Below are 525,951 nucleotides of genomic sequence, written 5' to 3' on the forward strand. Positions count from 1 at the left end.
ACGGATGTCAAAATAAACATTTTTAAAAACGGGATCCTTATAAATGAAAGAAAAAAACAATTAAAAAAATTAAATAAATAAATAAATAAATAATAAAATAAAAATTAAATAAATAAAGATTAAATTAAAATAAATAATATATATAAAATAATAAAATAAAATAAATAAATAAATAGCACACACACACACACACATTTAAAAAAATTAAAATTAATAATAAAAATAAAAATTAATTAAAAAACTTAATAAAAAAATGATTGAATAAATAAATAAATAAATTAGATTTTCAAGCACTTTTATTTTTTGTTCTGTATTTAGCTCAGATGTTTGATTGGTGGGTTGTGTATAAATGCTTTGTATACAGTATTTGTATTTGATTGGTGAGTTGTGTATGAATGCATTGTATTGTGAATTGCTATCCTGTACAGAAAAAAAAAGATTTATTTTGAGCTTTAATAATTGTGCTTCAGAAAATAATTATTCATTCTTCCATTTTCACAGTGCCTTATTTTGTTTGTGGAAAAATGGTTAGGTTTATAAAGCAAATCTGTTAAGTATGAATTGGATGAAATGTTATATTGAAATGAAAATCCTTGTCTCTTCCAGCATATCCCATTGAGATTAAACTGTGAGGTTCAATGATACAATAGTTGTTGAGAAGTTAATTTGTTAAACACCTACCAAACTGACCTCTGCTGCATGAGCGCTTTTGAGCAATTGTGAGCTTGGTTCATTACTGCCAGTACCTAAAACAAATACTGGATGCCTCCTTTGGTACACCCTATTATTTTCACTTTCATGCTGTGGCTCAGAAACTGACTGCAATGCTTTAGATGTAGCAATGGAAAAGAGAAAGAAATGATGATGATCTTTTTTGGCCTGTTCCAAATGGACTCTCTGACGGTGATGAAGTCAAATGGATTCCCAGTATATTGTTTCCCACGTGTGAGAGATTAATAAGAGGCATGGAAGCAGAACTGGGGGCATTAAAGAGATCTCTTCCTGTGCTTCCCCACAGCTTCCTGTCAGTTTGATCGCCTGTCTTGTTGTGCTGGAAATACTGGGCGTGTATCGCAGGCAACCCTGGGTGTGATGGGTCGGTCTAAATGACCGCTTTGGGATCAGGTGATCAGTGCACATGCTGACCTGTCAGATGTCCATTTTAAAAGTTTTCAGATTTGGCAGTTTTCAGAGAATTTCACAGGAATTTGATACTGTTTGCAGTGCTACTAAATTCAGCTCATAGAACTAAGATACACACCATAAAAATCCCACTGAAAAAATAAGTATGACTTGATAAAAAAAGGAAAAATTAGCTAAATATTATCTGACAATGTGTTAAGGAAAATTTACATGGTAAGATTTCTTACAAAAAGAAATGTAATATTAAATGTGGCAAAATAATCGTGACAGGTAAGAAAATTAATCTTAAGACAAGAAAACAATGGTTATTGTCTGAATTGTAGTTTATACTATCGAATTAAATGTTCTTTTTTGCACTATGGTCATGTCTTTGTAAACATGGTGGCAAAGTTAGTTTAAATTTTGGATACCAGTAGCTGGGATTTTAAGGATCTTAAGGACTAAAAGCCCTTAAGATTGAAAGCCCTGCAAAACAAGGTCCTGCTTGTGCTTTAAAGTATAACATAATTCTGCTTTAGTTCACTTCATGCTCTGATCATTAAATGTAAGAGCCATGTTATAGTGAACTGTGTACCCCACTTGCATCTCTGCACATATAGTCCCAAACACATGCATCCAGTTTGATAAATGTTTCAGTATTGTTTCATATCTGCCAACTTGGCATCAACATTAGCATCAACATTGACAAAAATAAACAAGATTATTTTACATTTGAAAGAAAATGCAACAAACGAAAAATATTTGCAAAACATCTTTGCCAAACATGTCATCAAATCATAAGGGAAATAGGGACACCTATTACAGAATGCAACCACAGCGTCAGTTCCACAAATAAACACAAAACAAATCTGCTAACTATGCGGCTAGCCTGAGCCACATTCTACCCTCTGTCTTAATCAGCTCTGACAACGACTACAGTTAGCACCCAATGTTTCCATTTTTGAACACAGAAATAAAAGTCACATTCAAGAACAGATTGAATGTTGTCCTGAATATACTTTTTTGAATTTAGGCTTGAATTCCTCCACCCCCAATGTGATTACTGAAGAGTCATGTGGCTCTTTGAACACCCCAACCCCTCCACTTAGCCCCAGTGATTGTTTTTAGAATTATGTGATCACACTTCAAAATCAAAGCACAAAAATAAAGGGAAACACGCTCCAAATCTAAAAATGGATGACCTTGCTTCAAAAGCGAAAGCACAAACATGCCCTCCAAATGCTCTCCAGCAAGAAGAGACCAGAGACGCAGGCTGGTAACTAACATTAGTTTTGTTTTACGCAGCTAACTGCTGTGAGGTGACACAAACTTGCTAGTTAGCTAATGTGCCCATCGCCAGCTGACAACCTGTAGTTCACAAGATCCTGTTGGTTTTCCATAATAAATTATAGAATGGGTATTTTAATTTATTCACTTTGTATTGCCCTCTTCAGACATCCATCCACATATCTGGTCAACGTGTCAGTCAAAAGCAGTCCTGATGTGTTCCCCTCTGAACAAGAATACATTCCATTGTGCGACTCCCCCCTAAGTAGCGCGGAGCACTTCCATTGTATCAACTGGTTTTGCAGCTGTTCTTCTCTTTGCATCGTTTCTTGATTTGGAGGGTGTTTTCTTTATGTTTGTGCTTTTGTTTCTGAAGCAAGGTCACAAGGGAGAGTCTGGTTTTCATCAGTATTTCATTTAGAGAAAGAGAGAATATTTTCCCCAAATTCATAAAATAAATTAAGTAAAAAGGCATCTCCTATCGCCCTCTCAGGATCCAGGTAAAAATAATTAATTAAAACAAAAAAAAAACAAAAAAAACAAACCAACATGACAGCTTTTCACCCTGGTCTTTTTCTTGATATTTTTGTCTCTCTCTCTCAGTGTGGTGTGAGTTCTCACTGTGCGCGCATTTAAGTCCTGATTAAATTTTCATGATGAAATCCAGGTGTGAGTGCCGACTTAAACAGTAGTCCACAAATTGCCCTGTTCCTTCACGCAAACTGAGCCTCCTCCAACATCAAAATACCAAGCCAAGGTGCATTCAGCTTGACTGATACCACCCCCTTCCGGGAGAGGCAATCAGCACAAGTGTTAACAGACCCTGGCCGATGGATTACCTGGAAACAAAATGGCTGGAGGGCCAGACACCACTGGATAATCCTGGAGTTGGTGTCCTTCATTCTGTGGAGGCATTGTAGGGGGGCGTAAATAAAGGTCAATGGGTTTTCCCAGGAAGTTGTACTGGAGAGTCACCACAGCCCATTTTATGGCAAGGCATTCTTTTTCAATCATACTGTACCAAATCTCCCTGGGGCTGAGCTTGCGGCTGAAGTAGAGGACCAGTCGCTCCTCCTCATCCATCTCCTGAGACTACACCACCCCCAGTCCTCTATCTGAGGCATAGGTCTGCAAAAGTAAAGGCATGGAAAAGTCTGGGCCAATCAAAAGAGGGTCGCCACACAAGCATACCTTTCATTTTCAAAAATGCTGCCTACCACTGCTCTGTGAGGTCTGTCAAGGTGCCGGTGTGACTAGCCAAGTCCAGAATAGCGATGATAGTTTGCTAACCCCAGGAACGACCTCACTTGCTTTTTAGACTTGGGTTGGGAAAAGCACTGTTTTATCCACCAAAGGACTGACTTGTCCCTCCCCCAAGAGAAACCCCAGATACAGTAGCTCCCTCCATCCAATTGCACACTTTCCTGGGTTTGAAGTGAACCCTGCCCTTTTTAAAATGAGCAAGCTGTATCACAACAAATTACCTCATAGTTCACATCCCCTAAATGTCGTGTGACCTGAAGAAGCCACTTAGCAACTAATTTGAAATGTTCACAATTGAGCTCCCCTGCTATATTGCCATATCTGACGTTCCTGGTGTAAACGCTAGTTTGAATAGACCTGACATCCAGCAATTTGTATAGTTCATCTTTACATGTAAAACCAATGGTAAGATTTGATATTTATTCCGTATTTAGTTGCAGACATTGATAATAGAATGACATGGCATGATTCCAAAAAAATTCCTCTTGTTTATTTCACTATTCGTTGAGCAGTGTTTTTCACTGCTCTATCGGCATACCTTCAGGCTATTGTTGGGTGTATCTTTTTGGTGGTGAAAGAATACTTTAATGAACATAAAAGTATTCACCAATTATCTTCACTTTTTGATATTAATAGGTATTATACAAAAATCACATTGAATTTAACTCTTTTTTTATACTTGTGCAGCCAGCAAATTCCTGCTTATCAACCGTAGATTCTCAGAGCAGCAGGTCTTTAATCTTGCTGCCGAAAGTTTAATTACACTTTGGCAGAGGTTTTGAGCCTGGGCCTCAGAAGTTGACTAATAAAAAAAACTCCATATCAAGGAAATCTTCATTTTATATTTGGAACGCCTAATAGTTCCTTTGTGTGGGAGATTTGTGTACAGGCAGTTTGTCTGGAGTCTGACTTTTATGTCATTTCTGTCATGGCAATAACAACCATCCTTATAGTGTTCCACAAACCATTAGTTGACACAATTGAATAAACTTGGGTTAGGGGCACACATGTAGAAAATTTAGTTTTTTATCTGTTATTAGGCATTACCTTCAACACATTCCCCCGTAAAACTGGAATTGTTTCTAGTTTCCATGAATATGCAGCTTCAAATATAGAGATATCAACATTTGAGAAGATGTGTGTAGTGTATAGATTTTTTTTTGGGAACAGGTGATTCTTTATACTGACTGCAGGGAATACAGAAGCTTTCTGCATTTTTATTTGGTTTTGGTTAATTTAAATGCATGCTGCACAAAGAGAGATCCAAAAATACAATGGGAAAAAAATTGGCAAGCCATCACAGCTGACTTAAAAGATCAAATGTTTCCATATCTTTTTGTTTGCCATATCTGTCTGAAACCTTTGCAATATACGTATATACACTCATATGATTCCTGTAGGACAGTGAGCATCAGGGACAATTTTCCTCTTTCTGGGTGTCGGTAGAGAGCAAATGTCTTGATGTGGAGTGAATATACAGACACACAAAGCTGTCCCATACAGTTAATCACAACAGCAACTGGAACATTGATTTAAAAAATGCAATTTTTTTAGACCTAAAACTACCCTGGTTTTTTTTTTTTTTTTTTTTTTTTTGCTGTGATTTGCATTCTTCTGCTTTATATATAGTGCCATCCAGAAATATTGGGACAGTGACACAATACAACCTATAAAATACATGATTCTTCATTAATAAACAAACATTGAGGTGTGCATCGGTTCAATGGAGTGATGGGCTTCATAGGACCAGATCAGAGCAATGGATTGGGAATATGCCTACATACTAAACTGATCATTTAAACAAATACATAAACATATAAAAATACATTTAAAAAACTTTGATCATATTTGTATAACATAAAAGTAGGTATGATGTTAACTGATGTTGATGTTAACCTGACTCTCAGGTATGGAAAACAGCATAATAATGAAGACCGCATAATAATGATAGCTTCAGGTGTGGGGGAATTTGTTTACTTTCAGCTGTCTCTGAGGTGTGCACAGTGAACAGGCATATGAAAGAGCAGCTTTTCTTTTCAACTGCCTGAGGAGAATCTAGAGACACAGCAAGGAAAAACAAATGCATTTGCAAGACAAAGACTGATGAGGTTTTTGTTGTCCTGAAGAAAACTTCCCTGCTTATATTCTGGGACGGTGCTACATATTTGTGCAATCCCTTTTATACGACTGTTTAAAAAAACAGCATCAAGGCTAAGCAATCTATCAGGAATGTGAACAATATTTTTCAGACAATTTTCTGAGATTATAATGCAGGCAGGGCGGTCTGCTCGAAATAATAGCATTTTGAAACACTGAGGATTAGAGAAAACTAGACATACAATATATTGCACATTTGAATGTATTCATGGGCAATCATGGGCTCCAGCCCTAATAAGCATGGCGGAACTTGATGTATATTGAAATGGGAGACCTCCCAGGAAAGCTGGTTTGCTGCAGAAAATTATGTTTGCTGGCAGAGGGGGTGGGGGGGTGGGGGTGTTCAGTGATGCAGTGATGTCACTGTGTCAGATCTGGTGCCACCTTCAGGTTATCTAGTTAATTAAAATAATTTTTGGGCGGTATAAGTCTCTCTACATCTCAGCTGATGTGTGGTGAGCGTTATGGTGTGGCATAGGAGAAAAGGAACAGTCACCTGAGACAAATTTGTTCATGATAAATAAATAAATAAATAAAATACAGGAAAATTTGCATTCATAATGGTGGTTCCATTCCACAACCAGAGAAACCTACTCATTTGAATGCAAAGTGATGACTTTTAAAATCTTGGCAAATTGACCAGCCCAAGAAGTCTGAATTTTGATAAGTGATTGCATCAAAGAATATGAGTAATCCATAGCAACATCAATGATTGGACATAAGGGAATCTCCTGAGGTTCAACATTGGTTCATCTAGCTATGGCAAAAGGACTTCCATTTTGTCACTCCATTGACATGTGCTGCATGTCCAACATCTGTATCACACAAGTGGATGCCATCCAATATGATATAAACGTGCTCCCTCATTAGTCACTGTAAATTGCTTTCCAGTTCCCGTATGAAATACCTACTTATATGATGCAAGCAACAGAATTCCATCTCCTACAGCCTGGTGTTGGGATTCAGCCCATTTCATCAGTCTTGGAGAGACTACGGCACTTAGTGACTGCACTGAAGGTTGGCCACTCCCCAGCTCTCGAATGCTTGCTGAACACAGTGGTCGATAAAGTGAGCCTTTTTGAACCATCAGACAGTCCAGGCATGGAAGATGAAACTGCTTTCACAAAACAAATACCACTTTAAGTATTAAAACAAACATGGTTTTGCTTAGTGCAGGGTAATTTTTAGCCAACCCAACAGTTTTCTCCCTCAGCAAAGGCTGAAAAATGAGATATGAGGACAATAAATCCACTTTCTGGAATCAGAACTGCTTCTTCTTTTTTTGAGAGGATTGGCTGGTGCAGTGCTGTCCTGAAAACTTTTTAATATCAACCTATTCACTCTTGAGCTGAAAATGTCCCAAGGTGGAATACATTGCATAAGGTACTTTTGTGTGGATTGCTGAAACTCTGGTTTTAAAAGTCTATCTTGTTCAAAGGATTTTAACCGAAAACAAACAGCTTGATCTTTTTTTGTGTGTTCCATTGTGCCCACATTCAAAGCCTTTGAAAAGTGTGGAAATTGAATTATGATGTTGCTGTGTGAATGTCTGGCCAAAGAGAGCATGTTATAGAGTGTAACTGGCATTATAAAAACAAAATTAACAATGACAGTAAAAAAGACCTGATTTTGGTCTTAAGTTAAAATGTATGTATTTATAATTTGATTTGTACTTGTTTAAAAAAAAATGTTAGAAATATTGCTTTTGCACAGTAGAGGAGGTAAAAATTCACCAGTGTTTTTATAGCTAGCGGGGCTTCCCCAAATCATAAAACAGTCGCTAAAAACAAAGCAGTATTTTCTCTGTCACAGCTGTCCTCATTTTCCCTCTCATTTAATTTCATTGCTGATACTTGGGGATTTCTTTAGTAGTGAGGCTTGTCCTCAGAGCTTCAGGCAGGCCAAGCCTGACAAATCACTCCTGACAATGTAATTTGTGTAGATTTATATCAGTAAATGGTTTCCTGTCAGAAGCATCTACTGTATGGAGATGTCCAGATTGATTCATACAAATGTGTGCTGCTAAAAGAGTCTTATTTGCAAATGTTTCATGAGAGTAGAACAAAACATCATTTGCATGTAAAAACAAATTTAGAGTCCTTTACCCAAAATTTTTTTAAAATATTGTTTGAAATACAACCGGAGCATTTGGCATTTTTTAAATGAAAATGTAGAATGAGGATATGAACACCTGTCACCATATGAGAACGAGATTATAGAGCTATTACCAAACTGTCCAGGTGGGATGCACTTTTCCATAACCCCACAGTAATCTCATACTGCAGCACACCTCACCATTAATACCAGGATCGAAACACTTGGATTCATTATGAAGTGTCACGAGAATGCAATCACCATGCTATAAGGAAAAGGTTTTAAAATCCATTTGAAAAAGGTTCTCTGGCCTTGTAGTGGCCTTGTAGACTGCCACAACACCAAAACGCAGCAAGATTAATCAGCAGCCAAGTCTCATTAAACTTTTATAAACCCAGCATTAGAAAGGACTTGGGTAATATCACTCCAGTGAAACACATCTCATTTCACCTCTCAAAATTACGTGATATTCTTTTTCTTCAAACCTAAATTTATACCACCACTCTCCCCTTAAATAAACACACTTTTATTAAAAGTAGATTTTCAAATTAATTGGTGTGTGTGTGTGTGTGTGTGTACCTGTGCCTGTGCACGTACGATTGTGTTTATGCCTCAAGCTGTGATTTTATTCACAATCTGACACATTTATTATGAGAGACTCATTTAAAAATATCAACATTTTTAACATTCCCTGAATAATCAACTATTTCTGCTAAAACACGACCTGGAGTTATTCACGTGTAGGTACTTACTGAACTTTATTTTGCAACAACGTCTCCTGGCAAAATTCTCCAAGGATTCATTTCATTCCCCTGGGATAACAGTTGCTGCGTGGCTATTTCATAACAGGCGCTAGTGAACACTGTCAGTGAGTTTTTTTTACAGGCCGTATGCCACGCATGCTGTTTTCCAAAACAATCTCCTTTGATGGCAGAGCCATCCCTGATTCAATGAGATGTAACCGAATGTATCATTGCAATGCATACAGGAGGTAAATGTGGGGTCCAAGAACACGGAGTGTGGTCTATTTCTTACAACACAATTGAGGAATGTTGCATAAACACATTATAAGTGTGTACAATCAACCTGTGGTTGTCTGCTTTAATGTACCTTGATGTATGTTCAACTTTTTAATAATTAAAAACTTAAAAAATAATTTTATCTGACACAGTATTAATGAATATTACATAACAATCATGCCAGAGCAATTCTGTGTAATAAAATCACAATTTCCAACAACTTCTGTGGTCTTGGTTATTTTGATTCTATGCTAAGAAATCTACATTGCATTCTCACTATTATTGCTCTCACCATTATAAATCTCACAATTTATGGCTAGTCCACACAATTGCTAAAATGTACTGCAGTTAAATATTAGCTTTTTTAGATTCAAACAGCATGAAGAGGTCTTAGCATCATAATCATTTTCAAGAAATTATCATTTTGTGCTTAAATTTAAAAGCGAGTCTAACATCAGTCATCTTGTCTGTTTTCTGTTATCCAATTTCTGCATCTGTTTTGGCCTCTTAAAAATGTTTAATGATATGTGATTGCCTGTTATTTTGATTACATTCTCCACAAATGAGTGCCATTATGGCATGGCTGCTAACTTTGCTGCCAACATTATTCACACCTTAATTTAACTATTAAAGGAATACATTTTTGTACTTACTGGGAAAATAAGCAAAGCAAACAAATTAATATGCACAAACATGTCAAAGCACAAACTTGTCAAAGCAACTCCACCAAACAGTGTTCATTTTATTTTATCAAACATGATGAACAAGGCAGTTTTTTGGAATGTGCACATACCAACAGAAAGAAGAGAAAAACAGCATTATGTTTGGCCATGTATACACATGCACAGCAATATCCAAATTATTAGGAGTATTCAGTTTATGTTTGCATTAAATCACTGCATACAAATGGATATGAGCAATGTGATTACTCCAATAGCTGTGATTACAGGATTCTTTCCATAATTGGTGTATGCTGAACGGAAATGGTGTATATGGTGGCCATGCTTGTTTTCATCTTCGACTTCCATCTGAGATGCACGGTTTCAAAAAGCCAAAAGAAATCAGAGTAAAATGTCTACATGCAACAATAGATCAAAAGATTGGGCAATCCAGACGTATTAATCAGGTTTTGAATACGCCAATTATGACCTTAGGCCAGTAAAGATAATCAGATAAAGGCGCTTACATGGCCATTTCAATAATCGGTATTGAAGAATATTGCCAAAATTGGGGTAAGATCTGAGTATTAGAGTGCATGTAAATGTGCCCACTGTCTTGGAAATGATCAGCCCGGTGATAGTTGTGTGCAAGCAGATCTGCTTTCATAAATCCAGATTAATGACAGTAGCCTTCTGTTTACAAAATGGTGACAGTGCTGTGGCAGCAAGATGTGAATGCTTGTGATGGTTGTAAGACAAGGGAAACAGACAGCCAAAGCCATGCGTGAAGAGGAAACGGCACCTGCTAGCAGTCAGCCACCAGGCCCCCCCCCCCATGTGCCATTTAACATAATGCAAGCACATTTTTCTTCAGAGTCGTTCTGGTTTTTTAACCCTGAGGGCATGAAAAAAGGAGTGGAAAGTAAGATTGTCTGCTGTTCAAGTAACATGCAATCTTCCTGTTAACCACAGTACCATCTCAGGGCATAATCAGTTCTCAAAAGCATGAAGCTTCCATCTCAACACTATGAAGGATCTATAGAACCTAGAGCACAAAGAAAATGAACCAAAATGACACATTCCTGATAGTCCAATGCCTGATGGAACCTTCATCCAAGGACTTGTTCGGAATATTTAACTTCATGAACATTCTTGAATGAGGCAATCCAATTAAATATTTGTTTCCCACCCATTGTGTTGCCTGCACACAAAAATGTAGTATGAATACAGATGACTTATCATTAATTCTATTTTAACAAGAGGAACTACTGGTAATGCATATTTGAAAAGCACCTGCTTTGCAGTGTTAGCATGCCTCCTGGTATTAATTGAAAATGGGTATGCATTAATGAGATACAAGTAACCACAGCAAATATTTGAGCTTGTAGTGGTCTACTACTAATGCTCAATTTCTTTAAGAAGCAGATGTGCAAAATTACTAACGGCATGACGCAGCAATTCAGATCTGATCTCAATTCAAGGTCTATTGTACCTACAGCAACTGGGGCACTCGGTTATTTTCTTTTAAATAAAACAATACACAGACTATATCACAGCTAAATGGGAAAACAAAAATAATATTCCCTTGGTACCATCAGTTCATTCACAGGGACATCTTTGCAATATAAGGAAAAATTTTTTTTTTTTTTTTTTAAACAGTTAATCTTGGTGGATTTTATTTATTGAAAGAATGAGGACAGCATCTGTGTTACGACAACAAAACTGACCCTCCAAAATAACAACAGTAGAAATAACAAGCCAAACATTTTCTAGCTTGACATTTAAAGGGCAAGGATGTTTTGGCACGCAGAGTGCAGTATATACTTTGCCCAATAACGGTGTTAACTTTGCAAATCCTCCATTCAGAAGAGGCTTTGAAATTGTGTATTTTAATGAACAATGTGTTTGCCCTCTTGTGTGAAGTCAGTAAAGCAAAATAAAATCGTGTCAAAATATTTGACAAAAATATATGGAAATTGGTAAATGCTGTGTACTGTAACAGGAAACAAAAACAAAAATAAACAAACAAAAAACTTTTTGATTCATGGTTCTGATTATAGGCCCTGTACTATAGCTTATACATTATGCATAGGTATACCTTGCATATTAGAATTATTCATTGACAATTATTTTGGGGAAGTGAGGATTACATTAAATATTTTTATTTTCTGAAATCAGCTGTTTCAACAGTCAATACCCTTGTACAGTATACATTATAATTATTATGATTTAATTTAATTTAATTTAATTTAATTTAATTTAATTTAATTTAATAAAACTCTCTCCAATGAGAGTGGTTACAAGAGGGAAGCGCCTAATTTTAAAAATTGCATTAAAGCAAACAACTTAAATTTTCTGGCAAGTTAGTGATATATATGCTGTTGTTTGATTATACTGTACCATATATGACATTGTACACAAAAAATAAACTGTCAAAATATGTTTTCTAAAAAATCGCCTAAATAGGTTTGACCTCCCTAACAAGGGTAAGATCCATAAGGCTACATGGTATCGATTGCTCATTAAAGCCAAACCAGTGATCATTCATAAATTATATTTCTTTCAACAGCATTTGTTGGATACATTAGATAGCTAGCAAGAGTTCACTAATTTGCTAACATTAACTAGTTAGCTAGGTAGTGACATTCAAGCCTTAACTTACATTATAACATGTGTGTTGGTTTCATATGATGTAGCATGGGTAATTTGCAGTATGAATCGAATAGGCTTTCTTACCTTAGACAAGCAGCTTTTTGCACAGTAAGAAGGAAAATGGAGGCTGGATTGTGAGCTGCATCCAAAAAATGCACACTTAAGCAGTAAATGCTTGTCAGTTGAAAACCCTGCTTATTTAAATTTGACTGGATTCACTCAATACTCAATTATTCAAACAGGATGCATATGTTAACAAGAATAATTAGCAGATTTTAAATGCCATGAGCACAAATAACTGCCACGAAATCACGATCACAATTCTGCTGTATATACTTTAGAAAGGACATTATTGCAAAATCTACAGGACCACAGAATCATTTTTTTTTGCAGTGCATGTCCTTTATATCCTGTAAATTGTCAAACCATATGCTGTTAACTGGTACAAAATAATTTTTGATCAAAATAGTTCCAGGGCCTACTACACCTCCCATCTTTGAACTTTGAACTACACTATTAAAGAACTGGAAAGCATGTACAAATCAGTGTATAATAACCTTGAGAGGTAGACTTCTTCTTCTTTTTATTATGTATTCATTATGCTTAAATGCAATGAAAGTGTAAAACATAAAATGGTGAATACTGAATCAGAATCAAAATATTTATTATAATTACATGAGCTAATTGGACATAAATACACATATACTCCTTGTATATTGGATAGCCATGAGCTGAGTTTCGCTAAAGTTATTTCAATATCTGTTGTACTGATTAGATGAGGCATCCAACAATTATACAGTGCTATTGTATCATGACAGTTACAGATTTTATAGGAACATAGGTACTTGCCCTCAATGCCTTGAATGCTCCAATTCAATACACTATTGGACTTCAAGATAATGCATTTGATCACTATCAGCTGCATTACTTTTTTCTGCTGAAGTCTCTTTCTTTTGGCTCGTTTAAGTTAATTAAGGCCATGAAACATCTCAGAAACCAATTACTCAGACTAAGCTCACTATAGGAGGAATTGTGTTCCTTTTATGGAAACTTGAGTAACCCATTAGGCAGTGTGAGAAATTCATGACAAAAAAATTTTTTTTGGCTTTTGTATGAGATTGCATATTTTGAAGAAATTCTGTTTCATTCTGCTCGTATTCGAACACACTGCATACCACTTTAAGTGCAATGTTCTCCTGGGGCTCTAAAATATTCATACATGGCCTGACTGTTCAGAATAGGCTTGGATAAATATATAAATAAAGATATGAGTAAATTACATAATAATAATAATAATAATAATAATAATAACCATATGTTTTTTTCTAACAGCATTTGCATAGATATAAAAATTTAGAATTGATTCTTTTTTTTAGTCACATCCCAGGGTAAATGCACCACACGGTGGTAAAGTTCTGCATTTCAGGGAGAATTGATACTGGTAAACTGATAACTGTGCTGTAGATAAGGGCTTTGTATGTGTTTAATTGCCATTACCTGATGCTTCTGTAATAATGGGTTCACACCAATATCATCTGAGCACAGAAGGGAAATAAATATTTTGCTTACTAGAAAGGTACATGGTAGAACGAAGGTCTTTGTTTGGTCTCTGTCAGGGAAAAGATACGTGGTACCAGCTGTTCTCAGAGGTGTGCAGATGGTGGCTTCTTCAAGTTCTGCTGTGAACAAGAGGTAATCACTGGCACCAGAAGTGTCACAAAAATAACACTGACTGTCTCTTTCAGCAAAAACATTGATTAAAGTAAATCTGAGCGTTCCACTGTGCAATTTTTTTGCAAACCATTTTATGATATGAAAATATGCTAAGAATATATTTCTAATTAATGAATTGGATGACTGGCATAACATGTGTTTAAATATGTAACTTCATATTTAACATTGAAAATGTCTACTGTATATATGCCTTCTGTGCATATTTCAACTATCTGGTATGTTCCTTTGTCTCAACAAAAGCTGCACTGGCTAAAACTTGCATTGAGTTGCACTGGGGCCCAATCTCATGAATCTCAATTGCTCTATAGGGGAGTGAATACTGAATACTGATGGCAAATGTGGGTCCGGCCTAGCACAGTGATCAGGTCTTTACATCACTAGTAATGGGCTCAATTTCTGGAGTCCATGTGAGATCTATGCACATTTTAAAGTTCCACAAAATTCAAACAGACCTCTCGACTCCTGAGTTCTTGTTGAGAAATATGAGTAAAGTTTATTTGAGCTCCTATCATGTATTCACAGCTAGACAGGTAATATGCAACTTACTGCTTCTTCACGTTATATGTGTGACCCTAGCCCAGGGGTCAAAGCTCTAGCTAAGCATATTACTAAGAATAAAAAAATATAGAATCAAAATTAATCATATACTTAAATGATAAAAGAAACCCACCCCCCTTTCCACCCCCCTAATTTTGCACCTCCCTGTAGTCTTACCGGAGGAGATTTGTTACTCAGAGAAAAAGTCTGGAGTTGATGAAACAAGTTTCACTCTCAAAAATCTGTGAAGGTGTGAGTTTGTTGTACTGATGTTCTGACAACGAATCCAAAAATCTCTCTCTAAAAATCTACTCCTAAGAAGTCCCTCCAATCCAATACTTACAGTCTTTTAAAGTCCTTTCTTGACCCCTCCCTCCAAGCCACACACACACGATTCCTTTATGATATCAGGATCAACTTCTGCATCTATATAGGACATCATTTTAATTTCCCTCATTTCTTTCATACACTCCCCGATTAATTTGTAACTGCTGCATTAGCTGGTATAATTTGATCTTTCTAACATTAAATCTCTATTACATGGCCTTATGTCCAACACTTGGGGCCTCACTGATTTCATTGTCTTCTTTCACTTCCCCTTTCTTCCCTTGTGGATGGCCTTTCATTGACTTTATTTATTTTTGTACAGCCACTTTGTTGTTTGTCCTTGAGTAATTTTACACTGCCACCTTGTTGTTCCTCCTTGTGATGAGCACAGCCCACCCCTTCCATGACCTCTGCCTCCGACATGGCTCCCCGCAGCGGTGGCTTTTCTTCCTCCTCCTCTGGTTCTAACCATCTTGGCAATGGATTTCTGAGTGACCCATGGTCCACTTAGACCCATAGTCGCAGTATAAGTATTTTGAAGACAAACCTTATATGGTATGAGTACCTTGTGAGGATAAACTGGTGCTCATGTACACAATGAAGACTGAAAGCCACCAAAATCACTAATATGTTGTTTTGTAACTGACCACCCTGACTATTGATTTTTTAATTTTTTTTAATTTTTAACAAAGGATTGTAAAAACCCTGCAATTGCAGGCTATTGGAGTTGTTCACCATCTATGTTATTGATAATGCATCATGGTATCATTAGTTGCTGCTTAAACACAATTTTAATATTATTATCTTTCATAACAAACACAATAATTCACTACAGATGCTTGAAATATGGGACACAGATGTATCTCCTCAAGCTAACATGTTTTTCACCATAATGCGATCATATTGGACTATCTGCCATTTGACAGACCCCCTCCTTCAACAGCAGAAACTAGACCCAGTAGATGTGAAAAACAATTCTGAACTGAAATTCCTTCTCTCTGTTCTATCAAAAACCCTTGAAACTGCAGTATTTAACCAACTCTCTCAATCACTCAGCACAACCTACTTGACCCATACCAGTCAGGCTTCAAGCTGGCCCACTCAACTGAGACAACACTCCTCGCCGTTACTGATGCCCTTCATGCTGTAAAAGCTGCCAGCCTGTAATCTGTACTCATCCTCCTAGACTTCTCCGGTGTCTTTGACATGGTCCACCACCAGCTCCCCCTCATCACCCTTGCTGAGCTTGGCATCCCTGCCTCTTTGCACTCATGGTTCCAGTCCTACCTAACAGGTCACTCCTACCAGACGCTGGAAAGAGGATCTACATCTAAACTATGCAAACTCACCATTGAGGTTCTTGAAGGCTTGGTTTTTGGTCCCCTGCTTTTCTCACTATACAACAGATTGCTCAGAGGTGGAATATTCTCATGTGGCCTCTCCTATTACTCTTATGCTGATGACATATGAGTTTTCATACCTAGTTTGTTTATAGTTTTTATTTGGAACCCTGGAGTGTTTCCTCGCATGGGCATACTGTATATGAACACAGGAATTGCATATCAAAACAACTGGACTGAGAACATCAAGATAAGGTAGTCTTAGAACACTTTCAAGCGAAACCTGGAGCAGTTCCTTTGTAGAGAATGCAATCCAACCCACTGGACCCAAATCACTGTACAGGATGGGCTTGGCACACTTTGAATTATGTACAAGGGCGGCACGATGGTGCAGTTGTGCAGTTGCCTCCCCGCAAGAACATTCCGGGTTTGAATCTAGGCCGGGGCTCTTCTGTGTGGAGTTTGCATGCTTTCCCTGCGTCTGCGTGAGTTTCCTCCGGGTACTCTGGTTTCCTCCCACAGTCCAAATACATTAAAGTTAGGCTAATAGCACACTATTGCCCACAGGTTTGAGTATGTGAGTGAATGGTGTGTGTCCTGCTATGGATTGATCACCTATCCAGCCCCCTCACGCCCCTAGCCAGGTTGGATAATGGATAGATGTATTAATGGATTAGTTACAGTATGAGCAACAAATTTGTTTGCAGAAAAAGACTTGGTAAAGTTGCTAATACAACATCAAAGTGCTGGAAAAATTTGTTATGGGTTGACTTGGAGCAAAATCAGGTAGAAGGTCTCATTGAACTTTGGGTGGATGATCACTTACGTGAACAGCTTGAGAAAAGAACAATTTGCTTGCATATTGTGTTTGTTTACAAATTGTTGTTGGCTGCTAAGAAATATTGCCATGTGCAAAGAAACCAAACCAAGGGGTAAATGTAACACTGCAACAAATTAGTCCCTGATTTGGAACAAAGCAAACAAACTACAGGTGTGAAAACACCCTCAGTTTATCTTTTCCCACTTCAGAGACACAGGTGGGCTCACGTATCCCACCATGCCTGGCAGACGTCTCATCCTAGAAGACAGCTCAGTACCTGAAGCTGAACCTCAGAAAAACAAAACTGCTGTTCCTACCTGGGGAGGTCTGTCACTCTCTTTCACCATCTGTAGCTCTCCACGTGGACTGAAAGGAGATTCAGAGCAGCCCTCAATGTCCAGCTGTTGTTCTTGACAGATGTCACAGCTGTAACACATATCTGCCGGTTCCTTCTACGCAACACCACAAGACTATGGCCATTTCTCATGATGAGCAGGGCTGTACGGAGCTCTTTAGAGGGGTGCTCAAAGTGAGAGAAGAGAACGGCAACCTTGGAAAACTATTTTAGAACACACATTTATTGTACAACACATTTTTGCTAAATAAATGAACAATAATGAAATATAATTTAATCAAATCAAAGGGGTATATTAGGCACTTTGGGCAGAAGGGGCAGATCCTCAGGCACCTGGAGTATCCAACCTAACACGTGCCTGCTCATGCAAAGATCAGTCCAAGCCATCTCATCATCTCTCAACTATTTAATTATTAGTATTATTAGTATTATTATTTATACTCAAAACTATAATAATAATAACAACTGCGGATGGGACTACTCTATCTTCTGCATGCGTTCGTAAAGACCGGAGAGAAATCCAGTCCGCACACTGACTTCTGTCCCATGAGGACTGTGGCAGTGTTTGGTGGACTATACCAATTTCAATAAATGGGGGGAGGGGGAACAAGAGGACGCGGTTACTGATAACTTCTGCACCTGGACAGCGACCTTCGTTAGGCTAACGGCGTTTTAAGGGCTGTCTCAATAGTGTGATAAACACTGTCTGTATATTAAGAGTCGGAACATATGCCTTGAAAATATTTTCTAGAACCCCGGATTGTTATTGTCGTCAAGAGCTGAGTGCTGCGGGCTAATATATGAGGAGCAGCCAAATCGAGCAGTACTGTAGAGAAACGTTTGTTAGACCGCAGAGGCAGTATCTTCCTCTTTATTTGTCGCACATAAAACCGAGCGAGTGGGAAACACTTTTACAGGGACAGACTGCGTTCAGGAAGAAACTAGGCAACATTGTTACCGGGACAGAACTTAACTATACGCATTTTCCTTTGTACATTTTGACACCGGTGTAAAAGTGAAGATGCTGCGGCTTCCTGGAGCAGGGATAACGCTATTGCTCTGGATGTTTAGCCGCATCAGCAGCTTCAATGCAGCTCTCCCAGCATCCCGTAAGTAACAGATTCTCTGTGCTCCAGCGCTAAATGGTTCTTTTCAGTGACAATGAATTCCAAGGCGTCAGTGTGTTTAAAAATGTGAACTCACGGACAGGATGCCAACCCCGAGGTTGTTATCTTGCTATTTCAGTTATTCCATTAGTTGTCGTTTCTTCAGTGGTGCTGAGCCTACTTAGGTAAAGGTAGTACCGGCAGTTACGGTGACTGTTGTTTATAAAACAAAAGGTTATGTTTTTGTCGCGGAGTAAGCGTGTGCGTTGTCAATGCGAACTGAAAGTACAATATTCTAAATGATAGACTACATATTTATTTTAAAACATTATTAGTCTTTATACATTTAAGTCTGTTACATCATCATCATTGACGGGTGTTTCGAAGATAAGAGCTTTTGAGTTTGTTTCATGCATGTTTCCGAAGTTTTGTTTTCCTGGTGGTTTTGACAAATGGTATCGGTTCTTGTTAGTTATTGGGACGCCTTCGCAGATAGCAGTGGATAGAAGTTGAAATCATTTAACTTACAGTACGCTATGTGATTTTTAGAATAGCCCATTACATGATATACACTAGTTTAAGCTATGCGCGAAGTATGTTCATAGCGTATGTACGCGTCTTTCATTTAAGTTTCATGGCAGGGATATGCATATCATAGATTGACTGTTCTGTTTCAAAGATATGCATATCGTTTAATTTAACTGTAGATTACTGCGATAGCTCATTCTAATTAAAATTTGTATATATTGTAGAAGCAATAACATATTGTATTTACTCGAACAGCTTGCTACACAATATCTGCAAACCACAACACAGCCTAAATGAAGACATGTGCTTATGATTGGAAATTCGTTTTAGTGGGAAACTAAATACAAAGCTAAACCATCTGCACTCCTGCGATTTTACTAGGGAATTGAGATTAGTGAATCACCAGGGAACAGGAATAATGATTAGTCAACAATTCAAGTGTATCATCGTCATGTCATCATCTACAGTAGATTAGAATACAGTCCGTGATGTTAAATTGCGTGCTGTTTCACATTGTCTCCTCATTTTATTTTAATCACTCAAGAATACTGATATTGTGGTTGCTCCAAAAAATAATTCTCTGGCTAATACGTGGGTACCGGTAGGTTGCCAAGTGTAGGCTATTGACGAATCGCGTTTATGCTCACAACTGTTGGGTTTTAATCGTTTTGTGTTAGCTTCCTAGTATCAACTTTCCACAGGAATTTCAGTTGGTGGTTGGAAGAGATTTTTCTACTAATGTACTAGAGACATTGCATGCATTCTCAGTCCATGAATTGAGAGGGAGAATCGGAATAGCGGTATACTATGACTTCTGACGGAATGCTATAATTTGTGGAAGAGTGGAAGAGGGGCAATAGACATTCTTCCAATACGAGCATTTATGATAACATTTGAAAAAAAAAAAAAATAAATCACAATGTATGTGATGCATACGCATACCATGGAAATGTGTTCAAGCCTTTTCTGTGTTGCTTGAAAATAAAGTGTCTCGCTTACAATATATTTTCATTTTTAATCAGTATAAGGTGAAATGCTACATTTCTGTTTTCAATTAGGAGGGAGAACTATACACCTTCGTTAATACAAACATCAGTTTCTATTCGAGATGTACGTTTTCAAAGTCATAAAACTTATCAGATACTCGTACATCTTCCCATTGTATTTATATTACAGCCGCCGTCCAAGCACACGTGTCCATTTACAACACAGGATTAATTGCTTTAGTTTAAATTGTAGTGTAATGCAAAACACCTAAGCTCATTTCCCTGTTGTAGTGTTGTGTTATTTATTTTTGAGCAAATTGAGGTTGCATGCAGTAATTAGTCTTTTCATTTGATTCTGCGCTAATATGTTTACTGTATTAATTGGCTTTTTTTTCTGGACTGCTTGAGTATAAATTAACTGGCACCCTCTAAATGGAGACCATTCATTTGTGATGTTGCATAGGTGTTTGCCTTATAACAAATTGGATGGGAAATATTAAGAATAGTAATTGGAGACTTCAGATGGTATTGTAAACAGAAGGATTGCAAGTGACTATGCTACCTAAACCAAACCTGCAACTTGGCAAAACAAAAGATTTATCTTAATTGTAGGGTTGTAAACACTAAGAGAAGTGTAAGTCAGTTTAATTGAGGGATTCAGGTAACATTATCCTTGAAGCACCTAAATTTAATGAGATTTACTGCCAAAAATAAATGCCTGGTTTTACAGACCGGAATTAGCTGGAGTGTTAGACTAATTTACATTACATGAATTAACAAGGCCACCTTCGATTCGCTTTTCTCTCTAGCTTAAAATCCACTGTGGAGCGCATTGCTGTTTACAGGCAAACATATTTGCATGTACATTTTGCTTGGAGAATATACTGTACAAGCACGTACAATCTCGGCTTTACCTAATTCTTTCTGTTAGGCATTCAGCCTGTCTCTGCTACTTTACAGGGCCTTATAGCCTCATAGCTACATGAAGAAGAACACATTTTTGGCATCAGTTTCATTGTCTGTAGTGCGGTATGTTCTTGTTGTTCTTATTATGACATTTGGGACACAATTAATTTTGTGACAAAAAATGTATTTCAAAGCAATAATGGAACCCCCCCCCCCCCTGAAAAAAGAATCATTTACTGAGTCTTGAGTTATATAAAACCCTGGTGACAAATGGAATAATTCATTTAGCAATGTCCCATTTCACAATTGCATAATCTGTCAGTTATACTCAAGCCACTATAACATCAATGAGCGAACAACAAAAGGCATACTGACAGCCCAGCCAGCTGGTAATGCACAACGTTATTTTAATGAAATGTGTCCCTATTATAAAATGCCAGTCCAAATCCCATTAGTTTCTGATTTCTGTGTTGAGCTGAGATAAGATTAACAGTTGTCATACATTAAAGTTATATCTGGATAGAAAGCCCCTAGAATCACATGTGCTAGGTCTTCTCTTTCCAGCATGCAGCCAATTTTTTGGAAGAGTTTTGATTGGTCTACTTGTGTTAATGAAGTGATGTGCATTTTTCAACTTGGAATCAATTTAGCAAGCATTGGAATTTTGCCAATATCTTTTACTGTACGCTTAAAAATAGGAATTACAGTATTTCCTCATTTGGAAATAGCTAATGAAGTCTCCTCACTCAGGATATCTTTTTGGTGTCATATTTCTGTGGAGAGACAAAGGGAATCTTAGGTCATCTAGTGCAAAAATGTTATGCTTATATCAACCTTATGCTTCTGTATTAAGACTTGTACTTGTGCCCAAATATAGTCCAAAATGAAATTCTCCCATACAAATATGACTTGTGCCCTTCTTTTGTTGCATGAGATATTAAAACAGTCATATTCAATTTAATATATATTGCTTACTGAAGGTGGTTATATTTGCATTCATATATATTCTTTTATATATTCTTTTCTTGTTTCTCCAAATCAAACACAAAGCTAAAAGGCGAAAAACGTGTTATCATTTCTCTGGTAGATTGTTAAAATGAAGTAGACAAAGGCATAGCTATAGTAATGCCTTTATGTTGCACACTGTGTCATTGGTAAATACTTACTGAAAGTACAGATACTTTGTGTATCCCTTATTATGTGGTTTTGTGCTGTATTGCTTGCACCATACTCATATCTCAGTTATGCCCTTTCGAACAACTTCCACAGCGGCTGATAGAGCCGATTTAGAGTCAAAGACTGGGAGGAGCCCAGAGAGAGATGGCTGAGGTGATGTCTGGTGGAATCACCAGGTGGAGTCAGGAGTGCAGCTCTCAGGCAAATTTAATATGAGCGCTCGAGGGGAGACAGCAACTGCACAGAATTTCAAAGCTCTGCTCAGGCGGCTAATCATCTCAAAGATGACCTAAGTTACAGGGAGTTGTTATATGAAGTATGGTATCATTGATATTTAAATTACTTTACAGTGGCTGGTTAAATGTCAGGTTACTTACCAATTATGCATAGTACTTTTCATATTTAAAACATTTGATTGGGTGGAAAAATACCGTAAATGCTTGTCTTCTTCACCGGCTGGCTGCAGTGTAATGTCATGTGCCCTTCACTTCCTGGGTCAGGGCATTAGGGAAGGTAACTCAATGCCCCCTTAATGGGCACTGGGAAAAGGATGAAGAAGGGAGAGAGATAGGAGGAAAAATTAGCTACCCTTAGTGTGTAGTGTATCAGTGAATTGAGTAATCAGTGACCAGCAAAGTGAATTTGATATCATGCATTGGCATGTGTTTGGATTTAAGATCAAGTATCTAACATTGTTTGCACTTCTCCAAATTACTTGTGTGAGCAACAGTGAGGAGTTAATGTGTGCCATTCGCATGAACGTGCAAATGAGATGGTTAATTTAAACACTTAGAAGTGGTGGATATATTTTGGAAAATGCAATGCTTAGTCACCATGTGTATGCAGGGGAAGATAGGAGTTCCATCTCAGTCATGGGAAATGTCGCATGTAATTAATTGGCCGGGGGGGAGTGGGGAGTGGAGGGTGGGGGGGTTGGTTTATCAATGCTAAGAGGCCAAACTGACCTTTGTGTACACATCTCTCATCTACCAAACTGATTTAAACTCCTCCATCGGTGCCTTGGACATTTTAACTAAAAGCAAGACCGAGGGCCAAATTAATTAAAAGTTTGACTGATGGCCCATGTACTAAGTACAAGCCCAGTGCTGATGTTCTCTCTGCGGCACTGGATCAGAGGATTTGTGTCAGTGCCAGGTGTGTGACGGGTGGAGGTTTTTATTTGGTGCAGGCTCTGGCACCGAGTTTTAAAGTGCAGTACTCATACTGAGAAATGCACTTTTAAATCTGCACGTCAGCAAATGTCTCCTTCATTGATCACCATCAGCATCTGCATGCAAAACATCTGCTGCAGTTCAGGGTCACCGACTTCCTTTTATTTTTTTATTTTTTTGCTCATGTCCCTATTTTATTTTATGTTTTTATTGATATATTTCATGCCATCTCAAAAGAAAAGTTTTGCAGTGTACATGTTTCCTCCATCTCTGCTTGACTATTTATAGTCTTCCAGGGCAGAGATTCCAGCACCATATGGATAACCCACTCATTTTCAATATGGCTCGATTTTGTGGAAATAAAATGGTTTGTTGCAGTCCCTGGTTGTGTTTTTTTGCCTTTTTTTCCAACATGTTTTTAGACTAAATCGCACACGAGTATACCTTTGCATGTCAAAAAATAACTGCGGAAGTGAGTATACACACATCTTCCATGTAGTGAAGAAGCATTGTTTGTATTGGTTAGTAAGTTTTAGGGATGTGAATCGTGCACATCGGTAACTGTTTTGCATCCGACACGTCCACATTTGTTCGCTACGAAGGACCGCAGTTTGCTGTGCGTCCATCGTCACCTGGGGGCTGTAACGCACAAAATGCTAGGCTCCAGGCCCTGTTACCACTGGCATGAGGTTTGCATGTGAAAAAACTTGGAGAAGAAGGCGGGGAAAGGGGGCGATGAGCCTGGGAAGCATATATGCATGAATGAGTGCACAGAGAGCTGCTCCGGGGACAAACTCACAGTCGATGCCACGGTCTCTGCTCCGTACCCAAGTGGCTGCACCCTCTAAAGAGAGAGCAGGGAGAAGAGTCTCCACATTAATGAAAGCAATTTAAAGGGGGGTCGAGGACAACCATTGCATGGCAGTTTGATTCATTTGCGGTTTTACGGGGTGTATGTAAATTGTGCTGATGCCTCAGAAAGGCATCCTGATATGCAAACACGAATCAAAGCCTGTGCATGCAAATGTATGACACATAAACCAGCCCTGTGAGCACCACTCAGTTCTGTGGCGCATTTGTGTAGGGAAGTCCATACATGCAAGATGGGTTTATCTTTATTGTCGCATTGATGTAGCAATATTCTTCAAAAAAAAAGATAAATGAGACCCACCTTCTTACTACTATACACATGTTGAGGGGACAGTTTATATAACCTTCTGCAAAGATGAATATGGTCATGGCCTCTATATGTGTGTGAGAGCGACAGTGTGTGAGTGTGTGTGTATGTGTGTTTGTGTGTGTGCGTGCCCGTGTGTCTGTGTGAGCATTACTTGTGTGCCGTGAATCTTACACACAGAATATAATTTAAAACATGTAATTGGAATCAATGAAACAAATATATTATGAATTAATTTTCCTCTTCCAATGTGAGAGAGCACAGAGTAGCGGCTGCTGTCGCTTGTCATGCTGAAGTTACACCAGAGGATTAAACACTCTGGAGCATTACTGACTAGAGGAGTCAGTTGCTCCGTGAGCTGTGAATGTCCTGTGACACCACAGTTATTCCAGCTGGAGTCAACATTGACACGATTAGGATTCAGACCCCTGCAACAGGACACATTACTGCCCCGTGACCTGTGGATGGATACGGTATCCAACTGTCAGCAACATATGTGCATCCTAAAGCGAAACAATAATAATCTGTTTTTATATGCCTGACTTTATTTGTGAATTTCTAAAGCATAGCAGTGAAATTAACACAAATCTGATCATAGGACTACATATTGAATAGGAAACAAACAAGTTCCTCAGAGTAATTTATTCAGCATTGAACAAATTGAGATATCAGCCTTCTATTGAGGTAATTTATTCTGTTGGGGGTGGGGGTGGGGGGTGAAAACTAAATGTGTGCCATTCAGTAAATAACCTGGAACAGTCTTGACTGTCTGCCACAGACATGCTTAAAGTGGACCTAGTCCTTTCACGAATGACCGCACAGAGCTTCAAATCCAGTGCGCTAGCTGTTCAAGTAAAACACCACCATGTGTCTTTTAAAAGCAGTCCACCTTAACCTTTGCTTTCTGTTCTGAGATGGTGAAGATCCACTGTCATTCACTGTGAATGTTGTGGTGCTGTGTTCTGTGAGGCTATGCATTATTCTTGCAAGAAAGATTTATGAATTCAGCTGACGGTATGGTAAAAATCGGGATTTAGGCCATGAAGTTGTGGTTTTAGGTTTGTACGCTCCCCATGTTCACAATTGCTTGACGTTGTTATCGCTTGTCGTAATAATGATCTGGGATTATCTGGTGGAGAATAGAGAGTGGATGGGCATATAATCTCTTGTAACAAATGGTGTGTGGGGGTGTATTCCCTGGTAAATTCCATATTGAAGCACTTGTGAGTAAACTCTGAACTGAACTGCCATTTGCAACCAAACTTATGTTGTTGGAGTAGCAATTAGAGAAATATGTGACACATTTCTCTATAATAATCTGAATAGTCAGTGAGGGATTATACACAGTATGGTCATCACTATTGTATTGCATATCGTTATGCTCTGCCAAATGTTTGCAAGATTAAGCCACATTTTTTCCACATTGTCTTTTGATTTTATTCCACTTCATAAGAGATTATTTTATACCCCTTTATGTATTTCCTACATTGTGATTGTGCTGCCATCAGTTTGTGCTACATTAAAACTGTGGTGGTCTAATATTCTATAGACTACAGCACAAATACATCCAGGACGTATATCACACTAAGTCTTATATATGAAACAACATTCACTGGATTTAAACCTGCCCCGTGTTTCAGGGAATATTAAATCAGATTTTGCAAATGCCCTCCATTTGCTAAGCCATTTTGCTCTGTAAAAAAAAAGAAATAATCCAGTAATCCTCCTGAATAATTTGTATTTAAACTATCTAAGTGAACGTCAGCGAAGTGGAATAAAGGTTGATGGTATTGTGGAACGCAGGTGATTTTCAAGGACTTCCAAATGCATTTTGGGAGGGGAGGGAGATTAAAATTGAGAGACTTTAGATTAGGATCAGTGAGACCACTGCTATAGCTGTGCAATAGGGGCAAAATGTTCTGTTTACATGTTGGATATTGTGATTGCAATACGAAACAAGATGAGAAAAAAACATTTAAGTGTATCATTTCGATGTGCTGCAAATGTAGGCCCTAAAAGTGAAAAGCCTATGTCTGCTTTGTAATAAAATCAAATTATGTTATTTTTTAAAGGATTTATTGATCTATTGAACAACTAGGTATTAGTGCAATCTTCTTTTGCTTCTTTTGGTAAACAAGAGTATCAGCAAAGTCTATTCTTAAACAAACTACTAAAAAAGGATATGTTTTAGTAGCAAACAATTCTGTTCTGATTCTACAATCTCCAACATTCATCATAGGCTACATTTTGGGGATGGCACATTGGGAGAAATGCATTCTGGAGGGGGTCTATTTTATCGTTTACCTAACTTCTTTAATGGGCTCACAAAGATTTCTTGGTCAACTGTAGAAATTGGTACCGTGGGGAGTGGTCTGTTGTCTCTATGGTAACTCCTGACCATTTGTTTACATTTGTGAAAACAATGGTGTCACCTGAATGAGATTATAGACAAGGAAGACATTTTAAATCTACTACAGTTAAAAAAAATCTTGAATGAAAGGTGGTCAAGCCCTGAATCCACTGCATATTGTTTTGTTTGATTTTTTCTCATCCTGAATTTGTCAGTTGTTGAACTAGAAACTTAAATGAATAGAATCCATCATTCTTTGAGAATAATTCAATTAATTTAACTTGCTCATCTTTCACAATGCATGTGATGTTTACATTTTCTGTCAGTGGGATTACTGGCTGAGAAAGCATAAATAGGTAATTACTTTCAAATGTAGCCTACTGCTTTTGTGATGCATGGACAACTTAAACAGTTGAATGTGGTTGTGATAGTTTGTGGATCTTTAGGGTATACCACTGGGTAACTTCAGTTCTGGTCCGACTAAACAATTTGCACATAGCACCATATTTTACCTTACCAATGTGTTCTTAAAATACCCTGATTAGGTAACAAAGCTGCATTCTAGGGATAGTATCACTGTATGAACAATTTGTGTGTAGCCAAAGGAAAGGGCTTGATTTGTAATGGTCGGAAATAAGATGCTTGTTTTAGAAAATAACAATTTTTTGATCCAGTGGCTACCCTCATACCATGATTAAAATAATTTTATGCAGTCATTTATATGTTGAAATTCCAAATCTAGCATTTGTCTTTGTGATTGTCAGGGCATGGACATAGAACTGGTATATTTGCATGGCTTATTCTCAGGGTTTATTCTCGTATTTTCATACATTGCTGTTGGTAATATCACTGATTTCTTCTTTTTTTGCAGCCAGTCTTACTGCAGGTGTTTTATATGTAGGCCTACAGTTTTATGATGGCAGTACAGAAGGGAAAGGCTTGGCATGCTTCCATGGTAGTCCTTAATTCCTAAGCAAGCCAGGAAATGTATTGCGATTTGAAATTATTTTCATATTGCCATAGATGTAAGGTGACAAACTGTAGTGAAATTCCAATTATTGAATTAAAAATAATTTAAAATGCCAAAGTAACTAGTGTATTTGGTAATATAAGTGACACATGGTAATTGAGTCAAGTTAATTACAATTTGAATGGAATTACTGCATTTTGTAATATAATAGGACCCTGTTCAAGTAGAAGGCTGCACTCAACACTTTTTTGTCTAAAGGACACTTTCACTTTCAGTTCACCTCGAGAGCAAACCACATAATGCTTTAAATATACTCTAACTGCTGGAACTGGAAGTAGAACCACTGGAATTAATTGAATTAATTGCAGAAATCAATTTAATAATAATGTCAAATATGGACAGACAAAAACATTCCCTGTGTCAAAGGACAGCAGAGGCTGCAAGTGTTAGTTTAGTTTTAGTTCAGAAATTGTAAATGGTACTTGGCACTGAAAAAACAAAAACATCTGGCATGAATTTCTTTGTATGCCAAATTTGAGGACAAATGTAGATTGATTTATATCCAGAGACACAAAGATCCTGCTCTACCCCATGACCCCCCCACACACACACACACACACACCTGTGTAATGATGACTTGCCTGCAGTGCAGTGTAGCATAAACTCTGTGTTTCCTTTAACCCAGTCGTAGTGCAGTTTTAATTTTTTGAGCACGATGGTCTGATGGTTTGTCCTTTCCTCCATTATAGAAATCACAAAACAAACTTGGTGAACTGGGTGACATGCATCTCGGGAGATTTTGTTACTCTTGGAGAGTGAACAGCGCAGCCATGGCCATTTCAACACTGAGCATCATAACAAAAGATGTTCCAGCTGACTGCTTTTGCAAATGCATCGTATGTACCTTTAACTGCACTGCCAGAGTAAACAAATGCCACAGTGGAGAGGCTTAGGCAGTGCCCTGGCTTTCCCTTGAATGCGTTTTTGAAAGCTGTTAATGCCTTCATATTGGTTACTTTTGTGATACACCAGGGAAACTGCCCATTAGCTTACAGGGTAATTTGATAAACAAACACTATTTCCTCTTTCCCTTGGGAACACACAATTAAAAAAGCGCCGCTTGACCTGTTTCTGTATCCCTGGAGTAAGCCTGGCATTTTTAAAACAATGTGAGCCAGTGCTAGCACAGGTAGGCTGTGTGACTATGAGTACATTAAGCCTAATGGAGGGTTCAGAGAATCTGAGCTGAACAAGCCCAACAAGACGTTTAGGTACTAGGAGCTATACTGATGCTGCACAGAAGGGCCTTGAGTGAGATTCAGTACGACTGGCTCAGCTGTCTTTTAGCTTGCATTAAAGATATGGAGAAATCTTTAAAGCTATGTACACTAAGCTTTAGACAGCCATTCCACAAAATGAATACCATGAACAAGAGTGCCAGGAGCCCTGCTGCAGCGGAAGGGGATATTAACTCCTAACTGCAAATTAAAGTGTCCCAAATATAATGATAAGTGATGCAATTTGCATTTCACTGTATATTTTATACTAGCCGAGATATTGTGCTTAGTGGTGCACTCCTTGGCTATTATTCGGAAAGATCCCTTTGGTTAGTTTGTTTTTCAGCTTAGTGTTTTAAAAATGTATTTTATAGGAAACTTAATGTGACTAAATAATTCCAAAGACGAATGCTGTGTTCTTCTGTATTTTTTAATTTGGAGAAGGTGACTGCATTTCAGAGGCAACGGTAAACATCCATTAGTCCAGGGTGCCTGCAAGTACCTCACAGTACCTGTTCTATTCACACAGTGTATCACAAAGATCATTTCGCTCAAATGCTGATAAGCCTTTGGCAAAGGCCCATGTATACTGCAGTATAATACAAAATCAATAGTGGTATGGTGCAGATGAATGCAGTGCCACAGAAAAGCAGTGTAAATAATGTAGAGGCCTATCCCCCTAATTGTGGTCATTTGTCTTCACATCCTTTGACAACACTAAGCCATTCTCATCTTTGTCATCCTATATCTATGGCAGATAGTGGAAAAAAAAGTAATGAAGATTTTCTTGATTATGCATGTCACCTGTGCTTAGGTTAAACTGAGCTTTAGAGATTAGCCATTTCAAAACCCTTAAATGACACTTGAGAGTTCAGGATTATGGTATCTGATGCAGGCACAGAATAATGCTGCAACACAGCAGGAACATCTTGGCAACCAAACGCCTCAGTCCACGGACGCATATATCACTAAGTCTAAGAACCCTACACAAGACACTGAACTCTATTTATTTATTTGATTAATGATATGCGAAATGTGGCTAATGTCCCTTTAACTGACAGACTGTTGAATATTGATTTGCATCAAAGTGGTAAAACCTTTTTTTAAAAATGAAAGTGGTTCCCAGTTTGGCGAGCAGTGCAGGCTCCCCTGGTGATGTGTGCACCAGGACAGCTTGGGTCCTCTTTGTGATTGTGGTCTTGCCTGCTTTCATTGCTGTGAGCATTCATGTGTGTGTGTGTCACGTTGGACTATTTGTTTGCTTGAGCCCTTATGCAGTATGAGCGAGTAGCTTTACTCCCAGCGAGTTCAGAGCCAGCCTTTCAGCTTACCTAGCTGTGTTTCCTCTTTGCCACTGACACATGGCCATCTGCCATCGTCACCTGATGGTGGACTGACCGCCCCCACTCAGGATGACTGATTCACTGGCCGTTTTCCAAAAATGTCTGAAAGCCCACCTTTTTTTTCAGACTACACCTCAATGTTCCTATTTAACGAAAACAACATTCTCTCCATTTAGCTCACAGATTTTGCGGCATGCACCTTGATGATGTCACTTTTTCATTTTATTAAACTATAATCACTAGCTCTGGTGGTGCATGCTTCCCATGTGACATGAGCTTTTATACGTCAAATTTGTTAAAAGCAAATTCCAAATGGATCACCTGTAAAACTGTAAGTTTGCTTCAGTGGTCCAGGCTCAGGGAATACTTTACTAATTCAGGTTGGAGACACTGCGATACATGTGGGCACCAGTTAAATCTCTTTTTTTTGCAGTCTAAACTGTACTGTGTACAGTACTGTAAATTGAGAATATTGTTCTAACCACAAACATTCTAATAAAATCTCTTCTTCCCAGCTAATAGCCGTATTCAACAGCAAGCTTGTCCATCCTGTTATTTTTTCTGTTCCAATGTGGATCACTTAAGTGAGGCCATACTCAGGTTGTTCCCTTCCTGTATCTCATTGCACATCCTTGCATTCATAATGAGTTTTACTTTAATCCTTTAATTTAATTAATTTTACGAATAAAACAGAAACACTCACTGTATGTTTTGTGAGCATGTGTCTGTCTCCAAAGCCCTCTTCAGGTGCCCAGTAGCTAAGTTGGGACACCAGTATGTGACTCACAGTGGAACTTTCAGAAGAGAATAAACTTTCTTGAGTGGGTAATATTTTGCCACAAGGAACATCTATTAAGGTTTCACTTCTGAGATAATGCAAATGTAACTATGAATAAAATTTCATTTAGTTTTCAAAGATAATTATTTTTTCTCATTTTATCACCATTCTCATGGTGAAACATTATGGTGATTTCCTCAGATGAGGCTTGGAGTATCCAGGCATCTGCATTTGGGTACGGAAGGTATGAATAAATGAGCTCTAAAATTGAAACCATTGGCTTAGTCACAGCATGCATACATACTGAGTGGTGTCTGGTGATGTGGAGAAGCTGAAAGTATTTTTTAAAAGACACGGGGCCAGATTTACCGAGCTTTTTGCGACTATTTTCAAATGGAGATATGACGCATTCTGTCCAAGAAACATGCTGTTTATGTATCAAAGTGGCACACGCAGCGAGAAGCGCAGTATGCGTGTGATCTACCTGAGTCATCGCAAGGTGCGCTTCTCTCCTTAATGCATATGCATTTAAGAAGAGGAATATGCAAATAACAGGCCGAGATATTATGAGTGTGGCTGAGTATGTATCGATGATTCATTGATCAAAATTGTATCTTACGGACACAATCCTGTTAGATGGTCCTTCTATGAAATGCAGAACACTGCAGTATGTATATTTATTTGTAAAGATGAAACAAAATTATCTATAAGTATCCAATTTGTAATTCCATTTCTACTGAATGTTACTTAGGATTCCAAATTTTTTCTAATGAAACTATTTATTTATTTATTTGCTTACTTTCAAGTAGTTTTTATTGAATGCAATTTCAAGTTCCTCAGATAAACAAGTCTAAATAGGTCAGATGTAAGTTTTGCAATCTTATCCTTGTTGTTAGAATAGGGATAGATAAATATTTACTGAAATTGTGGTTCTTTCAACCAATTTTTGTTGTGTCTGTGGCTAATGGCCCAGAGCTATTATGTATTTTCTGTTTTTTTATTCTTTGCTCTTATAGTGAAGTAGCCTGATAGCTTGTTAAAACAAATTGAGAGAGCAACTCCTCAATGCAGTCTGCAGTAATCAAGAACAGATCAATTTAATTTAAACAAAGCTGAACTGCTCCAGGCAAAATGTATGCCTTTAGAGTTGTATGCCACAAAACATTCAATATCATCCAGTGTACTCAGTCAAAACCATATTGCCTTGAGTGAATTTCTATTACTGACCTTGAAATACATTTTTAGATGTAGTATTTTTTAATACTATACTTGAATTTTTAAAATATATATACTTTATAATGTAGTTACCTGTATGTTATTAAAAGTACTTGTTATGTTTCTTGGCAAAGTCATGTGCAGCAATTTGAAATGCCTGCTTTGATTTTTGTTTTATATTACTTTTGTACCCAAGTGTGGCAGTTTAGATACCTTTATTATTTCTGGAGAGTAAATACGTTGTGTGGCAGTGTCTTAAAGAAGTGAAACCATCATCCCTGACAGGCGAATTGAAGTGGTCCATAATACAGTTGTGAGGAACTATGCCCCCCCAAAAAAAAGTTCCAGGAAACTGGAATCTGTTAATTCTTGTAATTTTGCCTTTTTGCACTTTCACACATGGCAGAGCATTATTTTAGAATGCTTCTTGGGGGGAAAATGTCATTATTAATATAGTATAATTATATCTAATAAAAATAATTCTGAAGTATCTTTAGCATTTGTAGCATTCTTTCAAACACCTCAATAACTAATGAAAATGTACTTTTTTTCAAGAACATTTGAGTTTACTTTGTGAGCGAGTAATAGTTTATATTTACACTTACCAGTCCATCTTAAAATTGATGGGTAGATAGATAGATAGATACATAGATAGATAGATACTTTTTATTCCGCAGTGATAAAAGATACATGTAGCCCTATATTTGCAAAGACATTAAATCAAACAAATCAAAAACATTAATGGCATCTCGTTACCATACTTTTAAACTCGAGTGACCTAATTTTTTAAATAATGAACATAGATCAAATTTGCATAAGCATTAGCCAGAATTAGGACAAGCCACCATGCACCATCCTAGTGTGAAGTAGAAACTCATAATGTTTGACCTAAAACAGCAAACGTCTTGATGTAGCATGATCCCCTTTAATGATGGGCACTTCATTTTTTATTACTAATTCAAGTACACACCCGAAAGGCTTTACTACACATTGATGTTTCACTGTCATGATTAGTTTGTACGCTGTAAAAAAAAATTGTTAATTTATCTCTAACAGCATTTATATGAGTCCAAGAGAGATCAAATATACTCTATCAGTGTCTGTATAACACTGAACATTTTACTGTGTTGTTTAATACCACATGGGCCGTTGCTTCTAATCTTAAAGATAAAGACTGCAGGTTTTTGTGTAGAATGAAGGAAATAATGCATGTACATCCAAAAGGGCCTCTGTCATTCTCTGAGGCAATGTCAGCCGCAATCCCAAAGGTCTCTTAATCACTGTACGCAAGAGCAGGTGACATATCCTCACCATTAACTATTAAACATGCAAATGTCATTCATCATAGATAGTTATCTTTAAATAATTTAACAGTGTGAAATACCAAAAGAGATGTAGCCAATTGATCCCAAGGAGTTGTTCAATGTAAAATCAAAAGCATATTCTCAGCCTTTCGATGACACAAGCACCTCTGACCTAGTGTAAAGTAGGTGAAAGTGCTTGCTATTTAAGCCAGTGTCATCATTGTTTTACCTCAAATAATGAACGGGCTTTGACTCTTCGGTTCTAAGCCACTTGACACTCTCATTTTGCATTAATTAATTCATGCGCACAACCACTGCTTTAATGTGCCCTCTGCAATGAATTCATCTACTACACCATAACAGACTGGCGGTCCGGAGGCGTTTTCTCTAATGACTCTTGCTAAAGCCACCACATTGCTGGTCAGCTGCATTCCATTTAAATCTTTTCAGTCTGCCGCTATGGTTTTGTATTTTCCATTGATGGAAAAAATGGTGCTGATTAGCTTTTTTTATTAAATTCTTGCACGTGCACAAAGAAACTTTCAGCCCCATAGATAAATACTGATTCTGTAATGTCCCTTGGAATTGCATCCTAGGGGAGCTGTTTCACTTATGAGCTTTTCATTTTTTGTTAATACATATTCATTATTGGAAATGGCTGACTGCATTATTGTTTTTCCCTGTTTATCGTGTTCATATTACTTTATGGCTTGATTCTTTGTTGCCCTATTCAGTGTTAGAAAAGCAGTTTTTGTTGGTTCAAAATCCCTGGTCATAATGGCTACCTTTATCACCCTTGGCCATTTTGTTTTTTTTCAAGGCTACATGTTGCTGATGCTGCCATTTTGATCACATTTACCATTGTGAGCATTGAACTACCACTGTATATCCAACAAGCAGGGGGCATTGAAGCATGTGGAGAGGCAGCAGCTCAAAGAGAATATGCTAAGCTTTGGCCTTATTGTCTATTGAATATTTGTTTACTGAGGGTGACAAATTGCTGCACTTGATTATATAAGCATAAAAGATTTAATTTCCAATTTGCTCACAAGCAAATGTATTTTATTGCCTAAATAGCCATTACTTATCTTGGATACTTTGCTTCTACTTAAGCAAAAATCATGCTTTTTATTTAAAATGTTCTAGTCACATTCAATTCAATAGCATATGTGTGGGGACTGCAATGGTTTGGCAGCACCTGTGTCTGGAAAAGCGACTGGTGCTTGTGGGTGCTGGAGAGAAGAGAATGTATTAACTTCCCAAAATAAAAAAATATGCTTGATATAAATATAATTTTTAATTTGCATTGTGCCTATGCCAACATCTGATACATTTCTATTATCAATGTATTGTATCAGATCTATTAATAGAGGATACGAACATGCAAAGTTGGCTTTGCAATGGCTTTGCCAAATTATTTTTTTGATAATTGCCTGTGCAATAAATTCACCTAATCTTTTGATAATTGCCTGTGCAATACATTCACCTAATAGTAAACTTTTTGTTGGGATGACTTCTTGCATTACTAAAGTGTTAATACAGTGATATACATAGTTTTTCCATTTGTAGTACCCTGGAAATTAAACTGAAAATTCAGAGTCTCTGAGAGTTTAATGAGAAATTAAGTGCTTTGTGATGATATTCACATCTGCGGAAGATAATCACATAGAGCCCAACCTCTCTGGTATTCCCCCCCATCGACAATATTGTCTGATTTGTAGTTTTATGGTTTGGAATTTTAAACCCAACCCAATGAAAAACAAAAATTCCTGGAAAAAAACTGGAAACTGGAAAAAAAAGTTCCAGCGTACCTGATTTTTTTGAAAAGCTTTGTTCTTACATGTACGGTGCAGTATTTGGTCAGTGACACAATTTCTGTTGTTTGGCTCTCCAGCACACTCAATTTGAAATGAAACAATGCATTTTAGATTAAAGTGCAAACTGTCAGCTTTAATTTGAGGGTGTTTATATCCACATCAGGTGAACTGTTTGTTGGCCAGCTGTGTGTTGTTACATCATTAGTTCATGCACAAGAAAGCTAATGAAAGCTCTGTAGTTGATTGTATGTGTGGCATCTACACACCTGTTGCTGTTGTCTCTCAACATGAGGACCAAATGCAATGCTATGCTTTTTTAGTGAGAATGCACCAGTGAGCTCTGCAATGGCAAGCAACCTGGTGGACCAGGATAGACCATTGTACTGGATGATTTTCAGGGTCCGTCTGGTGCTTTCACTGTAGCAAAAATGTTTGGAACATATTTTTATTCCCCCGTGTCTTCTGTTGTGTCAGTTCAATTTCCTGAGAACACAAGGGATATTGTGTGAAGAAATGGGGAATACACTGCAGGGTTCTATTGCCTGTATACTTGTTAGATCTAAGGACAGGAAGCATTAAGGAAGAGAGAGTGACTAACTATGGTGGCTTTTAATACAGCAAGGTATAAGATGTATTGGAAATGCATTGCAAGTGTCCGATAAACACATATTTCCTAATGGATTCCTCTTGTAAACACATTTTCATCAGTGCCCTTGCTTCTCTGTGATGCGGTCAGGTTGAGTGCATTGTATTCCAGGAGGAAATGTACTGTCATTCATTTATTATTTTATTTATCTTGTTGCTTGGCATATTGAGTGGAAATGCATCCTCTCCCATGGCATTTCCGGGGCTGTATGAAAAGGGGGATGAGTTGGAATGTGTGTCACACCCGGGCTAGGGGAGCAGAGTGCCTGTGGGGGGCACGGACAGCCCGAGAATCAATCAGCCAGCACTAATCCAGCGTTCCAGCAGCTTGTGCTCCGTAAACGCAATTCCACAGCTGGAATACAAACACTCTACTATGAAAGCTGAAAAGCCACTAATGCTATGCTGCCGTTTTACTTATAGCAGCAAACCCCCTATCCCACCCCACCCCCCTTCATACCGTCAAAGTGCTTCCGCCTTGAAGTATTTTCTAAAAAACGTCTCCCAATTCCTATTACTGACTTGTCATCTCGACACAGGCCTCCTCTCTGATATCTGACGGCAGGAAGTGACAGGAAACATGCTGGCGCATTTTGTGCCAGACTCCTTTTGGTTCAGAAAATCAGGAGTGATTTCGTGTGGCATTGTTTTCCTTAACAGAACATGTTAGCTTTTTGAAAGGAAAAAAAAAATGGATACTAGGCAACTGCCATTCTGCTCTCCAATAACACCTACACTCACATGCATCCACAAAGCCAGAGAGAAAGAAAAAATAAGACGTACAACGTTTCCTTCGTTAAGTCTCCCAGTAAAATCTGAGAAAACTGTCGTTCCGGATGCTCTCCCCCATCACATTTTAATACTGGCTCCCACCACGTTATCAAATGTCGATGACTGGTATTAAATGCTAAGTGGGTTTAAGTAATCTAGTGACACATAATCCTTCCACTGATCTGGGTCAACAGAGTTTGTAGTAGAAACACCACTTCAAAATCTCAGTAAATGGTCAGGATTTTACAATGGTTAAGCACACAGTAAAACGTTCAGTGTTAAATCAACTCTTACAGAGTACATATGGTCCCTGTTGGACTCTTGTGCTCTGTTAGAGTTGAATTAACACTGGACATTTTACTGCACAGATATCATGATCTTTCAGAAATATGACTTTATAAATCATTCCTCCCTCCAACCCTATTTGAGAAAGGAGAACATTTATAATCCCAGGGTAGGAAGGCAGTGATCCACATTACAAGCATTCACAGAGACAGTGCGTATGGATCAGTGCAGTTTCTGCGGCAAATTTGTCTCTTCCTCTGAGAATCACAGAGTGGAATTTTTATTGCCTGTACCGTAATTGCCTAAAAGCAGACAGGGTGTGAAGGCAGGCTGGGGGGCAAAGAGTGGCTCCTATGGCCTGCAGTGTGATGAGGTTATGGAGCCGTGACCCTCGAAGAGCTTCCCAGGCTCGGCAGCAGCCTTGGTAGAGAGACGTCTCTCCCTTGCCCCAGGCTCTGGCTAGCCTGGGCTGTCAAAGTTGTGGTTTCAGCCATATCCTCTCGGTCCTGGGAAGCACTGCTGTATAAATATGTTGCGCAAAATGTGTCGTGTTTAGAACAAAAACACCTTCGGTGTTTTCGGTCCCTAGGAATTTCATCACTATCTGACAAAACCTTTTTTTAAACTTTAAACACAATTTCATTACTAGTTTGTTTTGAAGGGGCTCACACAGGGAATTTTCATTCCAAAGAGGTGCAGTCTGGTGCATCGCACATTGTATGTCAATATAATGCTGAAAATAAACAGCATAAAAACAAAAATTGTAATATATGCATTAATAACAAGAATCTTAATCATTCTTACCTATGCAGTGTTATGCTTACTATATCAGTACATCTTCATGTGCAGTTACAACTGGTGAAACTAAATTTATTTGTTGACAGTGATTAGTATGACAGTCATCTCTGAGAAGGGGCAGTCGAGGACACAGGCATTACACAATCTAATACGACTTATACACTTCAACCAAAATACATTCCAAATGATTAATGTCAACTATGTGTGAATTTTGGAGGTTTAATACCAAAGTGTTTCAGTCCCCCTTCGTGCTCTTTGTGTTGGGGGGAGGGGGGGCGGTAAGTTGCCAAGGATAATGCAAGAGATTTGTAGCAACGGTACAATATAAAAGCTCTGGCCCAGGCAATTTAAGCATTATATACAAAGGAGAAACTGAGTAAACAGCACACAGACTATAGAGAATGAGATATTGAATTCAGTAGATAGAGCTTGAGAACAATGCATGCTGTTCTTCTACAAAAACACAATTAAGTGGAGGAGCAGGTGGTTTTTAGTAACAAATATTGAAGCTATCATTCGTTGTCATAAAGAGTTGTTTTTCAAATTGTGGTTGTTTAATATACTGCTAGTAATTCACCTTCTGAAACTTTATTGTATTATCATTACATTTAGGCATTTTGTTGATTCAGGCATTTGTTCTGATTAGTCTGTGTCCCTTCTGTCACCCTTTTCTGTTGTTCCTACACTCTTGAAACATGTTTGTTTTAAACATGCATATGTATACTGTACCTCATGGCGTATTCCTCTGCCCAAATATCAGTGAGGATGTTTGTCACCTCATAAGACCACTGAACTGTTGCTGTCTCTGTGGCTATAAACCAGAATTTATTTGCTCTGACCTAACCTTAAACTACTGAATTTATCACCTGATATTATTTTTGTGCGTATGTGACATCAAATCTATCATGGCTTCTCTGAGCACAGTTGGGGGGCATCCATGTTAGATTACCTGAAGGGTGGGTCAGCAGAAATCCGTTCACATCAGTTCTCAAGTTCATCAGTTTCCTCCCCCTCCTGCCCTTGCCAGCTTTTTCAGAAAATATGTACGGGGTTTAAGAGATCTGCAAGCGCTGGAGTGACATATTTCCACATGAATAATTGTGGAGAACTCTCAGAACGCATCGGAAGAAAAATGCTGCTCAAAGGCGACATTCATTTTCTATTTTATTTTTTATTTTATTAGAAAAATATAATCTAAAGGTTACAGGAGTGATAAACATGGTCAGCTTAAGGGCAAAAGTTATTTTGCTTAGTTTGCAATATTACAGTATTCAAAATAAGAGCTATATTCCCTTTACTCCCCTCCTCTTTTATCATTGGCAATAGGACATTTAGAGGGCCATTTTGGGAATTAAGTTAATACTGACTGACTGATATTACTTGGGTCTTTAAACCTCTGGCATTTTAATACCACTGAGGCAATATTTAATTATTGTTAGGAAACCTGTATGGCTTTAGGGCAGGCAGTGAATAGTGGAGGTTCCTCTTCCCACTCTGGAAGACCTTTGAATTTACTATGTAGACAAATTTTCTATAAATTGACATCTAGTCTTAAGGCTGCATTAATAACTCATGATATTTTTCACAGAAGCCATCAAAATTAACTGCAGCAGCTCTGCAGTGCTGATGTTCCTAATCTTATTTCCTAGCTTCATCAGTCACTGAGAGCTTTTCAAATTAAATTTTTCATTAAGAAGTCCTGATGACTGGAACACTAATTTGACAAGGTTGTTCTTTCGTGCTAAATTACCAATTTGCTTCTTTAGTAATTTAGTAAAAATTAGAGAAAAGTATTAGATCTTTATATTGTGCAATAAATTGCAGAACATAGATTTTCTATTGGCCTTTTTCTTGCATTGACTTGAGAAGGATTGAGCCACATTTCCTACTCTGCCATGTCAAATCATATTACATAGACAGCACTTCTCTAGGATCCATTACTCTTACGAGAAGATGGCACTCATCAGAACACATACTGTACCTCTGCCAACCCTATGCAATTCTCAAAATATGCCAGTTCCACAGGTCCGATATTCACCAAAAGTTCATTATTTCTTCCATACCCTTCATATCAAGAGAGGACACATTTTCATGACTGCATCTCAAATCGGGCATAAGATATGCCTGCTTAAATTCTAGCCACCTTTGAGCATTTTAGTCAGGCATTACAACACCACGTGGCCAATCAGCACATATTTGTTCAGTGGCCAGAAATGAGCTCTCCCCTGCTGATAGGCACACAAATTTCTGTTCAGAAGTCACATACTGTACCTTTTTTTGTGAGAAGCCATGCCCACCAACACGGCCCCTTGGGCAATTGCTGTGAAAAGTTAATCAGTTTTTCCTTGCCCTCTGATCAACCTTTCCACAATGTGTTGTGGTGTTACATGAATCCGTTTGGAAGTTATATGTCTTTTTTTTTTTTAAAGCCATGCCCTCTGCCAAGATCTCCTTCGACTAATCGGTGTGAAGAGTTAATGAGAGCTTCTTTCCCCCTTACCAAGTTTTCCAAGATTTAATGATTCATACAATTCCATCAATAACTTCTGGAGATATACTGCTAGAAGTCAGACAGACAAACGGAAAGATGGAATTTGGGTGAAAACCTAACCCCCATTAGCTCTTTTGGCAGAGGTAATAATAAATAAGTGCCTTGATTTTCTGTCTGATGATGGGATTAATTGATAATTTCCTGTAAAGCTGCAATCGAGTCATATGTGAAAAACCTTTGATATTGAAGTGTGTGCCATTTTCTCTTCATGAATTAAAATTAAAAAGAAGAGGGCTCCACAAGCCCTTCAGAAAACCCACTGGGGCACCCTTTACTCTGAACAAATGCATTGAATTTGCCTACCATGATGATGTACAGGTGCACTACATGGCCAAAAGTATGTGGCCACCTGTCATCCAACATCTCATCCAAAATGATGGCCATTAATTCGGAGTTGCTGCTGTAACAACCTTCACTTTTCTGGGAAGGCTTTATACTAGATGTTTGAGCATTGCTGCAGGGATTTGATCTCACTAGGAGCATTAGTGAGGTCAGGCACTGATTGGGCGATTAGGCCTGGCTCACAGTTAGCTTTCCAATTGATCCCAAAAGTGTTGGATGTGGTTGAGGGCAGGGCTTTGTGCAGGCCAGTCAAGTTCTTCCACACCGTTCTCGACAAAACAATTTCTTTATGGACCTCGCTGTGTGCCCGGGAGCATTGCCATGCTGAAAAAGGAAAGGGCCTTCCCCACACTGTTGGGGAAGTACAGAATTGTCTATAATGTCATTGTAAGCTGTAGCATTAAGATTTGCTGTCACTGGACCTAAGGGGCCTAGCCCAAACAATGAGAAACAACCCTAGACAAAGGGGTGTCGTGATACTTTTGGTCATACAGTGTATGTGCGGGAGACGCCGACTGTAATTGTGAGATATCCATGGCCCTGAGAGAGGGTTGTAGTGTCTTAAGTCCAAGGGGCCTGGTCTTTATTTGAGAAGTTGAAGGCAGGAAGGATCCAGAGTCCCTGCACCTGCAGACCCTGCTGTCTAAACGAGGAAGGCTGGAGGAAAGAGCTGCCAGGCACCGTGTCAGCAGTGCGGTAATATTAGACCCTGATTTGATCCAGCGAGCTGAATTAAGGACTATTGGTCAGCATTTTTGACAGGCTTTTGCGCTGTATGGATCCCTAGCGCTACGTTGTTCCTCATCCTCACGGGACCCTCCTGTCAGCCCGTGACTCCAGACTGCATACACAATGCCGGTCGATGCCATGGTGAATCGATATCATGGGATTCAGCGTGCAGGGGAAACAGCCAGCCTAAACACAGAGTAATTCATAATATTTGATTTGCTGGGTTCTAACTCACACAGATTGTCCACATGATGAATGCAGGCAGTGATTGAAGAATGCAGTAGGTTCTAAAAGGTGCATTTGTTTGAATTGTTCTTCCAACGCTATAAATTGTCTGAAGTCATCCATCCATCCTTAACAAACCCACTCTTTTGATTTTAAGGGCTCTTTCATGATCACTGTGAGCATTTCAACAGAAAGACATCTGCTTTCATCACAAAGTATCCATCACTGCTCTCGGGTATTGGATCTATTTGGTCCACAGGGCAGAGTGCCCTCTACTGGCTGTCCTGCTCTACTTCATACAACAGCTTGGATTTTCAGTCATTCTTCCAAGTTCTAACCCAAGCCAATTTACTGTCAGATTTCTGTCACAAGAAAACTACAGGATTGCGTGTCCGTGATAGTACCTAGGATCTTGGTTGTACATTAAAACGTAATTGTGTATAATATAGAATAATGCATTTTGTATGGTTGTCTATACAATTGTTGTCAATGTCAGGGAAAATGAATGCTTAGCAGATCGTAACAGTGAAGCAACCACAGCAGATCCATTTCTGAGTATGTGTAGTGTATCATTAAAGACACTTCCCCTGAAATCATGTCCGGCGCGTTGGCGGCACACGTGAGGGCTGGCCTCAAAAAAGGCTCCCATTTCCACTTCGCTCGCTTTCTAAAGACATTATACTCTGCTGGTGCTGTTCAAGTGCAGCCAAGGCATGTTCCTCAATCCTGACATTTCCCACACTGCCCTTCCCCGAGCATGCTCTAAAGCCACAGAACTCCACGGCGAGTCGCAGACAGAATGCTTAATTAACCGCGGGGGTGGAACGAGGTCACCCGTTCACCCTCGTGTAGACCTCCCTGGGATTGGTGGGTCCCAACTCTTCAGCGGTTTAACCTCGCTTGACCAACCTACCTGGCTTGTGTTTTTTGGCCGGTTGCAAGTACTGTATATAATGTGGAAATGAAATCAGCAGAAATGTGAGACTTGATCCGGGATTAGATGTTGGGGAGCGCTCTTTGCCGCAGACGGGGTTTGTCAGTCCCTGCGGTGAAAGGGTCACTCTGCGGTGTTGGCACCGTTTGTGTTTTACAAGCATCGGTGCTCTGGAGCTGTGAGAGAATATAGTAAAGGGGTAAATAGAAGCCCGTATTGCACAGACGAATGGATAAAATCACATTTTATTTAAGAGACAGGCAGCATGTGCGTGTGTACTGGATTGTACTAGCTAAGAGATTAATTGTGTGTCCCCGCAGCTATTTGATTTACATGAAAGCATGCATTTACATGATGTTTTGCATGACCTCGAATGTTACAGCTCTGATTACATTTCGGGTATCACGTTTGAGTATCTTTTACCATTGAGAATTAGATTAACATTCTGTGAGGATGGTTTGCCATGGTCATTAGATGCACATATCACTGGACCAAATGCCTTAGTTGTTCATTTAAATTACTGTTTCGCTGTAATCCTGTCATTAACAGCTCAACCTCCACCCCATCCCCCACCCCAACGACCCACTTACATAGAAATTTGTGTCACTATATTTCCCATTGAAGTTCTGATCAGAAATTTCCGACAATGTTATTGTAAAAGAACATTGCAGTGGTTTTTGTCAGGCTCCATTCAGCTCAGTGAGCAGCAGTCAGGGTAGCAACAGCCAGGCTACCTGTCACACAGTCGTTAGGCTTGTGTTTGCAGCCCACAGTAGCAATGGCCCCGGCAACTAATTCAGTCAGGTTTTTACCATCTGTTTACTCAGCACTTCCCCATTGAGGTCAATGGAGTTTGGGCCGATCAGAGCTAATCAGTCAGCAGCTGGCCGCGGTCTCCTCGCGCTGGCACGCGCCGCCGGGAGGGACGCTCTGTCGCGTCGGCGGCTAGCTTTCGCTCGCTGGCGGGAAGGGGGGGTGGGGGGGCGGGGGCGGGGTGTAAAGCGGCATCGCTGCCCGTCTGCTTGCCGGGGCGCTCCCTCGTCCAATCACCCGCCGCGGGGAGACGCGCGGATCCAGGCCTGCCTGCCGGCGGGGCAAACCACAGCGCAATTAAAAAACGGGGACGCTCTATTGCACCGCAGACGCGATAAATGGATTTTGCGGAGGAATGCTCCCGTGCTCAGATAATAGCCGCTCGAAAAGCCAGTGCAGGCTGTTGCTCGTGCTTCTTCACACGAACAGGCGGGTCATGGATACGGCACGCAGCCAGTTGTTACCCTCAGTTCCCTGCTTGTGCACCGACTCCTCATTGTTGTCAGTGCATTGTGTTAATCGCAATAAAAAAGAACAATGTGCGCTACAGCATCTCACGTGTTTCAGTGCTAATTTAACATTTTCAATATAGGAACATCCTGAATACAAACAGCTTCGCAAGTGATAAAAACTGGGAAAGAAAGTGAATACCCCAAAACATCTGAGCTGTAAATATACTGATCTTAAAATGTTAATATATTTTTTTTGCCTGTTAATAGCAGTAACATTAGCTGTACCTAAATATAATTTTATCCAAAAGAAATTTGTTTGCGGAGGATACAATTTTCATGGATGTGGTGGTCACACAATGTCACACAAAACCTTTCTCCGTACTGCATCTAATGCTCCAGGTATTAAAATTACAATTTCACCGCAGTTGACATAAAAAGGGAGATGGATACTTCAGTCATTTGCTCATTTTATTTTTTCCCAAACTGGATCTCTTATTTTTTTACTTTATGTTCTGTTTTGCACTTTGTTAAAAGAAGGTATATGCATAAAATTATGGCTTACAAAGTTTTTTCAGTTTAAACATACTTGTTTAAGCCTCCCAAAAGACTTGTTTTGCTTAAAAGAGAACCGTAAAGGTTATTACGTGTATCTGCTCTAGCAAGTTAGGAATGTCTAGTTATGATAGACATTGTGAAGGGCAGGGATAAATGATTTATGAATAAGGAAATAACCCTTCCTTGTGCTTTGTCAGTGTGGTGGTCTGTGTGATGGTGTCGCTGACCCTGACCTCCGGCTGTTATTTGCAAGTGATTCACATATTTCGAGAGGGATATCATGCGAGCTATAACTGAAATGACAATAAAGTCATTGAGCCAAAATGCCAGAGCAAAATTGCGCACCCTTAACTTTTTCCTAATAATTGCATGTCTGTTTTCATGCTATGCTCTAAGAGCAATTGTAGCACAGCATCGGATTTCATAGGCATTTCCCGGCTATCAGTCTGTGTGACACCGTGTTAGGTGCGACATGCAGTGCTGGTGCAGCCTTTTAAGAGAATTCTGCAGGCGGAGACAGCGAGCGCAGCGGTAGGTTTTCACACAACTCCGGCAGACAGCCGTGGAAGAAAAAAAAAGGAGGCAAAACATGTTCAGGGAAATGAACGAGTAACAGAAATGTCCCAAAGAACATAAAAACAAGGCAGAACACCTCTATAGCCGTGGAGGCCCAGCCGACCCGCCCGCTACTGTCACCCGAGTGAGATTTGCTTCCTGCCCGCCTGTGTTGTTGTGGATGAAGAAACCGGGCAGAACCTGACAGTGAGAAAGTGATGTTGCAAAAACCCCTGATGTCCCGTGATAACTCCCCCCTCCATGCCTTTTCTTTGTCTGTGAGCGTCTGTGCCTCCGGGTTCATTACAACATCCCAAAATGAAGGGTAGGCAGAGAACCTGGAAGGTAATATTGCTTTGCCTCTCAGTTGTGCATCCCTTGTACTGTGGAAAAAGGCCACCAATGCCTATTTATCACTAATCATTTACTTATGGCACACAGTCCTGCGAACAATACTTTTCCCATTCAGTGCAATATATTTCATTAAGTTGTCACACTCTGGAAAAAGCACTTCCAAGCTGGAGGAAGAGGTGGCCCCTTCTCTGCAATAATAAACAGCAGTAGATGGCTGGATTGTTTGCTTAGACAAACTGAACCATTTGAGTAGGAGATTGTTGGAGGCCTTAACTGCGCCTACATTTTATTATCCTGCCAAAACATTAGGTCGGTAGTGTCCTGCAAATTTATAAACGGAATATACTGTGCCTGTCTGCAAAACATTGTCACTCACTGTTAATCACTGCTGGGCTGAAAACAGCCAGTGATGCAACGCTGACTGCTTCAGGGTTATGGGAGTGCTGGGGTGATGAGAGCTGCCCGATTCCCCTTCGTGAGTGGAATCTGTGCAACAAAGCTAGCAGGGAATGAGCATTTACAGGGAGCATGGCTTTCTAGCATTGGCTCTGAAACTGTACCTCCTTCCCTGGGGGGGCGGGGGGTGTTGGAGGCGCTAAGTTGTTTGGGGGGAAGGGGGGGGAGCTGGCCATCGCTGTGAGATTCAGGAAAGACTCTTTGGGTTGCTGGCTGCTGAGTGCTTGGAAGCTATGTGGAAGCAGTGTAGCCTGGGCGTGCTCTGATTTTGGTCATGAACTGATAGCAGCCCTCCTCTGGTGCGTTCACCTTTTCTGAACCAATCTAAAAAATCTTTTAAATTTATTCTTTGTCTAAAAGTTTATTCCTGGGAGTGATTAAATACATTGTTATAAGTAGAATGTAGTATTATAATTTGCATTCTAGAACACAATTTGAAGAAATCTACACTCTATGTGAGACACATTGGGGATTAGCAGAAATTGTATTCAATAATAATTTAAATAATTATTCAGATAATCCTTGTTATTCAAACAATCTCAGGTTTTGGCTTGAAAAGAATGTAGAAAAGAAATGTGACTTTTCAGTATTGCCAGTACATATGAAAATGCACCTGCATTCACTGATGGTGTTCTCTTCCAATTAAATTTTATGTTGTACCCCAGACTTTCTCTTGGGAAGCAAACCATCATTCTTTTTGAAAGCAGCACATTTGAATGAGTAGTTTACTCAAAAAATTTACCTTAGTTTTCTCTGCACAGCCACCAACTTTAATGATTGATATTTATGGCACAGTCATTAATTCCCGCTTGTCATTTGCTGTTAGATTGTATCGTGGCCTAAAACATGATTTATTTAATAGTTTTCTCAATTCAAAATGGCAGATGCACCAAGCTCAAAGACTGATATTCTGCAATGATTTCATTGCTCATCCAGCTTCAGTTTTTTTGTATTCAATGATTGAAGGAACATCTTTGAATTAAAAATAGTTTTTATTTATTTATGTTCATGTTAAATCAAGTCTGTTTCGGTGAGACCATCTCGTCTGAACACTGTCCGAAACAATAAAAGTCACATTGGTTGAACTTACCCCCATTGTGCAGATGCCGAATCTGGTCAGTTCTCACACATTTAGCTTTTTTCACAAACATATTGGCATACCTTCAGGCTGTTGTTGGCTTTTTCTTGTTGCTATGACAGAATACAAATTTTTGGTGGTGAAAGGATATATTTATGAACTCCCAGATAGACAATGTGTCACACTAGTTGCATGAGATGAGACTCGACAGTTTTAGTTGTCATTTATCATCTACTACTAAAGCTAGAACAGAGTTTGTTGTTTCCACTCATCATTTTTTTGCAGGAGCACTGAATTTCTGAGTTGTGCAATCTCACGACTTTTGTGTCCTGCAAGGTAGGGGGGCTTGCACAAAGAGGTTAAGTGAAAAAGATACACTATCAAAAGTTATTTGATTATATTTAGACCTGCCAAAAACTTGCCTGGGATCTGCAGTTCAGATGATGAATCAGTGTAGTAAAGGCAGATACTCAATTAAGAGGTTCTTCATCTTTAATTCAGAGCCCCGCTTAGACTTAGAACAATGACTTGTATATATATACATTTGTTTTAATGTGCAAAAGGAAAGATCCATGGCCGACATCAGCTCCACTGCAGCTCTTTTCCAACTACATCTCCATACTGGAGCTCAATTGTATAATCAAAAAAAAAACAATGACAATAATAAATAAATAAAGTAAATAAAATAAATGCAATCTGCTCAGCACTGATCTCGTTCCAGGCTCAGAGTCAAAGCCCTGCCAACTCTTAAGTAGAAAATGCCTAAGCCAATTTCAGAAATGCAGTTCAATTGTGTGCAGTTGCCTTAAGAATAAATAAAGTGAAGCAAATGGGTGTGATTGGTTGGTAATGGAAGGTGATAGGGATGCTGGTTAAGACAAAGAACGCTATAATTACAAATTGATCCTAATATTAAGGTTTACTGGCCTGTTAGGTGCCATATGCAGGATCTCAATGTGATACTGATATCAGTAGGCAAACCGTGCTGTTCAGCCAAGATTACTCCTACGAATTATGGCTGACAATGTTTACTTGTTTTTTTTTCTCTTGAAGATTTCCCGGTATGATAATAAATGGAATTGTAAAAGGCTACTTTATTTACTGTAAATGTTGTGCTTACTGCAGTCATTTAAGTGAGAAATTAAACCCTCAAATCAATGACAATTATAAACACACAAAGGTCCTGGAAATGGAAACCTTTCTTATTTGAACTGTAAAGAGGCAAAATTCGCATTGGTCTGCCGCTCTCTTTGTGAAATCCCAGTCCATTCGCCCTTTTGCCAGTGTCAAATCCATATTACCGGTTGTATCTTGCCCAGCCAAACTGCTGGTAAAGCAAGATCATTTCTAATGTGTTTACCTCCATCTGTTCCCATAACAAAGCACCACGGCAGCTGCACCTGATCAGTCCGAGGCTTCTCATTCCTCTCACACCCCTGCAGAACAGCACATCTCTGCCCTCCCCGCCTTTAATACACTCTGTCTCTGCGTACCCCATTTATCATCTGTTGACAAACCAGCAGTGATGTCAGAGCGCCCACTGATCACAGCTACTTCCTCCCTGGCCTTGGTGATGTGCGCGGGGGAGGCGCTCAGGTGCGCGCCTTGCTGACTCCACAGTTTAGGCAGCGCACATGACGAAGCATTCTCAGCACCTTCGCACGATGCAAAATGGTCTCTCACATAAACACTCACTGCGATGTTAACGCATATCGTATCATTATTCTAAACAATGTACTGATTAAGAAAATGTTATAATAATAATAAAAGAAAGTTGGTGGCATCCGAACAGTGACATAAATTTTACAAGTTTGCAAAAGAAGTGAAGCACGTTTATTGTTTTACGGATTCTATTTTCACGAGGGGAATTTGGAAAATGTGGTGTCATCTGAACAGTGACAAATAAATTGCATGTTTGCAAAAGAAGTGAGATACAGTACATTTATATTTTCCTCTTTAATGTGGAATATCCAGTTGTAGCTGTTCTGTAGTTTCTTGTGTGTTGGTCATGGTCAGCTAATGACATAACCGAAGCATGACTCTTTAATGTACATACCGTAGGGCCAGACAGTACTTGCACTAAGTGCCTTTAGTGACTCAGCCGCATTGGAGCCATAAACGTTGGTTCAACAAATGCGTTTAAACCCAAGGGAGTCTTATTTGTTCTTAAATTGGTTGTTTGTTTTTCTTGGCCCAGATAAAATAGAATCAAATGCATTGAATTCTCCCTCAGAATAGACCCATTAACGTAATAGCAGATTTGAATGGTGATGGAGCTGAACTACACTTGTACGCTTCTTCCACCATTTTCGCATAACAATAAGCCATCGCTGTTGCACTGCTGGGTTCGCTTGCTGAGAGCAGTCTTCACAAGAGAACATTTACCGACTTAGCTTGCCTCTGCAAGAAACTCATTCTTTTGAATATATGTTACAGGCTAAATGTTTTTTGCTTCCTCAAGTTTTAACTTCACTTTCTTTTCAGAGTTACATCAGACATGTTGCAATGCAGACAGAGTTACATGCATGGGCTTCTTCCACAGAGATCTCTGCTAGACTTGTGTACAGCTCATCCAGGAGTTTCCCGTGCTTTTTAAATCTTATTCCGTAATTGTTGATCTGCTGCATTGTGACATGAAATATTTTACCCCTTGGCCAAACCAAAATAAGCAAATTTGAAATAAAAAATGAAGGGATATAATTGATGATAAAGGAGGAAGACCAATGTTTTCTTCTCAAAGCACGTGTGACTATTTTCCTTTTTTTTGCTTTTATTTCAGCAACATGAATCTGCTCTGAGCTGGCTCTGTGCCAGCCATACATCACTTAGAAAAAGCTAATATCTCAGAGTGATAGACTGCCGTGTGGAATGTGCCACATTTTCATGACTTTAACATTATGTTGTCAACATTAAACTGGTTGTTATATTTTTCATACACACAGCTCTCATCTGACAGGGGAGGAAAATAAAAGGTTGAATTTATGTTGCATTTTACCACATAATGCATCCCCAAAAGAAACCGTGAACTAGGTCCATCGAGTATAAGTAAGTTAGCGACACATTTTTTCTGCATGTCTGCAGGTCCTTGAATCTCTTCCTGGTAACATAACGGCCAGGTAGCCTGTTTGAGGAGGGCTGCCAACTAATTTTCATAAAGATTCCCCGGAGAAAATCTGATGAGATGTCATAAAAGCAGATGGACTGTTCTCGCATTACACTGCATTTACATTTCAGCATTTACCACACGCTTTCATCCACAGTGACTTACGCATATTACATTTTCCCTACTAATTGTCATGTAGGTTTTGTTCAGACTTTTTAATTAAAATAAATATGAAGCAAAATTTGATGATTTGGTTGGTTCGTTGTGGACTGAATATGGTTGAATTGTATGTTGATTTATTGAAATCCTGACCAGTGTGTATCTGCTCATTTAATAACAGCTTCTGATTACGACCATTTCACATTTTTGTTTCACATTGGCCTATACATATACTAGTAAATGTAGAGTAAATGTGGCAGTAATAATAATAATAATAATAATAATAATACTAATAGTATAAGGGTTGTAGTAGTATCAACAGTGTATTTCACAGTTATTAAAACAGACAGGACAATCATTTTCTAGCATAACAATGTAGTAGGTCGGGTTAGAGTAACTTGGAGACATTTTGAAGAGGTGAGTCTTCAGATGACAACAGATGGTGGGGCAAATCTCTGCTATTCAGATGGAGACGGGCAGTTCATTCTGCTGCTGAGCAGACTAGGATGAAAATGAATGGGCCTTTGGCGGGGGGTGGAGGGTGGGAGGGGTGAGGAGGCAAACAGATGGTCAGCGGTTACCGTACTGGGCGATCAGGCAGAGGTGGGGAGAGGAATGAGGATTTGGAGACATGTCGGTGCAGTGCAGTGCAAGGACCTATACCTACAGTAAATCAGGACTGAAATTTGCAGAGTACTGCAGTAGCAATTGGTAACCCGCCACAGGTAGTTCATCCCAAAGCAAACATAAACCATGATGATGCTCTTGGATAGGAGAATCATGCAATGTTCATAAAAATAATAATACAATAAACAAATGAACAATAATGTTGTTCTTTGTCATATTAGTACAATGATTGTGATAGTTTTACTCATGCAAGCTTATTCCAACTTAAATCATAGAGTATATGCTTATACAGGGGTGTAGAAGAAGAGAAACTACATTTGTTTATTTAATTTTCAAATTGAAACACCAAAATGGTGTCCTTTCTAAATACTTGAGACGGAAGGACAAATAACTTTCCTGGGTGTCCTTTTCTCATAGATCCACTCTAGGTGCCATTTAAGTGCTGCAATCTGTTTTTGAAAGAGTGGAAGAGAGGGGTCAGTGCTCCCACTGTAAGAACAGTCTATGCTTTTAAAGTTCCAATGTGTAAGGAAGGGGAAACGGGAACATAAAGGTTTCTATCATTTTTTGTTTTGGCTGGAAGTGGTTTCAACGATACGTTCCAATAAATGCAACCCGTTTTTTAAGGGTGTATCTGTGTGGACAAGCTTCTTTATGGGCAGGTAGGGTATTCAGAAAACTGACTAAGCATTTTTGGGTACACAAGGTTACAAATACAATATGTATTGTTGAAATTTCATATTTTCATATTTCATGAAAATTTGAGTACAGTCAATGTATGTAGTTTTTCATGATCTATAATGAAACACCCACTCACAGGTAATGGCAAGCAGTCCAAATCTATACTAAATCAGACAGCATGGGTTAAAAAGCCTTAAACACATTTTGTGCTGTTTTGCACCATTCCCTTCATCTTCCCCTGAGGGTGAAGTATTGGACAGCCCACATTCCCAAATGCATTTACTGCATTTGTACTGTCTCTGGTCCAGTTTAGAAGTTTTGAATTTATTAGACTCCACAATAACGATATTATGCATCTGATGGTGCAAAACATATGACCTTTCAGTGACTGGTTTCATTACTCAAATGTGCTGTAGAGCTCTTGCATTTGAACAACGTGGTCATGGCAAAACAGCGATAGAGGGCGGTGTGACCATATAACAAAAAGGAGAAAAGACTGTCTCCCCTAGATATGCTCTTGCCAAGGGTACATTTCGACACAGAGGGTTCAGGCTACGTCTGGTTGTATGAAAGCATAGACAAACTGTAGGCTGGACCTTAGGATGGTGTGTAGATAGATTGCGTTGTTGCCGTTCTCGTTGTGTTAGTGTTAATCAGTTTAACCTTCAGGGTCCAAGTTGAACTATGCGGTTGTTCCCTGCACTTGGACCGGTACTTCTCTCTAGAGGTTTCGTCATACTTGTTCCTGGTTATGGTTATACACTTTGTTGTACGTCGCTCTGGATAAGAGCGTCTGCCAAATGCCTGTAATGTAATGTAATGTAATGTAATGTGTGTAGCGAGAAACAGGTGTCTGAACCATGAAAGGAAAGCCGTGGGTCTGCACTGAGATCTGATACCCGTGTGTCCTGTTTATTGGGAGTTGCTCCATGAACACGGTTTGGGAGGCAGGTGGACGTTCCAAATTAGGGTGGGAATTGGACATTTACAGCCCTGAGTTGGGTGCCAACTTAAAAAAAAAAATAAAAAATTATAAATAAATGAAACAAAATGAAATGTCAAAGACAAGGTGGTGAGAGCAAATTGTTCCATTTATGTTTTTTCAAAGATTTTAAGTGCAGCCAACCCTGTTAAAGCATATTATTGCCAAAAGCCACAATATAGAAAATAGTTTGTTTACAACAAAATTGCCACTGGTTCCCTTAACTGATCTGATTTTGTTTATTCCAGCCAGTACGGGCCGGCTAAACAATCTTCAAAAGATAATTTAGCACAGAATATTCTAATTTGTGTGCTGTTATTGTGTGATACCACAAAAAAAAGAGTGAATTTAATTTACTCTGCACTTATGCCATAGAGTATTAACGAATGCTCTGCTAATTCAAATTTATGGTTTTCACAAGTTCATTTTACTGGAATTGAATCATGAGGATTTTTTTATTCTGTAGGGAAGCTATCTCCTGGGCAGTTCTATAGTGCTGAAGTGTTTCCTTTCCGTTGTTGGTTTCATGTTATTGAAATATAGTCACTTGCTGAAATCCTAGCCTTTCTACAGACTATCAGCATATCATCTTCACATCAAGGATCGGTAACTGTCCTCATGATTCAGCTTTCAAAGTCTTTCAGGATAAGAATTGTTTGTTGCTGAATGTTTTGTTCCACTGAACAGGCTTCAGCTGCCAAGTTTGCCAACTGTGTGAAGTCTTCTTTTTGAACTCTAAAAATATAAAGGGAATACAATGTGAAAAAAGCCTCTTCTTTCTTCTCTCACCCTTTTCTTATCTTACTTTCACCATTTCCATGTTACACTGCTGCCCTTTCCCTATCCCGCTCTTTCCACCTTTCCCTGTCCCATTCTCTCTCTCTTTCTCTACCCCACTCTCTCATTTTCACCTATCCCACTCTCTCACCCCTTCCCAATTACTCTCTCTCTGTCTTTCCTTATCTCCATCTCTCTCATTCCCTATCCCACTCTCTCCTTTTCCATATTCCACTCTCTCTCCCTTCCCTATCCCTCTCTCTCCCTTTCCCTATCTCCCTCTCTCTCATTCCCTATCCCACTCTCTCCTTTTCCATATTCCACTCTTTCTTCATTCCTTATCACACTCTCTCCCTTTCCCTATCTCCCTCTCTCTCATTCCCTATCCCACTCTTTCTCCATTCCCTATCCCACTCTCTCCCTTTCCCTATCTCCCTCTCTCCCTTACCTATACCATTTCTCATTTTCCTTAGTCCGCTCTCTCTCCCTTTCCCTATTACACTCGTTCCCTTTCTCTATCCCCTTTTCACTATTTGCTGACTCCTTTTCTCACTCAAATTTCCACAGGTCCTCCCATGTTTGACCAATTTTGCATGGGGAAGCATAACTTAAAGAACATTAAATAAATAAATAAATACATGCACATGAAATTATTACATAATTATTATATGGTGTCCAACTTTTTGAAAACAATAATGTAATTTTCTTTTTGCCAAGAATTGTACAGATTGATTTTGCACTTTTCAGATTCAGTTTTTTGTCCTCGCCATAGTTCTATAGTTTTAGTTGCTATAGGGAAGTGATTAAGATTAACTTTGCAAACGATGGTTTTTGTACACTTACTCATTCCCATAAGCCAGAGATTATGGGTTGGGGGGGGGGGGGGTGGGGGCTGGGGGCATGACCCCCCTTTCAGCTGACAGATCTCAATCACTCCCACCCTGGTTTGTGATGTCATTTCAACCCCACCACCTGCCCTCCCACCCCCTCCCTCTGTGTGTGTGTGTGTGTGTGTGATTTAATGCAAGGATATGAGGCAGACAGACAATTAATTCTACACTGGGTTGATCTCATTTTTGACGACCAAACATTTCAATTTACTGAGGATGTTGTGTGGTTATGTTCCTCAAGGAGCATTCAATCAGCATGGTTTATATTGCCTTGGTGCTAGATGTTAAAGTTTATGCAACAGCTTGCAGAATATCACTGAATAGTAGATAGACAAATAAAAGCAGAGGTATATCTTACAATATAACAAATACTGTGTAAGAAATTCTGAATGCTAATTTTGTTAATCACTTCTTAATTACATACTATTCATGCCTTATGTCCTGTTTTCTGTAGTGGCACAGATCTTTTTTTGCATGCAGTGGTAGTGCACCAAAATGGATACACGTGGGTAAATTAGGGCCAACTAATATTTACAAGGCAAAGACTACTACTAACTCTGGTTAGCTACTACTAAGTCTGATTGACTTTTGGTTTGCATTATTACTACAATGTGTTTTTGTTGCCTGTGGTGACCTCGGAAAGAGAAATATTTTACTTGTGTTACGGATGCAAAGATATTTGCAATAGCAAGTAATAGCAATCTAGCAAATGCATTGGCCACCTAGAGATAAACATCTATTTGTACTTTATAAGTGTGTGGGTTTGTGTGCATACAGTATATCCTCAGACAACTCTATACTAATTAACTCTGAAACTTTAAATTCAGTTTGCATCTGTTTGTGTGTGAGAAACGTCACTACCAGCTGTATGTTTTCAAACACAATCTTTTGCTATTAAAAAACTTTTTTTTCCTCTAAGTCAGAATTTTATTCACCCAGAGCTAGCACTTTAATGGCAATCACTTGAATATTTTGACAAGCTCTTAAACTGCTAAAGGAAGAAAAATTGAAGAAGAGCAGGGAGCATGTTGCATGTGTTGCATGTGTGGAGTTTACATGTTGTATGTGTTGCATGTGTGGAGTTAGCATGTTGTATGTGTTGCATGTGTCTGCGTGGGTTTCATTCGGGTACTACGGGTTCTTCCCACTGTCCAAAGACATGCACGTTAGGTTAATTTTACAGTCAAAATTTCCCATAGGTATGAGTGTGTGAGTGTATGGTGTGTGTACCCTGTAATGGACTGGCAAACTGTCAAGGGTATATTCCTGCCTCTCGCCAAATGCATACTGGGATAGGCTCCGGCACCTCCCACGACCCTGACCAGGAATAAACAGGTATAGATAAGGGACTGATGGATGCTATATACAGAACACTTCATATCCAATCTTTTACAAAGCAGTGATACTAGATCACATTTGTATGCAACTGAAGTCTCCTATAAATAGGTGCGAAACACGATTCATTAAAACAGCAAATTGAAATTAATAAAATACATATAACCAATTTACTTCAAGAGCTTTAAGTAGAAGCTCAGCATGTGCCTGAATGTTTTAATTACAAGTGGATTTTTTCACACTGCAATACAAGTTAAAAATCAAGAACACACGCAATCTGTTTTCCTCATTCAAGTGCTGTCTTGTTTTGAAAGTGAAGGCTACCGTGAAACCGCATGGCATTCGCAAATGCTTTCTTAGAGTGTGGAAATGATTTTTTAAAGGTCACATTTACAGTTTGTTGAAAGATCTGAATGATTTATAGTGTATTCCATTCCTGCTTCCAATTTATAATTACCCATGCCATGCAACATTATACACCTACACAATATCCACTTAAATTGGTAAGGTGCTCCTTGGATGTAGTGAGCCTGTGGTGCATTTGATTAGATTGCCGTGGCATTATTAGGAGTCTGCATAGCCATGTATGTTTAGTAATAATGTGTAGCCCTGGGCATATGTTGCATTATATGAAGGTTACTTTGTGTCACATTTTGCTGTGAATGAAAAGATCTCATCACCACTTAACAACTTTTAAGTGCTTTTAGTTTGAAGGAACACATATGACACAGTGCGAGGCAGCCAAGTGACATGGAAATGGAAAACGTGACAAATTAACAGGCTCATTTGGGATTAAATATATCTCTGCGCTTTTTGTCAAATAACTTTGTTGCCCCTGGCAATGTGCTGTGTTAATTAATTTTGCAGTATAACCTAAAATTGTCACCAGAATTCCTAAAGTTCTCACCCTTTCACTAAATGTGGAGAAACACAGCAGCCCTGCACCTGGTGATGTGCATATGACTATACTTATTTACCGTGGGTTTAGTCTAAGTGCTCTATTCAATGCGGGCACTGTTTTTGTGGCGAAGGGTGTCTGTAATATGGTAGGATTAAACTGTCAATGTTTGCTATATGAGGCTAATAAAACTGTTACCCAGCTCCTGCACTGGAGTGCTACTCCAGGCACCCAGCATGTCCTTAGCACAATTCTTTTATTCATGCGACTGTTGCTTTTTTTTGCATTTAAATCATTCATGATTCCAGAGGTTGCTCCGCGCCCGGTGCATTTTACCAGCTCTTAGATGCCTTCTTGATCAGAGGCATGCTCGGAGGCAGGGGCCCCACGGCAGCCATTTCCATTCCCTTACAACTTTGCCGTGGCTCTCTCCCGCTCTTCCGCTCATAATCCAGCGGAGATGCCGTAGGCTTGACGAGCGGCGGCCGGTTAACGCCGCTCGCCGCTTGGCTGGTTCTTACCCGTCTTACGCAGATCTTACCGAGATGTTGCATCACCTATAAGAGTCTGTGTGTTGTGGGCCCGTTTTATTCTTTCACATGTTACATAATGCACAGTGTTCATAGGATAACAGCTGCAGAAATAAATATGGGACAGATCTATTTTGACAGCCTAAGGCGGCATTGATTGTGGTAAATGTGATGCCTGTGTGTGAGTGCGTGTGTGTGGTGGAGGGGGTGGGGGGTGGGGGTGTGTCTCTATTATATAACATGTTAATATTGCCACATTATTGTCAGAAAACAATGATTGCATATTATGAAGATATGTTTTCTGACTGAGGTGGTGCTTACTCACTCACTGTGTCTGAGTCACAGAGTAAGTGATTAAAGTGCTTGTCTTGGGTCTGAAACTTTGAGGGTCGGGAGTCAAGGGCCTTTGCAGTGTGGTGGAAGAGTTTAATTTCCTGTCCCCTTGCTCACAGTCACAACAACAGTGCACTACAATCAGCATGTCAGAGATGTCAGTGATGAAATAAACAATGTCCTTAATGACAATGAGGATAAGAGCAAACAAAACATTAATTTAATGTGTGCTTTAGGGTTGCCTCTACTTTTTTAGTTTAGACTTATTTGTATTTATTTATGTTATTTTAACAAAAGCAAAGCAAAGCATTAACAGCATTAAATTAAAGTATGTCCCTGGGATAATTATTTGTTGTCTGAAACCACAATTTCTATAAATCACTTTCTAAGTTAAAACTGTTGCTTGGCAGTACACATATGAACTTCTGCCTTCTGGTTTCTCTTTTGCTGTTGTGTTTTAATAAATGCCGTTGTGTTTTCAAATTTGTTAATTTGTTTGGAGGTTTGTTTGACCATGTGCCCACTTTGCTATAGTCTCTAAGTCTGGACCATAGGAACTAAGTACTGCTTTATCAGCATCGAGTTCACATCAGGGATAGATGTGAGTTACATCTGGCAACGCACTTGTATACTTATAGTACATACTGTATTTTCCTTATACACTTAAAAAAAAAAATCATTAGGAAATCATATTGTATGAATGGACAGGTAAATAATGTTTATAATGTATCTGATATATTTTTCATTTATATATATAAATTGGGAAAATAGCTGGAACCACAGACTACAAGCATGGATGTAGTTTGTATTTTACTACCCCTCCTTCTTGTTAAATTTGTATTAATCTAAACATATATATATATTACTCTCTTAAAAATAAAAATATGTCTGACTGACCTTGTTGTTAAAAAGAGGATATTTTCAGCAGCTGTAAGGACATTACTAAAGAATATTCTGGGTGGAATACATTTGTATCTTCCTGTAAGTATTATAATGTCCTTGTTTTGTCCTTTGTCCATGAGAACAGAAATATGCTAAGAACTGAATTTCAGTGGTCCTGGGTGAACCCTGATACATTGTCAAAACTACTGTAGTCAGTTGTGAAATATACCCGTGATGAATCCGTATAGTTCAGTGCTTCTATCGCCAGGGTTGATAAGGTAGTGACTGTTTGACCCTCAGCTCTGTGAATTTATGTTTAATAGCCTGAAAGCTGTTGCACCAGAAAGTTCCCTGGCCTGCACTTTTGTGTCTCTGTGCCTTTTCTTTATTAATGACACAATAAAAGTTCAGAATGACTCTACTTTTGCAACGAGAGATGAATGTTTCATGGCCTGAATATCTTTCTCTTTGGAAATTGGCAGTTTTGCAGCATCAGGAGAGAAGGAGACTGTGTTTTTGTGCATCACAGTAAATAAATAAAATAAAACAGAAAATGACAAACTTGTTGTTCTATGTTTTATGCCACATCCATATATCTTTATCTCTGCATTACATGGTTTTTGTTTTGTTTCCATGGCAATATGAAAATTCTGCCAAATAAAGAATTATTAATATTCAAGTAAATATCTACTGTATGCCATCGCTGTTCTATTCAGTTAATTGACATGTAAATATCTAGACTTGCTGTCCAACTATAAAACCACAGATCTGAGCCACTAGGAGGTGCTGTTTTCAATTAATCATGGGAGGCTGAAAATAAATAACAGTAATATGTTAATTTTTAATTTTAGAACAGCATATTAACTGACTCTTACTGAAACCATACTAGATCCAACCCTGTCTTCTTTTAACATGCCAATTGCCTCAATGATACGCACATCCATTCAATCAATTCAAACCATTGGATGCTGGTGTCCACGGGCAGAGTTTGGAGGAGTTCAGCTAAGGTTAAATCTTGCCAATCCTCGTCCTTTGAGGCTTTTCCCATTAGCACAGCTTTTAGCTAGGAGTGTGGGGAGAAATATCCTCTGCCCGTGTGGCACATGGTTCAGATGGCACTCAGCACAGCCACTGGCCGGCAGCCTCATGCTGGCGGGTTATGGCCTGTTTGTCATTGTTTTCCGCTTGGACTGCTGAGTCCGTAAAGGGGACAGTGACAGAGTAAAGGCAGGGAGCAGATGCAGTTCAGCAGAAAGTGATTGAGGTGTCCCATCTCTCTGCCTACCTCCCTCCCTCCCCCCTCTCCCCCGCCCTCCCTTCCTCCCCCCACCTCTCTCTTTCTTTCTCTCTCATCCCAGGCATACATCGTAGGTTGCTAAGAATTTCATGAACAGCAGTGCTCCTGGGCCTCTGGTGTAGCAGAGCTGTGAGGATTGTTATCCAGCCAGGCCTTGCCTCAGGGCAAGTGGTGCTTTCAGAAGGGATGAAACCAGTGGCATTGCACAGGAAGCAGGGGGGAGTGTGCCGGGAAGCTGGTGAAGTCCAGGGCCGAGCAGCAGCCTTGTGCTAATGCTCCTCCTGTCATGTCCCCCAGTGTCAACTAGCAATTTTCTGTGGGGGGTGGAGGTGTTTGAATTTGGTGGTAGTGTAGCCGTACGTGGCAGTGTGGTAAAGCTCAGTCAGAGGTGCTTGTGTAAAAACCTGCTTAGTTAAGTGGCACCGCAACAACAGTGTTAAACTCCTTGGGTGGACACTGGTGCTGCTTCATAATTGAAGCACAATTCTTAATCATTATTGCTTCAGTAAATATTAATGTTAAAATGAGTATTTGACATGGGTTTGGGTGTCTGAAAATCAGATCAGGAGTAATGAATAGTTTTAAGATTTTATATCAGGCCAGTCCAGGCTGGTACCTATAAAGAAATACACATACTGTACAGCATGCTTTTGCCTTTGAAATGGCTGCAGACACTTACTTGATATTGTAGAGCCGCTTGGAGATAGCATTCACTTCTATATTTGCTTAATGTTTGAGGCTGTTAAAGGCATGTTTTATGCCTTTAACAAAAGCAGCAAACTGGTACCCAAAGTCATTAGAAGTGAAATTAAGCAAAGCCGGCATTGTTTTCTATCTGATCATAATTTATGTCTGTTGCTAGAGGGAAATGAGTTTAATTCCTCAGGGATAATGTGCAATAAATCAGAGGCAAAGGGCTGTCGCATTGTTATCACCAAGTAATCTTGGACCACACCTCCTGCTGATCAGTATTCTCGCTCACCTTTCCGATCACATTGTTCATTCACATCAACAGATGGTGCACATATCAGTCGTGAACATTCATTTTCTAGGGGAGGGAGAGAGAGAGTGAGAGGATGAAACAAGAGGACATTGAACATTTTTAAAAAATCATCTCCATCCCATGCGCTCTGTTAGCCCTTCCAAAAAAAAAGACCAGTCGCAGTCACAAACAGAATTAAAGTTTTGAGTAGTTGGGAGGTGGGGTGTGGGGTGACAAAGAGGTCATTACGACTGGTGTGTGTTTGTGATCTCACCATATACAGCCCAGTGCATTCTAATTGGCATGATACTTAGGTCACCTGGCTGCCCAAACTCTGCAGCTCATAGTTATTTTGCATCGTCTGTTTTCTTTTCCCAGCTCCTGTGAGTGTTAGCATTACTGCCTGCACAGAGGTCACACGAGACTGGTACTTTCTTAGCAGGGCCGGAAGAAAAAATTGATTGCATGTCCAAATTTTCTAAGCTGTAGCTTTTCATCTACCGACAGTCATGATGAGTTTTCTTACCGGAGAGGAAGTGCACGCACTGGGGTGACCGAGCAGTAGCAGGCTCCACTTCCCCCATAAATGAATTCACCCCGGTTCATTCCAGAGCTGACACAATGGACTTATCAGCAGGCTGCTTTCTTGGTTTTGCTGCTAATGGGTGAAGTCAGCATGTCATTATGTTAGATAACTTTAAGCCACACCAGCGCTAGTTGTGCCTGGACTTCATTATGAGAGTTTACAAGTCTAAAGACAAACTGCTTTACAATAAAGAGATTGACTGCCTTAATGGCTTGCATGCTGCTCTAAAAGCCTCTGATAATAACCTACATACATTAAAATGTATGAATGTATGTTTTCATGTATGCATTGTATGCATGCACATAATGAAAACAAAGCACTTTATTTGATGATTAAGGTAATGGTATCATGTCTGAGGTTTTTAAACTAGGCAGGTGGCTGGTTCCTGAAAACTTGTTTACAAATTGAACAAGTTTTATAAATCCATCTGTCTTGATAGACAGCTGGAAGTAAAAAAGGGCAGATTTAATTTGATGGTTGGATACCCTCCTTTAAGCTGATTCCTTGAGGTCTTTTCAGTTTATACCACACTTTTCAAGCAAATAAATAATGTGTGGGGAAATCAATTCAACAGGCACCGCAGCGTCTGAAGGTAATTAATTAATAACAAAAGTGCTCCAAAAAAACACTTAAATATTGAGGTGTGTGCATTGTAAATATCTGATCCGTCATGTAGTTTGCCAGGCAGTCATTTCTCGCCAATTACACTCACAAAAAATCTTAAGCACGCACACACACACACACACACACACACACACACACAACCACACACACACGCACACATCCACATGCACACACACACACACACACACACACACACACACTCACACGCGCACACGCACACACCCACACGCACACACACGCACACACAAGGGCACTCTTGCTAGATATGTTAAATGATCCATATGATGATCATTTCTGCTTTTAAGCCAGGTATATTTAATACCATTTTAACACTCGTGCTTTCTAAACCTTCAGAAAGACATTTTGCTTCAGAAGAACACAACAATTTAGCTGAGTAATTTGTTTTAACCTTTTTAAATCTCAGAATGTGTGAGAATTGGACACTTGTATTTGAATAATAGTGTTTTCCATCATTACTTTGAATTTGTTTCCATGTACGTGTGCCTCATTCAGCTGAAATGGCATTTCTATTGTTTTTTTTGTTGCTCTCTCTTTCGATATGTTAAAATTAGCTTGCTTTGTTTTTTTCAGTATTTAATTTGTGGCAGGGCCCTTTCCTCTTAAATAAAGTCAGTCATTTTGTCAATGAAGGAAAGCTAATGAGGTGTAATTGGTGAAACTTGTACGTATCTGCTGCTGCCATTGAAGCTGTGGTAGTACTGTGAAAGACACACCACTGTTAGGTTGTGTATCGTGAGTGCTAGTAGAGAACAATTTTGGCAAGATTTCTAAATCAATTTTATTTTTATATAAAAATGTTATTTTGTTATCTTAGGTTGGTATTCAGAAGCTCTTTTGTGGCTCTGAATACTGGCCCTATCGCATAATCACAAGTTCAGACATGTCGATGCTTTTCACTATTGACAGCAGCTTTTTCTCTGAGAAGCTCCTGTGAGTGGCGGTGGGGTGTGCCGTGCGGGAAAGGCCTTTGCTCCCATAGGCTGGGGGCACTTTGTCACTCTTGCTAATGCGGGGAGCGAAAGAAAGTGGGAAGTGCTGGGCATGGCTGTGTGGTGTGCATGGTTGGCTTGGGGGGCGTGGAGGGGAGAAGGGGGGGGGGGTGTCTTGGCAACACTGCAGCACTTGCTGTTCAGACAGGCTTAGCATGGCTGGCTGACAGGTCTGTGAAGCCAGGCTACCCGACAGATGCTGACTGACCCTATCTGTAAACAGCTGCTTGTTATACTGTGGCATAAAGAAGCACAGCATAGAGGAAAATGTGCACATTTTGTTTGGGAGTGTGCTATTGGAGGATCCTTTTCTAGTTTATGAATAGTTTAAAAAAAGAAAAAAATTATAAGTCAGTAAAAAAAAAGAAACGAATATGAATGGCAAAAGGTTTTATTTATATTTATGCTTTTTCACCTGCCTGAGAGTGGGAGATAAACAATGGCAAGCAAGCCAAGGCCAACAGGAGCACATAGCTAAATGCTCAGGGATACAACAGGGATCATCCACTGCTTGTACTGAAAGTCTTGTATATGGCTGTGTGATGCTGTTTGGAGATCTTTATATTTGCAGTTACCTGGTAATAAATCTTGTCAGTCGGACATATGTTTGCAGGGGATTTCATCATTTGTAATATGAATCATCTGCATTAGAGCTACCTAGAGGCCCCACTGGATGATAACGTAGGGGTTTGGATGGGTAGTGAGATGTTCCAACACATGGTCTAATTGGGATATCTGCAAAAGACATTTTTTGTTTCATGTCTTTATTGATTATGCAGTGGCATTGTATTCTGCTCATAGGTGAGTCTTTGCATCTGTTCTGCCTCTGTTCGGCATACAAAACACATTTTACCGGCAGTGCACAGAAAATTAAATGAGCAATACTTAATATTCAGCTTGATACTTCATATTTGAAGATCACTATTTTTGTCTGGGAGGCTAATGAGAGTATATGAATGAGAGTTTCAAAGAAGCTCGTTTTATGTGTCAGGGTCAATATTACTACCCTGACAAACTTCACTGAAATAAAACCTCCTAACTCTGTGGCTATGCTTTGCTAATAAACCAATGGAGCATTAATGCTTGTGACAAATCACAATCTCGTTTGGGTGGCGTTCCAGTTGGCGGTTGTGATTTAAAGCTGGAACGTGCTTCAGTGGCGCTGCCATAAATAATGTACGCACTCAAAGAAGTCCTCATTTTTTGCATGCAGTTTACAGCTACTCCCAGGTTGAAAAGTACAAAATGCCACTGAATATGACTATGAAGTCTTGTGATTCTAAAAAGTGTTGATTCATACAGTAAATGTAAATGAAAACATACCAGCTGTGGTGAAACATACCACTCATTAAAAAGCTGAAACATACCACTCATTAAAAAAAGGAGAAAAGACCACATTAAAAAAAAAAGTTTTAATGTGGAATGAGAACATTTGCCGTTTATGTTTCAACTCTATTCCTGTTAACGCAAAGGTGCTTGATTGCAGCATTTAACTGAAACTGAAACTAAAACCTAGTGATATAAAAACACTAAATAGGCATGGATCTCCAAAATGAAAATGAGCTCAGAGAACTTCCCATTAATTTGGAACTAAGCCCATGATTTATTCATATATGAACATGAATTAGTTTCACTCCGCCTCTTGGCTTATGCACAAACCTGATTTGTGTGATGCTTATGGACTGTAAATCCCTTTTATCTTCTGATCTTCTGACAGGTTCAACAAATTAATGTAAGGAATCTTCTGCTTTCAGTTGCATCGAAATTTCAGTGTAATTGTTTTTCTTCCAGCAATTTTTATGGATAGTATTAATAGTTGAAATCAAATTAAACGTTTTCACTCGCCCATAGGTGGCGCAATAGTCCAGTCAACACAATAAAATATGTCACATTTTGCATAAGACTTAAAATCAAATATAAAGTGTACTAGTGTAGCACTAGCACTTTTATGGCCACAGAAAAACTTTTCTGAAGTCTGCACATTTCATGTAGTCAGCACATTTTGTATAAAAAGTCTGACACACAGCTCTGAGTTAGGAAGGTCAATGTTATTACCATTTGCAAACGTAGACGTGTAAAAACAAAAAGAAAGAAAAAAGAAATCACCTTAGGCATGAGTTCCGTACTATTGGGTCTTAAAAATATTTTTAGACAAAGACTTGTTCAGTAATGGGTGTGGTAATTGGTACAGTAGTTCCGGCCATTGCTCTGGCCCACTTAAATGTTCAGCAGGTACAAAGAGTTCTACTTTGAAAAGTGCCTACCTTTTCAAGTCAGTCCCTTTAGTTGAGTCATTTAATTAAATGACTTCAGAAGACTTTCCAATATTATTCCATCGGCAAACAAATGACATTAAGCCCAAGCTGTGGTAACTTGCAGTGTTTGAGTTGGCAAAGCTTATGGTCCTGGCCATTAGTAAGATGATATCAATGCAACCATTTGAACTTAACAACTATGGAATTGCACTCAGAGAATGAAACAAGGCTTTACAAAATTAGTGAGTGCATTATCTTAACGGTGATGAACCTATATTAAACATTTTGTATGCAAGCCCTCTGTTCCAAGCTGAACTAAAATGCTCCCTATAATTACATATTGACTCATTATCAACAAGAATCATTTAAATCATTCAATTAATCATATTTATCTTGCTTTTAGTTAATTTATTTTGGATATGGATTTTCTGCCAAGAAAATCAATTTAAACAAATATTTATTTGAACTGAAACACATGTAAATATCCCAACACAGACTGCCTCAGAAACAGTTGGTACAATTATGTCAGTGAACGTGGGTACTTTCTTACTGCATACTGATTGAGCCAATATTGTATTTGGAATGCCTATTACTTGTTATAAATATTGGGCTGGTACTATCCCTAAAATTGTAGCCTGCCTCAGGAGACCACGAGAGCAGAGCAGTAATGTGTTTGCCTCCCAGTGTTAAATCGGTAAATATATTTACACAGTGGCCGTGCCGACACGGTTTTGTAGTCTTAAACTCTCGCGGCGCGCGGCTGCCAGACTGAGTAAATGAGTGTGAGTTTTTGGAGACCCAGCTCATAACCGGTTTAAAAAGCCAGAGCCCCGTCCCGGGGATTGGCCAGAGCAGCCGCTGTGCGGCGTCCACTCTTTCCCCTGCCCCCCCCCGTTTTCCCCGAGGTGCTCGACGCAGCGCTGCGACCCGCTGCAATCAATTGTTTCCGTGGAGCTCCTGGGCTAACAAGGCTCCGCCGCTCGCGTCTCAGCAGTGTCTGTCAGGCTAATCGCGAGCCGGGTGCCTGATATCCTACAGCCCGCTGAGGAGTTCTGTAAATGTTGGCAACTCCTGACAATTTCAAGGGTGGGTTCGGGGAGGGGAGGAGAGGGCTGAGGTGGGGAGGGTGAGACGGGGTGAGCTCAGTGAAATTGCACCAGATGTCAGCGGATTTTTTTCTTTTTTTTTTTTCTTCATGGCCTCTAATTTGAATAAGTCATGCCCCATGGAAGTTCTGACCCTGAACTCCAGACTAAGATCTGTCATCCCAATCAGGCACTTGCTACACTGATGGCATTGCTAATGTATGGGCCTGCACTCACACACACACGCACACGCACAAACACACCTCTCAGTTGCAGAGGACTTTCTGAGTGAAGCTACACTTTTTAAGGATGAACCCTGCTATATATGCCATGGGCTCTACCTTGGTAGACCTGCATATTATTATGGTGTTGACCTCTTCACCCTTGAAACTCCCAATGTGTCCCAGCCATACTACCTTGCACTGTGTTCTCTATATTAATCCTGGGGTGCCTTATACACAGATGGTATAAATGGAAAGCCATTGATGGATAGATGGTAGTTGGGGTTTTGAGTGTCTTTTCTCTGGCACTGTATTTCTGCTCAACAGAAATACTGGCTCACAGAAGCAGATTGGTGGATGAAATAAGGCAGACAGCTGCTTCTCAGTCAGCTCCCAGAAGCTGGCACAGATCACCCAAGATGGAAGATGACGCACTGATGCCACACTTCCGAATCAAATGATGATTATTGTGGAGATCGTGGAGAGCACACAGCACAGTGATAACACGTTTCTGACGGGAACAGTTGTGGCCCTTTTTTTTTCGCCGTTGGAATAGAAATCTATGCTGGCCTAGAGAAAGGTTGGGAATGTGTTGCAATGTTCCAAACTGTGCCAAGGAAAGGTTTATATCAGCATTTATTGCTGCATTTGCATGTATGTGTTCCTCCTTCCTACATAAAATGTTGAACTGCATTTCTCATTGGGGAATAATTAAAGTGTAAACAAAATGATGACATGCAATTTTTCTAGCAGAACTAGTGATTACTGTCATCTATTACTGGTTAAATGAGCTTTCAGTGAGTAGGCCATTAGACCTTCCTCTTTGAACATCAATTATTTCCTCCTCTAACACATATTTGAGAAGCTGGCTGCTGGATTGATTAAATGACTGTATGCAGCTGTTTTCCTCCATAGGCCTGCACTTGTACAGTCTTTAGCTATCACGCCCCCTTACAGCAGCTGTAGTGGACTAGTCCTTGATAAGGACAGGGCAGGTCTTACCGCCAGACAGTACAGACCGGCGGGACGAAACGCTGAAGGGGGAAACGCTCAGAGAGTGCTCATTTCTGAGCGTAGCATGTGGATGGCAGCACAGCGCTGACTCCCAGTGGGGGCAAGGGAAGGAGCTCCAGTGCTGGCCAACTAGATTAAAGAACACCAGCTGTGATCCCAAGCGGTGATGGGTCCTCTCTCCCATCTGCGCCAGCTGTGTGATCTCTGGTCTCTGCCTAATGCTGCTTTTAAGCTTTCCACAATCCTCCCTGTTTACTGGGTTGGAGCACAAGCACGGCGTCCTTGTGGGTGTTTTTTTTTTTTTTTTTTTTTTTGGGAGGGAGGGGTGGGTTAATTGATTAGTGCAGATGTGTTAAACAGGATTTGAAGATAGTCAGCAACCAAGGCATGGAATGAGAATTACTAAAACTGCTTCATGAAAGCTTATCTGAGTCCCTCCTCCATGACCTGTAAGCACTGCAGAACTGGCTACCCACATCATGGCAGAAGCAGGGATATCAAGGCAGATGTCTTATCTAATCAGCGTGATCTAACATTAAAATGGAGAACTAAAAAATTTTTTGGACGGACACATTGTTTTACATAACAGTCCTTATTCCACTCCATGTTTTGTCAGCTCATTAAAATGATATTGCAGTAATAGTTTACAGTCACTGATCAAACATTGAAATTTTCATTAAGAAACTTCACAGAATAATAATTGATATTTTAATTGTCACTTCAAAAGTGGGTAATGTTAGGAGCATTACTGTATGTATGTTGAGAGAAAATGGACAATTATTTTAACTAGCTTTAACAAAAACCTCTCATTAACATTCAAGTTTAAAAAAAATATTAATTGGTGATTGGATTGGTGGTGAAACAATTAGGCTCCTTGGGGATTCTAAAAAGGGTATTCATTATAAGGCAACTTACACAGAAAGATTTTCAAAAAGCTGAATGTTGCCAGTTTGAAAGAAAGAAAATATTATTTTGGATGCATTGGATGGTTTACAGTCATTGCTCACTAAAATGAAAAAAAAGAAAATATAAATCCTATCACAGGAACCTTTAAAATGTATCAATTGTGTTGCCATTTATGGCAGGAAGCCTCATTTTTCTCAAAGTGTATGAGACCACACCTTAAGTTATCACGATGATCTTTTAAGGTAGGTGGCTCTTGTTGAGGTAGCATACTCTGGCTGAAGCTGTGTCAAAAGCTAATGCAGCAATGTTTTGACTGTTGAGCAGGGGAGAGAGCTCTGTGAAAAAGGGGCTCTGGGCAATGGAGCTTTATGTTCTTTTGGACCGCCACCACCCTCTGTGAAATACCACAAACATTTAATGGCACTGACAGAGCCCTGCTTGCCTTAGTACTGCTCTGTGGAGCAACAGTTATTGTATAGACATTAGATGTATGTTGGGGCAAGCAAATCTGGTGTCAAATAATGTCATAGAATAGTATGGACAAACTTAAGAGTACATGGTAATTATGTAATGTTCTATGTATTATAATGTTAATATGTAGCCTAATATAGAACAATATAATTTTCTGGTTATGGATATTTGTTTGCAAATTTTCTACAAACAACAGTCGCTTACTCATATTGTGTATCTCAAAACCATGGTTAAAGATTTACTGACAGGGTTAGTCATTAATACAACTTTGGCCATAGCAGATAATAGTATTGCAGTATTACATATATTGAATATTATTTGATGGCCGTAGGTGTATTCATCTGAGCTCTATAGTATAGGGACTGTATTCCACCCAGAGCAACTTAGACAGAGAAGAAGTGATGTTCTTGTCTTGGGTCAGGTCAAAGCTGTTCACTGTACCCAGCGAAAGCTCAAGACTTCACCGATACCAGGACAATCACCTATAGTGGGTCTGCTAAGCAACCCCACACAGGCAAAAGAATGAATTCCATGAATGATACTGCAGAGGCAATGTCAAACAACCATTAGTAGTTGCATTTTGTTGGGATCAGAAAACCCAAGTGCCCTGAACGGCACAGTGCAATTCTTATCTAACACATTACTCCTGAGTGCCAGAGATCGGTCTCTCATTACTGTGCCATGGACTTTGCAATGTGATAAATGGTGTGACCTTGTCTCGCTGACCTATGCGAAGAGAGGCGAGGAAGTCAACAAATGGAGGCTGCATTATGCATGCTCTATTCATTAGCAAGGCTTTCAGCATTTATTTAGCAATTCAGTGAATACATGAATACTGAAATCTTCTGCAGAAGCATCTGACTGAACCTTTTTGAAAAAGTTAAAAAAAGCAGACCCGAACACAGTGAAGAATGACATCTTTCTGTCTTAATTTATATGTTTGGACATTGGATGCACAGCTCAGCACCAAAACTGAATATGTCTGAATTTTAACTTTGCTTCCTGGAGCACAGATGAGCTGTGTTCATTATTATTGATACCAATCAGCGGAATATGATCTTCTTCACTGTTTGTCAGGATGTGAAAGCAGGTTGCTGGTAGTGGTGGGTCATTTGTGAATGATTCATTCTTTTTGAACTAATCTTTTTGGTAAATGAAACAAACTGTCTCACATCCATGTAATGATTCATTCTTTTGGTTCAGCACTCATTAAGTTGCAAACTTGCATTTTGCTGAAGCTACAGCTACTCCTATCTAACAGTTTTCACCTGTAGTAGCCATTAGCCTACGACAGCATTGATCCGCTTGAGCAGGGCATGCTCTCAAAGCCTCTCCTGCCAATGTGAATGAAAGCAACTGTTTCTGAACTGGTAGTGAGTCCCTGCAGTTCTACTACTCTCCCTCCCCCTTTTTGTATTGCAGCAATGGAACACTTGCCTGAAAATTTAAAACAATTGGCTTAGCCCAGCTCTGATTGCATGATACAATGTAACCTAAATAAAACGTGAACAAAAAAGTATGTTTTTAGTATGTATTCCCCAATGGGGATGGCCCGGTGGTGAGAAGAAGGTCCTTGGTTGAATCCCAGCTGGAGCCTTTTTGTGTGGAGTTTGCATGTTCTCCTACAGTCCAGAGACAGGCAGTTTAGGTTAATTTGTGAATCTAAATTGCCCATAGGTATGAGTGTGCGAGTGAATGGTGTGTATGCCCCCGATGCGAACTGTCCAGGGTGTATTCCTGCCTTGCCCAATGCATGCTGGGATAGGCCTCAGAACCTCCTGCGACCATGACCAGGGTACTGATTAGAGAGCTATGTATTCCCCAATGAATTTTGTACCAATAAAGCTACACATCATTAGAAATAGTTCCACACTGCTAAATATTGTGCTGTTTTCGTAATACAGCCTATATTGTTATAATAAACACTTTGACGATTAACTTGTGCCACCTATTTTCAAACTAACAGTAAATCCTACCATCCTACATTACCAAATTGTATGAAAACATGCCCAGATATATTTTTAAATGTTGGCTGAATGCTACTGTTGGAATTCACCTACAGAGGTCTGTAGGCAACTTTTTTCTGAGCAGTTCTTTACTAAACCAGTTTCAGAATGAGCCTGCATGACTGAGTTGGGTTCTGTCTGCAGCCACCTAGAGTTTTCTGTCATTGTCCAACTCTTGTTCTCATTCACAAAGAACAAGAGTCAGTGAATGAGAACGAGAACAAGAGTCTGAACCAGTCACGACATGACTTCTCGTTTGCAAGTGTCTGAACGAGAGCAGTGAAGGAACCAGTGAACGAATCCGTAAACAAATCCTTTCGGTGAACTGAGTCAAATAATTTGAGTCCCTGAAAAGAAACGCCTACCACTAATTTTTGGGGGCAGATATCAGCGAATACGGCTTCCACAAAACAACATGGAAGCCGTAAGAGCAATGACTAGCATGACCTTTTTTCTTGTTTCTATTGCCAGGTGTGTCATATTTGCCTGGAAAGAGGTTTGATTTGAGTCAAAGCTCAGAAGGTAATAACCAAGCACTGAGATGTGGAAACAGACAGCTGCGGAAGTCAGCTTTATCACCTTTGTTAGATTACCTGCCATTCCACATGACATTTATCTTCACACTGTCGGAAGTGGCAATTATGAGAAGCCCCCACAACGGCGCTTAGTTTAATAGCCCAAGTGTCTCACTTGAAAGGGTGGGAATGTGACTTTACTGGTCAGATGTTGAAGTGGCTTGGTTTGTCAAGAGAATGCCACAAGTGAACTCTCTGAATGTCTGTGCAGTTGTGGAACCGGGGGAAGTGCTTGCATGTGAAACAGTGAATCAAGAAAATGTGTGGGCATCTTGCTCCCAAACAGCAAATCTTTGTTAGAAAATAAATTGCTAGCATTGAATTGATAATGGCTGTGCAGAATGATGATGTAATGGCTCAATGATTGATTTTGATCTTGGTTGTTTAATTATTTTCTGTTATCAACATCAGAGTGAAAATGGTGGTTTGCAGAATCATAATTTCACAATAGGACATCAGCCATTGTAACTGCTCCTTAGCTTTTACATTTATGAACCTTTGCTGTCTCTCAAATGGTACCACATAACATATCTCACAATGTTTGCACCTTGTATCTTGTGAAGTGCACTTGCATGCCAAAATGATCTACGTTTAGGGTAAATATTAAATAAATAATTATTGACTTAACCAAAGTAATTTCATTGTCATAAATGCCTGCGGAAGACGGTTTTTGTGGTACCAGTGTAGACAGGCTCTTGCAACAGCTTTACTGTTGATGCAGTGTGTTTTCAGGCAAATCCAGTTCCGGTATCTGAGCTAAAATCTGTGGGCTTGGTCAGTCTGCACACCCCTGTGTCACGTCCTGCTTCGGCATCAGATTAATCTGTTTCCAACTGGGCCTTTAATATGGAGGATATGGTGTTGGCTTGTTCATTATCCCTCTAAATCATTATCTCCGTGAATTAATTCAAACACCAGAAATGGGTCAATTCTGTGATGATGTTTTTGTTTTTCGTGATTACATTTGTTTTTTACCAGTATTTATCATAAGTATATACATAGAATGTCCTTACTTGACATTCGTGTAAACATGCCATTTTAAATGAGTGCAACAAGGGCAACTCTAGCTTGCACAAATATAATAAATGGTGCACTTTAATTATTAATCATCCTTGTTGATGTCTCTCCATATGTTGTGGTTTAGTTTCTAAACTGCAAGCGTATGCAGGAATTGTAGTGGGCAGGAAGTTCCACCTTCTTGACTTTTAAACATTTTTTTTTCTGTGAAACAATGGGATTGAGTCACTTATAAATCGTTTTAAATTCTGGCCTGTCTTTGATCAGCTATGCAGGCACGACTGAGTCATCCAGGTCCCAAAAACAGTAGTCAGGTTTTGGAAGATTCACTGATTTCAGTCATTGCTTTCTTTTGACTCTTTCTTTGATGAATCACACTGCTTTTCTGATACATTGTTTAGTGCAAGCATGAGCCAAATGTATTATGAAATATGAATTTTACTGGCAGGTTTGAATCCCCGATTTAACTTTTGACAACATATAAATGTGATATTTGCCTATATCCATGTATTTTAAAGAGGTACATAGGAATTTTTATTCTTGCACAACAAGTGGTGTAACAATGGAAAGCTTTCAAGTTTCAAAGGATTTATCAAGCTGAAATACTGAAACCTGAGGTCACTTATTTTGTGTATGTCTGAATTTGTGTTTAGTCACTCCTTTATAGTTGCAGATAGTTGAGGTTTCTAAATGAAAAAAAAAATATCTAACAGTAAATTTATTAAATAAAAAATGTAAAAAATATCTGTTTGTGAACTGGACATCTACTTCTGAGCCAAAATTAAACTGTATGAGTGTAGGTAATTTTGTTCATGTTATGTACACTTGTTGTAGCCGTGATTTATATTCCATTTGCATTGTTTTAAACAGGATAAAGATATTTTATTCTTAGAAGACATTTGGGACATTATCTATGCTCTGCTAGGGTTTCACTGAAGTTGAGGTAGTACCTGTTCTCTCTGAAAGCATTAAAATATTAGCCTTTAAGTAGTCATACATCATAAACCACTGTGGCTCTGAGGGGTGCAGAAAAAGGTATACAACCCCCAAAATCCCAATACAACCTCTATGTCCTGTTTATGTGAGCGTTTTGTGTTTGCCCAAGTGTGTGTGTAAAGGACAAATAAATGTGTTTTCAATTATAGATAGTGATGTGAATAAGTAGAGCACTAAGTACAGGTTCTTGATCACACAGTATTTGATGAATGTGGGTGACACTTTGTGTGAGCTGTCAGTTCAATAATTAGTGTATCAATAATGTGTGCCATCTTGAGTGATTGTAATATTATATTTGCCTTATTTATATAAATGTGCTGTAACGCTTGAGCAATGTTTTATATTTCCACATTATGTCATAGTAATTATAATTTCACTGAGACAGCTCCATTTTAGAGGTTTAATAAAAAAACAGGCAGAAAAAAGACTCATAGACTAGTATCTCCAAGCATGCATGATTCTTGGTATCATTCATGACATGACAAAAAAAATGACTAGCGACAAGGGAACTGGTATTGATTTTAAGAATCAGAAGATTCATGTGATCATTAAACAAGCTGATACTGTTTTAGACAGCATATTAAGTTATACTTGTGACAAATAGTTTAATCACAGATCAAAGACCTGAGCCTGAGTTGTTCATGAGGAAACACGACGTAGGCTCAAGACCTTTTCTTTTGCTGTTCTATTACAGGTCCATGAGTTTGTGCATTCGATTATAGACAACTGAAATTTCATTCAAGCTATTTAGTTATATTTTAGTTATAGTTATATATGAGGATCATCACAGATGGGATAATTCTGGTATATGTTGTAATTACATATATTTGTGAGCATAAAGCTGTTATAATTGCATTATAACTTTTCAGACTCCAAACTTGCATTACAAACCTGTATTATGTGTTAGCCCTACCAGACAAAAATGTATTTAATATACCTAGGCTTCAGCATTCTGAGACTTGAAGCTTCGTTCTGTGCACAATATACTGTATTATATAGCATCAGTCACATTAAATATGTATTGTCTTAAATAGATAAGTATTTTCAAGCTTGCCAAAATAACTATTCACAAATATCAAAGAGAACTGCTAATGAAAAAAAAACATAAGGTACTATTATACATTTTTAATTGTAGCAGCTTAATTTCCTCAAAACAAATGAAGCAGGCAATGAACTGAACTGACTCGTCAACCAGCATTTACAGTTTTTAGCACTGGTTTGCAAGGTCAATATATTCTAAGAAAAGTGTATGCAGAGTGGGTACTAGGGCAGCATCACTCTCTGCAAGTCTCTTTCTCTTGCAACTGTGCAACTGTGGCAATAATGCACCCACACATGGTTATGCTATACAATAATCAACTCCCTCCCAGGACTTATGATATGGAAGTTACCCATTTCTTCCGCTCTGTTGTTATTGCGTGGTTGAGTCTATGCAGCAAGATTGCTTCTGCTGTTTTATGTTGTTGATGACTATGGTTCCATAGCAGTATAGGGCTTTGTATTGGTGCTGTAGATTCAGTATGATTCCACCATTCTGAATGATCTGGCTCAAGGGTTTCCTCCTAGAAATTCACATTAATAATAATAATAATGAATAAAGATTTGAAGAATAAGAAGATGGAATAATTATAAGAAAATATAATAATAGACTAATTATTGGGAAGGGTCGATAATTAGAACTATATATTTTTCTTGATTTCAAATGACATAGTTTAAAAGATAATGAGCAAAAATAAAATTTTATTGCTGTAGGAAAATTTTATTGTCCATCATACATGAAGAATGCACAGATTAGCTGAATAATATTGTGAGATGCAGTATTTCAGCTGTCCCTTCACACATTTTTTACTTGCTTGAAATGCAACTACTGTCTGTGTACTCTGATGCATTTTAAAGTGCTGCCTTCACAACAGTGGAAAAAATGTACCATCAGGCTAATTAACACGGCAAAAACATTAAATGTCTAACAGTACTGGTAAATATTTATTCAACCAAGTCTCTAATGGAAGATTTGTCACACAGATGAATTTGCTTGGGAATGGCGATTGTGCTCCACAGAGACTTGGTAGTTTTAGACTCATTACTTAGTGTTCATGCCATGATTGGATAATGCTTTGCATTTATTCGAACATGAATGCTTTTGCATTTATCCGAACGCCCAGAGTAATGTGTTTCTTTCCCAAAGTGTGGCGTTGTTTCGAGAATCCTGCCTTTATTAACCACCTCTGCCATGTTACTGCCAGAAAGCGGCTTGTGAGCTGTATTTTACTGGAAGCTCCCCATAAAAAGGGGGGCCTTGCGTTGAAAAACACTGAAAAGCTAATGTATCAGGCTTTCGTTCCATTTTTTACATATGATTATGCTGTCAGCTTCCATTTTTGAAAAACCGTTTGACTGCAAGTGAGCCGGCAGCCAGGGATATTGATGCGGCCATGAGTCATGATGTATGACAGAGAGAAAAGGCTGGGAGGAATGGTGGCTGCAAAAACTGGAGTTAAAGCTCGATACTCTGGAGGATGTAGAGGAAACACACGGAAACAAGAAGCAAGGAGTGTGGTGTACAGAACCGAAGACCATTACTAGGTGTGAATAGAAGACTGTGCTATTTTGTCAAAATAAAAAATACCTGACGGGGAACGAGTAGACCTAGCACGTGCATGCGCACACACACACGAGCATGCAAGCACAAGCACGCACACACATTTTCTTTCATTTTCATCCTGCAGAGATAATTCACTTTGCTCTAAATGCAGAAAACAAATTTTGGCTGGTCCAAATGCATTGGTATTTACTTCTTTGACTTCTTTTGAGAAGGACATAACAATGCAGGATGGTTACAAAGTGGTAGCAGGATGGTTTCCTTTTGCTTGCAGTGTGGTAACCATGGGGTATTTCTGCCTTTCACTTCATTAGGGGAGCATTTTAATGTGTTATTACAGACACATACTTCATTTGAGGGACATTTATAAATGCCAAAGAATTTATTTCCAGGGAAATGGGAATACAATTCCCAACAGAGACTCTTTGAGATAATATTTGAATCCTCAGCAACAGAACTCACTGACCCACACACTGGTGAGGCTATTTAGTCTGATATGAAATTACATACAGTACAGTACTGTAGCTTTTTGAAGGATAATTTCTGTTGCAAAGCACTGCCATGGCATAGGTGAAGTTCCCATGCACCGTGCAGCAATAGAAACCACATTTTAAAAAGTTTTTTGTCTGTAATTTCCAGTGCACTTTTTATATTGTTAGTGTGAAATGCAAAATGTGACATTCTACAAAGTAAAGGGTTGCAGAGGTCTGAGTTAAGCTGTGACAGCCTATATATGGATTCTGAAACAGGTACCAATATTAGGTGTCACTTACACATTCAACTGTTTCTTTTTATATCCAGCCGTATAAATGGATACAATATAAATGCACTGTAAAAAATAGTGTAATTGTGTAATAGATGTGTAATTAGAGTGTCTTCTAAATGCCTGTAATGCAATGTAAAATTGAAAGATAAATGAAGTGTTTAACAGTTTAAAGCCAATTCAGGATTGTACATACAATGTAAGTATTGTTGGCTATGTTGGCTTAATTAATTAGTTTTTATTATTAATTTATATTGTACTGTATAATATTGACTCAAGATACTTGCTACCAAGGTTATTATAATGCAGGACAAAAGGCAGTATTGTAAAAATGGTACATTTTGCATTTCAGTTGAAAATGAAAATACAATAGTTCACAAACAGTTGACCTCCAAAATGTACTTCAAAATGTTCCATATTGTTGTATAAATAAAGTACACTAAAACGGCATGCTAGTATCCACATTATTACTGAGTTGCTGCATCTTATTGTAGTTTATCTGCCTTTTTGCTTCAAACAGCTTTGTAGTCTCAGTGCTTTTCACTGTAGTTCTGTGGCATATTGATGCAATTATGTGTCAAGCAGTTGCAATTTGATATAATGACATAATGCCATTTTTTACTTGATAAAGCAATAAAAATTGGCTCCATGATTTGAATTGGCAATAATTAATCAGGACAATTTTGGGCTGGATGCTCTGATGCTCATTGTATGGCTAATTCAGGTTTTATTATATTAGTTTTAATTCTAACCTCTCAAATCAAGTGAACCAGAGAGCTGGAAATTGACAGATATTTCAGATTTAGTTATTGCATATCTGTGCTGTGAAAATGATGATGGTAAACACTTTGAGGTACACACACACACACACACACACACACAAACACACAGATGGGTGACAAGCTACTGAACAAACCAAAACAAAATTAAGTGTCATAAGTGAGGTGTTGGGCCACCACGAGCCTCCAGAACAGCTTCAATGCACCTTAGCATAGATTCTACAAGCCTATGGAACTCACCTGGATGGATGGAACTTCCAGGGTTGATGGTGCTTGGCCAACTGGAGTCTTTTTTTCTTAACAGCACATAGCAAGGGCTTTTTTGCAGATGCACAACAACAGACAGGACAGAACCTTCCTCTGTTCTATTTATTTTTACTTCATGTTTAATATAGACTATGCTATATAGATGCAGCTGTATCATATTTTATTATGTTTCATTTGAATTGCTTTGTCTGTTGTTGGTTTCATAGATGTGTGCTCATTAATATTATTATTAGTATTAATTATTCCCTTGTGAGAGTTAGTTTTGTGCATTAGGCTATTTGTTAGCTATATCCAATGGGGAATTCTGAATTATGAATCCATTCACAAATCTAAACTAATGATGTATGTGTAGAATGCATGCACCAGCTGCCTCAATTACATTTTGAGAATAATGTTTCCTCAAATAATATGCATCTCAAATAAAAAAATTAAAAAAAAATAAAAATCTGAAATAAAAGCAGAATGATGCATGCTGTATAACTGATTTAAAAACCAAACATCAAAAGCATCTACAGTGCTGCTTCATTGCAAAAATGAATTGCTTTCTTGCTATACATGGGGCATACAATAATCTGTATTAGACATACCCCCAATTTTGTAAAACAAAAGTAAATAACCTTTAGAGGCATGTGCTAATGTATTTAATTAATTCAGTCTGCAACCATTAATCTGTTAATGCAATTAAATATGGTTTAATATCTGGCACTATGCATCTTTGAAATTCTAGTGACTCATTCCTGTCTGTTTAAATATTCAGATTTATTCTGCTGCATTTGAATGTGTCATTCCATCAGTGTTATCTCATTTTTATATCACTCATCAAGGGTTCTTAAGCGATGGGCTGCAATTCATCTTCTTCATTCCGTAAGATGGAACATCTTGTGTTTAATTCCACATTTTTTCTGTCGCTTTACATCTAACCAAATTACTGTTGTTTATGCAAATAGTAAATGTCCTCAGCAAGGTCAGTAATAATAATAATAATAATAATAATAGCACCTGGATTTACCTTTTTCTATTGAGAATGCCAGTGATTTCTGCCAGTTTTCTTTTTTACTTGAAATTCCTCCTTATCTATGTTGTCATTTTTGGTGTGTCTGTATGTTCATTTTGTTCCCTACATTTCCCATCAGTTTTGTTTGTTTTTTTGTTGGCCAAGTTCATAGCCTTATGCAGGAATGTGATGAGGCTTGGGGAAGGCCGAAGGGAGACCCTGAAAAAAGCGTGCACTTCAGGTGGCTGGTGGCGAGCTGGGAATTAATATCTTGCCGCCTTTGACTAGGGTAGGCTCATGGGGAAGGGATGGGAAAGGGCACTGGGTATTGGAACCACAACTGTATCATTATAACCTTTTCAAAATATTGTTCACAATCAAAGAGATCCCCTAGAGAGGTGCAAGTGTAAGGATTCAAAAGTTAATAAAATGTCAAGTTACAATTCAAGTGGGTTATCAGCATAGGGTCATACACACGTTATAGTATGCAGTGATGTTTCTCATTGAACAAGGATACAGAAATTTTCATGACACAACATGTAAACATGGACTTATTTATGATGGTTTTGAACCGGTTTCCATTTTCCATACTCATTTTGCTTAAGAGATTCACAGAAAGTATATGAAAATAGAAGACAGTTTGAAATAAAAAAGGCAAAAAATGGTCATTGTCACCATTATCTTATTTGGATGAAGGATAGGTCTTTTGTGTGATATATGCAATGATATGGAAGCCAGAATTTAAGCAAATGCACATGTGCTCCAAACTGTTCTATCTCTTTCTAAAATAAGTGACTAATTAAACACCTTGAAAGTGTGCTGGCATTAATACAGTATGCCTTGCACAGTGTCAAAATATTAGCATGACTGTTACTATTTTATGGGCTCTTAACAGAAGGTATTAACAGAAGGTCTAAAACGCAATGCACAAGTGCATTTAGGACATGACCACACCCAATTTTGCTGGGTTTATTTTTCTTACTTTTAGAGACTTTTAGAACCGTTTTTTTCCATTATGGAGAAACAGGTGAAATAAGTTGGGTTTTAATTGCTGAAAGTGTAGAAATCGGGTCACTGTAATTTAAAAAAAATAATTACAGAACGAAGAATAAGGTTTAAAAAAAAAGAATCATGCACAGTGAATCCCCAGGACTGTATTTGAAAAACATTGCAATGCATTAAGGTGATTAAAAATGTCCCAATAAATTCATTGTTTTAGACTTCATTCAAGCAAATAAACCATTCTGTCTGCTTACCCAGGCTATAGATTAAACAGCTCTTCTGCCGGCTGATTTCTCCTGGGATGGGTTGCTGGTGTATTTCGGTTCATTAATTGAACATGCAGTTCACCGCCATGCTATAACCCTCTTCTCCATTGTGCGAAATATTTCAGGATCTGGGACCTTGATAGTTCCCGGAATGGGTGACAAGTAACAAACAAAAAAGAAAATACTTGTTGTACATAGTCTAGACTTCCCTTGATAAATGGTATTCTGAGAAAATCTCTCTCGACTGTGAATCACTTTGTAAAGTACGCTACGGTGCTATTTCTGAATATGAGGGTGAAATAGAGGGCGTTATGAGCACAGGCAGGTTTGTAATGTTCTGTACACAGAGCAGGGAGGAAGCATAAAATCCGGCTTTGATAACCAGCTAAGCAGGGTTATTAGAATAATTACGCAGTAACATTGATTCACAAAGACAAATATCACAGATTTTACAGAAATTTTAGTTACAGATTTTAATTTTATTTCCTGCAGTTCTACAGCAGTGCTGATTACTGGCATATCTAATGCTCCACTTAAATATATGTTAACTACGTTAATGTTAGATAGCTGCAAATAAATCTCTGTACACTGTTTTCATTCTTGTACTAGCCTGCCTGCCAAAACAGCATCTAACTGACAATGACTGCAAATAGTACTTAAGTTTTCTTCTCGCCTCTATTGTTTCCGATTGCGATTTAGTAGGTATTGGTAACAAAATGTTACAAAAATATAACACATGTCCACGCTATACAAACATGTTTTAACTTCAATTAAATATTTTAACTAGCCACGGCATAATGTCTGAATAAAATATTTATTTGTATTCTGGACACATAGCACCTTGCTTATTATAAGCAAAATGTACCAGAGAGCTATACTCTGGGTAATTGTAAAATTTGTATTGTAATGTACCACCTGATTTATGCAAACTGAAGTGCATTTTCAGTACTCCAAACTCCTCCCTATTAGGCTACAGTATGTGTATTCTTGAGTTTTTCATTGAATGACAATTCATGCACTATATATTGTACGTCATCTGGCACATCTTTAACTGATAGCCATTCGTCAATACTGTGTTTGTCTAATTTGGGTCATTATTATAACCATTCATTATGACATATTATAATAATAATCTTTCACATTGTAGACTTGCTATGCTTATTTCTGCATGCCCCTGCATGCAACAGACAGGAGTGTGTATGCACATTGCGCACCCACCTATGTACTGTTGGCACATTACTATCTTAATATTGAGCCCTTAAAATAGCAATGCAACTGTGACCTGACTTAAGACCAGGTTTTGTTTGGTCATAATGCAAATGCTTTCGGCTGCATCAAAATAACAATACGCTGACAGTTACCATGACCACACCTCATTTTAATACCCCGCCCACATGGGTGCAAGGTCATTTACAGCTGTGTTTTAATAGCGTATGAAAGTTACGACTGTGTCTGTCTGAAACTAGCAAGACATTTGCAAGTCCAAGATAGAGCACTATATCAGAAAAAACAGTTATGCCACATTTTTGTTCCATATTTAAATGGAAACAGTACTGTACATTTGGCGAAAAGTAGCATGTTGATGCTTATGGGGAGAAAAACTGTGTAAGGCACACATTTATCAGGCTCATGACGAAATCAAAGACTCTGTCAGATCTGATTTCTCGCACAGTATCTACTGTATTAAATGTCCTTCACTGAGGTAATGTCAACCTGGACCAGATTTACCGTAGCACAATGTAAATCACATCACACTGAGCTATGAAGCCGTGGAAGGATTTTTTACCCATATGTATAGTGTGATCAATCGGATTGCTTTAATGGAAATCTGCAGCAGAGAAACTTATTGCAAACCTGTTACAATGCCCTTTTATTTCATATTACCTGCAGTAGTTTCTCTGTTCTCGTAATGATACTGAAATGATATGAAATTTGTGAGGCATACATTCAGGGTGCTTTTTATGTTACTATGGAAAGAAAGCTTGATAAGCAATTGAATGTGGATATTTTTATACACTGCTTTCACGCATACACATGCAACAACAGGTATCTTTTTCTTTTGTGTGTTCATCAGAAATACAAATTGGTATATCAATTACTGGCATTTGTACTGAAAGCCAAGGAGATAATGAATGTCAGTCATGTTGCAATAGTTACAGGTAAACACACAAAACTGTAAAATAATTCTACACTTAACCCTCCTGTTCTGTCATTTTAGGACAGCAAAATGTCCGGTGATATAACATACAGGGTTGCAAATACATGAAATGAACCATTCATTAGAAGTTATTACACAATAAGGCATAGAAGAGTTTAACTGAAATATTTTAAGTATTTTCAGATTCAACTTAAAAGGTCATTGACCAACACAAGTTAAAATAATTTCTTAAACACGTACAAAACTGGCAAGAGCAATGCTTAAGTAAAAGTACAGTGAAGTACTGTCGATATTTATTTTTTGGGAGCCGCTTCATATATTCCCACTTATGGTGATGTGTCCGTAATTCCATATAGATTTTTCCATTTCTGAAATGGCCTGTGAAAAGTCTGGATTTACGTAGCTCAATGTTTTTATAGTTTTAGGACTTTCTGTATATATTGTACAGCAAATGCTTCATATTATTATATTTTAAATGAACAATAGGCCTAATTTCACAAAGCCTTTTTTAAATAATTCATAGATTTGTTATTATTCAGCAAAGCATAGCCTAGTCTACTATTTACTGTTTTGTTGTCTACAGTGAGCAGTCTACATCTTTTCATGTGATGAAACGAGCTTCACTTTCTATTCATCATTTGTTTACAGCTAGATTTGACAGTACATATTTTGAAATGAGCCTTTGATAGGTCTGTAATTAGAGGGATTACATATGAGATGTATACATTATCATGATGTTTTTGTCACAACAGTTGCGTTACACCATCTAACTAACTAGCTAACTCATACAATAAGAGTGAATGCCAGACCAACATGATGAAATGTGAAGCCAATTAAAGTAAAATATTACAGATTGTCCAAAAGAAACAAATCCCAAACTTTATAGAGCTCACTTTAGTAACTTATTGGGACGTTTTAAAGAAGATGTGACAATTAAACAGAATCCTGAGTATGATTATATGACTATGCAGATTTAGACGCTAAAATATGGTGTTATTTGACATCAAAGTCAATGGGTGGAGTGGCATGTCACACAATCACAATCTTTTAAAGGGATGGAAGGATAAGGATGGGAATATATGTGTCTTTGAACATGTCTTGCACACAATAACAGTAGGCCTCTTGCATTTGGCAGTTCAGCAAGAAACGCAGGTGCATCACTAGCCACACATGCAGGTTTCAACAATGAGGAGTAAGCGAGGCAGTCGCTTACTCTCTCAGTTGCAGGCAATGATTGTTCTAGGCCAGCCTCAAGGGTCTGACAAAAAGAATTAAAAATAAATGAAGTATAGTCCAGTTTTTTCTCTTTTTTCCACAAGTAAAGCCTGTTTCAGTGATCTATAGTAAATCGCTCATGAATTCACCCAAGCAGTGTAACATTTTGATCAACTATGGACAGCTAGGACATATTAGTGACAGCTAGGTTTTTATGTGAGGCTTCTATTAGTGCAGATGAACTTTTCTTGTGGTGCTGTAACTTTGATCCACAGTCCCTGTGCTACCCACAGGATTTTTCCTGTGAAGCTGAAGTTCCACTTCAGCATTTAGCAGAATTTGAAAATACCCTTATGCAATATTACATACAGAGGAATTCTACAGCCCCGGTTTCCAGTACTCTTAATCATGCACTTCCATAAACCTCTCTAACTTAATTTAAAGGAACTGGCTGAATTTGCACTGTAATTAATTTGTCCTCATGGATTACTATAAGGTTATTTTATTTTATTTATTTTTTATTCTGTTGATAAGTAGTATCGTTGCTAGATGTACCCAACTGTGCAACATTAGGTGATTGTAAAATTATTAATTTATTCATTCATTCATCTATTTGTTCATTTATTTATTCATCTTATAAGTGATGCATTTATCAGGAAACAAAGGCTCAATTTTGCATTCTGGTATGGTAGTAAGTTTGGCTAATGCACATAGAAGACTGGCTTTGATCACATTGTCTACTGCAGGCTTGTATAGGGATGTACTGAAGACCTATTCATGAGGGAATATTTGCTTTTCTCTGTAAATTTTATACTAATTTTGGTCCCATTACTTTGTCTAGGATGAGGTAGCTAATATACATAACTGCTGTCCTTGCTTTGTTTCTCTCCCTATCTGTCCTCATTGATTTAAAAAAAGGTGTTTTAATGTAATTGGCAAAAGCAGTTGTTTTGCGAACAAGCTTGTGAAGGCAACTGGACATTATAAAATATCACTTCTAGTGTCCCGTTGTTTCATTGTTATCTTGTTCTCAATTCATCCAAATATATTGATTTACAGAGGATCTACTTCGTGAATGTTTGATACATTGATCAACATATTTCAACTATTTTATCCAATGTAAAATATCTGTATAATTTTAAAAACATAACTTGCTTGAACATTTTAGACATGAATCTGATAAATGTCTATTCAACTATATGATAGTAAAGACATTACACTGATGTTGAATAGCACAGGAGTAGATGTACACAGGTGTGACTGGTCTACTCTATAGCATTGCATATGGCCAAGATAATGACCATCTTACCTCTCTCTCTCTCTCTCTCTCTCTCTCTCTCTCTCTATCTCTCTATCCCTCCCCATTTCACTTAATGTTACTGGCCGCAGTGACAGAGGTGGAAGTGAGCGTATTTAAAATGTCAATGGCAGAATGACAAAGGTCATATGGAAAGTAAGTAACTCTTTCCACTGCACCCTCAGACTACTAAACAGAAGTTTCTCTTTGCATAGAGCCCCATCAACAGGGACCACACGTGCAACATTTCCCTGGATGGTGCTGGCCCATCTGGGCCTTGCTCATTCCCCTCAACCTTCTGGTACATCAGACAGCTTTCCCAGGTTACTGAGAGCCCTTTGTGTCTCTCTCCTCACATTAATTAAAGGGAAGAATGGATGTCTGAGCTTCACTGTTCCCAGCACAGTCCCATTCGGTGGTGAATGTCCTGTGGACGACCTTACGTTCATCATCATCCAGACTGCTGTGAGTTGTTCTCGGCGGTCCCTTATGCTCTGACAAATCAATCTATCTGGCAGTCTCTGTGGGGCGGCACGATTAGCCTGGAAATCAGACGAGGATAACGCTAACGTGTCTGGATACGAAAGCTTTGTCAGTTCAAAAGATCTCTTTCAGGTAAAGATACCCTGTGGCATTCCCTGCGATTGAGATTTGCTAGAATTATTGTGGGCAAGTGCAGATTTCCCTATTGACTCAGAAGTGCTGAAGCAGTGTAGTAATAACTAAAATGCAAGGAGAGACACCCTGTGCAAGTAACACAATCAAAATACAGTCCAGATACTGATTTTGGTTAATTGTTTTGACTTATTTGAAGCAATTCATACCTTGAAATTATATCTTATTTCTAAGTAGTTTTATTTTATAATATTTTAATTAAATTTATGTATAATTTAAGGGCCTGTACATCATGTGACTTTAGACGCTGGTGTTGTTACTTCAGTTACGTAAGGTAGCAAGCATTGTTAATTTTCAGATTTTCTGGGGTTTCATGCATTTTATCCTGCCAAAACCAACTCCATATTTATGAGTATTATATAGCACATCACGGCGACAGTATTTTAATATTTGATATTGAATTTTTGGAGACTGTTTGCCAAGATGCAGACATCTGTGGTGTGCAGCCAAGTGGCCAAAGAAATGAGAACATATTCAAATGAACTTTGAAATAAAGCTCCAATGATATGACGCATAAGCAGGAGGATATTGTAAGTCAACATCAATATTTTAAGAGCAAATCTTTGCAGACCAGGAAAGCTGTGAATTGAATCTAAAGCCCAGTTGAGTTTGAAGTCCTTTCAACCAAGTTTGCTCAAGATAATTTCAGATTTAATGAGGTCAGAAATAATGTGTTTGGATTGTGGTAACTAGGTTCAAATTTGTACAGATATGGTCATAGAACAATTTCCGTATTCCATAGAACTACCTTTCAAAAGGCAAAATACGGTGTTCCTGAGCATAGATTCCAGTGCATAAGTGTTTGCCAAATATAGCATCCAAATATTCCTTAAAAACTTATAAGTTTGAATATATTTAAATATATTTTACAATGTTGAATGTTGTAATACAACCAATACAAGAAGAGACATAACTACCGAAGGTACTGATGGTGCCGCTCAGACGTCAGTACCAAGTTTGTTAATTAGACACACACACAGCTGCAGAGAGACAGCAAGTGAGAGTTCCTCTTAACAGTAGATAGGCCAGAGCAACACCATCGGGCTTTGGAGACTTTAAAATTAAAATTACGGCGTACTTAATTTACGACGTAAATGTTATATCATCATATATCGTGAGTCATAGCTAAGGAGAGACATTGATTAAATCAAGGCCTAAATGGTATGATGAAAGGACTCTGCACATGGGGATGTTATCCTCCGTAAATAGATGACCACTCCTACCAACTTGGACAGGGCTACTTAGAAATCGTTACTGACAATCTAAGCTTTCAGACTGCATTCTAGTGCAGTGTGCTTTTGAGAGAGCAGAAAGGTGACCTGTTCACACTTTGTTTTAATTCAGCAATTTAATAGGACATCTGTTACGAGCTGGCATTTGGGAGCATGCAGGTTGTGTGGAAAACTGCTGGCACAATGTAACATTCATCTGACAAGGGAAAATCAGATTTGTCTGTTTGTTTACACACAAGATATTTATAAACAAGTAAACAAGTATCTAAAAATAATCAATAAAGATTACTAAAAAACTGTTCAGGTACAGTAGATTAAGTGCTGTTTAGGCACGTTTTTGCACTGTCCTTCCATTTACAGGACTCAGGAACTTTCTTTGAGCATTTGCAGTATCTGAATCATATGTTTGTGTATGTGTGTATTTTAAATGACTGAAGGGTGCACCTTGGTGACTCATTCAGTTAAGGCACCATGCTGTGGTGCATGGGTGAACCCCGTGGTCTTGAATCGATTCCGGACCTTGCTAGGGCTGACTTTGACCTGTAGCTCTATTGGACAAAGTGCAATTTGCTTGGTTAGGGGTGTGCATATCATTGCTCTCTAGTGACCCCTGCTGGTCAATCAGGCAGCTGTGGACTTCATGTCAAAGCTACATACGAAAGGACTTCCTCCATCTTTGTTCTGTGTAACTGAAGCAGCTGGTGACACCATGTGTTTTGGAGGAGAACCCTAGACATCTAGGCTCTCCTGAATCGGCAGTTGCAGATAGATAGCTGGACATTCCAAATCAGGGTAGGAACTGGACATGTCCAGCACCACATTGGGCCCCAAATTTATAAAATAATTTAATAAAAAAGAAATTTACTCAAGAGTAATTCATGCACAATGTATGCCAGTGTGTATGAGTGTTATGCTTTGCACTTCTGTGGATCCATATCCAAAATCCTGCAAAGAATCCTTACATTTAAGAGCTATCTTACATTTACAGTGTTCATTTTTTCCCACTTTGCAGGCTTGGTCAGTCTTTAGCTTGTTGCTTGTGCAGGAATTGTTCCCATTCATGTTGCTAATTTGACTGATAATGTTGATTTTCAAACTAAAAAGACTTTTGATTTAGGAATGGTCTAAAAGATTACAGAAAGGCCAGTCAATAGACTATCATCAATGAATGTATAGAAAAAACTTGTTTAATAACAAGTGACTTACTTTAGAGTTGCTCAGTAAAAACCAAGCATTAAAAACCTTATTTTATTCTCAAATATATTTGTTTCCTGTGAGTTTGAAGGGCTACCTATCGATAAAAGAATCTTATTAAATATTGAACTAGTGTGAATTGAAATGCAATGATGTATGAAACGTTTTTTTGATGTGAAAAATATCTTCCTTGGGTTTTGTGTGCCATTGGAGTTTCTCCCAAATGCATTGCTTGTGTCAAAACATTCTATTTTTTCCCAGGGTGCCTCTCTCTTCCTTTCCTCAATAAGTGCATTCTGTGGTGCTGGCTGTGCCTGCCATCAAAATTCCAGTTGTGTAAATGTCAAGCAGAATGTGAGAGTGAGGTTGGTAATGTAATCCATCTCAGGAGGAAGCACACAATCCATATTAAAGATTTGATAAGATAAAGAGGGGAGATGTGTCTCTGCATGAAAGGAGCTGGTCCTCGGGTCTCTGTCAATGAGAGGGTAGGGATCGCGAGGTTTGAGAGAGTCAGTGGGAAAGTGTCCGCTTGATAAGATAACTTGCCTCAGAGAAGGCCTTATCTGTCAACCCGCTGGGCCATGGAATCGCTTGCTTTTCGCCTTCTTGTTTGGATCAGTGTGGACTGTGTCCTTTTTTTTACCCGACATTTTCTTTTTCATAGACTGCTCTGTAAATATCAATGTAAGGTCATTTTGACCACCGTGGTTTTCCTGCTCTCCTGATAACCCAGTAGAATGGATTGATGCAGGACACCTCTACGCTTAAAAGCTTTAAAAATGGCCTGTATTGCTGCTTTAATCCAAAATGATGTCACTTGACACTCTGCTGTTCTAGAATAAAATAAATAAATAAATAAAAATATAATGGGAAATTGCTTGTATGTCAGAATATATCTTTGTGAACCATGTCAACCAACACCACAATCAAGTAAAAGTAGAAAATCAGTTTCATACTTTGAGGACATAAGAACATACTTTTTATAGGATACGTATAAAAAATGTATGAATGATTCATTAAAACTCAGTCAGCCCCAAATTGATCAAAGAAGGACAGTCTACAGAGGCCAAAGCAATGATAAAAAATGCAGGATCTTTGAGCCTAAGGGATTATTGTTTGAGACCTGTAAATCATTGCTTGGTCATCTGTAAACTGTAATTTGATTTTTTTTTTTTTTTAATGCATGCTGTCAAATTCCAGGCTTCTGAGTCAACAATGAAAATTGTCAAACAATAACTGAAATATATGTATCAATTGGTTTCTGCCTCTGCACATTTTCTTGTTTTTACTTTGGAGTTACATTAAGATAACCTCAGTAGTACCAATAATAATAATAATAATAATAATAATAATAATAATAATAATGCAGTATTTTTGTTATAATATCGTTTTTAAAAAATACTCCAGGACGGGAGTTACGCAAATGTCACCATGGAATGTCCATCAAATTAGCCAAGAAAAAAATACTTTGACACATCTGTTCATAACACACCTGCATGTGGATTTTATTTAAAGTTTAAAAGTGACAGCTGGTGTCATAAATCGGAATTAGTCATTACTTGAGTTAAAGGCACCAGAGAATATAAGAAATTATATCCTTGATGACAACTCTGTGCATCTGACTCACTGAGTCACATGCATTTGCAGCATATAGTATTGTATTAAAAATAGAATTTAAAAAGCTGTATAGGCATAAATTGGAGAAAATGTGTCACTTCTCAGGCTGATACGCAGAAATGTGATTCCATCACTTTTGAAATAAGTGGCATCACACCACATAAACTATAAAAGCAACATTGAGCAACAAGCAAGCTGTTCTTTTAAATTAAATTTGGACTCAAGACTACTTCAGTGATTCTGCCGCAAATGAACAATAAATATTAACCTGTCACAAATATGGCATATTCTCTAAATGTTACTTAGTGTAAATGGGTCGTAATGCATTGCAAAAGGCTAAACTTAATCATTTTTCATTAACATCTGTCTTCAGGGTTGTGGTCTTCAGTGCAGCCTAAAAAAATGTCATTTAATTGGGACCAAATACCTTAATTTAATTCATTGCACAATTGGAATTTTTCTAAGTCTTCAAGAATATCTTTAGCCCATCTAGCATCTGAAGTTTAATTGTAGAAATAACCAGACATTACATACCATAACAAGGTGAAAATAGTGACTGATAGATTAAAGCATGGAAGTGCCAAGTCTGAATGCAACCTAAAGGCCATGAGTTCATGTGGAATTCCTTAGATACTGTAGCTGGCACTTCAATATATATTCTCAGTTAGTAGCATAATTGTGAGACAAAAGAAGTTTGTGGCATATTGATTTTTATGACAACCATGAGAAAGGCCTTGGTCATATGCAGTTCTCCCCATCTCAACATCAGAATCCAGGGGAATTACCATCATATATATATATATATATATATATATTCAAACAAGTTTAAACAAATACCTCCAAATGAATTGTATTGTATTCACAAAAGAAGCCTTCCTTGACTTACCAGACTCTATGATATCTGAGCTCACCAGGGATCTCTTTCTTCTTAATCATGTTTCACACATTTGGCTTTGGCTAGCCTAAGGTTTGGCCTATGCCTCTTAGTGTTTTTTTTCTTATTTCTCAGCCTCATAATGGCTCCCTTTAATTTCATTTAGCACAACTGTGGTCCTCATGTGGACAAACACCAATAACAGACTCCAAAGGCAATCAAAAGGCTAGAATCAAAACTAGATACTGAAAGCTCTCTTATACCTGCACTAAGGAAGCAATTGAACAACACATCTGACTAATCAGAAACACCTGTGAAGCCATTTGTCCCAAACATTGATGCTCTGAAATGGGGGGACTGTTTATAAAAAGTCTTGTAATTTCTACATGATGAAACCAAAATGTATATAAATACCCTTATATAGAAGTGGGAAATGTGCACTTCAATCACATGTGAATTGTTTGCTTACATATCTATAATTGTGGAGTACAGAGCCAAATCAATATAAAACTCAGTAATCTCAGAAGTATTTTACTCACACAAAGGGGATACATTTGCTTCATATGAATTTGCACTGGTAAATTAAACCTAAAAATGTGATCATTAGTGATTTATTCCTAAATTGGTGACTTAGTGATTCTCAAAAATTCAGAGTAGCACACCTCTACCTACAGTCAGAGCTCAAAGGTGTTTATTGACAGGGGGAGAATTGGAAGAGATGTGACAGCTGATCAAACTGACCTTTAGAGTTGAGAGAGCAGCCCGATCAGCCACCTCTCCTCCTCCCTCAAGATGCTGACACAGAGATAAGTGATAAGTGAGACCTGCCAGTGTCAGTCGGCTTTAACTCCAAGGGCAGAGACATTCCACATTGGGTCCTCAGCATGAATTTGGACAAGTTAATTTTTTTTTGAATGATCTCATTTGGCACCAGGATCACTCAGCCATGGAACGTTTTCATTTAATTTTGTCGTGATAATCATGATTCAATCAAATCTATCCGCTACTGTATCTTGAAATATTTTTCGTTCATGTATTTTTCCCTGTCTTGGCTTAAAAATGATCTATCTGATTGAGCAGCTTTTTGTCTGAAAATAATTAGAAGTTTACCTTTCAATGCATTTAGCATGTATATCTAATTATGTATTGAAATAATCATATTTTATAGAGAGCAAAATTGACTGAAGGGAATATGTTCTGTTGGCTTCATCAATCATGCACCAACCCTGTAAAAGCCTTCCGAGACCCGATCACATATTTGGGTTTAATTTTCACAAAGAGCCACCCCAGGTGCCTTTTTAATCAGATGGAATTATCTTCGCCTATAAATGAAGACATTTTGGACTGAGCCACGGCAATGTGTATTAAGACAGGAGGGAGGGAAATGAGAGATGACAAATGCTGAATGAACACTTTGAAAACAAAGTCCTCTTCCCGGGAGCGGGCTGAGTGTATTATCGGGGATTGCCTGCGACAGGGGGCCTCCGTCACATGGGGACATCAATCAGTCATGTCAGAGGATTGGAGAGAGCCGTTAGATCTGCCAGATGGCTCTGGGAACACGAGAGGTAATTAAGCACCGTGCCACAAAAAAAGTTCTGTAATTGATTATCTGATGGATATCTTTCAGAGCCCGCATAATATGAAAACGGATACGCGGTAAGGTTCTCAGACTGAAGTAATGTGTCCGTTGCGGGCGATGCGTGATTATCCGTATCCATCACGTTGTGTGCATTTAAAGAATGATCTCATTGGAAGGAGTGCCCGGGGACTAATGAAGCGAAATGAGAGGCATTAATGGGAGATGTTTTGTGGAGCCGTTATTTACCCAGTGGTGGTTTTGGTTAAACCATGTTCGACGCTGATTACAGTCAGATGGTGGGAATGCAATAAGGAGCCAAGGATGGTAGCGGAATGACAATAATGCATCATGTGGTTGCTTTGGACCATACAGATGGTTGTCAAGGGTAAAATAGATAATGCACTGTAAAAGCCAGTGTGTCTCTTACTGTCATAGATGTGGTCTACTATGATTAATTATTAGTTTTTTTTTTCAACCAGCTGATTAAAAAAACAATTTTCACTGCTCACTGATACATACATGTAGTGTACATAAAATGGGCAGTGATGACCTGCCACTACAATGCTCTGTACAATTTGACAATTCTTTGGTGCATCAGACCCTCTCTAGTTAAAATATGTTCACGCAGTAATATGTTGTGTTAATGAATGGAAAAGAACTGTTTCGAAGTAGACGTGAGCATGGGAAATTTCAGGACCAGATAGGACAAACATATATTTATGGGCATTTACTGTTGAAAAAAAAAAACTAATTAAAATTATAAACAGTTATTCTTTCGATTTTGACGCAGTTTATTATGTTTTAAAATTTTTAATATTGGCGCCCAACATGGGGCTGAACATGTCCAATTTACTGCCTGATTAGGAATGTCCAATTAACTATTTGCTATTTGCAGCTGCGTACATGCATGATCCCAACTGCCAATTTGGGAGAGTGTACACATCTGTCGTTCTCCTCCAAATCATGTGATGTTGCCACATATTGAATGATTTATTTATGCATGCCGATCATTTCCTGTTTGTCTCATCCGACTGCCTGGATGCACTGATCACTGAATGCATTTTAGAAATGCTGTTCTAAAATGTTGGCTTCATGTACATTTATTGCATTTATGGAATATCTGTACAAACAGTATGTGTCCATTGTGAAAAATATTAATCTGGGTAAAAATCTGTAAAATGATGCATTCTGTAAACTGCACCTTAGCTGTTATATGTATGCCCATTAATGCTGTCATTTAAAAAATTGCATACCAGAATGGTGGTATCAAACCATGAGTTTCTGTATATACAACATATAAATACATTTGCCACATGTGATATAAAAATATTTGTGTACTCTTATATTTAAATTTCCATCTGATTTATACTGTGATTGGCCTTGATTCCTCCAACATAATATAATAATTTGTCTGTGTTCTAAAAAAAAAAAAAAAACTTTTTGTTGCAAAAACTTTAATCTTGTGGTATATAGCCCAATCACATTTTGATTCAGAACCTCAAAGCCTGTCCTCTCTGCTTGGGTCTGTGTCCATACAGAACTGACTCTGAATCTAGGCCCCCACCAGACAAGAGGACTGACATAATCTGAAGGCCCAGCCTTCACTGAAATCAGTGCTTGTGTAATACAGCAAGCATATAAACTACAATTAAAACAGCAGGCTTCTTCCTTGTGATGTGGAATCCCCAATGTCTTTTAAAAGTATGTGTGAAGCATATTGAACCCGTTAACAGGGACGTAGATTTATACTGAGGACTTCTAAAACCATTTGGAGGGAGTACACATAAAACTTGCCCCGAGTTGTGATTCCTGAAGGATAAGAGTCAATTCTGATAATCCGGCTGTTTAATTAAAAGTTAATTCAGTTGTGGTAACTCTTGATGACACACATTTCAGTGCTATGCTAAATTGAATTCCTTTTGTCTCATATATTTACTTGTAATTGAAGACTGTAAGTACAGGTAGGTTTAAATATATAACTCCAAGGGTGACAAATTAAAGTAAAAACCTGAATAAATGAGTGGAGAAACATAATGAATGCAAATGCTTCAATACAGGTCTTCTGAATGATACAATTAAGCTATTAACATCCTGTCATGCTCTGTGTCTTGTATAAAATGCTGAGAAGGCCCAGTTGACCTCGATTTTGGATCGAGATGGCAAAAGATTTAATTGATTTTGAAATATGGATGACAGGAGCATCAGTCTCAAATACTGCTTGACTGGCTAGTATTTCAATAGGAACAAGGACTAAAGTGACATCTGCATTTAGATCTATGGGAAAGACATCAGTAAATAGGGTCGGAAATTGTGGTCGAAAGAACACATTCGATGACCGTGATGCTTGTGCACTAGTGTGATATATAAGTAAAAACAGAAGAGAAACTCTTCCGAGTGACGGAGAATGTCAATGCAGGACATGATCAGACTGTGTCAGAAAGAACTGTTCATCAACAACTTCATAGAGAGGGATATTATAGTAGGGTTGCTGAGCATAAACCCCTCATTACAAAGATGAATGCATGTGTGGCGTACACCAAGAGAACAGTACAGGCCTGAATGCTTAACGCCTATAGTGAGGGGGTCCGGTGACTCTGTCAGAGAAGGGTCACTGCAAATCTATACAAAGTCATTTTGAGTGATCACCTTTATCCTATCCCATTTTTACAGTTGGGTACTAACCGAAACAATTCGCCTCACATGAGTGTGAAATGTCAGTGCCTCATCTAGGACTCAAGCCAAGAAAGTCAGAGGCGCAAGTCAATTTTCCTTAAGTAATAGCAGTTTCTTAAATAAACAGCAATACCTTAAAATATTTTAGATAGTGAAGGTACTTCAGATGAGAATGAAGTGAAAAAATTATCTGCATGGGTAATGCTGCTTCCCTTTAAAAAAAGGTTTTCAAGACTTTCTTTTCAGGGATAAACAGAATAATACATGCCCCTGCATTGCATAAAGTGTACTTTGTGTTTAAAAAAAAAGTATTTATTTATTTTTTTACTTTTTGTCTTGCATTACAAAAGATTAAGGGTTAGAGTGAACAATTGAAATAGACTGCAGGGTTAACGGTGCTCAACTGTCGCTAGGCAAAACAGTTTAACAGTTTTTTTAAAGGAATAAAACTTTTTTTTAAGTACATAACATGCAATATATTGTTAACAAATCATAAAGGGATTCATATTATTTGGGGTTCGTGATATTTTTTCTTATGATGCATAAGCTCGGCTGCTGGCAAATAAGGTCTCAAAATGAGGAGGAATTATAGAGTAGCAGCAGTAATGCTGCTACAATTAATGAGAAATAGACTCATGACAAAATAGCCCCTCAAACCTCATGAAATATTACTAAATATAATTGCATAATGCCTGCTGGGACAGGACACAATTAATTAAAAAATACAATTACCGTACTGCCCTTACAAAGTTCAGTAATAAATAAACCCGGTGGCAGTGTGTGGGAATTGAATGCCCTTTTATTATTCTGCTCTTTCACTTTTCTTTTTGTACCTTGTATACCTTGCCACAAAAAAGGTCTGCCCTACACAGTATATTGGTGATTTTCCACTTCTGCTTGAAAAAAGTTTCCTGAGAACTGTCAAAGAACAAATCTAATCCATCTAATCTGCGATACAAATCTGCCAAAACACACAGACACATATGCTGCAAAACATATACTATCTATGCATTTTCATATGATAAAGGGTGATCAGATATATAAGGCTTAATGAAGCCAAATGTGGGAAGAACTACCATATTCCATGACATCAGTAACTCACTGATTTCACCAATTATTTGTGTTTAGTGCTGTTGTGTCACCAGGGGTAGAAGGAGCAGCAGAGAGGGTTCTTAAAGCCCAAACAGCCTCAAGGAATGTATACTCTGGGTGAAAGAAAAGCAGTTACTTTTCTTCCATCCCCCAAGTTTGTCATCTTTGCAGAAATGATTTAGCCGAGTGCCACTCGCCAGTGCCACAATGTGGGCATTGCTGGTTAAATGGACTGCATCTGGCATCAAGCCAGGAGTTCCTGTTACGGGATAAATCTTGAACTGTGCGGAATATATTGAATCTGTCTGTGTGCTGTGTATCAGGTTGATGCTGGTGCACTTAGTCGCTGAAAGCGTTTTTGTTCCTTTAATTCATATTACGCTCCTTCATCTGCATGTGTTAGGAAAACAAATTGTTTTTATGAAGGTTCCATTTCATCGCTTATTATACGATTAGTCTTGTGATTGTGGTAAACCAGTGCCTATGGGGACCCCATGAGGAGAATATTTATTGTTTTGGAAGTCCCAGTGGGTCATCTGCTTTAGAAAAATGGTGAACCTATTTATTACAATGCCCTTCTCAGTGAAGAGACTTCATAAATATGGTTTGATGTGATGAAAATAGACTGACAGCTCTTAAACCAGTTTTACAAAGCAATATTCGGGCAAGGAGAAATGAGTACTGAGGTGACATTTACATGTACAAATTCAATATGTTATTTAATTTGTACATGTAAATGTCTCCTTTGTGCTGTTCATAGATGACAGTGGAAAGCCAGTGAGTGCTATTTCAAAGAGAAATTCACACTTCCCACAGTGGATAGCACTGTTGCCTCACAGCAAAAAAAAATCCCGGATTCAAATCCCCGGTGTTTCCTTTCTGTGTGGAGTTTGCATGTTTTCCCCATGTCCACATGGGTTTCCTCTGGGTACTCTGGTTTGCTCCCACAGTCAAGACATACAGATTAGGCTAATTGGAAAGCCTAAATTGCCCATAGGTTTGAGTGTGTGAGTTAATGGTGTGTGTGCTCTGCGATGGATTGTCCTGTCAAAGGTATATCCCTGCCTCTTGCCTGATGCATGCTGGGATAGGCTCCAGCCCCCCACGATCCTGACCAGCAATAAACGGGTTAGATAACGGATGGATGGATTCTATTTCATTTGTAGAACGTGTACAGTAATGACAATAACTGAGCACTTATTTTATTTAAGCAGAGTTTATAAATCATGTTCACACAAAACTGAAATTTTCTTTTCTCTTTCCTCTATGTGCTGTTCATGCCTGCTGTGCGTGATTCTGACAGGTAAGTTTGGTTTTCATTTATTTTGCATTTTACAAGTGATACTGAATTTACACACCCCACCGGACAGTGGTTTTACAGGCTTAACGCCCAAGAGGGCAGTTAGGATTTAGTGATGTATAAAAAAGTCATATGGTGTGGCGTGTAAGACTAGATCTGCTTGATTTGTGTTAGTAGGTGTTACAAGCTTCAAATCTACAGGTGTCGAGTAAACCTGTCTGGCCACCTGAGCTATAACCTAAAAGCTAGTGCTACAATTAAAGCTAGACTCTATGGATTAAGATTTGTACCCTAACCTAATGTATGTTGTGTGGTGAAAAGGTGTGTGTGTATAAACCAAGCAAAAGATAACAGAAACAAAATGGGGTCCATCTACCAAGGCAGCACCACTCCCCCTCCCCCTTACTAGCTGAGAGGAAGATGACCATGTAGGGCTGTAGCAGAACTGCCTCCAGGCCTCTTGGCTGGCTCTGTTGTTTCTTGTTTCTCCTTTCATTTTAATGGTTTTGGTGGAATAAAATGCACGTGGACAACTAACAAACAAAAAATAGAAACAAATGTACGCAAGGGAGAGGCAGCACACTGAAAGAGAACAGAGTTGCCAGATGTTCCCCAAGGAGTCCTTCCAATAAACAGATGGTATCCAGAAACAGAAACATACATAACTAGTTTAACGAAATGCGCGGGGAGCTACCCCTCCAAAATTCCATCAGGTATGCAAACCCATCTGTAGGTCTCCGATTAGGTGACACTTATTTTTAAAATTGCGCAATTCAAAAACAAACACGATTGCCTCCTCATCTCCATCCGTTCCGTTCTTCAAATTTCACTGCCAACCTCTTTTGTCCCCGCCCCTTTCTGTCAGATGGAGTTTTAAACTTTCTGATGAGAGAGGGCCTGCCCTGCTGCGTGTTGTTAAGAATGCAGTACGTGCCAAATCAAAGAAATAAAATATAAACAAAATGTGTGTTTGAAGTGAGTAGGTGACCCTACCCAGACACAGGGATATGACCTTTTACTGTATATTTCAGATGAGGATCACTTGCTTCAAATTTGCTACTACAGTGGGATAATGACTTTATTATTATTATTATTATTATTATTATTATTATTATTATTATTATTATTATTACATTTATTATTGTAGTTGTGTATAACTTCACAGGGTAATTTTTGTGACTCAAGTCCTCATTCAGACATAGATCAATCTGACTCAAATGAACATAAGCCTTAAAGTCATTGCTCCATAGTTAATTCAATGCTATGTTCTTTATAAATTCTCCCAAAAAGTTAATTTCATTCACAACTGAATGCATAGTTGCAAACCATTAAACTTGCTTACATTTATACGTTGAAGTTAATGGCATCAGAGATTTTATATTGAATGTGGAGTTCAGTCTTGCATTTTGAGAGATACATTACTATTAAATCTTAATTTAATGGGATTCTGCAATAAATGTGGGTAACATCAAATAAAACCAGTTTGAGATAAATTGTAGATGAAAAGATGAATTCTATTGTTGATAAAATAATGCACTTCTGCTGGATTGGGAATAAAAAGCTGAACTGAATTCTGCTCGATTGTAGATGAAAAGATATTTTAATAATGATTCTTTTTTTGAAATGTGCTCAGTAAAAAAGATGAAAATCGCAGTACATCAGCCATGACCGAAGATATGGGATTCTTCCTTGGTCCTGTTATGGGAACTACAGCTAGGCTGAAGAGCAGTATAGTATATAGTACTGGCAAAGTACATTGTAAAGGTAAGCTGATATAAAGAGAAAATAGGATGAAATATTTGCAAGCAATTACAATAGAATCTATGGCAAAAGAAAACATCCATAGTCAAACACAAGCTTCCACAGAACAAACATTCACAGGGGTGAATGTTTGAAGCAAGAAGGCTAGTTTCCACTCACTGTATCTCTGGCTTCTAATCTGAGAGATTTATGTTGACTACTTAAGGTTCTGTTGAGAATGTGCATGTGTTTATGGGCTATCATGTGAAAAAGTTGCTTGAGCTTTGATAATATTGATTTTATGTATGATACACATAATGTTTTCTACCGCAGAGTAATTGTCTCTCTAGTGATATGTTGTATCTGTCTCTATGGTGATATATTAACTTACATGACTAATCCAACAAAAAGCTGGTTTGATAAAACAAACTACAAATATTCTAACTTAAGTTCAGGATAAAGTGTTAAGGCCAATTCATGGTTCAGACGTAGCATACACGGACCGGACTCCGCTGGAGTCCTCGCGGTCAAAATGACGAAATAGCGGACCTCAGCGTACGTCCGCCTGGGCATGTCCGCGCAAAGCTAAATTTTTGTGACCGCGCGTACCTAGCGTACGCGTACCGGTGTCATACCGGATTCATCCTAACGGGATTATAAAGATTTTCAGAAGAACAACAATTCATGGAGGGAAATAAGTACAACGCTGGGCAAGGACGAGGCCATGTTGTTTACAGTGTAACTTCCGGCAGAAAACGTCTGCACAGCGTATGCGCCCTGTACTTATAGACTATGTAAAAGCCTTTCGAAAATCCTAGATTAGGAGAGGAGTAATATGCTTCGCAGCTAGGCTTCCTAACTGCACGGCTGGCAAGCAAGAAAAACAAAAAAGTTACAGGTGCTGCCACAAAGGCAGCAGTAACTTTGAAATATATACTGAGATGGAAGTCTGAGATCATATATCAACATTATCCCAGCCCCTACATGAAGATTGCTTATATGAGTGAGTGGCAAAAAAAATCCATTACTGAAAGACTAAATATCATAAATGGGGCAACGGTGTTTCAGATATATGATGCAAGATTTTCCTCTCGCATTTAACTTTTTGATCTAAATTCAGAAGTACATAACAGAGCTGCTTTGGAAACGTTCAACAAGAAGAAAGGCAATATATTTCAGTGATTAATTCTAAGTCAGGTTTTTAATATGAGGACATTTACACGAACACATCAACATTTCCCAACATTTCTTAGCCAGAAAGACGGTGTTTATTCATACATATGTGCGAGATTGATCATTATATTTTTATTCAGAGAGAGGTACTTTTATAAATTGTGGTTTTACCATGCAGAAATTACAGCACTTTTTATATGTACAATAGTCCCCCATTTCAGGGCACCATAATGTTTGTAACATATTAATGCTATGTAAATGAAAGTAGTCATGTTTTGAACTTGGTCGCATATCCTTTGCATGTAATGACTACTTGAAGTCTGTGACCTGTAGACATCACCAGGTGCTGAGTATGTTCTCTGGTGATGCTCTGCCAGGCCTGTCTTCAGCTCCTACTTGTTTTGTGGGCTAGTTGCCTTAAATTTCCTCTTCAGCATATGAAACACATGATCAGTTGGATTCGGATCAGGTGAATGACATAGCCAAAAATATGTTTTTATCCCAAACAGTATGGAGCTCACTTTATATATATATATATATATATAATATATTGTATCTTTAAAAAATGTTCTGCAGCAATTAGCATGTGATTCCCTTGCATATGCAGATTGCATAAATTTGAGATGTTTCCCTGCTGAATGACAGTCAGAAACAATATTCTTTCCTCCCTGGAATTTGTTAAAGAACATAGCAGAACAATGGAACATATTCCTACTTGGCGTTTTCATTATTGGCTACAGTGTTTTTAATTGTGCACATAATGTATGAGATGGAAGAAAGCACAATGGAAAAAGCATCCCATTGTGGTTGTGGTATGAGGGTCTAAAATGGACTTTTTTTACATGACGCTAATTACAATAGCCACAAATGGTGGTGAACATGGGCCCTGGAGAGCCTCCACTTTAATGATACTCACTGGCTACTTTATTAAGTACACCTGCTCGTTAGCGCAAATAGCTGCTTCTCCAAACATTGAATCATTTGGCCACAACCCATCAAAAAAAGCATGCAGATGTAGTGGGGAATTTTTTTTTTTTTGTTTGACCAAATATTAGAAGTGGTTAGATGTGTGATCTAAGTGACTTTGTCAATGGTATGATTATTAGGGCCTGACAGGGTGATTTCAGCATCCCAGAAAGAACTTCCCTCCTGGGATTTTCAAACGCTGTAGTCTCTAAATTGCACATAGTGTGGTGTGATAAACAAAAAAAGTCCAGCGAGCAGGGGTTCTGTGGCTCAAAATACACTACATGGACAAAAGTATGTAGACACCTGACATCCAGCATCTCATCCAAAATTATGGGCATTAATATAGAATTTGTCCAATCTTTGCTGCTATAACAACCTCCACTCTTCTGGGAAGGCTATATATGTTAGATGTTGGAGCATTGATGCAGGGATTTGCTTCCATTCAGCCAGAAGAGCATTAGTGAGGTCGGGCACTGATTGGGCGATTAGGCCTGGCTCGCAGTTGGCTTTCCAATTGATCCCAAAGTGTTAGATGGGGTTGAGGTCAGGGCTCTGTGTGGGCCAGTCAAGTTCATCCATATCGTTCTTGACAAAACCATTTCCATATGGATCTCGCTGTGTGCCCAGGGGCATTGTCATGCTGAAACAGGAAAGGGCCATCACTAAACTGGTGGGGAAGCACATAATCATCTAGAATGTGATTCTATGCTGTAGCGTTAAGATTTGCCTTCACTGGAACTAAGGGGCCTAGCCCAAGCCATGGAAAACAGCCCTAGACCAAGGGGTGTTCAGATATAGTTGGTCATATAGAAAAGTCTAAACACAAAAAAAAAAAAAAAAACATGTTTCCTTTCTGAATAGAAGGAATTAATCATACAATGCCCAATATCTGCTTATACATTGCTCAGCACTAGCTGGTTTTGCTTTCTCTCATTCCATAGTTCATTCTTCCAAAGGAATGTATGCTCCAAGGATAATGTATTCAAAATGTATGCCAAATCTTTCATTTTGGAGTGACAGTACCATAAAGCATAAAAGAAGGCTTCAAGGCTGTTGCATGTAAGGTTTAAAATAAGTAACCTTTCAAAGCCTTTTCTCTTTGGCAATGTCATAATACATTTTTTATAAAATACCATTTTGAGAACATTCAGCATGTCATTCATACATTCTGTATGTAATTCTGTATGTTCCTAATTCAAAGGCATGAGGGGCCAGCAAGCCATTACCGTGAACAGAGGCTCGGTAATTCATAACCACAACCATGAAGGCGTGAATGCTATATTCTGACAAGCCGAGTTGAAAATGAATATTTTCATTCCATACTTGGACACATTTGTAACATTATATTGTGACTATATGCACAACGGATATGTTTTATTGTGTATAACACTGTTCCTAGTAGTTTATCCTGTTGCAGTCACATTCTTTTTCATAGGCCCAAGAAATCGACCTTTAAAGGAAATAGTTTTTTTTACGTATCTGATTTTTAATGTTTGTGTATGTATGTACACAGTCTATTAGATGTAATAATTGCTGAACTTAAATATTGTTTTCTGTTTCCTGTTACTACTCCTAATATCATTCAGCATTTATTTTTTGTGTGTCCATAACAATGCAACAAACATGAATAGCAGTCTGCGAAGAAAGCAGCAGGGAAAAGAAGGTAATTGAAACAATATTAATGCCACCAATGCAAGTTGAATGGATTAATGTGTCCAGGACAAACATATGCGCGTTCAATGAGACTCCATAAGTAGAACACCCATTCACATCCCTGTCATTTCTCATGAAGGCATGAAGGTGAGTGATGATGGATTTATTCTAAACCAGCAATTTACTGATACAGTACAGTATATAGAAAAGTTGCACTGTGTCTGGTAATTTTTATAGATGTGCGTCAGGGATTACAAACCTGAAAATAAAATTTTGCGTTAGCTCGGCCTGTCAGCAGCAAAACTGGTACACAATTTTTGCTTTAAAAATTAAATATGGAGTTTTTTTATTCAAAGGTTTTGTTATGCTGTTTGTTGTGCAGTTAGCTTTGCAAAGTATTATCTTGGAGATACTTAGCAGTTTCTTCATTGCCGTAGAATAAAATATTTAACACATTAGTGCAAGAAAATGAGAAAAAGATTGCTCAGCTCAAACAGGCAAATCAATGTCATATAATTATCCTCTGATATTTATGATGTGAAACAAGAAATTTCAACCTGTGCAGCATCAGCACAAGTAACTGCAGCATAAACACAAAACTGTTTGTTCAACCAATCCATTACACAAATGGCTTACTGGCTTGTACAGTAGCATTACCACACTGAAAACAAACATATTATTTACACTGTGAAGAAATATCAACATAAACTAAAACTTTTCATGGCATTGCTACTTCGCATAGCTCAGCATGTCTTTCGCAAACCTTACTCATCATAGGCTTTTTTAAGAGAACAGGGTCACTTTTCACTGTATCAGTTCATTTAATGGTGCAGTCTGCAAATCTAACATCTCAGATTGTGACTGACTTTTGAGATTAGAAATATAAGAAGCCAGCAATTCTGCATTTTGCCTTTGAAGAAGAAACTCATATCACAGTCAGTGGAGTCCATACACAATCTGTCAGTGGAGTCAATCAGGGAATGGTCTGAATGTATTTGATAGGCTTGCCGGAGCCAAATAACATAGCTGTGCTTTCTCTGCCCGTAATGAGATAGATTTGCAGGTGCAAATTGGAAGCCTCTTGTTCGGCCTACGTCATTTCTCCGGCAATTAGTAGTCATTAACATCTGGCATGGAAGGCTCAAGGTGGTACGTCTCTTCCCCAAACTGTCATCTGGTGGACATGTCACCTTGTCTCCGGGAGAAGGAGACAGACGGGGAAAAGCCCTGGACTATGACTTTTACTGTGAGTTTGAACAGCCAGCTCTCATCACAGCTGTGCACTCATTAGAGGTGCCATTTTGAGAACAATACAAACTGACAGCAACCTGTTATCATTAACGGTTCTGCAAATTATGTACACTGCACAAGCAGAGCAGGCGACATTATGTGAGGTGGCCCCAATGATTCTCTGTGATTCAGTTGAAGAGATGTTTGAGGCTATATGAGGTGTGGAAAATCTGACATAAAAATGTAATGTGATTCATTGTGCATTTTTCAGAACAATTGTTCTTGCTGTCAAAATAAATAAATAAAAACCACCTAAAACTTTGTATTTGTGAATCACACATTAACCTGTGGTGGTGGCTGGGCATGTAGCACAGAAGCAGCCATTGCAACCAATTCCTGGAATCGGCAGAATCTTCTTAGAATGTTGTTTGTATTACTGTGGATCATAGATATTCTCTGCTGTCTCCTCCAAGTAATGACTTGTAATGCAGTGTCATTGAGTTTTCCACGTCTGTGTATTCCTCATGATTATCTGGTATTGCTTGTCTTTTGAAATTTTTTACTTTTTTTCTTATATTTGTCTCCTGCAACTTTTCTTTTGAACACAAGTGCACATGCTCACTAACATGTTTTTCTTCAATGCTGCTAGCAAAAGATGAACTCATGTATAAAATTAGTTGCATTGCAACATTTAGCAGGCAGTCTTGCCCAGCAACGTTCACAGATTACATTCTTTGTACGATCTATTTATACAGATGGATATTTACTGAAGAAGTTCAGGTTGAAGGATTAGTTCTTAAAATAGTAGTTCAGTTTTTGTGTATGTTTTGATTGACTCAGACATTTTTTGAGTGTGATGGAGGACATTTTAGATATTTACAGAACTTTCTGACAGCCCGTCAGCTTTACAATGGCGAGTATAGAATATTTGCAGGTTTGTGGTTTAAAATAAATCACTTCAAGTAATTCCAAAGCAGCTTGTACAGCAGTGTTGTTTCCAGAGGCTGTACATATGCATATATTGTTTTATAGGGTTTATTCACTATTATAAATATGAATAACCGTTTGTATATCATGTCGTACTTCCTTGCATGCATATTCCATGTGCAATAGTTAATGGTTCCAACTGAAAATAAGATTAAATGTCATTTTATGAAAATAAGGAGGTAATATATTCATGTCCTGCCTTTGGGGTTATAACTTTATTGTACAAGGTTCTTTGCAGATACTTGAAGTGTATTGTCTTGCTTTAAACCAGGCTTACAAATCCCCATATACTGTATCAGTTGTTGTAAAGTTGAAAACAAACTTTCCACCATCTCCTTTTGAGCTGTTGCTAAAGGGTACAAGTGCAGAACCATAGCTGGGAGTCAAGCTCTCTCTATCTCTCGCTTTTCAAGTTTAGAATACTTTAGAATTCAATTATTATATAAATTGTGTTATTGTGTCCATATGCAGCATTTTCAAGGCATTAACGTACTGATATTTAATGAATTAAGTCTATTTAAATTAAGTTAAGTTGTTTCTCAGATGGGAATCAATAAGATGTCTAAAGGTGTTGCTGTGGGTTATGTTGTTCTCTAGATGAAATTAGATTGAAAGCATTATGAGCCACTTAATGTGCATTTTTTAAGTAGCCCTTAGAAATATGATTAAAAAACACATTCATGCTATAAACCTAGCTGGCAGTATAACAGTGCATTAGATCAAATTTGATTTAAACATTATTTATATATGCTACATTAGGTCGAGGAGATGAGCTGGAATCCATCTAAAACTGCCCAGAGCACTGGTAGGAAGAAAATTGTAGTTGTATGTGTGTATTACACAAAATTACACAAAATTATCTTGCTGACATATTTTACTGTATGTCATTGTGCACGTGTTCTAAGAATATGCTCACTATTTCCTTATCCAAGGCCATGTTAAATATGTATGCATATATATATATATATATGTATACAGAAATTATGTTACTTTCCACCTGTGTTCTAACATTTTATCTCATTAGAATATGGGCTCCCAAAACAAATAAACTTTTTTTTTTTTTAAAGAAAACTGACATTCACAATACACTGTACATATACAAGGCCACAGATCTTGTGTTTTGGTCCTGCTGATATTTCCAAGAACAGAGGAGAAAAGAGGGAAACAGTGCTGTCAAATCAATACAGACCCCTGGATCAGTTATGAGATGTTCCCAGAGCATAAGAGAAGTGGAAACTGTCAGCATCCCTCAAAACAATTCTGTCAGCTTTTGCAGAATGGAGGAGTCTGCCTGCTTTCTGAAGAAGAGAAATCGCAAAGCAAAACGCAACAGTACAGTTTATCACAACATAAGCAAGTGCTTTTCTGACCAAGAAAAGCACTGCTAGGAACGCCGTGCAATGTGACAACAAAGGGAACTGTTAAAGCACTACTGTTTGCAGTTCTTTAATAGATGAACAACGCAGTATGTTGAATGAATGAATGAATGGTTTCATTTATATAGCACTCTTCCAGATGCTCAGAGTGCTTTACAGTGATGAGTGGGAACTCAACTCATCAACCACCAATGTGTAGCACCCACCTGAGTAATGCATGGCAGCCATTTTGCACCAAAACGCTCATTACAGTACAGTAGCTAAGGTGGGGATGGAGAGAACATTTTTTTTTAGCCAGGGGATTAGGGAATGCTTTGGTGGCAGGTTGATTTGATTTTCCATTTGGGAATGCACATGCAAATGCAAATGAAAAAAAAAACAAACAAAAAAAAAAAACTGGGAATCAATTACTGTTTTGTTGCTTAAAATCTGAAGGCTTTGAATTCATCCAACCTGTTTTAATCTTCTCTGAAACACAATCTGCTAATCTACAAGTTTATTTAAGATTAGACATTTTTTTAAATGGAAGCATCATTAGTTTAAATAATGTCTTGCAATGATCTAAAGATACTTTAACTTTCAACTTTATATTTGGAATCATAATGGACATTGTGAATAAATACATGACCACATTATGAATGTAATTCTTACATGCACACTTAATCTGATTGGATGTTTGTATTTTTGTTTGACATACTGTTCATACTGTACATTTTCTAAAACAATCCAAGTAAACGTGGATACTGTAATTTATTGGACAGAAATGTGTGTTTTGAAGCTTATATGTAGAAAAGCCATTATCTAGGCTTATCAACACCTTAATTGTTACTGAATACTGTACAGCGGTCTTGTTCCCTTGCAGCAAGAAGCTATAGTCTTCTTGGCAAACGTATTGCTTCTATCTCCATTTTTCCAGCAAATATGCCCCTCCGTGTGTTCTCTTGTTTGTATTGGATTGACTAAATGCTGAACCTCTTTCAACACTGTTTGTATAGAAAACAACATCACAATTCTGGCCTTGATCTCTTTTCCAATGACAGCATACTTAACAATTATACATTTTTTAAATGCACATTTATGTTAGATTTCATCTTGCCAAAGGCACTCATTTCTAATATATGCTCCCTCTCAAAAAAGACATTACGGATAAGTAAGACATGTGAGAGGAAACTTAATGTTCTTTTAATGGGGTATAATTGTTGGTGCTCATTTGTTAGGCACATCAGTGCATGACATAGCATGGAGAAATCATTAACATGTCATAAAGAACTGTCTTGATGTCTTGAATCTTTGTTGGGCATCAAAGATTGATTAAAGCATGTAGCACATACATTAGTGTCGAGTGAAAATTGGAGAAACAGCACATAGGCTATGCATCTCAGAAATGGGCCATTGGCATTCTGTATCAATGAAAACAACTAGGAAGAGAGGTTATTGGGTGGTGTATTATATCTTTCCAACTGTAGACATTTTTTCCACTGCTAGGAAGGAAGTCCTGTCTCCCAAAATGACAGTGCTGTATGCCACATTGTGCTTTTTAACTTGTGGGACTATAGGGAAGATTTTCAGCGTGTTAGTGTTAGAAAACGTTTTGAATTTACCCAGAATGCCTTACTGCTTGCGGAATGGTTTAGTTTTTTGTCCCATTTTTGTCCAGTAACTGTAAAGTGTCAATCTATTGAAATCTCCACCCAGTATTGTGTATTTCCCAAATTAATCTTAAATAGGAAAGTAATATTGGCTTGACTTGATCTTTACCAGATAGCAGGTGTATATGCCTGTACATAAATGTTTGCGATATTTTATATAGTCTCAAAAATATAACTTAATACTTAATCTTGAATATACTTGGGACAAATATTCCAGAACATAAAATTTCCTATCACATCTTACAAAGATCTGATCATTAAAAAAAAAAAAAAAAAGATGTGTTATTGAGACAATGATATATGCTTAAACTTCCCTTAGTACTTTTCCAGAGTGTCCAGCATGCATTTTGCCTTGTGCTAGTAGTACAAGGTGTGATTGGATGTAAAATGAGGAACACACTGGAGAGTTGGCAAAATGGATGAAAATGCATTTCCCAGATGATATAAAGCTGGCTGGGGGGGAAAAAAAGAAGAGAAAAAAAACTCACTAATGGGAAGTCTAAAAGAAATCTCTCACAGCATTCCATCTCCATTACAATTTCAAACTCAGCTGTAAGTAATAAATCATTATCAAATTATTCCCCGACTGACATATTCATACTACAATCAGTGGGGGAATCCACGGCAACAGACAACCCCCGTGGCTACAATTAAAGAGTCTATGATATATAGCTGTGAGTTAACAAGGTAGTTTCCGACGATTAAAGATATCCCCTTTCACCTGGTATAGATAAGAATAATAAATCTGAAAAGGCAAAAAAAAAAAAAAACGAACAAAAAAAATAAGAAACATTGTAAGTGAGAGTGAGTGATGTCTTCACAGTTTAAAAATGATCTGTCTCAATGATATTTACATGTGCAACAAATGGAAATTTAACTTTGCACCAAAACTTAATTATACTGTATTACTGTTCCAGGTCACAGAGCCCTTACTACCTTCTCATAGCAGGAAATGTAAAATCAGCTAGCATCCAGCTTTTCTTTACTGCTCCCCTCTGATACATGTCTGATTATTTCATTTTAAGATGGCTTTTACAATATGCTCCTTCAATACGTTGTTGAATAAACCTCTGTGATATCATTGTTGATAGGCTAGGTAAAGACAGATCGATTAGATTCATCAGGTACTCAACTCTTGCATTTCATCCATTCTCTCAGCGTCATAACTACAGGGTGTTCCAGTATGTAATGTGACTTCAGCTAAAGTGATATATAATGAGAACCAATGGATCGGGCTACAGAACTGTCATTGTCAGTTAAAAAAAAAAATTGCAGCGTATGCTGTGCTCACTGCTAGGTTTCCATTCAAAAGACAGATGCAGAAACAGACACTTTTGTTGGCTGAACAGATGTAGAAATTACATATCCTACTGAACAGCCCACTTTGAGGACTTGGGAACATTGAACCACAGAGGCTTCATGAAATGCCATTGTTAATTACAGTTGGCTGGTTGCAATGTTTAAATATCAAGGATGTTTATGTCAGTGGAAGACTAAATGCTATTAAAATGACATATGAATGTTCTATTGTATTTAGGCATGCTTTATCATTACCGTACATGCTCTATCAGCACAGTTAGGAAGAGTAGTCTGCCAGTCTGCTGTCAGGAGCAGAACAATCAATTTTATAAGTACAGGAAGTCTATTGCAATAAGACTGTTCTTGCTTATGTCCCATTGAATTGGTTCAGCCCCACTGGTAGAGACACAATTTCCATTGATAGGGATACAGAGCTGAGTATCTGGTCGGTCTATAGAATCTGTGGTCCAATGTCATGAGAGACAATGTATGCTCTTTTTTGAAATATTAAAATGTGTGTTCATAGCAAGTATTCTATTTTCATCCTGATGAGTTTTAGTTTTGGAGTGAGACTGTGCTGCGTGACTGTCCAAATTATCTACACATCTCCCTGCGTGGCAGGGGTTCGAGTCCTGTCTGTTACTCTGTCTGTACTGTGATCCCATCACTATCTGTAACCTGCTGTGTTTCCCCGTCTGAATAAATAGGAAAAATACAAAAGGAGAGTGGACTCCCATGTTCTTTTTAAGAGAAGGGAAAAAAATATTTTATGTGGCAAAGTTAAACAGTAACCAGTAAAAAGAAAAAAGTCTTAAAGTGAACAGTTTGTTGTTCAAAGACTAAGGTTAACTTAAAATATCACAATTTAAGGTTATGCCCTTCAAATAAAAAAATAATAATAAAAAAATAATAATGGTAGTGCGTTTGGGCCAGAGGGAAAAGTGACTGCCACTCTTCTGTCAGGTAAAAATCAAAAAAGCAAGTGGAAGGCTACTGTATAGGCAGAAATGAAATGTCCTGTAAGCATTATGAATTTCACTGCTTGCTGGACCCATTGTGGTCATTGAATAAGACCGTCAGAACAGCACAGTTCTTGGCTTTTGATTATATTGGAGCTAGAGACAATCAGCTGACAGCAATGGTGCTTAACTCTAATTTGAAGCCATTGGTACCATTGAAAACACCTGAAAACCCATTTAAAATGGATGGAAAACACGGTAAATATCATGAATACTATAATTTAAATGCAAAATCATATGTATGAGGTCATTTAAAAACAAAATGTTCTCCTAAGAAAACATGCATGTATAGACGTTTTGTATGGTCATGGGTACACATGCTACTAGACATTTTTTTGCTTCATTCAAAATCAATAAAACTCATGTCCCAACCTTTCTTCAAGCTGCTGAACACAACCGTAAACTTGCCTCGACCCTCAGACTTACCGTTTTCCTAACCCTAACCCTAGCTGAACCCTAATTTGAGCCCTTAACTCTAATTTGAAGCCATTGGTACCATTGAAAACACCTGAAAACCCATTTAAAATGGATGGAAAACAAGGTAAATATCATGAATACTATAATTTAAATGCAAAATCATATGTATGAGGTCATTTAAAAAAGAATATGTTCTCCCTAAGAAAAACATGCATGTATTAGACATTTTGTATGGTCAAGGGTACACATGCTACTAGACATTTTTTTTGCTTCATTCAAAATCAATAAAACTCATGTCCCAACCTTTCTTCAAGCTGCTGAACACAACCGTAAACTTGCCTCAACCCTCAGATTTACCGTTTTCCTAACCCTAACCCTAGCTGAACCCTAATTTGAGCCCTTAACTCTAATTTGAAGCCATTGGTACCATTGAAAACACCTGAAAACCCATTTAAAATGGATGGAAAACAAGGTAAATATCATGAATACTATAATTTAAATGCAAAATCATATGTACGAGGTCATTTAAAAAAGAAAAATGTTCTCCCTAAGAAAAACATGCATGTATTAGACATTTTGTATGGTCATGGGTACAGATGCTACTAGACATTTTTTTTGCTTCATTCAAAATCAATAAAACTCATGACCCAACCTTTCTTCAAGCTGCTGAACACAACCGTAAACTTGCCTCAACCCTCAGACTTACCGTTTTCCTAACCCTAACCCTAGCTGAACCCTAATTTGAGCCCTTAAACCCATCTCAACATAATGAGATCCCTGGCATTAACTACATGCAGCTCAGCTTAGTAAATATCAAACCCATGCAGTGCACACTTGTTACATTTCTTGTTGAACTAGATTTGGTCATTTTTTTATCTCCCGTTCATATCATTTAAAGAAAAGAATTGTCTCATGATCCCATCCTTTGCCTTCAACGGATTGGGTGGGTAGTTGGTTTTATTACACTTCTGAAATGTAATGTGAAAGCTGACGAGTAGCTGTGAATATGGGATTGACTTCCTGTTCCGAGCGAGCCGATATATAAATATGACCATTCCTGAATACCAATACTGTGCACTATATACTTAACGTATGCACCGTGTACTGACAGTATATCTTTCTGTGCAATGGTTCTTATTTAGTATATGAATATGAAGTGTGCAAGAAATATGGACATAAGTTCTACTCACATATCTAGCGGAAGTAACAAATCAAGTTCCACCCCATAGGCCCAAGATTGTATTTACTTTTTTGCTGGCCCGTCTCCATTACTAGCTTTCAAACAAGCCAGCAAGTTCCATGTTATAATAATAATAATAATAATAATAATAATAATAATAATAACAACTATTATTATTAATGTTAATGTTAATGTTCTTATTCTTATTATTATTATTATTATTATTGAATTTTCACATTTCATCCTAAAATATAAGTTCCATGACATGCTGCTGTGTTATCATTAGCTGTCTGTTGAGCTACCAGCTAGTTTGCTAGATAGCTTCATGTCATTATGATATCATGGGTTAGCTAACTAGCTAGCTACCTGGATGCAGTAGATAACTACAGTAGAGCTGGTTTTAGCAAGCTGTCATTTCAATGACACAGGCAGACATTTGAAATACTTTTGTATCAATATAATATGAAAAGGCACTTCAAGAAAAATTGAAAGGGTGCCACAACAAGACAGCGAGCATTTTCATTTAATTTTCACTGATTTTATTCTGTGAATCAAATTAACTCTTATACTAAATTAAATTCTAAAATAAAATTTTGTACAGTAGCTATTATTATGTAGCATTATATTTTATTGTAATATAAAATATATTAACAATGGCGAATGATAGCAAAGGTGATGATGATGGTGAAGGAAGTAGGATTGCCTTCAGAGGGGGTAACAGGATGGCACCCATACCTAAGGTCTCCCATGAATCATTGCAGTGACAACATGTACATCTGAAACAAATGAATGAGTAACTCTCTACATCAATAATACCCTTATGAGACTGCTGTAAAACAGAGATTATTGTATTCTTTGTGGAAACCTCTTTAGGGGCTTCAAGTAAATAAAGTTTCATCTTTACTAAAAAGAAAATAAAAAAATAAAAAAAGTTTAATGCATTGAGGAGAACTGTTTGTCTTATAGCTGTTCCCCAAGGATGTGAATCCAATAGATGCTGAAGTATCCAAGATATCTTTCTAATGTACTGTATATTTGTGTCCCTAGAGACATATCCCAGATAGTTTAATCAGATATAGCAGAAGACTGTAAGTGATGAAGAGTCAGAATTAATTGTGAAACTTGACTTTATGTCATCCCAAATTATTGTAACTGATTGAGTTATTTTTCACATAATTAATCACAAATTGAGTTTGAACAAGAACCCACTGACTGACCAAGGTAATTCCATGTTACCTGAATTGAACCCACATGCAGTAGGCCTATCATGCCAGTGAATGAAGTAATGTGTTTCAGAAAGCCTCATTATAACTTCTGCCAAGTAAAGTGCTATAGTTTTCTACAGAAAGTCTTGTCTCTTTCAGCCTTGATACTCTTAAATTCTTCAAAAAAGTATTTTTAGGATTAAATGAGGCATAATGAGACACTTAAACCCCACACAGTCACTCACGTGCGCGCGCGCACACACACACACACACACACACACACGCATACTTACACACACACACACACACACACACAGTACAGGAGAATCTCATACACAATGTTCTGACCTTCAATGGTGAAATGCCTTACACAGATTGAAAATAGATTTGTATTGCTTTCGCTGACGGAAATTGCAGTATATGTCTCTCAGATTACTGCTGTGTTTTTGCACCTTTGTTGTGACAGCTCCTGAGTACATGAAAATAACCTGAAACACATACTGGATCATCCCACTGCTGCTGTAACCACTGATCTGTGGAATTACTACATAAAAACAGACCACTGATGGTTAACCTTACAAAAAGTGCTCAATGATATATGTTCACCTGCACACACAATTACCATTACGCGTGCAGAGTCTAGAAAGAAGATATTTCTGGACCTTGGAATTCATGGTGGGGGGGAGGGTGTATAAGATAGTTAATGGGAATAAGTGAGGAACAACCAAACAAGCTCAATCATCTGTTTGACAAGCACAGTTGAATGTGGGTGGAGAAAATGTTAGCTGGTAGCTGGGCAAAGACTATCCTCCTAGCCGTGGGATAATGCTAGTAATGATAGATGATGTATAGGTATAATGCTTTATTGAATATTGTATTTACTGTGGATGGAGATAAACATCACCAACTCATGAATGTAAATGATAGTGAACTACAAATGGACCCTGGACAACTGGATGCCCCTGGGTCAGAAAAGGCTGAAAGCCTTGCTCTTAGTGCTGCACGCAAGTGATGTCATTCATTTTTACTTTTGCATGACATTTATTATGGCTGTACTGGATTAACATATGAATCTGTTCAATCTGGGTTCATCTTTGTCAATCACATAACATTGCATTGGTTTCTATCTGGAAATTGAAGGATGCCAACCACTCAGAGGAAATTAAAGGTTTGCTTTTAATTTAGATGACCATTTAAAGGTTTTTCCAAGATTGTCTCCAAATTGCACATTTTTTATAATGTTTTGAACACATATGAAAATTCATTGAACCACCAGAACCTCCTTCTCACAAGTCCAGGGTTTGTTAAACTCTGAGGTGGCCAATCAGGCGAGAGCAATGAACCCACTGGAGAACCTGAGAAGGCACAGCACTGTGGACAAAGAGGTGGTTAATAGGGTCCCTCCCTGGGTTTGGGCTCTTGGCGTTGCGCATCCCTCACCAGAGTTTTGATAGCCCATGTGACCAGGGTCACAACAAAGGAACTTGGGATGTTGGGCTCATGGTGCTTCTCCACCTTGGAAGGATCAAATTATCTGAAAAGAACATCTGGCTTCTGGTTCTGGAATCTGGCCAGTAGGAAATAGTGAAACAGAAACAGTTAAAGAAGATAGCCCACCTGGTGAGAGTTGAGTCGCTTGGCATCTTGGCTGTATGGCAGGGATTTGTAGTCAGTCCAAACCACAAAGGGCATTCAGCCCTCTTCAGGACTGGAAGGGGGAGCACAGAGGTAAGAGTTGAACCATCAACAGAATCAGGAGGTGCTTTTGGTAAGCGTCATGAGGTGGTAACTTCGGGGCCAGTCTCTTACTAAAGACATAGCAAAAGTCCCAATACTCAGGCGGCCCCTGGGATAAATCAGGTTCTTCACCAATCGCAGGATCAGGCTGGAACTCAGAGACACAGGTAACTGAGAGCTGGGGAGATTGGCTGTGGAAGAGAGATAGTGAGCGGTTCAGTTGGTTCTCCACTTAACTACAGTACCTGCCGACCAGCTAATGTGGGAGTTATGCAAAGCAAGCTAGGGAGCTTGGCACTGGATAGTCTTGTGCTAGAATTTGCGGACTCTGTGTAGGAGGGGATAGGTGAGTTGCTTTACCTGGCCAGAACCTAGGGGTCTGCTATCGAAGGCAACCACAGGCAGGGGTAGAGGTTGGTTGACTTGGTTCCTTTTTCTATTTGCAGGCCAGAGAGCAAAAAAAGTTGCCTGAAGCACCAGAGTCAATGAATGCCTGCAGGTTGCACTGAGTGTAAAACCAATAGAGACTTAGGGGCAATATGGCACGTGAAACTGTGGGGTCGGGAGAGTGGAGTTGACCCGTGGTTTGAGTGAAGGCTAACTTTTCAGCAATGATTGACACTGATTAGGCTGTTTATTCCTCTTTTGTTTATTATGTATAGTGATGCATCAAGGAAATGGATTTTAAATTTATGAATTGGAATGATGATTAGGAGTAATAATTAGGAGATGTGGGTTCAAAATTCAAAACAAAGCAGAATTAATGTATAATGGCCTTGTAGTCATTCTGTGCTTTACAACAGGTTTTCTTGCAAATCAGCTCCTTTGTGAAAAATGTCATTTAACTTTAAGGAAACACTTTCCATCCAAACATTAGGGATTGAAATAAGACTGGGCTTTTTGTCTGTGAAACCCCCCTCGAGAAAGCATAGTTTTTGTTGTGATAAGACTCAAGTATTGCTTTCTTTGTCTTTGATGGCCTCAGCTGAGATAATGCTGCTTACCTGTTCTCTGTGACATGGATCAAACAGTTGGTGTTTTTATGTAAAACATTAGACAGAATGATGGCAGAAAATCCAGGGAGGACCAGAACAGCAAAAAATAAAACAATTTAAAAAATAACATAAAATAAAAAAATAACCGAGTGAGACATGCAAGCATTGAACAACCCTTTCCACATTTCATCAGGGAGAAGTGCCAGATTGTTATAGAAAATCGTTAGGTGTCAGGTACAGTGCTTTTAATCAATTTACTGCATTTGCTTTAACTCATGGATAAGAAATGAAACTGCAACAGATTACAATTACGGTTTTGGTTGCTAAGCATTTGACACAGCTGCCTGCTCCCACAATACGTGCAGTGTCTGATGCAGCTAGAGCTAACACTAGCATTGCTCATACAGAGACTATCATAAAATGTGAATTGTATATAATGGCTAATCATTTAGAATATCTAGGTGTGTTTTTTGTAAAACAGCTTTAAAAAGCTATGATCTGTAATGTTGTGTGAATAATGATACTGTATGTCAGTGTTAAATTATGATTTTGGTGCTTTGAAAGAACAAACAATTGTAATGGCATTGTAAATTAGACTATAAATCTGCCATTCTTGCTCATTCACAGAGCTCCCATGCCCTGTATCTAAGAAAAATAACTGCTGTCTTTTCTCACTTCAGTAATGTACCATGCCATTCAGCTGTGTGGGACTTTTTGGTCATCTGCTTCTCTAGCCAAATAAAAATACAGATATAGTTGTTGGTTTTATCAGATACATATAGTGTTATCTCAGCACGCCCCAAATTCAGATGCTAAAATGTCCCACACAGCTGAATGGCATGGTATATTACAATAGTGAGATTAGACAGCAGGTTTTTTTTTGCTGTTTTCATGGGCTTTCATATTTAGGTCATAAACATAATTAACTTGTTTTTGTTTTGACTTGGCGGGGTGATATTTCCAGTTTTATGAAAGGCAACAACAGTGGCTGAAACAAAGACAGGTGTCTTTGGTACACAGAATTGTGTATGTAACTCTTAATAGAATACCCTTGAAACTTATATGTGCCATAGTTCCTTTCTTGTGCAGACCAGCTCTCAATGATAAATGAAGGATGGATGTCCTTTAGCATTGGAGATGGTGGAGATTCATCTCCATTTCTGTTCAGACATACTTATTTAGAATCTCTGTGATCCAGGCCTGTGCTGCCTTTGATTAATCCATCCCTGAAATCTCAACTGGAATGTCTTCTGATTTAAATGCGAAGGACATATTCATTGGGCTAAGTGTGCACGCATGTATTCTGCTCTTTTAGGGCTTTAGTAAAAGATTTTCCCCTGAATACCTCTCTCCTCTAACTTACAAGTATGATTAACTGCCACCCTTCTCAACCAGGCCTTTTTATTTTTGATTTAAAACAGCCTTATAAAAGGCAAGCTCCCCAGCCTCACACAATAAATGAAACAAGTTTAGTAATGAAATTGGTTGAGAGTTTTCAAAGTGAATGAATAAAGGAATCGCATGCTGAATCCTTCAGGAAATGCATTACTGCCTCAGTAAACCTTTTATAAAAACCATAGCACTTTGTTCACTACTGAGCACCTAGCACTTTGTTCTCTGTTTTTGATTTCCCTTTGCTTACTCTAGATCCATCACCATTTCCCCATTAGCATCACCTAGTTTCTGTTGAATCTGACAAAAAAGAAAGTGATAAAATACAAAGAATACATAAAGTATGCTATGATCCTGTCCTCACAATTCATTTAATTTAAAGGTCAATTGAAAGTGTTGCATTATGAAAACAAAGCGTTATTTCTTTGAGTTGGTGAGGCTGTGGTTCCAAACAACATTTGTCAATCCTTGAGAAAACAGTATTATGATAAGGTAGAACATGTGTTTATTTATTGGCACAGATATGATACAAAACAAAATAGTAAGACAAAGTAAATGCTTACTTTAGAGCATGAGAGATTGTTCTGACACATCGGAATGCTGTCAGTCATTGCTACATTTTTATATGATGTAGCGGTGGTATTCATTATGTAAGTAATCACGTAGCTATCCTTTCAATTTTACAGAAGCACATCTGTGCAATGCTTGCATGTTTTTATACATACTGTACACATGCGTTATAAAATTCTGTCTGTTGTAACCCGTCTTGTTTCCTCCCTTCCTTGACTTCATTATAATTCTAGGTCCAGGTCGTTTTTCCTTTGTCCTATTTTGTCTTTCTCTATCATTTCCCCACTGGAGATATTTCCATATTGCACAGAAAGGAATTCTTCCAGCCTTATCCCAAAAGCTCTTAAAGTAATTTAACAGGCTTTCATTGATTTGCTGTCCTGTAGTTGTAGTCTTCAGCCCTTGGGTGATTCTGAGCCAGAAATTCATGAATTAATTTGATTTGCTGGAAAAGATTTATTCTGAAAAATGTTATGCTTAAGAAGCAGCTTGAAAAAACCCAAGAAACACAATTATTGTGTTTCTTGAGTAATTTTGAGGTGCTTCTTAAGCATGGCATTTTTCTAAATAAATATTTTCCACTGCTGTGAGTACTTAACAGTTGAAAATATACTCTCACTTCTCTTTACAACACTCTGCAAAAAGTTCAGAGACGGCAGAGAAGTCCCACTGGAGCACTGCTGATGACTACGCCAGTTTCTTCATTCTAGTCTGAGGATGGTTTCTTCTCAATGACACCCTGGCCTAATAAAGACAGTCCCGTTCATATGGGCAAGTCATTAAAAACGCACGGTCCTCAGGAGGAGGGGTTAGCAGACATGAATATTGTAACATACTACTAAATAATATGTTTTCACCCACAGGAAAATGTGTTCAAAACTTATGACCTTTCACATTGAATAGACTTGTTTCAAAGACCGGACATAAGAGGCTGTATCTGAACATTGTGTAACTAGTGGAGGTCTTGAATATGAAAAAATACATAATCATTTGCAATGATAAAGTAATTTGCTCTTGTGTCAGGGATTCATTGATTGTGTAGATATAATGAAAAATCTGTTGCAATATAATTTTCTGCTGTGCGGTTTTATTGAGGAGTTAATTTGAAACATATTCTGGGCAGGATTCAATCAAATGCCCTTAGGACCCTATTCACACTCAGAATTCTGGTTATCACATGCACTTTGATGGTTTTTCTACTGTAAGTTCAAGTTATACATGTGTCCTAAGCAGGTATTCAGGCTTGCCCTGCATATTTTTGCCCTGGAGAGAAATCTCCAGTTTCACTATGTGGATAAAAAACAACATGGGCCAGAAGTTACTGGTTTTTAGCCCTTTCTCAGTTGCCGTGGAGATTAGCACTTGGGGAGGTTGTTTATGGTGGGAGAGATGCCCAGATCTCACTGGAGAGCTATCGCCTAACTCAAGTTAGGCAGCTCCCAGCCAATAGGTGCTGTCCTGCCACAGCCCAAATTTTCACTGGATATTAAATACATTTAACCTGGGATGCACCCTCATATTCCACTCCATGCACATATCTAGCTCCCCATCACTTAAGTACTATTTAAGCTTCCGACTTTCACTCACCCAAATCTGAAAAGACGCCTTAGCCTCTTCAAGCACACATGCAAATCAATAAAACCAAAGCAAACCTTGCTGGATTAATCTGATGCCATATCTCAGGTCTAGAGTCTAGTCTTGTATATCAAGTATTACCTGCTTGGCTTGCCATACGGTGCTAGAAGTTAGAGTGTTTTGCCAAAGAAAATGACATTTTTTTGAGTGATTGACACTTTACTGTCTCTCATCCGTAAACAACCCGCCTTTTTCATTTTAAGTGTGTGTGTCTGGTTGAGTCACACATTTCTAACATGCTAGATCCAGAAATGTTTACACAACATTGGGACAATATCATATGATGGGAAAATTGCTGGTTGCTTCCTACCATCCTAGTGTAACAAAAATAAGCAAGTTAAGAAATATATTAAGAGATAATATATATATATGATTTAATTTTTTCTCTTTATTTTGCTGTTTTCAGGTTATTCCTGTGTAGTAATTTCATGTGACTTAAACTATTTGGCGACTGCACTAAACACTTCCTGGACAAGGGTTCCCTGATAACATTCATTACAGATACAGCCTACTGTTCAAATTTACCCCAGATTAAAGACATGAAGGCTTTAAATAATTCCACTGTTATAACTAATTTGTTGTAGTGATTTCAGTTATACCTTATACATGAGGCTAATTTGGGAAATACTTGAGAAAAAAAAACCCTTTTTGCGGTGATGTAGTGATGGTTGAATCATTCTTAAGGCAGATGGTCTACTCAAATGCATCCATATTTTGGTATTTTAAAATAATTAGCAACATTTTTCCCTAGATTGTATCACAGCATATATTTCCAGGCATCATTATTTTAATATTTAATAAACATCCCACCAACAGTAGAAATAAGGTAGAAATAAACTCACACGTATTATTTAATTATTTTTATCATCTTTTCACTGAAGAAAAAAGTAACAAAAATAATTTGCTCTCTGGATTGCATGTATGGTGTAAATAGCCTGGAGCTTGAGCATGAATTGAGAAGTCAATCAATCTTGTGTAGTTACTGAATGAATAAACATTTAAAATGGTATTTGCTTCAGGCTAAATAGACCATTAAATGCATTAAATTGCAAAACATATACTATAGATTAATAGGGTGTTTACATATGTAGAAGAAATCATACTTAAGATAAATATTTTGTCAATTTTGAAGGGTAAACATTGCTTCTTGAAAATTCTAATTCATGGCAAGATTACTATGTCTCAGATTTAATGAAAAATTGGCAATAATGAAATAGAATGCTTGTTTCAATTTTAATTATTTAGAAAATGTAAATACGGATTTTAGTGGCCTATTGGTTTAGTGGATAGTGAAATCACTGTGGACGAAGATGACTTAAGGAAATATTCAAGGTTCTACACGGGTCACGAGAGATTGTGTTGGGGAAATACCTCCACTAAGTACAGAATAGTGGGAATATATTATTAAAACATGTCAGTTTTAACAATCTCACACTTAGGCATGAAGTAATGCAGGGGATATGAATATAAATTTACATAGCCTTACAAGGGGTTGCCAACTATGCCAGGAATTTACACATATACCCCCATATGAGCACCAACTAGTATAAAGAATATACCTAATATACAAATATAAAACCTCAGAGTCATTATTAAACAGTCTCATAAAACGAATTGTCAGACCATGATCATGAATTTGAGTATTAAATATTCAAATAATAACCAATAACTTAACAACATGCATACGTTCTTGGAGGTGGAAGGCTCAAACATTTATTCAAATAATAATCTGAGGACAAGGTAGAATTTATTAAACTAACAGACACATTGAAATAAAAATCCTAAAGGAGTAAATGAGGGTGGATATGGAAAGGGGACCGGATTGTTGTGGTTGTGTGTGTGTGTGTGTGTGTGTGTGTGTTCACCAGCACACATGGTGTAGGAGAACAAAGGATACTGTGATGGAGGGAAGTATGAACAGGCTTTGGCATGTGATGCTAACGTTGCCTGAGTACCAGGGGAAATGCATGTATTAGGTGTTACTGGAGTTAGCTACATCTAGCTAATCCCAGTACACCTTGTCCTTCTAAATACACAAGGTCATATATCTAATGGGTTATATATCCATGCAGAGGAGATTGCATGCACAGATCGGTTAGTTAAAAGAAAGGTGGATTAAGATAATGTTAGTAATACAGTATATATGTGAGCTGTGCGAGGCAAGCTAGGCAGCAATATGATTGTGGAGGGGTGGTGTGGTTAGGGCGCCATCTGTGGGCGGAGAGGGAGCAGTTTGGCTGGCGTTACAACCCCAGGTGTGTGCAATTAGCAATTAATTGTCATTGCACACATCTGGGGTTGTAACGCCAGCTAAACCGCTCCCTCTCCGCCCGCAGATGCCGCCCTAACCTCACCAACCCTTCACTTGGCACAGCATTAAAGACAATCGATTGCATTCATTGAAAATAAAGAACTGGTGTTTTCCTAGGCTAGTACCTGGATGTTTGCCAGTCTTACGACTGGAGCAGAGATGAGTCATCGTGGTTGGTCATGTGACTTGTTTGTCTGAGGAAACTCTGGCTTGGGCAGTGTCCCTTGGATGGGCTGCCTATACAGGCTGGTCTCCTCTACAGACAGTGTAGTTTTCCTAGCATATGCGGCAAAAGGGTTCTCCCGTTCTTTCGGGGAGTTGTTCATGGAAGCCGTGCGGAGTCGATGTCGTTGGAAGGTACATAGGATTATTGTATCAACAGTCTTTCTGACTGTGATCATGTGAATGTGATGTTGTCTTTTCCTGTTGATCCAAAATGGATTTAAAGACCCTACACCTGTGACCATGATCATGCAACTCTACAAGAGGCGGTGCTATACAATAGCTTTGGTTCCTATTTGTACTATAGCTTAGGTTCCTATTAGAAATTCCCCAGAGAGATTGCATTTTGCTGGCTCACATGACCTTAACCCTGTTAGACCCAGTGTTTCAAAAAAATCAACATTTCATTTCAGGCACCTGAGAGACACAATAACATTTCCTACTTCCTTATGCCCTATCCTATATTTTGGAAACATGTTTGGATTGAAACATTTTCAACTGTTACACAAAGTGTGCCTAGAGTACACAAAACATAGGCTCCTCAAGCAGTTCCCCTCTCATAACCCATAACATCTGGATTTTCCACCACTTGAAGTAATGAAATTAGCTCCGTGTGGATAATCAAATAAGTACAACAAAGCAAAGTAAGACTTACTTTGAAGTCATATTAATCAACATTGGGACACAGCCATGTGTGTATTAGCAGACAATACACAAGAACTGCTTCTTTTTTGTATCACACTGAATAGGGAAACATGGAGACATTTGAAGACAAAGAATATGATTATTTGAGAATAAAATCAGAATAAAAGTTCAACGTGCGTTTGTTATGTTATCATTACAAATAAACTATAGAGTTTTAGTTTTAAAACTTGCACTGTCTTTGAGTATTCTTACTGAGAAGCACCATGACCATTACTGCTACCACTCGAGCCCAGTGTTGCATTTTTAACTTGTTCATAAATTTGCACCAAAACATAAAAATACTAATTTTTCAACATATTCTCCATCGGAGGCCTCCTACAAGGTATTAGTAAAAGAAAAAAAAAAATTGTTCAGAGAATAGTGCAGGAGTGCTTGAGTATTCTATGGGGGTCCTCAGAACTAGTGGCATTGAGATCCCTTGGGCTATCTCTCTGCCAGGGCACTTATGCCCTGTGTCAGACATTTTGTTTTTCTGCTAAACTGCTAGTTTGTGCTTGTTAGTGAGATCAGGAGGCACCAAACTTCAGATGGTCATGCGATGTTTGTTAACACTTCCTGTCAAATCAATTTCAATTTTGATGGTTATTTCTGGGTTTGGTAACCCTCCGTGAGTGCCACTGTGTGATTCAGTTTCTGAGTCTCTATGAGAAACAATCCTGCAGCCCATGGTCACCTGCCATTTTATTCTCATTTTCACCTCCCATTTATACTCATTGTTTATTCAATAAATCAATTAATTGTTTGGCTGACTGCCTACCCTTGGCATACAATGCAATGTTTAATGGACAAATTCAGTTGGCACACTACGGCACATTTCTTGTAAACAGGTCTAAGAAAATACGCCATTTTGTTCCTCATGCAACATTTTGAATATTTAGTGACCATCTTGTGTTAATGTATAATTATTTCTTGTAAATTTAGATTTGCATTTTGTTTTCCTCAGAACATTATAAGGATGGTTTGAATTTGAATCAAGATATTGCACACCACCTGTATAATTTAAAATAAAATTTAATTTGCTCGCACCGATGTAAAGACTCTGAATAGGGTATTGGGTCACCACTGTTTTTGATTAAACCAGCTGCTCGTACCCCTGGTTCAAATGAATTTAGTTAATTAATGCACCCCAGGTTGGAATTAATCAGATTACGGCACATAAATGATTATCAGCGGTATGCACTTCTGCCGACTATTGCCCTTTGCTGGTGATGTCTTTCCCTCAGAGTTCCATTCTCACGGATGTTAAAACTGCTTGTGATAAATCAATGAGCTGAGCTGCCTTGGTAACTGAGGCTCCCAGCACTCCAACAATTGCCTTTCTTTCAAACTTGTGGACTTCCCCACTTGTAGCTATGCTAGCCATAATTATTGGGTCATTTCTGTCCAGCTTGACCCTACACGTGTAGGTATGTTATTTGCTTAAGTAATGGATCGCAACTGTGTGGTGGCCTCTACTTTGTCGATATTTATCCCTCAGTATCCTCGGTTCATTTTTTTCATTTTTTTCTAATGTGCAGATTAGTTGTCAACATTGCTCACAATTTATATTGGTAGACTAGACTGTGATGCAATATTGGCATGTGATAAGTAAGATTTGAGATTTATAAGTAAGAATGACTCAATAATTTGGTTTAAGTACTGTATGCATCAGTTAGTCTGTAATGTGCCACCATGGTTGAATGAAATCACACTTATGTTGGGATGTTTAGCTATGGTGTAATGTAAAGTAGTGGAGCACATCGAGTTCATTTTGTTGTGCCTGTCTCTAAGCAATGCAAGGTAATCAGTTAGAAAATGTTTTGTGGAAAGACTAGACTATGACTATGCATTCTTTGGTATAAAGACCTAGGCTGATTTGCAACTGGTTAGCAAAAAGGTCTTCTTGCTAGCTACATTAAAAATTGTGAAAACTATACATCGGTAATCTAGCTAGTGACAGTGTTGTTTTTAATGACAAATGCACCTGGTTGTGTCACAAATGATGGGTTCAAATGTGTCAGGGGTTTAAATCACACTTAACTTGAACACAGAACAGCTAGATAATCAAAAATGTGAATGGCACTTTAATATTGCGCCTAGGTACATTTACATTTGCAAGTAGCTTGTAAATCATTTGTAATTGGGACATACTGCACAGTAAAATGTGCAGTGTGAACTCTAACAAAGTGGTGTTAACTCAACTCTAACAAGGCACATACAGTATACTGTGTGGTGTACCCTAATTATAAGGGTAGTGCAGTCTTATGGACCATCCATTTCATGCAGGCAGGTATTATAAATCGAACCAAGGTTCTCTGAGATTAAAAGGCTGCCAATTAAAGCCAGAGTAAGAGTAAGATTTATTTTTAATTGCTTTTGGCCTGGTACAAAGATGTACTATAACATGAGTCAAGTTTACTTAAAGTCAGAGGTCCCTATGCAATGTTATGGTACTGTATGTACAGTTGGGCATATTGATTAGTATATGAGCTATAAGTACAAAGGGCTCTGAATGAAATGAATGTAATAAAATTAGTGGGGGTGGGGTACTTTGGATCTTGTTAGTTCCTTTTGGCCTCCACACTTTGCTCTTGCCATCACTCTGATACAAGTGAATCTTAGTCTCATCTGTCTGCAATACCTTTTTCCAGAACTCTGCACTCTCTTTCAGGTACTTCTTAGCAAATTCTAACCTGGCCATCCTGTTTTGGCAGCTGACTAGTGGCTTGCATCTTGCAGTGTAGCCTCTGTATTTGTGTTGGTAAAGTCTTCTGTGGACAGTAGTCACTGTCACATTCATGCCTGCCTCCCGAAGAGTGTTTCGGATGGTTTAGGGTGTTTCAGGATGTTTCAGGGTTTTTCTTGATGACTAAAGAATACTCACCATAATGAACCCCAAATGCCTTTCGTTATCTTAATTTTTTAAAAGTGAGCTTTCAGAAATTCAGAGACTGCAAATAAAGGATTTTCTTAACCTGTTATTCAAAAAAGGTTGAAAATGTTTAAAGCGTCATTTGTTTCAATTAAGAATGAACAGATTCGGTCAAAACATAAAAGATGTCACAGGTTATTTACAAGGTACCTGCCGGACCATTACTATTCATTGTGATAGAAAGTTAACTGTGCAAGAGTGTAGACTGTCTTTATTGACTGAAGCTGTCTCCTTGAATGGTGTAATTGATTAAAACAGTTGGGAATGCAATAATAAGTTAACTGATACAGGCACTGGTCAGTGTATTCGCAGATTATCCAGTGTGAGCATACAGGTTGAAGTGACAGAATATGCCTTTTCATTTTTTACATTTATTTTATTTGTTTGAAGGTGTGCAGTAATTCTCCATGAACTGTTTTTTGGCAAACAGCAAATCAGATGGCGTGTAATTCAGTCAGGACCACTGTTGTCAAAGTTGGAATCTTTTTCAGCAATCCTAAAAGGCAATACAGCGGTGTTTGGTGGTATGGCTCTGCTCTGCGAGCCCTGCCCTGAAATCCACGCATGCATGCATGGATAAGGCAGGGAGGCCTGCGGCAGAACCCCCTAGAGGGGTACACACACAACAGATCCAGCTGCAACTAGGACCATTATTAACCTTCAATTATACAGGATCGGTTGGCAGCGTGTCTTTGGATGTGGGAGGAAACCCAAGCGGACATGAGGTGAACACGCAAACTGCACACAACTCAACTATAACTTTGTCATTGACTCGTGTTGAGTAAATCACTCATTGTTGTGCGGACATGACTACATCAGCAGAAAGACTTGTGATATTCGTAAAACAGTGGACATAGATAGGTTAGAAATAATGTCCCGGTACACCCGAAGCAGTTTCGTTTTCAGCCATGTAAGGTTTTTAGAAAGTCTGACATCACTATCGTTAAGCCTGGCTGAGACTTCTCCCCCAAATCAACATGCATCTAAGGCTTGGCTCAGAGCACAGAAGAATTTTAGCAAAATTGATGACATTACCCCTCTGCAGCTCGCAGTTGTACAGACACGGCAGCCAATGACGCAGAGGAGGAAGCTTCCGGGGCTTGAGTACGGTGTCATCCCCATGTGGGGGTGGCGGCTGCAGCAAGGGACACGAACGCAAGGTATAGCAGCGAAGACCTCCATTTCAGCTGCAGTCTCAATATCGGGAACACTGTCCCTTAAAACGAAAGCTTTTTGTGGCTGGCCCCTAATGGCTCGCCTGGATGCTGTGAGTAAAGAGAGCCTAGAGGTAAAAAGCAATACAAAAACAAATCGCAATACTCTCCATACTGTGTGTAGTCTATGACTATGCACTTAGTCTAGCTGTCTACAGCAAGCATGCATACAGGAGGAAGCAACCACATGAGTAGGGGAAGCCATTTAAATAGATCGCCCTGTTATGTGAATGGACTGTGATCGGTGAACATCACGAATCAGCTGAGCCATCAGCCAATTCACCCAGAGCTGGGCTTGACTTTCATGGCCTGCCTGAAGCAACACGTTGCTCGATTAGCATAGGATATATCCTCCTTCTTGTAAACTTGTCAGCATGTCATACAAGTTAATTACCTGTAACAGTGCCCCAGATGCCTTCATATGTCATGCATATTGGCATGGCAACAGACATTCTGCATTCCCCCAAGTTGTGGCAGTGTTCATGATATACCATAGACTCAACTGACACGATCATCTTACGCAATTTGATTTTCAGAACCTTTTTGAAATCATCAGTTTGAAAAAGTTTAAATATTGTTCAAGCTGTGAATATTTTTCACAGCTTGAACAATATTTAAAACCTGGTATGGAAAATGCATTTTAAATATTAAATATTAAAATCTTATCTTTGTACTTATATCAGACTTCTTCATTTGACCACGAATAATGGAATTAAAATGATTAATTACATGGATTTTCCACCGAAGAGATGACCAGATAAGGCAGGCAAGCTAATTATTATATTCTCCATTATTCCTGGTGAAAAACGGGCCTTGTGTTGTTCATAAGTGGACTTGCTTACAGTGATTATTTCTGTTATTTAGTAACATGAATAAAAATACAATTAAAAAAAGTTTTTTCCCCTAAAAATTAAATTCCAGTCAATATTGGTCTTAAATATTTTTTGTTATAGAAATTCCTATACTGACATATATGAAATTACTTTTTTATTTTTAAGTGTGTGGTTATTTAAGCAATTTTACCTTCAGTTACAAATTCTAAGTCATTCTGAATGGTCCACAGGAAACCAGGATGATTCATTGATATTGATCAAAGTTCTTAAAGGTGTATAGTGAGGAAAGCTTACAATAAGCATGTTCTTGATTCATTTTTTTGGTAAATGCCAAAACAGGGGAAACCACAGGAGCTGTAAGTTACAGCTGTAGGTGCCCATGCTCTGTGAAGCTTTTTAGACCAGGGAAAGAAATAAATGTCTGTAGAATATCTTTTTTTTTCTTGGCAAAATTCCCAATCAGTCCAGCTGCCTCTGTTGGCGGGTAGAGTCATTTGTTTTCGCCACCTGCTTTGTGGAAACCTGTTTTATCCCATTGTGCTAATAAAAGATAACCATACTCCTAGGAGCCCTGCTCACTGGGTGATTGTTACTTGTTATTTTTCTTTCTATTTTGGCTTTTACCTTTTGAACCTGAGAAAAAGATATGTCTGCCCAGGTAATACTTTATGTGTGGCTTAAGTTTTCTAATAGTGAGTAAGAGGAAAAAGCCCCCCTACAGTTTTTTCAAAAGGAAAAGAGATGGCTGCTCTCTCGATCATATTTCCTGTCAAGTGTAATATTTAATATTACACTTGACAGGTAATATTTAATATTTGTATTTATTAATTTTAATTGGGAAATCATCCTTTTATATTTTTGAGAAGCTCATTTGCCACGATACGCACCAATGTTGACCTCTCCCCTGAATATGTTAAGGAGTGCTACCTGATTTAGTTTGAAAATGAAGCATGTGTTCAGTCAAAGCCCCTGTGTCAAAAGTGACTACCTGGTCTGCAACCCCCTATCTGGCTTATTAACTGTGATCTCTGCTATGTTCCATTACATATGGCCACATCCTCAGAGATATTACTGCATCAAAGTTGTGTAAAATTGTCTGTTTTTTTCCCCAACTGTCGCTGTGTGGAGTGTGCACTATTATGGGTGGAGCTGGATAAGACAAGACAAGTAAGAAACTTTTAAGTTCTTCTTATCAGTGATAGATATCGTGCTCCACCTAACTGTCTTGCGACGCAGACAGTTCATCAGTAAAGTGCAAACAGTGAAAGGCTGTGGGTTGGCGTTATACAGTTGCTATGCAACCAGACAATTGGATGTTCCAAAATTAATCTCCATTAAGTGTCACCAGATAAACACTACAGCTTACAATGGCAGACGTTGAAACGTGTTTATTTTAAGAACGAGGTCTGATGTGTTTGCCACACTGATTTGATTCCCTGTCATTTAAGATCGAACTGCTATCGCCCTGTCACTGAAAAAACAACCCCTTCCAGTACAGTCCTCCTCCTTTTCAATCACGGGTATTTACTGAGCTTTAGACCATCAATCTGCTGGACATAGACCATGGCGGTGTGTACTTTGGGTGTACTTGTGTGCGCAAGTGTCCGTGCGTGCATATGCGCATGGTTAGCGCTTCTCGTGACGGCCTGAGAGTGACAGCAGTTATTTCCTGGTCTCCTGCCCCCCCCCCCCCCCCCCTTTCCCCGGAGGGCAGGAGATATGGCCGCCTGATCACGGAGGCCCTGCCGGCTGTCTCCTTCACTGCCACACTGCAGCTGTGGGATGATTGATGGGGTTGCAGACCCAAAATGCTGCAGCGCTTCCACCAGAGACCCGTGGAAGAGGCACTGGCCCCAAAGCATACAGTAGGGCTTGGAGGAAGGAAGCTAAAATGGCACTCGTCAGTGGGCTTTGACTAAATCAATAATGCCTGGATGTGTCGGTACACTACATACTGAACTCCGAGTGAATTATTGTGTACTTTCCCCTCATACGTCACCTGTGCCCTGATGCTGTCAATACTGTATTTCCAACATGATGTGTCATTCTGAACTTGTACTCAGGGGAGTGGAAATGATTACTGTATTGACAGACGTGAGTTATTTTGAAGACACAGAGAGACCGAGAGGGTCATTTTTATCAATGGATTTGCATTTCACTCCAACCTACCTCCTTGCTGCATATTTCAAATTCAAAACCATTTATGAAAAAGTGCAAAAAAATAAATCTTTTAGATGATCATTTACGTTTGCTTGAGAACTTGACTTAGCGCAAGGTGTTGTGAAGTAGATATCGTGAAATAGCTTAACTAGTTGGTGGTAAGTTTACAGATGAAAGTGCTTAACATTGGATTTTACGACTATGTTCACAGAATTGTGGCAACAAAAGAATGACTGGCATGCACACAGACTTTTTTTCCATAATACAACTCTTAATTATAACATCATTCGAATTGTGCTTTGCCTTTATCTTGTATGTCAAAGGAGCATCACCATCCAAAAGCTTGTCAAATTGCACGTTCTACAGTAGACTGCACACAGAGGAGTGTGTTGAACGGAGATTGGAATGGTTGACTGTAATTACTGCACAACAGACAACACAGCTCTCTTAAATTTTTCTGAAATTAAATTTGATGGAAAGGAAAATGCTGATATTTTTTATTGTATAGTTTTTCTTTATAGATTTTATAGAATTTAATTTTCATTAAGATTATTAAAAATGTATGTAATAATTCCCATTGCTTTTTAAGTAAGAAATTTAAGAAATTTTAAGAACTTAAGCTAAACCAGTTAGCTAAGTTAAAAAAAGAGTAAGACTTTCTCTTTTTTATCCAGTTCTGCTTAGATTCCATGTTCTGTTGTGAATTTAAATTCATATTTAAATAAATTTGTTATAAGTCGAAGAAAAAGAAGCATTTTTACATTAAACCTTAGCCTTGAGTGGTTAAAGGGTTCCTATGAAGCAATATTATGCCTCAAAGTTTATAGGAAAAACACCTGGCCTATTATTAAATTAATATTCCAAAGGTGCTTGTTTTCAGAATATTAACCTTGCAAGGTTCCAAGATGCAGTTTTGAGTTGAGGAATTTTTACCCATGTTTGAGAGGTCAGAGTGAGCAAATTCTAAGAGTACATCACAGAATTAAAATTCTGTATTGATCTGTTGCTTAATTGACTCAGATGACTTCATAATGAGATGCAGATTATAATGCAGAGTGTAGATCTGGATCAAAGGTTTGAGAGATATTGATTTTAATGAAGAATATCTCAGCTTGAACACAGAGGAAATTCCTGGCCCTCATTAACAGTACATACATACATATTTGGTTCAATCTTGTGTCATATTATGAGCTGACACTTTTCTTGTAAAGCTCAGATCTTTATGATACCTGGGACATTTTTTTTTTACATGAGACATTATGATTCATTTATAAATCTACTCCTTCGTGTGACTAAATAAACCATTACAATATCCGTGCATAAAAAAAAAAATTTAAAAAAACTTACTTTGCCAGGGTAATACAATTTTGTCAGGGTGATTAAATTTCCCAGTTTTAAATGTTTAAATATTCAAGCAATGCTGACATTTCTAATGAGAAATTCAAACAAATTATTGGTGCACATTACATGTAATTGTAAAAGCTAAATTAGTGCCATTATATAAGCTGTTATTTTTTTCATAAGAATTTCAAGATGTGCATAACAAATTAATCTTCTGTCTAATTAACCATGCATTGATGAGGCATGAACATTACAATAAGAATAACTAATAAAGATTACCTTTCGATAGATTCTCTTTCATATTCAGTATGGCAATATTTTGTTGATTATGTGTTATCTACAAATTTGGACAGAGGACAGAGTCTGACTATAGTTCCCTTCTGGTTTGCTGTCCAGATCCCTAAGGTTTGTCGGTGTTTTAAGAAATGCATTGTGGGTAAGAGACCTGTGACAGGCTGATGTTCTGTCTAGGTGATGCGTCTGCATGCAGAACTGCTTCACCACACGTAAACTGGTGCATGACTCAATCATAAGAATCACATGTGTGCAAGCTTTGCTATATCTCTTTGTTTCTTTCATACTGATTGATTCACTTACTGACTACTCACCGGTCACTCATTCACTCACTCGTGTACTTAAAAACTTAAAAAGTAAAGAAAGTGATGGAAAAGCAATAGCCCAATGTTTGGCTGCATGCGGTCCTAATTCCCTTCCAGCCATCCATTTTTTACAGTGAATTTACCCAACTTACACTTCCATTAACCTGTACAGGGAAAGCAGGTCTCTCATTCATCTGCACCATCGGTCAGGGAGACTAAGGACATCCGCTAATAGAGTTTTCCAGTAATTACTTTCAGCTCCAGCTCTGTGTGAGCAGATAAAAGTACACGTAAACCTGGAAAAAGAGGGACAATTTGCTGTTTTTCCCTCAACTCCACCCATATACTCTAGTGCCTTGGAAATCAATTTCTTGTGCTTTCTAACTATTATGCAGATCCAGAGTTAGATTTCCTACTGTTGAATGAATAGCTATCTGGGCTGTAAATTGAGTTTTCATGTTTTTTAAAGGGATAGTTCATTTTCTGGGTTTGTGCCTATATGTGCAGATTGAACTGAGAAATAAAATTTTGAAAAACCTTTTATGTGATTACAAGGTACAAGTAACAACTGCATTAACAGTAACACCTGCATCCATTTGTGTGGATTCATTAAGTTAAAAGGTTAATATTATAGTTTTTAGTGACAAAAATGAAATTCATTGCTTATTGCAATTCCAAATACAACTACTATTCCTATAGATTGACACATTACAATGTGTTAATATTTAAGTGCTGTAACCCCCCCCCCCCCCTTACATTCTAAAGGTAGCTAAATATTAGAGACACATTGAGTTGACAGTGGCAGTAAAGGTGGACTGACTGCAGGTATGGTCCTTTTACTTGGAATTTGCCCACATGAGAAATTAAGTCTTAACTGGTGAAGCAAATCATTGAAGTCTCATTTAACACTACAGCAGGAAGACAATTCATCAAATGTGCCTGTGATATATTAGTCGTATCAGAAGAGTCAGCCTTGTCTCTTCAGAGATTTTCTATAATTAAGTAACAAAAACATGTAATGAATTCAGAAGCTGTACAGTAACTCTACACAAACTCCCAAGTTATCTGAGTTTGATATTTATACTGAATTAAGTTGCTCTTGGTGAAATGAAATGACTTGACTGCAGGTGTCACTGAATGTAATCCTTGTCCAGCTTTTAACGGCAGAGGTATTGCAATGTGGCTGAGATGCAGACAGTTGTCTGTTTTAGACCCCATGTGCCTCTAATCAAATAGCAAACGGTGAGCTCAAAGATGTCAGCTCCCCCTGTGGAATAAAGGGAGTGGGAATCAAATAGGCAAAAGCTCAGTGCAGCTAAGTGATCAGAAGACTGAAAATGCCCTCCCTCCCACCGATCCCTGTGCCTTCATTTGTTAATTCATTTTTACTTTTTGCGCAGTAAAATGTCCGGTGTTAATTCATCTGTAATAAAGTACATGTGAGTCCAACAGTGACCATGTATACTTTGTAAGAGTTGATTTAACACTGAACATTTTTGCTGTGTAGCTACAGTAGCTATAATGCATGTTTGCACTGAATCTCATTGCAGGTTTTGTGTCACTCATGACTCAGATAATGTCAAATGTGTCATCACCCCTATTGGGGTGGAAGTGTAGACCATCACAGGAAATGGACCAGAATCCTAGATATTAGATTTTTTACAAATAAAGCACCAGTGTTCCAGTACCTTCATGCCTATAATCCTTCATAATGGAACAGAGATATCGAAAAAATGGCTTTGTATTAATATGTGTGATGATAGAACTAAGAATGTGAGACCTCATTTTGTGTGCGTTATTAAATCTCACCAATGCTGAGTGCACAGTCCCTACTGTTTGGCATATTAATTGCCTAATTGCCACAAAACATGTTTTCTTGTCCTTCAGCTGATATTTATTGGAGAATGAAACAATACAGCACAACGATAAAACATTTAATATATGTCTACAGAATTGCCCAGTGTTCAGAATGGCTCTTGCCATGAGATTACACATTTGTTTGGTGTTCAGAACTGATTGGTTTTAATCACAGATATATAGGGGAAGAGGGAGATTCAGGCATTCAGCTCCAGTTTTAAGGCTTTCCAAAAATGTAAAAAAAACTAAATGTTAGCTGGACATTTACCAAATCATCTTTGCAATGTCTCCCTGCATCACATAACTTAGCCAGAAAAAAATTAAAACAAAATAAAAACTGTAATAGAAACTCAATAGGTGTGGTGTTTTGGTAGTGCTGTAGAGTAAAATATCAAACAATGTTTTTTTTTTTCTATACTAGTAAATCTGTGATAAAAGACAGACAAATAGAACTGCTTTTTTCTTCGGATTTTTTTCTTCTGAACTGGGTTAATCAACAAATGCAACTGACCGTTTTAATCAAAAGGCAGACCAGACTTGAAATAATGTCTGCCTTTCTAGCCTTTGTATTCTAAGATTGTGTGTGTGTGTGTGTGCATGCATACGTGTGTGTGTGTGTGATTTTTATATCATTTTTTATTTTTGCGTGTTATTTGATAACATGGCACAAGGGACAGCTGAGCGCTTTCCAAAAATGAATAAAACAACAAGTGTTTTTAGAGTGTCCTGATCTGACACTTGTGCAATAGTGCTAAAAGGGGAAAATTGCAGGGGGTAGTTCAGATCAATGGGCACTTTCTCACAGGTCTTAGGGGCAGCTTCTTCATTCAGCGTAGGGTAGCAGGATGAAAGTGCTGGGATGTTTTCTCATTTCTAATGAAGACCAGAGATAGGATTAAGCTCTTGACTTCACCTCCAGAAGGAACCTAAGTCTACTAACACTGTATAGGTACCATTGTGAAATGCTCTCATTAGCTTGATGTAGTCATTAAATTATTTCCCGGTTGTGGAGAGTGACTTCAGATTAGATAGCAAAAAAATTAATAAATAAATAATTGAAACAGGAAGCCAAGAGGTTTTCCCCTCTTCCACCCTTTCCCAGCACCCACTTTACCATTTAATTTGATCTCTGTCAGCCTTGTTTAGTCATAGTGACCAAGGAACAATTTCACACATGGTATCTCCTGACACACACTACAAGAATATGGTAGTGTTGCTTCTGGGAAGAAGTATGAAAAAAAAAAAAAACTTTGCTATTCAAGGCAGGTTTAGTCCCCATAGTTAGCTGTATCAAATGCTAAGCAGTGCTGGAGATAAGTCCATTTATTTTGCACAGCTGTGTATCTGAATTAATTTTTTTCTTATAGGACCATCCATTTATAAACGTCAAACACATGTATATGGTTCATTTGCGTATTTGTTTCTCTTTTCAGTCAAGTGAAAGTAGTTTTGTTAGCACTTCTCATTCGAGCGTGGATTTAATTATTTGGGTGTTCCGTTAGTAGTATCGCTCTTTACAACTTCTTGCTGTATTTGTTTTAATTTGATGTTGTTATTGTACTGTGAACAATTTGCATAGTTAGTGGTTTTGAATGTGCCTATTGTGTCTTCTTTGTGTACTGCTTCCTTTGTATACCTGCCTACGTTTTTAATTTCCTTTCTGAGTCGCTCAGGAGAAAACTGTCAATGTGCCAACATTGTGATGTAGTATATCATTTGTTATAGTTTAACAGATGTCCTTGTCCAGGTAAACTTTAATTATTTTATTTCATTTTCTTTATCTGTGTATGTAGCTGGATATTTTCAGAAACTGTACTTTTCATGTTCAAAGGTACATCTTCAATGTTAAAACTCTGTTCTTTAGCCTGCAAGCCGAGTGGTGCTGGCTTAGATACATAAGAACAGCTAAGGACTACTCTTCTCTGCCATTTGGGGCTATTTTCCACTGCCATTAGAACAGAATGGACTGCAGCAGTTTGGAAATGAATTTTGGTTCTCTTTGTTTAGACTAATTAAGCAGAATGAACCACAGATAATTCCTTTTTTAAATCTAGATTTTCTTGCTTTATTTTTAATAAGGTGTTCCGTGACTACAGAGAATTATAAATACAGCTCCAATTTATCTCGTCCTTTAACCCTCCTGTTCTGTTCATTTTTTAGGTACAGCAAAAATGTTCCCGGGTCAATCCCCATACAGGGGGGGTTTGCAAATACATGAAATGAACCATTTTCATTTAAAAGTTGATTACACTAATTAAGGCCAGTAGAAGAAGTTTCATACTGAAAAAATAATTTTAAGTATTTTTCCTAGATTTTCAAACTTTAAAAAGGGTCAATTTGACCCGCAACATAACAGGAGGGTTAAGGTGTCCCATGAACATGTTTGTTTATTATCTACTTCTGACATGTCATGTAGCAGCCCAGGTGCTGTAGAGGAACATTGGAGTTCTCTGCTAGGGAGCAAGGAGATTAGGAAGCAATGAACAAATATTGAGATGCAGCCAAGGAATTGCACAATTACGTATATTTCTGAACTTGTAGCTTGGATTTTTGTGTTCATATCGTTCAGGGACAGGTTTGCAACCTGCATTCTTGCAAAGAAGACAGCAAACCAAGTTTACTTCCTTCAAAGTGCTTAGTAAATGTACTCTGGGTAAATTACTTTACACGTTTATGAGAAATGTCAAATATAAAGGTGATGTACTCACTGCTTTACTGACAGGACCACTAGTAATAGAGTAGTTGCCTATGTAAGATTTCAGCTGGAAAATTTGTTTTCTTATGCTGCACATGATGTAGAAAATGTAGATGTCCCCAGTACCAACAGTCATACCCATGTTAATTCATGACTTTAGCGTTGACAATTGCTGAGGCACAGACCAAGGCATTTTTCTTCTGTCCCAAAGGAAATGTGGTGTACAGTGACTTATAGCTTACATTTCATTCTGAAAGGAATTGATCTGAATGTGAGTGCAGCTTTGCAGTACCAGGTAGTATTTGTAATAAAGTCATTCATTATTGCCAACCTAAGTACTCACCTAAAACTGCGGAGCGTCTGAAATATTTGCCATAACCTTTCTATCGAATAATTACAAAAATGAAGCTTTTCTGGATCAGTGTGTCTGGTAAATGGCTGCATTTAACTGTGTACATCATGCATTCATGAACAACACTGCATACATGTGCATGTATTCACACAGACTGTCAAACAGATAACCTCCTATTATGTAGTTGTGATAGGCCATCTGGGGAAGAAAGAAAAACTATTTTATCCTTAGTGTTTTCTGACTCCCAGATGGGACAGGGGATGCAACCGGATTATTATTATTATTATTATTATTGTTATTATTATTTATTTATTTATATATTTTTTTTACAATTATTATTATTATTCTGGTTAATCGCACTAAAAAATCCATAATCTTAGAAGTTAAATAAAGACTGCGAGCCTGTTTAGAGTACATTTTGAATGCTATCATTTTACTCTGATTGACTAGGTTTCTTGAATAAAGGCTTTATGTATTGTGATGTATTTCAATGACTAAAATTATCAGTAGGTGGCTAGCCAAACTAGCCACCGAAGGGCTAATTGGGTTCTGCGCAATGTTGTTTGGATTTGCATTGTGACATCACAGTAATATTGCCCGCAAGGCAGTTTGCGTGTGTTTCTAAAGGGGTAACCTTAGGTTCTTTTTGATTAGCTGAAAGAATGCCTTTCAGGTATTTCCCACTGTTTGCTCGTTCTGGTTTGAAGACTTGCTTGACTGCTTAATGTAGATGCATCAGCGTTATCACAGATATGTCTAGTAGTCTCTCAATGGAGGCAATCACTGCACTGGTGTCAGAAGCAGGCATTTGGGTCAAACTCCGGTACAACTTAATTTCTAACATTAGAATTTGAAATTGCACTATACTAATATGAAGGCGATCTTATTTTCAGTGGGGACTCTCATGTGAAATCAACAGGTCAATATCAGTAATTGAATGGTAATTAACCTTTTGAATAACTTAGGCTATCTTATTTTAATGTTTAAACAAACTCATTTGAAGTAGACTCATATAAATATACAGGTTTGTATCAATAATTAACCTCAAGTACAGACAATTACTTTTATTTTACAGGTTAGCTGTATTTTCACATTTAAGGTATTCTAAATTCATGGAAATCTACTGGGAATTCTGCCGTGCATTTTACCATTTTTTATGCAGTTCATTTATTTTTTATTTTTTTTTTATAGTGCACTTATGTACAATTAGGTATTGTAGCAAGTCCCCTGCTGAATGAAACCCACCCTGGGCAAATTTAAAACCTTGCTAAGATTTGTGGCACTGTCCATAGGGTGGTTCAGTGACATTTCATGTGCGCGGTAAGAAATATATATACAAAAAATGTACATATTGAGCTATAATGGCTTGTCACTGTGGCAGTACCCTCAAAGGTTTGCCCATTGTACCCTTTACCCTGTTAGATTAGTATTTTATGGTACATATTTGACCCAGTGAGGGAACATTAACAGGACTTTTTCTGGCAGCATAGTCCCCCCCATGTGCACAGGAGTTTGATTCCCTGTCATGGCACCATCTGAGCCCTGATCCCGTCTCAATCTGTCACCTTTATCCCTGTCTAAATAAAGAAAGAATTGTGAAGGAGTGTGTATGGTGTAAAAAAAAAAAAACAAAAAAAAAAAACAATTATGTGTTGCCCTGCAGGGTTGTTGTTCACAGTCAGCCCTGGCAGGGTTATGATTTGACTCTGGACCATGGGGCGCATCCCTGTGCTGCTGCAAATCACCGAATCACCGTTTTTTTTTTTACCTGATTGATGCTCTCAATCACCAGGGTGTAGTGGTCAGTTTGCCCTGGCAATTGGTTCACAATGGCCAAATTCTGAGATTTAGAGCCTTCTTCCATTCCACAGTCACATCATAGTACAATTTAACTATAAATTTCACTATCCAAGGCAGTTTTTTCTTGCCTTTACACCTCTCTTCCATCCCTTACACTTGCACAATGATAATGTATCCTAAGACTTTAAGGTTTAAGGATTATTAGTCATGCAGTGAATTTTCTTATTTTTATACCCTCGTGAGCTTAGCATGGACCTAGCCAGCAGGATTCTGCTTTGCTTGTCAGGATTCAATTGCAGTGAAAGACTGTCAAAACCCCTGATAGGGTGGATACATCCAAGTCCTGCCTCTCTATGTACAGGCCAAGCAGTAGAATATGCTGGTTGTCATAAATGCACCTATTGGTCCTCATGGAAACTGCATTGCAGGTACTCCTTTTGGGATTCCTACACTTGGGGGCTTTAGTAGTTTCCCTCCTTCAGTATCCAGCCTTCAAGGAACAAGATCAGCATGATACTGACTTTATTTTAAAAAAGGTCACTGTACTCTTCTGATGAGCAGGGCTATTGGGAGTGGTCCACTAGTGTGTCTCTCTGTCATGGTCGGGTCCAGTGTATGACAGCAAGAATCAGGAACCCCTGGAAGCATCTTGTGCCAGCCTCCATCAATGGACAGGAGCTAAAGACCATTCATGCTGACTCTACCAGCAATACAATACACTGTTTTGTAAAATGAAAGCAGCAAATAATTTTCAAGCTCCAAAACAGTAAGTAGGGTGGATGAGGGTGTGTTGATATCAGCTCTAAAAACTCTATGAGTGAATTCAGCTGCAACACACCCACTGATAATTTTCATCATAATCCAGCCCATTTTCAACATGTTCCGCACACTTTCATCTGTGCATTCCTTGCCTCTAGTCACAAAAATACCAGCATTCAGTAGCCATGCCCAGTGTGCTCATTAGCCCATGTGCCCTACAACATTGATTCCAGAAAGCACAGTCCTATAGCTCTTCATTTCACTACTGTTAAAGCTAACGTTTCACTGCTAGGACATAAGGCCGTGTCCTCCATGAGGGGGAGTGAGTAACCCTTATCTCCACTAAGCAGGTTGCATTCTGTAGAGACTCTGTCAACCCACCTAACGTCACTGAGAGGCAGTCATCGGGATGGGCAGTACAAATGACAGTTGCACTTACATTAGGTTGTCAGGGCTTTTTTTGAAGGTCACGGGTCAATCTGTCTATAAAACTCTTCGCTTAGCCTACATTGTAATGCAGTGTTATTTGAAATGATAAATCACCATAAACTATCCACAGTCAGTCAAGAATGTATCATACTTAGTCTGGATGCTAAAAATAAACATTTTTTCTCACTGTGCACTGCATTTCTGCTTATTTAATAACAGATATGACAGGTGTGAATTATTTCTTTGTTTGTTTGTTTTCCCAACTTTTCACCAGGTTTTTATCCCAGTTTGCATGATTTGTTTGGATACATTCCATCATGAAATGTGAATGCAGAGAACCAGGAACTCTCCTCAGAAGTCCTTGCTGTCTATTGGTTCTTCTTTTTACTCCATAGTACCAACTGTGCTGTACTGTCATTGCATCTGAGGACTACACCTCATGCAGTGATAAGACCAGTGCCTGTGTGACCAGTTGAGGACAGTCCTGATGACAGTAACTCTCCCTCACTGCACAATACCACTGACAATCGTGCGGTCTGCCATAATTATACACAGTCGCACAGGGCCGGTAGCCAGAGTAGGTATTCATAGTCAGGTTTGAATACCAAACTGTGGAGTGTATTATATGTAAAACACTGTAACCCAGTGATTTAATGCTGTTACCTATTTTCATGAATATATTACAATCTAGTCTAGTTGTAAAAAACAAAGCAGTGTGGTTGAAAGGATATCATATTTGCATAGCATTGCCAGTGGTTCAAAAGACATTAAGGTAGTGGCCTTATTTGCTCTTAAGGGTTTAAACAGAACTCTTAATTTATTTTAGTAAATAACGAAGTTACACATGTTTAAAATGTGGAAGTTCAGGACAAATCACATTTTGCGGATTAGCGCACTTTAGAGCAATTAGAGCAGAGGCCTACCTGATATTTATTGGTTTTTAATTATCAAATTTGTTTTTTTTTAATTTCTTCTTTGTTATGGAGTATAACTTTGCTGAAATATATTTGGCATTCAGATCACCTTGAGAGCTGAATTATTTGAAAGGCTTTTGGTTTTATCCCTGTGTATCCATCATCCATGCTTGATGTACTGGTATAGCATAGGAGGATATGGTTCAGGGACATTGCAAATCTGACTTTGGCAGATGCTTACTAAATTGGACAAGCAAAAACAGACTTGACCTTGCGTACAGTGGGATCACATAAAGCAAGTAGACAGAGCAATCAGTCGAAGTTCTGAATTGATTAAAATTGCTTTGTGAGTCTTCATCCAACAAGCAGGCGAAGACAAAGAAGGACCAATAAAGTGTTTGACATCCTTGGATACATCCTCAGATTTTGTCTCTAGTAAACTAATCTCATTACCAGTGGTAACAGCAGAGCAGTCAGCTGGGCTGGGTGCTAATTCTGAATAGTACAGTCCTTAGCAGAGACAGGTCAGTTTCAGTGAATAAAAGCACTGAAGTTCATATGAAGGGTCACAAATCAACCTTAATTAGCAATCCCGTGTCACATTATTGGTATTACATTGTGAGAAGTTTTCAGAGCACCTTCACTCTTAGTCTTGAATTATTAACAATAAAGGATCTGTAGATAAATGCAGTAGGATTTATTTTGTCATGTTAATAGATTAAAGCATTACTATAAAAGGAAATTATGTTAAAATAATTTTATTCATATTAATTGAATGATATTTGGCTCAAACTCAAGTGGGTGTTGTATTTGTAACCAGAAAATATATAACATTTACTGTGCCTATGCAGAATATTTGGAAAAAGAAAAAAACAAAATATGAGAAAGTATATTTAAAAATTGCAGTGACAAACTGAACTGAACTAGTTATATTTGTATGCACACCTGGCGCAGTAACACCTTGTACAAGGAAAATAACTCATTCGTTCATCTCAGTCAGATGACTATGAGAGTTGGGCTGGTACGGTGGGCTAAAGTTGCATTAATGCAAGGTGGGCTGCTCATTTCAGTGTTAGGTAAGATGAACATATTCATAAGAGCTATCTGCGAGGCTTAGTGAAACAATTGAAAATGCCATATCTATTCCAAAACAGAGACGTTCTGAGAACAGATGTGTTGTAATGTGTGTTCCATTTTGTGCTGTGCATGTTGTTATTCAGTGAGATGCCTGTTGGCCAGGTCTCCCTTTCTGAAGAGATTATTTATGTCGCTGGGACTTTCCAGGGAAAATAAAGGTTACATAATAATAAGTAAGTGTTACTCTTGTGTTAAATGTCTAACTTGTATTGCCTAACAATAAGGCTGGTGCTGTAGGTGACCTTTAGAGAAAGGCAAATTTTTGTTCCTGAAGTTGTACAAATAGGCTAGAGTTTATCCTCAAATTAAACTGTACCTTTGTTAATTTGCCGACTAACAAACAAATCACATTCTCAAGTGTCTGCAATGGTAACACAGTCTTGCAGTCATCTACACTTTATTAATGCTCATTAATACACTTAGTGATGCAAAGACATATTTTTGTGACCAAACTGTGAACTATGGTGGTCAAATTCATGTGCAACCTTACTGTGTAATTTTGTACCAAATGTTATATCATACATAAACACAGTTTTCCTTCCAGGTCCAGTAGCATGTCATTATAACTAATAAACATACATTTAAAGTCAGTGTGCAGCATAATTAATTAAAAAGGAAATTGATATATTAGATGGATTTGGCTTAACTGCTTTGTGATGGGGCAATCAGAGAAGAATATGAATGAACAAGAAGCAGGAAATTGAGGATAATGACTAGAATGCATATGTTTCTGATGCTCAGGTCTTCCTCAGGCAAGGTGACTGAGACATTGCCTTACCATGTGTAAATTACTGAAATATACTAAGGGAGAATTATGTTTTACATTAATAGATCATTATTATTATAATTGACAGGGGATTGGCAATACACTGCTCATGAAAAAAAAAAGTCGTTATTTTCAAAATTAGATTTTAGATTGAAATGCTGCAGTAACAATTAAGTAGTGACTTTTCATTTGTACAGATACACAGCTAAAACCCGTTAGTTTCCTAGCGGCAACGGTGGGTTCTCTCCATTACACAGGGCAGGTTTCCCCGGTCACAAACTGAAAGATTGTTAGTGTTATTTTTTAGTATTTTTCCCCACCATTTTTTTTTCCAGTTTTCCCCCATGGACACTTCATGAAGGCAGTTGTAATGATGAACACCTTTGCTTTCACAATGAAACAATAAGAAGCGTTAGACTCCCAGGAATATTCAATTTGCTTAATTGGTTTTGTAACCCAGACTTATGTTGTCTAGCTCCCCTTTTCCCTCTCTAAATATGTAGAAAAAATGGACTGGAAATAATATCATTTTTAAAAATGCTATAATGCTTAGCTGATTTTACAATACATCAAGACGATGTTAAAACATAGTTCCATTTTTATTTCACCTTGACAAAGAGATGCTCTAAAGTCAGGAGGGCCATGTGAATAGTGCAGATCTTTTGAATATGCTGAATCTTCACTGTTCACAAAACACCATTTCACAGTTCTGTTACATCCCTGCATCTCCTGTGTAGATGACTATCATAATGTCAAACAGTAATGTCGGCTTTAATGTTTCTATCCCTGTTAGGACGCTCATGTACACAGTCAAAGGGAACACAAGTCATATACTGCTGTTTATAACGGATATACAATGCAGATTAAAGTCACAGGGAGACAAAGCTCAGCTGACCATTGGTATTTCTTTAATACTGCAGTAGAAATCTTTTCAATATGTATCAGTGATCTGAGCTCTTGGTGCTTGCAAGTGATGACGTGGTCTCTACTCTGGGGTGATGAGTGTTGTTACTCATGGTGGGCATAACATTGTGCAAGTCCCACATATAAAATAGTTGATCCTTGTTAGATATCAGCTTGTATTTTGTAGACTTAGCACAACATATTTGTAATGCACGCAAATCACTGGCAGCATATAAATATCCATGAAAAAGTGAATTGAATTTCAAAGCAGTTATTACACTGTTATTACAGTTGTTTGAATTTAAAATACAAATAAAATACTTTTTTTTTTTTTAAGTAATGCAAACAACAATGCAGTTTTTGTGTCTTGCCTCGGGCATTCAGGGTTGTTTTTTGTATGTCACAGAATTGCAAATAGTCATTTTTCTGTACATTAAAAATCAAAATAATGTAATGCATTCGTATAATGTGAGAGAAAGGCTGTGGCTGTAATTCAAATCTGTAAGAAGTGCACTCAGTCGTTGGGTAATTTATGTAACTGTGGGAAGCTAAACCGTGTTGAAGAATAGCCTTAAGGCAGAATAGCTAATCCTTGTGTTACACAGTGGCTGTCTCGCGGAATGAGATTCAGAGTCCACACTCCTCTGAAGCTCAGCTGGACTCTGGAGCAAGATTTCTCCTTGGGTCATTGTCAGCTCTTTCCTTTTGGCATGCATTCAAGACACATCGCTATCCGTTAGCAGAGGAATAAACGGATGAACCCGAGGCTAAAAGAAATTATCAAGAGCTCTGTGTTAAAACCTTAAACAGTATTGGTTGTGAGCATAAAGTTGTCGCTCAATTGCTGAAAGAGAGTGACTATGAGCCGGGCGATGGGGTGCCAGTCGGTATTCCATTGAAGTATCATATATAGTGTGTGTGTGTGTGTGTACTATATATATTATTTTTTGTATTTAGGCTAGTTTTGTTCTTACATAGTACTTAATGAATTACTGGACATCAGTTATCCATTAAGCATTTATCATCAGCAGCAGTTTAGAACTAGTTGACAGTGAGTGATAGAATTAATGACTAACTGCAGTTTTACTGTGGGAGTCTTAATTGTGACAATCTGCTCAATCCAGGAAGGAAACATTGCATAAATGTTCATTTAAATTTCATGACCATTTTGAGCAGGCATTCGCAGTGGCTCCTGCTATGGGTTTTTACTAATGTATTTTTATTATTAATTTTTATTTATATAGTATCTTATCCCAAAACAATACTTTGTTCTTGCATCTCTTACAATATGACCCTTGATGTGCACAGCCATGATGGCTTGTAAGTTGTTCTGGATAAGAGTACCTGCCAAATAAAATAAAACAAAACTAAGAAACAAAATTGACTTTTAGAGAAGAAGGAAAATAATTTGTCAAAAAGTCCATTTTACGATGAAACAGGGAGTGATGCTTCTCCCTTGGCATACAATTCAGTTCAATATTTCCAGTCCAAGGACTGATTTGACTGGGGAACACAGGCAGAGGAGTCTTAATCATGTTGAAACATGACAGATACCCATTACAGCTACCATCAGCTCCTCCAGCTCCAGCAGCATAGTCACTGTCTGTTTCACCCAATGATGTAAAGGCTGAACAAACTACATCTCATACATAAACCTAATCTACTGGAAGTTATGGCCCTGCTTCCTCATCTAGTGCACCAAATGTGTGCCAGCAAAGCCAAAAAAGACTGCATTCCACACATGCTATCAAGTGCCGGGTGCTCCCTTAGCACTTTACTTAGCACACCTAGCACATCACAAGTTCCTTTTTAAAAATAAAGAATTATGGCGTTGTGCGTTCACCAAGCAGACACCGACATATTGCATAGCGCATCCAGAGCACCTTGAATTTTATTTTATTTTTACCACAGCAACACTCATTATGCTCAGATGGAGCCTTAATGGGCGAACTTGTGATGAACTACCGTGCTAGCGGGGTCAAGCGTTACATTCCTCCAGGTATGAAATGGTTGATGTCCAGAGTCCAGGGCTCTTGCTGATTCTCAAGATGTGATTTGTGTCTGACGTTCAGTGGATGAAATACAGTATATGAGCATGCCCCAGTGACTTGCTGGTAACTCGGTGTGGACTGTGGTCTCAACAAAGTCATAAATTCTAATTGTATATGAATTCAAAATGAAATGTCTATGAAATGAGTTAAATGACTTTCAAAAGGCACCCTCGTAACCTACAGTACAATGGCCTTTAACAGCGAGTGTCCAGTTACTTTTAAAGTGAGGCGGCGTGGTGGTGCAGTGGGTAGCACTGTTGCCTTTCTGTGTGAGAACTGAGTTTGCATGTTCTCTGTGCATGGGTTTCCTCCGGTGTCTGGTGTTCACAATGTCACGACCAGTCCCAGAGGTCTCATAAAGGGCTTTCTGTTCCCCCTTGTATTAATGGGTTTTATCTGAGTTTAGTAAGTTAAAGATTTTATTTTATTTCGCAATTGCACTCACTGATCAGCTTTAACCTCATCAAATATGTATTTTAGACTGAAAAGGAATAATACGGCCACAAAAATGAAATTGAACTGTGATTTCAGTGAAGCAGTAATATTCAAATATATGTGTGATCCTCTTTTATGATCTTCTCTAAACAGTTACACGTGTACATTTTGCAAATGTTATTCATCCATATCATTCAGCTTGTTAGGCGTCTATGTACAGTAAGCATGTTTTTGCATTGTACTCATGCCATCTTGTCTCTGTTTCTCTTCTAGCCAAGTGTGACGAAGCCCTGGCCACACCCCTTTCCCAGAATGCCTTCACCAGCTCGTCTGTGTTCTCCAGCAGCTACGCACCGGTGTACGCCAAGCTGAACAAGAGAGGAGGTAAAAACTTCCCACCAATCCCCACCATACGTCCCCAAGGCACTGGGAAAGCAGGTCCTATTACAGGCGAACGCCACTCTGGCGCGCTTTCACGCGAGCATCCTGGTCGCGGCTCAGCGCGCCCAGAAATTCCCAGCGTTTTCCGACTCGGTGGCAGCCTGTTCCGCAATGCCATGTGACTGCCTGGAGATAAGAGAAGTCGTCACCCATCGCTGTGCCTTCGTTCTCATTACAGCACTCCAATAAACACTCTCAAGCTGCTGAGCTTTCCATGATCTTCAATTTCACAGATTCTCTGCCATAATATTGTCACCTATGACTGAGGGCAGCACACTGTCAGGTGTAATATTGCCTTATAAGGTCATAATAGTGAAATGCATTTTGGACATAATTGTCTAATGGATATATATGAAAACAGCCTTTAATTACTGGAAATTTGGTGTAAAACTCCATGTTGTTTCACTTAACTGGAGGATACCTTGATGGCAGATTTGCTCTATACTTTAATTTACTTCTTTTTTTTTTAATGAAAGATGGTGTGATTCCCTCCTTCCCATCTGTGATTTCAATTTACTAATCAGACCTCTATTTCACAAGTGTTGATTTAAGTTGCTGCTTCTAACACATTGCAGTATATCTCTTAGATTCAATCAGGATCAAAATCAGAAACCGTACTTTACTTGGGGATATTTAGTTATCCTTGCAATTCTAGCACAGCTGCATTACAAGTAGTCTCTCTGTCACTCACACACACAGGCCCACACACACCCACACACACACGCACACAAGCACGCACACACACACACATTGAGCTGCCATTACTGTCAATGTAATTTTCTCTGTGTAGTCGATAGAATTCAACACACGAGATGTTACACGGTAATTCATCCTTTTGATGCAATCATGCAGAGGTATTGGCCTTCAGATGGTGCTCTAAAGGGAGCAATGATCATTGCTCTATGTGAGAGTGGTGTCAGCTCCCTAAAATGAGGCCTTGGTACAGCATGCTGTCTCCATTCCAAATGGAAATCTTATTAATACCTCAAAGTATCTCAAGGGGAATGTGATGTCTGTAATTAATTATTATGAGTATTACTTCCAGATATTATAAAATTAATTTACATCGCTGATGGTCCTTCAACAAGATAAAAATGGTAATCAATTTTTGAAAACGCGTTAGCAGTCACCAGTGGCAATATGTGTGAAAATAACAGTAATCAATTTTAGTAAACAGGCAATAGTGGTAGCAAGTGTAAGCGTAGCATTTTATAATATTATTTGTGATTTATGTAGGAATAATTCAATGCAAAATATGTATAATGTAAGTTTAATATTTTTTAATCCTAGAAAAAACGAACAATTTGCGGCCATCAGGGCTTACGAAACAAGAATATTTTTGAGTAAAATAATGGATGAGTACTGCGCGTTCACTGTGTGTACAATTTGTCATTTAGCATACTGAGAAGTGGGAGTCATCTATTAACATGGGCCGGTAGTAAATCTAAATATAGCGGGTGTTTGCTTTCTGTGACCCATTGCCTGCTGCGGTCCACCAGATGTTGTGAAAATAAGCGGTGTGAGTTGCCCTTTGGGTCCGCCTTTATCGCAGCTCACCGCCGGCGGGGGAGTCTTTGTCAGACTCCCGCCCGCAGCGCGCCCGTGGGGCCCCGCGCGGCCGCCGCCGCTTCGGGTGTCCGGACCCGTCACCGCCAGCGGAGCGCACGTCCGCCACCGCCGACGCGGGTGCGCTCGGCGCCGCGACGCTCCACGCCGTCCCGCGTGTCAGGCGGCCGCCCCGCTGATTTCCATTCGGAATAACTCGGGGAAAAGTATAGAGGTTATCGGCACGGAGGAGATCGCACCCTCTCGCCCTTCACTTTATCAGAGTTCACTTTCTCATTATTTCAATTGTACCACAGTCGCTAAATGCATGCTAATGGCTCGGTATCTTGGGAGCACTCTGAAAAAAGTCACACTTGTCCTGTCTGTGGTTTCAGTGCTTCGCAGAAATAATTAGGCCCTCGACTTGCACCCACCTTCCAATTAATAGCAAAAGAAATAATAATAAATTGAATGTAAAGCATCGATGAAGCACAGCTAACAGATTTTATATCCAAGGAAAGTGTAAATGGGCATAATGTTAAATTAATATATAATGTAATACTATAAATGAAAATTCGGAAAAGTAATGGATTTCATCATTCACGCAATAAGAGGTTGTGTCAGAACAACATGAAACGCAAGTTGATCCATGTTTGGGGGCTATCTCTCTAGCACCATCAGCTGGTTATACGTAGCGTGTGATGAAGCCTCCAGTTTGAGGTATCACCGGAGTTTTTCTTAGTGTCTGTCATCCCACTGTCCCCTCTGGAGGTGGTTCTGCTCCCAGGCATCCGGGGGATGATGTCACTCCGACAGCCTCATTATCCACACGCGGATGGGCACTATTATGGAGGACCGCAGTGCCTAATGAGTAAACCAGGCTCTCCATATGCCAGCGTTAACATTCTCTTTGCCATTGACACATCACTTAGCTGCACACATGTCTGGTTGGAGGGGATACAAACAAGCTTTCCAGGTAAACGCACTGGCAATAATAGGAATCTTTTTTGATAAGTCAATTTACTAAGATTTTCTTCTGGGAATAGAATCAAGATGGCATAAAATCAATTACATGCAGGATTCATATCTATCTGTAGTTTGATGGGTGACAGTCTAAAATGAGAACGTATAGAAAGCTAAATGGTGTTTTATAGATTCTGTTACCATCATTGGCATCATCTTTTGTTTAGCCAGAGAATAGTGATTCAGTCCTTGAATATCATGTTCCTTTATTCCTATTATTTTTTTATTTTGCAATTGTTCTCACCAGATAGCTGGAAATCTTTTCAGTGATGACATTTTTCTATGCCTCATCAACCAATGTGCCGTTGCTCAAATAGTGATAACACTTCCAGAACATTTCAGCTTTTCCCCGTATACCTAACTTAACAACAATGCATTACACACAGAAACCCTTTGAACTGTTTACGCTGAGTCTGTTTGTTGATTTCCAGCCAGTAATTGGATTATTCCTTTCTCTGCATTGTCAGGGCCTGCTAGCCTCAAAGGACTGCCCTATTTGAATAAAAACACAACATTTCCCAGCACTCTCTCAAATGCAACCCCATTGCATTTTTTTTTTCCCGTCAGCATTAACCAGCTTGCCAATAGAAAAACTGTTCATTGTGCCATGCTTTCCATGTATAAATTGTTATCCCTAGGACAAAATCTGTCCAAATTTTGTGTCTTTAATTTGACATTCCACATCTAGTGGTCTAATTTCAAAGTGTTGTTCCCTTACTTCAGAATTGGTGCTAATTGTTCTATTAAAGAGATAGTTCTCCCAATGTTTATCAAACTTTAAAACACCTGAAAAATGATTCCTTATGTTAAAACTAGTTTACCAGTGAAGAGAGTCTGGGATCCTCAATTCATGTTTTTTTTTTTTTTTTTTTGTGGTTTAAATATCAACAACAAACAACAAAACGTTAGCCAAGCTTCTGAAGACAGATCAAAGCCCATTAACTTCAATAACACTTCATAAATTTCAAGCATGATAAAATTCTTTAACTTCAACATAGACCAACATATAATATTGTTAACACTAGGTTTCTGTTTACTTATTAACACCTGGGAAACTGTTAGCCTGACTCAAGTATATCTAGGACTGGGATTTTAAAGTAATGTGCCCTTTGCACGTGCATCTTAATTAGTACATTTTCTATGTTAATATCATATGTGAGCAGGAGCCAGAGTCAATTTACGTGGGTTCAATTTGACCCAAACCGAACACGAGGGTTAATAATTTTCCCCAGTAGCTTTTGAGAGCCAATTACAAACACTCTAGCTGTAAGAAATTGCTCAGTGACTGTCATCTCAACCTTGCAACATAACTATCATATGTGGTAGTAACACATCTAGATTGCAAAGAGCTGTTAACATATCATAATGTACAAAAGAAGCACACTATACTAGGGTAGCCTGTTTGGATTTTAAGATGAAAACAAAAACTTTATTTATATGTTTTATCTTCTACTTTATTTTATGGATGTTTTCATATTTTCTTTCAAAAAAACAAAACAAAAATGAAATGTAATGTAACTGTGAGTCTGGCATGCTAAGGGTTGGTTTGAGTTCCACCGGTCACTGCCATTGGTATTCTTCTGACTGGGTCCATGTAATGTCAAAAGCTCCTTATACAGGGAGAAGTAAGCAGACAGAATATGTCATATTGTTTTGAAAGAAATGTCCATCAAAGTCCCCACCTTCTCATCTCCTGAGAATATCAATTACAGTAGTCCAACTATTTCAGGGGGAAGAAAACTTAAACACAATACAACGTCGATGCGTGTGTTTATCTTTGGAATATACAACCTGGAATTCAGAGTTTTATGGAATATAATTATCTTGTAATTATGTGTGTGTGCGTACGTGCATGTGCGCGTGCGTGTGCATGCGTGTGTGCGTGTGTGTGTATAATGGTACTGCCAATAACAAGAAACAGTGTATTTTGGACACCGTAAGCAACAATAATACCTGATAAAATTGTCTTAGGAGATGGTACAAGTTGCTGATGGTCGCCAGCCCTATTTTTGTGCTGAACTACAGGTCATTATAAATATATTTCTCCAGGTTTGCAAATTTCCAGTTTTCCACTGAATCTGGATACAGACTGAGAAGATGATATGTTTCCCATGTAGTGCATGAGGTTACTATTGGATTTTCTGAACTTCTGAGCATACATTTGTCCATTGCCTCATTCCTTTTTGAGAAAAATGTTTTCAGATGTGTAACATTTTCTTCATTCATTTCTCCATATCTGGTCCCTACAGCATATAATCTTAATTATAATTGTGGAAAAGCTGATTAAAATAACTGAAATAATTCTTCTGTGAATGTTTCCCTTGATGTGGGGAAGTCAAAAATATTTTTATACAATTGTTGTCAAATAGTTATGAGAAATCATTTTTGATGATGGCAACGTTTGTTTTTGTGCCATGGAGTTATTAAGAACAAATTGTTGGCAAATCAAGGGAAGCAAATTTTCTAGAATCAGTTTCTATTGTGTCACCACTGTGCAGATCTTCCTCTTGTGAGAAATTGCTGTTCTAAAAGAGTATTCCTATTCCTCTATTCTTCTGTTTCTGTTCCCAGTTTGCCTTAAGGTTAACCCATGTAGATAATCGTGTTGAATTTCTCTGTAAAAACTTTTGGTAATTTCCAAAACAGGTAAAACAAGCTTAAGCCATGTGTGAGGGGTGACACAGATGTGTTACCGTGGTTCAGATGCTGGGGGAAATCAGAAGGTTTAGAGATCTTCACTATGTCTGTAATCATGAAGAGGTGTCGAGTCAACACATAGAAGATTTCCAATGCCTTTGTTCGCTTCAATGAGCATTTATAAATTGGAATTTATGAACTTTAGCATATCAAAATGCCGCAGACACACATAATTTAGCTTGCGGACTTGAAGGTTGAACGAGTGACCCCTTTCTCCTCTTTCAGCCGAGGTGTCTGTTTAGAGACAATTCATCTGTGAGATAGCAGGCAGCCCGGTGCACTCGGAGGAGGAAAAGGTCAAATCCCACTTGAGCGGAAACCTGTTTGTCCCCTGCAGCTGGGAGGGGGTGGGGGGAGGAGTGGGTGGTGATCGCGCAGTTTGCCCGAAGGGTTGCAGAGTGCGGTGGGAAGCCAGTGGGAAGCTAATGAGAGTGGGAGCCAGTCAGGTATTGAGGGGACTCAGAGCGGTGTAGGGGAAGAAACTGCGCCATGTGGAGACTGACTGCTTCATTCAGTAATCTAAAATCTGGAGAATACCAATGTGCCCAAGCATGAGATTGGGGTACTAATAAGCAGTATGCAGGCAGTGATCCCTGTAGTTCATTTTCTTTCTTTTCATCCTCTGACACTCCTTCAAGTCCACATCAATTACCCAAGGGAATCAAATTCCTTTTTTTTGTATCGGTATGAAAGGATTTTGAACATATAAATGTACAGACTCACATGCACTGTCTCATACATTTTCAGTTTCGGTGCAGCACAATATTTAATTATGCATCTAATTATGAACCTACATTTATGATCTGTTTAATGACACAAAGAGCTGTGGCAGGCTATGCAATTATTTAATAAAAAATTGATATATTTTCACATATTCACTGAAAAGACCAATAACCCATGATGTACCATGCCATTGAAACACAGGGTCTGCAGCATGATCAGTTTGTTCCTCTTTGTTTCCTCCTCATGCCACCTTTTGGCATAATGTTGTCTTTTTCTTTTCTCGTCAAGTTTTTTTCTTGCAGTAAGTGTGTTTGGTAAAGAAAACAGAATGACCAACACTGCTGGGAATGATTGAATAGTCAAAGAATCTGTCATTGTCTGATACGTGTGGAATACTCATTAGTACCTGCGTCTCATGCTTTTATCACCTTCTCTTAGCAATTTAAGGTAGCATGCTGTCCAGTCTCTTTCATGTTCTTTCTGAATTGATCAAGCTACACGCCTACACATGCTATGCACTAAAGTAATTTGCTTGTCAGACATAAGCTATGCAATGTCAGTGATTCCCTGCTGCAAAAAAAGAACAGATAATGACAGAACACTTCAGATCCTGGGGTTTAACCGTGGATGGAATATGTCAAATTATGTTCAGAAGTACAAAGAACACTGCATTTCTTTTGGAATTGGTAGGAAAATTGGGTTTGATCACCCATGTTAAAAGTAAGAAATACTTGCTTTAAAGGAAAGAATGCTTCTAAAGTCATAAGAGGGTGTTTCATTTCAGTACTTGGTCTTTTCTAAATAACTTTTTTTGTTAGGTTATGTAGGAGTGAAGGAAGAGGGCAGAGTTGAAAAGCATAGAGACTGCACAATCCAGTTTGATTGGCAGGGACTGCAACCATTTTGAAATGTCTGCCCGGAGATAAAAATCAATGCTCTGGGCACACTGACAGTTCATATCTGGCTCTCCGTGTAGTCCCTCAATGGTTCATAAAAGATAATCACAACCATTAATATCATTAATAATATAGAATATATGTCGTGGAATAGACATAGAATAGACTCAGAACAGCTCCAAAAATCTTACCAGAATAGAAGGCAGCTATCACCTCTAATTTAAAGACTGATATTTCTACTTTTCCCCTACTCTCAGGACCTATCAGCCTCATAAGATATTGTACAGTATCACAAAGTTTCCCTGGGCTGTATTTCTAATGGTGACCTGTTTTTTTCTCACCCAGCTGTCTTCTCTGTCTCCTTCCAGCGCCCTTCTCCTGTCCCCCTTATCTCTGGCAAACATCTGCCTTAATGGCAGGTTGCAGTGGAGTGGCTGTCCCCCGGCTCTCCTCTGCCCCTCTCCAAATTTAATTCGGTCCCGCTAGCTGGACGGCCCAATCTGTTGCCCTTCCTGCATCCCCACGCTGCTTCAGAGTTCCAACTGGCCTTGTGGGTTTTCTTAATGGCAGGAAAGACCTCCAGGCTGTCTTCATTTTTTTTAAATTTCCTTGAGAATTTTTCATTTAAAACACTCCAACAACGAACTTGTAATTACCACCCATTGCCCTGCCAGTTTTTTTTAGGTCTGTCGCCTTGGTTCCAAGCTTACGTTTAGAACTATTGATTTTCCAATGATATTCCATGTTTATGTGGTCAGGCTGAAGTTCCAAGTAATAATTGTGTATTATTTTGTTGTCCTTTTTCAACCAAACATCAGAAAATCTTGAGTGGCTTTTAAAAAGGTGAATTAAAAAAAATAAATAAAATAAGTTAAAAAAAAGTTAGGCTGTATTTTCCCATCTCTGTGTTATGTACAAAACAGGTAGTATGCTGGAGTACTTTAAAAGAGTTGTGGTTTTCCTGTGCCTCTTCACTTTCCCTGTATTCACTTTGCAGTATTGTAGCATACACTGTTTGTGAGCTTAATAGGAGAATTGTCCCAGGATTGGGGATGAATCGGAAATCCTTGAGAAGCTGATTGAGAACGCAGGCACTTAACAGATGACACAGGGACACACTGTCATTTGTTGGTACAATTCAGGAAGATTACAAATGCTGTCTAAAAATATTATATGCATTACCAGGGTTTGGAAATGCTAACACTGTATACTTCAACTGTATGGCAGCAAGCCCAAGCCAATCAAAATATAAGCCATTATTACTTCATCACCAGATGAGCATATTTTGTAAATTCTGAGTACAGATCAGTTCTTGTCGCACTGATGTTTGTGTGTGTGTGTGTTTGTGTGTCTGTGGGTTTGTGTGTCTGGGTGTCTGTGTGCCTGTGTGTGCTTGGATGTTTTCCAATTCTCAGGTGCTGGAGGCTGGTCCCCTCTCGACAGTGACCACTATCCATGGCTGCAGGTGGATTTAGGCAGCCGGAAGCAAATATCTTCCATAGCAACACAGGGCAGGTACAGCAGCTCTGATTGGACGACAAGATACAGGCTCCTCTACAGTGATACAGGAAGAAACTGGAAACCATACCACCAAGATGGCAACATCTGGGTAAGTCAATTGTGTTATAGAATTAACAGCATAATAACTTTTACGTTATAATAACGTATTAGGTATTAAGTCACTGGGATAATAATGTGAAGAATTTGAAATATGCTAGGCACTTCTAGACAAAATAATTGAATCACCAAACTTTTGTGTTAAAACCCAAAGCTGCACTAAATCAAATACCAGCTATTAAATAAATACAATGTAAAATAATTAAATGTAAATCATGAGAAGTCACAGTACTTTTCATGAAAATCTTTGCAGCTGCAGACATACTGTAAGGTCAAAGTAAACATGTGTAAACACCCTGTCACCAAAACTGTGTTTTATTGAGTGTGTTGACCTTTGATATGAGATGAATGTACTTAAATATTGTTTCTCTGCGGGTAAAATAGGCAAAACTGTCATTCCCACAACTGCAAGTGTTCCTGCAGCCTGGAACAACATGTGACTTTTTTGGCTTGCTTGGGAAGCTACCGTAAGGAAGGGGGAGAGAGTTAATTTACAGTATTTATTCAAGGTACTTCAAAGCAATTGTCTCAGCCCATCATTATACAGCCCACCCCTCCCCACTTCCCCCAGAATAAAAATCTATTCTGTTTTTGAACCTTCCAGTCATATATCAATAAATCAAACACCTGCATTTGAGGCACAGTCACATTGTCAGGAGATGGGAAAGCGTGGAGGATAAATTGCATGATTATGTCAGGGCTTGGGATTGTTTGCAGATCACGGTACACTGGATCAGTGGTGCATTCAGTCCTTGATGTGCTGTGTCAGTAAAAGCTGAAATTGCATGAGGTTTTATATTTTTCAATTACATTATAAGGCTCATACTCCATGCACTTTATGCCAACCACTGCATTTAAGGGGTCTTGGCCTAAAACACAAAACTGCCTTCAAGTAACTCCAAGCTAGCTTGTACAGTGGGATTATACCTCCAGAAGTTGTACATGTGTATATTACCAAATAATGCTTTTAAAAAAATAACACATTTATTCTTATTTTCTTGGTTGTAACTATATGCTACGGTGCATGCAACGTGATATAATTGTGTTCATATCTGTGAAAGAACACTAGAATCCCTGAACTGTATTTAAAATATTCAGGACAGTGTTGAAATATGCCCTTATCACTGCCATTGCAATGTTACATTGGGCAAAGTATTTAGAGCTAAGAAACCTTTGGGGGCGGGAGGGGCGGGGGCTTGGCTGGGGGGTGCATGCCACCCCCCCGCCCAACTGCTGATAGGGTGGAAATGCAACCCCCCCACCCCCCCATTTCACAATCGCAATCCCGGCATAAGTGGTTCTCTCACGTCACTGTTCTTTCAGCTGTTTCAAAAATGCTTGTCACTTGTTCAAATGTTACTTTGTATGCACAGTCTGTTTCATGATCAAATAATGTCATGTAAAATTTGCATTTTCATTGCAAATCATGTAACTGTAAAAATTATGTGTTGTTCCAAATGTATAACCAAGTTGTTGCGCTCCTACAAATGATGTTAATTCTGCAAAACTGTGCACTGGCAAAAAATGGATAAAAAGCTGACGTCTCAGCTGATCGAATTGGGCCAATGGGCTGTTTGCTACAAAGCAGAACTGACATTTCTATGCCATAGCACTCCATGTATTTTATATGAGGGAAAACATATTAAATTTATTTATTTCCTGTAGATTTACCAACAAAATTAAGCATAAATCACAATCTGCTTTTAATAACAAATGTAATGATCATACATTCGAGAGTCAAAATGCCATTGGGGAAGTTTTAATTTGCTTTCAACTTCTGATAACCCTCATTGACTTTCATGGGGAGTCACAATGTTTTGCCACACAGCACAGACACGTGCAGAGCAGGCTTACTTCCAGTGCTTCACAGCAGTCTCCTTTCTTCCCGATGCATAAGCAGTTACGCATCCTTAGGACTCCTCACAAGCAACTGATTCAATCTCCTTCTTAACTGAACCCAGGCTATGAAGTTCAAACAGACATAGCATATATTAGGGTACCTCAATGTACCCTTACAAGTTACCCTGAAGTAAGAAATCAGATAATTGGCTTTTAAGCTAAAGTGTGTTCTGAATTTCTTTAATATTATGCAAGAAGAATATAATTAAGGGTGACCCATTTCTTTTTACTTGATTGTGCCTGATGCAGTCATATAGTAACATTGTGTAGTGCACATTTAATAATTCCATTTTTAGTCACATTTTTAGAGAGACTTGGTTTTATTGATTACAGCTTATAACCAAGAGATCAGAGACATTTTGTTTTCATTGACATTTTCCCCAATTATCAACCATACTGATTTCATGTGAGGGTACAAAGATCAAGCTGCCATGCAGTCAGGAAAAGCAACTGGTGGCTAATGGGTCAGCCTCATTTAAAATTGGAGTGCTTTTCCTAATTGTTCAAAGCTATCAAAATCAGGTTCATAATAATTATGAGCTAAAGTTCTTTACCACTCCCATTAGCAGCTCACTGCCCATTGCTGTATATTAGATGTGGCTTTTTTTTGTTGCACAGACCACTCTTGTCAATAGGGCTCAATGGACTAAGCAGTGAAGTTTCAGTATTACTGCATGTTCCAAGCTAGGTTGGGTAATCATCTGTATGTTTAGATTGTGGGTGTTAGGTTACTAATGCATCTATTTATTGAACAAATCTGCCATTCTCCCTACTGCTACTGTTAGTACCCTTGCATTATAAATAGCTTCACACTTTTTTTAACCTATATTATTAAAAAATAATACATTCTTGAATAAGAAGTAGGCTTATAAACTTGATACTTGTATTAGTCCTTATGATGTAAAAATCAGTGTTGGTAGTGTGTCCTCATCCATTTGGTCCCCATGCGTTGTATGTTAGGCTGATTTTGTTTTAAACAAAAACTAATGTGACTTTTTAAAGTCCTCTGCACATTAATTCATTATGTGTAAACTTAATCATGTCTTTTATGTAGCCTAAACACACAGCCTACCACCATAAAAAAAAAAAACATTGAATTCACCCACGTTAACATAACTCAAAGCAAATGATAACTCATAAGTTGGCCAGCTAGTCTGTTTATTCATGCCAAATTTGATATGAGGCCTACTGCCATTTGTTCACAAAAGTTCACAGATAGGTGGGTACCAGCGTATGTAGACTTGTGATAGCTTTTATTTAACATTATTTCCAATAGGCTGTGTTTAGCCCAGTAGTCTAACTAGACTAGTTATTATACATAGTGTTGTCACTGTGCTGAACAGGAGCCTGTAATGGAGTGAATCTGATATACCGGGAAATATGCATTCCGGTTCAGTTGTTTCCTTCAGTCTCTAATAAAATACATACAGGGCAGCACCAGTGCTAATCACAAACTTTTTGAGTCACGGTCATAAGAATGAACTCATGGTTTTGAATACAGACAAGCCCACTCAGCCAATGAATAATCGAAGCAATGAATAGGTAACTCAAATCATTTACTGATTCAATTCTAAATCTTGCATTGTTATCTAAATTAGACGGCAGAACAAACAAGCTTTGTGCACTTTCAAAATGTAAAGAAAATAATCTTAGGCAAACATGGTGCAAGATGGTGCCATTTCATTTTGGCATGTGGTGTATTGTTAACCAAGTGTCCAGCACCAGCAGCTGCACCACAGCAGTCGCCTGCTCTACTTTAGGTGAAATCCTTGATCAGGATTGGACAAAACACATTTTCAGTCCTTACAAGAGTTGTGCTTTGACATTTTCAAAAAGTAGCCTTCAAATTCATGAACAAAATATGAAAAATAATTATACATCCACTTCAACAAATGAAGAACTGGTTGACTGGTCCTCCCCATTAATGCTACTCCATTATGGAGTTCCTTTCCCTGGTGCTTAACTGCTAGACACATTTTCATCACTATGAAATGAAGGCTAAGGATGCTATGGGCTGCAGAGTGCTGTAAAAAATAATAAAGGCTGACCTTCCATTTTGGAATTCCTTTTTCAGCAGTTTTAATTGAAACTGAGATTTATCAATGGCAGCTTTTCATGTGGCTATAGGGAATATACTTTAGAACCGACACTCACACACAAATGAGTCACTGGAATCTTAAACCATAAAACAAATCACCAGAAACAGCAAAACATAAATAAATCACCAGAGTTTTGTTAGGTTCAGTATATCCTTGCACATATTACCTAATATAGGGTAAATATTTTAGAATGTGAAGAACCATGAAATTGAAATGAGAACAGAATTGATTTTTAAAATTTTGGTGCTCTTTACATGTTTATGATTTTTACCGTTTTTAAATATTTCGATAGTTTAATTAACTGTACATTCTGCTTTATTGTGCATTAAAAGCATTGTCACATTCTGAATTAAGATAATTAATTCTGTGTTTCATAATTTTTTATTAAATATACTTCAACATGTATTAAATATACAGTAGCAATACCGTCCTGGTACTTGGTTTATATCCCAGTTTTGGAGAAGGTATTAATTTTACAATATCCAGTGCTGTTATCTTCCACTGGGCCTCAGCCAAGATTGCACAGTCAGTTCCCAACACAAGCTCTGAATCGTTTGTAAAGTTGACATTAAAGAGACTTCCTGGAATTGTTTGATGTGTGGTTTTGATGGGTTCAGGCCATTTTTGTGTACAGTGGAGGATATTTTCGATGCTTACTAGGTTTCAGATTACCTGCTGGCTTTATAATGCCTTTCACGTGTTTGGAGTTTAAAGCAAGAGATCAAACTTTAAATAATTCCTAAGCAGTTTTTACGGCAAAGTCATGTTTTCAGCATAAAGTCATATATGCTTTTTAGTGTTTATCCAAAGTGGAACACTATCCAGCATCCAGTAACGCATATCTTCGGGGAGGTATGTAGCCTACTGCACTGCTTTTGTTTTTGTTTATGTCATTGGCTGTCACCGTTGCAATAGCGGAGCACTCATTTTCAAAATTAAAATTAATCAAGAACTATTTGAGAAGCAGAATAGGGCAGGAGTGACTGGTTGGACCGGCTATACTTTCTATTGAGAGCGTTTAAGACTGGGAGCTGAATTTGAAGGAGATTGTTGACGATTTTGGTGTTACATGAAATAAATTAGGAAACATTGGGTAGCAGTATTTTGGAATAGAGCTTGTTTAATTTGTGTGAGTTAAGATAGCCATTCCTTACAAAAAAGATATGTTTTGTTTATTGCATTCCATAAGTCCAGACACATGTATTTATATTGCTACTTTGGGGAGCTGGTGGCAATACTGCACCATGATGTGATCTCATTAATTAGTTAAATATTTAGTAAATGTGCTATTGAGTAGGAGAGTAGTGTTGACAGTTGTTCTATTGCTATAGTAAAGTAACATTTTGCATATTGCTAAGGATTACAATATTCTCTGTGAATTTTTGCATCCCTAAGAATAATATCTGAGACTTCACTGGCGGGAAGAAAATAGTTGTCATTTGAATGCATGAAAATTGCAGCATGAGTTATGACTAAAATCCATTGTGCAGAGATGGAAAAAATGTCCCACTCATCAATAGTGTGACGTTCTCCTTTTCAATACCTTTCCATTTCAGAACTATGGAAAAATACATAAATAAAGAGACTTTCCCAACTGTGTTTATGCCCTGGAGATAAGTTGTTGGAAGAGAAGTAGAGAGAAACGCACTAAACATCTGGTCCATAGTTATCCACACTCCTGGGATGAGAGGTCAGAGTGAAAGATTTCTTTTGCTCATTTTTGAAAGCATAATTTTCATATAAGTGGTGTTTTCACGCATGGAAGGGGACAAGAATAATCTCAAAAAAAGGTTATGCTGCAATTCTGAATTTAAAATGGCACCCTTTGGCGAAAGGACTTATTTTTATTTTTATTTCGCTGTGGTACGAGATCGGGTTCTGACATTACTTCTGTTAACCTTTGGTGCATGCTAGCAGCTGAATTTCAGGTCAAGATGTACATCAGCTCAGCAAAGCTAAGAAATGGAGTTGCCATGGAGCTTATATAAATGCCAAAGTTTCTTTCGCTGAGACATGCAATGTAGACCGAATAATATTTCTTTCTCACAATTTCAAGATTTTGACATGGAACCAGATATTCTATCTAATAATCTTTTTAAATGTCACTTTAGTGAGCATCTGAGTGTCAATGGGGGATTTATTCCAGTGCTGTTTTCGGTGTTACAGTTAGAATGTTACAATGTTCCTGCTGAGGAAAAAAAAAAACATGCTCAGCTTGAACAGAAGTGCCTGGAATGCTCAGGCATTTCTGCACTAGCTGTGTCATGACCAGCACACCTTAATTCCAAACCTGATTGGCTATGCACCTGTGGAAAAAAAAGCCATTCAAAAGAAAGAGAAGGGTGGTCATGATTTTTTTTTTTTTTCATTAAATCTGGGACATATTATCTTGGAAATTTCAATGGTGTATGAAAAGATATAGTCATGTCTGTGTGTTTTTATTTATTACATTTTGTATTTATTTTTTTGGCAAATATACTCAAAAAAAGTTGGTGTCCAAACACAAATAGGATGCTCTAATGTGCAACGACAAGTTATCAATGACAAAAAATACAACTAGAAGAGTGCACACAGTAGAGTGCAGATCTCCGCCAGGCATGTTAGCTTTGCTGATGCAACATTAGAGGCTACACAACCAATGCAACCAGACAAATACAATATTACAAGTTTTTACCATGTGCCACTGAAAATCCCAAAAATGCCAATTCAGTGATATAACACTAAAGGTGGTGACGTTAGCTAATTTAATTCTTATCAGCCACGATGTGTTAGACAGAGCTAACGTTGACGTTATAGTCTGGCACTTTTGTTTCAAATCTGGACAGGAACAATTCCAAAAACCAGTGATGTACAATATCAATTTCAACGTGAAAATGCCAACAAAATAATTGCCACAGATTCAAACATTAACGTGCCCGATTAGTTGGCGGATTATTTTGTTGGAATTTTAATGTTGAAATTGACATTTTAATCGCTGGTCTTTCATTGCAAACGGAAGCAGTTGTTGATCACTTGCGGCCCCTACCAGCCAGTTAGGAGGAGTGAGGAGTTAGCACTCAATGCATTTCAATGGACAATGATGGACATTAATTCAAATAAAATACTTGTCGTTGACCGATTTGCAAAATATTCGAGAATTCAGGTCCTTGGGCTGCTGTCAGCATGCACAACAAGTATTAGGTTGGTCAGCCCAGTAGTACGCGAGATTAGCTGCGGACAGATACACAAACAAACACACACGCGCCCAAACGCATAATCCCCTCCAGGCTCTCGCCTGGCAGAGATAATAATGAGTGACAAAAACATAAATAACAAGAGGATATGAACAGCCCAAGCTGCGTTGGAAATACGTAGATTTTAAGGAATTAAAAAATATGAAATATTTTCTTCTATAATATATCTAATTTTTACTTTTTTACGGCAGCTGTTGTAAATGATGAATGAACCTGCTTTTATATCTGTTTGCCTATTATCAGCTCTTGGATAGCTTATCACGAATCAGCATTTAGGATTTATGAGATGTCAAATTACTGACACTGTCTCTCTTTCCCACTAATATCCCAAGATGCATCCTGCTGCTCTCTTTAATTCAATTTATTCTACCTTCATTGCACAGTGTCAATCATGCACCCACTCCTGAGGATGAGCAAAATACAACCTGGTTCATTTGCAACTCTCAGTGCTTTATTTACCTTCAATCCCCTGATGACAGCTTTTGTGTGGATGTAGGTTCTGTAGTTATTGTGGTGAATTATTCGCTTATAAATCTGCTAGAAAGCTATGAAATAGATATAAAGGCACCAAAATAAGTTGTATAATACTACATCTTATATTTATACATGTTATTCTGTGCAGTGTCAGTGTCTCTGTATAAAGCACTATACAAATACAATTTAATTTAACAGAACTAAGAACAATGTCAGGTAGAATGCTAACCCATTTACTTCACCCATAAGGCTTACAGTTCACACTGTAGCTGTACTTTGTCTGTAACTAATATTAATATTGTTTTCCATTGGATTTAATTAACATTGTACATTAACTTTGACTCAAGTTGAAGCAAGATTCCTTTTTGCAGCATATAGCTAAGTTCTAGAATCATCAAACTGATAAAAATGTTTTAATATATATAGAGAGAAAACGATATTACAGCCTCTCATTAGACTATAGGCAGTGCAGTCAGGAGTCACACCGTTTGTAGCTATTTTCACCAACTGGTTGTCTTGTCCATTGAGCAGTTTTAATTTGTTTAGCACTGAAGGACAGTTTTGCAACATTATAAATCAGGACACATCAGCAGCCCTATATCCCATGTCAAACTACTGAAGCTGACGCAGTCTTGGTCTGTAGTTGGTCTAATTAATTCATTCATATAATGCTGATGGAAGAGGGTAATTACTGTGATCTCATGTGAGAGGACTCTTCTTTTATTAGAATAAAACTCTTAAAATGATTATTTGACAATTTTGCTGAAGGGATATAATTAACTAATTAACTGGTTTGTTTACCTCAAGGCAATACATACATGCATTTGTGAAATTCCAGGAAGTATTGCATCACATTGCATGTGTATTGTATCATTTGATGTGAAATACTGTCTTTTTGAAAGGAATGCTTCAGGGTGTGGAAAAAAAAGAGTATTGAAACTGATTTATTTCTAGATTATTTTATAATCGTATAAATCTGTCTCTGTAATAGCATATCACACCCAGCCAACAACTTTTAAATAATTTATACATGCAGGTGTTGGTGAAATGGCTATTATGCAGGATTCCAATCTTATTTATGTACCTCAGAGGTAGATCTAGGTCCTCCTATTGAGATTAAGAATTTTGTGAAAACCTTTCATTTTAGTTTGTTTTAATCAGTAGAGCCCAACTTAGAATGTACAGACAATACAATTTCTAAACAAATAACACTTAACACTTAATTATTCATAACAAGACATAGTTGTATGATTTATTGGAGAGAAATTATATATTCAAATGTTTAGCTCTAAAGGGATATGTCAGTATTTGGTTTTCTTAAGGGCATAGGATGTTCTTATATGCGAAGCAGAGGAAGAATAGAGGACCAGGGAGCAGAGAGATGTCATGTGTGATGGGACACTGATCTGCTTTGCAAATGTAAAGGTTAACTTGGTTAACTTGGTTAAGCTAAAACAGGAAGCTTGCTCTGTTTTCAAAGCCATTAGCCAGTGCTGACAGCACACATTTTGAAGTGAGTCCCTCACTGGTCAGTAGTAGGGCCCAAATTACATGGTGGCCTGCCTTAATGCTCTTTTAAAAATAACTCCCTGCATGGCCATTTCTGCCTTGCCTAATAATCTATATGGCAGCGTTGCCGTCTGTAGGATAAAAAAGTTGCCCATACCCGCTTGTGGGAATTGTTCTGTAGAACAAAGTCAACATGGTACCGTTGGTATTGGTATTTGTGTTGGATGGCGACCTCATGCTCTTGGCAGGCCCCGCTTCCTCATTCTTTTGATGTTACACGTTCAAGCATTCACGTCGACTGTACAGCTATTTTGCGTAGCTACATTGACCTAACGTAGGAGTGCATCCTTGTATTAAGTCCTTGAGGTAAGCTTTCCGAATCCTGTTGTGAAATGACAGTTTTGAAAAGTCATTTCACACACACACACACACACACACACAAGGGCATAACCACACATTCTTTGGAGGTGTCGTGTCCCCCTCAATACTGAGCAAATACCTGTCTGTCCCCCCCAATATACAGTAGAAAATATGTTAAATATGTCCTCCTTTTATGAACCCTGTCAACGGATCTCTCTTGTTATTTCTCATTTATTTTCAATTTATTTCCGTTTGTTAAGGAAAACATAAATGTGTGACCCCCCCCCCCCCCCCAATTGTACACTTAGTTGCGCCCATGCACACACACACACACACACACACACAAATATAGGGTCGCAAAGGTGTAGCAGTTATCAAATGGGCATTTTCAAACACATTTTACTTATTAAGTATTCTCAAGGACAAAGAATAAAAATAATATTTTTTGCATTTTGAAAATTTCCCAGGCAGCCATATATTTTTCTTGCATTCAGAGTGATTTCATTATGTCCATTATCTCCTATTCATAGTAGTGAACATTGATTTAATCTGTCCAATTTTGAATAGCCAGTTGTGGCTCTCAAAACACCATTGTGCCACCTACATGAGGCAGTCAGTATTTTCCACACCACAGGCCTTACAGTACTGCAGGATATCAGAAGGGAGGAGTATATGTCAACTGACAGCCTGTGGGCACTTGGAGAATGTAGTTCAGCAGTAACCTGAGGACCTCTGGCCAGTTTAAATGTAATTTTATAATGTATTGTGGACTACCCAGTCATTAATAGCTGATGATTTAATCCATACTCAAGCCATTAATGTTTAAAACTATACGGCCAAGCTTGTGGGAAATGTCTTAACTGTTTGAGCCACTTGGAACTCTGGATTATTAACAATCTTAACTCTTATTACTCAATATTAACTCTTTTATTTTGTTTTTTCCAAATAAGTCTGATTGTTTTATATAATAGATATATGAGTTCTGGATTTGCAAGGGCACTAGTGATGGTGTCAGTCAGTGTATCTACATCAGCCTTGTACATTTTGACACAGGTGAAGGCTCATTCTTCACAGCACCAACCAGGTGAGCAATTGCGTGCCAAAAAGTACTGTTAAAAACTCAGTGCTGGGCTATTGGTACAATGATGATACAATTAATGTCTGTTTTTGCACATTTTCACACAAGTCGCTTGACCTGAAAATTGACTTGATTCAAAGTAAAATCCAAAGTTTCTCCCTGACAAATGACTATGTGTAAGTCAATAGGTTGAAAGCAGACAATGACACCTGAAAGTAGACAAAAAAAAAAAAAAAAGACAACTGTGTGAGTAGACAACATTACGGAGCCCCTAAAGGGACATGGGGTCCCTTTAAGGGCTCTGTATGATACAGCTTAACACTATCATTTTACAGTGATGAAGCTTTGATTTTGACCTTCTGGATAAGGGTAAATGTTATAGTAAATCCTTATCGACAACTGCTTAGATCTACCTTTGGAAAAAACTGCTGGGATTGATGTGGATTTTTTTATTTATAGCTGGGAATTAAAAAAGAGTGTATTATTCATTGCTCATTTACAGTTACACAGTTTCAGATTCACAGCAAGCAGTTGCTAGAAGTTAATTTCATTCACAATCTGATCATTCCTTCACTTTAGCACTCCCAAGTGTTATTTTTACTGTTTGCAGCTGCTATATTGTCTCAAAAAGAAATGGAATGTATTATTTTTTTGGAACCAACCATTGAAAAAATGTATTCTCATAACGCAAAATGTCTTTTTTATTTCTCAGGCTGATTTCTTTTAATCCAGTTGAACGAACAGAAAAGAATGACCAATGTATTTTACCCCTTTGTAACATTTTGCGGTTATCGATGCTTAATGAAGTATCAACAAATGCATGGTAAATCATGTAAAATAGTTTGTAAGGGCCAAACAACTACTAGAATAATGAGCATCTAATCACATAAAAGATAAGATGCACTTTTGAGAGTTTCACCTAATATTTTTTTATTAAGTAAAGCTTCTTGTGGTCCAATGTAACTAAAGCCCAGATCCTTTAATTATATGAAGATTGATTTCCACTATTAAATTTCATCATGATTAAAAAGAGTGCATTTTGCATAGCTGGCAAGCATAATCGTATTTTAGAATCGTGCTTACACAAAAAAATTGTTGCCAATATTATCCTTATTTTTAAACATTACGATTGAATTGCTATTGGTAGAAGCACATTTTTATAAAGAGCTGACAGGTTTTTGATCGTGAAGGTGAAAGTATAAAGTTGCTTTTTCAGATGTACCTTTTATCAGCCCGGTTCATAGAAGACAGCTAATTACTCCCAGCCTACAGCCTGTTTACAAGCATCCCCCTGGAGGAGCAAAGTGTGATAAAGCCTTAGAAAATGGATTGACAGCCACTCATGCCTTAACATGCACAAAGTGTGGCGGCTAAATTCCACACGCATGCCTTCTTTTTCATTAGGGAGATTGGTAACTGATTAACGATTAACTGATTATATTTAATCCCCCCCCCCCCCCCCACCCCCCACGCCCACCCCCGAGAAAACCTACCTCTAACTTTATAGTTGACGAGCTGCGAGCACCTCTCCCAGCTGATGTTTTGCTGGACGTTCCCAGACCTTCTGCTGAATATTGTACGTAGCACTTTGGTGAAGGGTCTTCAGTGATTTATGCATTTAACCAGCTATTCCATACATCCAGGCCATTCTCACAGGCCCCTGCTGAGATCTGTGAAGAGACCTGGGATGTTTACCTTAAATCCCTTCTCCTCTCTCACGCTCACACTTGCAATTAAGGTCTTCTTTTGACTTACATGCAAGGTGGATAAAACCTCTGGTTATCCCTGCCTTTATTTAAACCTTGTGTTCCAAGCTGAATGGGAATGTGTTGGGCTGGTGGAATAATTTCAAGGTTAGGATACTACTGAGATTACAGGCAATTGTGCTACGAGCATGAGCATTGGAGTCAGTCCTCATGATTGCTTGAATTAAATGTGCAGACAGCAGCCAGTGTACCTGAACAGAAACCCACAGGGGACACTGAATGCGCAGTGTACATACACGCAGAGCATGTATACCCCAGACCGTACCTAACCGCATGTCATGGTGTTAAGTTAAAGGGGATCTACAAGATATACACACATTGTGTACAGTATACCTTTAATCATCAACAAGAAGTGATCACTTTCATTAAAATTCTGAAACTAGTAATAATGCACCTGTGAGAAATATAACTCCATTGAATATTATCTTGATTAGTCAGTTTAATAAAATCAACCTTTATCCTGCACTCTAACATACTATAACTATTATACTGAAAAGCCTTTTGTCAGTGTTTTAGAAATCATTTATAAATACCCATGTTTTTAACTTTTATGTATGTATTTGTATGTACCATTTTGTCTCTAAGATGATAATGTGACCATATTGCAAACAGAAGTAGCTTGTGAATTTCATGAATTTTGTGAAAAGTTTAAATACAGTTATAGAGTACATATAAAGTAGCCTACTGTTAATTTGTCAAATAGCAGACACACAGTTACACATTACTCTTTGAATTAATTTAATTTAGTGATTTTCTCAAATTTGAAATGATGTCTCTATGAATTGGAACAAAAATGTTTGCCTGGTCTGAATTTGAAGTACCGTATACAGGATATATGTTCTCTTTCATTTCAATACATGAACATTAATTTTTTTCTAGTTCAGTTGGTTGCTTTATTCCATTATTGGAAAGGTTTTGTAACCCCCGTCTACATTTCAGATGACCAGCCATGTTTTATCAGTCAGTACATTTCAGTATTGTTTGGAAAAATTGGACAGTTTGTTCCCATATTTTTTTTTTTCATGCCATGTTTTTAAAGTGACAAAGCAAAAAATAACATTTGGTTTGTTTTGGAGTATGTATTTAACTCGCAGGGTATAATCTAGTTTAGCATCGCTGGTGTCTAAACTATGTAATTCCCTCACTATGTTCAGGGTTTGTTTTTTGTTTTTTTTTTGGACGCCCTGTGATATTGGGCTTTGTCGATTTTATTCGCTGGAGAACTACGGGGCTGTAACGTGTCACACTGCCTCAGAAACGGCAGCTCACTGCTACACAGATATGTATGAGGCTGCCATTCGCCCAGATATTGAAGGAGGTGCCCTGTGCTTAGAGAAGAGGACTGTATTCACTTCATCTGTCACAAAAAGCCCCAAGTGACTGGAAACTAGAAAAGGTGCCAAACGCTCTCTGTTGGAGGATAATGGTCTGGAAATATCTGCCTGCGTTTTGCTTTCCCTCTTTTGACCGCAAGAGGTACTGTATAACACAAACAATTGTATGATGATAAAAGCTAAACAATACAGTATCCATGTGTCGCATCATTGGCCTCCCGCCATCATACTGATGAATCCAAAGAATTCAGCCATTGGCCCTGATAAGATATATATATATATATAAGATATATATATGATATATAGATATAATATATATATATATATATATATATATAGTTTTCCTAGAGCACCAAATACTGTACTGTATATATATATATATATATATATATATATATATATATACAGTACAGTATTTGGTGCTCTAGGAAAACTGTCTATAGTAGTATTCACAAGAGATTGCCTGGGATCCCTGGGGTTTTGAGTGGCTAAATTACATTTTTGTAGCCTTGGCCTCAAGACAGGCTGTAGAAAAGGTGTACATAGAGATCTGAGAGAAATCCTCACCAGGAACAAAAAATGACTGGTATTTAACATGAATAGTTTTCTTTGGCATGTATTTCCATTTGATTACTTTGCCAGTGATTGTCATAATACCTCTATTTGCATTCCAATTACAAATAGCAATGCTCAGCAAACTGAGAGTAAATACATCTGGGAGACAGTGTTTGACAGTTTCACAATTAAGGCCAGTTTAGATTATGAGGCATTGAAATGTTTGCTTGACCATGTGTTTGCCTCGTACACATTGTTTTGATTATTTCTGGGAATACGATGAAGAACAAACCTTAATTGGCTTCCTTAGTCTGCATACGGGACATAAAAATCCAGCATTTAAATGCAGTTATGACCAAAGTCAGGTACAAATTCTGCATTGTATGCACCGGTACCTGCGTTGTACTTAGGACCTACGTATCAATAATTATTTCCTACTTAGGTCATTTAACACATACAGATCACATAAACAGTGGTTGCAAATAACTATTTACCTCATACCCAAGACTGATGTTACTTATTGATAGATCCAGGTATGCCTGAGATGGACACCCCTCCAGGTTGCATGTCAATTGTTTGGCGGCAGTATTGAACGCTTTGATTGGCAAAGGACAATCTATGGCTATTAGAAAAGAGGAGGTCTGTATAGTCTCTTGAGCCTTGTCACAAAAGCAGGCACAACCGCATTAATTCTACTACAGGAAACCAATAAATGTGTCACTTGCGATAGTTACAGCTGGCTTGATGCCTGAATCCGGGACCCACTATTAATGAAAGAAAGCTGCTATCTCCTCTTGGCCTTTGTGCCGTAAATTGTGAAGGTGCTTGATTAAACAACACACTAGACAGCTAAGCTCTCTGGGGCGGCTTCACATTTGGCCAACTAATTACACACTTGCTGACTATTTGATGTTTTGGCTGAAATAGGAATTAACTACATCCAGATTGAGTCATTCCTGATTTAATTTTTAGAACTCTGGCCAACCCAAAGTTATAAAGAAGAAAGGGAGGGATTCGAACCATAGCAGAGAACGCAAGGGCATTGATTGTGGGAAGGAGGGGACCAGATGAATGCTGGTTTCTTTTTATTTTGTGGCTGGGTGGAATGTAAGACATGGCAAAGAAAGCTTGATGCTTTTTCATGCAACGGTTTAAAGCACTGCACACAAGTCTTTAAAAAAATGACAAAAGTAGTCCTCTGAAATATTGGTTTGCATTTCATTGTGCCCAAAGGAAAAAAAAATCAATTGAACAGTCCTTCTCCCCAGCCACCTGCCACTGTAGAGTATACTGTAAGAGCACTAAGCTTAAGTGTAAATATTGAGGCTCACACAGCCATCTGTAATGGCAATTCTTCCCCTCAAGAAAGCCCGGGTTGCACAATAAAGTCCATTTTCAGGCTGCCATCTTGCTGTGGTTCCCATAATCCACATCATTTTAGCTTCACTGTGTTCCACTGCTTATCTCTAATCCCACACACTGTCTGGTCACTGATGTCCCCCCCTACTGAATGGGGAGATAGTTCAATCTCTACCTCCCTGTGACATAAGAGACTGCCAACAGCACACAGGCAAAAGGGCCACTAATCTCCCAAATTCTCCTTCTCATGTGCCCTGACCTCCATTTATTTAGGTCCTACACATGAGAGATGTCTTTCAGATCTCCTTGGTTGCATTCACTCTTCAAGTGAAGAACTGATCATGGAATCTGTCACACGTCCTAATAAAGTATTTCCAACATTTACCAACTATATTGTCTCCAGATTATTTCAAAATTAACCAGGATATTGTCATGTTGAGCTGATGTGTACAAAAAAATATATATAAAAAATGAATTGGAAAAAAGAATGTTTTAATTTAAATTGGCCATTCAGGTGAATAATTTGGAAAAATACAATTTCTCTCACTGAGCATGTGGCTAGTTTCTGACTTAATTTAAAAATATTAAGTAATAACAATGTATTTTATACACTCTTTTTTGTCAGAATTGCCTGAATGTATGTCTTTCCGGAAGACGTCATTGAAGGAAGCTCTCACAGTTTGAACTTTTCACAAGCACCAGCATAATTCCTAGAGCTATAAATATAAAATCAAGATTTAAGTGACTTATCAGACAGCATCAAACTTGAAAGCACTTCAGTCTACACGGCTGAAGTCGATAAACTGAAAGTTGTTTTTTTTTTTTTGTGCAAATAATGTGAGGAAGGTGTAATACTATTGTTTATTTTTTCTCCAGGTATTTGTTTAGAGTGAATTCTCCAGGCAGCCTTTATAATGTTGTTCTTTACAATATTATGCAGACAGTTAACATCATCATGAAAAGCCTTCAAGTCCATTAATGCCTGTCTTGTGATGCATCTGCTGTTCAATCATCATCATAAGAAGATGCTCACCTCTACTCAGTTGTAGTCATTGTGCATCATACTCACGCAGGGCACTTTTAACATGTGGTGTTAGTGACTTTGGGCCATATCTACAAAGCATGTTGCAAATTACTGAAAGGGCTGCAAAATGTGTTACCGCATGTTTTAAACTTAGCGGACTATTTACTAAGACTGATTATCTGAATGAACACTGCTTGCTGCAAGTTAATTTAAATGCACTGCCGGTATTTAAGACGCATGTTCCAGCAAGAAGAAAAATGCAACTAAAGTAAATACTGTGAGCAAAGTGAACGGATCTATGATTTACTTTAAAAATGTGGCAAGACGTCTGGCGACACACCAAAGAAAAGATGGCTTATAATAAGATGATTAATTAAAGGGATGATTCACCCAAATTTCATAATTGTGTAATAGTTGTCTATAGGTAGTAGCTTCCACAAACTAACCCTTCTGTTTTTCCTGCTATGTTGCATCCAATAGTGGAATTTTACCCTGAAATCCATTATTAGCCGCGGCGTGGAAGCAAAAGCAGATGGACTAGTTTATGGAAACTGCTACCCATAGACAATCAATATAGAATTGCGTAATTTGAGGGTACTATCCTTTTAAATTAGATTTATTTTGGCATGGGAAAAACTAAGTTGAAAAACTCAAACAATGCTCATGAGAAAAAATAGTGAATCACATCTGTGCGCTTCTGTAGGCTCTTTCTGTACCTGCACACAAGCTCATTTTCTGGTAGGGGTTTCAGCTGAACACGTGTGCTGTCAATTGCACCTAGCACGTTTGGGAAATTAGCAATGGTACAAAATTTCCATTTGATTTCTGGGAGGGCCTCTCGATTATTCGGAAATAGTGATATAACAGGACATTCGATGCAGCATGGCTTTTAGCACCAGCGACACGAAATTTGAAAATACGGCCTGCAAAATGCAAACTCATGTCATGACTGTGTGTTTGAACGACCCAGAAGCCAGGAAATGCAGCTCTGAAACTAGTTTTGTGCCTGCATAAATGGCGTGGCTTCATTTCGTAATCGGATTCTCCAAGCTCATCCAGTAACTGTAGGTTATTCTCACATTCTCCTTTGACATGGCAACACATGATACTCGATTTTAAGAAACTGTCCTTTCGCAAACGTACCAGGCTGATGATGTCTCCTCCTAAGAATGGCAACTGCCGCCATGCCGATCTTGTGTCGTAAGGAAGTTCATATCTACTTTTCCCAGATGTTACATTAAAAAACAGATGCAATTACCTTTGCTGCAATGGCCACCAGCCATTATAAATAAGTTGTAGGAGGTCATATGCAAAAATTTCCATTCTGTCCTTCCATATTATTGGGATCTACTTACTAAACTTCATATGCATTAATCCAAACACGCCAATTTTAAGGATGCTTCTCTCTTTTTACCTGCATGAACCTTTCGTGCGGCACCTTAGTAAATTTGGACGAACACTTTTTTCTCATTAGCGTTTATAAAAGCCCCACAGATCCTTAGTAAATATGGCCTTTAGCCTCTGTTCAGCTCAATTTATTTTCCTCTCCTGTTACTCCAGGAACTAGCATCTGCTCTCTCATGGTACATTCCAAACGAATCACTTGGCAAGTAGTCAAGTATATTTCCTCTGTTGGCATGTCATGTTTTGCAGTTGGGGTTTTCACGATTGCCTGAAGAGCTCTTAATTTCACAGTGTGTGCATCCTGTGGCACAGTCATAGTTTTAATCGTACAAATAAAATGACTTAGCATGCTGGGTGACTGGAGCTAAACTTAGTTCAGCTGATGTTGTATTTTTCAAGGACTGGTTTCTTCCTTTCACAGGCATTTTCAGGCAATTCCAACACAGAGAGCGTGGTCCGACATGACTTACAGCATTCCATTGTTGCCCGGTACCTGCGTATCGTTCCTCTGGACTGGAGTGGAGAAGGGCGTATTGGCCTGAGGATAGAGATCTATGGCTGTCCTTATTGTAAGTTCAAATCTACCCACAATGTCAGACATCACCTGACCAGACTGCCTTGTCATTTGCTTTCACATGACGGTTTGATGACCAGATGGTCACAGTTTCAAAATATCAGGTGCACAGATGTTTTATCAACAAGCAATATGTTATTATTGTAATGGCTTAGTAAACATTCCTAGCACGTATGTAAGCAAGAATGCAGTATTTCCTTTCACTATTGGCGGTTAATTTTTTCTCACTTATAACTCAAACATTTACCATGGAAGCTGGAAAGATACACTGATATATTAGCTGCACCACCATTTTTTTGTGATGAAATTGATGTACAACCTGTGTCTTATACACATGGGTTTTATGGTACGGGGTACGATGCACTCATTTATCGTGCAAGTTGTCCCAAATCTTTTAAAAGCCTTCCAGGGGTGTGCATTTTAAAGTCACGGAACATTATGTGTTCTAATGGATGCATATATCATCATATTATCCATCATCCATCTTTCAGTCTTAGGTTATATGGAAAATACTGAAACCTACTTGATAACTGTATGCACTGTATAATGCTAATTCTGATTTACAGTACTTATAGACACAATGTATGAAAATCCTGATACAGTTTTTTCATGTAATGAAGGAGCAATCATTTTTCATTTCAAATGTAATATAGTTATGTGTTCTCTTGATTTAATTTTGTAAAGAAGATGAATGAAGATGTTATGCATATACAAAGTGTCAACATAAGCGGTTTTACTAAGGGATTTAACCCCTGGCAATTTTATCACTTTGATTTGATTAAGGACTGCAAAACCGATCTCGATAACAAATTGCAATTACGTATAAATTAATTTAGCTTAAATTGAAATGCCTCACATTTCAGAAAAAGTGATTAGCATTTTCTATTTAATTTTGCAATCCAATATTAATAAAGGAAGAGCAGGGAAGTAAGACTGAAAATCACTGCTTTAATGTGTTGTAACATTTTGCAGTGGGACCAATTTACATAGATAGCTTCCAAGTATAAGTAAACAAAAACATTTGGTTTTGTGTATATCTATGAATTAATGATAGGGTAAATGAAAGTGAGTCTGTGCCGTTCCTTTGCTAATGTTTATATTTATGATGGATGTAAGTGCCATACGGTGGGTTCAGATATGTAACATTCTTCATATCTCTTCCTGCCTGAGTTGTTTATGTTGGTTGATTTTCCTGTCAGTGCGGATATCATCCCTATTCACTCAATACCAGTGAGCACCCTCGCATTCCCATGTGATTGAAAAACTGCTGATCATTGGCATTGATAAACAGAGACAGCTGGCTGAAAAAAACAGATAAAAAATATGCCAGAAAACTCTGGAGCCTTTTAATGCTACATATGTACACACATGTGTGTGCAGAGTGTGTGTGTGTGTGTGTGTGTGTGTGTGAGAGAGAGAGAGAGAGAGAGATATGCAGACTTTGGATGAACAAACAAACTACCCAGACAGGGACCTTAGTTTATTTTAAAAAATCGTGTCAGTACAAGAGATATAGGGGTGACATATATGAGATGTGCAGTGAACAAATAATGATAGTCTGCTTGGCTGTTGAAAGAGGTCTAATAAGCAGTGCCTGACCCTGAGATGAAGTGTGCAATGAGAATGTGTATAGTACCTTGACCTTGTTGATCTGGGAAAATGAATGAACACAGTCTTGATGGGAGAGAAGGGAACTCACCATGAAGACTGAACAGAGGAATGCCCTAACTGTCTTGACACAACATGTAGTCACACATTTCTAGGGTAATCAGTTCACAGCAGAGAGTGAGAAGGGAAATATTATTAATATTTTATTCAGTTGGATGGACACATACCCTGTCAAAGTAACAGTCATAGGCCAGACAATTCCCTCAGTGTTTTATGCTTGTTTATTAAATCATTGCTGCTTTTATTTTGTTAAGAAAATATAATTCACACATTGACACTGGTAATATAAAGCTAATTTTATGAATGACACAATCAGTCTGGTTGAAATATAGCATAGAATTACCAATTGAATATTTTACAAATATGGTGCATGCAAAACTTATATTAAATAAAATAAACAAAATGTTTCCCTGTGTAGCTATACTCCATATTTAAAACATTAGAATGTTTATAATGCATTCTGTAAACGTCATACATACTTGTTATCTTCAGACAACAAGCGATAATCAGTGATGAATACAAGAATGTTTATAACTGCAAATAATAGTAAGCCTTTGTAACTGACTTTATAAACATTAGATTGATGACCAAGAGAAGCACCAGATAAACTGTGCATAATTAACAATTGTATGTTTTTATTATTATTTATTTTGTGTATGCATTCTGTCTCAAATAGTGCTAATTTTCCAATTTTATCTCAGTGTGTCTGCTGATAGTTGTTGTTTTGAGTGAGTTATAATTTACCCCACTGAGAAATTAACATTATTATTTACATTTTAATTAAGAATAGATCAACGGAAATCAATCGCGTTTTAAGCAGAGTAAGAAAAAGCATATCACACTGGACTCCTGCTGCTTGCAATGTGTCACTGTGTAACCACTAGCAACACAACTCTGATCATTTTTAATTTTCTTTCAACACTCCTTTCTTAGATTTTGTGGAAAAATCATGTATATTTGTGTATATATTTATTTTTTACATTTGTTAATATGCCTCATAAATATTAATGCTGTTCAGAATGTGATTTTATGTTTTTACATTTGAAGCTGAAATCTGCTGAAAAGCTTTTTTTTCTCAAAATGCTTGCGCTCATTACTTAGTATACCAGCCAGGCAATATAATCACCTTTGTGCTGTAACCAAGAAGACTTTGTCAGCTGATGGGGGCACAATGTAATTTCCTCCTGCCACACGGTGGTTTATCACAAGACTCCAGGTGCAGTTTATCGGTGACCTGGTCCACGGTTAGGGAGAGGCAATCTGCTGTACAGTCATTCAAGCCATCATTTCCCTAAAATGGGCGTGACACCAGATAGGCCACGTCTCCTAATCTTCCTTCTCTTCTTCAGGGGCGGATGTGATAAACTTCGACGGCCAAGGGGTGATCTCCTACCGCTTCAAAATTAAGAAGATGAAGATTCTGAAGGACGTAATTGCCCTGAAGTTTAAAACTTCGGAGAGCGAGGGTGTCATCCTGCATGGAGAGGGACAGCAGGGAGACTATATCACCCTGGAGCTGAAGAGAGCCAAGCTGGTGCTGCAGATAAACCTGGGTAGCCTTTAAATGATTATCTCTTGTTCAGGTATCTATTGACATATCTGTCTAAGACCAGGTGAGGTGTGAAGTGCCTGCTCTGTGCTCCACTGTCGGCGAAGGGACAGCGCTGTGTGGCCTTGAGTTGCACGCAACTTCCAGCAGCGGTTAGAGAAAGCAGAGGCACTCTGTGGAAAATAGAATCCGTCACGCCACATTGACTTTGGTGTTTTGTGTTATGCTGCGTCAGACTCTCTGCTTTCCTTGTGGGAAGTATCTCACGCATTAAATAATTTTAGATCTGACCACAGTGGCACTTTGCCCTTAACGGTTATTACATTTTATATTATTTCACACTCTGTATGTAATTCTAAAGAAGAAGCTTGTATTTTCTCTTTGTTATTTTGTAGATAATATTCAACCAAATTTCGGAACTATGTGCTATGTAAGGACTGGAAAAAAGGTGTTTTTGATTAAAGCTGCGGCAGGTAACTTTTTCGACAGCTGTTGGGGAACATTCTTACATGGTAACAATCGTGGAAAGAGCGACTGTGAGAGAAATCCAGCAACCTCCACTGTGTGTGTTTCTGTCCTCAAATTCTCCCTTCTAAAACCATGGATTGGGCCTGAGTTCTTGTTCTAAAAATGATGTGGTTTACAACATGAACCAATCAAAGAGATTTGCTGGTTCATGCCATGACACAATCAGCAATGAGACTGACCTTTCACGTTCACATATTTGTAAATGTTGCTGTCAGAAAAGTCTAGATGTCTAGAAATGTAAAACCTCCAGCAAAGCACCAAATTGGGGCTAAGTGTTTCAGGTAACTGTTTGTCTGAGGTAGAGGAAAGCCTTGTTCAACAATTTAGAAGTATAAAAATATTTTGCTAACTTTAGACTCGTGCAAAACCATCACTTCATGAACTACTGAAATGGGTGACTAAATTGAATGTTTTTGTGTGTGTGTGTGTGTGTGTTTGGTAAACTACAACAGCAAAAAAGTGTTTTACCTGGTCTCTTTGATCTGACATTTTTAGTGTGACTATACCAGTCTGTAATCTTGTAATCATGCTTGCCAAGGAGGCAGGCTCAATGGGTGCTATGATCAGTTTTATTAAATAACATTGCAGCCATTGAAAAAGTTGCCTACTGCTGTTTTAAATTCATTACTCCAGCTCTTTAGTGACCCTGTCAATAAAGGCCCTTTAAGCTATGTAATTTGTAAATGATCATGAAATGCAACATCGGTGCATGACTGACTTACGGAGACTGTCCCCTTGCTGTCCAAACTGCAGGCAGTAATCAGTATGGCTCCATTCTTGGGCACACATCAGTAACAAGTGGAAGCCTATTGGACGATCATCACTGGCACTCAGTGGTCATCGAGCGCTACAGACGGAATGTCAACTTCACCCTGGACAGACACACACAGCACTTCCGCACAAATGGAGAGTTTGACCATCTCGACCTGGACTATGAGGTAAGTCTGTCATTAAAGTTAGCTATTCTCCAAATAGAGTATTAATACATAAACGACAGGGTGCATTGGACATGATTTAAACACACTATACCATTTCATTGTATTCACATTGCAAGGGTATTTTTGTCCCAGAGCTATTACCTTGGAAACAACCCAGCTTAACAGAATGTACTGCAGGAAAACATTGTGGTTTTTTTTATTGTCTGTAAAGGCATCTTCATATCTCTTGACAGATGAGACTTAAGCTGTGTTGGCTCAAAGACACTTAAAAAGGTGCAGTGGGGAGCAATTGTAGTCCACTTGTAGTTTTGGCCTCAGTCTCCTGACTCCTTCAATGGGAAGTGAATGTGGGATATACATTAACCACTTCACTCTCTCCAGACCTCTAGAGTCAATTCACAGAGTCTGTAGAACAGAAGCACATGTTTATACAATGTTTAAAAAATTATAGCCTTTTCTTCTTCATTACCTGTGTTGGAATGAGCTCTGTTTGAGTTTTGGTTGATTCCTGTTTAATTTTCAGATGTTGCTATTGCAGTAAATTACTCTCTTTTCTTACCTGAACAATTATCCATGCCAGAAATGTATTACAAGATGTAAATGTAACCAAAGATTAATGGATATCGATTATCAGCATACCTTAAATATGGAGAGTACATTAATTTGTACTGCTTTCCATCCTGTTTAGATAACTCCCTTAAAATTCTACCTTTATAAAAATATAATAGTTACATAGCTAAAGGTCTGAAGGCCTCTTGTGGACATGAATCAGTTAAATGAAATATATTACAGATCCTGAATGAACTGATGATGAGTTCCAACCTGAATTTAACATTTGCCAGCTGACTGACTTACTGAGTTAGTTGGCTTGGCATATGATGGGGCCAATTTGCTGCTGTTGGGAACTGTTTGGAACTTTTTTTCTAACTTTTTTAGTTTGCCTTTAGTAACCTAACAGTGTACCTAATGATCAGAAGAACTTAGCGAAGACATACCAAACATAGCGAGACTAGCCTGGATTATATATTAGCTAACGTCAGCCATCAAAATGATACGCTATCCAGAAATGAGTGCAGCACCAAGTAGGCCTACAAAAAGCCAGAACCTTACCACTTACCAGAGTGAGACACGTTTTTTTTTTTTTTTTTCACAATCTCACAATGTGTTTGCCTGATCTGCCAAACCAGCAGCACCAATCCAAAGAAAGGAAATATGGAAAGATATTTTCGAACACTTCACAAGAAATGCGACTGTGATTTTGCTGCCAAAAGAGAGCCTGTAAATAAAAAAGTTAAATAGCTTATATCTTAGTTAATTGCCCAGCAGTCTTTTCCCACGACTCAGCTCAAAAGCAAAGGCAACCAAAGAAGCATCCTTCCGGGTGAGTCATGTAATAGTTAAACACAATAAATACTTTCAATATGGACAAATGATAAAAGAGGCCTTCGTCGAGGCAGCAGTCTTGTTGTTTCAGGATTTAAACCTGAAATAATATCCACTAGGGATGCACCAATTGATCGGCCGTTGATTGTTATCAACCGATAATACTGCAGTCACCATCGTTTGGTTGTTTGAAAACAACCGATGGTCAGCTCCGATTATGTCCTGTCAATCAAAAAAATAATAAAAATAAATAAATAGTCTTTTGTTTATTTCTATCTCAAGAGGTGCTTTTCTGATTCACTTTGTTTGTCATATTCAGTGTTGCCCCTATAATTGTACTGACTCCATGGGCTGCCAGGCAACAAAATGTTTATTTTTTAAATGTTGGAAATAGCACCAAATATACATTCATTTGGAAAACAATAATCATATGGTGTGGGAGTCTCTGCGGGGCGCTGTGAAACTATTGCATGTCACAGCAGTGTTCTAGAAATGAACTGTATAAGAACTTGTTCATAAACAGTTCATTGTTTTCTATGCTGCTGTCAGTTCCACTGAACTGTGGTAAGTCCATTTACTTTACTTACCCCTGCTGGGCGAAGTGAAAGTAAGTTTCTGATATTTAATATTTTCTCTTGGAACCGCAGCCTCAGTGTATGTTTCTTGTTTGCACTGTCAACCTAATGTTACCACATCGTGTTGGCATGGCTGAACGTTGTTGTAAAAGTTCCTCTTACAGTGAAGAATCCCTGACTTGTTTACATTCTGGACAGATCTTCCGGCATTGCTTGTGTCAAATATGCTGCAACAGTGATAGATTCCGCTTGCATTCACCTCTGTCCAAAATGTAAACTAGTCAGGCATTCTTCACGGTAAAAATAAATTTTACGACAACGTGAGCATGGCCTAAAAGAGGAAAAAACTCCAATGCGGGGGACAGATAACCAAGGATTGAATGTATTAATATTATCTAATATATTTTTACTGAATATTCTAAAAAATATGTAACATTGTTTGTAACATTGTTAAAGATGCTCTGCATGCAGTTGCGGAGTCTTAATTATAATGGGGCAGAGGTTACACAGCTTATTTTTATTCAAGGAACGCAGTGTATTAAGTTACCCTTTGCTTGTGATCATTTTAAGTCTTGAATAAACAGAGCAAACACAAATTTGAAAGCAAATGTAAATTGTAGATTGCCTGCTGTACCATCCGACCATGTCAGTATGCCACCCTGCATGCCACATCTGTTTAGGGGTTTTTCAGCGCGTACCACCAGTCCTAAAATAAATTCTAGGGGAAACACTGATATTTCAGGAATGCATTTTCAGTTGGAAGAATGCATTTTAAATTGGATGAATGTGAAGAAATGCCATGAAAAATAAATGTTTAACTTTGTTGCACTAATTTAAAGTTGTGTAATTCAAATTGTGTTTATTAGAATGGAAAGATTTTGTTGTTCATAAAACTTATGGAAGCAGAACCACCAAGCAATTGGCATCGGTATTCGCCGATGTTTCCCCCAAATAATCAGAATTGGTATCGGTCAGAAATTTTCATATCGGTGCATCCCTAGTATCCACTGTTAAAGCCATTCAGCTGGTAAGAAATGCAGTTACATGCTGCTGTGAGGCAATGGCAGATGAGCTTTGAAAGGACATAACAGACTGCTATTCGATGAGTCAACAGACCTCAGCGATACAGCACAATTATGTCTATGCTTTTATATTAGGATGGTATTTTAAGACATGACGGTAAAAGAAGAACTGTCTACAGTGTTGCCACATTTAAGGATTTTGGACATTCAAGGATTTTGTAGACAAACAAGTCGGTGTCAATCACCACTGAAGGAGCACCTTCGATGGTGGGCCATTTCAACAGGTTGCAATGGCCCGACAAAAATGCAAGGAGGAGGACTCATTTCCTGACTTCCTTAATTATCACTGTGTGATAAACCAGCAAGCATTATGTTCGAAAATGCTAAACATGTAAATCAGGCATGGATGTGTCTTTGAAAATTGTCTGTTCATTTTGAGCAAGATCTCTTCAACGACAGCTGTTCCATACTTACCTGGAGGAAGCCTGAGCACACCAAGCTCTTGCTGTACACGGATGTGAGATGGCTAAGCACATTTTTGCTGAGATTTAGAGATAAAGGATTTTCTCCTCGTCTCAAAACATGCAGAATACAAACAGCTGGATGACAAGCAATGGCTCTTATATTTACTGTTTTTAACTTATCTGACTAACATGTTGAATGTGCTGAATTTAGAGCTACAAGGTAAAGACAAAACTGACCAACTCAGTTAATGCTTTCAAGCAAAAATTGGAATTACTGTCCTCAAAGCTGCAGCATCATGACTTGGGGAAATTCCAAATCTGAGCTGGAAAAGCAAGTGAAGGACTGCACACAACTTGATAGTGCTCGCTACATCGAGCAGATTCAAAACGTCAGGCAAACGCTTCCAAGACTTTGCATTACTTGAGCCAATTGCGAAATTCATTTGTACTTTTCAGCACTTTTTGGCTCAACTTATGTATGTGGATCAGCATTTTCCCTCATGAAGATTATTAAATCCAAATAACAGTCCTCTCTGACTGACACCCATTTGGAGGCCTGCTTGAGGCTAGCTACCTGCAGCTACTGTCCTGACTATACAAACCTGGTTGACTTCATTCAAGTCGTCAGAATGAAGCAGGGACCATATTTTTCAATAAAATACTGAAAGACTAAGTCTTTTGTGTCTATTTTAATATTGAAATTAAGAAGCTGTATATATGTTGTGGCACAGAATGGGTGATGCCACAGCCGACCAAGGAAGTTCCATCATGTCATCACCACCAAGCCGGCTGTTCTGGACCTTGGTCAGCACCATAAAAGCAAATCCCATGGGGGAGGATCACCAGAGTCTGCGTTAACCAGCATCACCTCAAAGTGATTATCCTCCCCAGCTGCCGCCCTTCAATGGCAATGAACAAGGGGCATAAAACCGACTGTGCCTGGCATTTGGGGGGACTCCAGAATCCAGACTTGTCATAAGGGGGCTGCTTTTCAGGTTCTGGCTGATGTGCTTGGAGTTCCCTGCTTGAATCAGGAAGGATTCCCCACTGCAGCTGACACTGATCCACAGAACGTTTGACGTGGTTCTTTTTGTTGAATGTTTGTTTCGTGAATGTTGTTTAATGATTTATTTCTCACATCTGGCACGGCACCATTAAAATAAACAGACCTCTCTGTCAGTATTCTGTCTGTGTTGCTTCTGTAATGTGGCTCAACAGAGCAGAAGGCATCAGTAGCATCATTTATCAAAATGAGCCAATAATCCATGAAGGATGACCAAAGGGGAAAAACAACATCAAACAACAACTCTCTGTTAGCTAAATTTATTGCAGCAGTTGGCTAAATCAAGAAGATTGACTGCTGATCATCATACTTACACAAACTTTGTAGTGACCATTGGCTGAACTCAGCACTCACTGACTATAAGAGAGAAACCCACGGACCAGCAGTCAGATTTCCCCAGGGCCCTGTGATGCTGGTATAGCATGAGAATAAATAATTCTGAACCTATGCTGGCCTTTTGTTTTACATGCTTCCTTCTGTCTTGATTACTGGATCATTTCTACTGTATTCTGTGCCACACTCTAGCCAGTACCACACTATTTAAATGTTAGAACTACCATAAAAAGCCCTTGCGGTACAAATTTTCAATGACTTTTGGCAGAAGGACCATTTTACTGGTTGGTAGATCACGTTGTGCTGGCCATTGTCAAAGTAGATCACAAGTCAAAATAGTATGGGCATCTCGACAATGCCGAAGTGTTCTTTTGTTCAGTACCACTTGAAGTTCCCTATTCTGTGCCATTCTATTGCATATAATTGTCATGTTTCAGAAATACTTTAAAATGGAGTGTGTCATGAAACTGTGATTTGTCTGTAAATTTTAAAACTAGCCTATCCAGAAGGCTTCTAACTGTGCATACTTTCTGAAAGGATTTTGGTGAAAGGCTCACAGTTAGAGCCACTTTCTATTATTCATTTTAAAACGGCAGTTGCACAACACACAAAACATTCCACACTCATCCCCCAAGCGCCTCTATTTCTTGTGTTTTCTCTCTCTCTATCACTCATACTCTCTCAAATGTAGAATGCTTAAAAAAAAAAAAAAACAGCTCCAGTTGTTCTAATGAGTCCTTTATCAGACTTTGGTCTAATATATTTTTTAATCCCTCCAGCTCAGCTTTGGTGGAATGCCATACTCAGGGAAGCCAAGCTCAGGAGGCCGAAAAAACTTCAAAGGGTGCATGGAGAGCATCAACTACAATGGTGATAACATCACTGACCTCGCCCGGAGGAAGAAACTAGACACATCAAGCTTTGTGAGTCCTTAATTAGCCATCTCTAGTGGCAAACTAATGCTGTTGAGTTTATCGAATGCCAGTTCTGAAAATAAAAAGGTATGTTTCAAAAATATGTGAGTAAAATGCAGCTCACACATTTTGAAACGTGCCTTTTTCCTTTTGGGGTTTATAACCATTTGATGTGTTTCATCATCATCTGTGGATTATGTTGCACTTGATTGGGCTGTATGTTTTGCAAACAGAAAGGTTTTTCAGTATAGTTTTTAAATTAGCTTGAGATGACCCAGAGACAACAGCTCTTTTGTTAGAAAAAATGTTTCACTGAGTACCTATCATAGAGAAAAACTGAATTCTTAACTATCAAATTAATCCTTATGCATGTCTATTGTGCCTTAGTTCTGATGTCAAGTCAGCACTGTGCGAGCCCATAATTTATGCTTTGTGACCGATATTTCTAATCATGGTTATCTACTTCTGAATAAGGACATAAAGGCTTTTGAGATGTCTGACCTTTTCAGCATGAGTAAAGCACTAACTTAACAGAATATGTTAGTGTCCCACATTGTGTGGCCCTTCTGCATTAATATTGCAATTCAATTAACCATTCTCTCTATGATGGCTCACAAAATTTCCTCAAGAATTTAGCCCTTTACTTTGATTGCCATTAACTGTGAAAAGTTGGGAAATGTAGTGTCATTCCATTCATAAATAGCTGGCTCATGCAGTAATTATGATAAATTAGAGCAATAGAGGGTAAGACATTCACTTGGCAAACAAATAATAATTTGTCAGAAGATCATACGGTGTGAAATAGACAGAAAAACACTGAGAGAAACTTTTGAAGTTATACGCTTACTAACAAATCACAACATTTTAAATGACTATAACTCATAGTGCCAAACTATTAACTCTGACATAGTAGTCGCCTATCTGCCAAGGGGAAACAAACGGAGTCCCCTCTTCTTTACAGTTTGATATGCTTGCTGGGCAGGCAAATAAGCCTTATTATTTCTGTAGGAATGGTTGTATTCAAATTCAATAAATCACATTGAAAATATGTTGGTGAGGTGTGGCTGGTAATATTTGAAGAACTGCTGAGAAAGACTAAATGCAATTTATGATATTTCCATTTCATTATGATCACATTGATTAGGTACTCTATTTTTTAAATATGTTGCAATTGGATCTATTCAGGCTTAATTTGCACTATTTTAGTGGAAAGGGGTTGGCTTGCTTCGTCATGATTCTTATGGGATGGAAGTTTTCATGTCTGTGTCAGCCTGTGAATATGAAATGGCAATGGTTCTGTCTTTGCATGGATTTCTGTTAATGTCAAGATGTCAATTCAGCATTAATAAAAGCAGCATTAATTCCCATTCATTGCACATTGTATAATGTTCATGTTCCATATTCTCTCTCAGATGTGCTCATCAGGAGTAAAGGAATCTTCTATAGCATTATCCCACAGCTCATTGGACTATAATATCCTCTCTGTTCGCTCTTTTTCAATTATTTTTTATATATCCATTGCCTTTTTTATTGTACTATCTATGTCAAAATAGTGGTAAAAAGTTGCTTAGTATTAATTAGAAATTATTTGTTGTATGTATTAGGAATGTCATATGCTTGAAAGTCATTTATTATCATGTAATCTTACTCCAGATTATTATGAAAGTAACTCACTTGTTGAAGTATACTATTAGATACCTTCACTTGATGCAGCACAGCGCTTTGAAACTCTTTTGAAATAATTAACCAACTGCAAAATATTCTGAAGTTGGCCATTGTCTAACAAAATGAAGATTCATGATAATACTCAGGAGAGTGAGAGTGAAAAGCTTTGATTAGAGTTCTAAATAAATGACTTTAAACATGTGAATAATTAGACAGAATTAGAGCTGGCACTTTAATATACTTGACTGGGGCTATTAATCTTAATAAGGATGAGCTCTTCACTCCATTTGGATCCTACAGTAAGCACTATGGTACGTTGGAAATATCTTTGTTTTGTGATGGGAAAACGGCCAATGATTAGCAAGCAAGTGATCCATAATCACAACAATTGGGACCAGTACAGTACATTTTACTGTTATGTAATGACTATCAACTGAGCTGCCATGAATTTGGGGGATTTAAAACACTGAATCAAGTGAAGCACCTTTCTCTATTGATTGAATTCTAACTGGGTTTGTAAAATGTCAATTAAATTCTGTGCTGCCATGGAGGCATATACAGAACCTGTCATTGTCATATATTCGTGAGTGGTGAAAATGGGTTCTTTTAGATGAGATTTTAAATGAGCATACTGAGGGGCTGCTTGGGTGGCTCATTCAGTTGTGGTCCACTGATGAGCACCACAGTTTCGGATTGAACCTAGACCATGCCAGTCTTGGACTGTGGCTGTTAGCTCATACAATGCGCAATTGCCGATTGTGTTGCCCAAGGTATAGGATTGTTCAGTCAGTTAGGGGGTCTGAGTTTCGTCTAACAATCCCACTGGTCGATCGGGACTTTACAGTGTTTTGTGTTTCTTTTTTTTTCTGTGGGGATGTACAGCGTAACCTGAGCTTCACCTGTGTGGAGTCCCACATGTTCCCTGTGTTCTTCAACGCCACCAGCTACCTCCAGCTACCTGGGCGGAGAAACCATGACGTAGTGTCAGTCAGTTTCCAGTTCCGCACCTGGAACGCCAACGGGCTGCTGCTCTTCAGTACACTCGCCGACGGCATGGTCGAAGTGGCACTCAACGAAGGCAAAGTGAGCGTACACATCAATGTCACACAGAAGAAGAACACGCGCATAGACATATCATCTGGTAAGGCTTGCTTTTCCTCATACTGTTTCCATGATGATTCATACCTATTATTAACCTGAAACCAGAGGAAATACATCCCAAAACTTGTTAAGTTCCCCAGTTACAAACTGAACAGTAGAAAAAGCTTAAAAATTACACTGGCAAAAGCAATGACATATTTCCATCACGGGTTTACAGTATATGATAATATTGCGAAGTGGCACTTTTGTTCTTGTTTGAAGATCACCAATGAGGCACAGGTGAACTAAGAACTCACTTGGGGTTTTCCTTGCTGATGGGAAAGTTCAGCAGAGTAAGCAGAATATTAAAGATTTGGGCCATCCATAGTGAAAGTAAATAACAGTAACCAGTTTACTGAGGATTATGTACAGCTATAAAGTAACACGCATGCTAAAATACTGTGTGGCATGTCATTTCACTATTTTGAAAGGCCTTCATTTACTTGTTCACAAAATCATTCATTATTTACAGGAAGATTTATGCTCAGGTTTTTTGGAGAAGTTTTTTTTTTTTTTTTTTACACGTTTTCTGTTTTACTGTTAAATGCATCCAAATTCACAATGAAGTCTACTGAACTCCCCAGCTGGCACATACAGTGGTATTCTTTTAACGTCACTGTGACAATGTAGCAAGATTCTTTACCAACAATGCAAAAATGTCTGAGACATATTGTAACAGCACACATCCATTGCCCAAATCAAATCTTTTTAGTATATAGAATATTAAAATGATTTATTCATCTGTTAGTACTGCAGGAGCATAGCATTAAATTGACCGAGACTGATGGAAATAGAAATTGATGTTTCTGGCCTTGCTGTTTGTCTCATAAACAGAACTCTCTTCATGCTGCCAGTGTTCTACTACTATTTCAATAATGTGTATTTAGTACATTAAATTAGTCTGCAACGGATTGCTACAGCCATTTTACTCACTGCAGCTGTTGTCTTTGCATCAAAAAGGATAGTGAAATATCTGAATGAATGAATTAACTAATGAATAAAAAAATAAGTATATAAATAAATAAATGGCACGTTTGATGTTTTAGAGATTGCCACTGGGTGTCACAGAAATGCCAATGTTCTATTGTTTTGTATTTAATGGTAACCGATCTTAAGATTAGAGTCCATAAAAGCTCCATAAAACCATGATGAAAGGAAATGTAATTGCATAAATGGAAAGGGTCATATCTGGATGTCTTCACAACTGACTGAAAGCAGCTGTAGACCTAGGAAAGGCTTTATAGTTCTTTTCCCCATCAATCTCAGTGTGAGGCAGCAGAAACCGGCAGTCTAACTCAACCCCACTTCATGGCATGGAATAGATGGGGAAAGAGTTCATGGTGGCTTTTCGAGGGCAGTTAAATTATACTGCGGTGGCCTGCGCTGTTATCCGCCTCTGTATATTCCATCATGGCCTGCCTGCCTACGAGCAGGCTCTGCTTGTCTCTTAGTACCCTGCTCCATATAAACAGATTATTTCCATTCCCATTTTCCTTAAATTAAATTTGAAGGTATGAAAAGGAGCTCGATGCTCCCTTAAATGAGCATGTATTTCTTAATGGTCTGTAGTTAAACATGATTTCCAAAGAGATTCATGGGTAATTGGCAGATTCCCTTGACTGTATTTGCTCGGTATTTTACTGATGCGCTAGTATGATCCTTTTTTTTTCTTCTAAAGAAATACTGGAACGCAGTTAAATAAAATGTTGTATAATGCAGTGCTGTTTGCACTTGCTCAGTGTGAACTCCGTGTAAAAATCACACGCAGTTGTTTGCCAGTAAATATAGGTGAGGTCTTCAGTCAAGGCCCTGACCCTGAAAAAATATCCCATAGCACTCAGCACACAATAAATGCGTTCCCCTCTGGTTTAGCCACATTCTATATCTGCCTATATACTGTAACCAATTCCTGATTTGATTGATTTAATACATCCCTGACTCTCCACCTAAGCTAATTTGTTTTGAGTCTGCTGGCATGAATGGTTGCCTGCTACCCAGTGCTACATTAGCCCTACCAGCAAATAAAATATACCCAATAAAAGGTTAGAAAAAATTGTTATAGATGTTACGTAGCTGCAATTAATGTATTTATTGTGTTCACTTTATCAAATTACATTGTAACCATGAGTTGAAACACATAGGTTTATCTTTGATTCATTAATTTATTAAACCATATATTTTAAACTCAGTCTGTAAAATTCCATTTGAATTTTGTTGAACAAATTGTGACAAAAATATTTGTCTGTTAAATTTAAACCTTCAACAGTGACTATGATGGGACAAACACATTATTTAATGCCAATAATAACTAAAGCTCTTGCAGTTTTTGATGATGACAATGGGCAGTGTTGTTACAGTGAATGGAAATAAATGAGCATTGCCTTGTTTGCTTACATTAACCAGTCACCTCATTTAAGATCAAACCTTTTGCTCAACTTCAGTTTGTTTAACAGTTCACATTCACTGGCACAGTACAAAATAGTTTGCCTGAAGTCTGGGGCTTACTTTGTCAAGGTCAAGCGTGGCACATAAAGTTGGCACTAATAAGAGGTTGCAAGCAACCGTGGTACTGTTGCATGTTCGGTTCCTAATTGGTATATTGTTCATTTTGGAACAAAAAAAAAAGAAATAATAATGTTCTAAATTACGAATGGGCTTTTAGACAGCATATTATGCTGACATAATAGGCCTACTTTATCCTATGGAAGGTGATGGCTGATGTTTTCTGATCTCACTACTGAGTACATATAATTAGGTTTCATATACCAAGGTTGTTTCCATGGTCCCTGACTGTACAATTTAAGTGTTTTCAAGAAAGCAATTAAGATTAAGATGATTTCTCTTTTGGCAGGTGTTCCAAGATGTATTATTATCTTCATTTTTTACAGAAAAGATGGTATTATGTATTTTAATACTAAACTTTAATATAACTTTTGATTCTACTTTTAACAAGCAATAATTTTACTTACAGGTGTCAAGATCACAATGTACTGAAAACATGCCTGCTTTCAGTGCATTGCGAACCCTCCCTTTGCAAGGATAAATTAAATTAAATTAAAGTAAAACATTTTTGTTTTTATTTATATGCTTATATTGTAACTGAGTTCCTTATGGATGATTTATCAAAACACTATATCGACATACAGCCTTTTTTGGGACAAATTCGGACTTGAGACACAGAGTCTGGGGTTTACTAATGAGCTTATATGTTATCATTATGGTCCTCATCTAGATCATTACTTTCCAAAATGGTGTACTGCCATGACCCACTTCAAATATTCAGGTCGTAGACTGATGACCATGATGGATTTGATGACATTTTGATAACCAATTTTAAGAATATTTTTGCCAAATACATGAAATTGTGTTTGGTTTTGGCAATGGTACTTTTTTCTCTTTACCACTAACATGCAGGACCAAGCTGGATTGAAACTGTGAAAACTGTGAAACTGTGTCAAAACTGCAAACTGCACTGAACTGCTGGTTTTGTCAACCGTTTATTACAGTTTTTATTCTTACATTACATTACATTACAGGCATTTGGCAGACGCTCTTATCCAGAGCGAACAGTGTTACTAACCAAAGTGTGATAAACCATAACCACAGGACCAAGGTAAAAAAAAATACAAGTAGTAGTTAAGACAGTTAATGCACCTAAGTCACTCGTCTTAATTATCAGTTTTGCACCCTCCTTGCCACATGATACTTTGAAACCAAAAGTGTGGGAGTAAGTAAAGCATAGGTTTTTTTTTTTTTTTTTTGGAGTTTTAAATAAATTGATATGAAGTGTTCCTCCACACATGCATACCTATTAGCAACATTTTGAGGAAACAGGCAGGTATAATTTTTTTGCTGTGTGCAATGTTAAGTTGAAAATACATTTTTAAAAAGTGAAAAGAAAAAAACTGGAAAAGCAGTGAGTTGGGCGTATGCATTTTATTTCCCTGTGAACAATCTCAGCAGACTTTAATGGTGTGACTTATCACACAGATCCCTCAGTGATTACAAATGAATAAATCGCTGTTGGGCATTTGCAAAGTGAAAATTATAAACAGGCGTTCTGCTGGAGTGAAGTGTAAGTTCAGTTCACAGGGATGCTCTCTTTCCAGTTGTCTGCATGAAACAGCAGCCAGATGTATTCCCTGCTCGAACCCGGTTGTGGCTTCACTCTCTCAGCCATTTATTCATGGATGTGCCAGGGCATTGTCTCCAGGCTTTCGACTCCACAGTCTTAAAACCTTGCCCGGGACCACAAAGCTGTTCAATTTTCATTTGATATCAAATAGCAGAATTTTCATCACAAATACAGTCAGTTCCTGGATTATTGGCATCCTTCATGAATATTAGCATAGATAATTGCATAAAACAAACAATACATGCTGTATAATGATTTGAATTTTCTGCATAAGCATCTGGGGATAGTACTTTCACTCTAATAAAAACATTCTTATAAAAAACATTGTTTTCTCAAAAGCAAAATAATTAACAGCCCTAAATAATATATCAACATTTTCTATTTCACTGGGGTATAAATATGAGCTTGCACACATGTAAAATCCCTTTGTCACCCATCACCATAGGCTAAAGAGATTTCAGCTCAGAAGAAACAGATGGTTGGTGACCTACACAGACCAGGTAACAGTTATTAAAATTAAATGAACCGTTGAAAATACCACTAAGCATACTCAATAATCAAAAGGTTTCAGAAGTCTGGAAAAGTTCTAAATTTACTAGAAAGTAGGCATGTGCATATTGCCCCCACGCACCTGATACCCACAGTAAAACATGGTGGTATTTCATTGATGCTTTGGGGCTGTTTTTCTGCTAGTGGTATAGGGGCTCTTGATAAGATTGACATAATGAATTCTACTAAATACCAGAATATTTTAGCCCAAACTCCATGCAGACATGGTTGCGTGAACACAAAATCAATGTTTTGTAATGGCGTTCTCATTGAAAGGGGCAGTCCATTGAAGAGGGCAGCACAAACCTTAAAAAATCAAAGATCTTGATTTTTTTTCATTGAGGAGTGGTCCGATTTTGCCTCATAAAAGAGATCTCCAACCTTGTCTGATATTAGAGGTGCCAATAATTTTGAGACCTGTGTTTTGCAGAAAATATTGAACTATTCAATAAAAAAATTTGTGTTTGAAAAATTATGGTAAAAATATGTTTCAGCCTGAAATGTGACTCATTGTAGGTGTTGTTCATTTTTTTTTACAGGAATCTTTTCTCATTTTATGAGGGGTGCCAATAATTCTGGAGTGGACTGTATCTATGCATTAATATTGTAAATTATAATTATATTTAAAAAAGAAAACCATGTTACTGGTCCGTATGTGTTATATGTGTTATATTAGTAACGTCCAACTGGAGTTCGGCCATTTCCATATGACAGATTGTATTCATTTAAAAAATCAAGGTTCCTTATCATATTGCAGGTCTTACTGCAGTCTCTTTGATTGGAAAGGGAATGTCATTAATCATTCCTGCAGAATGTTGAATACTTGGTGGAGGAGAACTTTTACAGGAATCCCTCTTAATGGCATAACTGTAGCAGCCATCTTGTGATGGAAATCTTGGTTTCCTCTAACTGCTCTGACTATAAGAATCAGTTTCACAGATTATATACAGTTTAAATATGTAATTTATGTATGAATGCATCTACATTTATATTAGTATTGAGGCCAGAAGGTTTCATATATGGTTAAAAATTCAGGGTGGGTCAGGACTGAAATTACAAATGACATTCAGTTTGATTTCACATAATGTCACTTTTTTTTCTATGTAACGGTATGAATGTGTATAATATTACAAGGTACTATATCGGCAGTGGAATTCAGCAATCCAATTAGAAGAAATTACAGTGAATCCAAGTAAAAATTAGGACATTCAATTTTATGTCATTTAAATATACATTATTACAAACCAATTCACTATTATGTTCAGCTCTGTAGTCTTGTGAGACAATTCTTCAGAACCACTCAAGGCTGCTACTGACTATAATGTTAACTAATGTTAAATGCATTTTTACCAGTGTAAATGCATTATTTTGGACTCTGTAAATAATTGGATGTACTCTGTCAGTCTCAGCTGTGGGTTCAATCACTTGCTGTCACCTGTGGAGATATGTGTGTCACATATACAGTACTGGGTGATGGTAGCTAACCACCTTTCAAATGATGGCAAGGATGCATTAGCACCTTCAGTGTGCAGATGTTTATTATTTACAATGCAGGGTGACAAAATGGTCAGTGCAGTGATTCCCATAACTAAGTATACAGTATGTATCTATGTACACAATGTACAAAGCTATTAAGGCTAAGCTATTAATAGCTAAGGCTATTATAATTTTGCCTTCATGTTAGCTAATCAAATCAAAGCACTGGCACTCGCACTTGCTCTCATACATTCTCCTTTGTACATGTCTCTGGCTCTATCCATACACCGGTGGAGGCCTTCGAAGTGAGGGCAGGTTTCATTGGGTCGTCCCTCCTGGTGGTGTACTGCTGGCTCGAAACCGCATGTGGTACATCTCTGGGGGAGATGTCAGGCTTCAGTTGGAAGCTGTAGCGGTTGGAAGCCAACTAATTTGTAGCGCTGCAGGCCTCCAGAGTTTTAACTGTCGATAGTGTGACAGGGTGACACTCCCACTCCATCTCTGGCCACCCTGACATCCTGGTTATCTGCTCAAAGCACAGCAGGCGGTTCTCCATGTCATCCACTGTATAGAGCACAGGTACAGTATCTTGGGGTCCCTGCAGTGGGAAATACAGACCACACTGTTTTCACTGGCGAGTTGACCCTGGGGCATAGAAACTCTTTGGTAGACCTCTTCTCGTGGTCTTGCATCTGGAGTCCACCCCTCCGGAAGTGCTGCTGCAGCTTGGGGCAGCCAAGCCACAGCTCAGTTCAGCAGCTGTCATAAACCCATTTTAAGGCTGTCACAATATCACATACACTTTTTTTTTTTTATTGTGAGACAATCAATCCCAATCCTTCACCTAAAACCACATGGCATGTTGTCCCACACAACCCAATTTTTTGTTAAATTTTTATTAAAGAGAAAAAAAAGTTAGAGAGGCATGGCACATTTTAAGTGATGTTAACTAATTAAGTAATTCATTAAAACCCTGTGAAAACCTGTCAGAATTCAGTGCAATGTTACACTAAGAAGAGTTCTTTAATTAGCTCTGTTCAGTGAATGCAAGTCCCCTCTGTGGGAGAAAGTCATGTGAAGAGAACAAGCAGTTGCCCTTTCTTATGGAGTGGCAGAAATTGCACACAATCCATACGAGGTGTTCAGTGTCAACGTGGAGGTGATGATAGCAGCAGCAACAGCAGGCCGTGGGCAGAGAAGGCAGGAACTTGAAGAAACATCAACCTTTAGGATCACCTGCATTTTATGTAATAATTACGTCTTAGAGCTAATGGTCCTCAAATGGGAAAAAAAGTATATGTATACCTTTCCTCCAGGTCTGGACTTTATTAACTGTGTATGGGAAAACTATTATTTTTTTCTATTACCTTTTGAATATAATTGGAGAAGGTCTTGAGTAATAAATTATTTTTTTTTAATTTTTTTTTATTTTATTATTCACTGCTAGCCTACTAATGCCCTACAGTGCAGGTTTATTAATTTTGTTCAGTAATTGTATTGCAGAGTTATTTAATTCCAGCTATTAAAGAGCTGGTCTGTAATTAATGCTGTTTGGACTTAAATAGAAAACATTTAAAAAGTGTTTTGCACACAATTACAATTCATTTTCTTTCCTGTCACATAATTATTTTTATATGGTCATTTCTTATATTTGTGTTGTATACAGTCACTAAAGGGCTCACAATACTGTTGCCATAAGAATTATGTATTATTAATTGGTTTGTTGGAAGGCAACACATATGATAGCATGCAACTGCAAGCTGGACCTGCACCTTACATGTTCTTACCATTTCAGTATAGGTGTTCTTACTGTAGCTGGCTCCTTCCTTCATGTTATTTTTGCTTGTTATTTCAGCAGTGAGAGCATTCAATTCTAGTTGGAGTGCTATAATATGTAAACTAAATAAACTAAGTAGGCCTAATTGTGCCAAGAAAGATGCAAATACAGCGACAGCATGTTGTGACACATCTTTAAATGGCATCTGACCACTCATTATCTCGTTTGCCATCTTTCATATTTTTGTTGAAGTTGTATGTTTGTCGGAGATCTTCTGTCTTATTAGACAGTAGTGTATTCATTTGAGCTGCGGTGATTCCTGGGCTTACATAGTGATTGGCCGTTGGTGTGGGGCTGATATTATGGCCAGTCCAAGCATTGTATTTTCTGTTATTTGTTATATTAACATGATCGTTATCAACACTGCCTCTGTCTGTATGAAGCATGCAAATGGTGAGAAAATGTCCCTTCATCATTAGTGTGGGTTATAAATGGCTTGTGACAAGATAGGTGAGCGCTCCCTCTCAGCCTTTTGCAAGAGTATTGTCCCCCACCATTTCTCAATGTTTTGAGTGGCAGAGTGACCTTGCGGAAAGTGAGAAATTGTACTCTGCTCGGTTACAGATAGTGGTTAAGTGGTCTGCTGGGACCCCAAATGAGTGACGTTCTTTCCCTATTTTATGATTTGTGGTGTAAGGGAATTTATTTATATAGCTGGTGTGCACTGTGGTTATTATGTGCTGATGGTTTTTACCCTCCTTAATGGCTGCAGAATAAATATCAAGGGTCTGTGATTTATTTATATTTGCTGTCAAATCAAAAAAGTAACAGCAAAGGTGTTAACCCTGGGCCAGAAGTTCAGAAAATGCTTGCTCATCTGATGGAAATTCCTGAAGTCATCTTTTTGAAATTGCTGTTGCAAATCTCAGCATATGGTATGGGTATTTTTAGAATAATGTGTGCATTCCAAATCCGGTTTATAGTTTAAAGTCGTTTTTGAAAAAGCTAAATAATCGTTTAAAAACATTTTTGCTGTTATGTTCATTGAAGAAACCCATGCTGTGATAATGTCTCAGTGTTTTAAGACTATTCACCATATGTTTGGAACCTGTCCATAATAAATAATATAAAGAGGTAAAATGACACTGGTGGAAATGTCCCATAATTCTAATGGAGGCTGATATCGCATCTGAGACTACTCTGAGGAACTGTTTGTATCTGATATCAAACCTGGTTAGAAAAAAATATATATATATATTTTTCAAACAATTCACAGCATTACTTGGTTTTAAAAGATGACATGTTTCCATAGCACAAATTATTATTGCTTTCATTATGAAAGAGACAAGTAAGTTTTAATTTAAATTCATCAATTCAAGAATGATTTAACGTAATTTGGTAAGATTGCTAATGATTGACTTCAGCTGTGTTTGTGGTTGCACTAAACAGAACTGGAAATAAAGAATAAACATTGGCAAACGTTCCACAGTTGATTCTAATCTAGTGCCATGGCTGGAAGCTTAACCTTCTCACAATTGCTTGCTCCTACTGCTGCCTGTGCAAACTGCTCCTGCCTTTGTTTGCTGTTTGTTCTGATAATACACATATACATGGCAGTAATCCTCTTTTAGTTCTGTGCAAGCACAAGCTGGATAGCAGGCAAACAAATTTGTGTGATTCTGTGAAGTATAATCAGAAGTAATTCAGATGTCTTCTGATAGGTGGTTCTAATCTTAAAGGTGGGCTTTTCTTTAATAATGTGCCAAGCTGAATCTTATGCCTTGCAAAAATTAAGAAGTTTAGTAATGTAAAGGTGATGATAAAAAATATAAAATTCTGGCCCAAACAGAATTTTCTTTCCCCCTCATATTCTGGTATGGAGATTTAAAAAAACACTGGGCCGCATTCACAAATCATGTGTACGATCAGATTTGATCGTTTTGATCGTTAACTGTGCTTAAGAACGTTTCCACAAACGTCATCACAGAGATACCAAAGGTTCTTCTTTCAGCCATGTTCTCTGATCATGTATACAGTTCAGTGTTCATTTAACTCTTACAATTACACATGGTCCCTATTGGACTCTTATAAACTCTGTTAAAGTTAAATTAACTGTGGACATTTTATTGTATGAAATCTGATAACCAAAACTTTAATGACTGTCTCCTGTACGTAGGTTCTGGACTGAATGATGGCCAGTGGCATGATGTGCGGTTTTTGGCCAAGGAGAATTCTGCCATGCTGACCATTGATGGAGATGATGCTTCTGCAGTAAGGACCAGTACCCCTATTCAGATTCAGACTGGAGGCGTGTACTACTTTGGAGGTAGATATTTTAATACTCATTATTCTTCTCTGAATTTGGAACGCTTGATTGAATTTGTTGACCCATCTTATTGCTGCAGCATTTTCCATAAGTTTGGGAGAGCTGAGACTAGCATGTACATCCATCCACTTAATAATGTTCAGACAGTTGCTACTATATACAACTCTGAACTCCACAGTCACTGTGGTACAGACACTGTGGCGGTTTTGCAGCTGTTGCAGGGGTGGACTGCAGCCACTGACTGGTGGAGTTGCCTTTATGTATGGAGACAGCCGTGCTGACTGAAACTCTTCCTCTATGGGCATCAATATGAGCCAGTCACATTTTAGCCTCTGGGGCTACCTGCCAGAGTCACCACTAGCACAGTCAGGATTTGATTACTGGCAGTGAAGTGCATCACTGCACTGGGAAACATGCTTTAGCTGGATGCACCCCTGATAGCTCTATTTAATACTTTTTTTTTTATCCTATCTTAATTGCAGATTGTAGTCCAGAGTGTAAATGTAGGGAGATACTCAAAGTCCAAAGGCTAGATAGTTTTATTTGCTGTTAAATTTGCTAAAACTTGAAACTGAAAAAAGCATGATTTAAATGTTTTGCCTCAACCTTTTGTCTTCCACATAGAGGTTTCTGTACAAAGAACTTCTTTGTAGTTGGAAGTGCAAAGAGTGCCAGAGTAATCTACATTACAATACCATGACTTCTCTATTATGTGCTTAAAGAAGAAACCACTGTGAATTTTAATACATTGAAAAATATGAGTGCAGTCATATTTAACTGAACTTCCATTAAAACTCAGTGACTTGAGAAATTTCCCTTAAATGAGACTCTTCAGACAGCAAATTTGAGTTCTGAGAAGCTGAGAAGTTTGTTCCCACTGCAGTTATTTTCAGGTTGTAGGTGTTATATTATATTCATGGAAAGGCACAGTTGTTCTAATGCATAATGAGTTATATTAATAAAATGGAATACTGCACTGTCTCTGTGGCTCAAGGCACGCTTCTGTCATCACATTATACGCAGTGGTTCGTCGCTGTAATGACTAACTTCGTTTTGGATGAGCAGTGCTGAAACAAACTTTGCATTTGTGCGCACCTGGAAAAAGTATGAGATGTGCTCATGCTCGTGTTTAGATCTATATGCATGCACGTTATGAATAAATTAACTGTTATTTTTCAGTTAAATTTATGAAGGGGGAATGAAGACCAGGGAAAATTTTCAATGGACGATAAGACATACTGTATTCTGTTATATTCTGCTCTATTCTATTCTCAGAACAAGAAGTGATTACTCATCCAAATCACAGGAGCAGTATTTTATGGTCAATTGGCCTTCCTTCCTTCCAGCTAACAGTCTCCTCATAGTCTGTCAGTTAAGAACAGAACAAAAACAGCCCTACCAAAAATCAATAACAACAATAATGCATACTCTCTAATGCGATGCTATCTGGCGTTTGGTGGGCTGCAGTGCATAGCACCATCAACCTGATTTTGAGTGAAAGTACAGTATTCTCTCCTTCTCACCGTAATACACTCATCGTCTGAATTACTAAAATGTGGAAGAGGAAAGGCCTGGCTTCAGACTGCTGGCCTATCTCAGCTTTGAAAAAATTTTCCCAGCAGTGGTCAGAAAATTAGATCAAAAACCCTTTCTGTTCTTATTGATCACAAACTGTTGTCCAATTTGTTTACAACTGATTTTTTCCCATTTTAAAAATAGGTGGACTTTTTTTTTTGCAAACTAGAGGGTTTTTACCCCAATATCTACTGAGAACACCTACCCCTGTTAAAATTTCCCATTCATTTCAACGAACTGATCAACTTTGCAAAAGTCACATTCAAATTTAAATAGATGAAAATAATAAAATTTGTCTTCCAGAGGAAATAATATAATGTTTCCTACTCACAGAAAATAACCTATTATAAATTGTGTCCTGGTGTTGCTTATTGTGTTAGAGCATTCCCTTAGAGCCAGTGTTATTGTGCTTGAGACTGATAAGAGATTTGATCTTACACAAGAGCTATCACAAATGAAATGTAACAGAATATAATCATCAAATATAAGCATGTACTCAGCTCCTAATAGTGAGAGTAAGGTCACAACTAATCGTCATTGGACCAGATTGTATGCTTATGGCTAATGAAAGGGGTTTCATCTCTGTTACATTACAGCTTGTGAGTAACTATTGTCCCTTATCAACCAGCCTCATTACCTCTGAGTATGAATTTCCAGCCATGTGCACACACGCACACACACACATGCGTGCGCACACACACACACTCACACAGAGACACACACACACACACACACACACACTTCAAGGCAATTTATTCTCCCATTGAACAGATTTTTTGAAAAAAAAAAAAAGACTTGATTAAGAACCTTTTTATTGCTGCAGGTAAGTGGCATGGATTTGGTTTAAAAAATCATTATAAATGACACCATTGTATAAGTTATAGATAATATACATTAAATAACGGATACAGTGAGTGGACAAGAAGAGAAATCCTACACAGAATTGTTATTATGAAAATAAATACCCAACCTATAATGTACAAGGCTTTCAGTCGATTAAATGATTAAAGATCCAAAAGTGTTGCCACAGCGATGTTATTTGCTTTATATTGCTTTATATTATAAGACTACCATTGACTAGATGTAGAGATATCAAGGTTATTACCATTCAACTGGTTTTAAATGGTTTAACTTATAATTCCAATATGTGCAAGAGAGATGTGATGTCTTTTTCCCCCGTTTCTTTTGAGGAACATTTGAATAAATAAAATAATTTTAAAATGATTAAGCGCTAAAAAATGTTGTTTTTTTAGAGGGGACCTGAACCAAACAGTTGAGACAATGGATAGCTGGTGTCAGTCGTTTCGATAGTAAGTTTTACATAAACCTTCCAAGATACTGAGGCATCAAGGAAATAGTAAATGAGGTGGTAATTATGCAAGACAGTAACACTCTGTTACTGTACGTTTGTGTTTTTATTCGCATCATTGCAAAGAGAAAAGCCTATAAGGCATGTTTGTGGAAGATAAGGTCCTGTCTGCAGCATCGATATATACCACATATATTCCAGCTCTCATTACAGGAGAAGTCACATTGAATTGGAGCAGAGCCTTTTTTTATTAATCTTGGCATTTCCTTCCAGAATTGAGGTCAGGCGTGTCATTGTGAGTGATATGTGTTTTATCGCTGTCCCCCAGTTGTGCAAGGTCAAGTATTACACTGTGAAGGATAGAAGGGTTTAGACTCTGAGTGCGTAGACATCCCTAGAATACAGAAATATCTACTCTTAAGGAAGAAATTGACCCAAAAGCTGAATGTAACCCCATGGTGGACAGAGGTGAGGTTAGCCTGTAGTGGACATCATCAAAGGAATAAATGACAATTCTGAAAGCAGGAGTTAATTTTCTGCTATGAAGTTGTTGGGTTAAAAAGTCATTCCCTGTTTCTTTATTATCAGAGATATAAATGCAAAAGATGTATGTCAGTCACTCCCAGTCATCACATGAAAAGTATATGGTGTTCAACCCATTTGTCTCTTCAAGGTGTGCATTTCCTTGACTCTCACTGTGGCTTTTAAAATAATTCCTATCTGCAACACGTTTTTGTTAGGCACAAAGCAGAGATTTATATCCGGAAGGTACATTGTAATCGAACCGGGATCAAGTCTCAAGTTGGCAGCATGGATAGGTCTCTTCTCCCTCAATGCTTTCTGTTTCAGTCCAGTGTCCCAAACCCAAAACCCATTTTACGGAGAATGGTTTTGCTGTTCTGGTGATGGGCTTTAAAAATTAGTATCGGACTGACTTAAGCCAGCTGTAGATTGAATTTCTAAATATAGAAGAGGGCTTTGCACGAAAAGAAACCCAATTCACAGAGAAACATGGCTACAGTGCCTGCACCAACTACATGTAGAAAGCAATAGCTGTGTGCCCTGACATGAATTCTGAAAAGCTGCTGGATTATACATAGCCTGATCATATGAAAAAATAACATTGATAAATACATCAAAATATATCTTTCGGTGAAATACGTTGTTGTTTCCTTTTTTGATGCACACTGTGTTAGGTTTAATAATATTTAATAATAAACTGCTGAATGGAATTATATTTATGCTACACTTTTGGAAAAAAGTTTAAACACACCCATCATGTATTGGATTATCTTTACTTGATTTCTATCTTTTATTTACCAATATGTAATGTAATTTAATGTAATCGATTATTACTTTTCATGATCAAAATGTTCATTCACGCAAATCATTACGGTTTTCCGGGACTTTCCTCTAATGCACTGATTTATTAATTACTGTAATTGAGGAATGTAAGTTCTACAGCATGTATTAACCAACATGTTCAGGACAGTCACAGTCCACATAATCATTTTGTAAAAAAAAATTCCACTTTCAGGATCAACAAAACTGCAAACATTCAAAACGCAACAAACTAAAAAAAATGTATGCACATTGGCACTCATATTGATGCTTTCCTGGCACTGTATCATTCCCAAAGGAATTTTTCAGATTTCATCAGCGTGTTATGAATTATGCATTGTGTGCGGGTATTCATTAATCTCCAAGACTTTTTTTCTAGGTGCTCGGCACAGCGGATGTTCAAGAGGGAATGGGAGCCCCCTCAGGAACATCGATAGGCTAAAAGATTTTAAACAGTAGGGGAAAAAAACTCACAGGCAAACTCACAGGCAGAAGCGCAGATTGGGGTCCTGCATCTCAGCACCACTGCGATCTGTCTATCCGTTCATTGATCACTCACAAGCCGCTGGCACTCTCCCAGGGAGTTCTGAGAGCTGGCAGCTGTGAGAGGCCCCTGAGCGGACATTTCCAGAGCGCGGCTCTGCATTCGGATCGTACGTTGTCATCCGAGGACAGGCTTCCTCGAGGGTATGCGTTAACGGCCCAGGGAGCTCGTGCGAGGGTGCTTCCTTCCCCAGCTCGAGGAGGTATCCTCGCGGACAGGTGGGCAAGGCAGACATGGCAGCTGGTCCCTGAAAAACCTGAGGAATTTTCTTCACTCTGACAGCACGGAGCTCGCAAGGAAAACATCGGGATCCTGCAAACATCTTAAACAAATGGCTTCCCTCCAGCTTTTGTAATCTGTCTGTGGAACATCAAGTGGGCTCTGTGATTTTTGAAGCTCAATGGGTACTCACAGACAAACGCGGTGATGTGGCCACCCACTCAAGCATTTTCTTTTAGTTCGGTTTGGTTTTGATTTGTTCTGTTTTAATTGCGATTCAAGCGATTCTGATCATCTGGATGGAGCAGATGAGGTTGTTCTATGCTGATCCTGTCCTCCAAATGTTGGCCATGCAGTTGCTAGCTTTCATGGTGTACACCGAGTTACATTTACATCCCCAAGAACCTCACACACTGGCACACTGTGGCTGTAATCAGCTTGATCTTTGTTGCCCATCCGGGACTGTAATCTCAGGAACTGTCTCCATGGTTTCAGGTCAGACAACAATCACTGTGCAGAAGTGGCACATGATGATGGCCAGTCATCATGAGAAGATGACAGTATACATCAATCAACAAGTTTTTTATTTTATTTTATTATTTTTTAGATGTGCATGTCAACCTGTCAAGAGATAACAGAATATACACAGGTTAATTGCTGGTCAAAGGGTGGAAAAATACCTGTACAGTGTAAAATGCCTTACTCTGAGGTTTTTGAGATGGCTTGTTTGAAAAAGAGACTGTATTCACTGTTGGATATTTAAGCATAGACTGCCAGATTTCTAATCAATTATTTAATTTATTAATTACTTTTCTTACTGCATATGAACAATGAATGAATTGTGGTCATTCTCAAATCACAGATCATTCTGAAGCAATATGGCATATAATGTCAAATCTAGCCTCAGAATTTGACCCAAGGTTTTCAGTTGTTTGCTGCAGTGGGAGAGGTGCCTGAGTCCTCTCTTGACCTCTGACCCTCACAGGTTACTTCCTGCGCTCCAGCCCGGTGCCCACGCAGCGCTCCTTTCAAGGCTGCATGCAGCTGATCCACGTGGACGGGCAGCTGGCTGACCTCCACGCCGTGGAGCAAGACAGGCTGGGCGCCTTCGAAAACATCAGCCTGGACATGTGCGCCATCATAGACAGGTAACCCGGCAACAGCGCCGCTCCGGGGTATGCGGTGCCACCTCTGTGACAGTGGGCAGTGCCGCAGTTACGCTGGGCACCGGGGTGGACCTGGGCAGGCCTGTTGTGGCTGGGGGCTCGTCTCAGCGGAGCTCAGCTTGGCTTTGCTGGAGCTCACCCCTCTCTGCTCCCTCTGTGGTTACTGCTGGGGGCAGATGTACTCCAATCCCAGTCACAGCAGGACAATGCCCACAGCTCAGCTGACATGCAGAAATAAAATGGCATATGCTCAGTCCATTGAAGAATGTAGAGCCTAAGATTCAGTGCCACCCTCCAGGGGATTAATTACCATGCATAGCATGCGCTTGTGTCATAATGTGTTTGTTATGGTTTATCAATGGCACATCAATTTACAAATGCAAATCAGTCCTGTAATCACGTCTTTGCTAATAAATGAATAAAGTCCACTTGATGAATCCATGCTTCAGCTTGTCAACACAGTTTTAATGAAGCAAATTGAAAGTGGCACAAATATTTATGGGCTTGACTATGAAAGAAAATAGTGAAAGATCAATGCTGTCGGAGTTCACAAGTACTGGTTTGTGATACAGCTTGTATGAATCATGTGTTTTCGCTTGTGAATCACAGCTGAAAATTTTCTGGTTATCTGAAATAATCAATGAAGTCCAATACCTGCCCCAGCAGATGGTGGGCTGTTTGGTTGGGTTAGTGAATTCAGCAATAATTGTATTATAACTATTCCTTCAAATGTCAACAACAATTTTATGTTGTTTTTAAATATGATTGATGACTTATACAGTAAAACTCTAACTTGAATAGAGTTGAAGAGTAAAATACTGTATACTCAATTTGAGTGGTGCTCAATGTAGTTTAAATTAAGAGTCAACAAAACAGTGCCCTGAATTCTCTCCACCAGTTCTGTACAACACCCAACTCCAATGCAATATATGCTGCTGGCTGTTAATGCCAGCTGAAAGTGTGTTCATTTTAACAGCATCACAGTTCACACTCATTTCATTCTTTTCTTATTTAAACACCAAGTGGATCCTAGTCATTTTCAGGGACTGCTCACTTCAGTCTTGTACTTGCCCAAAAAATTTGGTTTTTGGGTAGCTTAGGAAACAGACTTGTGATAAAAGTCATTAGTTAGCTATTCAAGTAAATCAAATGATTACATTTGGGCATTTGGTTTTTAAACAAGCTTTAATAAAAAATACTTTATTTGTGCATGGCATAGGGGAAGTACAGTAATAAAAGCTGCCATACCATACATAATCCATTGAGGGATGTGCTATCTGAAGACTTTGTGAGGCACTGAAGTTAATTATTATATTTTTGCCACATGTCCAATTTAATTATTCACTCTATGTTTTAAACTCCGCATAGTTGTAGTTGCCTATATTTCATCCCCAAGCTTGCATATGTACATTATAAGTTCTTCGGAAGGCTCAGAAGGCTTTCAGCCTCTATACAATGTAGCAGGACTACAAAATTAGAAACAGCAACGACCAATCCTGTCCCTGTCAACTTAGAACATGGCTGTTGAGCTTGTATTAAAACCAGGGTCATTCTTGCAGTGAGGAAATTAAATATGAATTGACCTGAAAACTGCAATAAATAATTTTATAATTTCCCCAGGAAGCAAGTAAATGTAAGATAACAGGAAGCCTTCATTAAGAAAGTAAATAAATAAAAAATCACAATGTCTTGGTAGCTTAATGTAATGCTAAGCAGAACATTTTGACCAGAAAGTGTAAATTGCTATATTTTTTTAAAATAAAATGCTACGGTTGCTGCACACCACAGTAATTGCTCTCGCCATTTGCCATAACAGTGCAATGCTGTTCACCCAAGTGTAATTGATTGTGTCAATGGTCTGGACTGCCAGATCTACAGAAATGGTATAATTATAGGGATTCTGCAGTAATAACAAAGAACCTAGTTACCATGACCTTGGTTTTATACTTTCAGTGGAACATTTGTTGAAAAAAATCACCCTTTTTATACCTAATGATGTTGAAGATATGCATCATGCTGCTTTTTATTTAAATCACATTTCTGCCATGTACCCTACTGTTAAAACCAGCTAAGGCATAATGCTTCTTTTATCCAAGGGCAGGAAGCTCTTGGTTCGCCTGGGATGTGAGATTTAATGGATTTGCATTGCCTACTCATGTAATGAGTAAAAAGTTCTCCTTGATTTGTCTCTGTACAAACTTTTGCTTCACATTTCAACTGCAAGGCGGTCAGTGGTTGCAATACCTTCGAGAAGGCATTGCAGCTAAAACGTGCAACCACGTGAAACTGCCATCAATTATAACCGATATTTTTGTTAATAGTGAAGTTGGTGACTTCTTTGGTTGTGATTCATTTGTCAGACAGTGATAGATCAAAAGAATCTTGGCTCGGGTGCCCCTGTTTTATGTGATGGTATTAATTTTATCTTTTATGTGACATTATTAATTTTCTTGGCAGTGGCTCCCATCCTCCATTGGAAACGACTCCTGCATATTCTATGGTCTGCGACGCAACCCTGGCCCCGGAGAGACCCATGGTCTGCTGCTTTTTGTCATTACTCAGCACTTAATTGACCATTTAGAACAGTTGATTACACAGCAAACTCTCCTCACGTTGCTTTTTGGGCCTGAACTGGTTGCTGACTGCAGGCTGAAAACAAAAACCCAGCAGAGCCTGTGGCACTCCAGGACCAGGGATGCACACCCTTAATCTGTAATCTACTTTTGCTGATTTTCGGGACCAAAAGCAGCAAAGCTCTAGGTTGCAAAATAAATACCCTTGCAATTATTAGAATAATTAGACCCATGAGTTTTTACTGACTTGTTTTCTAACCCATAACTCCATTCTTTAACACAAAGTGGTCGATATAGGACTCTCTAAAGCTGCTTGTTAAGCAATCAACACACTGCACTACCTTAATAATGTAAATTAATCATTCAATTACCACAGGGGTCTCTTATCTGAGAAGAGCTCGTTTGAGTTAAGCTTTTGTTCTAGCCCAGAACTACGACTCTGATTCAACTAATGAACTAATCATGGTCTTCAATCAAGACCTTGATTATGTGAATCAGGTGTTTTAATGCTTGGGTAGAACAAAAACCCACACCAACACAGCTCTTTTCAGATAAGATTGGACACCCATGGTTAAGAAACTTGCACAACCATGCCAACAAGCTCTTCAGCCTGTCCTTAATTTTATAATTGGTCATTTTCCTCTGGCTGCATACCACTGATTGCTGCAATTAGAGTCCCTACAGTGATGAAGAAAAAAACCAAATGCATTACATGGGGAGGTGGGTGGGTCGTGCTGTCTATACATTCTCACTGAACTTGTATGCAATTAGATGACAAAAGCTGAAGCCACTTGTCTCTACACTGTTTGCATCACTTTATTGTGGCCTATATTAGGTGCCTTACAAAGCTGATATGAGAATAATTTCCACTTTCTCAGTCAATACATACACATATGCATGCACACACACACATGCAGTTATATTCCAGTTAATTTGGAGTATATGGTAAATGGACTGCATTTATATAGCGCTTTTATCCAAAGCGCTTTACAATTGATGCCTCACATTCACCAGAGCAATTAGGGGGTTAGGTGTCTTGCTCAGGGACACTTCGACATGCCCAGGGCAGGGGATCGAACCGGCAACCCTCCGACTTCCAGACAACCACTCTTACCTCCTGAGCTATGTCGCCCGCTATGTTGAGTATATGTTCTCCTGCTTCCAGATAACAGAATTTGTTTGCAGATCCTGAGCTGAAACTACTGTATCTGTATCTGTGCCTCCATAAGCTTTGTGGTCATGTTTGAATCAGTGTGGTTATCCAGCACATAACCACTACAACACTACAAAGGCATCGACGAAAATCAAAGCATAATGGAGTGTCTGAATATAAAGGTTTTGTATGCGGATAAGGGGGAAGCCCAGTATTTCATATGAATCCCCAGGGGCCGTCAATATGCATTTAAGCTAAATTGCAGCATGTCAGGGGAGGGGAGTTGGTCTGACTGTGCCCACCCCCTGGCAGGATGCATGTTAGTGCATCGCCCCTGTCACCACCACATGGCTAATCTTCTGTCCGCATTTTAAGGCAACATTATTACTTTTTATTGCCCATAATAGCTGCATTATATAACTGTCACTTTCTATTCCCGCGGCTGGAATCAGAGAATAAACAGGCAGAGCAGAAAAGGCCCCATGTCTGGTCCCCTGCCTTCAATCAGACACATCCGCCTCACTCAATGTGCTGCCTGGTTCAGAATGCAGACTTCTCCCCCTCCCATGCGGACAGCCCTTTCACTCTCTCGCTGTCTTCCACTCTCCTTCTCTCTCACTCACAAACACACACACACACACACACGATATAACCATAACACCTTACAAAGCTGAACTTTCTCAAAACATTAGTATAAGGGTAAAAGCTGGTCCCTTAAGTCTGTCACTATGGTGTTGCACAGTTTTTTGTAGGCCAAAGCAAATTAGCCATTTGGCCCAGCAGGCACCACAAGGTCCAGGGTTCAGGTGAGTAGACCTGGTGAGTGTTCTTAGAGGTTTAATTAAAGGAAGGGTGGTACTAGAGCTGGGCTACAACAAACTAGTTTATTGTGGTTTTTGTGTTTGTTTGTTTTTGTGCTGGGTGTGTAGGGAGTGGACGGATGTTTCTGTTGAGTATTTTTTTATTTTTAATTAATGAATGGATGATCTGTCTTGTGATTTGATTCCGTTTTGTTTTATTTATTTTCGTATTTTATTCTCTTTTTCTCTCTCGCTCTCTCTGTGGCAGTTCAGGACTGTAGATACACTGTTGAGTCTGCATAACTATGTTGAAATCCCCAAATCTTTGAATACACATTTGAACAGTACAGTAGCTTTTTGCATTGTTCTGACTGAAAATCTCACAATGGTGATTTGCCACCATGGACTAAAATTGAACCCTGACCATAAATGTGCTAACTGGCCGGCAGCCCCTCAAGGCAGTGCATAATTGTCCATAGCATCTCCTTGGATGAGAAGATTTTAGTTGGCTGGTTTGTCCCCATCTCATGGCACAGGTCCCCTGCTTGACTGGGCACCAGCAGCCTGGCTGCCCCAGCTGCGTGTGACGTGCGTTTCTCTGCCGCAGCTGCGCAGCACAGCATAGCCGGCGGACTGCAGTTGTGAAAAAGAAGCAGCGGGGGGCAGCGAACACTTCAGAGCAGACCCATGCTTATTCCTGCCCAGAATTAATGGAGGTTATTGTAATGGTTGGATAGTCCTACAAATATGACAGGGCATCCCACATAAGAATACCACAAAAAATGCGGGATAAAAATTGGTTTAAAAATAGTCCTCACTGCCCCCTTGCCGTTGGCTATATGTAAAACGCCAACATATTCCAGCAGCCTTGGTTGAGAAAATTTTCTGTATTACCTTTCTTCCTATGCCTCAGTGGATCTGACGGAGATCGTTGAGGACATAATCCAATTAAACTGGAAAAGTCAAATTAACAGCACCATCCCTGACATCTACATCACTGAAACAAGAATGTGTAGGAAAACCCCATGGATTGGAGGGGCATTTTATATTAGCACCAGCGCTAATATCGTCCTTAGATGGTCAACTAATCAGCGCTTATGCGGACTGGGTCGCGCCGTGATTTTATTTTGTGTCACGTGCCAAGTGTGTGAATGGATTTGACATGCAATAGATGGCCCTCTTGAAGGGGGAGTTGTAGAGGCACTTTGTATTCAGCACAGATTTCTTTATAGGAACGAGCTGGAGATTATCATTTGCAGATTTGGGTTTTGATCCTTCTGCTAATTTAAAACACCTTTGAAGATGACTGTCTCCTAATTACGCCAGTGAAGAAGCTAGTGAAGCCATTAATTGTTTTAACTTTGGAGCTTTAATTAGGGCTTCGCTCAGACAGTGACAAGAAGGAAGATAAATAAAAGAACTTTGCAGCTTAATGCTAATCTTTTTGTGTACTTTTTTGCGGAACTTAACATAACATTGATTCTGACTCTGCTTTGTAGTTTCAGAACAGATATTTTAGAAGGAATGTTTCCCATATTGATCTTTTATGGTGCTTAGAATATGATATGAATCCTGATTTGTGGACCAGCTGTGCATGAATAATATTAAACCTTTGCATTTTATTTTGACACTTGTAAGTGTTTTAAGGCAACCATATCCACTTGCTATTCATTGTTCACTGAGGTTTGTTCCAACACAGATCTTAGCTATCTCATTTTAGCCATTGTTTGTAATAGAACTTGAATCTGCTCTTGTTCCAGCTCCTAAACAGCAGCAGATTGAACGTCATCTTTAAAGATTGAAGTCATACAGATTCCCTTTAGACAAGTACAGTCAGCGATCGATGAGAACTCTAAAATTTAGGATGAAATGTACACAAACACTGATTCTGACACTGGTGACTTTCTGACACATTAGGCATAATGAAACCTCATGAAGATCAGTAAAGATATAATATTACTCAAATGTATAATTGCACATATTCACATGGGATGGTGTCTTTATCATTTCCAGACGTCATCATCAATGATTTGTCCCCCATCCCCCCACCCCCCAGCGTGCTCGGTAACTGTTTTTAAAATGGGCATTTCTCTGGTGTCCTTCTAAGTGTAGGGCATTCATTTATTATTGGAGAGAGTTCAAGCATGAGTTTTAATATGAATGTGATCTGTAGACAATGATCTTTTATATAAATTAAATACAGTATTTTATAGGACTGCAGCACCTGCAAGACAAATATTTTTGATAATGGAATGAATGCAATAACTCTTTTGTTGAAAAAGCTGCTAACTTGCATTTTGTTTTTGTTAATGTGCAGTAGTCATAATTTTAACACATTTTTTCTTCCATTATTGTCTTCTATCCTACTGTCTTCTTCTATTGTCTTCTGTGGTTATTGGAAGGAATGACAGTACCTGTTTTATTACCTCATTGCAACCAGGTTTTTTTATTGCATCTTTTGTTGGGTATATTTTTTGGATGATTCTTTTTGAAATCCTGATAACTGTAATCTTCGCATACAGGCAGAGAATAGGATTTAAATGTCACCTAAAATTGTGGTTTATCGAAGACACGTCTTAAAATGTGTTTCTTAAAATGGGTTCCAATTTATGTTTTTTTGTATAAGGTGTTGGAATGTTAACTACAGGTGTAATTAACAGGGTGCATGAAGGAACTGAACAAACTGGCCTTTCAAAGCTTAGTTACATGCAAGCTTTTTAATCAAATACATTTCCTTGATTTTATTGGATTAAAGTTTCCTCTATGGTGCCTTTTGAGCAATGTGTTTTTTAGTAGGGCGCCTGCAATCTTTCAAAGTCAGTGTTTTGCTGAAATGAAAAGTGCATTTCTTTAAGAGTGTTAAAGCATAATATATCCAATCATCTGTTGCCAGAGTGGGCATGGCATCTTGTCTTTCCAGAACAATCTCAAAACATTCAGCCAGCCTGAGCCCTCAACCAGTGAAACCCCCACCCCCCCTCCCTCTTCAAATTAAACAGCACTTCTGGTTCCGATTCACAATATGCAGTCAGTTGTGCTTCAGTTCTAGCACACTGTCTTTATGTATTGCTTGGTTTAAAAAGACATGGGTTCTTTATTTTCGTGACAACATAGGCACACTCGCACCTGGGCATGGGTGTGATTGCTTGTTTCATCTCCTGCAAAGGGAAAAATTGCCGCCTGTGCCAGGTTTGGTAGTTTTGTGGTCTGCAGTAAACCTGTTTGCATCAACATGGGTTGGGCGTCACAATAGGGTGCATGTCAATAGAAACGTTTAGCGCTGTGCAGGTTTGATGGCCAGTAGTACATTTGCATTTTAAACCAACCCAGTCCAGGTTTAAATTCAAATCCTGGGTCATGGTGCTCTTTTACTGGCATAATGAATGTGTTGTCCATATGAACGATGAATACATAACACAGATGGGAGAAATATTTTGTTTGTTTCCATTTGACTGTTTAATATGCAAGCTGTGTTTAGTTATGCAGTCACAATCAATGTGAGCTATTTGAATGAGAGATACGTGGGAGACCGGCTCTACACCTGTCAAATTGTGTGTGATACTCATTTGTTAAATGCATGTAGGTGCGCTCGTTCTTGTTAGCTTTTTGCTGTCACTGCAGTCAAAAGTACACCCTCTGAGGCAGTAACTGGAAGCTTCATTTGCAGGTGGTTGTTAGGCAACAGTGGCTACTTACTCCATGCATTCAGCCCAGAACACACTGACAACTTCCTTTTATTGTGTGTTTGACAGGGCTAGGTTAATGACTGACCGAACCTTTGGAGTGTAAAAAATGCATTTCAGATGTCTATGTCATTCAGGTTGTACATGACAATACAGCCCTCATAAAGTCTGGATGATGCCTTGTCCAAGCTACTCTACCTGAATTGCTTCAGTATATATCTAGCTGTGTAAACATATGTAAAAAAATACAAAAGCTGTGTACAAATGGATGAAAACAAGAAGGAAGCTGGGACTGGTTGGCATTGAAGCTGTTTCTGTACTGCGTGTGCATTCTTATCAAGAGCATGTCTGAAATTAATTAGAAATTAATCTGGAATTAATTAGACATGTTGAAGTGGTGGGTTTGTTTTTGTTTGTTTTAAATAGTGGCATTAGACAAAAATTGACACCAAAGAAACAAGCGCTGGCATATAAATGGAAAATTATTTTTCTTTGAGGGGAGGGGGGTTGAGAATATGAAAATCGAACCTATTCAGTCTCAACTTTGTTTTGTAGAATGCTCATAATGCTTGCTCTTCAGCCATGACAAAATTATCAGTTGGTTGTGGCAATAACCACACTGTTTTTAAAGAGAAAGAAATGGGGAAATCTGATTGGCAGTTATGAAACCAAACCCCCATCCCTCCCACACTTTATTCCTGTCAAACCAGCCTCTCTTACAGCTGTGCAGTAGTTGCACTAGAGCCTGGTGTCGTGAAATTACCGAAATTGAGTTGGACACGCCCTAATCCGGCTTCCGTTCTGGCTAGCGTTTCACAATTGTGCCTTGACTGTTAAATAGGCCCCATGGTGTAAAGGTTTAATAAACGACTAAGTCCAAATTTGCATGGCTGGAAAATGAAATTACTCATTGCACTGAAATGCATTGTTTAAAAATATGTGCTTAAGAATTTATTTTTTTCCCATCAGATTTTTTATGCAAAGGCTGGCTGTATGTGGCAGGATGTGCAAATGTGGACACAAGAAGCACTATAAACCATGCAATGTGTATTGAAACACTTTCTAAAGTAGATTGTCCAATTAAATTGCATCACATGCATACACACGCACGCGCGCGGACACACACACATACACATTTAGGCTTATATTACAGAAAAGGAGGTGTCATTCAACTAGAGAAGTTAATTGATTGGCAGGGGACCAGAGGCTTTATGAGTTTACACCCATGTCACTTTAGCAAGGAGGAGGGTATGCCTGTCCCTGAGGAGTGACACATTTGAACTACAGAGCATGGGGAACTGCTGATGAGAGAGAGAGAGAGAGAGAGAGAGAGAGAGATATGCAGACTTTGGATGAACAAACAAACTACCCAGACCCCAGACAGGGACCTGAGGGCAGAATTATACACAAAAAGACAAGATATGCTCGCTTTCACTGGATCTATTTGCTTGGAGGTATCAGATTTTGAGCTCTCCCAATAGCCATTTTGAAGAGCTTGTTGACACATTCGTGCCCAAATGCAGCAATCCAGATGGTCCCCAGTGAACAAGGCTTGCTGAGTTCCAGCAGATGATGTATAAGGCAGTTTAGGTGGAGGCAGTCCAGCGAGAGGAGTGAAACAGATATATCTGGCGAAATGCCGGCAGGCAGCAAGGAAGGCGAGTTATTGTTAATTCACAGACATACGTTATACCACTGGGAGATTTTTTTATTGTGATCGCCTTCATTTCTTTTTAATCTGTAAAGAATAAAATGTCTAAAAAGAACACGGGCATATCAAGTTATAATCGTGCACTAACTCAGAGGAATCTGCTGAATGAACAGTTAATATACTTGAAATGTGATACCATAGGTGCCTGGGATTTTACATCTTTACACAGCAGTACAGTTGACAGATAAGAAAAAAAAGCAATGCAAAGCACTCTTTCATTATAACCCACACGTCAGTATGTAAGACCTATTATCGCATCGGTTGAGCGGCGGCTATGTTTTTCTCCATTGTGAGCTCCACTAAAGCGTGTGCTGTGTTTCCCTGTCTCTCCAGGTGCATGCCCAACCATTGTGAACACGGCGGCAGGTGCGCCCAGACCTGGGACAGCTTCAGCTGCGCGTGTGATGGGACGGGATACACAGGGGCCACGTGTCACACCTGTGAGCGAGGCATTCTTCTTCTTCTTCTTCTTTTTCTTCTTCTTATTATTATTATTGGACTGGATTTCTTTCCAGTGTTTCCAGTGTTGCTAAATCACCACAGGGACATTAAACCCCCATGGAAATTCACCTGTGTGTTCCTTACTGTCTTTCCATCACTTTCCTTTCACCCGCTCAGACATTCCTTTGCCTCACAGAAATCCTTGCATTATATGTTGCATGTTGGATCATTCTGTCATTCCCCGTTGTTATCTCTTCACCACAACTTGGGTAGAGCTCAGGACAAAACTGAAGGTAACGGTCATTGACTGTAACAAGCGCAACCTCCTTGGTTGTTCCATGTAACCTTGTGGCCACACTGCATATAGGGCCTTTGAGTGATGAGGCTATTAATCCTTCTTAAATCTAAGCAAATTTCTTAAAAGAGCATGGGCTTGTTTCATTCTGTTAAAGTAGCTGCCAACTTTTACATGAGCAAGTTCCTAATTTGAAAGTTTTCTTGTTGCTATTCATTAATTAGTATGGAAAATATGGAACATTTGTGCTGTCTTGGAATGTACAGGGTACCAATTTATGCTACCAGACTATCTTTAAGCATCTGCTAGCTGCCTTTTTCTGTGCAAAATAGCAGTATCCAGATCTTAACACCATCTGGGTAACTCTGTAAAGGTTAGCAAAAAAAAAGAACCCGTCAGGGATTCTAGTTTCTTCTATTTACTATTCTGCTGTCTGTGCAAGACAAGGGCCTGCTGTGGAGAGAAAAGCTCATGAAAAGCTTTTGGCCTTGTTTGAAAACATGTATTTTTCATGCATTCAATAGTTCAGTACCCTGTTGTCCTCCAGTACCACATTGCATGCAAATTGCAGTAAAGTAAGGAATTGTGTCGTACTTTTGTCCGGTCTTATACTCATAGGTGTGCCTCACAGAGTTAACTAGTCTAATGTGAAATGCATTTGATTCTTTTTCATCATCGTAGTATGTGGTCTTAAAGACAAAGGGTTTTTCATACTCTTCAAAACATTGCAATTAAATGTTAGTGAACTAAGCACAATAGAGTGCACACTAGCATGTGTCTTCACTTAATAAAGCTCAGTTTGCAACACAAGCACGTTATATATTTGTTTGATAAAATATCAGGTTTAAAAAATTATCAAAAACGTATCAGAATGATCCAAAATGATGGAACTCGGTTCCTTGCTTGTTTTTTTTAATTTAATTTAATTTTTTTGCAGCAGAGTAAGGTCACTCCATTGAAATGTGGCTCTAATTTTTGTAATTGTCATGTTTTGTTTTCTTACCTCCTCTGGTGCAGCTGTTTATGAGCAGTCCTGTGAAGCGTACAAGCACCTCGGCAAAATGTCAGACACCTACTGGATTGACCCGGATGGGAGTGGTCCTCTTGGGCCTTTCAGGGTCAACTGCAACATGACAGGTAAGGGACTGGTAATTAAGCAAATTAATGATGTGCAATATGTGTGTTTTTTCTCGATCCTGGGTTGCCACTCAATCAGAAGAGCTACAATCAGGATTAAGTTTCAGATTGTGGGGGCTATCATTACATCATGGACTAGTACTAGCCACCTGGGAGGCTTTCCAGTTTATTATCAGAAGATGCAGTTCATGTTTTTTTATTCAAGAACCAATGAATTCAAACTTTGCACTTAACAAAAGGGCCGTTTCATTTCAAAATACCTGGCTTACTTTTGAGCACATGCTCCTCTCTATTTGGAAGTGAAATCTGGATAATGGTTGGATACTGGGATTGTTACCGAATGATTGTTTAGATTTTTTTGGAATTGTGTGCATAATTATCTGGCCTTCAGTTGACATGATGGTGGGGGAAGGGATAAGAGCAATTCTGTTTCTACTTTAACTTTTATTGTTAAAGTGGGCACTTCTGTGATAAGGTAATAAATAGCAAATGGAATGTCAACTGGTTTGTATACGAATATGACAGCCATTTTTGTTACAGATGAAAATCTCATTTTTGTTCTTCATTTAAGTTAGATCTAATATAGTTGTATAATATAAAAACAAATATATATTTTTTTATTTTATCTGTCAGGAGCCCGTGATCCCTGAGCTTCCCGGGGTTGTGATTTAGTTTATGTGGGAAATAATGCAATAAAAAGAAGTCTCAAAAAGATATTTGCCTTGAGGGCTGAGGAGTCACAGCTATAGAATTTCACTAACTAGTGATACACAGACTATCAAAGCGATGCCAGCAGCACACAAATGAATCAATGCTGGATGGATTTACGGCCCTATTTTCCCAAGAAAGCTATTTCATATTTACATCAGAAAGAGCACCCTATTATCACCCAAAACTCTTAAATCTACACATTCCAGTCTTAAACACATCAATCACAGTCTGCATCATCTAAACCTCAAATTGGCTTTTTGTAAATTAGTATAAAATGCCCTATCAAATAGTTTCTAGCAGGAAAGACCATTAGAGATGGGGCCCTGCTGTGGTACTCATATTCATTCTATGGAAATGCAGTATGAGCCTGAGTACAGTCCTACTTCCTGGACTTTCATCAGCTTTTCATAGTCAATGGTGGCATCAACATTCCTGCTCATAAGGAATCCTAAGTCTACCGTAAGACTGGCAAAGCCTGTCAATTTCAAATGAGCATAGTGATTTATTGGGTGTACTGAAGCGTGTAGGGCGTTGCCTGGCAGCACAGAAGGTGAAAGTCAATTCCATACAGCTGGGTGAGACAGTATAGTGACTGATCGATAAGGAACAAGCTCGCAAACCTTGCGTCAGTGTCCACTCGGTCGTGACAGCACCACTTAAAACCCAGGTGTTTCATTTTCACACTGTACTTTTATGAAACACTCTCTTCTCTTCACTTCTCACTTTCTGCTCCCTTTATTACTGTCAGCACAGGGGGTCATGCATAGCCACGACCGTAAACAGAAGTCATCAGAAACAGTAAATGAAAATGCAAATAACAGATTAAGCTTTAACCTTGCCCAGTCATATTCACCTGGTTCACTATCTTTTTTATTGAGAAGAAAATAGCCAGCTCAAATGAAACCAGCTCAATTTAGCAGTAAAGCTGGGTCAGATCTTTTCTCAAGGTAAGTTCAGCCTCCATATTTGAATTAATTTTGTCAGAGGAGGTTAATTAAACAACATGATGACAACATGAACGCAACAAGAATTGAAATAATGCTAAAACAGTTTATTGAAAATGAATATGAATAAACAATTAATGGGAAATAATAAAATAATTATAGAAAAGGAATAAATGACACAGACCAGTAATTTGATTATTTTCGTAAGAGTAAATTATGGAAATGAATTCCATATCACGGTGAATTGTAATATGTTTATGGACTAATGTACTGTTTCGCATCATTACCATTTACGAACAAGGGTTAATTTTTTTTTTACAGGTGAGTGGTAACTAACACTGTGTTACGTGATATGTTAGTTTAGTCATTATCACTATTTGAAATAAGCACAAAGAAAAAACTGGGATTTTTTTTTCTAACCATTTAGCAATTGTGAATGTCAGTACCATTGTGTTCAGTACTCGCTGGCTCCCTTTCGAGTGTTTAAAGGGCAGTTCATCTGCTGGTCGAGTATTTAGCCTCTTTTGTCTTGGAAGACTTCGGGGCTTCAGGTCTGAAGGTATTGAAATTGCCACGGATACGTTCAGGAGTGTACGAGGCGATGCCATCAATATTTCTTCCAGGTGGAGATATCCGACGGGCGTATGCATCTGAGTTACTTATTCAAATGCACCGGCGCACCGCCGGAGACAGACCCCCTTCATATCACAGAGGCAGTCGGTATGGCAGCGGAGCCAGGACTTGGCGCCCATTAATCAAGCAGCGCCGCTGCCGCGTAGCATTGCTCTCACATCACTGAGCGTGCTCGGCTGCCTGCTCGCCACAGCCCGTCAGCTGTGGGTCTGTGCTCGGAATGGGATTTGCTGAGATCGTTCTAATACGACGTGTGTGCCTCCACAATTGCACCGTTTCATCATTCCTTTAGATTTATTTCAGTTCACTTGGAGCTGCACGCATGCGTCTCATGTTTCCGACAATTGTGATGTGTTCTAAAGGACAACTAGTTGTAATCGTAATTAAGAATTAATTAAACATGTCCACGCCGCTTCACAATGGATCATATTTCTGAAGCTCATCTCATAACCCAGAATCGCTATCTCAGTTGCATCTTTTCCAGTGTTTTAGGTTTTTTATAATGGCCATACTGTGTGTTTTAAGGTTTACAACTTTATTTTATCATTCAACGCAGCTCACCTTTCCAACATGGGTTTCATACCTCTGCGCACTTCTACCCACTGAAGACATTCATGACTGGAGGGCTTGCTACTCTTCTTTCAAAAGTACTTTATGCATTGGGCATAACAGCACAGTACAGTTGATGTTTCACTGAAGAGTGGATTGAAATAAATGAAACGCTGTACTCAATTGATGCAGTTTTGCAGGTAATGTTGCTTTCGAAGCACAGTAGCTACAACAGTACTATAAAGACAACCAAACAATTGCATGGACATGAATTAATGTAGCAGAAATGACATTAAAATGGCTGTGAGAATTTCCATGGCCTCCTTGAGACGTTACTATTTTATCATTTCCATGTGCCGTTTTGAAAGGTGAGACATCTTCATTAGCAAAGCTATAAGGATCTGAGAATTAAACATTTTACCATTTCACATCCCATTGCAGAATACCCTTTGGGTATTAATTAGCTGCATTTTTCAATTATGAGTAATATCAGTGGCTTACTCATGTTGTATACAATTTCTCCACATTTTTATCGTCTGAAATATGTATTTGCTTAAAATAACTAGCATTTCATTGGGATGATGCTTTAGCTAGTTCTAGCATATAGTTCACAGTAATTCCAATGAACAAAGCCTGTTTTAAGTGTTAAAGCGGGTGTGGTTTAGTCTTTATATCTTCATCCCTTGATTCAGTGAAGGTCCTTGTTATAGGTAAATATTTCATGAGTTTAGAAAAGCATAAACACATCCAAGAATAAATTCATGTAGGTAGCAAAATTACACGGAGCATATAATTCATAATGTAATGCAGTGCAGAGGTACATTAAACCTTGGCTCAATGGAGTGGCACACCCTATGGTCTGGTATCAAATCCTGTCTGTGCCAGTGCTGACTGAGCCACGGTTGTCCCACTCTTACTGTGCCAGAGTGGTTTCTTTGGTTCATCCGGCAACAGCACTCTGCAAATGTTTTTCTTCTGATGAAAAGACTGTGCAGCTCAACCGATGAACTGCAGAGAGAGAAAAAGCTAGCAGCTGGCAGCACATGCTTTGAAGGAGATGTGCTTGTCTGCACTCTTCAGAACTGAGGGGGATGTTGCGGTCACCGCGTCTGTACCTTGCACACGAGAAAAAAAGACTATAAATAGTTAAATAAATACTGAAATACTTTGCTTAAAAAAAGGAAGCTAAACTACAATGCTTAGCCGCTACTGCTAGCCTGGCCTTAACTAGGATCATACGTTAAATGTGACTTTTCTTGTGCCTCAGAGGACAAGGTGTGGACGACGGTGATGAACAACCTCCCTCCGCAGACCTCTGTGACTGGCTCCAGCAGGGAGAAGAGGACGGTGCTGCAGCTCAACTACAGCGCCTCCATGGAGCAGGTGTCGGCCATCACTAGCAGCGCGGAGCACTGCGAGCAGCATGTGGCCTACGCCTGCCGAATGTCCCGCCTGCTCAACACCCCCGGTAAGTGTGTCTGTGCGTACGCGCGCACGTTAGCGCAAGTCTGTGTGTTTCTGGCTGCTGTGCGTGTGTGTGTGTGTGTGTGTGTGTGTGACTAAGCTTAGGTGCATACATGCCATGATATACAGATAGATGCAGAGTTATATGTGTACTCAGAGTTTGTTAGGAATGTTCTTAGGCTAATGATGACAAGCCCATTTGCATTGCCTTCATCGGAGGCAGAAGGAGCTAGACAGACTGAAGTACATTCCCAGATTTCTGTTGATGTTGTCAAATGGTCCAGATTGTGCAGTGTGTTTCCAATGTTGACCATGTGGTGTTTCTGTTTTTGTTGGATTGTGCTATTGACTTTCATGCTTGGTGTTGTCTGATCAGGAAAGTAGGAGCACTCTGAGATAATTCTCGCCCACATCAACTGCTCCCTTTTATAAACTGAATTGGATCTGTCTCTCATTCACTTCTGCCGCATCTCCTCAGGCTGTGTGGCTTTATTCCCTTTCAGTTCTCGCCTTTACTGTTGAATTTGCTCCCAGCACTTTTCCCCTCCACAAACACAAAGTGCGCGGTACGAACTGTTGATTTTGGGATGAAATCGGTACAGCTTTTGTGATACTAACCTAACTATGAGTATTCCTCTCAGCCTCCCTCTAACCTACCTTTAATCCAAAGTCTGAGCAGCCCGTCCCTTCCCTACAGTGCCCGTTTTCATGCCGGCTTCTCGTGCTCCAGTCCCAGTCTCATCTCCATTGCGGCATCAAATGCGCCCTCTGAAACAGACCTTCACAAGAAGCCACAGCAGAAAAGTGGGCTGCCGGCTGTTCCTTTCTGCTGTGGTTCTAAACGGCTCAGTTTCAGTCCCATAATATTTTCTCTTGCTCTTTTTTGTACTGAGCAATTGTGATCGTGACATTTTTTAAATCCAATAAATCAGTACTGGGGGAAAGAATTGACCATAATGTGGATTGATGTGGGTTGTTAAATATATGTGAAGGGAAACACTGTAGTTAATAATTACACAATTCACAGCATAACCACGGGGTTGACAGGTATCAAAACAGTGCTTGCTATGGGAGACACATTGAGGAATGAATCATGAAAATACGCACATTGTAAATTAATGTGTCTGTTGCATTAAGCTTGGGATTTTATGGTCTTCTCGATCAGCTGTGTTATATTTACAGTATGGGCTGTTTAAGAAGCTAGGAGCAGTAGCGTGGTATAGTGGTTAAAGCAGCAGTACCTATTGCTTATGAGTGCAACACTGTTGTTGTGCCTTTGAGCAAGGTGCTTAACCCGAATTACTTATTAAAAAATAACACCTGCTTCATTTGCACTTTAACATAAAATGTATTCTGTGAAAGTCATCATGCACAAGGTTATCTGCCAAGTAAATAATTTGATGATTTCAATAATTTAACTTACCAGGCCTGGCTCAATCTATACTAACCTGTGGTACTTATAATGAATTAGAGAAGCAAATCCTTCTATCCAAAGTTTATTTTAAATGGAAACCCATTAAATCGTTAATTGTGAAAATGGAGAACCAATTATCAAAAATTTCATTATCTTTTGTTTCCCCGTAATGAGCAGTGGCCATGTTATTTACCTTTTCGCTCTATAGAGCATAACTTTTATAATGCACATATCCTTGGGCGGAGGACATCCATTTGTCTTTGGAATTAAGGTTTTTAATCATTTAAACTCTCCTATTGACAAAGCTGTTAGCATAGCCAGTAATAATGAGATTTATCTGCTCCGGAACGTCCAGCTAATGTCGTCTGCGTGACTTTCGTATTGACTTCCCCCATGAAGCAGAAATTATTCATAAGGCATAGAAAAGTGCGGGTGAACTTTGCTGGCTTCAGTTGGGAGCCCATTGCCATGTCTGACTGCAGTCCGCTTCCGGCCTACATAAATTTTATGAAGGACAGATTAGATAGTTAAGCTATCAGGTGTTTAGTGCACCCTCTCATTATGTCAATCATCCAGAGTGATGAAATTACAGGGATATACTGCAGCAGGACATGTAGGAATCAGATGTGTCTTTTTCATTATGGTGTCCTCTGCTGGTGTCCTTGTTCATTTAGGGTCAGTTCCTGCCTGTAAACAAGGTTAATAAACCCCAGGCATTTTGTTTTCTTTTGGATTGTTTTCTCCGCAAATGCGTGAAACTTACAAGCTCATTTTTGCCACCTGCGGTATCTGTTTATCATACCATACGTATCAATGATTACAAATGATGGGATGTAGCAGGAGGAATACTGGGAAGAAATGGAAAATTCTGCTTTGAAACCATTGATTGGTAAAGTTTGAATTCATATATGCCTGTGCGCAAGCCTGTGCATGATTGTGAGTGTATTTTAAGTAGTCAGGTATTAGACCACTAGACCAAAACCTGTCAATTAACCTTACAGGAATGCAGTGTGACAGTGCCACGCAGCCTGCAATTTCCTATTAAAAAGTTTATCCTCAATCTGATGGATGGGCTTGAGCCGAGTGGGGGTGGTGGGGTGGGGGCAGAGGAATGTCCAATTAATGTCCTGGGATGAAATGAATGAAATGGACAGGAAAGAAAGAAAGAAGAAAAAAACAAGTTCCAAAAATATGCTTTATAAATTGACTGTCAGGTTTAGCTGAATTAATACAGGGCCAGTATTCCTCTGGCAAATGAAGCATTAAATCAAAACTGCGCCCAAGGTGCATTAAGTTCAGTAATTGAGAACTGCTTCTGTAATTGTCCTAATTTCATGATCCGCACTCCCCTCTCTGGTTGAGGTGGCTCTCATCACCCCTGCCCTTCCCATTTTGGTCTAGCCCCCACCGCAGGACCCACCAATCTGCTTCTCCTTGACCCCCATTAGCCCTCGTTGAAGAACAGGAGCCGCGCGGTGTTTGGCTCAGTTCTACTCTCTTAGTCATCCCTCGTTCAGCTGGCAGCGATGGCGCTGCTCTGTTTACCGCCTCTCATAGAGGTGACGAGAGACCAATTGTTTTTTAACAGTACCCTTTAATGCTAAATTAGCTGTGTTCAACAATGATTATCCGACTGTATGTCACACGGAAAAACTGACTCAGTCTGAAGTTAATGAATCAGGACAGTCCCTTTGTGTTATGGTAAACAAAGCTGCTTTCGAAGGCAGCACAGGGGAGCCATCCCTGTACGCTCTGGACAATTGATTGCAGTTATCGTCCAGTGACATTTAATGATAGTTATTCACGGTAAGCAATTACCGCAGTTGCGGAGCATGTCAAGGTCTCCTTCAGCACCTTCAGAAAGCTGCTCGTCTCAGTGTGGCTCGAACCTGGTTTTTGGCTCCATGTCGGCGAGAGACTCAAGGAGGAGGTTTGATTTAAGGACTCCTGGGTCTGCAGTTCACTCTTTAAATTAACATCTGAGACTTTGCATAATTGACGGGGTAACAGCTGCACTCTGTCTTCTCTGCTAAAACAAATCTATTATTGATACCACATCATCTAGAATCATTTCCTGTCTGCTTAAAAGCACTGAGTTCATTGAAATGGAAAACAGGTCTATTAAGTGCAGCACGTGACTGATCAGGTGACATAAACTCTTGTTGCAATGCATATGTACTGGTCTAGCAGTACATGTTCACATGGACGCATGTGTCTGAAATGGATTCCTACTCACTAGGTTCGCACAATCTCTCTGTATTTACTGAAGGTCTGTGATATGCTCTCCTTTCTGTAAGACTCCACAGCCTAAATGAACTGTGCCATGTCACCTTGATGCTTTTATTATGATTGATCTCTAGCCTGAAGGAAAGAGTGCTCTCTAAGAAAATACATCAACACATCGTACTTAACGTGATATTGGTTGCACTAAGTTGATATTTTACATTTCTGGCAAGATCCAGCCTGTCTGATTTTATGATTTCCAGAAACTGCACTGAATGGGAATAAATGTTATTACTGCTGGAAGCAAAGGTAGCAATTTATAACATTGACACCTATTAAAAGGAAATTAATATGACTTTCCCAAAACTTTGTTAATTAAACTGTTTGAACTTTGTTAACTGAAATTAATGTACAAAATGGGTTCATTTGGTAATTTGGTTATTTTTTGTCTTGACTATGCAATGGCATAACTGTATTTTATTTTATTTTTATTGAAGTGGTTTGTGTAAGATGTCAAACATGGTTGAAATGAATATTGTAATCCCCACTACCATTCATTCTGTTTCCTGAAGTAACCTTAGAAGTAACCTTAACCATAGAAATCTAATATATGAACATATATGCTCCTGTATAAGAGAAAGTGCGTACAGGGAGCTCCATAATGTTTGGGACAAAGACATACAGTGAGCTCCATAATGTTTGGGATAAAGACATATTTTTTTTCTTGATTTGGCTCAGTACTCCACAATTCTTTTTATTTGTAATGAAACAGTTCACATGTGGTTAAAGTGATCATTCCCAGCGTTTATTAAAGGGTATTTTTATGCCATATCAAGAAATAAACATTATGGAGCTCAATGTATATATGACCATAGAAATAGTAAGATTTAACGTCAGTAATACTCTGTATCCTTGCCTGTGTTATTTCATCAGGCTCCCAAGACTTAAATTTCCCTTTACCAGGACACACCTGTATGTGACATTCCACCCATTACACATGTAAGAGACAGTCGACTAAGCTCTTTTAGATCCCGTTGAAGACAAATGCCTTCCTTTTTTTTAAGAAAGTGTGAAAATACAAGTACAAGTGTGTGGATGAAGATATCATTGCAAAAATGCAGCCAGGATTCCCAGAAAGCTGAGAAAATAATTATCCTTGATAATGAAAAGGAACACATGCCATGCAGTCTTGGACTGGACATGCACTGGTTGCCATCGTTGCATTGAGGTTTCAACTTGTCAGCTAAAACAATATTTATGTTTATTATGAAATTGAGAGGTCATGTGTTAGTCACTAATTGAATTCAAATTGTCATGAGAACAAATCACATTTCATCCAGTTTTCCTTGTTAACCTTTAATTATGCCACACTGTGTAGTAGATGACTATATATAGTATGTGCCGTTGGAAAGCATTTCATCATGAAAATGTGCAGTCATACCAATCAGGGCATGACAAAAAACTGTTAAAAAAATAAAGACAGCATCATATGGCCTATTTTCTTACGTGTGAAGGACTCATCATCCATACTTTATTTTGACCAAGTTATTCCATAAGCAAATGTGTGTTAATTCTGATGACCCATTTAAAGAGAAGGTGAAATTCAGATTATACATGAATCTACAACACTGAAGGCAAAGATATCAAGCTGTTTTGAATAGATTGTCGAATTGACTGTCCTTAATGGGACTGAGGTTGTGCTTTCAGACAGTGCCTTTATGGTAAAATCATTTAAGGCCTGGTGACCTTTTCAAACATTGACCTTTGTAGCACATTTTCTCATAGGGGGGTTCTCGTCATATCTTGCCATTACTTGCTAGATGGCCTCTGTTTGCTGCCAATGAGGATGTTCTATATTGTGATCTATTTTCTGGTGCTGCGCTCTAGATCAATTACTGAAGTGACAAACTGGTACGGTTGTGCTATCAGAGCAGAAGAAATCCAGTGATTACACTGAGATGATCTCTGTGTTTTAGTTCATATGTAAAGACTGATTACGCTTTACACATTATCAGACTTTACACTCGCTCATTTGTGCTTTCACTAGCCTGACGCCCTTGCCAGTCCTCACACACAGAACCCCTCGGTCCTTTGCACTCCCTGCTTATTACTCACAGCATCAAATTAAACACTCCGGCTTAACCTGGACTCTTAACCATGACAGCCAAGTTCTCCAGGTTAATCAATCCATTCGCATCTTCAATTAAGCAGTCGATGACTCCCCAGGGTAAGTTAAAAAGGCCTATTTGAAAGCACCTATTTGAAAGCCCCATGTATTTTTTCTAGTCATTTATATCATACATGTTTTTTATTATTATTATTAAAGAATCACATTGCTTTTTCTGTTTTATTTATTTTAGAATTTTTAAATGTATGTATGCAGGAAATGTTTATAAAAATGACACTAAACATTTCCTTCATTTGAAACATTGCCTATTTGAAGATGTGGTCTAATCAGCCATGTGCTCAGAACTTTCATAATGCTGTGGTGGTGAATTCTAGCATTCTATATTAATTAAATCTATCAAGGCTGCTTGGAAATAAGGTCAATCAATTACCATTTCAATTTTGATTCAGTTTTCTCAGAACACTAGCAGCAGTAATAATTTTGTTCCGGGTTTATTATATTTATGTATAAATCTGATTTATGTATAATGATGTTTCTTTTCATGAGTAGGTTTGTACAGTTATATAATATCTTCAATCATATCAAATTATGGTGGTATTTCAGTGGTAACCTTTAGGAAATGTTCATTTTGAAGCACTATTGTTTAACAGTTCATAAATTCTTTTTTAAAGAAATGTCAAAAATAAGTATTCAAATCCAAATGTATCCTGTTCATATTCATGTAAAACAGTGCCACAATACAGAGTTGACATGCATATTTGACTCATAGGTTGATCAATGTGGATTAATAAAACTTAGTAGAAGAAGATCATCTGGCAAAGGTCTCTGAAATTTTAAATTTGACTTTTATTTACATTTGACATTATCCCGTACTCTTTTGGAATCTTTTACTTTACTGGCCTTGATTTACTTACTGAAAACAAGTGTGTTCAGATGCAGTGCACATCAGATATATTTGTCTGTTTATTGGTTGTTGTATTTGAATTTGTACTTTATAAAATTGTACACTGTCAAATGAATGTAAGGCTTTGACAGCTGTAATTCAGTGCTGATCTGCCACGATTGTTCTTAGTTTTTCATGGAAGTGCTACAAGAGATTTGTGCTCCATTTTAGAGGTGACAATGAGACGGCGTAGCTTGTCTGAAGCTCTGAACTCTAGTCATTGAAATGCTGCAACGGGGCTTGCATATGTGAATGCATCATTACCCTCAATAATGTTGTCATACTTTTTATTGACAATGTCATGTGTCAAACCTTTCACCATACTGGGCAGTTATTGAAATGGTGGCAGGTGACACAGTCAGTTGTGTGGAATGAAATGAAAGGAAATTAGCCCAGTGAAAAAAATCCCACTTTAGAAATATTTCACCGAGTCTCAGCCTGACAAGGATACCCATACTGCTGACTGGTAATTTATAAACACACAGACTGCCCTCCAGGAAGTGAAAATAAATGACAGAACGGGAACTTCGAAAAATGGCCCCTCTCTAATCTTGTCTTCCAGCCTGAAGGCAGAAAATGAGTCACACTGTAGATTATCATTCTCTCAACTCTAGGCCCCTTTGGGTGATGCGGGTCTTCGTCTCTCAGTCTTAAGACTTACATCGAGGGGGGTTACATTTACTTTTTCAGTAGGCCATGTGGTTACTGCACGAGGCAGCTTCCACCTATCAGTTTATTCAGAGTATCTGCCTGGCCATGAAACTTCCTGTGCAGATCTTGAGTGGCATAATTTATGTCTAAGTTATTATGGCAGATTCCAAGCCAATTTTCCAAGCTAAAATTAAAGTTCATAACAATGGGGCAGACTGTAACCAAGCCTACCCTTTGTGCCGATACCATGGAAATGGGATCCAAGAGGACTCTCCAGTTAATTGGGCTGGGCTGCCAGCACTCCATGCCACCATTTGGCTTGCCTGCTCCAGATGGTTTAGGACAACACAAGCTGCTTCCCTATCACCGTGGTCACCCATGCTTATGTCTGTTGGTTCAGTGGCTTCTCTCAGTGACCATCCAGTCAATGGAGTGCACCTCCGAGAGACGAGAGCAATCTCTGCATGTCTTTTGTTCCTTTGCATGGGGTATTTATTTTTGAATTAACCTGAACAGATGCTGGCCAAATTTATTATCATATTACCATTCATTATGGTACCATTGAGCTCCGTTTAGCCTTTTAGCTCATATATACAATAACACCAGTCATAACTCAATGATTACACCTTAATAAACTGTAATGATGTTGTTATTTTTTTTCTCATAAAAACACTGTGTCAGGTCCAATGAAGATCACATGTATTAGAAGTTGGCATGACATGCCTTACTGTTGATGACCTTTCATCACAGCTACCATGTCAGCTGTGATGGAATATGAGGTGAATACAGTATGTGTAGCTTAACTGGAAGGTTTTCCTGCATCCAGCATGCATATTGATTAGGTAGAAATAATGTCTACATAAACTACATTAAACAGCACAGGAGCATGTCCTATAGTATAATATATCATCTCATAAAATACTGTACCATTGCATGAATTGTGCTAGTAGTATATGTTTCATGAAACAATATCCAATACCCAGTTTCTGTTTGGTTTTTGTGTTAAATAATGTCACTGAGGCTTAATTTGCTTTCTAGACTCCTTTATTTGGTCTTGATATTTAATTATGTTTGGAATTTGAATTTATAGCTGGGCTGCATTTGTTTTCTAAGCTTCACAGATAATTTAATTGTTATTTCATTTGCGCATTTGTGTTTTTATCCTCGCCGTATTTCTGGAATATGGCTATCGTTTGTTTCTTTGGGTAATTTATAAATGATGAGCTTGGATGTGCTGAATGGTCTGTCCTCATCTCCTCATTCTGTATTTTCTTGTGCTCTTGCCATTGCTCAAAAAGAAGCTTTCCTCTCCCTACATTTTATCTCAGCTAAAAATATCAAGCTATTCAAATAGCTTTTATTCTCCTTTTATGTAACTGATAAGAAATTCAACTTCCACACATTTAACTTGAAGCATTTCCTTTGCAGTGTGAATGATATAATTAAGCTTTTGTTTTTGAAGGGCTGCATTTTTATCATGTTTTATGGGACACTGAAACATTTTAGTGTTCTTGCCGTTGTGAAAACAAGAGAAGGAGAGATATTATAGAGTTATTTTGTGGATCGCTAAGTTAAGCTTGTGCTTCCCCCATGTCTGTGGCAGTGCCACCTTCATTCTATGCCCTTCAGTAGAATTCAGTAGTTGTTTATGATTGTTTAACATACTGTACATATTTTCACCATTTTTCAGCATTTTCTTAAACCTGTCAGTTTAAGACATACCTTATATCCCATCAGCAGCCTACCTTACAAATATGTCATGTTTTTTTATTCATTATAATTTGGAACTGTATTTTTTCTTACAAGTTGAAAATTAGCTGGTTAACCAGCTGGTGTTTATTTAGACTTGCCAAGTTAAAAAGTGAGACATCGGGCCATGCAAGTTGGATTTATTTTATGAATTTCAGTGAGCTAAACTCCTTATTATTATTTTTTTTCTCATAGAAACAATGTTCACATTGTGAGTCTGTCCAACTATAGTCCCTGGGGACCATTTACAAGCGCTGATTTATTTTAAAAACATACATATATGAAATAACAATAGTTATGTGTTATATTATCGTTCATAGTATTATATGTTGTAGTAATTAACATAGTTTTCAACATTTAGATATAAATACTCTGCATTGTTCTTTTTTAAATTACTTTTCATAGTCAGATATTCCTTTAATGTTGAATTTCTGGGGAAATGCATTATTTATAATTGTCCCAGTTGTGCCATATTCATTAAATCCTTCATAGGAAGTGGAAAAAATAAATGAGACATGCCAATTCGCAGTGCTATTCCCTATTACAATTGTACTTGTCACAATCTTAGGGAAAACTTTTTTTTAAATAGTAGACTAAATAGCTATAACATATTGAGATGATGAGGACTTGAATCATAACTACCAGGGCCAGGAGAGGTTTCTATCATGAAAGTTCTGATATTTCATTCTATTATGATGATTACACATACACAAATAATCCAGTCCCCCATTGACATTAGATTGAGGTGATGCAGGCTTAGCTGGCTGTAGTTGACCTTTTCTCCCACAGTTGCTAGCTAGCCAGCTATCATAGCTTTTGTTTGAGTCAAGCTAATAAAACAGTGGGTATTTAAAAATATACATACTCTTCTATTTTAAACACTAACAGAGTCAAATTTAGTGAGGAAAATTTTCAGTTTGAAAGAACTTGGGCTGGCACTTGAACAAGTAATGCACTGTTCATATCTGCCAGAGCTTGAATTGTGATTTGACAGCATTGCAAACAAACCAAATCCTCACTCTAAGGTGAGAATCACACTGTATTATGGGAAATCTAAAGAATAACAACTCTAATAAGAATGACAGTAATAACTGATTATCAGCAGTGTCAAGCTTTTTGTGTCTCTGGTTATTCTTGTGTGAAAAGGAGCACAATGAGGAAGAAACATGCTGTTTTTATGCAATACAATCATATGCACATAAGCCTGTTTTCTCCACTTGCTCCAAGGTATTTCTCAAGCACACAGCTCAGAGTTTAGCATCCCCCGTGCCTCACGTCTGTCCCTGAGCTCGTGGAAATGCTATTCTGAATTATAAACTGTGAATTCACAATAACGGGTGAAATAATGTGCAAATGCAGCGTGGCTTTTACACAAGGCTTTATTTTCCAGGCTTTTCATGGATGGGATTTAACTGGGGGGGGAATGGATTAGAATATCAGGCCCAGAGATTATACAAATGCTACGTAAATGAAAAAACAAAATTGTAAGGAACGGTCTTTAAACAAGTCGATTATGTTCTGCTTCCACAAACCTTCTGGGTGCAGGGGGAAAAAGACAAAAGTTGGTGGCGAAGAATAGATTGGTTTCTGGCAGAGGCCCTTCTGAGACTTCTGCAGCACAGACTTTGTCCAACATAAGCCTAAACTAATAAATGTTTTGTACCAGCTTAGTATTGTTTTGCTATTACTTGGCTACTCCTTTCAGTTCTGTTGTTTCTTCACGCTGTCCTTCATGGAGTTGCATTCAGATTTTGCTGGCTTTGTCTCTTACAGCTTCTTAAGTTCCTTTTGTGTGATGTCTAGCTGACTGCACACAACAGATCGTTTCAGAGTAGCATCAACCTAACCATGCCTAAAATTGATAAATATGAATGTTCCTTTCCTGCATATTCTTACACTGCAGCCAAAAGACAAATGCTTCTGTTTTTAATGTAAGAGCGAGCACACTCAAGGCTTTTATATTCAAGATCATTGTGCACACTTTAAATCTTTGGAAACCCATTTGGTGGAGCAATATTTCATATTAGTCAGCACTCTGCTTTCAGCTAATAAGAAAACTGTCTTTGTTTCTTTGATGGAGCTCTCTGAAAGTAATTCTGCCTGTCTTCAGAGAATAACAGTAACTGTGGAGTGTGGAAATCAGTAATGAAAGTTTATTTAAGCCTGGGTTTCCACAGACATAATAAATGAACATGTGCAGTGTCTTTAAAGATAGCAGCATTGTTACCATGGAAATGCTGTCCCCCATGTGTGAGGTATATATTCTAGAACATGGATGCAGTAAATCTGATACAGTCTCATATAGTCTGGACTGACTTAATTCCACTTTTTTCATATAACTGTAGGAATTCTCATTTTTGTAAATCCATTTGTGGCAGATATGATTCTGATCTGTGGCAGCATGTGAGCTTAAAACAGAAGACAGTGAAATATTACCTTTATGCTGATATCTGCTCTCAACCTGTTTCCATTTATTTTGCTGAACTACTAAGTGTGATAATTGTCTGAATATTCCGTAGCCATTGGCAGCTAATCCTTTTCCCCGTAAACATGTCATGGTCGCATTTTTTTTTTTTTACATTGTGTCAGAAAGTTTAATTTCATCAGTTTTCAAAACAACATTTTTTTTATAAATGGACGAATTTCATATTGATCATGTAATGCGCCAGATTTCACAGGGGAAAGATTAATGAAGGTTAGCTTGAAGGTCAAAATCAAGAGTGTATAGTCAGTGGTCACTATCTTTTTGGTGTCAACATGCCTTGATTAAATTTAACAAGGACTACTTATGTCCAATCGTTCATTTTATTTGTTAATATAGAGAAAAGACAGTTTTGTAATGTAAGGACTAATATAACCACAATCAATCTTTTTTTAACTTATTCTAGAATTTGTCCTGGGTTATTCAGCTATTTTTTAAAGCTGTCTACATTGAAACAGGTTGGGAAATATAATCAGTTTACAGGTAAAGTTAGCCTCCTCTGTTTTGAACCATAGTGGATTCTGATCACTATTTTATCATAGTATGTATTTCTATAATGTGTGGCATTCAGTTCATAAAAAAAAACCCAGAAGTCCCAAATGAGCATTTACAAACAATCAACTTCTTACCCACATATTTTAATGGTGCTATTATAAGGTTTATTGGAGTTTCAATTTTTGTTATTTGATGAAGAATACACATTTTACAACAATATTTGTGTCATGAAATGTGTTCAGTTGAGAGGTGGTTTGGTTTAAAAAAACAAAAAGAGAGCAAAAACCAAGGTGCTGCAAAGTAAAACTAATATCAAAATGTCGCTATGAGATGATAATCTGAATTAGCCTTGAGCACTTTTGTTATCAAAATTCTTCTCTAATAGCAGTAGTTGCTGTCAGAAATGGAGCACGGTGTTCTCATTACAAATACAGTTTTTTTTTTTTTTGTAATGTCTTCAGAACTTTAGAACAGCATTAGAAGATGGTTGGAGAAAGCCGAACATTGTACATTTAGAGCAGGATACATTTTCAGCATCTCTCTGATGCTAGGTGCTTGTGTTTATGAAGGCAGCTTTATATTCCTCAGCAAACACACCCACACAATTAGAATGAGAACAATTGAGTGATTGCTGGGGAGGAAAATGCCTGGAGCATGTTTGTACAGATTTTGATTTCTTATTTCAATATGTACAGTATGTATCTGCATGTGTGTTTGGTAAATGGTAAATGGACTGCATGTATAAATGGTAAGTGCATGCATTTGTGTGTCACTGTACACGTGATTGTGCAAGTGTGGGTATGAGTGTGTTTGTACTTGATTAGTACATATTATAAATTGCTTTCAGAAGCACGTTGGCCAAAAGGAAGTCAAATGCTCACAGTTGCAGTGTCTGGCGTCCGGCCCTCTCTTGTGTGAAGCCCTAATGGCCATGTGGTCTGCTCATGAAACAGCGCTCTGGCGCCGCTCTGTCCATATGTGCGGGGAGTGTCTCTAACAGGCTGAATGATTTTGGAGCTCTGGCTCATTTCGCTGCCCCACTGCTGGGGGAGTCCCTCTCCCACGAGCCATGGGAAAGCACCGAGCGCAGCTCTTTCATCTGACTCCAGCGGCCCCACTTGTCTGCCAGTGGTCACCAATTTGTCACATTCATCTGCCACCTGTTACAGAAGAGGATCTTTTTGGCATAGGTGATTATTACAGGGTAGTGGTCAGCTTGAAATCAGTATGAGAAACATGAAATCTATGAGAACAGGTTTAAAGTGAGGTGTATTTTATGATTTTTCTTCCGTTTGTCTCCAGTTTGAAATTCCCTGCCAAGCTCACGATGCGGCACTCGTCACATCCTCTGTCGTAGTTTCGGGAGAGTGCGGACAAACAGTCTTACTAAGCGTGTGATGTCACTTATGCTTCTGGTCACACCACGGTCGACAGGTCAGGCTTGTGCAGACATGAGTCCAGGGAGACGCTTCATGTGCAGCTCAAATCATGAACACACCCGATCTCCTAGCGGAGGTCAGTGGGTGTCCAATGAGACAGTTGTAGAGCCAATTATGCATTGCCATGCAGGCCTACCGGCCACAGTCTGCACTTGCACAGTCTGCATTGTATACCTGACCATGAGTAAAGTGAGCTCCTGTACTTCTGGACAGGTACAATTATGAATTACACATTCATGTTTATCATAATGTAAAAAAAACAGGGCACCACTTGGTAGAACACACAATTTACTGAACTGAAACTGGGTTCAGACTGTTGTTTAGTACAAGTAAACCAAATTGTTAGGCTCAGTATTCATTAGAGAGTGCTGCATGCAATCTAATTTTAATTGACCTTTTATAGGAGCAACTCACACCACTTGAACATTGAAGTGTCAAAACATTAATTTACCTCCACTCGTATTTCCATAAATGCAAGTCTCGGTAGTGCTGATTTGCTGTATAAGAACCTATTTTCCAGGCTGCTGGATGGCTTATTTGGTTAGGGATGGATGAGCCTTATGACCTCAGAATAAATCCGGATTGTGCCAGTGATGACTGTGGATGGTAGCTCCATAGGGCAACGTGCAATTGGCAATTGTGTCACCCAGGAAATGGGAGGGTTCAGTCAGATATGATTTTGCATGCATATTGCCCCCTGCTGGCCCATCAGGTGCCCCTAGATTGCAGAGAAAGCCACAGAAGAAAAGTCTTCCACCGACTCCACTCTATGCAAGTCTTCGGTGTGAAAAGAAGCAGCTGGTGACACCATGTGTTTCAGGGGAGAACTGTGGATGTCTGCACTCTCCCAAATCGGGTTCACACATTTAAATTATTGCAGTTGCAGATGATTGGCCATTCCAAATTTTTTGTGGGAATTGAATATGATCAGCCCTGTGTTGGGCGTCATAAAAATAACAGATTTTACCTTTGATTTTCAATAGAATTCATTCTGTTTTATGTATTTCAAGCCCCCACCCAGGCTAGTTTTATTTGTATTTTAGAAAATCAGATGCTCCATAACCTATAGCTGCTCATTAAACGTGTCCCAGAGTAAAACAGCTGGGCACATGAATACCATCTGGCAAAAATGAAAGGCTCAGAAGAGAGCCTTTTAACCTGCCCTCCCGGCGTGACACACCGCTGCTGTTGACGCCCCTCGAGGAAGCCAAGCGTGTGCTGTATCTACATTAGAAAAGACATGACTTCTGACTCCTGGAAACCGTCTTCAACAACAGTAACGGTCGGTACAATAAAAATGCGTTAAAGAAGCCAATTAAGAAGCACGAGCGAGGCTTCAGCGAACGCTGCCGGCCCTCCCCTGGCCCAGCCGCGGGCCGGTAAGTACTCTCCATTATGCACCTTTGACGGGAAGCAGCAGATCACCGGCCACGGGTCAGGCCGGGTGGAAAGGTGGAGGCAGAGACAGAGAGAGGGTGACAGGGGGATGGAAGATAGATCAGCAGCCGTGCGATGGGCCACTGAACCATGTCCTAATGCCCCGGCCGCGATGACGATGAAAGGCAGAGCCGTGCTGTTTTTCTGCAAGGCCTGTGGCTCGTGTTGGGGTTGGCGGGGTTGGCGGGGTGGTGGGGGTGAGCGTCCCGCCTGAAAAATCTGCACCGGATCCAAATCTCCTGTCTGTCTTGCTTGCCAGTGATTGAGAGGGGCTTCTGCCCAGACTAACAATAGCATTGTGCAGAAAGTTCAGTCATAGCATATTGATAAAAATCAGCTTATCGTTCAGCACAAGATGTCATTGAGAACAAGTTTATCAGTAGACTTTTGAAACAAATCAGAGCACTTAATTGCAATGGAATTCCCTTAACATTCCCCAACATGCAGTTGAATGCTTAATATGCCAGGCCTGTTGGTTTGTTACTAAGCTGTTATTTAACTCCTACAGTGTTGATTCAAGTATATGAGCTTGTTAGAGAAGGTAGGTGGCCTACCAGTGACAGAAAGGCATAGCCCCTCCTACCTGCAATCCATTAATAGACCCTAAAAATAAGCTTAAATCTGTGCTCTTAAATCTCTGGTGGATGGGCAATTTCTGGCTACCGAGTCCATAGATTCTAAATGTGTCTTATCCTCGGTGACTCGCCGGTGGTGCAATCAGCTCCATTCTGCCAATCAGAACTGTAGAACTACTCTTGATTGCTTATCCTTCACACAATAAGAATTTATAAATGGTCACATTTCAGTTTTGTTGTACGTTTCATTGTGTTAGGATCTTTTCCACAGTACGAAACTGAGTTTCAGAACTTCAGAAATGCTAACTTGTCCTTGTCAGTTAGCATTTGAATGTGTTCACTTGGATGATTGAGTGATAATTTGTAATTTTGCTAATATGTGTTGCTGTAAAAATGGAAAGATAGATGCACGTAATGTTGGTCCCTTTATTTTTGTATTTTTTTGTCCCTTCTCTCCTGCTCATACCTAACATTTTTTACATAATTTTAATCTTTTTTGGCCTTTTTCTGCAAAAAAAAGGCAACAACTAAGGGTTTCATAAGTTTAACAGAGCAAGAGCATCTCCTGTCTCTCTGTAACTTTCAGCACATGAATAACCCTTACCCTGTAATGAAATCTGATGTCATAGATTAAGCTATATTTATGCATGTTCATGAACTGTAGCTGTTATACTGTTATACTGTAGCTCCTCTTGTGTTTGTTCAACTATTGCCCATATGGTTGTTCCTAAGTACCTTCTGTTTTTTGATTTTCTTGTATTACTGTATGTATCTGATTGGTTGTATGCTTATCTTGCCTCTGGTTTTTAGCTGGATGCTTTATCACTGATTGTTACCCAATACATTTTTCTTGCAACTTTACAGTATCTTTATCTCACAATGACAGCCTTGCGGTCTAAAACACTGAGAGAGTATCCACCAAAGGATAAACAATAAGGAAGGGAATCATATTCCCATAAAGATACACATTTGTTCCCACAGATAACAGTTTTAGTCAAGTGAACATTCCCTTTCAGTTGTGACATCAAGGTTCTTTGTTCAAAGCCCCATTTGTTCATATTTCAGAGAGTGACCATGTACACCTCTAGCCAATCTTGTTTTCTTTTTCCCCAGCCTGAGGTCATTTGAACTTGGCATAAGTGGACAGCCCCTATGGAAATAGCAATAGATTTGCAAGACTCTGCCTAGCTGCACTTATTATTTTATGTTTTAAACTGACATCATTTTAAAAGCATCAGATAATAGATTTTCTGACATTCAAAGCCCCACAAGGTGAAATAAATATGTAATGTTTTTTTTTTTGTTTTTTTAAATCATCTCACACTGCTGCACTGGATGGTTTAAAGCCTATCTTTTTGGAAAAGCACTGTATAATTTCCATAAACAGCTATCTGTCTGCAGTTTCGCATAGACAGAATCAAAAAGATGAAAAGAAACATACTGTTTTTCCTGACAAAAAATGCAGCTTGTTTCTGTGTCGATACCTAACGCCCCGTTTCTCTTCATGTATAAATGGAGCGCAGACATCTTGAGCACTGTTGGGTTCCTATCTCACTGGATAAAAGAGCTGTTTAAGAGACAGGCAGAATGACAGATATTTGCAGCCTTTACTTGTACCAGGTCTATTCAGTGCTAAAAGCCCCTATTTTGCTCTCTGTATTTCAGTGCTAAAATTTTCAGCTTCAGTTATTCACCATAAATTTAACATAGTTATTACTTCAGGTAATGTTTTTAATTTAATTGTTTATACTGCATCCTCGTGCATTTAAAACAGAGAACAGCGATTACCAAAAGAAGGGATAAAATGCATTTTTTTTCACAGCGGTATAATGTTAATCATTTTGTAAAGATGTGGCTATTTTTGCCAAGAACAGTTCCATCTGAGGTTGATGTAAATGTTCTAGTAATAATCAATCCACTGCTTTTTACTGCTTTTTGTTGTTTCCCGTCTCATTTGTTGTGTCGTAGTGGGATGAAGACCCGTGTAATTTGTTCATTCGTCTATTAATATGCGGTTTGCCTGCAGTGAGTCGTTCAGTTAATCCTCCTTTTTATTCTGGCACAAAATTCAGTCTTTTGTCTCCACAGTGTCTTTTTTTGGCTCTGTAACCGGTCCATTTAAAGTGGGCGGCTGGATAGGTAATGTTCTTAGCTGTCATGCAAGGTTTTGTGTTCCTGTGTTTTATATCCATGATTGACCTGCTTCCTTTTTTACCCAAGACAGGCCTCAGTGGTTCCATTACAGCTAAAACATTGCTGGCAGGGAGATGCCTCCCCAGGTTATTCACGTGACACAACATCACATCACAACAACGTGTTTTTTATTTATGTATTTATTGGTGCATCCTTGATTACATACCTCTGGTCTCTAATTTGAACCGAGTCCTCTGATTACACGCCAACTTTGGGCTCAGTGAATGTGGATGGTGTCTGCAGCAACGTGTAGCTAAGGCATTCGATGAAGCTAAGCTTTGGATTGCACTGTAGGCTGTTTAACTGTGCTAGAAAGTGCTGTCATGATGCAAAGCTTGGCTTAATTAAGTATGGCTGCAACTTCCGCAAAGCTGCGTTATCTCCAGTTGTGCTGAGGTCATTGGTCCAGAGCGGCTCCCTGCCAACAGAGACTTGGACACTGCACCCCCCCCCCCTTCCCCCCCGCTCCCCCCAGCACGCACACAGACTGAGATATCAGGCCCTGCAGCCCAGTGCTCTCTGTTTCCTGACCCTGGAGAGTAGAGTGTGATCTCCATTACTCAGTGGGCCCCAGGCAGACCTGCTGTCTCATGCAGCTTGGTTGCTTTTCCCTCTCTCGGCACCACAGCACTGCTAACTACGCTAAGCAACCTGTTCTCATGCAGGCATTTCATAATGTTGAACAGCCATCCCTGTTCTAGAAAGACGGAACGAATGTATTGCTTTTTCCTGGCTTCTCATCAAGGTTTACGTTCACGTACAGGCATATGAGATGATGATGAAATCGGCCTCAGCTCATTAAATTCTCAATACTCTATGTGTAACACAGTAAAACAGTGTAATACAGTTTAATATTTGTTGTAAAATTTTATCAAACAAATTAATTTGTATATCTTTTATATGCTAAGTATAATAAAAAATAAAAATATAAAATATAATTTGTGTTTATTTATTACAGTCTGAGGTCATAAGGTATAGGATAAGGTGACTGAGAAAACTAACTTGAAAAACTAACATGAATGTGCTGTAGTACTGAAAATCTCAGTCACCAAACTCTGCTGTTGAAACAGTTTCCCTTCTTAAAAATGCATTAGCAGCTGTAAACTGTAATCTGGTGTATTGACTTGCAGCAATTTATGTTTGATTTAGCTGAAATGAAATATCTTCACTTACAAAGAAGTACTCCATCCATTTAACATCTCACATTTCTATCACATTCTGGCCGATGAGTTGATCTCTTACCAGCAAGGAAGTGCTTTCAAAATTAAATTACAGATAACAGCTGCGTTGAAAGACCAAACATCTCTCCATTAATGACTATTTAACCAGCCAAAAGTGCCTTATTGCTGATGTTAAGTACTGTGGCCATGAATATTTATTTATTTGCCAAATGCTGTCATCCAGAGTGGCTTATGAAGACATTATGACATGTACGTGTCATAAAAGTAACCAAACAAGTATGTGGGTACACTTCATAGGCTGCAAATTGGTTGTAATCATCCACCCATTTCCAGGCCCATAAAATGCGAAGCCACACAATACATAAACTATTTGCACAGTCAGTCAGCTTTCCATTTGCATACCGTATCCTTGGCAGTGTTATCACATTGCAACTGTATGTTGTTTTTGAAATATGGGAAGAAAAAGGTTTACACCTCCTTTTATGCTCCTTAAATCTAATTAAATCTAATTACATCAGGAAACAGAACTAACGCTGTTATCCAATAAACATGAAGTTAGTTAGTTTATAGTATAGTATTTCTGATTTGCAGAAGGTTCTTATCTTGATCAATCGAGAATTTTATCTCTGTGCTAAAGCAATCCCTTTCTTTTTGAAAGAGCTAGCCTAGCCTTATTTATGCAGTGGATCAGTGTCACACTTAAGCATGCTCTGCCCAGAAACATTGGATGGATTTGTTTAAAAATGTGCAGTTATACTTAAAAATAAATGAACGTATTGCTTCATGCGTTGACCATAATCATAATATTACACAAATCACATGCGGCACAGGTCTGAAGTCTCACAGAATACCCAAAGCTGAGGCTCCTGAGGTGAGGGCATTTCATGGGGTCTGATTGTGTAACCGTAAAAAGGCAAAAGTGTGCAGGCTGATGTGTGCGTGTCAGTTCGGTAACAGTGATGAAAGTAGTCAATTAAGATGTGCACAGTACCAGCAAGCTGCCACATACTCACATAGTGCTTATAAAACATGTACAGTATTTTTAAATCCTGGATATCAAAGGTAATGCCAAACTTTTCCAGTCCCATAGATTGCACTTGCGCTAGCTGCAGCAACTGGAAGAATCAATACACAAGTAGTTGAAATTCTATATTCAGACTCAAATATATAATTATTTCATATATATACTTATAAATAAACCAAAGTGTATACCAATCTTCAATATCACTGACCAGCCCTCTCACGAAGCAGACAGGTTCATGTGTACATACTGTACAATATCGGACAATCCCAGTTGCCTGTTGTCATAGAGGAGTTTTTGCAAGAGGTGACTTTGAAAGAGAGGTGATTGTTTTGGTGTGTTCGGTGCTAGTTTCAGTAACCCGGTGATGATTTGTTGACATTTTATGCAGCTGAGTTACAACAGAGGCTAAGAAAATAGATCCATGAAGATAGTCTATTTGTCTGTATATGATTAGAATCATTACATTGTGGGTACATCATAGAATAATATTCAAATTGCATAATGTCATTGTAGAAATGTAGCTTTGTCACCTATGACTTGTCCTGCTACTGAGTGAAGTGGTGGTTATACATTGCCAAGCTAAATCAGTGTTTACAATTTTAGCTATACAGTCCAACTAATCCATAGTATTATGGGAGTGAGACTCATTTTAAAATATATATTCTTTAATAATAAATCTCCATGAGGTCATCAGGCCTTTTTTGGGTGGGGAGTGGGAGGCAGGGGGTCATGCTTCATACACCTTTGTTCAGCCCTGATTAGTATGAACATTGTTATCATTCATGTTGTTAGGTCAGTGCTTTTACTGTAGTGGCCAATATCACCTTTTAAATCTTAAAATAACATATCTGTCTAAATGCCATGGCCTGTAAATTTGCAGAGGCATTTATTTTATCCACATTTTGCTTTTTTCCACTTTGATTCAATCTATTAAGCTAAATTTATTTCAGTAAAGAAAAATAAATGCAATATATGTCCGCTTAATAACATTTTGGATATGGGGAAACAAGTAATTTCAAGCTAAATACAAGCATGCATGCAACATGAAGATATTCTAAGATCCAAATGGAACATTTTAGTTTTTAATTGATTTTATAACACACTGTTACACAAAAACATTTGATTCCTTCACCAAATCCATCAGAGGCTATGCAGATAGAGTAGACAGTCTGATGTATGAGCTTCATAGAGAAACATCTGGCAGGTTTGTGGAAGACGGAGCACAATCCATCAATCGTTTGTCAGTGTAATGATATCACAATTTGCAAGAATATTTGGACTTTGGTTCAAAATATCTTCATCAAAAGTTTCATCTTCACATGTAACTAAACCATGTGCTTTGAAAAAGCAAGAAACTATTTGGTAGGTGAATTACAGCACTCCATTTTAAAGATATTTTGGCCTGGTGGCTAGCCAACAAGAATAAGCCATTGATAGATGATGTATGACACTCCATTTTTAAAGCTATTTTTTAAAGCTCTTTCAGCACTGTGGCCACATTACAAAAGAAAAATCCTAACAGATGAAAGAGTTACTGGACAAGCACTGAGAAGGGAGTCATTTAAGGACAAGGTAGTACTATTCACTGACTGAGAACAGAACTTACAGGATAGCTGTGATGGATATGCTGTTATCCATTATGTGGCGTGTAATGCTGAGAGTAAAAGACAGACAGCACTTACCGGCCAGCTTTTCCAAGAGTTTTGGAAAGAAAGTGAAGGTATGAAATAAATAGATAGGCTGTTTAATAAGTATTTATTTTGTTCAAAGGTACCTTCATACATCAGTGGGAAGTGTTCAACAAATGCAAGAATTTAAACAGTGAAAAACTATTCTGGGATTATTTAACTTTAACCAGCATTGCAGCACTCAGTGGAGAGGCAGGGGTGCATTAATCCTGAATGCTCTGGACATTTATTGTTATAGAAAAAAACACAGGTACAGAGGTATGTTTCAGTGTCTCCTTATGTCTTCCTCAGACTGCTCAAACGCTGCTAAAAAGGTGGATAAGTCCTGTGTGGGATGATTTTCGCCACCAAACACCTGTTTATTTATTTATTATTTTCTTTATTCATTTATACAAATGTCAGTAATATTAATTAGGAAAGCTGTAGTTCATGTTAGCTGATTAGTTTTTAACTCCCCAAAATGGAATGATGATAGAGGTCAGCAGTAAGGACAGTTTCAATCCCTCCTTTACATTTCAGCAGAACCTATAGATTTTGAGGCAGGACTAGAAGTGCAATGGCAAATGGGGTCCAGTACCGAATCAGGGATGAAATGAGAATGGGTGCATACTGCAGCAGCATAAAAAGACCTATAAGGAAAAGAGTCAATAGAGCCGAGATCTAAGAGGGAAGGAGAATCAATTGCAGGTCTGGATAGACATTTAAGGTTAAAGCAGAGAGTGACTGAGGGAGCTGGAGGGGCAGTAAGCCATAGGACTGCTGGAAAACAAGATAAGAAGTTCAGAGGGTAATCAAGGCAATGGCACAGAGGGACAGAGGGTGAGAAGTAAGATTAAAGGGAAAGAACAATACGAGGCAGAGGAATGAATGGTACCCAGTACATCAAGGAAAAGAGGAGCACCAAGTACATCCTACTGAACAGGAATAAATATGGCTGCAAGCAGTGATGATCCAGGGTTAAGCATGGCCTCCAGATTTGTTAGAATACATTCAATCGCTCAGGAAAAATCAAGGTTTGCACAAGACGGACACATTCAAATTAAGCTCCAAGGATCCCATGATCAATAAGTAACTGCAGTACACTGGATAGTCCTTGCTGTCTTATTTGTGCTGCTGATGTCTCATTCATTTCAACAGTCTGCCCATAAAACATTTCGGCTAAAACCAGTTCATCTGAATCACCCTAAAAGGAGGAGACACTGTTTGAATTACACTTAGATCTTGGAAATGCAATTAAAGCACATCTGCAACTCAGGGATCATGCATTATGAAAATTAAAATTCTAATATGGTACACAGTTGGAGTTCAGCCCTCTCCTGTTGGCTATTTACACATTTTGACCCAACAGTGAATGACACATTGGTATATCACATGCTAATTTGCTTACCGTATTGCTTGGACCAATGAACATATGTACACATTTTGTATGAATGTGATCAGTAAAATAAGCAATGGTTACAGGGTTGCTATGGCTGTAGATGTATTATCTACTGTGATCATGTTTCAGCGCTGAAATTATTCACTTGACAGGGATGAGAAAAAAAGCCTAAATTTAAACTTGCTTCAGTGGAAGTTGACTTTTTACGCCACTTATACTGCAGCAAGGTAATTAATTAGAAACTAAATATGCTTTACAGCTGTACTAGTCTAGTTGTTGGACTCCCATTCCTTGCCTTTTTCTATCATATTGACTGAGTGGCTTCCATCTTTGGTAGCTCAATTTCATTGTCATTTCATTAGGACTGTGTCTGAGTATTGTACAGTAAATTGAGGCTGGGAACGCAAATGGTATGCTCTTTATTTAAAGATCTGCTTTTACCCTGCGTTCCCCAGACAACTTGCTGAGCGTGACACAGCGTGACCTGATTAAATGAGATTTGGTTTCTTTCTGTAAATGAAATTCCCAGAATTTCCGTTCTAGTTCTGCTGCATATAACAACCAAAGTGACAGACTGATTGAAAGCAGGTTAAAGCTTTAAGGGTCCCTTTCTCTGGGATCAGACAGCTTCTCTCAGCAGTGTCTGTTCTCATAAACTGTCTGTGCCTGAAAGAAAGTACGAGAATAGAATGCGTTTATTGTTCTATGAGGTTACATGAGCTCAATTTAAGATTTCCTTTGGATTACAGAATCTTCCAATTTTGCATTCAGCCTGTTAGTCAATCAGTCATAAGCTGTGATGTAATTACTGAAATGAAAGTACCAGTACAATCGTAATATACATATGTTTAAATACATATATTTTGTGGTTACATTTTGTATTGATTTATATCCTTTCGTAAACTGTTTCATTTTTTAAAAATAGTGCATGTTGAGACTACCCTGCTGTTATATTTCTGCATTAAATATATTAGGTCCAGTAAGATCAGGAGAGTAATTTGCAAAATGTGTCACACCCTACCAGCCTGCTGAGACAAGAGTCGAGTAATTGAATATTATTTAAACAGATGGATATTCCGGTAGAGATTCATACAAGTATTGGTTGGTAATATTTTATCAGCTCATTTATAACGTTTTTTTTTAAAGTATGGCTGCCTCATTAGTCTGATAAATGGGTGTTTGTGTGACAAAAAAAATTTACTTCTCTGAAGGCTTAAGAAAACAAATTACATAATTAATAATTCCTTCCCCCCATTAGCTTTGAAACTGCCACTGTTCCACAAACACAGTTGAATCACAAACAATAGCTTATGGATAACCAGCCAGCTAACTTCCTGCCAAAGCATTCACTCCACTGCTTTAGCCCCAAGACTCCATATATCAGCAAAGTAAACTGGGTTTCTTCATTTCAGCTGGAGAAAGGTTTGGCAAAATATACAGTAGAGGAGGATGTGATGTCATTCCATGGAGATGGCTGTGTTTGGTTTTGTCAGTATGGTGCTTGGAGATTACACCTCCAGTGGTAGTTTGGGACTGTACTTCATCCTAGATGTTAGTCCCCCTGCTCACCTTGCCCTCTTGTATTAATTATTTCAGACTTGATTGGGCTTAGACTCTATGCGCCATTGCATAGCGGAGTCTTTGTATTTTGCCTACCATTGCTCATAGCTTCTGATGTTGTACAGGTGGTAGCAGTCCCCAATATGTTTCTCCCATTACATACAGAGGCGACTTTTCTATTTACAGTATTATATTTACAGTAACCAAAGGCACAAGGGTCAAGATATTCATAAGGGAGTTATTCCCACACAATAAGGGGAAATCCAATCATTTATGCAATTTTGCGCCATTACTAGGAAATATTGCTGATGTTTATTCATGACCTTGCACTCCAAAGCCCCAGCTTTCTTAAGATTGTATGAGTCCATGACATTACATTTTTTACATTACAGGCATTTGGCAGACGCTCTTATCCAGAGCGACGTACAACAAAGTGTATAACCATAACCAGGAACAAGTATGACGAAAACCCTAGAGAGAAGTACCGGTCCAAGTGCAGGGAACAACCGCATAGTTCAACTTGGACCCTGAAGGTTAAACTGATTAACACTAACACAACGAGAACGGCAACAATGCAGTCTATGGAAAAAATACAAGCAGTAGTTAAGACAGTTAATGCACCTAAGTCACCTACGAAACAGCTGCCTAGTTACAACCCTAAGCTTACAGTCATTTACAGGGAGGTAGGGAGGGATGGGGAGAGGTGCAGCCTGAAGAGGTGAGTCTTCAGTCGTCGTTTGAAATGGGTCAGTGTCTCAGCTGTTCTGACCTCCACGGGGAGGTCATTCCACCATCGTGGGGCCAGAACAGACAGGAGACGTGTTCTGGAAGTGCAGGTGCGAAGAGGGGGAGGTGCCAGGCGTCCTGAGGTAGCAGAACGGAGGGATCTGGCTGGCATGTAGGGTTTGAATATCTTGTGGAGGTATGCTGGGGCTGATCCCTTGACTGCCTGGTATGCTAGGACCAATGTTTTAAATTTTATGCGAGCTATAACAGGCAGCCAGTGGAGGGTAGTGAGCAGGGGAGTGATGTGGGAGTGTCTGGGGAGGTTGAAGACCAGACGAGCCGCAGCATTCTGAATGAGTTGCAGGGGTCTGGTGGCAGATGCCGGTAGTCCAGCCAGAAGAGAGTTGCAGTAGTCCAGGCGGGATAGAACCATTGCTTGGACCAGGAGCTGGGTTGAGTAGGTGGTGAGAAAGGGGCGGATTCTCCGGATGTTATACAGTTATACAGTTATGACAAAAGGTGTTTGAAAACATATTCAGCAGACATCACAAAGTTATCCTGGTGACAAGTCAGAGGACAGGCTTTAGATTGCATGGGAGAACATATTCAAAAATTCTTCCTTAATCTCCCGTAGGCTCCGAATATCTGTTCTCGCTAAAGGAATTGCAAAGCCTTCAACACAACACCTTGGCACCAGATGATATCCCATTTCCACAGCCATTCCCAGACATTTTACTAGCCCGTGCCCCATTACCTTTATCACAAGAGAAAGATGCCATTGTGTGCTGTAAATTTATCGCAAGTGCTTGTTAAGGTACAGATTGGATTATGCATTCACTGCGCACAATATGTAGGAAACTGTCCACCACAAAAAATGCCCAATAATGGTTTATGTTAAAGAGGAGTGCCAATAAAGAGCCCTACGGAGCAGTTAAGAGAAAATGACAAAATTAATTTGGCTTGGACCATGCAGCACAAATTTTTTTTGAAAACTGAGAAGAAATTAGGGAGTTAACTGGCAGCCTGTGTTATATTCACCAAGATCGTGATGTACGGTCTGTCTTTGCCGTATGCTGAAGCCCGCTGCGGAGCGATATTTTTTCAGCGTGACCATCGGATTACCGTTTTGATTGTCTGTAAAAATGAAGGGCATAAACAAAACCTCTGGGCTTAAACCCAGGCGGTGGCTTCGGTGCTGATATTACCGCGAGCAGGGTTTAACGGAGGCCTCTGCGAGAATGAAAACTCACCTTGCTTTCACCTCAATGAGAGCGCCTTTGTTGAATATTTATGGGTTCCTCAGGATTAAGCACAAGCATTGTCCTATGTGATTTAAAACTGTTGGAGCAACAAATCATAAATTAGATTCTTTGTACCGGGCTCCTACATATAAAGCAACTTTTAAACATTTAGAGGTTTATACTGTAGGCAGACCTACTGATTCGTGAAGGACCATTGCGGTCTCTCATTCGTCTCTAAAGAAATAAATGGTATAATCCTCTGATGGATGACAAGAATATATCAAGATGATAACTATTGCTTCAGTACCGGCTGAGTCATGTTTGTTAGCATGTCGCTGCAGCAGAAGCCAGAGGGCTTTGATGTGTAGGGCTCATGGAAGTGCTTTTTCTGCTGGTTTTTCATATTCATCACACAAACAGATATATTTCATATTCCGGAATATGTCTCCCGAATGTTTCTTTTTTGAATTTATTGGCCGTGCCTGCAGTGACTGACTTTGTCTGCTTGGCTGCTGACTCTCCCTCTCCTCCCCTAAAACACTCAGCCTCGGCTCCTAGACTGAAAGGTTGAGCGATTGACAAATGTAAACACAAAGCTCTGTGATGAATCGTTAAAGTGGGGAGGAAATGCAACTGAGCACTAAGCAGTGGAGTTTGAAACCGTAGGACTGCCAGAACTGTACGCCTAACCTTTTCAGAATGGATCTTCCACTCTGTACCCTTAACCCGCAGGGTTGTTTGTTTCTGAAATGGACATAAGGGTGCACTCTTTGTTTGTGCTGATATGAGCAGTGTTCGGAATAAAAACGTTGTTCCTTTGTTTTTTCCTTTTTCTTGGCTGTTAGAGAAATGCTGCCTTCGATAAGCGAGAGGAGGGAAGCCGTAGGGCAGCTAGCTTTCTCACGCAGCTGGTGGGATGCCCATTCATGGCAGAGCCTGGAGCATGCGGAGGGAGCAGTATTGCGCTCAGCGTGAGCAGGTGTTCCTGCGCCATGTATAAGACCTGGCCGACGCCCAGACAACCTGCACACCCAATTCACTTTGTTTGCTTTTGCTCAGATCCCCATGCCATCCCCCTAGGTCGCTACTTTATGACGGTCTTTGCCTTGTGAAATTGTTATTATTTTTTCCCCGCCTTCACCAGTACAGCTACATTGTATGACCTTTTGCAGCTGCGCTGTGGTTGACTTTTATTTGTTACCCCCCCCCCCCCCCCCCCCCAAGCAACTGGAGAGGGACAGAGTACATTTGCAATCTCAATCAACCTTCGACAGCTAATTTTTACAATTGTAATAATAGTAATAATCTACTTTTCATGATGTCTGAGAGGCATGCTACTTTTTACTTCTGTCAAGAAGCACTTATTATCTTGCAGCTTAGTAATTTGCTCTGGGTGAAAAAAAATCCTTTTCTTAAAAGCATTGGGGGCAGTCAGATTGTTCCGCAGGTATTTGATAACTATTCTCTCTAATTCTATGCTGTCAACTAGACAATATACTTCAGGTCTGTTCGGTTTGAACTTTCTTTTTTCCAGTTTTGTGTCAGAAAGAACAACTGCATGTGCTTTCTTTCCAGTTTCCCCAGTAAATATTGAAAGTGTTAAATGGTTTCACGTCGAAAAACCCAGATGACTTCCGTTTCACTATTCCCATACGATCTCTCTTTGTCTGTTTGTTTTTCCTTGTCATTATAAAACATGCAGACATGTTGCAAATTTTTTTCAATAATTCTGCTGTCTGTAGATTTGGAGGGGTTAATAGCAACTGTTATTATCAGGGGAACTGTGGAGCTGAAGAGGTCAAGCAGGTTCATGAATGTAATCCAATTAGATGTGCCTCATTTTTTCTTTACATTATGTGGTGTCAGAAATAAATATGTTCTATATCAGTCTGTATTTAGTAATTTAAGTCTTCCAGCCCACACTTCACATATATGGTATAACTGTATACTCACATGAAGTGATGAAGGTATAATTGTTTGCAATGCATCACTCCAACCCTGCAAACACCAAAGAAAGGAAAAGGACATATTTTGAATGTTAATGTTCTTCCATGCTAATTGTTAGTCATCCAGAAATTAATTATTACTCAGTTCTATATTCACTTCTGCTGTTTAACTGTACTGCCTTCATAGCAACTATGGAATTAGTTGCCAGCCAAGAGCAGTGCTCTCAGCAGAGTGAGCCTAAAGATTGCTCTCCCTAAATAATTATTCAACAAAAATGCAGGACAAGAGGCTGGAATTGTTGAGGGGGAAAAAAACAGGGCAGTACTGTTTCACACAACACAGTTAGTCATTAACGCACTGCAGGTGTGTGGGACGCATCATTATTTTCTCAAACTGCCATTTCAATTAGCCCTGCATAATGGCTGCATTAACGCGTTTTTGATCTCTTGAAGGCAATGTGTTGCATTGTGGGATAGCTCACCATCAAGTGATCAGAAATGCTCTATTTCAGTCCACCCGGACCTGCTGTGCTCAGAGTCAGAGGAGATTGATCCTCCAATGGGAGCATCGCAGCCTTTGGGCTGTCTGTTGCCTTTGTTAAGGTCTGTTGAATGGGCAGAATAACAAGCACAGGCTCTTAGGTGTGACAGCCAGAGCTGTCCTCTGGGTGCTGAGGGGGACTCTCAGGAGAGTAAAGGAGGAAGAGTGCAGTCTGATGGCTCAATGAGAGGCCCAATTCCCTTTCCTTTCAGTCTCCTTCGCCTCTCCTTCTCCTCTCCTCTTCTCTCCTCTCCTCTCCTATCGCTGCAGTCTTGACCTGGTTAGATCAACTCAGGTGGGAGATCAGCCCTTCTAGGTTTCTTTTTTTTTGTGATCAATATTTTTTTATTTATTTCACAAAAACAGCAACAAATAGCAACAATGGCAGGGGGGAAGAGGGATGGGGGGGACAGCACACAAGTCCAGCACACATTGAGATGCATGTTATATACTCTGGACATAATAACATATACAGTATATAAAAAACAATTAAAATAAGCTATTTTAAAATAAAGTATGAGATGTCAGAAGATAGCTCTATCCATGCCTGCACAGTGGAAGGTCTCGCAGCCCTTCCGGGTTTCTGAGCATCCATCCTTCTCTTTCTCTCCTCTGATGAGAAGTGACTTCTCTCTCCCTCCCCTTTCCCTCCTCCCCTGGCCCCTCTCTGGCTTGCTCCCATCGTATAAACACTCTGAATTATTAACGGCTCCAGGAGAGGCTGAGGCTTCATTCGCATGACCTGCAGCTTGCCCTTTTGTAACTCTGGGACCTCTCCGACCAAAGTTTGCCACTCCTTGACTTGGCCTTGAGGGCCTTTTTTTACCGTTGATATATGCAAGGCTGTTGCTGTAGGGGGAGTTCTTTTGGCTAGTAGAAGCTACCAAACTGACAGGACTGTTGCATGCTGCATGCAGAAAGGTAGCACAATTTGCCAATCCTTCGTTTTTCCTCTTGTTTACGTGCTATTTATGCTATTGACAGAATTTATCATGAAAGGGTGTTTGGCTTTTGGATTTCAGAGGATGAATGCATTTCCTGAAGTTCATACTTCAACATTTCAATCAAAGCTCCTAGACTGGAATGGATGAAGTATTTAATCCAAGTCCTTTACAATGGATTGGGTGCCCTTCAAAATTGTACTTCAAATACAATGCGAAATGACTAGCAATGTCTGAAGAATGCCTGTATATCTCATACCGTAACTGCTCCATGAGATCTGGTGACTGAGGGGAGTAGCCTGTCCTTTTTTGTGAAGTGCATTTAATATACATTTTTAAGGCACTGCATTTGCAATCTAGTATTATTGTCATCACTGCCATCAGGATCTTCTTTTCTGTTCATGTAATGGATGGGTTGGAACTGATTGTTTACCTCGGTTGCTCCTGATTGTCACCGTGTTTGATTGAGTAGCCTCTCTCACTCTTGGTTAAACTTTTTCCTGTCAAAAAGAATTATATGCCTGAGAAGTAATTGCTTGATTGCCGGAAAAAAATTTGATGACACCACGCATGGTCCCGAACATACAACACATCATTAGTTTAATATCGTGCATATGTCCCTTCAGATGTAGGATGTATTAGATGTAATAACAGCTTCATGTCACTTTCGCGTTGTGTTGAACAAGGTCTGGAGGCGTCTCTGTGGCAACATATCCTATATCTCATTGAATTTTTTATTCACAGCTATACAGATTTCCGGTAGGTTCCCAGGTTTCTACATTTAACTTGCTTCCTGTGTGGTCCCAAGGCTTGTAAAGCTTATGTCAGAAGATGGCCAGCTCATAAATGCAGATCCATCCTCCTGAAAGCCCGGCTTCACACTGGTGAAAAATGGCGTCCTGTGCATGCAGTGCTTTTTCAAAAGCCCACAAACCAATATTGCACCTTCAGTTAAAATGCCCTGCTCAGTGCAGGCATGCATTTCTATAGGAGTAATTCCTTTATTGATTGCTGGCGCATTGAGCTGATGATCTCATCTGCGGTATTGACCTCATCATGTCAGATATATAATTGTCTGTGCTTTGATTATGGCAGCTTTCAAATTTTCAAACCGTTTTCCTTGTTTCAACGAGGTAAATAATGAAATAATGTTCAGTCTGTAATTGGACCTCAGAATCGAAGACAACATATGCCTCAGGTCTGCAGTAATTGCTCGATATTTAAAGCAATGAAGAGTCTTCCTGACCCCCTAATGTCTCTGGCTTACCTCAGAGGGTTAACACCACCCTGGAGATTGATCATTAACTTATGAGTATGTACAAGTGAGCATTATGAGTCGAATTGCCCTCTGACAGCAGTATTGCTGCAAATAATACAAAAGCTCCTATTCAGTGATCTGTTCTGTGGGCAAACATACTTGGCTGTAGTCCCTTTCTGTCTTACCGCTCAGTCACCTTCACCCTGGAGTCACCACACCTCGTGTGTTTACCTCCATCCAAAGGCATCGCTCTCCTTAATTATCAGTGGCTGTTTTGTTCTGTTTCAATGATAGTGTTAGCAGAGGAATAGCATCAATGTCATGTTGAATAATTACACAAGCAGGCAGCCTCTGTTGCACATCTGCCCGATTGTCTGCCCGTAATTTTTAATAAAAAAAACAAAAACCTTTCTAACACACCAGATGCTAAATGCCTTGAAACAACAGACAATTTGAGGGCCTAAATAATTATCTTAATATGCACGGCTGGTCAGTTGTACGAGAAAACTTGACACTAAATTGGTGGGGCTGGAAGGTGCGGACGCAGAATCCTGATAAGGGATTATAAATTCAGCAAATCAGGTTGCAGTCGCTAGCCGGTATCAACGCTAATCACACTGCATGAGGAACTGATTCACACAAATACGGTATCATTTCTTATCAGGGAATGTGAGGGTGCTGGCTCACTTCACAAAAAGCATGAATTATAATAAGAGAGAAATCCTAAGCGAGGAGATTCTTGGTGCATTGGGCCGGGGAGGGGAAGGTGGGAGTGAGATGGAGTTTAGAAAAGAGTTTTAAAGAGCTTTTCAAGGATAGCGTGGGACACAGTGAGAGCGACGGAAGGCAATCGAGCACCTGCAGAGGGAACTTGGCGATAAACAATAAAAAGCTTCGCTGTCAACGGCGGATTGATCAATGACCTCATTTGTGTCCAAGTCCCACTTCAGAGGCAAGTATTTCCAGTTGATTCATGTTAATAATTCTTCACACTAGGTCTGTCACCCTCCAAAGCTCTCCCATTTTCAAATGGTCAGAGTACAAAATAAAAAGGTCTCTGTCTCCCCAGGCTAAAAGGGTGTGAATTGCTAATGCAATTCAGAGCATCAGTTCCCTCGAGTGAAAGTATTTACATCTGAAGCTGCAAAAAACAGAAACAGAAATCATTCATATTTTTCAAGCTTCAGACATATTTACCGTTGCTTTAACTTCAGTGTGATAAAGATGATATAAAGAGGTGAATGCCGAAGTCTTCATTTTGTTTTAGCTATTCATTTAGTAATTTTGCTTGTGATCACCTAAACTGTTGGCGTATGAACACAATCATTTCCTTTTTTGCTTCACATTTCAGGAATATGTACATAATACCTGTAACTTGGTATGCATTAAAAATTTGCTTTGGTAATGTCTCAAATATTTAAACAATGCGGCCCACAGTACAGTGACAATATGGCCCCAATTCAGCCAACCTTTGTCATCAATTTTACCTTACAAACAAATGCAGTTTTTTGTAAACCAAAAAACAAATCTACTTAAATTTATTTGGAAATCAAAAACGAGGACAGTGTCGATGGTCTCCAGGTCTGTTCTCCTTTAAAATCTACCATAACATCTCAAGTGTAACTATGTTATGCTCATTTATTCCAGTATTCCTGTAAAATGTCATAAATTTGGGCACATTTGAAGCCTAACTCTGCTCACCCTTTCTTAATGTGTGATTTAGAGACCGTTCATTTGGCTCTATTATTTCGTGCTGCCTCCCTTTATAATCATTTTATGTTAGTTTGAGGAGGTTTTAATGGGTGTTAGAAATGCAGACAACATAATGAGGTCCATTTTTCCTATTATTTTGTGCATATAGGAGGGTAATGACCCTGAATTTGCCACATTACATATCACTGAAGTTTCAATTAAGAATTCCCTAGGAAATAAAATGAACCAGCATGGTAAACTGTTAAGTGCCCAAGGATAAATCACGCTCCAATGGAAGTCAAACCTAACTGCATTAGATAAAGTCATACAGTAGATCAATACAGATCTTATTAAGGGACTTCTATCTGACAGGACTTGTTCAGACTGTCACAACTTGTGGCTGTGACAAGAAAACCCTTCGGGAGCCATTCTTGAAAAGTTTCTGAGCAGTTTTTAAGGTTGTTCATAAACACATTTGGTGTTGTTTTTTTGCCCTGGTCAAATGTATTGTGCTGAGGTCACACCGTATGTGCTGACTATCTGGTGCTTGTATCATTCACGAGAAAGAGAACACCGCAGACAAAGCCCCAGGATTATCCACTTACAGCTGTAGAATTATATTCATCTGAGAAACACAATACTCAGTGTTTGTCTGTAGTCCATAATGTGCATTGTACTGTACAGTAATAAGATTGGCTGGTTAAAAAGGAAGAGATCAATGGCGAACACTGATTCTTGAAAGGTTACTCACAAACATCTGTGATTTGCACTTTATTATGCAGGAGTAATTTGTTCAGCTAGCGAACTGAGGTGTTCACTCCGAGGAACAGCACAACAGCCATTTTGACCATTTAATGAGTTTCGATCAGCGGGGCCTTCGCGGTGGCCCGGTGGCTTCTCGTCTCTCTCTCTCTAAAGAAAGGCCTCGCTCCCCAATTTAGAAGTCCTTGATGAGCTTCTCTCCCTCACCTTCGACCCAATCCCCTGTGGAGAGCTCTCCATGAAAGGAAGGAGCAAACAAGCATACTTCTGTGAGGGCGAATTTGAACACGCGTAATGCTATAATGGTTCTCAAGGCCTGTGACTCAAGCTGAGAGACGTTCCTGTGATCTGCCTGATGGCTAAATGAAGCTGTCAGTCTGGCCAAATATAGGGAGCTAAAATCTTGTCATTTACATGGGACAGCAGGGCTCCGTCTCTCTCTCTAATTCCCTTTATCGAAGTCAAAACGCCACTCTCCATTATTTTCTTGTCTTTGGGCGGAAATCTGAAACAACTAGAGGGGTAGATAAAGATTGAAGGATCTGTCCTTTGGAGTAACACAGTGATAAAAATCTGCTAGTGAAATGGTATTACAGAGCTTCAAAGGACAAATAACTCGATATAATGGAAATGAGATTTCGGTGCTGCTGATCGATTTTTCTGGAAAGGATTGAAATTTTTGCTGCAGGATTTAGTTATGTTACCCAAGTTGTGAGTTTTAGAAGAAGAATAAAGGGAACCATCCTTGCAGTTTGGTTTTGAAGTTTATTTGTAGAACAATACACATTCCTCCCACCAGGGAACTGTGTGTAGGCAAACATATGAAAATGGTGAACAAGAGAATCACATTCAGCCTTTATCCTGAAACAGCTGTTCTCTTGCTCGCTTTCTCCCCCTCTTGTGTTTTTAGGGCATTAATATTTTTGTCATTGGAATAACTCGCCTCTGTTTCCTCTGTGCTTCAGAAATAAAAAAGAGCTTTGAAAAGGGAGCTTGTAACCCAGGACATGAAGTGTGTTTATTGCAAACTCCCCCTCTGTGAATACAAAACTGCCATTTTGTGGCATTTTGTGGGCACATCAACTGAGACTTCTGAAGAATTCCAACATTTACATTTGTCGAATTTACTTATTTAGACGCTTATACAAAGACAAACTGGAGAGAGCCTTGCCACTCTCTCCATATCAGTGAATACAATTTAATTTTAGAAGGATGAATACACGGTAATGAGCGTTTCCCATCAGAATTTGGTGCGCTGCAGTGCAGAAGAAACTTTTTTCTACCCTGTTTAACCTGAGTCTCCCGGATTAATTTGAACGGGCCAGAGTGCAGTAGTAAATGTCTGTTTGATTAGACGTGATGTGAACTGAGCTGGATTGAAAAGGTGAGCTCATTAGCATGCTAGCGTGGCAGCGCCCAGGCCTAATGACGCGTGCCTCCGCAGGGCCACGGCGGGTGGTGCCCCCTGTGCTCCTCACTTCCTGCTCGGAGGGGTGGCGGGTGACTGCTTCCTGACTGCCTGATGTCGGCTCATTACCGCGCACCTGTGTCGACCTGCCTGCCTCTCCCCCCTCCCCCCACCCCACACCCGGAGCCACCCGCCTGCCCCCAGCATTCTCTTCTGCTACAGTGTTCAGTCTGGAAACCCCTTTTTTTTCCTCAAACCTTCACCCATCCATATTGACTTCTTTCTCCCATTTAGCGGAGTTGTGCTTGAATGGGCCTGAGCCAGTGTGTGTGTGTTTGCCTGTCTGTGTGTGTGGGGGGGGGGGGCTCTGGCAGCCTGCCCATCTGCAGGCTTTGTGCGCTCCGTCCCACCAACGCCAGTGAACGTGCTCTGGAGGACAAGGATCTAAATGAGCAGGTCTTAATTTGTGTTTTGCTCCAGATCAGCAGGTGTGTGCGCTGCTAATTAACTTGCATGAAGAATGTCTCCAGGCTGAAGGGGTATCTGTCCCATCTCTTTATTTATTTCATTGATTCTTCCATTAATAAATGCTTTCCTCCTGCTGAGACAGAGTGCTTACAACAGCGGTGCCGTCCATCTGCTCGGTGTTTGGGCTGGTAAACCAAGGCCTTTTGTGCCATTTTTGCTTTGAAATTTGGTTAGCCTGAAACTGCCCTAGCAAATGGAATTCATTCAAATTGAGTTCTTGCACAGTGGTCAAACCCTGGTTGCGTGTATGTGTCTGTGTGTGCGCACGTATGGGTACCATGGGTAATGAGCAATTTTATCCATTTGCAGAGCTGCCATTTTTTCTGTGTAAATCTGGTTATATGGTAAGATCATCTATTCTAGTGGCACATAGTTAATGAATGCCTTAATAAGAGGCAGCCTTCAAATTAAGCACACCAGCCACCCCGTGATATCAAGATTTCCTGCAAGTTGAAATGCTAATGTTCTTAATAAGTAACCACTCTGTTTACCTTGAGAGTTGTAATTATACCTGTTTCTAGATTACTGTGAGCTGTGAAACAGCAGAGGTAAAACCACAAGTTACAAAAGAGCTTAACGGATTTGGAGCACCTGCAATTTATGTTGCCAGCATTTCTGTACTTGAAGAAGGCTGAATAACCTATTTTATTATAGGTTATTGTATTTTATTTTATCTGTATTTTACCAGTCATTAATGTTGTGTTCAGTTATTTCTTCACTTAGCAGAAATTAATTTTCACAGAAAGTCATAGATAGACAGACAGACAGACAGACAGACAGACAGACAGGCAGGCAGGCAGGCAGACAGACAGACAGACAGTCAGACAGGCAGACAGACAGACAGGCAGGCAGGCAGGCAGACAGACAGTCAGACAGACAGACAGAAAATACAGGCCTTGAAAATTCACTGTGGTAGTTTAAAATGCTAGGACTACATTATCAACAAAAATTATCCCAATTGGAGGGTTCTTTTCTCTGTGATTGACCTTGCCACAGATGCCTCCCCAAGCGTCAGAGCAGAAGCATACCCAGAGAAACGTGAACAACGCTTAAACTTCTTGGTAAATAAAATAGACAGTATCAAAATGCAGATCCTTCCTGCAACTTGAGACATGTCTATCTCACATGTTCAAAATACTGCATCTTTGCATAGTTTTTCAAAATTTCCTTAGGTGAAATCATAGCTAAGATGAAGCCTTGTTTGTCTGCTCTTGACACCCTTACCTGCAAATTCCTCAGAACTGTTTGATTCTTTCTTCATATATTCTTGCAATAATAATGGCACTGCACCTGCTTATATTAATGATAAGAAGGCATAATATTCACTTCCATTGTTATTCTGATGATATGTGCTATATAAAATGTTTTATTACAATTATTATTGTCGTTGTTGTTATTGTTTAAATAGTTAGGTATGAATTTAATTCTATAAATATGTCAAATATGGTATGTTGAAATATAGTTTTCACATATTAATATTTAATGTTCTAGATTTACTTTGTAATTTAAATTTGAAGTGGTTATGGAACCATACAGAGGACAGAGGTTCTGCCTTTAGGACATGTGCTGACTGTAGCACTTATTTTTATATACTTTCTTACTGTGTTTCAGATTCAGTTATCATTATATATATATATATATATATATACACACACACACAATGGTACATAAAATGGTACGTCCAATATACTCTCAGAACTGAGATATTGAGTACTGAGGATGTTTTCAGGGTTGGTTTTATAAAATTGTTAATATTGAGTTTTATTTTTCTTTTTTTTCTTTGAGGACGCTCTCTACAGTGCCACAGTTCATGAGGTTAACTGCTTGATATGCTAAATGTATGCATAGCAGTCCCCTGTTGCCCTCAAACCTTCTGTGCTGTTATCAGAGATATGCAAGACAATATTGCATGATATATTAAAAATCTGAAACCTTCACCTTGGAGTCAGCTACTCTGATGAGCAGTCAGTGGAATATTTGTTTTGGTTATATATATTTTTTTTCCTGTGGACATATCACTGTCAACACATTGTTTATCTCCAGTTCTCCGAAGATATCAGAGATGCTTTGCTGAAGATATTGCAATGGGGTTTGTCACTAGTATTGATTGGCTAGGGTATATTGGTTGTTAACAGTAGATTGATTGGTTATGGTAGATTGATTGGTAATAGTAGATGCATTGATAATGGTTGATTGATTGGTAATTGCAGATTGATTGGGCATGGTAGGTTGATTGTTAATGATAGATTGATTAGCTACTGTAGCTTGATTGGTATTAGTAGATTGATAATGGGAATCACTTAACTTATTATCACTATTAAATTTGATTTGATAACATTTGAACAGACAGTTCTGTGGAAGTGGCTAACAGTCTGTGCTGGTGTGAGATGCTGGTGTGTGTGACCTGTGCTCACGTGGTGTCGCGCTCATTGTTTTGTTCATATAGTCCTGTCTTTGCTGTTCTTTGCAGAGGGAACGCCGTACACGTGGTGGGTAGGGAAGGGCAACGAGAAGCACTTCTACTGGGGTGGCTCGGGGCCTGGGATCCAGAAGTGCGCCTGTGGCATCGATCGCAATTGCACCGACCCCAAGTATTACTGCAACTGTGATGCCGACCAGAAGCAGTGGTGAGTGTGCGCGGCACCAGAACAGAACATGCCGGTCTCACAGTGCTCCCTCTGCAGTGGCCCTGGTGTTGAGCCACAAACATGTATCTAAATAGGCTGGAGATGAGGATACGTTTCATTGCGAATCCTCGTGTCCAACCTGTTTTAGCCTACTCCTTAGGAATTTGGAGCTGTGCATGATGGGAAACTTTTTTTCTTCAAAGTAGATTTGTTCTGTACACTTGTTACATCTGACTTCTACATGCTACACTGCAGTTCCTTAAAAGCAGCTGAAGTGCCACTGTCACAGTTGACCTCAAAAAAAGTACCTGAAAAATAATGATTTTATCAAATACAGATATAACATTTTTGAGTGAAAAAAAAAAAAAACATTTCCGATGGGCGTGTTACATGGAGTGATATGTGTGGTCTCTCTTCACGGGAGCCCTTGGAGTAATTGCGGAAGAAACAGCCAAGGTCGTCTGTCAAATGTTTCCTGGGCAAATTGTCTGTGAAACCCCTCCCGCATGTTGGAATGTGACAGGTCCGTTGAGGAATTCACAAAAGCACTAGGCTGGAGGCCACACTAATAACAGCTATCCTCAGTGGAAAGAGACCGTGGCAATGTGCACCTCTCTCCTTTATCCATTACCACTGCAGTAAAGACTGCTCGCTGACAAGGGAAAGGAATCCTCATGGGAATTCTGGGCTTTGAGCTCAAAGGTCTGCAATTTAAACCAGCTGTGACAATATGAGCAAATGCCAATTAGTCTGTGAACGGCCAAGAGATGGTGCGATGGGAGGTATAAACAGCTCTCATTGTGCTGGTTCCCTTTTCCGTTCAGTCATAAATTGATTTTGGGATGTAATTTAAGGAGTTCACTACACGTAATGTGTGTTTTTATTAATAATACCATTATCTAGTGCTTCCTTTAAACCAGAGTTTCATCCAATTATGTGTGCTCAAATTAAAAATTTGTATCAGGATATGTAGTATTCATAATCACAGGTAAGCACTGGTGTGGGGCAAAAGGTGAATTAGAAAAAGGAAAAATATCCTGCGCACAGTTTAATGTTTCCAAAGTGAGTTCATGAAAGACAGCACTGCGACCTGTTAGGTGGCCTGACAAAGACCCCACATTAAATATTTACAGGTTTTTCAGTGTATTTCCAAAGTGGATTTATTCACTTCTATAATGTTTTATTTTCTTCAAGGACGTGATTCATCTCAAGCATTCTGAGGGGAACACGAGGCATTAATGCTACCTCTTTACTGGCACGCAGCACTTATAAAGATATACAATGTCTAACATTGAAATAACTTATAGAAGAAATAAAGTGTAATGTCCTGTTCAGCCTGTGCTTCCCATCCCTGTGAATGTCTGTCTCCCCGTCCACCTTCAAAAGGATTTTTCTTCTATAAAATCTGACAAATGTTCCCGTTAACATTTGCTTGCTGTTTTGCCATCTGTTTTTTTAGCACACATTATTTGTGCAAAATGCCTCGTCCATTTGAGGGAAAAAATGAAATGATTGTCTCAGTAATGTCAAGTAAAGCCATTTTATCTATCATATGAGTAACTCAAAATGCCACCAATTGTTGATTTGTCAAAAAAAAAAACATGAGAAAATAACAAATAGCAATTTCACGAAAGTGAAAATATCAAATGAGCCGAAAGCACTTGTTTATTTGGTTTGAGTAAGAATGGGTGAAGCGAATGGTTCTTTGTCTTCTGCTAACTAACTCCTATCAGATTGACACCTCTCTCTCCTAGCAGTGCTAACTGTCCTGTAGTACTCTGTGCCCTATAGAATGAAAACCAGTCACTGCCTCACGAGTGAGTATGTGCGTCAGAGGAGTGTGTTGTCGGACAACTTTGGAGCTCCTTCCTCAAGTGTGGATGGCAAAGCAGTGACTGTAAACACAGTTTATGATTCCATGTTAGGTGAAAAAAGAGGGCCGCCAATCATTATAATCTGTAGTGCTGTAGAAGCTTTTGCACTCAGCTATTACTATATGCGACTTGAAATAGCAGAGTACCTTAATTACACATCAGAGAGAGATTTCATCAGCTGTACTTGTAAAAATTCACTTGTACATTATTACCTTCAGTAGGTGACAGCTTATGGTCAACCAGCACCACAGAATCATTAACACAACTAAACCCACACTTCTGTTGAACAGTGTTTATTAGCACATTGCTTCTCCATATGTGCAACTATAGTTTATTTCTAGGGGCAGAGCTTAAAAAAATTAAAAAAACATTTTCCCATCTTTAATTTTGAATCCCTTGTCTGTTCAGAAAAGCCATCTGTGCATTTGTGTGCAGGTGCTTCTGAGATAAGAGTGGCTGTATGAAATCACAAGACTCTCAAACTCAATTTTCCATCCAGGGTAAAATATAAAATGGAAAAGGAAAATTTGTTTGGTGGTTTGAGTTTGAGTTTGTTTGGTGGTTGGAGTTTAACTTATGTTCTGTGGTGCACAATAAAATGACATGCCTAATATCCATAATAGAGGATAATATTCCATAGTCTTATCGGTCATCTTTATTTTCTCTAGGAGAGAGGATTCTGGACTGCTGCTGTATAAAGACCACTTACCTGTCAACCAGGTGGCTGTTGGAGACACAAATCGACCAGGCTCAGAGGCAAAGCTGACTGTCGGACCTTTACGCTGTCAAGGGGACAGTAAGTTCATTCGTAATATGTGTGTAGATTTCATTAGAGTTTGCTGTTAAAATGCAAAAAGCCTATGAATGCAGAAGGTGTGTGTGTGTGTGTGTGTCTACTCAAAATACATTCCTTTGCCAAATATCTTCTCATTTAATCCACGCCAACCTGTTTTTATAATCAGTGTTGCACTTGTTCTCAGCACAGTCCAAACATAACAATAACAAAAAAGAAGACACCATTTTATCCAGCTGAAATTAGGCCCTGAGTTCTATACATGATGCACTCCATACAAAGCAGTGGAAGGCTTGTGTCTCTTCAGTAAGCACTAGCTTAGAGAAAACTAAAAATCACTGCACTGAAACGCAGACGATGTGGACTATTTGCCTGCTGTCAATGCTGGATGCTGGATGAAATTGCATGCTAAGTTTGCATGCTAAATTGCATTGTGAAATTGTTGCCGCCTTGAGTTCCCTCTTGTTAGATGGGGATAATTATGCATGTGTAAGTTGGTTTATTGCCTCAACACTTTTGTTCGCTGTCTTTTCTATGTTGCACAAAAAGTCAAACTGCAGGTTTTGGCTGCTGGAATATTCATTAGTATTAGCAAGGGTTAACACATGAGTATTCATAATGCAGCTAGTGCAGTAACATTTTTTAATCTAATCATTTATTTATGAATGTATCGTGCTCAGTACACGATCCAGCACAAAAAAACGTGGTTTATGTGATAGGTGAGCCTAATGTCTGAATGAGCTTTTGGTTTCAGTTTCATGAAAAGATTATAGCCCTCTGGATAATTTATATGAATTTCCCTCAGGAAAGTCCCACTAGACCTACACCGTAGCGCTCTGAATAATTCTTGAGACTGTTGGTGTACAACCAAGAAGGGCTGTGAATACCTCTCAGCATGGTGTCTCCCGAGCGCTAAAGCCTCGTTTATTTCCCTCACATTTGTGTGGAGCCGTGCCATTAATTATTTACGCCAACAACGCAAAATTAGGGAACTAAGCACTAGAGCAAATGGTAATAAGCTTATTAAAGCCGCAATGGTAAACTTTTATTCAAAGCAAGCAAAACACAGTGGACGCGACACAAACATAGCACGGTTTTAATCGGTGTGAATGTGTGCTTCGTTGTGTGTCGTCAGATTCAGTCGTGTATTCTCCTCATTTTATGTTATTATTGTATGCGTTTTCCCAGTTTTCCTATTTTTCTGGCTGTTACACATTAATGGTCCAGACTTGTATATATTTTCCAGACTTTTATACATAAACTGCCCTGGCTGTTATGTATTAACTGCCCAGTCATTCTTTGACAAATCCTAACATGGGGTTTCATTATGTTGCACATGCATATGCTGGGTAAAATGAAAATGATTTATTTATTTTATTAAGCAAATTTAAGCTATGATTGCCAATCACTGTTTTTACTGTGGTGCATTTTAAAGTGCAATGGGAGGACTGTGTGATTTATTTATGCTTTTTATATGACTTTATAGAACATCATATTATGGACCCGAAATTGAATGGAAATGTTGTTTTAAAGGCTGTTTTAATGTCTGGTTGTGGAGATTCTAACTGTAATTCAGTATCCGTGCTTGACTAAATCAGTTTATAGTTTGCAGTTTGTATATTCAGTACATCCTGTGAACTGTAATACATTTGTAATACTCTAAGTCTTGAAAGAGTAAATTTGTGGACTTGACATATTTTTTCATGTTTGTTCGTATACTACTGTGAAGATGGCCATCATGTAAAAGCTACTGAAACTGGTTATTCTAATGCATTTGCCTGATGGCATTTGCCATTAAACAGTAGCGTGTTCATTAATAGCTTTGAGAAAAATTTTGCATAATGTGCAAGAGTCACATATTATTAACAGGAGTGGTTTTGAGAGATTCTCTCCGATTAAATGTATGCATTTGTTAGGATATTATCATCTATGGTTAATAGAGACAGATAACCCTTTAAGGGAACTTAATATCACTGCCATGGGCTATTAAGTTACCAGAAGGTAGAAATTGTAAATGAGGCAGCTGTTAGGGGTGTGGTAACCATTTTTTGATATTGAACATTCCACCAAATTACCTTGTTTTACTGCGGATAGTAATTTAATGTGCCAAATTATTTTTTCCTTAAATTTGTTTTTTGCTGGACTGCACTTGACATGTTACAAAATAATTTTTTGTTCAACGGGCAGCACACTGTTCATATCTTCCATCTTTCATTATGAAGTAAAACCAATCAGTGGAACACATTGCATATCCTACTGGCATCAAATAAATTAAAGTATTTTTTTTAATTAAAGTATAAATTACCAGTATTTATAAATAATATGTTAATGATTTAAAAGACAGTTGGTTTGAGAAGTCAAAGGCATTGGTTGGCAGAGAAGCCGCAACCCATGTGCAAATGTGCCGACGGTCTTACTTGCCAAGCTTGGTTCAGGCTTTCTATCTCTGATTACTCAGAGAACTTCTGTCATTAACAGGCTCCATCCATTATGTGTTGACTCTAACTTTGCGAATTTCTGATGGCACCTATTTCTCCACCACATTAACTATCATATAAGCAACTACCAACCCATCCGATTTGTTTTATGTTCCTCCATAGTCAATTTTTAGATGATATCAAACTCGTATTAACACATTTTTGTAAAGGTTTTCTGTCTACCTGCTTAGAATATGGCGTAGTCCAGCCTTATCACCTTAGTACCTCAGTATTACGTGCTTGTATGGAGGTAGATGTATTTGTATGCAGGCATGCACACTTGTGTTTGTTTGTTTTTGTGTGCATGTATGTGTCCATGGGTGCAGGCAGTCAGTTCTTCTTTCCCCTCCAATTTGCAAAGCTGGAAACACTGTATCTGTTTGAAGGTCTACCGTATATACAGTACAGCATTTATTGAATAACAAACCAATGCACACACATTTCTTTTTCAATTTAGATTTACAATAACACAAAAGAGGATTTTGCTTAAAAGTAATCTTAGACACGACTATATTATTTTACATCTTTCAAAATTATGCTGTAGGTGGAGACAGATGCAAAATCAGTTTTTTTTCAGACTCTAGAGTAGCATAATTGCAGTTGGTATTTTAATAATAAAGAAAAGAAGTGGGCTGTTGGTTGGTTTTCCTCAGCATAATGCTTTTATGAAACTTTTGCAGACATTAATGTTGTAAGCTTACAATGTTGTGACATTTCAACTAACAACAACTGTGGGTGGTTAATACAAATATTAAGATTGGGGTGGTTGGGGGTCCATTGAACATCTGAAGAATAGTAATACAAAAATCAAAGAATATGATAAAATTCTGTCTTGACTGAGCTTTCTTGAAATTACAAATAGAATTTTATTCCAGTCGAATTTGTTGTCAATTATGATGCCTAGATATTTGATTTTACTCTTTCAATCTCAACTTATTTAATCACTACTGGCCTAATGACCTCTGCCTTCTTGCTAAAGTCAATAAGTTAATGTTATCAACATTGTGCTCAAAATAGTTTTCAGAGCACGAAGGAGTCAATGGCACTGTTTCATTTTCTTCAGTAAACCAATTCCAAGGTTAACTCTAGTTCTTGAACGAGCCTAGCTCATTCCTTGTTGCTTCCGCTGAAACCTGATTCCAGACCACAGGTTCTGTAGCCACACCCACCCCTCCCCACACAGAAAAGAGTGTCACTCCCAGAAACATCCCAAACACATTTTCGAATTACAAATACAGGTAAAGGTTCTGAATTCGGCGAAAGTGCAGAAAGACAGGGATTGCCAGCGCGTCATGGATATGCCTTAGCATGGTTACTTTATAATATTTTCAAGGTAAAAATCCTGCATAGTATGGCTTTAACCTGAATATAAAATTTCCTTATGATAGGTCACACCATTATATCATTATAACCAATTTGCCAATAACCGATAACTGCCCATATTCAAGTTCATTGGTAAATGGCAATTGTCCAATAAACATGCACAACAGTTTTGAGTTTTTCAGATCCACAAACGCAAAAGCCTTCGTTAAAAAAAAGTTTAAAAAAAAAAAACTGTTCTCCAAAAAATTAAAAATGTCTATTCAGTCAGACTTCAGTGGTTTAACTGGCAGATTGGTAAAGCTTATTCACAAGATTATGTATACCAAACCTATTGTTTTTGCGGTATAATCCAAGAAGAGGTGTTCTACTATCATTCAATGTTCAAGCGCTTGAAGCCCTAATAATATGTGTATGCTGTAAAGGAAGTATTCTGTTGTTGTTGTTGTTGTTGTTGTTGTTGTTGTCAGTCTTCTTACTTAATTATATGTACTGTAGTTAAAGGGTTCCTGACAGAATTTTTTTAGGTAGGCAGATATTCAAGTGTACTGTGAGAAAATGGGCAGTATAATCACACACGATTGAATGCTCTTCAATCATTATTTCACAGTGATCTCTGCATCAGGTGCACTGCATCAATTTGCACTTTCCCGCACTGTTGTATGCATCCGTATCTGTTTTCCCAGTGATCTAAGTATGTCATTATGTGCCGCTCCACGTTTGATAGACAGTATGGTGAAAGACAGACTGTCGTTTTAGTCAGCTCGTTATTTTCCATGAGTGTTCTTCATCAATGAATGCAGTCTCCCTCCTCTTGAGCATGCCACCGTGTTACCTGGGGCAGTTCTCTCAAACTGATTTGGCAGCCATATGCAATGCAACCCAGATGTATTTTGAGTACACTTTTCCTTCTCATTGTAAGTGCTTTGTGCTTCCTGTCTCTCACTTTAAATGCAGTTCTCTGTTTGTCCTATTGGTTGCAAGCCTGGTTTCCTCCTGTGGTAATTTGGGGACCGCCCATCTGGCTGAAATACAGCTCAGAATATTCCCCGCTTGGGAACGCTAATAATATCTTAAACATGATCACCCGGGGTCTCTGCTCCACAACTGCACAAAAGCTCATAAAACGCGTTCTTGCATAGAATTTTAAATCGGGTTCTTCAGCAGGACCGTGCTATTAGGCATATTGAAGCAGCATCCTTTTTTTCCAAAATGCAACCATGGAGTTTCTCACATTTTGGAGAATTTAATGTACTGAGTCTTCAGAAATATGGGTGCCTCTGACGGCTTTATCAACAAGGAAGAAAAGAGAAAATTTAGGACTAAAATAACCATCCCTAATTTAATAACTTGTTTGAATTTAAAGTTAGGAGTCTTGATAATGGTTATAAATAAACTTTACTGCCTACCAGGATTCAGTTTGCAACCATTCAGTGCCGTACCAGAATGCAACATTTTTTGCACTCTCTCCAAGACAATAATCAGTAAGATTGTGAGTACCACATTCCAAACATGCCATCTAGAGTTCTGCAGCTAGCACCCCTTACATTACTACTCCTAACAATAACTGTGCTTTTAGTCATGCTGGGAGGCTTCAGTTCAATATAGAATATTCATAAGCAATATAGTCTTAAGACTAATGTGAACTCGTTTCAGCACAAAGGTTTTAGTTGAATGCCACCTTTGCCATGACAAAATATCATTTTTCTTGACACAGCAGTCCTTAGACAGTTATTATTGTGAAAATATTGCCCAAAGAGCATATACATAGCTACAAAAGCTGCATACAGTTTTTGTGTAAAGGTGGTGTCACCAACAAAAGCCTCTGACTGCCAAACCAAAGCATAATTGTTACGTGGAAAGTTGGGAGTATTTTATCCCTTTTTACCCAAGAACAAGACCTCCAGTAGGGAAGTCATTTTTTTCTGGGTTCAGACCTGTGATATGAATCCTAAAGCCATCATGCATCTCATTGTTAATGAAGCACTGGAACCATAATGACCATGTGAGTGTGATTACAAATGTTGACTGGTGATTTTGCTGAAATAACTTTAATCAAAACTAGGCCCAGAACAGAGTGGGGTGAGTATGTTCTTGAAACGATGAGTGGTTTATTTTTGCTTGTCAGGGGTCTCCCAGGTGCTATACTTGGTCTGAGTTCAGTGATGAGCCCCAAAACCGTGCTAGAGAAGAGGCAGTGGCTTTCCTTGTGCCTTGTGGACAACACACATGGTAGTGTGCATCCAACCAAAGAGCATCTTTCAGGAATAAATTGGTGTAATTCCTTTCCATTCTACCAGTTTTTACTCTCTGCAAATAGTGTAGAAGAGTAGAGTTGAACACCTATCCTTGGGAGTCTCAAGGTGTGTTTGTTTTTGTTGTTAGCACTGCACAAAAGTCAAAATAAACAAATCTTAGGTGAAGAACATATTCCATTAACCTATAGCCAGGATCTCCCTTTATTCAACAGTACTGTAGGTTTGCTCATAAATGTGAATTTTATTCTGCAATTTTTTTTTAGTTAAACCAAACACAAAAATCAATTTTGTAAAGAGGTGGCAATATGAATTATCCCATTTAATCAAACCTGACGTATACCTGTTTAGGACACTACGATGGCATGTGTTTTAAGGAGCACAGGTTTAACAGTTGTGTGTCAGAATGCCATCTGGTGAAGTTGCGACACGAAAGCCCTCTGGTGAATGATGAATGGGTCGCAGTATGGATCCAGCCTTGTAAACAGGATTATTTCAGGTTTCAACTTCCTGCATGATGGATTACTCTTATTTTATGCTATCATCTGTCATGATCACAACAAGCTTGGCTCAGTGCAGGAGAAGGGCCTTCTGTCTGGAGCTGTCTGTCTGAGCAAAGCTATTTGGTCTCTTAATGATGCTGGTGTGCTTAGTAATAATATGCATATTTTAAAAACCTGAGTTGATTTACTTATTGCTGAATTTTGAAAACATAACTGATATTTTATAACACTCAGATCTGAGGTATAATAGCCCCTAAATACTGAGAATGTTCATGTCCGAATGCTGTTGTTTTGTGCAAAAGCAGAACTCAATCATGTGTATTTTTAGAATTTTTCATAACCACGGGAATGCTAAGCACTAGCATCCATGTTTTTGAGCAACCTTTTTTGTCCCCATTGTTTTGGGGGTTTTAATGTCCAATCTCGGTTATATGCCTGTCCCATTACTGTTTGTCCTCCATAAAATTGGAGAACAACTCACTGGTAGCACAGTCGGATCATATGGTCCCCAGGAGACTAGGGCAGTTGCTCTTACAGGCTAAGGTAGACAGTATCCTGCTAATTGGATTCCTTCATCCCTGGGCAACTAAGGCAAGACTAGATCTTTTATGTGTCGTCTGCATGGCTGCTGGCCACAGTCTTCTCTCAGAAAGTATTGGTGCTACATCTGGATATGTCTCCTAGTATTTTTTATGGGATTGGCAAGACACACTTATTCTTATGCAGACCTTTAAAATTATGATACCTATACAACCCGACATCCAAGTCATGAGCTAGCTCATTCATTGTTGAACAGTTGTGACAGGTGATGTCATTGTTTATAAGCTAGATTTAAAGGAATTCTTCTTCTTCTTCTTCTTCTTCTTATTCTTATTCTTCCTCTTCATCTTCCTCCCCCTCCTCCATCTTAAAATACTTTCTTCAGTACTTATCCAGAACTATTGCTCAACTCCTTTGCAAATGGGCACATCTTTATATACACTGTGTGTGTAGTCACCTTGGTACATTATTCTGCCAGTGGGAAATATGCTGACGATAAGAAATTAATTTTTTTTTATCCATTCTAATAAAGCTGAGCCCCCATTATGATGACTTAATATTCTACTTTTTTTGTTCTCGTAGTTATTCACTCCATTTTAATCGTGGAGGCAGACATTTTTTTTTCCCAAGAATGCAAGAGTATTGTCATGTTAACAGAGGAATTTGGAATTGAATTATTACCTAATAATATGATGGGAATAGACCTTGGATATCACCTTGCTTCACTCTATTTTTCACTTGCAGCTCCCCTGAGGGAGTGAATCACAGTGGCAGGCTGATGCTTTCTCAACTTCTTGGTTTGATTACTCAGGGAGATGCTATAGCTTCTCCTTAATGAGGATTTAATGTATTTTTGGAATTGTATTAAACATTTATATGGTTAAACACAAAGGTGTTCCGTACATTTATTATATCATTATATTAGTCACCTTTGGACAGAATTCTGCCTTGATATTGATTTACTACACTGAATCTGATTGCCTTGATATACTAGGCCTATACTTTTTTTTTTTTTTCCGCAAATGCTCTGCTGTAAAAAAGAAGGAAAAAAAAGAAAGAAAAAGAAATGCAGAACTTAAAAGCCGCAGGCTTTCTGTATTTTTAACGGTGTGCAAGAATAAAAGAATATTTCAGAACCTTTGCTCTTGCATTTTCTCTGTGTGGGAGATGAAGTGATTTGAGACCACTCTCTATCTTTATTACAGATGTACAGCAGGACTGTGTCTATCGTATCACCAAGATAAACCTCTTTCATCCCCCTCTTTCATCCCCCTCAGTTACCCGCATCTGTTGGTTTATGTTTCCGATGAAAGATGATTGACAGAGGAGAGGCAGATATTTGGCCTGACAACGAATCACATCCTCTCCCTTACTGTCAGAGGTTATATAGGGTCACAAAGATAGTTCACTGTAATGCCTGCCCACTGACAGAAAAAAGAACAAATAAATCAGACTGATCCTGCAGGAAAGCAAACTATTATAACTTGCACAATACACCTTTTTGCGTTGCTATGGCTTTAAAATGGCCCTCATCCCCTCATCTTCAATTTTATTTGTAAATCAGTCCAATAGCACTGCAGGGGCTACCTCCTTCTGTTTATATGAACAACATAATTTGTTGCAAAATTATCATATGAGATTTTCCACTGTGGAATATGACACTTTCTAATGTGTCAAAGGTATGCATCACAACAGCCGTCTTTCTAGTTTTGCATGACACCATAGATGCTTCGTTAATTATCCACTTGAACATCCAGCCTTCTATGATTGGATTCCTGTATCTCACCCCCCACCAAGCTCTTATTATAATCAGTTTGGACAAGAGCTTTTTGCAAGCTTGTGTCCTACATGGTTAGAAAACTGACAGTCTTAGTGCAGCTGTGCGAAATTGTAATTTATTTCTGGTAAATTACTTTAGTCAAAAAGTACCATCAGAGTGCAGCTGAGAGCGTACCAAGCTCACGCAGCTCCACTCCTGAAACATATAACACAGATGTCTGAAATGTGCCTGTAATGTGTTATTTTATCACCACAGCGGCAAAAAATTTGTGTGGCCTTGAGTTCTAAAAAGCCTATAAAATTTCATGCACTCCCCTGAACATGAATAACAGGCTTCTTTAGTCTGCACTCAGCACAACCGCAGGACGCAAAACTGTAGCTGAGGTGTCAAAGGATGGAAAGAGCCGATATGAATCCCCCAATAATGTGCCTGAGTGTGGTGGGTGTGGCTAAGCCAGACCCAACCACAGTCAAGCATTTTCATTCCCAGAGCCAATAACATTTGTCTGTCACAGCTGGCAGAAAAGTAGATGTAGAAGTCACCTTCAGGTTCCAGAACTGCTCAAAGTGATTTAACATTTACTGTCATGGTATAGAAAGAATTATATATTCATTTTTATTATTTAGTATCAGGTTAAATAGCTTATCAGTTTGTCAGCTCAGTGTCATGTTTGAGACCTGCTTTTCTTGAAATAGCAAGCGACTCAAGGGAGTCATTTCATAACAGGGATCCCTCTCAAAATCCGCAAAATCCACTAACGGCCCATATACCAGAAATCCTCAAACTGCAAATGTGCATGTAGCGCTTCTGATGGTCATACATTTACTGTATCATAACCAGCAGCTGTGTCTGGTCTATCTGTCTCTGATCTGTGGTCTCTCTCTTTCTCTCAAGAATAAAACCAATAGCATCCATTTTTTATGCTCTGAAATGGGATTGTCTTTTTTCAGTGTCCTCTATAACTTGCACTCTTTGCACTTATGCTCATGCTTGTTGTGTAGATGGGTTTCAAGAAGTATGAAACAGTGCAGTTTAGAAGTGCATGTAGTGCATTAGCTGCCATAAATAGCAATCCATTTATTTTATTTATTTAATTTATTTTATTTTTTTAGATGCTTCTATTCACTGCACTGTCCATACAGTACAATGGAGTGATTAGACAGGCTTCTCAGCTCCAGCGGCAAGGACCAGTACAGAGAACATGTTGAATCAAAGGGTTTCCTTTAACACCATAGAGGAAGGGGGAAACTCAGTGAATGTCAGCAATAAACATCAAATGATGAAGTGTCTGCCCTTTTCGCCCGTCTCCCATGGAGCTGGGGGTATAATGGAGGCCTAAGAGCTTGCGACAATGAGTGCCCGATGGCGACCAGGAACCTTTTGAACCGTGCAAATTTAGTCCCGTGTCTTTTCTGACAACCAGACACAACAGAAGGGCCACAAAACCAACGCGAATGCTTTACAGAGGTGTGGCATTTTTCCGGCTCTGTCGTCTGGGCATGACAGAAAACCGGTCTGGAAAAAGTGAGGGAGCAAGAGCACGTTAAGAAGTTACCAGTCTGCGTCTCCAAGTGCTGCTTACACTGGCCTATGAGCCTTCATTACCCTTGTGTTAGAAATGGATTGCCTTTATACAGCAGGTTTCATGGTCTGAGAAACTCACCCCAAGCACCACCAGTCTGTGGTGTCCACCTGGGAGATGCACGGCAGACATTTTATGTCTTCTATGCTCAGCGCACGGTTAAGGTGCAGTTGGAGGGAAATTGGGGGATTATTTTGTGGTAGAAGCGATGGGTTTGGAGTTCAGCCAAGACATCCGGGAAACCCTGTATCCTTTGTGATAAATGCCATCTTTAATGACTCATCTGAATGTGTCATCTGAAAAAGCGCTTGCCGTTACCCCATTACTGCACTGCGCCATTTGAGTCATTTGATCCCGGTGGCAGACTGTCCTCCATTGGCCTAACATCGCTATGGGCAGCCTCTTAGTTTTGCCCGGAGGTTCCTTTTCAAAGTGGCAACCAAGCCCACGCCTGCTTAGCTTCAGGCATTCAGCAGCAATAGGGCACAGTCGAATGGCTGCTGGCTACAAGTGATTTGAACAGATCCTTTGAAATACTACAGGAGAGAGTGCTTGATCTTTTCAAATAAATATCTTCATTTTTGACTCAACAAATTCCTACTGTGTTTGTATAGCCACCAGAAGGTGAGAAAACAAAACAACTTTAGCATGCAAAGAATGCAAAGCAACAGAAAATTCAGCTGCGACCATTGCAGTTGAATTGTATACCAATCGTTAAACTTAGTGGAGTCCATTTCACATGTGATCAAAAGAGCATTTCTGTGCAGAATTTTATGACTATAGGTTATGGCCCTGTCAGCTACCACTGTTTGTTATTCTGAGCATATAAAACACATTGATCACTGAGAATGGAAGCTGGTTCACTGCCTGAGAGAACAGAAATATGCAATGTCTGAATGGTTATTTACTGAAGGGAATGTACATGGTCATGTTTGTTTTTTTTATATTCTCCTAAAAAAGTAAGAGCATGTATTGCCAGCGCTAATTCTTAAATTCTTAAAAATTTATTTGGAACTTTACATGAAAAGACTCTTTGTATTTTCAAATCACCAAACTGCATCTAAAGATTCAGCATTGCCTTACTGTATAGAGGAAGAGCAGGGACAGTATCTACTGTAGACTGTATGCTTGTTGAGGCAACAATAAAAGAACAGAGCATCTAAAATTGCATCTCCAAGCATTTCGGTGGAATGGCCTATCTCATTTTCAACTGGGAACCGTTAATGGAAAGCCGAGTGCTTTTCTGAGAGGGGGGTCATTTCCTTGGTGTTACTCTAGGCATGGCAAGCATATTTCTGGAATCCTCTATTCTTGTCATTTACGGTAAAAAAAAAAAAAATGCATGCGAATGCTGAAAAAAAGGCTGACTACTTTAAAAAAGAAGACCCGAATTATAGTCTGTATAGGCACTGATGTCAATAATGGCACTACATAATGAGCACTCATGGCAGGAGAGCAACATTTTGACACAGTAGGCCAAAGGGTTATTCATTAACCAGGCAATCATGGTGTGATGAGTGCTCACTTTCCAGTGTTTGCAAGGGCCCCACAGTCTGGCAGCAAAACTAGAAAAAAATCTGCAAAAGTTATTTTTACAGCTGTAGCCCCATTTTTTATCAGTCTTCCCTATTTCCTTGATCTCTAGTGAAGTCAGCAGATGGGAATACAAATGTACACTATGTTTATAAGTCAGTCTTAAAACTCAAATGTGTGGCCTTAAAGCAGTTTCAGACAGTGTTACTGGAAATGCATTTTTGGTTTTCCTCACATAATGATGAATGTTTCGTAGACAGCACTGGCTCCGATGTGAGTTAGAAGAGAATCAGCTATTGGTATCCTAAATTGAGCCGTGCTGTGTTTTGATGTATGCGTTCCTGCGAAGAAGGTTTCATTTTCCAGGTCTTATTGAACGGTGCATAACTGTGTTCAAAACAGTGCATTGTACTTGTTCGTTTACTTTTTGTAAAACAGCACCTCACCCATCCGTGTATGTGCTGCTATTCAATGTTCACTGGCACTTGGATTATCACTTGTTTTGTTGAATCGATGTGTTTTTCCAAAATGAGCATTGCCATCTGGCGATGCTTGCGCAGGCACTAGTCAAACTGTTTTATTGTGCTGCCACCCTGACCTCGATGAACATCAACTTTGTTCTGACTTTAACAAAGCTTTTCGGTTTAGACTCTCATGCCTTTTTACTTGGCACTCATTAACTTGCATCACTCATATTATAATCTTTTTTGGCCCTGGTAGGCAAACAGCATCTGTTCAATTTCTAAATTAAAAACGAGTCAAGAGCTTGGTTTTTCACCTCACTTGCAGCTAAGTTTTAATGGGGTCATTCTAAGCTATTCAAATGCGTAACTGGAGCACTAAAGGAATGGTAGAGTAATTGTTAACTTTGTCAGTTTAGAAATGCAGAGCTCTTACATCTGCATCATGTATTGTATCAGATACACAATAGATGCTGCAGTGTGAAGAAAGATGAGAGCTGAGGTCACACACTCATTAGTTTTTTTGTTGTTGTTGCTATTTTTACTGTATTATTTTATTTTATTATTTAATATCAGTGCTGCAGGGTACCAAAACATAAAATATTTTTTATTTAGTTTTCAATAAAAATCAATCTGAACTCTTTGCAAACTCAGCGTGTCCTCTGGCCCATCTGACAGTCTGATCTACAATTCATTACATCAGGGGTGTCCAGTCTTATCCCAAAAGGGTCGGTGTGCGTGCAGCTTTTGTTTTAGCCGCTAAGATACCTGCTTCTACTTATTAAGGTCGCGATTGAAGACTATGATCAGCTAAGTAGTTAAATCAGGTGTTACAGCAAAAACCTTCACCCTCACTGGCCCTTTTCAGATAAGACTGGACACCACTGCATTACATGATGCATTCCTTATTTCATTGATATCTCTCCAGTAATTAAAGTTTGAGATTTGGCAGCTTCTATTTCAAGTTGATTAGTAGTACATTGTCTGTTTTCCAAATTGAATAATATGGGGAAAGCAATAGGATTTCTGGTGTGAAAGAGAAACCACACGTGAACACCCAAAATGTGAAGAGTACATGTGAACTGTAAATATAATCCCACTTATAAGATGAGAGCGGAGTGGAAGGTAACCTGTGCTATTTCAAGGCACATGTTTTCTTTCCCACATGTGAAATTGTGATTTTTGTGCTTTTTTTCATAAGGGAAGTGATGGATGTTCCTATGCATGTTGCCGTCCCATGGCACCTGTGAAGTTAATAACATCTTCCATGTATTGGCAAACAGCCCTGAGGGGTTTCTTTACAGCAAGCTTCTACCTGTTTATATGCAAAATGATGGCCTGCAAGTCATACTTTTACCTCAATAATTACCTCTATACTTCCATTTTAACACCCCGTTCTGTCAACACTAGTTTTTTGTTCTCTGTGTTAATTACTTAATACATTTTTAAAGCAGTGGATATAACGAATACATTTAAATGTAAATTAGTTTGAAAGCACTTTTTATATGAAATCCATCAAAGTTTATTAAGAAACCACTAGACATTACACTGAAAAGTTAGAATAAGAAATAAGCCATCATAGTGTATATTCATATGCGTAAATGGCAGCACAGAGCCATCTCAATCAATACAGATACTAAAGTAACTTCATTATACTATTAATCGGGAATAGAAACTATATGTCAACTTTGTGTACAATTACAAAAATAGCAGAAGGGCGTTAGCAACAGATCCCAAATCAGCCAGCAAATTAGTGCAGTTCAGAATTGGTAAATAGGTAAGCCTTCTGCTCTCCTGTGCTATGTACTAAACTCATTCCATCACTGGTGAGCCAAAGCCGAATATAAGCAAGTCTTCTCCATGGAGAAAACTGGAAACTATCAGAGAAGGATCACAGGGCATGAACCAGCCTGCAGAGAGAAATAAGATTCTGGGAGTGGAATGAGTCCGAGCATTGCTTGCCAGTGCAGGTATTTTGAAGTCAATATGAGTGGTGTATGGCAGCCGGACCCCCGATAGATTAAGGCGGATGATTAACAAGGACGGCGAGCGCATAAGAGCCTATGTTTGCAGCACAGAACTAGTGTTAGTGTGCAGAGTTGTAAGATTGTAAGTATACTGTGAAGTGTGGTAAGAGCCTAAGTGTGCACCCGACGCTGGTGCTCCATTCCGGTAAATCAGCATTGATGCCATTAGCAGTGAAGGGGATTTCCTGCGCTTATTCAGTTATCATCTCAGTGGATATCCTGAGAAGGAGGGTTCTGACAGTGGTGAAAGCACACTTCTGTGTAAGAGCAGTTCTCCAGAGCACTTGGGACTCATTTCTACTACTCTAGATTTTACAGTGGTTTTAACATAAAATACTTTTACAAGATTTAGTTTTTATGTTTTTGTTATGTTTCTGTCAATACACCTGTGGACAATATCATAAAGAAGTTTTTTTTTGTTGTGGTCGATGTGGTTGATAACCACATATCAAGCTTGGAGCTGAAACTCTAAGACAAAAAAATACTTTTTGTCACAAAAACAAGGAAATCCATCCATTTTCTAATGGGGGGGGGGGGTGTGAGGGGCGACAATCAGTGGGAAAGAGGCAGGAATACAACCTGGACAGGTCATCAATCCATTGCAAGGCTCACACACCATTCACTCACACATTCATACCTATGGCTAGAGTCTCTATTTTACCTACTTAATGCCTTTGGACTGTGGGAGGAAACAAGAGAACCAGACGGAAACCCAAGTGGACAAGGGTGTGCGTGATTCAAGCTCTACACAAAAAGGTTCATGGTCCAGATTAAAACTCTATACAGAAAGGTCCGAATTCAAACTCTGTACCTTCTTGCTGTGAGGTGTCAGAGCTATTCACTGCACCTTCACACCGCCCATAAAGGAAATAATAATATAAATTAGTAAAAGCTGACCGAATCTCTCCATAAGATCTGGTTCACATTGGGTCAGGTCATGTGTGATCATTTCAGTCTGAAGCCAATATGATGTGTGTACTGCACCAACATTTATAGACGCTAACAGGCAAACATACAGTACATACAGAAACCTACGTGCATACACTGTGCAAGACGACGTGGGCAAGGTTTCATCTGGGTAACTGTAACCAACCAATAAGTTGGAAATGGAGACCGGTTTGGCATTCTCTTGTTTATGTGAGTCAGTTTCCCACTTTCAGAGACTGATCCCATGAGAGGCAATAACAAATGGAGCTTGCCCTTCTTTTCACATTAGTCTAAGCAGTGCAGACGGTGACAAGGAGAGGCGTTCAAAACAAATAGGAGCATGGGCGGGAAGGAAAATGTACTGATTCCATTGTAAATGTCAAGGCGTGATTTACTTATTTATTTATTTATTCATCCCCGAGAACAGTGCTTACTGTCCTCAGACAGAGAAAGTCAGGGGACGGTATTCAGGGAGAAGGATCAGCTGTAAGCTCTGACCTCCTGTGTGAAGTTGTCCAGAGAGCCCAAGTGTTTTGCAGAAAAAGATGGCAGTTGCATGAGGGAAAATTTGAAAAGAAAATAAAATGGCTGAGACCTACTATTGAGAGTTCTGCATTATGCCTTCTTATATGCATTGGTGAGTGCTGTGTTGCAATTGTTTCGTAATTGCTAAATTCATGATTTGTTTCATTTTCTCTCAAGTATTTATTGCCTTGTGACAAGTGTTATAGCATCGAATCACAATTTTTGGGCTTGTTTTGCCCCATGAATTTGGCTTGTCCTCTTTTAACCCTCTGAGATATCCTGCCTCTCTGCCAACAAAGTAAATATATGTATTTTTTAAATAAATAATCTATTTCTTCCTGTAAGAAGGAACAGAAAATCATTGGCAAACAACAGGCACACATGCAGTTTGTGAGTCAGCAGAGAAGAGTCTGCCGGCGTGTGTGGCAGACTAACTCCGAAGCTGTTTCTGGGGCTTGCTGATAAGCTGGGCCTTCCCTTGCGGGATTGTGGACCTCATCTCATCTTATCTCATCTCCGTAGCACAGAGGCGAACATTGCATTGTTCTTACACAGATGTTAGGGACAGACAACTCTCAGTTGCATGTAAACAGGCTGACTCTTCTATGCCGTGCAAAAAATGCTCTTGTGAAGTGGGTCCATCTGGGTGGTTTTGTGTACTTATCAAGGTCCACCCTGCCATGCTGAGATTTGCCTGCAAGGAAATGATCCAGCAGAGAGCAGTCCAAGTGTTCACCAACCATGAATAACACTCTCTGTCACTCGCTTCTCATTCCTCTCGGTCATGCACTCTGAGCAGTGTGCTTGTGTGTGCGTGTTCGCGTGTTTGTGTGCATGTCTGCATGTGTGCGTTTGTGTGTGTGTGTGTGTGTGTGTGTGTATGATAGAGAAGGAAAATCAGTGATGAAACTTTTCCCTCCCTTTCCAGGCAGCAGTTAGGTAATAAAATAAGTCACACCCGTTGTCCTATAAATTATTAGCGTTACCGCGGATCATTTTTCATAAGCATGTGCTTTCTCAGTGCCTGCCCTCCATCGTAGCGACACTGATCTACCATGGCAAGTTTGTTTTCTTAAAGGTGCATTGATCTATTTCAATTAAAATTTTTGTTCTCTGCCCCACGTGTGTGTGTGTGTGTGTGTGTGTGTGTGTGCATGCATCCGTGTGTACATGCACGCACGGGCTCATGCGTACGTGTGTGTAAAGGTGAGGAAAAACTCATTTATCAAGTAAAGCAAGATAGCACTGAAGTAAATGTTGTCTTTTAATTATAGGACAGGCAGGTATTGTATATTAAAACAGAATAAAAAAGTGGCAACTCTGGTACTGTTCACCCCTCGTCTGTCCCACTGTTGTTGCTCTGACAGATGATTCACCTCAGTCTTTAATTTGGTCAATTAAAAAATATATTAACATTTTTATGTAATTTTATGTTTGCTACGTAGCACAATAAGCATAATGTGGACATGGGACTTTTATTCTTTATGGCGTGCATGGCTATTTATGACATAACGTGGGTAACATAAGAGGGTAAATGAGACATGAAAAGCACCAAATGAAGAAAAATTATCAGCTTGTTAAAATTTCAGTTGTGGTTGGAATGAAAGCTAGCGCACACGCATGGGGTATTGGCCTGGAAGAACACTTCACATTATTTTCCTTTCAGTACTTTGGGGTGATTGTGATTTATTCCACAACTTCTAGTGAAAGCCAGGAATCCATGTTGACTGACTGAATGAAGAGAGAGCTTCCACCGGATTGCCTGTCAATCTGAACCCTCCTGTTTTAGGCCCCCAGAAACAGTTCCAGACCTACCTACTATACGTTTGAATTATTCAGTCCAACAGGGCTCTCACCCCAGCATGATTTTCGGAAGGAAGTTTTGGGTATTTTAAAATGCCCCCCACCCTTCCCAAACAGAAAAGGCAATGACAACTTTTACATAGTGAGTGTGAAAGCCAGAGACTTCAGTTGCTCAGCAACAAGCCTCTCATTTTGCTTAGCTTATTTGTTTTTTTAATGGTATATGGATCAGAAATCTTGAATGTCTTTCTGTGCAACTTTAGGATCCTTCTTTTGTCTGTGTCATAGTAACTACCTGTCCGAAATATAGAGCTTATACTATAACTTACTGTAACTACATTTGAAATCATTGACTGTCTGGGATGGGACTTGGCAGGATTTCATCAGTGATTGCCAGTGGTCAGAAGTCAGGCAGAGAAATGGGCAACCCTCTGATCTGCCAAGTGAAGGCTGGCGTGATTTGACAGTGAAAGGATTTTTAATCTAATTTTTTGTAAGTGTGTAGCGTCTCTTCTGGGGATTACATAATTGTATTGTGTATTCATACAAATTCATAGATCCAGGACGCAAGCTGATTTATAATTTAATTGAGCTTTGCCTGGACTATGAGGGACTACCGCTCACACAATGAGAGGACGTCCGGATGCATTGCACAGCATTAAACTTTGCTGACGGGCTTTCTCATGCTGGCTTTCTGACCACTTGCTGAAAAGAGGCTGACCTTTCCTGTCCGTTCGTCTGTCTCGCAGGTAATTACTGGAATGCGGCATCCTTCACCACGCCCTCCTCCTACCTCCACTTCTCCACCTTCCAGGGAGAGACCAGCGCCGACATCTCCTTCTACTTCAAGACCTCGGCCCCGTACGGCGTCTTCCTGGAGAACCTGGGCAACACGGACTTCATCCGCCTGGAGCTGAAATGTACGTCTCGCGTCTGTGCTCCTCAGAAGTTTAAAGCCCTGCAGTGCGGTGTGATGTTCGGCGCTGAACAGAAGTGCTGAGCGAGCGCGTTTAGCAGCGTGCGTGTGAATGCCGTGTCAGGTGCAGAACAGGCTCTTTTCCTGTAGGCCCGACTTTGTGTTGCTGTGACAGAGTGTGCATTCTCTGAGGACGATTAAAATGTCCTCGTTATGCCCTTTTGTTCAGATTTGGCAAATACTGCTCTTTATCAAACTCTGAATGCTGGGTCTACCCAAGAACAGACTCTGGTTTAAAACGGTTCCTGTAATTGCTTGCGAATGTTTATTTACCCAAATCAGCTTTTTTGGGGGGGATTAGTAAATAGGCTGTATAATTAAGTACTGAAATGCTGGATGAGTTGCCCGGAGTGTTACCATATCAGCCAAAATGAAAACAGGGAGGTAGAAGCTGGTGAAATATCTCTCTCACACAGCTCTCTTCACGCCAAGAGTCCCGGAGGCTTGCTTCCACACTACACCCAGGACAGCACAAAGGATGATTCCAAGGAAAAGCTGTACTACCTGGTTGAATTCTGCTTTGAGCATACAATTTGCTCAGTTAATTTAATAATTTCTTTAAATTGGTACACAGCCTGCCTGCACCTCACTCATCAATCTAGGACTGTATGCATGGGTTGAAAATTGTTTATTCAATAACCGAGTGAATCTTTCAAATCACTTACCAATGCTTGAGGAGTCAGTGATACAATTATGTTTCTGCCTCCAATTTTTCCATGAGAAAGCGATTTGAAGGAATGGGAACTGATTTGGAAAACTAACCAGCAGGAACGCTTGGAATAGGTCTCTTTCATTATTTTTTCAGACCGACTGTGCCCAAAAAAACTCATATGTCCTTCCGTGTCTCACTTAAACAATGTGGGCATCCAGCACATTCTCTCTGAAGAGAAGTCACACCCAGAGCTGTCCAAAATTTGAGGCGGCCACCCAGATTTTAAGCCCTGAAATTTTCGGCCCACTTTGTGAGGTCCGTCCCTGGCAGCCTTTCGCTCCTCTCCTCCTTCCTCCCCGTGCTCCCGCTCGGGGCTCCGATCGATAGGAGGCAGGGCTCCTCCAGAAGGCTGCTCCCAAGCTCCTCTCTCAGGGCAGCGACGGAGCAGGAGGAGGGAGAGGGGGTCTCAGGCTCCATCTGTCATTACGGACCCCCATGTTCCCCCCTTTGTCGCCCCTGCCGAGGTGCTTTGGCGAAGATAGTTGGTCGCTACGTTCGCCTCTTCTTTTTTTTTTTTTTTTACATGACTCAGACATGACTTCTCAAAATCTCATTATTTTTACACCCTACTGGTTAACCTGATGGCAGTAGAGGGTGTTGGGGGGGTGGGGTAGGGGGGGGGGGGGTCACAAGTTTTTGGATAAGACAGAGCAGGGAGGGCCTATTTTGTACATTTTCAGGGGGGCAGGTGACAGCATGCCATCAATCAGACCAGGCAAGCAGGCTGTCGCTGGCAAGCATTATGTGTATATTGACTGCATTGCCAGGGAGAAGTGTGCTAAGGACTGTGCATCGCTTGCCTTGGGTTGTAATTGCCTCATTGCAAATTCATATTCAATATCAGAAGAAATTGTGGTATCATTAGTATTGAGGAGACACTGGGGCGGAGGGACTTATTACTCACTGCTCTGGTGTGTCTGTGGACTTCCCAGGTTTCCTGTTTTCTGGTGACAATTACATCACCACAGTATTAGTATTTCTCAGTGACTCCTAGGTTGTCCTCATTCAGAATGGAGACCTTTGAAAATGTTTTTAATAAAACTTAAACCGTGTTCCTATCAACAGCCTCAGCTTCATTTGGATATGAAGAGCTGTGTGTCAGGTTCCTTTGTTTGTCCTTAAATACTGCGAAGAACTTAAAACTATACAGATGTAGCACCGTGTTTCCCTCGACATGGAGAAATATTGCATTTAATTAGCTTCGCCTGGCCAGTCAGGGTAGCCTGATGTGAACAGAACAGGCATGGCTGTCCTTGGCTGTATCTCTCAGGGTTACAGAGTGTGCCTCCAAAACTGGCTTAGCAGGGTGGGCCCCCGGAACATAATGATATTGCAACTCCCACAAAAAGTCAGTGTGTCAGTGTGCATAAATAGGGTCTGGGATAAAAACTAGTAAGCCTTATATTTACTTCCTGTCTAACCCCCCCCCCCAAGACAAGCAGTTCTCATTGGCCCTCAGACCTGTAGGGGATTAGTTGTGAATCCGGGGCAGCAATATGCGTGGAGCTACAAGAGGAGATTGTGAAATTGAACCTCTCCAGGTCTCTCAATGACGTCTCTCATCGATTTCTGCACCAACCCTAATCTTTTCTCCTTATTTTGGTGGCTTTTTCTTGTGCTCGTACAAGAAATTAAATCTGGTCAAATCCAGTCAGAGCATGAAATGACTCCCTTAAAAACTGCAAAAACAGGCTGGCAGTCAGTGAATGCTCACAGCTAGAGTTCACAGCATCAGACCAAAGATTCAAATTCAGGGTTCAAATTGAAATTTCCTGTTTATCAGTGGCAAATTATTCATTTAATGGGCCTCTAGTAAGGATTCTAGTATAAACATATATATAATATGCATACAGAGAGAGACAGAGAGAGAAAGAGACAGAAACAGAGAGACAGAGAGACAGAGAGAGAGACAGAGAGAGAGAGACAGAGAGATAGAGAGAGAGAAATCTATTTCAAATCTGTATTTTTGACATGGTGCAGAGAGAAAGTATCACTTTGTGGAATTGTTGCGCTCAATGCATTTTGAAAAATGATGTTCCCTGCAGTTGTGAGGCATATTCTGTGAGAGTGTGGCTGTGGCTTTACCCAGCCAACTGCTTTGTACATGCTAGCAGAAGGCTTAGTCCACTTGATGAATATGATGGTCATTATCAAAACGTTTCTTTCAAATGTATGTCACCACACCCTTTTGATTAGGGATGTTAAGGAAATGTTGGGGGTGAAATCTTATCTAAATAAGTGCATTCCTTTTCATCTTTTCCATCTTCTGCTTGTTCAAAAACATCACTGAAGCTGTGCTGGTGCCCTCTTTTGGCAGAAATGGGATATTGCAAGCCGCTGTGTTGTGACTGAATTGCTCTATGGTACGTCATCGTAATTAAGCGAGGGTGTTGGAGGTGTGTGACCCGCACAGCGTTTTGGCTTCTTCCATCTCTCCAGTACACAGTCTGGAATTTGTTTGAACAGTCTGCCGCAATATTTCGCAAGATCAACATGGTTTTGAATATTTATGCCAGATACAGAGGCATGACAGAGCTTTAATTTCCAGGGGAAAAATTATTTATTAAGCTCCATAGTCTCATGTTTTATACACTCTCCCAGTCAGCAGTGCTGGGCTCTGGAGTGCTAATTTGATTCATCGTCAAGTGTATTGCATCCCTTTTTTTCTTTCTTTTTTTCTTTTTTTTTTTAGAATTGGACACCCTCCAAATCGTGCGCCAAGCTTAATTGCTGTTGCCTCGCTCTCCTGTTTTTGCAATCAGTTTTGTTTGAATGTGTCATTTCTCTTTTTAAGGGGGCAAACTGCGATGCTGTCATCTCCAAGTGCTGACGTGAAGTCTAACGCGGTCGGCCTGTGGCTCTGCTTCAGAGCCTGGGCAGAGCCAATGAGATCTTATTTTCCTATTCTTATCACAGATCACTCCTCAGTAGATCCAGGTAATCGGTTTGTGAAATCGTTCTGATTTCTTGGCTGCTCTGGAATATGTATTTCCCTCTGACGGTCAGGGTATATTCAGAATTCGGGTTGCCTTTTTTTGCCAACAGAGATGAAGGTTCCTCCACCTTCAGCCAGCCCCTCTTTAATGCCTGAATGCATCTTTAATGAAGACATGACACAGAGATTGCAGGTTTTGCTGTAAGAACAATTATTGCCTGAGATAGTGTGCAAGCTCTCCCAGCAGCCAGCCGGGCCTCTGTCTGCGAAATAGCTTCAGCCCTCTCAAGCGTCATGAAACAAGCGCGCCGTGTTTTTGTTTCCATTTGCACATGAAACAAAACAGAGCGAGCGACACGCGTAGCCAATCCATCTTGCTTTATGATGCAGAAAAACAAATAGGCCTACCCAGTTCAATTTCCCATACCTTCGGTTTTATATATATATATATATATATATATTTTTTTTTATTTTTTTTATGAGTAACTGATGCGCAAGGTAATCGCGTTCTGATTTATGGAGGGCTATTGTTTTCACATTCAGCAGAACTGATGCTTTTCCCATCTACCGCTGCGACCGAGTGCTTACAGTAGAAGTGAGAAGTGTTTTATTTAGTAGCCTGGAAAGCATGTCGAGAGGGGCTGGTTTTATGAAAGCTTCCAGTTAACCCTGCATACCAGACCACTGATGAGTTCTAGTGTTTACCGCTAGTGCTCCTGAGTGATTGTTTGCCTGACGTGGTCTAAGCATGAATTCTCTCAAACGCTCTTTCGGATTGCTTTTGTCCTTATTTCCAAGTGAGCTCGTTCAGACGTATTTCGTCTCTCTGCTCTTGCTCGAAAATAGCAGCACTTTGTTGAACAAAGGAAGACGAACAAAGAAGCAGTTTTAATGCCTCCTTCAGAGCTCTGTGATACCCAAGGGGCCACCTGAAATCCTTCTGATTGATGGGTCATGTTGCATTACTGCTCTGATAATCTATCTCCTCATCAATTATTTAACCTACATGTTAGGACATTTTTGAGCATATTTGTTGCTGTCAGCTGGTTATTGCTACTTATGAGACAAGGAACAGTTGGTGATTGGTTAAAAACTAAAACTGAGGACTCCAATGACTCCAATGTAAAGAACAGTGTAATGGAAGAGAACCTTGTTCATGCTTGTTCATGTTTATGAAACTGATGTTAGTTGAGAGAGGTCATTTGATGGCACACTGAATCCACCTGAAAGATGGCCCTGTCATTTTTTGTTTACTTACTTTTTTTCAAACTTGATCAGAAAAATTTAGCTCCAGTCATTAAGTACAGTATGTGCAAGAAGCACAGACTTGCAAAAGATAATACTACACAGTGCCTAAACAGGTACAGTGGTGTCAACTAAAGGAAGCTGATAGTATTAATAGAGTGTAGGGTTCTTGTAGCGATTATTAAAATCAGAAATACAAAAGTTTAATGATATTGATAGACTGCATTATTTACAGGAACAAGTCCATTACTCAGTGTCAACACAGAGATGAGGATCCTATCCTTGCAGTCATTGTTCTGAAATCCATCTGTGAGGTATTGGAGGTGTAAATTCAAAATGCTAATGGAACACATTGCTCTTTTCACACAGTGGAACGTTTTTAATGATATTGATCATCCCTGAGTTTACACTAACCATGACCATGCTTGAACAAGAGAACATTGTTTCCTTATGGTTTGTTTTAAGTTATTAAAATGTTTGTTACATGCTGCAATTTAGTCAGAAGCAGCAGTAACATTATTTCAATTTCAAATATGTGATTACATTAACAGTCCTTTTTGCAGATCAGACCTTCAGTGTGTTACTGTAGCTGAGAGATATGGGCCAGTCTTCCCCCGCTGGACGTGCGGCTATTTTCAGGACAGCCTGTTCAGTTCGGCAGTCTGAATAGCTGAGGTTGGAGCAGTGCCATCAGTCCTGGGCAGAGGACCTCATGGGTGCTGTGTTCCAGCTGCTGGAGTGCTGAAGCAGGGCCAGTCCTGTTACGGGGGTCAGAAAGGTGGAACCCACAGCTCACTGTCACCCGAGCCACTGCGCATCTGTCAAAGCTGCACTCTCCAGCGCACACACACATACAAACACACTCACACACGCACACGCACAAGCACACAGGCACATGCAAATGCACACACACGCAAACACACACGCACACGCACACACACGCACACGCATGCACATACACACACACACACGCACACATACAAACACACTCACACACGCACACGCACAAGCACACAGGCACATGCACATGCAAATGCACACACACACACACACACACACACGCAAACACACACGCACACGCACATGCACACACACGCACACGCATGCACATACACACTCACACACACACGCTAGCATAGCCAAATCCACTGCCTTCACATTACGTTTATTCAGCCACAACTCTTAGCTCCTTTTAAGTGTATGTTTTTTGTACATTTTGCGCTTGAGAGGGACGGCCACAGACATGGGCAAAGAGGCGAGGCTGATGTGACGCAGAGGTGATGATGCTGATGTGATGCCCTCGGGCTGCAGCCTGGTGTGTGCTGGGTGTGGGGGGTGCTGGAGTAAGAAAGCGGAACTGCCACTCCCTTCAGCTGGAACATCTGCTCCAAGCAGGTGGCGCCATGATTGGCAGGACAGTCCTGTCCTCTCCCAGTACAGGGTGTGAGCTCGGATTTTATGAACAGGGAAATGGCACCCCCTGCTGGGCTGCAGCTACTAGCGGCACGCCTCTCCGCTCTTTAATGCTATGACATCAGCCTTAATGGACGCTAGGCTCAGGGGACGGACTGACAGAAAGCCAGCGTAAAGTGCTTTAATCACAGTGCTGAAACACCATTATACCAGCATGGACAGTGACCAGCCTAATACTGCGGGAAATTGCTGTGCATTTAGGTTCGGTATGGAAATTATGGATTTAGGCTACCATGTGGAATCCATGGATTTATGCACCGTATGGAAGCTGGGGGTCTGGGTCCCATGCTTTTGGGCTCAGAATGGAAGCCATAAGCGGGCACAGTGTGCAAGCTGTTGTTTCAGGATCTGTATGGAAGCTACGGAATTAGCCTCAGCATTAAAGCTGAGAACTTACATTTTTCCATAGGTTTCAGTTCATTGCTGAAATCTGGTACCTAGATTTAGTTCCATTTCGGTAGCTTTGAGTGTAGGTTCAGCGCGGCACGTACTGGGCTGGTCCAACGTGGCGGCTATAGATTTGGGCTCAGCAGTGCGGAAAGCCGGTTATTTGAGTGAGACTGCTGGCTTAATAAAGATGGATGGCGAGTTAATGAGGAGACGGTGGGCCTGTGCAGCTTTTGTGAGCGCATCCACACTGGTATGACAAAAGTGGCAGGCAGCCTGGGGAGCTCTGCCTACCCCTGACTCTGCTCTTCCCCTGCCCACCGTGGGTGCCTCTGTGTCTGCCATGACTTTCTGATGCAGTCCCCTGATATCTACGCCAAGTGACTCCCCTATTCAGTTTTTCCAAGCGTTAAATGAGCAGCCAATATGGAGCTCCAGCAATTTTGCAAAATGCAGCCTAAAATTACAGATTGAGAGTAATGACGCTAAAGATGTGGTTCATATGGTATATGGGCACAGTAAGGTTTTAACATTAGAATATGCTCAGTTACAGCTTACACGTAGGATTTGCATAACATGCAGTGCATTCCCCTGGTGCTAAACTAGTTCCGCATCTTCTTTCCCCAGACCAACAAAGGTACTATAAATATACCTGAAATAATGAAGGGCGTAGTAATAAATATTCATTAATTGTAAATATTCATTCATTCAAGACATCTACAGTAAGTCTGTATATTTGTTGATAAGGAAGGTCTCAAATGTTGGCATCTTAGACAGTCATACATCTGTGACCTGTTTAACTTCAGCAGAAAAAGTTATACTTAGGTTTGTGACAGAGTGACTGTGGTCCCCTGTCTAAGCTAACTGCATGTTTGAAAAAAAGGAATGTTTAAGCAGTGCCTTAAGGGAAGAGACTTTGCAATGATGAAGTGCCCTGGGGCCAAAAATGACACACCACAACAAGTATCACCTTGTGCTGTCTAATTCTCAAACAGCACTCTCCTCTCCTACCATAAATATACAGTCCTCTGGGACTTGTGTCATGCGGCTCCATAGAAGAATGTGAATATTAAAATTGCGAATCATTAGTGTGAATCCATTTGGGAGTTGCATTTGAAAACTTCTAAACTATCAAGCCTTGCTGTGTAATAGCAGAGAAATCTTTTGTCTGGGAGTGAAGAATGGATTTGAATTTTGTCGGGTGGCTATTTTTCAAATCCTATTATGAGAAGGAAATATAAAAAAAGAACAATAACCCCAAGCTGGTCAATACCTACAGCACAAATCAGTTATATATAAATATTAAAAATACTTACTTCACTAAAGTTTCACTGTGCTTTTAGCAAACAAGGCATTCAATCCAAAACTGTGTTTGAGAATATTAGTTTTTAATGCTGTGTTATCAAGTTCACAACATTGGCCCTCTGAAAATGTTTGGTGCTTGATATCATAAAATGTCTTGCCTCCAACTGTTTTTATGTATTCAACAACCTTTTTTACAGGAGCGTCACTTATGACAAATGTTCAGTTCTTCAAAATGCATCGAGTGGATTCTGTTAATAACTAAGGGCTTATTTCAGAACAAATCATTGATCTCAACTCAGATAATTTCAGTTGGTTTATGGGAATAACTACTGAACTTATTTATCACTGTTATAAATGTCAAATCTCATCTCTCAGCTAAATTTCAAGAATTTCTGTGGAAAACCAAATTAATAATAATTAATTTGTTCTTTGGGGAACATTGGTAAAAGAAAGCCATGTTTAAAAACATTTCTAGTGGCAGCTGAAATCGGAACAATTAAGATTGTAGGTTATTTGCAGGGAAAACATAATTTCAACATTTAAAAAATAATTTAAAAAAAATAAAAATTGTTCACACCCAGCTTGTGTCATACTTGCACACAACAGAGTGTGCATTATAACCAACTTGAGTATGCTGCTCCATTTTCCTTTAGCCCGAAAAATTAACTAAATTAAAATGTGTTGTTCCACATGCTCAGAAAATAAAATTTCTTCTTTTATATTGCCTTCAATTTCAAACACCGCTGGAAGGGCAAGCTCTTTCCACTCTGTACTATGGATCACAGATATAAACAAGGCCTTATTACCCACCCCCCACGCTTCTCTGTAAGACTAGACCCATTCCTAAATGAAATGTGAAATCTTGTAATCGTTTGCTGTTTCGTCAGTGCCAGTATGCCTGAGGAATGCTCAGGACACCGGCACAAACACTAACTCTCTGCTTTGATTTTCAAATTCATGTTGAGTTTGGCAGAGGACTTTTAATGAATTTCACATTCGATATATTAATTAATTAGCTCATTTCAAAGTAGAGACATAAAATTATATTAGCAAAGTAAAGTCTCAAACATTTGCCTCCAGATCTCCCTCGTGGCTCTTCCTGAATTTCGTTTTGAAAAAGCGAGTGCTGGCTCCCGTCTCTCCGCAGCGCCCACCGTAGTGTGCTTCTCCTTCGACGTGGGCAACGGGCCCGTGGAGCTCAACGTGCGGTCCCCCACGCCGCTCAGCGACGACCAGTGGCACAGGGTCAGCGCCGAGCGCAACGTGAAGGAGGCCGTGCTGCAGCTGGATCAGCAGTACAAGGAGGTGCGGCCGGCGCCCCCCCAGGGCCACACCCGCTTGGAACTCTACAGCCAGCTTTACGTGGGTAAGACCCCGCACCCCTCCCCCTCCGCAAACTAGCAGTATGTGACACAAGCACACACGTGCAGTGCATAAGAACACATACACAAACAAATACAGGCACAAACACACACACACACACACATACGCAATCACACAAGGAAATTGCACACATGCATTCATACAGATCAGGAAAACACACATACTCCCTAGGCTGCCTTACTCACAAGTGGACAAACCACAGCTTCAGGGATTCAGTTCAGAGACATCTTCCTGCTGTTTCACAATACATGCATGAAGTGTACCATGTATTAAGCATGCAAGCTCCTGCCTTTTGTTCGAAGTCGAGATCATGACATTCGGAAGGGAGGAACTGAGAGATAACGTGACAATAACACAGGTTCAGTAATGATGAAATGGAACACTCAGACTGGCAGAGATCTGTGAGGGATTATCCCAGTCGTGTTGAAATATTGAGGACTTTAGCTCAAGATTTATCTCGACAGACAGAACGGATCATAGAAAATGTCAAGCAGCTGTGTAACCTGATAAATCTAACCTCAAGATCAAGTTTTTCTGCAGAGACAGTATTTGGAGAAGCATCTCTTCTTCTTATGTTACACTGTGTTGTGTAATTGCAGGTATAGGTACTTTGTGTTGTATGTGTGGCACAAAGGAAACAATTAGTTGAAGTGTAAGGATTTAGCAGTTCTATTGTTATGAATCCATTCATGTGTGATATGCTTTTCGCAAGATTCTGAGCCTTTTCAGCTTGCTTTTGTTTGAAATGATTGCTATTTTTTTAACCATTCCACCAAGTGAACTTGAATCTGTGCTATAGATAGAGGTTAAAAGGAATAAAATTAGTTTATTCAGTGCTTTCATTCCTTTAGAGGATTGCCTTTCAAAAGTGCCAACTCTTTTTGCCAATATTTCTTTCCTAAAGCTACTTTTGTTTTTTTTCTCATTTAAGTAGGTAGTCAGTTGTAATATTCTGGCCGTGCTGATATTTGCCAACTCTCACAACTGTTTTACTGTGTAGTAGCTAAAGTCAATTTAGCAGTGTAATGGAGAAAACTATTAATTTGACATCATAAGCCCTGGCTCAAACTTGATTTAAGCTCACATTTGCACATAGACCTTCATGGATATCGAATAATGGTGGTAGATAGGGAGAGGTTAGCTTAAGTTTATTCTGCAATCAAAATGATCCAGTATAACAACCTCTTGCTGCCATTAGCTGCAAGTCTCATTAAGGCTTTGAAGGTATTAGCGATTCTTTCAGCTCAAGTGAGGAGCTTCTTAATAAAACAGCAGTTTAAAACTGTTTTAAACTTCCATTGGGCCATTAGATTTCTCAGATCGTTCTTTCACACAAATGACTTTGAATCACATTAGGTAGACCTTGCAATGCAACTCCCCTCTTATCTTGTCTGCATTTTAGCAGACTAGTTCAAATAAAGTTTTTTTTTACACTAAAATTATAGTAAAAACTGACTTGAGATATTAATAAATCTATATTATTTTTATGACATGCATAAAGTTGGCTTTCAGTGGAATAATGATTCAGAATTATATTTTAAATTGTGTTTTTCACTACAAAAATGCACCACAGACCACTACACTGCATACTAGCACAGTGAACCGCATAATAGACAATTACAGGAACCTTGGGGAAATGACATGTTTGAAAAGCTTTGCTCATTGTTTCCTAATTTCTGTATCTTTTACAAATACCTCATTTACATGAGCTATTCTGTCAACAAAGGATTTGGCCTCGGAAAGGATGAAAATTAAATTTTGTCCAAATTAATTCAAAATCATGAGCCGTGCATTCTAATGCTGACATTAAATATTTGGGCCAAGTGTAATGAAACTTGACATCAAAGACATTTGGAACCGGTCCTAATCCTTGACAACTGCTTCCCTTTAAAACTAATCTTTTGAAATGACCAAGTTACCAGCTATTTAGTATTAGTCTTTGACCCTCTGTCTTTGATTGGAGCCAGCGCAAGGGAGAACAACTGTCAGATCAGAATGACCCTTCACTTTGCTCTGCATCATCATGCTGTCTGTTTTTTACGTTTTATTGCTATGATGCATCCAGACAATGCATTCTCCATTGGCTCCATCTCAGTCCCATGACATATTATAAACGACTTTTCCTCTGCAGTTCTTAACACGCTTGCTCTTGCTCTATGTTCAGCCTCCTGAGGGTTTTTTTTAATTAATATGCATGTCCTATACAGTATGTGTATTAAATTAAAAAATTTTGAGCACTTTAAATCTGAAATATACCTTCCAATCAATGTTACCAGCGCTTTGAAATGTGCTCTTTGAACTAATCTATTTCCATACTTAATTTACTGCATTTCCTTATCCATTGACTATCATTTTTGAATTATTTATTTTTGTCTTGCATGTATTATTTTAACCTTCTGTTGTCTATGATTTTTCTCTCTCTCTCTTGTTGTCTCCCTTTGGCTTGCTTGCTCACCTTATTTTGCCTCCCATTTGGGTATCTCACCCTCATCTCTGTCCTTACGGGTGTCTGCAGGGAAGCCGGCATCCTGGACCTGTCAGGACAGTAGGTAACTTTTGTGTGTAACACGGCACTTACAGTTGATACAGGTCTGCCCGTGGCATTCAGTCAGCTTCAATAGGAGTTAGAGAGGGAACCGCTGCTGATGTTGTATCAAATTGGACGGATCTGTTTGAATGTGAACATTGGATTCCATGCACACATTCATGTTATTGTTGACGTGCAGAGAGGAAGATTCATGCAAATATGGCAATAGTCTGTATGATAAGGGCATGCATGGTAGACTAGCTCCTGAATTTGAGACCAGGATAGGGAAACATTTAGATACATGTGTGTCTTCACCTGATATACTGTTAGATATATCAAGGGAGGCTTATCCTTTATATACACACATTTGACTGAACAAAAAAGGTAGAAAAGCCAAGCCAGGGCCTGAGAGCTTTGGTACACAGTAAAATGTCCGGTGTTACCGTATGTGCTCTGTAAGAGCTGTTTTATCATTTTACTGTATAGTTGCCTGACCTGGATTGAGCAAGGGGTCAAAGTATACTATACAACTTTACAGTGATTCTTTTACTTTATTTTTACAGTGAAACTCATTTCAGGTTTACCTCAGTGGTGAGTGGCCTTTGATCATATACTGTATCTTAAAGGATTTTATATACGATTAAATATTATTATAGATTATTTTATTTTATTTATTTTTTTAAATATATTAAAAGTATAAAAGTAATTGGAAATGAGTATGTTCAAGAGATGATTTTGTTCCTGTAACTGAAAATCAGGTCTGTTTGACCCTTTTTCTTTTAATCTTATTTGGTTTTAAGTGCTGTCTCCATGCTGTTTAATATGTTGAAATGACTAAGAACTCAGACGTCGATTGACAAACTGTCGAACCTTTTGAGTGACAGTACAGCTCGCTTTTCAGCACTGATGTGGTCTTCCCATAATTCCTGCTTCGTTACTCATCTTGTGTCAGGGAGGCCTTTCTTCTCAAAATGTTTTATAAAAATTAAAGAAATGTTTGAGCTTCCTCAACCGTGCCCTTTTACACTTCAGCATTACAGAAGAAAGTCACATCACAGAGGATAATTGCAGACTATCTATGTGTTCCTGATGACATCAATTAGCCCAGGACCTGGAGTGCGTTTGTGTGCTTCTTTAAAGGGGTGCTGCTTAAATAATAGAATATTGTGGCTTTAATTGCAGACCGTTCGTATATTAATGTAGCCCTTTTCCCACTCGTGAAATGCAGTGTCATCAGCTTGCAGCTCTATTAGCTCAAGACTCTGTGGGTTTGTTTAATTCAGTTTAATAACCTCCCAGGTCACAACCAGAGAGATCGCGGCAACAGAGGAACGCATTACACAAATCAAGGAATTAAATTAAACTACAAAGTAAAATGTTAATGGAGTCCTTTAGAATGCTGACATTTAATATGTTCTCCCAGATTACTGCCCAGTTCTGCCTTTTCCTGAAGTAGCTGTTAGCCAGGCACCCTTAAGATGTTACTTTTCTAGGGTTTGTTTATTCTTTAATCCTTTAAGTGTTCTGGAGAGGGTTTTAATAATGCAGAATATCAAACCTTGGATTATCATGACTTCCTCCTTTGTGGCAGAATTAATTTTCTTCTTGTCTATATACAAATAATGTTCACAGCTGTGGTGGTCACATAATCCTCTTAATGTGTACTCATTGTCTGATCAAAATGGGTACTTTCTTCTAATTCAATTCATTCGGTGGGTACGTCATAGAGCCATGAAGGCATTTTTGCTATTGAATGAGACAAACTTTTCAAGCCTTGGCTTAGGTCTTTGCTGCATTACAATTCAACAAGGTGCAAATTCCTTTCAGTGCAGTACCTTGTTGATCTTTATCTGATGGTTTTTTTAAATGACAGAACCAGTATTTATGTCAAATTCACTTCCTTGATGACCATTTTCCATATAGCTGTATGAGAAGTTATATTAGTATATGGTTGAATATTTTATTTATTTAATATCTGAATGCATATAATCCTGTAGAAATATTGTAGCTTGTTGCTGTTTTGTGGATGTACAGCTTGTGTGTTGAGATCACATACGATAATAAGTAACCCTTTGATTATGAAATAGTGGTGTTGCATTGCTGCCATTTGCATAATGCCTATTAGGAAAAAAGCATGCATTTTGGATCAATATGTGTTGCCAGATTGATTCACATATTAAAAACTCCAAAACACCTAAACTATTTGAATTTTCTTCAGTTGCTATTAAGCTTTCAAATGTGTGCAAAGGATCAAAGAATACTTGGAATATCTTGCTTATGCAGTTTCACTTTTTTGCAAGAATCTGCACATTATGGCTGAATATGGCAGAGTGGTATTGCCCACTTGTATGCACAGACTTCCAAAAGCAGTTTTATGTGATAAAAGCTTGGATACTTCCCCACCCCTGCAGGTAGCAATGAATTTGGCGTTCTGTCAAAACACTGTGAATGTGTTCAATAAAATCTGACTTTTTCTGTGACTTGAAATGTTTTATGGTCTGTTCAACAGGCTTTCTCAAGTACCACCTAATTAGACTGTGTTCACAGTTTGTTAGCCTTAAAATGAATTCCATAGAGCTTGATTAGTAACCAAAAATATGTTAGACTTTGTTCATAAATGGTTTCTGATATTTCTGCTATTTTAAACTATTTGGAAATTTTAACTGGGCAAAGCTATAATATCACACATTGCATCTATTGGATGGTATACAGAGTTTAACAGTTTCTTTCTGTTTGTTTCTATGATTTGAGAAGTTATAAATGAAAGAACCTAAAAGGAACCTCTGCTGGAAAACTGATAACTGATAAATTAATGATCAATTTAAAATATCTCAAATTTAACTGAGCGATATACATTAATGCAAATCAAGAATGATCACAACTATGACCCTGTATACTGCAAGTCGACATCCCTTCAGAAAGTGGACTTATGAGCCAAGTATCCCAGAGTGCATTGCTTCAATGAGTTTGTAAACAAAGGCTCTGCCATCCTCTGCCTTTTAAGCTCATCTCTCTTTGCAGTGGACTTTCCCTGGAACTGATGGTGTTAATCATGTTATCGTAGTGTACATGCTGGTATTTTGCCTTTTAGCAGTATGTCAGGGTCAGTAAGGTGCAATCTCAAGGGTTTTGCTCTTTTTAAAGCTATATCTCTCTTGTCACTGAACTCGAAGGCGCAGCAGGAGGACAGAGGGGCTTTCTGGGATGCATCCGTTCCCTTAAGATGAATGGCGTGACCCTTGACCTGGAGGAGAGAGCAAAGGTCACCCCTGGGGTGAAGCCTGGTTGTTCCGGGCACTGCACCAGCTATGGGATGTACTGTCGAAATGGAGGCAAGTGCGTGGAGAAATACAACGGATACTCCTGCGACTGCACGTCCACGGCCTACGATGGAGCTTTCTGCACTAAAGGTGAGCTCTGCGGTGGTTTCAGCCAAAACGCAATTTGCATAGTTTGATCAAACTAAAACTGTTTAAAACGGTTTTGAGATTGCATCAAAGCCTGTGTGCACAGACTGTCAGCAATAAAGGCATTTCACAAAACACTGAACTACATTATTACTTATTAATTTTAATGTTGTTCTGGAAGTAAACACTGAACAGAGAGTGAATAGGCAAGTTCCTGGAGAAATTAATAATGTCACATTATGGCATTGATCCAAACAACATTTTTGCCTACAATTAAGTGTCTTTATTCACAAATGCAGTTTGGCCATCAGCAATTATCAAAGTTCTCTAAACTGCAAAAAAAGATCTATTTGTCTGATCTGTGTGACAACTGTTTACAATAATCACAGCAAAAAAATAGTTAAAGTGAACAGTTTTACTTTTTAATATCTCTTTACACAAAGTATACACCTTGAAAAGGTGTATACTTAATAGAATGCATAACTATTTAAAAGTACCTTATACATTCATTAACTATTATTAAATGACCCTTCATAACAACGTGTATAGGCACTGAAGAGTGTTTGCATTTTAAGCTTTTAAAGTCACACATTTATAAGAACTCTACATACTGAACAGGATATCTACCACAACCAATCCATTTCTAGAAGCTTCCATCTCTCTTCGTGGTGTGCAGGACAGATTGTGCAAATGAGTCAGAGAGAGATGGGTTAAGTAGCATGTGCCCTGCACATCACAAGCTCCCTGTCTCTATATTTGAATATGGAAATGTTGTTTCTGACATCAAAAGGTCTCATGGGCTGTGTCTGTGCTCTGCTGAGACCCAGATCAAGCGATGTAGGGCCTGGGGTAAAGATGGCTCTGTGTTCCTGCCCCACCACTCTCTGAAGACTTTCTCTCTTTCATTCTTCTCTTTTGGCTTGGCGCTCGCAGTTTGTGTGTGCCTGAAATATGCACACACGCACGCATAACTGCGACACGGTCGCGTACATTTGCATTTTATACATATTTACACATAGCGCACAGGGTACAGCTGTCAATAATGCATTCCTCTGTGTGGATACCTTCAGGTAAAAGCCATTCACTGACAAGCAGTTGTTGCTGGGTGATGAAATACTCTTTTTTTATGACAAGTAGGACAGAAAAGAGACTGACATGGCATACAGTGTTTGTACCTGACAGCCAGGGCTTTCCAAACACCGCAAAAAAGTCAGATTACAAAATGGTGACGATAGAGAGAAGAGAAAATCATAAAGGAATAATGGAATTTAAAAATCCATATTACGTGCCTGTGAATACCAGAAGTTGAGATAGTCGTCAGTCTGCTTGTGAAGATGTGGGAAAAGTCTTGTGGTATAAAAACAGTAACGCTAGAGTCACGTCTTACCGCCATCTCTCTCTCCAGTTCCTCTCCTCACTGTCGTCTGTGGAGAGTAGGTGTCACGGCGGTCAGGTGAGCATTAGGCCAAAGCAGCACAGCCCTGGGACCTCTGGACGGAGAGAAAGAGGCTCGGTGGTGCAGCTGAATAGAAATGAGGGTTTGAGAGCACGGCCTAGCAGACAGCCTACAGTACCTCCTGCTCCAATCCTGGAACAAGTCAGCTGCTGTCTGTTTTGATCTTATTTAATCTATTTTATCACATTCCTTTTTTCATTTGGTCTTCCACAAGCGTGATTTTCAGGGCACATTATAAATTGCTACTGCAGTCAAAAACTTTACGGCATCCTATAAACTATTTTATGTCCGTTTGTGGATGCTCCGATGTATGGCGACTCCCTTTATATCCAGCCATACATCCAGCCATTTTTTTGAGAATAGTCCTTTAAAATACTGAAGACTTCTGCACTGAAAGGAGGCCCCTAGAGAAGTGTGACTACATAAATGTGGTAAGTCATTATAGGGAATAAACCTCTTCCACTCTGTATATAGCACCCAGAGGGAATGCTCATGGTGTTAGTCACATGGTGTGATTCATCCAATCCCTACGCATGGAGGTTACTCCATTAGCCCTCCTGATTTCCCATGGTTCTGACTGTTCACTCCCCACGAAATGCGCACAGCATTGTTTTCCTTATATATGGCTTTCATAACATAGAATTTTTTTGTCCATGCCATTTTTTTTATTTACAAATGGTGCATCTGCACACATTACATTTTAGGAGCCCACAGAGACATTCTATATCCCTCTGTCACGCCAACATAGACGTAATGGTACACAGAAAGAAAGTGTCCCTTTTTTGCCTGTTTAATAGGTAAACAAGGCAGTCTCAGGCAGCACATATTATTATTATAATGGTCTCTGAGTGGAAATCAAAGCACTGATTTTGACTACTGTACTGTCGGGTGGGAATTCTGTTTGCATTTCACTCTGCTTAAACGTTTCTATTGCGGCAGTGCTTGCATTCTACAGAAAGAGCACTGAGTGGTTTTTATTTACAAAGAGGTATAAAAACATGGAGGGGATGGACATGGTGATGTAAGATTATGAGAATATGTTTTTTTATTTTTATTGTTGTATTACCTTTATAAACTCATTGATCTCATCATTGAAACTCATTGAAAAATGTAATTGATCTCATTAGCATTAAATGACTACTATATTAGACTATCTCTGGATTACAGTTCTAATTTAGGAATTTAGAAAGGTCATACAAAACACAAATTTCTGGGTGAATATATTTTTTATTATTTTTGAAGTATTTCTGAGTAAGTTCATGCTGGTGAATATTTTTCTTTGTGTGTGTGTGTGTGTGTGTGTGTGTGCATTCATGTGTGCATGTGTGTATCTTTCAGATGTTGGTGGCTTCTTTGAGATAGGGACCCTGGTCAGGTACAGCTTCATGCCTGAGGCTGCACCAGCAGCGACCAAGGAGGGCAAGGGTCTCTCCCAGAATCTGGCCTTAGAGGCCAACCTGACCCAGGAGGACCTGGCCTTTAGCTTCAGCACGTCCAACACGCCCAGCATCCTGGTCTACATCAGCTCCAAGACCCAGGACTACCTGGCAGTGGTCCTGCGTCACAATGGTAAGGTTCGCTGTGACTGACGTGGGGGGTCAGATGCGGGTTGTGGGGTCCTCAGAAGTCATTTCCTCTCCCTACAGCCATTCAGGCTGTGTGAACAAGGGCTAACATCACCCCCTGCTTGTGAAAACATGAACAACAAGATATTAGCATCTAATGGCCTTCCCCATAGAGGAACAATGAACTTTTCAATGTTCCTCTATGTTAAAGTCCAGTTAAATGCTTTGACTGTCATCGCCCCTTTTAGATTTACCACTGTTAATGTGTACCAATAGAGCCACATTATACAGAGCAGTGAAAAAGTATTTGCCGCTTCTTGGTTTCCTCTATTATTGCATATTTGTCACACTAAATGGTTTCAGATCTTAAGACAAAATGGAATATTAAACTAAATGAACCTGAGTAAACACTTTTTTATTCTTTCATTCGTTTATTGAAAAACAATATCAAACACATATCAAATGTGAAGATGAACTGTGTGATTACATATGACATCGTTATTACCAGCTCGAGAGCCATAATATCTACATTCAAATTGAAAGCATGCCCTACTTAAATTTGGTTTCTCTTATGATGTAGATAACTTCACCTAAGCACTATTCTCTCATTGGTTCTTTCTTCTCTTTATCTTTGAGCTCTTCTTTCTCATTTGTCATCATTACAAGCTCCTCCCAGCCAGGTCTTCTCACACTCCATTTCACTTCACGAGGAGTCCAACACCAGGCAGCTAATATGAGGACATAAACTGTATGACTGTGTTTGGTTTGTAGTAAAAGCGAATCAAAGGACAAACCTTGAGAACAGCCTCAAGGTTTTTGCATAAAATATGTATGGAAATGATGTTAGATGCCATGTTCCTCTGCTTTGTTCTTGTGTTTGTCCATGCTTTGTTCTTGTTTTTTTGTTGTGTGTGGGAGGCATAAGCATGACTGCGGTACTTTATTTTTCTTTTTCATCATAGCGAAGAATGTTATTCTGCTGTGAAGTGGTTATTCTGTTGTGTCCACAGGTGTATGACATTTATATTAACAATCATAAATTGTTTTATGCTGAACAAAGCTCTGTATAACATTGACATTTAGAGCCAGGCTGAGGGTTTTTTCACTTAAGGTAAAAACCAAGGAAGGCATGACCGGAGGGAGCACAGCCAATCAGTCTCACAGCTGTTCAATTTTTGGAGAATGATGAGCAGACGTTAGCAGGGCGACAGGCAAGTTACTGTTTCCCAGATGGAGCGGGTACGAGGCGTTTATTAGCCTCAGTCTCGCTAAAATATACACAGAGGAGATTGAGGCGAGGCGGGTGTCAGGTAGTCCAGTGCACAGCCTGTCTCCTGTGAGTTATGCGCAGCACCGGAAATTTCACAGTGTGCTGAATTTGAGACGGCGTTTCCAGAAGAGAGGAAGTCGGGCGCACCTGTGTGTAAGCGAGCGCTGTCGGAGGGAAAGGCGTGTGCGCTGTGGCATAGCGCACGTCCCGGCCTGGGTGCGTTCTGCTTGAGATCACATGGGCGCCGACGCCCCTGCCGAGCCCCGGTGACGGGCGTGACTGGCAGGGGCGAGGTCCAACGCCCTGTCCTTTATCCCCCCCCCCCCCACCCCCCCGACAGGAACGCTGCAGATCCGGTACGACCTGGGCGGCCTGAGGGAGCCCTTCACCATCGACGCGGACCAGCGCAACCTGGCCAACGGCCAGCCCCACAGCGTCAACATCTCCCGTGTCCAGAGAAACATCCGACTGCAGGTGGGCTGAGGCTGCTCTCTGAAGCAGAGCTACAGGGGGGTGGGGGTCTGATTTAGGGCAGAGATGCACAGGGATTGGGGAGTTGTAGGCCAGAGCTGTAGGGAATTGTGGGTCTCAGTAGAGCTGTGGGTGGCTGTGGGTCTCAGTGGTTCAGAGCTGTATGGGGTTGTGGGTCTCAGTGGCTCAGAGCTGTAGGGGGTTGTGTGTCTCAGTAGAGCTGTAGAGGGCTGTGGGTGTCAGTGGTTCAGAGCTGTAGGGGGTTGTGTGTCTCAGTAGAGCTGTAGAGGGCTGTGGGTGTCAGTGGTTCAGAGCTGTAGGGGGTTGTGGGTCTCAGAAGAGCTGTAGGGGGTTGTGGTTCTCTGTGCTACAGAAATCCATTACACTGCTGTGCAGTGCTGAGGCCAGGTCACTGAAAGGTAACATTGATCTACTGCGCAGAGATCAATATTATTGTGTGCTTAAGATTTTTATTACGCTTAAATGACCAAGATATGTTTCCACCGATGCGATCAATACTAAAGCACTTCCTCGGACGCAACATAAAAACCCTGTTGACATCACGCCCGATGCCATCGCCCATTTAACTCCCGCCCCCCCGCCATCAAACCCCCATTACTGTCACAGCCCCATTATGCGTGCCCCACTACTGCTCCTGATTGTGGAGAAGAAAGCGAACTGGCGGCAGGTTCGGCACAAGACTGAGAAGGCTATAATAAGGAGAGAGGTATTCGCGGGGTGCTTATTCCATTCTTTTAGCGCCTTCGCGGCTACACACGGCTCTATTTTGTCTTAGAAAGGCACCTTGGGTGGTCCTGCAAGTCTGTAATAAGACCGCGGGAAAGTGGTCAGTTGTGTGAAGCTGCAGTAAATCGAGGGCCACACTGAATTAGTGTGCTCGGAACGTCCAGCTACACTGTATCTGTGTTCCCGGGGGTTAATTTTTAGGTGCCTATTGACTATTTTCAGGCATGTCTGTTTCGGGATCCAATTAAGCATGCCGGGTAATGGTCCCTGTACGGTAAATTACAGATCATTTCTTTCTGAGAGCGGTCCTATATGCCCCAGACGATGGAAGAACAGCATAAAAATTGACAGCTTGACGGGTGGTTTGTCATTAAGGAAAGGGCCGCCGTGACTGTCTCCGTCTCTCCCTGCCGTCTGTCGGTCCCCTGCTTGTCTGCGACACAGTGAGCCGGCAGCACAGGGCAGTCGCCTGTGTCTTTTCCTCTCGTCACTGTGGATTTTGGACATCTGGAGCTCTGAACGGCGAGAGGGCTCACGTGTAGGCGTGCTGCTGGAGGCTTGCCTCGCATGAAATGAGCCCTCTACTCTCTCTCTCTCCATGTCTCTCTTTCTCTCTGTCTCTATCTCTCTCTCGCTATTTCTGTCTCTGTGTCTCCCTCTCTCTCTCTCTCTCTCTCTCTCACTCCCTCTCTCTCCCTCTGTTTGTGTCTTTGTCTCTCTAAAATTCAAATTCAGATGTACTTTATTTGCATGACAAGTAATTTTGTGTTGCAAAAGCAATGGGACGTACAAAATGACAATGACCCCTACAACCAGAAGAGGGGGAAAAAGGACCCCCTCATACATGTATGAAACACACACACACATACACACACGTATTCTCTCTCTCCCTCTCTGTCTCTGTCTCTCTCTCACTCTCTCTATTTCTCTCTCTCTCTCTCTCTTTGATGGCAGAGGGGTGAAATCTGCTTTGATGGTAGAGGGATGAATAGCAGGGTGAGATGGGAGCAGCGGTCAGTCTCGCCACGGGTCCAGGAGGGCCACCGACGCTGCGCGAAATTGAAACCGGGGGGGGGGGGGGGATGGGGGCGGTTCGCTTAACGGCCTTTTTGCGCAGCGGCGTGCACGCGACAGATGCTGCTTTGGGTCTTTTATGTGCGCGCGGCGCGTAGCCTGAGCTGCCCCGGCCTGCGCTCTCACAGCTGCTGTAATGGCTGACCGGACACATCACTCACACGGCCGCCGGCAGCATCGTGTCAATGAGGGCCTCGCCCACATGACCGGGGAGGACACAGAAGCCGTGAAGCGCACACCTTAATGCACATTAACTTTCCCATTTCTCATTTCACCTTAAAGGCGCCCAGGCTGCCATACGTCAGGACAAAACCAAGGCAAGTGTCTGTATATGAATCAGACCTGGGTCAAATACGTATTTGTTTTGGATTCAAATACTTTTCTACGCTTTACTGATTTGTCTGGTGTATTGGAACCAATGAAATACTCTCAAAAAGCGTAAACCCCGACTTCTGGTCAAATTGGCAGGCTCAGTTACAGCAGGCAAGATCAATAGAGCACAGAAAAGTATTTGAATCCAAAACAAATACGTATTTGACCCAGGTCTGAAATAAATGCATCATGCCTAGTAACTAGCATGTGCTCGCTACAACCACCTGAACAATTCTCCAAGAGGCCCACATTCAAATACTTTTTGGCCTCTTTTCCAGACAATCCCAAATGAATTTGTGGCTCTTAAGTTATTAATATTGTACTTTTAAAAAATGCACTTGCAAGCTAAACTATTAATCATTTTTTAGAGAGGGCACAGTCTAGAATTAGTATTCAATTTGAGAGATCAAAAACTTAATTTGGAGCCTAACAAACCTCAGGGAATAGTTTGTTCTGTTAGCATTTTGATATTTATGTTATCATCACATCCCATTTTTCTTGCTTTTTTTATCTGTTATATCTGGCGGTAATAAAATGATGAGTGAAGAGGAGTTTCCTGGAATGGAAAGCACCTGTTATACTCAATGTGTACAACAAGGCAACGGAACAGCTGACTTAACATATGGTGACTGGGTGTTGTTATGTGTTGTGAATACGGAAAATCATTTCTACCCTTTTGCAAAAACTGTGAGATGGCTGTCACGGCAATACTGAATAAATCAGTTCTGCTAGTGTACATGCAGGGCTATAGCTTTTTGTTTTGTTTGTTTATTGTAGCACAGTGAAGCACTCTCATTCGAAAATGAGGGTATCGTGATCTCGTAATTGTAAGTCAATACCTCCTAAACTTTGTTGGCCGATCTTCATATCAAAGACTTTCTGTGACTCTGACTGTGGGGTCCTTTTTTGTCTTTGAGTGCATTTGAAAGAGAAGGGTTTCCTCCAGCATAAGAAGATGACCTTCCAGAGAAAGGGGATGTCGCAGTGATTCACAGGCTCTCTGTTCTCACGAGGGCTGCCAGACGGCGTTCTTTTCTTCTGGTACATGGCTCGCGGTTTTTTTTTTTCGATTCCGGGAGGCGTGAGGCGAATGCGAGCGCGAGCGCGCTGGGAGAGCCGCCCGGAGTTGAGGAGACGTTTCCTCCTCCCCGCCTCCGAGGCGGCCGCGCGTCGCGATGCGCTCCAGAGATAGTCTTCCCAAGGTCGCGTGGCGTCGCGCAGGAGCGGGGAGCGCCGAGGCGGGAGGGCTCCTCCGGTCGGCGATTCATTTCCTCTCCGCGCAAACGGCTCAAACCCGCCGTGGGTTGAAGCGGGAGAGAGAAAGAGAGAGAGAGAGAGAGCGATGGAGAGCTGCTGTGGAGAGAGGGAGTCTCCAAGAAGCTGCGGTCTTTGAACGCAGCCAATTTGTTTTCCCAGATAAAGGTAAATAAACTGAAAGGGATTTAATTTTGTCACATTACCCCCCTTCCCTCTCTTTCCCCTCCCCCCACAACATGCTCCCAATCAACATGAGCAAACACGAGGCGATGTCCCTGTGCGATGGAGCAGTGGAACGAGATAATGTCTAGAAAGCACGGCAAAGGGGGAATTCCAGGCAAATTACCTGTGCGGACCCATCTGGGAGCCATTGAAATAAACAGGTCGCGTTTATCAATTTGACATGTCCCGCAAACAAATTACGCGCAAAATGAGAGGGAACAAAAGTCATTGTTTTCCACAGCCCCTTCAGACTATATTAGGCCATTTGTATTCAAGGAGCAAAATAGCAGAGAGAGAAGCACTTCATAACATTGATGGGGGAAATGAAGAGTCGTATCTGCCAGCACAAAAAAAAGGTCATTTTGTGGACTTGCTTCCTGTAACACCATGGGCAGGACAAGTCATGCTAATTAGATATTTGAGCAAAGCAGAAATAACAGCCTAATTAATGCAGTCAGGAAATTAGAGAGTGCTCTCATCTCTGTAACAGCATTTGTAATCAGTCACACTTCTCTGGTGTCAGGGAAAATATGTTCTCAAATCAACAGGAGTGACTCATATTAGACATTATTATAAAATTCAGGTGTTTGGAAAAATGTTTCATTACCTTAATTGGATTGTCTGAAGTGTATTGTAAACTTATCGGAAATCATGAATGTATATGTTTTTTATATAAAAACTGTGGAAAAATTGTAAATCGATAAGTAAACTTGATTTTACTCAGGGTGGCTGTACCACACAGAGTGAACCTTATAAATTACCCATATGTACAAAATGACAGATTATAATGTTATAATGTTGATGCACCTGTGATGTTCAGAGAAATAATATGACCATTAGGTGGCGCTAAATATCAGCCTGAAAGCATGTTAATGTTATGTTCCACTAGAGGGAGACATAGACCAGAGTAAACGTTTTTCTATGCTATGTGCTACAAGGTCCAGACACTTGGTAGCCACTGGGCTGATGTCGTATGAAGGTCTGAGAGCTTCTGGGATTCTAACTGTGTCACATAGTTATTAAGAAAATGCTGTGTTACATTCATTGTTCAGGGAAAGCTTGTTACTGTCTGTCCAACTGTCTGTCTATCTTTCTGTCTAGCTGGACCACTATCCTCCAGTGAGCTACTCCCTTCCAGATGCCTCCGACACCCAATTCAACCTGATCAAAACGCTTTTTCTGGGCAAAGTCTTTGGTGAGTACAAAATCGATAATGAATTTTATGTATTTTTAAATTGCACTGTTTGCTTATCAGAATCTCTTGCCAGGGGTGATATATACTGCATTTTAATTTCGTAAAACAGTTAGTAGCACATCCATGGCTGTTTCTACTGGAGGAATGATGCTAAATTCCTGCTCCGCTGTTGTGTAATGTGCCGACCTGTATAGGCACAGCGTAGTGTAGTTTCATGTTCTGTTGTGACTGATGATTTCTGAGGTGTAAAATATATCAAGTAGCTATTTCCTTTTCTTTATTGGATGTTGCAAATGTTCAAACTATTCTATTATACAGAAAAGCATATTCACTTTTTGTTAGTAGATTTAATCCAAGGAAATGTGCATGGCATAGACGTATTAACGCACATTCATGCAGCTGGATATATATTGATGCAGTTAAGTACCATTGTGGATTTGAACTTGCAGGCTTCTGGCTTGCTAATAAATGACAACATCTAACCAGTTATAACCGGGCACTGTTTCACGAAATAGGATTATTGAGTTAGCTGGATAATCATACTGAGTAAAAACCAGAATCCTCTGGATCGTGGACTGATGTAAAAAGAGCGGTTCCAGGTTTTATTCAGTGCAGTTATCCAGCTAACTGAGTAATCCGGGTTCGTGAAATACACCCCTGATGTCCAAAGGATGTTTTGTTGCTTTAAGGATGGAAAGACACGCCACGGAATTTTCATCCTCAGCTGTCTGTCGAGTGGTGTCTCGTAACACGTAGAGGCCAGACTCAGTCTGTCACTATTCCTACAGCGCGGCTATGACATAACCTTTCATATCAATCACTGTGAATCATTGTGTCTTTGTGTGGGACAGGGATTCGTACACTTTGTTACCAGAACGCATTTCTTTTTCCCGCTGTGAGATTAAAGCAAGAATTCTCATTGCACTTCCGTATGCTTAATTCACACACCTGCTCATTAGCGTTTGAGCCACTTGGGCTCGTTAAGACATTATGCTCAGATATCAGGGTGAAAGGGGTCTGTGCAGAATTAAGCTAGAAAGTCAAGGTACCAGTGAACAGTTTCAGCTCAACAGCTGCTCTGTTATTAATGTGCAGCTGTGTGTCATTGTTGCTTTTTAGCTACCATAGACGCAGAATACAGTCAGACAGCAACAGCTCCATTCACTGGCTTAGGTTTTGCCATGTGACTCAGTCACCACAGGTTCAAGTCCAGGATGTCATTTGTATGACCGGGAGTTTGCAGTAGAGTGACATAATTAGCTTTTTCAGCTTTTAGTTTAGAAGGCGTTTAACCTGCAAGGAGGCATGTTCAAGTTGGACCAGGCTTCATGGCTTGCGACTGTGTTGACCCCTATTACAATGCACCAGGCACCCACAGACTAAAAGCTATATTCCGTTATTATATATATGAAGCAGCAGACACGTCGCCAGGGAGACCAGCCTGCCTAGACGTGTGTCTGAGGCACCGGTGATTCATCTGAAATGTGGAGAGTGGGACAGTTCTACCTGTGTCTCAGCTTCTGGATGTCAGTGGAGAACAGACCTCAGGGAGTTTGATAAGTCCCTGGTGAGCTTATCTTGGCTGAGCAGATTTCAGGAAGACATTCCCTCTCTTTAGGACAGAAGATAGGAGGGTGTTCAAGTCTTATCACTTACTCCTGTGGCACCTTTGAAGATGGAACTGCTATGGAGAAAGATGATTGGTGGAATAATTTCCATGAATGTAGTATGAAAGAGAGCATCAAGAAGATTATTGTTGCGAAGGGTTTTACCTGCTGATAAAATTGCATAAAATGCATCAATTTTATGCACACATTTTGGAGGATGCGTATGCTATTGTAAGACACTGCTTTTCTGTCTTGTTATCTATAGATTGTGTTTTTACTCTCATCCAGAAACAAAATCCTCAAATAAACATTAAAATTTAAATAACACTTTAAATCAATTTACCAGTTTGATATTAATTATCATTCTTGTTTTTTTCTATTGGTCTATGGTTGTATGTTAGTTGAACCATGTGATAAATAATTTACACTAGAGGGCACCAAAGGCTCAGTGTTCTCTAGCAAAGATGAACAGAAAGGTAGAGAATTCTTTGTTTGCAGGTGGAACACACAAGGATTGCATTTTCAGAATTCTCATCATGCCTAATTTAGTTTAAAAATGCAGTTGTCCATATACTGTAATTACTGTACTGTGATTTCACTACTTGTCAGGAAAGATTTTTATTTTTTTTTTACAAATATTTCCATGGGTATAACATGTTCTGTTATAGTACATTGAACAGTGACAGTATTTTTTTTTTTTAAATATGTGTGGATTATGAGGCATATTTTCAGGTTTTAAATGTTTCAAGAAATACAAATTATCATGCTGGTAAATAAATTGTCTAGTGAAACAATTGAATGAATTTTGGAGGGTAGAGGCTCTTGATTAACGGTTTTCTGTCTTAGTGAAAGCAGGCATCATGAATAGAGCTGCTGTGGTTGCTAAATGTTTTCTGACATTGGCGCTTGTTGTCGAAAAGTCACTGCTTTGCTCTCTGTACTGAGGCTTATTACACCTGCTGTACTGCCATAATTAAACACCCTTCAAGCCCTCATTGAATAACAATGGAACAGTCCTGAACTCATTATCCCTGGTCCATCATCGATCAGTGACACAGGGGGAATGTTAATCTGGCTACCATTGCCTCTACTGACCACAGACAGCAGGTAATTATATGTGTCACATTACGGTTGACATCAACATTTCACAGGCATAGATGTTGTCACTGTGTATTTTCAGGCAAAATAGAAGGACAAGGCAGCATTGCAGTAATACAATGTATGTTAAGGGGGCAATGGTGTTGTTCAGTAAATACTAACAGTGTTTTATAAAACTACAATTCCCACAATGCATTGCAAACATTACATCCCAGTTACTGACGAATCAGAGGGATTTTTCTGTTGCTAACCCTCACTGGAAGTGTGAGGCAAAACGCAATTACCAAAGCTGTTAGCATTCACATGGCACATTGCACCTCCTATATCTGCATTCCAAATTATTATGTGTTATTTCAGAGACACACACAGTGGGTGACAGCACACTCAGAAAAAAAGTGTCACCCGCTTTTATGCAAGTGACAGCAAATTCCATGCACTGTGTGTGAGTCCGTGTTCCCAAGGCGAGGTGAGAGTCTCAGGGGTGTGGAGATTGGCTGCAGGGCAGTGCACAACCAATGAAGCGAGCAGATTAAACAGCTCTTAGCGCCTAGCTGCTAGCTATCGACCGCATTGTACTTGTTGCCTCCCTCGAGACCCATCCCCCCTACCCACCAAGGTGAAGGCACAGCCCGGCAGCAGGCAGTTTGAAGGGCACAGGATGCCGTGCGACTCCCTATGAGTGGAGACAGATGGACCCTCTCCCTCTCCCTCTGTTTTCTTGCCACGGGCACCTCCGTGCCTCTCCATATCAGGTGTATCCTTTCTGGCACCGCGCCGCCCCCTGTGTAACACACACCATTGGCAAGAGCCGCAATGGCCGTTTTTCTTATGCTGACAGCCAAGACGAATGGAAGGCGAGCGCCTCGCTGGTGCTGCTGTCTCGCCGGACTGCGGTTCATCGGAGCTCTCTCCCCAGCAGTCAGTCACCCATGCCCCAGCACTAGACTCGTTCAAATCGAAATTGGATTGGACACCTCAGTCACGGTTTTCTGTCATGTGTCACTCCGGCTCGGCTCATGATTCATAGCCGTCTGGGCCATCGCTCACCCATTTCAGGACCCACCAGCCTCCTTATTAATGATTAAAGTTAGGGAAGGCAGAACCGTGAATAAAACAGGTGCTGCCTGTGGTCCTCTATGCTCTAGAGGACATTCATAGCTGTCCTAGACAAGGTGAGGTCGTAAACTACAAACCAGAATCTCTCCCAGGTATTACCTGCCCCATTATTTACTGCTAAGGGAAAGCTGTAAATGAAATGTGGTGAAGCGCTGGATCGAAAGGTGGGGGAAAATTCCAGATTTCCTCAATTTTATCATTCTGGGACAGTATTAAAGAAAGTCTTGACATTTATATAATGTCAATTATATTCTTCCTTTATTTGTGTCCAGAAAATACAATGATTTACTATTGCTGTACATATCAGACTCGGAAATCATTTGATACACTTTGTGTCTTTGTTATAGATCCACCTCTTGGCTGAAGGCGAGTCACAGAAGTCATGATCTTTGTTGCTTCATGGACAGCTTTGCCTTTATGTTTCCAATTTAAAGCAAGTCTCTGGGTCTCAACGCAGCACACACTGAGAAGCCTGTCACTTATTTGAATCAGTGACGACAAAGTATTCAGTCCAACTTCCCTGTCACTTTCCCCTGAATCAATACATCTTCTTTTCTTGTTCCTTGTCTCCTATCCTGTTGTGTCACATAATCTGACATCATTCTGTTTCTCTCACTGCCAGTGAAACTTGTTGAGAAAGGCCACATCCCTGGTGACTGTTCTCAACAAGGTTGTTAAGTAGTTAATTCAAAAGAAGAAACATTTTCCTGGTGTTGCATTCACAAATTATAAGTGAGCAAGCAATGATTAATTTCTGTATCATCAATTATTTCATTTTCATTTCATATGTGATTTAAGCATAGTTCATAGAAAATTTGAACAACCTTTTTTACGGTTATTCACCCAATTCTGGTGTCTCACATATTCTGTAGTGTGTACATACGTAGGTGCCATTGATATTCCCTTTGAGATATTTGATTGGTCAGAATTTGACCAGGGTCCATTTGTTTTACATGGCCAGGTGAATATGTCCTGTCACTTGTGTCCTTGGAAATGTGCTGTTTGATCTCAGCCTGCAGTTGAAGCAGGGTTCATGTTGCCATGGTGAATGAGAACAATTCTACATGCCTAAGGGCTCCTCATCTCCCAATGAGCTGTAAACATTGTAGTGAGGATATAACCAGTAGGCAGGTAACCAATATTAATCCCCTAGTGGAACCAGAGCTGATTAGTTGCGCTTGTATGTGAATGTAGGATCCCAAAGAGGAATAAATGAACGTTTGAGGTATAGCTCTGTGTTGAGGATTTATTGCTTTTTAATTTATTATAATTCAGTTTTGATATGCAGTGTTTACATGCACTATTGTGAATTCCAAAACGTGACTTGGAAGCCATTCTTCCACCTGCATTCAATGACACATGCTAGCATAAAAACCATTTAAAACACCCATTCAAAAAAACTGTTTTTGTGTAAACACATCTTTGATCACGTAAAGCACAAATCATAGTGTAGCTGGTATAACTTCTGTTGACATAAAAAGCCAACAAATATGTGAAAATTACTCATGAAAGAGTTTGTAACAGAATAACATTTGAATTGATTGACGGTTTTTTTTAATGTTCTGAAATTCCTCATATGTTTTCATGACAAAATGAATGGTCAGTATCAGTGTATCTTTTGTAGACTACATAGTCAGTGATTGGTCCATGAACTTTGGCTACCACCTGCATATCTACAAGTTCAATAACATTAATAGTTATCAAAGTGCAGGAGAGCAGTGCTTTGGCACATTGACTGCAGAAGTGATCTCATTGGCCATCTGTGTCATATGGATGTTCATCCTGTACTTCATACGGAATTCCCATTTTGGAGAAGTAGCTGCTAGAGTACTATACAGACAGACATGGACATTAGTCAAGATTGTCCAAATAGACGTGCGTGTGTGTGTGTGTGTGTGTGTGCCTCAGTATACATGGGTGTATGTCTCTCAACATGTGGGTGTGCGTGTGTGTGTTATAATGGGTACCGGAAGACCGTCTTCAGTTCAGACAGAAATTACAGCCAATTAATTAATTCGTCTGTTAGCTTCATCATTTAGCCCCATGGTCACAGCAAGCCCTAGGCGCAATCATCCATGGCTGATTAAAATAATTCACTAGGCATTGTATCGCTAACTTCCATCCTGATTTTTCTACCTGCTCCTCTCAGTAATGACCCATCTGTCATTACCCCTGAGTGTCTTGAACTGTATTCGTGCTACATTTTAACATTTGCACTGTAGGCATTTGCCAGTCACTCTTCTCCAGGGAAACTTACACAGCTTACATTATTTGAGATACAATCATCTTAGACAGCTGAATATTTCCTGAAGCAATTCAGGTTAGTTGCCTAGCTCAAGTGTACAAGAGAAGTGCTGTACCTGAAAATGGAACCAAAAACCTCAAAGTCACAAGCCCAGTTTTCTAATTACTATACAACACTGACGTAACCACTATACAACTCTGCCATTGCAAATATTCTTATGGACTTACTTGTAGTTGGCTATGCTGTATCACTCTATGCATGTGGCAGACAGACATGGGGAATTTGTAAGTTAATTTAATGATGTGGAATTAGAGGATTTGGGATTGATATACAGCATACAAGTGGTGACATGATGCCAGAAGAGGATATATGTGAAAGCTGAGAAGACAGATGGCGGAGAGATTGATAATATCTGTGGCGTATGTACAGACACTGCTGTAAGTTGTGTACATAGGAGACGAGAGGCAGGCATGTTACAGTATGGGTAGTGCAGTATATCCATGAAAATGCTGATCTGGCAGCCACTTACTCACCTTGCCCAGTCTACTAATACCCCTCCCCTTAAGATGGATGGTGTGCTCCCTGGAACATGTTAAGTGTTATTACCATAAGCTTTCACATTGACTGATTTTGATATGTACTAAAGTAGCGGCTATATCCGTTAGAAATTTGTTGCAAACATTGAGTAGATATAAGGACTAACTGTAATGTTATATGTGCTGAAGCAACGTCACTATTTTTGTTATTTTGCAGAATGACTGTTTAGTTTGGTTCTTTTTTAATTTAAAGATACAGATGGGTGACAAATTAAAGTAAAAACCAACATAAAATGTCTTAGTAAGACGTTGGCCCACCGCAAGCCGCCAAAACAGCTTCAATGTGCCTTGGCATAGATTCTACAAGTCTCTGGAACTCTACACAAGGGATGCAACACCATTCTCCAAAAGATATTCCCTCATTTGGTGTTTTGATGATGGCAGTGGAAAGCGCTGTCTAACACGTCAGTCCAAAATCACCCATAGATGATCAATTGAGTTGAGATCTGGTGACAGCGAAGGCCATGGCATTTGATTCACTTCATTTTCATACTCATCAAATCATTGAGTGTCCCCTCGTGCCTTGTGGATGGGGGCACTGTCATCCTGGAAGAGACCACTCCCATCAGGATAGAAATGTTTCATCATAGAATAAAGGTGATTACTCAGAATAACTTTGTATATATTTGCAGTGACCCTTCCCTCTAAGGGGACAAGTGGACCCAAACCATGCCAGGAATATTTCCTCTTGTCATCTTGATCCAAAATTGAAGTCAACTGGGCCTGCTCAGCATTTTTATACATTCCACAGAGCATGATATGATGTTAATTGCTTAATTGTATCACGCAATACACCTGTATGGAAGCATCTGGATTTGTTATGTTTCTCCGCTCATTTATTCAGGTTTTTCCTTTAATTTGTCACTCATACATTGTACATTGTATGAGCACAGACTGGGTAACATCGAATGAATCACATCAGTACTTTTTATCCATGACTTCAGAACATAAATTGATATCTTTATCAGACAGTGTCAGAGATTGCTGTAAACTGAACCCTTGCTGAGAAAGATCCATCTGTTTTATGATTGTTGCTCTTAGCCTGGCGGATACATATTCAGTGGGTGACCTATAATGGTGAACGACTAGGAATTCAATATCTCCTCTCATCTTAAATTCATGAGAATATAGGGCAATAACATTTACAACATCATAGTGTGTTCATTGGCTTACAGTCCAGTTCATAAACAGAAAGAATATCATTCTTACAGAGTAAGGTTCCGTGTCAGGGTTTCATTTAAGGGTGTCGACAAGTCACAGTTGTGCTTCATGACCGAAAGACATGCGGGATTGATTCATCGCTGTCCTGGTGTGAGGACCTGGGCTATGTTTCCATGAAAGCAAGTGATGGGGAAGGGGAGAACTAGTCAGCCGCTTTGTATTCCACGTGCATACAGGGCTGTCTGCGCGACAGTGGAGTCAGGACCCCAGGCCACCCTGGTTCACAGCACACCAGAGCGGGTAGATTAACCGGCTCCATCAATATCATTCACCGTGGACTATTGGTTCATAGAAATCAATACCCGCAAGTCAACGCGTGATAATACACTGCTTTGTGTGGACATACAGTGAGTGGAATTTTAAATAGGAGTTGCATGGCCTTCCTGTGAATCCTGTCTGTTATAGAACTCATTTTTCAAGATCAAGATGTAGAGTTTGTAAACAGTTATGCATCTTGGTTGTGATTTCATTGGTAATTCCTGACCAGTCCTTGGTTTCCATGTAGTTTTTGGAGTCCTGTTCCATTTTTTTAAACAATCTTTTTAAAACTAGAGGGAATATTCCATCAGAAACTTGTTAATCTCTGCAAAGGCCTTGCGGTTCAACAACAGAATACAGAATTGTAAGCAATTGTTTGCGGCTAATAAGAAAATTGAATAATAATCAATACAAGCAATAGTGCCACATGGGTGCCTGCTGTTAAATTCTGTGTAAACTGTTGAAATGCGATGATTGCAGGAAACCGTGCTTGGTAATTAAATCGACCTGCAAGTTTATGTTCCCCAAGGATGACATCATACTTGCAGATTAGCGCTCAGTTTTACTGCAGTGGGCTCCATTACCAAGAGCGAGACTGAGCTGGGCACAGCTGCCTAATTCATCCCACCCACACTAGGAAAGCAGCTACTGTCTATGCTGCCATCTCACCATAGGGGAAAATTTTGAAACGAGTTCTTTGTCCTACTTCATATCTGATACAGTTAAATATTCAGGCCTGTGTGCTTGCTTCCCTCAACCACAGCAAAATGAATTGAAGTGCAACTCCTGCAATTCTTCTAATGACAAAACAGTTCCCCACAAAGCCGAGGCATGATTAACGCAAATGTTTCTGGAGAATTTGCATATAGATTATTTTCAAATAAAGTGTTTACATTTTCACATTGCCTCATGCCAACACATCGCATTTCAATTGACTTGTGATGCAGTGCCATTAAACCGCAATCAAAACGTAATTGCGTAAACATAATCAAAAGAGGCAAATCATTCTGCGCAGATGATGTCGGAAAAGGATTTAGGCCTGTCCCTCATTTCAGAACTGCTCCAAGCACATTTTGTTACCATTCGTTTTCATTTTGCTTTGCCGGCACATTCGTGCAGCCCTGAAATTGTCTTGCTTTTGCATTATAATTCTTTTCAATAAAAATCTAATGGCCTGTAGGATGACACAGAAAATGAACCTTTTGTCACGTTTAAAAAGCTCCTCGTGCTCGCGTCTAACCGGGATAAATATGCAGTTGAGGCCTAATCTCAATTTTGTCAGTTATAATAGCATAGTCGGTGGAAGCGAGCTTAATTGGTAGAGCCCTGTATGTGCCCGCCTCTCCCTGCAGAACATTACAGGTTCTCTTCCTTTAAGTAGGTCCTATAAATGAGGCCGACTACTTCCGTCTAATTTTACAGAAGAAGCCCAGGCTGTGAGCCTCCAAAAGAATTATTCCTCTGCGCACTGCTGAGGTGTCATTCGGAAAGTCTTTGTGCGAGCCCATCCAGAGAGGAGCCCTTCGGTGCAGGACTGTGTTAATAAGTCTGTATTTAAAATGAGAGCAAGGAGCCTGCAGTAATTTCAAGGAAGAGAATGTAGGGCACCTTGAAGTGAGTTCCACGTCTCCGACATCCCCATGCCCAGAAATAATGATGTAAAGAGGAGTGTCAGAGTCTACTGGGAAGCTCTATGGCTGGGGAAGATGAATTTCATTGAGCAAGTGTGTCCTTTTTTATCTGATATCTGGGTGCATTTAATCAATCTTGTGTCAGATGGTTGCAAAAAAATCTATATTCTGTCAAGTGGAAGAAATGCCTGTACTGCTGCCTGCAACATGGAAAACATTCATATGAGTTACACATTTATCTCAGTAACATAGATATTATTAAAAATGAAATGTCCTAACTGTCCCCCCCTAGGATAAATGAATAAATGAGGACAGAAATTTTTCTCAGGATGGATAGTTCTTGCTTTCTCTGTGGTCAGCGAGTGTGAGGCAATGTGTGAAAAAAGTTTTGTTGGAGGTGGCGGGGTGCAGATATCTTTGCAGATATATGTTGTTATTGTTTTTGTTCATATCTGCAAATAGTGCAAACACTTAGTGTGCTATGCCAGTCTTTTCTGAGGCTTTTTACCATTTATATTGCAGAACTATGGTCTTTTTCTACAGTATATTTTCCTGTGTGATGTTTAATTTGTTTTTTCTTGTGGGGCTGTCAGCATTTTCCACCAACCAGATGTACTTAAGTTTTATTTGCAAGCTCACCCACTAGAGAATGCTGAAACCTTTGAATTATTGCATTTATCTGCAAACTGCCAAGTTCTGAGATATCAAGCCCTGCATTCTCAAGTCTTACCGAAGCATTGTTTCCTGTTGCATCAGCATCATTTGGTCCATGGTCAATATCATCTAACATCAGATAGCTTTCATCTTTTGTATAGCAGAAAGATGCAACAAAAAACAATCCCATGTTAATATCATAAGTATTACTTATAACTTAATTCAAATCCCTTGTTTTGTAAATGGAATATATGAGTAGTTTATCAGAAAACTGGCTAGTCTTTTATCGATCGTCTTACCATTGCTTGCCAGTCAGTGTTGTCCGCATTGCATTGCGGCCTGTCAAAATGTGTCTAGTATTATGAAGGCATTCAATTTTCTGAATAGTTAATTTATTCCTAATGAACATCTGATATTGTTAGATAGTTCTGTCCACTTTACTGTGAAGGACCACACATGATTCATGCCATACTGCTAAAATCATCCATCCATCCGTCCATTATCTATACCCAGTTATCCTGGGCAGGGTCGCGGGGGGTGCTAGAGCCCATCCCAGCATGCATTGGGCAAGAGGCAGGAATACACCCTGAACATCAGACATGTTGCTTTGTAATCAATAGTTGTAATGTTATACAACTGAAGAAATCTTTTTCTAGTGTCTCTAATCTCTGTGTAATTTTGTCATTTTAAGGCTGTTGCTGTTCGCTAGGCTTGTCTCACTCTGTGTGTGTTCAGCCGCTTCGTGTGTGAGCTGTGGCCACAAGGTCAGCAGTCCATACCTTACAGCCCCGGCCATCATCAATGCAAAGCTGCTCTTAAATCAAAGCAACACTGACAGTTCATTTAACCAACACTCTCCCTCTTCTGCTTTCATTCAATTAAATTGAATCTGTGAAGTGATTGGACTTCTAATGAAAGCATATATTCAGATATTATATGTGTGTGCGTGACATGCAGGGTCTTGATCACCAGTTTAGTAATTCATAGACGGCTGATGGCTCTGTTCATTTTAGACTCACGTTTAACTTTTAAATCATTGAGGTACCTATTCTAGCCACTATATGTATGAATGCATATCTTATAGTTTGAACCACGCCATGTGTCAAAGTGTCCATTTCCCCATGATGGGTTCACATTTAGCGGTGATGAGAACGATGATTCACTTAAACCCAAGTGGACAGGTCCCGTGAGTAATTTGTACTTAGTCAGTGTGACTTAATCTGCGTCAGTGTGCCTTAATTTGCATGATCTGTCCTCCTCCATGGTGATTTTTCCTCCGCAGATGTTTTCTGATAATGGGCTATCTCCATCAAACGGTTTACTTTTGCCCCTGTAGATGAGGGCCAGCTGCATTTGTGCCCAATTTAGGTCACGGCAGGAACCCAGTGCTACTCTTTCTATGTAGCTGCGGAAGGTCACGTAGCAACATACAGGCCTGGAGCTGTATGTGTGTGTGTGCGGGCATGCATGCAAGCGTGTGTGTGTGTTCATGTGAGTGTGTATGCATACAAGTATGGGCAAGCACGTGTGCTTTGTATTACAGTGTGTCTTTCTGTATTAGCTATCTTTGTATTGCCATACATTTGAAATGTATGATATATTGAAGGATTTTTTACATTCAGTTTATTTTCTGTGCTTCTAAACATTATACCTGCTAGGCATTCTATGTTCTAAAGTTGTGTCACGCTTTGAGCCTTTCATGTTTTCCATTAGCATGGTATAGATGGATTTTAAGTAACACATGGTTTTTTTTTATGATAAATAAATTTAGCAGTATTGTTTTTTTAGGTCTTTTACAATGCGGATTATTTCCCCATTTACACCTCATTTTCATTTTCATTTGGAAAACGACAGTCATATTGTCTGTCAGGATTGTTTTGACTGTGGCATATTTTATCCGTACAACAAGGAGGAATTAATGACCCGGTTGCCACATAACCAGAGCCGAGATATCAATGTTTACAGCCCACCATTAAATGTGAATGCAGACAGTGCTCGTCAAGCGCTGGCAGTAAAACTAGGAGCCAAGCCTGATTCCTTGGACAGCACAGAAATTGTGGCTGTCAGTGCTCTTGTCGCTGTTTCCGCACACTGTGAGCCACACACATCGCACCCTCCACCCCTGCCTACCATCTTCCCCCTTAGTCACACGTCTCCAGCCGAGAAATCACCAGGCTCAGGTGCTTTTAAGGATTGTGTTGCAGTCACACCATCTCACTGTGTGCATTAGATATCATAAGCCTTGTGTATTTTATGGTGAGCAATGCCAAATCTTTCTATTGCACTCTTGATTTCCTGAGAAATCCATCTGCACACACCTTGGAACTACAAGTACAATAGCATGGGATCTGGTGTCTATTTATTTAGATTGTGTGGAAAGAGATAAAGGAACATGCTGTGCATATGGAGTGAGCATTTGACATTAGCCTCTGTCAGCATCTTCTTGTGAGCCTCCTTTTATGAGCTAGCATTTATAAAGCCGACTTATTTATTTGTGAGTGTCAGACTGGGCTGGATTTGCAATTTGTTTGAGTTCTTGAGCACTGCGTGGCCCCCTGTTCCCATAAGACTGCCCCGTGTGGGCTGCGCACCGATCCCTGACATCAGCAGCAGCGACTGCGCAGACTCCCGATCCGGACTCCGGGCTCCGGGCTTTCCCCTGGCCGCGTGCCGTATGAATGAGAGTGGGCTGAGAGCTGGGGCTGCATTCTGAGCTGGCCAGCCGAGGCTGCAGGCACACAAACGAGGGAGCGCAGAGATCCAGGAGGCTGCTGCCTGGCTTTTTCCCACACCTGGGGGGAGGCCTGAACAGCATCACCAGTGCTCAGCTGCAGTCCGGGGGGCCACACCTGGGACGTAGGGCGGTAGAGAGAGAAAGTGAGCTTCCCAGCTACACTAGCAGGTAACGCTGCCTCTGCATGCCGAGCTGAACGGGTACAGGGACACTGCGAATGGGGGGTTAGTGTATGTACATATGGGGTGGAGGGGGCAGGGGGGGTTTGTAGGTATCTCTGTGGAGTGGGGGATGTTTCTGGAACTTGGGGCTCCAATAAAACACGAGTAGAGCGCAGAGATGAGACACCTCTCTCCGCAGCGCTGTCAGTGTCGCTCGCTGGTGTCATCTCAGAACGCCAGCAGCTGTCCGAAGTGTCCGTTCCCTGCCCCTGGGGGGGGGTTCGCGGTTCCTTTTGTCGATCGGTGGCTCTAAATCACGGGCTCCCGGCCACTCTGCAGTGGCGAGCTGTGCGCGCGTGCGAATGCATGCGCCCTCTCTCCCGCTGCAGTGGGAGGGCATGGCAAGGACAGGTAAAAACCACCGGCGTTCCCAGTGAGGAGGGCTGCCTAACCGAGCTGGTGCGTGAGCTGGGTGCTGAGCATGCACAACAATTGTTTTTGGATGGGCTGTGCAGTTCTCTATTACACTTTCTCCCTTTCTCTCTCTCTCTCTCTCTCTCTCTCATTTTCTCTGTTTCCCTCTCTCACACTCTTTTGCTCCCTCTCTCTCTCTCTCTCTCTCTCTCTCTCTCTCTCTCTCTCTCTCACTCTCTTGGTATCTCTTCTCTCTCATCTTTTGCTCTCTCTATTTGTCTTTCTCCTTTCTTTTTTCTCCTATCTATATCTCTTATTCTCGGGCTGCATATTTTTAATGTTTCCATTTCAGTAGCATCGCTCAGCTGCTTCTGTTGTCACACATTGCCTGACAGCCATTATCCCATGCGGAGGTTCATTAACATTTTCTTCCATCGTGCAGCAATATGAAAAGCCCAGCCCCTCCCTCCTCCCCCTCTCCACTCTGCAAAATGAAGAAAAAAGAGGGGGAACAAGCAGCTGCCTTCTTGCCCCGGCATCAATTCAGTCTGCTGGCTGCGAATTAACTGGCTGTGCTCAGTGCACAAGGGGGGGTCGGCGTGTTGTGCCTTGCGAGTGAGAAATTATCCTTTTTAATCCTCATTATCGCTCTACCTCGGGTCCAGAGGGTCTGCCTTTTCTTTCTCCTCCCCAATAAGCTTGCGTTTGTTTCCATGGGAACACCTTTGATCTTTCCCCCCTCTCTGCCGACCCTCTGCCAGACGACCTCCCTTCCAATACGGAGTCTTTCCATGGAGCCTGTGTTTACAATAGAGCCAGTAAATTATTCATCGAGACTGATGTGGTACCTGTGGAAAACAAGCAGGGAGACAGATTGGCTCATTTGTTCTTTGTTTATTGTTTGAATGGAAAAGAAGCACCTTTCTGACCCATTGTCATTTTTGGCCCAAAGCATATATTGTCGGTTTTTGAATCTGGCGTGTAGCTCTAACGAGGGTGGGAGTCCTAACCTGCTACACGTGGAACAGTAGCAGTAAGTGCTTTTGTTTTAGCTCTCCTTCCCTCCATCTCTCCATCCCCCCCTCCCTCTTCCCCTGTGATCCCCCTTTTTCTCCTGCAGAGGACAGAAGGAAAAGGAGGTGTGCTCCCCACACAGCCAGGAGCCCCGCAGAATCCGGCCCGTGGGTCAGATCCAATCTTATCCTTTTTCCCCCGTTTACTTCCCCTCAATCGAATTACCCGCCAACCTCAATACCCTCGACCTGAAGAGAATATCCCATGCGTTCTCGTTCTGTGACAGCTGAAAGCAATTTTCTGAACTCGAATCGTGATGGCATAAGGAGCCCCCAGAGCTAGAATCAAGGTTTTCTCTTTCCCTTCAGGAAAGGATAGCAGACCATGTACTGTATATACTTTCTAAAAGATCATACTGTCAGGTTGAAGCAGAGCTGCACGGCAATCTGAATATTAAGAAAAACCATTTTCTTTCCCGTCGCTGTGACCTGGGGTGAAGTGTTCTTCGTCCCCCTCCACCCCCACCCAGACGTATCGCGCAGCTGCAGACGGCTGCAATCTTGTCTCACGGCGGTACGATTTGCGCGACAGGGGCTAGGCGCCTGTAATGAAAGTTCCGTTTGCTGAGCTCGTGCCCCTGCCTTGAATATTAAAACACTACGGGGAGAAAGGGAGAAACGTAATCGTGTATGCGAAAGTTCCTTATTGTGAGCAGCAGTGGTGTAGGTGTGCCCCAGCAGGGCTGTTTGAACAAAGCCATGGGAAATGCCCAGGTAATCAGGCTTTCACAACAGAACTGCATTCGATTAATCTCCACGGAGACATGTCCCTGGAAAAAGAAACCGTGCTTTAAATACATAAATACGGGTGTCAACCAGAGGCCCAAAGTGCCCGTACAATCAGACAAGCTTGAAGAGGTGAGCATCGTAATGGCTTGTGTTACAGATGACTAAGTGAGGTGTGGAGGGAATCTTTTCAGTGGTGATATTCAAACCCTTTGCTCTGCACCTATTGCTCTCCTAGTGAAAAGGCTGTCCATGAGGAAAGATGAATTTTAATTATTCAGACAGAGTCATTTCATAAGCTCACTGTTTTCACTGGCAATGTTGGAATAACCTACTTGGCACTTCATCATAATTCCATTAAAAACATTCATGAAAATGATATTCATCACTTAAATGCTGTGGTGCTAGTATTCCTTATATCTATTAATACTTTACATTTTCATTTTGACTTTTTGAAGTCGGTTCCCCTGGCTCTGTTTGATGATGTCTGTTGAATATGCGCATAGTAAAAAAAAGAAAAAAAGAAAGTCTACAGAAAGAATGGCTCTTGTCGGTATTAAGTTTCTGCCCTCAGACAGTGAGCAAGCATCGCATCTCACAGTCTGCTTGCGGAAACCTGAGATCACATGAAGTATTCATGAGGATGTTATCAGCACAAAGCTCTAATAGCCAATGAGTAAATCGAGGCAGAGATTTGCCAAATATCGCTCAGGAGGAGATGTAGTTTAGCCCAGAGGAAATCGTTTAGACCTTGCAAGGTCTTGTATACAAATTGGATGCTTACTGAGCTATCACCCTCAGACAAGTCACAGACCCTCTGAGCCATGGTCCACGTGGAGACACAGGCTAAATACAGAAATGAAAGAGAGCACAGCCCACCCTCATTTTTTGATTGCTAAAAAAGGTGTCATTGAGATGGGATGGCAGTGTAGAAAGTGCCATGGGCAGGGGACTCAAACCCCTTAGTGCATGGTAGATTGATATATGGCTTGAGAGTTGGCTGACTGTCAGTCTGTGCCAAAAATCTCACCCTAACTTCCCATTTTATGTCTTAGGGGGTATTTCATTCTAGTTAAAAGCTTGATACTAGCTTACACCACAGCATTCTGCTCTGGCTTACCCAGATTACATTTAATGAATCATTTTGTAAATACCTTGCTTGGCATTAGATGTAGTCTGTTGAAGATATATCACATGACACATACAAATTTACCATACTTACCATACACCCATCATTGGAGTGCTGTTCAGAAATGCAGTGTTTGAATCGCAATTGAACTCTCCTGTTAAGCTGTTGGGCAGGAGAGAGGTGGTTCTGCATAGACAGAAAACGCTGAGAGGTTTGCACTTCTGATGCATTAAATCCAGAGGGACATGCCCGAGTGAGTCAGGACCCTGCATCACCAATCAGGTGTCTCTTTCCAGCGCTTACATATATTTTGTGGTTCTTTGCCAGAATCAAGATGCCTGAGTGTATTTATAGTCGCTGAACCATCTGCTCTCGTATTTGCTCGGTCCTCTGCTCGCGGCAGCCAAATACCCCCTGATGCAACCTTGGAAAGTGTACGTTGTGTTAAGAAACGTATTCCAATGCACTGCCCAAGCATGGTGGCAATGAAATATTGCAAGGTATCTGCATAATCAGCACTGACAATCTCTTCATCAACAGGTATTATACAGTCACTTGGGTGAATTGTAGTTGCAAAAGGCAAACCCATTTCAATCTGGTTAAAAAAAAAAACGTGGATGTAGTTATGCTTCCATTTGATGTGTCCCCCTTTTAACCATCCTGATGCTGCATCATACATTATATAATTGAAACAGCCTAAGAAGGGAGCTCTAATGCAGTGTTTGAAGCTGTGCAGGGCATTTGTTTGTTTTAACGCGTGCACACATGGTGGATAAAATACCTCGCAGGGTGACCTTTCTTCATCGGATCACGTTTATTGCGGATGCTGAACAGAACCCCGGGCTGTCACCGGCCTGCGTTGCAAGCAGAGTGCACAGAATCGATGTCTGAGGAGCGAGCTCTGTCTTTGCTCAGGTCTTTGCTCAGTGTCTCTACGCAGGCCGATGCTATCTCTCCTGTCAGTTTACAGAGCCGCTATCTCCGGGGTTTGATAGCGGGTGTGCCGCTCTGGTCGCTGTTCGTTCTTTCACGCTTCGGCTCAAAGCGCTTTCCCTCTGGCGCGCTGTGAAGACCAAAGGGCATGGTCACACATGCAGCAGCTTTGAGTGTGACAGACAGGGGAAATGTGGCTTGGACGGACACGTTTCCCAGAAGAATGCCAAAAAAAGCTTTAATATCTGGTAATGCCTGATAGCTATCTTGTGCGTGTCAGACATGATTACCTCAGAAAGGCTGCAGAGCTCAGGGGTCGTGTATGGAGATAAATAAAGAACACTGAGGAAGAATTCAATTGTGTTTATCATACGATATTTTTGTCAGACAAAATGTATTGCTTTGCTGTCAAAGAGAGAGTGAAGTACGCAGATCATGGTTGTAGTAGCTATTCACATTATCAGCACACTGCCCATTTCATCATCTGAGCTTGAACAGAAATGCTTTTCAGTCCCTTGTGCTTTTCCGAGTTATATTTGTTATATTTGTTGTGTTTGTATTTGCCTGAAAAGTGACCTCAGCATATTTGATTGCTCCTGGACTCATTAGTAATCCAGAGCTGAAGCCATGGCAGCTAATTAATGGGTTTATCAGTTTGATTATTGTAATAATAATAACAATAATAATAACAATAATAATAATAATTATTATTATTATTATTATTATCATTATTATTATTTACATTAAAGTCCCTTAAATAGCGGTTATTGGTATTCAATCTTTGCAAAGCCTATGGCAGTAGCAAAAGAGCAAAATCAGACATCCTGATGAAGTTTGGAATGTTTGCATTTGGATTTAGATTTTATTTTATTTTTTAATTTGGGTATAAAACATACAGAGAACTTCCCAGAGTTTTAGTTGTCATAAAGGTGTGGTAGGTAAGATTTGATAGGCTTCTGTAAAGATTTAGAAAATGCATCTAATCCCCAACTGGGCACATAACGAATCATTGTAAAATAATAGAAACTAAGCCAGTGACTGAAGATAAAGCAGAATCTATTTTAATATTGTAAAACTGCCTCTGGAGAAAATCTCTAGCTGATGTAAATATAGTTTATAAGTGTAAGGAAATATTGTTTTCACACAGAAACACTTTTGTTTGTAGTTTGTTTTGAACCATCTCATGCACTGTTGTATATTTTGGTAGTATTTGAGCACATCTTTTGTTTTCAACGATTTTTCTTTTTTTTTTCTTTTGCATTTGGGACCTTGTTGTGTTTTGCCACAAGCTGCAAATCCAGACAGTGCAGTTTTTGCACTCTGCAAGGTGCAGAGAAATGGCTTTTTTTATACCTTAGTGTACCTGCCTGCTGCTGTTAGCATTTTACGCCTTTGTTTGCGACTCCCCCGGGGGCTGTATTTGAACCTTACCCAGACTTTGAAGCTGGCAGTGAGAGGAGAAGAGCTTGGAATTGTTCCTCGGGGAAGGCAGGGAGGGCTAGGAGTTATTAAAATGCCTGAAGATTGAATTTTATGGCTCATCTTCAGACTGTTGTTTACCACTGAATATTCATATGTGTGAAAGATGGAACAGTGCTGTATCTGTGTAGGCATTGTGATAAATAAATGTCACAAAGAAACTATGTTATGATGTCATTCACTCCAAACCATTATGAATTCCATTAGCTCCATTCATTCACTCCAATTCCAGTAGCAAACATTAACTCACCTTCTTTACTCTATTAAACACAAAGGTTGATCGTTGGATAGTAAGTTATTGTTTTAATACTTCCTCATGGAACATAATCTGTTACTGATGTTTTTCCTCTTCTTCCTCCAGTTGTTTTCCAGTAGTTTGGCTTTATGGCTTAGCGTACATGCTGAAGGGAAAGGCCACGTGAGACTTGTGTGTGGTATAAAAAGAGCGGCCAGCCGTAAATCTGTGCCTTTCCTAATCCTTGTGTTCCAGAAACGGGTCCGATCGACCCGGTCCTCATCGAGAACTACAACACGCCGGGCTTCGTGGGCTGTCTGTCGCGGGTGCAGTTCAACGGCGTCGCCCCCCTGAAGGCCGCGTTGAGGTCACGCATCGCCGCGCCCGTCGCCGTTCAAGGAAAGCTGGTGGAGTCCAACTGCGGTGCCTCCCCCCTCACCATCCCGCCAATGTCTGCCGCCACCGACCCCTGGCACCTGGACTCAGGTAGGCCGCTGCTCCCACGGAAACACCTCTCAGAAAACCCAGTGAAACAGACACAGGAACGGAACGGCTGGGTCAAACCGGTGAATTTGTCCTGGCCTTTATGGGAACCCTCACTGAACTTTGCTGTAGTCCTCGTAAATGCACATCAGCAACGACGTGATAAGTTTCGGAGGCTTTTCCATGTCTGGAGAGTCAAGACTCTCAATTGCGTAAAGGTTCCTTATAATATGAGTGTCACAGCCGCTGCCCAGTGCTCATGTCCATCTACACAGCACAAGCCAAAGCCTGATTGTTGACTGAATGTCCAGCAAAAGGAGGAATAGCTTATGTTCCTGTTTCCCTGTAGGTAATTACTAATGTCTCACCATCAGTGACTGCCGTCTGCTCATCTGAATGGGTGAAGCCAACCCATCTGCCTGTCCATTTTTTTATTTGGCCACTGTGGATGTGGATAATTGTGTAGCTAGATGTTACTCACTTTGAATCTGTTCAACTTGGTTCATTTATCCTTGACATTGTGACTTTGATTGAGGTACTTGTCAGTAACTATCAACCCAGTAGAGCTATGTTACATTCATAAAGGTCAGCCACTGTAAAAATTAAAAATTTCCTTGCTCTTAGTATGAAAATACACAGGTGCATATTGCCTTAAAGGAGCTAGATTTCAATTCTGAAACACACTCTAGTCTTTCTGATTAGATTTTTGAATGACACATCAAGCACAGTGAGATTCTACGCCGCATGTGAGACCATGAGCCAATCCTCACCGGTTCGACTTTCTCTGCCCGCGGCGACCGTGGCGATCCATCTCTCAGAGGCTGGGTCCGCGCTGAATTTCCCCCGGGGGTCATATCGCTGCCCCACCGTAGCGTTTGGAAGATCATCCTATCGATCCCACCCCTGTGTGAGATGCATGGTCAAGCAGTCACCTGAGACAGGAGATCTATACTCTCCCCTTCTCCCCACGGGTTGCACCATTGTAGCAAAACGCTCTCGCCTTTCACTTTCAAAAGTGCGTCTTGCATTGCACTCCCCTGCCACATTATTAGAGGCCATGGTTTGATGGCTAAATGCTAAGTTAGGTCCTTGGATCTTGCCCTTCCTGAAAGTACTTCAATGGTTTTCTTTCAAACCGAGGAGATTTAGTGAATACCCCCATCCTTGTTCTTCTTTTGTTGCACTTATGGCTTTAGTCAGGCACTCTCTGAGGAAATAAAACTGGAAGCACTTGAAAAGAGACTGTTTGCTTACTGCTGGAGGTGGTCCCAGTCATGCACCCTTTTTGCTCTGTCAGGCTTCCTTCAGGTGTAGTCTCTTGCCCTAGGGGCCTGATGGGAGGCAGTAGCCCTGATGCGGCAGATTCAAAGTCTGCATGGTCGTGCCAGGGGGAGTTCCTCGAGGCGGTGGTGGAACAGACACCGGTGGAAGGTGCTTCGGTATTCTCCTCCAGCAGACAGCCAAATGCCAGGCTGCGTCTCTTTTTCACACCCAGCAAGGTTTTGCTGCCTTAATGTAGCGTGAGAAATACAGCTTAAGGAGAGAGGAAAGCATGAACATCTGCTCTCTGTGCTCCTTATACAGCTGTCAATGTCACGAGTTGGCCCTCTCTGCGTGTTACACGGTCTTTAATGATAGATCAGTGGAGTCAATGGAAGCAATATTGGCAGGTACAGGAGCATGGTGTGTGTGTGTGTGTGTGTGTGTGTGTGCGAGTGTGTGTGTGTGTGTGTGTGTGTGTACACGTGCACGTGTGCATAAGGTGTGTGTGTGTGTGCATGTATGCATGTATATATGCACACGAGTGTGATGTAGTGAGTGTATGTGTGTGTGTGTGCACCTGTACATATGCACACAAGCATGGTGTAGTGACTGTATGTGTGTGTGTATGTCTGTGTGTGTGCGCGTGCATGTACATATGCACACAAGCGTGGAGTAGTGACTGTATGTGTGTATGTGTGTGTGCATGTGTAGATGGGCTGTAATCCTGGCTGCTACTCTTCTCACACATAGCCTCACAGAGCTGGCTGCAGAATCAGGAGGCTCTGTTCCCCCATCCCTCCCCTCCCCCTCCCCCTCCTGCTGACTGCAGTACCTCGGTGCTAATGAGACTGAGCCAGGTTACACTCTTTCTGTTCTCTCTTCAGCAAATTACTCTCTACTTTTTCTTTTGCTGCCTCGTTGCACAATGAACCCAGCTTCAATACAAGTCTTCAATACAAATTTTTATTTACTCGCATCATTCCATGTGATCACTTCTTTTATTCGAACCTACACCTGAGAGGGGACCTACACAGGGCATCCCAGGACATTGAGCGTGCTCTGAGGTTTTAATGTGAATAGGCTCTTTGGCATGATGGTAGTTCATTAAAAACATCAAAGACGGAGAATGATGATTACTGACAATGGCGAAGAAAGCAGTGTCATTACATTTGCATTTCCCCAAGCGACCCAGACAGCAGTCTGCTAGCATCCTGCTAGTCAGCATGTGATGGAAAGGGCAGGTGAGTGGCCAAGCCTTCCAGAGCTGAGGAGAATAATTACAATGCACCACTGCTCCCTGTCTGGGAGTGCCAGAATATTTCATCCAACATCAATGGGGCTGGCATACACACACACACACACACATGCACGCATGCACATACGCACACACACTCACACACACACACACACACACACACACGCACACACACACACACACCAGATACACATACACACACACACACACACACTCACACACACACACACACACACATACATACACACTGCACTCTCTGCAAAATCCAGCCAAATGCCTACCCATTTTGAAGGCCCCTACTTTGTGGTGGTCTGGTTGGACTTGCTGAGAATGGAAATGGGAGAGAGGATATAACCAAGAGAGGGTGTAACTCACAGGGCTGCTTGATTGCTGTTACATTCTCTTCTGAAAGAAACTGCAGGGATCTTCGCTCTTTGAAAGGGAACTGTAATTGGGTTTTGTGTTATTCTCTGGGAAATACGAAACCACCAAGATCATCTCTCTGAAACAGGGGCTTTAATTGGATTATGGCATGTCTGTGTCATGGCTCTTGGATGATTCACAGTATTCCCTCTGGTGTACTGCTGCAAACATATATAATCTCTCTTTATTTGTCTCATAATCTCTGCATGTATTTATCTTTGCTAATGGAATTCCTATGTCTTTTGCACTGATGATGAAATAATTCAGATGGATTTATTAGGGGCATTCCCACCTCAAAGTAACTTACCAAAGAGTTCTATCAGGTATGGCTCATGAGGATCTATATTAGTGCATACCAGTAGTTTTAAAAATTGTCCTTTACCCCCATTTTCTCATTCTGTGGATGGTGTTGTGACATCTTGGGAAATTTATATTAGCAAAATGTTCTAATAAGGTTAACAGTTCCAGTGGCTTTCTGCTAAATGCTTAGGTCCTTGTGTAGAGCAGAACCTAAACAATTGAAATTGAGACATCGCATAGGGTATGTAATAAAATTACCCAATCTAATGTACTCCTATGAACTGTGACTGAGATAAAATCCATATTTCACATTTTTAAATCTGACCTTTCTTTATCCATTAGATAGAGAATGGGATCAAAATGTATTTATTTATTTATTTATTTAATTTAGTAGAATCATAGGTGTAGGTCTCATTTCAACTTTATGGGAGACACACTGCTGGAGCTCTTAGTCATAATCAAACATCAAGTCTCACAAGCATAATAGCTGTTCTAGCAATTAATTCATATGAAAATATTGGGCATGACATGTGACCCTGTCTCCCCCCAAACTTACAGGTATGGGCAAAATGATCAGATGGATTCCTAGCTGACTATGTATAAAGTATCTGTGTGATTGGGAGTATGTATGAAATTGTTGTTTTCATATCTTCCAGCAGGTGCTGACTTCCCGTTCAATGAGGAGAGGGTGATACCGGATGGAGTGAACAGGAACTCTGCAATAATCGGAGGTAGGTCCCCTTACCTTGACAGCCCCTGTGGCCATGGGGTCCCCACCAGCTGGTATTTTACCTGCCTACCCAGTCATTTTTGGCATTTTTAAAGAGTCCAATAATTTCCTTGTCCACAAATATCCACATGCAACTATTACAACCATAGTCACACGAACTCCTTACTTCGGTTTGAAATAAGTGCTTGTATTTCAAAGGTGGGGCCACGATTTTCACTGAGATAAATATATTTTACTTTTCATTGAAGTAGGATTTTATAGTTAAGTTTAACAAAGAAATGGTACCACCCTAAAAACAGGTCATTCTGAATATGTGAAGGGAAACAGGTTATTTAATTGTCAAGTTTCAGATCGTGGTCATAACAGTGAGGCAGAGCGAGCACAAGGACAAAGGACCGGAAAACACAGTGAACCGTGGTTGTGTGTCAGAATCCCCCGGTCTCCTCATGGTCAGTGCGCCTGTCTGTCCTGCACAGGTGTGATCGCTGTGGTCATCTTCACCATCCTCTGCACGCTGGTGTTCCTGATTCGCTACATGTTCCGTCACAAGGGCACCTACCACACCAACGAGGCCAAGGGGACGGAGTCCGGGGACAACGCAGACGCCGCCATCATAGGCACTGACCCCAACTTCACAGAGACCATTGACGAGAGCAAGAAGGAGTGGTTCATATAATGAGACGATGTCGGGGAGGGGGGGGGGGGGGGGCGGGGGGGGCGGGTGGGGGTGTGTACAGGTCTCTGCACAGTTTGAGTCCGTTTCTGGATATCAGCACAAGCAGAAAAACTGGGAAATGGTGAGGTGTACCCGGTGATGAACTATGTATTGTGGCTGGCTTGTCTCTAACATTATATTGTGTTTGGGAGCTTGAGGACTCATTTGCATATTTAATCAGAATGAATTATGTGGAAGCACAACATTATTGTCATTACTTTCTTTCAGTTGAGGCCCAGAATTTATCCTGAATTATCTGCTCTGCAATTGCTACAATATTGTTTGTTTACATCGTAATAGACTAGGAACACTTATACACGATCCCTTAACCTTCTAAATGACCTTTCAGTATATAGAGTATTTCAGAAACATGTATGCCAAATGCCCTGTGTAAATATTTTGGATTAAATCATGATAAAAGTATAAATATAGAGTTTAACTGAGCTAATGATGACATTGGATTGTATCTACAGGGATAAGTGGGTCAACACTGAGCAAAGAATACAGCAGTGTGGTACTAAAACATGGCAAACCTGTGTTAAGTTTGTCAGCACCACAGTACAGATCTGTCTGCTGAAAAACTCCATGTTTAATGTTAACCAGTTATGTTTCTTTCAAGTTGCCAATCAGTCCATTCTTATATATATGTTTTTTTGTTCGTTTGTTTTGTCTTCAATTTGCATTTTGTGTCTTTGAGAGGCAGCTCTATTGGTGGGAATGCCTCGCTCTGAGGCTGAGTTTGCGCATTTGGATGAGGTGGTACTGTGACACGCGGAAGGCATACGCACCAGTGTGGTTGTACACTGCGTCCGTCATCAGGGGGAGGAGAGAGTGATGACAATATCCTATTACGTTAACTGGCTTGATCCAGCGTGCCTTCAGGATTCAGCCACTTAGCCTTCAGTTTATGTGATTTTACACTGTACAGATATCAGGGGGAAGGGAAGACACACAGGAGTCATCAGGGTTATGTTTTATAGTGGGGGGGTGGGGGGGGTCACATATAAGAGCTGTTTAAAAGTGCATGGCTTCGAGAATATCGAGTCGTGCTTTACCAGTGCCACCACAGTCTGTTGTGCTACTATTTGCTTGGAGCTAATGAGAGGAAGTTTTTTTTTTTCATTTTATGTATTAATTGTTCCGAATGTTATCTTTGATGGTATTGTACAGCCAAAATATGATGAAATCATACTACACCAACTATCGTGTGTTTCTGCCATTGTTTTGCTGGTGTCAGCTTTTTTGAGACATTTGTATTTTCTTTGATGGGACCCCAGATTTGCAGTCAAGAGTTTGTGGGTTCTTCTCCAGCAGTTTTTTCGTTATTGTTTGCCATCAGTGGCTGTCATTATTGGCCCTCCTCATCCAGGGTAGACAGGGGTGTAGATAAACCCCGTGCCACACTGAGGACCCTCCCCATGACATCACTGTCTCCATTACATGGACGAAAACTCACAATTTGTATCACACGGCCATGGTTGTCTGTGTCCTTTCAAATTCTAGCAAACAGCAGGTTAGCCGTCCTATAGGGAAAGTGCTGTGACTGCAAAGGCTCCCAGCAGTCTGCCCGTACTGGCAGATACTACAGCCAATGAACAGATTGGCACAGTTTGCGACATGAGCTAGTCCCCGTTATCGGTAAACAATCTTTTTGTAGCCAGGCCAAAGTCCTCTGTGGGTGCAAGGCAGCCATTACGAAGAGAAAAACATCCCCAACCAACATGAGATGTGGGGTATTCTCTGGGGCTGGCAGCACAGCACGGGTCAGAGTTGGGATGAGTGTGCCTTATGGGTACAGGGGGACTCTCCCTTATGGGTACAGGGGGACTGAGAGCAAACTCCCAGCAGTGCTGAAAGCGGCACAGTCTCCTAGACCCCCTCGGCTTGTGGGTGGCGGACAGCAATCGCTGTGCAGTAAAATCAGACCCATGCTGCCACTTGACTTCCAGCGCCTTGCGGCTAATGAGCTGGAGATGTCTCCCATCATAAGAACAGCCTGAAGCCAGGGAGAAGAGAGTCTGTGGTGGCTGCTGAAGAAGAATGTGCTATGAGGGGTAGAACGACAAGCAAACACTGAATTCTCCCTGACTTACATTACACAGTTTTACAGAATGACACTGAAGCAGGAGGCTTTTGTATTAATTGATAAAAGATAATATATTACCCTCTTTTTTTAGGCTCCTGGATACCTTAAATCAATATGACAAGAGCATGTGATGGCATTTCTACTGGGAACTGACCACAACAGGAACTGTTCTGTGCGTCTCCACTCAACACATTTTTAAACTGTTTTTTGTTTGTTCTGTAATATTTGACGTCATCTCCAAGGCCTCTGGCACAGCCAGAGAAGACACTGAGTGACTATGATAAGCAAGAACCCATGTGCCACTTCTTACCTGAATGCTGCTGGGAAAGCAAAAGCTTCCTATACCATATGACTTACTAGAAACAGCCTCTTTTCCGTCTAACAGCAAATGCAGCGAGGTATGAAATGCATTACCAATTTCAGCATTTTTCTTTAAATCTTTCCCCTTCTCACTCACGAACCTTGAGATACACTGTCCACTTCTGTTGTTTAAAAGACTCATGAATGATGAATGTGAACTCTCAGAACGGGGAGAAATTTTAACAATCAAAGCACATTGACCGTCTTTTTTTGAGGATCGTAAACATTAAACACATTATGCACTTATGCAGTTATGTTAAAAAAATGTGTCATGGAGCTGATTAATTCTTAATAGTTTGTGATACAGAACAAATTGATTAATATCCTTGGTCAACAATGGACATTTTGTATCTCTCCAGAGAACAGTAAAAATGTGTCATGGTTGTAATTAAAATGTTCCTGGCAGTAGTATGGTTTCTTTTTGTGTATGTTTTTCATAATACTGTATATGATTTGAGTTTGGTTAATTACTTGTGTTGAGCCAATACATTCAGTTAGCTATTTGTTTTTCTCTGTATCTTTTGACACTACTCATGTGAAAGGAAAACTACCAAGGGATGTAGCAATAGCAATAGTTATGTTAAACCATTTAGAAACCTATGGTTCATATACTTTCTATGTCAAAAAGTATAACCTTATACACCCAAAAAAAAATACAGCCAATGCAATGTGATTGTTTTGTACAATGGTACTTCAAGTAGATGATGCATCTTGTTTCTTGATGTAAATATATATATTTTTATGGAGATATTTTATAGACGATCATAGCCCTGTCTGTGTGTCTTCCATTTTATGAAAAGGCTTGTGTTGGAGAGTGGGAACAGCAGATGGAGGAGACAGTCTTTGCCCTGTAGAGGTAATATATGTGTACAGTTCAAGTATGTGGTGATGGATGCTGTAGTTTCCTGCCAACTGTGCTGGAACAATTTGAAGTTTTATTTGTTTTATGGTTGTAAGTGTTCAGTTTATCTGCAAAAATGCCCAACAGCGGAAGGCAACTTTTTTTTTTTTAAGTATTATTAAATTTTCAAGGCTAGAGGTGGACTTTGATGTGTGTTGCTTTCAGGTGACAAAGGCAAGAAAGGTTTGACAGAGACAGTGTTCCCTATCCATCACCACTCTTCTGCTAATGAAGAGCACAGAGCACAGCCCAGTTCCCCTGCACGTTCACATTCATCTGTACTCGTACCTCCCATAGCACCTGCTTTTCAGTCACACACATGCACACCTGGAGTGAAATGTGAATACAAATGAAAACCATGAAAAAGGGGTTATTCCCTTGGTTTTGCCCTATTAAACCCCGAAAGCCTATACTAAAAACATTGATTTTTTACAAAAAAATAACTAGGAATGGATACAAGCAATGAAATGGCTGATTTAGGCTTCACTGAATCTATGAAGTATATTATCTACATTTTGTCTGTATATTTTTATGATGGACCTTTTTATGCCTATTGCTTGTGTATTTTACTTATAGGTTCAATGGCAGCATGACCACTAAATGTGAAACTGTACATACTGTATTGTAGACAATTGTGGAGATATCATACATATATTTACTCTTGGGGAAATATTTTTTAACTTTCTTATGATACAGACAAGCCCTTGATGGGCTGGTAATTGCAGAACATGCATTTGAACATTATTTTTTATTAATTACTCTGTCACTTGAAGCCTGGTTGTGCAGAGTGAATAGCAACCAGCGAAAGTGGTGTGCCAGAGAGAGAAAGGACATTATTAATAAATAAAAAATTCAATAGTTGATTAGGGTGGAGGAAGATCAGGAAAAATGTTCTATTTACAAAGCGTCAACCATTAAAGGGGATCACTGTCTCTTTAAAAGATGATTGTATTTGTCATTTTTATTTGATTTCTTTTTTAAAGGGTCGTACATAATCTACCAGGCCTTGTTTGGAATATGTTGTGTGATTTGGAATAAAGTAACAGCATTAAATGAGCCTTGCCATGAGTTAATTGAAATACTGTGTTGTATCAGCTCAAAACACACATTCCCTCACACTCACACTTGTGCACACACAGCCACATATAAGATGTATGGGTCAGGAGCCAAAGGCAGGCCCTCTTTCTGATTCACACACTATAATATTCACCTGTAGGTTGTTATGTGGGTTTTATCTTGTCAATCACATTTTCAGAGAAGATGGTATTTTCAGCCACTGTGTTAGAACCGTCGGTTAGAACAATACAGTACAGGAAGCCACCTTGTGGCCAAAAGCTAAAATTACGTGGTAATTAATAATCAGGGAATATGTTTATGTTTAATATGTGTGTCAGCATATTCAGTAGCTGAAATACTCCAGTCCTCTTTACTACATGAATTTAAATGTGTAAGTTATATTTGTAATAAACGTATGTGCATGGATTTTTTTATTTAAAAAAAAAACAAGAGTTATGTATATGTGGTTTCCTTATTTAGAAATATATTTTTATCTCAATGCATGAGGAAACAAAATGAAAAGAAAGATATAGGATTTTTCCCATTTAACAGTTTTTGTTCTAGTTTTGAAAAATTATTCAATATTTTAAAGACATGAACATTAATTGTTATTATTCCAAAATAAATCGCAGATAATTCAAGAAATAAAATCAGATGACGGATTTCCCCTCTATGTAACAATTGCTAAATATGTCTCCTTAGCCAGTTTTTCTAAATTAAACATCCTTTGTTCTCAAATGAATAATATTGTACCTTACATTTGAACACACTGAGCCTCTAGGTGGAGACACAGTATGCAATTTTCAGTTGTGCTATGAAATGATATGCATGCTCTAAAGATATTGTTTTCTGAGCTACTTGGCATTCAGCCATTTTGCTTTCTGTTTGTCAAATTTCTGCCCTGATACAGGTACTCCAGTTAACTGTAAGTGCTGTTATTGTGAAATAGAAACTTCTGGAAGCAGCAGCTCAGTCGTGAAGTAGTAGGCCACAAATTCTCACAAAACGGGACTGCTGAGTCCTGAAGCACACAGCACTTAAAATCATCTGTCCTCGGTTGCAACACTCACCACCGAGTTCCAGACTACTTCTGGGAGCCACATCAGCACAAGACTTGTTTGTCAGAAGCTTCATGAAATGGGTTCCCCTGGCCTAGCAGCCTAAGATCACCATGCACAAAGCCAAGCGTTGGCTGGAATGGTGAAAGCACACCGCCATTGGACTCTGGAGCAATGGAAATGCTTTTTCTGCAGGGATGAATCACACTTAATTATCTGGCAGTGTGATGGACAAACCTGGGTTTGGTGAATACCAAGAGGATGCTACCTGCTCGAATGCAGAGTGCCAAGAGTAAAATTTGGTGGAGGAGAAATAATGGTGTGGGGCAGTTTTTCATGGTTTGGGCTAGGCCCCGTAGTTCCAGTGAAGATAGATTTGTGGCGAGTTTGGGGAAGGCCCTTTCCTGTTGCAGCATGACAATGTACAGCCCCTGTGCACAAACTAAGATCCATATAGAAATGGTTTGCTGAGTTTGGTGTGGAAGAACTTGACTGGCTGCACAAAGCCCTGATCTCAACCCCATAGAGCACCTTTTGGATGAATTGGAACACTAAATGGAAATGGTAATGGCTGATTATATGCGCTTATCCAAAGCGCTTTACAATTGGCCTCTCATCGCCAGGCGTTAGAGGTTAGGGTAGGGTCTGCTCAAGGACCTTCGACTCCCAGGCGGGTTTGAACTGCACCCTCGCTGCGAATGGTACTCTGCTAATGCCACGACTGCAGCCTGGCATCATAACATCAGTGATCTCACCTTGGTGAAGGCATCTTCCACAGTTCAAAATTGGTGGAAGTTTCAGAGAGTGAGGCTGTTATAAAGACAAAGGGGGGACCAACTTTGTATTAATGCCCATGGTTTTGGAATGAGATGTTCAACAAACACGTATGGGTGTCATGTTTGGGTATCTATGTAATTTTGGCCATGTAGTGCACTTTAATAACAACCATTTCATAAGTTAATGACAAATATATGCAAAATGAACGTATCTGAGATCCTCTTGAAGATGGAGTGTGTAGACTAACTGTGAGCATTGTTCTGAGAATATGAAATCAATAGAAATTAAAAGAAAATAAAAAAATAAACAAAAAAAAATTAGCATTATCACTTGGGTCAGCTGATGTTCTTTCTGTTTTCCTTTAATCCAGATCAGCCATATCTGTAATTTCTACCAGTGGCTTCTCTATCCATTCTGATGATGAGCACCTCTCCACCCCCACCTCCCAACAAGATGCTACACCTTGGTTGGGACTAATGCTAAATGTGCTGTTTTGCTGCTTGTTTTTTCTCATTGATTACTGATTGCAAGTTGCATCAAAGACTCTAGGCAATCAATTAAATACTACAGCTCCTTCTTTTTATTGTAAGACCTTACAGACCTGTATGAATTCACCATTCTGAAATATTTCCTAACCCACCTTTCCTCCCTCCCCACCAAGGCCACAGAGGAAATCTCCAAATGGTCTGCTTTCTTCATCAGCCAAAATCACAAATGATGCAAGTCTGACTTGTATTAATTTAAAACATCCACTCAACTTCATTTCATTTATACTGTGACTATTTAGGTGAGGCACTGACATATAGCTTTTCACTCTAGATGTACTGAAATCAATCTAGGTTGTTTTATGTTAAATTGCAGTGGGTAGCACTGTCACCGCACAGCAAGAAGGTCCCGGGTTCGAATCCCAGCCTGATTTCCTCCCGTGGTCCAAAGACATGCAGGTAGGTTAATTGGAGAGTCTAAATTGCCCATAGGTATGAATGTGTGAGTGAATGGGGGGTGTGCCCTGCGATAGGCGACCTGTCCAGGGTGTATTCCTGCCTCTAGCCCAATTCATGCTGGGATAGGCTCCAGCACCCCCTGTGAACCCTGACCAGGAATAAGCGGGTATAGATAATGGACGGATATATTTCATGCATTATTGCAATTGTACCTATAGGGAAATCTCTAGGCCACAATGAGCTTATGCCTATTCTCTACAAGTTTATTTATTTTAATTATTATGCAATTCAGTTCTTCTTAGTGTTCTTTTGTTATCATGCCTCCATGCTATCAATCAGCAACTAATTCAAGTAATTAATATATCCAATTCTAGCTATGTGCACTTATGCTATCCATGCTCTGGGAACATAATACAGACAGAGCCAAGAAAAAGTATTTGACCCCTACATGATTTCTTCCATTATTGCATACTTTGTCACGCTGAATAGTTTCAGGTCTTGAGACAAAATGTAATAATAGACAAAGGGAACCTGAGGAAAATAATTGATGGCAAATACTTATTCACGGCACTGTGTTTATTCTGTTCCCAGCGAACATTTGACATGTCTGTTTGAGAATTCCTTATTTTGCTATGACAACAATGCAAAATACTCAACATACTTCCGGAAGCTGCAGTCTATATTTTTATTTAAGCAAGAACATTGCAGCAAGTATATGAGTGTTGCAGTGCAGACTAGCAAAGCTCGTGGACCACACTCGTCTCTCAAATCCAGTTTCCAAACTAAAGCCTAACCCAGTTTACTGCATTTGGGACGTAGATAGTTTTGCACCCTTTGAGGATTCCGAAAACCTCGTAACGAAGTGTTCTTTTGGAAGCATTATCTTATGGGGTTGAATCTGGGAAAACAATAGGATCACAGGTTCACACACCGAGTCGTAAATCCTCTACTGTAGTTCGCAATCTGCCATGTGTTTAATTAAAGGCCGTGTAACTGGCGGAACTACTTCTCTGTGTCTTTGGTTTTGTCGGGGCACATATATATGAACACTTTCTTGCGACGTACATTATTTTTCACTTTACCGCAGCAACAACGGCGGCGGTAGAGTACACCGCGCCACTTATAGCAAGTGAGGAACAGCGATAGAGTTAAGAGTCGTGTAGGTACCGGAATCCCAATATAGCAAAGAAACAAGTGGGGAAAGTGCATACTGTACAAATTGGAACCACGTTCCATGGTTGGATTAAGGGGCAGACAGGCGGCTCAACGATGGTAAGGACATTTCATAATGGTTCGGACCAAACTAGCTATCTATACAGCGCTGGCTAACCAGCTACAGTACGGTTGGCTAGCTGGATGACTATACCCGTCGTTGCTAGCCAGTTCAATTTTAATGTCTATAAATGTTTTTTTATGTAGGGGATATTTTGTGTATATGCATGACTCATTGAGAGTAGAAGAGGCCATGTCGAGATTTATAATAGCTGGATATTTAAGGCTCATTCTTGCCTTGGACGTCACAGGCCTCCACAATACCTAGCAGCTAACTAACGTTAGCTAACCGGGTAGCTAACTGCAATATGAACAACGTCGCTAGCTGGTGTGCAGCGTCAATGACAATGCATGGATGCATTGTTGTACAAATAGGTAATAGCAAGGTTTCTATTTTTGTTCGTATCTGAATTAGTTGGCTAGCTAGCTACCTAGCTTGCTATCAATGTACTAGTTGGGTATGTGGTTATCTTTAGTTAATAATTGAAATCACAAAGGAGGGATTGTTATTAATTTTGTGCTTTCGGCAGCTATAACGTTAATTCCCTGGTTGCTACATTTGCCTATTAAGTTCACTAGCAAGACGGGTGCTTGCAGCTAGCTAGACCTAGCTAACTTAAATTCCGCCTTCTGTCGCTGACCGTAAGCTAGCTAGCATATGTAGTGCATCAAGCTATTTCGCTAACAGGCTTAACGTTAGTGTATCAGGCCGCATATAGACGTATCCGCTTAGGTAGCGTAACGTTATCCGAATTCATATTTCACAAGAAAGCTCATCTATTGCTAGCCAGATTTCACAGTAGGTGGTATTATTCTCAGATAACGTCACGAGCTGGCTACTTTATCTTTGTTGGCGTTAGTTAACGTTAGCTGTCTATCTGGTCGTCCTCGTCTCATGTTGTTTCTATCTTATTAGACTAGCTAGCTAGATTGCTGGACCACAAACGCGTTGGTCTGTTCCAGAGAAAATGTAATACTACGCCAAGACAATAACAAAACACGAATGAAGTTGCCCGTAGTTGCCCTACACATTCAATGCAAAGAAATGTTATTATGGTTAGCTGGCCGTGGTACTAGGTAGCTTAATGTTAGCCAGTGAATTGTTCTTGGAGGTCCTTGTATTCGTAGCTATGCCGGTGTTACCACCGAGGAGTTCTGTTCGTTACATTAACATCAGTAACTGTATCTGTCTAGCTTTGTAGCTAAGCTGTGTCTAATATTTCATAATCAAGCGACCTAACCTTAGATGGCTATGGGTTTATTCAACGTTAGCTATATAGCTTATGTGTTAACTGTGTCCCCAGTGAGGATGGCCTGAAAAATATAGGTTGGTTTCTACTAATTTACTGTGACGCAGGTGATAACTTACTGGATTTAAATGTACTGTACATTTGTTCGCCCTAGACTGACCACAGCAGACAAAGCTAACTGGTTGTTATGACATGTGACCATCTAAAAAATTATTTAAATGATTCACTTATGAATGTACGCTGCTCTCAGTTTTGACGACAGTTGAGGTAGCTAACCATTTCTGCAAAAAAAAAAAAGTTAGCGGACGATTTGGTAATGTTCACAGGATCAACGTTCTTCATATTTATTTAATAATTTGGCAGCAAAATAAAAAGGCTACATAGCGGTACCTTGGCGGGTACACGTAAAACAGTGGCTTTTAGCCAGCACTTTTGAATAAAGCAATGATTTCAATTAGAATCTCAGTTAAATATAATGAAATTGATTACTACTCATTTCAGTTGCGTCGTCCTCGTATCCGGTTGACGTTACTACGTTGTTACTTCATGCCAGGCGGCCCATGTGTTACTTTTGCAAGTCTCACTTTTCTTCTGGTTTTTTTTTTTTAGCGTGCAGTGATGTTGAGCTGCTCAAGGGAATGTATGAGGTCATTTCTTATGACAGACTAAATTTTAGGTTGTCTGTGCGTAATGAAGTAAAAGTGTTGAAAACGTTATTGTAAGGACAGAATCTGCGCTTCTAATGAAGTTTGGCTACTTGCATGTCCAATGACCAGAACTGGCAAGTACACATGCCTTACTGGAAAATAAATAAATAAATAAAACTGCAAATTAATTTTTGCATGACATCTGTAGGGTATTGTTTTCACACCATAAGTGACCTTGTATTCCATCAGAACATTTTAGCCGTTTAAAGTCAGCATGAGAAAGTCTTGTCCCCCTTGTTGTACAATACAAGTTTCAAAGAATGTGCACAGTTTTGGGCCTGAGCTTTATTGCCTCGGTTGTTGGTTTCATTTTAAAATAATACAATTGAGCGATTAATGTTCAGATAAGATCCCATGAAGACAGTGAATTCTATGTCTCTTTATAGCAGCATGAGGAATTATGATTACATTGTTGTTATGTGAGCTATGGTACAGCCACAGAGCATACTTTGTTTGGGCTGGGAAACAATCTCTCAGAAACAATAAGCCTGAGACAAAATATGATTTGAAAGGGTGCCTCAGAGACCTGTGATTCTTGAGTAGTATGACTTCAGCTTGCAATTGTAAGCATGTTAGTTATTATTGGGAAAAGCATAATCAAAGTAAAGAAACTAAATTAAAATGTAGTCTAAGGTGGCATTATTGTGCCATACACTGCTACATTTTTTTCAGCTTGAATTAGAACTACCGATATTTACTTATGTTAAAATATTAGAGAAATTTGCTGTAGAGGAAGATATGGCTATAGCAAAACATTCATATATTTCTGTTTCATGACTGTACAGTGGATATTGCTGAGATGTGTACATTGAGTTCTTTACCTCCGTTGACCCAGTCGCAATAGTAAACATTAAAAGAATATCTCCTCTGTGGAAGCTAAAGAAGTGAAGACAAGAGGGCAAAATTAAGGCCTGTCAAAAAGGAGGCACAACAGAACAAGCTAGAGAAATTAAACAAAGATGCAAAGGATACTATGGTGATAATTCCAGACTTGGTTTAGGCAGAGGTTTGAGGCCATGTGAAAGTAAAGAATACCAGTTTTTTGTGTTGAATAAATTAGGCAGAATTGTGAAGGAAGCTCTAGGTTTGTTTGTGAGACCTGGAGATAAAGAATTCTCATTGGACAACCCAGGCTGTGCTTTTGAAAAGTTCCTCTTTTTGTTCCTTTCCCTAAAGGAAATAGAGACGCCCGGGATTTAACTCTTCTGTCAGTGGAGTAATTTGGGCCGTCTGATTCTGCCATCAATATTTCTTCCATTTGCTGCAAATGAGCACTCTGTGCCAGACAGAAAACCAGGAAAGAATAGGCTTCATTACCTTGGGTGACCCTTGTCCTCTCACAGGCGGAAATGTTCAACATTGCACTGAAACCCTTGATTACTGAATCAAAACAAATGGCAGTTGCAAAAAATGTATGTTCAATATTCTTTGTGAAAGCTTTGAGTTGGAAATAAATTGGAAGTAAATTACTTGTAGTTAAATCTTCACTGATGGCACAGTAGTGCAGGGTGATTTTTCTACAGCCAGCTTTACAGGTCCTTGGATTAAGTTTCATTATGTTGGGCTACCAGTGTGGCTTGCATTGAGATTTCAGAATAGGACGTTTCCCCTCATTTTCCTCTTCTTCCTTAAGCATAATTTTTATAACACAAATAGGCCTGTGCTGTACTTGAAATACTTTTAAATTACCAATTTTGGCAGGGAAAAAGACTAGAGTTTTTAAAGAAGTGGAGGTGATAAGGGTCCTAAGTGCTTATTTACATGAACTTAATGTGACTGTTTCATTTTCCATTTTTCTATTTCTCCATCTGGAAATGATTATTTTGCTTGACAAGAGTAAAATAAAAGAAAGATGGCCGTCACTAAGAAACTGCTCTGGTTTTTATCAAGGAGGAAAATAATTTATCCCTATCACTAACCCAGAAGAAAGGAATATGAAGAAATGAATCTGTTGGGAGCTAAATTTGTTGTAGGCCTGTAAGTTTTATGTTTGTAGCTTTGGGGATTACTGCTAGCCAAGCTAACTTTTGAAGTAGACAGCGTTGTAAATGGTAGGCCTAAATTGAATGGTGCACACACTCGTGCCTTGTTTCCAGAGTGGAAAAGATGAAGAAGAAATATTGTTGCATTGGGTCATGTGCTACGAGGCATTTAAATGTCAGCAGTGTATGTAGAGCGTTAAAATTAATGATGACTGACTAATGTTAATTTTAATTATTTGCGGGACTGGATCGCACATCTTGCCAGTTTTTGTTTATTTGGTGTGGTGTACTTCTAAACCTCAAGGCTGTTTTGTTTATCTACAGAGGTACTATTTGTGTCTGTGATGTTGTAAGTTTGATTTGGCTCTGATTTTGAACTTTTATTAACTGTGGGTTTCCCCAAGTTTCCTGCCATGCCTGAATATTCTGTTTTAGCTCCCCCCCCCCCCTCCATGGCTGCTGTTTGAATGTACTCTCTGGTCACAGTGAGGTGGAGGTTTTGAACAGGACTTGGCGCCCAGTTTTACCTCCTGTACCAGTTACATTATGGCTTGATGTTTCCAACTCTATTGCTAAAGTGCAGTGCCATTCTCCTGGCACTATTGAAGTTATTAATATTAAGTAAACAATAGCTGGGTGATCTATGGCTTTGTGTGTCAGTTTAATAGCAGATTTTATTCAGCACACAATACAGATAATTTATATCGGTGCTTTTTATAATGTCATCTTTGATGTCTGAAATTTCCACACTTTCTCTTATGGCGCATAATCACATTTTTAACAAACATGATGCAGATTAAAAATGAATAAGCAAAGCAAAGTTGTCATCATCCTAAGGGCATATGAACATTGTGGTATGATTACACATTGCCCACCCTTAAAAATCAGCTGACCTCAGATACCTTGGTTATGCATGGTTCATTTTCAGGGTAAACAGCATTGTTTATGAGGGGTGCAGTGGCTATGGGAGCTGAAGTGATCCAGCAGGAAATGCATCCATCCATCCGCCTGACAGTGAAATGAAGTGATAGCGGGTCATGACCTCCTGGAGTGGTTTATTCTTGGACGGGTGTTTTTGTGCAAAGTCATCATGTTGCACGACAAACTGTTTTGACATGGCTGCCGTGGCGACGGGATTTTTTGTTGGCGGAACTTGTTTGTCCTCGTGACGCTGCGTACTTGTGACCGAGGAGCCGTTCCCTCGGCTTGGCACACTCCTGGTGAAAATACGACCGGCCCGCCCTCTGAGCCGCTCGTATGTAGCTTTAGCTATTTCATTTGATGGCGGTGACAAGCTGTTTTTTCGCACCCGTTTGATGGCTTGGCTTCTGTTTCAGTAACGTCAAGTCTCCTGTAATCCAGCTTCACCGCTAAACCATTTGGACTCATCAACAGAGATGTACAACGTGGAGGAGTCCGCTTCGACCACTGCTGAAAGATTTGCGCAAGATCTAAGAATATATCTATGATGCCTTTCAAATGAATCCCACTCCATCTAAAATCAGTGTTTTTAACATAACATTTCAACATGTTAAATTCCCAACTTATCCGCAAATCCTTTCTTTTGAAGAACATTATGGATAATTTGTCACTCAGTTATGCCATCAGGACAAGTCTCTGTGAACAGGCTGAAGACTGAATTAAATTTGCCCCCATTGCTTCGGTTTTATGTCACATTAAACAGTTTGTTCCATGTTTTTGAGGGCATGGATTGGGATGGCATTTAAACAGTACATCCTCTTTGCCTACTGTGGATCTGATGTGAATCAGGCCTAAGTATTGTATTAAATACAAAACAGCTTAGAAACAAGACAATTGTTCCTGTCCCACAATCTCTCTTCATTGCTTCAATTTGGTAAATCACAAATTTCATGCTTTTACTCTGTTCTTGTAATAGCCCGAAACCGTTCTCCACTTCATGTCCACAGAATGGGTTTCCAGTTGGTGCTCTGTTCCAGTAAGAAGGATAACCCATTAAAAATTCCATGCCTGGTCTCTGAGCTCTGTTGCCATGGTTACATGAAGGGTACGCCGAGATATGATAAAGGTGATGCCTGTGCAGAAGGAAATAATTACCCTGGGAATAGTTTTACAGTGTATAGTTAAGCTAAAGCTCTGTAATAAAGGCATTCAGAAGTTAGCAGTTACAAAGTGAGTTTACAGTGCTCTGTAAATGCAGAACACATGCTAAAGTAGTCAAGATGCCCCATGCAGTCCAGTGTTTAGTTTAGCGTGAGTCTTCATCTCCAGTTCTGCAGTAGCGCACACAAATGCACATCTCTAAATATTCCCCTCCTTTCAAGCCCATTGCCCAATGCTCACTGGAGGCTTAATTCACGAAAAGAGATGGAATGATGACCCAAACATCCATTGGCCCTTTTTCACGTGCTGTAAAGTGTGGCTAAGGATGTGTTTTGGTGGGTTTTTTTTTTCCTGAAAGCAAATGGAAAAAGGCTGCTTTTATGAGAAAAGTGATGCAAGGCAGATTTTTGCAGACCTTCTGGGTAGGTAGCCCAATGTAAATTCCTCCCGTTGTGCTTAGCGACAGTGTGGCAATCTGACGTCTCGTCCACCGTAGGCTGAAAAATTCAAAAAGAAGAATCGCCGCATTTGCATTGCACGCCTTTGCAATTGCACACCCTCAACAAGGTTGCAGTGACTACTCAGTGCAGGAAGGCTGCACACCAGCATGCACGGCCCACGGATCGCATGCAGACAGCCCGCTGAGCACCAGCATGCATGTACCATGTATAGCATGCAGCCAGGCCGCTGTGCACCAGCATGCATGTACCACGTATAGCATGCAGCCAGGCCGCTGTGCACCAGCATGCATGTACCACGTATAGCATGCAGCCAGCCCGCTGCTTCTTTCATTGTGCAGTATGCCTGGGGACTGTCTGTGCCTACTGACAGCTGAGAGAGGGAGAGGGGGAAAGAGGCCTCCTAGCAAAGGAAAACTTCCCTTTCTTTTTTCCAGCCACCATCAGCTCAAGGGAAGAGTCGGTCTAGCCCATAGCAGGGACTATCTCATTACTGAAACTGCTTCCGCTGGGCATGCCTTGCTTAAACACAGTACAAATGAGGAAGAGATCTTCATGATCAGTGCTAAAAAGGATCACTGCTAAATCTTCATGTTAATTAGCATTAGTATAAGAAAGTTTTGAAAGGCATTTTACCAACTGCAGTAAGTTAGAGTGCAGTTTAACATTCTGTGCATCACTGTCAGTGTAATGAGCTTTTACGAGCAAAAAGGCAAATGAATGGCTCAGCATGATGACGCTGATGTAAAAATGTAACCACTATACTTATCACCTTTTTGCAATGAAACATTACAAGGTCTGAAAATGCTGAAATTTACACTTGTGTCTGCCCATTCGCCTCTAAAACAGATGGCTACAATGATCACCTTCCACCACTGATGACCTATTTTGAATTGCTTCCTGTACAGAGTAAGCCGCACTGGCATTTATGTTTTTAAAAAGTATGAGCAGTTTCTTGCTATTTCTGATGTTGTTACGTCTGTGTTTTTAATGCTGTGATATTCAGTTTTATTAAACCTGAGACAGAGTTGGTTGTTTTAATTTCTTGGACAGGTTAAGGTATAGATCCTGTAACCAGCTCCACATAGTGAAAATTAATTGTTATGCAACCATGTGTTTTTTTCTAGACTAGAAACAATCCATGCTTTTACAGTGGGCTAGTTAATTTATCAACAGTCATAGTGTATGCCTTAGGGGGTGTTTAATAATATGACACCTTTGTAATTTACTGTAATTTAGGCTAGAGTACAACAGGACTACGTATTTTCTTTTTTGTTTTAGTTTCGCAGTATGCAAGAAATTGAAATTGAATTAAAGAAAAACTACAGCATTCGTCATTCATATTATGTTGTTAAACACATCAAATTTTATTTCAATTCTTAATATAGGATCCAGCTGGACTGTGTCTGGGGAACCATGAACAGTCCCGACCCAGCCTTTGAGCCACTATACTGCATTAATGAATTGGCAACTTTTTTTTGTTTTTGTAGTTTGTTTTTTTATTTTATTTTTGATGCCCTCCACTCATAAAAGTGCTAATTAGAGTCACTTATTACTGGTTGCAGTCTTTCAGACATGCCATTGCAAATTCATGCCTGAGAGGCGAATCGCATTTGTAAACCCTTTTTCACAGAGTGTTTCGGTTTGTGAAGTCAATGAAGCAGATTTTTCTTAATTTGAAGAATTTGCACATTCTTGGGTAAATGCCCATATCAAATAATTTTTTTGTTATTTGAGTTCTTTATCTATTTAGTTTAGTTGTTTTGGGTTATTTACTGTATAGCTTAGTTGATATAAAAAATGATGAACTACCCTATAATGTGCAAGTGCTTACATGTCACGGACAATCATGTTATTGCACATGCTCTGTAATATCCGTAGGTCTTAACACGCTGATTTATGATTTCTGTTACAAGGCAATTTAAGCAGTAAAATCCGGACTCCATAAACTAACCTACTGCACTTATAGCTTCTGAGACTGAAATGTGCAAGCTGCCATCTTACAGTGTAGCCCTGGGCAGAGGTTAACCTTTCGCCTTTTTCCATCGCTGCACACCTATGTTTTAAATATATTAAGGGAGCACGGTCACTTTGACTCCCTTACTTGTAGCTAGTTCATGTGTAGCATCAATCCTGTTCAGCTGAAATGCAGTGTGCCTGGGCAGGGTGAAGTCATGCTGTATATTTGTCAGTGAATTGGGCTGAAAAGCACTGCCGCCCACTTGTGGAATGCAGGGGCCAGCGGCGGACTTGGGATGTCTGGGCTGCGTTAGCGTCTCCGGGCGGAAGGGTTCAGTGCCAGCTCCGCTCTGCCACTCTGTTTGCCCTGGGCGGGGGCCATTTAGGATGGCATTGCTGAGCGATGCTGACACAAATGAACTCTGAACTCCATCTCTCTATCCCTCTATCTCTCTCCTCACGCATACACACTCACTCTCACACACACAAACGCACACTTTCACTCTCACTCTCTCACACACACACACTCACTTACACTCATGCACACACACACACGCACACACACTTTTCTCTCTTTCTCTCTCTCTCACACACACTTGTGCATACACACACTTTCTCTCTCTCACACACACACAGGCTCACACACACACACAGGCGCACACACACAGATTTGAAGGCTGTTTCCTGCAGGGATCACAGGAGCAGTCAGCTCTCAGACAGACAGTGAGCAGTCCCTTCTTATCTGTGTCAGTGCAAGCTGCAAACCGCGCTGCCTGGCTGACCTGCCTGGAGGGGGAAAAAAAGCCTTTCTAAAGCAGGTTTTTTGTGTTTTATTTAGGCAGGACGTCACTAAGATAAATGACGCAGAGACTGAAGGTGTGTCATGTTGCGGCAGATTGAGGAAAGGAGAGATTTCTGGCCAAGATTTCAGCCGGTATCTGCACACTAGTCAGATTAGGTAGAACATGCAGTAGAATGGTATTGGGCACCTGGGTGATTTCTTCCATCTAGATCCATTCTCCATTATCCATTCGCTGTTGGTTCTTCTACCAGCCTACGCCTTTGGAAGTGCCATATCTGAAGTGTCAACCCATAATACTACTCTTATTAAACAATTATTTTTGATTTGAAATGATTTTAAAGGGACAGTCAAGTCCAGGTTGCGGTTCACATGTTCTGTCATTGTTCAAAGTAAATAAAGTGAGTGGTCTGTACATCCAGATCCCGGCAAGAGGTGTCAGCATCGTGGCCTCCGTGGCTTTGGGTTGATGTGGTATCGTCAGAGGTTGTGGGTTTGTGGTAAAAGCGCGTGGGGGGTGGGGGAGGGGTGGGGTGGGGTCTTCTCCGGTCCGCTCGCCGGACGTCACTCCTCCAGCCTGGCGGTAAGCGCAGCACGCAGAGCCGCAGTGCGCACGGCGCTATATTTAGCCCGGGGTTAAACCCGACCCAGCTGGCCACTTGCTGATCCACGGCATGTACCCCCCCCCCCCCCCCCACCAGGCCGTCCGGGGACCTGCGTGCGCGCAGCACCACCACAACACGTAAACATCTGAGGTCACGGCTCTGTCCCGTCCGCGCGGCCCGCCGCTAAAAAAACAGAAACAGCGGCCTAAATATAAACCCCGGCCTGTCGCAATCGCCGCCCGTCGCCGCGTAGCACCCCCCCCATAGCCGCCCCCCTTATAGCCCCCCGAAGCCCCCCCCACCCCTGGCTCCTTTCCCCTCAGCGACCTGCTTTGCCTCAGAGTTCCAGGCTTACATGAGAGGCTGGCCTGTGGGATATAGAAGAGTCCCATAAAAATGGGTTGGTGTTTTTTTGCTGCCACCAGTTACCACAAATGATTAGCCGAATGCTCCCTGGATTTAACCATAGGTCAGACCACCGTACGATGTGTCTTATAGTCTTCAGCTGTTATTCACAAGCATATCAAGACATGTATCTGAGGTATCAGTAAATAAACGATTAGGCTAATTAAATAGCTGAGTAAAAGTTGGCATGAATTCCAGAAGCTGATGTGGCCCTTTGCCTAAATGCTTCCAAAGGGCATGGACACTGTGTTTCTGCTTGGCCCTTTGGTAGGTGTGCCAGGGTTCTTCAGGTCTAAAACTGGGTACATTGGCCAATTTCTGTCTGGCATCAAAGACTTTTTTGATGCCAGATGCCACATAAGTGTCTGTGGTCTCATAATTGCGTTGGCTTTTAAAGGTGCTTATCGCTGTAACTCAGTGGGACTTCAGTTATCTCACCCACGTAGCGGACTTTGGTCTGTCGTATAAGGGACCGTGCGTAAACGAAGCAGTAAACCCAGTCACGTGTGAATCGCAGCAATCTGAAGTGAGCTGCCTGGTAAAGACCTCTGGGTGTGAGTCTCTGGATTGTTGTGAGTGAAACCTGAGCTCACGTGTGAATGGTAGCACTGGTTTGGCTGTGTAAAAGCCCAGCAGCTTTGAGTTTATTTATCTGCTGGTGCACATAATGCATCCCTCACAGTGCTGTCTAGTATTTCATAGAGATGGGCTTTCCTCAGAACCACAAACTTATAACATGAAGTGTGCACGAAAAAAGATGTGCATTGCACAACTAATAAAAATTAATCTGTGTTGTTGATAAGACATTTTGTTTAATGAGCTGAAAATTGTAGTGCTAACCATAGAAATGCTGAATTAAAAAGATGGCTCGATAGATGGATAAAGTGTATTTGTAAATCTCTCCCTGTTTTGTCCTTTTTATACAAAAAAAAACATGAATGCTGTTAAGCTCAGGACTCTGTTTACATTGAGACATTGAGAGGTGGTTTTTGTCAGCAAGAGGAATGTTTTTTGATCCGAAGAATTGTCTGGTTATGCCTCTCTGTGAAGACCCAGAATATCATATCATATATCATATCATATCATATAAATTATGATATCATTCCTTCTGCCACACTCACAATGACATGCAGAGAATGGAATGAGGTTATTCCGGGTCAGGCGATGGGAATCTTAACTAATTTTTACTAACTCTGCTCTCCCCTTTTCTCTCTCTCTCTCCAGGTATGTTGGTGAGGTGGTCTCCTAGGTGCCATTTGAAGGGCTGCGTCTGAGGGCCCCCCTCCCCAGACCACATTTTACCGCCAGGACCCTGCTTTTTTTTTTTTTTTTTCCCCCTTTTTCCATTTTCTTTCGGATTGTGGTTCCTTAAGCATAGTGCCTCATGGTGGAGTAGCGAGTGACTTTCAACTTCAAAGAAAAAAAGAAAAGAAAAAAAAGAAGGAATATTTAGCAAAGAAAAGCGGGAAAGGCAGGAGAAGAGAAGATGTCGTCCAACAGGAGCCAGAACCCGCACGGCCTGAAACAGATCGGACTGGACCAGATCTGGGATGATCTCCGGGCGGGAATACAGCAGGTGTACACCAGACAGAGCATGGCCAAGTCACGATACATGGAACTCTACACGTATCCTCCCGAGCGCGGCCTGGCTCGCCTCCTCTCACCCCCGGGGGGGCTCGCGGGGGGCCCCCGCCATCGCGTACCCGAGCGCGGCTCTCTCACCCGTCCCGCTCAGCCGGGCTCCGAAACCCTTTCGTTTTTTGACCCCTGACCGCGAAAGTGAGAACGGGCTCCGTTTGACCCCTTGTGCCTACTTGGCTGACCCTTTTGCCCTCTGATGGTGAAACGTTGTAGCAGGGAGCCAGTCAGTCACTGAGGCAGGTGGCCACTCGCCGGGCTGCTTCCTCTGGTCGCAGCTATAAATAGGTCCTTAAGCACTTACTACCATAGAAATTGACCTACTGGCTAGATTAGTGGCTCAGTGCCGTCTGTGTTGCTGAGCTGGGGACAGCTGCTTCCTGGGTGACACTTGAGTATTATCCGGTTGTATACGTCTGAATTCAGTAGCCATTCTTTGAAGGCTTGTGCTGGCATGGTAGGCTGTGTGTTCTACAAGGTCCATCCATATGTACTGGAGTACTGGCAGTTGGCACTGTGAATACTGTACCATCGCAAGGCTAAGATGTTTGCTGTCCTGTTCGATTTGCTGCTGAAATGTTGACATCTTGAGACATCTTGAATTCATAAACGTTAAAACATTTTGAGCTCTCTGGCCGTCAAACTGTCATTTGCAAAATAAGAAACGGTTTATAAGTAAAATGAATAAAAAGTCTCCCCTGGAACAGCATTTTATTATGATGTGGGACACAACCGGACTGCTAAAGAAATATTAACAATGCTGCTGTCTGGCTGTAAGAACCATTCAGACACAGAAAGCAGGGCCTGTGGAAATTAATTCTCCGCATCAGCATTCAGCTCCTCGTGTCTGGAGAGCCGAATTGACTTGACAGGAGAGGTTAGCTGGCTGGGAGAGTTCGGTGGTGGGCTGACACCGGTCAGCGACAGACGCGAGCAGCGTCGGACGGCCGCTCCTCCTTCAGGTGGGGAGGGCGGAAGGTTTGCGGACGGTGCGGCGTTCCGAGCTCTGAGGTCCCCTGGTCACCTCGTGCAGACCGAAGCGTTACAGCAGTGATTCTGCAGATACGGCGTGGTCAGGTCGGACAGAGCTCTTACTGCCCGTGTTTCTCTCTGCCCTCGTGCGATAGGAGTGAATGATGGAAGCGGAGGTACGGCTTTAATTAACCTCGCTTCACCCGATCGTTCGGCGCGCTCTTCCGGTTTGCGCCGTCTTGGCTGCGTCGCGCGCCGCAGAACGACTGCAAGACTAGCACTGCTCTTCAGGTCTTTTTGGCTTTTAGATGGATGGAAATGGGCACTTTTCATTGAGGAAGCCTGCTGCAGTGTTGTTTTCTGCAGCAGATATTTCCCTCCATACTGGAAAAAAAGTGTCCCGCGGCGCTAGCATTAGCCACGAGCCCAGTGTTGTTACACACTGCTGTTTGGTGTGAACCAACCAAGGTTCTCCCCGAAGAGGTCATGTTGTACCAGTATAAGGCCATTAGCAGGGAGCATAGTGGAAACTGCTTTCTTTTCCCTCGCGAATCCACAATTTCCACCAAGGATGAGTCAGTGCGCTTGTCACAGTGTTTGTGTGTCGTGAGAGTGCAGTAGTACAGTCTAGATTGTGGCAATGGGTGTCGCTAATATTTGGATTTTAATGAGGGGTTCTGTGAATGCCAGGCAAAAGCCATTTAAAATGGCATTTAGGCTGCATGGTTGTGTCTAAGCAGACACGTGTAAAAAAATGAGTAGGATCAGATATATGCAGATTGAGCCGAGTAGGAGCAGAGATTGTTAAATGTAGTTATAGAACTCTTCTGGGATTTGCTGAAAATAACATAAATGACAGAGATTTGACACAGGAATGAAACACAAAGGTTGGAGGATTTTTGGTTTATTGTACAGAAGCATGTTTTTGAAATATTTATTAAACAATGAACACATCAAGATGTGTCTCATCCCAACTCTAAATGTTCATGAACTGATGTGATTGACTTCATCCAGCAGATTCACTCTGGAAGAACACCAATCAGGGCCTAAGCACAGTTACAGAGGATGAACAGAGCTCATGTTGTTAGAACGCTCTGTGGTTACTTACTGAGCGCAGTTGAATATTTGGGAGTATGTAGTCTGTCCATCCACCCGTCCATTATCTATACTCGCTTATTCCTGGTCACGATTGCAGAAGGTGCTGGAGTCTATCCCAGCATGCCTTGAGCAGGAGGCAGGAATACACCCTGGACGGTTTTTATGTAGTCTAATTTTACTTATTTTTGTAAAGCCAGGAAATAATTTTGGCCCAGCAACTGTTTGTGAAGCCCTGTAAAATTGTATTAGACACACTGGACATTTTTATTTCTGTGCTGGAATGGATGCAGTGAAGGTTTCTTCTCCCTTGGCATGGCCTCTTAGGGGACTCCTGTAGGAAAGGGATTCTCTTCTTTAAAACTATAAGTATGTTTTAACAGCAATGGATTGTATTGACATCCATCAAAGAATACATATCTTAAAGCGCTTCCCCTATGGACAATGGTAAATGTGCCTAACGGTGTATGTGTGACAGTGCATGTGCTTTTAAACTGAGAATATAGCTGCTGATTGGAGCGTCCAGTAGATGCACTTCGTATGTAGTGTCTTTGTGTATGAGAATTGGAAGGGCAGATGCATTCAAGGTGTAACGGAGGTGGCCATTACAGACTGAAAATATTTTTTGTCTTTCAGACACGTTTTATCTCAGATGAGTCTTGAGTTAATTCTGCTCTCACCATGAAAAGATGAAGAAGGTGTATTCCCGTGACTGAAATTCGGAAACATTCTGATCACCTGATGGATTACCTGATTCCTCAGCCTGTGGAAAAATGAGAAATGCCATCTTCAAAAACATTTAACTCATTTGTAGCATCTTTTTTCGTGTGGGTGTGTGGTGTGTGGTTATTCATGCCGTTTGTGGCACTATGATACTTGTCATATATAGCCTAACAGTGGCAGAATGACTTTGCTATCATGTTTAAGCCCGTTGACCTATCTTTACATATTGAGTTGAACTGCCACCATGTCTCTGTCTTTTTTTTTGTTGCGGTTAACCTGGTGGGATCCTTAATGTCTGTCATTTTTCTCGATGAGAGAGCGAGCCTGACCCTGTTCCTCTCATTACAGTGAGCGATCGCCTTCTCTGAGCGTTCATCAAAGCGAACGAAAAGCTCGCGGAAACTTCTGGACACCGCGGTTTGGCTTAAGTGCCCCCGCTGCGGCTCGCCGGTCCTCTCGGCGAAGGAGGTCGCGTTTCATCCCCCCCCCCCGTGTCATCCGGGGCGGGGGTGTAATTCCAGCCCTGCCCTTAATTACAAGACGGGCCGTTGCGTCGGTGGAAGCGCTGGCACGGCGGTCCTTTCCGCCGGAGGCGCGGGCGAGGACTGCCCGTCGGAGTCCCCCCCGCGGCTGCGCGGGTCCCCCCGGCCCTCGGCTATCCCTTTAACGTCTCTGCGGCTTCGCGTTCGCCGCCGCGCCAACTGCTCTCATGCTCACAGCTGTTCCCAATCAGCCCTGGGGTTCCAGGAGGTTCACAGAATGCTAGCCTCCCTCCTCGGAAGTCATTGAGTTTACAGTAGTTCCTTTTGAAGTGATCTAATATTTAGCCCAATGTGCGAATGTAATGTGATTACCGCACTGGGAGAAGAGGACAGTCGCGAGTTCAAAGTCCAGGAAGAGGTGTGATTATATGGATATGGACTGAAACAGCCTGGTTCAACCACACAGAGTTACAAAGTGGGGAAAACTACATTTTGACATGGTTTCATATGCAGTCCATGTATGTGCATTGTAGTGCTATGAAGGGAACAGCCCATTGGTTTCAGAGCCTATTTGTGCACATGTTTATTCACCTTCTGTTTAAAGTTTGTCAGATATATTGGTGAGCACAGGGGTGGTGTATGCAGCAAGAGGGGAAAAAGTTTTGCTGCCGTTTTGATTCACGTGGTCCAGTCTGTAGCTCGTATGAGGAATTTGGCGATTAGCAGCGAATGTTAGCACGAGTACCCAGCAGCCCTCTGCCCCCGAGCAGAGCAGGCAGAGGGAACCGTAGGCATCGCTTTCTGCTAACGAACGGAATCGGCTCTCTGTCTTGAACCAAACTCGGTTCGTTTGAACCGAGGGAAAGCACTTTTTTTCGCGTGGGGTTCGGATCGGGCGCTCCGCGGGGCGCTGCCGATGCGCCGGGCCTTGATCCCACGCCAGCCTGGTCCCCGGAGCGGCGGGGGCTCTTCGTTAGCCACAAGCGAGCGGGTCGTTTCAAAGCCGCGTGGGGCGAGGTTTTTAAAAAGGACCGTTCTCTGTGAAGAGGCGGGCTGAGCGCCAAGTGCCCTCTTCAGACGCCGGAGCGCCCGTCTAAAGGGCCCCGTCGAGTGTCGCCGTCGGGCGCCGCCACCGACACGGCCGGCCTTCACCCCACTCAGGTCTGCTCGCCGCCGTGTGAGGGATCACATAGTCACACGCCCATTTCAGACCCGGGAGGCTCAACTGAACTTTTTCCCCCTTTTTTTTTTTTTTTTTTTAAGGCATTGAACATTTCATGCTGGCTTGCAGTTGGTCAAGAGCTGTTTTTAATTTAATCACGATGTGTGTTGGGCCATATTTTATAGGCTTGCGTGACTGAGGACGTATCTACATCTTTCAGAAAATTTCAGGCTGCAGCATAATTCACATTCCTTCAGAGATTAGGGCTCGGCTGCTAAATTTCGCTGTTTAAAATTTGTGTAGAAGAAAAGATAGATTTTTATAATCTGTCCCAGGCTTGCTCAAATGAGCAGCGAGCTGGCTGGAGGTTATTTCCTGGCTTCTCCTGGATGTTTGCGGTTTTCGTACTGCTTTTTTTCCCAGGGTTCTCTTGGCAGAGGCGCGCGTGCTGAAACCTGACTCGTTATTGTGAGTTTGAGTGAACGCGTTTCATTTCTGCAGGGATCTGACAGCCAGAACAATGACTGGGACAGTGAGTACCTGCCCTCCTCAGCCCCCGTTAGGCACATTTTGTCACAATAAAAGTGTTTTTTTTTTCCAGGTCTGTGTGTATGTTTTAACTGTTCTGTTGTGTTATATTCATGTTTAAGGGGCTGGCTTTAGTCCATTTTCGCTGTGATTAGATTTCGGGGTGTGTGGGTAATTTCACGCGTTGGCCATTGGCTCTCTACCTGTAAAGTGGCCGTAGTGCTTCCCTAACCGGTGACGCAGACATGTTTATAACTATTGCACGAGCGTGCATCAATCCAACCAGGCCCGGGGTGCTGGGGCGCCACCCTCCAAGCCCTCCAAGAAAGCGCCCACCCCAGGCGGGGCCCAGTTTGTGGGACTGGAGCTCTACAAAAGACTGAAGGAATTTCTGAAGAACTACCTGACTAACCTCCTCAAGGTAAGGCCCTTTCTTGTTTAGTATTTCACTAGCTGTTTTTTTTTTAGACAGTAATGAGTCCATCTTGTGATGGCCCTTGTAAGCAAGGAGGATGCTGGGTGGCTGTAGAATATGTAATATGGTAAAAATGCTACACTAGAGCACAACTGTGTTTACAGTAAATTTAAGAAGGACCAATCAGAGCCATTATTCTATCTGCTTCTGTGGTATGTTTAGAAAAACAGTGGTTTCCACAGTACTTTACTTGTATAACTTTCACATGTAATGTTTGACTCTAAGCAGAAACCTTGAACACTCATTATCCATAATTTGTGACCAGATTTGACGGGGAAACAATTTTGCGTGACGCAAGAAAATTTTATGGCATACATACAATTGCAAAACAAACCAGCATGAGGTTAAAACATATCTGATTGGCTACAGGAAGTGCCCAATTATTATTTCCCCTTCACTCCTGTGGTGAGGATTGATATTGTTCACCTTTCTTTTCATATTATGTCACTTTCAAAAGGCTAGGCTTTTCTATACCTGAACTATATGCCCTCCCTATAAGTTCAAAGAGAACTAACCTATTGCCAGGTCAGTATAATTCAGTGTGTGGGTATCAAATGCTTTGGCAAATAATATTGTATGCCAGCCTGAGGGAAGGTCCTGTTCTTTTGATGAGGTTCCCCTGATTGTCCCGAGGACAAAGCACATCTTTCTTTCTGGAACCCCTGGCGAATCATCTCCTGTTCATTGTGCTGTACGATGGCCGCTCTTGTCTGTGCCCTCCTCCTGTCATGTGCTATCAAGTATCAGACTCCTCTCAGGGCACACGCAAACCTATTCTGCTCTGAGCTCGTGTTGGCCAATCAGGTTAACTGACCGCTTTTTTTTAATGCTTCCGCCATTTTACCCCGTTACTGCTGGTTTGAAGACGTGCATAGCTGAGCCCTCAGTGTCGAACTTTGAGAATCCTGTGTGGTTCTTGGTGAGGCGGTCATGAACTTGATATTCTGTGGAGGAGTGGGCAGAGTGTGTCTGGTCAATGGTGTTCATTGGCCTGACAGTCTTCCTATGGTTTTGGCCACCCTCCCATCCTGAGCCAGTTTCACTGCATTGGGGGTCCAGTCTTACCTGGGAAGGGATGATGTGGGCACAGAACTAAAACATCTGATTAAACTGAACAAGGTCTTGATTGAAGATCACGTTTGGTTGACCAGGTGAACTGGGTGTTTTGGAGCTGGGCTTGACCCAAAAGCCTGTCCAATATGACTCCTCCTGTAAGACTGGACATGACTGTACCTCAGCTGTGCTGTTTCCCTCATACAGCCCGTGAGCCGCTCTGTTGAGGCTGCACCCCTGTGACTGTTAATGTCTCCTCAGGACGGGGAGGACTTGATGGACGAGAGTGTGCTAAAGTTCTACACGCAGCAGTGGGAGGACTACAGATTCTCCAGCAAAGTGTTAAACGGTATCTGTGCCTACCTCAATCGACACTGGGTTCGGCGCGAGTGCGACGAGGGCCGGAAAGGAATCTACGAAATCTACTCGGTAAGGGCGGGAAGCTTGGACGCAGTCTGTTCAGTTCTGTAGGTCTCCCGAAAACAGAGTGAAGAATGACTTGTTTTTTTCCCTCTTCATTTTCAGCTTGCCTTGGTTACATGGAGGGAATGCTTATTTAGACCTTTGAATAAACAAGTGAGTGTCCAATCACGACTTCTGAAATTGAAACGTGACTGAATTTTTCGGAATGCTTGTATTTCTGTTGTGAAATTATCGTGTTTGGGTGTTTTTTTTGGGTGGTCAGCCAACGTGTGGGTCATAGCAGTCAATGTAATAACTTCTCTATTAACATTATTCCTGATTCCTTACATTTTTTTTACAAGACCGAGAAACTGAAGTCACCTTTTACCCCCTCTGTGCCTCAGGTGACAAATGCAGTGTTGAAGCTGATTGAAAAGGAGCGTAATGGGGAGACCATCAACACCAGGCTAATCAGCGGCGTGGTCCAGTCCTACGGTGAGCGCTGACATACCTTCCTTTCACTTGAAGCGTGGTCAACCGTCTGGTTACCAACCTGAATCTTGACGGAATTTGCTTTAAGCTCCACCTAAATCTGGGAAGTGCTAGCTCCACCTGAATCTGGTCTGAATCTTCTGCTTTTGCTGCTATGCTTCAGTGCTCGCTGTGGGGAAAAATGTTTCAGATGGAGGACACCAGATAGCTGAGTCTGCATATTTTGTTGGCATGCACTTATTTGAACCACTTGAGCCATTGGGAATGTGAGAGATATACTGCCCCAAAGCGTGACAGTGTGTTTATGTTTCTCCCTCTCACTCTCTTGCTCTCGCAGTTGAGCTGGGCCTGAATGAAGATGATGCCTTCGCTAAGGGACCCACATTATCTGTTTACAAAGAGTACTTTGAGACTCAGTTCTTGGCAGACACCGAGCGTTTCTACACGAGGGAAAGCACAGAGTTCCTGCAACAAAATCCCGTTACTGAGTACATGAAAAAGGTGGGTCATTAATAAAGTCCATTGAGCTGAATGGAGACAGGGTTGCTATGCTCAGATGGTAAACAAGAGGACAGAGCTGCAGTCATTCCTGCAGCGTAAAGGAATTATTCAGCATGTGGGGGATTAGAAATACTACTCTGATAGTGAAGACACTAGTATTTAGTACACTAATAAAGTACACTAATAATTATTAACCCACAACAGTCCTGTAATGGAAGCTTGATAGTGGGCAAACTGAGGAATGAGGAAAGCATGCTCCTGAGTGGCAGGTCACTCTTACTCATTTGTGTGTGTGTGCCTTATGTGGCATGTGTGTGTGTTGCGTGTTGTTTGTTCTTTGTCATGTATGGTGTGTGTGTGCGGTGTGTGCGTGTTTTTTTGCAGGCGGAGGCCCGGCTGCTGGAGGAGCAGCGGCGGGTGCAGGTGTACCTGCACGAGAGCACGCAGGACGAGCTGGCGCGCAAGTGCGAGCAGGTCCTCATCGAGAAGCACCTGGAGATCTTCCACACGGAGTTCCAGAACCTTCTGGACGCCGACAAGAACGAAGGTGAGAGGGGCCACACTGCGGCCCGGCCACCCGCCAATCGCAGCCTGTGACCCCTCAATGATCAACGAGCTGTTTACACGTAAAATGGCCGCCGTTTGTGGCGTCTTGCAGGAGCAGCCTGTACCCAGAACTCTTTTGTTTTGGCTTTGTTTTGAGACCGGCGGATTCGTGCGAGCGTGACTGTGTGGGGCCTGTCTCACGCCTCTCGTCTCTCTGCTCTGCAGACCTGGGCCGGATGTACAATCTGGTCTCCCGGATCACAGATGGCCTGGGAGAGCTGAAGAAGCTTCTGGAGACGCACATTCACAACCAGGGACTGGCAGCCATTGAGAAGTGTGGGGAAGCTGCTCTCAACGTAAGCACCGCGGCGAGAGTGGGCAGGAGAACACGCCTGGCCACTCCATCCACGTTTTTACCAGCTTGTTTGCTTATTTCTACCCAGTGGGATAGAAAGGGCCAGAACAAAATGGGGGGTCAGTGTGGTTCATATTAGAATTGATGAATTCTATGAAGTCTGAGTTCAAATATAAAATAAAATTAATTCAGTACCTCGCAGAGCACTTTTATTTTAATATATTTTTTATTTTTTATTTATTCATAAATTTTTTTTTTTTTTACCTCATGTTGTTTAACGATGGGAAAAAAAAAATCTGTTAATGTCCTCTCTGAATTTCCCCGCCCACACTGTAGGACTTGCTTTGTCTGTGTGTGATTGCATTCCGTGACCTTGTGTGTCTGTGTTGAGAGGAAATGGACGGTTGTGACCCATGACGTGGGAGAGCTTGGCCATTACTGCTGCGGGGCCTACCCGCTTCCCCAGGCCCACCTGGGCCCACGGCGCTGCCTCCGTCCTCCCATTGTTGCAAACGGAGACGCCATGGCTGGAATTAACTAGTGTTGCCTGGCAACAGGATTTCTTCAGGCTCCAATCTTAGTCAGGCTTGGCAGTTTTTTTGTTACGTTAACTATAAAATGTCTGGCCAAAAAACAGAATGGTTAGCTTCTCGCTTTAACTGAATGGTCTTTTTTTTTTCCTCCTCTGATGGAAATTGAATTAGCAGAAGGAATGGGAGGACACTAGAATTAATTTTGGGAAGGCAGTCCATGTCAGAGACAACTGCAGCATATTCTGCTCCTGTGGGGCTTTGTTGCCATGACTTCTTGCGTGTTACCATGGCATTTATATATTTATTTTGTTGTTCACGCAGACAAGCTGATGTATGCAATTTTGCTTGTTGGTATGCAGGTGCAGTTTTATGATTAAATTATGTCCATTTAGGGCTTTGTGCTAATATATTTTTTTTTACATGGAGCTTATGCGCTCTTAAGTTGAAATATAAGACCACGATAATAAATCCCGATTGGTAGATGAGCTACAGAATTCTTTTTCCAGTTAGTGCTCAGTAAATTTCAGGAGCCGAGTGCTCATAAAATGGGTGCAGTAGAGAGGCCTGCTGTGCTGGTTTATCATTTTGAACGGTAGTGTTTCAGATGCCATTCAAAGCAGTGTGTTTAAATGACAGTTTGTCTCCGCAGCAGATCTGTCTTCTCTCAGTACTGAAATGCAGGCCAGGAATACTTATGAGCTATTATATCCAGTCTGCTCAATGGCATAAATGCTGAACCTGTCATGAATTTTAATAGCTTAATTTGACGGTATGATGGCTTAATTCAGTAATGGATAGTTTCAAAATTAATTAAAATTAAATGTAGAGCTATGGATTTCACTTTCTGAACCATATTTTTGAGCTTTTGAACTCTTTATACGTTTTATTTTCAGTAACACCTCCATGTTGTCTGTTGAATTGTCAGTGCTGTTGAATACAATCCTGCGGTTAGGTCGATTTTACAGGAAGAGGGGAAGGAAATCTTGTTCTTTAAATGACTTAGACGGAGGCTTGGCATACAGTCACTCCCACCCGTGAATAAATAGCATGCACGTGTAGGCCTAAGCATTCATTTAGATGTCAGTTTGCATTTACACCTGGAGTTCATTAAGCTACCGCAGAGGACAGAGAACTGAGGCTAAGCCACACACAGTCTTATGGGTCGGTGTGTGGTGAGGACATTTAAGAAAGGTTTAGGGACATTTATTACCGTGTTAAGTATTGAGAGATTCAGTGTTAGTTTGTGCTCTTCCAGGTGTCCTCTCAGGGTGGTTGTAGCTGATTTAGGAATTGCCCCCGTTTTGTCCCAAACTAGAGGCAGAATTTGCAGTGGCACTTGTAGTGGTGTCCTATGGCACTAATTAGCATGTCTTCCTCCATCAAGACTATCGGAGCGGGTAAATGACCCCTCCCAAAGCTGCTCCCGCGCGGGCAGCCCTGCAATGCGCGGCCCCTGGCAGGCTCGGCTCCTGGGCCCCCGCCGCGCGCGTCCGCTAAGGCTAACGGGCCGGGCAGAAACAGCTGCGTGTCGTCAAGGGCGCCGGGCCAGAGGGGAGGGGACGAGATCGGCAGGGTCTCTCTGCCGGACCCGCGCCAGATCCAGACTGCCGTAGCGGTCTTAGCGGTATTCGAGTTCAGCTTCCCTTCTGGGGGAAACACAGGCCTCTTTAAGCAGTCTCTGGTCCAAGTAAAACTGGCATGCTCTGGAGAACCAGGGAAGTGGCCTTCACTGTGGTCATTTATAAAAGCGTAGCTTTCCTTGTAGCAGAAATGAGCATGAAGGGAGCAGTGTTCAGGACGTGTTCAGCAGAGCCCGCGGGCGGGTAAATGAGCGGGTTGTTGGTGGCGTGGAGAGTGGCTGGAGTTGGCTTTAGTGACTGTGGCAGTTTGTCTTTCTGCGTCTGAGCCCTCGACCTTTGGCCCCGATCCAGCAGATCTGCGGCCCTGGAGCTGTGAAACAGCCCAGCTGGACCCACATCCAGCCCGACCCAGAGCTCTACCCACATCCAGCCCGACCCAGAGCTTACACAAACCTTACCACTCACCACAGCCCCATCAGACCCACGCTCACCACAGCCCATCAGACCCACAGCTCTACCCACAGCCCCATCAGACCCACAGCTCCACCCACAGCCCCATCAGACCCACAGCTCCACCCACAGCCCCATCAGACCCACAGCTCCACCCACAGCCCCATCAGACCCACAGCTCTACCCACAGCCCAGCGTGCTTCTTCATCCTTTTCCTGAGTAGATGCAAGCTACATTTTACATACCGCATCTTTTCTCTGTTCCCGCAGGATCCCAAAATGTACGTTCAAACCATCCTGGACGTGCACAAGAAGTACAATGCACTAGTAATGTCGGCGTTCAACAACGACGCCGGTTTCGTGGCTGCGCTAGACAAGGTATGTTGACTAGGCTATCGGCGTTGGGGGTGGCTGCTATGTCGGGCGTTTGCAGTTTGGCACCGTGTGTGTGACATGGCCTATGCCCCCCTCCCCCCCCTTCTCCTCTGCCACCACAGGCTTGCGGCCGGTTCATCAACAACAACGCGGTGACCAAGATGGCGCAGTCTTCCAGCAAGTCGCCGGAGCTGCTGGCCAGATACTGTGACTCCCTGCTGAAGAAGAGGTGAGTCTGTTACGGAGCGGAGCAGCCCGCGGCTAGGCTAACGCCCGTGCCCCGCGGCCAGGCTTCGCTAATCACGGCGAGCGCTTTAGGGCCCGCCGCGTCACCCCGAGGGGGTGCCGTATCACGCTTACCAAAAAGGGGCCGGGGAATATTTGGGAACGTCCGCCCACCCTCCGAAATAGAACCGATGACTGGCGCATCGGAGCGTGACGTCCTGAGATATGAGTTATGGCGTGCGAGTCACTGGCCTTCGACTGAAGCAGCAGAACAAGTGCTGCGGGGGCAAGCCACTCCTGTGCCAGTAATAAAGCTCTGTCGTGTCTGCTCTTGTGGGAAAAGTGTATTTATCACATGAATGACCTTGTAATACGTGCATTTAATTAAAAAAAAAAAAAGAATAGTTCTTTTTGACAAGGCGTGTTTGGTACAGTGTGTAATGAGAGCATATTAACATCCTTTCAGCTCCAAGAACCCAGAAGAAGCTGAGCTGGAGGACACCCTCAACCAAGTGGTGAGTTTGGGTGGGAGGGCTGGCGTTGCTGCTTTAGGCGGTGTCTGTGCAGTGTGGGGGCGGGGCTTAGCGCAGTCTTTCCCAGGATGCCTGCGTTAACCAGGGTTCCCTGTTCTCCTCCATCCCCCCTTCCCCCTGTTCTCCTCCATACCCCGGCCTCCTCTCCATGCTTAGATGGTGGTCTTCAAGTACATCGAAGACAAAGACGTGTTCCAGAAGTTCTACGCCAAGATGCTGGCCAAGCGGCTGGTGCACCAGAACAGCGCCAGCGACGACGCCGAGGCCAGCATGATCTCCAAACTGAAGGTGAGGCCCCCCGGCGGAGGGTGCCGAGCAGCACGTGGGGGTTGGGGAGGGGGGCGGTCAGCGGCCCACGCCACCGCGGGTCTCCCCGTGGGGGGAACGGGAGCGGCGGCGTTCACACAGAAACGCTCTGAATGCTAGCGTTATCCTCAGAGCTGCGCGTTTAACCTCCTACGGGCCTCTCCCTACCACCGTTATGCACTCCTCGGGCTTCACGGTTCATCTCGTGTGTAATCAAGGGTTCGTCCGTCCGATCTGCGCGCGGCCGGGCTCAAAATAGCCTCGCTGACGCGGGAAAACCGGGCGTCTCGTGCGTTCTGAGCGCGCCGGCGCATCGATCGGCGGCACGGGCGTTCAGCCTGGCCTCGTCAGGAGTGCGGGTGTGAGCCGATTAGCATTCCGGCCCCCTGCTGTTCAGTCGTTTTGGGGAGCTAAAGTCATTTTACATCACCGCCTTTCAGTCACGAGTAATCGCTATGCATACATGTTTGATAACCCAAATGGGAGGCGTCAGATGGTTACCCTGCTGTTGTCCTTTGAACAGTTCTACTGTTAAGATGACCCAGCAGTTCCTAACTTCACTAGTTACCACTAATATGACCAGAAATATGACCAGAATGATTTGTCGGTGTAGTTTTCGGAATCGTTGTTTGTGTTCCCTCCCTTCTTTTAACTGGGGCAGCATACTGAAATGCACCATTGGTCAGGTAGCACCATGATTAGACTTTGACATGCTGTGGCCTCATAGCTTGTGCACCACTGAGTGAGTTCTCTCTCCCCTCTCTCTCTCCTGTCCCCCTTCAGCAAGCGTGCGGGTTCGAGTACACCTCCAAACTGCAGCGCATGTTCCAGGACATCGGCGTCAGCAAAGACTTGAACGAGCAATTCAAAAAGCACCTCTCCAACTCTGAGCCCCTGGACTGTGAGTTTGCCCGTAGGCAGCGTCCCACTTCTGTCTCAGTGGAGCATTTCCATTGGTTGCCTGACCGTTCCATCAGAAAGAAAAGGGGAGGAGTCACCGATCACCAGATGAAAGTACAGCTGAAAAGAGTAGAGCGTTGTGTTCCTGAGCTCCTGGGAAATGTCTTTTCTCCTGTGTGACATTGATATTCTGGCTGATAGCATGTATGTAATGCAATTTAACAAGCATATCTTGTACAACAGGTCTTTCTCCTTAGCAAAGTGTGCATTGAAAGGTCCAGAGTGCATAGGAACCTTACATTTGTGGCTCACAAAGAAGCAATGATGACGCATGCTATCATTATGACCACTAAAGGTACTGTAGAGAAGGCCAGTGATGTGGCTGCAGTCTGTATAACCACTAAAGGTACTGTAGAGAAGGCCAGTGATGTGGCTGCAGTCTGTATAACCACTAAAGGTACTGTAGAGAAGGCCAGAGATGTGGCTGCAGTCTGTATGACCACTAAATGTACTGTAGAGAAGGCCAGTGATGTGGCTGCAGTCTGTATGACCACTAAATGTACTGTAGAGAAGGCCAGTGATGTGGCTGCAGTCTGTATGACCACTAAATGTACTGTAGAGAAGGCCAGTGATGTGGCTGCAGTCTGTATGACCACTAAGGTACTGTAGAGAAGGCCAGTGATGTGGCTGCAGTCTGTATGAGCACTAAAGGTACTGTAGAGAAGGCCAGTGATGTGGCTGCAGTCTGTATGAGCACTAAAGGTACTGTAGAGAAGGCCAGTGATGTGGCTGCAGTCTGTATGAGCACTAAAGGTACTGTAGAGAAGGTCAGTGATGTGGCTGCAGTCTGTATGAGCACTAAAGGTACTGTAGAGAAGGCCAGTGATGTGGCTGCAGTCTGTATGAGCACTAAAGGTACTGTAGAGAAGGCCAGTGATGTGGCTGCAGTCTGTATGACCACTAAGGTACTGTAGAGAAGGCCAGTGATGTGGCTGCAGTCTGTATGAGCACTAAAGGTACTGTAGAGAAGGCCAGAGATGTGGCCAGTCGGTGTAACCTGCCCAATCAGGTGTTTATAATAGCATTCAGTATTATAATAGCATTGCTTCCCTTCTTAAAATCTCCTCAGTCCCCATAGATGACGTTAATATGCCAGAGTGAAGGAGAAAGATTTTCCTTGCGCACAGTTACTGCTGGACCCTGAACACTGAAGCTGAAATGTGTTCTGTGTTGCAGTGGACTTCAGCATCCAGGTCCTCAGTTCGGGATCTTGGCCCTTCCAGCAGTCGTGCACGTTCGCTTTACCATCCGAGGTGAGCCGCGCCCCGTCACGCAGACCCTGCGTGCTCCAGCCGTGTTTCAGGGCTTAGCCGGCGCGCCCCTTTCCCTTGTTGAGTGGGTCGAGTAACGGTCGAAACTGTGACCCGCGGTGTTCCTTTAAGCCCGTTTGCGCTCTCCCTCTCTCTCTCCCGCAGCTGGAGAGGAGTTACCAAAGATTCACGGCCTTCTACGCCAGCAGACACAGCGGCCGCAAGCTGACCTGGCTCTACCACCTGTCCAAAGGGGAGCTGGTCACCAACTGCTTTAAGAACAGATACACCCTGCAGGTGACACACGCAACCACCTCCCGCCAGGCAACACCGCGTGCATTTATATTACTGTGTGTGTGTGTGTGTGTGTGTGTGCTGTAGTGTGGTGTGTGTCGTGTGTTGTGTGTGTTATGCCTGTGTGTCTGTGCCTGTGTTGTTTGTCTGTTGTCTGTGTGTCTTGTCTGTGTTGTGGTGTGTGTGGTGTGTAGCCTTGTGCTGTCTGTGTGTATGCCTGTATGTGTATGTGTGTGTTTGTGTGTGTGTCTGTCTGTCTGTATGTGTCTCTGTCTATGTCTGTGTGTGTCTGTGTCAATGTGAGAGAGGTGCTTTAGTGTAAAACAAGGGCTTTTTATTGCTGAACTACTACTGAATGAAGGCAATGTTAAAACCTCATTTTGTTTCTTGGTACAGTCTAGTGACTTGTTGCTGGTAGCGAACGCTGCTTTCAGTGCTCTTGAATTAAAGGGGGGGGGGGGGGGTGTACGGGTGTGGGAGTTAAAGAAGACGAGTGGGGCCCTCTGTGTGGGGCCCGGGTGCCTGGGGGTCTCTGCACCCGCTTATTATGTGGGCTGAATTGCCAGTGTGTCCTGAGCTGAATAAACGCCTGACCACAGTCTCCCCTGCTCATCACCCCCCCCCCCCCAGGCTTCCACATTCCAGATGGCCATCCTCCTGCAGTACAACACAGAGGACCTCTACACCGTCCAGCAGCTGACCGACAGCACGCAGATCAAAATCGTGAGCGCCAGGGGTGCAAGGGCCCCCACTGAACCAGGGAGAGGGGGGAAGAGAGGGAGGGAGAGGGAGAGAGAGAGGAGAGGGGAGGAGGGGGTGAGAGGGAGGGAGGGAGGGAGGGAGAGGTGAGAGGGTGAGGGGGAGAGAGGGAGGGATGGAGAGTGGAAGAGAGAGAGAGGCGAAGAGAGAGGGAGAGGGAAGAGAGGAGGGAGGAGAGAGGGGAGATGGGAGAGGGGAGGGTGAGAGAGGGAGGGACTGTCCCACTCATAGACTCTGGACATCTGTTGGGAGTTTGATTTGGAGTAGAACTATTTTGAGGCAGAATTTGAATGCGGAATGTCATACAGGCGTGCTGGTGGAAGGAGAGAGAGGGGCGTGATGACAGTGTGGTGCTGATACACTGCTACAGTATGCTAATACTGCCACCAGGCCACCTGCCATTAGCACAATCTGTGCTGTTGGAAAGGGTGACTTTTCTCTTGTCTCCATGCCTACAAGCGTCTTTCACTTTATGACTTTGCTTCTCACTTTGTTTTTGTAGGACATATTGGTGCAGGTTTTGCAGATCTTGTTAAAGTCAAAATTACTGGTAAGCTCAAACACGCGTCCTGTTTTGAAATCTTGTGGGGGTGTTCTATGTGTAATTCTCAGTTTGTCCACAAGAGGCCACTTGGGTGTTAGTCTGTTTCTCTTTGTGAAAATAGGTACTGCTGGTAATGAAAAAAAAACAGAACAATGGTACATTTTTCATAGATTTCTAGAGTGCAGATTTTAAAAGCTTTATCTAGTTTGATGTACATATCATGATATATAAAGGTGCAGTAACTTCTTAACAAGGAGATTGTGATTAATATATATATATTAGATGAAGTTTACTTTGCAGAAATGGTGTGAAATTAACACCATATTAAAAATAATGGCAATAATGCAGTTGTTTAAAATCCAATTGATTGCTAGTTGTAGTTTTTAGGTTGTATTTTATCACATTAACACTGTGCTGTTGATACTCAGGTCCTGGAAGATGAAAATGCTAATGTGGATGAGGTGGAGTTCAAGCCTGACACTTTAATAAAACTTTTCCTGGGGTATAAGAAGTAAGTGGTTTCTTACTGTTGTGTACGTATGCTAGCATGCTGTAGCTTAGGCTGTAACGTAGCTTGTTAATGCTGTTTGTGTAAAATGTAAATGAATATATGCCTGCTGAGGTCTCTATGCTCTGGTAATCATGTGACGATGGGCTCTGTGGTCCTATGTGCAGTAAGAAGCTGAGAGTCAACATCAACGTGCCAATGAAGACTGAGCAGAAGCAGGAGCAGGAGACCACCCACAAGAACATAGAGGAGGACCGCAAATTACTCATCCAGGTACATGAAGGGTCCTGCTCCACACACAGACACACACAATTCCTCCACCTAACTCCCCACACACACACACACACACACACTGTACCATCACCCAACCCCCTCACACAGACACGCACTGTAACACCACCTGTATCTGTAACACCTTACAAAAATTGACTTTATCATGACACCAGTGCCAGTAGAGGCAGTTCCCTGTTGCCGTGGTGATGGTGAAGCGCTCAGTTAACCCGTGTGTGTTCCACAGGCCGCCATCGTCAGAATCATGAAGATGAGGAAAGTCCTCAAACACCAGCAGCTCCTGGCAGAGGTCCTGAACCAGCTGTCCTCTCGCTTTAAACCCAGGGTTCCTGTCATCAAAGTGAGTGTCTCTCCCTGTCCCTGAGATGGAGCAATGTGCCCGTTATGCAGACAGTACTGTTTCACCTCACTACACAGCTTTATTAGCATGGTGTAAGGCATTTCTGCAGATCAAGCACTGGACTGTAGGCTACACAAGACTTTGACATTAGCAGTATAGCGTACTGGAGAAACAGTAGTGAGAAACCGTACTTGACTAACGGCGTGTGAATATTGTATTAATTTCCAAGAACACAACATTTCTGTCACATTGTGACTGTCTGTTTTTGCCTTTTCTCCCCCCAAGAAATGCATCGACATCCTGATCGAGAAGGAGTACCTGGAGCGCGTTGACGGGGAAAAGGATACTTACAGCTACTTGGCTTAAATGTTTATTTTATTTTTCCCCCCCTCCTTTCTTTTTTTTTTTTTCTTCTGAAAAGTGTCTCTGAGTAATAAACTTGATTCCTTTTGACATTCGGCCGACGTTAGAAACGCGAGCACGGAGCGGGAAAGGACGAACTGAAGAGAAGGCGTTCGGAATCTCCCGGGCGGCTAGCGGCTAGCAGCCGCGAACTGGACCTCCCTTTAAAACTCTGAGACTGGGGAAGCTGCCAGCCAGTGTCCTAAATTCACATCCGAACTGCTCAGGATCACACAGTTTTGATATGTAAATATGGACACGAGACCTCTACCCGTACCTAGCGAAGCAAACATTACAAACCGAGTCGGAAACCGCCTCTTGTCGGGGAGGGGGAGGTGTTGCATGCTACTGCCTATCTGCATTTAAGCAAAAATAAAATAAGTTAAAATAATGAAATGGCTGTTGAGGCCACTGCAATGAGTGGCTGTTGGAATTTAAGGAAATACATTTTAAAAAAAGGAAAGAAAAAAAAACTAATTTATGAATGCAATTTTGGCAGCACTTTCAGAGAACGTACTAGTGTCGGAATGGGCCCTTAGAAACTGTGTAATCTGCATTGTTAACTGCTACGAGAAAACCATTTGTATAGTGTGGTTCATTTTTTAAATGTGTGATAAATAAAAATTAAAGGTTTCTGTAGGCCTTGTAAGAGACTGGATTCTTTCACGAGACCAGCATGATTTGAAAGCCAGCTGGGCAAAATGGCGTCCAAGCCAGACTAGATAGCAGTGGGTGGCAATGCGGGTGTCAACAGTACTAAAAACCAAAAATACATTATGACATCAGTTAAAGAAGATATGAATATAGGGTGTGAAAATTCTGTACTTTTCGCCTCTGAAATATCTTTGATCGGCCAGATTACTGAGCGCTCGTGGAGAAAGGGAATTTGTTGGTATCGATGTGACTGAAAATGAAACCACCTTGGAGATGAGAATTCCCTTTGCCACAGTAAGGGATTGAGAATAAATCAGCATGTCATTTGGAGTTTTCTTTTTTTAAACCTTGCCTGGAGTCTATTGAGCATGTTGTAGCTGTTATATATTTAAGGATGTTTATTCACAGCGAATCCATGGCAATCTTTTCACCGACTAAAGTCTAAATTCAGAATATCTTTGACTATATCGATTGCTACATGCACCTCACGGGACTTTTTACGGCATAGGAATCAGATCCAGAAATTCAACGGCTCATGGAGACAATTTCAATGTTTATTTATTTTATTCAACAGTATTTCCTGAAAACATTGAAATTCAGCACCTTATATTCGGAGGCAGCAACAGAGGTGGACTGGTCACAGAAACCCTCCAGAAAAACAGGAGGGACACAACAAGGACAAGTCAGTTTTTGATGATTCATTTAAATATAAAAGTACACATCCTGGCAAAAGTTAAATTACTCCTGTTTCAATACAAATTAAATCAGTTAACTGTTACACAAAAAAATGAAGAGAACCACAACCTTTTTTTTATTTTTTTACCTGGTATTGCCAAAGCATTTTGTATCATTCAGAGCCCAAGTTTTCAATAAATTAAAAATATGCAAAACTAGTTTACATAATCCGCAAGAAATAAATAGGGACAGTTCCAAATTTGTTCCAAGATTTAAGTTCAGGAACAAAAACTTCTGGTCAATATGATTTCTCTGGATTCAACCATTATTTTCACACAATGAAGCACTGGCCATTGTAAAACAATGATGCAATTGTGGAGAAAGGCCAGTGTAGTTTATGCTTCTCCCCCCTCCCCTCCCCTCCCCTCCCCTCCGGAGCACCAGTGTCCCTGTTAGCTATGTTAATGACCTAGACAACACTGGGACACAGAGTATATTCAAGCATGATAGCTGTCCCCCCCCCCCCCCCGTCACGTTTCCTGTCCTCACATCTACAGTTGAAGAGGACATGCTGGTACATTGGCTAATGTGATTTTTTTTTTTGATTTTTTGGAGCAAATTAACATTCAGTTAAGGCACCCCGCACAGTAGATATACTTCACATTTCAACATTTTATTACTCTTACAGCTAAACGGTGTGCGTAAGCACTAAAGGCAAATACTATTCAACTTGTGAGATGACATGCAGGCTTAACGTATGAACAATAATGACTTTGGTTTTCACATTGATACAGACCAATTTGTAAAGTGTTACAACACACACAATTTACGTATGGCAGTCTCCATGTGGTCTGTGCGCATACCACACGTTTAGTATGACCGGTTTGAATGTATGCAGTCTTCTGTAGTATAGTTGTGCAATAAATGTAATCAGAAATAAGAAAAAACTGGCAGTAGTCTCAAAGAAATACACCCCCCCCCCCATCAGCACGTTTACACCAACCTCAAAGCATGGTCCTTAAAAATAAGTCTTACCAGTTTAAAGATGGATTTATTTCAACCCTAAGTTACTGTAAACAGGAATGAATGTTCAAGTACTGAAGTCTGTTTTCAATTGTTCCATGACTGTAGTAGATTTACAAGAGATTTGACAGATTTAAAAAAAACAGGCATTTCCGTGTGAAAAAAAAAACAGGCATTTCCATGTGAAAAAAGTAAGTAAAAATTTTGATTTCTGAAATCACCGTTACAAATGACGCAGAGCAGGTAACGCTCATTACCCTACAGGCTCTGGTGCTCAAAGCTCAGACATGGTAAAAACGCGCGATTGTAAAAATTCCTGAAGAGTATAAGGCATTTTGTCGAAGAGGAGGTATATGGCTTCACGGGATCTCCATTTCTCTTTCGATGCCGACATACTTGAGGGCGTCTGCCTGGCTGTACCTGGAAAAGGAGCCGAATCGAGTGAGTCCCTTCACGGCATGTCCTAAGGAAACTTCAGTCTCTTGAGTTATAGCCATTTTTATCATCAAATAGCTTTTCTAAAAATAATAAATAAAAACCTTGATGCAAACTTGCCTTTAAGCCCACAATTTGTCTTTCGGGTTTTGATGTTGCACGGTTTAGATTTAACACATCGATGTGCTACAACAGATTTTTACTGACACATTTCACTGTAGTAAGTTACTATAATGCTAAAGCCAGATGTCATTTAGAGCACTATATCACAAATATACAGAATAGCCAATAATTAAAGGCCGGAGGGGTAAAGCACTGCTTACCTGTAATCAAAGAATAGCTCCTCACCAGTTTGTATTGCCCTCTTAGCAAAAATACCTATTCTGTGATCTCCATTCACCATCATTACTAAGAAAGGGAGAAAGAGAAGGTCATATTTAACAGACTACAGGGAAGGTAAATGGAAATCAAAAAGTAATTATAATAATCAGGTTATCCATAACCATTGGCTGGACAAAAAGTATTTAAATTGAATATAACTGTGTTCTAAAGACTTAAAACTAATATTTTCCAAACATTCCATAAATAGGAGTTGGACACAGTTGACACCGGAAACATATAGCCATTTCCCATTCAGGCAGGTCTGGTTCTAGAACAGTACTCTTACAGTGCCTCACCACTTCCTCACAGTTCTGGCAGTGTAGCATGTGCCACCTCACCTTTTGCATAGCAGTTGGGGTTCACGGAATGGTTGGCGAAGCGGATCTTGTTGCCCTTCCGCGTGGCGTCAACGACGAAGTCTGAGAAGGGAAGAGAAGCACGCCCGTCACCCCGGTGATCTGGCCCGGTCAGGGGGCGGGGCTAGCAAAGCGGACCCGGCTCTTACCGTTGTTCAAGTTGAACAGGAAGCTGCACATGTACTTGTCGTACACCTTCCCCCTGCGGTCCGCCTCGTCCTGGGAGATGATCTGCACGAAGGGGAACAGAATTATTATGAGTGTCCACCCTCAGCCCTCAGTTAACCCATTAATGCCCAGATTTTTCTAACATAAGCATCTATAGTGATCCAAAAATATTCACAGATGGAAAAAGAGTTGTAGAGACTTAGGCAACTTTAGTTTCCCGCGGGCTTCAATGGGTTAAAACATACCATCACGAAAATAACGAAACCCATGAAACCCAAGCCAGAAGGAACGGGTAGAGGAGGAGGAGAGGCGGACTCACCTCTCCGCAGTACTCGGAGATGAACTCGTTCTTCTGCACGGGCTCTTTGATGAAAATGCCCCAGCCGGCGACATCAGAGGGAGCCAGCAGTAAGTGCTGAGAGAGACATTACCCATCAAACAAGGGCCAATAAATCAACGTGAGCATCAATTACTGCCTTTACTTCAAACGGCTCCCGGAACTCATACTGCTTCTCAGTACTACACACTAAAACATAAAAGCGCAGTTTACTCAAATGGTTTGATGAAGCTGGCTGCCCTGAACCATCTGATTAGGTCAATTTAATCCGTGTTAATCCATATTCACTGCTCTTCAACTTTTAAGATAAACTCTTTTTGATTGTGTTATGACTATTTCAAGTTAAGATTTCTCAACTCACATTTACAGTCAGTAACAATTTAATTTTTTTACCCATTTGCACATGAAAACAACCTAGAATCTCTGGCAGGGGAAAAAGAGATAAGCGGACTCCAGGGTAGTGTCCACCTGGACGTACGGTGCGCACCACACTCTGGCCCCCTCCCCAGGCTGACTGAGAGGAGGGGAGCAGGCTCGGGGCGCTCACCTTCTTGGCGCCCCGCTGGATGCTGCAGTTCTTGCAGGAGACGTTCTTGCTGTCCCAGTGCTCGGCGGCGCCGCAGGTCAGGCAGAGGTCGGGGTCGCACTCGCGCACCGCCAGGTAGCACGGGCACTGCTTGGTGTTGCACTGCGCCTTGCAGCGGCAGCCGGGGAAGCGGTTCTGACCTGCGGGGAGGGCGGGGGGGGGTTACTCAGCGGGCAGCACTGCTGGGCTGGGCTTACCGCACGTCCGTATGAGAGTGCAGGAGTTACTGCCTCTGTGTGTGTGTGTGTGTGGGTGTGTGTGTGAGCATGTGTGTGTGTCGTGTGTGTGAGTGTGTGCATGCGTGTGCGAGTGTCTGTCTGCATCTCTCTCTCTCTCTCTCTCTGTGCACGTGTGTGTGTGTGTGTGTGTGTGTGTGTGCACGTGCGTGCGTGCGTGAGCAGGGATGAGAGTGTTCATCAGATACAGCTTTCTGTGTTTCAGAGCTCTACAGCACCAATTATGAGATCATCAGTGAGTGACTACACATAACAGAGCAAAAGCCTATTTGCACAACTGACATGACAAGCCAGTAAGAGTTATTTAATAACCAGTTATCAGTTAGCTAGACTTGCTGGGTGGCTGATCCTGTAATAGCACTGTTCTAGTGCCTGTGGTAAGCAGACCTGTAGGCCGATATAATTGGCCAGTGATGGGAGGGTTTCAGTCGGTCTCATTGCCAACTGGCCAATCATGTGCCTGCAAATCTGCCTGAAGTGCTGCACATTAAGCGTGTTCCTCTGTCTCACGTCTGTGCGTGCTCAACTTGTGAACTGAGAACCAGTAACAGACACTTCACATGTTTCACAGCAGCTTGTGTGTGCACAAATTGATAATGGTGCAAGAATGAGCGCTGATATATATACACATGATTTTGGATTCCAAATTAGGGATAAAATGGGGAAAGACGATAAATATATATACCAACCAGTTAGCTTTTGTGGATTGTCCAATTCTGAGCACAGAAGTCCCCTAAATCTACACAAATGACATAATTGATTCCCACAAGCTGAAATATTGAAATCAGTGGATCTGCAAAACATACCCCTCAAAATTCAGTGATCCTTTAATGGGGTTAGCTAGCAAAACAGCGTTCAAGTTTACAAGTAAATGCCTGTAGGAAGCAAACTGGGGGGAAAACACCACAAAGCTCCATTCTGTTTTGTGAGGACTGGATTTACTTTTGTCTGGCAGGGCTTGTGTTAGCAAGCCAAGGTTTTTTTCCAGAATTGGCCCAAGCCAGACTGTGCCCTTTACTTTGTCTTCAATGGATTATAGGGTATTTTTGAGATGAGAATTTAATCTTCAGAGGGAAAATTGAAAAACTGTTCAAGTGGACTGAGCAAAGGAACAGGCTAAAGGTAGAGTGGAAAATGACAGAAGATTTATTGGCTTTGCAGAGCAGGTGTGACAAAAAAAAAAACACAAGCTCTGAATAAGACGAGGCCTGCGACCACAAGACATGAGTGCCTGATATATTATCCCTTTGATGCTCTACCTCTTCACCAGAGACCCTGATATCAGGGGCACATGGGAAATGTAGTTTTTTTGGCCTCCTTGGAGCCATTTTGTATACTCACACTCAGAGCTGCACTGGCAGAACTTCTCGCAAAAGTTCTGGGCAGTGACACAAGGGCAGGAGCTGTCGCACGGCTGGCGAGGATGGTCACATGGCTGGTAGTTGTACACGTGATTGGAGGAGCCATCTAAGAACATTACATCAAGAACTACTTTAGCGGCAGCATGTTAACAGACATTTAGCATTTTAGCAGACATTTAACAAGATTACATTGACTGAATAAGTGAACACAGGCTTAATTCAACAAATGCATGTTTTCAATTTAGGTCAAATTAAAATGAACAAACCTTTCTTCAGCTGGATCTTCCTGCAATGCGTGGCCCACAACCTACAACAGTAGGAAAGAAAAGATTTCCATAATGAACGGCTTCAGTATGTCAGAGAAGGGAAAAAAACCAAGATGCACAAAAAGCGCCAACCCCAGCAGCCAACCAGCACATTTAAAGACGAGAGCGCGTCTGTTGTATGGTCCTTACCTGTGTTTCCTCTTCTTCTTTCTCGGTGGAGTGTCCACATCTTCTGCAGGAGCGCGAGCGATAATGCTGGACTCTTTTACCCGGAATTCATACACCTGGGGATGTCGGGGAGAAAGGAAACACGGTCATCAATACAGTGGGTACCAACCAATCGTTGGTAAACACGTCCGTCGGGACACAGGGGTAGAAGAACATAAACGCTACGTCATGGAACTGCACGTGGGGTAGGCAGCTATAGCTTCACTCGTGAGACTGATACAGGCTGCTATTAACAGCACGAGGTGAATAACACAAGCAGGATGCACAAGCACTGCACACAGCAAAGGGCACTTCTGTAACACATGCATTTCTGGGCCCGTTCTTATAGGCACAGTCAGATGAATATCTCTGAAGCGGCTCTGCAGTGACTGAATTACGGAAGGCGGCGTGCTCTTCTGGAGCGCAGAGCAGAGCGGAGTCAGCCGCCATCAGACCCGTTTAGCCACGGGGGGATGGGGAGGCCCGGCCCCACCTGTCTGCAGGTCTTGGTGCCGATGAGGCGGGCGATGGCGCAGAAGTTGTCGTAGTACGTCCCGATGAGCACGCGGAAGAGGGAGGCCTCGGCCCCGCTCCAGTCCACCGCCTCCGGGGGCTCCGAGCTCAGCTTCAGCTTCACCGGGGTCTGGCAGCGCGAGTTGGCCTCTGTCAGCGCGGGCGAGAGAGAGAGAGAGAGAGAGAGAGAGGTAAACACCAGGACACATTTACCCTCCCCTCAGAACATCATCATTACATTAAACCCTTAACAATGTACACATTTCATAAAGTATGAAACAATGCGTTAATAAATGAACTTATTACAAAATAAATGCATTCTTTATGTACTTATTCATACGTACAGAGTCAGACAGATTTTAGTAACTTCAGAACTGTGTGAGGTTTAATTTTCCTACGTGTGTGAATTGGTACATTTTAAAGTTCTGCCGTTGCAGGTTTGTTATGTGCACGTCCTATATGTACTGGCCAAGGGGACGGGGACAAATCCCTTCTGGGATTAACACCGACTGGGCTAAAGTGATGAAGAGGTAAAGGATGGGAGGGGGCTGGAGCCCTGCTGGAAGGCCGGGCTCACCTGAAGAGCTGGTGGTCTCGTCCTTCTTGTCATCGTCGTCCTTGTCGTTGCAGTCCCCCCCCGCGTCGCCCCCGGCCTCCCGGTCGCTGTCCGTGTCCTTGGTGTCGGCGTTGACGGTGGGGGTGCTGGGCCGGCTGCTGCTGTTGGGCAGCCTCCCCCTGCGGCGCCCCACCGTCCGCTTGGACGGGGTCTTGGCTCTCTCCGCCATCAGGCCTGCTGGGTACTCCCGCACCATGCCGTCCTGCAGCGGGAGGAGGGCGGCACAGTCAGCGCGTGTGTGTGTGTGTGTGTGTCTGTGTGTGCGTGGTCGATGGTCAAGTACAAGACATACATTTCAAGCCCACGTTGGGCCACAGTTATTTTATTAGCATCGCAAATTCAACCGCAAATAGCATGGGTTTATAGGATAATATGAAGTCTCATTTTGGTTCTGTGTGTACACGGCAATAGCGTGAGCTGCTTTATGCACTATTATCTTGCATCATGTTCTAGTCCTAACTGGATCGTCCCTATATATAATTCTAGTGGAAAAAGCACCAACTAGACTTTTCTTATGTTGTAAATATGATGTGGCTCTTTCAGTTTGCATCCAAGGTTTACTTTCTGATATTCTGAATAACAAAAAAACAGTTGACACTCACACAGACCCATACATTCGAGTAATGCACTGCATTAGTATGGTTTTTTTTTTCCCACATCTCAAAGGTTCACTGGTGTAGGAGAAATGAAAGCTTGAACAGGGGGAATATCGCACACTCCTGTTCACACGTCCCATGTGACACTTGCCTGCACCAGATACATGTAGCATTCGATGCCGCAGGGCTTGGTGTCCACCAGGTTCTCCATGTTCTTGCGCTTATACGTGTTCGGAGTCGCGTGGAAGGCTAAAGACAAGACCAAAACAATTTACAGCGTTTCACAACACGGGGTGGTGCAGATGAAGCACAGAACCAGCGTTATACTTTCACTGCACTCTGGAGACCGAGCCCGGACTACCCTGCCTAATGGGGAGAAACAGGATTGGGGGGCGGGGCACTCACGGTGCAGGAAGCAGTCGTACTTGAAGCAGCGCCGGCAGAAGAGCGTGTGGAAGGAGTGCAGGCTCTGCTCCCGCTGCACGGACTTGGCGTTGGGGCCGTCGATGTTGGGGGTGCACTCTGGGGGCAGCGCCCCGGGAAGCTGCTGCTCCGTCAGCTCTTTGTACCTGAAAGCACAGAGCCCAGCTCTCAGCTCATCTGAGCCGCCAGCGCTGCCCCTACATTACATTACATTACATTACAGGCATTTAGCAGACGCTCTTATCCAGAGCGACTTGCACGACTCACATAGCATTTACATTGCATCCATTTACACAGCTGGATGTGTACTGAAGCGATGCAGATTAGGTCGCTCCGCACTTTTTGTTCGTTAAACGGTGATGCTGTCAAAAGCGGTCCTCGCCAACGCTGAGGCAAATATCAGCACGGTGGATCAATGAACAGAGAGTACTGATTTCCGAAAAAACTACAGGAAACTCCATCAGGAGTCACTGATGATGCTACTAGCCACATCATTAATAATATAAACGTGATTTAACCTAATTACAGTTTCACCTGCGGATGATTAATCACGCCAGTACACTTAATCGATGCCAGAGACGCTATCGCTGGAGTTTACAAAGTACTATTGATCCTCTGGCACTATGGGAACCTTGAAAATGCAGGAAAATGGCAAGATGAACCATTACTTTTCTTTGAGCTCTTCTGTAGACCCTTTGTCAGGAAACATGGAAGATATGGCCTCAAATATCTTGTCCGAGGGAAACTTTTTCGAGTTTTCACTTCCTCTCCCTGTAAGAAAGAGACAGAGTTGTTTTCACAATATGAACCCAACAAATTGGCAGAACCTGAAGCAAAACAGGATGCAGATGAAGCCACAATCATTGAAGTGGCACTTCACTGTCTGCCAGCTCCCAGCAGACATCAGCCAAGCAAAACACGTGACTGAAATTTAAAACGCATCAGCCAATCAGAATTTCCAAACTTTGCCAGTGGTTCACCTTTACCGGCATTCAAGGCTGAAAGCAAAAATGTTGTTGTTGTCTGAGCATCAGCAATGATACTGAACCTACAGAGTAAAACCAAATTTGATTGCAGAAACAGAATGGCTTAATTGGTGAACAGACTTATTGTTCAGTAATAAACCTCTACATAAACTGGATAAGTAAAACTGCATTCATACAAAGCATACATTTTCTCGAGCACAACTCCAATTCCAGACTAATGCATGCAGTCATCCTGCTGTTTAACCTCAGCAGGCTGTGGGGAGCAGAGTGTGTGTGTGTGTGTGTGTGTGTGTGTGTGTGTGTGACAGCCAGAAGCCTCATACCTTCGGAGCTGAGCAGCTGGTCCTTCCTGGGGTCGTCGCTGTCGTCCTTGCCATCGCACAGGTCCATCTTCTCCAGCTTATACTCGTTCTGGTCTTCCTCTTCTTCGTCATCCTCATTGTCGCTGTACTGATTGAGTGCATTGACCAGCTCCACAAAGATCTCATCATTTATGAAGCCACATTCTACACCAGGAAACAAAGGATTCAGTAACACATATGCACCTATACATAGGGAATAATAATAAGTGTTTAACATGACAGGCCTTCCCCAAGTTATTTTCTCACAAAGCCACTTAAGGTATTCTGACAGGCCAATGACAGAAAGCAGCATGCGTTACTTTAGGAGACGCATTACAGACGCCCACCTCTGTCCCCATGGACTTTGCCATCATAGTTCTTAATGAGCTCCTCAATGAAGGTGCCATCCTGGTCCAGGATTTCATCCCCCATATAGGGGATGTTGTGCAAAACAGTCTCATCTTCCACCTACAAGAGAACAGACCACCTTAACTTGTGTAATGTCATCACATTTGAATAATTACTCATACTGGGATTAAAGCCAAGGCTACAATAGAAGCCACTTTTAATCATTAAGCATATCTTTACAAATGGGAGAGACAGACGGACAGTGACTTCCCACACAACTGTGCAAGTCGATAATTATTTAGAGCAAAGAGGGGATGATGGTGACCAGGTGTGTAGGACGTAGCAGTTGACTGGACGGGCCTATTACAACTGGCCACACCAAACTGTGCATGAAGCATGGCTAAGAAAGAGTAGAAACTGTTGAAGTTTACCATGAAGTTCTGCTGGAGGGGTGACCATGAGTACATCACGGGCACAGAGGCCACGGCGTTCAGAGTCTTCAGGGGAATCACTTGCTTGGAGAACTCCGAGAAGCCACTGTCCACAGTGCACTACAGGGAGACACAAAGGGCCAGCACGTCCATTACCACCACCACTGACACTGGGCACGTCCATTACCGCCACCACTGACACCGGGCATGTCCATTACCGCCACCACTGACGCTGGGCACGTCCATTACCGCCACCACTGACGCTGGGCACGTCCATTACCGCCACCACTGACGCTGGGCACGTCCATTACCGCCACCACTGACGCTGGGCACATCCATTACCGCCACCACTGACGCTGGGCAGGTTTATTACCGCCACCACTGACGCTGGGCACGTCCATTACCGCCACCACGGACGCTGGGCACGTCCATTACCGCCACCACTGACGCTGGGCACGTCCATTACCGCCACCACTGACGCTGGGCACGTCCATTACCGCCACCACTGACACCGGGCACGTCCATTACCGCCATCACTGACACTGGGCACGTCCATTACTCCCACCACTGACACTGGGCACGTCCATTACCGCCACCACTGACACTGGGCACGTCCATTACCCCCACCACTGACACCGGGCACGTCCATTACCGCCACCACTGACACCGGGCACGTTCATTACCGCCACCACTGACACCGGGCACGTTCATTACCGCCACCACTGACACCGGCACGTCCATTACCGCCACCGGGCACGTTCATTACCGCCACCACTGACACCGGGCACGTCCATTACCGCCACCACTGACACCGGGCACGTCCATTACCCCCACCACTGACACCGGGCACGTCCATTACCGCCACCACTGACACCGGGCACGTCCATTACCGCCACCACTGACACCGGGCACGTCCATTACCGCCGCCACTGACACCGGGCACGTTCATTACCCCCACCACTGACACCGGGCACGTCCATTACCGCCACCACTGACACCGGGCACGTCCATTACCGCCACCACTGACGCTGGGCAGGTCTATTACCGCCACCACTGACGCTGGGCACGTCCATTACCGCCACCACTGACACTGGGCACGTCCATTACCGCCACCACTGACGCTGGGCACGTCCATTACCGCCATCACTGACAAAGGGCACGTCCATTACCGCCACCACTGACACCGGGCACGTCCATTACCGCCACCACTGACACCGGGCACGTCCATTACCGCCACCACTGACACCGGGCACGTCCATTACCGCCACCACTGACACCGGGCACGTCCATTACCGCCACCACTGACACCGGGCACGTCCATTACCCCCACCACTGACACCGGGCACGTCCATTACCGCCACCACTGACACCGGGCACGTCCATTACCGCCACCACTGACACCGGGCACGTCCATTACCGCCACCACTGACACTGGGCACGTCCATTACCGCCACCACTGACACTGGGCACGTCCATTACTGCCACCACTGACACTGGGCACGTCCATTACCGCCACCACAGACACTGGGCACGTCCATTACTCCCACCACTGACACTGGGCACGTCCACATTACAGAGCGCGGGTCGCTAGCGGTGATAACAGAGATACGTAAGAGGTGAAAGCCCCAGGCGTTATTCCCACACCACTGCTGGCAGATGTCTCCTCAGTGCAGATGTCAGACGCTTAAACCTCAAACCGAACGGACCAGACTTATCAGCAGAAGAATTTTATCCGGGGGTAAACAACCAGGCGCAGGTGTTCGGTCTCCTCCAACGGTTCTCACCGCGCACAAGCGAGTGTGCGGCGGTGCTGAGTCATCAGTTACACACACACACACACACACTGGAAATGGCACTGAGACGAGAACCCTGCATGCTGTGAGGACTACTTCAGCGGGGAGCTGTGCTGTAATTTCTGTACGGCATTGTGACTCCATTTAGGATGCCCGTCTTACCAATCAACATCTCAAGTGTAAATTGTACTTTTCTCTAAGAGAATTACAAACGCTTTCCGATGTACAATTATGGCAGTCTTTCAAAATAGCTCTGTACACTAGCACCGATGGGTTCTGATACAGTCAGAAATTATGAGGACGTTAAAATACCGGGCCTTGGTGAAATTCAATTTACTGGAGAGAAACCTGATGCATTTCATTTTACCAGTCTGATTATCATAGAGGCTTGAGAATGCATAACAGCCTTTACTCATTTATGAGTGAGCCCCAAATGACAGTCATTGACAAAATAGCAATACACCATCACACAAGTAAAAACCATTAGAACCCAAAAATACATAAACACACATTCCATCCCTCACATCTTAAAAACAGAGTCCTAGTGCCGTCTCTCTTAGGGAATTACTGAAACATCACTCCCTGATGTTTGCACTTGTGATTGCATTGTAAGTTGCTCTGGATAAGAACATCTGAATGGCAGTACAGTACTTTATTTACTGGTTACTCGTTATTTAATTCACTGGAGGAAAAAAAGGGGAAACATAGCCACCTGTTTGGTCAGTTGGCTGCTGGATGTGGGGTGGGGGGGTGGGGAATCAACCCCAACCCATGCTTCAATACTGCATTATACATAAGTTTACCATTGGAAGAAGAAACTTGGTAATATCTGAAAAATGCGAACTGTCAAAAACATCCTGCTTTTTGAGTTCAAATCATTTTTGAATGCATTAAATTCCGATGCACTAGATGGCAGCTCTGATCAAAGAGGTGCGTGCGTGCTTGCGCCTGTGTGTGTCTCCATGTGCACGTACGTGTCTGCGTGTGTGTGCGAGCTGGCCCGCGGGCAGGCAGACTGGCTGTTCCACAGTGAGTTTCGGATAACCTGGAATAGAAGCTGTGAGTGCTGACCTCTCTGGTCCCACGCAAGGAGCTTACAGATGTCATGATGTGCACGGGCTGTATCCGACGCCGCTTCCACTCCTGGTTCAGAATATCCGTGCGTTCCAGAATCTTCTGCCGATTGGAGTTAAACATGCTCTGCAGCAGCAGGAACACAAGGCAGGGGGAACACTTCATTCACATACTGAACATACATTTATCAAGACATTCTGAACTGCAAGGAAGGTTATTATATTTTGATCTGTTCGATACAGTCAAAATCCAAGCTTGTTACACACAGTTTAAATCAAATGACAGAACATATCAGATGAGCCGTTTAATAATCTATTTGATATCAATTTATTTTGCATCACAAGCATCTTAAAATGAATCAACGGTCCACTATCACAATCTCTCCTCGCTGGTCCACATTCACATTCTCCTCCCCAGGTTTACATGCAAATCCCCCCTCCCAATCTCAGTCCACCCCCCACCACCCCTGGGTGGGAGTCTCTGTATCAGAAACAGTTGAAAACCCCTGATTTTAACTATTGGATATTAAACCATTTTTCAATTCAACAATACACCTTAACTTTCATGGATACTTCAGATACTGCAGTTTATTTAGATCACTGCAACAAAGTAACAATTGTTCAATGTACTTTCCACTCGAATCTTCTTCATTTACACAAGCCTTGAACAGCGGAATCAGTTTATTCTACTCCAGCGCTGACTTAGTACAAACAATAAAGCAGTGATGACACGGGAGAGTGGGCGGGCCTATGTCCCACACAGCGGTCCCATTGGACAGCCTCAATCTGGCCTGACAAATGAATTACACTGCACGCCACAGTGTGCTGATGTACAGCCTGCTGAGCGAGCAGCACGCGGCCGTATACAGAGTGTGTTGATGTCTCACTCACCGCGGGGCGGGGCGGCCCCGGTTCCTTACCTTCACCTCGTCCGCTCTCCTGAACCTCTTGAGCTGCCGGAGCCGCATGTACTCAGACTTCACCCTCCTCCTCCAGCACACCGGGCCTTTCTCCGATTTCTTCCCCGTCAAGCCCATGGTCGCCCTGCAGGGAGAGCGGCGCATCTTTCAGCGCGAGGAGGACGGAGGGAGCGGGAGCAGCGACGCAGCAGCGCTCCCAAACGGAGTCCGCGCGGAGCTCGCGGCTCAGCACTTCATTAGAGCTCGCCTGAAGGTGAAGCGCAACTCGCATCCGAGTGTAAGGAACTGACACTGCACTCAAATCAGTTCATACCAAGTAACTCTAGCTTTCTTCTTTCCGTTTCAAAATAAATACAATAAAAATGTAACACTGGGTAACAGGCAACCCTCTAAATGCCTTAAGACAAGCAGTCATTTTAAAACCAAATTTAGTGTGAAGACTGTGCCCCAAATACAACGTAGCCTATACACATTCCTGTGTGGGAAAGCTGGGCCCTGCAGTAAGTCCTGAAAAAAAATTATCAGGGTATTCTTGGAAACGTGTCTAACGTTTCATCACCTGCACATCTGAGGGCAGACTGATATTAAGTCTGTCAACAGTAACTGGGCACCAGACAGTGTAAGATTACCCAGCCATGCTAGAACTGGTTATAAGGAAAACAACCAAACACCTCTTGCACAAACATTAACTTCTGTAACCATTGACCTCTTTTACACACAAGATACAACTTAATATATCCACACAATAAAATCCCAAATGTGGTCTATTTCACATGCCTGCCTTATCTTGTCCAGAACTTTCTAGGCAATTGCATCATCACAAATACTCCAGTACCCCCACTATTACATCTCCCTCACTGTTCTTTCCTCTCTACATCACCAAATTTAATTGAATTCAAACAACAGTGCAAAGGACTGTGGGGAAGCCTGTGTTGACAGGTCATCCTGAATAGCATGGCTAGCATGGGTAATTTGGTTGTTAGCAGAACAGGCAGACTTGAAACCACCATCAGAAACAAATTCCCCATCTTAATGCATAGTGAGAATAAAACATCTAAATGACTGTCGCTTGATATGAGGGTGCTGATCAGCGATGATGCAATCGATCTAAACGGGATGATTTGGCACAAGGCGAAGGCAGTTAGACACAAAGCCAACTATAAGGGATTAAGCCATCAAATCCTCCTGGCATGAAAAGCTCACGACTGAAGAGTGGGACTGCTACACAGACCAGATAAAGACGGTGCTGCAAGTTGCGGAGAAGAAGAACACCCAGGAGGGGATCACATTCTGCTGAGGTAGTCAGATGAAAACTGAGGGCCAATTTACATTAAAAGCTGCAGGAAATATATGAGGCAATACATAGCTTTGGAATACTGGTTTAGGGTGTGCCGGGACTGTGTGTCCTTGTTGGCTTTATCCTGGCTTTGTGTGCATGTATCCCACATATGCATTACTGGGATATAGCCTACTGCAATTTTTCCACATGGAAAATATTAGGCTATACTTCATTAATGATTCAATGGAATCAACTTAAAGAACAAGTTTTTCCAAATTCAAATATAGTGAGCTCCATAATGTTTGGGACAAGGACGTTGTTTTCTTGATTTGGCTCTGTAATCTAGTTTTAGATTTGTAATCAAACAATTGTATTTTGATTTTAATTTACTATTATTTAAGACTATTTTTATATATATATATATATTTGGTTTCACCATGTAGAAATTGCAGCACTTTTTATAAATCGCCCCCCTTTTTCAGGGAACCATAATGTTTGAGAAAAATGGCATCCCAGGTGTTTCTGATTAGTCAGGTGTGTTGAATCGCTTCCTTGGTGCAGGTATAGGAGAGCTTTCAGCATCTAGTTTTCATTCTAAGCTTTTGACTTCCTCTGGAATCTGTTATTGCCATTTGCCAACATAAGGACCAGAGTTATGCCAATTAAAGTCAAGGAAGCCATTATAATGCTGAGAAATAAAAAAGTCAGACATAGGCCAAACCTTAGGCTGACTAAAACCAACTGTTCAGAACATCATTAAGAAAAAAATAGCTCCCTGGTGTGCTCAGAAATCACAAAGAGCCTGGTAAGCTAAGGAAGGCTTCTACCCTTAAATAAAAGCTGAGAATGTGCACATTAAGCACATGTGAATTGTTTGATTATATATAAAATAGTAGAGTACAGAGCCAAATCAAGAAAAAATGTCTTTGTCCCAAACATCGAGCTCAACATATAGGCTAGGTTTCACAATTTTGGTACATGTGATTAGTACATTATGCAGCCTCTCCCGGCAAGGATAACACCACAGAGCCTTACTATAATGTGTGATAAGCTTGAGAACACATCTGGAAAAATCGTGAACCACTCCTCCATGAAGAACCTTTCACGATCCTTGACATCCTCAGCTCTGAGCTTAGTCCAGTGACTAAGCTGGTTATTTTAAAACGTTAATTTTGTTTTTGTGTAGATTTTGAGGTATGTTTGGGTCATTGTCTTATCGGGAGGCCCATCTATGGCTAAGACAGCCTCCTGGCAGAGGAAAGCAGGTCTTGGCTAAAATGTCCTGGTACTTAGGGGAATTCATTATGTCACTGATAGAAACAAGAACCCTGGACCACTGACAACAAAACAGCTGCAAAGCATCAGCAATTCACCACCTTTATTTGACAGTAGGGATGAGGGTAGGATTTCTGTAACATCCTCTTATTCCAAATAACATGATGTATTTTGGCCTCATATGAGTATAGTATCTGGTTCCAGTCTTGGTTTCGATGACATCTGTAAAGTCCAGATGCCAATTTTTTGTCTGCTCTTAAGAACTTTCTTCATTCAACCCTTTTTTGTTATAGAGGCGATGTTTTATGATTGATTTTGACACTTGGTGAGCCCAAGATGCAACTTTGCAGTAATTGAGATGTGATCCTTGGATTCTTTTTTCCCTCCCTCACCATCTTCCTCGCTTTGCATGGGAACCTCTTCCCGGCAAATGTGCAACAGTTCCAGGTATTTGAAAATTTTATAATTGCCCTAACAGTCCATAAGTGGCTGTTTAATTCATGTCTTTTCTATATCAATTACCTGACTGGTGTAGGTTAACAACATTTTAATTTGACAGTCATTTGGCTTTGCACATGGTGATGAATGACAAAAGGATCCGACACACATGCTAGCTCATTTTAAACCCTAGTGAAACAGCAAGTGGTGGAAGGCCACAATACAGTTCCCTAAGACTCAAATTAAATTAAGTATAATTGCACTGCAGGTTTAACTTTGATAGAATATAAAAGCGTCTTTAGAGGTTGTTTTTGTGTTTTTGAGGAAAAAATGCCCAAAAACATTTACCCTAACAATTGACAAATTTTATTTTTCGTACAAGAACAAAATGACATTTTTCCCCAATATAGCCCATTATCTGTGTATATGAAATGCTCATTTTGTATCAAGCGTACCAAGAATTCTAGACCTTTATGTACAGACAGAAATAAAGAACACAAATTCTTTGTATATGTAATTCCTATTTATTTTTATCTAACTTTCTTGAGCTAAAAATAACTAATGCAGAAGGCTTCAATTGCAGACAAGGAATTAATCAATACACTAATGTTTAGTAAAACTTTATGGGGGGTGGGGGTGACTGCAGACCAAACTGGGCAGTTGAGTCAGAGCAGCAGCAGCAGTGTACCTGATGCCCACGCCAGCACCTCTGCATGCCCACCTTGCCCAGTGTGGGCTCACTGAATTCGCAAAAACCAGCTCATCGCTCCTCCGTTCGCTAATTACTCATGCAGGATTGGCCCGGTCCCCCGGGGAGCTGCCCACACATGCACTCCGTACTCATGGGCTGACTCAGGTTTGCTCTGCTTTTACCTTCCGGAAGTATCCAAACAGGGTCAGCCGTAGAGTGGAGCGCCACGAGCGCCACCTCACTTCTGCAGTTAACTGTTGAGCTGTCGACTCCCGCACTGTACAAACCGTTTCATGATTGCTGAAATAGCAGATGCCATGCCGAACCGTTCCAAGTAAAGGGTGATGCCGCAGCTTTGAGTCTGCCACTTATTCAGCCTTCCTCTACTGTTATTTTACATTACACGTCTGAAGGGAACAAACAACCAAAGAAAGAAACCATTGCAGCTCTTTCAAAAAAAAAATGACTGGCAGTAGAATCTACTGTCCCCAGCTTACCATTTCCCCTGAGAGGGAAAAGCAAACTCTTTCTGGCTCTGGTCTTAACCTTAAAGTAATAATTGTGTAGTGTGAAAATAGGAAGTGACATAAGCAAAAGCAATAAGACATGTACTAGAACTACATGAAATCTCTAGTAAACACAAGCGTTGAGAACGCAAACAAGATGTGCTTATCATCTGATGCAATACGGACAAAAGGTGGTAACTGTACAGACAGAACCTGTTTAACTTTGGTACAAATGAAAACCCAGCAGAAACGGTATCATTTTTAACACAGCCGGTTCATATCCTAGCTGACAACAGCTCCAGGCAGAAAACACCCACAGGAGTAACCTTTGTTAACCTTTGATCGGTGTGCAAAACAAGCAGTGGAAAACAGCGCAATTCCCACACACTGATAAAGCCCATACACCAACCAAGCACATTTTTTCAGATTAATGATTATGTAAAAGAGAATCATTTTTCGTTATAGAGAAACATTCAACACTTAGGCTACACTTACGCACTTAACCTGAGACAAAGAATGCTTTCAAAACACTTCATTTAGGTTCACAGGTCTGCCCATAATGCAATTACTGGGATCTTTCCTTTACTGTATTTTGTGGTTGTTGTTATTATTATGTCTGTGATAAATGTAGCAATGATTAGTCAGGAGACCACTGCATGATGCAACAAACAAGCGCACTTACTTAAAAATTTCCATCAGATTATATCTGTATTGCATCATTTGCAGGGAGCAGAGCAAGAACATGTTGTTAAATAGTAGCAAATCACGTATCACGGAGGAGGTGTGAAATTTGTATTACAATGTTCACAAGCCACAATATGTTCACACGATTTTAACAGCCTTTTCACCCACATAGACAACTATGGATTAATGTCTTATTTTGAATGGATAATGGCTGTAACTGAATTCCAAATCATTGCCATGTCTCATAGAGATGTAAAATCAGCACATATGAAATAGGTTTTATATTTCAGAAGTGCAGCTTTCTGTATTTAAACAAAGACATCCTAGACTAAGAAAAAAGAAAAACTTTTCATAGCTGAGCGACCACACCTGTTTATTTCCATTCAAACGGACATTCAAATTGTTTCTGGTTCACAAAGCGGAATATCTAAATATTCAAAATCACTTTCCCAAGTCTTATTGGAAACATAAATTCTTTATTAAGCCTGACTTTTAGGCAGTAAGAATGAATAATACTATGTCTGTGCAGAACTCCAAGGCCGCCCTTCAGGAATATTGGTAAGAAATAATAGAAATTTATTTTACTTCCTTTTTGGGGAGAAATCAGAAAACGAAACATCTTAAAACAAATCAAATTGAATGGGACACATCAGGGCCGGCAGCATTATGATGTACCTCTGAAATGTTGCAACACATCTAAGGAAATAAACAGGCCTGTTTTGACAGTTTCAATGGCGCGATGTTGCAGACACTGGAGCTCAAGTCAAGCCCCTTAATAGGTGTCGATCATTGTTTCTCAAACTAAGGCATCAACTGGTAAAGTACACCGTCGCAGTCTCCTGCATTGACAGCATCAGAAGAGGCCTGGCCTCCATTATATTTTCTTTTTGGTTGCCATTACCACAATGCACTGTACATGCATTGTGTGGTTTGACAATCTTCGCCAAGACTATAGCGACATATAAACTCACAGGAAGCCTGTATTTTTCTAAGCATTGTCCAATAATTAAGATAAATATCCCCCTGCTATGCTTAGAAGTAGACTACTTGGAAAACAAACAATGCTTGAACACAATTTGAGTGTATGCGTGGGTGTCAGACAAATGAAATAAATATAAGGAGACAAGCAGGTACGGTAGTTCCATTCACATTTGTGTGGTGTCTTACAGCTTGTGCACTATCACTGAAAACCAAGTGTTTCAGTACTGCTTAATTCACAATGGAACAGAAGCTGGTAGCAATTCAGAATAATCCAAATAAACAGCACACTTCCAATCTTTAAAAAAAAAACTCACACATATACATTATTATTCATAATATCAGGCAGAACATTATCAAGCCACTGTTTACACCCAACATGCTTTCCACACCAATAAGCATTTTTTTGCTGGTTAAATAAAATGGCTAATTTTAAAAAGGGAAAAGGCAGTGCTTGGTGGCATTGTCACAATACATTTATTCCCTTCTGTAGAAAGCAGTCACACAGCTTTTCCGTTTTGTAGTATAGACAGGATCATTCAGCAAGCTTGCAGGCAAACTCACAGGCACTCCTCAGAACTGGGAAAGCAGAGAGATGTTGGAAAACCAATGCAGCAACTAAATGAACCGTCATCATAACCAAATTGACACAAGCAAATTTTTCAGTTTGAGACAGCAGGTAAATGTATTAAGTATCTGCAGCGACAAATTGTACTATATATTAAGTATACACACATATGTAGTAATAATTATTGTCTTAGCTCTGTTTCCAGTAATTTCCTGTCATTTCACCAGTGCTGCAGTTCATTAGGCTACTTAGATCTAGAGCAGCTTTGAACACAAAAAAGAATAATAACCAACAGCACATTGACTCGTTTAAAAGATGTTCCAAGTATCTTTGTGACATCTGAAGGAATGTACGGTGGATGAGAATATGAATGGGAACTAATAACTACCATCTTCTTCCCAGCAAAGAGTCATCCTCAATGAACAAACTGCTTAACAGAAGCTTCACAAAGTGAAGTGAAGCTTAGCATACTGTAGCTTAGTAAACAGATCATTTACAACAATAAAAAAACAATGAAAATACACTCTAAAAACCGGTTCTTTAAAAAACATTATTTTAACTTTCCTTCAATTAAGCATTTAGGCTACTCGCTCTTAAAAACAAAAGTTCCATAAGGCCAATCAATATTGTGTGTTACTAAGAGGAAATGCTTCTGAACAGTACACATGTTTACAGGATATCTGTAGAGGGTAAGGCAGTGGGTTTGACAGCTTTGAAAGGTCATGGGCATTTAACTGCCTGAAGCATTCATTCAAAGAACTGCTTGAGCATGCCATTGCTTGCACTGTGGAAATGGTGCATCGTGTGGATATTTAAACAAAAGAGAAAAAATGGCAGTAGTGTTAAAAATAATCACCTGATCAACGCATCATCACATGCAACAGATAGCAAACATCTATCACAGCATCTGCTAGTGCAGCCACGCAGTGGTGACGCTGTTGCTTCAGAGACAGAGAGAAAAAATGAAAATAACTGAAGATGCCACCAAAATTATTGCCAACAGCCGCTATGTGTCCTTAAAGTCGAGGTATGCATTTACAAAACTCCTCACCATAGAAGAGTTTCAATAAGAACCCCCTCCCCAATGATTCCTACTTAGTTCTCCCAAAATCAAGTCAGAAAGGTGATGCCCAGTACATTACGCTGCAGAGCTTTTACATTCCACATAAAAGTCCGTCATCAGGGGACATTTCATTTCATTAGTCATTTTTGATTTCATGTCATATTCTCAATTTACACTACTAAACTTTTTTGACAGCTAACCAGTGCTTATATCCAGTTGCAATATGTTTATCTTTTAGCTTTATAATCATTGTTTCATCATTTTGCTTGGGGGGCTTGGTGAACCTCCAGGCATAATTGCTCCCAAGTTAAACAATGTTGTTTTATGTTTTGAATTAATACCTTTCATGATCATTTATGCATTTACATTTGTTCTGCTTTGAGATTTAATGATAAACTTAACTGCAGATGATTTGCAATAGGTATTATTTTTTTATGTATGGGGGATTACTTCCATTTTGATATCAATATTTATAGATAAAAAGCACTCTCTCTCCTGTTACCATTTTATAACCTTGGAACTTAGCCATTATACTAATGACTGACACAGCAAATATATCATGACACCCAAAATGCAATTAGGTTCTACAATCAGTTGGAGGTCTTTCCCTGACACCCAGTGGGGCAATAAAAAGGAACTACTTGCACAGAGTTCAAGAGTGAGCATTGCACATGAAGACGTTGTGCAATTATACATGCCAACCCCAAGACCACTCAGAAGTACCAAGAATGAATCAGTTTGTTTACACAATACACTTAAAGAGTCTTCACTGAATAAACTGGCAACATGCCAACTTGTCACCTGTTGTTGCTGAACTTTCACCATAAATCAAAATAGCAAATCTTTTTTTTTTAAGGAATGATGTTCCGTCGACATTATTTAAACCAAGTACTGTATAAAATCAGAAACATCTTGTTGAATTGCTGTTAAAATGTATGCAAAATAGTACATGTAATGTAAAATGTCTATTGTTGTACTTCACATGTAATGTAAACTGTAGACACCATAATACATCAAAAATATGGTCTAAACCCATTCAATTCCAACATTAAATTCACTGGGATCACACAAATCAGATTCCATTGTGCGCTTTGCTTATACTGGAAAGCAATAATTTAAGTGAGCAATACCAACGGAATATAATCACAATTTTCACGTTTTCTTCACTGCCGACGTTGCTATAGAAAGTTCAACAAAGCGCAGCGCTAACTGCATGGAAGAATCAACAAGCCTGTTGGCAATACGAAGGTAAGTATTTACAGTCACAAAATGTATCTTATAAAACTATAGATAGCTAATATAAACAGTTAACCATAGCCAAGTCAACTATCAATACCAAGCGAGTTCAACTGAGGGGAAACATTAAACATCTGTTTTGCTCTTTCCAAAAATCTGGCTAGCAGCCATTTTTTACGTATCCCGTGCACAAGATACATTTTCAACATTAATACTAGGTTGGAAACATACTCGCTAAGTTAGATAACCTACAGCGCCTCTTCAACCACTCAACGTTTAACTTAACTATAGTTTAACTAACCGATCATCCAAAAAGACAGTTGTCTGACGTTATCAAGCCAACTGTACCCCTTACCATTTAGTATTGACTAGCCAGTTGTTTTGTTTAACTAGCTGAAGAACGTTATCTTACCGGCAGTTGTCGAGTTTTGTCACTAGATAGCTAGTGCCACCTACCCAAGAGTTTAAAGTGAAATCTATACAGCGTAAAAATCCATTGTGGTGCAAGCTAAACACTTAACTGTGTTAAAACGGCGTGGAGGGAAGAAAATCGTCCAGAATTAGCTGGCCATTGTTTAACTTCTCCAAGCACCTTTTCCCTATTAAGATTGGTCAGTTCCAGTTTAAAAAGCTATCACTACAGAGAGTGTCACATCCCAACTATCCAGCAAGACAGAGCTTATACTTCTGGTCTCATTTCAAACCTCGTCGCGACATATTCTGTAACCAGCTAGCTAACGTTAGATCACAAATCATGCATTTTGTTGGCTAGTAAGCTTGTGTTAGCTTTGGATAGGGATGTAACGTTAGCTAGCCATTTGCCGGGTATCGGTATTTCAACTAACTGTTGACAAAAGGTAACACATGCTGTGAACGAAAGGCCAGATAAATATATTTCCCTCAGTCCTACCTGTAAGAGAGTTCTGGCCACATCCACTGGAATGAATTGGCATCAATCAGTCAGTCAACGAGCCTCCCGCAGCCCGGGATTAGTGGAGGAGGGCGGGGGGCTTTTCACCTCTCCGCGCGTCTGCAATTACAATACCGGCGAACTCAGCTCCTAGTACAAAGCCGGGCGTGAGCTACTTAACCACCCACTTGGTCTCACCTTAAACTATATATAGCTTTGAGTTCGGTAATATACGTATACTAAAAATAAATATGTATATATTTTGTTCAATCCAAAATGTATTCTCTTTCTCAATATTTCCGCTTCAGCAACTATTTTCGCTCCTTCAATCTCCCTTTACCTCACCCAATATCCGCCTCCTACTTCGGAGAGATTGCAGACCCAACGAGCGCCAAACACATAGCCCAATCACAGAGGCCCACATTCAGGCCTGTGAATGTTGACTAATTTGACAGGTTGCATTCTACCGGGGAGTCGTCCAATCAACAGCAGCTCCGCGTTGGAGGCCCAAGAGTCAGAGACATGTGGAGAAGTTCTCTTTGTTCTTGGATAGCTAGCTAGATAGCTAACAATATGTTATCTGCTGTCTTAAAAAACAGACAGTTATTTTTCGTTTGTGTTAGTTTAATAATATGTACAGTCGACAATTTTCCTCGGGTAGGACAGTCGTACAATCCCATGATATTGTTTGTTGTCGAAAATCCGTGTGAATATCTAACTTGGTAGCTAACTGGCCATATCTAGCTGGCAGCCTAATTTGTTTTATTAGTGTACGAGTTCGATGAATCCACTCGTTACTTACCAGTGGATGTTTATAATTTGTAGCTGGACTGTAAATTGAAGAGTATTTGAGTGGAAGATTGTGTTTGTTCAATTCGTTTTTACAGATTTTCATGTCTGTTTCACTTCCTGTACAGTAAGGAGGCTTGGGGGGGTTGACCGCCCAGGTCTACTAAGTTAGTTAATAATCAAAACCTGCCCATTTGAGAAAAGCATATAACTAAGCAATCTATTCTTGTATATAATTGTTGAGACAGAAAGTGCATGGTGTGCATGGCAGATGCGCATATTACCAAAAGAGAATAACGCAGTCGATTTAAGATACAACAATTGGTGAACTAGATTTGCTAGTTAAACTACTTCGCTATGTCCATTGCTCATTGGAAATCTTGACATTTGTTAAATTGTATTTCAACAACGCTGTACGCTAAACCCTGGGTTTTCAAAAGGGAGTACTTGAAGATATCGTGTGAGGTCCCTGGCCAAACTTGATATACAGTTATACATATTTGGTTTGGTGTGTGTGTATATATATACTACACTTAAACTTAAACTTGTAATGGGGTCCATGAATGCCTCAGGGCCTAGATCAGAAAAGGATGAAGAAACCTCCCCTGCGCTAAACTAGAGTGTGCGGGTGATGTTAGAAGCTCTGATGAAAAGTTGAAGGGGACGCAGTCCTGTGTGCTAAGCCACGAAGACTCCAAACGAAAAATTGTATGTCCACATTGCCAACAAAATAGATTTACTCTTGTAACCGAACTAACGACGTGTTTTGATACATGTACTCTTCACGTTTCTTATTTAACTTAATATAAATTGCATTGGTGTATATTTGCAGTTCAGCGTGAGATAGGAGTGTTTCAAATTAATTCTTTTTGTTTTGGTTACATTCACAGACCATACTGTGGTTTGTATATCTGTAAATTTATAGGCGCATCACGTTGATGAGGTATTCGCTATAATTAAAAATACAGAGATAGAATAAAGGCATTTATATGAGGCCATATTAGCTATATGAGCTTTGGTGCTTCTATGTTTAAACGAAAACAAAGTATACGATGTTTTGAGCCTACTTCCTATTTGACTTCATAAGTTTTAAATGTCAAATCTGCGGTCATGTTCCAAGAAGAATAGAACATTCAAGCAAGTGTTAATAAGGGTTGAACGAAAACATGGAACGAAACATACTTGTATTCAGGGTCATTGATTACACAAGTACAACCTTTAGAAATAACACACGTACACTGAAGGTTATTCCCAGAAAACAAAAAATAAAATGAAATAGCCCAAAGTAGAATGCTTGTAACGTATAGACCCATGTAATGCGTCTTGCGAGAACGAATGAATATCCACCGCCACCCAATGGTCAATAGTGGTGTATCTTATTTTAAAATTTAGTTATTTTTTTAACGCCAGATTAAACCGTTAAGTGTCTGAAGTAGCCTACGCTCTGTTATATTGTTGCTGGGAACATTTTAAAGATGTTGAAACGGTTTATTGGGTGTGTGGATGGTTGGTTTGTGAAACGGTTCTAATCAATTTTTAAATGAAAATGTAGGCTAATTAGTACCCCGCCATGTTAAAGAAAATTCGTTACGCAATTGTATGCAAGGCAATAGCTTGGATTTGTATAAATGTACATGTATCGCTATACTAATAACGTGGTTGCATTGTTTCAGTAGTTGCCTACGAAAGCAGCAGCAGTACCACGAACCAATCCGGTCGTTTCCCATCATGCACCTGTAATACATGTACATTAAATATATCAAAATAAACCAAAAAATGTTATAAATACAAATTAATGCACAATGATATGTAACACAACATGTTTTATTGTTTATTCTAATGTAAATGTGGAAATAACCATAACCGAGACATATGTGGGCGTGTTGTTGTTTAAATAGACTTGAGTGCCTTTGCTTTTACCGACTGGTCCGATTGTAGTGGGTTCTTGCAATTGATATTTCTCACAGTCAGTTAACTTAATTCCCTGTTTGTTTCCCCCTCCCGCTCACTACGCAATTTGACTAGTCTTTTGATAATTATGCAGAATTGGTTATACAGATTTGCGAAAGCTTCAAAGGAAATTTCCGCAATAAAGCAAGTTGTAGTTGTCTGTGATAATTACTCGTGAGATATTAATGTGCTTTTGTTTTATCGCAATTAGGCTTACATTGAAACAAAAGATGTGTGCCGCTTGAACGCTGCATATGTATATTGTTGAATCTGAAGACCCCACAGCCTGCAGAAATGAATGTATGGTAAACAATCGCATTTCCCATCATGCCTTTCGGGTCCCCGTGTTGTTAACTTAACACTCCGATAGCGCAAATACGACCTAAAATTAATACGGAATTTATTAACTTAATATAGTTCTCCTCGTAAGCGATCAACATTTTCTTCAATATAGTGATTATGTTGGTGAAAACCCACCATAGTGTGAACAGTTTGGCAACTTTCGGAGTATATATACAGCATGATTACAGAGCTCATGTGGACGGTCCGAAAGTAGTGGGTAATCACAATTGATTGCTACAGTCAGTTACAGAAATCCTTGTTTCTTCTCTCCCCTCTACCACTACTGACTTTGACCGGCCTTTTGTCGTTTTAACGACTAGGACCGTTTGTAGAACGCGATCATTTTAATAAATTACCTTTACAAAATACTTCTGACAGTTCTTTTGATTGATTGCTTTGTAACTGACGCAAAACATTCACAAATGAATATGTTAAAAATGTAATTTCCATATCTAGGCTACTGGGAAAACTATAAAGTGGAAATATATATACAAGGGTATATTTGGTTTCACAATTTAGAAATGATAGCACTTTTTATACATAGCCCAATTTCAGGGCACCCTAACATTTGGGACAAATTGGTTCACAGGTATTTCTTAATAGACAGTTGTGTTCAATTGCTTCATTTTAGTGCAAGGTGTTGGAGAACTTTCTGTATCTAGTCTTGATTCTAGGCTTTTGATTGCCTTTGGAGTCTGTTATTTCCATTTGTCAACATGAGGACTGGAGCTGTGCCAAAGAAAGTCAAAGAAGCCATTATGAGACTAACAAATAAGAAAAGAAAGAAGAAAAAAAACCAAGACAGGCCAAACCTTAGGCTTACCAAACTCAGCTGTTTGGAATATCATTAAGAAGAGAGTACTGGTGAGCTCAGTAATCGCAAATGGCTTGGTAATCCAAGGAGGACCTCTGCAGTTCTGGCCAAATAATTCACACCAGAAAAAAACCCCAAATACCTGCTTGACGGATCAGAATCACTCCTCAGGAGGCAGGTGTGGATGTGTCAGTCCCTACTGTCTGTAGATGATTTCACAAACAGAACTACAGAGGCTACACTGCAAGATACAAACCACTAGTTACGGGGGAAAAACAGGATGGCCAGGTTCTGGATTGTTGAAAAGTACCCAGAAGAGTCTGCAGAGTTCTGGGGAAAAGTTCTTGAGGACAGGTGAGATCAAGATTAACTTGTATCAATGTAATGGAAACAGCAAGGAGTGGAGGCAAAAAGGAATTGCTCAAGATCCAAAGCAACCCCCCTCATCTGTGACATGTATATGTCATGGTTGCGGGTGTGTTATGCCATGTATGGCTGCCACAGGTACTGGCTCACTTGTCTTCATTGATGATGTAGCTGCTGATAGCAGCAGCTGAATTAATTAAGAAATATACAGAAGCATCTTATTACCTCAAGTTCAAGCAAATGCTTCGAAACTCATTGGGCTGCACTTAAAAGACAATGATCCCAAACATACTGCTAAAGCAACAAAGGAGCTCTTAAAAGCCCAAAACTGGAAAATTCTTGACTGGCTAAGTCATTCACCTGTTTGGAATCCAATTGAACATGTGCTTCATATGGTGAAAAGAAAACTTTAACACAACTATCCCCTGAAACAAGCAGCAGTCTAAACAAATAGCTATTTAGGCTACTAGAGCAAACATGTTTTCATGGGAACTGTTTTTAATATACAAGATTACATTTGTCTCTATACATGAAATTATTTTAAGTTACAAAAATAGTAAATAATTTTTCCCATGCCAGAAAAAGTATAATTTTCAGCTGTGCTTGATTATTGGTCTTCAGATATGTTTCATATTTCAGTACTGTGAATTCATAGATCTGTGTAAGTGGATGGACTGAGGTACCAGGTTTATCTTGTTACCTTAGCCTTACTGATCATAACAATCCAAAAATATGCATATACTCATTTCAATTACCACCCATTTTCCAGAGAAAATAAAACAAAAGCGTTTTCAATTTTTATTTAAAAAGGTTTAAGAAAATACTTCAGAGCTGGTATACAGTGCATGCTTTGGAAAAGTGGAGTTTCTTCATTTAAAAAATACTGAGGAACAGAACCCAACAGAAATCCATCAGTAAAAATGGCACCAGCGCATAGAAGAAACTCCTTTCATACTGCACTCCCATGTTTTCCCCCCTCCACAGTTCCTAGTCATTTCCAGAGATTAAAGTTCATCCCTGTTTTGTGACGATTTTGTTGCATGTCTTTCCAAGAATGTGCTTAAGACCTCCACATTTCGTTCTCCACCTTCAAATTTGACAGGATTCTGCTTGCTGTTGCTGGGTGCAAAGTATATGGTAGGGAAACCCTCTACTTTGTAACTCTCATGAGGAATATCATTTCCAGTGGCATCCATCTTGGCAATGACAAGATTTTTTTCATGCTTGTACTTTTTAGCAAGAGCAAGATATTCAGGCTCCAACTTCTTACAATGTCCACACCATGGCGCATAGAACTCTATAAGGACATCCTTCTTAGTATCCATGACAACCTCTTCAAAGTTTTTACCAACCACCACTTTCACTGGTCCATTATTGCTTCTGGGGATGGGCTGGGATTTGATGATTGGTTTTAATTTTCCTGTAGGAAGGACAGCACACACAAGCTAAGCTATGATCAACACATAGCCCGATCTACAAATAATTAATACACCATTTAGTATGTGTACAATGTCAGCACATTATATCCTTGATGCCTTGCCTGAATTTTGCAGTTGATTATGTCTTATCTATTAAAACACAGTTGTCATCCTTTCTCTCATGATATGCATTCTGCAGCTTGCAGCAGCACAATACTTTTTTAGCATTATTCTTAAGAGAAACAATCGAGCATTATCACATTTTCTGCTGAATGGTACAAGTCTACTGCTTTACTATATCATGGAAATTTATATAAAAATTCCAGGGTACATGAATTCACAACGTGATAAGGAAGATATTAATAACTTATTTTACCAGAGTGCTTTAAGCCAATTTAAATAGGACTAACCTTTTTTGAAGGCCACAACAAACTCCCGTAGCACATCAGAGTCAAACTCCTCAGGTTCCATGGCAAACCTCTTGCCTCCTTCTCCCAGAATTCCAACATTTACCTCCTCCCCACTCTCACTCAGACCCAGGCCTTTCAGCTCATCAGCATAGTCTTCCTCATCCGCAATTGCAAAAGTGTATTCTGGGAAATCCTTGGCCACCTCCAAAACCTTGTTCCTCCAAAACTGAGTAGCTGGAATATAAATTTCATTCAATTATAGGATAGTCAGCTATCCTCAAGGCAATCTGAAAGATGTAAATATTCAGACCTCCCTCCATGGGTTCTTTAATACATTTCAGAAGTTGCATTTTTGCTGTTACAGGTGATGATATCTTCAAGACCAGCTTGCCACTTTACAGCCCTTCATTTCTAAACCCTCAGATTACTCTTTGATATCAAAAGCTAGTGCAGCAATGTTAAAAATGAACACCCACCAACTCTGTAGTCAAAGCTGAAGTCAACTCCATAATATACAACAATCAGCGGCCTCCTGGTGTAACGTTTGGCATCGTTACTCTGTTTTCTGTGTCCAACCAATGGAAGAGTGTGGCTCTTAAAAAAGTCTTTCACTTCAGATACAGTGGTGGAATCCTGCAGGAGGAAAATAATTCAGTTCTACAGATGATTCAAATGGGTAATAGAAAACAGCACTGATGAAATACATAGTTAAACAAGTCATTTTGCAGTGAAATGCTAAAATATTGTGATAGTGATGCAATTTTTGTCATTTTGGCTCTGTTCCCCAGCACATTGAAGAACAAAAAATAAATAAATATGAATTCTGAAATGTACAGAAACATTTTATGGGCTCAGATACAACCAAATGCCACACAACTCATTGGACAGCGCTGCACATTGCAGCAGAACAATGACCCAAACATACTGCTAAAGCAACCAAGGAGTTTTGCAGAGCCAAAAAGTGAAATGTTCTTGACTGGCCAGTAAGGCACCTGTCCTGAATCAAACTGAACAAGCATTTAAATTTCTGAAGACAAGACTGATGGCAAAATGCCCAAAAACAAACAAACTGACAATGGCTGCAGTACAGGCCTGGAAGAACATCACCAGGGAAGATACCCAGCATCTGGTGATGTCTATAAGTTGCAGACTTCAGGCAGTCACTGAATGCAAAGGATTTGCAACGAAGTGCAATGTTATCTGTCCGATTACTTTGGCTCCCCTAAAATTGGGGATGTATAAAAAGAGCTCCTTTATAAGGATTCCTACACGGATCACCTGACTTCGATGTACATACCCTCAAATGAAAGATGACAGTCTGAACTTAAACCTCATATATACTGTTTTATTTCAAATTGAATGTGCTAGAGCACAGAGTCAAAACAACACAAATGGTATCACTGTCCCAAAAATGTGCATTTAACTGTATGTGAAACTTACATGAATTGTTAATAAATGTGACTTTGGTTCATATTTTGACTGGAATTTCTCAGGCTGGATCATAACCACTTGGCCAGGAGAAACGTTAAGTAATTTGGAAACGGCACTGTTGAAAGTGTGGAGGAACTTGTAGTCATCTCTCAAGCTGTTACCTTAAAGCAAATCACAATAATTAGTCTTTACTTCACGCCACATAGCAATGACAGTACAAAATGAAAACCTAGATGTAAACCAGGAAACCATGGCTGGGCAGTCATATTAAAGAAATGGCCTTCATGTTCACTCAACAGTTATACTTACAAGTTTCTTGATAGATCTGAAAAGCAGTGTCTTGTTCAGAGGAGAAAACACCAACGATGACAATGTCATCTCCATCTTTTATGAATCCCTGAATTTGTTTCTGATTCTGGACATGCTTTGATGGTGGCCCTGCCTGTTCACCCATGTAATCAATGATTCCTGTACAGAGGGAAAAGGAACTTTTTGGTAAAGATTTCCAAAGAAGTTAAAATCCTACAGTGCTCTTGAGGAGTCCAACTGTGATGTGTCATGGGACATTACATCATGGTGGCTATAGAGAAATTCTCTGAGTAACTGACAATTTACATTTCAAACCATAGGAAGATGTGTTCAATGCAACATGAAATCAACAATTTAGCTCTAGAGCAGGAATTTTCTAACTTGGTACTTGGGGACACCTGTGTATGCTAGTATTTGTTCTAACCACAACTGCAACCCCTGAAATATAAAAAGCAGTTAATTGTTCTTAATTAGACACTCAACTTAGACACTCTTGAGGCATGATTTACCCTATTCAGCAATATGAGTTTATACGGCATTAAGATGCGTTTATCGAAAAACATCTGTTTTCAACACTTTAATTGATCAAGCGATTAACAAAAACCAGCATACACACAGTTTGAAACCCTGGCTGTAAAGATATAAACATTTCTAACCATGCACTGCTGTTTTGTTTAAATTTTATGGTCAGCGAATGGAATCCATTTGTTTGAGCACGTACCATCTTTCTCTCTTGGTCCATTGTATTCAAACGATTTGCCCTTCCGGAAGATTTTGAGAGTTGGGTATCCAGACACTTCAAATCTTGAAGCTATGTCATTTTCCACGGTTGCATCGACTTTTGCCAATGGAATGGGAGGACTGCGCATGCTGAGCACCTTGGCTGCCTTCTCATACTCTGGAGCAAGACGCTTGCAATGGCCACACCTACAGAGTAACAGTTTCTGTTAAAGACTTACAGTAAGCAGGTATAATAGGGTTGCTTCACAAGACCCAAACAGAAAGCATACACCAAAGAAAAAACAAATAGAATCAAACTGCATTGTGAACATACAGTTTCTGCAATAAGTAAAACGATCCTGGTGCCACTCTGCTGAGATCAAACAGTAGAATGTATTTCTGCAATTATTTGATTAGTTCCTCTGATACTATAAGCTTTAAACAATTTTTTTCCCTAGCTTTCTGTCTGTATGGGGGAGTTGACGTGTTCTATATGAATTTGATTACAAACTGGTAGAATCAGAATTTACTGCTAAAATGATTAATGATTTTTTGGGAGGACTGTTAAAGGTCTTTGTATTTCATAAACTTTACACTGTCTAAACACAACCCTAACTCCCATATTGAACATCTTTCTGCATTAAGTAGAGTGAGAAAGTGTACTAATAATATTACCGCTCCATTGCATGATAATGCACCAAAGGAGTACAAAATTATAAATTCATCACATTATTAAAAAAGTGAATCAGATTGCACTGTACATTTTGCAATTCCACACATAGGCCTATATATATATAGTCCAAGTTAAAATAATCAACAATTCCCTCAATAGCCATACCCAAATGATTTCATATTTAACTTTTTCTTATACCACAAACTCCCAGATTTAAAGATTTAACTCACACGATCCAAACAGTATGCAAATTGAAAAGGTCATCTCAGTTTTTTTTTCTTGCATGCAAATATGAATGTACTTTAAAGGACGGACCAAGGTGCATAGAACTCCACCAGTATAATTTCAGCATTATTGACCACATCGTCAAAATTATCCTTTGTCAAGACCAGGGTGGCCTCTGGTGGGGGTTTCCAGTCTGGCTGGGCCACCTCTTTCACTCTGGACACAATTGCTATGAAATAAGAGTAGAGAACAACATGAACTGTTTTACTCCAGACTTGAAAATGGCTTTTCAAAGCATGTAAATGCAATGAACTTAAAAACTATAAATCGGTACGGATTCAGTAATACAAAATGATTCTTAACCAGATCACATGTAGGTGTTTTGTTTTTTCCCTGAATTTAATGCGGAGATAAATTGTTTAAAAAAAATTTTTTTTTTAAGTCAAAACATGAGATTTTGGAAATTACTGTACCTTCCTCTGTCCGGCTACCATCATAGTCCACTGGTTCCCCCTTCTTTAAGATTTTGATGGTGGGATAGCCAGACACATCAAATCTGCTCCCAAGTTCACTCGATTTTGTGGCATCTATTTTGGCCACAGGAATCGGAGGGTCATTATCTTTAAGTGTCTGAGCAATTTTCTCGTATACAGGGGCAAACTGCTTACAGTGACCACACCTGGAAAAAAGAATGGTTTTAATATTGAGCCAGTGGGCTTAACTGGTCAGTGGTCTGGTATTAAGATAATACTGGACACCATCTTTTAAGTGGTAACTGGCAACTGCCATTCCAGAGCAGAAATGCTTACCAGGGTGCATAGAACTCGAGGAGCACAGTATCCTTATCTTCAATAAAAGTGTCAAAGTTATTATCTGTCAGTATTAACACCCCATTTTCATCTTTAACCTCAGTGTCCTCATCATCCTCTTCCTCCTCCTCCTCCTCCTCCTCTTCAGCATCATCTACCTCTTCCTCTGCTATATCTGAAAACAATGATAAACAAATCACGTTCAAATTCAAACTTTATCTTCAGCAGAAAAACTACATCAGTACTCGATCTAATCGGCCTGCCAGTACAGGTTATCCAACACACCGTGGCAGAGGGAAGAAAAAACAAAAAAAACAAAAAAAAAAAAAACATTGTGTGGCCTGTGATATATATTCGCAAAATCAAAGAGAGTTGTTTTAAAAATTAGGACTTGAAAAATTAATTTATTCGGTGGCTACACAGGAAAGGCCAGTTAAACAACTTCGAGCGCACTCAATATTTAAGATGCAATTTATGATAACTAGTTAGCTACACAATGCAAAATAACACGCTGATGACTCCTGTGTGGTGCACGTGATGTACTAGAAGTACTGGGAGATTATTACTAGTATATAGTTAACTAGTTTGCATGAAGTTATTAACCCCAATGCTTGTTCAAAAATAACGTTATGGGCATTATGTCACCAGTCACAAATCGCTGTCAGCTAGCTAACGTTAGCCAAGTAGCTACTTACCATCTTCTTCACCTCGTGTCACTGCGACGAACTGAGCTATTCCGAGCAACACAATAAATAAAATTATCTTTCTTTTCATTTTACTTGATCTCCCAGCGAGAGACTCCAAAGATTTCTATACAGCGTTGCTATAATTCCAACGACTTTTACGATCCTGTTAGTTTGAATGAAGCACAGCAGATTACCCTGTCATGCAAAACTGTGGAAAGCAGATGTTGATAAAGAAAATAGCCAAATGGTGAGAATGAGATCACCTCAAAAAGGAGACATCATACTGTAACGTTATCTACGTCAAACCAAACAAAAAAATCTGACTGCACTGCCGGACGGTTTCTTACTGAAAAGCAGGGTGTCAAACTTGAACTACACTGACTTGCCACAATCCCATTGGCTTTCAGTGGCGGTTTTGCACCAATCGTCCAATGCCACTCGATTCAGGGAATCCGGCACGTTCAAAAGCGCGATTGGTTAGTTGGACAATAATTATCTTATTGGACAATTCCACAAAAATTCCCTCACACCTAAAACCGAGAAACAGCACTGTTTAAATGCTGCGCTGGTATACTGAACCTATCGGGTCCTGCTCAAAACTGGCAGCCCCATGAAAATCGTTAGCTACTGACTGTCTGTAGTTGGAATATGCAGCACATGATGAGTCAGTGCAGCTGGAGGCTCTGAGGGGATTCTGGTGACATTCAGCAGTCAAAACTATTTATAACAATATAGTGTTACGGTGATGACGTATTTTTGTTGACCAACTCGGAAGTTTCTTCCACCATGGGTTCCCCGGCACATTTCCTATGCTTTTTTCCCCATATGTATTTAGTTTTCTGCAGAAAGGGGTGGAAAATCCTGATGTTATGATGATAAAAAATCGTGTCTCTAGGGTGCCAGAAAAGATACGTTGCATTTTTGCAACGCTGGGGATCACGGGGCTAACCACACTGCAACTGACTTCTAGTTGATGATTGTTGCTACTACCTCGGAGTTGTACTGACTTCTAGTTGATCATTGTTGCTACTGCCTCTATTGCACGGGAATTGTATAAGAGTGTATACAGAAGGTCCAATATACTAAAGTATACGAAAGTTTAATATCCTATACTTTCAATCATGCGACGCAAATACAAATAACTTACAAAAGATATGTACTATTGTATATTTTTTTATGTATTTTAGTTAAAGGTAGTCTTGATGCATGCCAGATGCCATATTTATTCATATGGTTGTCCCTTTAAATGTCTTGTAGTCCTGCCTGGCTATGTTGTTTTCAAGAATGTCACAGGACACAGCCCAAGCTGATTTTTCTTGTTTTAATATCATTAATGAGATATATTAACGTGACTACGGCATCAAGAGTTATAACATAAATTTCAAGGAAAAAGATGGTTATTTTTTAAGTGGGTGTGGTGTTCTCCTGTTGACAATTTGAAATACTGAACCAAGAAAGCTGATGGAGTGTGGTGTAAGCACTAGGTATGAAAGGGATTACTGTACAATTCTATACACATTATAATTATTACTTAGGATTATTATTAATATGTGAAAGTTACTGATAAGTGTACGTACATTAATTCTGAAAGATTACTCAGGTATATTTTGTATACAACCTTTGAAGAACATCAATTCCACACACATTTTGCTTTGATACATGCACAAATATGCATGTATTACTCAGAATAACACGTTTCCAATCACATTTTAACTTTCTATATAGCTATATACTGGTATGCATCAACAGCATTGCTAGCTTATTTACATGTAATTACAATTCATTTATATGGAAAAGTTTATTTCTGAAAATATAACATAATGACTCTTTCCCTTTAAAATGGAATGGAAAAAGGTAATTCAATATAAATGCAATGCATTTAAAGGCAACCAGAAAGGGCACTGTCATACATGTCAGCATTTATTGGAAATAAATATGGTATTCTCTAGGGAGCCTTTCCTTTTAAAGTACAATCACATCATGATACAATAAATCCGGAAACCATTTTCTATGCATACACTGACTGAAAAATTTAATATGAGATAAGTATAAGAAACCTAGGTTATCTTATACTGTAGTCAGAAAACATTCATATATCACCTACATGTGTATTATAATATTATTATAATACCTTGTTATTATTTGGCTTGCCTTACTCAACATTTTTACATATGTCAGTGATCTCCTGAATTTACCCACACATTTGCTGTCCTTTAGCCTTCAAGCCAGACAGATGGAAGCTATTCCTCATCTCTCACGCACTATGAAAGCATATACTGCTTTCATTCTGTGGGGTATATTTTCTGACAAGACATTGGCATTCTTAACCGTTGACAAACCAGAACATTGTCCAAAATGAGCGTACAGAGGTCAGGTGTATACTGAGAGTCACCCCATTTTTCCACTGGACTCTGCCACATCCAACATTTTATTTCCCTCTAACCAGTCTCAAGCAGTGGGTTCCTCTGTCCAAAAAGCAGCTTTCAGTGATGATGGTTCTGGGTCTGAACAGAGTGTGGACCCGGCCTCTAAGTTCTCCTGGCTGACCGCTCCGTCCCTGCCTCCACCCAGGGGCCGAATAACAGTGGTGTGTGATCGTCTGAGCAGCTTGCGGTTCTTGGCCATCAGGTCAGTGGTGGAGCGGCTCACCTGGCTCTCCAGAGTCCCGGAGAGGGCCGTCTGTTTCTCAGGACACCTGGCCCCACACAGGACATGAGGCAAGTCATCCCCAAGCTGCGCCAGGTTGTAGTGGTCTGAGCGGGGCGACGGGTCATTGGGGGTCTCTGGGGCCTCAATGCTGCCTGGTAGAACAGCTGCGGACTCAGGGATGGCCCATGTGGACACCCCCTCAGGGCGCTCTGTGTGAAGGGGACCGCTGGACACCACAGAACCCCCTGAGCTTGTTCGGTTACTATGCTGGCTCCGATGCAGGTGGCACAATGCTTCCAACTCAAGTTTTGTTCTGTGGCACAAAAGAAATAAAAAAATCATTTAAAGTCCTATGCCCTGGCATTCTACAGGGAAGCAGTGTAGACCACTGCTTGCACTTTAAAATGTATAGGAATGAAAAACTGATATGTAAACCGATAACAATTTAATAAAGAATATCTGTCTTTTTCTATAATACACTGAATATTAAAATGAATGAAAGCAAAAGGTTACTTCCAGGAAAAAATATCTTGCTAATCCACTGTTCCTACAACTGAGTGTTTACCTGAAATGGTTTTCATAGGATGAGTCATCCCCAGATGGCAGTAATAAACGGTAAATATCTGGATTGTTCTTTGAGATCATCTCCTCCATTTCTGATGTGCTTTTCCCCACACTTGACTGCATTCTGTCTTCTCTGGAAATTGCTCGCTATGAACAATATAGAAACAAGATTTTTATGATGGTACAATTTTTATCTCCCATGGCAATGCACACTCTCTGTTAAATGCATTTCTCAAAATCATGGTTAGTTTTTTCACAGATAATTAAGTTGCTGCTCATTTTCAGAAGATCTATACCATAACATACACATCTCATTATTTCCTTCCTATTAGTAGAAAATTATGGTGTAAATTTGTTATATCACGTTCTTTATTCACAAGTAAGACTAATAATAATAAGCAAATAATACAGGAATTTCTACTCGACAAAGGTACATGTAAATAGTACACATTACATTTTTATGGTCAACTTTAAAAAAAATAAATAAAATAAATTACTCAAAGCTCAACTTAAAATACTGCTTGTTCACAAAGCATTTCCACAAAATGGAACATAGAAAAAAGAGGTAGAAGGAAAAAGAATGCTGCCTTGGCTTTAAAAATGTTTTAAAATGGAGAGGTGCTCATTGCGAGGTGGGGTTCGTGTCCATGTAAGAAAGAGAGAAAAAATCCCAAGGCACTCAATCTCCAGATTAGTCATTTAAAAAGCCTTTATTATTTTGGGCTAACCCAATGCATATCGGCAGTAACTGCCTTCATCAGGGGATACAAAAAAAAAAGAGAAAAAAGAGGATTTGTATATTACAGTAAATTTGGGTTTAAATAATTTATTTTATATACTTTTGCATGCATTGCTATTCATTAGTGTTAGTTTGAGAAGAGGTAATATTGATGGAGCAGGTCTGGGTCCATACCTGAGAGTTCAGGCTGCAGATGTATTCAGAATGGGACATGGGGGAGCTGTACCCCTCCCTATAGCCCTGCTCTCCGCAGGGGAGGGTGTGGTGCAGGCTATTGGACAGGGCGTTGACCCGGAAGAGAAGCTCGTCCACAAGGTTCTCAAATTCATCAAAGTAGAAGTGCTACAACATTGAAATACAGCCATGTGATGCCATTTCTCACTGTCAGGGCAGCATGATGTATATTTTTGAACCATCTCAATACAGTGCACAGTATGCCTTTCTGAGCTGCTGAAGTCAAGTCAGATGGTAACAAGGGAAGTGGCACAATGCATTAGGTCTGAAGCATCAGTTAATTCTTCCATCACAATTCACTCCTTCCACCAGTAGACTCATATACATTCATGGGAAAATGTGAGTAATTATGATTCACTACTGTAGGAATAAGCAATGTCTATCTCTTAACCTCCATTGACCTTCAGTGGCATACAACACCAATAAGCACTAGAGGCAATCAAATCCATAATCGTTAATTTTCTGGTTGTCCCCCGAACACTGACAATACCCACTTTCTACAAATCTCAGTGAACATTTTCAATGGGCAAAGTTCATCAGCTAAGTAAAAGTGCAGATTATAATAATCTTATAAAACACATGAAGGGTCATCATGCAACTAAATACTTTGTTCAAAGTTTAGATATATTTAAGGTAACTGTGAACAATCTGAAGTGAATTTGATTTTGAAGTATTTCAGCACTCACACTTCTCTGGGTGTGGTTATCTCTCCAATTTTCCTTGCGCTTTCCGAGGAACACGAGAAGCCTGTCCTGAGTGTAGGCTGCCACCTCTGAGAAAGTCACGAGATATTTTCTGCTTGAAGTCTTCTTTGCAGTTTTTGCAAGGGAGGTGAGGATTCCTGTAATCTTTAAAATAAATGAAAACACATTGAAAATTTGATTCACATGAAATTACGTCCACACCAATGCATCATGGTTTTGGACCCTGAAAACCCCACTTCCTCTATCGCACATTGCTCCATCCCGCAAAGAAAACTCATCATCAAAAACATTTTCATATTTTTTAGCATTTTTCTGATTCGGTTAAAAGCATCTGGCACATAAACCTTACATCAGTGAAAAATCACAAGTAAATGAAATGTGGCATTGCTCCTTGACCATTGCTAATGTGCTGTACCAGTGCTGTCCAGACGATGGACACGCTGAAGAGGAAGGAGCCGCAGAGCAGAGTGACCGAGCCATTATTGGGCTGGCAGAGTGCGGACGGGGCCTTCAGCTGGCTGATGCCCAGGCAATGTGTGATGACAGTTTGAAAGGACCGGATCAGACCGCTGAAGTGGCAGGAGCTGGACAGGAAGAGCACATTCCCCAGGCTGGCGAAGGCAATCGCGAGGATGACACCTGCCACCTGCAACATGCCAACAATCCATTAGAAAAAAAATGTATTTATATACAGTGCAGTCTCACCACTGATATGCGAGCATATTCTGAGGTGATTTAACATAGATGAAATCAGAGAATGACATAATTGTTATTTTTCCCCTCATAATAATTCATACCACCTCTCTGAATTTTGCTAGAAATTATTGTAGTACAAATGCTGGTAAATACTGTAATCAACCAGAGAACACACTTCCACATACCATACATTTCTAAACATTATAATGGTAACTGATTCATCCAGTTTGTGCCTGTAACTGTTTTAGAGATACATGTATCAGACTCAATAAAGGGTATGTCCTTCATACCAGGGGCCACAGCAGCTTTCTGAAGGACAGCTTCAGCAGTGTCACAGAAGGAGCCATAGTTCTGTTCGTCTGAAGCAGGAAAATGCATCTCAGCAGGAGCAGGAAGAGCATCAAACCATGGAGGCAACGGGTGAGCTGGATGCACAAAAGAGCCAGGAACACCAGGAGCAAAATGACAAGTCCACTGGACCTCAACATCACAAACTTTAAAAATGACAGAAAACCTGTACTGCCAATTCCTGTATGATTCATAAAACAATCAACAGCGAACATTTTCCACTGTATTTCTATTATAAAAAACCATAGCATCCTGGTAGAACTCTGTGAAGAATTAAAAATTTAGTACTTTTTTAAATTCACAATAATGACAGCAGCTATGTAGGCAAAAGCCTTGCATCTCTAACCCATCTGACACCTCATCTAACCTGTTCCCAAGAGGAAAGGAAACCAAGATCCACAAATGACTTGAAGTTCTCTCTCTGCCAGAGGTCAATTATCTCCACAGCCAGAATGAAGTGGTTCACATAGCAGATGTAGTACAAAAGGCTAATGATGATAATGGTGACCTAGGAAAAAAGCACATTCATTGATTCAAATTAAAATAATGTACAATTTCCAAGAAATGCTCACTGGAAGGTGAATATAAGTAGAAACAGAATAAAAGCAGAAAGTATTAATTCAGTGAGGTGGTAATATTTACCTCCAGCCAGTTCCGTATGTCCCGCCAGTATGCTAACAGTCCCTTCTGGCTCATAGTAAATATTTGTAGGTAGAGATGAAGCAGTATGAGCAGCAGGAAGAGGAGCTTTGGAACAGAAACGGGAGAGAAAAGGCCCGGTGAAAAATCATCCCTGCTCACTGCCAGGATTGATAAAGCACTGAAAAGCATCCCATCACCTGTGAAGTTGCACAGCAAGTGTCTTCCTCTAGTAAGGAATGGCGGCTGACATCACATGCTTGTCTACACTCACCCAACTCAACAGCCGAGGTCACAGAAATGAGTGCTGAAAGATGATTGGGTATTCCAAATTCGGGGGGAAAAGGCATGTGCTCTCACCTCGCAAGCCATGATGGCGTAATGGAGGGGGCCGGCAGTCTGGTAGACCCTTATGGACTCAATGAAAGTAGAGGGCAGCAGGCCCCCTGCGCTGGGCTGCTCAGTCAGCAGGGAGACGCTAGTGAAGAGGCTGGTGGGGGGGTTGTAGAGGGTGAACTGGACCATCACCGCCTGGGTGTACCTGTCCAGCCAGCCTCTATCCCACAGCTCCTGGAGCCGGACTGAGGCTTCAGCCCTGATAATGCAAGTAAAAGTGTTTGGGTTTGTGTTCATGGAAAGTAAAGACGCAACATAATTTAAGGCCGATTATCTCTTTAAGCTAGCTAATTCTAAATCTGGTTCTGAAATGCTCATTTTTTGGTTTTTATGTGCACACTACAAAACAAGAGCTCATAACACATAATGTCAGACTTAATAAGGACATCTCAGACCTGGTTGGTCCTAGGCTGACCCGAGTCCCCGCCCCCTCATAACAGGCAATGTGTCCGCAGTGGCGATGGCTGCCTGAGAGGGCTGGGTCAGTCGAAGGCTCTGGCTGTTCCAAGACTCTCTCCCCTGGGCTGTGAGCAGGGAGGCATTCAGGAACCAGGCCTTTGGAGGATCTGGGAACCTTGGGACAGAGTGTCTGTTGCTTATGATTCTTAGGCCAGTCTGCAGAGGGCCTAGATGGTGTAGCCTACTGCACAAAGGCTTATGTGGTAACAGGCACCATGTTGAAGATCATTCATTAAAAAACCCAAGCACTAGACTGTAATTATCTGTCTTAATTGTCTTAATGGTTTGAGCTGGACTAGACGTGATTTTGGAGAGTGTGGCTCTGTTTAGTGTGTCTGTTTAGTGTGTAATCAGCATCCTTTCAAGCAACCTCTGGCATTGTCATGAACACTCAAATCCATTTTAACTGGCTCACTGGAGCGAAAAGATCATAATTATAATTGCAATTGTGGTGCTGTCTTGTACACTGAGACAACTGCTACTGAGAGGATGTGATACGTTTAAAAGTGCAACTAGGGTGCCATCTACTGTTCATATTTGTCTATTACAATTTTGCTTTTTAGTTTAAATTTTCCAGGAAACAAGTCAGTTTGAACAGGTACTGAGATATTTTTCCTTTACCATCTTCATTGTATCAAGAATGCTTACCTTGCAGACTATTTTCTTTTCCACCTCCATCTTTTTTAAAGTTGGTTCTCCAATCAGAATGCATGTGCCTTGGACAGCACCTGCCTGTACATGTAAATTAATCATCATGCACACCCAAACACACTTACACACAAATCCACATTGTGATGGACAATAAAACTTTGTTTTGAGAAAATTTGACAGGTATGACACAAATTCAGATTTATTAAAATAATATATATATATAAAATAACAATGAAAAAATGCAATATAACAATGAAACATGCAATAGCTTTTCAACAGACATGAAGGAACATGAACCTTGATGTGCACCTTGGTATTAGTAGAGGCCTTATTGTACCAAGTGTCCCAGTAAAGTCCCTCCAGTAGAGCAGTTAAAGACCAGTTCCACCAGTCGTTGTGGGTTTTTATGGCATGAAAGATACTGCGTGGGTTCCTGGAAACAATCCAACAGAAAACGCAATATTGTTGCTTGGGTAATCAAACATAAGCAATAGAAAATCATTTTGGTGACCTCAAGACTGCAACATTAAACTTGAAATGATGCTATTATAGATCAAACAGCGTATGAGAATCAGTGCAATTAATCTGGTCGCTTACTTGGTAAATTCAGCTCTGACAGCTTGATTCAGCTGGTACTGACTCTCCGAGGATTTTCCATAGGTGATAAACAGGAGAAGAGACAACATGAAAGTATACAATATGGCCTCCCTGTAGAAATAGAGAAGGGTTTGGTTTGAATTGGAATCTCTCGTATGTGTGGATAAATTCACTATCCTGTGAATAGAGATGCAGGAATGATTGTCACACAGGGAATCTGCACTGAACCCTGGATGGTGACCTGAGAATTTTGCGAATGAGCAGCTCCTTCTTCATCCGGTCTCGAGTGTCCTTCAGGTCTGCTGGGGTTGGTGGGCGGGTAAGGCGCAGGTGACGGGCTCTCTGACGGGCTGCTAACACCTGCCAATCAAAAATGGGGCCATCATCATGTGGATCAAGGAATCTTATTTTAAAGAATAGGCAATCAGAAATGGAATAGATAGGTATGTGCACATGAATAGAAATTCTGCCTGTGTTTCAGAAATATAACCACAGTGTGTCCATGGAAATGTGTCGTACAGCACTATTTTTTCATTTAGTTCATAGTGTTGGAGGTCCTGAGGGGACAGTTTATAGTCTTACCCTGTCAAAGTGTGTGTATTGGTTCTGAGGGTGCTGGTGGAGGCTGAGCGGGTAGATTTCTGACAGATGGCCTCCATTGTGGCTCCAGTGCTCCTGCAGTCCTCCCGCAGGTTCAGTTTCATCAGAGCAACAGAAGTCACATCGGTCTTTGTACCACAAGGATACTGCAGTCGCAATGATGAGTATCTGAGTGAAAACAATCAGACTTCAGAAATCAGTTAATAGTTTTGAAAACAACAGTTAAACAGGGATTAAAAAAAAAATATTAGAATTTTTTTTATTTTTTATATTTAACATATAACATATCATACATAAATCACAAATATTTCTTGCCTCACAAATCTACACTGGGATATTTAAAGAAATGAAGCAGGAGAAAATACCCATAAAAAATCAAGGCAGAGCATTTGCTACTACTTTTCACATCCAAAATGCAAAGATCTGACCATTTACCAGGGCTGGCTGGACGACAAAGACACAGCAGAGCATGGAGAAGAACAGAGAGTGGATCCACAGCAGACTCTTTGTGGGGCTGAATCTGCCGGACAAGACACAGCAAGATCTGATAATGCATCTACACAGTGCATCTGACAAAGAAGGTGACAGTGGCAAGGACAAACTGGCATAGTTGTAGAAGGGCATACAGGAAGAAACCTTTGGAGGAACCAGATTCCTCCGGCCAGCTCAGGGTGTGTGCTCATAGGAACAAACATGGTCAAAATTCAGACTGTCACGACTTCACGACTGGCTGCACAAGTTCCAAAAAGAGACAACAAAGACCAACAAGAAGGTAATAAATAATTTTTGACAAACATTTCAGATAGAATCCTATAAATACTTCTTTGTCATTGGCCATGAGAGGTCAATTTTCATAGATTTAATGCAGGTAATAATTTTCTACTGCCCCTTTATTATGATATTCGCAAGAGCAAAATTTACAGAGCAACTGTTACAGCATGTCCAAGTGGTGTCTCGTCTGAAACAACGGATAAGGTGAACATCTCAGACTTCCCTGCACACAGTAAGGTAAAGGTAAAGAGCTGGGGACACTACCTTAGTCCCAAGCCTCCTGTGATCACAATGCAGACGAGGGTCAGTGACGAACACAGGGCCCACGTAACATGGCGACACCAAGAGGGCAGCACAACTCTACCGCTTCTATGTTCCCTTTGGCCCAACACACAGCTGTGCTCTGGAGAAACATGGAGAGGAAAGAAGAGAAGACAGAACAGTTTTAAAAAGGTAATGGGTTTTTCAGCACCAGTTACTACTACTCAAATGCCTTCGTAGCATGTGGGCAGTTTGTTTATTTCATTTTATTGGCTTTTTATTTCCAAAGATAATGTGTTTGGCCCATCTGTTTTATCATAATGTCACTCACTTTAATGGAATTCAGTAAATGACTTTCTCAGTGATTTATTGCTACAGTTATCAGTTATGTTCTGCCAATTTAGTCAGGGAAAGGGAAGGTAATTAGCCCTTAGCCCATTACACCAAGAGCTCCTCATTGCTCTTCCCAGATTGAGGTTGCAACATGCTGGTGGAGGACCGCTCCTTGTGTATTCAGATACCTGCAGTGCAGCCGGACTGCAGGTTGTGCTGGCTCTGTTTGCAGTCCTTATCCATGGGTTTGCTGTTGCTGCTGCCATCCTCAAAGCCACCGGAGCTGTTCCATGCAGTAGCCTGGCCTTGCTTCTCCATGTGGAGCTCTCTGTAGCGCATGGATGCCTGGCTAGGGGAACGCCGTTCTGCCACTCCTCTCTGGGGGAACCCACAGTGTTTGATTTGGGACTGAACACCATCCTAACAACGGCTATGTAAATGGCCGTAAACAGCTTTCAGTTAAATAGACTCTTAAAAATTTCATTCACAAAGAAAGGAACCTTGCATTGCATTCTCCATTTCTCCTGCGTACACTCCTGAAGGCTGTGACAGGACTCCAAAATGCTGCCATCAACCAGCAGAGCATCACGATGAGCTGGGCAGAGCACAAATGAGTCACCAGATGGCCCTGAGCTGTGGAGAGCTATAATATTCACCTTTCACACAAAAATCATATCAATCACTCACCTTCCACAGAGTATATTTCAGGGATTCTAGTCTTGTACTGCTGTCTAGAACAATACTTATTGCTGGATGCCTGTAATTTGAAGGAAAAGCAAACACAAAGAAAGGACATTTTCATTTTATCTGATTTCCAATGCCAAAGTAACCATCAACTACTGCTGTGGCAAATGGAAGAAAATAAGCAGCTTTTTGCCGCTGATGTCATTCATAAGTCATGCTGGTGACAGGGCGAGAGGACGGGCGAATCGAGTGGTGTGAAAGTGCTGCGTGACACTCTGACCTTGCAGAGACGGAACAGCAGGGACACCAGACCCCCAACCGGCAGCACCGCCAGCGTGCTGAGGATCCCAGTCGCCAAGGAGACGGTGGAGACGTCAATGAGGCCCAGCTCCGCGGTGTACTGCCAACATCATGTGAGAAACGACACAGCAGACCAAGACCATTAAGAACACCACACACACACCTTTTAGTCTAGCATTCAGTAGTGCTGAAAGGTCACATGGTTACTGACCAAAGATGCTTTAAAGCAATATAGGGTACAATTTGACCTTGGTGACACACTTTTGATAAACAATATATTTTAATGGGGAAAACACTACACAATGTACATCAAGGTCAATAAGCTGACGAACCACATACATGTGAGTAGGAGTATGTGTGAAGATATTTGATCCTGTTGCTTTAAAATAACTCACTACAGATATATTAACAGTGATGACATCCTTCAAAAATACTCTATTTCCTAACGTATTATCATGACAACACAAAAGGAACCCCATTATTCAAAGGTTAATGGGATTTTTCTCATATTATGGGTGAATACTTTCACAAAATATGCTTCTGAAGTTTATGAATATATTGACTTTAGAGATGACCCCATAAAAATCAAAATGCAAATTGCTGGAGCAGGAAGTCCCAGAGAGCAAGGCCCAAGAAAGGTGAAATCAATTTGAGAGGTGGCGGCGCTCCAACTGCCTGTAGTGTAACTGGAGACGAGTCGGAACTGAGGTGTTGGTATCCGAGCTGGCGCACTCTCTCTTCCTCACTCACCTGGTCGTTCTGCAGGGAGACGAGCGCGGCGTTCGCGCACATGTACCCCTCCAGCAGCAGCAGGCACACGCTCAGGCGCTGGACGCGGGTGAACCTGCTGTGGGAGGGGCGGCTGTAGACCGACGCCCATGAGTGGAAGTCCTCCAGGTACTCAGTCAGCTTCAAGTGCAGTAACTGCTCAAAATACACACATTCAGAGAGAGAGAGAGAGAGAGAGAGAGAGGGAGGGAGAGGGAGAGGGAGAGGGAGAGAGAGATTCCATTATGAGTCCACCATGGTTAATTTTGTGCATCCAATTAAAGTAAAACTAAGTAAAACTGCATAACAGTAAAACTAGACACATTATGTGCTCACATCATATCAGAGTGGGCGGGGCTACCTTCGTGAACCCCAATCCTTGAGTTAGAGGGGTCAGCTCCCTTTCCACTCTCCCGTCACCTTCATCCACGGCCAGCCAGCACTCCCCCAGAAAGAACCAGCTGCCCCCCCTCGTCAGGTCCCTCACCACCACGTGGCTGAGGTACCAGCTGGGTGAGGGGCCGCCGTTAGTGTGCCAGAGGTGGAGCTTCCATATGGGGCCAAGATTGTCTGGGGTGCTAAGGAACACGCTGGCGTCACTTACAGTGGACACTTCAACACCACACTGCCAACTGTCACACGGTTCAACCCGATCCAAAAGGCTACAGCGAATGAGGTGCTGTTAATGCCTTCCCCGTGAATAAAAAATGTAATCAAATTCAGTTGTATATTCAGGGAGTTTTGAAGGGCTTATGGAGTTTTATATAGTTACTGCAGGACTGGACTATAGACGTGGTACCTCAGGATGAAAGTGTGCCTGGAGTTCCTCTCAAAGAGAAGCTGGTCCGAGAAGTTGAGCTCCCTTGTCTGTGAGGCTCCTCCTTCACCATGCAGGACAATGTGTACCTGTGAAGGCACACACCACAAATCACCCACCCTTTATAGGAAGCAGAGCATACTTCATTAAGGACATTTTATGAGCATGACTGAGGTCCTTAGAGAGCATCAACATGCAGGACAATTCAGTTCAATTCAATTTTATTTGCATAGAGCTTTTCACTGGCACTATTGCACAGATGCTTCACAGGAAAGGAAAAAAAGGAACATTTGGCAAAAACCAAGCCTGAAAACAAAACGTGAGGCAAAAAAAAAACTCCTCAATGGGAAGAGAAACGCTAAAATGATGGTGAGAAAAAACCTCCCAATGGGAAGATATCTTGGGAGGAGGGGGAGCACATCCTCCGCTGGCTAGCCCATAGCAGTAGTAAAGATAAAATAAAATTAATGACTTGCAATTATAGCAGTTGCTTCAAGGAGACAACATTGAGCAGTGATGTGGCCCAGTAGATACTCAAAATCACTACCCCACATGAAACCACAGCACGGTAAAGCATAGCAGTGCTGCTACAGTTCACTGTATGAGACAGCTGGTACATACACACTGGCATTCACTCAATTGGACTTTGCGTGTGTTTGACAGCGTGTGACACGGCTTGGCAGGAGCGCTGCGTGCTCTCGTACCTTGGCCGTCATGGTGGGTCTGGAGCGGAGTCCCGTATCGATGGTGACAGCGTACAGCTGCCTGTCCGATGGGCTGTTGTCCTCTAGCAGAACAGAACCCGCCATCTTGTCCCTCTGGATATCAGCCCACTTGCATGCTATCATTACGAGGAAGTAGACTGCCAGGGAAATTGCTATAACACTGCAGAGCATCGGGTTATCGAAGAAGCTGCAAGATAAGGGTATATCACATCACTGCAAGAGTCTCACATTACAACGCAGTATTGATTAAATTACAGAAAAGTAATGCTTTAGGCCTATGTGGGGAGGATATTGGATTTTTACTTACCCAGTAAACTGAGACACATCGGTAAATTCATGATGGCTTTGTATTTCCTGATAAGCCACTGTAAATGTTGCCAGATGGTTACAACTGAAAGAATAAAATACTGTATATATTTCTGAAGCAGGCAATAGTAACATGATACCATTACAGTATTTATTAATCAAATGTATAATCTACTGTCTTTAAGTGAACACCATTTGACATATGACATAAGATGGATGAACTTCATAACTGTAATAACTGACCCTCACAGGACAGAACTAAAGTTGTATTAACTTAATTTCACACAATTTGAGTGGCATTTATGGTGCAAATATCAGCTTTGTGAGGGTGACAACATTTTTAGACAGCGTGCCCCATCTATACCTGCAGTTGACTTTATCAGAGGACATCCCCTCCAGAGGGGTACATCCATCAGTTTTCCACTCCCTCCCATCCCAGGATAAACACTGTGTGGACTCAATCCTCAGGGTGTAGTTTACAGCATTAGATATATACTTATTCCAGGGACTTCTGCTGTAGTCTGCATTAAAGAGGGCCAAGTAACCAGTGCCTGCATCTGTTCAACACACAGTTAAAACAAACTGAAACAAATTGCTGCAATGTTTAGTAATACAGAATTATCACATTTAAAAAAAAGTATCACAGGACTGGGATGGGAGACAGAATTAAAGACACACCATTCAGGGAAGAGGGAGGCAGGAAGATGTGGACTGTGTTTCCTTCCCAGCCATAAACCCTCTGAGTGTTGTACAAGCTGGGGGTGGGCCTCTCAAACATTCTGTGCAAACAGCAGGAGAAATATAAGCACAAATTACACCATGACACAGCTGTTGTGTAATACCAGCGTGAGTATGCTGTGAAGAAATTAAATTACTTAATAAGAAAATTGGACAATTTGATCTGATGTTCTGTGGCAGCCACCAGGGAAGTCTTCACACACCTGAAAAGGAGCATTATGGGAAAGGTCCGCCTGGTCGGCCGGGTGAACTCTATGGTGATCTGCAGCGCCTCCCGCAGGTTCTCTGGTGTCACGTTGAACTGATGAATGTTCATGTGACTGCGCAGCAGCGAGAAGCAGTTGCTCTCCTGCGGCAGTGAGAGAAACTTCAGCATTCGTTTCCCAACTCATCATTTGCACTCAACAACAAAAAATCCTTACTGTTATTTCCCACTGGGCTCCTGATGCCAGGAGCCCTACCCAAACCGTACATTTCTGTCCCTTTTCTGGAACTCGATGTTGACGGGTGCAGAAAGAGAACGCGCTCTGATCTCTCTCCTGGTGGTGCAGTTGTACAGCTTCAGATCTGCTACGTCACCCTTAATCTGAGAAATAAAAAGAGTCATCATGCTCACCTCATAGGCCTTACGCTTGCGGAAGACTGAACTGTCACTGAGGACAGTTCTTAAAATCAGGAGTTTTTATACTCTATACCAGGAGCCACAGCTGCTAGCATTGAATTGACCAATAAAAGCAGCTGATTACACAGTTATGCCAGTTCATCTGGTTTCTTGGTTACTGATTTTCAGATGAAAATACAACCTAGCAGACCTCTAGCAGGCTCTCCAGGAGAAGTTTTGGGGACCCCATCTGCAATAGGCAGGGCTTAGTCTATTGCTCATTAGCTATGTTTTCAGGATATGGGCCACTACATTACCATGTTCTTCTCTATGCAGGACCTCACCTGAGCCGGTGCATTGCCCCGGAAGTATGGGTTCTGTTTAAAAAACATCAGCTGGCTGACAACGCAGGAGTTTCGGGGGTTGGTACTGTGGGTTGTACCACTCCACCCATTAATATGCAAACCCAACACATGAGGGAGGTAGAACGTGCAGGAGCCCATGCTGTTAGCGATGTTCTGGAAGCTGCTGTATTGGCTGGTCTTGAGCTCCATCAGGCTGGTGCTCACATTGTGCTCAGAGACCTTGTTGAAGAGCACATACTTCTACAAGCCAGAGAAAAGAACATAAAAGGGTTTTCATTAAACCAAGCACATACGATACTATATATTCAATGTAATAAAATCTCTTGCCAGTTCAGGACTCCCTTCAGTAGTTTCAATGATTAAAAAATGAGAAATGCATCAGGCAAAGTTTACGACCATCAGTATTTCATGATAAAAAAATGATAATTTTTTTTGTAAAGCTAGAAAAACATGTTTTTGTTTTTTTATTTTAATCTGAGGAGGTCTGTGAAATTGGCTGAGCTCTGGTGATGGAACAGTGTGTGCTTGTACTGCCGGCTGTGTGGGCTGCGTGTAGCGCTCACCAGCAGCAGGTGGGCAGTGGTGCGGATGCTGTCAGATATCAGCTGGACTCCCCCCGCGGGGGAGCTCAGCTGGGCCTCTAGCACATGGGACAGCAGAGACACCAGCGCATTTATCATCCGCTCATCCATGATGTAGGTGAGCGGCATGCTGGGTGCACCGAAGCGGGCTGACATATCCTGAATGCGTCGGGTCACCAGCCTGGCGCTTAGGAACGACACCTTCCATGCAGACAATACAGAAATCACATGGCCGTAATGCTGAGTGACAACCTTGATTTGGAAAAGAAACCTGCTTTCCTGTAAACATGCTAACCAAATGGATGATGTACCAATAGGGCAAAAACAGAGCTGTCCACACTCAACATGAATACAATTTTATAAACTCTTTCAGTTTGGAAGCAGATACACTTACCTGCTCAGTGACACTCATAAGCTCCTTAAGCATGTCAATATTATCAACCAGTGTTCCCTAAAAGACAATAAAGATTGTGGGGGAAAAAAATCCTGCTTAGCCAAATAAGAACAAACAATGTTTCCACTTTCAAATGATTCCATTTAAATGTTCAATATTTGTACAAAGATTTCCTAACACAATGCACAAAGAGCAGCAAGTGCTTGCTAGATCACGTAAATGAAAACTTACATCAGAGGGACTTCAAGTGGAAATAGTTTAATAGGTTTTGGATGACTGTGTTGCTGTTACCTCGTCCTTTATAGTGAGGTCACATGCTGCAGAGATGAGGGCACTCCTTGTGTCGGTCTGCAGCTCTGTGGAGGCAGTGGACTCCTGACTCAGCCGATTTAGCACGCTGGTCAGCAGGAGGATGTAGTTGCGAATCTCGACATAGCTGCCCATCTGCACGAGTTTGGTGAGGTTCCTCAAACCATGCACGTAGCTAAAAACACCAGCAGATGGAGGTTAAAAATCCCTGTTGTGCTAACAGCAAAAAGACTAGCAGTGGTGGATGTGTGGTGCCTTACAGTTCTATCTCAGCATTGTGGACAGATGGTGCGTTCCTCTGGAAAATCGGCAGCACTTTCACACTAACAGGGCATGGTTTGGTTCCACTTCCAAATCTGTTCCGTATTTCAGTGTATACTGTAACTGACATAAGTACAAGGCATGGTTATTAACTTTTAATTGGAAGTTGTAAAATCCAAATGCTACTTAATGAATTGAAACCCTTATCTCCTACAATAATTTTCCAGTTATTTACCTTTATAGTCATCATCTGGGTCTCCAGATGGAAGGTTGAAGTAGTACTGGAAATCTCGGCCTTGGTAAAGGATCTTCCTTGGGGTGTTGCCTATGCTGAAGCTGTACTCATAAAGGAGGTCCTAATGGATAGGGGATTGTGGGATTGGCAGACAGAAGGAAAAGGAGTGAAACATACTTAAGTGCCCTGTGATCTATCACAAAAGAATATGCTGTCTACATATAGCAACATGACTGAGTATTGTCAGGACATTACTTTAAGAACAAAAATATTTAACTTATGTGTCCTATCATACTCTGATACATACTGATGAAGTGTCTGTAAGAATATATTTACCTCTTTCCCAGAGGTGCAGAATATGCTGAAATCTGTGTGGATCTCATAGCCTTTACTAGGCTGTACTTGACAGATCATTCCCTGAGGAATCTCATTGGTGGAGAAGAACAGCTGGGTCTTCCCCAGGAGGGCCTGTTCTGAGTCTGCTGTCAATGATAAAAGAACACAGCAAGAGACACACATAGCACAGGTCTAAATGCCAATGCCCTTCTACGCCTTTCAGTAAAACTGCTCTAACCAGGTATAATACATGCCCCAGGTCATGCTGAAAAACGACAAGGACTTTTCTCTCATAGTTCTTCCTTTACTTGACAATAAATATGACAACTGTAAAAATGACAATCTGCTTAGAAATGACTTGAAGAATAATCTCTTTAGGCCACAACCCCTGAGTGCCCCAGAAAGTGACCCGCTGCCTGTTTTGACTTACCTGCAGACACTTCCAGCATATAAAGGCTCTTTGCCTTCAACACGAAGGGTTTAAATGTGACGGCAGGGGAGGATATGCCTGAATGGAATTGAAACAAAAGAGAATGGATACAAAACCATAACAAGAATTCATGTACTGTAAAACAACTATGGTTGTGGAAACAACTGATCACACACTGCATAGCTGCGAATGAATAACAAAAATAGCAAGCCATGCAGCATAATAATACCAGTAAATTACTTAAGCACCATTTTGTACTCATACTTTAGCTCAGGATTTCCTTATTGTTTTTATGATCAACATTTTAGCATGTTACCAGCCACCCTTCTACAACTGAATGACAAACAGTCAGTGCTTGTGGTCAGTAATACACTGTGACATGTACCTGTGAAGATGAGGGTCTGGAACACAGCAGAGTCGATAAGCTCTCTGTCCAGATCCAGCAGAGTTTTCTCAGGGCGTGTCAGTAACAGAGTACTGGGGTCCACCAGGTTGTGTCCCTCCCCACCACTGGAGCCTGTAATCACATCGCCCCCACTAGAGCTCCCTGACCCCGCTCCTATCTCACACGAATGCACACACATGCACACACACATACACAGACACACACACACACACAAAGGCATGGTTATCAGAACAGATATTCTTCTGATGTCATTTTCAATTAATTTTCATATAAAATTCTTTCAAATACATAAATCCTCTCCATAGGGGGAAATCAACGCCAAAGATGTCACATTCATATTTACAAAGGCAGTCAAGTATGCTGATTACCTGGGCGCCCAATGGGACTGCTGCTCTCAAAGATAGGGGGAAAGTCAGAGTCAATGGGAAATTCTGTGATGATGTCATCATTGGGAGACACAGTGTACTCTGAAACGTAGTACGGGGGAAGAGGGATGCTGTAGTCCCCAGGCACAGCAGGCAGAGGCCCAGAATCTGTAATTAAATAGCCAGGAAGACAATGGTCTAATGAAATAATGAAAAATTTGATATGCAGAGCCAGCTGTTATGGGAACAGCCGCTTGTACAGGCCTCTCCCTGTCTGTGTCAGTATGGGTTCAGTGTCTTAATGAGCTATCTTTCTATTTTTCAATCTTTAAATCCCAGTAATTCCCAGGAGTTACGGGTCAGGAAATAATTCTCCCAGTTTTCCCAGGATAGCTCAAATATTATTATTTCCCATCTGGAATTTTTTTCATAGTAAAGTACTGTGTAATACAAAGTTTGTAAATGCTGCCAAACAAAATATTGATTTATTGACTGGCTGACTGAATTTCTACAAGCAGTGAGTGTTTTTACTCATGTAACACAGAAACTAAAAAACTGAAAGAACAGATTTGAAGAGTTCTCTGATGACTTTTATCCCTGACCCGAAAGGCTCGTTGGTTATTATTAGAAGTGGACTGCATACTGTCCACTCATATACCTGCTGCAGATTCTGCCAGATGGACGTGGGCGGAGTCTGGTCCCTGAGGTTCGACTGACCTCCTCTGTCTGGCACGACCCCCCAAGGGCTGGTTCTCCTCAGGAAAGAACACGGGAAAGGGGGGAAACAAGGGGATAAAAGGGCGGGTGGGCAGAGCTGGAACTGTGGCTGGTTTAGGGACCATGGTGTTGCTGGTCGTGTTTGATGATGTTACAGTGCCACTGTGGTTCTGAGGTCCTGGGTGCTCTGATATCTCAGGTGTCTCAGGGAAAGCAGGGAGTGTAGAAACTCTAGGAGGGGTTTGAGGGGCAGTTAAGATGGCTGCTGATGGACGAACAGTGACAGTAGAGGAAATACCAGGGGTCTGAGAGGTTGTCTCCAGGGGTAGAGTCAGTTCTGGCAATGGAACGAAGCTAGGGCCATCAAAAATCCTGGAAGGCAGACTGAGCTCCACATTCTTACAAAAAGGAACTGAAGGAAACAGAACCACAATTAAGATATCATATAAATTCAACAAATTTACAGGTGGTGTCGCCAAGACAGGAAAAACTAGCTTCACTTACCCTCAACAATGACTTTACTTGAGGCGTTCACCAGAAAAAGTTTCCAGTTATAGAAAATATTTATTGGGGGAATGCCACAGCTTTCACAATGAGCTTCAACAGAAAACTGCTCATTCCAATTCACTGTGTTCCCCTGGCACTGGTAGCAAAAAGCCTGTACCTTCCTGAAAAGAAGACCAATTTCAGGTTAGACGCATGATTAAAGTATCAAATAATTCTATTTGCAATGCTATTTATAATACAAAAACGATTAACCAGTCAATCAGTCAGCCAACCAACCAACCAACCAACCAATTATTCAAATAATTAATCAATAAAACATACTTATTTTACTTGACACAGTACATATTGGAACTTCACCTTGCAAGATGAAAATAGGACATTTGAAAACAAAAGACAGGTGTTTTAAATACTGACATAAGCACATAAACCCAAAGATGATGAAAGGCTCTAAGATGAAAGTATTGTACAGCAGGAGTTGTGGCACCCACCTGTTCAGCTTTGGCGAGATGGTTATAAACACCTCAGATGTGGATGTTCGATCTCCGCTCTGCACGGTGAGCGTGAACTGGAACTGGTCAAACCTGGGCTTGAGAGAACTGACCGGGAACGTGATCACAGAGGAGGACGTGGGAATGTTCTCATCAAAACATGGGCTCCGAATTATACTGACTGGCTTACATTTCCATATGAAGCTGTGGAAAGAGGCCAAGGGACCATATCAGTGCATAGCTAAGGTACTAAAACTGCAGTACAGCCTAGGCCTCCTTAATTTATCATTAGGTAATTACATCAAACACATTCATCACACCAAAAGAATATAATATCCACTCATTTTAGGGGTTTGGTATCTAAAACAATGTGTATTTTACTTTGGATGTCAGCCATACCTCAGGATGCTCTGAGGGTAATCCGGGTCATATGATCTTTGTCCATTCAGTGTGAGAATGGTGCTGTTTCTGTTACTGATGAAGATATTTGTACCTCCATAGATGAGGCTAATGGGGGGGCTAGGCACCACCTCAATGCGGACTGTGTAGTTGCTGTACACAATACTACCTTGGATCTGAACCTGCAGGGCACAGAGAGAGAGAGCTCAATGCTAATGCAGTTTTGCCTTTCAAAATGGAGAGATCTACAGTACAGTCTCTAAACCTGAGGGCTATTATGTAGAACCCACAATACAAAATACTAGTTCAATCCAAAGATCTTTAGCCTTCTCTCGAGCCCCCACCAGCAAACCATGACCTCCCATTACATTGAAACAGACATAAGCATAAATTCAAAGAAATACCCCGTTTTTCTCATCTGGAGATTGTAAACGCACATACCTTAGCTATTGCCGTGTATGTGCCGTAATGCAGGAAGTTGTTTGGCAGCTCAATGTTCTGCTGGTGGGTCTCGACTGGAGTGAGCTGCACCCGTAGCCCACCAGACTCATAGAGAGCCCAGCTGTAAAGGAGGCCCTGGGAGATGTTGCACTGGACGTCTCCTTCATAGGTGACTCCAAGCCGCAGGGTCTGGTAGCGTCGTACCTGCAGAGTCATGGGGAAAGATGTGAGGCTGTAAGGAGTCATGGAATTCAGGCTGTGGTGTGGTCTCATCTGATCCCACATCCACAAGCTCCATACAGGCTTCACCAACACCTCCGCACTCCCACCCGGACCAACCTGGATATAGCGCTACCTGGCTTGCCCCGGCTTGAGGCACTTTACCTGTATTTTGAGGGGACCCATGTTTTTTATTGGAGGAGGCTGGCAGGGCTGACGAACCACAAAGACCTGCCCCATAAGGGAGGCGGAGCTAACCAGGTTCGACACGGTCACTTCCACAGTAAACTCGCCTGTTCTGAAGTCAGATCAAAAAAGGTCACATTATCTTTCCATTATACTTGCGCTACATAGAATTATTCAAAGGACCGAATGCGCTCTCTTTTAAATATAGATGGTTGGTTGAAAATGCAACCTCCACAGGAGCAACAACCTGTGGAAGACGTGTTGTTCGGTGTTCCTTCCGATTCTATTGGTGCCGTCTCCAAAGCTCCAGTGATAAGTGACATTGGTGCCACGATTGATCCTACAGTTGAAGGTCACGCTGGTGTTCAGCATCACCGAGGCATCAAATACAAGTCTGTTGGACTGGACCTCTCGCTGGATTACTATGGCATAGATGTCTGAGGTGAAGGAGCTCAGGCCATTGGAGGCATTGACGATGACATTGTAACTGAAAAATCAAAGAACATGCCATTTGTGTTCTAGATAGCACAGAACAAGAAGTAATCATGGCCTTTTGTGCTGATATTTTTCACTTTTTTCACTTGTGATATTTTTAGTTATTGGTGCAAGCAGCTTAAAAAAAAAACATAAAAATTCCATTAAAACTGAGCTTCAACAAGGGATCAAGGTGATAGCAGAAAGGTGAAACAATGCAAATGTATTCAAAGAAGCCTCCATATGGCCTTCCCCCTTCTTAGATCAAAAGTAACCCTACAGATGGGAGGTAAATACAAATTTGAAAACCTTAGAACGACTGTAAACAAGTTAAGCCTGTTAGGGAATTGACTTGTGAGATGTACAGCTTAAAAAATAACATCGCAAAGCAATACCAAACAAAAAAGCATTAGAAAATTCTTAGAAATTTTCACATGCAATCTGTAAGTCTGAATTTCAAATAACAACAGCCTTGCTTTACCAGATAACTTGTACTGTCTCAGATGAGAATAAATGAAATTATTCAAATTATGAAAGCAAGCATGAACAAATGAGCTATTTAACAAATAAATACATTATTATTATTATTATTATTATTATTATTATTATTATCATCATCATCATCATCGCCAATGAATAATAGTAATTTCTCAGCTAACAAATGAGAAGCCAACTCTAGCGTTGTTGCACCTGCCAGGGACGTAATATCTCTTAGTGATGGATTTAGAGGTTGTTCTCTGTGGTGGTTTGTCACCAAAGTACCACAGAAACTCCAATGGGCCCGGCTCCGGCGTCACGGCCAGGAAAGTGACAGCTGTATCAGTGGCATAGACCCGTTTATCTGTGTAGATCCCGACAGCTGAAACACACAAAATTAACTGCTGGGGGGAAAACAACCAACATCTGTTGAGGCAGCATCTCCATCCTGTCAATCTTAAGCAGTGTGTGTGTCAGAACAACGTGCAAGTACTCTGCACTCAAACAAAGAGACGGACAGAGCTACGTATGTACAGTGTGTTTGCACAATTAAGTGGTAAAACATGGACATGGACATGGACAGAGCTCGACTCAGTGTGGCGTGTACATACCCTGTATCCTGTAAAGCACAGAGATACTTGTGCTGGCTGTCACGCTCCCCACTCTGTTCTGGGCAGTCACTGACACGTTGTAGACCGCCGCAGCCAGAAACAAGTGAGAGACCACAGACCCTGGGGACACAAACACAAAGCTATGGCTTTGCTACCTGTTAACTTTTTCAATACTGTGATCATTGTAAACAGTTGTGGTGAACAACTCTACAGTGACTTTCCCCCAAACAATTGTAGATGGTACAGTACAGATTGATGAAAGAATATGTTTGCCGGAAAATGAGAAATAAAAACGTATTTACCTCTGTTAACATAAGTTGTCTGATCACCCATATTCCAAGTGTATGTGACATTGGTTCCTTGTACTAAGTGTGCATTAAAAAGAATGACTTCATCTTTTTGTATGAGGCTGGAGTTTGCTGTCAGGTGCAAGTTTGCTGGCATTTTCTCCACATTAAATGAGCACTGAACCTCAGTGGCATTGTAGAATTCATTATAGGCTGTGACTCTTATGATGAAGGTGCCCTCTGTAAATAAATAAAAAATGTCAAACAAGGGAGACATTTTATCTTGACTTTCAACCTGATACAGCAATTAAGAAGTACATTGCGTTTTTTAAGCCTCGTCTGACTGACATGGAATTTTACCTTGAGTGAACCGATGGTATCTAGAGAACCAGGCTCCAGGGTAGACCTGATGCTTGGCTCCTTTCCCATGCAATGCTGGTGAGCCATCTCCAAAACTGAACATGAAGGTGACATCCTTGGTAGAGGTGTAAGCACTGAACAGGAGGTCCTGGGTTGCATAGGAGCGACTGGGCTGTGGGAGGAGCACTGCGTAGTCCATGTTAGAAGGGAGCTGGACTTGAACGCTGCTGATTGGACCACACACTTTAACTGACAGATGTTTGATGAGAGGGTTGGTGTATAGGGGACTGAAGATCATCAGAGACACATTGTGGGTTCCTGGAACCACTGCTTGGTATGACAGGAAACTGGTGCTTGTGTTTCTGTGAAGAATTGAGGGGTACAGAGAGGAACAACAGTTAAATTTAAAAATTACATTGCACTAATTTAGCACACGTATCCATGGCAAAGTACATAGGTGCTTTCAATATGTTTATGAAAAGTAGTAATAAATATAGAAAAAGATATTGAGAGTCGCTTAAAGAGGACTTTCAAGAATCAGCTATACTCTTCACTTAAATGAAACCATTATGGAACTAATCATTTTTACTTAAAACTGTAAATACATACAGTCTCCCTTGATAATATATATTTTTACATTGGTTATTACTGAACATCACATTCCTCTTGAAAGCCAAAGTGAATATAATTCTCTCTTCAAAGTGAATGTTACAGTATATGGAGGGCCTTACCTGTCACTGTGGCTATGCACACTGTATTCTAAAATGGTGACATCCCATTGGAAGGTTATGTCGCTGCCTGTGCGCACTGAGGCAGTGGCATTGATGAATTCAGACTGGTGGATCGTAGTGGGCGTGGTCAGGGTCAGCAGGACACCCTCGACAGGTTCCTCTACTGCTGCCAGGGCCATTTCCGTGACAACACCAACGACGCTGGACACTGTCGCGTACAGGTGGAACTGACCGGTGCGGGCGTATGTGTGAGGGAAGGAGAAGGTGACGGAACACAGTGGGGAAAGGGAGCAGTCTGTCACGGAGGTGTGCTCCCTTGAGGAGGAGACGACTCTGTGGCCATCGCTGAAGTCAATCAGGAGGTCGTATTCCTGTGGTGGCACCACGGTCAGCATCACAAGGCTGGCCTGTCCCAGCTGTGTCGGAGCGGTCGTCAGGGACACGTTCATGATGGGATACAAGACAGAAGTGGAGAGGTTTGTCGAGAGTCGGCTGACCTCGTTCTCCACAGTCACCTCCACCTGTAGCTGGGCTGGCTCATTTACCTCCACTGTGAACTGGGACAGAGGTAGGAGGCGGTTAGACAAATTACCAGGAAACCTAACTCGAGAAATAAGGCTACAGTACATTCAATTATAATTTCATACATTCTGCAGAATGCTATATAGTAGAGATACTACAAATTAAACGTAAGTGCAAAAGACACACCTGATCAGACCCTATAAAGGAAATATTTTCCCTCCTGTTAGTGAGTTTCCACCTGTATATGAAACTGGAACCTCGAGAGATCGTAGCTTCCCAAGTCACAAGAGATGGTACAAGCTGGCTGCAATTTGAAATAAGACATAATAATGGATCTGGTTATTTCTTTGACAAAAAAAAAACAGCATACGTCTGTCTTTTATTCAGATTTTATTCCCCAAAGACCAAAGAACAAAAGTTAAATTATTCAACTGAAACCACAAATAAATAGTGATTTAGACAGTGATTAAGGTCAGGCATATAATATAATATAATATAATAGAATAGAATAGAATAGAATAGAATAGAATAGAACAGAACAACTTTATTTTTCCTGGAGGGAACTCCAGGTGAAGTAGCTAGTATCAGTCCCTGTTTGAGGATAGCTCACTCCAGTGTTTTTGGCATAAACATTATTCAACTGAAGTCTTATTAACCGTAATCATAAATACTGCACATACCTGACAGGCAGGCTAAACTGTCTAGGGCCCATGAGGTAAAGACCTTGAATTGGGTCCTGAGCATCTATAGCTGAAGACAGCATTTCTCCTCTGTCTGAGGCCACGGTGATATGGTAAAGTCCAGCCTTAGGGTAAGTATAAAAGAAGCTGTAAAACAAAAGATCACTGTATGTTAATTAAACATATGCATATGGATTCAGTGGCTGTATTATCCCTAATGAGCTCATTATTTTGAAAAGCATGGCAGTTCTCACTACTGTAAGTGACTATTTGGGAAAACTGCACTACACTCTAACTATGCATTACATTTTTTGTTTAAAAGTGTTGTGCTTTACATACACACCTGTTTTCGGCAGAAGAATATGATACCGTTGTTTTGCTTCCATCACCTACACTAACATCCACTCGACTCCCAGGGGAAAAATTCTGCAGCAGTCAGAGGATCAAGTACCATAATATGAACTCTTGTAGCATAACACAGATTCATAACAAAAAATGGAGCCCTTGGAAGACATCATACATTCATTTTATGTTTCTATTATTAAAAAAAGATTTAATGTTCAATAACATCAATATGAAAATAACTGAACCTGAAATTTCCATCAATATTTAATTATTGAAAGTAAACAAAAAATTTTATGGCTTGTGGATTTGAAATGTGATAAACAAAAAAACAAGCAACAAGATTCAGCGAAAATCAATAAATTCAAAGAAATATATATGCGGCAGCACAATTCTGGAAAGCGTACCTTGAGTGAGAACTGCACTGGACTCCCTACTGCAGTCGTAGCAGGATGTGACAGCAAGGGGGCAGAACTGAGCGCAGTTATATTCAGCAGTGCTCCAGCTGTGAGGTTTGATGCGGAGTCTGTCACTTTCACATTCACTGGGTGAGTGCCAAGCTCATCACAGCTAAGTGACACCACAGGACTGCCTGAGCAAACCGTACGGTTGTGAGGAAGGGTCCATACATACATGAGATTTATGTTTGACAGCAAATGTCCTGCAACAAAGCAAGTAATTTAGAATAAGCCTTCTTTACTGAACCAAGCTATAACCCTGAATCATATGTTCAGTTTAAATGGAACGCCATCAACGATTTTGCCGATTTAGCAGACAAAAACTGTTTAACAAAGCATTGTTTCATGAACTGACAAGGCTTTTCCAAAAGCGGTTTTAAGATGTTAGGGGATGGTGAAATTCAGCTTTTCTTGGATGGTAGTCAAGAATGTGAAATTCTTGAAAGTGACACCTCATTAATTGCATTTCTGCTGCAAGTCTACCAATGTCTTGGCAGTACACAGTCTTAAAGCTTGTACAGGGCACAAACTATTTGTTTTAGAAACATTCAAGGTCTGCTATGCTTTTCAGAACTTAAATATGTTAAAACAAAGGCTCTCTGATTTTTTGCCATATTAGCTGCAAAATGTATTTGATTATATTATCAAATAGAATGCAAGCAGGCATTCACTGCTCATAAAATATGCGGTATTCAGCTCTCAACGTTAAATATATTACAGAGCATCACTTCTGTTTTGTTTTTCAGACATTAAAGAAACTCAAAAAGAGACTCAAATTAAAGAAAGGCTTGTTATTATAATTTATTTGCTTAAATGGAAGCTTTTAATGCTGGCTATGAAAGCAAACCCAACTTAGTGTGTCCAATAATGGAAACCCATCAGATTTTAAACATCTCATGCTTATTTACACAAATATATTTTTCTAAAGTATTGTTCTTCACTGGGTCTGGATTATAGAAATTCAATAACTATAATTCTACCTCAAATTATCCCTGAAATGAATTTTCAAAGAAAATTATGACGTTTGAACAATGTGACTGCCCCACATTTCTCATTATATCTGGGCTAATGTGACATACTGCCAAAAGCACACATTATGGGTTACTTACCATTGACCTTTGCTACAAGAATGACATTTTCTCCCACAACTGATGCCTGTAGCTGTTCTATCGTGACCACATTGAGCCTTAGCACCACCAGAGAATAGGCAGTGCTGTTGATAGAGGAAATATGATTGTGGGCACTGACCAACACCCGAACTGTCCCATCCTGTTCAAAAACCAAAGCCAGCTTCACCTTCACTCCCGCCATGTAGCTGTCATTGCTATAAATGACAGACTCATTGACAAACACGCTAACGGTCAAGTTGGTTCCTGACATGACAGTGAAATACATCATGTTCTTGTTGTTCACTGCCGCTGTCCTTGGTATATGTACAGTCAAGCCACCCGCGGGGTCCTGAATGACGAATTCCACGGAATTGCTCTGAATTTGGCTCACATCATTCTTTGCCGTCATGGTAACTGAGTACATGCCAGGCTGGCTGAACACGTGGGTGGCAGTTCCTGAGGCTGTCACGAGGCTGCAGCTTGTATCAAACCCCCAGAGGTATGTCACATTGGACCCAGCAGCCACGGTGGCATGCGCGGTGACCACGGAACCAGTCTGGACATACTTTGGGCTCAGGCTAACAAGAGACAGGCCAGATATCACGTCTTGGACCAGCAGTGGGGTGTGAAATGAGGCGCTGCTGATTGGGTTGAAAGCTCTCACACTAACATTGTACTGCCCAACGTCCTTCAGGGAGAGCACGAGGAACCAGTCCTCGGTGGTCTGGTTCATAATGGTCGCATTTCCGCTGGAGATTGTCCATAGAAGCATGGAACCAGTGTGGTCCGCCTGGGTGACCACAATGAGGGTGGAATTGACCCCAGTGGGGATCGCCGTGCTCCAGGTCAGGGCTGGCCTTAGGTCAAGAATAGGCATGAATACCTGCAAGGGGTGGAGCAGCCTGGCACGTGCCATGGAAAAAGAGGAAAACACGGTAACGGAAACAGGAAATAATCCCACGCCGCTGTAGTGGTGGAAGAGGCGCACGTTGAGCAGGCAGCTCCCTGGGCCGTAAGTGTGGACCAGCCGCAGATGGCCGGGGGCCTGCAGATCGGGGGAGCTGTCAGTCAGCCGGTGAGTGTGGGCGGAGCCTGGCTCCAGGGTAATGTTGAACGAGAGGAGCTGGCGTATCGTGGTGAAGACCTTCAGCTCGAGCGAGCATTCCTGCCCCACTGCCAGCACGTACCCACTCCGGGTCTCCAGGGTCAGGTTGGACAGCACCCGCCTCACTACTGCCTGAACAGGGAGATGGCAAAATCAAAACAAGCAATGAAATGAATAAGACAGGTGAACTGACTGCCATCTCCACTGAAACTGAGTACTTACAAAGTGGACAGTTTTCTGAGTCCAACCGTAGATGTTCGAGACATTCACAGTAACTGTATGAATCCCTTCTTTTTCAAATGTATGGTTCTGAAATAAACATAAAATATTTAAATGCGAAATATTACACCAAGGCTATTGCAGCAGTGAATAAAGGTGTATCTTCTTACCACAGTGCTAGTCAAGCACTCAGGGTGAGAGAGGCAGTCGGCCTTGGAGTGGTGTGAATGCGCATCGTCAGTGAAAAGCCAGACAAAGTCCAGGCTGACTCCTATGGCCACAAAAGCTTTGAGAATGGATGTGTCCCCTAGGAAGACCTTCTGTAGGGCATCTGTGTCCTCCACTGGGAAAGGGGTGCAGGAGGGGATGTCCTGGGGTCTTTGCAACACTGTGACCTCCAGTGCTCTTGGGCTAGGCAGGAAGGCAGTCACCTCCACACCGGCAGACTGTGTGGAGATACTGTTGCTAGCGGTTACATCTATGGAACAGGAACACAGAAGAGCACATGGTTTCATTGGAAGTGTGCCACAGACACCTCTACGAAGGTGGCAGAATTTCTAATTGTATGCTTGCAACAGATGTCTGCCAATGTTTACGCCCTCTTCCTACACAACTGTATATGTTCTTGTTGCCATACCTATGTGGTAAGTTCCAGGGTTGGCCAGAATCCAGTTGGGAGAAAGAGTGAAGAAGCCATCATCTGATGCAATGGCATTGTATGTGCTCTGACCACCAGGCGTCCAGTTGAACAGAATGTCAATTAATGAAAAGTCCTCTGCACTCAACCCTTGTATTCCTGCAAGAATTCAGATGCAGTCTATTTAATAACAAAAATCTAAACTTCTAAAAGTAATACAATTGAGAAGACAACACTATAAATTCAATGTGCATTATTTGCTAACTCCCATTTGAGGAAAATGAATGCATGGAGCTTATTCCCTGCAAGGGACATAGTTCATCATTTTCATAAAACTGTACACCTTTGAGATCTGCATGTTAAATGTGCAATGACCTCACCTATGGACTGCCAATGAGGGGAAGCTAAATATCCAGAAACCTCTAGAAGAAAATATCTATCAGTCTGCACCCTCTCAGTCCTGACTGACAGGCTGACATTGTGAATATAAGGTCCCAGAGCTCTGTAGACAGCTGCTGTATCTGGGTCAACCCCATAGGGCAAGCACAGGGAACCTGAACACCTGAAACAATAGAAAAAGTCACTCAATATTGGTAAAATATCTCAGGAAATCGGTAGCAAGCAGTAATACACTGTTTCACATTCATAAGCTCAGCATTTCCAAATGTTGTTTAATGATAGCAATCCTACTTTAAAAATTGTTTAAATTTCTAATAGGGGCTGCTCATCCTGTAAATATTCTAGTGCATTGATAGGCCCCCCAATCTGTGATCAAATATATGCCATTGATAACTGTGGCTAGTACCTCTGCATAATTGCTGGTAGGATAACATCGACCAGGGTTAGGGAGGGTCATAGGTAAATTGAACTGTACACTGTATGGATATTTCCTCTTGCTTATTTTTATTACGTCATTTTCTACTATGAAAAGAAAATGGCACACCTGGTGGGACACTGAGGAGACGGTGACACATGAGAGGTGTTTCCAGGGGGATCCTCAGAGCCTGACACAGGGCCTTTATCGCACAACTCGCTGGAGTAGAGAGAATTACAGAAAGGCTCATTAAAACAGTGCTCATCACTGCAGTGTTCCTTATAGCAGCACACCTTACAGCAGTGCTTATTTCAGCCGTGCTAATCTCAGTAGTGATCATTTCAGTAGTGGCCATTTCAGCAGAACTCATTACTCACTTATGCAGTAGTCACCATAGACACTGCTGAAATGAACACTTCTAAACCATAGCAGTGTATGACACAGCACTCATTACAGCCAGTGCTCATTAAAGGAGTATTGTGGTCAGGAAAACGAAGACTTCCTGAACCAGCGAAACTCACCATCCTGTGTTGTACATCTTCCCAGTGAGACTGTCCGCACCCATGACAGTCTCAGTGCTGTTCTTGTGCCAACTTTCCAAAAACAATTCAGTTTGATCACTGCAATGGCACACGTCCCTGGACAAGGCCGCTATATCATACCTGTGGAGTGGGGGGAGCAAGCTTTCATTTATCTTACTGCCACCTGCTGCCACAACCTACCCTTAAAGGAAAATTCCAGGCTAAAACACTTTGACATTGCTATAATTTGCCTATTGGTGATGCAAAATGAATCCCAGGTCTATTTTCCAGTGTTGTGTTATATTGCACTTTTCTGCAGCTAGACTCGAGTTCTTAGATGACTTGACATCACATAGTTATATTGCCGCAGCAGGTACAGTGCAGTTTAATATGGGGAAGTCAGGGGTTTTACCTTGAATTCCCACAAATCAATTTCCTGCAATACTCCTACTGACAGAAATCAATCATTTATCAAAAGGACATTTATCAGCGTTAATAATGCAGAATGCAACAGTTTGACTTCGGAGGAGATTGGAGCCTTGTTTATTTGAGCCAGAGTACACAGAAGAGGAGATGAGAGAGCTAGACAGGCTGGGGGATAAAGGGGGGTGGTGAGAGTAGCTCCAGGTAATACAGGAGCATATCCAGAAGCCTGACAGGATAGCATGTGAAATACTGTGAAATATTGTGAATAACGATAAAGTGAATTATATTACAAATATCAGACAATAAAGCCTGGAATGAATTGTGCATCACTGCAACACGTTTACTAATGACGTAAGTGCTCAAGCTAAAAGGAAATTTTCTAGCCTGGAATTTTCCTTTAACATCACAATGCGAACATACATCAATGTAATTATGTGCCACTAATGCAATTAAACAGAATGAATTACCACTTAATAAGTTTGCTCAAAATCATTAATTCACCTCTATGTGAGGGAGCCTGGAGAAATGTAACCACACGAAAAAGGGCTACACATTGATTCAGGGTATAACATTCTGAAATGAAACTACATTTCTTTCAGTTTATTCACACTGCTGCCATTTTATTCATTCTGATGAATGAATGGATTTCTTGATTAAATAAAGATTTCCTTTATATAAATTCACAAATCTAATTCCCAGCAACAGCTAGTACTACTGTTACCTACACTGAAAGCTAAATGTCAAAGGAAACGAACCAAGAGATTAACTTCTCATATTAAAACTAGAACTATATTCACCCTTGATTTCAGTGTCCATGGGCAAGGTGAAGTGATGTTTTATTGAACAATAAATCAGCACATTCAACAGCAACAGCAGTTTTTCAGTGCTATCTTTACCTTACACCTGTAATTCTATTTCAATGCATCTTGCTCTGTTTCAAGGTTAGTAGACTGCCATCATTCTTCTGTGAGGTATATGCCTGTCCATATATCTATCTGGGCAACTGCATAATAAAAGTTGTGGAATATACTTTGGTGAACATGGTCTGGACTCCAATATTGGTCTTGGGAAATGCTCTGAGCAGTTCACTGCACTCCCCTCGAGAAGAAGCATTTCATTGTTTTGAAGTAACTGGTGTAAAATTACTCAATTTGAATTTACTGTGAAACCTCTTTGTTTCACTCTCCTTATAAGATCTCAACTTTTCTCTCTGCTTAGGGAGAACACCCCCCCCCCCCCCAGTAAAATCTGTGCCTCACATCAAAACAAACAATCATATATATCTTTTCCTCCTATATTTCTTATAAGTAATGCTATCATAGATATCAATACCACTGTGTACTGTATGCCAATCTTCACATATTAAATGTTTCTATTGCTTAAAGATATAGCCATTAGCATCATAGATATGTCATTGTGTTGGTGATCTGCTTCGTCATATTTCCTTTATCACATTGGAGTACCCACATAACTGCCTGACATGAAACGCCACACACACACACACACACACACACACACTAGCGTGTAAAGTGAGAATGGCCCTGTCTAGCCCCAATAATTCAAATGTGTTCATGTCAACACGTCGTGTCAAACACCAGATAACAAGAAAGCCACCCGTGAACATTGTGATATTGATCTGCATCAGTCTGTAATGATGCATTTTGAAAAGGACAAATGCTTAAATATTTCTCTTACCCTTCATCAAGACAATGCTTTGCGCAAAGGGCAGGATTAAGTGTTTGTCCATCGTGTGCTTGAAACGAACCATCTGAGTTCCATTCACGACAGCCCAAATACCACCTTAGCTCTGTATTAGGAGAGGACAGATGCACAGTCTGCATTACAATTCTGCAAATGCAGACGTCTACAAAAAAAATGGAATAATTCACAATCAGTGTGTAAGTGAGGCCATAGAACAGAAGTGCACTATGTGTTTTAGGAATATACACACAAAACTAATGTAGCATTTCACATACCCTTAGGTACTTTTCCTAGTCATATACTGCATTTTAAAATACATAGAAGCAAACATGAACAAGTGCATAGGGTGCATTTGTTCCTGGTTATTATAAGCACAATGTACCGGTCTATTATTTAAATGAGCCTTAAAGTGTATTTTAGAGTCATGTAGATTAGAACATAACAGAACGTCCTGACACTTTCATAAGATATGAAATCTAAATCTGAACCCAGAAAAATATCTTCTTTTCAAACCTGCAGGCTAAACCAAAAAGGCAAATGTGAGAAAATTCAGTCATGTCTTTGTCATTTTTTATTTAGAGTAGGTGTGATATTCCCTCAAATAGCAAACCACGTTTTGGAGAGAATCCATAAAAATTTAAATGAGCAATACACGAATAACTAAACATTTCATTGACCAGTTTTACCTGACCAAGGCGGAGTGAAGTCCCATGTACGCCTAGCAACGACGCCAAGAAACACCACGAAGTCAAAAAGCTCGTTCGAACAAATTAAACGTTTCATTAACATTTTTTGCACTCACCAATTCCTCTGTCGTTCACAGCAGCAACAGGAGCAAACAATATTAAGATATACAGTAGGGCCGTACTATGGGACAAACGTGCCATTTCGAAAAGGTAAAATTTTTTTATCCACGAGCTCACATCACTCCGGGACACCTGCTCCACTTCGGTCTACACGTGCGGGACGGATGCTTAGAATAGCAACTGCTTTTATTTCGAGTACTGATGAGAGTTGGGCGTGTTTTCCACTAATCCTGCTAAAAATGCAGGTGCACTGTATTCCTTTTTCCTGTCTCACGTAGACGTTAAATCCAAGAACAATACTGTTAAAAGTGACAGACCACTTCGCTGATTCAATTACAGGAACAGAAATCAGTACGAACTTTGCAGATAGGTTACGTGTAGTTGAAAATAAGTTCAATTAAAATTACACAACAGGAATGCACCATCATTTGGAATCATTTATCATCTAAAAAAATCGTAATGGTAAAACTCCATCCCAATGGTGTCCATTAGGAAGGAAAGTGAAGTACAGTATTGTGAACACATTTTGGAAGTCCTTTGGCTGCCTGAGAAAGGTTAAAGGATAACTGAACCACTCGTAACTTTGTTCAGGAAATCCATCAACTAAACTCAACTAAAATAATTTAGAAGAATATTAAGAAGCGTAATGAGTTACAAAATATAAATTTGGGAACGGTTTTGATTGATTTATCATTCCTCGCCACTTGTTAATTAAAGCTGTAGATAATTATACTTAAAGCATATCTCTCCTCACTTCTCATGTGAATAACTACAGAAAAAAAATCTTCTGCTGATTTCAAAATTAAAATTTCTATAATAACATCCATTATTTTTACTTTGGCAATGGTAGCCTACTTCTATTTTTAAATTTATTTTTCATCCCATACAGCCATTATTGAATATGGCTGGTGTGGAACCAACAGCAAAATGAAGAGAACTATTATTCTGCTGAAAGTGTGGTGGATATAATGAAGTACACTGATTCCCTGACTCTGAGAGCTAAAGTTTTGTGATATTACAACAATAATTATATTATTATATTATTATATAATTATAATGACCAGTTGACCAGTGTTTGATGTTATGCTTTTTTTAAAATTTGTGTATACCTTTGTCTGTGTCACTTGCAATGAGCATTGAGCTGAAGGAAAATTTCCATTGTATTTTATATTTAATGGACAATAAAGTTTTCTATTCTAAACGATGATTTTGCACATTGATTTTCAATAATTCATGCATTGTTTCTTGAATTTGGTGTTATATTATGGCAAATAATTACCTGTACAAAATGCAGTTGTGCAGTACAAAGAAACATTCCGGCCAGCATGCTGGTTTGCAGTTTAGATTCAAATCTTGAAGTCAGGTTAAATGCACTGCTGTAGCGTAGTGTATTTCATTTTACTTTTTTGTTCACTGCCAATGAAGGAAGGGAATCAGAGCACTCTAGACCAGGTCAGTTGTGGGTGCTGAATCTACCTATCAAGTTCTTAGCTGACCATGATTAGTTACTCTCAGCCCTATTAGGTTAAGATTGGGCACCCCCTGCTTTAGAATAATGAAAAAAATAAAAAATAATAAAAAATTGACTCAAGGACATTGTCTGTCCATTTACAGTAGCTCTAAATTATTGATACATTGAACCAGTAGCAGTGATAACCATGTATTGAGCTCAAGATGAAAATGGCATTTGGAGTTATGGAAGCCTCTATTGGCCAAATGTGTAATTGCAGGGAAGGTGCCATATTCTCCTTGTCACTTGTATCAGTATTTGATTTCCTACTGTTATGCCAGGCTAAGACTTAAAAGGCTGGAATGCAGCTTTTATTTTGCTAATCTCCTTTTCAGGCTTTAGGTAAGATTAAATACAGTTGAATTTTCTTGTCTGGCAGTGAAAGAAAATGCATTGATGATTAGAAAACTAGCTAGCACTATTGTCAGTGTTATTCTGAGCAATAAAGAGAAGTGCACATTATTGTGCAGATATAATGTTTTAGTTAGTTATCCTCCATATATTAGTCGTCCTCATATACATAATAATAGATGTGGGCTGAATTTGGAGTGACTTTGGGTGCCAAAGAGCAGTATTCAAATTTCATATTCAGAAAACGAGGAATTTTTTTGTACCAAGACGTAGGCTGTTAGCCTTGGCAAAATCAAGCCTTCAAATGCCCTGGCCTGCACCAATCATTCCAAGACGGCCAGTGATTCCACTGGCATACATGGATCACTGACCTCATCTTTCAATGAAGAGATTAAGCCATCCCATCACACTGGGCAGGATATACGGTGTATTGTGGCACCGAAAATCCAGCACATCATGCAGAAGGCTGACATATGTGAGCTGAGCAGGTTTCAGAAACTAGCTGGTGCTGATGGTCGCAATTCTTTTTTAGGTCCCACAGCTTTCAGTAGCACACAGATTGATACACAGAAACATCTGGTATTGTTTCATTGTACCAACGGTAGCCCAAGTTGCAAAGTTAGGGACTGTTTATGAATACAGGTGAGAAGTTTTATGTTAGGCAGTGTATGATGGTATGCAACATTTTTACCTAAGAAGTAACTAGTGTACTGCAACATGCTCAAGAGGTGCAAAAGTATAGCCACCCTGTATCAAATACTAGAGGGGAACTGGTAGTGTGACCCAGCTGGTGTGACTTTGCAAACAAGTACTCCAGTCCACTCATGTGGCAGAGTACAACAACTGATAATTAACACCTTTGTGGAACATTAACACTTTTCCTATCCAGGATACAAAACATGTTGGTGATTTCCCACAAGCAGTCTGCCTGGACATCTTTTAAACCAAAGATTTATGCCACTTAAAGGGTGTTGTGGTTACGTGTTGTGCGCTAGGCTGACCTACTCTCTACCCAATAATGTGTGTGTGTGTTTATGTTTCAGTGAAAAATACATTTTATTTTTCAATTCTCAAAGGATCTCTGTTGGCTGCTGCAGAAAGTTTATTACGCTAAAGTGATCCTTTTCATATAGCATTCTTCGATTTTGAACAACAGAAAGGATGGAAGAACAACACATATCTATAGGTAGATTTTTCCACAAAAAAGCACATTATTATAATTGAATAGGAGAAGGATTAGAAAAGCATACTTTGTAGTTCCAAGCAATTGTGCTACACAAGCTTTGACCAAAGTCTCAGACCAATAACAGGAACAGATGGTCCAAATGGAACAAATATCTGTCACTCCAAGCTAAGGTGAGGTGATGGGCCAGAAGTGCATACACTGTCTGGCATCACCTGCCTTAGGCTTGTAGGCTACTACTTCTAAACAAGACTACCACCACATGCAGTCTCCCACACAAGATTAATTCAGCTTGTGGTTGCTTTGGGAAGTTGAGGTCATATCAGAAAGTGAAAAGAACATGAAGTGAGGATGTTTAAATATCATCCTAACTTGCCTTTCAGCTTCAAGACTTTACTGTTTACAGCTTTACAGCTATTGATTGGATAATTTAATAAGAATAACCAGTTTAATTCATAAAGCAGGAACACAGTTCAGAGTACCAGAGAAGATACATTTAAATGAGGTAAAGTGTCAAATCAAAATTCAGTGACTTAGAAAAGTTATAATTAGTGATTTGGTTTCAACTTGCTTACAAATCATGCTTACAAAAGCCTATAGCCTATAAAGCGATTAATTTAGACACGCACATTAGGCCAATTCCTGTAAAATGCAGATACAAAACGCATCTGGCCAAAGTAGAGTTCCCCGGTTAATATCTTACGATGAACTCTCTTATGATGAGCAGAACATCCCTGGCAACAAAAGTACACAGGTTTAGGTAGGCTAATATAATCTATACTGCATTGAGCGTTCCCTCTTGGGAGCTTTCTCTCACACAACGCACACCACCCTTCCTCCCCCGTGTTCTCCTTCTTCCTCTCTCTGTGGGCAGGCGTTTCTCGTGTCGTCCTTGCGCTCGTGCACTGTGACTATTAGATGACTCGCAGCCCCTCACTTGACTGGTTCTCCGCACCAAGAAGTCCATAGTGCAGTACAGAAAATGGTTATGGTTACACCTTTCTAAATAAATCGCTTCGGATAAATTAGTTGACAAGGCTAATATCAATTGGAGTGGAAAGGGAAACAAGCAGCCTTGAAATATGTTGAAATATCTTGTCAATTAGGAAAAACATGTTTTACAACAGACATTTACAACGGAGCTAAAACCCAATTGAATGCATTCGATTTGTGTGGTGGGAACTTCATCTATATCGTAATGGATACAAATACTCTCACTGTGCTAAAACTTTTTCTTGTCGGGATCTTTGGTAAGTAGCTTACTGGGTATTTATTCCATGTTTAGTAGAATATAGGCTATATCGTAAATGCTGTTGATAGGGTTTTTTTTTTTAATGATCGGAGACACTGATGTTCTGGCATGATATAGTGTCAAAATACCCGACAGTTTCATTATTTATGCCATGCTAGTTTAGGACGTTATACATTGATCACAACAGCGGTGATAAAACATCTCTGCAATAGACTACTTGTATTTATTTACAGAAAAATGAGTGACACTGAGATTAATTCAAATTGCAGCATGAAGACGTGAGCTGTTGTTTATGGATATTGAATGGGTTATCTGTTTGCACACATCGCTTCTTGTTTAGCGCATGGTAATATAAATGCTATTGTCTAGATAGCAACACGTGTATTGACGATGTTTTAGCGTTGTGATTATAATTTTCAATAATATACACCATAAATAAGTAGCATATAAGCCGAATAATTTCATTGTTATATTCACATTTTGCCGCACTTAAGTGCATTTGTGTTCATACTCTTTTAAAATGTTCTGTAATAGTGCGCAGCTTAATACGTTTTACCTGAGGTCATCTCCATCACTGCCAGCTGTGTTAAGGTTGAGACTGAGTGAATGGAAGGTGATGTAATATTCTTTGATTCGTACATACTGTAGGCTACATAGGTGTTATAACTGAATGTTAATGATGGCACGCTTATATAACGAATATCTTTAAGGATTTTCTCTGAGTCAAATAAGCAAACCTTGAAGTGACATGAACACCATTAATAAACTCAGATATGAGCAGTTACATTGCATTTGGTTGTTCATAAGGAACCCGAATGCTTCCATTTTTTTGTTTGCACAGTAAAACTAAATTAATTTGGTAAACATATGGAGACATGTTTCTTCATATTTAATCATGTTCCTCTAGTGTGTGACTTGTTCTTGTTCTGCAGTTGATGGTTGGAGCAATTCAATGTAATGTGCTGGCTTTGGGTCAGTGATGTTGACATAATACGCTTATATTCAGTGGCTGGAAAAGACCTTTACTGGCAAGCACCTTGTGATAAAGTATGTCCTGTGGAAAATACAAAGGTTTATGGCCCCACCAGGACAGTTGACGTTTAATTGATCTAAAAAAAATAAAAATAAAATAAAAACTTATTTCATTGTACACCAGGGACGTTTTTGTGATTGTGTATACATTTCCAGAATGATTTAAATTATTTAATTTTGTGAGCCTTGTACATTACAAATATGCATTACATATTATCTGAGAATGTTATCAGATGTTTTGTGTTAAACCAACAAAACAATAAGGAATGCCCTCCTTAAATCAACATAACTGAATGATTTTCAAAACTGAAACCAAGAGCAGCCAGGAAACAGAAATCCACCTTTCAAAAAGACTAAAACATTTTTCAAGTATCTCACTACAGAGCAAACATTCATAAGAAAACACTGGATATAAACAGTTGATATAAAATTGAATGTGTTATTTGCACACACAAAAAAAACTGTCTATTCAAATCTGCATTGAATTGCTTGACATTGACTTGTGACGAGTGAATTAGGGACAATTTGATTAAAAAGACGATGGGTTTGAATAGACTTAGCCTATGTCACCACTCTTTGTGATTATCACAATATTTTTGCCCACACTGTTCTTCAGCCATGGTAGGAGCTTGTAAAAAGCCACATCAATCTTTAATTCATATCATCAGATTTCCATGACCTCTGTGACTGAAGTTCACACCTCTGAAGACAAGTAATACATTTCCTGTTGAAAGGAGTGATTGGCTCACTCTTGAGAAGGCAGTGTCATGTCATTTCGAAGGTTAAGGCTGTATTTGAATGCTGCCAGCGTTTTAACAGCTCTTCTGCATTCCCAGTTTAAATAAAACGGGTTGAGAGCCGATCTTATTTTCACATATGCCTCGCCTACGGGCTCAGAGAGAACTAAATCAGTGCTGTGGCGATGTAAAAGGATCAGCGCGTCCTATAATCTATTGTTGCTAATGAATGTAATCCTGCAGGGGAACCAAAGGCTTTGGCTTTCATTCTGTCACAGCAAGAGGGCAGAGTTGGAGAAGAAACGGTATTGAGGAGCAGTCAGACGGTTCCCTCATTGCTCTGCATAGACCTGTGGGCTTGAGCACATAGAGCCTTATTCCTTGCACAATAATGGATGTTTCAACATTGTTAACTTTCAAAAGGTTGAGGAAAATTTAAGTTAGCTAATTCAGTGTGAAGGCAGCTCTTGAGGCACACTGTCTATTCTGTTATGCAAAAGAGAGCATTTGAGGGACTGTGTAGGTCTTTAAATTGAAGCTGCATTCAACTGAAAGTGAATTTCTCCTTGTCCAAATATAGACACCGGACTAATTGTACTTTTTTAACAGTATTTTGTGCGCATTCTATCAACTATACAAAAAACTTGATTCATTATATTGATGAAAAGCCATAAAATCTATTCTTTTTAGTCTCGGTTTAAAGACTTTTCTCTCACAACCATTGAATCAAACTTGAATCTCTCCAAGGGTGAGCAGTAGCATTGTTGCCCTGCCTTTCTAATACAACAACAAAAACAATAATAATAATAATCTCTGTAGAGTCTGTAAATTTATTTGCATCTTGTAATTTTACATCTGTGGCAATGTCCAAAAGACATTATTATGCAGTTCAATTTTTTAGCTCAGGATATCTAGCAACCCTGTATGATATCAGTCTTAAACAGATGAACTGGGATCCCTGAATCTCTGGCTCCTGGTACTGATGGAGCTCTTAATGGTAATCTTCATGGCAACCAGCACTGTGCAGAGCAGAAATGTTTTAGCGCCTCATAGAACTGTCCTGTTTTTCCGCTGAAAAGACCAGACATTCCACTTTTTGTACTGAGGCTGGGCTCAATGCTTGTTCTTGCATTGTGAGAGTGAACTGTGCAAATGCTCTGTATAAGACTTGATGGTCTGCATTTGCAGATCCCTCAGCATTGGATAACCTTTCTTGAGAAATTAACTTTTCAGGAGTTTTGTCACCTACCTATTGCTATTTGTAGAGCTTGGGGGTAAGGTGGATGTTGGAAGAAACTTGTAAAAATTAAAAAGCAATAAATAAATGAGCAATTGGCATCTGTGTAAGATATATACACAATAGTCATTTTAAATGGATACACAGTAGTGCAGAATTAGAAGCACAAGCACTAAAATTTCCCTGTTTCAACCAGGTCATTAATGGACCAATTTAAAATTCCCATCTTCTTAATTGTAATGTTGGGGTCAATTGGAAGCAGTTTTAAATGATCGGGTGCCATTAAACAGAAGGTATTTATTTAAACACATGGGCTTACGGCATACCCGTCAGTGTCCACATCTCTGTAATGGAGGGCTGTGTTATGTTCTGAAGGCTTTTAAGAATGAATGAAACTGCTTGATGTTCCTCACTGCCACTTTAAATGAGGGGTATTCTAAGCTGTATGAGCCATCTCAAGCCAGATGTTTCCCAGCTCCCTGGCAGCATGGTCAAGGATAACATCCTTCAGAAAAAGAATCTCCCTCAGAGCCAGGAAGAGACAGACAAGGGGGGTGGCGACAGGCTCCAGTTAGTGAGGTTTTAATACATTGAAAGAATGATGTCACCTGGCTTCTGCCAACTCATTGCATGGGACGGGACATGTTTTGGCTTCCACACACATAAAATGTTTACAATGCATTTTCAGCATATGTACTGTACATATACAGCATATGTGGGGAAAAGGGGGTTTCTTGTCTGCAAAGATATGCATCATGTAAACTGGCAATATGGAATGAATATTGGAAGTGACTAGCATCTGGTAACCATGTATACAAAGTTAGCTGGGACCAGACTGGCTTGTTTCCTGAGACACTGACTTATACAAATGCACCCGTAATTGTTTTGGCGCCATCATTTAGGATCCAATAGGTCAGAAAGGGTTAATGCAGCTCTTCCTTCTGAAATCTGTCCTTGGGCTGGCCAGTCATTCTTTCATTCTGGTTTCTCTTTCCTCCAGCTGGTCTATTTATTTCTGTCTCCCTACATCATGGCCGTCCACCAACACTCCTTTCCTGCTTTTGTTTGCCAAGTGCAGCAAAGCTCATGCTCTCTGCAATATCCTTGTCCCTCCTCAGTGGTCTCTTGCCTTTCTTACACTTTTCCCAGCTCCAAGGTTATACAGCTTATCTAGTCTTCCACAGATGCTTTTAAGAGGACCTGTCAGCCTGGGTCCTCCCAAGTCCCTGTCTTAGCCTGTCCCTTGTGTTCAACAGACAAGTGGGAGTTCAATTTAGGATGCAGTCATTACGATATGTCTCCGTCGTTTCTCATTGGATTTGAGCAGGAAGCCACAAGGGCATTTATTTAGATTGTTCAGACATTGGCTGCAATACTATATTTGATTATATATCTACATTTGATAATACATGATGGTATGTGTGGTTGCAGGGACTGTATAAGACCATTATGCGGGGAAATACATTTGGGAATATATGGGAATAACTGGGAATATGTGCTAACCAACACATTAGCTGTGTAAAATGCAACTTTTGAAAACTGGTGATGTTACACCTTTGTCAGGGCTGTATGTGTGATTTGGTGTCCTGTTCCTGCAATTAGGCATCCTTTGTGATTTTTACTCTGCAAGAGTTATTCAGTTTCTTTGCCACCACCACTGCTGTTTATAAAAAGCTAATTCTTCTGCAACTTTGATGTGGTTTTATATGTGTAGTTTTCTCCCCCAGAAACTGGACAGGCCGCTCAGTCATTGATTTCCAGTTAGAATTTAAAGATAGGCTTAATAAACTGAGTTCATCAGACTGATTGACAGGACCTAGGTGATTTAGACTTTACAGGATTATCTCAGCAGCACCAGTGTGTCGACAGTTGCACAATAGGGGAGTGTAGGCTGTCTGGGATAATTTAAATAAGATGGGAATATTAATCAAATGCAGTGTCACAACAATGTCCTCTTGTTGTCACCGGGTAAAAAATGAGACCCTGGGTGCTTATTTGTATTCATTGTCATGAGACTGAGTTACAGTTACATGGCAGCCTACTTACCAACTAACAGTAGCGTATTGAAACAAATGCTGGAATATTTAAAACATGCTGTCATAACTGCTCTTAAAATGTCAAAAAGGCTGTTCTGCAACCATGGACAGAAATCTCTGTCTACTCTTTAGTTTTTGTATAGCAGATTACTCAGTTTTCACTTAATTCCTGCGCAGATATAAAATGTTCATACTCATGGCCAACTCTTATTTTAGAATGGTTTTGGTCTGTTGCTTCTCGGAGGGATGGCTTTCGCATACCTTGTAATCATCATCTGACTGACGCTCGGAATGTCTATGTTATACTTTCCCCTGCTGTGATACGGTTGGTCGACGCATCACCCACTGCCCTGACAGGTGTATCCTGCCGTTGCTGCTCTCTATTGATCCGCTGTCTGCAGCTTCATTTGGTTGTTTGCTTTTGTCGGCTCAATGAAGGCCAATGTAAACAACCGCACATAGCCCAGATTTCTCCACACTGTCTTCAAAGTTACAGAACAGCCAGTGGCCAAGCAATGGGTGGAAACCAAAATCTATTTCAAGGCATAGAAAATAAATCTTAGGTAATATAGCTGATAATATCGACGGCAAAGCCGCAGGCATCCAACAACTAGAGACGTGCACTCAAATTGTTGCTCTTTACAGGCCTGTTCTGCTGGGGCTGCTTGGTGCATGTGTCCAACGACACCAAGGACTGTTACAAAGAATTTAAGGTCTTGTCAAAGTGTAACAATTACATAAGGTCTTAGATGTGATTGATCTTTGGAGGTGAGTCACATTCAGAATTGAATTTGCTCCTTTCTACCACAGCCTGTTTTGTTTTACAGCACTAAGTAATCACAGCATGAAGGTAAAACAATTTCTAGTAAAAACAGCTTATTTGAAAGTGAACCCCACTTGAAAAAGTTTAATTAAGCCCACCACACATAGACCAAACAATGGCTGTAAGAACAAATAACTTTTTGGGTTTCAGTTGCTAAAACCATGTTGCCTTTTTGAAAACCCACATTGCTGAATCAATCAAAGGATGCAAGACAATCCGAGTTCCATCAGTGAAAAAGCAAATGATAAATTGAAATAGGTAGCTTATTTATACAATAATTAATGCTTTGTTTATTTGTGCTTCTGGAAAGCAAAACTAACTTGGATCTGCCATTAGGTCTAATTGCTGAAAACAGAGAGGCTGTAATTCCTGTTAAAGTAAAACACTGTGTACAGACACGGATACAATGGTTTTCAACGCACAAGTACTGGCTTCACTATAAATCAAAGCGGTAAAGCTGTGAAACACACCAATTTTTATTAATATTTAAGGCATAATGCAAGTTGAATGGCCTTCTATTTAGTAAGGAAATTATCAATAGCTACATACACATAAATGCTACTGTGCCACAAACTGTTTATACAAATTCTAAAGATCAACATTGTTGATTGACTGGGAACTATGTACGGAGACTATTCTCATAGGTGGCATGTCATTTAAACTTCCTGTTTTTCCATGTAACATGTAACAGCTCACACAAGTTCAAGAGCCATCAAGGGACAACCCCCTCCTTCCCAAAGAAAACACTTCAGCTTGATCGTATATGGACTGCAAAAATAAATCACAGGCACTCCCAAGTTTTCTCTCTTGCTCACTCTCTCATTTTTTCTCTGTCGCACTCACACGCTCACTCTAAATACACACACACACACACACATACACACACAGATGCACAAACTGCATATAATGGTTTTTCAATTATTCCAGGCTCAAAACTGAAAGTAAGAGTGACTGAGAGTAAAATCGGCAGTATACTCAAAACTATGTGAAAACTTTTTTTTAAATGAACCACTGGCAAATACGTAGTCAAACACAGTGGTCAGTATACTTAAAATAAACTTCACGTTCTTTGTTTTTTTGGTCCCACCACGCCAGTGAGGGGCGTGCAGATTTAGCACAACTGAGGATCATTGACAGCAGAGATACTTTGATGAAACAGTCTCTGTTGACACCCAAATTCAAGTAAATTTTGTGCCAGGAATGTGAACACATTTCTCTGCGTGATCGACAATATGCACGAGTTCAGCAACTCTTTGTACAAATATTCCAGACACGACTATGACACTATTTACGGTTGTGTCTAGATGGGATACATGAAATTTCAGGTACTGGTGTCCTATCCAGTAGGTTCACCGCGATAGAAGTAGATTGAGGAAATTTTGACCTCATTTGTCAAACTAAGGATAAGTAATTTGAACAGAAAGGTAGCTAAGTAAAAGACGGGGAAACTATGAATGAGGTAGCTAAATAGTTTGGACAGAAAGGTATCCAAATAAAAGATGGGGAAACTAGTAACGAGGTAGCTAGCTACTAGTTTCCCCACTACCCCATTTTGTTTTGACTATTGGCGCCTGAAGTTTTAATTGTTTGATGTCAGCTTCACTCTGAGGAAAAGTGTCACTGTGCTTATTTCTGTTAAAAGCTTCTTCAGTGCCTCCTTTTTAAAATATGATTCCAGACTATTAGGAATATTACATCGTGTTTTCTGCCCTATATCCAGAGAATGTAACCAAGGCCTCCTGACCCTCAGCAGCGTGACATTCTAGAAACATTCCAAAATCAGTTGCAGTTCTCAATAATATGTAGGCTTATATTTCACTGGGAGTACAGCTGAATGAACAGCTAGTGGACTCTTCATTTTCCACCTGGTCTTGGGTCCAGGTATTGAGTAGCACACAGACCTAAGATTAAAAGGAGAGATAACTTTCATTTTAGCACTCCTTTATGGTTGATTGCAGATAAAAAAAACTTCTGTAGCGGCATTATGTTTGCAGAGGCTGTACATTTCAACACATTCATTTTATTGCTTTAATGCACAATTATGACCAGAAGTATCCATTTTTATGTTGTGGTAGTTATTTCCATAAGTACAGCTGACTCAGGTTGCATGTGCTAAGGCAGTGGTCTCAAACTACAGTTTGGAGGGCCACCATCTCTGCTGGTTTTTGTGATTTCCTTTCAATCAGCAGCTAATTTGACTTAAATTAGGCATTTAAGTGTTGGAACACAAGAAAAACAAGCAAACACAGTGGCCCTTCAGGATTTTAGTTTGAGATCCCTGTGCTATAGGAAATGGTTTTAACATACAGTAATAGTAAGTCATTAGAAGATTGTGTAATATATGTGTGTACAAACTCTACTGGCGTAGCATCACTGCTTTGGAGTAGCTTGAAGTGTTTTTTCTTGCTTTAAAGTATGAACACGCCAATGCCCCTATACCAGCTATTGTAAAGCTGGCAGATAAATATCTTCTTTAGATACCCCAGAAAGTGGACTATCCCTTTAAGGCAGGCATAATAGCTCTAAATCAAACATTGACCAAGGCTTCTTATTTTACTGGCTGTTGAATACAGACTCACTTCATTAAGTAACAGCAACATTTATATTTACATTGCAGTTGAGTCTTTGTATGATTTAACAGAGATAAGAACCCACAGTAGCTGCTATTCCATCTTGTATTTTTTGGACAGTGAAAACAAGTGTGATGTGGGCCATACACATGCTGTGTGTTGCCATGGAAAAATGTCAGGGTCTTGGTGATTGTGTGATGTGTTTTGTGAAGTTTGTAACAGTAACACATGCCGCATGGCGATAATGCTGTAGCAATTCTTAGGGTAAAGCCACACATCCTTCAACGAGATTGCCTGGCATCGCTCTCGCCTCCCACAGTCAGTTGCTTGTGGGTGTAATAAAAGGGAGACGGATGTTGTTGTACTTAATGCTGTATGGAAATGTAGTCCGCTTACATACTATGGCCAGTAAAGACGTTTAATTTGCTAAAAATCTAACAAAAATACCAAATGACTGACATGACAAATAGAAAGTTGCTTGTTTTGCATTATGGCGGTCACATAGGAGTATTGTTGACACGTTGCTTTGTAAATGCCTATGGCAAATAATAGAGAAAATTAGTCCTCCTGACACATGCCCACTTCTGTGGTTTATGGGGGACAATTGACACATTGGATCTTTAATCTGATTGGTTATTGCGCCGTGTTCCACGTCCTTCTGGTTGCTTCACCGACTTGCCTCGTGTCACCAGCTATCCCAACATGCCTTGCAGACGTGAAGGATTGTCACTTATTGAAATGAATGGAGGCAATTACAAATTTGCTTATTGTTGGAGAATTTGTCGAATTACCTTAAAGTATTAAGGGTACAAACATAAAGGCCATCAATAATTGGCTCAGCCTCTTAGACACCATTCCCCAATGTAGTGAAACCTTTATAAAGATGAAGTTTACGTGAGCCCTGAGTGCAAAACAGGCGATGGATCCTTGTTGGAAGTGTCTCTCAAGTTGTACCACATTCCTGCCTTCTCGGTTGTGCCAAGAGCCTGCAGGCATTCTAAAATGCTCTCCTCAAGTTGGTTACGCAAGTCCAGATTAAACCTTGATTGATGATGATATTAAACAGCGCCAAGTTTCAGAAGGTGTGAGTTGTTTTCTGTCTGTGCACCTGCCACTAAATACAGTAGGAGGAAAGAATCTGTGTTACAGACCTGATCACATGCTACGGAAATTTAATTTCTGGTGAATGACAGTTTTTGTACGATATTGATATGCTTGATGTGTTTTTCCATAACAAGACTAAGAAACAGACAATGCAGAATATTCTGGAATTTGACTCTATACTTGTGTAATATACTGCATTATATTATAAATATATAGTGCTGGAAAAGCGATAAATATATATCACAGCAATATAAACAAATTGTGGCATCTCAAAGCATTAATAATCTGCATGTTTGTCCACACATTGTGGTGTGTGGGAATAATTTATTCAAATATATTGCAGTGTGATCCATTTCTATGAGGGTATAGAAGCTGTGGTACTCCAATAAATTCATGGGCAACAGTTTTCTTGCATTGTGAATTAAATTATTGGTAGAGGTGTAGGGGACTACACGCAACACACATCTGTGGTGTAGGGCTCATGTTGTCTGTTCTACGACATAATGTGGGCCCATGCTCAGGGTGACACGGGTAAAACTCATGAAACATACAAAAATGCTCTAAATACTCTTACCTTCCCCATTGAGTCAAATGAAATAGCGGTCACAGAAACTGTTTAACATCATTTATAATACTTTGTACTTCAAAACTGATTTTATATGCAAATGCCAGAGACAGTACTTTGATTCAGTTGACCCTGGATTCAACCAATGATTGTCCTAAATGCTGGCAATTACTCCGATGTAACTTCTTTCAATGCAGACAGTATTCTTTTCTTTTCAGTGATTACTCACTTTTGTATTTCTCTGAGATTCAAAATAAGGAAAAATGTTATTTGAACCCAGGCATGAGTCACCAGCCTTTTTTTAATGATGCAGAAACAGTCCTGTGAAATTGTCACTGTTTTTATCTCATAATGGTTTTTTTTATGTCAGAGAGAAGCACTTAATGCTGCGCTACTGAAAACGCATACGTATAAAGATATTCTTGGCATTACTACATTTCTATTGTTTTAGAAAAATAACTTATTGTATGAAGTAATACAGCAATTGTACAAGACACATTGACCACAGTATCAAAGTGTTTCGTTAAGCATCAGGTCTTTGTTGAAGCGTTTAGATTTCTGTCGAGCCAAATGGTTGTTTGCTTTTGTTGTGCGGAAAGGGAATGGAAACTTTTGAGAAAGAAAACCTGCAGAATGTCACAAAGTACACAAATAATGGCTAAACATCACAAACAATTTCAAATGAACACATTTTGCCCAGTAGGAGATGAAGAGTGAGAGAGAGAGAGACAGACAGAGAGAGAGATTGTGAAGTGGTTTGTTTTTCTTTATCTTTGTGTTCTTGATTTCTGTGAACTGTCTGTGACACAAACATGTTATTCTTTTGTCCCTTGTCATTATTCTTGTCTGAGTCTTATCATAATTTATCATCGGTAAATTGGTAAATGCAATTTTCTGCACACCCTACTTGCTGCTTGCCATCCTGTGTGAATACACTTTTTTCCTGTGAGAATGCTAGATCATATGTACACATTGAGTTGTGCTAAAATTGATTAGTTTGTCACATTTTGTTTTTCCCTAAATCTTAGGTTGTACAGGAACATTGGTAATACAGTATGAAATGTGAAATTTACACATGCCTCACAATCCTGATGTGTTGCAAAATATTGGCATTTTACAATTTTGTCTTTTTCTTGTATATTAAAGATATTTATTAATGCTTTTAACCTTTATTTACGAAAAGTCTCACAAAGACAGAAATCTATTTTACAATAAGTGCCATGACAAAACACACACCGCGTATAATATTAGTGTCACCATGGTGAGCATCAAAGCTTATTTCATATTTAACTGTTGTTGTTTCGCTGTGATTTCATAACTGGCGGTTGGTGGTTATTCTAAACCAAGTGTTTAACCCTATTACATAATCCTTCACCTAATAAGTGAGTCACAGAGATATCTTGCATGTGAGAAAGCACAAATGACCCTTGCTCTTTTTTGAGAACATAGTATTTTCTGCCCTCTCTCCAGGAATCCAGAGCTTCCCACGTCTCAGATTCCAAGTATAGCCCGCTGTGTTTTAGTGATTTAAGTGGGAGAGACGTTTTTCTAAAGGCGGTAAGAAAGGAGATTTCTGCAAGAAAAAAAGTTTCACAAGATGGCCCTTGTTACCTTGGTCTCCGGACTACCAGCGTTTGAACTTATCATGCTGCAGGATCACAGGCTTTTTGGCTTTGAACGGTTCTGTATCCTGATGCAGGAAATTGCTATATTTAGTGTGCCACAAAATAACAGTTGTTCCCCTGTGGGCTTGAAATGAACAACGGCCTGAACGTGTTTCAGTCCTTTGCGCCCTCTCATTCCTTCATTGACTTCAGTTCAGCTATTCCCAGTGATGAAATAGGAAGTTCTTGTAAACCACGAGCCGAAAGCAAAGCAGGCGTTTCATTGTATGAGTGCAGCGTAAGGGTAGAAGTGTGCTTACATGTTTGTCGGGGATTTCAGGTGTTGGCTCAGCTGTTTTTGGTGGCAGTGTCACACGCACACACACACCCACACACACACACACACACTCCATGTGAGGCTGATCCCAGAGCTTCATGCTGGTCCCTTTCCTTGCTGTGTGTGGGGGGTAAGCTGGATTATTGCAAAGTGAATTAAAGCTTGGGCTTCCTGGTGGGGATACAATTCAAGTGACATTAGTATTCATGGCCGCACACTACATGAAGTAACCCAAGGCAGAGGACAGTGTAAATATTCATCATTCCCTCAGAGGTGAGGTGGGGGGGGTGTGGGCTGAGAGTTTGACCGATACCCCCGTCACAAGAGAATAGTGATGTCGGGCTGCAGTGACACAGAGCCAAGCATTGCTCCCAGCATTTCATCTACTCAAATACTGTCTGCTACTTATAGAATGTGTAAGCGGTATTTATGGTGTGTGTCTGCTTCCAGTAACTGGCCATTAAGGGAGGCACTGTTTATCGTGATCGAATTTAAACCGCCTTGATTTCAAAACAGTTCATGCCTATAACAGTGTTTCTATTTACCATTGGATTTGATTTATTACAATTAATTAACATTTTTTTTTTAAATCTGGGAAAGTTCTTTTTCCTATATATGTTTGTCTGCAAATTTTTGTTGGATTGTTATTCAGTTGAATCTTTGAAAATATGATGCCAATTAATTGTCAATGTTTGTATAAAATAATTCAAAAGGTTATTTTTACTCTTGAAATATTGCATTCATTATTTTTGCTCTTCTCATGCAATGGGTTTATAATGAGACAGTTCAGGTTTCTGACACCTGATGTCAAAAAGTGCCATAGTTGTTGTCATGGTTACAGATTGACTGTGGGCTTTTGTCTTTCAGTGAACACCTTAATGACAAGTGGGCTGTCAGGTAAGAGCTATTTCTTCCTCATTATATTTCTAACATTTTCTAAGGTATATGAGAGTTAAGGGTTTCTTAAAAGGAATAGCTTTGTTGCTATTCTGGTTTTTGGATCAAAGTTGTGACATTGGCTTGACTTGATTCAATCTGTATTTGTCTCTCATTTTGACATACACATTAATGCAATTCTTTTTTTTTTTCTTCACAAAGAATTTGGCAAGTTCACATTGGCAATTGCATGCTATCTTTTTGTAGATTACAATTAACACTCTCTTTTAATCCTCAACCAAATTTTAAGACAAATGCTCATTCAACAATGGCCATTATCTAGATTAAGAAAAAATACATCTCCAAAAGCTTATATTAATCAATTTGGCTAATCTCAGAATTAATAAAATAAATGCACTTACTAGATTTGTTTTTGTACCATTGTTCAAACAAACTGCCAATCAAATCCGAAATGTGCTACAGAATTATTGCGAAACTTCAATTTAGACTTTTCAGTTTAAATTCCAATCATCATAAACATTTATTGATTTTAAGTATCCATCAGTGTGCACTTAGCATTAAAATGTATTTTTCTTCTGTATCCCAGCAACAGAGAATATAAACACCAAGGCCACAGTGAGGCCCAGGGTGAACATATGCAATGACACTGTTCTGCTGTTGGAAATGGAGAAATGTGGGGAGATTTTCAAGAGCGATATGAAGCTAGTGGACCCCCAGAACTGGTGTAATTTAACACATTTTATCAGGTAAGAACTCTCCACACTGTGTGCACATCTGATTTAAAAAAATAATATGCACTGAGATGCAAGCAAACACTATAATTAACATAATATGATAAAACACCCATGCTTTCTATGCTGTTCATAAATATCTTTATATCCTTATATGATCTTTATCATCTTTGTACAGCTTCTCTGATTGGCCTCAGAGCCAATCAGCTCCTAAAAAGTGAATAAATAATCAGCCCCTGTTCTGACTTCAAACAGCTTGATAGGAGTGAATGATAACTTCACCACTTGGCTTTTCCTTACTTACCTAGCTAATTCAGTTTCCCTTGTGCTACCACAAAGAATAGACAACATGAGTTGTCACGCCGGTTGAAACACCATCTTACAAATGTTGTTGTGGACAATTTGGACTGGGAAACAAATGGCTCTGTCCTATCCAAATTACAATTTTGCATCATTCATATTTTTAATAATATGTTTATTATTACCTAGTCATGTAGTGGTTTCATAACTTACATTTTTTTTAGTAATAAACGTATAGAAAATGAAACCTGTTCCCTGGTGAGGGAGTTTTTCACAAAAAAGCTGTTTCTTGCCCATTGAAGCATCGTCTTTAATGTGATAAAGCAGGGAATGCAGCAGGTTAAATAAAGATGAAAGGAGCTGAATAAATTAGTGAGAGGGAACAAATTACAAACAGCAATTACACATAGGCTGTGATTGTCATAGTCTCACATAGTCTGAATAAAAATGTTTTACTTGAAATTGTACTACAGTGAATCAAGAGTCTCTACCAGAGGCAATGTGGATATCACAAGATGTTTTGTTTGAGAGAGTAGGCCACTGGTGCCCAGATTCTAGTCATGCAGTTTCACGACATGGCATTGCCCACACAAGTGTTGGGTTCCAGGGGCCAGTGTGGCACCTGCGGCCAATGTTTGAGCCAGCATGGGTCTGTTGTGTCTTTCACTCCTCACCCCCCTCATGTATCTCTGGCTGTATGGGAGATTTCTTCTCTTATTGAAATGAAACTGGTTGAGACTACTGCTCTAAAAATACCTGTGCCTTGCCCTGGTCAATAATTGGACAAATAATTGCTCTTTGGTTTAAACCAGGGGTGTCAAACTCCATTTCCGGAGAGCCACAGTGCCTGCTGGTTTTCTGTGTGTTTCAGCAAAAGTGATTAATTTAAGTTTTGATTGGCTGAAGAGTTCACACTCCTTGTTTTCTAGGCTTTAATTGGCTGCTGATTGAAAGGAAACCACAAAGACACTGCGACCCTCCAGTTTGACAGGCCTGGTTTAAACCCACTGACTTTGTTGTCGTAGTCAGTTTTAGGATATCATACCTTCCGGAGTCACCTGCCAGACTCTTTTGGGTTTTTCTTTTGTGTCAAAAGCATCTGAACTTGGTGTCTGACTGAATTGCCACATGGGACTTAATGAAGACCTCTGATATGTGCACATATTTGTAAAATATACATTATATCTGTGTTTTGTACTTTTTAAATACTTTTTATATTTTTCCAAGTCTCAAATTAATGAGAATACTACTGAATAAATAAATAAAAAAGGAACCTGTACCTGAACCTGTTAGAACCAAACTTATAACATTACAACAAAGTCTGAAACACTGAATGTACATATTAGACGTTTTCCACCTCATAACATTAGTAAGAAAAATAATTGTGAGATGACTTACATTATTAAGGATAATCCTGTGGAACGCAGAAAATCCTTGGACATCACTGGATTGTGTGCATGAACTGCGTGCATCCAGTATTTGAACTGAATAAAAATTCTGTTATAGTGGGTCACACAGTACTACAGGGGAGCTATAGCTACTCACATTATAGCTACTCACACTGCACAGATAACTTACATAGCTTTAAAACTACTTCATTACATTGTTTGTTCATGATAGACTGAAAAGCAGTTTTCATACAGCTGGGCACTGTTACCTCAATAGCATGGAAAGTAAAGTGTATGTAAAGTGTCCAACTGCAGCTTGGAGAATTGAAAAGACTCAGTTTGTCTCTTTGATGAAGCAGGTGGATCACATTGAAAGCCACCATGATGGAGGTTAGTTTGAGAAGCCATCTCCATCCTCTGGCTCAAGGCACATGCAGAGAACAGCTGTGTCCTTTCTCATTAGGAGAGCCAGATGTTTACACGATGCAGACATCTGCTCTACAGGGAAATGGTCGCTGCTGCCATAGCACCTTTGGCTTTCAGGCTTTGTGGAAATGATGTCATTTTCAACCACCAGGCTGTTATCCAAATGATGATCCATTAATGTGGGATTGTTTATGAATTTGTCCCATCAATCTATAAATAAGCTTAGTATCCTTCCATGTGAATCATGCATGCATCACTGGTGTGGGCATGTTACAAGATACTTATGGGAAGACAGGATAAACTCATTCTTTATACAGAGTGGATAATCCCAAGAGAAGTCTATTTTAAAGATAAATAGTCCTTGGCTAAGATCCTTCAAATCAGATATTTTCAGCTATCACATTAAAAAGAAATATTGAAGTTTCAGGACATTCTTATAGCATAGATTTTCAGAAAGTGTGAAGTAAAATTAGTTTGGTTTCACTTGCTTTTTCTTCTTAAGTCAGATGTTTTCAAAAATGATTAAGTGGTTCTTTTCAACAATGGGCAACCGCTATGAATTTTATATCATATTTACTATTCAAATGCGAATCAAAAATACTACTTACTGAATGGCCATTTTAAGAAACACCATATTTAAAACTATTTCTCATTTTCAAAGGAAAATGTTATTACAGATGTTTGTTTGGCACTTCAGCCTTGGTTTGTCTTAGTGAAAGTATTGATATGCATGTAGTCATGGGGGGCTATTGCTTCAGAGGCTGGTGGGAGTGGGTTGTGGGTAGGTGAAGGAAAGGCTTCTTAATGAACAGTAGCATTCTAATTTAGTGGATAATGATGCACATCCTTCTGTGTCCTCTGTGACCACACCAGTTTGCAGATGATTCTAGTCTAAATAATTGTCTTGTGTACCAGCATTATTGAGTTGGTTTTACATACATTATGTGTGTGTGTGTTTGTGTTTATATAAAGTATATATAAAGAAATTCATGTTGAATACTGAAAGGATTATCCACCATAATAGGTTCAGTCAAGTTAAAAATGAATATGCTCCTGATGAGTGATCCTTATTTAAACAGGCACATCACAATAACAAAATGTTCAGGATAATTATCAATTAAATCTAGGTTCTTTCACTCCCCTGTCTGTGCCTGACCTGCTGTCACTAAATATGGAAGCACACAGAGAAATGTCTTGGACAGGGTTAAAATGTAGCACAGCATGCTTTGAATACTGCCCTCGCAGAACATGCACAGTAGGGCCACATCCTGTCGTAATGAAGACTAACTGACGCTAATAATCAGGCTAGTCGTTCTTTCTGCTAACAGATGATCCTCCAAGGTCAACTGATCGGATTTGAGTGGCCTCCAAATGACACCAGAGCAGCCATTAAAAATGCAGTTATAATAATTCACTGTGGGTCTGATTCATAAAAAATTGGCCATTACTGCACCGATTCTCAAACAGATTTGGGGGAGGGGGTGGACGGGGGCAGGACGCATTTAGTGAAACACACTGTAGAGAGAACAGTTTTCCAGACCTTGTGTTCCAGATATCCCCAGGGGTCATTTTTGACCTTAGCCCACCACGTATCAGCCATAGGCCTCAATTAGTGCTTATTTCCCGAACTTTCTCCTCTTTTAGATTGGCTGGACATTTTTAGATTTTCTAGGGTTGAATAAATAAGCTGTCCAGAATTGAGTATGATATCTCCAATCACTGCTGTCCCACATGACGGCTTTTACAGCTTTTAAAACGTACATATAACGTTAATGTAACTGAGAAGTCTTATTCTTTTGGTTCTTGTCTTTATTTAAAGCGCTTGTGTTACAAATAGTATGTAACTGGCTTCACAATTTTAAAATTGGTCCATCTTCATAACCGTATGCTCATTTTTTTAGAAGTGAATTAGAACTATAGCTATGACATCTTTTGGACATTTTGGTCTGTGAATGGGAAGCTAGGAACAAGTGTTTTCCTTACATATGACTGAATACATCACACAAACTTTAATGGTGCTGAGAATAGATTTACAAGATTGAAAGTGTCCCTCTCCTATCAGACCTCAACACAGTAAATGTGTTGAATGACTTGTTGCTTTTGTCCATCTGAGTAGTTAACTATCACTGCTGAAAATATGAAATCCTAAATTTATTCTTTTCACTCTTTTTTAACCTGCTTCTATTCATTCAAAGAGCAATTTACAACAATGTTCTTGCTGGTCATTACTTGAAAAAAATAGTGAGTAAAGCCACTTCTGCTTGAACTTCCTTAATGTACACCCTAATTAACATTTTAATGGATCTTACTATGGAGTCTTTTTTCACTGTGAAATAATATAGAGTGTAACTAGGAAAAGGGATTTTGTGGTTAGTTACACCCAATAAAGAAATACGCTTGGATAAGCATCAGTGTACTTACTATGCACGGACAGTACATAATTGTACATAATTTTCATGCATTTTAAACAGTGAAGCTGTCTCATGATGAAAATGAAAGCAGAAAAGGCTTATGAGATCAATATTATGAAACAATTATTACCAATTATGCCTTTATTGAGATTCACTGTTCTTTATCCCTTGTGGTGTAGTGTACCACATTTTTCAGCGAAACAGATGTCAGTTTTGTCTAAATTTTCCGTTCCATCTTTTCATCGTCTCAAGATTAATACCAACTTTAGGTCAAGAATATTTCTTTCAAATTTAAACTATGAAAAAAAAATGCACAGCAATAATTGACATGCTTCATATGTATGTCAAGCCCTTTGCTATTTGTCCAATATTTTTGCATGGTCCATAGACCTTGCACCCCTTTTTGCAAACCTAAATAGCAACTCACCATTGAGGTGTTCACACTATGTTTTTAAAAATTGTGCACTTTTTTCCAGAAACATCAATACAAACAAAATTTGTACTGAATCTATAAGTCTTGGCCATGCAGGTCAAAATAAAAGTGCCCTTAGATAAACTTATGTGAGTCTTACTTTGGGATTTAGAATATTGCAAAATGCACTATTTTTAAGATTAAGATACACTTTTATTGAACCCCGTGGGGTAATTTGTCCTCTGCATTTGACCCATCCTAGTTACTTAGGAGCAGTGGGCAGCCACAGTGCTGCCCCCGGGGACCAACTCCAGTTCTGAGGCCAGTGCCTTGGTCAAGGGCACCTGCAATCATACTCTATATTGTTATACCCTTGACCCTTAATATCTGTAAATATCAATCAACCTAATCTCTTGGAAAAAAGACCAAAGCAGGGTTCAGGAGCGTCACAGTATCTTCCGGTTTTTTAAATTTCCTTTCAATCAGCAGCCAATTTAGGCCTGGAAAACAAGTTGTGCAGACTCTTTAGCCAGTCAATGACTTACATTAAGCACTTAAATGCATGAGCAGATGAAAAACCGGCGCATGAATTGTTCCTCCAGGATTTGACTTTGAGATCTCTGGGCTAAAGAGACTTCTGTGCCTCATAATATGTAGCTTTCACTGGCATTATTAATCTGTTTGTAAATACAGTACAATGAGACAGCACAATGATAGCATGGGAATGGATGGATAAAATCAAGTTGTTTACTGCAAAAGATTATTGTGCCCAATACCACAGCTGGTTTATTATTTACATAAGTAATTGATAAGGAATATTATACGCAGGCTACATTGAGTGCATTTAATGCTAGATTAAATAATGCATAGCTAATTAATTGGATTCAATTAATTAATTTGATATATTTAAATCTGGAGAAACTGAGCATGATCATAAAGCATATTGATAAACAATGTTTCATTTGGAATATGTTGCTTGCTGCCACCAAATTTTCATCTCAATGAACCAACATTTTGGACATTTTTAATAAATAACTACTTTTGAATGCCCCACTGCAAGCTTGTCCCAGTGTTATACCATACTCCCGCAATTTCACAAGTTTCAGACCAGCATGTTCATTACGGAGCTCAGCACTGCTTTTTTTCACTCTACAACTGTGAAAAGAAACAGTGCTGTGCTGTGCTGTGAATCCATTTTGCCAAAAGGCTGTATGTTTTGTACGGCTGATTGAACAGAGGAGTTGCTAATGTGCAATAAGAGAGTAACCCGCAGAAGATTCTGATGATCTGCCAGCTTTAGAAGCTTTTGGTATCGGGTCAATTAAGGGTTTATGTTCTAAAGCAAAAAATATGATTCAGGTACCTCTGTGGCTACACAAATGTTTTTACCTCATGCCAGTAGTTGTCTGTCCTTTTCAAGTTGCATACACCATAGGAAACAGTTTTAACCAAAAATATGATTAAACATTATTTTTGAGGAATAATCAGTGTATGCACATACAATCTCTGAAGGCATAACGCCATTGTACAAGCTGCTTTGGATTTACTTGAAGTGCATTTTTTTGCTCCATGAATCCCCAAATTTCCCAATGCCAGCCATTGCAAAGGAGGCAGATCACCAGAAGAATATCCTTCATTACACACAGAACGGCCTGAGCCATTCAAAAACATGCATAAAACTACAATGTTATCAGAATAGCTGAGAAAGAAAACTACCACTTTAAAGAACCTGAATCTTAACATCGTCCCATACTTGTCTATAGAAGCTGCCTTGCTGTTGGACATAATTCATGTCCACTAAATTATGTATGGGTGAAACAAAATAATGTGCCTCATTTTCAACAACAGAAATGTGAATCCAGGCAACTTGTGATGCCAGCATGACTCTGCAACTATGATGAGGTTCTTAACATAAATTGTATGCTTTAGTACCTCTCGGTCCTTTGCAGAATTCAAATGTAATTCTAACCACATTAGCATTATGCAACAAACTCTAACTTTTGTGTGGCTACTCTAATTTGAGGCGCAGCAAAGTTCTCTTCCAGGAATAACTGACCTCATGTAAACCGAGAATGCATTTTACAGCTACATTAATCTATGGAATGGATGTGTTGTGCAATATAAATTATGACTGAAATGTGCAAATTTTGGCATTCATAAATGCATGTGGCAGCTGTTAGATTTTCCCTGCCGCACCAAAGCCTCAAAGCACTGTGCACTGAACTAAGAGACTTTTGCCCTCATTTATTTTTGTACATTTCATCATACTGTATACTCTGGATATCAGAAGACTCCATTCATGAAATGTCCTTCAGGTCAAGAGTCCATTATTCCCATTGGAATTGGAGTGTGCAGGTGAAGCTGTGGATATGCTGCTCAAGAACTAAATAAACTGCATTTAATGTTTAATATAATATGAATTACTGTACCTTCAACACTATTTAAGAGAGAGAATCCTGTTCTGTGTATTCATAAGCCATAGCCACGGGTGAGATTTCACTGATGCAAACCTGGGATGTAGAAATATTATGTGAACAGAGATAACACAGAAAATAATGCAACATTCTGATTCAGTGTAGGGTAGGACTAGTCTTTAAGAGATTATCTACTTGTGATGGTTGGTTATATAATAACAGAATCATGAAGTGGAAACATAATAAGCACACAGAAGTGTACTGCAGTCAAATCTATGCCATGCTGAGTTAACAAGTCTAAAAGCAGCCCAGTAGGCTGCAACCTATTCAGGCATAGCTTTGCTTTACAAGCTGTTTTTGAGTTACTTAATATGTATGTTCTTCCTTTAAACCACAGACTGGTGAGTGTCCTTATTTCAGCTATTATACAGGTTGTGAGAATCTTGTTCATGGAACATCCATCATCACACACAAAAATGGTCTGGGCCAGTTGAAAATGCACACTAAAACTGAAATATAAAATCTCCAAAAAGTAATGAATCCCATTAAGGAAGAAAGTCACTTATGCCATAAGATACTGCACTGTACCATAGAATACAAAGCATCTATTGTTTCATTGAAAACTATATGTTTTGTCTGCTTTTTCATAGGGAATACAACTTCTTCTCAACCTGCACAGAGGATAGTGCAGTCCACATAGGCTGCTACTGGCCCAACCCGCTAGTGGAAAGCTACATCATCCAAATCCACAAACACTTCTTCTCAAATTGCACCCTAGACCGAATCATCTGGGTGGACCCTCCAGACGACACTCTAACCATCCTCATCCTCGTCCCGGTCGTCCTCACCTTGGCCATGATCGCTCTGGTCGTGTGGTGCAGCAAGCGCAGTGACATCATGGCTTAGCATTGCGAACCCACTGTGTGGCCTCATATCCCTCCGCTCACCCCTCCTCCAGGAAGTGATGTCACAGCGCAGCGCAACTCATCGCTTCATCCGTTCTTGTGCATATCAACACAGGGCGGGACTAAAAGGGACCAAAAATGAAATCGCCGTCCAAAACCTTTTGAAGAAAGTCCAGGGCATTCTAATGGCCCGGTTCGAGACAAAACGAGCCTTCATGAACATGTCCTTCGATGAAACATGTAAAGCAGAGACCCATTTGCTTATGTGAACTGTGACTGGACTCTGAACTGCCAGACAAGAGCCTGTATCATTTCATTAACTATTTTTGGTTATTGAATAGACTGGATATACCCTCAGTGAGGTTATTTTGAACTGAGAACTCCGAGTGAGGGCTGTGAGCCCTGAAATGTACAGTGCCCTCTACTGTAAAGAATACCAGTTTGTTCTTCACCAGCTGGACGTTCCTTTCAGGAAAGAGAGAGCAGCTCATTCATGCGTTAAGGTCTGCAAAACTGTAGTATAGTGCAGTGTTCCCACTGTGGCCAAATGACTGCATTGTCTTTGTGTAGCTGCTTGCAACATGCATCTGTGGAAGCTATTACTTTATTGTTGTTTCGAGGCTTCGTTGAGACCCCACTATGAGTGAATATTGTCAGTGATTGCACTGTGTACATTGTGAAAATTCAACATGGTTTCTGTTGAAGCTAACTGTAATTTAATTCTGTGTGTAATAGTTCAGGTGAGACACAAGCAGTAAGGTGAGAGGACCAGTCTCTGACTTTGGACCAGTTTAGACAGAGTATTGTACCATCAAATTTTGACTCTGTAGTAATAATCATTGTCTCATGTACTGTACTGCTATTTAATGTTTTAATTAAATGAGTCTTTAGAATTAGTCACTTCATTGAATATTACGCAAAATTAGCACAAAGTTAGTTAGTCGGTGGTCTAAATCCAGGCCCTCCGCACTCTGTCTTCTCAACACACTACATTATTGTTTCTGGAAAAAAATGGTGGCAAAGGTGTGTGCAGATAATTACAGACATTCTTCTTAAAAACTGCTGTGATTGTTACTGTAATTCTGAATCTGACTTAAATTTTGAATGCATATATTGATTATTGGTGAGGTACATAAGCTAAAAAGCAAACTGAAAGCGTAATATGAAAGAGAGATTCGCCCATTACATTTATACATTTATGAAAATGATTTGATGGCCTCCAATCATACTGCTAATAAAATTGACACAACGGATGGGGGGGGGGGGGAGTGGGGGGTGATCTGGGACTGGAATGAGACAGCTTATTGAAAAATGGAGGGAGATAGAAGGAAGGAGGGGGGGAGTTCTGTTTTCCTGCTGTTCTTTGAGGCATGGGTATGTTTAAACAGATTGTGAGACAAACTTAAAAAAAAAAACTAAATTCTGTTGATTTCCACAAGGGAGACACGGATGCATTTAGACAGATGGTGACTTGTTGAAAAACAGCATTTTCTAACAAATTTTTATTTCTACAGTGAAGAAAAGCTAAACAAGGATTTCACAGTGACAAAGATTGGTTGTTGCTTCACATATGAAAGGAAGAATGTATTCACCACCTAGGTGTGATAATATGGTATGGGATGCTCTGTACTTTTTAAAGAATGCCAAAAATTGATATATAATTGAGGTAATTCTCAGCCAAGACAACAATCTCATCTCAAAAACAAATCTCTGTATCAAACAAAGAATGATATTTTTCCATTTAATTGTGAATTTGAAAAACTAAACACATTAAAGATGTCTCAAAATCACATTGAATGTCCAGAACCTGAATGCTGTACAGTGAAAAAATATTGCAATGAAATACTATGACAAAGGGGGCATTATTGATGTGAAAAGAAACAGCTCCATATTGTAAATGGGCTCAAAAAACAAACAAAAGACAATGGTACATTCTGAAGAAATGTCTTGCCGCGTGCCCTTACGAATGACTCCCCCAAGCCACCAGTGTTAAGCGCCAAACTGCAGGAAGGATATAAGCGTCTTTCCCAGAGCAGGCAAAGAATTAAAGGAAATGGGCTGGCTATGATTTTACCAAGAGAGCTACAGGAACTGTGGAGAGTGCCATACTTCCCCGCTCTGTATTGTTATGACTAAGCCACCAACGGCAATGCTGCTGCAGCTGCATTGCTTTTAGCCCTTCCCTGTCAGCCAGGCTTTGTTTTGTATATAAACCCGAATAAAAAAAGGATGTTTCTGCCTCCAGGAACATATGTGTGTGTGTGTGGTTCTGTGTGTTTGTTTAGGTACGTGCGGCGACCTGAGGAAATAGCCCTTTTCTTTCTTAAACAGACCAATATAAAGATCAGTACTCTTCCTCATGAACCTCGTAGTCTGGGAGTAGCCCTTCTCTTCAGTTTAGAGCTCTAGAATCCTTCTCTTCACTTTAGAGCTTCTCTCGGTGATCCCAGCTCTTAAACACCAAATCAGGGTCTCATTGTCCCAGCCCTGGTCTTCCCCTTTCCCACACAAACATGGTCTCGTACACATGACCCCAGCACGACCTCCCTTCCCTCCTCTCCCCCTCCAGCCATGCACAAAGGTATTATTTCATCTGGTTGGGCTCAGTGCAGCAAACAATTAACACAAGCTGCGAATATTCTGTGCAGACAAGCTGTACAGCCTGGAGGAGGTTTTCCAAAGCCTGGATCGTAATGAAATGAGTTGCATCATAACAGGGTTTTTTTTTAAATATTGAAACCATACAGCAGCCAAACTCGTTTATGTGGGTTTTATAACGAATTGCTGCAATTTCCGATGGTTAATTTTATTGAGAGAACCAGAATCAGTGCCACAATCATGCTGGAGGGATTTTGAGAGCGATTATGCTGCCTCAGCAGCATTAACACTGACTTTGCAGGAGATTCTGAATTATTAATTACTGTCCAAAAGCAACTAAATGTGTTCGCAGAAGGGAAGTGCTGTGTAACTCTTGGTAATAATTATATTTTAAATTGCAATTTGCATAGAATCCAAGCAGCAGTTTTTGAATTTTGTTTTCGATGATAAGATAGGAATGATGAGAGAACATTTTTTCGAGTTCAACATTTAATTAAGTTAATGATACCTTCCATTCTTTCAGCTCAACACTCTATACAAAGTTCAGCTTCCATCCTTTGAAACATGGTGTATTAATCTGTTTTACCCTGTTTGTGTAATCCCTTTGAGACTATTTGCTATCTTTAGTGTTGTTGAAGGACAATTCTAGCCTTTATTTTGAGGCCACATACAGCTTCTAGATTGAGGGTGGTGCATCCTGACTTGCCGGTACAAAAGGGACCGAAATCAAAGGAACTTTCTTTCATGTAGAATGCCTTTGGTGTTTTTTTCCTGTTTACGTAATGAACCCCATGCTGCTGAAGCAAGTGTGCGCACAAGTATCTGTGATAATCTTGATCATTAATCAGACCCAAACAGACCACTTGTTTAAGTGGACTGATCATCCAGTGCAATATTAAATATAAAGGAGAGAAAATCTATTTAAAATATATGCAAATATATATGCAATGCAAGTAATATGGTCACAATTAAAGAGTTAAAACACACAAAGCACATTATTATTATTATTATTATTATTATTATTATTATTATTATTATTATTAAAGTAACTTCCTGGAGCTCCCAGATACAATGGAATGTAATTTTGGATCTTCTAAGCAGAAACATTTGCTCAACTGGTTACATGGCCAATTGTAAGTTGGTTCCAATCAAGCTAGTTGCAATGAAATTAATATTGAAAAAAAGACAACATCATATGTTTAACTCTAAATGCAGACTGGTAATAATTGGACTTTGAATACCATTACCCTATGACCCTGTCTTTTCTTTCTGCACATATACCCAAATAATAATAATAAAAAAAAGATTATGGCATGTTACCAAGCAACCATAACCTTAGAAAATACTTGGTGCCTGGTTTGTCAATACTTTGTATGTCAGTACTTGCTGATGTCCACATTCCCTTATGGAAAAAATCGCATGTTCAGAAACCACGTGTCCAAGAATTGCATGTGAACACAAAAATGTATAAGATGAGAGCAGGAAAAGGTAACCTATGCTATTCTAAGTAACGTTTTGCTTTCACGTGTGAAAATTGTAATTCACATTTGAATAAGTCAGGCACATGTGGGAATTTCAGGTTATTTCATGTCACGTTTTGTTTTTGTATGTTGAAATTTTCATTCACATGTGAAAATGTCAAGTGTAACATGTGACATTTTCTTTTCGCCTGTGAATATTTCAGTTCACATATGGAAATGTTAAATTCAGTGGAAATTGATTTTCACAAGTGAGTACGGTAAATTTCAAATGATTTTTTTCGTAAGGGTTAAGTGTGTGAAAACAGTTCCCCAAGCAATGAACTCTCCTGTTTCCTGAGGAACATTACTCATAACGTCTCTCACAAAGGGCTCATATTAACCGCCCACAGTCCAATAGTATCCATTTATTTCTCTGGTTTATAATGCTTCAGATGTCTAATTGTGATGGTTAAACAATAACTGTGTAAACAGAAAAAGACCAAGGGAAACACAATATTTTTGAATATTTTTAAGACCAAACTGAATTGCTTCGAAAGAAAATCAGAACAACGGTGATACAGTCATTATTTCTCCATAGAATTCATATCACTGCTTAACATGTGCTTATTATGTCACTGAGGTCAAAACTCAAACAAAGGCTGACAATAGGAGGAAATCTGGTACAATAAAGCAATAAATTTAAAGGCACTCAAAATGACACACACGTAAGTACGTTTAACTGGCATTAGAGGCCATTTTCCCTGCTCTGCTCTTTGAGCAGCAGTACAGAATCTTTGATTTTTCCTCAGTTAAATGAATTACTGGCCACATTGTTATTTGCATTTTTCTTGTAGTTCACCCGGGGCTTTCTACAGAAAACACATGCCATTTATTCTGAGGCTGGCCTCAGTACAAACCTTGCTTCCTCTAACTGGTTTTGGTAGACCACATGTTTGAGATTGGTGGCAATATTGCTGACTGCTAAGGGCACTGGTTCCTAATTTTATATGTCTGGCACACCCTTACAGTGTGCACAAGACCCTATCATGTTTTAATATGATTTCTGTAACACTGGAAGACACAGAAGAACTGCTCTTCATTGGCTTGCCTAACACACCAAAAACCCAGCACCAGCCCCATGGAACTGGTTCTGAGAACAGGACACAGAAAGTAATGTCTTTCGTAAGAAAGGAGCGACATCAGCATTTCTATTGGCTGTCTTCTGAATTCCCTCCCTTATGCAGTTTAACATACCACAAGCCATTATGACCACAGCTGAAGCACCATTTTCTAATGCCTAATGTTAAAGGTGCTGATGTTAGCCGAAGTCAACAAATTTGACCAGGCTCTGGATGTCTCGCATTGTAATGCGCTTTGCTTGTCGACCATCACAACTATGTGTTCGTACCACTGGTCCAATGTCAAAAAAGCCATAATATATGCAGACATGTATTGCTTGTGCTATTGTATGAGCAATAAAGAGTGGTGATGGAAGAGACTTCATTGAACTGATGCTTAGCAACTTGAGACAATGCTGAGAGCTTCTGATGCCCTGCCACGCTCTGAAACATAAAACAAGACAGTGGTCTGTACTTGGAATTGTACCATAATTATGTGCTTCTCACTCCACTCCATTTTTCCATTCAACTTCTGAGAATAAATTTAAATCTCAACATCTTTCTTGAAAATAAAGCTGGAGTCAATGGCAATGTTCAACTGTAAATCCACTTTTAAACAAATTCTATCAGACAAACCCTAGAGAACAACAAAAGAGTACCACAATTTATTGTTTCATTTCAAAATGAAAATAGCGTCAACCCGAATGTAAGTACAAATCATAACTGTGTTGATGTGCAACTTTAAATTATATTACATTTGTGGCTTTTTGACCTTTTAGAAATAGATTTTGTCCTAAACACAAAATTACACAAAATGTATGAAATGTGTAATATGCAAGTTGTGACATAGATGAACTATTTCTTGGTAATCCGTGATTAATGATAAGTGCACGTTTGCTGTGATCTTGGAAGTTATGGAAACACAGATACTGCATCTGCTAAATGATAAAATATCAATTGGTATTGTGGTATTAAGCAAGTGGAGTGGGGAGTGAAGAGAATGCATCGAGCATATGTACATACAAATGAATACATGTGTATTTTATGTTATGTTAGATTTTCAAGATAGCTGATGCTAAATAAAAATAAGAAATAAACAACCCAATGATTGCATTTCTGTGCACTTGTAGCAGCTGGCATTGTCTCTGCATCTAATCATGGAATGCATTTCCTCACAAACTCTCTGCACTCCCCCGCATTGTTAGAGGGCCACCGTTGCCATTAACATCATTTACTGTTGACTGTGTCATTTAAATACACTTTTCCCTGGATTGATTGCAGGTATCAGCATATAGGTCTCATCTTATGTCTCTGGGGATTTATTTTTATTCATTGCTCTGCTCATTTGTGAAGAGATAATAATTCATGACGTTGCAGCACAATGCAATGTTAGCACCACCGTATGCAGCCCTTTTTTCATAATGTGCTATGAGGCTGGTCCTCAAGCTGTAATGGACATGTGTAGGTATATACCAAGCTTCACACTGTTTCAAGGATTTTTGAAAAATTCTCTAATTCCAGTTTAGATTTGCCATGGATTTTATCATCCTGCTACAGTGTATGTCCAGTTTTGTTTACTGTGACAAACTTCTGTTTTACGTTTCTGTTTTGTATTTCTTTCTGAGGTGTCAGAAAGCGTTGATTAAATATTGACTGAAAACACTGAGTGTCAGAAAACACTGATTCACATTGGATCTGGGCTCATCCACCCTTCTCTTGTAAGGCATAGGCCACTAGCTCTGCCCTAGTTAATGGCAGCTTGTTTGTCATTCACTATGCCCATTATCAGTTCCTGATGTTCACCTCAGAGTGCAGGGCACGTATTACTCACATCCTCATGACACATTTTCTTTCTTTTTTGTATTCATTAGTTTTTTTTATTTTTTTAAAGAGAAAATATTTTCTTTTATAAAAGTAAGACAACCCCTGGAGGAAAACAGGGCAGGGCAAAATCAATATGGTCTTAGAACAACTTATTCGTAGATCATAATCTCTAGTACTGAAAGGTTTGTTTTTTGTTTCTGACAGATAAATGGCTGGAAATTTAGTTGCTCCAAGAATCACAAAAACTGCATCTGAACTTGTGAACTTTTGTTAATGGAGGTGCTAAGAACTGGCCCTACTGCCATTTGCCAGTAATATGAAGTATGAGACGTGTTGTTTCTCGCTTGAACAGGTCAGAACAGTCTCAGATCCCCCTCATGGCTTCACGGGCTGCCCTTCCTTATGACCTCTTCTGTTTCCTGCTGTAGTCTCTCCCTGTTTCAAAGTACTGGACTGCCCGTTATATACTGAGCTGATGCACCTTGCCCTCATATTCAGATCATGGCATTTCTCATTTTCCTCCTACTTTCTGACTCTCTTGTTTTCTTAATCACCATACAAGTGAGGTTTGTCATGACACTTGAGAAGGAATTGGTACACAGGTAACTTCATGATGCTTTACTATAAACCTTTCTACCATACAAGTTATAAAGGTCTTCCTTTGCTACCGATATTGTTTTTTTTTTTTATAGTATCAAGAAAACCATTTGAAAAATAAGAAATCAAAATCATGGGATATTTATCTTGTGATATTTTTTCTTACCATAGCAAAAAAAAAAAAAAATGTTATTCAATCAAAATGCATCAAAACTGTATCCATCACCATTATCACCAAGGAAAAACACATGAGGCCTCAGACATAGTACTGGAAGTGCAATCCTGTGCAGCAAAAGCAAAGGTCAGATATGAGGTGAAGGAGAGGGATGTCTCATGAAGAAATTGGGACAGTGATACGATGTCTATTGATTGGTGCTACTCCAGCACATTGGATTTGAAATAGAACAATAATGAATATGAGGTTAAAGAACACCAAATTTACATCCATATCGGGCGATCTGTGTAGGAAATAGAGCCCTTTTTATAGTCCCCCCATTTTATGTGCATTTAGCATCATTATTTGTGCTCTTGATAAAGATGACCAAAAATAAGAAATATAAAATAACCAACACAGGCAATGAGCTATATTCCCCAAAAATTAGAAATTATATTATTTTATAAGTAATTCAATTGTTTAGAGGAAAGGTTTTTGTTGTTTATTACCAAGTAATAAGGTTACTCCATACAGAAGCTTTTTCTTCACAGATACCTCCAAAAGTGCCAGTAAACATGTTATATAACAGAAAGGATTAGTAGTTTGGGTAGTTATTCATGCAGATACACTTTACTATTCTCCAGATGCACTATTTTTCATCCAATTTATATCTGCTAAGGGCCTGAACAGCAAAATGTCCAATGTTAATTCAAATCTTGAGCTGAATTAACACTGTACATTTTACTGTGTAGGCTTATTTTTCCAAAAAAAATCTACGAGACCGTTTTCAATTCCGATTTGGAGCGCCTTGGTCTCGTTTCACTGCACAAAGCTTGTGCGTGGAACTGCAACCCCTAAACACACAATAGAATTAGGGGCAAAATAAAGGGCAAAAACAATGAGGAAGGATTTATCTAATCCCAAACATTAACATTTCATTTCTCAATTTTTAATGAACTGGATTAAAGATTGCTGTGTTCATTCTGAGAGTTGGCACCACAGGCTTCTGTGAAATGAATCTTAAAAAATCTGGAAGGAATTCAATACCCAGGAAAATTCTAATGAATTTAAATTAAATGCAAAGCCTTTCATTTGTGCATGTGCAGTATATCATAAATACAAATTGTCCACGTAGAGCCAGACAAGCCAATGCCCCTGTTTTGTGGCATGATCAATGTCTCCAAATTGACATGCTATGGAGGCTATGCCAGCTATAAAGGGAACAATATATGCTGATGAACAGCAAAATGTCATGTCAAACTTGGAAAGCTGAAATATGCCGAAAATGATTGTGGAGAACAGAGCTGCATTGCAGTTTTACCTAAATGTGAGCAAACATGCTATTGTATCACAGTTTAAAATCCATACATGCATATATAGCAAGAGCATACATCCAGGGAGGGAACAAAAATATAATGTAAGTTGTCTGTTTCATTGTACAGAGACAGATTTCGGCAACTCCAAAACCCATGTTACTTCAATGGAACGCTTCAGTTCTATGATCTGAGATAAAGTTGTACCAAGAAATACATAGTAAATTTGTAGCTTAGCCTATTGAACCAATTTAATCTGTAGCTCAATGGCTGCTATTTCTGGTAATTATTAGTCATGCACCATTATTTGTGCATGATGAAAATGATCCCTTGTTAAATGACAGGCAAGATTTGGATTAATGCTGTTGAATCAGCGCTTGCTCAACTTCAAAATTGAGAGAGAACAAAGCCATTCTTTTACTTTATTTTCTGAATTTGGAGATAACTTGACACTAATATTTGTGCTCAGACAACTAAGACAACAGAGGCAATGTGTAGCTTCAAATGTAAAGTAATGTAGCAGAGAAGATAAAACTTGCCATGGTCCTTGCTCAGAAAATATCTCATTAAGGATGATTTGATGGCTAAAACATTGTGTTTTGCATCATAAAACATGACACATTGTAGTACTTGTGAAATCCGCTTGCTAACTGTTTGGGTGTCCTTGTGTGGTTACTTGATTTACATCAGTTATTAATGTGGTACGAATTGGATGTGATGGTTCAGTCAAGATAAATGGGTGGGCCAGGGTATTATGTAGGTGGCTGTGGCCCACCTATCCATATGTGGTCAGAGTGAATTGATTGAGTTTCATGCAGAATATTCATGTCATTTTCCTTCAAGAGAATTTCAGACACTGGAAAATGGAAGACATGCATACATACCCATTCTGGCCTTATGTGGTGTCCCAACACCTGATTAAGTGTTTTTAGTAGCGTATTCATTTTATGTTTACAACCTGCAGCCTATAACGACAAAGGGACATTTGTAAATTTAAATATGAATTAACGTTCCGATTTTACCATAGTTGTTCATGTACTATATAAGAGCATTTTTATCTCTGAAAAGAACAATTCAGCTCCCAGACTGAGAAAATACTGGAAATGATTTTGATAAACAGAGTCACAGCAGGCAGATTTTGAGGGAGAACTGCCACAAGTAGGCATTCCAAGATGTCGTAGAGGGTATAGTAATGCAAATCAACTGCATACTTGGAATGCATGTTCATGCCGGCAGCCTTCTCTTGTCCTTTCTGGACACTGAAAGAGCGATAGATTCATCTCCAGGTGCAGAGCAGTCTGCTACAAGCAGTGCAATCATCCGTCGCCCTCCCTGAAACACGACTCTGTGCGACTTCATACTGGCCATGCACAAGACCATTGGTGTGTATGGTCAAAACATGTCAGAGCTAATTTTTCACAGCCTCTCTATTGGTCCCTGCCTGTGGAGTCCCAGAATGGCTCCTGCAATCAACTCCCTCACACAGGAATGAGTGTCATCCATTTACTGGATTATTGATGGAATTTACTGATTACTCCCTGTTTCCAGTTCATCTGCTCATAAGACCAAGTCTACAGAGCTGTTTATCTGCCAGACCCAAATAATTCACATAGCATATTTACAATCGCAGGGAATGGTAACTGTTAATCGCACTCAGGAGAAGGTAAATATTGCAACGGATGACAATTCAACCTGTCTGTGACCATGGACCAATGGTATGGAAGTTTATATGCAGTTCTACTAGTGCTTACTTTCCCTGTGAGTATGATTATTCTGCTTTATAGTAGTCGCATGGAAATGGATATATGTCAAGCATCTAGCAATTCAGCAATATGTATGATATCAAGAATTACTCTAATTTATTGTAAATGAGCGGTTGGCTTTTAGAGAAATGCATTGACCAGGGTACAAAACAGCACATTTCCATATTTATAATTATATAGAGAGATTTGTATGATTACTGCATTGCGTAAGAAAAGCATCACTGTAATATTAATTAAGTTTGTATAGATGATGAAATGACACAGATATTTGTAATTTTAATATGGGTACCACATGCACCTAGTTACAGGTGTACAAATTAGTTCTTATCTTTTGTTAAACAGTCCACTGCCTGGATTATCCTCAGAGCTTTTACTGATGCATTTCTTTCCCAAATTTGGGTTTTTCCTTTTACAAAACAATTTTGAAAATGCTCTTTTGAACTGTGAGTGACAGCAGGCAGTGTGGTGACCATCAACTATGCTTCTGGCCACAAATCTTAAATGTAATTTAGAGTACTTTCAAATGTCAGCAACATTGAAATGGGCCCTGGCTACCAAGGATAATCTGAAAACAGAGGAAACCACAATTTCTAGGTAATCAATTTTGAGTCCACTCCCAGAGATATGGGGTTTTAAAACAAATCATATAGCAAGCAATTTCTGGGTAGGAATAATAATAGCTCAAACTCCTTTCAGCAGGTTGAAATTTGCCTTGAGACCCTCATAAAAATCCATTGCTTAGGCATTCCTATGTTGCTCCTTTGCCCACTGTTGTGAAATGTAAAATGTGTTTGTGTTAAAAGAATTACTAGACCAGGCTAGACTGTTCAAAGTTAAGAGAACCTTTGGCAATAAATCATTGTTATACTATTCAGCATTTAATTAAAATAGGTATGCCTTGGAGGACCCAGCTCTAGAAAAAGCACAAGCTCTCTGTGCACTGATATGCCCCTTCATCCAGAATCAGATTCGACCAGAGGCACCAGAGGTGGAAAGTGGAATTCCTGGTGGAAGTCCTGCCATGTTTCCTGCCATGTGTTTCTTCCTCCCATAAACTCAGCCAGCTGCTTTCACTGATTAGTTCTACCTCCTGGCTGAACAATTACAGTAATTAGAACATCCAGGTGACAGGAACAAAATACTGGGGAGGACTTTTACTGTTCTGGACATGGATTTTTCACCTCTGTGCAGTGAAGATGGCAGGGAATCCTGTGGGGCAGTGCATGATTGCTCAGTGTCATTTAGAAGGGAGAGAGGGTTTCACTCTGATTGTGCACCTGTGTAAGTGGACGATGGCACCCGTGATTGGCCAGGGAAAAAGGGGTGCAAGGAAGGAGTGGTTCATCTGGATATTTTTCCATGAAATTTTAAGATGCCCTCAGAGTCGAATTGCCTTGGTGAGTGCAGGCACAGTTTTAATATACTATAAAGGAAAACATTTCAGTCCTCAAAATATTTAGTTTCAAAGCACTGTTAGTTATCTTCAATCATGCATCATTTGAATCACAGATATTTGTAATAGGGGAGATATAGACAAGGCAATCCAGAAAGGTTTTGATGGAGTGGGAAGAGGATCAAAATGAGCTATGAACTGAGTTCTCATTTTCAGCCTCCAAAGTAGTGTTGTCTCAGATCTTAATATATTTTAAATATTTGCATCATAACATAATAACCTGGATTTCACTTAAAACTACCCAAAGTAAAAAAAACCCAACAAACTACAATCTTTTAAATGTAAAAGAGATCAGATGTTCATCCATTCATCCATTATCTATACCCGCTTATCTTGAGCAGGGTCACAGGGGGTGCTGGAGCCTATCCCAGCGTGCATTTGGCGAGAGGCAGGAATACACACTGGACAGGCTGCCAATCTATCGCAGATCAGATGTTTATGAAAATATAAATTTAACTAAACAATTTATACATTCAATGGTTCATCTGGTGGTTAACTATGGTTTAGAAATGAAAATATCCCCCTGCTCTCTCTGCTCTCGCATCGTTCTGCATAATTCCAGCTAGGCTAGGCAGCAGTGATGGGCTGTGGCAAGGAAGATTACTTTGCGGACCCAATTGCAGCTGTCACAAACTTGCAACGTTTTCATTTCGGCCGAAATTCCCTGGAACTGCTGAAAGCGACCAGACAAGCCATTTCTCCAGATAAGGGACATGGGAAACGCGGTGTGGAGTCATCAATAAGGAGGCAGACTTAAGCATATTACTCTTGCTTAGGATCCTGTTTCCGGATTGCTCCAAGCAATTCTGAGGATGTGACTAATGATTCAGTGCGTAGTTTGTTTACTGATGCATAAATGCATGCCACAGTTACTGTTGATACAGTTATCAAGCCATCCCCTTGGGCTGGGTGCTCATGACCTGTTTATTCTGAATTATCAAATCTGTCATTATTCATGTTTTCCGTGCTCCACTACCTTGCTCGCTGCAAGCCCTTCAGGCCGATATCAGAGAAAGACAATGAGAGGAAAACTACATTCTGTACTAGATGCTTGTGTGCTCAAACACCCATGTTTGATGCAGCCCATACTGGCACTCAAGATAAATTAAGCATTTGGTAAGTTGGTAACTTTAGCTGCCATTGCCAGTCACGTTTTAAAGAGATACATGTATAAAAGGCAGTAAAAATGTTCTTTGTACTTCACTAACTTGGCAGCAAGTCATTCACATAGATTTCAGAGAAGATATTACCAGGAAGACAATACTCTGTACCAGAACTTGCGCATCATACAACCATGTGTGATATAGCCCATGCTGGCACTCGATTAACTTAAGCATTTGGCTGCAGTAAGTTGGTAACTTTAGCTGCTAGTGCCAGTCACATTTTAAAAAGATACATGTATTGAAGTCAGTTTTTACTAAACACCACCAGCTCAGTCAAGACCAGAAATGTTACACATGACATTGCCATGGAAACCATAGCTTTTTAAAGACAAGATCCCCTTAAACAAAATACCTTGTCGTGCTTGTATAAAAAGTTAAATGGTCGTTGTAAAATGCGCTTAAAGGTAGACTATCATTCAAATGAAACCTCTTTTTTTTTTCTTTCTTTTTTTTTTTTACCAGCTAAACATATACATATGTGTTCATTGTAGTAGTTTTTCTCATCTGAGTATGAACAAGAGATCATATGTCAGAAATTGCATAGTTTCCCTGAAGAAACTATAACTGGTTGGAGGAAAATAACTACTATTTTAACCCTATAGAATGGAAAGCTTATTAATTACAACAGCCATTATACACAGTATATGTAATAGAATGGGTAGTGTTATAGTGTCACATAAAAACATTACTAGGACAGGATATGCTGGCCTTGTTATTCCTGCTCCTACAGACAGAGAACTTTTCACCCACCATCTAATGGAGCATTAGGATTTTCGATCTGTGGAATGACAGTATTCTTTGATTGAACACCACTGAAATCCACAGACTCACATTTTACCTCCACGGTGTGCTTCTCCCGCCACTAAGGCGAATGCAGAAGATGGCTGTGTTGCTTCTCTCACACAATAGCGCTTTATTTAACTCCCTGCCCACATCCCACATCTCAGCTGCTCAGCCTGGGAAGGATGTGCCGTCCTTATCTGGTGTTTGTGCTTTTCGTCTGTTGAGATTCGTTCTGTATACAACCAGATAAAAACTGTTTAGGTTAACTGTTGGCCCGCATCCTGCTTCTGTTCCACCATGCAACAAAACACAATAGCACCACGGCTGGCTGCAGGAGCTTGTTGCCTTTCACAAGCGCCTCTGCCTGGGCGTACAGGAGGCTCAGCCACTCCGTGCCTTCAGCGGGCTGAGCTCACGAAAACAAACAACAATGATGTTGCTCTTACTATGAGGAGGGAACAGGAAACATTTAAGGCTGGGCGATTGGCCCATTTCTGGGGACCAATGATATGCAGGGAAGGTCTTCTCCCTCATCATTCACAGAACGGTGGTACTGAGGGGAGGGGGGCATTTGCCCTGCAGAAATGGTTGTTCTTTCCTTTACAAAACTGAAGAAAGAGCCATAGAGGTGGGACACAGAGAGTAGCTGTCAGCAGAATGTTCATCCCAAGAGGCTAGCTGCCCTAGAACTGCCAGCATGCTGCACCTGGCCCACTCCTTGATTTGCTAAGGCCTTTACATATAGCTGGGAATATTACATTTAATGTCACTTAGTGATGCATGCCAGCTAATTATATTTAATGCAGGGCTTTTGCACCTCACCCTCATTTTTCAGGTTTTAATTCAGATGGTACCACTTTTCCAGCTGAATCAGTGTGTTCTCCCTCCCCTGAGCAGAGAGCTTCCTTTAACTTAAAAGCTCAATATACCCTGAGCTTTGCTAATCCTCACATGGACGGGATTGCTTAGACAGACACTTTTGCACACTGCCTGTGCCATCTCTCAGAGCACCAACAGGTGGGTTGAGCTTCCTCCATTAGTCAGGAGGGCAGATTTACTAGCTGTTTGGCTGGCTGCAAATGTCTAAGACTACACCTCCATGTTTCATTCCAGACTGATGTGCCGTCCGACAGATTTCAGATTTCATAGTTGAGTCTGTCATTAAATCTGTTACCAAATCGGTTTCTTTCTACATTCAACCAGTTTGTCTGCCTGCCATGTTCTGAACCTGTTGATGATGTGAGAACTGAGAAGTACTGCACTGAGACCCCAGGGCAGCATGTCTGAAAAGCTGCATGATTAAAACATACATTTTCGCTGAAAAAGATGAATGAAAAGTGAATGTACTCCTTCCTACACATTACCTATCAACACCATTGTGTCCAGGGGCCTCTTACCTTCTTGTTTCCAGCTATACTCACCTGTGGTCCCATTTGGCACTTTGCAGAGCATCCCTTCTCTCTATAGAGAGGTAGCTCTCCATGGTTCTGAAGATGGCACTGTGAGACTGGCCCTATCCAAGCTGTATGAGCAGTTTATATTAATGAAGATCTCGGACAGAGTGGGATCCATTTATGTCATTAGCAAAAAGATTTTTAAAATGATGAAGACTCCAGCATTCATATTTTGTGATGTTTTTTGAATACAGGCCCTGGGCTCCCTTTTTGGATTTTACACTCCCCTGTCCATCACAATGACAGATACATATTTTGATTCGTGCAGATTCACAAGAGAGGACAATTTTAGATCTCGTATTTTGAGCCTATATTAATGTGATGGCATGTTTTAAAGTGTAATCACTGGTGATCTGGATTCCTTGGGGCTAGGGCACCATTAAGCCAAATGTCATCCCATGTCGTCGGTATATTGAGAGCCTGTAAATAATAATTCCAGGAATGGAGTATCTCAAGGGGTTTATAACTCTTTTCATGTAAGTGAGTGTAAATGATAGATATCCATCCTTTTTTCTCAGCATTATCAGTACACCATTCTCATAAGGGGTGGATGACAGGGGTTCTATTCCAGGAAACTTCATAGGCATTGAGACCGTATATCAGCCTCAGGAATAAAAATAAAGAGGAGCCTGCTAAGTTATGAAATGACTTTAAATCCTGGAAACAGCAGGCCATCAGGACCAGATAAATCTCCCAATATGTAAATCCCTTTGATGGGCCAAGATGCGGATGACAGGGGTTATTTGCCGGTATGAAAGCAGAAGTCAAGTGCTAATCAGTCAGGATAAGAGTTTCTGCTAAATACATGTAATGCAATGCTAATGCCATCTTTCCCCACAGTTCATGAACCATTCTACCGCAAGCAGTGACCATATTAGCTATAATGGGTCCAACATTTTAAATACATTTTTTCACTAATAGTTTGTCGAATAGAATGTCTTCTGAATAGTGTGAGTGGACTAGCCTTTTTTCAAGAGAATGACAGTTAGCAGAAGGAGCAGAACCAAACAATGCCTGAAGGAGACATAATTGAACAGCCCAATGATACTATTTCAAATTAGGAATGGATAAGTCACCTGAAGATTTGCCCTGCTGTAATGTGGAAATTTTATTCTTGTTTGTTTTCCATTACAGATGTAGATTTTTTTTAAATCAATGAATTGAACTTATCCCAGAATGAGTTAGGTGGGTGAATGTGGGATCATAGAGCTGAAAAAATTAACCCTGGGAAGAAATATTCATCTTTATAACAGAAATTCTTGCTAAGAGCAAGGATGGAAGAATAGACCATCTGTTGAGATCAATGTTGATTATTTGCAATAGTTGAAAGCAATTCACTTTTAGAATTGTGTACCAGTATGGTATACGGCTTTCCTGAAGTATGTAGGCTAAATGAATAAATGTAATGAAAGAGCGAACAGATATAGTGCAGCTGAATTAAAAAGAAATAAAGTCAACTTTCTCCAGTCTATCATATAACCTGGCCATAAGCTGGAAGTATCAAAAAGGAGAGCATATGTTTTGATGGAGTGTCCAATCTTAAGAAAATAAAGCAAGATATCATTAGCGTATTGAAAAATAGCAATTTACACCTGTCTGATTTTTATAGGAGACAAAATATTTCCTTGTCTAAAAGCTTGAGCAACAGGTTTGAGTGCAAGGGAAAATATCAGTGGAGAAAGGGGACAATGTCGGCACGTTCATTTCTGAAGGCTAAATGGTGTAAATTGCAAAGAAGCTGCCATGCAGTTCGATTGAAAACTGTTACACAGTCAGTGAACTTTTTTATGTTCAATTTAGGTTGTCCACTAAATCTAATCCAATGGCCTTTATTGCCGTCTTAAAAATATATATTTTGGGGAAATACAATAAGACACAGTTACTGCACTGCTGGGTGAAATTTATGTTTTGTGGTTGGACATCAAATCCAACCCAGGATCACAGGTGCAAATCAAAGAATCTCTTACTGCAGTCCTCTCCACACAAGCATTAAATCTGTTACAACAAGCTGCTCCCTGGGGATTCAACCAGTCATCTCAACCCATATATCCAATGTGCCATGCAATCTTTCTCAGCAATTTCAATCTTCAGTTGCTATGTGAGAGGTGGTCTGCCATACTGCTCAGAGCAGGCAGACTGACAGCACAATGTGCAATGCAACCACTCTGCCTTAACCTTATAGAACTAGGAAATAAAAATGTGTATTCTTCACTTTTCTGTATGATGAGTATGTATGTGCACGTTCCATTTATCATCAAGCTCAAAATTATGTTTAATTTTATGGTTAACATTTAATTTAATGTAAGAGGATATGAACGATCTGTGTTGGCAAAATGTATGTTTGGTGTTTTTTTTATGGGGTAATCAAAAGTAAGCTATTTGGCTTGTGCTTTGTCTTTATTGCTAATAAAATTAAATCAGAGCAGCTAATGACAGATGGGTCATTGCATCCTCCCCCTCAGCCTTTCTTATGAACATAATAATGCACAAGCAAAACCTAGTCCCTGGTACAGATACAACAGCAGCTGTGGGTTTTGGTCAGTTGACCTGATAATATGACAAAAATCAAATACAATTATGAAAGTATTGTGAGAGCTTTTAGAACAACCACTTCAGATCTTGATGGCAAAAAATTAATTGTAGATGAAATTCTTAGGTGACTGGCAAACTCACATAAACAGTATGGAATGGCAGCCAAGATGTTATCACAATAATTAAATGTTCTGGCTTATTTCCTGAGCAGGCTGCAAGAATGCCTGACCTTTCAAAAGCACAAAACACTGTTGGTAAAATAGATTGAGAAATGCTGGAGGAGTGGGTGTATGGGTGACTTACACAATAAATTATGTTCCAGTGAATACCTGTCTATGTCTTGGTAAAACGTGATATATTCCTTGGTGTTGTCACACAGTCCTAAATGATCCTTTTCACTATTATCTTTTTTTACAATGTGTTTTTTGAATTAACAGGTTATTGTAATTACTGAAATTCTACAATGAGAGCAGTATGAGAAAGATGGCTATATTTCTTGCTCATTTCTAAATGGAGCACAGACACTGGGATTTGTACTGTATAACCACCCTTCAGTATGAATCATAAAAGCAGCTGACATGCTTGTTATACTCTGATGTTGCCACACTCTGTGAAACTTGGACTGAGATACGGAGTATTTTAGAATTGAGTCCCTCAATATGTGCCTTTGTTATGGGGATGAGATTAAAATTTTAGACTTTTTGGGTCTGCATTCTGTCTCCCTAAAACTGGAGAAAAATGAGGCTGGTGATTTACTGATCTTGGACAGACAACACGGATTCAGAAGCAATGCTTCCATAAGTTGCCTAGCTTTCTAAGTGCGGGATTCAGAAATATGGCAATAAAACACACGTTGAAGAACAAAGAACTTTTATCAGTTTCCACTTTAATTGTCATCAACTATTATTGAACTTTTTGGGGGAAAGGTGACTACTGACACTTTCAAACATCTCAGTGGGATGAAAAGCTCATTTGTGATAGGACAAAAAATTAATAGCAGGTGCAATGTGCACATTTCAAAATTATCTACTTATTCTCCCTTTTTAAAAATAAAAAATAAAAAACTTGCCATTGACGTCATTTTTAATTTCACTACACATTTTGTATTTTCATTTGACTTGCATGGTTTCACATAGCCGTTTTTAAAGGTTTAATTTTTGTCACTTTCTTAATAAAAATTTCAAGATATAATTTAATCTTCATAAATTATTCAAGGACCTAATAATGATGTTTTAAAAATAAGGAAACTTGAAGAGAGGTGACACAAAGTGACTGGTGCCAATGAATCATAATGAATAATAATATTTATTTATTTATTTATTTATTTATTTATTCATTAATTTATTTATTCTGCACAAGGCTCTGTAACTAATTAATTTTGTGATTACAGTATATAATATATCATTTTTCGATTATTTTTAACCTTCAGAAAATCAAATAAGCATTTTATTTTTTGATATAAGAAACATGCTCACAATCAGTTAATATGTAATAATATTTGATCAGCAAAAGGTTAGACTTAGATCTCAGAAATGATTGATGATTGCAAATTGTTGAATTTCCAACCAGTATTAAAATTCATTCATGTAAAGAATGATGGATTAAATTATACAGATTAATTACATAAATCAGCACAAATTGCATTGTTTATCACTGCAAATGACAGGGTATAATATTATTTTGACAGTTTTATTAATCACAATTATTTTGGTTAAGAGCATTACTGTTGGATATAATCAGCGTGATTTGATGTGTTTGCCTTGATTAATTGTGCAGTGTATTTCTGTTTCATTTGTAGATGCCACTGAAATGAGTTCTGTTATCCATGGAAGGCAGGTTTCAATAAACAAGTTATTCCTTGCTGTGGTCTTCTCTCTATACCATCACTCTATACCATTCCAGCACGATAGCCCCACAAGCAGAAGAGTTTGCATATTCACACAAACAGTGAAGTGTTGAGTACAACGTACATGTATGACATTCATTGGCAGAGAGAGAGCTGAATCAGCAAGCGAGGACATTGTTGCTACTAGCAACACATTTTTTTAAAATTTAGGCGGGGGTTTATAGATTATAACTAGGGAGCCTGTCTGTGCTGAGTGCATGGGTGAGATGTAAACTATGATGTGGGATGTAAGCTTTTCAGAAGAACTAGAATCAGAACAAAAAACTTCCGGCAAACCAAGGTATAACAACTTAACTGTGCTGCCAGTATAATGTGCAGGTTCACAGAGTCAAAAATTAAGTCGGTCCACTGATACAACTGAGCGTGTGCATATTGTCAGACGGATGCAACCAACGCCTGACTAGCCATTAAACACAAATGTTTCTTTTTTTATAAAGTTGAGACAAAAGTTGATTGGTTCCAGGGGTGTGCCCCTCCACAGAGCACTGTGCTCTTCTCCCTGTCTCTGGACTGCTTCCAGGAAAAGCTTAAAGCCCCAAGCAGCAGCAGTTCTCATGTTCAAGCAAGTGCAGATCTGCAGTTCTGAAGTTCCCACGACTAAGTCCCCAGCCCAGGTCAAGGCTCAGGCGGGCATGTTTTATGATGATGTATATCTCTCAGAATGAATGGGACTCCTCCAGACCATTTCAGTCTTATCTCTAGTAATGAGGAAATGTTTTGATTACTGTTGTATTGGAATAATGAATGTGCATGTTTGTTTGGCTGACTGTGTGGTCTTAAAACTGAGAGTGGGATGCAATGGCATTTTCTCCTCTCAAACCCATGGGATCAAATCTAATTAAACTCATGTTTTTTCAGGATACAATGTGCTTAATTTAGGTATTCTGATAAGCAAAGCCCTTAAAGTGGCAAAATAATTAGAAAAGAAAAAGCAAAACAAAAAGTATCTGAATGGAGATAAAATGTAAATGTGCATATAAATAATGATCTTTGTTATTGTTTACTGAAATTATGTATTTCAAGAACACATGAGGCTATATGTACAGTAAACAGAGAAAAACACTGAACTGAATTGCATTCAGTGATTGGCAGCTCTGGATGACATCACTAATCACGGATACCAGTAATAGGTGTTTGTGTTCATGAACTGGGCACGAGTTTTCCACTGAAGCACCACTTTATTTTGACATCACAACTTGTTACAGAGGACTGTCCTCCTCAAGAAAAATAATTATAACAATTGTATAAAAATAACAATGTTGTAGCAAATCACATTCATAACCATTTCTAAACATCTAGGATACACAAAGCCCCTCCTGCCAATGTTAAAATCTTACCGGAAGCCTCCATTGTAATGGAAAAATGTAGCAGGGAGGACAATGGCCTCTTGTCCAGTTCAAACCCCCATAAGCATCCATTCAGCAGCTTCTCCTCTCCTATCTTTTACAGAGCAAAAATGACACTCAGGGAGGACATCTTCCCTAAATATAAAGAACATGAGAACACACATGCATGTACTGTTTTATGTTTATTTTATGAGGACAGATACAGTACATATTAGCATATAGATCTGATGTATTGCATGTAACATGCATCAAATAAAATTACATGAAAGCATATGCTAATTATCAATGCTTGCCTCTAAAGTGGTCGTTTAATCAAGGAGTTCAAAAACATTACTCAAAGCGGGGAGATTAAAACACAGTGGTAAACTGCTAAATATTTAAATAATTTATCATATTATTATTAGAAAAGCTAATTACAGTATGACACATGCTGCCTTTGCACATGTGTCACAGAAAACAAAAGCTGAAATTGGATTAACTAAAAACCATTAATGCCACCAAGAAAGCAATTGATAATTTACTAAATTTGAAAATGTTATGATTTTGGGAACAAATTAATGTTTTATTTACCCACTCTCTCAAACTAGATCACAACCAGTGTTAAATAAGTGCCTGTTAAAGCATTCTATGTGCTTTGGTTCTGTGAGATATTGCATCAATAGTGGATATTCCTTGTGACTTACAAGTTACAACTAATTGTCCACATCTTCTGGCATCCACAAAATTTCTAAACTGAAATTACAGCCTTACTCAGGACCGGAGCACTAACAGTACAGCATGGAAAATCATGTGCTCTTTTTCAAGTTCTTTCATTGCATAAAACAGAACTAGATTAACTCTGTGATCAGGACGCTGTCTATATGTGAAAAGTATAATGTAGGGTTTCATTAATTGGAGGAAAATAATACACATATATGACATAGAATTGCACTGACGTAATGGTGGCAGATTTAAAGTTTTTAGTTCATCGCACGGTTCACTGGGCATTCATCTTGACGTGCCACCGATGCGCGGCTGCATAGGACCTCTAGCCACTCGATCACTTTTTTGACTACCGAGAGGGAACCCGAAAGTCGGCAGCAGCCTGGACCCCGTCCTACTCGACCGTTCCCAGAACCAAAAACAATTCCCATAAAAACACAGCAGGGATTCCTGCACTCTGCGCCCCGCAGGCTCTTTATAACGGCTCAGTAAGGAGGATGGCGTGGGCGTTTGCGAGACTATTCGTTTGGCGGCGGTGTGGAGTAGACGCAGTCATTTAGCGTGATGGAGTGCCGGACTGATAGGAGGAGAAACGTTCAGCGTGGAAAGGGCAGCTTTCTCCAAAGCGGGGCCTCGCTGAGTTTCTTATTCTGAATGCGTCGAGAAGAGAAAACTTTGTCACGCCATCAATCACAGGCAGATTGTGAGACAGCACAAAAATTCTAAATTGTCTAAATTAATTTGATTAAGGAACTTATAGAAGTTTAAGTGGGTGCGTGTGTGTGTGCGTGCGCGTGTGCGTGTGCTTGTGTGTGTGTTCTTATGAACTTGAAACTTAATTTGTAGAGTGTACAGCAGATGCCATAGCCTAAGGGACAGAGAGTACTCAAAAACCCCACATAACCACAAGATAAATCCGTTGTTATTAAAATTGCCTCCTAGTGGGAGTTTTGTTTATCTTCTTCTGCCACTTCAGACTATTCTTAATTCTTTAAAGACGTTAAAACATCTCAAGAACTGCACCATTAGGGAAATTAAAGTTTCCATGCAAGATACTTGGGCAAACCTTCATAAACTGTGTCCTGTTTGCTTGTTGTTGTTGTATTCATTCATTCATTCATTCATTCACTCATTCATTCATTCAAAGCACTTGTGGACACAGATGTCTTAAACTTGCTGTGAGAACAATTGTTCCTTCTGGGATGTGTCCTACCCATTGTCTTTGAAATAGCGTATCTACACTGTGCTGCTGTTTATATGACACAATTACAGTTACACTATACACAAAATAATGAATGTGTAATATAATGGCAGCATACCAGGTGCATTGAAGTATCTTAATTTTTATTTTATTTAATTGGTGAGGAATGAAATGACAGCAATTTGTCAGGTATCTCATGATGTTACGACAGAATAGTTGGGTTACTGGGTTCTTTCAAGACACCTGTAAAAGCATTTTCATTTTCACTGGTTTTTCCCAAGTCTAAAAATGTATGTTCTCAACAAAGGGCCACTTTTCCTCTTTCCTAAGGATTAGCATTCCAGAGGGAATCACAAAGCAAAGAGAAAGTTAAAGAGCAAGATGGAACAGCAGACCATAGACTTCTATTTCATTTTATTTGATTTATTCTGACATTTACAAAACTCCAGGCAGGTATAATTGAATTCAATAGAATTTGAGATCAAACATGAACAAAAAAAATTCATTAGTTAGAGTCCATTCAAATCCACTCTGTACTGCAATTAATGGCTCTTGAGAAGTTAATAGGATTCACAATCTGCATTTTACCAGTTTTATGTAAATGCTTCACTGTTTCCTGTTGAAGCAGGGCAGCTCTGGTAGGTCTCAACCCCCCCCCCCCACCCCCCAGCCCCCCTAAAAAAGGTCTTGTTTATTATGGGAAATTGATTCCTTAAAGGAAAACAATGCTAAATTTCTGTTAAGCAGACATACAAAGGTTAATGCTGTGTTTAATAGAAGTAACCACCAGGGTACATCTTCACAAATAGGAGAGGAATGTAGTCTGGATGTGCATGTGGTCTTATGTTTGTCAAAGAATGGAAGTATATTTTAGGACGCAGGAAATAAGCTGTATGTGGACAGCTGTTCTTCCCACACACCCACGCGCACACACACACACACACACCCAATTCACTCATGTATCCCTCTGACTCTAGCATGCACAAATGCACCTATGAATGTTTTATTTACAACTACATTGTTTATTAACCCAGGCTTATTGGTGAAAGTACCAGACTTATTATTGAAATGTTTACTATCCAAAATCGGAATTCACATAATTTGCACACAGACTAGATTAAAATCTCCAAGTCCGCAATTTATGATGAAAGGGTGGTAATAATTTTGTGGCTAAAAGCCACTGTTGTGTTTGAACTCATTTTTGAAAATTATCTAAAACATTTAGCAGGCTAGATGAAAGCAATGTAAGACATGGGATACTCCTCTTGTGGAAAGAAAATCTGTCAGACGCATGAATGCAACAAGAGTTTTGCTGTAAGCAGCCAATCATTTTTATCATCATTGCTGAAAGCACAGACCTTATGAGGCTCTTCGACTTGTAGCTGTGATTAATGAAATCTCATGATAGCACACAAAGATAGGCCTTCCATCATGAAGCAGGCCAACCACAGAAAGCAGATAGTGATGTTTTCTTTGAAGAATCCTATAAACTACATGATCCCTCCATAAATTCTGCGTAAACTTTAATTAAAATATAAGCCAACTGGCATAGACTATCATAGGGTAAAACATATTGATGTACATCACCAGAGACATTACCCTAACCTACTATGGTAATATCACTGATTGTTTGAACAGTGACATACACTACCCTTACTATACATAGTGTTTTTAAAACTGCTATATATCCTTATGTTCCACCTCGTTTAGAGTTACTTCACAGAAAGTAGTTCTGAATATACTGTCAGCTTTTCACAACTTGAGCACATTTCATAGGCATGCATCAGCAACTCTTGAGCGTAATCCTTTGTGGCTAGTTGAACTGTCTTTTAATGCCCAGCTATTTACTTAAAATAGTTCACATATCCTTTAGTTTGTGGTTTGCAGTTAGTGGTGGGAAAGGTGAAAGGTGAAGTTTCCCAAGAGCACACGCTGCAGGTCACCCCACATCTGCTGACAGCCTCATTGGGAGGTGGGCTTGAGACGATGGCTCACAGTCAGCTTTGATCAAAATAGATGACCTTCTGATGTCTTTCACATATCTGTGGCATTAGTTCAAACAAATAAACAAAATGCTGCACTTGGCCCCTTTTCTCCCTGCAGACGGACCAAGGGAAGGGCTTGAAATTCACTTATGCTATTGTGTTTAGGAGAGAAAAAAAATATTATTGTCTGGATTAATGTGTCACGTCCGGAAAGAAAACCCTTTGTGGCTATTCAACCTTTGCAGCATTTCTGATTAATTTTACTGCAAGCACCCCCTGAAACAACCTTTGCCTTGCCTGGCCGTAAAATAAACATGGCTTTTAACCCTGCATGCTAGGCAAGGAAAGAATGCTACTCGGCATAGTATTAGGCTAATCAATCTCTTGAGAAACAGGAAGTAAGTCTGGCAGTGGCCAGCTGTTGTTTCCATGGGGATACATGACAACGCAATTAGCTGCCTTCTGGAGGCCTAGGCCAATGGACGTTTTCTGCCATTTGGCAGTGAAGTGATAGATCCTGGAAGGAAAACGCTCTCAAAGTCTTCTGATGCATCCGCAGCACAGTATACAGTCAGCTCTAATTCACGGCTTCCTTTGATATTGTTGTAGAGGAGGATTGTCTATAAGAGACAAAGCCCGAGCATTATCTTTCAACTTCTTTCTTCTTTTTTGGAAGGGACCGTACTAATTCTTTATACATATAATCTGTGCTTATGAAGTCCTTTGCATCTGGTTCATTACTTTCAACTGAAGTGGCACTGATTTAACTTAGGAGCAGCACAATGGACATCAGCTTACTTGAGAGACCATCATATTGAGTTTTCAGCCATTCTTACAGTTTATACAGTTTTTTTGGATTTATCTTGCACGGTGAATTTTCTTCCTTGACTGCACAACGATACTGCTTAATGTAAAAACGTTTATTTCAGTTTTCAAAGAGATAATATTGGGTCATTACTTTGAGCCTAGTGGCACATTTCCAACAATAGGCCAGGCCCATTTCCCAGTGACCCCCACCAACCAACACAACAGCAAATAGAGAAAAACAGAACCACGCAGCCAACTGTCCCAGCATGTACAGTGAGCTCCAGAATTATTGGCACCCTTAATAAAAATGAAGAAAAAAGGCTGGATATAATAAATGACACAGATAATAATCTATATGTTATGTTCAAACATATGGGAAAACTATATACTTTTATTTCAGTACATTTACTCTCATGCAATCTTCAATGTTTTTTCATTAAGTAATCAATTTTTTTCTGAAAACCATAGGTGCCATAATTATTGGCACCCCTAACAATTATTGTAAGTAAAATCTAACAAAATACAATACAATACAATTTTACTTAATTTAGTTCATCTCAGTCTAAAGGAACTATATTGTGTCATTCCGTCACTTCCAGTTACACTAGAGAATAAAAATGAGGTAACAAGCATACAAAATCCCTTTGTCATCCACCAGCATGGGAAAAGCCAAATAACTGTCAATTAGGAAGAGACCGATGGTAATTTACCGTCACAAGTCTGGTAATGGGTACAAAAAAAGACATACACGGTTAAATATACCACTTAGCACTGTAAGGGCAATAATAAAAAGGTGTAAAACATATGGAATGGTTGCAAATTTGCCAGGAAGAGGAAGCAAGTGCATGGTGTCCCCACGGACAGTGAGGAAGATGGTGAGGGAGGCCATTAATAACCCAAGGATCACTGTTTAAGGATTGCAGAGTTTGGTTTGTTTCTTGCTGTCAACAAGTCTAAAAAAAACATAAAATGTCACCTCCATACTTTGTGCCACCCTTCCAACTCATTGTAAGGGTGGCACAAAGACAACCCTTACTGAGCACAATAAACAAAACCAAGAATCTGGAGCTTGCCAAACCTCATTGGAATTATGACTGGAAGAGAGTGCTATTGTCAGATGAGACCAAAATTGAACATTTTGGCCATACACATCATCGATATGTTTGGCGCAAAAGAGGAATGCATACAGGAGAAGCACTTCATATATACGGTCAAATATGGACGTGGGTCATTGATATTTTGGAGATGTTTTGCTGGCAGTGGTCCCGGGGCACTATTTTAGATCAATGGCACAACGAATTCAACAAAGTACCATGAAATTCTGGCAGAAAATGTGGTTGTCTCTGCTAAGAAGCTAAGACTTGGTCATAGGTAGATTGTCCAGCAGGACAATGACTCCAAGCATACATCAAAATCTAAACAGAAATGCTTAAGTGAAATCAACATCCATGTTTTCCAATGGCCATCTCAGTCTCCAGACTTAAATTCCATCAAAAACCTGTGGTCTGAATTGAAGTGGTCCATAAGGGCAAACCCAAAGATATCAATGATTCTGAAAAGTTCTACATGGAGCAATGGTCAAAAATCCCTCTAAATGTGTTCTCTAAACTTATCACAAATTATAGGAAAAGACTCATGGCTGTCATCTTTGCCAGGGGTGTTTTCACAAAGTATTAAACCAGGGGTTCCAATAATTGTGGAACCTGTTTTTTGGGGAATTTTTTTATTTTATTAAAAAATGTAAGACTTTGGTTGATTCCAATGAATCATTAATCAGGCACACTAGTTTACAGATGTTGGAAAATAAAGCTTATGTTAATAATTGTATTTTTTAGTGTAGCAATTTTTTTTTTTAGCATTTTTTGTACATATTTATCAAGGGTGCCAATAATTCTGGAGTCCACTGTATTTGACTTTCAACAGAAAACCTATGAACAGTTCATTTTAATCTCCTATTCGTAACTCACTAATTACTTCCCTTGAACAAATTTTGTTTATGTAGCTACACAAGCTAAAGTGAGATGAAAATAAATACAAATCAATGAAAAACAGCAGAAAAAAATTTTAAACAACAAAAGTATTTTGTCTTTTGGTGTACATGTTCATTTCAGTTTAGCCGTGAACTCTTCACTTGTCAGAGCAAAACTGCACCACCAATATTTCTCTTTGCTTTCCTTGAAGCTCAGGATTTTTACACGACAGAGCAGAGTAAGACAAGACCATCTACTTTTATCAAAGTTGTTTTCTACCAAACTACAAATAATCATCGACAAGAATGCTGAAGTGTCGGCAATAATGGAGCAGTAAGAAAAGAAAGAGATGATCCTCTCATCTTCATCTTAAAATAAGGAATAAACGATACAGTTGGAAGCGACTGTTCACTACAGGGTTAAGTACGCATGTTTCTTGTCGCTGTCTAAAGGGTAAAAGATTGCAGTCCCTTAAGGGAGCTCCTAAGAGGGCCAGACCTAATTTTAGAATGTCGGCATACATCCTTCTGAGCGCGGCTGCTGCATTGTTGCAGGAAGTGTTCAAGGGGTCCTGGCCAAGCCGTGCCTGCAGAGGGAGGGGGGAGGACCTGGCTCTGGGACTGTTTTCAGAATAAAGCTCCATTTTTAATCAAACCACAAACCCTCTCCAGCAAGACTGGACCCATAAACTAAGGAGAGGTCATTTTCTCGATTCTTACAAAATATCTCCAGACTGCCAAGCAGCAGCTTTTGTCAGTGTCTGCAGTAATACATTAACCTATTACGCTGTTTCATAAAGGGATCTTGCTCAGCTATGAGACAAGCTGCTGTTGTGAAAATTTCTTACAGACCTTGCAACATACAGAAACAAAAGCCTGTTCTGTGGAACTACAAGATTAACAGATGAAAATATTTATATAAAACAAGATACTAAAGAATTATTTGTTATTTTTTTTATAAAAGATGCGATTATTTTAAGAATGTTCTCATGTTTTTGGTGACATTACGCACTCACTGGGAACATACAGCTATACAAATGCTGTCATTTTGTTGTAGATGTTTTTTTTTGTTTTTTTTTTTACGATTCAAAAACTGTCCTTTTACACAAAGGGTAACAAATAATTGGGAAAAAATGCTCTCCATCTGTATTAATACTTTGAAAGTTTTGGGGAAAAACATGTCTAATGCATTCTAAACTGTAAACAATTACTCAACCGTTCATCCCCATTATGCCCCAGTTCTGTGCCATGTGCTAGATTAGACTATTGTGAGCACCAGTTTTCCATTAATTAGTCTGCAATAAAAGGTGACAGATAGTAATGGAAAATAATTTAAATGTCCTACCGTTTTGTTCGCCTGGTAACTGGCCCCATTAGAAGACAGTTACTCTGTGCCGCTATCAGAAGAAGATAGGAAAGAAGGGCTGAAATGGAAGGCTTTTTTGGCTGTTTTGATAAGAAGCCATCCACCATGAAGTGACCATGAAGATGGCCATTTTTAAAAGATCCTTATATTTTACACAGGGTTTTTATATCTGATTTGAAGGCACATACATTTGTCCGTTTATTCATTCATACTATCAAAAAAAGCACATAATTTACAGTGCTTGATCAAAACTATCACTGATGAATAAACATTCATGGCTTTAAATTTGAATGACTGGTATCATAATTTAACACTGTTGCGTTTTTTCTGTACCTGAAGTACAGATACATTTTTTTCAGATTATCATTTTCTCACCCGCTACTTCTCAAACCACACAAGCAGTTTTTCTTTACGTGAAAGAAGCACAGTAGCTTCGCGTTGAGTGTGACCATGAGCCAACATTATTTATAATGTTGTTTGACATTATAGATGTTGCCCCATCCCTGACATCGTCTTTACAGGGGAACATTAATTTACCTGCCATTTTCCACCTGGGTATACCAAAAGTACAAATCTGGCCATCAGTAATACAGCCTGCAATCTTCTCAATGCTGGCACAACCCCAAACCTTCATGGAATAACCTACTGTTCTCCCTGTCATTCAGCAACATATCACACCGCTTGACACAACAGCCCAGTTCATCACAGCTTTTCATTTAAAAAAAATGGAATTATTTGCCTTTGCCATTAGAGACCAGTGCAAATGATTTGAAAAGGGATACTCCATTTCATTAAGAAGAACTTGACTTCAGAGAAACTTAATACATCTTGTTCACCAAGCTGCTCTCAGAGTAGATTAGTTAGAAAGATAACAACGCCGTGACTTTGAGGAACATTGCCCAAGCAAGCTGAAAGTCACAGGGCTGTTATTTCAGTATTAATGTGATTTATGGATTCCTGACAATCCAACAGTGCAGTCAGTACCTGACCCTGTGCAGTTTTATAGTGCTCATAACTTACTGTGAATGTGCGCTCATTCTTTCATAAAACAAAGGGCCACATCATTTCTCTAATTATTGTATTATTTTGAAAAGCAATTTATTTATCAAGCAAGAATAAAGCTGAGGCGAGTGAAGTAAATAAAAAAAATATGAGAACAGTAAGCTGTAAGGAAATTGGAATGCAGAATTAATTCTCCTTTGCTATAATGTTCTAATATTTTAGTCACACGGGAAAGATACTGTAGCTGTGCAGTCATATAGCTTCACTTACCAACAATGTGGTAGGCCATTGAACCACTTCTGGTAACAAGCTAATGTACTGTATCATATCAAGACCGAGCATTCAAAGGAATCTGGTAATATGCTCGCTCAGTGTGCAATGTAGGTATGTTTAATCAAATTATGATTAATTGAGACAGCAAGTAAAACATATTTATACCATTACTGGTGGTCTGGGCACACTAACCAAATCTGGAACATGATATTTACCCAGCATATGTGAAGCAAGGGGAATGAGGCAGGCAAATAGATGGTAGCTGCTGTACAACTTTGTGAAGAAGAATCAAGGTCATACCTACTGGTTTATTGGACTCACAAATGTCTGGCACAATATTTTATAGAGATGGCAGTATGTTTGCATCCCAGGGGCTGGCATTATCATTCTGTATGACATGCTTTAAAAAAAAACGACAGGACACTGTGACAGACATGAACATTTTTATGCTTTTGAATGAATGGTTTCTACTGTTTTTACATTTTTAAAAGTTTTACCACTGACCCACTGGTTCATCCAAACATTTCACAGGTGCTAGGGGAATACATATATTGGTGAAGAAAATATATTTGCACATGTATTGAATGCCTCAGACAAAGCTGAATAGCACATCAACATTTCAAACTCAAGAGGTCATCATCAGGTATTATACACAAAACAGGGCCATATACAAGCTTACCATGTAAAAGCTATACCCAACAATGACCTCTCCAGTTCGAAACACTGCTGCACCAGTAAACTTGTCTGGCAGCATTCAACAATTACATTCCCTGGACATCTCTTTTCTCCACAATATTTTACAATTTATCTGCCATATTTATTCCAATATGTTTTGTCAGTTTGGGGCTTTAAATCAATTCTTATCCAATTTGATTGTGCATTGTGTTTACACAGGTTCCCTTAGTCTAATATTATATTTTGTCTAAAGATCAAAAGCAATTCAGTGTGACAAATAGGCAATAATTGAGGAAATCAGGAAGGGGGCAAATATTTTCTCACGACATTGTATATACACAGATTTCAGGATCCAGATTGAGCTTATTTTTATTGGATTAAAATGGCACTCAAGGAAAGACAAGTTTTCCTTTTATTTAAGACACTCTATATTTCTGAGTACACTGGGATATGATGTTTGCTCTTGCGCTGAAAGCAGGGCTGTTGCAGTCCTGAGCCTGCAATATCGATGTGCCCTTGAGTTCAATTCCAGCCCTCACTAAACTGGATCAATTGTAGCACTTATTGATTTAAGGACAGAACCATCTGACTGGCAGAATTCCTGCATTTATATTCCCTGTATTTGTCTATTGCCCATGCTTATTACCCATGTAAGGATCCCATCATGCTAGATTGATGAGATCCTTACCACTCTAATCAAGCTTAAGAGGGCCTGGGAACTAGACAGGCTAAATATATCTCACTACACTCCCAATGCCTCCATTTAGTGATTGGCCTAATGATGCATAATAGATAGCAGGTTTGGAACAAGACAATGATGAGAAAATTGGGGTGAATTTAGTGAAAAGGTGACACACTCCAGGATCTCCAATCTAGGCAGAGGTTACACATTTACTTGCTCCAGATGCTGTTGCTCGCATCCCGCCAAAAGTAATTGCTAGCAGATTGTACACCCTGCCTGACAGGCACCTCTTTGTAGAGGCTTATCCGCCATTTTCAGTGGCTGGTGTTCAGAGGGGGTCTGCTCCCCGAACTGTGGCCATCACGTGGAAGAGCACATTTAGATGTTTTTGACCTGAGGGATTGAGCAAGAGCACAGCATTATTTGTAGTTCAGCAGAATTGATCCATCATTAATACACAGTATTTTCGCACCACACGCACACCCTTTACACCCTTCCCGAGTTGTTATCGTCTTTAGGAAGCATGTTTATTGCTTTGGGTGAGAAGGAACATCTTTCATCCATAGTAAACTCTACAACCCTGGGGCTACGAATGAAGATCCCATTAGGAAAAGCTCTTCCTTGTAGTCATAGAGTCTTAATCTGCTCTCCGAACACAACATATTTGCTGAGAGGGCTATGATTCATGGCTACATTCCTCTAAATAGGTATGATTCATCTAATTAAAAGTAATTTAGAATCTGCTGAAAGAAAGCAAATGTGGAGCATAACATTGTATTTAGGGATTTGTAGACACAAAGGACTGAGGACAAACAGATCATTTGCAGTTTTTTATTATAACTTTCCAGGATGCTCAGATGGTTGCTTCAAATCTATTTATACATATTAATTCTATTTATTTGCAGAACAGTTACTATTATGAAGTGATGTCATCAAAATCCAGATACCCCTGCATTAAAAAATATCACAAACATAAATGAAACATAATTTAAATTCTTTCTTGTTTCATGATAAATTAAATTTGAAGTTGTAAAAAATATATATAATTACAAGATGATCTTTTGTAACTGAACATGTACTGACTCTTGTCTAATGTCATCTCATTCTGTCCATTTGTAGGTCAATATATAGTGGCATCTGGTCTTACCATGGTGTATGTGCAGGATATGTACTGCTTCTAAATGAATTCTTATTGAATAGCTTTTAGAAATATTTTGTATCTAATTCCTTATAATTACTTAATTGTGTTTGCTCTTTTTCTAAATTCTATGAATATATTCAGGTTTTTATCAGCATCATATGGTCTTTATTTTTCATCTCACAGGTGAATTCAATGTTAGAAACCCATATGTATGTGTGAAATAATTGTTGTTAAAGCCCTGATGGATACATTTTGGCTATTAAATACTGCATAGAAGTACGAGTGTGCAACCTTTCTTTTTCAGTTTATCCTCAAATCTTTGACAGTCATAGTGCCATTCAGTTATGGCTTACTGTCAAATCATTGCACCTCGTGGAGGCTTTCAGTTATGAAAAAGAAAGAAAACATGTTCTTTTTTTAAATATTTGATACCAGACATGAAATGCATCTTCAGCCCAATTTTGAACATTTCAAATAAAGAGCTCCATTGTACTGCTTGACCTACATCCATCTAAAGCTGTATTTACATAATTATGACGGATGCTTCAATATTTAAATTATAATTGGATTAAGTCACAGGAATTTACATTTCTCAGTACTATAGAGGTTGCATTCTCACTTTATGAAAAATGATGTAAATTTTTCTTGACTTACATATGCCCAATAATGCCTGGGATATTAAAAAGGAAAACAATTTCCTTCTGTTGAAGAGCATTTATTTTTTTTTAAATCTTCCAGTGTCTTTGCAATGCAATTTAGTTCAAATATTTTTCACTTTTCCATTATTTTAATTTTAAAATCCTTTATCTTTCATAACTAGCATACTGTATATTGTCAATGGTTTCTTGGCAGCCAGGCAGCTTACTGAATGCTTGTGTGTGTGTGTACGTGGTATGTCTAAGAATTGTTATCATACCGATACTTTCATTGTTCATACGTTTCCATATTTAAACTGCAGTTCCCTACATTGTGTTATCTGCTTGTGCATTCTGCTTCCCTGTAAAAGTGTGACATGGCCATTAATTCCTGGGTGGATCTGGAGACACAATACATGTTCAGATAGGAAAAATATGGAAAACAGCCAGGCTGCCATGACACTGTAAGAATCACAACGTCTGAGGAATCTCAGCACTGTTCCCAGTTCTAACAAAGCCCCTTTTGGTATTCTATCTACTCAGAGGCCCAAGAGTAATTGAAAATGCCATTCGTGAATTCTGTTCTTAAGGTATCTGGTTGCCAGTTTTTATTCATCATAGTGGAATTGAATTGTCAACAGTAGTACAGCTACACCGTTGGGCAGCAACACATGCAAAATGAATGAGAGGACATGCTCTAGCCCGAGGTTGTATAACTACAGTACCTGTGTGCAGGGTAGGTTTTGGTGGTTCAGCACTAAAGTCCTACATTTAAGTCACAAATTGGCTGAAGGGTTGACACACCTGGTTTCCAAGGCCTAAGATGGCTGCTGATTGAATTGAAACCCCGTAAACCTGCAGATACCGCAGTCCTTCAGGGCTAGAGTTGTGCACCCCTTTCTTTAGCTGCATCGAAGGGAGCTACATCTCCCTCTCTGCACTTACTGTAGAAGTTCAGGCCAAAGTGCCAGGTATCCTGTACATTACTCAGCAAATTCCTGCAAGCTTAACATCTTCCCAGTACCTCTGATTGGGGAAGGTGATAAACTGCACTACGCTGGGTTAATGGTTGCAGCTATTTGAACTTTGAGCAGTTGAATCTTTTACATTTTTTTCTAGCACATTTGTTGAAGGCAGAATACATGTAATTAATCTTTGTGGAGCTGTATAGCTGTATAATTTGGAAAAGCCATTCTGAAGCAAATTTTCTGTCTCATACCCTATTTTTAGTTGCAAGAGACAATTTCCCCAGCAATCATATTTAAATATTTACAAGCCATGGCACATTTGTGTTTAAATTGGTAAATGTGCCACACATTGAACACGTCCTAAAACTGTCGTTATTGATTTGTCACATTGGTGAGACCAAGTGCATTGTGCTCATCTGTAAATGGTATCAAGTGACACTAATCTTCCTTTGTTTGTCCAACTGATTTATTTTTCAGTGTAAATGAGACATTGTCCCCAATGCTGTATGAGGAGACAAGGATCTATATTGGGTTGAATATTGAAAACAGGCAGAATTATCATGTTGTGTGAGACACATTTTAATTTTCCTGTGCTATTCAATCAATTGGACAGGAAGGAGCAACTACAGTCTCGAGGACACAAGCATAAGGGAGTAGTTCTCTTGCTTAAGATCTCTGTGACACATGTTAAATGCAACTGTCAAGGACATTGCTACAGATGCTATTTTTAACATGTGTGAAGATGGCGACTTTGTACAAAACATTAGGGCAAGAAAATAATTATTATTGATGGACAATGTTCATTCAGTGAAGCATTCTGGCTGGTTTTAATACTTGGGTTGCAAAACCTGTGGAAAGTTTTTGCTTTATCAAGCGTTTCCAAATGAAAAGGCAATTTGCGTAGTCTTTTTAACTGCATCCAATTCAACACTTGAATGGACCTTTACCAAAGGGTTTTATTTTCTGAAAAATGTAAAGATTAAACTAAGCTTCAATTATTAGTGCATCATGTAATGCAATTTGTAAGTAAACAATTGATCAACCAGTCAACAGCATTAAGTACATTCTGGTAATGCCGGAAACATGAATTTCAGCAAAACCTTTTTTTCATCTTTTGTAAGATCAGTTATGCCAAATAAACAGAAGATAAACAAAATCAGTGGGTGCAACAGACTTCAAGGGAAGGTAGAGGTGTCATTCCAAATGTGATGCATTTGGAAATGATATATCACGCAACCACATTCACTAGACAATGGCAGTGATCTTGAAAAACGTTTTCTCAATACACCATGAAATCCAAAAAGACTTTGCAGTCTGGCTTAGACAGTGAGATCAAATGATTTAGATGAGCACGATCCCAAGCATAAAAATAAGAACAGAACATAAACATAGAAGGCTCTGGAATGCAATCTCTCATTCTGTGCTGGGCCTCATTTTCAATGCGTTTTAAGTGTGCTCCACTTCCTGTAATGGGAGAGCATTAGAACTGAGCAGTACTACAGTGTTGTGCACTTGCAACCTGCCAGGTATTAGGTTAGCACTCATTTTCTGCTGGAACTGCTGTAATGAAACGGATTACTTAAACATGTTAGCATAATATATTTCACCAGCTTTGTATTGGTACATCCATAAATAATTGTTGAATGAAGCAACTGAATGAAAAAGACACTGTCTGAATGAACAGTATGCTACATTGACTCCGTCCTCTCAGGGCCCTCTGGCGTAAACGTTAGAAGAAGACAATACACATAACAAGACACAAAAGGGAGCTGTGACCATCATGGTGAGGCTGTAATTAGATTTATGACATCAAACCCGATAGACAGCATCCGCCAGAGTCATGGCCAGCAAGATCACATTGAAGGGAACTTCAAATTGGCTAGACTGATTTATCTCACATCTGGGCTAAAAAACCACCACACCTCCAATTTAATTTGACAGGGTTCTATAAGCAGTGAACTGGAATTGTCATGCGTGGCAGAGTTTGTTGAACCTGCACAAATCAAACGTTCCTGTATAAAACCTGAAAATTAGCGACAAGGAGACTATGACAAATTGCTTGACCTTCCCCCTCAAAAAAGTGAGTGCTCTGTGGGTGAATTCTAGGTGAATGTCACATGGGCAAAGTGTGGTTGAGTATTATGTGGTGAAGTGTGGTTGAATATAATGTGGTGACGTGTGGGTGAGTATTATGTGATGAAGTGTGGTTGAATATAATGCGGTGAAGTGTGGTTGAGTATTATGTGGTGAAGTGTGGTTGAGTATTATGTGGTCAAGTGTGGTTGAATATAATGTGGTGACGTGTGGGTGAGTATTATGTGATGAAGTGTGGTTGAATATAATGTGGTGAAGTGTGGTTGAGTATTATGTGGTGAAGTGTGGTTGAGTATTATGTGGTCAAGTGTGGGTGAGTATTATGTGATGAAGTGTGGTTGAATATAATGTGGTGAAGTGTGGTTGAATATTATGCGGTAAAGTATGGTTGACTATTATGTGATGACGTGTGAGTGAGTATATGTAGTTTAGTGTTGGTGAGTATTATGTGGTGATGTGTGGGTGAGCATGATTTGGGTGATGTGTGGGTGAGTATTATGTGGTGAAGTGTTGGTGAGTATTATGTGGGTGACGTGTGGGTGAGTACTATGAGTCACAGCTTCATAAATCCTCATATTGTGCTTATTCTGCATTTGTTCACATCTTCAGTTTCACATGCAGCACCATTGTATGTTTTTACTGCATTTCTCCGTCAGAACCTCCATGTTACAACTCTTCACACATGCACGTTTTGACTGTGACTAAGCAGCCCTGTAAACAATGTCCATCTTTCTCTCTTGCTCACACTGAATGAGTCAGCGACTCCCCCAAGTAAATGTCAGTACATTCATGTCACCACCAGATGGCGAAAAGGCAGCAACACCCACCGGTGATCATGGAAAGCAGTTGCAGCCTCCAGAAACCGTGCCTGCGCAGTCCTTGTTCTTCCCTGTCTGAGGGACGGGATTAAGGCATGACGTGCCTCTCCTGACCATTTTGCATAGGGTACGGGATATCCTCCATTTGTTCCCTCTTGTCAGAAGATTCAAATAAATGATGTGTGGAGAGGCAACAGTGAACTGCAGCACTGGCCGCCTCTCCCCCCTCGCTTGCCCCTCCGGGTGGGCTTATGTAAGCCTGGGCCTTTCCCTCAAGCAATCGATCCAACACGGAGAGTGAGAAGACAGGTCCTCGACATGGCCTCGGGAAGCATTTCCGTTCGCATTGATGAGGACTAAATGTACAGAGACGCACATGCTCCCTTAAGTCTTAAATAAAGCTATGAGAGGATTTGTTCCTGACAGCCGTTTCACTCGCTCATTTTATAATGTCAGTGAGAATGTCCCTGGTGAGGAAAGTTGAACGTACGCAATCTACAGTGCACTGGCAGATTCTCCATATTATTATTATTTTTAAAACTGATTTTGCAACAGTATGCTGTAGATACATATATTATTTAATTCTACAATGATTCTTCCATTAGTAGATCCATAAAAAACAGAAAATTGAGCTTCATAACTACATTAAACAGATTTAGCTATACCCAACAACCTGAATGGTGTGATCTATATGAAATAGATTACTGTTTAACTTGTGCCAAGCATTATATTCTCAGTTGTTCATACATAACGATTTTAGCCATTTCTTAGCGTAGTGTGTACTTTTTTTGAAGAGTATTGAAGCATCGTATCTGCTCAAGTTCAACCAAAATACCTCCAAACTCATTGTATTCACCACATAGGTTTTCCTTGGCTCACCAGTACTTTCTTTCTTCTTAATGATGTTCCAGACTGTGGATTTTGGTTAGCCTAAGTTTTGGCCTATGTCTCTGATTGTTTTTGTTTAATTTATCAGCCACATAATGGCTTCCTTGACTTTCATTGGCACAACTCTGGTCCTCGTGTTGACAAATGCCAATGACAGACTCGAAAGGCAATAAAAACTAGATACTGAAAGTTCTCTTAAAGCTGCATTAAGGAAACAACTGAACACACCTGACTAATCAGAAACATCTATAAACACCATTTGTCCCAAACTTTATGATGCCCTGAAATGGGATGACTGTTTATAAACAAAGTGTTGTAATTTGTTACATGGATAAACCAAAATGTATAAAAACGCCATTAAATAAATGCTTAAACCACATCTGAATTGTGTGATTACAAATCAAAAATTGTGAAGTACAGAGCCAAATGAATAAGAAAATGTGAAATTACAGCACTTTTTTATACACAGTCCCTCTATTTCATGGCATCATAGAGCCAAATCAAGAACAAATATGTTTTTGTCCCAAACATTATGGAGCTCACTGTGTGTGTGTGTGTGTGTGTGTGTGTGTGTATATATATATATTGAACTCCATAATTTTTGGGACAAGAACATATTTTTTCTTGATTTGGCTCTATGATGCCATGAAATGGAGGGACTACAGTATTAATCAACGTGTGGTTAAAATGCAGATTCATAGCTTTTATTAAAGGGTATTTTTTATATATTTTGGTTTCATCATGCAGAAATTACACAACATGAACTGTATGCACAAATTACACAACATGTACTGTATGCATTTTAGGCAATAAATCCAAGAAGCTTGGATTTTAATCAATTGCCTGCTTGCTAAATGTTTCCTTCAGTCATCGCAGTTTATATTACAGTTCAGAAGTATCAGCCTTTATTTTCCACTTTATTTTGAGTGTTTTGTAACAATGAATACTGAATAATAACGTTTGTTTTAGAAAGATATTGCTACAGAAAAATTAATAACTACATTATTTTTGTGCCCAATTTGTATCAAACATGAATACATGTATTTAATCAAAATAGACTTAGTAGTCCAAATATAACATTTGTTTGATTTAAATTCTTAATAGAAATAGCCTATAGATTGGATGTTACAGTACCAGGCCAAATTCAAACTGGCCACAATATTTGCATGCAGACATAATAAAAAAATCAATAGTTTTGATCACAATGAAGTGCACTGATCCTGCACTGCAATGTGTCTGACTACGATGTGTCATTTAAACGAATAAAATGAAACCTTTTCAAGCATTTGTAACAGTATTTAATGTGGAGTACTGAGGGCTAGGCATCATATTCAAGCAGAAGAAAGGGCAGCTCTTGTTATCCCACAAAGGAGGACAAGTTTCTAAAGAATGAAACAGGAAATTAATCTATTATTAGTCTCCAAGCATATTTCTACTTGTGCCCATTCACCCTCATGGCCAAGGTTAAATGTCAATTCATCCGCAAAGAATGAAACAGAACAAAAACCCTGATTTGTTGCCCTTGTGCGGCATGCCTTTTACAAAACATGAGCAGAAATATACACAGGTCTCTTGAGGATTACAAATAGTACAAGGAATAGTAAATCAAGATGGCCTTTGATGGCAGATTTAGATTTTTGTCATAATGGAAATATGATAAAAATGTGTGACAGGAACATACGTAGTTATGGTGCCATTTCCAAAGGCTAGGATGGTATTTTAGAAGTTTATAAGTGTTTAACATGCAGTTTTCAAACATTTGAATATAAGCTGAGTCTGTCGAGCTGTTGAAAAATAATAAAATTTCAGTCATCAATAAATTGATAATCAAGCATGAAGTCTTTGTATGCCAGAATGAAGCCTTTCACACCCCACAAATTCAGACTGTAAATGAGGCAGATATAAAACGTCTGGAGTGTCTAGTTTTTGTTTGATATTATTGCAAATATCTAAAAATGAGTGATCCCTAAAAAATAAAATCCTTGAAGTTAGTGGTAAGTGTAGGCAGAGCACCATTTTAGAAACAAAAAGACATTATGATTTCTTCAGTGATGTTCAGATGAGCTTCTGTCTTTCATGGAAATTACCAAACCAACTGGAAAACCTCCCACTGAGTTTAAGAGTATGAACAGCTCAATTTGCATTTCTATTTCATCTGACAAGAAACATTTATGAATATATGTCAATGTTTTTTCTGGTGTACTATTACAGAAATAAGAACAATTTGTTCTGATACAATGAACAAAGAATATTTTCCATTGCCTCTGTTGCAGACATACAGTGTAACATGATGCTGCTGTCAGGTTTATGGTACAGTTTGTAAAGGGATGGATATGAATGGCTGCAGACCTAGGCCAGGATGCTAGTTTAAGGATAGAATGCTTATAATTAATCATTCAAAATGCTAAGAATCATGGAAATTTTCTCATACTGAGGGGTGAAAGAATCTTTTTTATAACCTCTAGCTTCCTTTGTGGACAAATACACAACATGGAGTCACTCAATGGGGAATATGAATAGATGAAAGATAGATACAGTATGTGCCAGAAATGGAGATCCAGAGACTCAGAGGGTTAGCTCGGTTTGAATTTAAAGCAGTTTCGGCAAAAGCAGAGCCAGCAAGCCCAAACTTGGTCAAGATTAAGCAGTGGTAAAAATAGTACAAATCAGTATTTTTGGGACTGAACTAAAAATGTTGATTATGTCACAGGCTGAAAGGTTGGGTTAATATGGCTCTGGTGATGATATTCGCTTTTCAACATTCCAGAAACCTACATGTGACAGTATAGCATTGTAAAATGTGTACTGCTGCCAACTCTTCAGAGCATAAAATCTGTCTGGAGGCTGTCCTCCAAATCCCTTTTTTTTTGTACGCGGAAGATACTATGAGTATGGGGGTTCAGAGGAAAACATTATTTTTTGCATGTGTCCTCCATGTGTGCTCTGGCATTGATGACCCTATTGAGATTACAAAAAACTCTCATCCACAGCAGATATTTTTCTAGGTACAAAGACACCTTAAGTTCTTTCCAGATCAAGAAAGCACAATTGGTTAATGCAGCACTGAAATTGCAGCTTAAAGAACTTGATGGCACTCCCTTTAGAGGAATGGAATTGCAGACTGGCAGACCACCTTTCTTGATGGGTTTCAGACAGAGTGAGGAAATGGAATTTTCCTCTGAGAGCAGAACTACTTTTTTTTTCTTTTCATTTTTGCGCCCTTTGTACCAGGCACAGACTAAAGCTCCTCTGCAGCTGAATCTAAATTAGTATCAGTCAATAACCCCACCCCCCCCCCCCCTAACACACACACACACACTCCCACACACACAGTAAATTAGCATATAAACTTGCCAAAAAGCCAAAATTGGTATGTTTTAATATTGTTGCTTATCTTACATAGATATGACAAATTAAAAAGGATATCACAATTTAGAAAATATTCAGAGGAGCAGATAAGTTTTACTTTTCTTAAATTAATTGATTAAATTAATTCCAATTTACCCCATTCTTTCTGATTCCTATTTTCACACTCTGAAGACCCATATAACATTTTTTTTTTACTTTCTTTAATTTACTTTTTTCTTTTTAATTTCTACCATACCATAAGCAGTGTTGAAGTGATAGTGTTTATTGTTTTATGGGGATACAGTACTGTGCTCCCCACTCCCCATTCCACAGGCGGATGAAGAACCACTGAGGGAAATGCAAAACAAACAGTAGATTTCTCAAGCTGTTGGAGGACATGACAGCTCTCTGCACCAGAAAGTTTCAAGAAGTCTCAACAGGGAGCGTGTGATAGGTCCCTGGATTTCAGTGGCAAGAAAAAAATAATAAAAAGCGACTAGAAGAAGCAGACCAAAACGTCAGGTAGCATCCCCATGACAACCAAAATATTCTGAGCTCATCTCTTCAGTACATGAAGTAAGACTATAATTTTCATAATGGACCTAAACAAAGATGTATGTAGCCTTAGTGCTTTCTGCATGTTTAAAATCTCCTTTCAAATGAACAAGTGAACATTGGCAGCTTTCCTTTACTGAGTTAATTGTTCAGGTATTTGGCTACTTTTTTTATTAATGTTAGACATGACTGAATTCAATGATTTGGATCAATCCGATGTGGAGGATTTACAGAGCTGGATACTGATGAAGTAGAAAATGTTATGGTTGATGGGGCTTCCCCATTAAATCTTGCTTCTGTATATAAATACTCCTCTGTTTGTCATTTCATAATATTATTCTGCATGTCTAAACAGCAAAGGCATCTTTGAGTGACAGATGGACATACTAGACAGGTCTTCTATTTATTTTCCTCTAAAAAGTGAAATGTGCAGTCAAAACTGCTGAAGAGAAAATATAGAGCCACATAACCTAAATTTACTGTAGTGCACTACATTGTTATACAATTCATATGATATCAGGTAGTCATCATCATCATCATCTTTGCTGAAAACCAGTTAATTCCTATACTGGGCCCCTTTTTTAGAGAAGATCCTGACACAAGTTTCAGTGACTGTGTTCTTCTCTGGCTGAGCATGCTTCTTCATCAAGCAGTGCACTGTGTACTGTACAATTCTGTAGTAGCTGTGCACTACAATTGCCAATTATTATGGCAGTGGCAGAATATAGGCCTCACTGCATATGTGCATTCTGACCATCAATGATCATATAGAGCATAAAGAGATCATATAGAGATATGCACTTCAACTAAGAATGACACCCTTCTCAGTGGTCAACAAGCTTGAGCAACCCTCTTAAACCGTGGTCATATCTCCATCTCCATCTGCTGGGCAATGTCATAAGGAACTCAAAATGAAGGACATACATCGTCTGTACTTCATCTGTCTTTTATCTCACATTACCACCTTCACCCTCGATTGGCTCATTCTCTAAATTTTCGGCTCCCTCTCCCCTGACCTTTTGTATGTTGAAAATAAAATCTACTATGTGTCAGCTGAACTCTATCTGCTCTCCACTGATAAAACCATGCTTATCTGTTCTGCCACCTGTTCTTAATACTGTTTTCAAGACACACTGGACTAGGACATTTATGATAAAAACTGCTGCAGTTATACCAACCTCAAAAAAGAAAGAAAGAAAACTGACATTTGTCCTTATAACCTCAATCATTTTTGTCAAATGTCCAATCTCCCTTTCCTTTCTTTAGCACTTGAGTGTGTGGGGACATCTCAGTTAATCTGTATGGCAATGATATGCTAGAACCACTCCAGTCTGGTTTCTGAGCACAGCACAGTTGTGAAATTGCCCTGGACAGAATCAGTAATGATTTGCTGCTGGCTGTGGTCTCTCAGTTTACCACGGTTGGAACTTTGCACTACTTTTGTGCTATAAAGTTAATCACAAGCTTCCTGAACAGAATGACTGGTGTTGTCCTGCAACAGAATGACTACTGCCTGATGTCACACTGCAGAGATTTGAATCTTACCTCAATGATCTGACATGAGTTTGTCTGCATGGGATATTGTCAATCAACTTCTGCACCAGTCACACATGAACATCTCAAGAGTCCACTGCAGGGTCCACTGCACTAAATTTATATGTTAGCAATATGTCACATAATGCTTAGGCAAGTACTGTACTGCCTGGAGGAAATCAAAAGCTGGATGCTTTTTGAAGTGAAACGCCAGAAAGCCTGACCTGATATTTATTGGAACAAAGTATAATTTCAGAAAAGCTGCCTCCCTCAGTGTCACTGTGGGTGATAGCAATATTAGGCCCTCTTCATTGGTGTTATTTTCACTCTTCTCTTTCTTGTCAAGCCCACATCAATCATGTCAACAACAAAAAAAGAGTTGTTCTTCCACCAGGATAGAGTTCAAAGTTTCTCTACTGACCTGCAAGACTCTGTCTGGTCTTGCTCCTCACAGCATCTGTGAACTCCTGAACCACTACAACTGAGCACGCCCCATTCACCCCTCTGACACTGGCAAGCTTGCTGTATCCAAGATCAGACTCTGCTCCAAGGATGACAGGTCTTTCTGCACTGCTGTTCGCAGGCTCTGGAATGAGATTCCTGAGTACATGGCATCTTCTGCCTCCATCCAAAACCCAGCAGTTGACTAACATGTATAACATTGCTTTATGTATACAGTATATCATACTTTCTGCTCTTAGTGGTCTGATTTCTTCATGGTCTCCAAATATTTCCCGTTTCTTACATGTGGTTGATTATTGGTGGAAAGTAACATGGCGGGTTGGGGGAAATTGCCAGTGCCTCATAGATATGCATTAGCATGGTTATTTTATAATATTTTCAAGTTTAAAATCCTGCATATTATGCCTTTAAATAAGATTCAAAAACTCCCAAAGCTTCTACTCTGCTGTAGCAAAGCATATTAAACTGTGCTGCAGTCTCACTCATCCAAATCACATTGCACTCATCTAATGTATTGTGCCTAATTGTCTGCTTTCTGAGTGACAATGGTGTCATATGGAACAGAGAACCTGTTGTGTGTCACACATAGGTCTGACCAACCAAGCACCAGCTATGACATTCACTGTCAGTCACTGTCAGAAGGAGATTTTCAGCTCTGGCATGCTCCAGCAATTTTTCTTGGCACAAACCGATTTTCATGGCCATTGTGAACTCTACTGTACGGTAAAACACAAAAACAAAAAGAAAACGCAAAAACAAAAACTTTCGGCCCTGAGGTGCAGATGCAACCAAGCGGCCAAAACCAGACTTCGTTTTTGAAGCTCATTTCCTGGTGTTGTAGTTCCTGGTTGCTCACTAGCGCCACTACGGATGGCTCCAGTATAGGTGTTTTCATATCCGGTTTCCATGTAAGTCTACGGTACAAATGCAATAAAAATACAAAGCCACTAATTTTTTCTCACAAGAACAAATAGTCATAATAGGTGTATTTTATTCGTCTTATGACTGTCCATGGGTCTATTTTATGATTTATTGCATCATTTGGGCACAGGGCCAATATTTGTTCTGGACCAATGAGGTACAGCTTGCGTCACTTCCGGATTACTTCGGAGGACTATGCTACAGTAGGGGCCACAGTCTATGGTCACTGGGGTGGGCGGTGGCGCTTCTTGGCCTTGCCATTGCGGCTCCGGCTACGGTCCGCCTGTGCTAAGTCTGAAAATGCAGGCATCCCATTTCGTGGTGATTTCATTATGGCGTGTGCTATTTACAGCTGCACTAGACGACCATAAAATAATCCTCCTCTTAAGTTTTTCGGTAGCCGAGTCATTTTTACTATTTCCTTTAGCCTACTTAACCAAATAATTACTCGGCAGAAAGCGTAATCAGCCTGCTATATTTGGTAAACCAGCAGTAGCCTGTGCTAAAACAGTTCGCAACTTCGGCTACCAAGCCGTTTGACTAGCTAGCTAACCTTAACCGGCAAACATTCAATCTGTCAAACGTGTTTGGCGGCTTGTCAGTCGTGTACATTCCGTAAATGTCTACCTGGGCCATGCTTCAAGCATGTGACAAAGCTACTATAATCCCGATTTTGGGATAAACACTTTTTCAGTTTCACGAAGCGAATTAAGAGTCTCAAGGTTCATTTGCTGAAATCACACACACAGAATTTAACGAAATTAACCATCTTGGCATTTAGAAAGGAATATGTTTTTAGCATTTAAGAGACCGACAAGCTAGGCATTTAAGACAGTGGTTCTCAGAATCGGTTCTGGGGCTCCTTGCGTATATTGGCTTTTCTCCATTGGTTTTGATGATTTACAAGAAAAAAACGATAGCCTAATAATAATTAGAAATTCAACGTAGGCTACATTATTTTTGTCTTCATGCACCAGGTGGAAAACTTGCTGTACAAAGTGCGTTGTCATATTTACACGCCTGCAGATCAGTTATTAAAATACTTGGTAGATTTGTTAATAACCGCTGACAGTGTTAATTTTTATTCGGTAGAAAGTGATTTGCGAACGATCGGTCAGCTAGCGTCACCCAGCAAGTGAACACCACAAACGGCGATGGAGTAGCTAGTAGTAGCAGTTACTGGCTCATTAACTGACTGGCGAAAACCTACGACGATAACTTGCTCGGTTAACAGCAGATCTACCAGACAGTTATACGAAAATTAGCCTAGTCATATCACCAGTAGCCTACACATCTCCGATTGATTGACCATCAGTGTAGTCAATGTTCTTCCCCTGTGGTTCATATTGCTAATGCGTGAGCTAACCACGGATAGCCTACCTAGCTCACTGGCAAGCTGATATGCTAGTTAAGCATATTCGTTTTGCTGAGAAACATGAATTGAAGATAACTGAACATAGCCTAATTGTATTTTTAATGTCATACATATAACGTGATTACATGACAGTACAGTCACGGATGGAAATTCAACTCCGTAAACATCTGATAATATATTTTAAAACATAACGGCAGACAGTCAGCTAGCCTCGTTCAGGTTGATGGGCTTTTCCGCACCGGACTGTCAATCAAATTGTAAAAATCACAGAGCGGATTTTAAACTCTGTGGTTTTGGCTCCAACTCCAAAATGGCCGCGCCCGCCATTGAGCTTCAAAACGTATTTTCGGAGACCCACGGAGAGTCAATGGGTGACGTCACAGTAGCTTTGTCCATATTTTTTACAGTCTCTGGATGCAACATACAAAAACAAAAAGGAGTGGTCCTGAGGTGCAGATGCAACATACAAAAACAAAAACGTGCAGCCCTGAAGTGCAAAACACAAATACAAAAAGAAAATGCAAAAACAAAAAGGAGCAGCCCTGAGGTGCAAAACACAAACATACAAAAACTAGCAGCCCTGAGGTGCAGATGCAACATACAAAAAGCCAGCCAGCGCTGGCATGGTCCAGATTTGATCAGAGGCCGTGGGGCTCAACCATACACTACAGTATGGTGCCTTAAGCAAAACTGCAGCTGTGAATCTTTGAGTTAGAATGCAGAACCTTGAAAGATATTGTGGGTTTTATGCTACATTAGTTTTCTATGGAAACCCTGAAAAAAAAAAAATCAGATTTTTTAAAATCGGTAAATAATTTCTAACAGTTTTATGCAAGCGGACTATGGCACGTATAATGATTTCTCAGACACCACAAACCTCTAATACGTATAATGAGAGAGGCTTTCTGTCTTGCTGGACTAAATTAACTGAATATCAATTTGATCACTTCAAAGAAAGCCATTAATTTCCCATCAACTTTTATCCTTAGATTCTGCTGCTTTCAATAAAGAATGGTCTTCATAAATGTGTACTCTCTTTTTGCGCTCAATTCTTAGTGATGGTGATGATGATGATGAACAGAGAGAACCTTGTGAGTGACATGTCGAAAGATCAGGGGCTCATTCCCCCTAATATCTATCTTTGAAAATGCTTGAAGCACTTCCCGCTAGTTATAAAATATATGTAAATCCACTTTTAGCTGAAACAATGGCAATTTATGTGTGCTCCACTTTTAATGCCCAGGACCATACAAGAACATAGTCTTTTCAGGTTGGTTTGGACCAATGGAAGCTTTGCTACACCAAGTCAAGAGCATTTGGGATGCTGTTTTTAAGAAGTGAAGACAGAAGGATATGATGGAACACCAGTGACAAACATACAATTACAAAAGCATGTAAAATATAGTGCAAGTACTATATTGTATTATTACTTCTGAGGTAGTAATAGATGGGTTACTGTATGGATGATGACTGCATTCGCAACAAATTAACCTTCTGTTGTTTTTATAGGAAATTTTAGAGTGATCGAAATATTTATCCTAGCATTTAATAGGCATTCATGGGAGCAGAAATGTTACATTCAACGATGTAAAAGGTCAGGAATTTCTTTAAAAGGCTGCATGCTGCAATCTAGGGAGTACTAAAGTTCTCCTCAGAGATTATGGCTGACACAAATTGCACAGACTGTGAGCGTTATGAAAGACAACAGCTTTTAGCAAGTTTCTGGAGAATAGCTGAGTGAGCCTTCACAATCATGTCTTCCCAGTGTAATTCTAAGACAGATCACAATTCCACAGGTTTACTGAATAGAATTATTTTGGAATCATTCTTTAAGTATGTTCTTGCCCCACAATGCTGAAATCAGGCAAAGGTGGACTGTTTGCAGTGGAGTTTTTACAAAATCGTTACATGAATGCCTGACACTTCTATATAATGTACAGTAAGAAGTGCAATGCTGGTCACTGGGGTGGTATCTTGTAAGGTACTCGTACTATAGTATTTATTTGATGAAAAACATGCATTTGTGAACTGTTCACTAATGGTGTTTAATTGACTTTTTCCTTTTTAATTTCTCTCTATTGTCCTTTTCTTCTTTTCCCCCCTATTCTTAATTCACATTTTTCCTTTTCCTCAACCTACAGGCAGGAACTCACTGAAAAACAGATTGTGTGAATGCAGTCTAAGCCTATGGGCTCTATTTTCCAGCTGGCGCCTGGCATGTTGCAAGCGAAGTGGTATTCTCCTCATGGATTTTGATGCACCTGAGCCATTTGGTAATTGCATGACTCGCCATGTGCTGAAGTGAGAGTGAGAGAGTGAGAGGCCGCTGCTGGGGGTGTGTCAGTCAAGTTCGAGCAGAGCACTGACATTTTGGTGCAGCTTATTGCAAATTTGGTGTCTAGTCTGGAATTTGCGCCCTCGCCTCCTACCTGCTCAGATCACATCCATGGCGCAAGTCACAGCCCATCTTACGGCAGATTGCTAATTTCAGGGCTTTGCTATGCAATGCACACATGTTCATAGCCTATTCAATAGCCAATCAATGTTTTTTTTTTTTGGTGAATCATATGCTGTCCAAATAGATTTTGACATAAATCTCACATGAAGAAAGAATGCAAATTTTATTGTTCATTGTCTTTTTTCTTTTTTCTTATTTTGATTCCAGTATTTATTCCTGATTTTAATTGTTTTTGCCTGTTCTTATATTTCACTGTCATCCATAAGGTACTGTATCTCATTCTTTTTCTTACAACCATCTGTAATGTGATGGATGACGTTAAACGCAACGTGAACAATCTTTTCATATTAATTAAGTGACTGTAGTTAAAATGATAGCTACAGTAATGGCACAAATTATAGATAGGCTGCATTTAAAAACAGTTTGATGATTCATGCAATATTTTGCAACAATTTCTCTTTTTGGCTTAATAAAATGTAATATGTACTGTAATAAATTTAATATCAACATAAAACAAAAAAAATTAAACAATTAGAATTTCTGTAAAACAAGTAATAACCATTACACATACCTATATGTATTAGTTTGTATTAACATAACTGAGCAGCTAATGTATCTCAGCTTTTACATATAGCACTTTGTCCAGTATTTTTCTACATAAAAGATAATATTAATGAAAGAAAGAAAATTGTCTTTTGGGTTGTGTACATTATTTCAAATTACTGATGATCACAGAACGTCTTTAGCACTAATGGTCAAGAAGATAATTTGAATACATTTTACAAATGAAAATGGCTCCAAGGAAGAAAAACAGAAAGGTTTTAATAGAACTAAATGGTAGTGTTTCCACAATTTGCACCAGTACTGTATATGCAAGCTACATGCATTAACTGCATTAGTTATCTTCTCCCAAGCTAGTTTAACATCATCTGGTAGTGCTCAATATCAAAAAGACTGATCAACAACAAACCATGTTATTGTTTTGTCTGGAGGGTACATCATTAGGTAGCCTCAAAATAAAGTTCATATGTGGGTCATGCTATCCCTGGAGACAAAATAATAACCAATAATAACTGGATCAAAGCCAGTACCTTCTTTCTGTGAGGTGACAGTGCTACCCACTGCACCACCATGCCACCCAGCATTGTTTTTATTCCTTTGAATCTTTCAACTACAAAATTGTTGGTACATTGCCGGATGGATGGCTTTTCATTACTTTTTTATGAAGCGCACCATATTGAAAAGGTGAAAAGAACAGTCACACAATACCTAATAGGGTCATATTATGATGGAGCATATTACATAATTATTCTGAGGCAATAAGAGGCACAACAATGATGTGAAAGTACATACTAGAATGTTGGATTCTGAGAAATGCTGTATACTAATTTTCCACTAGCCACTCATACAGTACAATTCTGGCCATTGATGTGCATATATGGACTCTGTGACCTCATGTCTTTTCATTTCTTTTATATGGCATTTTCTATCCAAACCCAATACCAAATTTGTACCGCAATTTGTATTTGCTCTTGCCCCCTCCTTCATCGTAACTAGTCGCATTACCTTGGCAGAGGGAGAGTTTTTTGGAAAAGTGCTATTTAAATCATGGTCTAAACAGCTAACAAAGCATGACGGTTTATTTTTAAATGGTAAATAAACAATTGCACAGAAACAATGGCGGACGCAGCGTGTTGAACTCTGGCAGCACTGCAGCCTGTTAAGCCATTAGTACCGGTGATGGGCCACTGTGCACGTGCCTGAATGATTCACAGTTCCTGAGTAAAATTCCACTCGTGTCAAAGGGAACAGACAGACACACTATTATTGCTCCATTGTCCCTTGTTGCATCTGTGCCAGGAGTTGCCACAGAGCTGAACTGCTAGAGATTAAAAATTAAAGCACTATTCACCTGCCATCAATCAGGACAGAGTAAAATGTCTTGTATGTCTAGTCTAAAATGGCTGTGCACCTGCTTGTGGAACAACCTTTTAAGATAATATTTAACCCATTTCTTGACATATATCAAACAGATTTTTTTAAAGCAGTTGTATAGCTATATTTGGGGTTCCATGGCAAAGTCCCATTATTACCATCTCTCAGAAGAAAAGTGCTTTCATCTTGTTAATGGAAAGCTGGGGTCTTTGTTCACACAAACACCTTGATCTTGGCTTTGAAGCTGTGCCTTATTTCTTTGTCTAATGATTGTCTTGGAATCATTGAATGGTCATCTTTGTCTAATGATTTGTGCTACAATATTGGCTTCTGAATCTAAAAGCTTACCAGTATATGAATTCCTTGTGCTTTCATTTATAAACACCTTGTTTCTTTAGATACAGGAAGCTCTTTATGACTTTGAGAGATTTACTTCAGGTAGACATAAGACATGTTATTTGACTTTTATTTGCCATTTGCTCAGGTACAGATGTACAAGGGCATTGGAATTCTTGTGTGGATCTCTCAGTCAAGGTAAATATTTACATTTGAATAATATGCTTTGCTGAAGATTCAACTGTGTAGCTAAGGTACCTAGCTAGCTAGCTGAGTTTTTTCATTTACTGTATTCTAGATGTTTACTTCAATTCACAGGTATGAATGAATTAATAGACTTGAATTTAATATTGAATTATCTTTATGCAGCTAGTAGATGTGCACCCTTCTGTGAACCATTTACCATTTATAATTAGCCCCCTTTATATTTTATAGTTATTTCGTATTAAGTCTGAATCATAAGTACCATCTTGATAACGTTTTTGTCAATTCTGACTATAATGACACAAATAAGGAATACAAATGACTACTGTACTATTGATGGGATAACATTTGTGGTACTTTATAGCATTCCCAGAAATAATGTTAGGCTTTGGCATATTTGGGTCATTCCATTTTATTATTAATATATTGTTAATCAAATATTCAGTTCAGTGTCATGAGATAATAACACTATATATCAGGAATGATACAATGCATTTATAAACACTTAATGTAACAGTTGCCTAGGCTTTTTGGAGTGCTTTTGAATGCATTATGAATTAGTTGTGCTGCAGTCATGGATCAATGATCCTCAGATCTGATCTATTCTGGGAGGTGACATAATGCATTCACACATATAGTTTTGTTGGAATGAATGTACAGTATGAGTGGTCAATTTGCATTAATGGATATGTTCTGTATGTCCATAACATTGTGAGATAAGCAAAATATGTAAAGCATTCATAATCATTTTATCATAGTTGTGTAATTATTTTTGTAATTCTCATGAATGCTGTATTATTTACAGTTTAAGAATTTGGCAGATGCTTTTCGAGATTACAGTTGTTTTTTTATACTGGCATACTATTACTGACCACACAAAAAAAATTAAACAATGAAATTATTAATGGAAATATCGATGCACTTGGATGTACTCTGACGATGGAATTGTGCTGAGCCCTGATAAGAGCCCCCAGTGTTGGTTCTGTGTTTCTGGGCAATTCCCATGTGGAATCAGCAGCTGTTGAGGAAAGGGAAACACCTGTTTTTTTTTTGCAAGTCTGCAGTCCACCACCCAACATCTGCACAACCCAGCCTCTGCACATCCAACTGCTATTTTTGCTCCTTGACTCATTTTTGGCACAAATTTCCTGAGCCAAGATTTTGTGATTTCACAATTTGACAAATTAAATGTATAAATTACAGGATCCTATGTTCAGATTTCATAATTTAACTCAAACCACATGTTCCTCATATTTCAACAAAACAGTAATTCTAAAATATTATCCCATTGGAAATATTAATGTCCACTGAGTATTGCAAATGAGTTACCAGAGGTCAGACTGATGGTTACTCATGTTCTTATGAAACATAATATCTTGAGCTTGGTCCACTTGATATCCAAGGTCAAAGGTAATTTCCAGAAGAGAATAAAGTAACGTTTTGCCTAAAACAGTTGTTGCAGTTTTTACCCAAAAGGATGTTATTTGGAATTCGGAAACAGGCCATTGTATCCCTGAGTTGAAAAAAAAAAGTTCTTCAATAAGAATTTATACAATGAATCAAAGTGAGTCAGGACAATGCAACATGCACTCCACTGAGTTTTGCTGCCAGCACATATTGCAAGGGCCCATAAAGGGTGGGGTTAACATTTTCAGCTGATTGCTGTTCCAGTTGTGGCAGCCATTAATAGTTCAGGTGTGTTCTGGGAGTGATCTCTTACTTTAACCTTCTCTGCCTCATAGCTAATATACAGTGAGTGTTGTCCTGGGTCACTTTTGTTTGATTGGTTAGCAGACATGACATTTGTCTTAAGGGTTGTGTAATGAAGGTCAGGCTATTTGGGGTAACTGGAAAACCTACAGCCTATAAAAGGCCAGTTTCCTTATTTCTGTTGGTGGGTGCTCTAGAGGATGCACTGCTTGGCTAGCCTTCTGGACATTGCAATCGTGTCATTCTCTGAGCAGCCAAGAAGTGTAAATGTTACTTTTTAAAAGGTCAGTTGCCTATATGTCTGCTGAGAAGGAAGGGTCTGAACGACACCCCTTACAGTAGGTGTTTGATTTTAATGGTGTTGTCATAGTTACACAGCAGCATATCATATTTCAGACCTTATGACAGTGGCATACACTGTAAGATCATCAACAGCATCTAAACTACCTCAACATAGTCAGGGATAAATTCAGCACAAACTGTGTAGAAACGAGGTGGAGTTTTAATACTAAGACAGCCAATAACTGTCTCTAACACATGATGACAACAGGCATCCCCTGAACCAGGGGTAATGTACTACACCCAAAACCCGTTCTGCCTTTAAGCTTTTAAAGTTTTGTGGGGGATATGTTAGCAGCCTCAATACTGTGAATTTTTGGAAAGAGTACGGGTAGTACAGCTTTTTCCTCATGTATTATGGTACATGTCCATATATTAGAGGTAAAATGCTGTAACATGCTGAAGCCTGTTTGAATAAAGATGATCTTAAGTAATGTGGATATTGCTTGAAGGCTCCTAACATTCAGCTGCAAAAGCATAAATCTTCTCAAGCATTCAGTTCAACAGCATGTTTCATGATTCACTTGTTAGTTCTCAGGGCTTATTCAAATGAAAACATAAATGATTAATTAAATTAATTAGTTAATTCAAACAGGAAGTGAAATGATATCTTTTTCCATGAAATTGCTGCTAAATTAGTTTTTGAAAGTGTTGACTGAGCTAGGTATACTGTCAGTTATATCTAGTCAGTAGGCATTTTTGTCAGAAGTGTACATCATAATGTAGATATCACTATGAAATATATATATTTTGAAAACACTAAAAGCAGCATAAATAAGTACAGTAAAAAAAGTTTTAAATTCAAAAGACCAACTCAAACCAAACATATTTAACACATATACCGTAAAGAAAACCTGGTAAAGTGAGATGAATGTTAGATTTTAAATATTTGGTCCATCCTGGTACACACAATACAAATTAGTATGAGATTTTGGTAGCTGTCTCCTGACATCTCCTACTATTATTACATGGTCCGTGACATGAAGACCATGCTAAATGGTCTGGTTTATTACCTGTCGTCACTAATTTTGTTTCCTCAATCAATGTAATTTATGGCCTTAGAGCAACACTATTTGCAAGATGTCGATGTTTTTAATTGGACACAACAGTGCCAGTCAGAGGGGATGGAAAGCGTTTCATAGTTTGTCACAAACACTTTGCATAGGATGCAATATGCAAAACATTTTCAAGGAATCAAGTGTATGTGTTGTTCTTCGCCCTAGTTTTCATCCCTATGCAGTAACTAGACAAAAGTTATTTGCACAGCTGTAATTATGATTGATTTGTTCCTCTCTTTGTTTGATTGTTTATTATTTGCTAAGTGGGTTTTTTATCATTGTTATTAGGTATTCTATATCAGAGATCTTGCTGCTTATTGAATATGGCACATACACATATATCAGTGCATTTTGAAGAATGGGCATATCCAATTGTCATCAACAAAACTACATTACCTGATTTGATTCAATTGTTTCTTAGTGAGAATTTAATTCTATATTCTCTAAGCAAGAGACTGCTTGCACAGGTCCCTTACCCAGTAAGTCTACAAGTAATAACAAAATGGAATTTCCAGTACAGTCAAGTAATAGAATCCTGAGCCAGGATCCTATCCTAGTTATTATGAGCTATAAATTAATGTATGCAGAGTACCTGTCTCTGGCATTCTGTAGGAGGAATATGTTATCATTATTCATTATTCTCTTCTAAGGAAGTCAATCAACTCACACAAATGTTAATCTTTAACAATGTCTCAGGTGTTATACTAGAATCAAAGCTGGATTAATGCAGGGGCCCAACAAAATGGCAAAAAAAAAACTTGAAATAAATACAAGCCAATGACTGTATACAATAATAATTTGAAATTGAATAAAACATTGATTTTGGTTTGTGGTTATGAAGTGACCAATCAATTAAGACATTAGTGGCAGATAGCAAGAGGCACAAGGGACTGCCCGAGTGGAGCAGCTAAACGCCAATTAAAGAAAGAAAAGGACATGAGGGAGGCAGCCATCTTTCAAAATGTGCCTTCAGTTTTTTAAAGCACTGTTAATGGATTGCACCAGTCTGGAAGAGGCTGAGGTAACCCTCACAGCACCACTCCCAGACCAGACCATCAGCCAGCTAGCAGTAGCAGCAGGTACATCACAGCTGCCTGCTTGTCACAACCTGGCCCACCACCTGTAATTCCAAAGATATTGGCTGGCAAGGAGGAGGATTGTCCTCCAACACCACCGGTGGTGCACACCTCCTTTGGAACCAATAAAGTACGATCCATAGGCTGGCTAATCTGCTAACTAGCCCAGCTGCATTTTCAGCATGGCGGGGAAGTAGGAATTTGTGAATCTATCAAACACAGTTTGAGAATAACTGTAGGTTTTGTAATGCCTGTACAGCAATGGCTATATTCCTACAGTTATGTAAAACTCAATATAGTAGAATATATACATAGTGACATTTGTATTTCATAACACGAATAGTAACAACAACATATATCCACTGAGAATAGCCTGAATATGTCGGTTTCGGTTTTACTTCATCCTGAATTGTGCGCCGTCCTTTGTGGAAATAAATATCTCCATCCCCAGAAAATTGTGCACATTCACTTTCATCTTCTGAACCATTCTTTTCATCATTGTGGGAGATTAAACATCTGGTGTCCTGGTGCAGCCAAAACAACCTGGATCTCAACGCTCTAAAGGCAGTGGAGATGGTTGTGGACTTCAGAAAGAACCCAGCCCCACCCGCCCCCATCACCCTGTGTGACTCCCCAGTCCTTCCGCTTCCTGGGCACCATCATCACCCAGGACCTCAAGTGAGAGCTGAACATCAGCTCCCTCATCAAGAAGGCACAGCAGAGGATGTACTTCCTGTGGTAGCTGAAGAAGTTCAACCTGCAAATGCCAATGATGGTGCACTTCTACACTGCCATCATTGAGCCCATCCTCTCCTCCTCCATCACCATCTGGTACACTGCTGCCACTGCCAAGGACAAGGGCAGACTGCAGCGTATCATTCGCGCTGCTGAGAGGGTGATTGGCTGCAACATGCCATCCCTCCAGGACCTGCACACCTCCAGGGCCCTGAGGAGGGCAGGAAAGATTGTGGCCGACCCCTCCCACCCTGGACACAAACTCTTTCAAACACTCCCCTCCGGCAGGAGGCTGCGGTCCATCAGGACCAAAACCTCACGACACAGGAACAGTTTTTTCCCGACTGCAGCTGGCCTCATCAACAAGGCCCGGGACCCCCACTGACACTGTCTGTTATCCTGACCCCCACGGACACCAAACAGACATAGCACCTGTACTTATTATAACACTTTGTCCCCTTGCACTATGCTTATCCTTGCACTATGTTTATTGTTTACTGTTTACTGTTTGCACTATGTTTATGTTTATTGTACTATGTTTGTTTTATTTTATTTTATTTCATTTTATTTATTTTATTTTATGTTCACTGTTATGCGCCACCAGACCAAAACAAATTCCTTGTATGTGAAAACCTACTTGGCAATTAACCTGATTCTGATTCTGATTCTGATTAGAATGAAGTATGGCATGAAGTGGCAGTTCTACTTATAACGTTAATTTCTGAGGAATGTTTCTGAAGTTTGACTACTGCAGTGCTGCGAAAATCCTGAGTTAATCTCAAAATATCAACAAAGTAATCAGGTTAGCTGAGTTAGCCACGTATGTGAAACAGGGCCCAATTTGTCTCCCTTTGTTTTCTCGAACGGCACTTCAGTCCTCCGTCTGCCAGAAGTTGTGATAGCTTCTTTGTCAAACCACTTCTCAACCAATTATCCAATATCAAAACAATAATCAAAGTTGATCAAGTAATTGCTGCTAATTAAGCACGGAGAATGATTGACAGTGATGTTTACAAGCAACGTGTTAAATTCAGTTCAATTATTTACTGTGGACATGCTACAGTATTGTTAAATGTTGTACAGGGGCATGTTTGGTTTTGTTAGAAGCAGTCGGAAATGGCCAAATTAAAAATGAGAGCAGTTATATAACACTTAACTTGAACAAAAAATTTAAATAAAATCTAACTTTGTGATTCAACTAATTAGCTAATTGCACTCTTCAATCAAGACCCTAAGTAGAATCAGGTGTCTGGGCTAAAAGAAAAAACGGCTTTATATTGATGAATTTTTCTTTGTAGGCCTACTGTCCTTTTAGTGCTGGGATAAAATAAAAACCTACTTTATATGGATGCATTTGTCTTCTTACTGTGTATTTTTATTGCTGGGCTAAAACAAGAACCGGCTTATGTGTATCCATTTTTCTTTTACTGTGTCTTTTTAGTGCTGGGCTAAAACAAAAACCTGCTTTATATGGATGCATTTATTTTTTTTATTGTTTATTTTTTACTGCAGTACTACTCAATCAGCTCACCTCATAGGTCACTATACAGTGACGTGTCCCCTGCTACAGGAAACCTGCTCCATCTCCATATCAAATAGTCCACTTCCGAGCAAACTTTAGCAAGAGTGTATGATGATGATCTGACGGTATTAATTTACTTTTATTGGCGAGTAATTGATATGTGGTGCTTGCTGCTTCCTGATTATTTCCAACAATCTTGATTGTTTAACCACTCTCATTAGGACTTGGTCTCTCATGTTTCCAAAAAAAAAAAAAAAACTACAATTGTAAGAACAAATGTACTGTAGGAAGGATCAGAAGAATAAAACAGTAGCACATCTGTAGAACTGTGCTGGAGGCCAATTAAAAATATAGGAAAAACTCCTTACACTCATTCTAGGGATTGATCTATTGTAATAATGTTGAATCCACACCACATTAAAAAGGTGGAAAACTACAAAAAAGCAGGTGTTATTTGATAAGTGGAATCTTTTGTGATTACTGTCAATTTGGCAAGTGATTTTGTGAACGTTTCATTAATATATTTCACAGAGCAACGGCAAGCATAGCTACACATAAAAGGAACTTGCAGTGTTCAGCTGTTTGTACAGTATGGGTCAATGTTTATATTGGACACACAATGCATTTTTGTTCCTCTTGAGAGCAACATGCCAGTGATTCAGTTATTTAAGCATGCAGCTGTTCAAGAAGGAAAATGATTCTAAATATAAAAATATATCATTTAAAAATATTTTGCGGCCTCTCTCTCTGGATTTTGACACGCTTCACCAAATTGGCTGTGATTTTTGGTGATGACAAACCTCCCCGGAGAGTCAGAATAAAGGGAATAGTAAAATCATAATAAAAAAAGTTTTTTTGCTGACAACAAATATTTTCATACAGCACCATATGCAATATGCCTCATGACCGACATTTTTAAAAGGATGTCAGATATTCCCAGCTTGTCAAAAATGCACAAACCTTGAGAAGGCTCTATGAGGAAGACCTTACTCCAAAATACCACTCTTGCCAGGACACTCAGTATTCAGGTTTTTAAGTGACAAGAGCATTTGACATTTCCGTGACTCTTCCCAGATTCAAGCACAGGCACAGAGATCCACTCATGTGGATGAAAAAACTTTTCTCTCTCACTGGCCTGAGACAAGTGCATATCTTTCAGCATAAAAAATATCCAACATACTAAACGGTTCAAATTGTACAGTTAAAGTTCTTGAACAAAAAATGTTGCTGTTAACATACATTTACTTTCTCACTCCGGTTAAATCGGTGGTAACCAACCCTGTTCCTGGAAATCTACTATCCTGTAGGTTTTCATTTCAACCCTGATTTGCCATACCTAATTTGCAACTCAACAGGATCTGTAGCCGTTAAATTTGGTGTGCTTTGTTAGGGTTGCACTGAAAACCTACAAGACGGCAGATCTCCAGGAACAGGATTGGTTACCACTCGGTTAAATGGTTTGTTATTGGATCTCATAAATGTACCTTGTCTTTGAGTTAAAGTGACATGACTAACTGGTATTCTTTCATTGCTTTAACTTGTCCCTATTTTCTTCCTGGGGATTATTGCTAAAACAGCAAGCAATGAGGGACAACAGTGTTAAGAGAGATTAAACAATAAGAATTATGATAAAATAGATTGCAGAAAGATGGCATACAGGGAAATTTGGAAGGTTGGTGACATGTGGTGCTGGGGATTTAAAGTTTCAATCCCAGTAGAATCAATAAACAGAGAGCTTGCAAGAAACCAAAAGCTCATTTAGGTTATTGTCAAAGCCATTGCTCAATCTTTTATTTATTTATTTTCCCTCAAATAATAAGGTCATTAAACAGTCAGGTGCATGGCCAGTTGTCTGGCATGAATATACTTATGCCATAAAAATACCCACCTGAGGATTTTTTTTTTTCTCACAAAACTGTTTACTATCCCATAAATAGGGTCATTGAAATAGGATATCCATTAAAAGCAGCATGCAGATGAAATTAGACAGTTTTATGTACAAGTAGGCATGACAGCAGATTTGTTCAGGCAATTGGTTTTTCACCAGTGCCCCAGGATTCAAGGTGCTGGCAGAGATCAAATGCACTTGCCCACGACGAAGACCAAAAATTTCTGTGAGAAAATATTCCACGAGACAATTTACATGCAAGCAGATAATGATTTTTCCCTTTTCATTTGTCCTTCGATTTACATGGTCAGCAATTTCAGCACACATCCAAGTGTCTTTGTTAAATTATTTAAATGGGTAAGAGTAACAGAGATGACTTTCTGCGCAACAAAAGACATGGCACTATGGACGAACTAATCTATATGTTGGTGATTTTAAAAAATCTACTGAAGAGTGACAAGACTCCAACAATGCAAAATATGGACTTAGTCCAGATTGCAGGAACAATCCTTATTTAAAAAATGACCTGTTGGGAAAACTGCAGTTTTATGTTTGTTAGGGGAGTAAAAGTGTTACTTTTTTAAAATAAGTTTTTTCTTTCTTTATCTCAGAGTAATAGTTTTTACTGTATGCAATTGTATATAGTTTAAAGGAGCATGCAATATAGCCCATTGCCTTTTCCCTTTATTTTATACAGTGTTTTATGCCCATCTTTATCAAGGGTGCCTGTAATTTTGAATCCCACTGTATATTACTTTAAAGGGCATTATGCAGTGGTGGCATACATTTTATGGAACTGCATTTTTTTGTATAATATTTTGCTTGTATTTGCAAAATATGGCATTAAACATTATGGAGATTCCCACAAGCAAACCATGAACTTTTAGACTAGAACAATGCATTCTGACATTTAGATGCATGTCTCAGCCTTAATATTCATAACACTGGCTTCAGATTTTCAAGGTCTGACTGTTTGTATTTTTCATCCAGACAAGAGAGGTGGGTTTCTCATTAGATTACTGATAGTGGCGCCATATGAGAGCATTATGAGCCCGTGCTGAAAACGCTATTTGCATTCAGCTGTTGATGGCAACAATACGTATTATGAGTTTGTGACTCTAAACTGACTGATGAGTTAAACTGAAAACAACAGAAATGTATGAAATGACTATCCCCCATCACTTAATGAGAGACATATACTTTGTAGGTAAAGAAGAAAAAGGAAAACATATAAGCTGAATAGAACTCTGGGGTGTGGGGTCATTTGCAAAATAATTAATTGCAGCATCTTATGGTTTTCTTTCATATTTCATTAGCCCTTGTCCTGGGGCAATTTTACATGGGAGAAATCAGAAGCAGGAAAAAATCTTTGGCTTTTAGCTGCAATGACCCCTTTGATCAGACCAGAATGCAATTATTCTGCCTCTTTTTTCCAGATGATCTATAAATTCTTAAAAATAATAATAACAGAGCAAAGGATAATTATGTTCTCTGAGGTAAATGGGTACCGTGCTTCTGTCACTGAGCTACATGTTCTTAAAAGTGAACAGAAATAATTTATTTTTGTTCTTTTTAAAGATAATTTCATTTTTGAACTGCCGTTTTTTTAGTCAGGCATAATTCATCCTTCTGTGCATTCATAATCCCGAGCGGTTCACTTTGCTTCACTCTCTGAGAGCAGGTGACACCAGACCTTGAAATATGGAAATGTTTTATTTTTATAGAGGTTCTTTCAGAAGATGGCATTGCGATTATGCACATCACCTTATTTGTTTAAGAAGCTGACAGTCTGTCAAAAAGTGGGGTCTTATTATGAACATGAAATTATTTGTCTGACTTTTGCACTGACGTCTGATGTTTTTTTTTTAAAACATATTTTGTCTGTTGTTATATTTATACATAGATAGCCAGTAGCTTTTCTTAGCAAGACATGTTTATGTGTATTATTATTTCTTATTCTTGTAAAATGATCATCCTAATGTGACGAACCTATGTATTTCATTTGTAACTAATCAAGTACATGTCCAGCTAGTTGTTAGTAACACTAATGAGGTTATCAAAAAAGGTTATTACTATTTCTGATAATGTTTTGCTTGATCAAAGGTTACAAAGACCCCAAAACTTTTTGTTTAAGTGCAGGATCAGCTCGTAGGCATTGGAACTAAATAAGCTATTTACATGAAAAGACAGGCATGGTTCCTTCCTGCAGGTTTCCACCAGTATTACATGTATCTTCTTAAAGTATAGAACAGTCTCAGGCCATATCAGAGCCCCGAAACCCACTGGGGATAGGTTGTACATGGAGTGCTCCCACTACTGGTGGCCTCCTTAGCTGGGGCTGGAGCAGGAGCGCCAGACCCTCCATCCCTCGTACACACAAATGGCACTGCTTCATACTGTGCGCTGGCTTGTTGACTGACAGGCTTTTAGCTCCTGCGAACGAAATAGAACGTCTCCCCTGGGTGTCAGAAACAATAAGGACTTTCAGCATGGCTCTGCTTAGGCCATCGTGACTGATGTTATCTTCTGGAAATGAGCTGTCTGTTTGTATCAGAATAATAAATAGTGCCGCACCTTCTCGTGGGCCCTGGTGGCTAGGTCACACCAGTGAAATGCATTGTTTTTGAAATGTACTCGGAAATGAGATCGCCATCTGTAATTGGAAATTTTATTTCAGAAGTTGTAGCCTTTGAAATGAAAGATAGCGTTGCGAAATGAGATCACCATCTGTAACTGGAAATGTTAACATTTCAATTTATATCCTTTTGTTTTTTAAAGATATATAACTAACGACATTGCTGAGTGAAAATTGAGGCACTCTACTGATTCAGTGATAGAATTCTGTTGCTCATTAATGTTGTTGGTCCAGACATGGTCCCAGGGGTAAGCAGGTTTAGAAAATATAAAATTTGAAAAAACCTGTATTGAGTTGTTCATTCAACATAAGCGATACAGTACATTACTTCCCGCAGATGAATAAATTTGCCTGTGTGGCCGCCACAGTCTCAGATCATGGTGTCCCATTCAAGGCCCTGATGACAACACTGCCTTCAGATATGTCTCATGTTGCATCTATATTGTAGAATACCGCAGTATAATGCTGCTGTAAATTGCCTGAGCCAAATAAATGAACTGAAATAGAGATAAAAGAGGGTGTCTAACCCTCTGCTTTCTTGTAAAATTGATACAGTCCAGGGTATACTTCTGGTCAGATTTGTTGGCGTTCTGCAGGCAAGTGACAGTTACTGTCCAAGTAAACGAGAATTTGAGAATCATACTGCTAGAATTATCTAGAGTAGACTATCATAGTTGGGGTGGTGGCTGTCAGCCTGTGTGCTCCCTGAAGCATTTCTTTGCAATCCAAATACAGTTACACACACCTCAGTCACACCATGCCTCCTCCTGTTCGGTTCACTTTAGGTCA

At 39.9% G+C, this 525,951-nt stretch overlaps 6 protein-coding genes across 14 annotated transcripts; 3 read left to right on the forward strand and 3 right to left on the reverse strand.

Annotated features, from left to right (window-relative positions):
* The first annotated feature begins 17,974 nt into the window (after nucleotides 1-17,974).
* On the forward strand, nucleotides 17,975-332,309 carry cntnap2a (contactin associated protein 2a). Of its 3 annotated transcripts, none has more exons than XM_064333200.1 (24): nucleotides 17,979-18,475; nucleotides 145,732-145,842; nucleotides 154,199-154,392; nucleotides 172,916-173,063; nucleotides 176,086-176,289; nucleotides 177,567-177,751; nucleotides 183,371-183,514; nucleotides 186,053-186,311; nucleotides 196,424-196,573; nucleotides 202,547-202,709; nucleotides 212,981-213,087; nucleotides 214,401-214,520; nucleotides 218,625-218,825; nucleotides 256,895-257,051; nucleotides 259,594-259,721; nucleotides 278,201-278,371; nucleotides 287,632-287,850; nucleotides 293,568-293,804; nucleotides 296,596-296,826; nucleotides 298,433-298,566; nucleotides 303,337-303,430; nucleotides 322,996-323,226; nucleotides 327,124-327,195; nucleotides 327,671-332,309. In XM_064333200.1, exons 1-24 carry the CDS (start codon nucleotides 18,388-18,390, stop codon nucleotides 327,868-327,870), a joined length of 3,948 nt encoding a protein of 1,315 aa, XP_064189270.1. In that variant the 5' UTR covers nucleotides 17,979-18,387; the 3' UTR covers nucleotides 327,871-332,309. The 3 variants fall into 3 exon arrangements, with proteins under 3 accessions (XP_064189271.1, XP_064189270.1, XP_064189269.1); XM_064333199.1 differs by having other exon boundaries at nucleotides 17,980-18,475; nucleotides 327,121-327,195; XM_064333201.1 differs by lacking the exons at nucleotides 322,996-323,226; nucleotides 327,124-327,195; nucleotides 327,671-332,309 and adding an exon at nucleotides 307,599-308,481 and having other exon boundaries at nucleotides 17,975-18,475.
* A 3,844-nt stretch (nucleotides 332,310-336,153) lies between these two features.
* Nucleotides 336,154-367,022, forward strand: LOC135253642 (cullin-1). Its single transcript, XM_064333202.1, has 22 exons — nucleotides 336,154-336,363; nucleotides 347,835-348,236; nucleotides 353,454-353,631; nucleotides 355,000-355,167; nucleotides 355,264-355,314; nucleotides 355,545-355,635; nucleotides 355,970-356,133; nucleotides 356,518-356,680; nucleotides 356,905-357,035; nucleotides 359,867-359,974; nucleotides 360,094-360,200; nucleotides 360,663-360,711; nucleotides 360,886-361,017; nucleotides 361,819-361,936; nucleotides 363,172-363,248; nucleotides 363,411-363,542; nucleotides 364,170-364,262; nucleotides 364,801-364,848; nucleotides 365,271-365,353; nucleotides 365,518-365,623; nucleotides 365,868-365,981; nucleotides 366,267-367,022. The coding sequence occupies exons 2-22, from the start codon at nucleotides 348,097-348,099 to the stop codon at nucleotides 366,345-366,347; spliced, it is 2,334 nt and encodes a 777-aa protein (XP_064189272.1). The 5' UTR covers nucleotides 336,154-336,363; nucleotides 347,835-348,096; the 3' UTR covers nucleotides 366,348-367,022.
* Nucleotides 367,023-367,570: 548 nt separating this feature from the next.
* Nucleotides 367,571-391,205, reverse strand: ezh2 (enhancer of zeste 2 polycomb repressive complex 2 subunit). 7 transcript variants are annotated; one of them, XM_064333204.1, is made up of 21 exons: nucleotides 391,082-391,205; nucleotides 390,737-390,856; nucleotides 381,109-381,232; nucleotides 380,187-380,315; nucleotides 377,323-377,442; nucleotides 376,891-377,011; nucleotides 376,526-376,708; nucleotides 375,885-375,987; nucleotides 375,199-375,362; nucleotides 374,945-375,042; nucleotides 374,159-374,399; nucleotides 373,562-373,731; nucleotides 373,051-373,145; nucleotides 372,862-372,908; nucleotides 372,576-372,701; nucleotides 370,960-371,138; nucleotides 370,395-370,490; nucleotides 370,057-370,138; nucleotides 369,890-369,970; nucleotides 369,494-369,578; nucleotides 367,571-369,155 (listed from the first exon to the last, which is right to left on the reverse strand). In XM_064333204.1, exons 2-21 carry the CDS (start codon nucleotides 390,757-390,759, stop codon nucleotides 369,095-369,097), a joined length of 2,328 nt encoding a protein of 775 aa, XP_064189274.1. In that variant the 5' UTR covers nucleotides 390,760-390,856; nucleotides 391,082-391,205; the 3' UTR covers nucleotides 367,571-369,094. The 7 variants fall into 7 exon arrangements, with proteins under 7 accessions (XP_064189274.1, XP_064189275.1, XP_064189279.1 ...); XM_064333205.1 differs by having other exon boundaries at nucleotides 391,077-391,095; XM_064333209.1 differs by having other exon boundaries at nucleotides 380,214-380,315; nucleotides 390,737-391,117.
* Nucleotides 391,206-395,772: 4,567 nt separating this feature from the next.
* Nucleotides 395,773-402,055, reverse strand: LOC135253644 (protein disulfide-isomerase A4-like). Its single transcript, XM_064333211.1, has 10 exons — nucleotides 401,688-402,055; nucleotides 400,993-401,167; nucleotides 400,657-400,862; nucleotides 400,274-400,412; nucleotides 399,287-399,492; nucleotides 398,566-398,724; nucleotides 398,266-398,417; nucleotides 397,302-397,458; nucleotides 396,826-397,059; nucleotides 395,773-396,417 (listed from the first exon to the last, which is right to left on the reverse strand). Exons 1-10 carry the CDS (start codon nucleotides 401,764-401,766, stop codon nucleotides 396,002-396,004), a joined length of 1,923 nt encoding a protein of 640 aa, XP_064189281.1. The 5' UTR covers nucleotides 401,767-402,055; the 3' UTR covers nucleotides 395,773-396,001.
* A 1,530-nt stretch (nucleotides 402,056-403,585) lies between these two features.
* LOC135254151 (polycystin-1-like protein 1) lies at nucleotides 403,586-432,722 on the reverse strand. Its single transcript, XM_064334129.1, has 57 exons — nucleotides 432,715-432,722; nucleotides 432,290-432,471; nucleotides 431,910-432,068; nucleotides 431,443-431,750; nucleotides 429,949-431,185; nucleotides 428,789-428,925; nucleotides 426,838-427,394; nucleotides 426,107-426,468; nucleotides 425,460-425,579; nucleotides 425,062-425,230; nucleotides 424,145-424,384; nucleotides 423,877-424,009; nucleotides 423,493-423,696; nucleotides 423,052-423,233; nucleotides 422,653-422,856; nucleotides 422,162-422,325; nucleotides 421,599-422,069; nucleotides 420,944-421,108; nucleotides 420,555-420,728; nucleotides 420,170-420,247; nucleotides 419,740-419,882; nucleotides 419,404-419,524; nucleotides 419,168-419,291; nucleotides 418,890-419,082; nucleotides 418,599-418,655; nucleotides 418,187-418,405; nucleotides 417,571-417,863; nucleotides 417,119-417,322; nucleotides 416,861-417,001; nucleotides 416,598-416,698; nucleotides 416,284-416,476; nucleotides 415,921-416,004; nucleotides 415,593-415,800; nucleotides 414,871-414,977; nucleotides 414,433-414,649; nucleotides 414,054-414,227; nucleotides 413,284-413,403; nucleotides 413,007-413,076; nucleotides 412,820-412,914; nucleotides 412,508-412,697; nucleotides 411,990-412,128; nucleotides 411,390-411,474; nucleotides 410,937-411,122; nucleotides 410,596-410,714; nucleotides 410,355-410,465; nucleotides 410,067-410,190; nucleotides 409,755-409,838; nucleotides 409,043-409,221; nucleotides 408,612-408,846; nucleotides 408,255-408,359; nucleotides 407,980-408,120; nucleotides 407,555-407,689; nucleotides 406,984-407,214; nucleotides 406,551-406,712; nucleotides 405,805-405,972; nucleotides 404,893-405,038; nucleotides 403,586-404,640 (listed from the first exon to the last, which is right to left on the reverse strand). Exons 1-57 carry the CDS (start codon nucleotides 432,720-432,722, stop codon nucleotides 404,127-404,129), a joined length of 11,172 nt encoding a protein of 3,723 aa, XP_064190199.1. The 3' UTR covers nucleotides 403,586-404,126.
* A 7,399-nt stretch (nucleotides 432,723-440,121) lies between these two features.
* LOC135253645 (receptor activity-modifying protein 3-like) lies at nucleotides 440,122-464,650 on the forward strand. The gene is made up of 4 exons (XM_064333212.1): nucleotides 440,122-440,471; nucleotides 453,386-453,415; nucleotides 454,002-454,161; nucleotides 462,148-464,650. Exons 1-4 carry the CDS (start codon nucleotides 440,420-440,422, stop codon nucleotides 462,401-462,403), a joined length of 498 nt encoding a protein of 165 aa, XP_064189282.1. The 5' UTR covers nucleotides 440,122-440,419; the 3' UTR covers nucleotides 462,404-464,650.
* The last annotated feature ends 61,301 nt before the right edge of the window (nucleotides 464,651-525,951 follow it).

This window comes from Anguilla rostrata, chromosome 4, assembly GCF_018555375.3.
Source record: "Anguilla rostrata isolate EN2019 chromosome 4, ASM1855537v3, whole genome shotgun sequence".
NCBI classification, from domain to species: Eukaryota; Metazoa; Chordata; class Actinopteri; order Anguilliformes; family Anguillidae; genus Anguilla; species Anguilla rostrata.

Bases quoted from the DNA above. Each gene is read 5' to 3' on its own strand.
- LOC135254151 (XM_064334129.1), bottom strand. The intron at 412,698-412,819 runs GTTCCTTTCTTT...GGGTTCCCCCAG, and splicing joins AATGGAGAATGCAATGCAAG to AGAGGAGTGGCAGAACGGCG. The intron at 408,121-408,254 runs GTAAATATTACC...CTTTTTTCCTAG, and splicing joins ACATACGGAACTGGCTGGAG to GTCACCATTATCATCATTAG.
- LOC135253644 (XM_064333211.1), bottom strand. From the start codon at position 401,766: ATGAAAAGAAAGATAATTTTATTTATTGTGTTGCTCGGAATAGCTCAG. The intron at 401,168-401,687 runs GTAAGTAGCTAC...CATTGTTTTCAG, and splicing joins GACACGAGGTGAAGAAGATG to ATATAGCAGAGGAAGAGGTA. The intron at 399,493-400,273 runs GTCCGTCCTTTA...GTTACTCTGTAG, and splicing joins GTGGAGTTCTATGCACCTTG to GTGTGGCCATTGCAAGCGTC.
- LOC135253642 (XM_064333202.1), top strand. From the start codon at position 348,097: ATGTCGTCCAACAGGAGCCAGAACCCGCACGGCCTGAAACAGATCGGA. The intron at 353,632-354,999 runs GTAAGGCCCTTT...ATGTCTCCTCAG, and splicing joins ACCTGACTAACCTCCTCAAG to GACGGGGAGGACTTGATGGA. The intron at 355,168-355,263 runs GTAAGGGCGGGA...CTTCATTTTCAG, and splicing joins GAATCTACGAAATCTACTCG to CTTGCCTTGGTTACATGGAG.
- LOC135253645 (XM_064333212.1), top strand. From the start codon at position 440,420: ATGGATACAAATACTCTCACTGTGCTAAAACTTTTTCTTGTCGGGATC. The intron at 453,416-454,001 runs GTAAGAGCTATT...TCTGTATCCCAG, and splicing joins AATGACAAGTGGGCTGTCAG to CAACAGAGAATATAAACACC. The intron at 454,162-462,147 runs GTAAGAACTCTC...GCTTTTTCATAG, and splicing joins AATTTAACACATTTTATCAG to GGAATACAACTTCTTCTCAA.
- cntnap2a (XM_064333199.1), top strand. From the start codon at position 18,388: ATGCTGCGGCTTCCTGGAGCAGGGATAACGCTATTGCTCTGGATGTTT. The intron at 218,826-256,894 runs GTAAGTGTGTCT...TGTTCTTTGCAG, and splicing joins CCGCCTGCTCAACACCCCCG to AGGGAACGCCGTACACGTGG. The intron at 257,052-259,593 runs GTGAGTGTGCGC...TATTTTCTCTAG, and splicing joins GATGCCGACCAGAAGCAGTG to GAGAGAGGATTCTGGACTGC.
- ezh2 (XM_064333204.1), bottom strand. From the start codon at position 390,759: ATGTGGCCAGAACTCTCTTACAG. The intron at 373,732-374,158 runs GTGAGCCCGGCC...CCGCGCTGACAG, and splicing joins CGAGACCACCAGCTCTTCAG to AGGCCAACTCGCGCTGCCAG. The intron at 372,702-372,861 runs GTTTGTTCATTT...TAATGTTCTTAG, and splicing joins GAAGATCCAGCTGAAGAAAG to ATGGCTCCTCCAATCACGTG.